The sequence below is a fragment of the Thalassophryne amazonica genome, chromosome 8, assembly GCF_902500255.1.
Source record: "Thalassophryne amazonica chromosome 8, fThaAma1.1, whole genome shotgun sequence".
In the NCBI taxonomy this organism is placed as follows: domain Eukaryota; kingdom Metazoa; phylum Chordata; class Actinopteri; order Batrachoidiformes; family Batrachoididae; genus Thalassophryne; species Thalassophryne amazonica.
In genome coordinates, this window is record NC_047110.1 from 32,343,148 (window position 1) to 32,919,863 (window position 576,716).

General features: G+C 41.4%; 3 protein-coding genes and 3 long non-coding RNA genes across 7 annotated transcripts in view; 3 read left to right on the forward strand and 3 right to left on the reverse strand.

Annotated features, from left to right (window-relative positions):
• Positions 1 to 20,295: 20,295 nt before the first annotated feature.
• On the reverse strand, positions 20,296 to 61,537 carry snupn (snurportin 1). Of its 2 annotated transcripts, none has more exons than XM_034175980.1 (9): positions 61,416 to 61,502; positions 42,918 to 43,080; positions 39,591 to 39,774; positions 39,249 to 39,353; positions 35,517 to 35,613; positions 32,414 to 32,511; positions 32,191 to 32,268; positions 21,289 to 21,369; positions 20,296 to 21,217 (listed from the first exon to the last, which is right to left on the reverse strand). In XM_034175980.1, the coding sequence occupies exons 2-9, from the start codon at positions 43,073 to 43,075 to the stop codon at positions 20,897 to 20,899; spliced, it is 1,122 nt and encodes a 373-aa protein (XP_034031871.1). In that variant the 5' UTR covers positions 43,076 to 43,080; positions 61,416 to 61,502; the 3' UTR covers positions 20,296 to 20,896. The 2 variants fall into 2 exon arrangements, with proteins under 2 accessions (XP_034031871.1, XP_034031870.1); XM_034175979.1 differs by having other exon boundaries at positions 20,298 to 21,217; positions 42,918 to 43,087; positions 61,416 to 61,537.
• Positions 61,538 to 62,423: 886 nt separating this feature from the next.
• snx33 (sorting nexin 33) lies at positions 62,424 to 133,874 on the forward strand. Its single transcript, XM_034175981.1, has 2 exons — positions 62,424 to 64,491; positions 132,605 to 133,874. Exons 1-2 carry the CDS (start codon positions 63,057 to 63,059, stop codon positions 132,856 to 132,858), a joined length of 1,689 nt encoding a protein of 562 aa, XP_034031872.1. The 5' UTR covers positions 62,424 to 63,056; the 3' UTR covers positions 132,859 to 133,874.
• An 8,046-nt stretch (positions 133,875 to 141,920) lies between these two features.
• On the forward strand, positions 141,921 to 158,842 carry LOC117515061. Its single transcript, XR_004562022.1, has 3 exons — positions 141,921 to 142,096; positions 152,118 to 152,124; positions 158,833 to 158,842. It is a non-coding gene; the product is annotated as an uncharacterized LOC117515061 (long non-coding RNA).
• Positions 158,843 to 218,318: 59,476 nt separating this feature from the next.
• cspg4 (chondroitin sulfate proteoglycan 4) lies at positions 218,319 to 472,871 on the reverse strand. Its single transcript, XM_034175982.1, has 11 exons — positions 472,763 to 472,871; positions 316,018 to 316,181; positions 310,521 to 314,087; positions 303,193 to 303,381; positions 302,775 to 303,053; positions 271,974 to 272,150; positions 246,595 to 246,793; positions 238,326 to 238,457; positions 237,566 to 237,726; positions 228,567 to 228,747; positions 218,319 to 223,156 (listed from the first exon to the last, which is right to left on the reverse strand). Exons 1-11 carry the CDS (start codon positions 472,833 to 472,835, stop codon positions 221,328 to 221,330), a joined length of 6,951 nt encoding a protein of 2,316 aa, XP_034031873.1. The 5' UTR covers positions 472,836 to 472,871; the 3' UTR covers positions 218,319 to 221,327.
• LOC117515417 lies at positions 235,591 to 258,295 on the forward strand. The gene is made up of 3 exons (XR_004562146.1): positions 235,591 to 235,601; positions 238,400 to 238,405; positions 258,221 to 258,295. It is a non-coding gene; the product is annotated as an uncharacterized LOC117515417 (long non-coding RNA).
• Positions 472,872 to 566,976: 94,105 nt separating the features above from the next.
• Positions 566,977 to 576,716, reverse strand: part of LOC117515062 — a 30,030-nt gene continuing 20,290 nt past the window's right edge. The window contains exons 3-4 of the long non-coding RNA XR_004562023.1: positions 576,334 to 576,336; positions 566,977 to 567,123 (exon numbers count right to left, since the gene is read on the reverse strand). This is a non-coding gene — a long non-coding RNA (uncharacterized LOC117515062). The remainder of the gene's footprint in view (positions 567,124 to 576,333; positions 576,337 to 576,716) is intronic.

The window sequence follows — 576,716 nt, forward strand, 5'->3', positions numbered from 1 at the left end:
GACAGGTGCTCGGTTCCTGGAAAGCATCAGCGGTGCTGACTAATATCTAAATTCTTGCATCAACCACATTTGACTTTCGTCTCTGACATCCCTGTCAGTTGAGAGGTGAATGACTGTGAGATCAAATTTGTCTGTTTCCTTTACCTTGTTTTGTTGTTTTTTTTTTTTTTCATTTATTTGAACTTCTGGCTGCATTACCAGGCAAAGCAGATTCAGTGAAACAAATAGAAAAGGACGTCTGAAGCAGGGCTGGAAACACGGACTATTAACCACAGCAAAATTCAAAATAATTGAAACCCAATTTTCTATGAGCCACAGCAGAAACCACATAATCTGTTTTTGCAGTTGTTTCTTTCCTATTTTCCTTGTGAAAAGTAGATTTCACTAAAATCACAATAAAATAATAATAAAATAAAAATATACAAATTATATATATATATATATATGTATACAAATAAAAATAAATGAATAAAATAAAAAAAATCTGAGTTTCTCCATTACAGTACTGGCCACCTCACAACATCTGCATTTTACCTCCGCCAAGGAGGTCATGTTTTCGGTTGCATTTGTTTGTTTGTCTGTCTTTCAGCAGGATAACTCAAAAGGTTTTGAATGGATTTTGTTGAAATTTTGTGGAGTGGTTGGAAATGACAAGAGGAACAAGTGATTAAATTTTAATGGTGATCTGGATCCGGATCCGGATCTCGATGCTAACGCGTTAGCATGTCTATGTCATTTTCAATGCTAAAATTTAGCATTAAGCGATTGCAGCTGTCATCACGTTCGGTTGCATTTGTTTTCAAATTGTAATATTTCTTAAATTTATTTTTGTTTATATATTAATAATCTAATGATTATTATATACAATTTTAGAGAAACAGACAAAAAGAAATAGATCACTGTGCCAAGGAGGGAATCTCTTTAGGGTCAGTGACCCTATGGCCTTGTTTAGAGAAGTGTTTCATAAATGTTAAAAAATTCATATATTTGCCGTTTAGTTGAACAGTAAATTGAATTTTGTCTCTTATTTGTTTTTGTCTATAAGCACATGCAATATCAATATCAGTGCTCAGATGACAGTAGCTTCTGGGAAAGGTGCAAGTTGCAATAAACTGTGATGCCAAGCGCTAAGGATACATGCTATCCAGTCACAGCAGATGAAACTTTTTTTTTACTAGTGAGCAAACATCATTGTTAGACTTTTTTAGGTTCAATAATTCCATGGCGTGTAGATGTTATGGCGTCAGTGACCCCATGGCCTTGGCGGAGGTTTGCACTCTCTGAGTGCTTCTAGTTGTTGTTAAAATTCCTGGAAAAAACATAAACATAATACATTATACATTGAAATTGCAGAAATATTCATAGAATAACTTTTTCTAACATCTTTTTAGGAACACGAAACAGCATATTTTTCTTATGATTCTCATAAGAAACACTGTCATCATTTGGTGATTAAGCTGCTTGCAGGAAAAGCTTTTCAGGCTCTTCTGTTAACTTTTAAAAATGACACAGTGGTTTTTTTTTTTTTTTTTAAGCTATAAGTCTAAACTCCCCCAGCATTTCTTTTTAAACATTCATAAAACTGTTGTGTATGTATTACTGCAAAGGTTTCTGTTCACCTGTTCAAAGGTTCCTGTCACATTAATCTAAATCTAAATGACACATTTCAGATGTTCACTCAATATGTACCCACTGGGTGCCACTGCAGAAAATGAGTGTACCTACTACATCACTGAATGTAGTAGGTACAGAATGTGACTGAATATCATTGAAGTTGGGCTGCTGTGTGTAACAGGGTTCTAGCTATGGTGCGCGGCGTTAGACGGCATCACCCAGCACTGCAAATTTCTGCCTGGCTCTCGGGTTCATATTGGCTGTCCTGCCCAGCATAGATTTTTCAAAAAATGAACTGAAATGTTGCTGAAAAATGTACCAATTGGATCATATTTCAAGCTTACAGAGTCGTATGTTTGCTTTATTTTGCAATTTCCATCAAATAATTAAATAAATAAATATATTTCTCAATTTCTTTGTAGAGATCAGCAGTCAACTGCGTTTAACATTCTGTGATCCACAGCACTGAGTAAAGGCAGCCCAGAGAGACCCCTCTGGCTTAAAGAAAAAAAAAAACACTCCAAAATCTTTCAAGTGATTATCCAGAGTTCCTTCTGTGTCCACAGATGCTGATACATTCAGAAATTTATGGTTTGTTTTACAGTTTAAAGGCTTGCTATTTCCAAAAAGCTTGGAGAAAAACAGCAAGGGGAAGGGAGAGAGAGAGCAGGAGAAGGGAGTGGAGAGAGAGAGAGAGAGAGAGAGAGAGAGAGAGAGAGAGAGGAGGGGGGAGAGAAGGGGGAGGTGTTTCGTTCATTTTCACATAGTTTTCATTGGCACTGTTGATAAACTGTTTACCGTTTATAAGCCTCAGTGAAACAGAAAAGTGAAAAACTGATTCAAAAAGTTTTTCATCCAGGGTTTAAATCAAATCAGTCCAGGTTGACCTCTTGTTCAAACAAGATAGTTAGTTAGTTATATTGTTAAAAAGTAATGCAATCCCACTCAAAAATGTTGAAGGAAAAAAAAACTGTCATGACAGAAAAATTGCCTGTTTCACTGGATGAAATGTACAGTGTGTCATTTTTGAAGAAGAGAGCAAATGCTGTATGCCCATCAAATAATGTTTTTAATCTTTTCAGCGTTATTTATGACCTTTTCAATGTTATTTATTTTATTAATTTAAACTTTGACAGAAACATTTAAAAAAGAACTTTGGTATTACAGATATTACATCATAAATGTCATTTTTTTGTCTGTTATCTAGGGAATAACCCTGTTGTGTCTGATGATTTGCAGACATTCATGCTGGTTATACGGTCGCAAATTGAGCTTTAAAAAGGAGTTTTTACTGACGAGGCATAGCGGAGCTGGTAAAACAGATATTTGCAACCATAATCCAGCATGAATGTCCGCAAATCATCACACACAAGGAGGTTATTCCCATTGTAATCCAATTTTATCATTTGGACGGTTTATTTTTCTATAGGTAATCCGGTCTATTTTTTTTGTAGGTAATTCGGTCATTGAGGCTTGCCATTGCAACAACGTCTTCAACATCACTCCAGCAGCGGTCAGGGTGCAGAATAATCCATTAAATTTGAAACGGTAATTCTGTGTCAGAATCCACTTCAATACTTTCATATGGTAGCTTAAATTCACTCATTTCGGCATTGTTGTCGCTGCTCCACATCTCTCGCTCTCAGCTGACCGCGCCATTATTGACATCTGCATAGCAGCACGCTTGCTCAGGACGCGGAGTAATACATCAAATGTGAAGCGGTCGAATTTTTTGCTGATATAATGTAATACGGTCTGATATAATACGGTCTGAAATCTCACACGATTAACCAATCAGATTTGTGGAAAAAATGTAATTGGATTAAAATCTTGCTTTCAATGCATCTAAAACCACTCAAAATTAGTTAAAATAGGACTTGCCAATAACATTTTAAAGGTATAAAACCCTATAGCTTCAGGGGGTTCCGCCCCCCTCAAGTGCCGCCAGGGGCTCCTGGACCTTCAGCCGTGAGTCGCAATCACGTAATTTACCATGCATTAAATGGTTCTAGCAAGAACCCTAGTGGGTAATAATATTTCACCATCTTTGTGATCATACACATATGGTGGTAATATGGCCCCACCTCCTATACCAGGGGTAGGCAACCTGTTCCAGAAAGAGCCATGAGGGTGCAGGTTTTCTTTGCAGCCACTGACTCCACCAGGTGATTTCACATTAACTGATTCCATCTGCTCAAAGTGATATTAATCAGTAAAATCACCTGGTGGAGTCAGTGGCTGCAAAGAAAACCTGCACCCTCATGGCTCTTTCTGGAACAGGTTGCCTACCCCTGTCCTATACTAACATCCATCCATGCATTTTCAATAGCCGCTTACTCCAATTAAGGATCACGGGGGTGCTGGACCTTATCCCAGCAGTCACAGGGTGTGGGGCGGGGTACACCCTGGACAGGACACCAGTCTGTTGCAGGGCCTCCTATGCAAAAGTAGATTTTGAACATAGACTGTATATATACTGTACAAAACCTGCATGATGTCACCCACGGGTTTTCTATAGAGACCCAGAAGAGCTGTTTTGAAGACTAAAAATGGTTGCTCTGGGTGTTGCCACGTTGGCAGCATTTAGTCTGCTGATATCGTGACTAACATACATTTGGATAAAGAGGCGGAGCATGGGTGTGACCTCGTGTGATGCCCACCATCCCCCCCACCATCTTTGAATCTAAGGTAACAGACTAGCCTTGGTTTGGGTGTTTTTCTAAATCATATTTTCGGGGACTGCGTGGTGGATCTCATAATGTTTTGCTTTGGTGTGGCCGTTAAGAATTATGACCCACTTATTTCCCCAGTAATTGTGAATTAACTGGACATAACGGATCAAGCTACTGAGAGTTGCTAAAAGTGTTCACACCATTTAGCATACAACATTAAGTAAGTCAAAAAAGTCACTCGATGCAAATACTGCAGCACAGACATCTTTGATGATCTGTCAGGAGAATTAACTACATAACAAGCAGTATTATTGTAGATATAGGTAAACCCCGTTATCTTGTGTTTGCGTAACTTGGGTTTTGGCTTTACTCATGGTCAATTTGTGGACACCAAAAATTTAGGCTACTGTATAAAAGTCAAGTTTGATTTGACTGTTTTTGGGAGGGGAGTATAAATTTATACTCACACCCCCCACAAGTGCGAGGGGTGTGCACATGCTTCGGAAGCAGAGAACGGGTGTCGGATGCAAGGGACGGGTGCATGCCTCAGCATATTTTTCTTATGATTCTCATAAGAAACACTGTCATCATTTGGTGATTAAGCTGCTTGCAGGAAAAGCTTTTCAGGCTCTTCTGTTAACTTTTAAAAATGACACAGTGGTTTTTTTTTTTTTTTTTAAGCTATAAGTCTAAACTCCCCCAGCATTTCTTTTTAAACATTCATAAAACTGTTGTGTATGTATTACTGCAAAGGTTTCTGTTCACCTGTTCAAAGGTTCCTGTCACATTAATCTAAATCTAAATGACACATTTCAGATGTTCACTCAATATGTACCCACTGGGTGCCACTGCAGAAAATGAGTGTACCTACTACATCACTGAATGTAGTAGGTACAGAATGTGACTGAATATCATTGAAGTTGGGCTGCTGTGTGTAACAGGGTTCTAGCTATGGTGCGCGGCGTTAGACGGCATCACCCAGCACTGCAAATTTCTGCCTGGCTCTCGGGTTCATATTGGCTGTCCTGCCCAGCATAGATTTTTCAAAAAATGAACTGAAATGTTGCTGAAAAATGTACCAATTGGATCATATTTCAAGCTTACAGAGTCGTATGTTTGCTTTATTTTGCAATTTCCATCAAATAATTAAATAAATAAATATATTTCTCAATTTCTTTGTAGAGATCAGCAGTCAACTGCGTTTAACATTCTGTGATCCACAGCACTGAGTAAAGGCAGCCCAGAGAGACCCCTCTGGCTTAAAGAAAAAAAAAAAACACTCCAAAATCTTTCAAGTGATTATCCAGAGTTCCTTCTGTGTCCACAGATGCTGATACATTCAGAAATTTATGGTTTGTTTTACAGTTTAAAGGCTTGCTATTTCCAAAAAGCTTGGAGAAAAACAGCAAGGGGAAGGGAGAGAGAGAGCAGGAGAAGGGAGTGGAGAGAGAGAGAGAGAGAGAGAGAGAGAGAGAGAGAGAGAGAGGAGGGGGGAGAGAAGGGGGAGGTGTTTCGTTCATTTTCACATAGTTTTCATTGGCACTGTTGATAAACTGTTTACCGTTTATAAGCCTCAGTGAAACAGAAAAGTGAAAAACTGATTCAAAAAGTTTTTCATCCAGGGTTTAAATCAAATCAGTCCAGGTTGACCTCTTGTTCAAACAAGATAGTTAGTTAGTTATATTGTTAAAAGTAATGCAATCCCACTCAAAAATGTTGAAGGAAAAAAAAACTGTCATGACAGAAAAATTGCCTGTTTCACTGGATGAAATGTACAGTGTGTCATTTTTGAAGAAGAGAGCAAATGCTGTATGCCCATCAAATAATGTTTTTAATCTTTTCAGCGTTATTTATGACCTTTTCAATGTTATTTATTTTATTAATTTAAACTTTGACAGAAACATTTAAAAAAGAACTTTGGTATTACAGATATTACATCATAAATGTCATTTTTTTGTCTGTTATCTAGGGAATAACCCTGTTGTGTCTGATGATTTGCAGACATTCATGCTGGTTATACGGTCGCAAATTGAGCTTTAAAAAGGAGTTTTTACTGACGAGGCATAGCGGAGCTGGTAAAACAGATATTTGCAACCATAATCCAGCATGAATGTCCGCAAATCATCACACACAAGGAGGTTATTCCCATTGTAATCCAATTTTATCATTTGGACGGTTTATTTTTCTATAGGTAATCCGGTCTATTTTTTTTGTAGGTAATTCGGTCATTGAGGCTTGCCATTGCAACAACGTCTTCAACATCACTCCAGCAGCGGTCAGGGTGCAGAATAATCCATTAAATTTGAAACGGTAATTCTGTGTCAGAATCCACTTCAATACTTTCATATGGTAGCTTAAATTCACTCATTTCGGCATTGTTGTCGCTGCTCCACATCTCTCGCTCTCAGCTGACCGCGCCATTATTGACATCTGCATAGCAGCACGCTTGCTCAGGACGCGGAGTAATACATCAAATGTGAAGCGGTCGAATTTTTTGCTGATATAATGTAATACGGTCTGATATAATACGGTCTGAAATCTCACACGATTAACCAATCAGATTTGTGGAAAAAATGTAATTGGATTAAAATCTTGCTTTCAATGCATCTAAAACCACTCAAAATTAGTTAAAATAGGACTTGCCAATAACATTTTAAAGGTATAAAACCCTATAGCTTCAGGGGGTTCCGCCCCCCTCAAGTGCCGCCAGGGGCTCCTGGACCTTCAGCCGTGAGTCGCAATCACGTAATTTACCATGCATTAAATGGTTCTAGCAAGAACCCTAGTGGGTAATAATATTTCACCATCTTTGTGATCATACACATATGGTGGTAATATGGCCCCACCTCCTATACCAGGGGTAGGCAACCTGTTCCAGAAAGAGCCATGAGGGTGCAGGTTTTCTTTGCAGCCACTGACTCCACCAGGTGATTTCACATTAACTGATTCCATCTGCTCAAAGTGATATTAATCAGTAAAATCACCTGGTGGAGTCAGTGGCTGCAAAGAAAACCTGCACCCTCATGGCTCTTTCTGGAACAGGTTGCCTACCCCTGTCCTATACTAACATCCATCCATGCATTTTCAATAGCCGCTTACTCCAATTAAGGATCACGGGGGTGCTGGACCTTATCCCAGCAGTCACAGGGTGTGGGGCGGGGTACACCCTGGACAGGACACCAGTCTGTTGCAGGGCCTCCTATGCAAAAGTAGATTTTGAACATAGACTGTATATATACTGTACAAAACCTGCATGATGTCACCCACGGGTTTTCTATAGAGACCCAGAAGAGCTGTTTTGAAGACTAAAATGGTTGCTCTGGGTGTTGCCACGTTGGCAGCATTTAGTCTGCTGATATCGTGACTAACATACATTTGGATAAAGAGGCGGAGCATGGGTGTGACCTCGTGTGATGCCCACCATCCCCCCCACCATCTTTGAATCTAAGGTAACAGACTAGCCTTGGTTTGGGTGTTTTTCTAAATCATATTTTCGGGGACTGCGTGGTGGATCTCATAATGTTTTGCTTTGGTGTGGCCGTTAAGAATTATGACCCACTTATTTCCCCAGTAATTGTGAATTAACTGGACATAACGGATCAAGCTACTGAGAGTTGCTAAAAGTGTTCACACCATTTAGCATACAACATTAAGTAAGTCAAAAAAGTCACTCGATGCAAATACTGCAGCACAGACATCTTTGATGATCTGTCAGGAGAATTAACTACATAACAAGCAGTATTATTGTAGATATAGGTAAACCCCGTTATCTTGTGTTTGCGTAACTTGGGTTTTGGCTTTACTCATGGTCAATTTGTGGACACCAAAAATTTAGGCTACTGTATAAAAGTCAAGTTTGATTTGACTGTTTTTGGGAGGGGAGTATAAATTTATACTCACACCCCCCACAAGTGCGAGGGGTGTGCACATGCTTCGGAAGCAGAGAACGGGTGTCGGATGCAAGGGACGGGTGCATGCCTCAGGCACGGGGGTGGATGCGTATATAAATTCCAGCCCAATCTAAACTGGCAGGAAGGATCTAAAAAGGAAGGTCCCACTGTTTTTGTAATAAAATGTTCAAAAAACAGACACGGCCCACCACAGCAGCCAGAGTTGCTACTTGACGTCTGAGAGCCGCTCAGCAACAACGCATGACTTATCACTCAAAGCGGCCACGCCTCTAATTATGCATAACGTTATGGCTTAAAACATCTTAAACTAAGAAGTTAGAAAAAAATTCACCCCGTAGTTATTATGAGAGTTAGAAACTAGCAATAGAGACTAAATCTGTTATTTTATTTATTTATTTATTTTTCTGCTTTGAGTTTGAACATTTTAACATGAGCTTCTATGACAAGCTGCTCTTGTTTGGAGCCAGCGTCAAGTGGGCAGTTAAGGAACTGCAACTTTCTTTTCTTCCCAGTGTGCTTCATTTGGGACAACTGAAGGTTACTGTTTGCTTTCAAACCAGACGGCACATATGCTGGTCAAAGAGGAGTTTTGAAGCTCAAATAGGTTGCTGTCTTAGCGCTGCGTAAATACTGTAAACATGTTTATTCTTGTTGTGAAGTTGAACATTTTAACACAGGAGTTGTATGGTGGATTACTCACTTGTTTTTACCTTTACTTGACCCTTCCAGCGGGGATGGACGACATGGCCGTGGGTCCTCTTGGCTCGTCTAAAACAATGACCCTCAAAAGCTCCTCATAACCTCAGAATGTTGGTGAATAACATCAAATTAACATCTACAAACAACATTTTCTACAATTTTAAGTGCTTGTAAAAATTGTTGCTTTCACAAATATAAAAAAAAAAACCTGTGGTGTCTTGAGGTGTGTCAGTTCCCATAATGCAATGGGGCAGTGTTCTAGTAACAGTCGTGTTATTAGTAGGCTTTTGTGCTGTGTGTTATTTTTGTTGCTGTGTGAAGGGTACGTACGAAACTAGGTTGTACTCAAAACGAAGTGTGAACATTTGCTCTCAGGACTTCCTGACGCGTGGGCATGCTAACTTTCAGCATGGACCCAAATAGCTGCTTTTATGCTTTTTTTTTCCCCTTAACTGGACATGATAATCATAAGTTTGTGGCTCACTGTTTTCTCCACTTCCTTTAATGCATCACTATATTTTTGTGGAGAAAATTTTGTCTTTCTGCCCGGGCACAGTAACGGATCAATCTGTACGTGCCTTTTATCCGAATCAAAGAATCAATGTACTGAGAGATGTCAACATTGGACAGTGGTCTTTAATGTATCATTGTTACAGAAGAAGTCAATATAACTAAACCAAAAGCTTTTGAGAGAACACCACAGCCGTATTTCAAGGCATTACACAGGCTTTTAACAGCCAAATAAAAAAAGACCCCTGACCCCTGACCTTGATCACAGACAGAGTCTCACCAAAATCAAATCACTTCTTTACATCCGTTTCCCCACTGCAACTGCCAAGATTGATTAAAATAGGATTCAGCCTTTTTAAGATATCTTGCCCTTGTAGTTTTTGTGTAATTTTGCTGACCAGTAAACCAATCAACAAACAGGAATGAAAACATATCTTCCTTGGCAGAGGGAATAAAAATGTTTGGAACATTGCTCTTTTCCAAGGCTTTGGGAATGCACAAGTTATGTACCCTGCAAAATACAGTGAGTAGATAGATAGATAGATCAGCAGACAATGAGGACAAACTCATTAAAATTTAGTTCACTACTAGATCAATCGAAAAAGCAGCTTTGTAATAGTAGGGGTGGTGGCCAAGTGTTTAATACGCTTGGTTTCAATGCGGAAGATTCGCGGTGTCACCGACCGAACGGTCCCCTCTAAAAATTGGTCCGCCCTGCCTTCACTGCCCATGCCTTACTGAATTTTCATGCATCTGAAAATGCATCTCTGAGTCTGACTCTCTACACTCAAAGCGATCAAAGGGAATAATGTGATTATTAACCATCAGATGACAAATTAAAACCTCTTAAATCATTCTAAAATCAGTTTTAAGCAGAATCGAGGCCATTTTAAGCAGAAACGAGGCAATAATCGGTGAATCACTGCTGACGCTATTTCATAGGCATCAGACTCAGACGTGCTGCTGTGGCGCTCTGATCGGTCCCCTGTCTTTTATTATGAAACAAGAGCAATCACAGATTTCTGACATCCGCCAATTTGGATCCGGATCACCTCCAAAAATTCAGTGGAGTCTTCCATGCCCTAACATCTATCTGTGGTGCAAATTTGGTGAGAAGCTGTGAAGTATTTTTCACGTAATCCTTCAAAGCCTATGTAAAATGAAATCTTGATCCAGAACCCAGATTAAGATCTGGATCACCTCCAAAATTTAATGGAGACTTCCATGGTCTATTATGGATCAGTGGTGAAAATTTGGTGAGAACCCGTGAAGTAGTTTTGTCGTAATCCTTCAAAGTCTCTATCAAGTGAATCTTGACCCAGAATCTGGATCCAGATCCAGATCACCTCCCAAACTGAATGGGTTCTTCCATGACCTAATATGTACCTGTGTTGAAAATTTCATCAAAATCAATGTCGTTTTGACGTAATCCTTCAAAACCTACATAAAGTGAAACTTGATCCAGAATCCGGATTCGGATCTGGATCACCTCCTAAATTTAATGGGTTCTTCCATGGCCTAATGTGTACCTGTGGTGAAATTTTGTCAAAATCTGCGCAGTAGTTTTGACGTAATCCTGCCAACAGACACACAGACACTGATGATTTTATTATGTTCTTGGCGGACATAATAATGCTGAATTTACCGTAATTCCAGACTATAGAGCACACCTGAATATAAGCCGCACCCACCAATTTTAAAAAGAAAGAAAAAATTAGCACATATACAGGCCGCACTTGTCTATAAGCTGGAGGTCTCTACGGTGTAACATAAGATATTTACACATAAGATGTTAGACAGAAAGATTTTTTAACTTTTAAATAAATACGTACTGTAAATGCTTTTTTTTCCCCCCTGAGCACGTCATCCAGCGTGACTGCTCTGATGGAGCAACTCTGGCCCAAAGTGCTGGAAAGGGACTTTCAGCCACAACAAGGAATTAAAGTATGATGAATCCACTAAAACGAACAGACCTTATACAACCCCTGGCAAATATTATGGAATCACCTCGGAGGATGTTCATTCAGTTGTTTAATTTTGTAGAAAAAAAGCAGATCACAGACATGACACAAAACTAAAGTCATTTCAAATGGCAACTTTCTGGCTTTAAGAAACACTATAAGAAATCAAGAAAAAAAGATTGTGGCAGTCAGTAACGGTTACTTTTTTAGACCAAGCAGAGGAAAAAAATATGGAATCACTCAATTCTGAGGAAAAAATTATGGAATCACCCTGTAAATTTTCATCCCCAAAACTAACACCTGCATCATATCACATCTGCTCGTTAGTCTGCATATAAAAAGGAGTGATCACACCTTGGAGAGTTGTTGCACCAAGTGGACTGACATGAATCATGGCTCCAACATGAGAGATGTCAATTGAAACAAAGGAGAGGATTATCAAACTCTTAAAAGAGGGTAAATCATCACGCAATGTTGCAAAAGATGTTGGTTGTTCACAGTCAGCTGTGTCTAAACTCTGGACCAAATACAAACAACATGGGAAGGTTGTTAAAGGCAAACATACTGGTAGACCAAGGAAGACATCAAAGCATCAAGACAGAAAACTTAAAGCAATATGTCTCAAAAATCGAAAAATGCACAACAAAACAAATGAGGAACGAATGGGAGGAAACTGGAGTCAACGTCTGTGACCGAACTGTAAGAAACCGCCTAAAGGAAATGGGATTTACATACAGAAAAGCTAAACAAAAGCCATCATTAACACCTAAACAGAAAAAAAACAAGGTTACAATGGGCTAAGGAAAAGCAATCGTGGACTGTGGATGACTTGGATGAAAGTCATATTCAGTGATGAATCTCGAATCTGCATTGGGCAAGGTGATGATGCTGGAACTTTTGTTTGGTGCCTTTCCAATGAGATTTATAAAGATGACTGCCTGAAGAGAACATGTAAATTTCCACAGTCATTGATTATATGGGGCTGCATGTCAGGTAAAGGCACTGGGGAGATGGCTGTCATTACATCATCAATAAATGCACAAGTTTACGTTGATATTTTGGACAATTGAAAGGATGTTTGGGGATGATTAAATCATTTTTCAAGATGATAATGCATCTTGCCATAGAGCAAAAACTGTGAAAACATTCCTTGCAAAAAGACACATAGGGTCAATATCAATGAGCAGATCTGATTTGATGCAGGTGTTAGTTTGGGGGATGAAAATTTACAGGGTGATTCCATAATTTATTCCTCAGAATTGAGTGAGTCCATATTTTTTCCTCTGCTTGGTCAAATAAGTAACCGTTACTGACTGTCACAATCTTTTTTTCTTGATTTCTTATAGTGTTTCTTAAAGCCAGAAAGTTGCCATTTGAAATGACTTTAGTTTTGTGTCATGTCTGTGATCTGCTTTTTTTTCTACAAAATTAAACAACTGAATGAACATCATCCGAGGCCGGTGATTCCATAATTTTTGCCAGGGGTTGTATTTACTCTGTGTGTGAATTTATGCTGCATGACAACCGCAGCTTTCAGCCAATCAATGGACAGCATCAATTGATGTATTTTGACTTATGAGAAAGCCTGTAAAAACCCACAAATTAGCAGCATCATTGTTTAAGTCACAGTGTTCAAAGCGTGTGAAAAAAAGTCGTGACTTACTGTCCGGAAATTACGGTATGTGGAAATGATTGTTGTACAAAAGCTTCAGATATCTGTCGCTGAGATAGATGATGACTGGAGTGCCGTTTTAAGCAGAAACAAAGTGATAATCGGTGAATCGCTGCTGACGCTCTGAAATGACGCTGCTGATGCTCCGAAATGATGCATATGTAGTGAAGGCAGGGTGGACTGATTTTTAGGGGGGACTGGTCAGCGGCGACACCGGTTCAATCCCCACCCCTGCCACATTTCTCCATGTAATGTGAAGTTGCGTAAGGAAGGGCATCCGGTGTAAAACGTTTGCCAATTCAACATGCAGATCCACCTCGGATTTTCTGTGGCGACCCCGAGTGCAAACAAGGGAGCATCCAAAGGGGCTTACTAATATCCCATAGATGTGTCTGCCATCTTCTGGATGGCTAGTGGATGCTGGATTGATGATGGATGAGGAGCAGGTGCAGGTGATACAGACTTTCTGACTGTTTAACAATGGTTACATTGCTAACCCTCTGGGGTCCGTGGGGTATTTTCTAAATTTTACCATACTTTCAGTAAGTCCCATTTTAAGGTACTTTTTTCAAGGTACTGATAACTGTTTGAATGGATCGCTACCTTATCATGATGGAGCGGTTTGTGTACTCCAGTGATCCTGGGAGGTGTGTTGTGTGGAGCATGAGCCCCTGGTAGGGCCACCCTTTGCAAATTGGTCCTAGGTGAGGAGACAGACAAAAGGCGATCCAATAGAATCTTTATGTCGAATACAAAAAAGGACAGAGTGACCTCACCCAGATTAGGCAAACTGGGGGTAACTGGGCCTAACTCCAGGTGGAGGACCTGGAGTTAGGCCCAATTAAACCTTACATACCAGCCGATTGGTAGGCTACAGCTATCATCTTGTAACTCAAGGTGTCCTGTGGGATGTGCTGTGGATGTAAGGGGTACCAGAACCACTGCAACCAGCAATCCGGTCTCTAGATGACCAAAGTAGGACCTGTGCCCATATTCTGGGCAGTGTCTTGGACCTGTTCCCAGTGGGTGTTGGACTGCATCGGGGCTGTCTCTTATCACCAATCCTGTTTGAGATGTTCATGGACAGGATTTCAAGGCACAGTCAGGGACCACAGGGTGTCCAATTTGGTGACCACAGATTTGTAGCTCTGCTTTTTGCAGATGATGTCGTTCTGTTGGTGTCATCAGGCAGTGATCTCTGATGAGCACTGAGCAGTTTTCAGGCTGAGTGTGAAGCGACTGGATTGAGAATCAGCACCTCCAAATCTGAGACCATGGTCCTCTGTCAGAAAAGGGTGGACTGTCCCCTCTGTGTCAGGGGAGAGTTATTGCACCAAGGGTAGGAGTTTAAGTATCTCAGGGTCTTGTTTACGAGTAGGGGTAAGTTGGAGCGTGAGATCGATGGACAATGTCTGATGTTTTATGGACACTGTACTGAACCTTTGTGGTGAAGAAGGAGTTGAACCAGAAGGCTTTCTATTTACCAGTCAATTTACACTCCTATTCTCACCTATGGTCATGAACTTTGGGTAACACCCAAAAGAATAAGGTTGTGGATACAACAAATGACATTCCTCCAACGGGTAGCTGATCTTACACTCTAGGACAGGGTGAGAAGCTCGACTATCTGGGAGGGACTTGGAGTAGAGCCGCTGCTTCTTCACATTGAAAGGAGCCAGCTGTGGTGGCTTGGGAATCTGGTGAGGATGCCCTCTTCCAGGCATGGCCAACTGGGAGAAGACCCCGGGGATGACCGGACACTTTGGAAGTGTTTTCCATGATATTTCCCGACTGGTTCTGGAGCACCTCGGGATCCCCCAGAAGAGTTACATCTAGGATAGAGAAGTGTGAGCTGCTTGGTCTGCTACCACTGCAACTTGAACCTGGATAAACCATAGAAAATGACTGAATAATGTTCATGTGTTACATATCAAAATGTTCACAACAGTCTCACCTTTGAAAATATGTCATGCATTTGTCCAGAACACTGGATGTAGAAATATTTCAACTCTAAATTTGAAAAAAAATGAAATGAATTATTAGAAAATTATTCAAATCTTTGTTGAAAATACACCTTTATTCATGTGGACAAACTGTTTCGGTGCTAGAAATGGGTTCACCAAAGTCTTTGGCTCACAAAAGTAGTGATCAGTTTAAATAGATCAGTTTAAAAGAAATATCCAATAAAATGCATCCCCATATCCAGCTCAGTGTTTTCTGTTTTAACTCAATCCAGAAATGTCCATAAATATCCATCATTGGAAAAGCATTTGCTCCTTTGCCGCTGGATTGAGCAAACTTATGTGACGTCACACTATGTAACTTATTGTCAGTTTGTGTTGTTTGATGGTTTCCGGGTAGTTATCCGATTAAGTTTTGTAACTGTGGTGTGTTTTTCCTGACTATGTTGTGTAACTACCACTTGTTAGAATGTGAACAATCCCCAGAGACGGGGTGTGAGACTGTTTTTTTTTCACCTGTGGTTTTTCTGTGTAGGTGGCAAAGCAATAGTGATAGCATCACAAGAACAAGAGAAGCTACTTTTTTTGTTCCAATCTAGAAAAAATGACTCATACTTCTAAAACAAAACACGACACGTTTTCTGGCTGCAAAGCAGCCTTGTCTATTTCTGCTGAAGAAATCTGCCTATCATGAACACAGTGTTGTTTCAATAGAAAGTAAACCTGGTAACTTCTGAGGAACTGCCACCAAAATCTGACAGTCACCAAAATGATCATCCTTTGATATCTTAGTTAGCAAGAACTATCATCACACATGGTCAGAACATTTTGGTTCCAGTGAATTTACTGTGTTCATGTCCACATCTATACCTCAACAAACACACCAACCCACTTCAACTTTTTACAGAACGTGGTTTGATATTTCTCCAACATAAGGGCTGTTTTGAACAATCTGGCCTCTATCTGGGACGACTTTTTCAAAGAGAGAACATCTCGTGCATCTCCATGAAGTGATGTGGATTGCATGATTCATCTGGATGTGGCAGGCTGTAGCCTGCATGTTTCCACAGGTGTCATTCCAAACACAAGTTTATGAGAGATGCATCAGGGAAGTGATCAGCAGGGGCAAGAGTTTTTAATCTGTGATTGTTCCATTTATATAAAACATAATAACAGGAGCAGCTTTGTAATTCTGTAAAATGCAGTGAGTCAATAGAGTCCATCTCCTCCAGTATAACATAGTAACTGAAAAACAATAAATGCTATCATCTTGTAACTCAACAGTTTAAAAGGACATCTAATGAGGACATAAAGTTTCAAATTTAGTGAGCGTTGATGCACGAGATCAATTGGAAGATCAGCTTTGTTCTGCCTATGTCATATCTCAGATGCTACCTGTTGGATCTTAGTAGAGGCACAAACCTTCTTTAAGCCCCTTCTTCCCCAATCGCTCAGTTTAGACGGGCGGCCAGCTCTATAAGTCCTGGTAGATGCATCCTTCTTCCATTTACAGATGATGGAGGTCACTGTGCTCACTGGGACCTTCAAAGCAGCAATGTTTTTGTACCCTTCCCCAGAGTTGTACCTCGAGACAATTCCTTTGACTTCATGCTTAGTTTCAAAACTTTTTTCCCACATTGTCATTATGGGGTATTGTGTAGAAGTTTGAGGTAAAAAAAAATGAATTTCATCCATTTTGGAATAAAGCTGGAACATAAAATGTGTAAAAAGTGAAGGGCTGTGAATACTTTCAGGATGCACCTTAAAAATGTGCTTCGGAGGTCTATAAACACACCAATTCAATTCAGTTTCAATTGATTCATCTTATATAGCACCACATCACAAGAGTCACCGCAAGGTGCTTCACACAAAATTAAAAAACAAAATAAAACAAATTAAAAGATTAAAAAAGCACAAATAACAGAATAAAAAAGTAAAAAGCATAGTAACACAATGTCCAATATGCTAGCCAAAGGAAAGGGAAAACAAGTGCTTTATTGATGCAGGGAGATCATTTCACAGAACAGGAACACAGTAAGAGAAAGCTCTGTGACCCGCATACTTTTTATTCACCCTAGGGATACAAAGTAATCTTGTATCCTGCAAATGCAAAGCCCAGGCCGGTACATAGGGTTTAACTAGATCAGGTAAATAGGGAGGTGCCAGTCTGTGAACAGTTTTATAGGCTAGTAATGGAACCTTAAAATCTGATCTCAGAGACAGGAAGCCACTGAAGAGATGCCAAAATGGGTGTAATGTGATCAAACTTTCTGCTTCATGTCAAAAGTCTGGCAGCAGCATTTTGAATTAATTGGAGACTGCAGTAAACCAGAAAATAGAACATTACTTTAGTCCAATCTAGAAGAGACAAATGCATGAATCAGGGCCTCAACATCAGCCATAGACAGGAAGGAATGAATCTTTGCTATATTTCGCAGATGGAAGAAAGCAGTCCTCGTAATATCACTAATATGGAGATCAAAGAGCAACGTAGGATCAAAAATTACCCCAAGGTTCTCCACTTTGTCAGTGTGATGTATGACACATGAGCCTAGGCTAAGCGTTAGCTGGTCAAATTGATGCCGATGTCTCACTGGACCAAGAACTATCATTTCAGTCTTACCGAGTTTAAAAATAGGAAGTTACTCGACATCCAGCTTCTCACCAATGCAAGGTGATCTTCTCAGGATTTTATGTGGATGAGATTACCAGCAGTTATCGGCATGCACAATTGAGTATCATCAGCATAGCAGTGAAAGGTAATCCCAAAACGCCGCAGTATGTCCAAGGGGTGCTACATAAAGGGTACAAAAGCAAAATTTCATGTCACTAAGGTTAGAGGCAGTGTTATTATACAACCCCTGGCAAAAATTATGGAATAACCGGCCTCAGAGGATGTTCATTCAGTTGTTTAATTTTGTAGAAAAAAAGCAGATCACAGACATGACACAAAACTAAAGTCATTTCAAATGGCAACTTTCTGGCTTTAAGAAACACTATAAGAAATCAGGAAAAAAAAATTGTGGCAGTCAGTAACGGTTATTTTTTAGACCAAGCAGAGGGAAAAAAATATGGAATCACTCAATTCTGAGGAATAAATTATGGAATCATCCTGTAAATTTTCATCCCCAAAACTAACACCTGCATCAAATTAGATCTGCTCGTTAGTCTGCATCTAAAAAGGAGTGATCACACCTTGGAGAGCTGTTGCACCAAGTGGACTGACATGAATCATGGCTCCAACACAAGAGATGTCAATTGAAACAAAGGAGAGGATTATCAAACTCTTAAAAGAGGGTAAATCACGCAATGGTGCAAAAGATGTTGGTTGTTCACAGTCAGCAGTGTCTAAACTCTGGACCAAATACAAACAACATGGGAAGGTTGTTAAAGGCAAACATACTGGTAGACCAAGAAAGACATCAAAGCGTCAAGACAGAAAACTTAAAGCAATATGTCTCAAAAATTGAAAATGCACAACAAAACAAATGAGGAACGAATGGGAGGAAACTGGAGTCAACGTCTGTGACCGAACTGTAAGAAACCGCCTAAAGGAAATGGGATTTACATACAGAAAAGCTAAACGAAAGCCATCATTAACACCTAAACAGAAAAAAAACAAGGTTACAATGGGCTAAGGAAAAACAATCGTGGGCTGTGGATGACTGGATGAAAGTCATATTCAGTGATGAATCTCGAATCTGCATTGGGCAAGGTGATGATGCTTGAACTTTTGTTTGGTGCCGTTCCAATGAGATTTATAAAGATGACTGCCTGAAGAGAACATGTAAATTTCCACAGTCATTGATGATATTGGGCTGCATGTCAGGTAAAGGCACTGGGGAGATGCTGTCATTACATCATCAATAAATGCACAAGTTTACGTTGATATTTTGGACACTTTTCTTATCCCATCAATTGGAAGGATGTTTGGGGATGATGAAATCATTTTTCAAGATGATAATGCATCTTGCCATAGAGCAAAAACTGTGAAAACATTCCTTGCAAAAAGACACATAGGGTCAATGTCATGGCCTACAAATAGTCCGGATCTGAATCCAATTGAAAATCTTTGGTGGAAGTTGAAGAAAATGGTCCATGACAAGGCTCCAACCTGCAAAGCTGATCTGGCAACAGCAATCAGAGAAAGTTGGAGCCAGATTGATGAAGAGTACTGTTTGTCACTCATTAAGTCCATGCCTCAGAGACTGCAAGCTGTTATAAAAGCCAGAGGTGGTGCAACAAAATACTAGTGATGTGTTGGAGCGTTCTTTTGTTTTTCATGATTCCATAATTTTTTCCTCAGAATTGAGTGATTCCATATTTTTTTCCCTCTGCTTGGTCTAAAAAAGTAACCGTTACTGACTGCCACAATTTTTTTTTCCTTATTTCTTATAGTGTTTCTTAAAGCCAGAAAGTTGCCAGTTGAAATGACTTTAGTTTTGTGTCATGTCTGTGATCTGCTTTTTTCTACAAAATTAAACAACTGAATGAACATTCTCCGAGGCCAGTGATTCCATAATTTTTGCCAGGGGTTGTACAAAACACAGTGAGAATGACTAGACAGGTATGACATCAACCATGCAAGGGCACCAGTAATCCCAAATAGTAACACCACTCAGGATGAGACAGGATTTAGGTCAGAAAATGTCAATCCAGACTACTTCAATGTCACAGTCACTTATTACATAGATCTGCAGCTTTTCGTGAACCAAGTTCAAAACTTTGATTGTCCTGGAAACAGGACCATAAAAATCAAGTTGCCTTCCTGCTAACAGCCCCAGCCAAGATATAATGACCTGAGGTGATTATCTAAGGAGTTGTTCTGCACAGGAAGTGTTGCAACACACCACTGGAGCCAAGTTCACAACCCCGCCAGGCATGTTCACGTCTTTCCTGTCAACTTTCCTCTCCGCTCTTCAGTTACGCAAATAGCACACAAGTTTCTGCAGAGGTGTATGTGTACACACCGTGCTGCTGACAAAAACGTGAGTCACATTTTACCGTACGCCGGAACGCCCTGCACTTATCTAGTCAGTGTACACAGTCAGTACTGACGCGCTTCCAGAACTTACAAAACCTTAAACCTTTAAATAACGTGTGTGAATCTTATTTACCAGATTTTTTTTCCCAATTTATTTCATTACAGGACCAAAATAAATATTTACTCATATCCTGACATTCATTACCAAGGACCCATTTATGTCGAGGTTAATCCTTTAGATGAATTCAAAACATTTATACGGCTGAATTAAAAAGAAACCAAATTCAATATGCAGGAAATAAACATTGTTTTTATTCATTTGATGGTACCTTTAAAAATTCCTTACACAGTTCCGATTCTGAAAGCTTTTGAGGATGTAACTGAATGTTCTGAACATGAGTGCACAAACATGAGTCATTAAAAGCATCTGCAGGAACAGTCCAAGTGCATCCTGCACACCATCAGGTAGTCATGTCTACAGTATTGATCTCCTCAGTTTTGCCTACTGAGCAACTGTTGAAGTTACATATAGCAAACCTGTAAAAGATGAGATATTTCTTATGTAACAGACTTTAACCTGATGCGAATCTAGTAAAAAAGACCAGCAGCAGAATAAGGTTCTAGTGAGACGTGGCAGAACTTTCTGCAGGGTGGCAAACACAACGCGCTGTGATACAATAATTACTACAGCTTCTTAGCAACGTTAATACATTTTTTTCCAGCAAGGAAACTAATGTAAGTCAGAACAGGTGCAGATAAAAAGGTATCGAGAATTCAGCTCAGCTGATCTGCACTCTGAGGGCGTGCTGAGCGGCGGCGGGTTACACGCTTTGCACTCAGGGAACATTCCAAACAGCCATATGTCAGCCATGCTTAAATCAGCAGCACTTTGTGTCTCCTCAAACTTCACATTCAGCTCTCCATCTGTGCTTCTCTGATGGGCTTCTGGGGTAAGGAGCTCAGCGTCTCCCCGCCATCCGGGGCAGGCGTGGACAGGTACTCCAGCTCGTATCGTCCACTGCTGTCGGCCGGACGGACTTCACCTGAAGTCTTTTTCTGTTCCAGGATCTGCTGCAGCTGATGGCTGGCGTAAAGCGGCTTGGTGGTGAGAGGCCCCACGGGAACTTCTATACCTAGGATATCAGTGACCATGTAGGGGCGGAGCCAGCCCACCAGAGGGGTACTGCCAGGGGTGTAGTGGGTTTGGCGATGGTAAAAGAGAAGGCCATCCACCTGCAAACAGCATGTATTTTTCAGATATTTGTCATCAGCAGGAAAGGAATGAACATTGGAGGCGTCCTCACGTTGAAGCTGTATTCAGCTGCCAGCGCTTTCTGGATGGAATCTGGACTGCAGTCTGTGCTTTGGAGCCTCACAAACTGGAACTGTTGGACCAAACAACATCAGAGCATCACATTTGGATCCAAACAATTTGCGATAGTGGGTCACTTAGTAACACAGAAGAACGATGACAACTTAACGTCTTCCTTCCTGAGACATGCGAATAGAATCAGATCGATGGTCACCTGCTTTCATGTGCATTTGGCCCAATGATGTAATGTAACTGCCATCCAGAATGTCTCCAGCACTGCTGAGTGAACTTTTTCCCCACCATGCATCTTTTGGGTGCGGTGTAGCATTCTTTGGACAGAGGATGTTGAAGATGCATTTTAAAGAGGCACTATGCAACATTTTTTTGCTTTATTTTACTGTTTGGGAGTAACTGTAATCTCTAAATTACTTGTTTTGTAGAGAATGGGGGCTCTCCCCCCCCCAGGTGTAGCAGAAAACCAGCCTTTCAAATTTCGGCACGCAAACCCAATGTCCTTTGAGAACAAGACTTATGGGTCTTGCAAAAAAACAAACTGCTTTACGGCACTACAACAACACATACACGCCCTCCCCTTATCAATGCGCAGGTGAGCTAGCAGTTTTAAGAACAAGCCAATGAAGGCCTTATTTCTTACATGTTCATCTTCATGGCTGGGGAAAAAACAAACAAAAACAAACCTTGCTGTCAGAGGAACTGACGAGGGGTCACACATGGCTCAAACTTGTTCGTGCTTTCTTGGAATAGGGAGAGCTGAAAGATGAAGTGTGCAAAATGGATGCAGACCCGGTGTTCTTGCTGTTGAGCTTGTAATTATAAGATAAACTCTCTGTTCTCCGTGTATTTCATTCTATGTATTATCACTTTCTTGATATCAAGTTCAAGTTTTTTTGCCATTTGCAGTATTAAAACCACATTGTAAAAAGGGTGCAAGGAGCTCAAAAGTGCACTAGCAAGACATACACACACAATAAAAAGACATAAAAGAACATAAAAAATGCCATAAAAATGACAAAGCCATAAAATAATTTAAGATACATTTAAAACTAATCAAAGAGTGTTGATCATTGCCATGGCTTGTGGGAAGAAACTTTTTCTATAACGCGATGCCCCACATTTAATAGACAGACATGGCTCCACGGATTGCGTTCACAGGCGCCGTTGGGGAAAAAATGCACAAGTACGGGGAAGAGAGGAGGGGGAGGGCCGGCAGTTAGTTTTTAATGACAGCTTTGTAACATATGCACTCCCAAGCTGTAGGGGGAGCTCTGTAGAGAAGAATACAAAAAAAAAAAAAAAAATCTGACACAATAGCCAAAAACTGACCAGAGTTGCATAGTTACTCATTAAAATGAACTTTGCCCAACTGTCTTGAAAGATTTTGTTCTGTCTTGTTTTAGCAAATCAAGTTCACACGGTTGTCATATAACTTGCAGCATTTCAGCTAGCGTTGGTTTTGATTACCTTCTCAGTTACCTTGCCCTATCCCACAGCCAGATGTGGTCACAGGTAACCAAAAAATTAAGTTCGATCACAGATAATCAGATAACTTTTCAGTTATCTTTGATAAAGATAAAACGATAAACCACCCAAAAATGTATTGGAAGTTACAGATAACCGATAAATTCCAGTATTGTCTCTGGTACATTTGCAACTAACAACAAACTGAATTTGAGTTTTAACACCACGATCGCTTCTGGTAGCATCAAAAGCGACAACAGACCCAAACAATGAGCCAGCACATCTGTCTTTGAACATCTTGCCCCCTTCTGGAAGATTTTGTTTACTACATGGCTTCAACCACAGAAGCCAGCTGAGAGCAGCCACAAAGCTCAGCTCTCTACCCAATCACAACGCTGCTGTCAGGCCGAGGTCTTGGAAAATAAAGCCCTGCTGAGTTATGGTTTGGTGTATAAATAAAATGAATATTGATAGAATAACTCCATTAATGTCAATTCTGTCATTTGTACAAAGTTAAAATATAACATATATCTTTTAATGTTGAATAATGCACTAATTCTGAAGTTTTGTAAAAAAACAGACAGATTGCAAAGGATTCTGGGTAAAATGCACCTCTTCTGCTAAACACTGATTGGTTAAGTCATTCATTATGTAAACCAACACGTTAATGTGACATGTGTCGTGTGTTGGTGTTTAGAGATAAATGCGCTTTTGTAAAATATTCCATTTTTTATTTGTAAAAACAGGCATTTTTACGGAGCACTGGAAGTGTCATCGCAAAATATTTTGCATGTGGAGAGAATGTGCGCTCGTTTTATTATATTGTGCGCACGTTTTATGAGGTTGTATGCACGTTTTATTATATTATAAAACGTGCACTCAATATTGCCTTGACTCGCCCTATTGACGTTTCAAATCCCGCAAAACCTCGGGGAGGTCGCCGCGCTGAGAAATCTCAGTAACACTGAGAACTGCAATGAGACGCTCTGATCATGCTGCACACAGATAGACCATGGGGCTTAGCTTGAAAGAGGCTTAGAAATGAAGTTTCGTTTGATATATGAGCGAACAACCTGAAAACACTTATTCCTAGGTAATTTAGGGGTGCTAAATTCAAAAATGATGTTTTCTTGGTCATAAATGTGCACATTAACCCTTCATGCCCCAAAAACGTACAATATAAGAGCAAAACAGTAAAAACTGTTTAATTGTGGGGGAAAATGAGCAAACAACCTGAAAATAGGTGCTCAATTCAAAAATGATGTTTTTTGGGTCATAAAACTGGATATTAACCCTCCACGAACCAAAACTTGCACTATAAGAGCAAAATTCTTAAAAATGGGATGTGTGCAACATGAAATTGTACATGATTTTTCATGAAAATTTTGGAATATCCAATGAAAGTGATATACTCTTTCCTGAAAAAAAAAAAAAAAATTCACATTAACCCTTTACATGCCTGGAAAGTACATGTGTATGGTGCACGAGAACTTTAAATTCCAACTGAAATGGCGAGAAAAAAAAAAATACATTTAAAGTACCAAATCACTCAAACAAATTTGAATATTTCCTTAAAATAAATTTGGTACGTGTATTAACTCTTAAGTATCATGTCTATTAAGTGAATCACACAATACTGATATGCATCATGCCATGCCACTCAATTAATTGATCTATTAATTAGTGCATGCCATGCCAAGCCATTAGTCATGCAGGGTAACCAAAGTGTTTTTAAATAGCTCACCCCTTTCATTTCCTCCTGATCTGTGAACTTCCTCTATTAGACATTAAACACCTTCCCTTTGACTCAGTAAATCCACAATGTAGCACAAATTACTTCAAATATCCTGTGGCTAAAATTCTAACTATATTTATCAACTGTCTCTGTAAGTTACTGTCTATAAATCAGAAATATTTAAATTTTTCATGTCTATTCGGCATCACTTTCCCCTGAATCCAGGTCCGAGTCTGAGTCCAACTCATCTTCGTCCTCTTGTGGCTTTTCCCCAGAATTTGAACAGTCTAAGCACCTACATAGTTCTGTGCAAGGTAGGCTATGTTCAAGACATGAGCATTTCCCCTTGATGCAACCTGTCTTTTCTGGTGGTTTGTCTGTGCACTACAAGTATCTCATTGTATATGATGAGTTTTTTGGGGAGAAAATATCACACTGATGAAGCAGACATCTCAGAAAATCCTGTATCAAATATAATACACTTGGCGTTATAGGATTAAGAACTACAGTCATATTAAAACAAAGACTGTAGATTTGAAACAGCTGTTACTAATTAATGTGCAGGTAATATTTCCAGAAAAATGGCATTCTGGCACATTTGTACCATTAATCAGAGGATACAAGAGTCAGATCTTTGTTCAGTAATGGGTCACACGAAATTTCATATTTCTGTGGAATGCCCCTGTTCAAATTCTTGGGAAAAGCCACAAGAGGACGAAGATGAGTTGGACTCAGACTCGGACCTGGATTCAGGGGAAAGTGATGCCGAATAGACATGAAAAATTTAAATATTTCTGATTTATAGACAGTAACTCCTACAGAGACAGTTGATAAATATAGTTAGAATTTTAGCCACAGGATATTTGAAGTAATTTGTGCTACATTATGGATTTACTGAGTCAAAGGGAAGGTGTTTAATGTCTAATAGAGGAAGTTCACAGATCAAGAGGAAATGAAAGGGGTGAGCTATTTAAAAACACTTTGGTTACCCTGCATGACTAATGGCTTGGCATGGCATGCACTAATTAATAGATGAATTAATTGAGTGGCATGGCATGATGCATATCAGTATTCTGTGATTCACTTAATAGACATGATACTTAAAAGAGTTAATACACGTACCAAATTTATTTTAAGGAAATATTCAAATTTGTTTAATTGAGCGATTTGGTACTTTAAATATCATTAATGTATTTTTTTCTCGCCATTTCAGTTTGAATTTAAAGTTCTCGTGCACCATACACATGTACTTTCCAGGCATGTAAAGGGTTAATGTGAAATATGTTTTTTTCAGGAAAGAGTATATCACTTTCCCTGGATATTCCAAAATTTTCATGAAAAATGATGCACAATTTCATGTTGCACACATTTATCCCATTTTTAAGAATTTTGCTCTTATAGTGCAAGTTTTGGTTCGTGGAGGGTTAATATCCAGTTTTATGACCCAGAAAACATCATTTTTGAATTGAGCACCCCCAAAATACCCAAGGATACCTATTTTCAGGTCATTTGCTCATTTTTCCCCACAATTAAACAATTTTTAGTGTTTTGCTCTTATATTGTACATTTTGGGGCGTGAAGCGTTAATGTGCACATTTATGACCAAGAAAACACCATTTTTGAATTTAGCACCCCTAAATTACCTAGGAGTAAGTGTTTTCAGGTTGTTCGCTCATATGTCAAACAAAACTTCATTTCTAAGCCTCTTTCAAGCTAAGCCCCATGGTCTATTGATGCAACCTGTCTTTTCTGGTGGATTGTCTGTGCACTACAAGTATCTCATTGTATACGATGGGTTTTTTTGGGGAGAAAATATCACACTGATGAAGCAGACATCTCAGAAAATCCTGTATCAAATATGATACACTTGGCGTTATAGGGTTAAGAACTACAGTCATATTAAAACAAAGACTGTTGATTTGAAACAGCTGTTACTAATTAATGTGCAGGTAATATTTCCAGAAAAATGGCATTCTGGCACATTTGTACCATTAATCAGAGGATACAAGAGTCAGATCTTTGTTCAGTAATGGGTCAAACGAAATTTCATATTTCTGTGGAATACCCCATTGGTCTAAGACAACACCATTAACATCGCAACATAAAACTATTTTTATATTGTGCCTAAAACTCTCATGAATATATTCTCTGGGTTTATAGACATTGTTATTGCGTTTGTTTTATGTAAACATGGGAGAATCAGAAACAGGATGTCTCTCCGTTATTTTCAATGGGAGCTACTGTGAGCTACGCTCGCTTCCTGTTCATGTCGTTCTGGGGGAAAGTGAAGTTTGCTCTAACGTCTTGATTATTGTTCTTTACAACACCGTTTGTCCTCTTTGTTCGAGACTAATATATACGAGGTCTGTTAGAAAAGTATCCGACCTTTTTATTTTTTTTAAAAATCGTATGGATTTGAATCACGTGTGATTGCATCAGACAAGCTTGAACCTTCGTGCGCATGCGTGAGTTTTTTCACGTCTGTCGGTTGCGTCATTCGCCTGTGAGCAGGCTTTGTGTGAGCACTGGTCCACCCCTCTCATCGTTTTTTATTGCGAATAAATGTCTGAACGATTTGGAGCTTTGCTGCATCAATTTTTTTCCAGAAACTGTGAGAGACCCCCAGGTGGACACCGTTCAGAAAATTAATATGGCTTTCAGGGACGATTTTATGGGGATTATACAGATTAAGGAGTGTTACTACCGCGACGCGCAGAACTCCTCCGCACGTCTGTCTTAATGTGCTGATGTCCACGTTTTTTCACAATTCCTGTGCTAGTCAGACGACATACCGGATCAAGACAGCGTCCAGTTTAGAAATGAACGGCATATTCCAGCTCCCAGCGCCGATCGACATGCTCAGACCCCGCTGAAACAACCAGATCATTTCCAACGTGAAGGCTTTGTTGATCCGGGACCTCGTCTGACTTTCACAAAAAGGCAGAAGTCGTGGACATCAGCACTTTTTCGGCACATTCCACTGTTACAGGAGTTTTTTTTCATGGAAAGAAAAGCGGAGGGACGCGCCACGGAGCCGTTCATTACGCGGGACAAAACTACCTCGGTGTTGGTCTCACAGGACGGCTTTCAGGTGGATTCCGGTTGCTTTTCAGTCATGTGATTATCCGATTGTGATTGTGCATGAGCTGGACATGCCCCAACATGTCCTGGAAGGCTCTTTCCATGACAAAAACTCCTGTAACAGTGGAATATGCCGTTCATTTCTAAACTGGATGCTGTCTTGATCCGGTATGTCGTCTGACTAGCACAGGAATTGTGAAAAAACGTGGACATCAGCACATTAAGACAGACGTGCGGAGGAGTTCTGCGCGTCGCGGTAGTAACACTCCTTAATCTGTATAATCCCCATAAAATCGTCCCTGAAAGCCATATTAATTTTCAGAACGGTGTCCACCTGGAGGTCTCTCACAGTTTCTGGAAAAAAATTGATGCAGCAAAGCTCCAAATCGTTCAGACATTTATTCGCAATAAAAAAAACGACGAGAGGGTGGACCAGTGCTCACACAAAGCCTGCTCACAGGCGAATGACTCAACCGACAGGCGTGAAAAACTCACGCATGCGCACGAAGGTTCAAGCTTCTCTGATGCAATCACACGTGATTCAAATCCATATGGTTTTTGGAAAAAATAAAAAGGTCGGATACTTTTCTAACAGACCTCGATTAATATGTCTGAAATTCGGTTTGTGTTTATTAAATTCCACGTAGATTAAACTAACAGACACAGATTATTTGTTAGAGTTGCTTTAGCAAGTTTTCGGGGTATCATGAAGAAGTCTCTTATTAACGTGACAAAAAGCATAAAAAATACATTTTTGTAGTATAATATTAATTATACTGTCATCGTGCTGATTCTCTATATGTTGTTTGACTGCAGCGACTCTCTGGCACCCAAGGGATTATGGGATATGTCAACAGGGCGAATGAACACTACTGGCCAGTAGATGGCAGTAGAGACCTTGAAAACTTGCCAAAACAAAATTCCAGATAATCTGTGTCTGCTACATTTAAGATGCGTGGAATTTAATAAACGCAGACACAATAACGTCTATAAACCCAGAGAATATATTCACGAGAGTTTTAGGTACTAGAGTTTAATGATGTTGCCCGTAGAGCCTGATCAGAGTGTTTCAAATGCATTTCTCATGTCGTGAACGTACTGAGATTACCCTATCCTACCCATAATGCACTGCTGGGCACAGCATATATCCACACTAAAACCTTAAAAATTAGCTCATTACTTTAAAACTAAAACATATATCTGATATTTTCACTTTATAAAACTTCAGACATGACATTAATTTAAATAACTTTTCCAAAATTAGTTTGGTTAAAAGTTGAACCATAAGTTAAAAATGTATGCCTCTGGATGACATTGCCCATGTATCAGTATGGGGTTAATAGAAATGATTTTTTTTTGGGACCAGTTCTCCTTTGCCTGCAGAGGACAGAGCGGTTTCTTCTTAAAGCAGCTCTTCTTGTTTGCAGAGGGTAGAACTACACATCTGCTACGAAACATTTAACAGGTAGGTGCTCAACTGATTTTAAGTTTTATAAATACAACCCCTGGTAATAATTATGGAATCACCGGCCTCGGAGGATGTTTCAGTTGTTTAATTTTGTAGAAAAAAAGCAGATCACAGACATGACACAAAACTAAAGTTATTTCGAATGGCAACTTTCTGGCTTTAAGAAACACTATAAAAATCAGGAAAAATAATTGTGGCAGTCAGTAACAGTTACTTTTTTAGACCAAGCAGAGGGAAAAAAATATGGACTCACTCAATTCTGAGGAATAAATTATGGAATCACCCTGTAAATTTCCATCCCCAAAACTAACACCTGCATCAAATCAGATCTGCTCGTTAGTCTGCATCTAAAAAGGAGTGATCACACCCTGGAGAGCTGTTGCACCAAGTGGACTGACATGAATCACGGCTCCAACACGAGAGATGCCAAATGAAACAAAGGAGAGGATTATCAAACTCTTAAAAGAGGGTAAATCATCACGCAATGTTGCAAAAGTTGTTGGTTGTTCACAGTCAGCTGTGTCTAAACTCTGGACCAAATACAAACAACATGGGATGGTTGTTAAAGGCAAACATACTGGCAGACCAAGGAAGACATCAAAGCGTCAAGACAGAAAACATAAAGCAATATGTCTCAAAAATCGAAAATGCATAACCAAACAAATGAGGAACGAATAGGAGGAAACTGGAGTCAACATCTGTGACCGAATTGTAAGAAACCGCCTAAAGGAAATGGGATTTACATACAGAAAAGCTAAACGAAAGCCATCATTAACACCTAAACAGAAAAAACAAGGTTACAATGGGCTAAGGAAAAGCAATCATGGACTGTGGATGACTGGATGAAAGTCATATTCAGTGATGAATCTCGAATCTGCATTGGGCAAGGTGATGATGCTTGAACTTTTGTTTGGTGCCATTCCAATGAGATTTATAAAGATGACTGCCTGAAGAGAACATGTAAATTTCAACAGTCATTGATGACATGGGGCTGCATGTCAGGTAAAGGCACTGGGGAGATGGCTGTCATTACATCATCAATAAATGCACAAGTTTACATTGATATTTTGGACACTTTTCTTATCCCATCAATTGAAAGGATGTTTGGGGATGATGAAATCATTTTTCAAGATGATAATGCATCTTGCCATAGAGCAAAAACTGAAAACATTCCTTGCAAAAAGACACATAGGGTCAATGTCATGGCCTGCAAATAGTCCGGATCTTAATCCAATTGAAAATCTTTGGTGGAAGTTGAAGAAAATGGTCCATGACAAGGCTCCAACCTGCAAAGCTGATCTGGCAACAGCAATCCTGATTTCTTATAGTGTTTCTTAAAGCCAGAAAGTTGCCATTTGAAATGACTTTAGTTTTGTGTCATGTCTGTGATCTGCTTTTTTTCTACAAAATTAAACAACTGAATGAACATCCTCCGAGGCCGGTGATTCCATACTTTTTGCCAGGGGTTGTATTTGTAGCTGCTCAACTTTATTTAACACGTTATCAGTCTAAAAATTATCAGACAAAAATTTATCGCAAGATAATTAGTCCGATAATGGTTTTTAAAGTTATCTAAAAAGATAATCCGACAATGAAAACATTATCTTTGATAATTATCGGTTATCGGAACTGTGCCCACCACTGTCCACAGCACAGATTTCTTATTCTGTGGGTATCTGAATTCCTTGATAGTTTATTTCTACTACTTGTAAACATCTCAGGCTGCCACCAGAGCGGCGCACTGGGGCTGGTGACATGGTAATCAGCACCTCAACATTAAAGTTATTACCTTTCTGCAGGGACAGAATAGAGCAGAGCCTTTATTGTCATTGTACATACATATACAGCAAAGTTTGTCCTCTGTATTTAACCCATCCTAATTACAGTTAGACACAATCCAACCAATGGGAGCAGTGGGCAGCCACAGTCCAGCGCCCGGGGACCACCTTCAGATGTAGAGATGCTGCCTTGACCAGGGGCAGAGAGAGGAGCATGTTGTTGATTGTGCGAGGAAACCGGAGCGCCTGGAGGAAGCCCACACAGACACGGGGAGAACATGCAAACTCCACACAGAAAGGACGGAAAGTGATCCCACGACCTTCTTGCTGTAAGGCACCACTGCTAACCACTACGCCACCATGTTGCCGTACCGATGTAACAATACACTCAACTTATGATTCGATACGATTCATGCTTTTGAGTTCAAGATACGATTTTCTCACAACTGTTTTCACAAAAAGACCTTTGGGGGAGGGGGGGAGGGCAAAAAAAAAAAAATCCTAACCCTGAAATATTTTTACCATCGCACTTAATTTATTTCTACAAAATATTTAATATAAATGCTATTTTTACTTTTCTCTTTGCCCAATGGTTCAAAAGTGGTACATTTTAAAAGAGCCACATTTTATACATTTGGATTAAATCTTGGAATTTCACGTTAGTAGTAATGCTCTAAAGTACTGCCTGCATCACTGAGCTACACAGCCTGAAAACAATGAATTAAAGAATTTAAAGTTGGATATACAACCTTAAACCAACTTCTCCTCGGTCTCCGATATGTGTGTGAGCGAGTGAAAGAGCATCACGGTTCATCTCTCATCTCAACTCATTCGAAGCTTCACACATTCGTTGTCGATTTTTAACTGATTTGAGGTACATCATTTACATCTTTACCATTCACACTCAAATGCAACATGGACCAAAGCCCACGATTGCGTGCAATGTCCTGTGTCCTTGGTTTACTCCACAAAGCCTGAGCCTGATTTAGCTCTTGCTGGACTGCACCACACAGATGTGGACGATTAAGACGTGGAACCAAAATACAAAGTTCACACAGGCTCCCCTCAAGCACCACTTGTGTGTTATTTTCGTGCACACTTAATCCCTAAGCTCGAGGAGTTCGCCTGCAATTTTCTGTAGTTTCATTTTCCCCTGAAGAGTTTTACGATCAAGACTTTATTTCTCCCACATGGGGAACTAAGGTTCACTAAGGCATGAAGCACAAAATCCACACAACTGACACAAAATACCTAAAAAGGAAAAAACATGACAGCATATCAAACGATAATCCTGAAAAGGAGAGAGGGAATGCACACGTGAACAGAAGGGGAACCCGGTGTGGCATTACTTACAGGGTTACGTTTGGCGATCTCAGACAGGCCGTCTGCCTCCTGTACTTTAGACTGGAGCCAGTAGAAGCGGAACTCAGTCTGTTGATGAGAAAACAAGTACTGTACACAAAAACACCCTTTTTTCAAATTCTAAGCCAGTGAAATGGGAAACGTGGAAAGAAAGCACATCTGTGCTACAGACTTTGCTACTTTAGCAATTAGACAGGCAGCATGCCCCTCTTACCGGGCAGTCGTAGACCGGGTGGCCTCTCCAGCACATAATATCCAGGATGTAGTACGTTCTGTCCACCTCACTGTAAATGCAGTCGAGGATAGTGTAGTCTGTGTGTGAAAAATAAACATTTTATACGTAATGATTACATACCTGCAGGAAGTTTGATTAATACAGTGATTAAGCAAAGAAAATGCTTACAGGCTGAGATGACTGGTAAACCAGCTGCATTTCCCAAAGCTCTTCTCAAATCAAAGAAGACACTACACACGCCGTTTAGCTGTGCAGAAAGATCAAGTGTGGGTGCTCAAACACACCTTGGTGGTTACAGCTGGTTAAGGTGAAACGAGTACCCACCTACATCGAGCAGCCTGCGCGGTTGAACCTCACTGAATTACTGACTGCACTATATAAATGAAAGCTACACTGCACTCAGTGAACAGGCGAGGTAGGACTCGTCCTAGTTAGGACTGCTTTGTCCTAACTAGTGCTGTGCCCAAAGGAAGTTTGTATCCCTATAGAAAACTGGGAGCTAAAAAATTTTTTATAAAAAAACAAAACAAAACAAAAAAAGAAGCCATAAGCAGATCAATACTGCATAATAATGCCAAACACAACTGCCAGATTGAATTCTAAATAAAGTGTGAAATTCCATCACCAGAATGCAGCATTTTCAAATGCCACCAGTTGTAATATAAAATAAAAATTATAACCAATGAATATACTTGTACAGTATTTTTCCCACAAAATATTTTATTTAACAAACTGTATCTCATCATTTTTGAATGGTTTATTTATTAAAGAGTAAAAACTGAAGGAAACCCGTTGTAAAGCCTGAAAGATGTTTCTGTAGGAAATATTTTAGCCATAACGTCAAGTGAGAGGGGGAAGTGTTGGCTTTTTAAATACTTGAAAGACACTGGAGTCATGGAGAGGATTTAGAACTGCTATAATGGACTGATGCAGCAGGTGGCAGCAATGCAACAATAAGGATGCTGGCTGCCATTAAACACCATAGAAGAAGAAAGGGTGTGTTTGTTTTTAATCACAGGGTCACATTTTGAAAGGAGTGCGTTTCGTGTCAAAATAAGTTGGTTCCACTCCTCCAGCCAATGCAAAGGAGTCGGTATCGGGTTATTTGGTCACGTGACTTTTAGTCAGGATACTGACATTTTGCTGATTGGCTGAGACACGCCGCTATCTGATTGGCTGCAGTCTTTGTTTACAACGTAGCACTGGTACCACAGTCTCTGGAGGAGTGGAACCAACTTACATTTTCGGCGGTTATGCCACAGCCAAACACAGAGTGTGGCGTGATAGCCAATAGCGGCCGACGTATCAGATGGACCAATCACAGCCGTGTTTTCAAAAGTACGCTACCAGTCTCTTTGTATAAGAGACTGTGGTACCAGTGCTAGTGTCAAAATAAAGCTATAAAATATATATTTATTAGATTTTTTTCATGGAGGTTTTGCACAAAGATGCCACGGATGGCGCCATCTTGGAAGTACTAATGTTACAATGTCACAATAAAGGTTTACTATCAAAATAAAGGTTTTGAAAATTAATCCTCAAAATTTTCATAAGAAAGGATGCACATCATTGCGCCATGCACAAGCCATATGTGAAAGCTGAGGTCAATCTGACAGAGTCAGAGAGATATGCGAGACACACACACACACACACACACACACACACACACACACACACACACACACACACACACACACACACACACACACACACACACGTTTCTTGCTTTATAGATAGATGACTGGATCCATTAGTTTAGATGCACTAGTTGCAGCAGCACACATCCTGGGCAGTGACATAAGGTAGCTGTTTACCTCATTTACTTGCTGCCTTAAACCTCTCACATTCAACTCAGTCAGGAAGGTGTTTTTCTGCTGGGTGAACAAGAGGGGGCATCAGGTGCCAGTTCTACCCAGGACTTGAACAAGCAACCTTGTGCACTTTGTACCCTGTCGTCTGTGCAGAAAGACTCTTTTGAGAAGTGCGTACTGCTGACACATTTACCATGCAGAACCATGTCGTCTGTAGTTTTTAAATGATAGATGTGAATAAAGACTCATTCAGTAACTTGGAAATGTTCCCGCTTTCACCCTGACTCCTCTGAAGAAAACAGACTATACAAGTGATGATCTGTATAAACAATAATCCTTATATTTTGTTTGCCCAATGACTTGTGGGCTCCAGAAAATTAAAGCACTGTGTATTCAAATGGCTGTAATTTGTAAATTTTTTCATACACCCCTTGAATTAAAAGATGAAATTCTACACTACATGCTAATTTTGATAGTTTCATTTCAGCTTCATTGTGGCAGAGTATAAACAGAAAATTGCAAAAACCGTGTTGCCATCCTAGTACTTTTGGACCTGACTGTATACTGCAATAAACTGACAGCAGAACGGCCACTCGTGTGAGAGTCTGGTGTTAGTCAAATGCCTGGAACATCACAATGACTACGAGGACCTATTTATTAAAGCACAAGTTGACCATTCCCCCCCACACTAGTCGCATTAAAACAATCAAGCCTTTCAGATCTAATCATCTTTGACAATTGCTTTGTTTGAGAGATGCTTATATATATATATATATATATATATATATAAATAAAATTTAGAAATGAATCAATTAGCAACAGTGGGGCAGCCATACCAAGAAGTAAACAAACAAACAAACAAAAAAACCCACATGGTTCTTTTGTGTGTGAACCCCTTCATTCATGTGGGTGGTATGAGCCAGTCACAACACACATTGACAGTGATTCAGAAGAGCCAAATCCCCATCTGAGGAAATACAGCCTGTTTTCCTAATAAATCAGTTTATGTATATTAATCTGTTTTTGCACCCCTGAAAAAGCAAATATTAAATTAACATCACAACCAACCAGCTGCCACATTGATACCCACATATTTACTTTTCACCTATTTTTTTGGCTTTTGTTTTGTTAAAACATTGTGCTCACATGACAGTTGTCAAAAGCGAGTGCAGCACTCTGAAGGCTGTCTGCTAACAATGTTTAAATATGACTGTAAAAAAGTGAACTTGTCCGATGAAACATCAAGCACCAGACAGAACAGGCTCATCTACCTTTTCCCAAAGCAGAGTTGTGTCGGTTTCCACCGGGTAGCAAGGAGGGAAAACGGTTTACACAGTAACCACTTTTAGTGTACGCCGATGTGGAACCCTTGAGAGAGAGAGAGAGAGAGACAGAGAGAGAGAAAGAGAAAGAGAGAGAGAAAGAGAGAGAGAGATAAAATGAAGAATTAAAATTTATTTTGAGACAATTATCACTCAAAGTTCACGTAATCTGTACAAGATACGAAAATGTAAGGCAGTCATTTCATAATACAGAAACTGAAAACCTGTGTTTCACATTCATGTTTGAACCGTATCTGACACGGACATTAATATCTGTCCTAAAACACCGCTCAGGTGCACATCTAAAAACAAATAAGCATACAGTTAAATAATGAAAATTATTCAGAATTGTATTCAAAATTAAATGTGGGTGAAACTAGGTTCATTTTCCAAAGTATTCAATTTGATTGTAAAAGAGCGTTGTTGGCCGCTGTTGGAGTTGCCAGTATGGCCATACCGACCGACCTGCACTGCCGAAACCAACCTCGCACTTGTGCAAAGTCTTAACAAGGGTACATCATGATCTACAAAGTTATTGTGGCGCTATCACGTGCACTAGGTTTCTGGGACATGGCAGCCTGGTAGCCACAATAGGGCAGCGCAGTCTCATTTGAACCCCTGCGTGATATTGCGGGATTTGACTCATCACTTCTAACGGAAAAATGGTGTACAGTTTTGTTTTCAGCTGCAATCACCAAAGCAGTTGAAAAAAAGGGCAGTTTTCTTCAGTTCCCAGTAGCAAAGAGAAGACAAGGCAAATGGGAGCGGTTGTGTCAAAATTTTTAGCTACACACCTTCACAGAGTAGCTGCATTCTCTTGCTTGCACAACCGCCTAGACATGTTTGAGCTCCGGGTGATAAACAAACTGCAACACATGTCTACTTTCCACAACAGTCACCTTTTCTTTGCATTTTCACTGTGTTTGCCATGTAATTTGCCCAAAAACAGAGAAAGTGCCTTGTTTCTGTCCCCGGTTGTAGAAAAATTGCATCATATGCTTCCTGCCCTCAAACAAGACTGCGCTGCCCAATTAGACTTTAAACACGCTCAACATCAAACTTTTGTGCACCAAATTTCACCTTGATACACAAAATGTTTGTCAAGATATGGCATACACAGATCATATGGATAGAGATAGACACATATACGGAGTCAGGCAGTTCCTCGACTTGCTCCGCCTTCAGCGACAGACAAATATAAACATACAGCCCAATGTGAGCGCTTTAACTCTGGTCCACAGATCCCCCATGCATCAAACTTGGAGTCGAATATGAAAGTGGCTCACAATCTGACGGAGAGGATTTCGTTACACATATTTTTGATAGAAGTGATCCTATTGGGTATCAAATCAATACCGCAGAAAAGCATCATTACTGAGCTTGGAAATTAATTTCACAATGAAATATTTTGTCTGTCATAATGGGCAAAGATAATAACCTGAATGCTCATTAATATTTACTCAATTTTCTACAACTGAAAGTGTTTTGTCATTTCATCGACTCTTAGATGAAGCGTGCTGGGCTGCGACCCTTTGCGACAAGTTTTGACAATGAGGTCTGATGAATGAACAAAGTTAAACAGAGGTACAGTTAAAACCATTTTCTGAAATGAGGGATCACAAACTGTCAAGTGCATCACACGATGAACAGAGGTTTGTCTGTGCTGACCAGTAGTATAGGACAGGCACGTTGTACTAGATCTGCTCATAAAAGCTCCCAAAACTGATAAGAACATTCACACCCTTTAAAAGAAATGTCTCAACCACCACACAACTGATAAGGGTTGAAGCACTCGAAATTAAGGCTTTCGATTTACATGCAATATTACGAAAGAAAAAGTAAATATGGCACTATATGAGCATTACCACAAACTGGAAATAACATTCTTGGAAATACCATACACATACACGCACGCACGCACGCACGCACACATCTGTAGGCCATGTTACACTGAGCTGCAGTGCTTCTCGTCACTTATTCGCTCCTTCATTGCTTCATGTCTTCAACTTGTCTTCCAAATTTTGCAGCTTCAAGACGGTAAAAATTTACATACAAATTACAGCTCTGTGGACAAGCTCACAATATGATAACCTCCCCATCGTAGTTGCTTGCACGTTTCAAGGATACAAACTGTTTCTGATGAAATACCTGAATTACAAAGTGGTCAACTTCTGGATTGAAGAGCCAAACAGATCTGTTTATCCATGTATTTGAGAATCAGCTTCAGCTAACACGTTAAGTTTGCAAATATCAAAAGAAACATGATGCCCACTACGTGGGAAAACATGGGAGGAAATATACAATAGAATGGGAAGGAGAAAACTAAATTAAATGTATGGATAGAACGTATGGCTGGAAGTGTCTCAAAATTTTGTCGGTACTGTAAATTAGTGACGGCAACCGTGAACCACTGCTGTGAAACATTTCAAAACACCCGTGTTTCAAACATTGATCTGAAGTCTGCATTAAAAAGGAACACACCACAATATCAACTTCTTTTGCCTGCTCTCATTTTGCTTGGGGTCAACACACCAGATCTGTTATGGATCCTGATGCTGATTTGGCACACAGTTTATATTGAATGCCCTTCCTGACACAAGTCTTGGTATACACTGAGAATGGGGCAAGGGCGTCCTTGAAACATGCTATGTTTCAAACGCGCTAACCACATGCCCCACTGTGCTGCCTATGAAAGGAAGACATCACAATATGGGACAAACTATATGAAGGAATGCTAAAGTACTATAGGAATTAAAGACTAGACAGAACATGTGACTGGGGATAGTGCCAAAAACATTTATTCACTACAGGTAATTATTGATGGCCAGCTCCACCGATGCTCCAAAATGTTTCAAAACCTTTGAAACACCTTTGTTTTGAATATTGTTTCGGTATCTACTTGAGTCTACTCCGGTGATGGTGGCAGAGAAGAGAACTCTGGACAAATTGCTAGACAATATGGACAATGCCAGTCACCCTCTGCACACAGTCATCAGCAACCAGAGGAGCCTCTTCAGCCAGACTGCTCCTTACCAAGTGCAGGAACAACAGACTGAAAAACTCCTTTGTCCCTCAGGACGTCAGACTGTACAACTCCTCACTCAGGGGGAAGAGGAGTAACAGGAAGACAGAGGACAGGAAGGAGAGGAACAGTAGTAGCCAGTAGCGGGCAGTATTTCTGGTATTTATATTTGTATTTACATTTTGCAAATTGTTTTTTAGCTTTCACTTTTGATGCTCTTTGTGCTTCTTACCCTGTGTGCTGCTATAGTATCAATTTCCCTGAGGGAGTCTTCCCAAGGGATTAATAAAGTTCTATATAATCTAATCTAAACGGATGATGTCAAATGCTGTGCTGCCACCTGCTGGACGGTTTAGAAATGTGCACCCACATCAAATTATGCACTTATTTCAACGACTTAGTTACTGCAGCTGCTGTATGTGCACAATAAGGTATACACTCAAAAAGAAAACAACCAGACTGCAGCCAATCATGTACATTTATTTAAATCAGGGACGCAAGACAATATATCAACAACTGCAGGGATGGAAACTAATTCATCAGCCACCAAGAAGAAGCTGACAAAGTCTCAGTGGTGACTAAGTGATAGTATCATGTTTAGTGAAATCTTCAGGAGGTGTGTCTGCTTCTGATAAACCATGTGTGTAGAAACATCTTACCTTAGAGGCAACAATGAGTGATCGTTTCCCCACAGGACACACCACCATCAGCCAATCGGTGTCCAGTTCTGACGGCACATCCACGAGCCACTCTGACAGCATGAGCTGAGAAAGAGTGCAACACAACCTGGTTAAATCCACATCTCATCTTTACCACTGCTACATACAGCAGAAGAAAATCTGTCAGCCTTTCAGTCTGTTTGCATAAACACAAAGGTGTAAATTCAGCAGTTTTGTAATTCAAAAGACTACTGCGCCCCCTGCTGGCTATGAAAGAGAATCCACCAGAAATAAAGATGACGTAATGTCCCCCCTCCCTCACAAAAGAAACAGACATCTGACCTGGTTTGCGTAATGTTTTGGCAGCTTCCTCCTCTCAATCTCCATCCCCTCCTCTTCTCCTTTCACCTTGAGGTCAGGTGCTCCCTCCTCCGCTTTCTCCATGTCCTCCTCCCCATCGCTATCTGCACCAGTCCAGTCCCCAGTAGCCAGACGCCTGGCATGGTTCACATAGTTTAACCTTTTTCTGAGATTAGCAGTGAGGAGAGAGAGAAAGATAGACAGGGAAAAAAGTCAAGTCAGACGCTTTTAGCCGTGCAATTTATAGCAATGCCCAAAATCAGGTTTTCCTCCACACTGCATCCTGATGTGAATCCTTTATTCTTGAGTATCTTCCACTCCAGAGTCAGAGCTGATGCTTTTAAACTTGATTTTCCTGTGCAGTACAGTTGCTAAACACATTTATCCTGAATCAGGGAGACTATGGTTTAATCCCTGTCTGCTCTGAGACTGGAAGTGTCCTTGAGCAAGTTTGCACACTGCAGCAGGGATTTTAGTCCACTCTTCCACACAGATCTACTCCAGATCTTTCAGGTTTAGAGCTTCAGCTCCCTCCAAAGATTTTCTACTGAGTTCATGTCTGGAGACCCTCCAGGCCACTCCAGGACCTTGAAATGCTTCTTATGGCACCCCTCCTTAGTTGCCCTGTCTATGTGTTTGGGGTCATTGTCATGCTGGAAGACCCAGCCATGACCCATCTTCAATGCTCTTACTGAGGGAAGGACGTTGTTTGCCAAAATCACGCAATACATGACCCCTTTCATCCTCCCTTCAATACGGTGCAGTCGTCCTGTCCCCTTTGCAGAAGAGCACCCCCAAAATGATTCCACTCTCATGCTTCATGGTTGGGATGGTTTTCTTGGGGTTGTTCTCAGCCTCCAAACACGGCGAGTGGAGTTGATACCAAAAAGCTCTATTCTGGTCTCATCTGACCACACAAACTTCTCCCATGCCTCCTTTGGATCATCCAGATGGTCACTGGTGAACTTCAAACGGGCCTGGACATGTGCTGGCTTGAGCAGGGGGACCTTGTTGCCCTTCAGGATTCTAAACCATGATGGCATCATGTGTTACTAATGTAATCTTTGTGACTGTCGTCTCAGCTCTCTTCACGTCATTGACCAGGTCCTCCCATGTAGTTCTGGAGTTTCTCCAAATCATCCTTACCCCACGAGGCGAAATCTTGCATGGAGCTCCAGACCGAGGAAGATTGACAGTCATCTTGTGTTTCTTCCATCTTCTAATAATTACGCCAGCAGTTGTTGCCTTCTCACCAAGCTGCTTGCTAATTGTCCTGTAGCCCATCCCAGCCTTGTGCAGGTGTACGGTTTTGTTCCTGGTGTCCTTAGACAGCTCTTTGGTCTTGGCTATGGTGGACAGGTTGGAATGTGATTGATTGAGTGTGTGGACAGGTGTCTTTTTTTACAGGTAACAAGTTCAAACAGGTGCAATTAATACAGGTAAAGAGTGCAGAATAAGAGGGCTTCTTAAAGAAAAACTAACTGGTCTGTGAGAGGCAGAATTCTTGCTGGTTGGTAGGTGATCAAATACTTATTTCATGCAATAAAATGCTAATTAATTATTTAAAAATCATACAATGTGATTTTCTGATTTTTTTTAGATTCTGTCTCTCACAGTTGAAGTGTACCTACGATAAAACTTACAGACCTCTCCATTCTTTGTAGTTGGGAAAACTTGCAAAATCGACAGTGGATCAAATACTTATTTGCCTCACTGTATTTAAAATAAATCTGACTAGTTCTTTAACTTTTGCTTCTTTTGCTGACTAGTTCTTTAAATTTGCTTCATTTTTACAAATTCTGTAGCTTATGGACTCAATATGAAAAATCTAAAATATTAAGTTTATACTCTAATAGGTTTCCTTCCAGGAGGGTCCAAAGTTATAATTTCAATTTATGGATGTTTAAAGGGCAACTCAAAAAAAGAGAACAGAGCGACAGAACAGAGAGTGAGAGAAAGAGAGAGAGAGAGAGAAACATTTTCCCAGTCCTCTGCCTGAAAAACCAACTGCTGATGAAATAAAGGGAATGTTATTTTCAAAGTATCCTGTAATGACATCATTTTAATACATAATTAAGTATCCTTAGATCCAGAAAAAAGTTTCCTGAAGCTGAATATGTAGAAAGTTGGTCTCAAAGTGGGTCCGAACTCCAAAATGTCTCTTTTTGGGGCCCTAAACATTCAGGAAGGATAGGGTTAATGTGGATGAAAATGTGGATTTTATTCGGTCCTGATGTCATCTAATCATTCATCCTCTATACCTGCTGACTGGAGCCTATCCCAGCAGTCACATGGTGTGAGGCGGGGCACACCCTGGGCAGGACGCTGGTCTATTCATCTAATCATAGGCCAAAGTTGTTTTTTTTTTTAGTATAAGCTGGACTATTTTCATTTTCAAATCTGCTCCTTCAAAGTTAAACTCTGGATGAAAACCTTCATGAGGTAAAGATTTTTGCAATTTTACACTGAATAAATCAGTGGATGTTTTTAAACACTTCCTAAGGCAAAAAGTCTGCTGGCTCAAAAAACCCAATCACAGTTTAACCATTTCCATGACTCTGAATACTATTTTACAGCCAGTTACATCAATAAGAAAAGTATTTAAAACAGGTATTATAACTCATGTGTCGAGTACAAAACAGGAAAAATTAACAAAAATTAATGGCTACACAGACCAGATCAGTCTCCAGCTCTGATCAATACAGCTTCAGCACTATTCAGAGTAGAACTGAAATGATTACTGATCACATCTTTCAACAGGACAATGACCCTAAGCACACAGCCAAGATATCAAAGGAGTGGCTCCAGGACAACTCTGTGAATGTCCTTGAGTGGCCCAGACCTGAATCTGATTGAACATGTCTGGAGAGATCTGAAAATGGCTGTGCATCGACACTCCCCATCCAACCTGATGGAGCTTGACAGGTGCTGCAAAGAGGAATGGACAAAACTGCCCAAAAACAGGTGTGCCAAGCTTGTGGCAAGAAGACCTGAGCCTGTGATTGCTGCCAAAGGTGCATCAACAAAGTATTGAGTAAAGGGTGTGAATACTTATGCACACGTGTTTTCTTAGTTTTTTTTTTTTTTTTAAATACATTTGCAAAAAATTTTTCATGTTGTCATTATGGGGTGTTGTGAATTTTGAGGAAAAATTATTTTACTCCATTTTGGAATAAGGCTGTCACATAACAAAATGTGAAGTGCTGTGAATACTTTCTGGATGCACCGTATGGGGAAATATTTCAAATTGATTTTGAATGTGCACCAGTGTATTGCTTTTTAAATCAAATGTATGGCAAGTCAGCTTACAATTTTTGCAGGTCAAGGAAGCGCCGGCGCCGCTCACTCTGTTCCAGCATGCTGCACTTGCTCTTGTACTGGGCCAGCCGAGGGTGGGGGCCGGCTGTACTATTGGGCTCCTTGGACACAGAAAAGCTGGCCGAAAGCGCTTCAGTCAGGTCATCCATGGCAACTGCAAACCAACACAGCAATTATAGCAACATAAGTTTAAAAACTTCTTTCTTTGTCAGACGTTTACAAAGACTAATCACACTCTAACAGCAGAGCAGGTCAAGGAACTACTTGACTTCTTCTGTGTGTGGCTGTCTTTGTGACATTGTGAATCAAGGTGATACATGGTTCACCTCATGTTTCAGTTATAATAATGGCCACGGGGGTGGGGGGGGCAGTCTCCAGTGTGTACACATGGATTTCTTCCAGTGGTTGCTAGGTAAAAGTGAAAATAAAGGTTGGTGCCTTGAGCGGAGCGTGCAGATGAGCACACAACATGCTGTGTTCAGAATGTGGGAGACAAGTTTGGGTAGGATTACTTTGAAATGTAATCCAAAAGTAATCAGATTACAAACAATCCAAATGTATGCACATACATACATGTAATCCACATATATTCTTTCAAAGTAATCCTACCCAACCTTGGAGACAAATTATATGTAAATTCAACTACAGATGTTCCTAATTTACCAAAATCCATTAGAGAGGCAACAATTAACAGATTCATAATTGACTATTAAATTAATAGACAACTACTTTGATAATTGATGAATCATTCTGAGTCTTTTTTTCTCCCCTAAATTCTTTGATTTATAGCTTTTGAAATGTGAATATTCCTGGTTTGTTTTAGAAATTGCTTTGGGCTGTAACCCCTCCCTGACTTTTGACATTTTATGGACCTAAAAATTAATCGAGAAATAACTGATCCATTGTTCTGAGCTTCTTGACTTTTTTTGCACCATTTTTCTGGTTTATTTTACAATCTGATCTAATCCTATCAGTACGGAGACTCAATACCCTAAAGCTGTGGACAAAATAACAGAAATGGTGTGGTTGGAAAGAGCCTACAGAGACCTTCAAAATGGTGTTTATATATTTGTTCTATGGCAAATATGAAGAAAGGTATGAGCATTTGAAGGTTGGAAGATCTTGGTAATTTACGTCTGTTTGTTTAAGGGAAAAACACCAGAAAGCTGTGACCGGTGTCACATTGTTTACATTTCAGAATGATGGTACTCTGTCAAGCCTAATTATTATCTCATTTAAATGTGTGATTTGCATGATCCACCATATAAACACTGTTTTCTGACAGTAGTTTCCAAGCTAAAAAAACCCGTCTATTTCACGATGTCTGCTGTCTTGATATCAATTCAATTCTATTTCAATTTATTTTCATTTATATAGCGCCAAATCACAACACAGTTGCCTCAAGGCATTTCACACAAGTAAGGTCTAACCTTACTAACCCACAGAGCAGCAGTGGTACACCAGACTCAAAGGGGGGACCCTCTGCTTGGGCCATGCTACAGACATAAATTACAGAACAATTCACAAAACGAATATACAGGAAATGCTGTTGGTGCACAGGACAGGAGGGTCTCCAGCACAAATACCACACCCATCTCTGGATGGAGCTGCACCTTAAACAGAGAGAAAAAAAGAATCAGGCATCAGAAAGACAAGAAATACAGTATAATTTGACAGCATTAAACAAGAAAACAGGAAATACTAAGGTGATCGCCGGCCACTAGCCCTACGCGTCACTAAAAGACCCAGAATTTAGGCAAAGTTGAGACCGTGGCATGCTCCGTTTCCTAATAAAATTAATTAAAAGAGTGAAAATCGTAAAACAAAAACTATACCAGTATGCTAGCCATATGAAAAGGAAAATAAGTGCGTCTTAAATCTGGACTTGAAAGTCTCTACAAAATCTGACTGTTTTATTGATGCGGGGAGATCATTCCACAGAACAGGGGCACGATAGGAGAAAGCTCTGTGACCCACAGACTTCTTATTCACCCTAGGAACACAAAGTAGTCCTGCACCCTGAGAACGCACAGCCTGGGCTGGTATGTAAGGTTTAATTAGGTCAGCTAGGTAGGGAGGTGCCAGCCCGTGAACAATTTTATAGACTAGTAGCAGAACCTTAAAATCTGATCACACTGGGACAGGAAGCCAGTGAAGGGATGCCAAAATGAGTGTAATGTGGTTGAACTTTCTGCTTCATGTCAAAAATCTGACTGCAGCATTTTGAACCAATTGGAGAATCCTAATGCTGGACTGCGGTAAACCAGAAAATAGAACATTGCAGTAGTCCAATCTAGAAGAGATAAACGCATGGATCAGGGTCTCAGCATCAGCCATAGACAGGATGGGACGAATCTTCGCTATATTTCGCAGGTGGAAGAAAGCAGTCTTCATAATATTTCTAATGTGGAGGTCAAAGGACAATGTAGGATCAAAAATTACCCCAAGGTTCCTCACTTTGCCAGTGTGATGTATGACACACGAGCCTAAACTGAGTGTTAACTGGTCAAATTGATGCCAATGTCTCAATGGACCAAGAACCATCATTTCAGTCTTAAGAGTTTAAAAGTAGGAAGTTTCTAGACATCTAACTTCTCACTGATGCAAGGCAATCTTCTAAAAATTTTATGTGAATGAGATTACCAGGAGTTATCGGAATGTATAATTGAGTATCATCAACATAGCAGTGAAAGGTATTCCCAACATGCTGAAAAACATGGTGATGCTGATCATAAAAATATGCATGTGAAGGCTTTGATCGCCACCAAACTTCACAGAAAGGTACATAATCACATGAATTACATGTTCTATATTATTGTAAACCGATCTTACCTTTAAAAGCAAATGTTTGATGTAATTTTTCAATTAAATTTTTCATGGAATTTCCTAACTTGTACTTGTCACAGGATGCGAGGGTGGGTGGGTGGTTTCATCTACATCATCAAGTAGGGGGGGATTCCCGATTGTCAAAAAATAAATGCATGTTATATTTCAATAGAAGGGATCGCTGTTGTTATTTCCTCCGCCTTTCTTGCACATGCGCACACAGACGGTCGGCAGAAAACTCCAGACTCCAAGCAGATGCAGTGAGAAAACGCACAGGAAGATGACTTCAGACTACGTGTCAACTCTTAATCCCGAAGATCGAAAGCGATATTGTGAGGAATTAAATATTGGAGACAACGACCTTGAAGGATTTCAAATTTTTAGAGGCGTACAATTATTTTATCAGTCATCACGTGAGGGATCGCTGTTATCAGCCTGTTGCTGCAGACACTGATGTCTGTCTGAGCTCTTTCTGCTGTCTGGTTCCATCTCTGTGGGCCGAGTGCAGCAACGTGAGGTGCTTTGAGGTTGAGGAACTTTTTAAATGCGGTGCAAAAAAAGACAATCCCACAGAGTCCGACTCTGTCAGGCTACAGTTCACCTGTGTTACAGTGTCATTAAATGCAATTCTGCATGTGTGCAAGGTTGAAAAAAAATGGAGAAAAAAACAATGAGCCAAAGGTTTCTCTTTGCCCCCCCCCCCCCAAAAAAAACAAAACACACACCACAATGAGGCGGCCGCTTTAATTATGTACACCCGCACATTGATTACATACACCTGTGTGGATCACACGACTTCCCAAAAATAAAATAAAAAACAAAAAGATCCACAAACACAAAATCCTTCCCCACACGCGCGCGTGCGTGTATTCATACATTTATACATTTGAACAACCTGAAAACCACCAGACCAGCTAAACCTGAAAAATGGGTTCCTGGACAGTCGCCTCTCTTCATTTTTCCGTGGCTTACAGTCATTTTGATGCCGGTGAGTCCAACTTTACACTTTGTGTTTGTCTGTTTGTCTGCAAAATCTCTCTTTTGCGCGTGCTAAACTGTGTTTGATTTCAAAGTGGACTGAAAATCAAATCATTAGTTTGCAGCCCTCATAATAACTTCAGTCACAGCTTATCGCCTAAATGTGGAGCTGCACATTGAACCCCCCCCCCCCCCCCCCCCCCCCAAAAAAAGAAAAAAAAAATACAGACAGTGACATTTTCTTTTTAATGTGATGAGTTTGAACACTGGGTGAGCTCATGTGATCCCATCTACCACCTGTACTGGACACAATTCTGACCCAAACCGCTTCTGATCCTTGCAAAGTGAAAATCTTTCAAACGGACTGTCGTCCATCTGGATGTGATGTGTTTTTTTATGTACAGCGCTAATCTGTCAGTGTGTGATGGATCACCGTGTGCACGGTTTGAACAGTGACATCTTTAAATATTACGCAGAGTCAGTGGCTGCATAAGAGCTTTCTGCCCATCGTTGCTTTCATTAAAGAGAGTGGCGACATGGCGAGTCAAAAAAAAAAAAAAAAAAAAAAATCAGTCAAATTACTTATGGTGCCATCTTGGGTTCAAAATAGCATTCGCTGTTAATGTGTCTGCATGTAAATCCAGCTATTTTATTTATTTGCTGAAAATGGCGGGTTGTTGTGCATTTGGATGCACCAATAAACACAGCAAGGGCTTCAACATGTACAGATTCCCTTCAGATCCGAACAGAAGAAAAATTTGGGAAAATAAAGTCAGCCGTGTGGGATGGAAGTCGACGTCTGTCAAAGCGTTTAGAGGTAAATTTATTGTTCAGTCCCATGTACAGTAAAACTTACCTAAACCGTCGTCGTCGTCGTATAAACCAGACATTTGCAGTCACTGGACAACAAAAAAGTCCCAAAGTTTTTGTATTGTTTTCCATGTAATAAACATCGTATGTAACTGATTTTGTACAGCGGATTTTTCACTCACATTCGATAAAATGTCCCGTCCGATTGCAACGTATTTCCATTAAACCCCTCGCATGTGGGACCAGAGACATTTACATGATTAAAAGTCTGACCGTTTATTTTTTTCACACCGTGCTCAGACTCAGAGCTGCAGCCTGATGTGCACCTGTTAAATCCTCAGACACCACAAAATGCTCTGATTTCACACTTTGCTGCTTTCAATCCTTCACCTCTCATCATATTTTAATAGTTGTTACAATGCGCACGCAGGTAACATTTTGATAATGGATCAAATACATTTTGCAGAAAAATTCAGAGTAAATTTTGACCTGGTCATTAATGAGGCACAGATCCCGATTCAGGATTCCTGTAGATGTTCAGTGCCTCCTCATTTAACTAATCTGTTACATACATATGGCTCACATCGGATAAATGTCCCGTCCGATCGCAATGTATTTCCATTAAAAACCCCCATCAGTCTGGACGTGCAGAGGTACAAATTGAAGTTCAGCTCTGACACTTGCCGAATTGAGGAAAGTGGGAGAGAAAGAAATGCGGCCGCCATCTTGGAGCGGTCACCATGGTGATTCTATCACAAGGCACAGTGAAGGTTTGATTTTATAATCTTATTTCCTTTTTTAATCTTTCTAACATAATATGAGCAAAATACCAAGTGTTCTAATACTTTTGGAGGGCACTGTATCCTAAGCTTATGATGAGTGCAAAATGAGTGTGGTATTATTATTGTTTAAGAATGTTTAATTTTCACTGTTGCTGCACTTTGTGTGAAATCATAGTCATATCTTATATCATATCATAATTTGCCCATATTGTAGGCAAAAAAGGAAAATGCTTTAAAAGGTGGGGGGCCTGGGTGGGCATGGCTTCGCTCGTCATGTCCACGACATATACATATACTCAACAAAAATATAAACGCAACACTTTTGGTTTTGCTCCCATTTTGTATGAGATGAACTCAAAGATCTAAAACTTTTTCCACATACACAATATCACCATTTCCCTCAAATATTGTTCACAAACCAGTCTAAATCTGTGATAGTGAGCACTTCTCCTTTGCTGAGATAATCCATCCCACCTCACAGGTGTGCCATATCGAGATGCTGATTAGACACCATGATTAGTGCACAGGTGTGCCTTAGACTGCCCACAATAAAAGGCCACTCTGAAAGGTGCAGTTTTATCACACAGCACAATTCCACAGATGTCGCAAGATTTGAGGGAGCGTGCAATTGGCATGCTGACAGCAGGAATGTCAACCAGAGCTGTTGCTCGTGTATTGAATGTTCATTTCTCTACCATAAGCCGTCTCCAAAGGTGTTTCAGAGAATTTGGCAGTACATCCAACCAGCCTCACAACCGCAGACCACGTGTAACCACACCAGCCCAGGACCTCCACATCCAGCATGTTCACCTCCAAGATCGTCTGAGACCAGCCACTCGGATAGCTGCTGAAACAATCGGTTTGCATAACCAAAGAATTTCTGCACAAACTGTCAGAAACCGTCTCAGGGAAGCTCATCTGCATGCTCGTCGTCCTCATCGGGGTCTCGACCTGACTCCAGTTCGTCGTCATAACCGACTTGAGTGGGCAAATGCTCACATTCGCTGGCGTTTGGCACGTTGGAGAGGTGTTCTCTTCACGGATGAATCCCGGTTCACACTGTTCAGGGCAGATGGCAGACAGCGTGTGTGAGTCGTGTGGGTGAGCGATTTTCTGATGTCAATGTTGTGGATCGAGTGGCCCATGGTGGCGGTGGGGTTATGGTATGGGCAGGTGTCTGTTATGGACGAAGAACACAGGTGCATTTTATTGATGGCATTTTGAATGCACAGAGATACCGTGACGAGATCCTGAGGCCCATTGTTGTGCCATACATCCAAGAACATCACCTCATGTTGCAGCAGGATAATGCACGGCCCCATGTTGCAAGGATCTGTACACAATTCTGGGAAGCTGAAAATGTCCCAGTTCTTGCATGGCCGGCATACACACTAGACATGTTACCCATTGAGCATGTTTGGGATGCTCTGGACCGGCGTATACGACAGTGTGTACTAGTTCCTGCCAAGATCCAGCAACTTCGCACAGCCATTGAAGAGGAGTGGACCAACATTCCACAGGCCACGATTGACAACCTGATCAACTCTATGCGAAGGAGATGTGTTGCACTGCATGAGGCAAATGGTGGTCACACCAGATACTGACTGGTATCCCCCCCAATAAAACAAAACTGCACCTTTCAGAGTGGCCTTTTATTGTGGACAGTCTAAGGCACACCTGTGCACTAATCATGGTGTCTAATCAGCATCTTGGTATGGCACACCTGTGAGGTGCGATGGATCATCTCAGCAAAGGAGAAGTGCTCATTATCACAGATGTAGACTGGTTTGTGAACAATATTTGAGGGACATGGTGATATTGTGTATGTGGAAAAAGTTTTAGATCTTTGAGTTCATCTCATACAAAATGGGAGCAAAACCAAAAGTGTTGCGTTTATATTTTTGTTGAGTGTATTAAAGCATAATCCAGAGATGGAGAACTGTAAAACTGTCATGCACCTCATTGCATGACACAGAGTTACAGAGCAGCAGCTGCATAAATCAGGCTTTAAATTAATTAAATAAATCATCATCAATTGTAAATTTATGTAAATTTGATAGCTTAACTATTTTTATATTTATTTTGATAGTATATGTACCTGGATGTGTTGCTGTATGTGGTTAAAAAATAAAAAATAAAAAAGCTGAAAACATTAAAGATCCATTCAGTAGTTCAGCCCAGTTGAACTAAGTCGCAAGATGGCGGCTCCGTAAGACGTCTGCACTCGAGCTCCACAGGAAAATTCAAATTTTAAGCCAATTAAAAGGTCTTTTTTCCATCGAAAAAATACACTACGTACTCTTTTTGCCATCATGCCTAAACCTGATACCAAGAGGAAGGAGCGTGAATCGTCCTCTGTAACCCATATGGAGATTCACAACTATGCTAGCTCCTCAGCTAACATGGAAGCGCTCATGGAAGTGGGAGATTTCGTGCTCACTCCGCTGCCGGCCTCTCCGCTTCATTCTCCGGTCTCCAAGAAAGGCAAGCCCGTGGTCGACGGCGAGGACCCAAACGGTATTGTAGCCAAACTTTCTGCCCTCATCAACTCCTGAGCTGATTCACTGGAGAAAATGGTCACTATGAAAATTGAGGGGCTCAAGAAAACTATTGACTTTGTGTTGGAGGAGGTGAAAGATATGAAAACCAAGTTAAAGGAGGTTGACGCTCAACCCAAAATGGAGGAAAATCGTGTGAAGAGCTGTGAAACCCACATCGCTGAGCTTGAACGTTACTCTCGTAGATGAAACCTGAGGTTGGCTGGAGTCCCTGAAAATGACGTGGAGAATATTAAAGCCAAGGTTATTGACATCTGTCAGAAACTGGTTGCTAATGAGAACATAAAAGTGGCTGAGGGCATTGATATAGTGCATGGGCTGGGGAAACGGAACCACATGAAGAGATCACCGCGAAACGTCATTATCAGGTTTCTGTCTCGCTCCCTGAGAGATACGGTGTGGAGAGCTGCTAGAAACTCCACCTTCCTGAGAAACAACCTCCTGCGCTTCGCTGAAGATCTCACCACCGAAGACCGAGAGAAACGTCGCATTCTTTGGCCAAAGGTACAAGAGGCTCGCGCACAACAGAAAGTGGCTTATTTCGTCGCTGGACGTGCCTTTGTCAATGGAGCTGAAATCTTCCCACCCTCTGCACCATGATCACCTCGGCTGACTTCAGGTCAGAGAAGACCCCCTGACCACCCTGTCTCCTTTGGAAATGGTTTCTTCATCTTCAGGGAGTCAACATTGGCTCTTCTCTCTTTGTTATAAATAGTGTTCTGAAATGCCATTTGGTATGCAATTACTTTTTTGGTTTAGTTGGTTATTGCTTCAATTGGTGGAGCTAGAGTTCAATTCAGTCTTTATACAGTCAAGACCTTCTACTGTCTTTGTAATCGTTCTCTGTTGAGAATTTGTTCCTTTTTGTATGTCTCTTTCATTTCTTACATTCAATGCCAGGGGTCTAAGAAACAAACTGAAGCATAAAGCTGTTTTTTTGTTTATTAAGAAATTTAAATGTGATTTTTATTTTATACAGGAGTCCCACAGTACTAAAGAAGATTTGTCCTTGTGGAAAAGTCAGTGGGGTAAGGAATTATGGGCAGCACATGGTTCTGAGAAAACGGCTGGTGTCTTATTACTTATAGGCCAATTTGATGGAAAAGTCTTGAGCTGTTATTGTGACCCCATAGGGCACTTAATTATTATGGTTTTGTCGATCTCTCACTGTATAGCGATTTTAACTAATATTTATGGCTATAACTTTCATTCTGACAACCGAAAGCTTTTTGAACAATGGGATGAAAAAATATCATTTTGGTTAGCTAAATATTCTGACGCTTACTTAATATTTGGTGGTGACTTCAATGTTGTATATGACAATAACTTAGATCGTTATCCGGGTAGTGTGAACATTTCTAACAGTTATTTATCCAATTTTACATATAAATTTGATGTTGTGGATGTCTTTAGGAATAAATCCCCTGCACTAAAATCATTTACTTGGAGCACAAAAGACCTATCTAAAATGTCTTGTATTGACTATTGGTTGGTTTCTAATAAGATTAATCATAAGAATTGAAATGTGGTTATTCACACAGCACCTTTCTTGGATCACAAAATTGTGAGCCTTGAGTTGAGGCTTCTGCCTAAAATTAACATCCCCAGAGCTATATGTTGGAAGATCAATAACAGCCTTTTGTCACATGTCACTGTTCCTCAAACTATTAGAAGTCTTATTTCCTCACACTGGCATGACGCATGTAAAAACAATTATTTCGGTCCTTCCTGGGAATTACTGAAATACGACATTGGAAAGTTTATGAGATCTTACAGTAGTAACCTAGCAAAGCTCAGAAGACAAGAAGAAGATGATCTCTGCTCTCAGATTGCATCTTTATCTAATATGAATTGTGAGAATATGTCTGAGGATGAGGTACTCCACCTTGTGGATTGCCAAAATAAACTTGATGACATTTATAAAAGAAAAGCTCATGGTGTGTTTGTCAGATCACGAGCGAGATGGTTAGAGGAGGGTGAGCAATGCTCTTCTTACTTTTTTGGTTTAGAAAAATCAAAACTTATCAGTACCTTAGACTCAATCAAAAATAACAATGAAATTGTAACTGATTTCCAATCTGTAGCTTCTTTTTGTTCGGATTTTTACAACAATCTCTACTCGTCTAGCTATTCTGATAAAAAAAAAAAAAAGTCAGTTTTTGAATTCTATTACCAACTGTAAAATTATCTCTGAAGCTGATAAGAATTTTTGTGATTCATATTTATCCCTTAAGGAAGCGCAAGAAGCTATAAGGTGTCTAAAAAAATAATAAGTCCCTGGCAGTGACGGATTATCAAGTGAATTTTATAAGACTTTTGAAAATGAACTCTCCCACTTTATTCTAAAAACTCTTTCTGAAAGCACTGCGCAAGGCAAAATGCCAACTACCCTTACACAAGGCATTATTACCCTTATCAAAAAGTCTAATAAGGATCATCTGTTTATTGAGAACTGGCGACCAATTTGTTTACTTAATAATGATTACAAAATATAATTTTGGCAAACAGAACAAAAAACTATCTACAATTACTGATGAATCATAGTTGGGATTTATGTCCCACAGACACATAACGAACAATATACGGCTTGTTTTGGACATGCTTGACTATTCTGACCTTATAAATGAAGACAGTTTTATCATGTTCTTGGATTTCTATAAGACATTTGACACTTTGGAACACAGGTGCATTTTCCAAACCTTGGAGAAATTTGGTTTTGGTCATTTCTTTGTGAAATCAATTCAAACATTTTTTGCTAACGCAAACTGTTGTCTTAAACTTAAATATGGGACTACTCTGAGATTTCAACTGGCCAGGGGAGTGCGCCAGGGGTGTCCAGTTTTTCCGTATCTTTTCTTGATTGCAGCGCAAATTCTTGCAACTTACATCTCAGACAGTAACATTCGCGGCATCTCAATCGCTGATAGAGAAGTTAGTATTAGTCAGGTGGCTGATGACACCACTCTGTTCTTGCGTGACTGACCAAATTCCTATCACTGTAAGTCTCATAAAGAATTTCTCTGAAGCCTCAGGCCTTAACCTTAACGTAAATAAATGTGAGCTCCATCCCATTAAGTGCTGTTGTCAATCGTCTTTTTACTCTATTCCTGTCAAGTCTCAAGTAACCTACATTGGAGTTATTATCTCCAAAAACATAGATGAAAGATACAATCTGAACTGTGATCCTGTCATTGATAAAACCAAAAAGAAACTGAATCATTGGCTTCAAAGAGACTTATCTTTAAGAGGTAGAATTCTGTTATCTAAAGCAGAGGGTATTTCTAGATTGACCTATGCAGCTCCCTCTTTGAACGTCAATGCTTCAAAGTGTAAAATCATTGATAAATTGCTCTATAGATTTGTTTGGAAAAACAAGACCCATTTTATAAAAGACAGTGTGCTAAAGAATTCTTTAGACTCTGGAGGTTTAAACTTTTTAGATTTCACCTCCTTAAACTACACTTTTAAAATTAATTGGCTCAAAAAGTTCTTCTTAAATCCCAATTCCATGTGGAATTTCATTCCAAATTTTATTTTCTCAAAAATAGGTGGTCTCCCATTTCTTTTAAAATCACACTACAAAATTGACAAATTACCCATAAAATTGGCCAATTTTCATAAACAAATGCTTCTAGCCTGGTCACTGTTGTATAAACACTCATTCTCTCCCCACACTTTTCAAATTTGGAACAACAGTAATATACTGTCAAATCAAATCAATTTTATTTATACAGCGCCAAATCACAACAACAGTTGCCCCAAGGCGCTTTATATTGCAAGGCAAAAGCCATACAATAATTACAGAAAAACCCCAACGGTCAAAACGACCCCCTATGAGCAAGCACTTGGCGACAGTGGGAAAGAAAAACTCCCTTTTAACAGGAAGAAACCTCCAGCAGAACCAGGCTCAGGGAGGGGCAGTCTTCTGCTGGGACTGGTTGGGGCTAAGGGGAGAGAATCAAGAAAAAGACATGCTGTGGAAGACAGCAGAGATCAATCACTAATGATTAAATGCAGAGTGGTGCATACAGAGCAAAAAACGAAAGAAACACTGTCTCCCTGATCCGAATTGGGAGCTGGTTCCACAGGAGAGGAGCCTGAAAGCTGAAGGCTCTGCCTCCCATTCTACTCTTAAAAACCCTAGGAACTACAAGTAAGCCTGCAGTCTGAGAGCGAAGCGCTCGATTGGGGTGATATGGTACTAAGAGGTCCCTAAGATAAGATGGGACCTGATTATTCAAAACCTTATAAGTAAGAAGAAGAATTTTAAATTCTATTCAAGAATTAACAGGAAGCCAATGAAGAGAGGCCAATATGGGTGAAATATGCTCTCTCCTTCTAGTCCCCGTCAGTACTCTAGCTGCAGCATTTTGAATTAACTGAAGGCTTTTCAGGGAACTTTTAGGACAACCTGACAATAATGAATTACAATAGTCCAGCGTAGAGGAAATAAATGCATGAATTAGTTTTTCACCATCACTCTGTGACAAGACCTTTCTAATTTTAGAGATATTGCGCACATGTAAAAAAGCAGTCCTACATATTTGCTTAATATGCGCATTGAAGGACATATCCTGATCAAAAATGACTCAAGATTTCTCACAGTATTATTAGAGGTCAGGGTAATGCCATCCAGAGTAAGGATCTGGTTAGACACCATGTTTCTAAGATTTGTGGGGCCAAGTACAATAACTTCAGTTTTATCTGAATTTAAAAGCAGGAAATTAGAGGTCATCCATGTCTTTATGTCTGTAAGACATTCCTGCAGTTTAACTAATTGGTGTGTGTCCTCTGGCTTCGTGGATAGATAAAGCTGGGTATCATCTGCGTAACAATGAAAATTTAAGCAATGCTTTCTAGTAATACTGCCTAAGGGAAGCATGTATAAAGTGAATAAAATTGGTCCTAGCACAGAACCTTGTGGAACTCCATAATTAACCTTAGTCTGTGAAGAAGACTCCCCATTTACATGAACAAATTGTAATCTATTAGATAAATATGATTCAAACCATCACAGCGCAGTGCCTTTAATACCTATGGCATGCTCTAATCTCTGTAATAAAATTTTATGGTCAACAGTATCAAAAGCAGCACTGAGGTCTAACAGGACAAGCACAGAGATGAGTCCACTGTCTGAGGCCATAAGAACATCATTTGTAACCTTCACTAATGCTGTTTCTGTACTATGATGAATTCTGAAACCTGACTGAAACTCTTCAAATAGACCATTCCTCTGCAGATGATCAGTTAGCTGTTTTACAACTACCCTTTCAAGAATTTTTGAGAGAAAAGGAAGGTTGGAGATTGGCCTATAATTAGCTAAGATAGCTGCGTCAAGTGATGGCTTTTTAAGTAATGGTTTAATTACTGCCACCTTAAAAGCCTGTGGTACATAGCCAACTAATAAAGATAGATTGATCATATTTAAGATCGAAGCATTAATTAATGGTAGGGCTTCCTTGAGCAGCCTGGTAGGCATGGAGTCTAATAGACATGTTGATGGTTTGGAGGAAGTGACTAATGAAAATAACTCAGACAGAACAATCGGAGAGAAAGAGTCTAACCAAATACCAGCATTACTGAAAGCAGCCAAAGATAACGATATGTCTTTGGGATGGTTATGAATAATTTTTTCTCTAATAGTTAAAATTTTATTAGCAAAGAAGTCATGAAGTCATTACTAGTTAAAGTTAAAGGAAAACCCGGCTCAATAGAGCTCTGACTCTGTCAGTCTGGCTACAGTGCTGAAAAGAAAGCTGGGGTTGTTCTTATTTTCTTCAATTAGTGATGAGTAGTAAGATGTCCTAGCTTTACAGAGGGCTTTTTTATAGAGCCACAGACTCTTTTTCCAGGCTAAGTGAAGATCTTCTAAATTAGTGAGACGCCATTTCCTCTCCAATTTAGGGATTATCTGCTTTAAGCTGCGAGTTTGTGAGTTACACCACAGAGTCAGGCACTTCTGATTTAAGGCTCTCTTTTTCAGAGGAGCTACAGCATCCAAAGTTGTGCTCAGTGAGGATGTAAAACTATTGACGAGATAATCTATCTCACTCACAAAGTTTAGGTAGCTACTCTGCACTGTGTTGGTATATGGCATTGGAGAACATAAAGAAGGAATCATATCCTTAAACCTAGTTACTGTTGTGTGGGCCGCTGAAGAGGAGGTACTGCTGGCCCACTACCACCAGAGGGCGCCCTGCTTGGAGTGCGGGCTCCAAGCACGAGAGGGCGCCAGACCCAGAGGAGGTGACAGCTGTCACTCATTACTCCAGCTGTCACTCATCTACACCACCATATAAGCCGGACTGCAACTCCACCTCCCCGCCGAGAAATCGACTACCAGTACTAAGGTAATTTTCTCTGCTGACTTATACGTTGAATAGTAATCTGAACTTCTGTTGCAGCCGTTTTCCTGGTGCTTTCCTTGTCTGGAGGATTGGCGTTTGGTGTGACAGTGACGGCTTCACCTCGCACCCCGTCCCAGATAAGTGGTTGATCAGGAGCTGCACGAGTGTGTGTGATTTGGAGGTGGAGGTGCTCCCTCCTAACGGTGTCTGGACTGTTAATTACTGAGTGTGCGGACTCACACTCACACATCATCTTTCTGTTTTCTGCCAGCAGTACCAGGGTCGACAGCCGAAGACAGAGGCCACCTGGGGACTCGGGACTTGGCGGCTCCGGTGTTCTTCAGGCCGTTGGTGGTGGAGGCCGTGTGGGACGCGGCTTCTCTCTCGTCGGGCGTCTTCTATCTTCGAGCCTGCCCACACGTCACCTGGTGTTTATTGACTGTGAACATTAAGACACGTTTCGTTGTGTAATATCACAACATTAAATTGTTACCTTTTGGCTTACTTATTGTCCGTTCATTTGCGCCCCCTGTTGTGGGTCCGTGCTACGACACCTTCCCAACAGTTACAGCGCTTTCCGGAAGACTTCTACTGTAATGAAACTTATTCCCCACTGCTAGGTAGTCCATTAAAGTAAATGTAAATGTTATTAAGAAATGATCAGACAGAAGGGGGTTTTCAGGGAATACTGTTAAGTCTTCAATTTCCATACCATAAGTCAGAACAAGATCTAAAGTATGATTAAAGTGGTGGGTGGACTCATTTACATTTTGAGCAAAGCCAATTGAGTCTAATAATAGATTAAATGCAGTGTTGAGGCTGTCATTCTCAGCATCTATGTGGATGTTAAAATCACCCACTATAATTATCTTATCTGAGCTAAGCACTAAGTCAGACAAAAGGTCTGAAAATTCACAGAGAAACTCACAGTAACGACCAGGTGGACGATAGATAACAACAAATAAAACTGGTTTTTGGGACTTTCAATTTGGATGGACAAGACTAAGAGTCAAGCTTTCAAATGAATTAAAGCTCTGTCTGGGTTTTTGATTAATTAATAAGCGGGAGTGGAAGATTGCTGCTAATCCTCCCCCTCGGCCCGTGCTACGAGCATTCTGACAGTTAGTGTGACTCAGGGGTGTTGACTCATTTAAACTAACATAATCATCCTGCTGTAACCAGGTTTCTGTAAGGCAGAATAAATCAATATGTTGATCAATTATTATATCATCTACTAACAGGGACTTAGAAGAGAGAGATCTAATGTTTAATAGACACCATTTAACTGTTTTAGTCTGTGGTGGAGTTGAAGGTGCTATATTATTTTTTCTTTTTGAATTTTTATGCTTAAATAGATTTTTACTGGTTATTGTTGGTCTGGGAGCAGGCACCGTCTCTATGGGGATGGGGTATTGGGGGGATGGCAGGGGGAGAGAAGCTGCAGAGAGGTGTGTAAGACTACAACTCTGCTTCCTGGTCCCAACCCTGGATAGTCACGGTTTGGAGGGTTTAATAAAATTGGCCAGATTTCTAGAAATGAGAGTTGCTCCATCCAAAGTGGGTTGGATGCCGTCTCTCCTAACAAGACCAGGTTTTCCCCAGAAGCTTTGCCAATTATCTATGAAGCCCACCTCATTTTTTGGACACCACTCAGACTATACTGTATAAAAACAAATCTCTATTTTTCCTTAACTGGTACAATAACATTTTTGTTTGGCAACTTTTCAATAGTCAGGGGCTTCTGATGTCTTACTCTGAATTTTTATCATCCTACAAGATTCCAGTTACCTCAAAGGAATACGCTATTTTTATGAATGCAATCCCCCAAGGTGTATTGATGCTGTTTAAGGGAGGGGTGCTATCTTCTGTGAGGCCCCCTGATTTGCCAATTTTTGAATCATCTCTGGGCAAAATATGTTTTTTTCCAGCCCTTCCATGAGAAACAAAAAAAAATTAGATTGTTATTCCAGAAAAACATTGCTACTATTCCTTATGTTATTCATTATTGGAAGCAGTTTGTGCCTGATATTACGTAACTGGACTACTGTATGGACTTTATCTCATAAATACTTTATTACAAAGTTCGAGATGTGTGCTTCAAACTTCTCCACAGATGCTACCCTGCAAAAATGTCTCTTCACAAGGACATAGACTGCAGGTGCTCTTTTTGTTCTCAGGCCAATAAAACTGTCATCCATCTCTTTTGGACATGCCCTCTAACTGTGGCATTTTGGAAAGATGTCATTCACTTTATACAGTCTAATATTCTTGGTAACTTCTATCTATTGTACTCTGATGTGCTCTTTGGCTTCTATAATGTATGTAACTCTAAAAAAAGAATTTTATCTTATAAATTTCTTAATTATATTTGCTAAATTGCATATTCATAAATGTAAATTTTCAGGAAAAAAACCCCTGTTCAAACTCTACTTGCTTGAATTACAACATTACAAAGTCTCAATTCAGCCATCATCAAACCCCAAAGCTGTGAAGACTCTTGATACTCTAAATTATTTTAAGTGCTGACAGGTTATCTTTTTTATATTTATTTATTTTATGTTTTTCTTTATTCATTGACCCCTGGCATACCTTTGTACTTTGTGTAATTGTTTATCTTTAATCTTTAAAAAAAAGGCACTGTGTTGCGCAACTTCTCATTCAAAAAAAAAAAAAGTTTCAAATGTAAAGAAAGTGTGAAGTGAAAACGAACAATTTTGATCACAAAATGTTGACATTTTATCCATAAGGTTCTTTTTTTATTTTTCGTGTATATCTCCTTGACCTTGTGTTTTGGTCATTTGTTACCTCTGCCAAGGAGTGTTTGTTTGTTGTCTGTCTGTCAGCAGGATAACTCAAAAAGCTTTGAACGAATTTTGATGAAATTTTGTGGAGTGGTTGGAAATGACAAGAGGAACAAGTGATTAAATTTTAGTGGTGATCCGGATCCAGGAATTTTTTTAAAGGATTCTTTACCATTGCGGGATAGGGGGAATTTTGACATTCTAGTTTCTAACTCCACAAAAACAAGGCAGAAAGGCTTGAAAAAATTAGGGTGTAACATAGTCAAATGTTCTATCAAACAACAAAGTTTGGCGATGATCGGATCCAGATTCGGTGATCCAGAATATGCAAAAATATAGGGAAAATAGAAAATGTGTCAGTGTGAGGTGACAAATGAAGCTAGAGATGCACAACTAACACCAAATTGTAGCTGAATCTGTACTGATTCGGTAAGGTGTCATCAGATTTGATGTAGCTTCAAATGTTATGGAGCTAGATCCAGAAGAAAACCGCCATTACTGAAAAATCGTTTTTATACAATAACTTTTGAACTAATAAAGACATAAAAGTGATTCCAAGTTCTAGTGGTATGTTTTCATGGTCAAGGATGTCAAATATAAAGGAAAGAAAAGTGTATGTGTCATAGTTTTGGTTGTAACACTGAATTGTTGAATAGATCACTGTGCCAAGGAGGGAATCTCTTTAGCGTCAGTGACCCTATGGCCTTGTTTAGAGAAGTGTTTCATAAATGTTAAAAAATTCATATATTTGCAGTTTAGTTGAATAATAAACTGAATTTTGTCTCTTATTTGTTTTTGTCTATAAGCACATGCAATATCAATATCAGTGCTCAGATGACAGTAGCTTCTGGGAAAGGTGCAAGTTGCAATAAACTGTGATGCCAAGCGCTAATGATACATGCTATCCAGTCACAGCAGATGAAACTTTTTTTTTTTTACTACTGAGCAAACATCATTGTTAAACTTTTTTAGGTTCAATGATTCCACGGCGTGTAGATGTTATGGCGTCAGTGACCCCATGGCCTTGGCGGAGGTTTGCACTCTCTGAATGCTTCTAGTTTGTTATTATATTTGTTGAAATAACGTTTTGGTTGGGAAAAAAAAATCTAAAATGCACTCAAGTCTAAATATGAGATATTTTTAGTTTTTCTGGTTAGAGAGCTTTTTAAGCCCCTCATAATTCTCATATAGCTTGGTATGGATTTATTTGTGTCATTTTAATGTAAAACAAATGAAAAAGAAAAACTACTAGCACTGTGCTAACAGGCTATGGACCAAAAAACACTAGCTCCTGTTAAATTACAACCTCAACGCCCACTGGCGTTACACAGTTACCAGCCATTAATTAGACTAACAACCACGAGCTAATAATGGTTAATAAAGTTACCTTAGACTCCAGGAAAAGGCTGCACATGAAACTGTCACACTGGCTTTACTTCCAAAACTAACCCGGTATTTTTCTTCTTCTGCTTCTTCTTCTTCTTCTTCTTCTTTGTGGCATACCCGCTGCTGTATTACAGACTGCCATCTTCAGGATGTGCTTATTGAATTCTCCACTCCAACGGCCAGTGAAAGTTCTCGTTTCCTGCAGGAAATGTACTTTAAAACGATTTCTCTTTCGATAAGATTAACCTGAAATTGTACGATAATTGTTGTACACAGGGGCTATCTGTTCCCATGTTATAAACTTGACTTTTTTTTTTTTTTAAATATTTGTGAATGTAAACACAACCAAAAAACAAAACAAAACAACAAAAACCTTCCAATCTGTTGATTTCAGTTTGATCCCAAATTTTATTTCATATATTGCTCTCATCGCTTATAATTAAACAATTAATATGTTTGTTTTCACTATATATCCTCACTCATTATTAATTTTGTGCCGGTATGGCATGGATTTATTGGGTAAAATTGAATACATATAAAATACATAGTTATATTTACTTTAAATGTGGCCGCCATTTAAAGATCAAGATGACAACTAAAGCGATCAATAAATAGCAAAATACAAAAATAAAGTAATCATTAAATAAATATGTAAACTATAAAATCATTTTTTCTTTTTGAAATAAGCCTATCACTTTAAATAAACACGGTATAAAATCAACAACAACAACAAAAACAGAAAAATGTGTTGACTGCGAAGACTGGAGAAACGTAAGAGAAAGTTCGGTACTCTGTAGGAAAAGTTAAAAAATGGGTTATTAACTCCTGTTTGAATTGATTCTGTAATTTGCACCATTAAAACGATTTTACTCGAGTTTATATATTTTTTATTCATTTTGGTTTCCTCTTTCTGAGGCTGTATTGTATTTGTCCTGTAGGGGGCAGCATTCGGCCAGTTTCTCTCCCTGGATATAAAATAAAGGAGTTGATGAGGGAAAAGAAAGAAAGAAAAGAAAGAAAGGAAACACACAAGGCGAACTTGTCATTTGTCCGGAGCTAACGTCATGGAAAAAGGAGCTTTGCATTGCAGCGAGTGATAATGAAACTCAGGAGCACCGGAGCGTGTTGATAACGTCACAAAGAAAGAGTTTTTGGGCGGGTTTTCGGTTTGTTTTCGGCCGGACGTGAGGATGAACCTGTTTACTTGGGAAACGCAGCAGTTTTGAGTGTGCGGGAATGTGGAGGAGCCTCGGCTTTTCTCCACGCCGCGCCGCTTTGTGTTGGAAATACTTTCACCAAAGTTCGTCTCTCGGCTCCGTGATGTGAACCGAGTGTCCCGCGAGCGGTTCTACGGTTCGGTTCCGGACGAGCGCACAGACCGTCGGTGCCTTCGCACAGGTTGTTAGATACTCTTCCACGGGAATTAATGTTTTATAACTCCTCTGCAGCCCACTTTTAAGAACTTTACTTCCAAATTTGACATATCATGATCAAACAGGCTGCTGAGGGTAGTTTGACTAATGGAGGTGTTCTAGGACTCTTTTGGTGGACCTCTGTTGTGTTTGTCATTTGCTGCTGCACACCTGATCCAACAGCTGTTATGTAAAAAGTTTTGTAGTTGAAGATCCACTGGAGTATCAAGATGTCAGTGAAGGCCAAAGCGATCTACACTTTCCAGAGCGAAAACAAAGAGGAGATCAGCATCCAGGAGAACGAGGAGCTGGTTATCTTTGACGAGAACTCTGTGGATGGTTGGTTTCAGGGGGAGAACAGCCGAGGGGAGAGGGGTCTGTTCCCTGCGTCCTATGTGGAAATTATTCGCCCTCGAACCAACTCCAACTTGACTGATTGCTCCATAAGCCCAGCAGGTTCTCTGGGAAATGACTTCTCCTATTTTCCCTCCACCCCAAACACCACATTTCACATGCAGCAGAGTTATGATGACGATGATGATGATGACGACTGGGATGACTGGGATGACAGATCCACAGTGGTGGAGGATGTGGATCCCAGTAAGAGCCCTGGCGCCAATGGACATGCACATCAGAGTCCACTGTCCAACAACCCCAATGTGCACTATCGCACCAAACCTTACATGGAGAGACAAGACAGTATCTCCAGCTCAAGGAAAGGAAGTATGGTGGGCAGGAACTTGAACCGATTCTCCAGCTTTGTCCGCTCAGGGGTAGAAGCGTTTGTGCTGGGTGATGTAGCCATGATGGCTAAGATAGCTGAATCATACACTATTGAGATGAGTCCTTTGGGGCCAAGATGGAAGGAGAATCCACATCCTTTCTCTTGCTCCATTGAAGATCCAACAAAACAGACAAAGTTTAAAGGCATCAAAACGTACATTTCGTACCGGGTCACGCCAAGCCACACAGGCCGTCCTGTTTACAGGCGCTACAAACACTTTGACTGGCTATACAACCGGTTACTGCATAAGTTCACTGTGATCTCTGTGCCTCACCTTCCTGAGAAACAGGCCACTGGGCGATTTGAGGAAGACTTCATCGAGAAGCGTAAGAGACGATTGATACTGTGGATGAACCATATGACTACTCACCCAGTTCTCTCACAATATGAAGGCTTTGAGCACTTTCTCATGTGTGCTGATGACAAGCAATGGAAACTGGGCAAGAGACGGGCAGAGAAGGATGAGATGGTGGGTGCCCATTTCATGCTAACCCTCCAGATTCCCAATGAGCACCAAGACCTTCAGGATGTAGAAGAGCGAGTTGATTCCTTCAAGACATTTGCAAAGAAAATGGATGATAGTGTCATGCAGCTCACACATGTTACCTCGGAGCTGGTGCGCAAGCACCTTGGTGGATTCAGAAAGGAGTTCCAACGGCTAGGGAATGCCTTTCAGTCTATCAGTCAGGCATTCATGCTGGACCCTCCCCATTCCTCAGAGGCTCTCAATCATGCCATCTCTCATACTGGCCGAACGTATGAGAACATTGGAGAGATGTTTGCAGAGCAACCTAAATATGACCTCTTCCATATGCTGGACAAACTCTCGCTCTACCAGGGCCTGCTCGCCAACTTCCCAGACATTATTCATCTTCAAAAAGGTAATAAATTCATGTGTGTTTGAGAGAGTTATCTGACATCTTTAGAAATGGATGCAAACTACAATAATGAGGTGTGACTTCAATGAAGTACCATGAATACTAGGAATGCCCTGATCTGAACACAAACACTGGTAACATTTTTTTTTATTAATCTGTAACGATTTTCACACCAATCAGTCTATGTTCTTTGGCCAGTTTCATAAACACTGTGTCCATAGAGCTTTAGCTACACCCGTATTCATTCAGTACTCAGTGCTAACGAACCAATGGCCTCGTGGTACGCACTTCATGGGCAAAACAATGCTGTGTTTCACTTTAAATATAGATGCTGGTACACTTCTGACCGACCAATGAGGTAGTGCTTCCTACACGAACACAGAAGTTTTTCCTCATCATCCCGTGTCATCTGCGTTTTCATCCCGCTAACTGGCATTGTAGGGGTGGGTGGTATAAACATATAGACATAGTTGGTATAAATTTGCTTCGGGTATGGATTTTGTTCATACCGGGTAACTGGTAGAGCAGGTTTCAATATCAGCCTGTGCTGGCAAATTATCTAGGAAACATGAGAGTGCGAACTGCTTTCTGTTTCAGTAAAAAAAAGAGACCAAACATTCAATACAGTCAAAACTATTCAATTTATTAATTCTATTAGCTCAACCAATAAGTAGCATCACTTTTTACCAAAAGTGGTGCAACTTTGACTTTCTGACCCTTGTACAAGTGGAAATTGACCATTGTCTTTTTTCTTTTTTTTTGCTGTTTTTACCCTGCAACCCATTAGATAGTCCAAACTACACCTTTTTGGAATCTTTATGATTGGATAAATGTTGTGGTATACTTTTCAATATGACTGGAGCATTTTTAAATTTTTTTGACCCCTTCCTGGCTATAGCTGCCATCCTGGGTGGCTATCATGCATTTTTGTGTCAGCCATAGAATACTGAGGCTGGATTGTGTTGTTTAGTTCCTTTAAGTGCTACTGATTAGTTAAAAATTGTCTACTGGCTTATAAACTAAAGTGGATGAACTAGGAGCACACTGTTTTTGAATATCATATTTAAAGGTGGGCAGCATGGCGGCTTAGAACAGTAAGACACCATGCTGCCCATAGCAAGAAGGCCGTGGGGTCGCTTCTCACCCGGGGCCTTTCTGTGTGGAGTTTGCATGTTCTCCCCATGTTTGTGTGGGTTCCCTCCGAGTGCTCCAGCTTCCTCCCACAGCCAAAAGACATGCATGTTAGGTGAATTGAAAACTTCAAATTGAGAATGGTTTTGTCTGTTTATATGTGGCCCTGCGACAGACTGGCATCCCGTCCAGGGTGTAGCCCGACTCACACCTTATGACTGCTGGGATATGGTCCAGCGGTATAAGGTCAACTTGTATCATCTACAAACTCATAGCACACCAACCTGTAGCACCTTGGGCAAGTCATAGCACTGTTCATTGATCATTGCTATAATACGGTGCTCCAGGTGCATTATTTTAAAAGCTGAAAGTCCTTACTGCAATTATTTTATCAGCGTCACATTTATTCACAAACAGCATTCACCCCAGCCATCTGTTGTCTCTTCAGCATTCTGTTCGCGACAAAAATATATCTCATTATTGATCCACCAAGGCCAAAAATGTATGTTTAATTACACTAACAACAACATGTCATTAACAAAAGCAATCAGAGATTTCTGACAACAGCCAAGGGTTGTGAAGGACTCGAAATAACAGATATGTGATTCACTTTGTGACCTGGACTTTACCTGGATCTGGATTCCACAACATATGCATTAATTGCATACTGATCCAGAATGGTCCGACTGCTCAAGATGTTGCAATCTGATATTTAATTCACAAGCTGAAACAAAATGGTGTCTTCCTGCTCTTGGTTTTACAACGTGATGTTTTATCCGTGAAGTAGTTTTGACGTGATCCTTAAAAGTCTACAAAGTGAAATCCTGATCCAGAATCCAGATCTGGATCACCTCCAAAATGTAACGGAGTCTTCCCAGGCCTAACACCAATGTGTGGTGAAAATTGGGGAAAACCCATTTAGTAGCTTTGACGTAATCCTTCAAAGCCTATATAAAGTGAAATCTTGGTCCAGAATCCAGATCCGAATCACCTCCAAAATTTAATGGAGTCTTCCATCACCTAATATCTATCTGTGGTGAAAATTTCATCAGCATCCGTGCAGTAGTTTTGACGTAATCTTGCTAACAGACAGACAAATAAACGCTTCTGATTTTATTACGTTCTTGGCAGATGTAATTATGAGCAGCTGAGGTTACAGCAGCAGGACTATGACATCATCATTTTACAAAAGTTCTGTACTTTCAGTGTCTTTGTGGTGTCGTGACCAAACCCGACTCATTTTGAAATATTTGCCAAAACCCAACCCGACCCGTTGACCAAGGTGTTACAAGTTGACTAAGCGGGTGCTACAGGTTGGTGTGCTACGAGTTGGTAGGTGATACAAGTTGAATACAAACCGCTCCTATCCCTCCCCCCCGGGGACCCTTAATTGAAGTAAGAGGTATAGAAAATGGATGGGTGGATGTTTAAAGGTGTGTACAAGCACTAGTACACATGTTGCATGTTCAAAGTGTCAACAAAGCTTTTGTATTGCTGACATTACTTCACAAATGCAGTCCAGAAATCTAACAGGAATGAAATGTATCTGTAACTGTTACTTGATATAGTATGCCCTGAGAATGCATTTGAAATTTATCAGTATTATAGGAACATAGTACCAAAGTAAACTGGCCTTACTGGAATTGAAGTAGGCTGTTTATTAATTTTTTAATGTGACATAAAATAACTGAGTGGCATTACTTTATGCAAAATTTAGTTCTGCTGTTTATTAATTTTTTAATGTGACATAAAATAACTGAGTGGCATTACTTTATGCAAAATTTAGTTCTGCAAGTTCAAGTTACATGTTACAGTTTTGATGAGACAAATGGTCTGGAGCTTTGTTTTCCAGTGTAATGTTACAGCTGAGGGCTGTGTTGTGAAAAGGAAACTTGAGTATCATTGGGATTGGCTCATTGGTTGGACAGTCAGAATAATTCATAATGATCATATTACATCAGAACACTAGTAGACAAGTTCCAGACTCTCATTGTTGTGATCCGTGTTTCATTGTTGTTATTGTCTTGTGTACATTGGCAGAAGAAATGGCATGACTGAAGATTACAATAGACTGGAAAGTTTAAAATAATACATCTTGGCTACTGATGCCATCACACAACTGGTCAGTAGGTACATGATGGTCACTCAACACCCAATTCTGACATTGCTGTCAAAGTGTGCAAAGTCAAAGATAAGTGTTTTGTGGGGTATTCTCCTTTTCTGTGTCATCTTTGGTGCTTGGATTCAATGGCCTTGGTCTCTATAGTTAGTTTTCCATTTATGACGATATATTTTAAGCCATGACGATATGAATAATTACGGGCGTGATTGCTTTGAGTGACAGCTGTGCTGCAGCAAAAGAAATTTAGTCTCCAGGACCCTACTAGCAGAGGTTGGTAGCTACTGTGGACCGATGGTGTCTGTCCTTTCTGAGCATTTTATTAAAAGTATCTGAGATAATGTAGCTTGCTGGATCATCAAACATGTCTGTGTTCCAGTGTTTCCATTGCAAATAAAAAAGTGAATAAATAACACAAATTATTGCTCACACGTAATAATAATAATAAAAATAATATTAATAATAATACTCACACTCGCTCATCTTCAACCGCTTAGTCCAATTAAAGCCAAGTTTACACATAGACGGTAAGAGCTCCCGGAAGCGTCCCGGAAGAGTTTTTGGCCGTCTTAAGGATCACATGCCGTTGTTAACACTGGCACTAGGGGGCGTGGCTTAGTTCCGGCTTTACCGGGAATCGTCGAAAAAATTATTCAACATGTCGAATAATTCCGGGAGCGCTCCCGGAGAATTTGCGTGACGACGGAGACAATGCGATCAACGGCGTTTGACACTTTTTAATCGCCGTTTCATCCTGCCCCTCCCTGTAGTGCTGCAGTTTACACCACCATAATTGGCGGCCGGCGTTGTATCCCTAATCGTTTTAACCGACGACAGATGAAGACAAAACGGCGGCGCTAGCGGACAGTACGCTGTTCTAAACGCCACCTCCCAGTTAAGGGTGTTCCAAATGGCCGATAGGCGGCGGTCAGTATAAAAACGCTAGCGCGCTGCATGCAGGCCTCTCACTCGCGGCCAGCTCCAGATATTTTTGCAGAGAAGCTCCAGTATGCCTCCTAAAAGAAAATTGGCAGCGGCAAGGACTTACCAAGAGGTCTGGTTCAGAAGCAGAGGGTAGCCCTGTGGTGGAGGGGGAAAGAAAGGAGAAGAAAAGGCTGAGGATGATCTCCCTCCCCCTGAAGTGACAGCTGCTTCAGCCTATTATACTCTGGGGGCGGTGCCTATATGCAAAAGTTCCTGGAGTAACGCAGGATTTACCTGAATAAATCCAGCGGTACACAGGGCATTATCGGCGGCAGCAGAACACCGCCGTTCTCACGCGCATCTTAATCTGCGATTGTAAAGGATAGAACGGGGTATTAACCCCCGTTGCCTGACGTGTGCCGGATGCTATGGTGTCAAAACGCCACTTTATTCGGCGGATTTAGCGGCATTTTATCCGCATATTTGCGGCTAGTACGGCTCTCAAAACGCCGGCGAAATGCTCCGCCCCTTTCCACCGCAAAAACAGCCGGAACTACCGCGAACTTCGGTCTACGTATTACCCGCCGACAAAACCGTCTATGTGTAACCTGGGCTTTAGGGTCGTGGGGGGCTGGAGCCCATCCCAGCAGTCGTGGAGTGCGAGGCAGGGTACACCCTGGACCGGATGCCAGTCTGTCGCCTAATAATAATTATCATTGTTTAATAGCTTTTGGATAGACATAGTAAAGTTGTCCTTCTGACTTTTGAAATTGCTCCTACGCCACTTTACACAGACCATGTGTCAGTTAAAGTTTGGTGGTGGTGTGAAAAGTTTAACTTCAGATATTCTCAGGGTGGAGGTGGAGTGTGTCTCTGAGGCTGTTTTGTCAAGGTGGATATAGACTTTCCATCTTTCCATCTCTTCCTTTATTTATGCCACAAACAAACAGCTGTTGCTTCAGGAAATGTAAAGTGTGTGACTGTTTTGGTGCATCTTCACCTCTCCAGATGTGGTCATATACCCAGCTAACACATAACATTTTTGTAACGTTATATATTGGTTATATTTCCATTATGGTTATCAGAAACGTTTCTAGATCATTTGCACTTAATGTCGTTACTTCCTTGTGTATGTTGACAAGTCATATTTATAATTGAGGTAAATTTGACAAATATATATTAATTCTAGTGTCACCGTCTTTCTTACCCCAATTCTTTCAATGACTAGACTGTGACTTTAGGTAACATTTCCTGAATGTTCTGGGAACCAAAAAGAAACTTTCATAAATATGTGAGGTCTAGTGTTCTCAAAACATTTGTGCTAATGTTATTGTCAAATGTTCTGGGAACCAAAAAGAAACTTTCCTTAAAAACATTCCCAGAATGTTAGGCTTAATTTCTCAGAATGTTTGCGCTAACGTTATTGTCAAACATTCTGGGAACCAAAAAGAAGCCTTCCTCTGAAACATTGAGAGAATTTTACTGCTAAAGTTCTGATAACATTTGTTAAACTTTCTTATAACATTTTGGAACTTTATTTTGGTTAGCTGGGTAGAGACCTTATTTTTGTATAATGTTTTGAGGAAGTGTTTGAGACTTTTGCATAGTATGAATGCCTAAATTGTTATTAAAGTTGTAATAATTGCAATTTAAAAGTTATAGCCTATATAGGAAGATGTCACATGATGTCGCAGGGGTGGTGGCCAAGTGTTTAATGTGTAGGTTTCAATGTGGAAGGTTCTTGGTTCAAACCTCACCCCTGCCACATTCCTCCATGTAATGTAGAGTTGTGTCAGGAATGGCATCCAGTGTAAAACTTGTACAAAATCAACTTGCAGACCCAACTTGCTGTGCCCTAATGAAAACAAGGGAGCAACCAAAGGGACATACCTTACTTTTATATCGTCCAAGCGTGAACATTAGACCTAACGTTCTAGGAACATTTGTGCTGCTAACTAACATTATTGTCAAACGTTCTGCGAACTAAAAAGAAACTTTCTTTAAAGACATTCCAAGAACTTTACAGCTAACATTCGGATAACATTGGCCAAAAGCTCTTGTAACGTTTTGGGAACGTTATTTTGTTAGCTGGGTAATTACTGTGACACAGGCTAGCAAGAAAATGTATGTTTATGAAGAGTCAGCTGCAAGAGAAGGTGGCCATGGGTGCTACAGCCGCTGAAACCTACTACAAGGATCAAACCACTTTTAACAGGCAAAATAGTCAGGTGATGCTTATTATTATAAAGAAGTAGTTCAGCCTGTTTGCCGTTATTGCTATTCACTGCAACGACAGACACGTGATGCTCTGAACAGCGATCATTGTTGGGAAGGTGTCGTAACACGGACCCACAACAGGGGGCGCAAGTGAACGGACAATGGATAAGAAAAGGAGTAACAATTTAATGTTGCGAAAGTACACAACGGAATACAAACAGAAATAACAGGTGCCAATTGTATACAAGAGGACAGTGGGCAGGCTCGAAGATAGGAGACCTCTGATGAACGAGGAGCCGGGGCCCACACCGCTTCCACCACCAACGGCCTGAAGAACACCGGAGCCGCCAAGTCCTGAATCCCCAGGTGGTCTCTGTCCTCCGTTGTCGGCCCTGGTACTGCTGGCAAAGAAGAAACAGAAGGAGGTGAGTGTGAGTCCTCACACCCAGCAACCTTTACACTCAAAGTCTCTGGGAGGGAAAACCTCCACCTCCAGATATGTTTCTTTCGTGCAGCTCCTGTTGGTCCCTCTTCTGGATCACCACAGGAATGCGGCTGCACACAGAACAAAGTTTAGACAATCGATAAGTCAGCAGAGAAATTACCTTTGTGGTAGATGATTTCTCGGCGAGGAGGTGGAGTTGTGATCCGCTTCTTGTAAGGAGGTTAATGAGAGACAGCTGGTGAGGTTGACAGGTGACAGCTGTCACTTCCAATAGCTCTGGCGCCCTCTCATGCTTGAAGCCCGCACTCCAAGCAGGGCGCCGACTGGTGGTGGTGGGCCAGCAGTACCTCCTCTTCAGCGGCCCACATAACAGGACCCCCCCCTCAACGGGCGCCTCCTGGCGCCCGACCAGGCTTGTCCGGGTGTCGGCGGTAGAAATCGACCAGAAGGGCCGGGTCCAGGATGAAGCTCCGTTTCACCCAGGAGCGTTCTTCGGGTCCATAACCCTCCCAGTCCACCAAGTACTGAAAACCCCGGCCCATCCGACGGACGTCCAGGAGCCGACGAACAGTCCATGCCGGCTCCCCGTCGATGATTCGGGCAGGAGGTGGCTCGGGTCCAGGGGTGCAGAGTGGTGAGGTGTGGCATGGTTTAAGCCTAGAGACATGAAAAATGGGATGGATCCGCAGTGAAGCCGGGAGTGTCAGCTTCACTGCGGCCGGACTGAGGATCTTGGCGATAGGGAACGGCCCAATGAAACGGTCCTTCAGTTTCTGAGATGTCACCTGAAGCGGGATGTCTTTGGTGGATAACCACACCTCCTGCCCAGGTTGGTATGCAGGGGCCGGGGAACGCCGGCGGTCTGCATGGGTCTTGGCCCTCGTCCGGGCCCGCAACAGGGCAGAACGGGCGGTTCGCCACACCCGGCGGCACCTCCGTAGGTGGGCCTGGACCGAGGGTACCCCGACCTCTCCCTCCACAAGTGGGAATAATGGGGGCTGGTAGCCCAGACATGCCTCGAAAGGGGAGAGGCCGGTGGCGGAAGACACTTGGCTGTTGTGCGCGTACTCGATCCAGGCCAGATGGTTGCTCCAGGCCGCCGGATGCGCGGAGGTGACACAGCGAAGGGCCTGTTCTAGGTCCTGGTTCGCCCGCTCTGCCTGGCCGTTCGTCTGTGGGTGATACCCGGACGAGAGATGTACGGTGGCCCCCAGCTCCTTACAAAAACTCCTCCAGACCTGCGAGGAGAACTGGGGACCACGATCCGAGACGATGTCCGATGGTATCCCATGCAGACGCACGACGTGGTGGACCAGGAGGTCTGCTGTGTGCCGCCTTGGAGAACCGGTCCACTATCGTCAGTATGGCGGTATTCCCCTGGGACGGCGGGAGGCCCGTGACGAAGTCCAGGCCAATGTGGGACCAGGGGCGATGAGGCACAGGCAGGGGTTGGAGGAGACCCCTGGTCTTGTGATGGTCCGCCTTGCCCCTGGCACAGGTGGTGCAGGCCTGGACGTAGTCCCGGACGTCGGCTTCCAGTGACGCCCACCAGAAGCGCTGCTGGACTACTGCCACGGTCCTACGCACTCCAGGATGACAGGAGAGTTTGGAGCCGTGACAGAAGTCCAAGACGGCAGCCCTGGCCTCTGGTGGGACGTAAAGCTTGTTCTTTGGACCGTCTCCCGGATCCGGGTTCCTTGCCTGGGCCTCCCGGACGGTCTCCTCTACGTCCCAGGTGAGGGTAGCCACGACAGTGGACTCGGGAAGGATGGTATCGATGGGGTCCGACAACTCAGCCTTGGCCTCCTCTTCGTGCACCCGGGACAGTGCATCGGATCGTTGATTCCTAGTCCCGGGGCGGTAGGTGATCCGGAAGTCGAAGCGAGCGAAGAACAGGGACCAGCGGGCTTGCCTGGGGTTCAGCCGCTTGGCGGTCCGGATGTACTCCAGGTTCCGGTGGTCTGTGAAAACCATGAAAGGCTCCGTAGCTCCCTCCAACAGGTGTCTCCACTCCTCCAGAGCCTCCTTCACCGCGAGGAGTTCTCGATTGCCCACGTCATAATTCCGCTCTGCGGGGGTCAACCTGCGGGAAAAGTAGGCACAAGGATGGAGAACCTTACCGGACTCCCCGCTCTGGGACAGGACGGCTCCTATTCCTGAGTCTGAGGCGTCCACCTCCACTACAAACTGGCGAGTAGGATCAGGCTGCACCAGAACTGGCGCAGACGAAAACCGGCGTTTCAACTCCTGAAATGCGGCCTCGCACCGGTCCGACCAGGTGAAGGGGACTTTAGTGGAGGTCAGGGCGGTCAGGGGGCTAACAACCTGACTGTAGCCCTTAATGAACCTCCTGTAGAAGTTTGCAAAGCCGAGGAACTGTTGCAGCTTCCTACGGCTCTTTGGTTGGGGCCAATCCCTCACCGCCGCAACCTTGGCCGGATCCGGGGCGACGGAGTTGGAGGAGATGATAAACCCCAGGAAGGACAAAGAAGTGCGGTGAAACTCACACTTCTCGCCCTTCACAAACAACCGGTTTTCCAACAACCGCTGAAGGACCTGACGTACATGCCGTACATGGGTCTCAGGGTCCGGGGAAAAGATGAGTATATCATCCAGATATACGAAGACAAACCGATGCAGGAAGTCCCGCAAGACGTCGTTAACCAATGCTTGGAACGTCGCGGGCGCGTTGGTGAGACCAAACGGCATGACCAGGTACTCAAAATGACCTAAAGGGGTGTTAAATGCCGTCTTCCATTCGTCTCCCTTCCGGATCCGAACTAGGTGATACGCATTCCTAAGATCAAGTTTGGTGAATATCCGGGCTCCATGCAGGGGTGTGAACACCGAATCCAAGAGGGGCAATGGGTATCGATTGCGAACCGTGATCTCGTTCAACCCCCTGTAATCAATGCATGGACGGAGTCCGCCGTCCTTCTTGCCCACAAAAAAGAAACCAGCACCCATCGGGGAGGTGGAGTTCCGGATCAACCCGGCAGCCAAGGAGTCCCGGATGTAGGTCTCCATTGATTCGCGTTCCGGGCGTGAGAGGTTGTACAGTCTACTGGACGGGTACTCAACGTCCGGGATCAAATCAATGGCACAATCGTACGGTCGGTGCGGTGGAAGAGTGAGTGCCAGATCTTTGCTGAAGACGTCAGCTAGATCATGGTACACCCCTGGCACCGCCGTCAGATTGGGGGGGCTCTTAACCTCCTCCTTAGCCGTGAACCCGGGAGGAACCGAGGATCCTAAACACTCCCGGTGGCAGGTTTCGCTCCACTGCACCACTGCCCCAGACGGCCAATCGATCCGGGGATTGTGCTTAACCATCCAAGGAAAACCCAAAATCACTCGGGAGGTAGAAGGTGTCACGTAAAACACGATCTCCTCCCTGTGATTCCCAGACACAACCAGAGTCACGGGCTGGGTCCGGTGTGTAATCAACGGGAGTAGGGTGCCATCTAGTGCCCGTACCTTCAAAGGCGAAGGCAGAGCCACTAGAGGGAGCCCCACTTCCTTTGCCCATCTGCTATCCAACAGATTCCCTTCGGACCCCGTGTCCACCAGTGCTGGGGCGTGAAGGGTTAAATCCCCACTTAGGATTATCACTGGGATTCGTGCTGATTTGCGGGGTTTCCCCGTGTACATGTTATGGCCCACCCTTAGCCCAGTTTCTAAGGGCGGGCGTTGGTGTTTGACCGTTTGGGGCAGTCTTTTAACAAATGCTCACATGAGCCACAGTAAAAACACTCCCCGCGGGCCAGCCTCCTTTGTCTGACATCAGACCTTACTTTGGCCCTGCTCGTGTCCATAGCTTCGTCAGCAGGGGGAGCTGTTGCCACACGGAGCCCACTGGCAACGGAGCGTGGGGACAACGTCACCCTTTCTGACCCGGAAGAGAGAGGGACGGCTTGTGCCCGGCCACGCCCTCCGGCCTGCTCCCGACGGTGTTCATTTAAGCGGTTGTCTAATCGTATAACCAGATTGACAAGCCCGTCGAAATCCTGCGGTTCATCTTTAGCCAGTAAATGCTCCTTCAGTACTGGAGACAGTCCGCTTATGAAGGCAGCGCGGAGCGCAACGTCGTTCCAGCCAGACCTCGCAGCCGCGATGCGGAAGTCGACAGCGTACTCAGCTGCGCTCCGACGCCCCTGTCTCAGTGACAGCAGCACGGTCGAGGCAGTCTCGCCTCTGTTGGGATGATCAAACACTTGTTTGAATTCCCGTATAAACCCAGCGTATGATGACAGAAGCCATGAATCCTGTTCCCAGAGTGCTGTAGCCCAAGCGCGTGCCTCACCTCGAAGCAGATTAATTACATAAGCCACCCGGGTGGCGTCTGATGCGTACATAACTGGACGCTGTGCAAAAACGAGCGAACACTGCATTAGGAAGTCTGCGCACGTTTCTACACAGCCTCCGTACGGTTCGGGAGGACTTATGTAAGCTTCAGGGGACGGTGGGGGGGGTAGTTGAACGGCCAGTGGAACATCTCTATCAGGCACCGGGCCAGCAGGAGGAGACACTGCAGCGACGCTTGACTCGCGTGCTTCCACTCTGGCGGTGAGAGCCTCCATCCTCCGATTGAGGACTGCATTTTGCTCGGTTACCAGCTGTAACTGAGCAGTGAAAGCAGTAAGGATGTGCTGCAGATCACTTACCACGCCTCCTGCTGCCGCCTGCGCTCCTTGTTCTCCCATTGGCTGTTCAAGCTGTGGTTGACGCCCCTCGGGATCCATGACGAATGGCCGAGAAATCCTGTTGGGAAGGTGTCGTAACACGGACCCACAACAGGGGGCGCAAGTGAACGGACAATGGATAAGAAAAGGAGTAACAATTTAATGTTGCGAAAGTACACAACGGAATACAAACAGAAATAACAGGTGCCAATTGTATACAAGAGGACAGTGGGCAGGCTCGAAGATAGGAGACCTCTGATGAACGAGGAGCCGGGGCCCACACCGCTTCCACCACCAACGGCCTGAAGAACACCGGAGCCGCCAAGTCCTGAATCCCCAGGTGGTCTCTGTCCTCCGTTGTCGGCCCTGGTACTGCTGGCAAAGAAGAAACAGAAGGAGGTGAGTGTGAGTCCTCACACCCAGCAACCTTTACACTCAAAGTCTCTGGGAGGGAAAACCTCCACCTCCAGATATGTTTCTTTCGTGCAGCTCCTGTTGGTCCCTCTTCTGGATCACCACAGGAATGCGGCTGCACACAGAACAAAGTTTAGACAATCGATAAGTCAGCAGAGAAATTACCTTTGTGGTAGATGATTTCTCGGCGAGGAGGTGGAGTTGTGATCCGCTTCTTGTAAGGAGGTTAATGAGAGACAGCTGGTGAGGTTGACAGGTGACAGCTGTCACTTCCAATAGCTCTGGCGCCCTCTCATGCTTGAAGCCCGCACTCCAAGCAGGGCGCCGACTGGTGGTGGTGGGCCAGCAGTACCTCCTCTTCAGCGGCCCACATAACAATCATTGGGTATTTAGTGTGTGTCCAGGACCAGCACAGTCACCTTATTTACCGTGTTACCACTGTAATAATGAATAATGATTAACACTACTGACATGATCCTAAAATGCTCAACTGTAACCTTCCCCAATTTTGAATAAGGTGACTGAATTATATTGTTCAGCACTGCAGTTATCACCCGTTAACCTTGTAAAAGTTTTGCAGAAGTCTGCCAAGCAAACATCCATATCAGCTGATTTGAGTTTGCTCAGGAGGAAGGAAAGCCCTGCTACCACTTGTGGAAAAATACTTTTGGTGAATTTGATTATCGCCTTCAAACAGCTGTCACTCATTATCAAAGCCATTTGTAGTACAATTCAACAGGTTGCATTTATTTAGTCCACCCTGGAATAAATGAGGAAAACAAAACTGTTGAAATAATTCAGGCCACATCCTCCTCTTCAGGCAAGAAGGTTGATAACAGTCACTGCATTGGTGTCAGTGTGAACATCCCCTGTGGTCAGCTCGGGCTTTGAGGAATTACATTCCTGACTGTTAAATTCCTTGCCTTGGAAGTGCCAGTGGTTGACAAAAGGGAAATAGCGTTATCCAGTTAAATAGAATTTAGTTGAGTTAATTAAATTTTTAATGGGTGCAGTATGGCTACAATGTGGATTCACCAGATTAATAATTTGTTTATATTATGCTTTCTGTTATGTTGGTTTAAAAGTGCTTGACATCATTATAGTAAAAAAAAAAAAAAATGGTGACCCTCCAAAAAAACAACAAAAAATAAAACCCCAACAACAATAAAAACAACAAAATGAAACAAAAAAAAACAGAACTCAGAAAAATTGTAATAAATCCTACAAAGGTTCAGCAATTTTCTTGAAATTTGCTGGACGTAAACATCAGTCTGTGTACGATCATTCCCCAAAGTTTCCGTTATCTTGGTCACTTTGCATAAAAGTCATTTCCTTGGTTGATCTTTTGGAGGATAATTTTGAAAAAACTAGCAAATTTCAAGAAAGTTGCTGGATCTTTGTAGGATTTATTACAATTTTTATGAGTTCTGTTTTTTTTGGGTCACCCCGTACAATATAAACAATTATAGAATTATATATAAATATTGCCTTTTTTCATTCATTAAAGACAAAGAAGATCAGATAAGATGTTTAATGACTTAAATCTATGAAGGCTCAAATAATTGATGAAATAATCAGTTTATTAAAAAAAAAATGTTTTCAAGTAAAGGGATGTTGCAATAATTCTAACTTCAAAAATGATCTCATTTGACTGAAGTCACTGAAGTCTTTTGACTGAAGTCACTGTCCTCAGAAGATTTACTTTCTTTAAAATAAAATCTCACTGTTAAAAACAATGACTGGAGTCAGTATTGAGCTTCCCAGATTGCCTGAGAAATGCAGGAAAAAGCTTTTTTTTTTGGTTTCAGTTGTTTCTGGTTCAAACCCCCACTCCTGCAACCTTTCTGCATGTAATGTCGAGGTGCGTCAGGAAGGGCATCCGTTGTAAAACATGTGGCAATTCAACATGCAGCTTCAGCTTGGAATTACTATCAATATTGGACCTGACACAATATTGGATTAGATACTATTGAATGATACTCTATGATATATTTGTGATAAATTGTCAGCGGAAAAATACACTGGTCTCATCACTTGCCATTAGTTACCAAATGCACTGTAAGTTGGCTTAGTTTTACACACACAGGGAATTCTTGTGATTGTGCCTTCCTCACTGGTCCAGATACCACCTGTTTATTTGACTTGAGTTCTGCTGAAGCAGATACAGCTGTAACAATACTCAGAAATGAGGTGCACTTACCCTCATCCTCTCATTACTCCTTTCGTTCCTAACTTTGCCCTGGTCAAATGTATGTATTCTTCGTACGATCTCAGTTAGCATGTGAACTGCAGGAATGTTGCCGTCTTTCAGATGTTGGGCAGTGGCTGCATCTGACCTTAATAAAGTGGTTTAAAGAGGAACGTTTTGAGTCACTTTTGAAAAAGAACATTTTCATGGTAATTCTGCTTCCCTTTCTCCTCTTTCCCTCTTTTACTTCTCTCCTGGCCTCTACTGTTGCTGTTTCCAAGTGCATATCATCAAAATGCTTCATGTGTTCCGTTATCCTGCTTTGTCTCGTCTTTCTTTGTTTCATTTTTCATCAGTCTTACTAAAGACACCCAGATCAGAATGATCTGCCTTGAAATCAGCCCTGGTTTTAATAAGAGTAAAGGCCTGAACTCATAACAGAAATCAGCTGTGCTTTGAGCCTCTTCCAAAAACAATCCCTCAATGAGACCTAGATCTCTCTGGATACAAACATTTTCATCTGCAGAGCTAATTATGCTTGTGTTATGGAATGAAGAGCTTCTGAGACTATTTGTGTGACAGACATGCACTGTGCCTGTTATAATTACACATTGGTTGGTTATCCTGGTCTCTGATTTCTTGTGCTGTCTCCTGTTAGAATATGAATATATATATATATATGAAGCAAAGCTTGTATAATGAGTTGGAATGGTATGTAAGTCCAGAATGTTTTTAGAACGTTAGACATCAACAATTTTTAGAAGAGGAACTCAAACCTTTTATTTCCTGTTAATTATGTAATTTTTAAAGTTAATTTACTGTCTTAATGTATTTATGAGTTGTTGAGGTTTTTGTTATCATATAGATGCTATTATTATTATTATTATTATTATTATTATTATTATTATTATCATCATCATCATCATTTCTTCTGTTTACTTCTATTTTGTCATTTTATTTTTAAGTGGACCACAATGGAAATAAGTGTTTTCACTTTCTTGTGTCATCCATGTATTTTTATATTTTTAACGTATTTAGAATTATATTATGTACTTACATTGAATTTACTAAATAAAATCATGCACACTCATGCTTTTAAAATAAACATGATTTACCACCCCTCGCTGGAATGGTGTGTGAGTCCACAATGTAATTAACAACATCCATTGTTCAGTGCGGTTAGCTGATATCCATTGCTTATCCAAAAATGTTAGTCCTAACAACGTTCTGCTTGGCGGCGTTCATCCTTGACTCAAAATACATAAGCATACTGAACAGCAAATGCCACAGTTTCTCTGTGATTGAAATTACACGCACGCATGGAGAGTTTTTTTTTTCTGCATTCTGCCACAAGCAGGTGCTTCTGTTTTTAGCAGGCAGAAACAGAGATGTGGTGAAAGATCTGGTGAAACGCTCATCACTTTTCACTCATGGTAATGGCAACATGAGACTTAACTAAACTGACTAAACCAATTTAGCTTAAAAAAAACAATGAATGATAACACTAAACAACACTGTTAAAACAAACATGAACCACAATAACAACATTTGAAAACCCCAAACTTGTCAACCCACTGCTTCAAAGACCTACAACATGATCTTGCAGCAGATAGTGTCTCTGTGCATCGTTCAACTATACAGCGCATTTTGCACAAGAACATGCTGTATGATGCTGTAATGCAAAGGAAGCATTTTCTGCATACACACCACAACAGAGTCACTTGAGGTGTACTAAAGCACATTTGGACAAGCTAGCTTCATTTTGGAATAAGGTGCTGTGGACTGATGAAACTAAAATTGAGTTATTTGGACATAACAAGGAGCGGTATGCATGGCTAGAAAAGAACACAGCATTCCAAGAAAAACACTTGCTACCTACAGTAAAATTTGGAGGTGGTTCCATCATGCTGTGAGGCCAGTGCGGGTCCTGGGAATCTTGTTAAAGTTGAGGGTCACATGGATTCCAGTCAATATCAGCAGATTCTTGAGAACAATGTTCATGAATCAGTGACAAAGTTGAAGTTGCACCGGGGCTGGATCTTTCAACAAGAGAACGACCCTAAACACTGCTCAAAATCTACTAAGGCATTCATGCAGAGGAACAAGCTTGAAGTCGAAGATTCAAGCCTCTCTACTACTGCCAGAGATGGCACAAAAACCACAAAATAGTCCTCTGATCCGCAGGCTTTGCTTTCTGCTTACACCTCCTCACAGTTCACGTGAACAAAGAGTCAGCTGAAGGTATTTATGAAATTTCCCCCAAAAAACAGTGCTCTTAAACCTTTGCGTGATGTTGGATGTTCCACCAAAAGCAACACTTTATTTTTTGTGTGACAGTTAACCGAACCGGTGATGTGTGAGTCTGGCAGGTTTTGAATCATTGGGAAATGCCTACTTTACGAGCTTACGCAAGAAATCAGCGGAGACAAAAGAAATCACTCCGTGTGGCTGCAAACAGATGAATTTAATACATTTAAGCAAATTATCAAAGAAAACGGAGTGAACACCCTAAACTTGAAAATCGGCATGATGGTGCTGATAATATAACAACCTGGTGCGGCGCCACACTTCCATTGCTTTGGGAGAGCCTTGGGATTGATATGTTATTGCACGTATAAAGTATTGGGGATGGGGGGCATCAATCCTTGGTAGTTACTGCATTTTGTGGGGAAGGGTGCGTCAATCCCTGGGGGTGGTGGAGTGATGCACTTGACGGCCTGTGGATAGAAGCTTTGTTTGAGTCTATTTGACTTTGTTTTGATTGTCCGATACCTTTTCCCGGAGAGGAGGGGGGAGAACAGGAAGTGTCCAGTGTTTAAAGTGGGCAGTCCTGATAGGGTCTGGATTAAACAGAATCATGCCCCATTTCAGGCTTGTCCGAGATACCCGCATTTAGGATGTCCAGTTGAAATCTGGTGAAAATTTGACAGATCATGTCCTAGTTATCGTTCGCGCAAGATAGTGTGACTGACTGGTGGACACACGACCGTACTGATGCAGTGAGATTCTACATCCCCCTTCTGGTCTTGACACAATGGAAAGAATCACTTTAATACCTATTTTTAGTGTTATATTGATGGACTGCAGAGTGGAAACATTTGACGGGAATAATTCAACACCAAAAATCAAAACTACGCATCCAATCTAAGTGTGTCATATACAATAGCAAACATTTCCACATTAAAAGAACCATGGCCATCATTATATGTACATTACATATCTACTAAGCCTTTGCAAAATACTACAAAACTGCTTTCATTACCTTCTTAATTTTGTACTTTGAAAAGTGGTTGACAGTAAAACTAGGGGTATTGCTTTTCAGTTTAAACATCGTAATGAGCAGTAAAGTGAAATTATTGTCTATCGTCCCTATGAATGAGGTTATAAATGACACAAAACCAATGGAAAAGCTGTGACGAATAAGCTGTGGTAACATGCGGAGCATTTATGACAGTAAACTTCAACTGATTTTAGATGTTTGACTTGTTAATGTTCTAAAGTACAGAGAGCTGGCAAATGTTTGACTTTCCCCATTAGCTTTTACATATAACGGGACAACACCTGGGGCCTCATGTACAAAGGCTGTGTATGCACAAAATATTGGTGTACAGCCTTCTCCATGCTAATGTTCAGATGTATCAAAAGTGAAATGATGGTGGAAATGAGCGCATGTGCCACGCCAAAATCATGGCTGGCGTACCCACGTTTCTAAAGCTATTGGTCCACTGCTGACACGTAGAGCTGATGCTGGGAAACCATTAATAATGTGAAAACAAGAAGTGATCAGTGTGTGTGCACTCCTCTGAGCACACACACATGCTCCCACTAATTGTATTTCCGTTTCATGTTTATCTTGTTTGACAAGGAACCAAATAATAGTTCTGTGTCTTTATCAGGCGGGCTGGTCGCAGCACCGGTTGGCATCACCGCAATTGCACTCACTGCCTCCAATGCGCTTACTGAATCTGCGGGCTCTGTAAATGCCATAGTGGGCCACTCACACCGCCCCCCTCTCTGCTGTGTGGAGCTGCAGCCAACTCTGGCAACAGGTCCAGAGACTATGCTCGCTGTTTTGATGCGGAGCGCTCCGGCAGCCCGCAAGGATAGACTTCGTGCGGAAAAATCCGCAGTGCCGCTGCATGGTCTCAGTAACCGCAGCCGCAGAGCTCCGTGGCCATGACTTGGATTCTTTGCGGGTCCCCCATCCGTACCCCCGGAGGCATTGAGCGATGGGAGAGCACGCGCATTGTGTTCTGCGTGTGTTTATAATCTTCTCGCCCAGAAGAAAAAAGAGTGTTTACACAGGAGAGAAAAGTGAAAAAATGTTAATGCCTGTTTGATAAAAGTGTATAAAGTGTGTAGTGAGGGGTTTTACAGCCTTAAAACATCTATAATAATTGTAAAAACTAACGCTGACTACTTTGCGGATTTTGCCTATTGCGGGTTATTTTTAGAACGTAACTCCCGCGATAAACGAGGGACCGCTGTAATTAATCTTTTGTGTTCATGTGGAATGATTGAACAGAGGGGAATCCCACGTCCCATGGCCTATTTACATGAATTTGCATATTATAGGGGCATGGGCAAGAAGGAGTTTGGTACGTCTGCTGGTGTGCTTAATTCCATGTTCAGTGGGATGTACAAACGTAACGTGCTTGGATCCATGCATATGCACACTTTGATACATCTGTTTTTTTTTTTGTGGGTATGCCGCTTTCTGGGTTTTGGCGTACGCCATGTTTCAGTAGGAAATCCATGCAAGTTTTTGTACATGAGGCCCCTCGTGATCCACACCAGAGAACTATTCTGAGTGTGAGAATAAGTGATCTCCCTTGGGATGGCTCCGCCAAACCAAGTAGACTTTTAATTTGGACAAGAGGACCCACTGTCCTCCACATGGCAGCACATTGTGGAACTAAAGATTCCAGCCTATAGTTCTTTAATAACTGGAATCGCAGGTACCAGCCAGTCATACGCTACAAGATGACACAATTCTTTTCTTCCATATCCTCATTGCATCAACATAACACAGCAGCATATTGTAGAAGAGAGTGAAATCACCTGCTGACAAAGAAAACTTGCACCCTCTTGGTCCTTTCTGGAATCAGTTGAAGACCCCTGTAGTAGAAGAACCACAGAATAACAGCCTGACACATTATGGTGTAGTCTGCTGCATGCAGCGGAGATGGAGCCTGCATCAGCTTTTGGTCCCAACTGTGGTTTGTGCAGCGCTCCGGAGTGACACACAGAGAGAGAAATAATGCGGCCATGTTTTTCTGTATAGAGCGCTCAAAATGCTAATGTGAGTGCACAAGATACGAGGTCTGTTAGAAAAGTATCTGACCTTTTTATTTTTTTCAAAAACCATATGGATTTGAATCACGTGTGATTGCATCAGACAAGCTTGAACCTTCATGCGCATGCGTGAGTTTTTTCACGCCTGTCGGTTGCGTCATTCGCCTGTGAGCAGGCTTTGTGTGAGCAGTGGTCCACCCCTCTCGTCGTTTTTTTATTGTGAATAAATGTCTGAACGATTTGGAGCTTTGCTGCATCAATTTTTTTCCAGAAACTGTGAGAGACCTCCAGGTGGACACCGTTCGGAAAATTAATATGGCTTTCAGGGACGATTTTATGGGGATTATACAGATTAAGGAGTGTTACTGCCACTTTAAGGACAGCCCACAGCACTTTTTCGGCACATTCCACTGTTACAGGAGTTTTTGTCATGGAAAGAAAAGCGGAGGGACACGCCACGGAGCCGTTCATTATGCGGCACAAAACCACCTCTGTGTTGGTCTCACAGGACTGGCTTTCAGGTGGATTTCAGATGGATTCCGGTTGCTTTTCAGTCGTGTGATTATCCGTTTGTGATTGTGCATAAGCTGGACATGCCCCAACATGTCCTGGAAGGCTTCATCACGGCGTTACTTTGCGCCATGCGCGGTGGAGCCGCTCCTCTTTCCATGACAAAAACTCCTGTAACAGTGGAATGTGCCGTTCATTTCTAAACTGGACGCGGTCTTGATCCGGTATGTCGTCTGACTAGCACAGGAATTGTGAAAAGACGTGGACATCAGCACATTAAGACAGACATGCGGAGGAGTTCCGCGCTTCGCGGTGGAGCTGCATGGCGCAAAGCAACGCCGTGATGAAGCCTTCCAGGACATGTTCGGGCATCTCCAGCTTATGCACAATCACAATCGGATAATCGCACGACTGAAAATCAACCGGAATCCATTTGAAATCCACCTGAAAGCCGTCCTGTGAGACCAACACCGAGGTGGTTTTGTCCCGCGTAATGAACGGCTCCGTGGCGCGTCCCTCCGCTTTTCTTTCCATGAAAAAAACTCCTGTAACAGTAGAATGTGCCGAAAAAGTGCTGATGTCCACGACTTCTGCCTTTTTGTGAAAGTCAGACGAGGTCCCGGATCAACAAAGCCTTCACGTTGGAAATTATCTGGTTGTTTCAGTGGGGTCTGAGCATGTCGATCGGCGCTGGGAGCGCGCCGTGCTCTCAGCAGTTGTGGGCCGTCCTTAAAGCGGCAGTAACACTCCTTAATCTGTATAATCCCCATAAAATCGTCCCTGAAAGTCATATTAATTTTCCAAACGGTGTCCACCTGGAGGTCTCTCACAGTTTCTGGAAAAAAATTGATGCAGCAAAGCTCCAAATCGTTCAGACATTTATTCGCAATAAAAAAACGACGGGAGGGGTGGACCACTGCTCACACAAAGCCTGTTCACAGGCGAATGACGCAACCGACAGGCGTGAAAAAACTCACGCATGCACACGAAGGTTCAAGCTTGTCTGATGTAAGCGCACATGATTCAAATCCATATAGTTTTTGAAAAAAATAAAAAGGTCGGATACTTTTCTAACAGACCTCGTACACTTCACACAACTTGATTCAGTGTTTTCCCACATTTGATTCGTTTGTCCACTCTGCCAAGTTTAGCATGCATAGAGCACGCCAAACTGAGAGTGACACTGAGAGTGATTTGTAGATGATAGCAAACTTGAAAAAGCATTTATTGACCACAGAATAGATTTTGGTTGCTCAGGCAGATGTAGAAATGAATGCCTTAGCCATATGCACTGCCAAAATTATTTATTTATCTTATGCGCACAAATTAATCAACTACTGGAACAAATGTCATGCGTGTGTGTCATGCGTGTGCAATAGTATTTTGAGCACTATGCCATTTTTTTCCTCTATCTGGGCCTCTGAGTGTGGACATTTCCTTTCAAGGTGTACAGCTTTTCTTTTTCTTTTTCCTTTTAACTGCTGCTCTTAAAGGTTGCAACATCAGAAACACTGATATCTACCTCATGAAAAAGTCTTTGTTCGTCTCGACTTTGGTAAGGGTGAGTGTGCCGTTGCATCTGTATTTCATGCCAATATTGTGAGCATGTGTGCTTGTGAGCCTCTGCGTGCGCCTCTGCGTGGCTATAATATATATGTAATTGTGGGGTTTTTGTGGGTGGGATGTTTATAAGAAACATCATTGAAGTGATGGTCTAGAGGTCAGAGAGGCCTGATTGTGACCACAAGGTTCTCAGTTTGTTTTCTCGTCAGACAGGAGTACTTGAACAAAGTCTCTCATCCCAATGTGCTGTGTGAATGGGTGAATGTCAGGCATCATTGTAAAGCACTTTGAGCATCTGCATCAGTTATAGAAATGCATTTATTTATTTATTATCCTGTTGGATACACATTGTTGGACTACACACACAGCAGTACTGCATGTGTTTTTCTCAGATCTTGGCTTAACATAGATTTCTATTGCTTTAATCTTTCTGTGTAGGGCCAGTTCCTGCTTATTTGTTGCCAGATCAGAGGAAAGTAGGTGCTGAGGACCTGATAACTTTGGACTTGAGTTTTTGTGTGCTAATGGGGAGCATGTGGTTTGTTGTTGCAGTCTGAAAAACATGTTGTGGATTAACATTCCGTCAAACGTTCAAGTACAAGGCAAGAAAATACACCGTCAGCAGGTAGACAAAAATCAGTGTGGGGAAGTGGGCTTAAGTTTCAGAACTGTGAAGTGACCCGTTTGAAAACAGACTGTTTGTTACTTTGTTGGCAAGTTCTTTTTGCTGATGGCAGGGACTGTGGAGAGCAAATGTTTTCTCTCCATTTGCTTACTCATAAATTCTTGACAAAGGCCAGAACTGTGTCTACACACACACACGCGCGCGCGCACACACACACACACACACACACACATATCCACATGATTCTGCATTTCTGTCTGTGTTGGCCCTGTCTCTGCTGTTTTTATGTCAAAGGAGATCGCAGATGTCTTCAACATCCTGGTCAAAACCACCTATTGCTGCTTTACTCCACTCAGACGGAAACGAATATGCACACTCGTGCTGCGAGCGTCCCCTACCGTTCATTAATTTGCATTATAGCATTCAGTTGGCTTTGTGTCGCGTTAGGGTTAGGGTTAGGTAAGATATTCACTGAAGCACATGTTTGTTGTCTTCTGATTTAGAAATACAAACAACCTGCTGCGTTGCTGATCTAACCACGCTTCCACATTGGGATTTGAGTAAACAGAATAATGGCAGTTCTGCTTTTAATATTTCAAGATGGAAGGCTTATAATTTATGTAGACCAAATATTGATGTTTTTGTAGTTGATTAGTTAGGGTAAGGATATGAAAAAGTCAGTTGATGCTTAAAAAAAGGAACTGCTGCCAAGAAATTACAATAATTACAATTATAATAATCAATACAATAATCAATACTCTGTTCAGTAAAGTAGGTGGTTCTTAGAGGGTTTTAGTGAAGCCTGATTTGAACTGGTCTGAGATGCACTCATATGGGATGTCCAGTTCAAATTTGTTGTCAACCCAGTAAATTTCTTTCAAGTTATCATGACCACAAGAAAGTGTGATTGATACACAGATGGACAGAGAACATTTCTGTAACTCCTTTTAGGCCTTACAGCCAGATGGGCAGAATAAGATGAAGTGTAAGGGAGGAGGTAGACAGTATTACAGCAAACATGTTCTGGTTATCTACGAGCCGGATGCATCTGTGTGTGTGTATGTGACTGGTACATCTCTCTGTTTGTCAGATCAGCCTCAACTTTCGGATATGACTTGTGCATAGCACGATGACGTGCATCCTTTATTATGAAGATTTTGGGGTTTAATTTTCAAAACCTTTATTTTGAAGTCATTATCATTATTGGCGCAAGGCGGAACGTTCTCACGAGTCAGCTTTGACAAAGCTGACTCGTGGCACATGGTGTTAGCTGAATGAAGGAAAAAAGTCACAAAGCCAGAAGTTGTCGAGAAAAAGTGGACGAATGAGCCCATCACCGAAAACCCTGCGAGTGCAAAGCGCATAAAAGACCGAAACGAAACTGAAACTAACAAAGGAAAAACAAAGCAAATCACAACCTTGACACTGTGATCATTTCTGCAGCGAGTCTGTGCTCTCCACAGCCACCTGCAGCTGCGTTGTCTTGACAACAGGTTTGTCTTCCCTACAACAACGTGTGTGAGCACATGCACATTGGAGCCAGAGACAGCTGCAGCGTGCAGAAATAGTTAAAGTAGTTGATCAAACATTCTCGCCGCAATTGTTTCTGTATGACAGCGTTGCTTTTTGTCCCGCACATGGACGAGTCACGTTCACCTTGTCAGATCTTTAGTTATTGATCCGTTCAGATATCGTCAGTGTTCGTGCAAGATGTCGGACTTCGGAGTTTGGACGAAGTTGAAATGCTGACGGTACAGGAGCTACGTAAACGATGAGGAACCGTCAAGAGAGAAAGCAAAACGGAATACGGACGAATTGAGGTTGTCGTTGGGATTCGTTCACATTTTTCAACAGCCAGCTACAGAAACTAAGCTGGACGAAGGTTAAACGATGTCTCCAAAAGTCAACGTCAGTCCAGATTTCTTGTTTCATTTTGGCTTCAGTGTCCTTCGTTAGTGCCATGTGACCGGGGCTTTAAACAGATGCCAATCTCTAACGCGTTCACCGGGGAGAGACGGAAGAAATAAATTAAAGAAATAAAAATAACGCACAAACAGTCTGAGAAATATGCGAGCCACAGACAGACACACAGATGCTTTTTGCTTTATTTTCACAAGGCAGAATGTTCTCATGTGCAAGGTTCACCAAAGATCAACAAAGCTTCCACTTTTCTATAGGAATGCATACTTCCTACAGGCACTGCATTAATGAATTTAAAAAATGAAATAGAAACTGTTAAGTCCATATACGTGTACGTTTGGGCATTAGCAAGTGTTGTGCTGTTTTAGCTTTCTATCACAGCACATTAGTGGCAAAAACAAATATTGAAAATGAACTTGTAGTGCAAAATATCAACTCTGTATTTTGAGAAGAAAATGATCTCCAAAGTGCAAGCAGTGAGTACAGTGAGCATAAAATGATTTATTTACCAGTCTGTCCATAAATAGTAGTTCAGACAAAATGATGGCAGCAGGGAAGTGCTGATCAGGAAATGGAGTGAACCTGGGAGCTACTTTTGGCAGACAACTTGCGCTGCCTTACTCTACATCAACCTCATCTACCCAAACACTTCCTGCAAATTGGGAGGGCTATTTAAGAGTCAGTTTGCCAGCAATGCCGTCTGACTGTGAATGCCACCATTGTTGCATCAGTGTCACTCCCTGCTGTCAGCCCCGCCTCCACACCACCTGTCACCTGAGAGCACCGGCGAGGGAATGATTAGTAAAGCTAATTATCAATCCCAAATATCACAAATAATAATCTGCAGGGAGTGATGGAAGTTGGAGCCTAGACTCCAAACTCTTAACTATGTGCTGCTGTCACATTAAAGACTGATCAAACACGTGTTGTTTGACCGAAATAACATTGATAGAATGCCAGACATGATGAACAGGTAAACTGACTAGGAGTGGAGGAGAAACCAGGAACCGGAATACTGCAAGGGACTAATCAAACAGAATGCAGGCAAGTGATTGAAATGACGAACAGTTGTGCTGATAGAAGAACCAACACAGAGTGAGAGTGACGCACCCGACACACACACACAGACACACGGGCAAAGAAATAAAAACTTCTAAAGGAGAGGTAAGATGGGCAGGTGAGATGTGAAACTAGAACTGAACCCTGTCATAACAGGAAAAAAAACCCCAAATAATCCAAAACACCAAACAAAATGCAAGAAAGACAGACACTAATTATGACACTATCTATTAAGTATGCTATGGCACTAATTCTATCCAAATTAGGCAAATAAAGTCAGAATTACTTTTTTGTGCTTCATGGGTGCAAACATACATAAATAAGTAGCCTCCTTTGAGACCTTAATTTATTTTCAAATGAAGCCGGTAGAAAATGGCTGATTTCTTACTGGGAGTTGGGGCAAACACTCCGTCTAGTGAGAAATCACTTCTTCCTCACTGCATGCAAGAAAGTACTGAAACTCACCCCCACACTCACTGCCTGATATGTTCCAACTGAGGTTCTTGGATCTGACATACAGTAATAATACACTGGTATATACTGTGAGAAGCAGAAAAAAATACACAATTTTTAAGTTTCTATGGTGGTGTGTGGCTGCTGCTCTCACAGCTAGTAAACCACGTTTACCTTCTACTGCATACTGACAATGTGAAGGCTCTATCGGACATACTTTTTGGGAGTGTCTGTGACGTATTTGCAGAGAATTAGAGCTATGTGAATCAGCTGTCAAGCCATAACACTGACTTTAAGGATGGTGTTAGGGGAGCCAGAACAAAACTTTCCCCAAACTGGACGTCATGCTCAACTTATCTGTCAGCAGAGTCGATAGAGGAAAAGTTACAATTTCATTGGTCATTATGACATGGAAACATTAATCCATCTATTTTCTATACCTGCTTGCGCCAATTAAGAGTCACGGGGGAGCTGGAGCCTATCCCAGCAGTCATAGGGCGTGAGCGGAGTACACCCTAGACAGGACGCCAGTCTGAATATTATTAAAAATCTGTGTTGTGATTTTAAGCAGGCTGTCCATGCTCTGAAACCAACAAACCTGAGATGTTTTGTAAAGAAGAATGGTCCAAAATCCCTTCAACCAGAATCCAGACTCTCATTGGAAGCTATAGGAAGCATTTAGAGGCTGTTATTTCTGCAAAAGGAGGATCTACTAAATCCTCTATTGATGTATTTTTTTTCTGTTGGGGTACCCAAATTTATGCACCTGCCTAATTTTGTTTGAAGAATTATTGCACACTTTCTGTAAATCCTATAAACTTCGTTTCACTTGTCAAATATCACTGTGTTTGTCTGCTATGTGATATATTTAACTGAAATTGCTGATCCAAACAACCAATGATTTATAAAGGAAAATCATGGAAATCATCAGGGGTGCCCAAACCTTTACACACAACTGTATGTACCTCTGGGTTGAAAGGGTTGTTGCACCTTGGTAGAGGTATGCATTTTACTAGGTCTCTTCACTTAAAAAAAAAGAAGAAAAAAACAACTAATTTCTTTTGACCCCACACTAGTTTGCTGGCAGTATCACCCAAGTCATCCAGAGGCATACAGTTTTAACTTATGGTTAAAATTTTAACCTTACTAATTTCGGACAAGTTACTTAAGAGCCGAAATCTCTAACTTTCAAATGGGTGGTGATATATCATGTTTCAAGAAGGCGTTTTGCCTCATTAACCCATTAATGGGGCAAAAAGCCTTCCTGATATCTTTATCCTGAATAGCAGAGATATAGAGGAACATAATAAAACAGATTTAATTGAAATCCATAGGGGGCGCACCGAGATATGGCCAAATGAAAATCACTAAATATCACATTCTTAACATAAAGAGCGCCACCTATGCAAAAGTGCCCTAACTAAGCCACCACCATTTATGCAAATTTGGAAAGAACTTGTCCCAGTGTATCTAAATAAGCATAAATGAGCAAGGCTTATTCAGGGCACAGGCCCTGGGAGGGTCACAAATGTAGCCCAAAATGTCAAAAGTTGTGACTTGAAGCGCCACCTATAGGCGGAGCCCTCAGTTAGCCTTTAAAAATATAACGCTAAATGGGAGAACTCCATCCATACATTCATATACCATAAGATCAATGAGGCTTACTGAGGGCGCACAAAGATATTCAAAGGCCAAAATCCACATTTTGACTATGTCACTGTTTTGGCCCCTTTAACCCCTACCCTAAAAAGGGCCGTAATTTTCTGCCTGACGGGATCTTTGGATAAAAAACATAATTTTTGTCAATATATGTTTGGACAATATATTTTCCCATAAAAAAAACTTCAGTGGCCTACTGAAACATGATGTATTACCCTCTTCTATAAACCATTCCACAGTTACAGACTATGGCTTTTAAATTTACAGACTATGGCTTTTAAATTAATGTCACGTCTGAAGTTTTATAAAGTGAAAATGTCAGATATATGTTTTAGTTTTAAAGTAATGCACTAATATGAAAGTTTTAGTGTGTTTAGCTCTGATCAGGCTCCACACAGACAACAGCATTAAACCCTTTGCATATTGTGCCTAAAACTCTCATGAATATATTCTCTGGGTTTATAGACGTTATTGTGTTTGTTTTATGTTTTAAGCTCAGGTTGGTTCTCCATTATTTTCAGTTGGAATCATTGTGAGCTGTTGTTCTTTAACATCTTGCTTTTGTCAAACACTGACTGTCCTCTTTGTTCCAGAGTAATGTAATATATATATATATATATATATATATATATATATATATATATATATATATATATATATATATATATATATATATATATATATATATAAAAGATGTCTGAAATTCGGTTTGGGTTTATTAAATTCCACGCATCTTGAACGTAGCAGACACGGACATATTATTTATTTGGAATACTTGTTTTAGCAGGTTTTCATGGTCTCTACTGCCATCTACTGGCCAGTAGTGTTCATGGCAGTATTTGCCCTAAGTACTAAGCATCTGGGCACCGGTAGATGGAGGTGTTGTATTTATTTTGACACCGGTATATATATATATATATATATATATATATATATATATATATAATCAGAACTTGGCTTTGTTTTGCAAATGCCTTTTTTTTAACAAATAAAAAAATGGCATATTTTACAAAAGCACATATATGTACACACCAACACACACCTCACATTAACTTGTTGGTTTTTACATAGAATGAATGAGTCAACCAATCAGTGTTAGCAGAGGCACATTTTACCCGTAATCCCTTTGGCATCTGTCTGTGTATGTTGCAAAACTTCAGAATTAGTGCATTATTTAAAATTAAAAGATATATGTTATATTTTAACTTTGTACAAATGACAGAATTGACATTAATGGAGTTATTCTATCCATATTAATTTTATTTATAAATCAAAACCATAAGTCAGCACTGCTTTATTTTCCAAGACCTCCGCCCCTTGCGACACTGCTATTGAGTAGAGAGTTGAGCTTCGCTGCTCCTCTCAACTGTTTCACTGTTGCAAGTTATGTAGTAAACAGGAGCTTCCAGTAGTGGACAGGGCGCACAAAGACAGACGTGCTGACTCATTATTTGGGTCTGTGGTCGTCTTTGACGCTGCCAGAAGCAATTCAGCTTCTTAGTTGCAAGTGTACCGGAGACAATATTGAAAGTGTTTGGTTAGCTGTAGCTTCTGATAATTTTTTGGGTGATTTATTGGTTTAGCTTCATAAAAGATATCTTTTCAGTTAGCTGATTATCTGTTATCGAAGCTAACGTTTTGGTTAGCTGTGCCCACCACTGGCTGGCTAATGTAGTCAGGAGGATGTCCTCATCATGCTTGCATATGTCTGTGTGTATGGAGACACATTCCTTGTGAAGATGGTCCATGTTAGGCACTTCATATTTGCAACACTCCCCCTCCCTGCACAGTGTTTTACACCTGATTAGATTTTGAAAACATTTGGTGAATTATTGTGCATATAAAGCTCATTTGCAACACATATCTTAACATACCGAAGAGTTTTGCACAGTAGTACATTAATCATTACAACCTGTAAAGAGTTTTTATGAGCTGAGGCAGTTTTGTGCTTAAACAAAGAAAACATTAACTGGTGGAAGTAATCACTGCTTCTAATCCTATTGGTGCATCATGATGCTCTCAGTGCTTGTGTTCTCGCTCCCTTGGGAACTGTTCATGTCTTCCCCAATTTTGATGGAGCATAATTGTCCTCAAGACGGTGCGGCGCCTGCCATCCCAGCATGCACTGCACAGATCACTAGGATTTGGTGGCCTAAAGGTTAGACAAGCAAAATTCTCACATGCAAAGCTTTGGCTTTGCATGTGTTTGAATAACTGGAAAATCCACATCATTTCCATGTGTATTTGTTTAGGTTTTCGAACATTTCTGTCTTTGGAATCGGTTACCTCACAGTGACACCACGTTGAACCATGAAGATTTCTTACTTCCGGTGCAGTTTTTTCTTTGTTTCCCCATTTGGCACTTTTGTAAACAATAGTTACGTCATGTTTTAAATAACAGAAACAAGAGTAAGATGCACACACATTCACATAAATGAAAAACAAGCTCCAAGTTGTCCCATCGGTCTCTGGATGTTCTGTTTCCAGTCAGGTTTGAGCTTTAACTTTCCTAAAAATGCTGCTCTAGTTTTATTATCTCCTCCACAGAGATTATGCGATCACTGCTTTTGATTGTTTGGTTATTTGCACAATGTCTCAAACACACATTTGAATAATTCCTCAGAGACATTTGGTGCAGGTGGGCCTTGTGTCAAGGAAGAAATAATTAGATTGTGATCCTGATGTGGCTCATGATCATTTTTACACCCACACACAGCTGTAGCACATGAGCTTTATTGTTTTCAGTCTTGTGTGCTTGTCCGTGTGTAAACAATTTATCTGTGCATCTTGGTGTATATTTTATTGTACAGGATTTTTCTCCTCTCACTGTGTAACTGAGTTACTTTTCAAATAGTATTTGTAATGATCTATTATGAATTTATTTCCAATACATTCTTTAACCCTCTGGGGCCGACACCGTCATATACGACGGCTAAGACCAAGCTTTACTAAATTATAAATAACTTTTTAATGATATGAGATAGAAACTTACTTTTTTTGCTGAAAAGTTAACTCCGTGGACATTCGAGCCAGCCATCGGCCATCTTTGTACTCCTCATAGAAGCTGTGTGATGACGTGCGCAATGTGAGTGTCCAATCGGAATTGGTTCACCGTCACATGGTTTTCCAAAATCCAATCGTAGGGCAGATTTACCTCACGTGAAAAGCCAAAGATCATTTTCAGGAGTGATATGTTACTAGTTGGCCTGTTTGAATAGCCCCCTGGGTGCTCCAATGAGTACATACTATTAGTACATACTCACTGTGCCCTGCGCCATTACGCACAGCGATCAGTGAAAGCAGGAGCACATGGAGAGCCTCTGATGACAATCTCACATGCTCAGACAAAGAGTGTGTAACTATCAGGATTGCTCCACTAGTTTGCATGTGAATGTTCCTGGATAACTCTGTTGCTTTCTCTGCGTAAAGCACTGTTTACCATATCAATGGACAACAAAACGCATATACCATTTTGTATATATTATTCAAAATGTGCATTTGTGTTTATTATTTGAACCTTTTTTGTTGTACAGTCTTTCACACAAGACCTCAAATTACCTTTATAAAGTGTCAAAACAGTTGTTTGTTATAGTTTGCTGTGCATTTTGAATAAATGTCTGTGGAAAATTATTTTTCCTTGCCTATTTTTGATTGTAAACTAGAGCCCGACCGATATGGATTTTTTTGGGCCAATGCCGATAACAATATTTGGATGAAAAAATGACGATAATCGATAAATCGGCTGATTTGCCAATAGCCAATAAATCAGCCGATATTATTATTATTTTATATTATGAATAAAATGTTCTTTTTTGGACCCTTAACAAAAAAGGTATGAGCTAAAAGCTGAAGCTTTGTCCTCATACTGATTAACTTTATAACAGAGAAGAATTTTCAAGTTCAAAAAATGCAATCAAGAATTAAACCTTTGTGAAATTAGCAAATACATTGTTATGTGTCGACGCGGGTTGAGGAGCGCACCTGCGTCTGACGGAACCCAGCGCTAAAATAACCAGAAAGCGGTTCCAATAACAAAACAATTTATTTTTCAACCCTTTGGTGCATAACAAAGTGTACAAACAAAAGCTGCGTCAGTCTGGCGGAGTGAAGGATGGCACGCTCTCCAGCGCCCAAAAGGATCGAAGCCCGGCGCTTCTGGACCCATGTTCACCGCCAAACACCCCCCAGGTGGACACGACAAACCGCCTCTCTGCGAAGGATAGAAAAGGTGAGGTAAGTCAGCAGCAACAACTATTATCCTTCAAAAGGCACACACTATCAGCAACACATTCAGGTCTGTATTTAAGCTTTATGTAAATGAGCAGCTTCTCACAACAGGTGGAGGATCATCAGTCCGCATGCCACGGCAGTGAGAAGCGAGCTGCACAATTCTCATCAAAGTTCCAATATACTGCGTAACAAAATACCAAGTTACTGTTAACAATTAGTCAAACAATTAATCACCTCTGATGTGTGCTGACAGCATGTGTCCCTCACCCTTCCTCCTTCACAGGCACAATGTGTCAAACCCAGGTGCGGTCCTCAGCGTCTCACAAACGAACATCACAAGGTCGAGTTCCCGGCAATTCTGCTTGAATCACACATGACTTAAATGCAGAACGCCATCTTATTATCTGCTTCAGCTGAAAGTCTTTAAGGTTGCACGTGAGCACCATCCACAGGTGCTGCACATCATGTTGATGAGGGTGAAGGACTCTTCTGCCAGCACCTTCTCCGCAGACAATAAATCAGTTTGCATACCACCTGTAGAGCAAAGAAAAGAAAAGAACACCAAAACGTCCAGCCACACCCCCCAACACACAACATACATATCCTTAAAAAGAGTTGTGAATTACATCTGATCTTGTGCCTCTTGTTGCTGCAACTTAGATATAGGTTCAGGATAAGGATATAGATCCTTATAAACTTACTTGTATGCTTTTGTCAGCCGATCAGTGCAGTGTGACGGTGAACACCGGGGGCCGGTGATGAACACATTTAAGCAGGGGTGTAAGCAGCTCTCAGTTGAATGGAGTCAGAGCTCCATCTACTGGACAAACGGTGCAAGGACATTTTACATTGCTGACACAAACATTATTTCAGTAACTGTTCTGTTTATGAGAAAATATTGGCATCTATCAGCAAACGTTCGGCCGATAGTGAGTACTTTGAAACGGGCTTATATCGGCCGGCCGATATATCCGTCGGGCTCTATTGTAAACCTTTATTACACTTATAAAACACAACAAAAGCATATATATTCTGAAAGCACAGGTTGTCCTGAAAAAAAGAGACATAAAACTTGATTATGGGATGCAGGGAGAGCTGTTAACAGCAATAATAAAACATTTATGCCAGGTGAGTGAACTGTCCAAAAAATGCCCTCGGACCCCAGAGGGTTAGCTCAGCCATGCTTGCACCTGTCTGGCTCTCATTCAGTGATTCTAAAACCGAAAAAATGCATCATGATTGGCAAAGGAACTGCAAATGTATCATGGGAAATGCAGTTTTAGAGCCGCTAGTTGATACAAACATTTTTCTTAAGTTACATTTCACAGTTTCTGGCAACCTGAGTGATGGAAGTGACTGGAAACAATTCTCAGTAGATTAAAATGTTCATGTCTTAAATGGCATCTTGGTTTTAGAACCTCCTTGCATTACGTAACGATGCTAATACGTTTGTTGTGTGGGCCGCTGAAGAGGAGGTACTGCTGGCCCACCACCACCAGAGGGCGCCCTGCCTGGAGTGCGGGCTCCAGGCACCAGAGGGCGCTGCCGCCTCACAGGAGCAGCCAGGGTGACAGCTGTCACCCATCACCTGAGACAGCTGACAGCAATCATCAGAGGGGTATATCAGCAGGACGGCATCTCCACCTCATTGCCGAGATATCGTTTCTACCGAGGAGGTAACGTATCCAGCCGACTATATCAACCTTGAATACTTTTTGCCTTTATACAGAGAGAGAGAAGAGCAGCAGGAGACAGTGTTGGATAAGTACTCACACTCCTGCACTTCAGTGTTTACTTGACGAGAGGGGGAGGTGGTGTTACCACCGTCCGTGTTGCTGGGTGCAGCGCACCCACCTCTGACTGTTTTTGTTCCTCGCCAGCAGTACCAGATCCGACAAGCGGAGGCAGTGGTCACCTGGGAGTTCGGGACTTGGCGGCTCCAGTATTCCCGGGGTTCGGTGGCGGTGGAAATCGAGTGGTTCCGGTTCGACTTGGACAGACGTCTCCTACCTTCGAGCCTGCCCACACGACACCATTGGAATTCGGCTTGTTCCCGAAATTGTTATCTGTTGTGTTTGTTGTGCGAGTTTCACAACAGTAAAGCTTTGTTATTTGACTTACTCCATTGTCCGTTCATTTGCGCCCCCTGTTGTGGGTCCGTGTTCCTACACTTTCACAACAGGATATCTCGGCCAGCGTCATGGATCCCGAGGGGCGTCAACCGGCTGTTGAACGGCCAATGGAAGAACAGGGCGCACAGGCGTCCGCAGGAGGGGTGATCGGTGAGTTGCAGCGGATCCTCACCGCTTTCATGACTCGGTTGGATTTGATGACCGAGCAGAACGTCCTCCTGAACCGCAGGGTGGAGGCTCTCGCCGCGCAGGTGGAAGCGCGCCCTCTGGGCGCCGCTGCGGCTCTCCCTCCCGTCGACCCTGTGCGTAACAGTGACGTTCCACTGGTCGTTCAACGACCCCTCCCACCTTCCCCTGAAGCATACATAAGCCCCCCAGAGCCGTACGGAGGCTGTGTGGAGACGTGCGCGGATTTCCTTATGCAGTGTTCGCTCGTCTTCGCACAGCGTCCCGTCATGTACGCGACCGACGCTAGCAAAGTAGCTTATGTGATAAATCTGCTTCGTGGTGAGGCACGCGCTTGGGCTACAGCGCTCTGGGAGCAAAATTCACGGCTCCTTCAGACATATGATGGGTTTGTGAGGGAGTTCAGAACAGTGTTCGATCACCCTAATAGAGGAGAGACCGCTTCAGCCGTGCTGCTGTCAATGAGACAGGGGCGCCGGAGCGCAGCTGCCTATGCAGTCGACTTCCGCATCGCGGCTGCGAGGTCCGGCTGGAATAGCACTGCCCTCCGCGCCGCCTTTGTAAACGGACTGTCGTTTGTCCTCAAGGAGCACCTGGTGGCTAAGGACGAACCGCGGGATTTAGATGGGCTCATCGATCTTGTCATACGATTAGACAATCGGTTAGAAGAGCCGTCGGGAACGAGACGAAGGGCGTGGCCGGGCACGCGTCGTCCCTCTCCCTTCCGGTTCCGACCACGTTCCGCCCTCCCCACGCTCCACGGCCCCTGCGCTCCGTGCGGTTACAGCCCCCCCTGCTGACGAAGCTATGGACACGAGTAGGGCAACATTTAGGGCACCGGTTACACAAAGGAGGCTGGCCCACGGGGCGTGTTTTGTTTGTGGCTCGATTGAGCATCAATTAAGAGACTGCCCCGAGCGGTTAAACACCAACGCCCGCCCCTAGAAACTGGGCTAGGGGTGGGCCGAGACATTCACGTGGGACACACCCACATCGCCACACGACTCCCAGTTACCATCCTGTATGAGGATTTAACCCTGAAGGCCCCAGCACTGGTGGACACGGGCTCAGAAGGGAATTTGCTAGACAGCAAATGGGCCAGGGAGATAGGGTTCCCTCTGGTGGCGCGTGCCTCGCCTGTGCAGGTACGGGCGCTAGATGGCTCCCTACTCCCTCCAATCACTCACAAGACACCACCAGTAACTCTGGTGGTGTCGGGGAATCACCGGGAGGAGATCGAGTTTTTTGTGACTCCGGCCACCTCCCGTGTGATTTTAGGGTTCCCTTGGATGTTGAAACACAATCCCCGGATCGATTGGCCGTCCGGGGTAGTGGTTCAGTGGAGCGAGACCTGCCATCGGATATGTTTAGGTTCCTTGGTTCCTCCCGGTTCCCAGGCCAGGGAGGAGGTCAGAGCCCCGCCCAATCTAGGGACGGTTCCGGTGCAGTACCATGACCTTGCGGAGGTGTTTAGCAAGGATCTGGCGCTCACCCTTCCCCCGCACCGCCCGTATGATTGTGCCATTGATTTGGTTCCAGGTGTTGAGTTCCCGTCCAGTAGGCTGTACAACCTCTCACGACCTGAACGCAAATCAATGGAGACCTACATCCGGGACTCTTTGGCTGCCGGGTTGATCCGGAATTCCACCTCCCTGATGGGTGCGGGTTTCTTTTTTGTGGGGAAAAAGGATGGCGGATTACGTCCATGCATCGATTACAGGGGGCTGAACGAAATCACGGTTCGTAACCGATACCCCTTACCCTTGTTGGATTCGGTGTTCACGCCCCTGCATGGAGCTAAGATATTCACCAAGCTTGATCTTAGGAATGCGTATCACCTGGTTCGGATCCGGAAGGGAGACGAGTGGAAGACGGCATTTAACACCCCGTTAGGTCATTTTGAGTACCTGGTCATGCCGTTCGGTCTTACAAACGCTCCTGCAACGTTCCAAGCATTGGTTAATGATGTCTTGCGGGACTTCCTGCACCGATTCATCTTCGTATATCTTGACGACATACTCATCTTTTCTCCGGATCCTGAGACCCATGTTCGACATGTACGTCAGGTCCTGCAGCGGTTATTGGAGAACCGGCTGTTTGTTAAGGGCGAGAAGTGTGAGTTTCACCGCACCTCTTTGTCCTTCCTGGGGTTCATCATCTCCCCCAACTCCGTCGCTCCTGATCCGGCCAAGGTTGCGGCGGTGAGAGACTGGCCCCAACCCACAAGCCGTAGGAAGCTGCAACAGTTCCTCGGCTTTGCTAATTTCTACAGGAGGTTCATTAAGGGCTACAGTCAGGTAGTTAGCCCCCTGACAGCCCTGACCTCACCAAAAGTCCCCTTCACCTGGTCGGATCGTTGCGATGCCGCGTTCAAGGAGTTGAAACGGCGCTTCTCGTCTGCACCCGTTCTGGTGCAGCCCGATCCTAGTCGCCAGTTAGTGGTTGAAGTGGACGCCTCGGACTCAGGGATAGGAGCTGTGCTGTCCCAGAGCGGGAAGACCGATAAGGTCCTTCATCCGTGTGCCTATTTTTCCCGCAGGTTGACCCCGGCCGAACGGAACTATGACGTCGGCAATCGAGAGCTCCTTGCGGTGAAAGAGGCTCTTGAAGAGTGGAGACATCTGTTGGAGGGAACGTCTGTGCCATTCACGGTTTTCACTGACCACCGGAACCTGGAGTATATCAGGACCGCCAAGCGTCTGAATCCCAGGCAAGCCCGCTGGTCACTGTTCTTCAGCCGTTTTGACTTCCGCATCACCTACCGGCCCGGGACCAAGAATCAGAGATCGGATGCCTTGTCCCGGGTACACGAAGACGAAGTCAAAACGGAGTTGTCGGATCCACCGGAACCCATCATCCCGGAGTCCACTATCGTGGCCACCCTCACCTGGGACGTAGAGAGAACCGTCCGGGAGGCCCTGGCACGAAGCCCGGACCCCGGGACTGGACCGAAGAACAGACTTTACGTCCCACCAGAAGCCAGGGCTGCAGTCCTGGACTTCTGTCACGGCTCTAAGCTCTCCTGTCATCCAGGGGTGCGAAGAACCGTGGCAGTTGTCTGGCAGCGCTTCTGGTGGGCGTCCCTGGAGGCCGACGTCCGGGATTATATCCAGGCCTGTACCACCTGCGCCAGGTGCAAGGCCGACCATCGCAAGGCTCCGGGACTGCTACAGCCGCTGCCCGTGCCTCATCGCCCCTGGTCCCACATCGGCCTGGATTTTGTCACGGGCCTCCCGCCGTCCCAGGGAAACACCGTCATCCTCACGATAGTGGACCGATTCTCCAAGGCGGCCCACTTCGTGGCCCTCCCGAAGCTCCCAACAGCCCAGGAGATGGCAGACCTCCTGGTCCACCACGTCGTCCGGCTGCATGGGATTCCATCAGACATCGTCTCCGATCGCGGTCCCCAGTTCTCCTCGCATGTCTGGAGGAGCTTCTGCCGGGAACTGGGGGCCACGGTCAGTCTCTCGTCCGGATACCACCCCCAAACCAACGGGCAAGCAGAGCGGGCCAATCAAGAGATGGAGCAGACCCTGCGCTGCGTGACAGCCGCGCACCCGGCGGCCTGGAGTACCCATCTGGCCTGGATCGAGTACGTCCACAACAGCCAAGTGTCGTCAGCCACCGGCCTCTCCCCCTTTGAGGTGTGTTTGGGGTATCAGCCCCCGTTGTTTCCGGTGGTTGAGGGAGAGGTCGGTGTGCCCTCGGTCCAGGCCCACCTACGGAAGTGCCGTCTGGTGTGGCGTGCCGCCCGCTCTGCTTTGCTGAAGGCCCGGATGAGGACAAAGGCCCATGCAGACCGTCGGCGAACCCCGGCCCCTACGTATCGTCCCGGGCAGGAAGTGTGGTTGTCCACCAAGGACATCCCACTACAAGTGGCCTCCCCGAAATTGCAAGATAGATACATAGGTCCTTTCAAGATCCTCAAGGTCATCAATCCCGCCGCAGTGAGGCTTCAGCTTCCGGCCTCACTGCGGATCCATCCAGTGTTCCACGTGTCGAAGATCAAGCCCCATCACACCTCGCCCCTATGTACACCCTGTCCGGCACCACCTCCTGCCCGGATCATCGACGGCGAGCCGGCTTGGACTGTGCGCCGGCTTTTGGATGTCCGACGGATGGGCCGGGGCTTTCAATATCTGGTGGACTGGGAGGGGTACGGTCCCGAAGAACGCTCCTGGGTGAAGAGGAGCTTCATCCTGGACCCGGCCCTCCTGGCCGACTTCTACCGCCGCCACCCGGACAAGCCCGGTCGAGCGCCAGGAGGCGCCCGTTGAGGGGGGGGTCCTGTTGTGTGGGCCGCTGAAGAGGAGGTACTGCTGGCCCACCACCACCAGAGGGCGCCCTGCCTGGAGTGCGGGCTCCAGGCACCAGAGGGCGCTGCCGCCTCACAGGAGCAGCCAGGGTGACAGCTGTCACCCATCACCTGAGACAGCTGACAGCAATCATCAGAGGGGTATATCAGCAGGACGGCATTTCCACCTCATTGCCGAGATATCGTTTCTACCGAGGAGGTAACGTATCCAGCCGACTATATCAACCTTGAATACTTTTTGCCTTTATACAGAGAGAGAGAAGAGCAGCAGGAGACAGTGTTGGATAAGTACTCACACTCCTGCACTTCAGTGTTTACTTGACGAGAGGGGGAGGTGGTGTTACCACCGTCCGTGTTGCTGGGTGCAGCGCACCCACCTCTGACTGTTTTTGTTCCTCGCCAGCAGTACCAGATCCGACAAGCGGAGGCAGTGGTCACCTGGGAGTTCGGGACTTGGCGGCTCCAGTATTCCCGGGGTTCGGTGGCGGTGGAAATCGAGTGGTTCCGGTTCGACTTGGACAGACGTCTCCTACCTTCGAACCTGCCCACACAACACCATTGGAATTCGGCTTGTTCCCGAAATTGTTATCTGTTGTGTTTGTTGTGCGAGTTTCACAACAGTAAAGCTTTGTTATTTGACTTACTCCATTGTCCGTTCATTTGCACCCCCTGTTGTGGGTCCGTGTTCCTACACTTTCCCAACAACGTTAATGTTAGATGTGTTTCTTCAGATGCAGAAATCACTTTGTGAAAATCAGGTCGCCAGTTTTCTCCTGGAAAAAACCTATGTGTGCTGTTAAGAAGGAAAAAAACAAACAGCTGAAGTTGTTTTTCAGGATTAAATGTAATAATTTCTGCAGCAGATTCGTCATCATGCCCCACACCATTCTGCAGATACAACACAATTTTTGCCATGAGCTCTAGTCTCTCTCTCTCTCTCTCTCTCTCTCTCTCTCTCTCTCTCTCTCTCTCTCTCTCTCTTCATGGCCCAAGCAGAGGGTCACCCCTTTGAGTCTGGTCTGCTCGAGGTTTCTTCCTCAGAGGGAGTTTTTCCTTACCACTGTTGCTCTGGGGTTAGTAAGGTTAGACCTTACTTGTGAGGCAATTCGGTTGTGATTTGGCGCTATATAAATGAAAAAAAAAAATTAGGTCCTACAGTTATCGTCACCAGTGCAGAAATTGTTCCTGGCAGTTCGACTTTGTTTGCTGTGCTTTAAGGGTGAATTGTTGTGAAAGTGTAGGAACACGGACCCACAACAGGGGGCGCAAATGAACGGACAATGGAGTAAGTCAAATAACAAAGCTTTACTGTTGTGAAACTCGCACAACAAACACAACAGATAACAATTTCGTGAATAAGCCGAAGTCCAATGGTGTCGTGTGGGCAGGCTCGAAGGTAGGAGACGTCTGTCCAAGTTGAACCGGAACCACTCGATTTCCACCGCCACCGAACCCCGGGAATACTGGAGCTGCCAAGTCCCGAACTCCCAGGTGACCACTGCCTCCGCTTGTCGGATCTGGTACTGCTGGCGAGGAACAAAAACAGTCAGAGGTGGGTGCGCTGCACCCAGCAACACGGACGGTGGTAACACCACCTCCCCCTCTCGTCAAGTAAACACTGAAGTGCAGGAGTGTGAGTACTTATCCAATACTGTCTCCTGCTGCTCTTCTCTCTCTCTGTATAAAGGCAAAAAGTATTCAAAGGTGATATAGTCGGCTGGATACGTTACCTCCTCGGTAGAAACGATATCTCGCAATGAGGTGGAGATGCCGTCCTGCTGATATACCCCTCTGATGATTGCTGTCAGCTGTCTCAGGTGATGGGTGACAGCTGTCACCCTGGCTGCTCCTGTGAGGCGGCAGCGCCCTCTGGTGCCTGGAGCCCGCACTCCAGGCAGGGCGCCCTCTGGTGGTGGTGGGCCAGCAGTACCTCCTCTTCAGCGGCCCACACAACATGAATATGCACTTCACAGTGTGTGACTGTCTTCCATCTTTGAGGACTGAGGTCATGGGTTACATAGGAATTAAATGAAAATACACAGAGCATTTATGGACTCACAGCTCCTCTGTGATTAATTTGAATTGACGTCATTTTATGTCAGACCTAGGCAAGTCTAGCGCAAAGACCTGTGTCAAAACTATAAAACCAGTAATTACCTTTGTTCCAAAAAGCAACTTGAAATATTTATATGCAACTTTTGATTTCACAGTGACAAAAACATTTTTTCATGGAGATGCAGGAAACCGGAGCTAAAAGTACCTCACATAAATCCATTTAGCAGGGGTGCGTTGTGAGATAAACACTAGGCTGTTACTGAATTGTCTTTATTTTCAACAACAGTGTGCCGCATGTCTTCTAGAATAAGCAAATGCATATAACGCATAACGCTTGCATCATGTCTGACACACGCATGGATTTACATCAACATCTGCAGCGGAGAGGTGAAGGATGGTTGGACTTCACATTCATTTGATACAGAACATCTGCTGAACATGTTTTGGAGTGGTGTTAAGAGTTTTGGAGGAAGCTGGTTTTTGATCCTTCGCATCGTATTAAAGTCAGAGGAACGTTGAATATTTTGGCGCAGATGAAGTGCACAGAGTGGGACGGAGTATGTTGTAGAACTGGTCCACTTGCTGATGAATCGGTTCTGGTAACTATTTTCCTGTGCAGGCTTGAAAGGGTGGTTCTGCTTTAAACATTCCCCATCACTGAAATAATGAAGAGTTGGAAATATTCGGTGTAGTATTTCACGGTCAGTGTTCGCAGGAAAAGTGGGCCTTGAAGACAAATAAAACCGTTTGAGATGAATGAGATGATCTGAACACATTCCAGCTGAGGACAAACTCCAACTCTGGTTTTATCTGTGTATTGGACTGACTGCTGTAAACATAATTACACTTCGCTTACTCAGCACCATATCGAGTGTGTGTCTGTGTTCTAACATGTTTGTGTAACCTCAATCCTTTTAAGGCCGAAATTAAACTCTGAGACCCTCTGACCCTGTCAGGCATTCTTCTTCTCTTCTCTTCTCTTCTCTTCTCTTCTCTTCTCTTCTCTTCTCTTCTCTTCTCTTCTCTTCTCTTCTCTTCTCTTCTCTTCTTACCTTGTCATTAAAGACTAAAACCTGACATATGAGAGCACGTCTTTCCTCTGAGTTCATATTTTCCAATAAGAAGCCGTGGTTGTTGCTGCTCAGCCAACCTGAGGCCAGGGGCTTGTTGTCGTATCCGGCGTCTGCTTGTCTGTCTGTCTGTCTTTTTGTCTGGTCATGGACATGACCACTCTGTCTTGATAAAAGTAAACAAAAGCTTTTCCTGTAAGTTGTGGATTATCAGTGGATAAGGAGCTGGCTTGTCTATAAGTAGACCTGGGTTCAAATCCCTCGCAAGCTATCTGTCTCTGTCCCTGGAAAAGACACTTAACTTGCATTGTCTCAGTCCATCCAGCTGTAACTGGGCCCTGGCCTTGGCTGGGGGAGTAATGCTTTGGACTGGCGTCCCATTCATTCTACGGAATCTGGAGATGAGCATATATAGGACTTACCTGTAAAACAGATTGGCTAATTTTGAAGACGATCTGCTTGTTGTAGTATTAACAGTGACCGTCAAAAGCATTTTTTTTTTTAGATGTTATCAATTGGTTAATTGCACTTTATAGCAGAGCAAATGGGTCCCGGTTCAAGGTCACCCCTGCCTATTCTCCATGTAATGTGGAGTTGCATCAAGAAGGGCATCTGGTATAGAACCTGTGCCAAATCAACCTGCAGATCCACCTTAGATCTGCTGTGGCAGCCCCAAGTAAAAACAAGGGAGAAGCTGAAGGGACTTATTTTTTCCAGATATGCTAATACAGTCGAGGAATATGAGGACCATGTCAAAAATATGGTGAACTCCATAGTTAGCATGTGCATCTCTCCTTCATGACATGATCCAGTTTGTATCTGGATACATGGACTTCGATACGATTCAGGATTTGGCTGCTGATATCATTCAAAATATAATTAAAGCTGCTATTGTGTACTGTGATGGGATTAAAAAAACACAAAAAAACTAATTAGTTAAAGTCCAGATGGATCTGCACGCTTTATTCACAGTAAACAACTCCCATAAGGTTTAGGGTTTGGCAATTTTGAGAGATGGGCAGAGAAAGAACTAATGTTCAATCAGTTCCCCGCGGTGCTTGTCACAGACGTCAGCCTCTGCACACTCACACACTGCCTCATGTTGAGTGATGACAAGCTGCTTTTGTCCTGAACTGAAAACTGCAGTCAACCTAAAATTGGCATAGAGTAGTAGGGTGTACATCTCTTTAAAAATACCTAAATAAATAAATAAGCTTCCCCAAATACTGGCAGTGCTTTTTATTTTCTAACACGCACTTGGTGAAAATATGTTCATCAGTGTTATGTTTATGTGTGTGTTTGTGAAATGTTAGCTTTTACTGCCTCGTTTTACTTATTATGATGACAGTTTGAAAATTATTATGAAATTATTATTTGATGGTAAATAGATGTTACAGCCGGTATACATTATCCATGGATTTGAAGGAGTAAAGGAAGACGAGTTATTCCCCACTATCATTTTATTAGTAAATAGAACAGGACTCTGGCTCAACTTTATCTAAAGTCTGGGTCTGTTAGTGAAGCTTAGGGCTAGTGGCTGATGATCACCTTAGTATTTCTTCTGTTTTCCTGTTGCTTAATGCTTATGAATTATACCCTAAGTGTAGTTTTTCTGGCCGAGTGATTCTGTTTCCTTTTTCTCTCTGTCCAAGATGTGGCTGGATCCACGTGCTGGATTAGATGATTTCTGTAATGGATGCGGAACAAACTCTGCTGCAGGAACAGAGCCAATTGTTGTTGTGTTGTGTTCTGTATTGTAAACCTTTTTGGTAGAATAGCCTAAGCAGAGGGCCACCCCTTTGAGTCTGGTCTGCTTGAGGTTTCTTCCTCAATATCATCAGATGGAGTTTTTCCTTACCACTGTCGCCTGTGTGCTTGCTCTGGCGGTCAGTAAGTTTAGATCTTACTTGTGTGAAGCGCCTTGAGGCAGCTTTGTTGTGATTTGGCGCTATATAAACTAAATAAATTGAAAATTGTCTGTAAGCCCAGAAGGGGGGATAACTAGTCTTCCTGTTAGTCCATTAGTCCATTTGCCTGTCTGTGTGTTTGTTCATCACACTTTCTTGTGCACATGATAACTTGAACAAAATGTGTCTGATTTTCATCAAATTTGAAACTTACATCCTAAAGATGTATACGTTTCTGAGATGGATTTGAATTTGGGCATAGTCAGGTTTCACTAAGAATTTCTAAGGATTATTGTAATTGATTGTTATTTATTATTATCCTCTGGCAGCCATAGTTTTTTCTTTTCATTTCTCAATATCAGCTGGATGTTTTTCATGTCTCTCCTCTAGCTAGTCAGCCACAAAAAACGACAGCAGTACTTTTTTCCGCATAAATTGTGAACCTTCTAGCTTTAAATTTTGACAGGGAAACTGATAATACTCTACTTACTCTAATGTCATTGTGGTCATGTGGTTAGGTCAGAGACAAGGGTGATTGATTTTATTTCCTAATACAGTGTCAGTCGAACACAGAAGCCACACTTTAATGGATATCTCCCAATTTATCTACCAAAGTGATCAGGACAACAAAGATCCAAGATACAGGATTCCATGATACAAATTACTGACATGTTTTTGGTAATATTAATCCTTGAACCTTTATGTAGAATTTCTATTCATGATTGCCAATTCTGGCTAACTAGTCTTTTACAATGTATCCCATTAATTATAGCATGGATGAAAAATCTCTGCTTTTTGGCAGATTTCCACATTTTTGCCAGTTACCAGCATCATTTTTGAGATCAGTGCAAATCCATTGAGAAAAAAGAGGGTGTATATCTATCTATCTATCTGTCTGTCTGTCTGTCTAGTCAATCTATCTGTCTGTCTAGCTAGTCTATCTGTCTGTCTATCTAGTCTATCTGTCTATTGATGCTTAGTCTGTCACCTTAAAAGGTTGGCCTTGTGGGTAATGTATGCATAAAGCCCACTCTGTTATGGGAAATGAAGTGTTCTTAAGCTCCTCCTCTGTTAGGAGTGTATTTGTGTTTTTTTTTGTTGTTTTTTTTTAATATGAACGGGACCGGTGCGAGTGATTTAGAGTCTGTGACTGAAGCCCATGTCCAGCCTGTAGTGGCCAATTTCCGAGTGTGTATTTGGCTCAGAAGTCATAGCCTGATGCTGTGAAATGTTTGTGGTGCTGAAAGTGAGAAATAAAGGCCAAGTTCAAGTAAGAAGTTGCAACGTACACCCTGTCTGTCTGCACTCCACACATCAGAGTTAACTGGACCGATAAGGCCTGTTATCAGCTACAATGAGCCACGGCTGGGTAAGAGTATTCAGCATATAAACCAGAGGTCTCTCGACCACAGTTTAGAGCCAGAGTCTGGAAGGACAGTGGTGCAGCTTAGCTAAAATTTTCATAAAAATTGTTCATTTTGTGATAAGAGCATGGAATTTGGCACACATATTCTAAATTAACTGTTTATTTTCAGATATGGAGCAGTCCTGGAGCTGAGCTCTAATGAGCTACAGAGATCAATAAAGAATTACACAGGGGTCAAAATTTGAAAATGCTTCAATCATGTTGAAAACTATACCACATTATTTGTCTGATCACAATGATTCCAAAAAGGTATAGTTTGGACTATTTATGACTGAATGTTCTGGAGTTATGGGGTTAAAACAGCAAAATGGTGTCAAAGGTCAGTTTCAGTTTGTACAGGGGTCAAAAGTTAAAGTTGCTCCCATTTTGGTAAAAAAATTATGCAAATTATTGATTGAGTTAATAGTTTGCACCATCTGTCATGCTTCGTTATCATGTTACGGGGTAACATATGTCATACATCATAGAATCTAATGGACGTCGACCTTGTTTGACCTTTACTTTGGAGACCAAGCATTCAACACAGTCAAAACATTTATTAATCCTTTTATTTCAACCAATAATTTGCATCACTTTAACTTTCAACCCCTGTACAAACTGAAACTGATCTTTGTCACAATTTTTTGTCGTTTTTACCCCGTAACTCCACAACATTCAGTCATAAATAAACCAAACTATACCTTTTTTGGAATCGTTATGATCAGACAAATAATGTGGTATAGTTCTCCATGCTTTTATCACAAAATTGTTTTGCTATGCCGCCTCACTAGGAGGTAACAATATGTATAATGTGTTGCCAGTCCGACATGCAATGTATTCACAGTTCTGTACTATAGACGGATGTCTACGTTACTTTCGGGTTATTACCAGATTCTAATGTCGTGAAATCAGGGTTATCATACACTTGGTTTTTGTACTACGTATTAATGGTGCTGTTGCAAACGCCTTTGCACAATGGGCTGTTAATGACCAGCCATAAATAGGTCATCTCTGTTGTTTTTTTGTGCAAATAGCAATATAGCAAAATGGCTAACAGGATTTTAGACTGTAAAGATGACTCACGACTCATGACTCATGACGAGTAATCAACTCTACAGTGAAGAATCGTTTCAGGTGGAATTGGCTTGATTGTGCTGCGAGAAGACTGTTCTTTGCATCCTCTGCAAATGTTTTCGCTAGATCAATGTGCCTGGAAAAGTGTTGTGCATTTTTTGCCACTGAGTCCGTTAGTGGCTTCACATAGCATGAAAGTATTGGAAAGTCATGTCACTAGCAGTAAACATTGTAAAGTTACAAAGACCAGATGGACAAACTACACGCTATCCAGTTGTAGCAAATCCTCAACAGCATCATATGGTGTCCGTCAGCTTTTCAAAGATATAAAGACAAGACCCGAGGTGGCCAAACCGATTGTATCTCTAGGCGACAGGTCGAAAAATTCAGAAGTAGATTGAAGCATACTTATGTAGTACAGGTGACGTAAACTTTTCAGGTATGATTAGTTTTTGTTACTTTATGTTGAAAAGATATATTTGTAAATTCTTGTGAGAATGCTACTAGAGGAGTGATTTTGAATAAGGAAAATTGGTTTGCAGTCACTGTAATTTATTGTTTGGAATAGCCCCAGATTGCATCTCAGAGCTTCTCAAATTAAAACATTTTCTGGGGGGGAATGCCCCAGACTCCTCTAGTAATTTTGGCTTCCAGCTTTTTTCATGTCACTGTTACAGAGACATGCAGAGAATCACGTGCAGGTATCCTGAATCTATATAGACCTATTTGTTCAACAGGGTTACAGTTAGTGTAAGTATGGCCATGTTACTAGACATTCCCCTTAACATGCAAGCCCTGAAATTTTTTTAAGACTACGGTTTCACCCGCAACCCGATCCTGGATAAGTGGTTGAAGATGTATGTAATAGGAAACACAAATGCAGATATCATCAACTAATACGTGTATCTGTTACAAATATGAATGATTAATTTTGTGTGTTGAACAGCAGTGACTGCTACAGATTAATGGTTACTAACCTCCTGCCTCCTCCTCCTCCTTTATTTGCATGTTACTGCTGCAAATAAGTATTTCAACACCTGCCAATTAGCAAAAATTCTGGCCCTCAGAGACCTGTTAGTCCACCTCTAAAAAGTCCACCTCCACTGCACTTATTATTCCAAATTAGAAGCACCTGTTTGAGGTGGTTAGCTGCATAAAGACACCTGTCCACCCCACACAATCAGTAAGACCCCAGCTACTAACATGGCTAAGACCAAAGAGCTGTCCAAAGACACCAGAGACAAAATTGTACGAGGTCTGTCAATAAAGTAACGGTCCTTTTTATTTTTTTCAAAAACTATATCGATTTCATTCACATGTTTTTACGTCAGACATGCTTGAACCCTCGTGCACATGTGTGAGTTTTTCCACGCCTGTCGGTTACGTCATTCGCCTGTGAGCACGCCTTGGGAAGGAGTAGTCCCGCCCCCTCGTCGGATTTTCATTGTCTGGAAATGGTGGAATGAAAAGGACTTTTTTTCCATCAGAATTTTTTCAGAAGCTGTTAGAGACTGGCAGCTGGAAACCATTCGAAAAATTTATCTGGCTTTCGGTGAAAATTTTACGGGCTTCACAGAGAATAAGGACTGTTACTACAGCTTTAAGGACCCCTTTAAGGACGCTCGGCACGTCGCGCTCCGAGCTGCGACGATGCGGCACAAGCCAACGGACCAATTCTAAACGGATGGCTCTGTGGATACGAGACCGTCGTGTGCTCTTTCTCTGGTTATCACAAGAGCTGCACATCAGCCATTTTCCGGCAGATTTCACTTTTAGCAAGAGATTTTGTCATGGGAAGCCGCGCGGAGGCTTCGCGCGTAAAGACCAATTCGCTTTGGAAGCGAGACAACGGAACACCTCCGTTTCGGCGTGTCAGAGGACAAGTTTGGACATGTCCAGCTCTCCACAATTTCTCTGATACTCACTGGACTGGTAAGCATTGAAAGCCGAGATAGGCATGTCCAAACTTGTGGCCATCGACAGGCCGAAACGACCAGAACATTTCCACAGTGAACGCTGTGTTGATCCGGGACGTTGTCTGACTATCAGAAAAATTGTGGAAGAGTTGGACATCAGCACTTTTGTGGCACATTCCACTGTTACAGGAGATTTTGGAATGAAAGTCGTGCGAAGGAATTCGCACGTCAGGACAGAGCCGCAATGGCGCACAACAAAAAACACGTCCGTGTTGGAAACTATTCTGAAGATTCAGACGGCTTTCGGTGGCTTTTCAGTCGAGTGAGTATCCGAGAAATTGTGTAACAGCTGGGCATGTCACAACTTGTCCTGTGAGACTTCCAACACGGACATGCTTTTTGTTGTGCACCATTGCGGCTCCGTCCCGCCACGCAAATTCCTCCGCACGTCTTTCATTACAAAATCTCCTGTAACAGTGGAATGTGCTGCAAAAGTGCTGATGTCCACCTCTTGGTGGTAGTCAGATGACGTCCCGGATCAAAACAGCGTTCACTTTGGAAATGATCTGGTCATTTCAGCCTGTCGATGGCCGCTCGGAGCGCGGTGCGCCCTCCGCCGCTGTGGGCTGTCTTTAATCCGGTTGTAATGCTACTTAATTTGTGTGACGCCCAGAGTATCCTCACCAAAAGCCGTCTGAATCTTCCGAATGGTTTCCACCTGGCTGTCTCTCACAGTTTCTGGAAAAATTTGATTCAGCGCTGCTCCAATCGCTCAGCCATTTCCCTGACAATGAAAATCCGATGAGGGGGGTGGACCAGTGCTCATTCAAAGCCTGCCCACAGGCGAATGACGCAACCGACAGGTGTGAAAAAACTCACGCATGCGCATGAAGGTTCAAGCTTGGCTGATGCAAGCGCACATGATTCAAATCCATATCATTTTAAAAAAAAATAAAAAGGTTGGATAGTTTTCTAACAGACCTCGTATATCGTTTAAAAAAATGTCACTTTCATGCAATTCCAAAAAGCCTTATTTCAAAAAAGTGGAATGGAAACACTTTTTTTCACTATTACAGAGTCACATGGCCCTCTACTGTACGTGTGGACAAAGTAAAATACAGAGAGCTTGTTAAACATGATAAGAGATGATGCTACAGCAATATTGTATTATGAACAACGAAATGATAGTATTTTGTGGGACTTAGCATTCTGTTGCCATTAATGTTGTAATTAGAGTTCTTGTGAGAACACAGGACCCGGTGTTGCAGACCGAGCGGTCTGCCCCTAAAAATTGGTCTGTGTTTTGCCTCTGCGCATGCGTCATTTCTGACCACAGCAGCACGTCTGAGATGGAGTCTCTTCACCCAAAGCAGTTAAATGGATTAATGGGATTATTAACCATCAGATGATAAAGGTAAAACCTCTTAAACCATTCTAAAGTCAGTTTTAAGCAGAAACGAGGCGAAATTCCGTGACGCTTTGAAATGTCCGATGTGCAGTGAACGCGTTAGCTAGCAGTTCTTTTAGCCGCGGCACTCTGATCGCTTCTGCTGTCTTTAATGATGAAATAATGCTGAATTTATGTGGAAATGATTGTTGTATAAAAGCTTCAGCTATCTGTTGCTGAGATAGATGATGACTGGAGTGCAGTTTGAAGCAGAAACGAGGTGTTAATTTATGAACCGCGTCATCAGGGGGGACCGATTTAGGGGGAACTGGAAACACCGTCGCTTCACTATTCTGCTTGGTCAACATTCTGAAAATATTAATCCTTAGCTGCAGCTGGTGATTTCTCTTGTGTTATCTCAAGCAGGTAGTGGGCTACAGCAATTCATTTGAAGATGAGGGGAGCCATCAATTTCCATCCATTTTTTTTTTTTTTTTTTGGGTGGTGGGGAGGGATTTCTGGATTTTGCTCCAAGCAGTAATGAAATTCCATGGCCTAGTTTTGAGGAAGGAACGCTTCAGCATGTGTTCCAAGTCAGAACATGTCATACCTTGCTGTTGTTACATCCTTCTCTTTCTCTCTGCCATACACGTGGCCAATAGATTTTTACAAGCATGAGTTGTCAGGTATGAAGAAGGAAGCACTGGGCTCTGCTTTGAACAGGCTTTAGGCTATACTCTGTAATTCATGCGCAAACAAACTATTGTATATGTACATTGCATGAATCAAATCCATGTTTGCAAGGTTTTACTGAGTCCATCATAATGACAAACAGTCTTTGATTCAAGCTCAAATTGATTTGCAGTTCTGCTCAAAATTCACATACCCTAGCAGAATGTTTTGAGTTTCTGGCCATTTTTCAGAGAATATGAATGATAACACAAGAACATTTTTTCACTCATGGTTGTGGTTCTTATGTACATTGACAATAAATGGCTTCACACAACCACTAACCATGAGTGAAACAAAAGTTGTGTTATCATTCATATTCTCTGAGAAATGGTAAAGAAAAAAAAGAAGAAAAATTCTGCCAGTGTATTTAAACTGTAATTATTCTCAAGGTCGGCCATCCGGGCATTTAACCTCAAGTGGCATTTTTTTCTTGGTGAAAACATCGCCGAGCTCATTACAAATGCATGTAATTTGGTCACTTTTCAAAGGGGTCAGACTCGTCAATAAAGTCAATTTGTTATGTTTCGGACGCGGTCGGAGCACCGACCCAGCGTTTGAAAGGACCCAGCATAAAATAAGCAGAGCACGGTTCAAAGGATAACAGAATTTAATAAACATAACAGTGAGATGCAGTGCTAAACAACTAAAAAGTCTGCGGTCTGGTGAGGTGGAAACACGGCGCGCTCTTAACAGCGCAAACGGTCCGGAGCCACAGCAGTTCGGACCCAGGGACCCCGCCGACACCCCCCAGGTGGCCGCGACAAACCAAGTCTGTGAAGAAAGAAAACATGAGGTGAGTCCAACTCCACACAGAGAGACACAACTCAAAGGTGCATGCAGTCAGCAAACACTTCCTGGCTTAAATCTATACATCAGCTTCTCACCCTGCAGGCACGGAACAACTCAGTTCAAATCTCCACTGCAGCAGAAGCTGATTAGACAATTAGCATAACGTGACAGCTCAATAACACAAGGTGTGAGGGACACCAAATCCACTGTCATTACTTCATAAAAGTCACCAAAACCAAATTACCTCAGGAAGTGTGCTGAAGAGCGTGAGACCTCACCCAATCCTCCTTCACAGACTGTGGCGTCAAACCTGGAGCGGTCTCTGCGTCCGTGATGGTGAGATTGTTCCCCTGACGTCGATCTCACACGTCTGCTCACAAGGTCGAGTCTCTGGCAATCACACACTGTGCATTCAAGGTTTAAATGCAGCAATCTCTGATTAAGACAAAATACAACACAGCTGTGAGACCTGATGACCTGCATGTGAAAACAAGCCTCAGGTGTTCAGGTTGAGGTCCTAATGCTCAGCCACTCAGTCCTGAATGCATTACACCTGGTGGGAGAAACAGAAAACAAAAACCAAGCCAGCCAAACACCCCAGCCCACAACAGTACCCCACCCTCACGGGAAGCCTCCCGGCGACCACACGGACCTGGGCCAGAAAAAACAAAGCCCCCCTCCAGGGACCATGGCTGGAATGTTGGCTGGGAACAAAAAACACCTCCTGCAGCTTCAGTTTCGGCTCCTTGTGCTGACGATCCAGCTGGGAAAGGCCCGTCTCCAGGAGCTGTGCGTTACTGTGCTCTGACGACAGCTCCATCATCAGCTGCTCCACCTGCAATGTTAATTTCTTCATGCAGTCATTGATCATCTCAGTGTTGAGCCTCTCCAGCTCTTCCCTCAGCTAGATAACGCACGCTTCCAGCCGCCTCTTCTCTGTCAACAGGGAACTCCGTGCCGAGACCATCACTCTCATCCTGGAGCTCATCCTTTCCCACCCTGAGCCTGTCTGCAGCAGACTGCTCCGCAGCCGACACTCCAGTGCAGAGACATCCTTTGTTGACTTTAATGGTCTTGCCCTCTGTTTCATTTAGCAAACCTGTTAGAGTCTCCACCTTTGCGTTCATTCCTGTCGACTCTTGCTTTAGTGTTCACTTTGCATAATTTTGGCCAGGAGTTCTTGAACCTGTGCACATCAGCCTTCTTCCAACTGTGTGTTAAAGTCTGCTTAGTCATAAAAAAAAAAAAGACAACACAAACAACCATACCAACCCCCCCTCCCAGAGGACCGTCCCATCAAACCCCGGGAAGAGGAGAAAAGAAAAAACACAACCCAAACTTAAGCTTGCAAACAAAAAAATGCTAACACCCCCCCCCCCCCCCCCCGGGACGACATGTAGGGACCAACACCCCCCAGAGGACATCCCGCCAGCTCCAGGAGTAATAACCACAGCCGAGGTCCCGCTGGGATCCAAAGTCACCCACGGGGACTCCCAGCGCCTCCCAGAGGACCGTTCCATCAAACCCCAGGAGACGCCCCCCCCTCATGACTAACAGACCCAGCCCCGGCCGTCTATGGCTAGATGGACCCACCGCCCTTTCCCCCCCAGAGGACACCACAGTCACACCCTGAGGGCGGAAACTGGGGGGGGGAAAAAAAACATACAAACAAAACAACCCCAACCCCACCCCCTCAGCGCAGTGGAAACTGGAAGTACGTCCAGTGTCACCAACCACGACTATACCCCAAACGTCAACTGGGAGGAGTGGAACAGCGGTAATGGCGTACGGCACAAGACGGCGCCACCCCTCCGACTTTTAAACCAGCCACCAGCTGCGGTATATCCACTGCCCCAAACCTCAGCTACGCAGAGAGGTGGAACAGGGAATCAACAAAAAAAAACACCCCTTCATTTCAGGTTATCTTGGTGTATAAATGTCTCAGTTTGAGGCAATGATACGGTCAGCTGGCCGTTAGAAGCAAGTTAGAGAAAATAAAACGGCTGATTTCAATAAAACAGCATACAGCCGTTAGTCATCGATTAGTTGCTAAATAACTTGTTTTACCGCAAATGTTTCATGTCTTCCATATAATCAACCGAGCTTTGCTTTGAATCTTACACCAATGAAGGGGTGCTTCAAGCTGCTGCTTGTTGGTTTCGTTTATTTTGCTTTATCTTAATTTTTCTCCACTAAAACCCTAAAGAGCATATGTCCTGTGAGGAATAGTTACCTTTTTTTTTATGTTAAACTGACCTGTTATAGTCTTCTGAAACAGTGATAAATGTATTTATGCTAATGCCGATACTAACACGTTAGCATGTCTATGGCGTTTTCTGTGGTAAAGTTAGCATTAAGCCTGCTGGCATTCAGCATGTTGTGCATTTGTTTTCTGTATAATAATTAATGGCCTCAGTGTTTGTTGTCGTAAAAGAGTCACGTGTATTACAAATGATAATATTTTTTTAATTTATTTTATTTATATATTAATAATAACAGCAACAATAATAATAGTAATAATAACTAATAATGCTAAAATACAATTGTAGAGACAGGATATGAGTCACATGTGTCATTGTGAATGACCACATAGTTTACAAGTTATACAGAGAATGTTGCACATATGAGTCAGACTACAGTTTTTGATTTAGGTTTTATGGTTAACTGGTTATGCTAATTGCTCATTTGCAGCAACAAAAATACCTCTTTTTTCACCATATATTTTATAACATTTATATATTTCAGTGTTGTTTTATGGCAACTCAGCACTTTGATAAAGCAATGTCATTTGAAATAATTATTTTTGTTCTTTATTAGAAACTGTTTTATTCTTTATTATTTTATATTTCAACAACCAAGGGACATTTGATGATTTGTTGATTTTCAAGTATTTTAAGTTTTCAAATAATGTTCTGTTGTTAAATAAAGTGATGGAAGGAGAGAAAAATTGTTTCCCTGGCACATTTTTAAAAAATTCCACGCTAATCCGATTAATCGTGTCGAAACCCCATCAGATTCATCGATGATCCAAATAATCATTTGTTGCAGCCCTACTTGAGAATACCTATGTATTGTATGTATGTATTTGTATTTAATACCTATCATGTCTATAACATTAATTAATTATTTCAGGAATGCAATAAGACAGGTCTTTGGAAGAGTTTTTATGATGTGAAATATGTTGACGCTAGCTGGAGAAATATTTGGGATTATTCAACAAAGTTAGAAGAAGTAATGACATTTGGCACCAGTCTTTCCCTTTTTTGGCACAAACTGAATGTAGTCAGTGTCCTGTCATCTAAAGGCTTTGCTGAGGGGATCTTAGTGAATCTGTTGTCAAACAGGGTTTTTCTTTTTTTTTTTATGATTTGTACACTGTGTCCTTGTATGTAATCTGCATGAATGGCAATGTCAAATAGTTGCTAAACATAACCACTGTGCTTATCTTAGATTTGCCAAATATTTTTTCACTTTCTTTGCCACAAAAATCTTCAGCTGTGTTCCATGTCTGCAGGGAAACATGGGCGTGTTTGTGTTGTTTGTGGTTAGCAGTGCAGCAGTGAAGTCACTGAATAATACTGGATGTACTTTGACATGTCAACCCACTGCTGTTTCACTTCCAAATGCACTCAGAGCTGAGTGGAAGGTCAAAAAAGACATCGCAAAGGGAGTGATCACATCAGCCGCAAAGAAAAGTGAAGTGTGTCAAACTTCATCATACAATCGCGCTTTTTGTGGCACAATGACTTTCCTTTTGTTGTGCTTTTGTACATTAAGCTGTCACATAAATCCAAAAATATTGTAAGTTTTGTCGCATTTTTGTTTTGTTTGGGAGATATTCACACGCATCACAATGCAACTGTATGCAAGCCCGGTGTGTGTGTGCAATACGTTGTCTGAGTTACACTGACACAGTACTATATTACACTAAGGTACAACCGCATGTCATCGTGGAGTAAGTGAGTCAAATGACAAGTGTCCAAAAGAAAGATCTAAGCCAACCAGCTTGTTTATTTTGAATATTCCATGAGTGATCGTAGGTTCCCTGTAGTGTTTTACAAATAGGCCAGAATTAACTTCGAGGGCCAGATTGAAAAAAAGGGAAACATGACTTAATTATATGTACATCATTGCACATGATCACATGTTTCTCAATTGGAAACATAAGAAAATTATGTTATTTGGACACATTCTAATTAAATGTAACCAATCTATACATATTTAAATCACGTAAATCCAACAGACATTTTTTTTTTTTTTAAGAACAGACTGTGAAGAGTCTTTAGTGAAGGGTGATCTTTTTTCCAAAGTGGCATTAATCTGGAGGAATGGATTACTGAGCTGTTTGGGAGCAACAGTTCTATTTCAAAACAAGATAAAATTAGATGTGCTTGTCCTAATAATGGAGCGGAAATGTTTGGATTCTCAGAGAAGCAACTCCTTTTGGAGATAAGATTGTTCCTGTTTGCTGTTGGACAACTACAGGGAATTGAGAAAGGTCATTAAAATAATTTACGATGACATGAACATCATCAACTCGCACGATATACAAACATGAATGTCTTGAAGGTGGATATGTGTTTTCAGATTTTAGATTTGAACCAGCTGATGTTAGATAAATCAGAGGTGGGACAAAGTCACCATCAAGTCCCAAGTCAAGTCTCATAATGACCACCAATTGTTTGCAAGCTGACTTGAGACTTGACTTGGGACTTGTAGATTGATGACTTGAGATTGACTTGACAGTGACTTTGTCCCACCTCTGGATAAAAGTTCCAACAAAACACTCTGATGGGATACTTATGGAAATGCTTATGCTAACATTTAGTACACAGTAGCATGAAAAAAAGATATGGGTAACTGTAGGCTTTCAGATATAACATAAAGTCGTTATAGGCTTCAGTGGCATTGCAGCATGTAACTTTTGTCAATAACTTACATGTAACATAAACAGGGATTAAAGTTCTCTATCGCGACGCTATTTCCGTCAGTTGGTCTGCAAGGCTCGATGCAAGATATAAAATTTACCGCATTCAAAATGTTCAAAAATGGACTTTTAGAATAATGTCTATGTTTTTTTGTTTGTTCTTTTTTTTTCTCTTGGCAGTCCCTGTCCCTTTGTGTACTGTCTGCACTCTGTGGGATGGGCGGCGTGGGGGGGGGGGCAGTGTGTTTGAGTGTCTCACAGTGCCGCAGTGATAACACAGTGAGCAAAGATTAAAGTTATACAAACACATTTTTTAACCTTTCTTTTTCAGAGTCTGCTCTGAGTGTCTCTCTGAGTGTCCTTGTGGTTAAACTTAAAACACAGCTGCAGACCCACAACACATTAACAACAAACACTAACACTCCCCCCACCCCCCAATACAAAAATATAAAATCTAAAATTCTCTTTCTGAGGACGGCATGATGTAAAATGCGCTCATAAAACCTTCTTACCTCTCAGTCAGGTTGCACTTTCCACATAAATACACAATTTCTTGATTGTTCCTACTCAGAGACAGCAAACTAGGGGCAAATCCAGACAGAAAGAGGGTGTTGTTACGACGTAAAAAAAAAAAAAAAATCATAGATGAAACAGGTTTGGTCGTACAATGTGTGGTGTGCAGCCACATGGCACAGTCAACACACCACACACAAACAGATTTCACACACGAATATTCCCAGGTCAGACGGGAAATCTTGGAAAACCTCTTGAGATTAAACACAAGTTCGGAGTAAATGAACACGGTGGATGAGGAAGAAGGAATGGTGATAGTTTGTGGACTATTTCTAACTGAGGAAAACACAATAAAAAAGAAAAAGAAAAGGCACTGGTTAAATGAGTGGAGACAGCGCGAGTACCAAATTTTCTGATGCGCCATGCCAGCTATTTTGATTTTGGATTCCCCTCCATGCTTCCGTCACCTCTCTTTCTGATTGGATACATGTCACATTCAACAGGATGCGTGTTCGTTAAGATTATCTTTAGAGTCATCATGATCATTGGGGCGTCCTAAGATTGTCAGAAGGGGAAGATTGGTTTGAAATTGGCATAATTATCTTGCTGTGTGAACCAGGCATAAGGTTCGTGGGAAAGCTAGAGTCTATCCCAACGGTCATTGGACAAGAGGCGGGGTACAGGGCGCCACTCCATTGCAGGCTCACATATAGATAGACAAATACATTCACACCTATGGTTAATTTAAAGTTTCCACTTCACCTAACCTGCATGTCTTTGGGAGTGGGAGGAAGTCGGAGGGAACGATGCACGTGGAGAACATACAAACTCCACAGATAAAGGACTTGGGCACAGTTTCATGAAGCAGTCAAAACTTTTAGTCAATTACGGTTAATCGCCCAACATTATCCATCTAATCACCATTTCACACTGATGGCTAAACATGTAGATTACCTGTCATACGTTAGTTGACAATTTTCATGGGTATAACGGCCTCACGGGTGCCTTCGTCAAGAAATGCCTCCAGTGCGCGAGAGTTTTGTTTATGTCCAGGTTGGTTGTTATCATGGATTATCCAGCCGTTGTTTCATACGAGGTCTGTTAGAAAAGTATCCGACCTTTTAATTTTTTTCAAAAACCTGATGGATTTGAATCACGTGTGCTTGCATGAGGAAACCTTGAACCTTCGTGCGCATGTGTGAATTTTTTCACGCCTGTCGATTGCGTCATTTGCTTGTAAGCAGCCTTTGTGTGAGGATGGGTGGAGTCTCTCGTTGTTTTTTCTTTGCAAGGAAATGGCGGAACGACTGGAGCAGCGCGACTGCATCAAATTCTGCCAGAAACCGGGCGACAGCCAGGTGGAAACCATTCGGATTATTCAGACGGCTTTCGGTGACGATCCTATGGGCATCACACAGATTAAGGAGCAGTACAACCGGTTTAAAGACGGCCACACAACAGTGGAGAGCGCACCACGCTCCAGTCGGCCATCAACATGCTGAAATGATCAGATCATTCCAAAGTGAACGCTGTGGTGATGTTGGACCATCGTGTGACTATCCGAGAAATTGCGGAAGAGGTGGACATCAGCACTTTTTCGGCACATTCCACTGTGACAGAAGATTTTGCCATGAAAAGAGTTGCAGCAATTTCTCGGATAGTCACACGACTGAAAAGCCACCGAAAGCCGTCTGAATCTTCCGAATGGTGGACGAGGTGGGCATGTCATAACATGCCCCGTGAGACTTCAACACGAAGGTGCTCTTGCTGCGCCATCAGCTTCGTGCCGATGAATTTCGCTGCAGCTCTTTTCATGGCAAAATCTTCTGAAAGGTTTCGGAAACAATCCAAGTCCTCTCTCAGTGGCCACGGAGCTCTGCGGTTGCGGTCAACATCCACATCAAAACAGCGAGCGTAGTCTCTGGACCTGTTACCAGATTTGGCGCAGCTCCGCACAGCAGAGAGGGGGCGGTGTGAGTGGCCCTCTGCTGCGTTTACCGAGCCCACAGACTCAGTAAGCGCATCGGAGGCAGTGAAAGCAATCGTGGTGATGCCGACCGGTGCTGCGACCGGCCCGCCTGATAAGGACACAGAACACAATGCGCTGTTAAAAAAAAGCATGCAAAATTGCACAAAAAAAAATCTGCTTAACTGTGAGGCCGCGAAAGGTGAACCGCGTTTTTGCAAGGGACCACTGTAATCGATAGCTGCAGCCCTATTCTTGAGTGTTGGTGGTACATGATAGCCGCCATTGTTGAGGTAAGACACTGAAGTTTTACAGAGTAAAATAAGATTAGTCTCCTCTGTACCAGGCTAAAAACCTTAGTCGGGTAACAAGAAACTTTAGCTGACTAAGCACTTTGTGCAACGACTAACGTCAAAAAAATAGTCAACTAAGTGAGTTTATTTGACTAAACAACATTAGACTCCTTTATGAAATCGGTCCCTGGTGGAAAGCGATTCCACAACCTTCTTGCTGTGATGTAACAGTATTAACCACTAAGCCACCTTGCTTTAAAAATAAATAAGTGAATCATGAAAAAATCATGAATTAAAACGTATTAAAGTCCAAGCATGTCCAAACATTTCCATGTCACTGTATCTGGGTGCAGTTCACTGACAATTCAAATCTTCAGTGTCGTTGAAAAACGATATTTGCACATTCACTTTCATTTGGGTGTAAATTGACCATCACTATAATCAGGGGTGCACATAACTGGTACTCATTGTGCTCATGTGTGCTAAACATCACTGATGCACAGCAGAGGGAAACACTTTTCCTACAATCTGTCATTGCTATCCTCTTATGAAGTGCTTCCCTCGTGTTTTCTGCTACACATAATTTTTAGCACACACAAGCACCATGAGCACCAATTATGTGCAGCCCTGACTATAATTTGCATCAAGGTGATGCAAACCACCATTTAATGTGGGCGCTACATTGAATTTTTAAAAAAAAATCACATTTAGATAGGATTTGCCCACAAGTAATACACAAATGTGAGTGACATATTAAGTTGTACTGATTGCAAAATCTATTGGAAGGAGAACTTTCTTGGCACAAAAAGAAACATTCTTAGTTTTTTTTTATACAGCTCAACTATTATCCAAAACCAACACATTGTGTGCATTACCTAATATATTGGCGTAATTTTAATGTTATGTTAGAGGTTTTGCTAAATACATGTTGGGAAACGGCAAACTGTTCAGAAAGTTAGGCAATCTTCAGTTTCAGATAAACAGACCTGGTCAGCTCTTCAATACACAGGTTAAACCAAGCAATTTCTTTCAGCTTCTACCTTTATGCTCGGGGTCACCACAACAATCTCGATATGGATCTGAATGTTGATTTGGCACATACTTTACATCGCTTCCCCTTTCTGGCACAACTCTATATTACATGTAGAATGGGCATGGGTGGTCTTGAACTGTCAACCTTCTATTTTGGAAGAGTAGGTACCAAGGTAAGGCCTCTGTACCTAGTCTCATAAATGGCAAGGCAAAACTTTTTGCTATAAAGTTTGTCTCTAATTCTTCACTGAAATATATGTCCTTTCTGTCTTTCCTGCATGAACTGGTAACGTTCTCAGTATCATCAAAATCTCTGCTTGTGACATAGCGATGCTCATCCAGAACCTTCACCCTAACAAGGCAACTGGTCGAGATGAAATTCCAGTTGTGGTTCTGAAAAACCTTTCTCCAGTTATGGCTAAATTCTTTAACCTGTGCCTGAAAGAGAGATGCTTCCCAAAGACCTGGAAAATATCATGTTTGTCCTGTCTTCAAGAATGCTAGTGAACATTTTGACCCATCCCAGTACCTTCTCTGCGTCATAAGCAAACTCGATCTCCTCAGTGGTTTACACCTCCAAGGTGGTTTTCCTTCTGTAAAGTCTGCTGTCGACGTTTTAGCTGCTATCATGCACAGGATTAGCAAATCTCTCGATTGTGGGCAAATGACCAGGGCTATAGCACTTGACATCTTTAAAGCTTTCGATGGAGTTTGGCACAGAGGACTCCGGCACAAAGCAGCTAGTTGTGGCATCTCGGGGAATGCCCTTGCTACTATCAAGTCTTTCCACACTGGTAGATCCTTGAAGGTTGGTGAGTGGTCAGACCTCTGAGTCTCATAATAATGCAGGTGTTCCACAGGGATCTCTTCTTGTACCTACCTTCTTCCTGATACTACACAGTTGTGTTCAAAATAATAGTAATGTGTTTAAAAAGTCAGTAAAGCTCAAAATCTTTAAAATAACTTTTATTGTCATACACACAAATGCATTGGGAACACGGCACATTGTATTCCAAATTAAAACATGAACACATTAAAACAAAAAACAATAAGTTTATCAAATTTATTACTTTACAGAAAGTGAAGAAAAAGGAAGGCTGTTCAATAAATAAATAAAAGCAGCTGTCTGCATTTTTCTTTATAAAGTCAAACATTTACTGTATAAACTGAAAAATGCTTGAAGATTTATCTTTCCTGTGAATCAATGAACTCGTATTTAGCTGTACAACCACTGTTTCTGAGAACTGCTTCACATCTGTATTGCATGCAGTCAACCAACGTCTGGCACCAGTGAACAAGTATTCCAGTCCAGGAAGATTGAACTACGAGGTCTATTAGAAAAGTATCCGACCTTATTATTTTTTTTAAAAAACATATGGATTTGAATCACGTGATTGCGTCAGACAAGCTTGAACCCACGTGCGCATGCGTGAGTTTTTTCATGCCTGTCGGTTGCGTCATTCGCCTGTGAGCAGGCTTTGTGTGAGCACTGGTCCACCCTCTCGGCGGATTTTTATTGCGAATAAATGTCTGAACGATTTGGAGCTTTGCTGCATCAATTTTTTTCCAGAAACTGTGAGAGACCTCCAGGTGGACACCGTTCGAAAAATTAATATGGCTTTCAGGGACGATTTTATGGGGATTAAACAGATTAAGGAGTGTTACTGCCGCTTTAAGGACTGCCCACAACTCCTGAGAGCGCGGCGCGCTCCCAGCCCCCATCGACAGGCTGACACCCCGCTGAAACAACCAGATCATTTCCAACGTGAAGGCTTTGTTGATCCGGGACCTCGTCTGACTTTCACAAAAAGGCAGAAGATGTGGACATCAGCACTTTTTCCGGCACATTCCACCGTTACAGGACTTTTTTTCATGGAAAGAAAAGCAGAGGGACGCGCCACGGTGCCGTTCATTACGCGGGACAAAACCACCTCGGTGTTGGTCTCTCAGGACAGCTTTCAGGTGGATTTCAGATGGATTCCGGTTGCTTTCCAGTCGTGTGAATATCCGATTGTGATTGTGCATGAGCTGGATATGCCAGAACATGTCCTGTGAGGCTTCATCACAGCGTTTTAATCTGTTTAATCCCCATAAATCGTCCCTGAAAGCCATATTAATTTTTCGAACGGTGTCCACCTGGAGGTCTCTCACAGTTTCTGGAAAACAATTGATGCAGCAAAGCTCCAAATCGTTCAGATATTTATTCGCAATAAAAATCCGCTGAGAGGGGTGGACCACACCTCACTCAAAGCCAGCTCACAGGCTAATGATGCAACCGACAGGCATGAAAAAACTCACGCATGCGCACGAGGGTTCAAGCTTGTCTGACGCAATCACACGTGATTCAAATCCATATGGTTTTTTTTTTTAAATAAGGTCGGATACTTTTCTAATAGACCTCGTACATTTGACAGTTCCTCTGAATTTCTTGGTTTTGCCCCGGAAACAGCATTTTTGAAACAAACTATTGTACTATGGTTCATAATTCTGCTGCATGACTTATACCAAATCAGAATTAATTTATTCAAATATTTTGAACGTTTTGGATTTTGGACAAATGTAAAACTTTTTTTTTTAAATCATACTACTGGATTATGCTTAAACAGCTTTTCAGTCTTTTAAGCGTTCAGTGTATGTCAGTGAATCTTGGTAACCTTTAAAATTCACGGTGGAATACAATAGGTGTATAATGTGTAGGCACATTATAACAAAGGCAAAATTAATATTTAACTATTAACAGCAAGTAATGCATCAAACCCTTTCATGCCTCACATCATGTTGTGAAAGTGTAGGAACACGGACCCACAATAGGGGGCGTAAAAGAACGGGCAATGGATAAGCCAAACAGTAACAATTTAATGTTGTAAATTGTGCACAACGGAATACAGACAACAACCAGTTTGGAACTACAGTCAGTTACGTTGGGTGACGTGTGGGCAGGCTTGAGGATAGGAGACGCCCGTCCAGAACCGAACCGGATCCCACACGGCCCTCACCGCCAACGGATCTGAAGAACACCGGAGCCGCCAAGTCCTGGGTCCCCAGGTAGTCACCGTCTCCAGCTGTCAGACCTGGTACTGCTGGCAGAGAACAGAAACAGTACAGGTGAGTGTGAGTACGCACACTCAGTAATCCCACAGTCTGTGTTCTTTTGGGAGGGAGCACCTCCACCTCCAGTCACACACTCGTGCAGCTCCTGTCTAACCACTTATCTGGTTGGGGTGTGAAGCGAAGCCGTCGCTGATCACACCAAACGCCAATCCCACAGATAAGGCAACACCCACAGGAAAACGGCTGCAAAGAAGTTCAGACTATTAGTCAGTGTTTTCGGTTTAGCAGAGAAAATTACCTCCAAGGTAGCTGATTTCTCGGCGAGGAGGTGGAGTTGCAGTCCGGCCTTTATGATGATGGTGACGAGTTGAATGAGTGACAGCTGGTGCTGATGATGAGTGACAGCTGTCACTCCCAGTGGCTCCGGCGCCCTCTTGTGCTTGAAGCCCACACTCCAAGCAGGGCACCATCTGGTGGTGGTGGGCCAGCAGTACCTCCTCTTCAGCGGCCCACACAACACATCATAATGTTTTGCAGTGGCAACTCTGAGAAACCATCTGAAACACACACACACCATACATGTTTTAATTAGTACTGTCAGGAGATTAAAAAATAATTAATTGATTACAAGGTCTGTGATGAGTTAATCTCAATTAATCACATTTAATTGCATGTATAACACCCACAGATCTCTGTGTGTTTGGGGCATTTTGTAATCTGCAGTAAAATTAGAGGATCTGGGTTATTTCTGTTTCATATGCCACAGAGAGGGGATGCTCCACTGGTCCTAACTTCTTTGTTATTTGATGGTGTATATTACAACCCCAAATTGATTTTAAAGTTTCATTCAAGATTCAAACAACTTTACTGATCCCTAAAAGGGCATATCACACCCAATTACCTCAGACAAAAAAACAAATACATCAATTAATCCACAATTATTACTAGGTGAACGTAATAATGGCACACATCAGAATTAAAACACTGCACATATACATTTGATTGTTGTTTATGTACGCTAAACTTTAAGACAGTCTGTCATCTGAATTGAGGCATTGTCAGTGTGGGGTGGCCACAGCATTCTCCCGTGCAGCCACGAGCTTGGGGGAGAGGTGAAGTTCACTGTAACCCTAACCAGGACTAGTGGACCCTAGAACTAAGACTAGTGTACCCTAGGACTAGTGGATCCTAGTACTAGTGGGAAGTTCCCCACAGGGGTGTTACGCAAGCTGTGATGTAAATTGATCTTAATTCAAGAGAATGTCTGTAAAAACACTCATAGAATTGTGGGAGTTTGGAGATGTTAAAGATGATTTTGCACAACTGGACTCCTTTTAAGAGCTGTAGCTTTTAATAGCAATAGCTCAGTGGTAGAGTGAGCGTCTTATGACTGAAGGGTCAGCAGTTCGAATCTGGCTCCCAACCAGTCAAAAATCTGCATATTGCTGTTGTGTCTTTGGACAAGACACTTAACCCACCTTGCCTGTGTATGAATGAGGTTGTGGTTGGAGGGGCCGTAGGTGCAGAATGGCAGCCACGCTTCCGTCAGTTTGCCCCAAGGCAGCTGTGGCTACACTAGTAGTTTACCACCACCAATGTGTGAATGTTCGAGTGAATGAATTGTAAAGTAAGTTGGGTTTCTTGAAAAGCACTCTGTAAATTCAAGTCATTATTATTATTATCTTATTTGATCCAAGACCATTTCATATTTTAATCTGTCCATTGAACATTATAATCTGGATGAAAAACATGAATCAAACATTTTTAATCGGTTTTATGCCTGTTCGAGTTCCGTGACGATAATTAATGATTGTTAAGGGCCCCGTCACACATAGTGTGAATTTGGTTGAATTGTGAATGAAGCAGGAATCATATGCAATACGTGTAAATTTGTAGCCTTGAACAGTTGTAGCAACAGGTGTACGTCTCGTAAACCTGTTGCTACAACTATTTGCTCAAACCAGTGGCCTAAAGACAGAGTGTGCGTTGTGAGAGCCCATCAAACCCTCTCGCACCAGGTGTTGGCCAAATTCCAGCTGACATGCATGATCATCTAAAGCCGTGTTCACACCAGGCATGATACGAGCGACAGCAGCGACATGTTGCCATGTAATCACTATGGAAGGACGTGTTGTGGCGCCAAGCCACAAAGCGCGGCGCGATGGATGTGAATGAAGTGACGCGAGTGAAGCGATTTTGAGCGATTGGCGCATTTGTAGCACAATATTGCGTCGCATCATGTCGCATTGCCCTCCTCCCCAAGTTGAAAAATCTGAACTTTTTCGTCTTGTCGCGCCGCGATGACCAATCGGGGACTGAATATGTAGTGACGTGGAGATGTCTGGAGATTGACTGAGTTGGATGTGAACATGTCCTGTCTCTGGTAGCCAACCTGTGAGCAGTACTTATGTCCCTTTTGTCCTTTATTTCACAATTATGACAGAGTTTTGGGGAAGAGCGAGCTGCAGCCCCACAGGATGCTGAACGGACAGGGGTGTGTCCACTCACAGCCGCAGCTGTAAAGATCTCTGCTCCTGGACGTCCCAGCTGGAGGACATGTTCCATGTTTGGAAGGACATGAACTTACAACATTCCTCCATGAGGCGTGTGTCTCTGCCTGCTGTCCTCACTTGGAAATATATAAAACATCTTTCACCTCTGTGCCGGGCTGCAGCAACCGCACAGTACACCTCGTCCATCTCTTGTTGATTTCAGGCATTTTTCAGCACCATTTACAGGCCAGCGATGGCAGCACAGTGGTAAACTTTCTGGCTAGCAATCAGCGCTTTTGGAAAGTGCAGGTTTGGCATGTATGGTTTTTTTTTTTTTCCCCCCCACAGCAGCTGCACAATGTTGGCATACAACTAAAGACCAAAAAGGCCAAAGACAACTTCTGGTTATGCCACTTTGATTAATATCAAGTTGTCATAATCAAGACAACCCAAAACATATCAACTTGTCATTACAAAAACCGAATGACACTTAATGACAGCAGTCATAAACATTTATGACATTGACACAATGTTTATGACACATTCATGACTGTGTCATGTAATAGTTATGACAGTTATATCACTAATATGACGATACCTTCAAGTAAAGTGTTACCAAAACTTCACACAATGAAGATGTGCATGACGGGAAACAATTTTGTCCATAACATGTTTCAACAGACATTTTGGGCACTTCAGTACAGAGATTGATAAATTTGGTAATTTAGGCATTGATGGGGGTCTTATTTGTTAGTACAAAGAAACTCCTAGAGTAGAAATGTTGTATTTAATGACTGTGCCCTGCAGTGACCCTCCAGTGTCCTCTCCGGGCAACACTATGGGAACAGGGTATTTCACAGATGCATGAGTTCATTTGCCCACAGGGCTATGGTCACAGGTAATCTTGACCATCCATTTCCTTTTACACACCCAAAACCAATCTCAAAGCCAAATCTTTTCTGTTATATTTAACCCATCTACAAACCTTTCCTCCTCTCCTTTCCCGTCTCTGAGTTTCACCTCCTACCTCCTCCGAATCCCCTGTGGAGTATGAAGAGCTTCTTGGCACAGAGCTGTCACATGATGAGATAGTTCAAGTCTCTCGGCGTCCAAAGCTATAAAACAAGACAAGCAGTGCAGTCTGATTGGATAAACAAGTCTGATGATTTTCCAGACCTGTGGTTACACATCACAGTGCACATGGGAAAACAAGGCATAACATCTTGTGGGAAAAGGGGATTGTTTTTTGAATATTAGGAAACCAACAAAGCTTTGGTTATCGTTCTGTCACAGTGGTCCTTTTTATACATCACACAATGCTACTTTCATCAATAGCTTGAGCTGAAAGGAAGAGCACAGTGAGGTTCTTTAGTGATGTCATTTGATCCAAAAACCATTAATCGAACGCTCCTTTAGTCCTCTCCCCTCTCGCCGAAACCAGCACGAGCCCATTTGCTTCATGTCCTGCAGACATACTCTGTGGCTGATGCACATTCCCTCCTCATGTGGAAAACAGAATACATGAATGTAGGTCAGCACCACAGACTGTAGTCCACACGCCTCCTCACTGGAACACACTGGAGGTGCCATTCGTGCTTTCCCAGACTCCTGCCAAGAATTCTGCACAAAAACCCAAAGCGATGTGAACGCACAGATACCAGCGACGGATAAGACCCGTACATGGCATCGAAAGTAGCGACCAGTCCAAACTAGTCTTGCGAGCAGGTTTATCTACAGTTTGAGTCTGCTGATGTCTGCGTCCTGGATTTGAGTGAGGGCAGTGTGCGATTGAGACATACTTTGCTTATCTGATTGGAAATCCAGCCTGGCAACATGCCGGACAGGAGCTGTGTTCTGCTACTTCTCAGGTGACATCATGGCTAGTCTTGGTGAACGTAGTTCCAACTTGTTCTCATCCCTGTGAAGTCAGATGTTCAGTATGCAAAGAAACAAAAAGTAATTGTGTTGGCATGCTCCCCGCGTCTACCTATAAAGTACACAGCTGTACACTAGTTAAATTCTGGGGAAAAATTTACAATGTTGGTCTTTTAGCATTAAGCTCCAAGATACCAGCATAACCGCTTTTAATAAAAACTGAAAACTGTGGCAGTTTGTTAATATAGCAGCTCATAATGCTGACTTAGTGAGATTTTAATGCTTCATTTCAATTTGAGCTTTGCATTAACAATGAGATTCATTGGAGTTTTTATTTTGATAATTTTATCAGAAGTAAATTTTTACAACTTCTCAGATTTTCTCTACATGATCTTAACAGAAGATTGAAAATACAGTTTACAGTTTGTGACATTAAGCACATACAGTAGTGTTCAGAATAGTAGTAGTGCTGTGTGACTAAAAAGATTAATCCAGGTTTTGAGTATATTTCTTATTGTTACATGGGAAACAAGGTACCAGTAGATTCAGTAGATTCTCACAAATCCAACAAGACCAAGCATTCATGATATGCACACTCTTAAGGCTATGAAATTGGGCTATTAGCAAAAAAAAAAAGTAGAAAAGGGGATGTTCACAATAAAAGTAGCATCTGCTGTTGACGCTACAAACTTTCAAATTTCATAGCCTTAAGAGTGTGCATATCATGAATGCTTGGTCTTGTTGGATTTGTGAGAATCTACTGAATCTACTGGTACCTTGTTTCCCATGTAACAATAAGAAATATACTCAAAACCTGGATTAATCTTTTTAGTCACATAGCACTACGATTATTCTGAACACTACTGTAAATGGGGATGTGGTGGTCTGAAGGCTAGAGAAGTTTGTGATCAGAAAGTCATGGATTCAGTTCCCTGATCAGACAGGAAAATCACTTAGGTCCCTTTGACAAAGGTCCTTAATCCTGAAGTTGCTTCCAATGTGCAGTTGAGTGGCACCCTGACATCTGTGTGGTGTGGTGTGTGTGTGTGTGTGTGTGTGTGTGTGTGTGGTGTGTGTGTGTGTGTGTGTGGGTGTGGTGTGTGTGGTGTGTGTGTGTGGTGTGTGTGTGTGTGTGTGTTGTCTTTGGAAAGGGCTTTGAGCATCTGCATCACATTGAAAAGCACCATACTAGAAATGCAGTTTATTATATCAGTTATTGTTATTTATGCATTTTCTTAGCCAAAACAGATTACTGTCAGACTGTAAACCTATTCCAGTTTATATTTCACTGTTAGTATGTTGCCCGTGGGGATCCACGGGCTCTACACAGTAAAATCACCAGTGTAAAATTAACACTGTCAGTGTTACATCAAGTAATCACATTTTAGCCTGTTTTATGGCATTTAGTCAACCTGTAATATATCTGTAAATTATTAATTACTTCGCAGGAAGTCTGCTTTCTCACTTCTTGACCTGCACAGGTTTACCCACAACCTTCTGACCTGTGGGTCAGCCACTAGAACAGAGACATCAACTAACCTTCTTCTGTTTTTTTCTTAAATCAGGTGCCTTTGCTAAGGTGAAGGAGAGCCAGCGGATGACTGATGAAGGAAAGATGGACCAGAGCGAGGCCGACGGCATTCGGAAACGCTGCCGGACGGTGGGCTTTGCCCTTCAGGCAGAGATGAGCCACTTCCATCAGCAGCGAGAGGTGGACTTCAAAGACATGATGCAGGCCTACCTCAGGGAGCAGATAGCCTTTTACCAGCGCGTTGTCCAGCAACTGGAGCGCACGCTGCGCATGTATGAAACTCTGTAGATGCATCAGATCACTGCTTGGACCAAGATGCCAAAAAAAAAAAAGAACAAGGACAAAGAACGTATAGTGACATTCTGACTCTTACTGTGGCATTTTAAATGGTCACCTTGAGTATGAACATGAAAGGACAAACAAAGGAAGCATATCATGACTTGGATGACACGTGAAGCGGGTGACATTATCGTTCACATCGTCTTTTAGACCTACTGTACCTTTTATTTCAGAAAAGCACGTCACTTGCGTAGGTACAAATTACATAGTTAGGGCAATTAATTTAAGTTGCTTGAAACATTCAAGTAAAAATATAGTTTTCTGTAGTTGGAAGTCATTGGACAAAAAAGGTTTTATTATGAAATTGTCCCCTTCATTCAAACATCATGCACTTTGGCATGTTCATTTGTAGAAAGTAAAGTGATAATTTCATTCCCGATGTCCTGTTAACATTCCAGATATTTTATCATTTAGTGGCCATTAATGTTCAGTTTTGTGTTTTGTCTGAATGTTAAATGATTGTCCAAACAAATGCACCATGTAGAAACAGGGGAGATTCACCCTGCGTCGGCTCTCGATGCCTCTGCTCGCTCAGGTGTTTTTTGCTTCATTCTGCTTCCCTTTACATCACATTCCTTTGGTTAGCGAGCAATGCTAGCTCGTGTAAACGTTGCACCATTTGAAGGTTTGACTGATACCATGTAATTCAGTTAGGTTGCCTCATTTTATTTCTTATTTCTGTGCAGGAAATGCCTCTTAGGGGCAGAGATTTTGGGATGATGGGATGTTGTTTTTTTTAAAGTGGACAATTTGTCTGTAATGTGAGTTTCAGAAGACAGATCTTTGATGGAATAACTTGTTGAGACAGGTTTGCACGTTATATATACGTGTGTGTGTGTGTGGGTGAGTCAAATGAGTCAACTACTGTATGATTCCCTTCTCTAAGACATTTATATGTAGCAATACTGTGTGTTTGTTGTCGTAGATTATTCAGGAGATATAAAAAATAAAAATCCATTCTGTAACCAGACTCATCATGTAGCTTGAGTAAAAAAAAAAAGGCCAGTTTTATTTAATGTGTATCATTTTACAGTCACAACTAATGTGCATATGAAATTCTTGAATGTACTGAGCAAAACATCCAAATCAATTTAAATTTATTAGTTTATATAGCACCAAATCACAACAAAGCTGCCTCGAGGTGCTTCACACAAGTAAGGTCTAGCCTTTCCAACCCCCAGAGTAAGCACACAGGCGACAGTGGTAAGGAAAAACTCCCTCCGATGATTTGTGGAAGAAACCTCAAGCAGACCAGACTCAAAGGGGTGACCCACTGTTTAGGCCATTCTAACAAAAAGGTTTACAATACAGAACACAACACAAGAACAATTGACGAGAGTCCATGCAGGCGTTCAGTCCACCGTATGTTCCTGTAGCACAGTCCATTCCGCGTCCATTGCAGAAATCATCTAATTCAACACGTGGATCCAGCCGCATCTCTGACAGAGAGAAAAAGAAAACAGAATAAGTCCGCTAGAAAAACTACACTTAAGGTATAATTTGTCAGCATTAAGCAACAGGAAAGCAAAAGAAATACTAAGGTGTTCGCCAGCCACTAGCCCTAAGCTTCACTAACAGACCCAGACTTTAGATAAAGTTGAGGCTGAGACCTGCTCCATTTACTAATAAAATGAATTTAAAATCATAGGAAGCGTAGTTCCATACTATGCCAGTATGCTAGCCATACGAAAGGGAGAATAAATGCATCTTAACTCTAGCCTTGAAAGTCTCTACAGAATCAGCCTTTTATTCATGCAGGGAGATCATTCCACGAAACAGGTGCACGATAAGTGAAGGCTTAGTGGCCCGCAGACTTTTTATTCACCCTCAGAACACAAAGTAGCCTTGCGCCCCGAGAACACAGAGCTCGTGCTGCTACGTAGGGCTTGACTGGGTTAACTAAGTAGGGAGGTGCTAGTCCATGAATAATTTGATAGATTAATAGCAGAACCTTAAAATCTGATCTCACACAATAATTATTCAACACAACAACAATAAAAATATGCCAGTATATTTTGTAAGGTAAATTACATGACTTCTGCATGTAGTGGGACTGGGGCTATGAAGAACTTTTCTTCTTTGGGCCAAGAAAGTACTCGGCAGATTTGCAATGTGTACAAATTACTGGTTCACTTACATTTGTTTTTCTTTTGTCCACCAATGCTTTTGAAATTTGATGAATATATTTACAGTTCACATTAACAGTTAGCAGTTTGCATCATATTGAAACAAATTCTCATGATGGTACCGTTCCGTCCAACTGAAAAAGACAGGAAAGTTATCATTGTCTTTGATGGCAGATGACAGTGGATTTCTGTCTGTGTTTCCACTGTTTAGAGTCCATAGAGTCGATACAATTACACTGAAACATTACAACCAAATCCGCCCCAAACACCTCTGACATCACTTGCTACTGCTATGTGAACTAGAAGAGATCACGATGGCTGACTTAGTTGATCAACAAAAATGCTTTGGACTCTGTCTTCCACTGGGCACAAACCAAAACAGTGTAAATAAGTGTTATTTGGTGTTTGCTTCAGATGCAGTTGTGGTTTTCACACCCATGTCATCTAAATAAAGAGTAGAATTGTGCTAATCTGTGCTTCCATGAGCGTTCTAGTCTAAAAAACAATGTGTAGTCAGTTGCAGCTGGCTGCAGAGTGCGACGTCTAAAGCGCAGTGCAGTGTGTTTCTAATATTTAATGGGCACAACAACCGGATGTACTTTACATAAGTGGGTTCATGACCTACATACACTGCACTTGTTATAAATAACAAAATGAATTGAAACAACCACTACATAAAAGTAAACACTAGGGTGTCATAGATCACAAAACGATCCGTTCGAATCAGATTACGGCTTTTAATTCATAGATGGGATCAATATGTTACAAAAAGGCAAGTTTGCCTTCCATTTTAAAAAATATCCTAAAATGCAGTCAATGATTTTTTTATTTTTTTTTTGTGGCTGACTCACATTATTTTGTGATGGTATGTGTTTTGTTGTTACCCCCCCCCCCCCCCCCCCCCACACACAAATTATTCAGGTGTGATCCTAACACATCCGTTGTAGCAGACGAACGGTCTACCCCCTAAAAATCGGTCCGCCTTTTGCATCTGTGCATGCGTCGTTTCGGACCACAGCAGCACGTCTGAAACGGAGTCTCTTCACCCAAAGCAATCAAATGGATTAATGGGATTATTAAACCATCAGGTGTTAAAGGTAAAACCTCTTAAATCAATTCTAAAGGCAATTTTAGCAGAAAACGAGGTGAAATTCCGTGACGCTTGAAATGTCCTGACGTGCAGTGAACGCATCAGCTAGCAGCTCCTTTAGCCTTGGTGCTCTGATCCGTTCTGCCACCTTTTATGATGAAATAATGCTGAATTTATGTGGAAATGATTGTTGTACAATAAGCCTCACATATCTTGTCACTGAGACAGATGATGACTGGAGTGCAGTTTGAAGCAGAACGAGGTGTTAATCCGTGAACCGCGTCATCAGGGGCGACCGATTTTTAGGTGGACCGTTCGGGTCTGTGACACCAGGAAGGGGGTCTGCTGGAGCACATCATGAGCAGCTGCCCAGCAGCTCTCGGTGAAGGCCGCTACCGTTGGCACCATGACCAAGGTTTGAAGACAGTGGCTGAGACCATCTCCATTGCAGTTGCCAACAACAAACACACCCACCAGAGGGCAGTACCCTTTGTGAAAGCTGGAGAGAAGCTAGTCACTGCCAACATCAGCAGCCAGTCTACTCTCGTTGGCATCAGATTGGGAAACTGTGAGTTGACTTGGGTAGGCAGCTCAAGTTCCCGGAGTATGTAACATCGACCGCTTTGAGACCAGACATGGTGCTTACATCTACTTCTAACAGCGCCCTGGGAGGACCGCATGGAAGAGGCTAATGAGCGGAAGAGGCTCAAAATACTGTAAGCTCACAGAGGAAAGCTGAAGGAGAGGCTGGAAAGCCCACTGCAAGCCAATAGAGGTGGGATGTTTAGGCTTTGCTGCCCGCTCCCTATGTAAGACTGATATTCTCCTTGGCATCATAGGAGGTGCAAAGAGGCGAGCCATCAGGTCCAGTACAGAGGCTGCAGAGAGATTCTAGGTGGATTTGGATCAAAAGGTCCGAGAAGTGGGTCAACACTGCTGGGACACAAGTCGGGGTCTGATTAGCCTGGCTGGGTCGCCTGAGGGAGGGTGTCTGATGTTGCAAGACCCGAAACACCTAAAGATCTTAAGAAACATCACTGATGGTGATGTCCATCCCCAGAAGCAACTCAAAGGAAAACGTTATTTTGTTGGTGTCTGAAAGGTCATATGGGACAGACACTTCAAACACTCACAGAGAGGATAATGTGGCGGTTATATTTGGTGATCAGCCTGACAGGTCTGAGCCAAATTAATCTGAAGCAGAGGACAAAGGGAGTGAATATAACAGATGATGACGGGGATACAGGCAGCATGAATGGAATTCTCTATGATCTACAATGGCCTAATAATGTGAAATGGTAATTTATATTTATGAATGATTTAATTATGTATTAGTCCTGTAGTAGACTGACATCCTGTTTAGGGTGTGTTTTCTCTCTCTCTCTCAACAGAACACATGCTTAAAGAAAATGTGAAATAGGATTTATCTGTGACTTTTTACCTCTGGGACAGTTGATATCTTAGGTCATTTGGAGAGCTAAGAATACTGACATTCTGCCTGTTGTCCCTCATCTGATCACTCAGCCACAACTCACCTATGAGGTATATTTCTACGCTGAACGACACCTTATCAATCTGAGGTGCCGTGTGTGTGTTTTCAAGCTGGAGCACAGTCAACCCTTCCTGGAGTGACGTCACATGTGCCTCGCTGCTTCAACAGGAAGTCTTGAAGATGAAATTCACACAAGTAATTTACAATCTTACAAAATCATCACAGACCATTTACGGTGTGTTAAGTGTGATTTTGTACAATCTTGTTATGTAAAGCATAAAAAAACATGTTAGCTGCACTTTAATGAGCAACGAAAACAAGGAACGTTTGTGAATGACCAGTATTTTAATTAATATTTTAAAGTAAAACACTTAATTGTGATAAAAATTGATATAAATTTGAAATGTGACATGTATCGGTGAATAAAAAATGACCTTTGTCAAAATCATAATAAGTAACAAAAAAAAGTTTATAACTTCAAATTCTTTTTCAAAAAGATGAGGACACATACACTGTCTGGTGAGAGGGTGACAACAATGACCTTATTTTCACTCTTCTGGATGAGTTTTATTCCTTATTCTGTTATTTTATGTTAGTTATCAATTATTTGCTTTTGTTTAGAAGTGCCTGGAACCTGGTTCAAAGTCTCAAGAGAAGAGTTAAGTTTCACATCCATTACACATGCGCATGTTTAAGATAAAGGGAGGGCTCCCCTCCATCTAAACTAAAACCTACCCACTGTACCGCCTACATTGTCTTGTATAAAAACCAATTGTCGTCCATGCTTAGGGTCTCTCATAAGATGGAGCCTCGTATGGGCTGTGTCTCTGGGGACCTGGGCCTGGTTTTCAGCGTGACTTTCAATAAATTCAAACTGAGGAATATATCGATTTTGTTCTTTGTAAGGGGCAGCATATTACTACAATAAGAACCGAGAGGATTAACAAGTCTACCTATTCAGCAGATGCCTGGATAAAGTCAGGAATACTTATTTTCAGGAACTCTCAGGCACTGTCACTCACCTCGGCTGCACACACACACAGACAGTGGGCTCACAATTAATTATGGATAAAGTGTCTGTCACCTTTTCCCTTATTCCTCATGTTTTTGAGACATTCTTTCTGTGTTTGGACTAGAAATGCACTAAGCCAGCAGCAAACTGACAAAGCGCAAGGGTGTTTTTAGCAAGCTCCACGCACAACTTCATGTTAGCATGCAGTTGCATTCCCTCCACTCACACTGATTTCACTGCAGCTGCATCAAATTGAATGCAGTTACGAGGGGATAGCAAAACATTTTGAGTCTCAAACAGAAAGGGCAAGATATTTGGATTTATGTTTTATTTTTCAACATAGTCCCCTTCCAACTCCATACACTTGTTCCATCTAGTTTGCCAGTCATTGATACCTGATTGTTAGAAGTCAACATCTTGGTCCCCTAACCAGCTGTCTGTTGCAGCAGTCAGTTCGTCGTCATCCTCAAATCCCTAGCCCCAAAGGTATTTTTCAGCCTGGGAAAGAGGTGAAAGTTGCTAGGGGCTAGGTCTGGAGAATAGGATGGGCGAGGAAGAAGTTCATAGCCACACTCGTGCACAGTGTCCATGGCAACCCGACCGGTGTGGACTGGTGCGTTGTCCTGGTGAAGCAGAATGCCACGACTGACACTGGAGGGTATGTCTTTTCCACAAAGTGTTATGACTCAATAATTGAAGTGAGCAATATGATGCCGTAGATCAGGCATGATGCGTTGTAATATCTGACTGGGAAAAAATGTGCGAGGCTCAAAACATTTTGACATCCCCTCGTATCAATTTATAAACAAGTCTCCATGACATGAAATCACGCTATTATGTAAACTTTGCTGTTAATCCACACTTCATGTTTGCTGAACTGTGGGGCACAGTCAGCACATATCAGCTATGATCCGTTACACGCTAGTAAACACTCAAAATAAATAAATAAATACAAAAGCTACCTTACTGCTTCACCTCAGGGACCTTTGGTGGCCGTTGTTTGCCGGCATGCTCCGACAGGTTGGCACAGATGTTAATTCAGCAGAAAACCTCTCAGTTGGTTTATCAATTGCAGACCGCTGTGCATCTGGTGCACTCTGTCTTGAAGGGGATGATGGATAACAATCTGTTTTTGTTTTTTATTTCATGTTATGCCTAAAATATGCGCATGACAAATGAGGATGAATCTAATCCTACTACGCAGAGCACCTGATTCTGCATTCAGAAATGTGCAAACTGCAAATAGCATGAATCGGACATGCCTCAAACACTTGGGCGACTGTGCGCTATAGATTATCAAGATTGGGCCCTTTAAAGATTTGGATTTGCATTGAACCGTACCACGTTATACTCTAACATCTAAGAATATCATGTCCTCAAAAGTCAGAATGACATGTTTGATGTTTTGCTCAGTATGTCCTTAAAACTGTCTTTATACTGCAGCCATAACATGAATAATAATCATAATAATCCATCCTTTTCATTTATGGTTTCGATCCAAGCTGCAATTCCCAAGCTGTGGCAGAACAAAAAGTTTGATTCATCAAATTAATGCGGGAACATTAAAAAACACACAAGACTCCTCTGACAATGCCAGACTCCTATTAACAAGATTTATTTAGATGGAAAATAGCACGAAAACTACAAGATGGATGGAATGTTGCAGGATGAAAAGAAAATCTGATATTATTCAAACAAACCTGTCACATCGTGCCGCTGTGGTGTTCCTCATCTGTGGAAAGCTTTATGCTTGCATGTCGTACAGTGAGAATTCGGGCAAAGAATGACTCAGCGTTTTCATTTGTTCAACAGCAAGAGAAATGTGTCGGACGTGCTTCAGAATATTTGTGGCTTGAGCCTCTGTGCCACCATTATAGTGACTTAAAATTCTAATTTGTCTGCCAGAGAGGGGTGTATGATGAGCTGGGAGGGTCGGGGTGTAAGATTTTTGTGGAACCTGACCAAAAATCAGTGGAGGTTATTACTGTTATGCAAACCTTTTGTTCACAGTGTCGTAAGAAGCCTTGCGTGGGACCAACAGTAAACTCTTTTCTGTTACTAAAAGAGTTGTTCCAGTTAAATTACTCATTCCGGTTAATGAGAAAAAAATTCATGGCGACTTGCGGTTGGATGAGACTATCTTTAGCTTTGTGTGGCGTCTGCACTTCACTTATAAACATGACCTCAGCGACTGTGCATCGTAACGCGCTTATGTTCATTTGTTAGTGTTCATATGTTGGTCTTCACGTGTGGATTTGTTGCTTTTTTAGAAGAGGTTTTGGGATGTCAGCGGTGTATTTGATGAAAAGTGCGATGAAGATGAATTCAGCAGGGTATGTCACTGGTTTCCACATTTATAAAACAAAAGCGCTGAGTGCACATCTGTCTGTAAACAAATGCTCCGTGTGCGTGCATGAGTCAGATATGAGTGTAGTCTGAGATACTTGTCGTGTCTAGTTCACATCTGCGGCCTTTAACCCCTTGTGGTCTAAGGGGGGGTTTGTTTAACAAGCTTTTACTTTGCACACTGTGCAGTTTATCTGAAGACCAAAGACGTATTTTATTTGGATTCTGCTGAAAAGGCATTCACTTCTGGTTTTGCAATTGAATCTCTTCTCTGAGGAAAATGTGAAAACATCACTCCTCCAACAGACTCACAGACAGCAGGTGCAAAGACAGATTTGGGGTGAAAGAAAGAGGAAGAGACTGGACGAGCCCCAAACCGCTTTCATAGTGATGCTTGACTGCTGCACAACGAGCTAAAGGTCAGGCGATAATAAAGTCTGTGTGTTACTTTCATGTAGTGGTTTTAATAACAAATTTGATACTTGACTGAAAGAAAGGGGACCTAAAATTTAATAAACATGATGGTGACCTGTCTTTGTATTTGATTTATTTGAAATGAAATGTCTTTCTCTGCATGCTAACATTATCTTAATATAGGGCCATTCAACCTGCCATACATCCTTTAAGTGGGACTTATAACAGTGGTGGGCACAGTTCCGCTAATCTGCTAACTGCTAATTAGCAAAGCTAACTTTTTTCATTAGCGGATTAGCTTTTTCAGCTAACTTTGAAAACCAAAAGCAGGCCAATTAGCTTCCACTAAATTTAATTCCGCTAACTTTCAGTCTGCTAACATTTTTTTTCTTTCTTTTTTTTTTTTTTTTTGTTGGTAAAGTGAGTAAAGCTTAATGGTCAAAATGTTGTAAACCTAAAATAATACGTTAGTTCCTGTCTGTTGTGTGTCTGCAAAGGTCAGGCCGGTGTTCTGTCGAGATGAGCTCCAGTAGCGTAAATAGACAGTTAGTGTGTCTGCTTTAAAGACAGCGTGTACATGCATATCTTTACTTTTTAAAGTGAAAAGGCACTTATTGCTGTATTTTTATGTAAAGACTAAACTTAGGTGGGTTTTCTTCAGTGGGGAAGCTCAGTGCGACGGATAATTTGTAGATTTTACCAGTTGCGTTGAACGCAACATGAGTGAGCCATTCCTGTGTTTATAAATATAATACAAAGATAAAATGTGACTATTAATCCTGCGATTTACTGCTTTTTATAAAGACATTGGCCGTGTTTGGGATTTTATTTTTATTTATTTATTTTTCGTGCATTTGTTTTGTGTTTGTGAATGCAGCTCCGTTAACGGTTTATACATGTATAGAGGTAAACTGTGACTTCTAATACAGTGATTAATGATAAAGATGATGACAGTGTTTGGGGTTTTATGTTTTATTTATTTTTCATGTGTTCATTTTGTGTTTGTGATCCTGCAGCCCCAGCAGCCCCTGTGGCGTTTAAACTTGAAATCCGACAGATGAAGCCGCGATGGAGTCAATACTAAAAGTTAGCGGTTAGCGGTAACGTCTGCTTTTTTTTTTTTTTTTTTAATCGGTTTAGCGTTATAAAAGTTAACTTTTCAGTTAACGGATTAAAAGTCTGTCTAAGCTAACTTTTCTGTTAGCTGTTAGCTGTGCCCACCACTGGCTGATACCATATTTTCGGCTTTATAAATCACATTTTTTTCCCCTGTGTTATCAGCTCTATAATTTTGGATATTTGTGCGTTGTTGTGGTGTACCTTTTATTACCTTTTATTATAATAATTATTATTATTGTTAATAACGAATGTGATTTTTTTTTTTTTTTTTTGGTCATACCGGTAATAGGACTTCCCAAACTAGTTAAACAATAAAACAAAAATTGGGGCTTATACTCCGAAAAATGTGTTTGTGAAATGATTGTGCATTTTATGTCAAAAGCACAAAATTTGTGTAACTGCATTTGTAATGAATTCAGTGTGTAAGAAAATGTAAAAACAACAACAACAACAAAAAAAAAAACAAACAAGATTGGTATGACATTGATTTTTTTTTTTTTTAATTATTCATCAAACAATGTCTACAAAATTTGGAAACATACAACTGCTACACTTTTGTTGAACTATAATCATACCATGTTTATTGCTAATTTTTGATACCAATTATCCCATGATTCCTTGCTTTGATTCCTTGCTAAAATTTCCGTGATTACTTGCTAAAGGTTTGACCTTTATGTTGAAGATCAAATCTTTAGCCAGGAGATGGGACTGGGCCAGGTAACTAATGTTTATCAATGTCAAAACTGGGCAACAGTTGTTCGAATCAGTTCTTTACATGCTGTTTACATGTTTATATGCTTACATACAAACTAAGACCACAAAGCCGAGGAGCTGTTAGACAGTGTGTTTTCATCATTAATATTCCAAAGGAGGCTCAAGGTGCAAAAATGAAATCGTTAACTACATGTAAACCGTGACAGATCTATTTCTTGAAGCATACAGTTTTGCATTAAGTGTTAAGCCACCATTGATTGTAGCTACAGACAGGGGACAAAGATAAAACCTGAATAAATGAGTGGAGTAAGACAATCTGTAAGGCACGAGGGATTAATGTGAATTATATACTAGAACAGCTTATTCATGGTCAAGAATTCCAATGTACCCAAACCTTGCGTCTGAGTACAAATGACAAAGTCTCTATATAGTATCTATTCATTTAAAAAAAATGTGTTATAAAACATAAGAAAAAGTAAAGGACAAACATTTGCACACATATTTTTCAGCCAAATATTTTTGACTGGAAGGTGATGATTACGTCACCACCGTTTAATTCCCAGCCACATGTTCTGTTCTACAGTTGTACTTTACTGTTCTGTTGTACATTTTGCTTCTTTGCTCATACAGTGGGAATCATGTTTTTTCCTTGTGGTTGTTACTTATCAGTAATATATGAATGGAAAGTTACTTAAGGTTTGTTAATGAGGAGAAAGACGTGGGTGTATTAATAACTGATAACTTGTCTTTTTCCCAACATATTGCCAAACAGCTGCCAAGGCCAGAAGTATATTAGTTATGATCAAATGGATCTTTCTCATACTGATAGGAATTGTTCTTAGTTTCATACAAAAGCTATGTTCGACCATGTCTCAAGTACTGTGTGCAGGCTTTGTTTCCCTTTCTAGAGACAATAATGTAGAGAAAAAGGTTCAAAGGAGGACAACTAAAACTGTAGCTATGGGGGAGGTGATGGTCTAGTGATTAAGCGTTGGGCTTGAGACCAGAGGATCCTCAGTTCAAATCCCAGCCTGACCGGCAAATCACTAAGGGCCCTTGGGCAAGGTCCTTAATGCCCTAGTTGCTCCCGGTGTGTAGTGAGTGCCTTGTATGGCAGCACCCTCACACTGGGTGAATGTGAGGCATTACTGTAAAGTGCGTTGGGTGTCTCATGCAGATGGAAAAGCGCTTTATAAATGCTGTCCATTTACCACCGTTATGTTGCACATGTATGTGGACATTCACTGGAATATGCAAGAAATATATTTTTTTTTATATTAGAAACATGTCATGAGAATATGTTGCATTTACAGTCACCAGATTTAATGTAACTGAACACCTATGAGAATTTTTTCACTGATGTGTTAGCGCCCTCCATTACATCATCAAAACACTACATTATGGGAGTGTCTTAGAAGAATGGTGTTCCATCCCTCCTGTAGTCTAACACCCTATGAAGACACTTTGTTGGTTTTCCTTCAGTTTGTCGCTCACCTGCACATGCCACACTGTAATGAGTGAATTTGAAAAGAACATTTAACCCCTTAACGCCTATTGTCGCATATATGCTACAATATTTGACTCAAATATGCAACATACCAAATGACCAGTATGCCCGTTGTCGCAAATTTCCAACATACCATTATTATTATTATTATAACATTATAACATAAATTATTACCAAAATGCCAAAATTACTATTTATTTTTTGGGCAAAAGTGAAATTAATAATCTCAACATTATTTACCATCTACTTAAAGGCAAAAACACACACAAACATTTTTTTTATATACAGCTATATAAATTCAGGCGTTAAGGGGTTAAGTGTATGCAATAATTATGGATAGGGTGTTTTATATTTGCATAGTGTATGTTCAAGCACAGTGTGACAGTTTAAAATTGACGGTGCTGAAAAGGACTCCCATTCCAAGGAGTTCTCCACACATCTGGCACACTGCATGGTCTTGATGAACTGGCGATTTAGTTTATAATGCGGTCTTTCCCCAAATTTGCACGCCAGATTAAAAAAACAAACAATCTTCTTACTTTGTTTAAAAGATCAGAGATAATCTGGGCAATCCAGGATCTGTAAATTTAATGGGGGCTTTGACTGGAGTCAGTCATCTGAGATGACTCTGGTCATTGACTTGGATAGTGTTTCCCAAGGGGGACCTGGCGGTATTGCGTGGGGTAAGAAAGAGTGAAAACTGACATTAAATCCTGCAGTCACATTAGCTATAAACAGCAGAGGTAATGCAATAACCTGCCATTCATTTTCAATCAGTGGGCATTTTGCAGTGACAAGAGACAACGGCCGCCATGCTAAGTGGGGCCATTTTATCCTTACGGTAGGGTAAGAATAGCTTAAAGACCAGCTGTGAAATGAGATATGCTGCTTTTTATTGGACTGTGTCTCTTCTTGCCATGTTGTTTAAGGACAGTCTGTCTTATCTAGTGGATATTTTTACGAAATTGAACGAGTTGAGTCTTACTCTACTAGGCAGAGACACTACTATTTTTAAACTTCATGGCCAAATCAGTGTTTTTTTTTTTCAAGAAATCAAGGCTGTGGAAGAGATTTAGCTGTTTTCCTCAGTTTGGTGCATATCAGTGATGAAATGGAGAGAAACAGTAAAAACTACTCTGTGTGGACTTATGGTTAACGTGATTTCCTGTTGTATATCATGGATGTCAAAATCCAACCTCTTGACCACATTGTGACATCTGGGTAATGGATGAAGTAGGGCATTGCCTGTTGCCCGTGGTCAATATGGTAACCATGAAGACCCAACAGTAGCCTGAACACGAGACGGCTAACAGGGCTCTGGTGGAATATGAAGTCCTCAATGGTGGATCAGATGGAGGAGGTGATGGCTTGTAACCCAACGGCTGTGAAGGCAGATGAAGGCAGCAGCAGGTCCTCAGACCCCGATCATCTGGGATTGCTCAACCATCTGACCAGACTACGAATCTATCAAGGATTGTGTGTTTGTTGGCGCGCAACAACATTCCCACATTAAACAAAGCCACACACAGGTGTCTCTAGATCAGGGGTGGCCAAGTTCGGTCCTCGAGAGCCACATTCCTGACACTCTTAGTTGTCTCTTATTAAAGGTCTGCTAATGAGCCTTTCATTGGATTCAGGTGTGTTGGAGCAGGGAGACAACTAAGAGTGTCAGGAATGTGACTCTCGAGGACCGAACTTGGCCACCCCTGTTCTAGATCATCCTGTCCAGGAACTGATCAAGAGAGAATCTTCCTCACCACTGAAGGATTACCACGATAGTGATTTTATATCATACTTTCCTGATGTAAGAGAGAATCCTGAGCAGCTGGACTGTCAGAAACCCATTCAGAGGAGGGAGGATGTATAGGATGTATCGACTAGTTTTGAAAACTAAGCTGACAGAGTTTTGGGAGTGAGAAGAGAGAAGAGAGGGTCTGAAACATCTGGTCCCAGTTAGTTCTACCTGCCTCTGAGAAAGTTCATTTTCAGCAATGACCCAAATCAAAACAAAACAAAGAAGCAGACTTTGCCTTGACAGTAGTCTGATAACAACTGTAGCTTCCCTGCCACCAAGAATGTCAGAGATACCGAGAGAAGAACAGGTCCACAGGGTTGAACAATAAACCAACAAAATGATATTTAAAGGAAATCTGCAATAATAATATCATAAATAAATAAAGCTCGCTCATGGTACACTGAGTCCCAAAAAGGAAGTGCCAAATTTTGAGTCCACGGTGAAGCAGGAAATGTCAAATGTTGAACACTTCCTGGATCAACACTTCCTGGATTGACAGACGAGATCTCGTGGAATCTCGCAGGATTACAGTGACAAATTCATACTGAAACAGGAAGTGCCAAATTTTGAGCCCACAGTGAAACAGGAAATGCCAAATGTTGAACAGTTCCTGGATTGACAAGACAGGAGATCTCATGGGATCTTGCAGGAATTCAATGGCAAGTTGAGACTGAAACAGGAAGTGCCAAATTTGAGCCCACAAAACAGGAAATTTCCAATGTTGAACACTTCCTGCATTGACAGTATATGAGATCTCATGGGATCTCACAGGAATTCAATGGCAAGTTGAAACTGAAACAGGAAGTGCCAAATTTTGAGTCCACAGTGAAACAGGAAATGGTGAATGTGTTTAACTTTGGAAAGTTTTTTTTTTTTTTATAATTACCCCCTAGTTTTGATTTGCTTTTTTAAATTAACCTGTTCTTTGCTATGTTGTTTTTGCTGTTGTATTTAGGTTTCTGTGTAACTTTTTGTTTGTCTCATTAAATAATTAAAAAAGTCAAATGTTGAACACTTCCTGGTTTGACAATAAACGAGATCTTGTGGGAATTCCATGGCAAGTCGAGACTAAAACAGGAAGTGCCAAATTTTGAGCCCACAGTGAGACAGGAAGTGGCCAATGTTGAACACTTCCTGGCCTGGGTGTAGACTCCCCTGAAATCTGATTGGACACCCCAGGTGCCACCCAGATGATTGACATGTCACGGCACAGCACGTCTGTTTGAAAAGAGCCATTTTAAAATTGGTGACACATATTAACTGCTAGGTCCCTCCTGTACAGTAGTTAGTGCTGTGTTCTAATCCACCTTAGTAGAAGAAGAAAAATGTTTATTTGAAGCTGAACACATCGTCTGAACCACAGACTCCTACTTGTGATTAAATGGCTGTTTTGTAATTCCTAAAATGATCTTCCCTAAGCTCAAACTGATAGCATATCTTTTCAACATGGTATAAATGTAATTAAAAATATAAAATACAGCTTCCTGATGAAGCAGTGTAGAGGTTTTTCTTAAAAAGAAGACCTGAAAGTTCAGCTAATTTGGCCAATTGTACAGACCTACTGTGAACTAGCTGAAAGGTTTGAATATGAATTTACATCTGCATTAGAAAAAGGGGCACGTATTGGGGGGGGATCTGAAGTTTTTAGCTATGCTAATGCTCTCCAGAAGCATTTACTGAAAAAAGTCTGAAGGACCTAAATTGCATGGTGGAGCCTTTTTTCCAGGCATGTGAGATGTGAATAAAGAAAATGCTTAAAATGGCACAGTGGGGGGGGGGGGGGTTGTCTGAAGATTTGTAGCTATGCTAATGCTCTCCAGAAGCATTTACTGAAAAAACGTCTGAAGGACCTAAATGACATGGTGGCATGCTGAAGAGCTTTGCTCTTTCATGTCGGTGACATATATACATATTAAAAATAAATACTTAACAATGATCAGAGGCTGACATACTGCTGCCACTTTCAGACATGATTAGATTTGTGTCGCTGTGTACACTAAAACATAAATGCAAAATTGCACAATTTGAAGCAGCAAACTGAAAATTTGCTTTATGGAATCATAAAGAAGAATTCAAATATGGGTATATTGAGCAGGATCTGCCCATTCATCAAAATGATGGCTATTGGAATGACAGGTTAGTACAGTTACAGATCATTTAGGTACGTGATTAAAAAAATAAAAGTTAAAGGAATTGTAACAGAAATGGTGTGGTTGGAAAGAGCCTATACAGACCTTCAAAATGGTGCTTAAATATTTGTTCTGTGTCACATATGAAGAAAGGTATGAGCATTTGAAGGTCGAAGATCTTATTAATTTTGTCTGTGTGCATAAGGGAAAAGCTGTGACCGGTGTCTCATTGTTTACATTTCAAAAAGACAGTACTCCATCAAACCTAATTATTATCACCAATGTGAAAATCCGGCTTTTTCGCCATGACCGCCGTCTTGCCGGCTTGACATTGGGCTGCGTATCGTAAAAATATGCATTTGAACGCTTTGATCACCACCAAACTTCACAGCAAAGTATATAATCACATGAATGAAATGTTCTATATTATTTGAAAACCGCTCTTACTCACCTTTACAAGCGAATGTTTCGTGAGGCAATTCTCCAATTAAAGTTTTCACGGAATTTCTGAACTTCTACTCGTCACAGGAATACTGTGACAGAGGTTCCCAATTGTCAAACGGTAAACACATTCCTCAAAGCGCGAACTCAGCACTACTGCATGAAAAGTCTTGAAAGCCAGAAGAAGCTGATACGTCACAAGAGCGGACGCCATATTTAGGTCATACACGCGCACTTAGATCATTTGATGTACAATGATCTGATGTTAATGATATCAAAAGTAATATCACTGATGATTGTGTAAAGCAGGGTGGGGGTCTGTGGTCTCTGGCAGTGCACTTGTGCTGGTTTTAAATCTCGCGCGGACAAGTGATGTTCTTCCTACCAGGCTAAAACCAGCCGGTTTGACACAGACCGGGAGCAGTGCTGTTGATTGTGGACTGCTGTGGAGGATCTGTCACACTTTAAAACCTGGACAGTGACTGGACTTTATAGCCTTCAAGCGCCAGTCTGCAGTCTTGCAATCCCCATTTCACTCAGGTGCATTACCCTTGTGTCGTCAGACTGCTGCTCGCTCGCCCCCTCTCCCGCTAACACATCAGCACGGCTGACAGAAGTGACTGAAAAACACTTGCCATTTTTGCAGAATGATACCAGATAATAAATCCAGTCGATGATTCAGGAGCAATCATGCTTGAATTTGAATTCCTTTATTGCTCATGTGCAGTGGAGCACAATGAAATTTGGCTGCAACTTTCCTGATAAGTTAAGAAAGAAACAAAGATAAAAGTATATACAAAAGTAATACAGAAAAATATCAACGTAATATGCAAATAAAGGTAATATACAAACACTGGCCTGTGCATCCAAAAAGTATTCACAGCGCTTCACTTTTTCTACATTTTGCTATGTTACAGCCTTATTCTAAAATGGATGAAATTTTTTCCCTCAAAATTCTACACACAATACCCCATAATGACAATATGAAATAAGTTTTTTAACCCAATTTCAATTTAATTAGCTTATAATGCGCCAAATCACAGCAAAGCCGTCTCAAGGTGCCTTACATGAAACAATTCAACATAAAATTTAAATAAATAATTAAAATTTATAAAAATCAAAAAAATCAAATACATGATTAAAAACAAAAGTAAAAGAAAAAACATAAAAAAAACAATTCATAAGAAAGAGAATAAAAATAGGTTTTCAGTCTTGACTTAAAAATGTCCATGGACTCTTATTTTTAGACATGTCCGTTATTTTTTTCACATTTATTAAACATAAAAACAAACTAAGAAATCACATGTACATAATTATACACTGTCTTTGCCATGAAGCTCAAAATTGAGCTCAAGGCGATCCTGTTTCCACTGATTATCCTTGAGATGTTTCTGCAGCTTAGTTGGAGTCCACCTGGGGTAAATTCAGTTGATTGGACATGATGTTGTGTGGGCTGCCAGAAGAGGAGGTACTGCTGGCCCACCACCAGAGGGTGCCCTGCCTGAAGTGCGGGCTTCAGGCACGAGAGGGCGCTGCCGCCACGGACACAGCCGGGGGTGACAGCTGTCACTCATTATCTCATGACAGCTGTCACCCATCTATACTTCATCATACTACTCCATAAAACCCGGACGTCATCTCCACCTCGTTGCCGAGATATCAACGACCTGTGAAGGTAATATTCTCAGCCTTTAAACTAACTGTGTCTTAGACTGAACTCGTTTTACAGCTGTTTTCCTGCGGAGTGCCTTATCTGGGAGATTGGCGTAATCAGCGACGGCTTCGCTTCACACCCCAGCCAGATAAGTGTTTGAGACAGGAGCTGCACGAGTGTGTGTGAGAGGTGGAGGTGGAATCTCCACCATTGTTGTTACTGGGTGTACACACACCCACATCTTATTGTTTCTGCTCCTCGCCAGCAGTACCAGATCCGACATTCGGAGACGGTGGCCACCTGGGGACTCTGGACTTTGCGGCTCCAGTATTCTCTGGGTTCGGTGGCGGAGGAAATCGTGTGGTTCCGGTTCTTCTCAGGACAGACGTCTTCTATCCTCAAGCCTGCCCACACGTCACCTTTGTGGATTGACTGTTTGCAAAATTCTGTATTCCTCTGTATTGTGGTTGTGCTCATTCACAACAGTAAAGTGTTCATATTCTACTCTTTCACTGTCCGTTCATTTACGCCCCCTGTTGTGGGTCCGTGTCACTACACCTTCCCAACAGGATATCTCGGCCAGCGTCATGGATCCCGAGGGGCGTCACCCATCTGTTGAACAGCCAATGGAAGAGCAGGGTGCACAGGCGTCTGCAGGAGGCGTGATTGGTGAGTTGCAGCAAATTCTCACCGCCTTTACCGCTCGGTTGGATCTGATGACCGAGCAAAACGTCATCCTTAATCGCAGGATGGAGGCTGTCACCGCACAGGTGGAAATGCGTGCTCAGGGCGCTGCTGCAGCTCCTCCTCCTGCCGACCCAGTGCAGAATATAGACGTTCCACTGGTCGTTCAACGACCCCCCCCCCCCCCCCCCACCATCCCCTGAAGCATACATAAGTCCCCCAGAGCCGTACGGAGGTTGTGTGGAGACGTGCGCGGACTTTCTTATGCAGTGTTCGCTCGTCTTTGCACAACGTCCCGTAATGTACGCGTCTGACGCCAGTAAGGTGGCTTATGTAATTAACTTGCTTCGTGGTGAGGCACGCGCTTGGGCTACGGCACTTTGGGAGCAAAATTCACAGCTCCTTACCACTTATACTGGGTTTGTGAGGGAGTTCAAAACGGTTTTTGACCACCCTAACAGAGGAGAGACTGCTTCAACAGTGCTGCTGTCAATGAGACAGGGGCGCCGGAGCGCAGCCGAATATGCAGTCAACTTCCGCATCGCGGCTGCGAGGTCCGGCTGGAATAACGTTGCGCTCCGCGCCGCCTTCATAAACGGACTGTCGTCGGTCCTGAAGGAGCACCTGGTAGCTAAAGAAGAACTGCGGGATTTAGATGGGCTTTTTGATCTCGTTATACGGTTAGACAATCGGTTGGAGGAACGCCGTCGGGAGCGAGACGAAGCACGTGGCCGGGCACGCGCCGTCCCTCTCCCTTCTGGGTCAGAAAAGGTTCCGCCCTCCCCACACTCCACAGCCTCAACGCTCCGTGTGGCTACAGCTCCCCCTGCTGACGAAGCTATGGACACGAGCAGGGCCACATTTAGACCACCTAACAGACAGAGGAGGCTGGCCCGCGGGGAGTGCTTTGTCTGCGGCTCGAGTGAGCATCAGTTAAGAGACTGCCCCAATCGGTTAAACACCAACGCCCGCCCCTAGAAACTGGGCTTAGGGTGGGCCAAGACATTCACGTGGGACACACACATATTTCCACACGACTCCCAGTTACAATCCTGAGCGGGGATTTAACCCTTCAAGCCCCAGCACTGGTGGACACGGGGTCAGAAGGGAATCTGCTAGACAGCAGATGGGCTAGGGAGGTAGGGCTCCCTCTGGTGGCGCTCCCTTTGCCATTGCAGGTGTGGGCACTAGATGGCACCCTTCTCCCTTTAATCACACACAAGACACAACCTGTAACTCTGGTGGTGTCTGGAAATCATCGGGAGGAGATCGAGTTTTTTGTGACTCCTTCTACCTCCCGAGTGATTTTGGGCTTCCCGTGGATGTTGAAACATAATCCCCGGATTGATTGGCCGTCTGGGGTGGTGGTTCAATGGAACGAAACCTGCCATCGGATGTGTTTAGGTTCCTCGGTTCCTCCCGGTTTTCAGGCTAAAGAGGAGGTCAAAGTCCCTCCCAATCTGATGGCGGTGCTGGTTGAGTACCACGATCTTGCTGATGTCTTCAGCAAGGATCTGGCACTCACCCTTCCCCCGCACCGTCCGTACGATTGTGCCATTGATTTGATTCCAGGCGTGGAGTTCCTGTCCAGCAGGCTGTACAACCTCTCACGACCTGAGCGCGAATCAATGGAGACCTACATCCGGGACTCATTAGCTGCCGGGCTGATCCAGAATTCCACCTCCCCGATGGGTGCAGGTTTCTTTTTTGTGGGCAAGAAAGATGGCGGACTCCGTCCATGCATTGATTACAGGGGGCTGAATGAGATTACGGTTCGCAATCGATACCCGTTGCCCTTGTTAGATTCCGTGTTCACCCCCCTGCATGGAGCCAAAATCTTTACAAAGTTGGATCTTAGGAATGTGTATCACCTGGTTCGGGTCCGGAAGGGAGACGAGTGGAAGACGGCATTTAACACCCCATTAGTTTGAGTACCTGGTCATGCCGTTCGGCCTCACTAACGCCCCCGCGACATTCCAAGCTTTGGTTAATGACGTCTTGCGGGACTTCCTGCACCGATTCATCTTCGTATATCTGGACGATATACTCATCTTTTCTCCGGACCCCGAGACTCATGTCCAGCATGTACGTCAGGTCCTGCAGCGGCTGTTGGAGAACCGGCTGTTTGTGAAGGGCGAGAAGTACGAGTTCCACCGCACTTCTTTGTCCTTCCTGGGGTTTATCATCTCCTCTAACTCCGTCGCCCATGATCTAGCCAAGGTTGCGGCGGTGAGAGATTGGCCCCAACCAACAAGCCGTAGGAAGCTGCAACAGTTCCTCGGCTTTGCAAATTTCTACAGGAGGTTCATTAAGGGCTACAGTCAGATAGTTAGCCCCCTGACAGCCCTGACCTCTCCAAAAGTCCCCTTCACCTGGTCAGATCGGTGCGAAGCCGCGTTCAAGGAGTTGAAACGACGGTTCTCGACTGCACCAGTTCTGGTGCAGCCCGACCCTAGCCGCCAGTTTGTGGTTGAAGTGGACACCTCTGACTCAGGGATAGGCGCCGTGCTATCCCAGAGCGGAGAGACCGATAAAGTTCTTCATCCGTGTGCCTACTTTTCTCGCAGGTTGACCCCGGCTGAACGGAACTATGACGTCGGCAACCGAGAACTCCTTGTGGTGAAAGAGGCTCTTGAGGAGTGGAGACACCTGTTGGAGGGAGCGTCTGTGCCGTTCACGGTTTTCACTGACCATCGGAACCTGGAGTATATCAGGCCGCCAAGCGGCTGAACCCCAGGCAAGCCCGCTGGTCACTGTTCTTCGGACATTTTGACTTCCAGATCACCTAGAACCAGAGATCGGATGCCTTGTCCCGGGTACACGAAGACGAAGTCAAAACTGAGCTGTGGGATCCACCGGAGCCCATAATTCCGAAGTCCACTATCATGGCCACCCTCACCTGGGATGTGGAGAAGACCGTCCGGGAGGCCCTGGCACGGAGCCCGGTCCCGGAACTGGGCCGAAGAACCGACTTTACGTCCCACCAGAGGCCAGAGCTGCAGTATTGGATTTCTGTCACGGTTCCAAGCTCTCCTGTCATCCAGGGGTGCGAAGGACCGTGGCAGTTGTCCGGCAGCGCTTCTGGTGGGCGTCTATGGAGGCCGACGTCCGGGAGTATATTCAGGCCTGCACCACCTGTGCCAGGGGCAAGGCAGACCACAAAAGGTCCCAAGGACTTCTCCAGCTGCTTCCTGTGCCTCATCGCCCCTGGTCCCATATCGGCCTGGATTTCGTCACGGGCCTCCCGCCGTCCCAGGGCAACACCACCATCCTCACGATAGTGGACCGATTCTCCAAGGCGGCCCACTTCGTGGCCCTCCCGAAGCTCCCAACGGCCCAGGAGACAGCAGACCTCCTGGTCCACCACTTCGTCCGTCTGCATGGGATACCAACTGACGTAGTCTCGGATCGTGGTCCCCAGTTTTCCTCTCAAGTCTGGAGGAGTTTCTGCAGAGAACTGGGGGCCACCGTGAGCCTCTTGTCCGGGTACCACCCACAGACGAACGGACAGGCAGAACGGGCCAACCAAGAGTTGGAACAGACCCTCCGCTGTGTGACATCCGTGCACCCGACGGCCTGGAGTAACCATCTGGCCTGGATCAAGTATGCACATAACATCCAGGTGTCTTCTGCCACCGGCCTCTCCCCATTTGAGGTGTGTCTAGGGTACCAGCCCCCATTGTTTCCCGTAGTGGAGGGAGAGGTCGGTGTGCCCTCGGTCCAGGCCCACCTGTGGAGGTGCCATCGGGTGTGGCGCACTGCCCGTTCTGCCTTTTTGAAGGCCCGGACGAGGGCTAAGACCCATGCAGACCGCCGGCGGTCCCTGGCCCCTGCATACCAGCCCGGGCAGGAGGTGTGGTTATCAACGAAGGACATCCCCTCCAAGTGGACTCCCCTAAGTTGAAGGACAGGTACATCGGACCATTTAAAATCCTCAAGATCCTCAGCCCTGCCGCAGTGAAGCTCCAACTCCCAGCTTCACTGTGGATCCATCCTGTTTTCCATGTGTCCAGACTGAAACCACACCACACCTCACCCCTCTGTGCTCCCGGTCCAGCGCCGCCTCCTGCCCGGATCATTGACGGGGAGCCGGCTTGGATAGTGCGCCAGCTCCTGGACGTCCGTTGATTGGGCCGGGGGTTCCAGTATTTGGTGGATTGGGAGGGGTATGGACCCGAAGAACGCTCCTGGGTAAAGAGGAGCTTCATCCTGGACCCGGCCCTCCTGGCCGATTTCTACCGCCGTCACCTGGATAAACCTGGTCGGGCGCCAGGAGGCGCCCCTTGAGTGGGGGGGTCCTGTTGTGTGGGCCGCCAGAAGAGGAGGTACTGCTGGCCCACCACCAGAGGGCGCCCTGCCTGAAGTGCGGGCTTCAGGCACGAGAGGGCGCTGCCGCCACGGACACAGCCGGGGGTGACAGCTGTCACTCATTATCTCATGACAGCTGTCACCCATCTACACTTCATCATACTACTCCATAAAACCCGGACGTCATCTCCACCTCGTTGCCGGGATATCATCGACCTGTGAAGGTAATATTCTCAGCCTTTAAACTAACTGTGTCTTAGACTGAACTCGTTTTACAGCTGTTTTCCTGCGGAGTGCCTTATCTGGGAGATTGGCGTAATCAGCGACGGCTTCGCTTCACACCCCAGCCAGATAAGTGTTTGAGACAGGAGCTGCACGAGTGTGTGTGAGAGGTGGAGGTGGAATCTCCACCATTGTTGTTACTGGGTGTACACACACCCACATCTTATTGTTTCTGCTCCTCGCCAGCAGTACCAGATCCGACATTCGGAGACGGTGGCCACCTGGGGACTCGGGACTTGGCGGCTCCAGTATTCTCCGGGTTCGGTGGCGGAGGAAATCGTGTGGTTCCGGTTCTTCTCAGGACAGACGTCTTCTATCCTCGAGCCTGCCCACACGTCACCTTTGTGGATTGACTGTTTGCAAAATTCTGTATTCCTCTGTATTGTGGTTGTGCTCATTCACAACAGTAAAGTGTTCATATTCGACTCTTTCATTGTCCGTTCATTTACGCCCCCTGTTGTGGGTCCGTGTCACTACACTTTCCCAACACATGATTTGGAAAGACACACACCTGTCTACATATAAGGTCCCACAGTTGACAGTGCAGGTCAGAGCATGTACCAAGCATGAAGTCAAAGGAATTGTCTGTAGACCTCTGAGACAGGACTGTCTCGAGGCACAAATCTGGGGAAGGGTACAGAAACATTTCTGCTGCTTTGAAGGTCTCAATGAGTACACTGGCCTCAATCATCTGTAAATGGAAGAACCTCAGTTCCACCAGGACTCTTCCTAGAGCTGGCTGCCTGTTTAAACTGAGTGATTGGAGGAGAAGGGCCTTAGTCAGGGAGGTGACCAAGAACCTGATGGTCACTCTGTCAGAGCTCCAGCATTCCTCTGGGAAGAGATGAGAACCTTTCAAAGGACAACCATCTCTGTAGGAATCCACCAATCAGGCCTGTATGTTAGAGTGGGCAGACGGAAGCCACTCCTTCGTAAAAAGCACATGGCAGCCTGCCTGGAGTTTGCCAAAAGGCACCTGAGGGGCTCTCAGACCATAAGAAACAAAGTTCTCTAGTTTGATGAGACAAAGCTTGAACTCTGTGGTGTGAATGCCAGGCATCATGTTTGGAGAAAACCAGGCACCATCCCTACAGTGAAGCATGGTGGTGGCAGCATCATGCTGTGGGGATGTTTTTCAGCAGCACGAACTGAGAGACTAGTCAGGATTGAGGGAAAGATGAATACAGCAATGTACAGAGACATGCTGGATGAGAACCTGCTCCAGTTCATCTTTCAGCAGGACAATGACCCTAAACACACAGCCAAGATATCAAAGGATTGGCTTCAGGACAACTCTGTGAATGTCCTTGAATGGTCCAGCCAGAGCCCAGACCTGAATCTGATTGAACATCTCTAGAGAGATCTGAAAATGGCTGTGCACCGGCGATCCTCATCCAACCTGATGGAGCTTGAGAGGTGCTGCAAAGAGGAATGGACAAAACTGTCCAAAGATAGGTGCACCAAGCTTTGAGAAGACTTGAGGCTGTAATTGCTGCCAAAGGTGCATCAAGTATTGAGTGAAGGATGTGAATACTTATATATGTGATTTCTTAATTTTTTTAAATAAATTTGCAAAAATCCCCCCCCCCCCCCAAAAAAAAAACAACAACAACAAAAACAAAACAAAAACAAAAAACTTTTTTCATGTGGTCATTATGGGGTGTTGTGAGTAGATTTTTTTTTTTGATTGGGGGGGACAAAACAAAACAAATTCACTCCTTTTCGAAATGAGGCTGTAACATAACAAAATGTGGAAAAAGTGTTGTGAATACTTTCTGGATGCACTGTAAATAGAGAGAATGGAGTAAGGTGGCCTTGAACCTACTATCGATTATTTGAGAGCCAATTGTGCCAACTACTCTCACCACTGTGTTCTTCTCTACAGAAACACAATTACACACACACACAAAAAAAATGGTGTCACTGGCTAAATCCTGTGTGTAACAGTCTGCAGCAGAATGTGATCCTTGACGCCAGCAAGATGTCTGATGGAAGAAATATTCATGAAGGAAATGCTTGCTTAGTTTATTTATGCTACCTATGTCACACTTGGCTGTGCTAAATGTCAGCAGGATGTGATGTCACAAGTGTAAACGATGTGTTCCCATGACCCTCTTACTGCCATTGACCTGCCGTTGTGATGATGTGTGTTTCTTCCGCCAGCGTGCAGTTCATTTTGATATTTGTGAGCAGGATGTCAAGACAGAGAGAAATGGTAAATGGACTGCATTTATATAGCGCTTTTCCATCTGAATCAGATGCTCAAAGCGCTTAACAGTTATGCCTCACATTCATCCTGATGTCAGGGTGCTGCCATACAAGGTGCTCACTACACACCGGGAGCAACAGGGGATTAAAGGCCTTGCCCAAGGGCCCTTAGTGATTTTCAAGTCAGGTGGGGATTTGAACCCATGATCTTCTGGACTCAAGCCCAACACCTTAGCCACTAGACCATCACCTCCCCGAGACAGAGAACTAACAGTTTGTCCTGAGTGCAACTGAAAGCAAGACAGCCAGGAGCGGTTATCCAAATGACTGGACATGTAAACACACGACACAGTCACATGACCGCAACAAAGGAAACACGATGAAATACGAGGTCTATTAGAAAAGTATCCAACCTTATTATTTTTTCAAAAACCATATGGATTTGAATCACGTGTGATTACATCAGACATGCTTGAACCCTCGTGGGCATGCGAGAGTTTTTTCACGCCTGTCGGTTACGTCATTCGCCTGTGGGCAGTCTTTGAGTGAGGAGTCGTCCACCCGCTCGTCGATTTTTTTCATTGTTTAGGAATGGCTCAGAGACTGTTGCTTTGTTTGATAAAATTTTTTTCAAAACTGTAAGGCACAACTGAGTGGACACCATTCAATAAATTCAGCTGGTTTTCGGTAAAAATTTTAACGGCTGATGAGAGATTTTGGTCTGGTAGTGTCGCTTTAAGGACGGTCCACGGCGCCTGACGGCGATCTGCGCTTCGAGGCGGCAGCGTCTCGCCGTTTCAAGTTGAAAACTTCCACATTTCAGGCTCTGTTGACGCAGTAAGTCGTCAGAGAACAGAGAACTTTCAGAAGAAGTCGGCATGAGGAGTTTATTCGGACATTCCATTGTTAACGGTCATTTTGTAATGAAAGAACGTGCGGGCAGAGTCGCATGTCGGGCTGGACCCGACCGCGGGGGGTCGCGGCAGGAAAAACACCTCCGTTGGAAATCTTAACGGGCAAGTTGGAATATGCCCAAGCTGTTAAACAATTTCTCAGTTACTCACTTGTTGAAAGCCATTAAAAGCCGCCTGAATTCTACAAATGGTTTTCAACACGGAGGTGTTTTTCCTGTCGCGGCGCACACAGATTTGCCGAGTCGTCACGGAAACGACTCGGCGAATTTGCGCGTACGTCTTTCATTAAAAAAATGTCCTTAAACAGTGGAATGTCCGCATAAATTCCTCATGCCGGCCTCTTGTGAATCTTCTCTGTTCTCTCACGATGTCCTGGGTGAATTAAGCCTTAAATTAGGATGTTATCAGCTCGAAACAGGCCGACGACAGCGCCTGGAAGTGCTGCAGGACGTCCCGCTCCGTGGGAAGTCCTTACACCGACAGAAACACCCCATAATCTCTCATCAGCCGTTAAACTTTTCACAGAAAACCAGCTTAATTTCTCTAATAGTGTCCACTCGGATATTCCTCACAGGTCCAGAAAAAATTTTGATAAAGCAACGCGCGCCGTCTCGAGCAGCGTGTGAAACAAAGGAATTCAGCCGAGAGGGCGGGACCACATCTCACTCAAGGCCTGCCCACAGGGAAATGACGTCACCGACACGTGTGAAAAAACTCACGCATGCGCACGAGGGTTCAAGCATGATTGGTGCAATCGCATGTCATTCAAATTCATATAGTTAAAAAAAAAAAATAAAAGGGTCGGTTTATTATCTAAGAGACCTCGTATGTGCACACGTGGTCAAAAGCTGGAGGACGATGGATATTTTTCATGTTATATTCCAGCTTAATATCAGACTGTATGTCCTGTGTGTTAACACAGTCCTGCCACAACTCTATTTACGTTCAAAACTTTAAATATATTCAGGAATAAGGGCTAATGTACCACTTTTATTTAATAAGAATATTTTAAAAAGTTCCAAGTATTGAATAACTTATTGAGACGTGATGAATTCGCAGTGATTGTTCACTTTTATAGCCAATTTTCTTTCATTTTAAACACTTGGGCCCAATCTCAATTCTCTTTTGTACCCCTTCCCCTTGGCCCTAGCCCTACGCCTACCCCTTTAAAACAAGGGGTAAGGTGAAGGGGTATGCCTCTAGCCCTATGAATTGAGACACCCCTCTGCCTTGGGAGAAAAAAAACCTGCCCGTCTCAAACTGCCGTCTTCACTGTTTGTCAACATGGCAACCGAAGCGCAACTTGTTGCAGTAGCCTGTTTGCTCTTTTAATTCTCTCGCCTTTCTGCATAAATGCAAAGAAACAGAAGAAGTCGCAGATTTCTTCAACACATCGCAATCATGTCGGAGAATTTTGTGGTATTAATAATTAAATTAATTAATTCGTAATGAATAATAACAATTAATAGGATTAATAAATAAATAATTAATGTTAATAACACTGATAATAATTAGTCATTAATAATTGTAATACTTAATATTGTTAATTGATCGATCATTAATTAATTGATTAGTAATGAATTAATTAGTAGTAAGTCCCTTCGGCTGCTCCCTTGTTTGCACTCGGGGTCGCCACAGCAAATCCAAGGTGGATCTGCATGTTGATTTGGCACAGGTTTTACGCCGGATGCCCTTCCTGACGCAACTCCACATTACACGGAGAAATGTGGCAGGGGTGGGATTTGAACCCAGAACCTTCCGAACTGAAACCAAGCGCATTAACCACTTGGCCACCGCCCCTGCTAATTAGTAATTAAAGTAAATAAACACTTGAAATATATCAATCTGTGTGGAATGAATGTATGGTTGGGTAGGATTACTTTGAAATGTAATCCAAAAGTAATCAGATTACAAGTAATCCAAATGTATGTACATACATGTAATCCACGTGTATTCTTTCAAAGTAATCCTACCCAACCTTGTGTATACATTAAATAAGTTTCACTTTTTGAATGGAATTACTGAACTAAATCAACTTTTTCTTGGTATTGTAATTATAATTTATTATAATTATATATTATTATATATTTATATTTAAATTATAATGGTGTTTTTTTTGGCCAGCTTGCACTCGGCCGAGACAGACGCATTTTCTCTTCTCTTCCTCCCTTCTTATCTTTCCTGCTTCTGTGGCGTGTTGTCTGTGAGGCTCCAGTTTTTGCTCTTCTGAAGATGTGTATCTATTTGGCTTGGGAGTGACCGGCTTTCTGCTGTGTGGTGCGGGCATAGCGCTGGTTTACTGGAAAATTAAAAAAGTGCAAGGCTGTTTTGATTGGGCTGTCCAGATTGCCCCACTTGATTGATTGGAAGGACAGTGACTGCTCAGTCGGTGGGTGTTAACCGCATGTTGGAAACCATCTCTGGGAGGATTGCAGCGCTGGAAAACCACCTTGACCGTCAGTAATGACCACATCCTTTCTACATTCAGATGTATTGAGAGCCACTTTGTTCTCAGAACTGTGGAATCTTTCAGGCGTCTGCTAATCAGACATTCATTTGGCTTCCCCAAGACAGCTGCACTTCAAGGCCGCTGCGATAAAAAACCTGCAAGAAGATTAAACACTCAAGCCTTGCTTCCCTGGTCTCCCCGTCCCTCAGCTTCTCCAGCTCTGACGTTGACTGTGAACAGTGACTGCTCAGAGCTGAACCCCCCTCCCTTCCAGGATTCAGTCATGGCCGTTGTTTAGCGCCAAAAAGGGCTGCTACCGGAGTGTTCTGATAAACTGGATTTTCAAATCTTGGCTGTCGTCCTGTGTTCTTGTTTGTCGATGTGTTTACTGTTCTCTGTGCTGATAAGAGTCTTTTCCTCATTGTTGTGGCTTCTCGAAGGCAGCAACCTTGAGGGTTTTTTCTCTTCCTTACCTTGTGTGTGCTTTTTTATATGTTTATGTACCGGGCCGGCCTATGTGTGCTGTGTGTTATGTGTGTGTCGTTTGTTATGGGTCGGTCTTGGTTTGCTCAGCCCTGCTGTTGACCAAGGCAGGGATGTACATCTGGAGCTGGTCCCCGGGTGCCTAATGGCGACTTCTGCTCCTACTGGCAATTAGGATGGGTTAAATGCAGTAGACGCATTTCATTGTGCAGGGAACATGTTCTTCTGTACATATGACAATAAAATTCTTTTGAATCCTTGAATCCTTGAATATGACCAGCACCTGTATGTATGTTATGGGCTGCATCTAGTTCTGTTAACCTTATATTTCTTTTTCAAATTCTCACATTTTTTGCATCCAGCCCTATTTCCTTTAGAAATTTCATTGACAAATAATAGCAGTGAATTAGGATGTCAGGTTATGTGTTACACATACAGGCTTGGGGAGTAATGGAATACATGTAACGGCGTTACGTAATTAGGATACAAAAAAAGGTAACTGTATTCCGCTACAGTTACAGAAAAAAGACGTTTTCAGATTACATGTATATTTAGTAAAAATGGGGATTAGATAAAATAAATAAAATTATGATAAAAGATAAAATAAAATGATGTTAAAATTAGTCCATTTTGTTTGTGTTGAGCAGATGGTAACAGTGCAACCTCCAAAGTGAACCTGAACTACACTACCCACAATGCTCACCGCGTCGACTGGCCAATCACATCTTCCGCTTAATGATGACGTCATCAGCAAGCAACAGGCAGCCAGTCTGCCACAAACACACGACAAACAGACTGAAATGTTTGAATTTAGGTTTTACAAACATTTTTGACCGTTAAACCAGCAAAAAAAAAAAAAAAAAATTATCGGACTGAAAGTTATTGGAACTAAAATTATCAGAAGATAATTGGCCCGATAATGGTTGTAAAACTTATCTGAAAAGCTAAGCTGGTAGCAAAACTTTAGCTTCAATAATTATCTGTTATCGGATTAGCTGAACTCTGCCCACCACTGCCAGAGGATCCTCGGTTCAAATCCCAGCCTGACGGGATAATCACTAAGGGCCCTTGGGCAAGGTCCTTAATCTCCTAGTTGCTCCCGGAGTGTAGTGAGCACCTTGTATGGCAGCACCCTGACATTGGGGTTAATGTGAGGCATTACTGTAAAGCGCTTTGAGCATCTGATGCAGATGGAAATGCGCTATATAAATGCAGTCCATTTATTTACCATTCAGACTTGGAGATACATGTACATGTTCGAGGGCCTTCTGCTGTAGTTTTTTCAATTTCAATTTATTTCAACTTATTTTCATTTATATAACGCCAAATCACAACAGAGTTGCCTCAAGGCGCTTCACACAAGTAAGGTCTAACCTTACTAACCCCCAGAGTAGCAGTAGTAAGGAAAAACTCCCACTGAGGAAGAAACCTCAAGCAGACCAGACTCAAAGGGGTGACCCTCTGCTTAGGTTTTTCCAAGGGTGCTCAAATGAGAAATGTTTTGGGTGATGGGGGCTGTGAGCTCATGGTTGACCGGCGCTCTGCTACTCGATCTCAGTCTTCTCAGCATCCCAGATCCTTTAACAATGTGAGACACCATTAAATTAAGCCTGGCGAGGGTGAAAAACTAAATTTGGTATAATTCACTGCAATAATTAGAGTGGTAAAAGCAAGTTTAGATAGACGATCACAGCGTCTCATTATGTGGCAACAAGGCTCCATTCGCAGTAAAATTAAATGTTGGAAAATAAGTTGCCAGCTTCATGCCAACTGTGCACTTTTCTTTTGCAATCCAATTTATGAGTGAAGACGTGAAGCAAGGATGAAAACCGTTCAACTTTGACTTTTTTCCTGAAAGCTTTTTCCGTCGGACACAGCTGAAGTCAAGATGAAGTTTCCAGCAGAAAGGAACACTTCTGAAACGAGTCCAGCGTGGTGCAAAAAAATGGGGGCTGTTAAAGCTCAACATCTGCAACAAATATATTTCAGATTTTATGCTATAACATACCTGCTGCCACTGGTTTCTTGATGCTTTGGTGTCACACTTGGAATCCAGCCACCTGGAGCACATCAGTAAGGTGGACTGTTTCTAATGCTTGCAACTTCCAAACCCATTCACTCTGCCTGTAGCAGGGACGAGGGGGCAAATGGTAAAACAGTTACAACCCAAAGTGCCAACAGATGATGGTTAAGAAAAAAAAAAATCCCAATACCTACATAGACTGGGCTGGAAAAATGCCTCTCTCCAGGATGCCTCGGAGGACACGGTGTACCCTTAAGTCCTCATTTGCTCCTTTGAATGAAAACTCAGCCAGAGCTCCAAAGCACAGCAGCAAATGTATTTTACACAGTGAAATCCAAACTCCAGCTGTTCACATGAACCGTCTGTCTACAGACGTGAATATCAGCTGACATTCTCACATATCGCACCCGTTTCTAATCCATCTCTGATGCACAGCAGTAACCGTGAACTGTAGAGCTGAAACAGCTGATCGATTAGGCATATTCACCCCCGCAAAGTCTGTATGCTTCTGTATCTGTGTGTGTGTATATCTGTGTGCACTCAAAAACTGATTCATTGGATTGGATTTCTATCTAATAAATATATGTAATCCCAATTAAATTGAATTATCTTGCATGAATGTGATTTTTTTGAGTAGGGGCTACATATATTTATTAGATGGAAATCCTGCACATAATTGAATTGAGTTAATCCAATGAGTCATTTTTTTGAGTGTGTGTGTGTGTCTGTGTGTGTTTTTACATTGAATGCCAGTAAAGCAGGTTTTTGTAATTGGGGGAAAAAAACAAAAACAACTTGACAGATTTTCACCAAACTCGGCGGAGAGGATCGGACAGAGGTAAGTACCCTCTTTACTGGTCACAGATGTTTAATTCCATTTCAGTTTGTGTTGGGACTACATTTGCACCAGCAGCAGGATTATTTGGAGTCCTGCCCCCACCTGTGGTCCTTCCAGAATACCAAGGAGATTTTGTGGCATTTGTTACCTTATTAGCTTGTCACTTGCTTTTATAAAGATGGAAGTTTTCAGATCATTTTCCCATTCCTCATGGATCAAGCACATTCTTCATTTTGTCAGGGCTGGAAAGATTCGGTGCACTATGAATGGCTCACACGTTAAAATGATCAAAACCTGGGGACCTTTTTCGCATACTGAGAGTTTGGTGTTTGCTGCTGTCCTAGACTAACTTCATGATGTCTTTTTCCTAATGTGGTACTTACTTAAACACTTTTGGTGGGCTCTGAATACCATCCATTTCTTTTTATAATCATGATTTGTCCTTCAATACTCTCATTCCCCAAAAATCACTTGTCATCCTAAACTCCACCACACACTGGATCTCCTCAAGAGACACTTTTGGTAGCCCGCTATCCAGGCAGATGCCAGGGACTTCATCAATGCCTATACCATCTGCGCTAGGTGCAAACTCTTGCACCGTCCTCCAGCAGGCCTCCTATAGCCGTTGCCCACACCGGGATGCCCCTGGTCACACATCTGCCTGGATTTTGTAACCGGACTTGTAGCCACCTGGGCACGCCATGCTCAGGTGGACGCAGCAGAGCTGATGACTGACTGTCACTGTGAAAGGATAAAGAACAAGGGGTCAGAATACACACGGTGGAAGAAACAGACATCCAGCTAAAGTTTCCAAAATGTTATCAGACCGTTAGCAGTGAAGTTCTCAGAATGTTTTTAAGGAAAATTTCTTTTTCATTCCCAGAATGTTTGATAGTTAAAACCTTTGTGCTCGGACTATATAAAAGTAAAGTAAGTCACTTCGGCAGTTCCCTTGTTTTTAGTTGGGGGTCGCCATAGCAGATCCAATGTGGATCTGCATGATGATTTGGCACCTTTTACACCAGATGTCCTTCCTGATGCAACTCCACATTACATGGAGAAATGTGGCAGGGGTGAAGTTTGAACCTGAAACCTTCTGCACTGAAACCAAGTGCACTAACTACTTGGACACCACTTGCTATGCCCTGTAGAGTAGTAACATCTACCCATAGGGTAGCTGGTCCTGCTTTGGCTCCCACCAGATGCCTAGGTCACACCTGTGGCTCCTAGAAGCTGTAGCATGTGCAGTGGTCACACCCCAGGCAACTGCTTTGGCAGGCAGGCTCAACCAGGTGAGGGTAGCCTGTTGGGTCGCAAATGCTCCAGCAAGTCTGCTGGAACATGTGTATTCCAGTGTGTGAAGACTGGACTTGGCAGACTGATCAGAAGAGACCAATGAAGGCCAACGGTCAGAAGATTAGGGACAGCACAGCACTGTGGAACGCTCAGGGCATGGCGAGACACTGAAGGAGTCGTGGCTATCAAGTGCAACTGACAACGTCGCTGATTGTGATGATTTTCTGTCATGATCTGGACTTTTATGTCATGTTTTCTGTTAGATTCTGTTGTAGTTAGATTGTATTGGTTTTGTCTGTCTGGTATTTCTCTTGTTGGGTTTTTCCTGCTTGGGCTTTGTCTTTCCCTATCTCTCTTGTCTGTCTCTCTTGGTGCTTGGTGGTGGACGGTGCACACTGTCTGGGCCACACCCTGTTCTGGAGCTTTCCACACACCTGATTCTAATTTGTAGCTCATCACCTGGGTGTATATAAGCTTCACAGGTTGCACTCGTTCTCTGCCAGATCGTTGCGCCTTGTGCCTTCATTTCCAGCTCTGTATTTTGTGTTTTCTAGTCCTGCTTCCACGTTGTGTTTTGACCACATGTCTGTTTTTCTGACCATGTTTAGTGCCCGTTGTTTTTCATTTGTTTGCAGATTTTGGACTGCCTTTCTGTGTACCGGACTCAGCTGAATATGTCAGTAAATTATCTTAAAAACCAGAGCTGTGTTGTTGAGTCCAGGATTTGTGTCTAGACGTCTCTGTCCACCAAACCTGATATTTTCCTGTTTCACCAGAACCTGACTTTGAAGGCCGAGAGATAGGGATTGTACCCATGCAATGGTTCTATCACTAAATCACAGGTCTGTGTAACCCTCAAACCCCACCTGGTCCTTTCTGTGTGGAGTTTGCATGTTGTCCCCCCATGTTTGCATGGGTTCCCTGCTGGTGGTCCACCTTCCTCCCACTTCCACAGACATGCATGTTATGTGATGTCATTCCTTCATTCATTTTCTACACTTTTCTACATCCTTTCATCAATGTTATCAATCTATTTACTCCAGTCAAGGGTCAGAGGAGGCTGGACTGTCACAGCAGTCATGGGTCGAGAGATTGGGTGCACACTGGACAGAACACCAGTCGATTGCAAGGTGTGAGGTAAATTGGAAGCTTTAAATTGACCGTAGGTAAGATATGTGGCCCTGTGGCTCTAGTTCAAAATGAGTCACTTTGTCACTTACTGATAATTATTTTACTGAGTTTGGTCTAAATCTGATCAAAACTTATTTTCTTCAGATGGAGACACACAGAATGAAAACAATATGTGAGAGCAGGGGCGGGTGTTCATAAGGGCAATTTGGGTGACGCACTGCCAAATGAGAAAAAGAGGGATATTTTTCTTTTTCTGTCTGAGTCTAGAGTGGTTATCAGTGATCCAGACCGTTTGATCTGCCTCTGAATGCCTTTGTCCAGTCAGGCCCCACCCATTCTAATGCGTTTTCAGTCAGGTTGAAAATTGTGCCACACAGACTGTCATGTAAAATCAACATTTTTCACTGAAACAGAGCTTTCAACACAATCTTTACAGGTTCCAGGTGTGCACAGCATGTTACATGTTTACATCATACGCTTTGGAGCTTAATAAGTGGATTTACCAATGAGATGGGCGAGGTTTTTTCACTTTGCTGGACGTTTCTGCTGGAGAGTGCATTACCGCCACGCAAACCATTTGTTGGTATTCTTATTTATATTATTTTATTATGTTTTAATGACTGACAAAATAACACGTTCATTTACATTAATTCATTACAGCACCTATGACACCTCCATTTTTTTAAATCATGATTAATCTGGCTCTGTCCTGGGGGTTGAGCTGGAGTTCCTGGTGGAGGTGTCAGAGAGGAGGATGCTGAGGAAACTGCTCAGCATCCTGGACAACATCTCCCACCCCCTGCATGCCACACTGATGTCCTGTCAGAGCACCTTCAGCCATAGATTGAGACCACCAAGGTGCAACACAGAATGCCACAGGAGGTCCTTCCTACCTTGTGACAATCAGACTGTATAATTCCCCACTTTCTGCAGGATAAATACATAATGAACAGTTATTCAGAGTTATGTGCAATATTGCCAAACATCTTGTGCAAATGTCTTCCAGTCATTTCACTTAAATTTGTTGTTCTTATTGTAAAAAAAGAAAAAAAAAAAACATTATTCACTGTTACTGTTCTGTGCTCTGGCAAAATAATTTCCTTTGGGATAATTAAAGTTGATCTTATCTTTATCTTAATCGCACTTTGCTCCATTTTGTTTAGACGTCACTGACTTTGTCTGTAGATAAAGTGATTTTGAGAGCAATAACTGGGTTAGATTTCTGTGCCTTTGGACATTTTTTTTGCACGGTTTAAATAACAACATCAGAAGTATTTCATTTTTTAAAATAGCAGCAAGAAAATCACACGATCAGCACAGCCAGAGAGCACAGGTTTATGTGGTTAAAACAGCCTAGTTAATGTTTCCTCCTGTTAAATGAGACATGCAGGAAAAGTACACATTAAATACTTTTCATACCAAAGTTAACTTACTTTAATAACTGTTAATTATTTTATCTCATATGTGGGAGTTTGTTAGTTTACAGACCGTTTGGCTTTAATGATCCTTAATTAACAGCTTCACTGAACTCTGACAGACTTAAAACAGTTTAAAATGTTTCATTCATGATGCTTTTCATCCAGATTTTGTGCCAACAAAACACCGATGCTCTGCCCATGCAATTTAATCCATAAGCAGTCTGAAGCAGTTCATAAGTCTGCGTAGCATTCTTTCCGAGCTTAACACAAAATTTTATAGCGTATCGCTCTTCCAAAGTGTCCTCCCATCCCGACTGCATTTTGCAAAAAAGTCAGCTGTGACGAGTGTGATTTAGTAGGGCCCGCTTAACGTCCACATACAGCCGTCTCTTTCAACCTGGAATAACAAAAATTGGTAGATTATCTCCTTAGACATTTGGTAATGACATATCAAAAGTGTGGGATGATTATAACTGCCCCTACGAAAAAAGTCTCAAAACTTATTGAAGGCACCTCATATACTGCCATCTAGTGGAGGTATTACTGTATGAGTTAATCAGGTAACAAATTGATTCAATTGTCTTGCATAAAGCCTCTGTCCCACCGAATAATACGCCATGAATAATGAACTACGCATGGGTGTGTGTCAGCAATTTTTTTTGAAGAATGTTTCACGTTTTAATCTATTACATATCCGTTATGAAGAAGGCTCTATGTGCCTCACATGATGTGCCAGGTATCAGCCTCTAGTGAGCCACGACCGACCTGTCATTGAGCACCGTCCAGCCTCGAATGGCTCGTGTTGCTGCATATGATCCACATCAAGCCACATATAATCCATGTAGTGCCATGTTAACGTGACGTTGGTGCACGTTTAGGCATGGGTTTGGTCCAAACCTCCATCCCTCCCACACTTGGTCCCTTTAAAGTGTGGGTTTTCAATTCACAGCATCCATTCAAGATGTCACATTTTTCTTAAACAAAGTCCAAAAATAGATGCTCCATTACAGTCCGGCAGGTGTCCATCTGTGTGCCAGGCTGCTGTTCACCTGTGTTCCACAGTCATTAAATGCACCAGACCAGCTAGAACCGAACCACGGGTTCTTGGACAGTCGCCTCTGCGCTTCTTCTCATTGGCTTTATTTCTTCTGTGGCTTACAGTCATGTTGACACTGTGATCCAGCTTTTAACTTTGTGTTCGTCCGTTAATGCCTGCAAAATCACGCTTTTGCGAGCTGGCATTTTGTGTAAATGCTCTTCTTGAGCGCGTCATTGCGTCAATGTGCACAGAGCGCGCTTTATCTGATCCATTAACAAGATGTTAAATCTATCATAAACATACTTTTACAGCAGCTTATAAAAAAGAATGAACATGCAACTGTTTTACCAAGATATTACGATAAAAAATTATCTTTTAAGGTGTTCCAAAATACGTTCTCCACTTCATGGAGCAGAAGAGAGAGAGAGACAAAAAGGGTCCAGATGAAATGGTGCTCTGTGATTACAGAAGCGATTAGAGGTGTTTTCAACATCCAAGCTCTGACAGAAAATGATTAATCTGCTACAAAATAATTATTTTCTATACAGTGTCCGGTGCACAAAGCAGGTGGAATTGTGCGCAAGAGGGCTGAGGCTGTCCAAACTAGCCTCTGCGGTCCTCCAAACATGCCTCTAAAATCCTTGTTTGTCCTCGTAGTACTTTGTACACAAACGGCCCCACACTGTTGTTGCTAAATTTTGAACTTCTTGAAATTAGCGCCACGCTCAGAGATGAGCCTCATTAGCCAAATATTCTGCTTCTAAGAGCCTCTAAGAGCCACTATTCTCCTACGATTGTTGAATACCTCCTCTCGAAGCAAAAAAAAAAAAAAAACATGCTGCGTAGCTCATTATTCACTGTTCATTATTTGGTGGGATCGGGGCTTAATGTATTTACTGAATGGGTCGCCTTAAGGATTATCAGAAAAACTGATGCTCCTGAGAAATTTTTTCAGGAGCCGCTACTGCGTAAGTGCAACGACTACTTGATTATTTGACTTTGAAAACAAATCAGTCGCACCCTAAGTGGAATGTTGTCTCACTTGTGAACTGACTGGGACTTGACCTCTGCTGTGACCTCCTCCTCCGCCTCTGAAGAAAACAAAGGCAACAGATGGTCAAATCAGCACACGTAGCCGCGGGGGTAATCGCTCCTCCTGCTTGATTCTGAGGCCAAAAAGCAGCTCTCAAACCATATTTGTGGCTGTGCTGGTTTCATTTAAGCATTCTGAGGCCCGGAAGCCGTCACTGAACTCTTTGGAGACGTTCTTTAACAAAATCTTTTCTTCTGAAATGGAATTGTCTCCGACCCTCTCATAGCCAGTGCAGATTGCGGCGAAGAAACTCTCCAAAGAAAAATTTATGGACATTGTTCCAACTTTTCACCTTTTATCCCAAAGCAAAGCTCCCACTCAACACACTGTCACAACAGTTTGCAGACTTTTACTGTGTAACACTGTTTGACATACCAGCAAATATTTTGATTTATAAACATTCAGTTCTTGACTTCAGACAGCTGCTGGGTTCTAATCCTGTGCTACATGTTATTATTCGGATCACTGTGAACACTTTCATATGACACCCATTAACACTTTGTATGTTAAGATCTGACAGAGGCCAAACGCACAATGACCGCCATGTCTCCAAGTGGAATAAATATCAGTAACAAAGCAAAATCCAGATCTGGACTGAGATCGGGCTGAATCCCCAGGAGGACCGAACCATTTTGAAATCAATTGGAACAATAGTTTTGCCTTTCTGCATGCCAACAAATACGTGGACACGATCTGAACCAAGATAATTTTTCAAATAAACAAATGTGTGTTTGATAAATTTTATTAAGCATTCATAAGTGCCACACCCCAAACCTCATATGGTTGTTTGCAAAAGTTTGCAAAAAGAAACATCTGATGATAATGAATGTTTTCAGGGAGAAAAAAACCCCCAAACACATATTTATGAATGAAGGCTTTACCATAAACAGAGTTAAAGCACGCACGCACACACACACACACACACACACACACACACACACACACACACACACACACACACACACACACACACACACACACACACACACACACACACACACACACACACACACACACACACACATACACACACACGCGTAGTATGTACAATGTAGGAGATCTTTGGAATGGTTATTTAACGGAACTGGTTCAAGTTACACCTACAGTCACAGTTGTAATCGGTCGCTTGCATACACTCCTTGGGCATGAATAATATGGTACTTTTCAGCTTTTAATGATGTCTTTGTACTGTTCTTTCACCAGGGTGGACTGATTGTACAGTGTAGACCATTACAAGTTTGTTTCAATTGCTAACAAGCAATAATATACAAATAATGAATGTTTATTAGTGCAATGGTAAGAATATTTCATGAGGTGAAAGATGGAACATTCTGTCTTTCATCAAATGTAATATTCTTTCCATTGCACGAATGAAAAAAACATTCATTATTTGTTTCTCTATAACACCTAACAATCCTGTTGATGTAGTAAGTACCTGCTGCTGTGCATTGACTTCTTTGTGTACTGACTGCCGTTTGCTTTTCTCAGTCCAGCAAAAAATCACAACAGAAATTTGTCAAACTCTTAATCCGACAGTGGCCGTACTTGATGGCCCCTTCACACATAGTGCGAAGTTTGGATGGTGTTTGGATGAAAACGGTGAAACAGTGTGAAACAGTTCAAAATTAGCACATGAAACATTGCGCCGACGGGCAGGCGTGCACAAGCCCGGTGTGAGAGTTCGTGCAGGCATCGGTGTCCATTGAGGGGGAACAGTGCCAGGTGCACCACATGGCACCACTTATGTTGAATAAATAAAAAATAAAAACCAGCCAGGACCTGTGGGACCACATGGCGCCGCTTATGTGGAATAAAAAAACAAAAAAACAAACAAACAAACAAACAAAAAGCAACCGGTACCTATGGGACCACATGGCGCCACTTATGTGGAATAATAAAAAAAAACTCACCACCCGGGATGCAAACTCACACCTTTCAAAAGCTCTAATCACTAGTCAGGGACTTTACCACTGAGCTATGAAGCTGTTCTTTGAAAACTGCAGGAATCTGCCTCATATCAGGAAGGACATGGAAGTATTACAAAAAAAATTCAAATCCCACACCATATAAAAACACCGCATTTATCAAGCGAGCAACACAAATATGATCTGTCTGTTCCTCTGGTGATGACCCATGGTCACAGACATACAGTCATGAAATGACATGAATGAGAAGCAGTGTGCTCTGATGTCTACATCTACTGGTCAGGTGCGTCCAATTGGCTGTGCACGTGTTCTGCCTGACACACGTGTCTTGTGGGCAGCACGCCACAGCACAGACACTGCGTCATGTGGAACACAGCTCACGTGGGTGACGTGACTGTCAGATCGCCCGCTGTGTGTTCTGATCTGACGGTCAGTTTCAACCTGGGGGGCTGTCAATGTCCGCTCCGTGCGTGCGTTCACTTGCTACAGCTTGTTGCCACCATGGCGATATATGTTTTTATTTATGTCTATGTAAATACAGCAATCAGACACAGGTGCCTCACAGTGGACAGTTGTTAGTCCATGTCTGTCCAAACACAGTAGATGTTGTGTAGCTGGAATGTCCGGAATGACAGATCACCACAGCTGCTTCTGTCGGAAGCCACGCCTCCCGTGAGTGGAACACACACGTGTCAGTGTGTGTGCTTGCAAAGTCACACTCGTGGGAAACTTTGACAAATTTCACAGCACTACAACAGTGACCCTGAGGAAGAGACGTCCCGGCAAATACTGAAAATGCCTCCAGATGTCTTAGAGCTTATTGGATTCATTTTTTGCATTCCAAGTATGAGTACCGTCAGTAAAACAAGCCCTGCCATGTTTGTTTTTAAGTTAAATGCTGTCGTTGCGAGTGTGAGTGCTTGGTGGTTGTAGAGTGCAATAGCTCAAAACGTATAGAACCAAATTTCACACTGAGTAGAACCAAAATTGCATGGTAAATGTAACATAATGGCAAATGGTACGAATGATCCATTTCACATGATGTAAAAAAACACCAATCAAATGACAAGGATCTATTTAGGAGTTATATAATCAGAACTGAAGTCACATTGTCCAAACATTTCACACAGTCAGCAAAACAGAAGTGGATGTGGAGCCAACTGTGAATTACCTTTCATTCACACAGAATCCATTCAGTAACCACAGTTACCAAAATTCATGAACTGTTTTCTCAGTCAGACTCCACCATCTGCAAAATATGAGACTTTTACAGCACATTTTTTAAAATGCTCACACACTTTGTTCAAAACAGTTAAAAACAGTTAAAAACACAATCAAAACAGAACAATGGGAAAATAATGCTGTATTTCTGCTGCAGCCACATTGAAATCTATAGAAAATAATAAAATATTGACAATAAAAAGACATGAATAATAATTCCAAACACAGCTGAATGCAGTTTGCTGTTGAAAACCCACCCAGGTGACCTGTGTTAGGCCACGTTACTACTCCAAGCAGATAAAAGGGGATGACTTATGAATTTTTTTTCTGGAAATATGGATCCAAGAGGACAGATTGGTGAAGAGAGCAGTGAGAGGGGGGAGAAGAAGGAGAAGACCAAGATCTGTGGTCTCTGATACAATAAGAGCCATAATTATTGGCCACATGGTGAATCATGGCATCTCTTTGAGAGAGGCTGGGTTTAGGGTGCAGCCAAATTTGCAGCGCTCAACAGTTGCATCAATATTGAGAATTTTCCAGCTAAACAACAGGTGAGATATGCATCCTTCAACTATTGAACTACATTTTACAGTACAGTGCACTATGTTCATATTTTACATCTACCATTTTTTTTTTATTGTTTTGTGTTTTATATTACTGTATGCAGGACTCAAAGGTTGTTGTGGCATGGTGGTTTAGTGGTTAGCACTGGTGCCTCATAGCAAGAAGGTCGTGGGTTTGCTTTCTGCCCTTTCTCTGTGGAGTTTGCATGTTCTCCCTGTGGTTGTGTGGGTCTTCTCAAGACACTCCGGTTTCCTCCCACAATCAAAAACATGCTCATTTGGGGTTTGCTCCTTTCCCTGAACAAGGCAGCATGTCTACATCTGAAATTGGTCCCTGGCACCGGACTGTGGCTGCCCACTGCTCCTAGTGGTTGGATTGTGTCTAAGTGTAATTAGGATGGGCTAAATACAGAGGACAAACTTGTATATATATGTATATACAAAGTCTATTAGAAAAGAAACCGACCTTTTTATTTTTTTTTTAAAAACTATATGGATTTGAATCACGTGCGATTACGTCAGACAAGCATGCGTGAGTTTTTTCACGCCTGTCGGTTGCGTCATTCGCCTGTGAGCAGGCTTTGAGTGAGCACTGGTCCACCCCCCTCGTCGGAATTCCTTTGTCTGACTTCTTCCTGAGAGACTGGCGCTTTGCTTGATCAAAATTTTTTCTGAAACTGTAAGGCACATCCAAGTGGACACCATTCGAGAAATTCAGACGGTTTTCTGTGAAAATTTTAATGGCTGATGAGAGATTATGGAGTGTTACTGTCGCTTTAAGGACTGCCTACAGAGCTGGACGGCACGCCGCGCCCCGAGCCGCTGTCGTCAGCCTGTTTCGAGCTGAAAACTTCCAAATTTAAGTCTCTGTTACCCAGGATGTCGTGAGAGAACAGATAAGTTTCAGAAGAGGTCGGGATCAGCAGTTTATCCGGACATTCCACTGTTAAAGGAGATTTTGTAATGAAAGACGTGCGGACGGATTTGCGCGTTGGCACCCAGCCACTCATGGCGCGGCGCCACAGAAAAACTGGGTGGATGTGATGTGGCCCATTTCAAATTCACCCTCGACCATGAGCAGATTGCTTTGAATGCTGTTGGGTTGCTGTCTTGAATATTTAGATTGCAGTCAGACTGCACTTCGACCGGTGTTCGACATTTTTCCACCTCAAATGCACCTCCACAGTAGAGAGCATGCGCTCTACATTCCATATGGCCTCGCGACTGTGCCGGACCGTTTAGACTGCTCTCAGAATGGTGTCTGACGTTTTCGACTGCACCGCGACACTTCCTGAATTCCCGTTCGGATGGCATTCGGGCTCTTTCAGCCTCTGGTATGACCTGGTGGGATGGACGTATTATTCTTACTGCATTCTGACAGCATTTTGGGATTCACACTGTGTTTCACCTACATTTGAACTGCATTCCGGAGCTATTACGTATGGCATACAGTATGCAGGGATCATTCGAGCCGGGTCGGGGCACAATCTGAGTATTTGGACAGCATTCTTGTGCATTTCTTATTCCCTCCCAAATTGAATTAAAAGCCTTTATTGTCATTGAACTGCTGCAGAACACCGAAATTAAGATTGCAACTTGACCTGAATCTGCTTCATTCGTGCTCATTCTTGCTAAAATGAGTGTGAAGTCACTGGGATGAGGATCAGCACCTCTAAATCTGAGGCCATGTTTCTCACCAGGAAACCGATGGATTGCCAACTCCGGGTAGGGAATAAGGTCTTGCCCAAGTGAAGGAGTTCAAGTACCTCGGGGTCTTGTTCACGAGTGAGTGGACAATGGAGCATGAGATTGGCCAGAGATTCGGCACAGCAGGGATGGTGTTGCATTTGCTCTACTGTACTGTTGTGATGAAAAAGGAGTTGAGCCAAAAGGCGAAGCTCTCAATCTACTGGTCAGTTTTCATTCCTACTCTCACCTATGGTCATGAGGGTTGGGTCATGACCAAAAGAACTAGATTGCGGGTACAAGCGGCCAAAATGAGTTTCCTCAGGAGGGTGGCTGGTGTCTCCCTTAAAAGATAAGGTCAGAAGTTCAGTCATCCGTGAGGAGTTTGGAGTAGAGCCACTGCGCTTTCATTTTGACAGGAGCCAGCTGAGGTGGTAAGGATGCCCAACTGATGCCCCCTGGGCGCCTCCTTAGGGAGGTGTTCCAGGCATGTCCAGTTGGGAGGAGACACTGGGGAAGACCCAGGACTAGGTGGAGAGATTATATCTCCACACTGGTCTGGGAATGCTTTGGGATCCCCCATTCAGAAGTGGTTAATATGGCCTGGGAAAAGGAAGTTTGGGGTCCCCTGCTGGAGCTGTTGCCCCTGCGACCTAGTTCCGGATAAGCGGTTGAAGATGAGTGAGTAAGAGTGACATACTGTGAAAGTGATGTCTCTGATTTCACTCCTGTTGTGTTCACACACACAGAGCCATGGAAAATAATTGTTCCTCTGTGTGGCACTGCTGTCTTGTGTCCACAGGAAAACAGTGTTGCTCCAACATAATGTGACCACCCATAGCTTAGTTTAGCTATCGGATTACCTCAGCTAGCCAGTAACACAAAAGCTAAAGCTGGTCCATGTCCAGCTCTCCTTTTAAGAGCGGTCACTCCTCATCACATTCTGTTCACTTCTGTGATCACGGAAGTGGCTTTTTCTGCAAGACGTTCCGGCATCCAGCACACAACAGCTTACCTTAGCATGGAGCGATGCCATGTGGTGGTGCAATCTACAAACATGGTCGGTTCCACGCTTTCAGTAGAGGAAAAACACATTAAGAATTTTTTTCCTGGTCACATGAAAGGAAAAATAAAACCCATGGTTAGATCCATGTTTTGAAGACCATTGTAGGCTTCACTTCTTCTGCTTGTCTGAGATGTACTAAAAAAAACACCTCTCACTTCCCTTCTCAAACCTTAATAAGTAACACTAGTTATTTTGGTGCATCCAACTAAAACACAGATTTTAACCATACCATTTGATGTCGTAGCCAAGTGGTTAGTGCGCTTGGTTTCAGTGCAGAAGGCTCCCGGTTCAAATCCCATCCCTGCAACATTTCTCCATGTAATGTGGAGTTGCATCAGTAAGGACATCCAGCATAAAACTTGTGCCAATTCAACATGCAGATTCATCTTGGGTATGCTGTGGCGACCCTGAGTGCAAAGAAGGGAGCAGCTGAATGGACTTTAACCATCAAAGTCCTCAATAAACACTGATTTCACACTGTAAAAAATTCAGTGTTTATTAGAAGCAGGTGGCATCAGACTAACTTCCCCATGTTTATGACTTAATTTCTGTGGGCATACTGTATGGCACCAAAAATAAAACACAATACATCAATGTTTTCATAATTATTTATTTAGAATAGTCATATGTAATAGTATTTAATTTAATTTAGTATAGTAATTTGACATTTGAGTTACTAGCACTACACACTTTAAGTTTCTTCTTCTTTTGGCTCCTTATGTATCTAGATCGTAAGAGCTAGCAGTGATGATCTACTGCTGATGACAGATGATCTACTGCTGTATTCTGACATACAGCAGTAGTCTGTCGTCATCACACCCTGTCCTCTGCAGCTATTTGTGTCACACCAACCACTTGCAGATCCTTCTTCAACACATCTATACACCTCCTCTTTGGCCTTTGTCTTCTCCTACCTAGTAGGTCCATCATCATCATCATTCTCCTGACATACCCTCGGCCCCTCCTCTGCACATGAACAGTGAGATGCAGTTTTGTCTCTGTGACCATCACGTCTGCACTGTTCCACTGTTCCACCTGTGCTGCTTCATGGCCTGTCTGGTGGATTTTTATTTTATTTTTTAGCACTGTTGCCGTGCGTTACCTGTGCTGCTCCATGGCCTGTCTGGTGGATTTTTATTTTATTTTTTAGCACTGTTGCCGTGCGTTACCTGTGCTGCTCCACAGCCTGTCTGATGGATTTTTATTTTATTTTATTTTTTAGCACTGTTGCCGTGCTGCTTCATGGCCTGTCTGGTGCCTTAACTAAAGCACTCCTTCTGCTGAATCACCTCTAAATTATTTACACATTATTCACTTTGCGTGTTTTTAGGAATCCGCTAGGTTAGCGTAGCTACTAGCTCTTAGCCGATTTAGCATGGCGGCTTCTCCTGTCTCTCCCGCACTTTTCTGCTCTGGGTGTGAAATGTTTAGTTATTCCTCGGCCTCCTTTAGCAGTAACGGTACTTGTAATAAGTGTAGCTTATTCGTAGCTTTGGAGGCCAGGCTGGGCGAATTGGAGACTCGGCTCCGCACCATGGAAAATTCTACAGCTAGCCAGGCCCCTGTAGTCGGTGCGGACCAAGGTAGCTTAGCCGCCGTTAGTTCCCCCCTGGCAGATCCCGAGCAGTCGGGAAAGCAGGCTGACTGGGTGACTGTGAGGAGGAAGCGTAGCCCTAAACAGAAGCCCTGTGTACACCGTCAACCCGTTCACATCTCTAACCGTTTTTCCCCACTCGACGATACACCCGCTGAGGATCAAACTCTGGTTATTGGCGACTGTTTTGAGAAATGTGAAGTTAGCGACACCAGCAACCATAGTCAATTGTCTTCCGGGGGCCAGAGCAGGCGACATTGAAGGAAATTTGAAATTGCTGGCTAAGGCTAAGCGTAAATGTGGTAAGATTGTAATTCACGTCGGCAGTAATGACACTCGGTTACGCCAATCGGAGGTCACTAAAATTAACATTAAATCGGTGTGTAACTTTGCAAAAACAATGTCGGACTCTGTAGTTTTCTCTGGGCCCCTCCCCAATCGGACCGGGAGTGACATGTTTAGCCGCATGTTCTCCTTGAATTGCTGGCTGTCTGAGTGGTGTCCAAAAAATGAGGTGGGCTTCATAGATAATTGGCAAAGCTTCTGGGGAAAACCTGGTCTTGTTAGGAGAGACGGCATCCATCCCACTTTGGATGGAGCAGCTCTCATTTCTAGAAATCTGGCCAATTTTCTTGGATCCTCCAAACTGTGACTGTCCAGGGTTGGGACCAGGAGGCAGAGTTGTGGTCTTACACACCTCTCTGCAGCTTCTCTCCCCCTGCCATCCCCTCATTACCCCATCCCCGTAGAGACGGTGCCTGCTCCCAGACCACCAATAACCAGCAAAAATCTATTTAAGCATAAAAATTCAAAAAGAAAAAATAATATAGCACCTTCAACTGCACCACAGACTAAAACAGTTAAATGTGGTCTATTAAACATTAGGTCTCTCTCTTCTAAGTCCCTGTTGGTAAATGATATAATAATTGATCAACATATTGATTTATTCTGCCTAACAGAAACCTGGTTACAGCAGGATGAATATGTTAGTTTAAATGAGTCAACACCCCCGAGTCACACTAACTGTCAGAATGCTCGTAGCACGGGCCGGGGCGGAGGATTAGCAGCAATCTTCCATTCCAGCTTATTAATTAATCAAAAACCCAGACAGAGCTTTAATTCATTTGAAAGCTTGTCTCTTAGTCTTGTCCATCCAAATTGGAAGTCCCAAAAACCAGTTTTATTTGTTATTATCTATCGTCCACCTGGTCGTTACTGTGAGTTTCTCTGTGAATTTTCAGACCTTTTGTCTGACTTGGTGCTTAGCTCAGATAAGATAATTATAGTGGGCGATTTTAACATCCACACAGATGCTGAGAATGACAGCCTCAACACTGCATTTAATCTATTATTTGACTCTATTGGCTTTGCTCAAAAAGTAAATGAGTCCACCCACCACTTTAATCATATCTTAGATCTTGTTCTGACTTATGGTATGGAAATAGAAGACTTAACAGTATTCCCTGAAAACTCCCTTCTGTCTGATCATTTCTTAATAACATTTACATTTACTCTGATGGACTACCCAGCAGTGGGGAATAAGTTTCATTACACTAGAAGTCTTTCAGAAAGCGCTGTAACTAGGTTTAAGGATATGATTCCTTCTTTATGTTCTCTAATGCCATATACCAACACAGTGCAGAGTAGCTACCTAAACTCTGTAAGGGAGATAGAGTATCTCGTCAATAGTTTTACATCCTCATTGAAGACAACTTTGGATGCTGTAGCTCCTCTGAAAAAGAGAGCTTTAAATCAGAAGTGTCTGACTCCGTGGTATAACTCACAAACTCGTAGCTTAAAGCAGATAACCCATAAGTTGGAGAGGAAATGGCGTCTCACTAATTTAGAAGATCTTCACTTAGCCTGGAAAAAGAGTCTGTTGCTCTATAAAAAAGCCCTCCGTAAAGCTAGGACATCTTTCTACTCATCACTAATTGAAGAAAATAAGAACCCCAGGTTTCTTTTCAGCACTGTAGCCAGGCTGACAAAGAGTCAGAGCTCTATTGAGCTGAGTATTCCATTAACTTTAACTAGTAATGACTTCATGACTTTCTTTGCTAACAAAATTTTAACTATTAGAGAAAAAATTACTCATAACCATCCCAAAGACGTATCGTTATCTTTGGCTGCTCTCAGTGATGCCGGTATTTGGTTAGACTCTTTCTCTCCGATTGTTCTGTCTGAGTTATTTTCATTAGTTACTTCATCCAAACCATCAACATGTTTATTAGACCCCATCCCTGCCAGGCTGCTCAAGGAAGCCCTACCATTATTTAATGCTTCGATCTTAAATATGATCAATCTATCTTTGTTAGTTGGCTATGTACCACAGGCTTTTAAGGTGGCAGTAATTAAACCATTACTTAAAAAGCCATCACTTGACCCAGCTATCTTAGCTAATTATAGGCCAATCTCCAACCTTCCTTTTCTCTCAAAAATTCTTGAAAGGGTAGTTGTAAAACAGCTAACTGATCATCTGCAGAGGAATGGTCTATTTGAAGAGTTTCAGTCAGGTTTTAGAATTCATCATAGTACAGAAACAGCATTAGTGAAGGTTACAAATGATCTTCTTATGGCCTCGGACAGTGGACTCATCTCTGTGCTTGTTCTGTTAGACCTCAGTGCTGCTTTTGATACTGTTGACCATAAAATTTTATTACAGAGATTAGAGCATGCCATAGGTATTAAGGCACTGCGCTGCGGTGGTTTGAATCATATTTGTCTAATAGATTACAGTTTGTTCATGTAAATGGGGAATCTTCTTCACAGACTAAAGTTAATTATGGAGTTCCACAAGGTTCTGTGCTAGGACCAATTTTATTCACTTTATACATGCTTCCCTTAGGCAGTATTATTAGACGGTATTGCTTAAATTTTCATTGTTACGCAGATGATACCCAGCTTTATCTATCCATGAAGCCAGAGGACACACACCAATTAGCTAAACTGCAGGATTGTCTTACAGACATAAAGACATGGATGACCTCTAATTTCCTGCTTTTAAACTCAGGTAAAACTGAAGTTATTGTACATGGCCCCACAAATCTTAGAAACATGGTGTCTAACCAGATACTTACTCTGGATGGCATTACCCTGACCTCTAGTAATACTGTGAGAAATCTTGGAGTCATTTTTGATCAGGATATGTCATTCAAAGCGCATATTAAACAAATATGTAGGACTGCTTTTTTGCATTTACGCAATATCTCTAAAATGAGAAAGGTCTTGTCTCAGAGTGATGCTGAAAAACTAATTCATGCATTTATTTCCTCTAGGCTGGACTATTGTAATTCATTATTAACAGGTTGTCCTAAAAGTTCCCTAAAAAGCCTTCAGTTAATTCAAAATGCTGCAGCTAGAGTACTGACGGGGACTAGCAGGAGAGAGAATATCTCACCCATATTGGCCTCTCTTCATTGGCTTCCTGTTAATTCTAGAATAGAATTTAAAATTCTTCTTCTTACTTATAAGGTTTTGAATAATCAGGTCCCATCTTATCTTAGGGACCTCGTAGTACCATATCACCCCATTAGAGCGCTTCGCTCTCAGACTGCAGGCTTACTTGTAGTTCCTAGGGTTTGTAAGAGTAGAATGGGAGGCAGAGCCTTCAGCTTTCAGGCTCCTCTCCTGTGGAACCAGCTCCCAATTCAGATCAGGGAGACAGACACCCTCTCTACTTTTAAGATTAGGCTTAAAACTTTCCTTTTTCCTAAAGCTTATAGTTAGGGCTGGATCAGGTGACCCTGAACCATCCCTTAGTTATGCTGCTATAGACGTAGACTGCTGGGGGGTTCCCATGATGCACTGTTTCTTTCTCTTTTTGCTCTGTATGCACCACTCTGCATTTAATCATTAGTGATCGATCTCTGCTCCCCTCCACAGCATGTCTTTTTCCCGGTTCTCTCCCTCAGCCCCAACCAGTCTCAGCAGAAGACTGCCCCTCCCTGAGCCTGGTTCTGCTGGAGGTTTCTTCCTGTTAAAAGGGAGTTTTTCCTTCCCACTGTAGCCAAGTGCTTGCTCACAGGGGGTCGTTTTAACCGTTGGGGTTTTACATAATTATTGTATGGCCTTGCCTTACAATATAAAGCGCCTTGGGGCAACTGTTTGTTGTGATTTGGCGCTATATATAAAAAAAATTGATTGATTGATTGATATCCTTATTCCTAATCCCATCTATCCTTGTAACTGCCAAGGAAACACCCATCTTTTTTAACCCCTGTCATCTCCTGATCCATCTCCTATCTTTTTGTAAATGTCAAAACCCCTAAGCCAGGGGTGGCCAAGTTCGGTCTTCGGGAGGCACCTTCCTGACACTCTTAGTTGTCTCCCTGCTCCAACACACCTGAATCCAATGAAAGACTCATTAGCAGGCTTTTAATGAGCCTTTCATTGGATTCAGGTCCTAAGCCATACAACATAGCTGGTCTCAGTACCGTCGTCTAAACCTTCCCTTTAACCCTTGCACATACCTTTTCTATCACAAATCACTCCTCTCACTCTTCTCCACCCTTCCAACACTCTTCTTCACTTCTCTATGATACTCTCTGTGAATATGAAACGTTGACCCCAAGTATTTTATGGCCCGGTCACACGGCACACAGCGTTTGCTGAATGAAGGAAAAAAAGTCACAAAGCCACAAATAGGCCACAAATGGTCGAGAAAAGTGGGTGAATGAGCCGGCACGTCTCCCATCACCGAAAATCCTGCGAGTGCAGAATGCAAAAAAGAATGAAATGAATCCGAAACAAACAAAAGAAAAACAAAGTGAACAGCGACCTTGATGCTGTGATCATTTCTGCAGCGAGTCTGTGCTCTCCACAGCCACCTGCAGCTGCGTTGTCTTGACAACAGGTTTGAACGTGTGCGCGCACATGCACGTTGGAGCCAGAGACAGAGATGTTCAGATATCATCAATGTTCATGCAAGATGTCGGACTTGGGAGGTTGGACGAAGTTGGACAAACGCTGACGGTACGGGAACTATGAAAATGATGAGGAACCATCAAGACAGAAAACAAAATGGAATACGGATGAATTGAGGTTGTCGTCAGGATTCATTCACATTTTTCAACAGTTTGAAAATTCTGACGAAGCGCCAGCTACAGAAACAAAGCTGGATGACGGTTAAACAATATCTCCGCAGGTCAACGTAAGTCCAGATTTCCTGTTTTGTTTTGGCTTCAGTGTCCTTCGTTAGTGCCGTGTGACCAGTGCTGAATTCCTCCATCTTCACCACCATACCACCACTGCACTCCTTCTCATTCACATGCATACTCCATCTTGATCTCACTGGCTTTCATTCCCCTTCTCTCTTGAGTGTACCTTCACCTCTGCAGGCTCATGCCAACCTTCTCCCTACTCTCACTACAGATCAGAATGTCATCTGCAAAAGTGATAATCCATTAAGATTTCTGATTGATTCCATACATCAACATGTCCATCACCAATGCAAAGAAAAGGCTCAGAGCTGATCATTAATGCAATCTCATTTCCACCATGAATGTATCAGCCATTCCCTGCCGAACATCTCATTGCAGTGTTGCTGTCCTTATACATATCCTGCACCATTCTCACATACTTTTCTGCCACTTCAGACTTTCTCAACTAATGCCATTGCACTTTCCTTGCAGGGGTGGTGGCCAAGTGGTTAGTGCACTTGATTTCATTGCAGAAGGTTCTTGGCTCAAACCTCACCACTGCCACATTTCTCCATGTAATGTGGAGTTGAGTCAGGAAGGGCATCCGGTGTAAGATCTGTGCCAGATTGACATGCAGATCTACCTTGGATCTGCTGTGGCGACACCGAGTGAAAACAAGGCAGCAGCCGAAAGGACTTACTTTACTTTTAACCACAGCTCTTCTCTTGGCACTCTATCACAAGCTTCCTCCAAATATACTTCTCTATTACTCAAAGACAACCAGTATGTGAAGATCAGAGTCCCAGAAACCCTGCAGTTCAATACTGTGGCTGATAAACTTTATGCCTTTGTAGTTACTACAGGTATGCACATCACCTTATTCTTAATAAAAATCTGTATCATACACTTTTCTCCAGTCCTCAGGCATCCGGTCACTTTCCAAGTATTTATAAAATAATCTGGTTATAAATGCCACTGCTATGTATCATAAACATTTCCGTCCCTCTACTGGTATGTTATCTCGACCAGCAGCCTTTCCACTCGTCATCCTGTTTACAGCTGTCCTCACTTCTGTTGCTCTTTCTGATTTGCCTTCTGTCCATCAGCCAGCCTTCTCGTCCTCTCATTTTCTTTATTCAACAGCTCCTTAAAGTGCCCCCTAAACATTCTCAATACACTCTCTTTATTTCACAGCACATTTTCATCTTCACGCTTTATCACTCTAACCTGCTGCACATCATTTAAAGCTCTGTCTGTCTGGCCAGTGGGTACAAATCCTTTTCTTCTTCTTTAGTGTTTAACTTAACGAATACAACCCCTGGCAAAAATTATGGAATCACTGGCCTCGGAGGATGTTCATTCAGTTGTTTAATTTTGTAGAAAAAAAGCAGATCACAGACATGACACAAAACTAAAGTCATTTCAAATGGCAACTTTCTGGCTTTAAGAAACACTATAAGAAATCAGGAAAAAAAATTATGGCAGTCAGTAACGGTTACTTTTGTAGACCAAGCAGAGGGAAAAAATATGGAATCACTCAATTCTGAGGAAAAAATTATGGAATCATGAAAAACAAAAGAACGCTCCAACACATCACTAGTATTTTGTTGCACCACCTCTGGCTTTTATAACAGCTTGCAGTCTCTGAGGCATGGACTTAATGAATGACAAACAGTACTCTTCATCAATCTGGCTCCACCTTTCTCTGATTGCTGTTGCCAGATCAGCTTTGCAGGTTGGAGCCTTGTCATGGACCATTTTCTTCAACTTCCACCAAAGATTTTCAATTGGATTAAGATCCGGACTACTTGCAGGCCATGACATTGACCCTATGTGTCTTTTTGCAAGGAATGTTTTCACAGTTTTTGCTCTATGGCAAGATGCATTATCATCTTGAAAAATGATTTCATCATCCCCAAACATCCTTTCAATTGATGGGATAAGAAAAGTGTCCAAAATATCAACTTAAACTTGTGCATTTATTGATGATGTAATGACAGCCATCTCCCCAGTGCCTTTACCTGACATGCAGCCCCATATCATCAATGACTGTGGAAATATACATGTTCTCTTCAGGTCAGGTCTCAGTCATCTTTATAAATCTCATTGGAACGGCACCAAACAAAAGTTCCAGCATCATCACCTTGCCCAGTGCAGATTTGAGATTCATCACTGAATATGACTTTCATCCAGTCATCCACAGTCCACGATTGCTTTTCCTTAGCCCATTGTAACCTTGTTTTTTTCTGTTTAGGTGTTAATGATGGCTTTCGTTTAGCTTTTCTGTATGTAAATCCCATTTCCGTTACGCGGTTTCTTACAGTTCGGTCACAGACGTTGACTCCAGTTTCCTCCCATTCGTTCCTCATTTGTTTTGTTGTGCATTTTCGATTTTTGAGACATATTGCTTTAAATTTTCTGTCTTGACGCTTTGATGTCTTCTTTGGTCTACCAGTATGTTTGCCTTTAACAACCTTCCCATGTTGTTTGTATTTGGTCCAGAGTTTAGACACAGCTGACTGTGAACAACCAACATCTTTTGCAACATTGCGTGATGATTTACCCTCTTTTAAGAGTTTGATAATCCTCTCCTTTGTTTCAATTGACATCTCTCGTGTTGGAGCCATGATTCATGTCAGTCCACTTGGTGCAAGAGCTCTCCAAGGTGTGATCACTCCTTTTTAGATGCAGACTAATGAGCAGATCTGATTTGATGCAGGTGTTAGTTTTGGGGATGAAAATTTACAGGGTGATTCCATAATTTATTCCTCAGAATTGAGTGAGTCCATATTTTTTCCCTCTGCTTGGTCTAAAAAAGGTAACCGTTACTGACTGCCACAGTTTTTTTCTTGATTTCTTATAGTGTTTCTTAAAGCCAGAAAGTTGCCATTTGAAATGACTTTAGTTTTGTGTCATGTCTGTGATCTGCTTTTTTTCTACAAAATTAAACAACTGAATGAACATCCTCCGAGGCCGGTGATTCCATAATTTTTGCCAGGGGTTGTAGCTGACTACTTATGCACTCAGAAAAAAAAAAAAAAAAAAAACTTGCTCAGTGAACATAATAAAATTATATAAAATATTTCCACCCAAGTAAAATGTATTAACTTAAGCCAGAAACAATTTTGTTGAGTGACCTAAGTGTAAATTTGTTGGGTCAACATGATGAATTTGCGTTACCGTTACCTAATTACCATGGTTCAGGCCAACTAGATTTGTAAAGGTAAATGTAACAAAAAATAAAAATTAGGTCCCATCGGCTGCTCCACTGTTTGTGCTCGGGGTCACCACAGCAAATCCGAGGTGGATCTGCATGTTGAATTGGCACAGGTTTTATGCCAGATCCCCTTCCTGACACAACTCCACATTACATGGAGAAATGTGGCAGGGGTGGGGTTTCAACCAGGAACCTTCTGTACTGAAACCAAGTGCACAAACCACTTGGCCACCACTCCTGCCCCGTAAGGGTAAATGTAACATAGTGATGAAATTTCCTTGGGCCATTCAAACTTGTTTGATATGATTATGAGTTACTTAATTTATTGGGGTAGTTACAACTACTTTTATAATAGTACAGTTGCATGTCAACTTAACTTTGCTGTGCTGGATCAGCACAATTTATCCAGATCCACCTTGGATTTGCTTTGGCGACCCCGAGCGCAAACAAGTGTGCATCCAAATGGACTTACTGTTTTTTTTGTTACATTTACCCTTACAAATGTAGTTGGCCTGAACCATGGAAATTAAGTAACGGTAATGCAAATTCATCATTTGCAATTTATATTTACGTCACTCGGCAAAATTGTTACTGGCTACGTTAACGCATTTTACTTGGGTGGAAATACTTTCCATAATTTTATTATGTTCACTGAGCAAGTTAGATTTAAAGTTGTTGCATGTTGTGTTTAAACTACATGATTTGAATGTGTTCATCCATAAAACTTGATTTTATATCATAGAAGCTACATGTTAGACTTAGGTCCATGTAACATAAAAACCAACAACACCCATGTTGTGTTAAGATGCGTATCAAGTAAAATGGCCACAAAAAAAGAGTTTAAAAAAGAGAGATGAAAAAGTTCGCTGGCTGCGTCTGAAGAATGTTGCGCACATATGGGAAGTTGGCGCACAGCCACCACAGTTCAGCAGCAATTATGGAGTCCAGCCGGATGAATAACTTCTAGCAATTCAAGTATATACTGATCAAACACCTAAAGGCATTTTTCACCAGACTGTACGAAAAACACGTGATCACTGACAGCTGTCAGCCTTTTTGTGCGCTCTCTGGATGGACAACTCCTGTGCTTGCGAGCGCCCCATGTGTGTACGTGGAGTGGCTGGAACAGTCATTATGAACACACATACACGCAGTTGAGCAAACATTTCAGCCACACACTCGCACTCTGCTTTGCTCACCTGTTCTACGTAAGCAAACACAGGCGCGCGCCGCGCACATGCGTGTAGTGGCTTGTTCAGCCATTATAAATACACACGCGCAACTGAGTGAACTTTTCATGTGGCCACACACTCGCATGCTGCTTGGACCACTTGTTCTACGCACATACATGCGCGCACTCCGTTGTGTGAGACACACACACTCCTGCCAGCGCACCCTCCTCCTGATAAGAGGTCAGTTTAGCGCTGAGAATGTGAGGACAAGCAAAGATTTGACTGCGTGGGTGAGTGAAGGCTCCAATGTCTGTGCCGTCTGACAGCAGTTTGTGTCATCTGACTGTTGTCTGAAATATGTTTGGGCTGCATGCTACAGGTGTGCATGACGCAGTCCGGATGTGTTCTGACATGCTGACCACGCTGTCGGCCTGGTTCCTGCGCATTCTTCCTATGTGTGACGGGAGCTTAATATACACTTCCTTTACATTTACTCCTACACCATTTCTCCACACTTTGACCCCATGGTGGAACAGTTTGAACCCACTTCCAATGCTGCCGGCCTTACTTCCCTTCGAGGGGGTGGTAACATGTTAAAATCCATGGATACATCTGACCACAGTTTGTCTTCCAAAATCTCAGTAACTCTGTATTGTAATATTGTATAGCAGTGACAAAGGTCTCCTAAACTAATCCCTTGGCCATGTGGCTATATCAGGTATTGATGAATGACAGTTCTTGATGCATTGCCTTCTGAAGTATTGGACATCCCGGGTGTTTCACTTAGGCACCCTTGCCCTTTATACACTGAAATTCCTCCAGATTCCTTGAATTGTTTCATGATATTATGCACTGTAGAGAGAAAAACATTCAAATAATTTCAAATCTTTCTTTGAGGAATATTGTTTTGAAAACATTTCAATAATTTTCTCACGCATCTGTTGACAAACCGGAGATCTTTTGTCCATCTTTGCACTTTAAAGATTGATCCTTTCATGGATATTGCTTTTGTACCAAATCATGATTAGAATCACCTGTTGACATCACCTGTTTTAAATAACACCATTAGTTCTTTTTTTTACACATCATTACTAGTCCTAAATTGCCTCTGTCCCAACTTTTTTGGAATGCTTTTCATGCTTGAAATACAATTAACAAATTAAATGAAGTAGACCACACATACTGTTTGCAATGAAATAGAAGTCAAAATAAAACACTGCAGTTTTTTTCTTCTTTTTTTTTTAATTTTCCATATCAATCCAACTTTTCCTGATTTTGGGTTGTAGAAGACACTGTGGTTTATGGTGGGAGAAGGGATCAGGTTGAGGTGAGACTGTACAGGCGGAGGCATGCAGTGGGAAAGAATGGGAATGAAAGTCAGTCAAAGGAAGGTGGAGTAACGTAATAGGAAGAAGACTGTACAGGCAGGGTGGAGTGTGTAGAAAAGAGTCTCCGTAGGAATCTGTGATTGAAGGCGATCTGAAAGAGTGAAAAAACAAATTTACAAGATAATAGTGGAAAAAAACAGACTGAAAAATAGATTTAAAGACGGATAGAACACATACATACAGCCAGACAGACAAATATATAGACACACAGACAGATAATCAAATAGATGGACAGACAAAGACAGACAAATAGATAAATAGACAAATCTATAGGTAACAAGAGCAATCAGAGAGTTCTGATGTCCGCCAATCCAGATCTGGATCATCTCCAAAATTCAGTGGAGTCTTCCATGCCCTAACATCTATCTGTGGTGCATATATGGTGAGAATCCATGAAGTAGTTTTCACGTAATCCTTCAAAGTGTATAAAGTGAAATCTTGATCCAGAATCTGGATTCGGATCTGGATCACCTCCAAAATTGAATGGAGTCTTCCATGGCCTAATATCTATTTGTGGTGAAAATTTCATCAAAATCCGTGCAGTAGTTTTGACATAATCCTGCTAACAGACAGACAAACAAATACATAAACACCGCTGATTTTATTATGTCCTTGGCAGACGTAAAGATAGGATTTATTGGTTATAGTAAAAAAGACAGACAAAAAATAAATAACTAAAACAAATAATGTCTGAAAAGGAGTAGAAGGAAGTACATATCTATCAAGTCCTAGGCCCTTCATTAAAATCCTTCAGTAATCATTGTATTGTGTCACTCTGTTAATAACTTCACATGTACAGAACATATTTCATATGTTGTAAATGGTTTTTTTTCCCCCCCAGCTCTTTAAACAGTTTGAGGTCTTAAGGAAAACTATAATGCCAGTAATCTAAGTACTTTACAGCTGCCTAATTGCCCTGAGACTGTATACATGTATTTTGCTTAAACTTGCTGAATTCTTTTCCTTGCCACAGGCCCAGACAGGTAAAGCATGTGTTGCGTGTAAATAGTTTCTGTTGTGTGTTTTCAGGCTGTCATGTGGCAGAGAAAGACAGTGAAATCTTAAATAAAAAGACAGACAAAAGGTAGAAGTGGATATTTACGGGGCTTCTGGGATCAAAGAGACAATAAATAGGAACACAGACAAAAACAAGAGCTGTGACAGCATAACCCCAAAATGCTGCCGTTACATCCGGACCTTAGTCTGTAATTAAGACAAAAATCTGAGTGTCATTATGAGCGTCTCAGCTTAAAAACACATTATTCCTTATACAACTTGAAAATGTGAATAGAAACAATTTCTCAAGGTTTTCCAGAATTTAAAACTAATTTAGAAACATTCAGGGGTTTATTATTAGATAACAAAGGGGAGGAATAAGATGATATAGTTCTATAATAATGTGACACGTGGCTGTAAAGATTTAAAGTATAAATAGATAAAACAGATAAAACACAGCTGCTTATCTCATGTAGTGCTGCATCCATATGACACATTAAGAAAAACCATTTGGGACACTACTCCAGCACAGGGTTATCAGAAAAAGAAACAGAAAGAAACCTCAAGCATACCAGACTGAGTGGGGTGGCCATCTGCTTTGGCAATATTAACAAATACCAAAGCATAGCAAAGAAATATTGAACATGCAAGGACAGAAATGTTGCTGCTAAAGGTCTTATCTCACTTGGTGCTACTGCTGGAGAGTGGTTGGAGATACGACTTACCAACCAAAAAGGTGACCGAGCAACAGTGGCCACTCGCAGCTGAACACGAGTGACGTTTGCACACAAATTGTTTAGCTCTTATTATCCTGCTCTTATCCATGTGAATAGACTGTGGAAATTCCTCCACTGTTCCCAATAATGGTAAAATAAAATAAATAATATAATAATAATAATAATAATAATAATAATAATAATATGAGCAAAGCGGCGTGCAGCGGCGCGAAGCTCACTCATGGTACAGGGCATCCTAAACAGGAAGTGCCAAAATTCAAATCCACAGTAAAACAAGAAAAGTTCAAATGTCAAACACTTACTGGATTGACAGACAAGCTCCCATGGAATCTCACGGGAACTCAGTGGCAAGCTCACACTCAAACAGGAAGTACCAACTTTTCAGTCACAGTGAAACAGGAAATGTTGAACACTTCCTGTCATGGGTGGAGCTAAAGCGGAGGCCGGGGTTTCACTGGACTCTCCTGAAATCTGATTGGACACAGATGATTGACATGTCACGGCACCACACGTCTGGTTGAAAGAGCTACATTTTCAAATCAGTGAGTCACATTGACTGCTAGGTTCCTCCTGTCCAGTAGTTTGTGCTGTGTAGCACAAAAAGTTCTAATCCACCTTAGTAGAAGAAGAAAAATGTTTGCTTCAGATTTGAATTGAACATGCCGTTTGAACTATGGACTTCTAATCACACCAAACTTATATTGGTGAGTAAACAACCATATTTTATGCCAGAAATGAGGTCCAGGTTGTTAAAAGCAGTGTTTCTCCTTTAATTTGGGTTGCCTTACATACACATGTTTAAGCTAACAGACAGCAGCTGGTTCATGTTCTGTTGGCTTATTAGTGCAGCAGACAACTGAAACAATCCTTCAAATGGTGATAGAAGCATCAGATTCAGCACAAATACAGCTGGAGCAAAATTAATGGAGCAACTTTAACGTTTGACTCCTGTACAAACTGAGACTGACCTTTGTCACCATTCTTGCTGCTTTTACCTCATAACTCCATAACATTCGGTCACAAATTGTCCAAACAATACCTTTTTTGGAATCTTTATGATCAGGCAAATAATGTGGTGTAGTTTTCTATATGATTGGAGTATCTTTTAATTTTGACCCCTGTGTAATTCTTCAGTTGACCCCTACCTGGCTGCCTATTGGAAATTCAAATGGCCAATCAGTTTTTTTAAAGAGTTCATGTCTATGGATTATTTGTGCCAAATTTGATGCTTGTATCACCATTTGCAGGATTCCACTCTAAATATTCTCTTATCTGTTGCACTATATATGAGATGTAAGATGCTGCTCCTTAGTGTTTCTCAATTGCCCTCAAAAGTATTGGAATACTTGGTATTTCACACAGTTTAATTTGTTTAATCCATTTAAAATACTTTTTTCTAAAATTATCTTCCTTAACTCAAACTGAAAGCAAATCTCTACAACTTGATATAAAATAATTTAAAAATATAAAATCCAGCTTCCTGATGAAGTGGTGTAGAGGAGGATTTTCTTTAAAAGAAGACCTGAAAGTTCAGCTACAATTTGACAAAAAGTACATTTCAGATGAAAGCCTAGATTTGATGTTTTGGTGAAAGAAACTTTTGTATTTCTTCATAAATGATGTAAATAAAGTCCAAGACATATTCAGTGACTTGGAAATGTTCATGTTTCCATCCCCTGACTTGTCTAAAGAAAACTGGCAATAAAACTGATTATTATTTTCAGGTATTATCAAGTTTTAGAGATTTGCTTTCAGTTTGAGATTGAGGAAGATAATTTTAGAAATTTTTATTCTTTATTTTTGGAATATTTCTTGTATTTAAAATGGCATAAACAAATTAAAATGTGTGACATTCCAAGTGTTCCAATACTTTTGGAGGGCACTGTATCCTAACCTTATGATGAGTGCAAAATGAGTGTGGTATTATTACTGTTTTGCTTAAGAATGTTTAATTTTTTTCATTGTTGCTGCACTTTGTGTCAAATCATAGTCATATCGTTTATCATATTGATATGAAAATTCAGTAAGGTATATCTTCTGTTATACATTCCAAATCTAAGGTATAACTCTACTAGTGTTTACTAAGGTACACCTAAATATCTTAAAAAAAAAAAAAAAGAGTAGAGCCACTTAGGTGCCTGGTCTTGAGAACCAGGGATGGTAGGTTGGAACTCTACCTACCCACCTAAGCGGCTCAAGAATATGGACAGCATGTATATAAGTGACATTTACATGACAATTTATATGACAATATTGAGATACGATAATTTGGCCATATTGTACAGCCCTACTGTCAACTCCCTGAAAACTTTGAATATTAATTAACATCTACATTAAAAAAAATGCTTAAAGTGGCAGGGGGTTAAGAGGGCTGTAATTGGGGGGTCAGCTGAAAAGCAAAAAAAGTAAACTGCTTAAAAAGGTGGAGAGTATGGGGGCAGAACCCCTCCAGAAGCTGAAAGGCAAAATAAGGAAAATGCTTAAAAAGGTGGGGGGTCTTTCAGAAGCTGAAGGTTTTTTGCCATGCTAATGCTCCCCTGAAGCATTTACTCAAAATAAAGTCTGAAGGACCTAAATGACATGGTGAGATGCTGACGAGCTTCGCTCATTCATGTCAGTGACATATGTATATTAGTAATAGTAATAAAGTCAACAGAGCACTCACCAATTTGTAGAATGATTTCCCTGCTGGATCTAGTGTTCTATCTTCCATGTCCAGTATATAATCCATGCATTTTCCATACCTACTTACTCCAATTAAGAGTCATGTTGGCTGAGATCCATGCACAGTGATTGTTCAAACGCTGGAACAGGCTTTTCTCCATGACGCAGCGATGTCCAGCAGTGCTCCAGGGGTGCGCATCCTCTGATTTGATTTATTCGGCAATAACATTGTAAGTCCCTTTGCCTGTTTCTTTGTTTTTTTTTTCACTCGGGGTGTCCATAAGAGATCTGAGGTGGATCTGCACATTGATTTGACACAGATATGTCCGTCTCCGTCCTCCTGCAACTTGGCTCTGATGATGTCACATTTCCATGGCACAGCATTTAGAAGAACGATTTTCCCATTTTAAAAACACATACTGTATGTGCTCTGCTGCAGCTGCATATGAGCAGTGTGTTGTTTAATGACACATGCATGTCGTCATATCTCCTCACTCACAATGAGCACATAAAAGAACTCCCATTGCATATCCTCAGAGATAGACAGAACCACCTAACCTGGGTTTGGGTGTTTATTAAATCATATTGTTGGGGACTGTTCGGCAGAGGTAGGACAAGAGGTAGGGCTTTATTTTGCACCCCTTGGCCACATATTACAGCATTTAGGGATTACCTTTCATTGATATGCTGATGATTCTTAGTTATACATGCCAATAACTGCTGGTAATCTGATCCACGTAAAATCCTTAGAGGATTGCCTTGCATCAGTGACAAGCTGAATGTCTGGCAATTTCATACTTTTATACTCTGACAAGACTGAAATGATGGTTCTTGGTCCAGTGAGATATCAGCATCAATTTGACCAGCTAATGCTTAGCCTAGACTCACATGACAAAGTAAGGAAACTTGGGGTAATATTTGATCATACATTGTCCTTTGACCTCCACATTAGAGATATTACGAGGACTACTTTCTTCCACCTGTGAAATATAGCGAACGTTGTCAAGTGTGTCGGTAGCATGGCCCAAACAGAGGGTCACCCCTTTCAGTCTGGTCTGCTTGGGGTTTCTTTCTCAAATCAGAGGGAGTTTTTCCTTACCACTGTTGCCTGTGTACTTACTCTAGGGGTTGGCAAGGTTAGACCTTACTTATGTGAAGTGCCTTGAGGCAGCTTTGTTGTGATTTGGCGCTATATAAATGAAATAAATTCAATTTGAAATTGAATTGGGCTAGAGACACATAGGGCTGATTATTACCAGTCCTGTTCATTCAAATCATCAGTTAAATTGAACTTTTTCACCATGATACCAAAGTGAAAATAATCTCCTGTAGAGAAGAGAACAAATTATTGAAATGCATCAGTCTGTGAAGAGATCCAAAGCTAAGTCAAGCTCTGGGAGTCCAGAGAGCCACGGTGAGAGCCATTATCCCCGAATTGAAAACACCTGCAAAATAGTGAACCTTCCCAAAAGTGGCTGGCATTCCAAAGTTTCTCCAAGAGAAAAGCAGCAATGCATGTAGGGAGTGACAAAACAGTCAAGGACAACATCCAAGGACTGCAGTCATCTTGACCTGAGTAAAGGTTATTGTTCACAATCTGTCTATCAAGGCACCGGTCAATAATGGCATCCATTGTTCATCCCATTGGTGCATGAATTCTGCTCTTAAATAGAAAAACCTGAAGAACAATGTCTGGTTATTAACTCTAACACAACTGGGTTATGCAGTAAAGCATCAGAGCAACTCTACAAATGAATGGCTCCAAAGAAACAAAAGTAAAGCTTTGGAGTTGCCTCGTCAAAGTCCTGACTTGGTGGTCGGATGTTGACCAGAGGGTTCATCTTCAAAAACCCTCCATTGAGGATGAAATACGTGAAACAGTACATGCTGCTAATACATTTTGGTGCAATTACTTTTTCACATTGACATTGTAGTAGGCATTGGATGATGTTTGCTCAAGTAAATATGTAAATTATTATCTTGAAGGTATTATTTAATTCATCATCATTTAAAACTGTGTTTTGAGTTTACCAAGGTTACTTTTGTTGTATATTACAATAGATTGTGCGACCCTGTGGAGCAGTTGAAAATGAGATCGACACAAGAACAAGAATTTAGAAGGGGCAAATACTTATTCATGGCACTGTACCCACCATAAATCATGTTCTAAGTCTAATTCAGTTCTAAATGAATCTGTGGCATGACACAGGCCAAGAAATTACAGAATCCTTCTGCTTTAATTAGAAGTTAGTAACAATGTAAAGCCTCTCCATGTTTTTCTGCCTGGTCTGGCATGTACAGTTTCCCACCCAGCTCTTCAACACAACCTGAGCTCAGCCTGACTGAGTGAAGCTGTAACATTTATCATCACATTAGCTCTTAATGTGAAAAGAACATTTCATCAGAGGTTCCCTCTGGAGACAGAAAGCATTTCCTCACAGCACAGTCTGCATTCCTCAAACCCTGTCTTTTCCCTGTAAACAGCATTCCACAATGGGAAACAAAAGCCACAGAAAATCATTATCTCACTGTTGGATCCAAAATGTTCCTTGCTACCGCTTCTCTCTCCACATGCCTGTTTGTGTCAGGCACAACTACACCAAAGCCCAGTCAGGGACAGCAGCTTGTATTTTCCATTTGCCACTTAAATCAAACTGACACAACAGACATGGAACCTAAACCAGCTGATTAGTGAAGATATTCAACTTTGACTATTTAATAGAATTTACATGTTGAAATTAATGTTGAATTTTCATGTTGAAACTGTATTTGAAGATCTGAAGAATCATTTTTGGATTATTTATTTATTAATTTATTTTTAAATCTGCATTTTCAGCCATGGACTATTTTGTGCGCAACAGCATAGTGAACCAAAGACAAAGCATGCTTTTCAAATGTGTCTTTTTACACATCTCCATGACATCTCCTAGAGATGAAGTCGGACAACTCCTTTTTACTCAGACCCTTGTTTTTACACAATATGAATATAAGCTGAGGTTGTTTCTATGGCTCATTTTACAGAAAGTAAAAGGCACAGACTGCATGGATGTGTGCACACTCTATGTAATGTATTCCAAAGTGACAAATAATTAACATTTTTTGAAATTACTTTAGTTATTTCCCCATATAAACTCTGACTCACCAAAATAATTTATGCCACAAGGGATTTATCAATCAATCATATCATATCAAGCATGATAAGATATTCATGGAGGCAGAAGAGGACATATTTTGTAGCTTTTGCGTGTTGACCATGATTCACGCTCGTCAATAAGATGAGAAACCAGACACATTTAAATCCAAATGTTGCTGAATGAAATGAATGTATTATTTAAGTAGTAATAATAATATTAAATCAGTCATGTCACTGATGTTTGGTCGGAGGCACTGTGTTGTTTGCGCTCACACTTTATGTGGCCATATAAATCAGCTCTGTGCTACGGAAACACATAGGTGTCAACCTGACTCCATAAAGGGCAAAGAGGGTGCAGGTTTCTTTGTAACTACCAAGTACCAGGTAATTTCACTGATTAACAGCAAATGGGATGAGTTCATCAATGAAATCACCAAGTGGAGTTGGTGGTTACAAAGATACCTGCACCCTCTTTGCACCTTTCTGGAGTCAGGTTGACACCCATGGAAACACCTCTTTTGGAAATCTGACAATTACGAAGCTTAATATAAAACATTCTTTTAAATCAGCACCAATTGTCTGCCTGAGAGGTTACCAATCAAGACCCAGAGCAGTTCCACTGTGCGCAGTGTGGGGTGGGAATGTGGCACTGCATGGCACTAGCACATGCTCCCATATCTGACCTGACCTTTTCACCATGTTACATGCATGCATAAAACCTCTTATTACATTTCCATCTGAAGAATATGACTCTTTGAAAAAAATGATTTTCAAATTGCCAGATTACTTTCGTGCTTACAAGTGCAGTCAGTCTGTTCTGTATATGCCTGATTCTGGCAGATCTCAGAAGCTAAGTGGAGTATGTACTGGTAGTGAAGTAGATAACTGTAACAATTGTTCATTTCTGGAAACAAGCACCAAAATTGGCACACATACTCCTTAGACATTACTCTTTTGTAAAAGCACATTAACCACCTAATTTTTCAATAGGCAGTCAAGTAGTGGTCAATTGAAGATTTACACAGGGGTCAAAATTTAAAAATGCTCCAATCATATTGAAAACTATACCACATTATTTGTCTGATCACAAAATTCCAAAAAGGTATAGTTTGGACTATCTGTGACTGAATGTTATGGAGTTATGGGGTAAAAACAGCAAGAATGGTGACAAAGGTCAGTTTCTGTTTGTGCAGGGGTCAAAAGTTGAAGTTGCTATAATTTTGGTAAAGATGATGCAAATTATTGGTTGCGTTAATAGGGTTTTAAAAAGGAATAGTTTGTACCATGTGTCATGCTTATTTATCATGTTACAGGGTAACATATGTCACATGTCATAGAATCCAATGGACATCGATCTTGTTTGACCTTTACCTTGGAGACCAGACATTCAGCACTGTCAAAACTATTCCATATATTAATCCTATTAGCACAACCAATAATTTGCACCACCTTTTTTTTTTAACCAAAATTGCATCAACTGTAACTTTTGACCCCTGTACAAAGTGAAATTGACCTTTGTCACCTGTAATGTGAACACAGCATATTTTTGTGTGATTTTGGCAGATCTAATCTACACCTTTGAACTACCAAACAGTAAGTTTTACTCTAAAGTTTGCAATAATCTAACAGCACATATATGTTTGGTTTTGAGAGGGTTGGGGCCCCCAGTGAATAATGAAGCAAACACACATGGAGCTCCCAGATAGCACTATCAAAAACTCCACAAATAATGCAGGAAGAAAGACCGATGCCATTTAACTGATCACGTCACGCCCTGTGCAAATATCACAAGACAAACACAGAGCAAGCAGAATGTGAACGATAAGAAAAAAGCACCGCTTTGGTTGTTCAGCTGTGGAGTCACGCCAACGTTTTTCTCTTTGGTTTGCAGTTTGATGATTTTTCTCCCTTCTCCCTCCGACTGTGGCTTCAAACAAACATTCCTGGATGAAAGAAAGACTAAACTGTGAAGTGATTTCACAGAAATCAGACAGATCCTTGTGTTGCTGCTGCACTGGCAGAATAAAATGTTTGCCTAGTTTTTCCTGAATGAGACACTTGGTGCGCGTCATGTTTGGAAAGCTGCCACGAGAACATTTTAAGTCTCACATTTAATGTGGAAAACTCTTAAAACATGTCTATATTGTTTTTTTATTTAAGAGTTAAACATGTCTGTACAGTTGCTTGCAAAAGTATTTAGCCCATTGGTATTTCACGCATTTTAATTTGTTTATGGCATTTCAAATACAAAAGGTAAATAAATCAGGCTTCTCAGTATAAAAAATTCTAAAATTATCTTCCTTAAACTCAAACTGAAAGTAAATCTCTACAACATGATATAAATTAATAAAAAAATAAAAGCCAAGATGATGGGTTGCATAAGTAATCAGCCCCTTTGCTATAATACCTGTAAATAATCAGTTTAATTGCCAGTTTTCTTCAGACAAATCAGGGGATGGATACATAAACAGAATTGGATGGATACATGAGGGTTTTCTTTCACCAAAACATAAAATCTAGACTTGCATCTCAGATAAACCTTCTGGCAAATTGTAGCTGAACTTTCAGGTCTGTTGTGTGTTGGGGGGTTTGGCTGGACATTTTGGTGTTGTTTTCTTTTCTTTGCTCTCCAGGTGGTATGCAAACTGTTTTTTTGTCTGTGGAGAAGGTGCTGGCAGAAGAGTCCTTCACCCTCATCAGCATTATTGGCTGCACCTGTGGATGATGCTCACGTGTAAACTTAAAGACTTTCAGCTGAAGCAGATGATGAGATGGCGTTCTGCATTTAAGTCATGAGTGGTTCAAGCAGAATTGCCGGGAACTCGACCTTGTGACGATCGTTTGTGAGATGCTGAGGACCGCGCCTGGGTTTGACACATCGTGCCTGTGAAGGAGGACGGGTGAGGGACACATGCTGTCAGCACACATCAGAGGTGATGATTGTCTGAATAAGTGTTAACAGTAATTTGATATTTTGTTACGCAGTATATTTGAACATTGATGAGAATTGTGCAGCTCGCTTCTCACTGCCGTGGCGTACGGACTGATGATCCTCCACCTGTTGTGAGAAGCTGCTCATTTACATAAAGCTTAAATTCAGACCTGAATGTGTTGCTGATAGTGTGTGCCTTTGAAGGATATTTGTTGTAGCTGTTGACTTACCTCATCTTTTCCATCCTTCACAGAGTCAGTTTGTCGTGTCCACCTAGGGGATGTTCGGCGGTGAGTCTGGGTTCAGAAGCGTCGGGCTTCGATCCATTTGGGCGCTGGAGAGCGCGCCGTCCTTCACCTCACCAGACAAATGCACATTTATGTTGTACACAATTATTGCACAAAAGGGAAATAAATTTGTTTTGTTTTTGGAACCGCTTTCTGGTTATTTTAGCGCTGGGTTCAGTCAGACGCTGGTCGCGCTCCTCAACTCACGTCTGCACATAACAAGGTCTTCTTTTTAATAAAACCCTCCTCTACACCACTTCATCATGAAGCTGTATAACTGGGGATACAAAATGCAAAACATGCACAATTTCTCCAATCACAGCCACAGAAGCTTGTAACTTCTTCTGGTTTGTCTGGGTGTCTTGGTGGCTTTCCTCACGCTTCTCCTTCTTGCACAGTCACTCAGTTTTTGAGAACTGTCCACTCCATGCAGATTTACCAAAGAGTGCCATACAGTTTGTATTTCTTCGTAACTGATGTAAATAAAGTTCAAGACATATTCAGTGACTTGGAAATGTTCATGTATCCATCCCCTGACTTGTCTGAAGAAAAGTGGCAATTAAACTGATTCGCACTATATTTTATTTTTGTCTTTGGTCAGTTTGCATCCATCATTTGCGCTATAGCATGTGTGCTGTTTGCACATTCCACCTAATATGTCATTCCCACAATGATGCACCATCCTGTCTTCATATCCTCATTAAAAGGTTGTTTTCAGTGTAAAACCTTGTGTTATTTTCAATGTGTTCCTGGGGCAGACTGTATTAAAAGCTTTTCTTTATAAATTACATTTAAATAGATTATTGTACTGATAAATAATTAATCTGAATGAAATAAAAGGGGAAAGATGATAGGGAATCTCAGGTCAAGTCAGGTCTGGGACCATATGCTGGGTTCTCAGTGGCAACCATCCATTGAGACAACTGGTCCACCTTCTGAAAAAGACAAAACGTGGGCATCCCCTTGGCCTTGTCCACCCAGTAGCATCCTCAACAATGAGACACTGACATGCCAGATCATGGCCGCATAAATCCGCCTCATGGCTAAAATGTTGTAGTTAATGTACTCTTACAATGCAAATAGTATGCCTCATCTTAGTCTCCCAAAGTAACTGTTCATTTGAAACAAAGTCATTCCAGTAATACTCAAGGGCCCTCTGAAGAAACCTACTAGAGACATCTATTTGTTGTCTTAGGTCACTGGTTAGCAAAGGTGGGAATAAGTCATAGTCAGTCTGCAAGTCTCAAGTCAGATTGCAAACAATTGGTGGTCATTATTACTTGGGACTTGCTGATTCATGACTTCAGAGTGACTTGATGGTGACTTACTCCCACCTCTGCTGGTTAGCATCCAAATCTCACAACCATATTGTAAGACAGGTAGCACCAGGACCTTAAAGACTTGGACCTTCATTCTACTGCAAAGATTTCAGTGTCAGCAAACATCTCTATCAAGCAATGTCATGACTTCATAACCTCTTCCCAGGCATTTATCTCATAGCCTGAGGACCTACGAGATAAGCGAATGGATTAGGAATGGGACCGATCTGATCCCCAATTGGTATCGGGCTCCGATACCGAAGTAATTCATGTATCGGAAAATACCAATCCAACCTGCAACATTTTCCAATACCAGAGAAAAGCCACTATGAATCCTCTCAACTGCTGTTGTTTACTCTCTGCTTGTTTACTGCCGAGCAGGATGAGGGGAGGTTTTCTGAAGCTGGTCTTTTTGCGAGAGCTCTCTTCTGCAGTGTTCTAGCTGCGGTTAGTGACAAATTTCTGCTTGGCTCTTGGGTTCAAATTGTCTGTTTGTTGACCATGGATTTTCCGAAACAATAATTGAATTGTTGCTGAAAATGTATGCTAAAAAGTTAGCCACTTCACTGTCTCAAGGCTGTAAAATGGCATCTTAGCATGCAGCTGAGGAGGAAAACCTGAGCAGAGATTCTGTCCGCTGAATGAGAAAAAGTCTCCATTAAAATCCTGCGTGTGAGCGTCAATAATGATACATTTGTTTTACAGCTGAAAGGCTTCCTGTTTCCAAAAAGTTTGAGGTTTGCGCAGCATGAAAACCACTGTTTTTGAGACGAAGAAAAAGAGAGAGACGGAGGGAGTGAGAATGCGAGCAAAAGAGAGTAAGCGAGCGAGCAAGAGAGAGAGAGAGAGAGAGAGAGAGAGAGAGAGAGAGAGCGCGAATGAGAGACAGTCAGACAGAGAGAGAGGGAGACAGGCAGAGAGAGAGAGTGCTGTCTTTTCTCTTTATGTCTATAAAAATGAGGCTATAAAAGTACTTAATTCTTTCACCAAAACATCAAATCTAGGCTTTCATCTTAGATACACCTTCTGGCAAATTGTCGCACAACTTTCAGGTCTCTTTTTTAAGAAAATCCTTATATAAAATCAACAATAATGATAATAATAATATTAAAGAAAACAGAGCTCTGGTATCGGATCAGGAAAGCATTGGTTTCGGCAGATATCCAAATTCAGGTTTTGGGAATGGATCAGAAGTGAAAAACTGTGGATCGGTGCATCCCTAGAATGGATCTAGAGGTTCAACACTTTTATCACGTACAGATGCAGTTTTGATGGTCTAAGCCAGCAAATCATTAAAGGCTTGAATCTTATTCCTGATCCAGGTGAATTTCAAACTCAAACACTCAGTTTCTCAAGTGCAGCAATCAGGGTATCCACTGATAGTCTGACAAGTCACCGGCAGTAAAAGTTTCCTCACCAACAAAGGCTGGTTGACTCAACGCTACCCAACACTCAGCCCTCTACCTGACTCTCCCATCAAGTTGTGTAACTGTTGATGTGACAGACAATGCCCAACTTCTCCAACTGCAGGCATAGAAACGTATACCGCCTTCAGATTTGTCATGAGTGTCTTGGTGGCTTTCCTCTTATACATATACCACTCTTAAACATATCACTGTATAACACAAACTACATACAGTGTCATTATATGTCTACAGATGACTGTTTTTTTTTTTTTTTTGTGAAGTTAAAGTATATTGTCAGATTTCTGGAATATCAACAAAGAAGTGAATTGTTGTCATTCCACCAGTGTTCAACGTTAGAGCTGGTTCCATTTTGTGTCTGTGGAATCAGCCTGCATTATTATCCACAGGATCTTGTACCCACTCCTGATGGATTTTCTGGTTCCAAATCAGGAGGAATATTTTTGCTTGAAACTGCCGAGATTTGGTTTTTCAAACCACAACAGAAACCATTCTACATTTGTGGAAATGCCTTTTGTGTGAGTTTGTTTTGTGGTAGTCTATGAAGCTTAATGTCTGTGATGGGAAACATTTGAAGCAGACTTTTCTAAGTGAATTTCCAGAAGGTGTCTGACTTAAAATAACTACCCAGTTTGGCTCTGTATACCACATCTGTGTCTGCTGTAATGCAGTCCGTACCGATGGGACCACCACCAAACCTTCAGGCCCACCTCTGAGACTTCCTCTCTTCGTATTACAGTTATTCCCCAAAGTCAGCACAGAAAACTTGTACAACATTTAGCCTTAGTCACATGCTATATAACCCTTGAGGCCTGTTGGTGCTGATCCTTATCTCCAGATTCCATAGCGTGAAACAGATGCTAGTCTACAACTCCCCCTGAATGGGACACTGGTCCATTGCAGATTACTTACCCAGCTGAGGCTGGTACCCTTTTACAGATGGGTGGACTGAGACAATGCAGAAGTTTCTTGCCCAAGAACACAAACAGTTAGCATAAGCGGGATTCAAACCTAGGTCTACATATTGTGCTGCCCGCTAGTACCCCATTATTATACATATCTACTACTACTACTACAACTACTTACCTGGTTACATCACTGCCTTCCAAAAACAAGCAAGACTGAAATTTTGGGAAATTATACCCCATATTTTTGCCAATTTAAATTTAAATTTTCAATTTATTTTCATTTATATAGCACCAAATCACAACAAAGTTGCCTCAAGGCGCTTCACACAAGTAAGATCTAACCTTACCATCCCCCCAGAGCAAGCACACAGGCGACAGCGGTAAGGAAAAACTTCATCTGATGATTTGAGGAAGAAACCTCAAGCAGACCAGACTCAAAGGGGCGACCCTCTGCTTGGGCCATCACTCCCACCTCTGGATGGAGCTGCACCTCAAACAGAGAGAAAAAAACGGAATCAGGCATTGGAAAGACAACAAATACAGTGTAATTTGTCAGCATTAAGCACAAGAAAAACAAAAGAAATACTAAGGTGATCGCCGGCCACGAGCCCTAAGCTTCACTAAAAGACCCAGAATTTAGATAAAGCTGAGGCCGCAACCCGCTCTGTTTCCTAATAAAATGAATTTAAAAGAGTAAAAAGCATAGTAACATACTATGCCAGTATGCTAGCCATACGAAAGGGTAAATAAGTGCCTCTTAAGGGAGATCATTCCACAGAACAGGCGCATGATAAGAGAAAGCTCTGTGATTTTTTATTCACCCTAGGGACACAAAGTAGTCTTACAGCCTGAGAACGCAAAGCCTGGGCCGGTACGTAGGGTTTAATTAGGTCAGCTAAGTAGGGAGGTGCCAGTCCGTGAACAATTTTATAGGTTAGGAGCAGAACCTTAAAATCTGAACTCACACTTGCCAATATGCTGAATATTAGCTGTGTACTTTTACTTTTACTGGGACCTGTTTCAGTATGTATACAGACTAGTGCAGTGTGCTGTTGTTCTTAATCCTGTGACAGAATTTACCACATAGGAAACATTCCACCCTGTCAGCTTGCTAGAGGAACAGCACAACCCAGATCTGAAGGCACGATCCTCCAGCTATCCGGCACACAGAGACATATCCACCCTCAGTATTTCCTGTCCATTTCAAACCCATGGCCGCTCATCCTGATTTTGGCTGCTGGAGAAGTGAGTGTAGGTAAGAGAGCATGGAGGGAGAGTGATGGAGGGTGAAAGAAGTGTGAGAAAAATGACGTGCACCGGGGAGCAATGAAAGGAGGCCAGTCGTTGCAAAGGCCATGCCAAAGCGACACTGTTTTTCTTGGCTCTCTCTCTGCAATCCGTCCTGCCCGATTTCAGGGCATTACACACATACATGCAAAACACAACAGAGATTTCCATGACAATAGTCTTCCAGCCAGTGGGAGTGCCAAAGCTAGGTAACCGCAGTGCATTTCTCACAGAGGAGGAGAGGGCAAACATCTCATACACCACCAGACATAAGGAATCATTCACTCCACTGGTCAGGCCACAAAACCAGGGGTTATATACAGAGCTGGGTACTGGATTCTTATGGATTATCTGTCCAGGTATCATATTTTCACCAGCCATTCAAGGCTAATGACCAGCTCTATGTATTAACAGAGCAAGTCAGGTGTAACCGCATCCTTACGATTCTCCTGACAGATCTTAAGGTGTTCCCAGTAAACATTGGTTATATAATTCCTCCAGCATGTTGTGGGTTTAACTCAAAGCCTCCTCCCAGTTGGACATGCCAGGAAATCCTCCAAGGGAAACATCCAGAGGACATCGTAATCAGTTGCCCAAGCAACCTCATTTTAGTAGTCCACTACTTCCCAGAGTAATCCATGGAGCAATGTACTTCATCAACCAGCTGGATCTTACTTTGGTACTGCAGCAGGTTAGCATCATCTGCACCTTCATATGGGGATGACTATGTGGCTGTTGGCCAACAAAGTTCGACATTACCGCTGGGGGGCAGCAGTGCAAGTTTCCTATACACCCTGAAGACCCCTCTATATGCAGAAATCTGAGATGTTATCCTGAGACAAAGTAAGGCGCAGGCCACACAGGGGTTGTATTTCACCACTCAATTAATCATGGTTGTGTTTTGGACATAAACCTAAATTAAACCAATAAGACTGTCATCTGTCCTTTTTAAGAGTGGTGTGTGCTTGAAACTGGTGCCTTGCTATTTAGATGGGGACTGAACTGAGACGTTTTCTGGTGAGGAGACACGTGCATGTAAAGTGTGCACAAAATGTGTGAGTGCATCGTTTATGGGAGCAGCAGCTCCCCGAGGTGAAGCAGTGTAGCATTTCATTTCTGCAGCACCTTCATGTCTGATCTCCAGCATCCCATCATCAGTCTTGTTGCTCCCATGTGTGAATCTAGGGAGGAAGAAAACCAGTGGTGGAAAAGGTACAAAGCACAGTTTTAGAGTTTTGTATTTTTTCAATAGTTCCTGACACCACCAGTCATGTATAGTTTTGTGATCCCTTCCCATGTAGTCAGGTCAATAAATATTTAGACATTTCTAATTTTACCTTTTTTTTCCTGTTTTCAGCTGACAGTAGCAACATCCAGTGTGTTTACTTTTAACCAGTGGTGGGCACAGTTCCACAAATCTGTGAATTGTTTGCAGATTTTGACCCAAAATGCATAGAACACCACCATCTACTGGATGGGACTGTAAATAGCATCCAACTGTCATACGGTCACCTTTCGGTGCACCGTATCACACTTAAACAGAATTTTCAGTTTTGTAAATGCCTTTTTGTTTTGTTTTTTACAAATCTTTTAATTTTTTTACATATTTACAAATACAGATTTATTTGTAAAAACCAACACACACATTACAGTAACTTGTGTATTCCTCCTCAATCTGACGTCCTGCAGTGCTTCCAGGTGCCGTCGTCGGCCTGTTTCGACCTGAAAACATCCTAATTTAAGGCATAATTCACCCAGGACGTCGTGAGAGAACAGAGAAGATTCAGAAGAGGCCGGCATGAGGACTTTATGTGGACATTCCACTGTTTAAGGACATTTTTTAATGAAAGACATGCGCGCAAATTCGCCGAGTCGTTTCCGTGACGACTCGGTGAATCTGTGTGCACCGCGACAGGAAAAACACCTCCGTGTTGAAAACCATTTGTAAAATTCAGGCGGCTTTTGATGGCTTTCAACAAGTGAGTAACTGAGAAATTGTTTAACAGCTTGGGCATGTTCCAACTTGTCCGTTAAGGTTTCCAACGGAGGTGTTTTTTCTATCGCGACCCCCCGCGGTCGGGTCCGGCCCGACATGCGACTCTGCCCGCACGTTCTTTCATTACAAAATGTCCGTTAACAATGGAATGTCCGAATAAACTCCTCATGCCGACTTCTTCTGAAAGTTCTCTGTTCTCTGACGACTTCCTGGGTCAACAGAGCCTGAAATGTGGAAGTTTTCAACTTGAAACGGCGAGACACTGCCGCCTCCAAGCGCAGATCGCCGTCAGGCGCCGTGGGCCGTCCTTAAAGCGACAGTTACAGACCAAAATCTCTCATCAGCCGTTAAAATTTTTACTGAAAACCAGCTGAATTTATCGAATGGTGTCCACTCAGTTGTGCCTTACAGTTTAGAAAAAATTTTGATCAAACAAAGCAGCAGTCTCTAAGCCATTCCTAAACAATGCAAAAAATCGACGAGAGGGTGGGTGACTTCTCACTCAAAGACTGCCCACAGGCGAATGACGTAACCGACAGGCGTGAAAAAACTCTTGCATGCCCACGAGGGTTCAAGCATGTCTGATGTAATCACACGTGATTCAAATCCATATGGTTTTTGAAAAAAATAATAAGGTCGGATACTTTTCTAATAGACCTTGTAGACTGGTTGTTCATGCTCCCAAGACCCTTCCAAAATCCCTGGGAAAGTAAAGAGCTAATTCAGTAGAACCTTTATGACAGACAAATGTAGGGATATACTCACCTTGCACACATTAAGGAAACCGGGGCCTTCTCAACAAGGAATTTATATTTTCACTGCAGTTTGTCTATTAACTAGTTTGTTGGTTAGTCTGAAGGATATCTCAAAAGAACATTAAGAAATTTCAATTAAATTTGTTGGAGAGACAGGCCTTGGATCAAAGAATGAATAGTTAATTTCTTGTGCTGATCTAAATCAAGGGATATGTTTGATCTGTGATGTTACAGCTTTGATCTTTGATCCTCATTCATTTGATCTTAAACCAGCTTTTAATCTTTAGTTCAGACTTCTTTGATCCTGATCAAAGTAGCTCCTGCCTTTGATCATGATTTCATTTATGGGACCTGGCCTTTGAGCTTTGATTTTGATATCAAGGGGTGAATCCTACTTTTATTTTGGAACTTTGATCTTGGTGGTGATTCCTTTGATTCTTTTTACCCAGGTTCTGTGGGTCCTAATAACAGATTCAACAGTAAAAAGATAAACAAATGGTGATCAACACACAACCACCTTGGCAACGTTCAAAGGTTAGCCATCAGGACCAAATCTCAGGATCAAAGTGCAGCAATCAAACCTGAATGAATAAAATCAAATGTCAGCCATAAGACTCAAAGCATAGTAATCAGACCATTTGAATCAAAGATTAGGATCAAAGATAAGCATTCAAAGATGATAGATTGGGAATAGTGGTCAGACTGAAAGGGTGGCTGCCAGGATCTAAGAGTGTTAGCGAAAGAATCAAAGGAATAAGCCTCACACAATGATAGCACGAAAATAAAAATGTAAATGGAGATATTAATAGAGGAATGTAGAATCTTGTCAAAGGTATGTACGTACTCTCTGAGTTACCTTTGACTTTTTTATTATGCTTTCCTAATAATGAACTTTGGAAAAAAGGAACTTGTTAACTTAGTTTTGGGCTTTATCCTTTCTGTGCCCATCATATGATAAAAACAAATAAGAAGGGCTTTGAAATGTCACTTTAAGCTCCATGCAGTTTCTGTGGTCAAACTTCATACTGTAATCGTTTCGTGAAAACATTTGATGAAAAACTGCATTCCCCATCACCGTCCCCTTCAGTCATTTTATGCTGCTGGAATTAAGATAATCATCTGACACTGCTGCACCTTTCACCCAGCAAAGTGAGCAGAGATGAAGATAAAGTGTTTGTCGTCAGTGCCCGTATGTGGCATTCACTTTATCCACCACAAACAGCTGCTTCAAACACACCATCCAATCAGGGTTCCTCTTACAGCAGATGTATACGCTTTGAATGTCCCTTACGCATTTTGTTCCTTTCAGACTCCTGGAAAATAACAGGTTTTTTAAAAATGTTTAACAAATGAATGTTATCAGCTGAAAAAAAATGTGTAAAACATCACAGTAACCTCTGAAGTGATTGATGAAGGGGTTCAGTGCAAAAACCTCCATAATGAGATCAACAAACCAGATTGTGTGCGTTTGAGAGAAGTTGGTCGACTGGGTTGTGCGTTGTACTGTTGCACGACACACAGTGTATTGTGAGGCCAAAGCAAACAGATGTGCCTCATTTACTGAGTCAGAGCCTGTTTTTTTTAATGCCAGTGTCAACACCGCGTAACCAAGCTTAATATTAAAGGTTCACAAACTGTTCCTGAACTCATCATCCTGAATACGATACTCACATCTAATCTGAAACATTTCAAAGATTTGCACTGTTGATTTTCGTTTTACAGGTTTTTTTGCTCACTGTCTTGACAAACAAATCAACTTTTTGAAATTTCACACATGCTGTTGGCGTCAGTAATTTTTTATATCTCAAACGAAATATCTACAGCGCCGTATATCAGTGCATCAGAGTCCGACCAGCCCAGACAGCAGGGCCCTGCATGGGGACACACATCTGAAGACAAATCAGGATGCAGACAGACGTGTGGTTACAAAGCAACATGTAAGATCAGTGTTACACCGTGTCAGACGGTTTCTTTGAAACCACAAACACTTCTTCAACATCCCAGAGGTGGAGTCCTTTTCATATTTGAGCCAGATTCTTCTTACTGTGTGCTCATGCTGCCACAACAAAGATTAGAAGAGGTCACAGAGTGCATACTGTGCCTCGGTCGTGTCTCCAAATGCCCCATCTTGCAGACATGACCCAACATTTTGAAGACGTTTTGTTGAAATAGTCTCCATTAATATACAATCTTTGTATTTGTTAAATAATCCCTCAATTTCCCTGAGGGAGTCTTCCCAAGAGATCAGTAAAGTTCTGTCTATTCTAATAAATTCAGTTCAAATTCATTCATTCATTCATTCATCTTCTACCGCTTAGTCCAATTAAGGGTCGCGGGGGGCTGCAGCCTATCCCAGCAGTCACAGAGCGCGAGGCGGGGTACACCCAGGACAGCACGCCAGTCTGTCGCAGGGCCACAAATAGACAAACAAACACAGACACACCCACACACACCTACGGACAATTTTAAAGATTCCAATCCAGGCATGTCTTTGGATGTGGGAGGAAACCGGAGCACCCGGAGGAAACCCACGCAAACACGGGGAGAACATTCAAACTCCACAAAGAAAGGCCACAGGAATTGAACCCACGACCTTCTGGCTGTGAGGCAACAGTGCTCAATTCAAATTTAATTTATTTAATTTACATAGCACCAACTAATCTAATCTAATCTAAAGCAAGCATTGTACGAGTGAGCACACATACAGACCCTGTGCTGACTGCAGCATTTAAATATTGATTTGATTCATATCATAAAAAGCACATAGCACATTCAGAAACCATCCAGCAGGTGCCAGTGTTCAACAGGTGGCAGCACAGTAAGTACGTGATTTGCTCCTTTTCATGCAGACTCTGGAAAAATGTCCACAACTTGGGTGCTTCAAAGATTTTGGAACATTGTTTTGAGTTTACCAGGAGTAACTTGCAGAACCATACCGACAAAGGGTTTTGTGAGAATCCAGATTCCCATGTTCAACAAATCATTTAATTCAAGCTTTTCTTTTCTGTTCTGTTGCGTATTTCATCCTGCATTTGGTGACACAGTGGGCATCATGCTTCTCCCCGTAGGTGGCGGTCAGACCGAGGGGATATAAGCAATTTGATTGATCTGGTGCATCAAAATTCCACCAGTGTGAAACATTTTGTCCTTATTATGTGCTATTTTTAATCTGGAGATGAACAGCATGGTAGTATTTATTATTATGTCCACCAAGGACGGAATAAAATCATCAGCGTTTATTTGTCTGTATTTGTCTGTCTGCCTGTTAGCAGGATTACGTCAAACCTACTGCACAGATTTTGACGACGTTTTCACCACTGATAGATATTAGGCCATATAAGACTCCATTAAATTTTGGAGGTGATCTGGATCTGGATTCAGATTCTGGATCAGGTTTCACTTTATATAAGCTTTGAACTGTTAGCAGGATTACATCAAAACTACTGCATGGATTTTGAAAATATTTTCAACACAGATAGATATTAGGCCATAGAAGACTCCATTAAATTTTGGAGGTGATCTGGATCCAGATCCAGATTTCGGATCAAGTTTCAATTGATATAGGCCTTTAAGGATTACATCAAAACTACTTCATGTATTTTCACCACGGATGCATATTAGGCCATGGAAGACTCCATTAAAATTTGGAGGTGATCTGAATCCGGATTCTGGATCACAATTTCCCTTGATATACACTTTGAAGGAATACCTCAAAACTACTTCACAGATTCTCACCGAATTTTCACCAGATAGATATTAGGCCATGGAAGACTCCATTAAATTTTGGAGGTGATCCGGGTCCGAATCCAGATTCTGGATCAAGATTTCACTTTATATATGCTCTGAAGGATTATGTCAAAACTACTTCACAGATTCTCAGCAAATTTGCACTACAGATAGATGTTAGGGCATGGAAGACTCCACTGAATTTTGGAGGTAATCTGGATCTGGATCGGATTCTGGATCAAGATTTCCCAATGTATAAGCTTTGAAGGATTTCTTCAATACTACTTCACGGATTATATATATATATATATATATATATATATATATATATATATATATATATATATATATATATATATATATATATATATAGTAGACATTTGAACTTAATATTGAAAAGCCCATTTGGTATTCTCTCTCGCTCTCTCTGTCTCTCATTTGATCAGAGGTGGCTCATACATGGATCAGAAATGGTTGCAAGAAGACATGATGTGTATTTTCTGTTGTTTTGTTCAACTTTTCAAGAGTACCAGCTCCACTTTCATTATGGAAAGAAGTTTAGTTAATGATCCTACAAAGATTTTTCTGTTATTTTAAAAATCTGTTAGTTCTAAAGTATGCCCTTGATTTCGTAATGCGGTGTGACCGTTTTTGATGACATAAGCAGACTTGGATTCAGATCAGAGCCAAACAGCACAAAGGCAGACCCACTCCTGTTTCTTCAAGGTGCACCATAGTGCCACCTGCTGGCCCAAAGCTATTGTAGCATCTATAAAGTGTAATTTCCTCCGGCAATTACGCTTGAAGTCTGAAATCTTAGGAAAACTGGAAAAATCACTTCCTATAACATTGAATGAATTCTCAAAAATTCATAATTCTGACACAAAAGATCAAATTTCTTTCATATTTGAGAGAGTTATGGTATCCTTTATTGACTGACAAAGTTTGATCTGGATCACAAATTTTGAGGCCATTTAAATTTAACATTGAAAACACCATTTAATGTATATTTTACATTATATCTTATAGTGTTATCCATGCCGATAACTGCTGGTAAGCTCATCCACATAAAATCCTTAGAAGATTGCCTTACATCAGTGAGAAGCTGGATGTCCACCAGTTTCTTACTTTTGAACTCAAACAAGACTGAAATGATGGTTCTTGGTCCAGTGAGACATCGGCATCAATTTGACCAGTTAACACTCAGCCTAGGCTCGTGTGTCATACATCACACTGACAAACTGAGGAACCTTGGGGTAATTTTTGATCCTACATTGTCCTTTGATCTCCACATTAGAGATATTACGAGGACTGCTTTCTTCCATCTGAGAAATATAGCGAAGATTCGTCCCATCCTGTCTATGGCTGATGCTGAGACCCTGATCTATGCATTTATCTCTTCTAGATTGGACTACTGCAATGTTCTATTTTCTGGTTTACCGCAGTCCAGCATTAGGGCTCTCCAATTGGTACAAAATGATGCTGCCAGACGTTTGATATGAAGCAGAAAGTTCTGCTCCTAACCTATAAAATTGTTCATGGACTGGCACCTCCCTACCTAGCTGACTTAATCAAACCCTACGTACCATCCCGGGCTTTGCGTTTTCAGGCTACAGGACTACTTTGTGTCCCTAGGGTGAATAAAAAGTCTGCGGGTCATAGAGCTTTCTCTTATGGTGCCCCTGTTCTGTGGAATGATCTCCCCACATCAATAAAACAATCAGATTCTGTGGAGACTTTGAAGTCCAGGCTTAAGAGGTGCTTATTTTCCCTTTTTCATGGCTAGCATACTGGTATAGTATGGTACTATGCTTCCAACTGTTTTAAATTCATTTTATTAGGAAACAGAGTGTGCCGCAGCCTCAACTTTATCTAAATTCTGGGTCTTTTAGTGTAGCTTAGGGCTCGTGGCCGGCGATCACCTTAGCATTTCTTCTGTTTTTCTTGTGCTTAATGCTGACAAATTACGCTGTATTTGTTGTCTTTCCAATGCCTGATTCCATTTTTTTCTCTCTGTTTGAGGTGCAGCTCCATCCAGAGGTGGGAGTGATGGCCCAAGCAGAGGGTCACCACTTTGAGTCTGGTCTGCTTGAGGTTTCTTCCTCAAATCATCAGATGAAGTTTTTCCTTACCACTGTCGCCTGTGCTTACTCTGGGGGTTGGTAAGGTTAGATCTTACTTGTGTGAAGCGCGTTGAGGCAACTTTGTTGTTATTTGGTGCTATATAAATGAAAATAAATTGAAAATTGAAAAATCGTAATCAAACATGCCCCAATCACTCTCATGTTTGAAAGTCAGGTGCAGACTGTCCCTCACTATCGCCTGACAAAGTTTGATTAGGATTGTGGATTTTGTGGACATTTGAATGTAATATTGAAAAGCCCATTTGGTGTACATTTTCATTATATCTCAATCAAAAGTGCCTCATTCACTCTTATTTGTGGCAATGAGGTGTAAACTGGGACTCTCAATGAACAGACGAGTTTGATCCGCATCTGATCCATAATGGGGATTTAGCGGATATTTGATTTTAGTATTGAAAAGCCCTTTTGATCTATATTTTGTATTATATTTTTGCTTATGAAAAGCCACTTCTAACAGCACTTTCACCTTGAAAATATTTTTCAAGGTAAAAATTTGTGGAATTGGAAACTAGTGTTGTGTTCTAGTTTTCTTTTGCCTAAACTCTGTTCAAATTGATGGTATTACACCCCCCCCCCCCCCTTCCATCTTCGTGTTTTGGCTGCTCCAGTCACCACAACTGATCATCTGTCTCCATCTCACCCTGTCCTCTGTATCTTCCTCTGTCACACCAACCACCTGCATGTCCTCCCTCAGCACTTCCATAAACGTTCACTTTGGCCTCCCTCTTCTCCTCCTGCCTGATGCTTCCATCCTCAGCATCCTTCCCCCTATATACCCTGGGTCCTTCTCTGCTCATGTCCAAACCATCTCAGTCTCACATTTTTGTCTCCAAATTGTCCTGCCTGGGCTGTCCCTCTGATATGTTCATTCCTAATCCTTCCCATGCAAGTTGTTCCTAAAGAAAATCACAGCATCTTCAGCTGTGCCTCCTGTGTTTTTGTTCGTGACACCATCTGTCTTCTTCACCTTGCTACCACACTTTCCATTGCTTTGTATACTTGACCCCAAGTATTTAAACACATCTACCTTTACCATTTCATCACACACATGTACTCCGTCTTGCTCCAATTGAATTTCATTCCCCTTCTCTCCAGAGCAGGGGAATGAAAGGGAGGGCTCAGAGTTAATCCTTGATGTAATCCCACCTCCACATTGAATTCATCTGTCATTTTCACTGAGTATCTCACCACTGTCTCACTGTACATATCATGCACCACCCTCACATACTTCCCTGCCATTTCAGACTTTCTCATACAATACCACAACTCTTCTCTGACCACTTAGCACCCCATCATAATCTTTGTCTAAATTTGCAAACACAATGCAACTCCTTTTGGCCTTCTCTGTAAATCCCCATCAGCACTCTCAGAGCAAACACTGAGTTTGTATTGCTCTTTTTTGACTTGAAGCCATATTGCTCCCATAACTTGTTCCTATAACTTCACACTGTGGCTCATCAGTGTTATACTTCTGTAGTTACTGCAGCTCTGCACATCATCCTTGTTCTTAATAATTGGAACCAGTACACTTTTTCTCCAGGTATCCCCTCAGTTTCTGAGATTTTATTCAACCATGTGGTGAAAAACTCCACTGCCATCTCTCTTAAACATTTCCATGCATCCACTGGAATGTCATCTGGATCTACTGCCTTTTCACCTTTCATCCTCTTCATAGCTGTCCTTCACCCTTGCTAATCCCTTGCACTTCTCTCTCTCTCTCTCTCACTCATTTTCTTCATTCATCAGCTCCTCAAAATACTCCCTCCACCTTCTCAACACACATTCCTTGCTTGTCAGCACATTTCTGTCTGCATCCTTTATCACCCGAAGCTGCTGCACATCCTTTCCAGCTTGGTCTCTCTGTCTGACCAATCTGTACAAATTCTTTACACCTTAGTGTTCAACTTCATGTACAGCTCACTATATGCCCTTCCCTTACCCTTGCCACATCTTGTTTCACATTATGCCTCATCTCCTTATACTCATGTCTACTTTCATCATCTCTCCAAATATCTTAATTGTTTATCACCAACCTCTTTCTCCTTACACTTTCCTGAAAATCTTCATTACACCACATCTCATGGTTTGTCTTACTTGTGCAGCTGTTTCCTTCAAATGTGTGCAGCAGTTCTCCAGTCTCCATCCAGTGCCTGTCTCACTTCCTCTCTGAATTTTACATGACAGTCTTTCTTCTTCTTCTGCTTCCAACATTTGATCCTTGGTTCAGCTCTTAGTCTGTTTCTCTTCTTCACCTCCAGTGTCATTCTACAGTCCACCATCTGATGCTGTTTAGCTACGCTTTCCCCTGCTACCACCTTAGAGTCTCCCATTTTTGTTTCAGTCTTCAGTTTCTGTACCACCTCATCTGTCACATCATCTCTCTCCTTCATCTCATAACCTACCTGTGTGACATATGCACTGATGACATTAATCACCATCCCTTCAATTTCCAACTTCACACTCATCACCCTGTCAGACACTTGCTTAAACACCAACACACTCTTAATACACTCTTCTGTTGGAGTAACTCCATCATTTATCTTCCCATCCACACTATGATAGAATAACTTGAAACCACCTCTGTTGCTCCTGGCCTTACTTCCCTTCCACGTAGTCTCTTGTACACCGAGTATGTCTATCTTACTCCTCTGTCATATCAGCCAGCTTGCTTCCTTTACCAGTCATACTGCCAGTATTCAACGTCATGAATCTTGCTTCCAAAATTCTAACTTTCATCCTCTCTTCTTCTTTCCTCACAGCCATCCAGTTTCCACAGGCATGCTGTTGGGCAACAGCACTGATGGTGGCCGTTGTTAACCTGGGCCTTGACCTCTCCATTATGGAACTTTTATTTGTGTTCTGCGTGTTGGTTTGGCAAAATTTATGCTTAATGCCTTTCCTGCTGCAACCCTACTCCTTAATCTGGGCTTGGGACAGTATTCCAAATGCACTGGCTTGTGTACCAAATGTGGCTCAGATTTGACAAAATTTCCAGTGTACGCCCTTCCTGCTTCTTCCCTCCTCCTTTACCTGGGTTTGTGCCTGGCACTCAGAATGCACTGGCTGTACACACCATGTGGCCACATTTTCCACTCACTTCCAAACATAAATGAAGTTTATTTAATCTTAGCAATAAATCTGCATTATTTTTGGCCAAGACCACATATGGCTTAATGGGCTGTACCACTTGGTTTTGTCAGGATCACCACCCTGTGTGTGATGTGACCCCACAGTGCCTTCACACACCACAGCACCATCAGATGTTTATTCACTGAGATCATCTCAGTTCATGCCAGACACATTGCACCAGCTGTATTTTTCTCATTATTCTGTTTACTTTGGTCTGCTGAAAAAAAAAAAAAAAAAAAAAATCAATTTTTTTGGCATCAAACAACTCAGGCCAGCCAGCAAACTATAGCCAAACCGAAAAATGGGAGAAAGATATTGCACCATTCAAACATAGTAATGGAGAATAGTCCCACCAAAACCAACCCCCCATCCTTTACTGGGTTTGTTTATTTTTACATTTTTTTGTATTCTTCTGCCTTAAACTTTTTGTCAATTTTCCAAACTTACTTGCTTACTTGATCATCTGAGAAGCAACATATTAGACACTGAGTCATGCAAACTGTTTGTGATTCCCTGATGCCACGCCATGTGGTTCTGTGTGGTCTTGACCTTTGATCACTTATGACCAGAATTTAACCATTTTATCCTTGAATGACACACAACCCTTCCACCATGTTTAAATCCACCTTATTAAATGGTTATGACCTTGAGCTTCACTTTTTAAGACTACCCAATATCAAAGGACATGCGACCAATAAAAAGGTGTTATATGACATCATAGTAGTGTTTGGTTGTATTAGTCTTTAACACATTCCTCAAAATATCCTTGACTTGCGACCTTAGCATTTGTCAAATTCACATCACTTTGTCCTCATCTAGCCCGCTAACATTCCATCATGTTGGCCCGAATTGGCTCACGTTTTGGTTTACACATGGAGGGGGTGGACAGACACATATAGGACTGAAAACAATACCCTCCCCACCCCCATGTGAGTCATATCTAAAACAGAAAAACTCATACTTTCATCACACACAGATAAATTCATGAACACAGTGGTTTTTGCATGGATGTTTTATTTTTTCATAATGTTGGGAACAAACTCAAAGGCACGACTTTATCTTTGAACTAAAAATCTCAGTTTGTTTTGCTGTTATTTTAAAAGCACATGATGGAACATGAACTGATGAAAGGGAAGTGAGAAAGAATAAATAATGACAAATGACCCCTGGCAATGAAACATCAGCAAAAAAAAAAAAAAAAGAACATAAGGAAGTGGAGCTGCACATGCACGCGTATACACTCTGCAGTTATAATGACACCATTTCTACAATAGCTACATATATATCAACGAAAATTTGTCTAACAACAACCAACAATATATATATTTAAAGATGTTCAATTAGCTCCTGTTTGTATTTGAAACAGAATATTTACACAGTGAACAAGTAAAATGAAGTTTTTTTTTTTAAGATTTTAGCTATTCCTAGAAATATAATGTCAATAGAAATTTTTAAAAAAGCCTCGGTAAACACTTTTCCTGAGCTCAGTGCTGTCTATGAAGATCACAAACAATATTTTTGTCCTCAAAAACTACAAATATAGAAGATCTATAAGAAAAAAAAGAATGCATATTCAGCATACGAGTAAAGAAATTATTACAATGACATGTACAGCAAAAGCTCCTCAAAATGTTTACTTTTTGACCTTTTTTCATTTAGTAGATATAAATATGTAACTTATTTAACATCTAAGAAGCTGATCGACACTGATCAAACTCCACCATCACACCAGTTAAAAAAATAAAAATAAATCAATATGTTAAAATGTGAGACAGCATGTTTTAACATTATACTGATTTATTTTATCATGTTTTATTGTGACAACTTGCATGTTTTTATGTGATACTGATCATTTTTTAATTGCTGTGGCAGCACTATGCTTCCGTATAAACTGACACTTACACATATATAACACATTATTCTGATTTCATCATACAAAGCACGTCTAATGGTTAAAGCTTCTACACTGTGACTGTCTTGGTGTTCAGCTTCCATACAGAACACATGTGAAACCTCATCAAATCTTTGTCTCCTCCCAACGGTGACCAAAACCACCGCAGCATTTTATTCAGAAGTCCCTCCTCGGCACCAACTTTATCTTCAGGAAATCTTAAATGTGCAATCGGAAACTGAAAAGAACCTAGTTTGAGATGACCTCATCCCTGCCTGTCAGCCCCACAAAAAAGCCAACACTGGCAAATAAGGGCGTGCGGTCGACACACTGTGCTGGTTTGTGGTCAGTGCTGAGCCAGTCCAGGCAAACTTTATAAGCACTTTGGAAGTAAGCAGGAATAAAAGCACAGAACAGATCGTGACGTTACTCCAAGCTAAATTCTTTCAACAACTTCTACTGTGTAAAGGACTTGTTTTCACCCTCTATCTATTACACAAACCTGAACCCGCTAAAATGTTAGCGTGCCATGACATTAAACTGAATTTAGTCCTGAGAGAAAAATAAGAGGCCTTCAAAAAAAAAAAAAACACAAAGAGAGACTTTGTCAACTTCTCCGTAGTACACCATGTATTTACCCCAGCACTGACTGGATATAGAAAGTCTGACACATCTTTGGGCTTTTACAAATTAAAATATCAAAGCCGACACAATGGGTTGCATAAGTAACAGCGCCCTAAAAATCATCACTTTTACTGTCAGTTTTCTTTGGACAGTCAGAGGATGGATACATGAACATTTTCAAGTCACTGAATATGTCTTGTAGTTCATTTAAATCAATCAAAATACAAACACTATGGTTCTGTATGATAAATCTGCCTAGAGTAGGCAGTTACCAAAAACTGGATGACTATGTAAGGAGACGAGTGATGGAAGCCACCAAGACACCCATGACAACTTTGAAGGAGTTATAGGCTTCAATGGTTGTGACTGGAGAGAGTTTATACTGTTTATTGCATCACCAGTCACAGCATCATGGTGGCATAGCACAGAGATGGACAAGTAAACACATTTTATCTAGGCTCAAGACTCCCATGTGCCTTCTGGCAAACTATAGCTGACCTTTCAAGTCTTCTTTTTCAGATAATCCTTCTCTGCTCAACTCCACTATGATGTTGTGCAACTGGTGATGCAAAATACCAACACTGTACTCTTCATACTTTCAGCAAACATAGGTCATAGGTGTCTTGGTGGCTTCTCTCCCAAATCTCCTTCTTGCATATTAGCCCAGTTTTTCAGAACTGCATTTCCCTGGCAGATTTACCACACAGTAACACACTGTTTGTATTTTTTAATTATTGATGTAAATTAAATCCAAGACATATTCAACGATTTGGACATGTTCATGTACCCACCCTCTGGCTTGTTTCAAGAAAAAAATGAGTATAAAAGTGATGATTTCCTTGTGTTATACTGAAGGGTGCGGGTATTTATCCAACACCCCATTTTGGTTTTGATATTTCTTTAAATTTATATCATAGGATAGAGTTTTGTTTTCGGTTTTGGGTTTAAAAGGAGACAATGAAAAAAATGAATACAGAGAAGCCTGAATTTTATGTTTTTTAAATTTCTTTGGTAAATTGCACAAAGAAATGGATATGTGTAAAAGGCCACAGGTGTGCAGACTTTCCATATCCACTGCATGTACAATCTATGAGAAACCTATCCATGTGAGTAATACTGGTATATGATATCATAGAGAATAGAATGACAGAGCACAGCTGGAATAATAATTTGCAAACATAAAGCATGTTTATGTCTTCGTTTGTGCCCTTTGACAAAGAGAAATGATAAAACTAAAATAAATAAACATGGCTGGAGCCTCCTAAGGTAAGAAACCACCTCTTTCTTTGCCAATGGGTATTCAGTGTTTCATTGCCTGAGAATTTGTCCACAGTTGTGTTGACAAAAGTAAATTGCCAAAGACATCAAAACTGAGTTTTTACTTAACCTGCTGTGGCAGGAAGTCTTCAGCAAAAGGAATGAATTGAGGAGGCTGAGCTCCAAAAAAACAGGAAGGGATCCACCTCTCTCTGCGTCCTTTCTCAAAGTGTCTCAGACCCAGTACTGGTTCTTTTTCACAGCCGGATTTGTTGTCCGACAGTGCTGCAACAACTCTGGGTCTGTGTCTTTGTTATCCATGGTGGACATGGGGATGTTATTACTTGGATCGGTTTTCCGAAAGGTTTCTGTGCTGGCCACTTCTCCGTTTTTGGGCTTGGATGCTGCTGTCTGGACATCATGCTTGCCTGTCTTGTTTTTACGGATCCAGTAGTAAGCCATGATGGCTGCTAAGATTAAGACTAAGAGGATCACCAGGATGGGGATGAGAATAGACCAGAAGTTGCTACGCTTGGAAGCCACAGGTTTTCTGTGAGAGTCAGTACCGGAGGAGGCAGTCGTGGCAGCGTCTCCATGGGGCCAGTCCATATTGCTTCTCCAGTGGGGGCTAACTGAAGGTATGGGAGGGGAGTCTGAGGGAACTCTGAGCAGTGTGGCAGGGTAGACCCCAGAGGCATTATAAAGGCCGGTCTGGAAGGAAAATACACATTCAGCAGGAGGAACCCCATGGGCTTTCAGCAGGAAGTGGGCCTCATCAGGAGTGACACCAACTTGTGACGTGGAAGAGTCATTCAGGATTTCTAGTGCTACATGACCTTCATCTAAGTCCCTCTGGCTGAATGTGTCCACCAACTGACCCGCACCCACACCGCCAGCTCTCACAAAACGAGCCCCTCGTGGCTGCTGGATTACCGTGAAAGTGGGGGATGTCCTGGTCTTGTTTGCCAAGGGAGTTGCGTCAAGAAGTTTCCTGTCCAATTTGACAAGAGCACCTCGTGGTAAGAGAGGATCCTCCGCGATGTTAGCCAGAGGCTGAACTGTGATGTTGAGGACAGAGGAGACATTAGCAGCACGACTACGGGCTGTAAACTCAACACTGTCTCGTGGTGAAGTGGATTTAAGAAAGCGGACACTGACTCGGCCTTCTTTGATCTGTTTCTGGGTGAATGCGGACGTGGGCTGTCTGTCTACCATGACAGCTGCATACTTAGGAACATTTGTTATCTTGTAAAGGACATCTTCCTCAACAGGCCCACCTGTTGTGGCCTTCAACATATCTTCTGTCACCAGGCTCTCATCATCCCCTTGTTTGACCTTAATCTCAAGGGCTTTTTCAAGAAAGAGGGTTCGCGCAAGAATGCCTATGTGGAGTGTGTGTGGCTCCGTTTGGTGTGACCCATCAGACACAATGAATTCCACAAAGCCATCAGCTAAAGTGCCATCACTGGAAAAGCCCACCCGCCCAACATTAACCATTTCTTGTGTGAATTCTGTGATGGGCTCCATTGTGATGACGTCAACAAGTCGTCCATTCTCAGGGGCTTTGATTACTTTGAAGCGCACCTCATCAGGTGGACTGTCCTCGTCATGTGTGTTAAGATGCTTCTGGGTCAAGACGGTCATAGAACCTTGGAGAACCTCCAATAGCATGTCTATATTGACTACCTCAGGTGGATTAGCGCCCCGCCTCTTGATGGAAATATTAAAGCTCTCCTCCAAGACCACAGACTGGGCATGTGAAGCCAAATCATGATCCTTAGCCTTTAGTCGGGCCTGAAAAGCAAAACTGTCAAAGGAAGCCCAAGAGTCATCATGGAGATATTCGACTTTTCCCTGAGACACGTCTTCCTGCATGAAATGTGGTGCATCACGGGGCAGGTTGTGACCTCCCAGGGTGATTCGCCCATGGTCAGGAAAACGCTTTATCTCGTACATCACATCGACGCCACCTTGCTCAGATTCTGGAAGACTAGCCAACAGATTGGAGGCATCAAGAATGGAACTGTCAATGGGCTTGCTTTGACCTTGCACAATTTCCAAACCTGTAAGGAAACACAAATAAATAAATCAACAACAAACAAATAAATGATGCAGTACAATATATTTACATAATGCACACTAGTAATATCAGATGGTTGCACAACTTTTGTTGCAGAAGCATGTCTTTTGCATTCTGACACTATGTGTGTAAATAAAAACAACCACTAATATTTCCTATAACTATATTATAATAATAATAGAATATAATATTGCCAACCTATAACTATATTTAAAGTAAGCATTATCTCTGATAGACGGCATTTACCATTTTTGACATTATCTTGCTTGGCATGCTGTCGCAAATTCTGGATAAGGCTAAAAATATGACTTGTGTCTTTGATCTATTACCAACTAAATTATTTCAGAAACTGTGGTCTTCACTTGGACCACATTAGTTTCTGTTTCATCATTAAGACTGCAAATTCTCCCAATTAAAAAATCAAAGAGAAAATCAAGGGAGTTAAAAAGGGTAAATATTTTTGTGCCAGGGACCAAAACTCTCATATGGTTTTGGTTCTTTGTTGCATTTGAAGTCTGTAAAACATATTTTACACTTGTAAGAAAATCTTTGTGTGTTGTATGACTTTAATAAACTGCACTGAGATTTACAGCATCCTGACTCCAGCTTCAGAGTTACAACTTCCCACAAACATGTGATATGTCTGTTCAATTAGACATCTGTTTCAGCTGTTGATTATTGATTTTCAGTTAGACAGATATAGATAGATAGATATATACTTTAATGTCCCTGTGGGAAAATTTGTCTTGGACTTCTCAGAAATTATGACCCATACAGAGATACAGAACAAGACACAGACAGATAATAACAGTAAATAAAAAGTAAAAAAAATATATAAATAAATAAGTAAAAAACATACCAAAAAAAAAAAAAAAAAAAAAAAAAGCTGGGACAGTGGCAACAAAGTTGATGAATGTTCAAAGAACACCTGTTTGGAACATTCCACAGGCGACCAGGTTAACTGGAAACAGGTGAGTGTCATGACTGGGTATAAAAGGAGCATCCCCAAAAGGCTCAGCCGTTCACAAGCAAAGATGATGCGGGGATCACCACTTTGTAAACAACTGCATGAAAAAATAGTCCAACAATTTAAGAACAATGTTTCTCAACATTCAATTGCAAGGAATTTAGGGATTCCATCATCTACAGTCCATAATATAATCAGAAGATTCAGAGAATCTGGAGAACTTTCTGCACGTAAGCGGCAAGGCCGAAAACCAACATTGAATGCCTGTGACCTTCGATCCCTCAGCCGGCACTGCATTAAAAACTGACATCATTGTGTAAAGGATCTTACTCAGGGCTCACGAACACTTCAGAAAACCATTGTCACTTAACACAGTTAGTCGCTACATCTACAAGTGGAAGATAAAACTCTACCATGCAAAGTGAAAGCCATACATCAACAACATCCAGAAATGCCGCTGCCTTCTGTGAGCCCGAGCTCATTTGAGATGGACAGACACAAAGTGGAAAAGTGTGCTGTGGTCTGATGAGTCCACATTTCAAATTGTTTTTGACCATGGAGACCCTGGACTGTTGAACAACTGAAGTTGTACATCAAGCAAGAATGGGAAAAAATTCCACCTACAAAGCTTCAAAAATTAGTGTCCTCACTTTCCAAATAGACATGGGCTGATAACTGGTTTCACAGTATACCGTGGTATGAAAAAGCCACGGTATCAAAACCACTAAAATTTTCTGTTATACCGTCCCTACGCTATGAACGGGTCATGAGAATTCTTGACAGGCAGAGCGGAGGCGGCCGCTGCCGCCCCTCCCCCGGCACGCACCTCTGTCTCTGTTTACAAACAGGTAGCTAACATTAGCTAGCTCTGCATCATGGCTGAAGGAGGCGAAGCCTGCATTGAACTTTTCCCTCCGTCTAAAAGGACCAAGTCAGCTTTTTCGTTTTATTTTCTGCAGAATAGCCCTTCATGCCAAAAACAGTGGCAACAAAGCACCGTAGCTATGGCCTGTGTTGGACACGGAGTGATTCAAGATACTCGCAAAGGATTACATGTGTGACCGTAGGACCTTTGTGGCTGGGACGGTGGTGGGATCGAACCTGGACGGCTCGCACTAAAGACCATTCCTCTACCAGGTCAGCCAAAGGGGAATTCCGCGTTAGCCAAGCTAGCGGGGACGTCCTTTCAATCAGGACCCGGGACCTTCATCCCGCTACATATCTCCCCACCATTTATGACTTCGTCCCGAAGTCACAGGTGCATTTAAGCATATTCTGTGACTACCCACATCCTGTTCGTGACGCCAAATTGTGACCGTAGGACCTTTGTGGCCGGGACGGTGGTGGGATCGAACCCGGACGGCTCGCACTAAAGACCATTCCTCTACCAGGTCAGCCAAAGGGGAATTAGCCAAGCTAGCGGGAACGTCCTTTAAATCAGGACCCGGGACCTTCATCCCGCTACACATGGAAGGAGTAAACTTTATCCCATCCTTGAAACCCCTGAGACTCGAGTTGTGCTTGTGGTCAACCAAATTACTCCCACAAACATGTCAAGATGGACAAATACATCTATTCCAAGCACTTTGTTGGTGAAGCCAGGCCAATATTGAGCATCCGGAGTTCCGGACTTTATCCCAGCCATGTTTCTCCCTAAGTAAGTCATGTTTCCCACGGGGCAGATGCTACATGTCTAAAAGAGAGACTATCATTTTGGTATTTTCTCTAATGTTATCAGTGGTATAGTGCTTATAGCGGTAGACATCGTGTCAATTAGTGTGCGTTAATCACATGCGCTTCATATGCAAATAGCCATAATGTTGTTAAAACACATTTTAAACTTATACATACAGTAGTGTTCAGAATAATAGTAGTGCTATGTGACTAAAAACATTAATCCAGCTTTGAGTATATTTCTTATTGTTACATGGGAAACAAGGTACCAGTACATTCAGTAGATTCTCACAAATCCAACAAGACCAAGCATTCATGATATGCACACTCTTAAGGCTATGAAATTGGCCTATTAGTAAAAAAAAGTAGAAAAGGGGGTGTTCACAATAATAGTAGTGTGGCATTCAGTCAGTGAGTTCATCAGTTTTGTGGAACAAACAGGTGTGAATCAGGTGTCCCCTATTGTAAGGATGAAGCCAGCACCTGTTGAACATGCTTTTCTCTTTGAAAGCCTGAGGAAAATGGGACGTTCAAGACATTGTTCAGAAGAACAGTGTAGTTTGATTAAAAAGTTGATTGAAAAGGGGAAAACTTATACGCAGGTGCAAAAAATTATAGGCTGTTCATCTACAATGATCTCCAACACTTTAAAATGGTCAAAAAACAGAGAGGCGTGGAAGAAAATGGAAAACAACCATCAAAATGGATAGAAGAATAACCAGAATGGCAAAGGCTCACCCATTTATCAGCTCCAGGATGATCAAAGACAGTCTAGAGTTACCTGTAAGTACTGTGACAGTTAGAAGACACCTGTGTGAAGCTAATTTATTTGCAAGAATCCCCTGCAAAGTCCCACTGTTAAATAAAAGACATGTGCAGAAGAGGTTACAATTTGCCAAAGAACACATCAACTGGCCTAAAGAGAAATGGAGGAATATTTTGTGGACTGATGAGAGTAAAATTGTTCTTTTTGGGTCCAAAGGCCGCAGACAGTTTGTGAGACGACCTCCAAACTCTGAATTCAAGCCACAGTTCACAGTGAAGACAGTGAAGCATGGTGGTGCAAGCATCATGATATGGGCATGTTTCTCCTACTATGGTGTTGGGCCTATATGTCGCAAACCAGGTATCATGGATCAGTTTGGATATGTCAAAATACTTGAAGAGGTCATGTTGCCTTATGCTGAAGAGGACATGCCCTTGAAATGGGTGTTTCAACAAGACAATGACCCCAAGCACACTAGTAAACAAGCAAAATGTTGGTTCTGCCCAATCCCTGGACCTAAATCCAATTGAAAACTTGTGGGGTGACATCAAAAAAGCTGTTTCTGAAGCAAAACCAAGAAATGTGAATGAATTGTGGAATGTTGTTAAAGAATCTTGGAGTGGAATAACAGCTGAAAGGTGCCACAAGTTGGTTGACTCCATGCCTCGCAGATGTGAAGAAATCATGAAAAACTGTGGTTATACAACTAAATACTAGTTTAGTGATTCACAGGATTGCTAAAAAAGCAGTTTGAACATAACAGTTTTGAGTTTGTAGCGTCAACAGCAGATGCTACTATTATTGTGAACACCCCCTTTTCTACTTTTTTTTTACTAATAGCCCAATTTCATAGCCTTAAGAGTGTGCATATCATGAATGCTTGGTCTTGTTGGATTTGTGAGAATCTACTGAATCTACTGGTACCTTGTTTCCCATGTAACAATAAGAAATATACTCAAAACCTGGATTAATTTTTTAGTCACATAGCACTACTATTATTCTGAACACTACTGTAATACTGTGAAACCGTGAAACTGCTGTATTTTTGTCCACGGTTATCATACCGTCCAAATCTCATACCGGCCCATGCCTATTCCTAAATGCTTATTGAGTGTTGTTAGAAGGAAAGGTGATGTAACACAGTGGTAAACATATCACTGTCCCAGCTTTTTTGAAACCTGTTGCAAGCATCCATTTCAAAATGAGCAAATATTTGCATATAAACAATAAAGTTTATTAGTTTGAACATTAAATATCTTGTCTTTGTGGTGTATTCAATTGAATATAGGTTGAAGAGGATTTGAAAATCATTGTATTCTGTTTTAATTTACATTTTACACAATGTCCCAACTTCATTGGAATTGGGGTTGAAATTTGGCAACGTTTCAAAGGGGTCAGATTTGTCAGTAAAGTCAATCTAATGTACAATGGTTCATTTCAGGTCAGCTTGGTGTATAAATCTCATCGCTCCAGGCAGTGAGAGCCGTTAGAAGCACGTTAGAGACAAAACAAAACCAGCTGATTTCAACAGACAATCAATGCAGCCCGAGCTTGTTTTGATCGGGCAGCCATTCGCAGAGGTACGAATTCTCGCCTTCGGATTGGCCACTTCGCCAGAAGTGACGTGCCTCTGTGGCAACCCATACATCTTTCTCATATATTATGTAAAAGATGGTGAGAAATAAACACTTCTACAACTAAAAATGCTATTTTTGGAACCTGATAACACCCCTGGAGTCATTTACAAGACATTTCATGGATGTTAGCTTGCACGCTAACTTTTGCTAACTCAACGCTAACTTCCTATGTAGTTAAATTTGTCTCATTAATAACTGCAAATGCACAGAGGGTGATCTACAAATGTTCCTTGATGATTTGATTTGAACATGTACAATAGGATCTTAATAATTAATGAAACAACTGCAAATTTTAATGAACACAATGCTCATATGGCCGAGAGTGTTTTAGCATTGTGTTATGTCTTACCTTTGTTCTTCCAAAGCTGAGAGATGTTGCTGTGAGCGGCGTAGTATGAGATGGTGATGGGGAGGATGTGACGGATGTCTGCTGCTGGCTGTGATGACACAATGAGCTCTGTGGAGTCTCTCACCACCCAGAAAGGCTCCTCAGGTATTTGGTGCTCATAGAAGATCACTCCTGACTCCAGCTGCGTGGACATAAAACAAACAAACTGTTTATGGTAAAAATCTGGTTGGTTTTACTTAGTTACTGTTGTGCATGTGCTCATGGTCCCTATCTTTGTCCTGATGTTGGGTCCGGTCTTCTGCCTGGTTCTGTGTGTACATGCATGTATTTATTGTCTTCTGTCTGCTCTCCTTTTGTATTCTTTGTGTGTTTCTCCCGTCAGTCTTTCGTGTGGTTCCTCCTGGCAGTTTGTCCATTGTTTGTGCCTGTGGTCAGTCTGTTCTTCATTTTTCTGAGTTCTCATTATGTTCCTCATGTCTCGTGTTCACCATGTCCTTGTGTTTTCTTGCTCATCAGTTTTCATTGTGTGTTTCCGTAGGTTTACCTTGTGTTCTGTTCAGTGTTGACTTCCACGTTAATTTTTGTACTTGTGTTCCTAGATTTAGTTTTTGGTTATGGGTTGGCAATGTGATCTTAGACTATAAGCATCAGTGTTGCCAGATTGGAAATATGCAACTATCGTACCAAAACCTCAAAATTATCGTATTTTGGGAGAAATTATAGTACACAAACAAAACGCATACAACGTACCTATTTTAGTGTTTTTTTTTATTTCCAATGGTGACGGGGGTGGGCTAAGCTACATATGTGCGCATGTGCAGCCAAAACAGTCTACATTACAGGTCAGTTGTCTCGGGCCCAGGGAGGGAGTGGCAGGGCCGAGAATTGGGAACTCATTACTTTGTATGGAGAGGGGGTGGGCTTTCAAATGACTTTGTCCCGGGCCTGCCAAAGCTAGCAGCAGCAGCCCTATGTGTGGTGTGTCTTTGATGCCGCCCGAGTACAACGCCTGCGAAATGATTCTTGGGTGTCAGAGAGAGATGCGTGTTTAGGCAACCAACTGAAATTATCGTACATTTTGGATTTTTTCCCATTATTGATCGTACATAGTATAGAGGGCAAAACTATCGTACAAATACGATAATTATCGTACATCTGGCAACACTGATAAGCATGCACTACTGGCTACAAAGCAGACCTATTACTCTGATTTAATCAACAAAAACAAGCATAATTCAAACTTCCTGTTCATGAACACTTATTCATGGACAACCACATGTGAGTCGCTCTCCTTTTACAACCCAAGATTTTTAGATTACTTTGAGAAGAACATAGAAGACATTAGGTTAAATATATCCCAGCATGCCTTAACCCAGCCACTGCACCCTGCTATTGTGGTGGGTGCCATCACTGATGTATTACCTAGATTTACAGAATTTTTGACTATCTCACTAGGCATGTTGATGAAATTTGTAACATCTACTAAAAGCACAACCTGCTTATTTGATCCTATTCTAACAAAACTGTTTAAGGACCTGTGGCGCACTCTTGGGCCGACTGTGCTGGAAATGATTAATCTCTCATTAACTTCTGGATCTGTTCCTAAATTTTTCAAATCTGCAGTGATTAAACCATTACATAAGAAACCTAATCTTGACCCTAGAGTATTGAAAAATTATAGGCCAATATCAAATCTATCATTTTGTTCAAAAATTTTGGAAAAAGTGGTTTCACGGCAGCTCAAGGACCACCTTACTGCAGTCTGCTTTTAGAAAATATCATTCCACGCAGAGACAACTCTCACTAAAGTGGTGAATTATCTGCTTGCAATGGATATAGACACCACTACGGTTCTGGTGCTGTTAGATCTTAGTGCTGCATTTGATACAGTGGATCATTGTATTCTATTTGATAGGTTGGAGAATCATTTTGGGATTACTGGGAGTGCCCTTGCATGGTTGATATCATACCTAACCAGTTGTTCTCACGGTGTTTTGTGACCTTTCATGTCAGCCTTGGTGACATGAAATTTGGGGTTCCATAGGGGTCCGTCTTAGGCCTGCTTTTCTCCCTTTATATAACACTCCTTGGGCACACATTGCAGCATTTTGGGATTACCTATCATTGTTATGCTGATGACACTCAGTTATACATGCCGATAACTGCTGGTAATCTCACATACATAAAATCCATAGAGGATTGCATTGCATCAGTGTAAAGCTGGATATGGTCATTTTGCATCACTTCAGACTTCAGACTTCAGACAGCTTTATTGATCCCAAAAAAGGGCAATTACGTTCACTACTCTTAGCTTCATAGTGGAGTAGAGCAGAGAATGATTTTCTTTCACCAAAACAGATCAAATCCAGGCTTGCATCTCAGATGTACCTACTGGCAATTTGTACCTAAACTTTCAGGTCTTCTTTTTAAGAAAATCCTCATCTATACCACTTCATCATGAAGATGGATAAGTGGTGATACAAAATGCAAAGCTTGCACTGTGCATAATTTCTCCAATCACAGCCACGTAAGCCTTCTGGGTTGTCTGGGTGTCTTGGTGGCTTTCCTCACTCTTCTATTTCTTGCACAGTCACTCAGTTTTTGAGAACTGTCTACTCCATGCAGATTTACCATAGAGTGCCATATTGTTTGTATTTCTTTGTAATTGATGTAAATAAAGTCCAAAACATATTCAGTGGCAGCTTTACCATCAGAGAGCCTCGTCCACAACTACCACAAAAGACTCCAAGCTGTCACTGATGTTAAAGGGGGCAATACACAGTATTAAGAACAGGGGTATGTAAACTTTTGATCAGGTTCATTTGGGTAGTTTCTGTTGTCATTATGATTTGAAAAGAGTAAACACTGTTGTTTGCCAATAAATGGCTTCACCCAACCACTAACCATGAGTAAAAAAAGTTTTTGTGTTATTGTTCATATTCTCTGAAATATGGTGGAAAAAATCTGCCAGGGTATGTAAACTTTTGAGCACAACTGTATTTAGGACATTTAAAGTGATAAATTCATAATTTATTATTAAACATTATTCATATTAAAATTTCTCTTGTGGAAAAAATACTATCAATCATAATAGATAAAAAAATAAGTATTAATAAATATAGTATAATCATTACAAGAAATCATAAGAAATATACTTTAATATGCAGTTTAATTTATGATAGAAATGCATTTAATAATCTGTTTTCAAACCTTAGACTGCTACCGCAAGAGACAGATTCAATTTGTTTTGCATGATTTCCAGTACTTTGTATTGTTAGTTTTCTATTTTTGTATATAAGTTTTTCAAAAGTTGTAAAGACTGCAATGAAAAGTTTTACTCTTTTTTTTTTTTGCACTATATATTCTACTCACAAATATTTTGAATTGTTCTTTATGAAAACTCACATCACAGTCATTTATCTTTAAATCTGCCAGTGTCAAAAACTAATTGACAAAAATTAAAAATACCTTTTTCCTTTATAACATTATAATCTGATTTTACACCCAAAGTGTAATTTTAAGCATATCCAATGCTGCCCCCTGCTGGTGAAAAGGGAGAAGCTGTTGATGGGTCAGACTTTGAAGACATCAATTATTCCGAGGGTTCCTATCGCATGAGTATGAAAGAGTTTTGAAGTTTATAGAAGTCAGGTGAGGTATTTCCGAAATGAAATGAGCCGATGCGTCTGTTGCACACCCTCCTGTTCAAAGCTGGATTAGATTTGATTTAAGCCGGCGTTGTGTTTTTATCTGTCTTCTTGGTGGTATTTTTAGCAGACCTTAATCATCAGTGACAGCTCAGAAACATAAACCTGCTGCTCATAGTAATCTCAACCTGAAAGTCAAGGGGATTTAAGCGATAACAAAAAAGAAAGAAGAAAGATAGAAAAAGCTTAATAGTTGAACTTACAGCACCAGTTACCTTAATGCAACTGCAGATTGTTAAAGAAGAAATCCCATCAAAAAGGATTTAATCCTTTTGTTCTACAATATGGGACAGCTTCGTGGTTAGCCCTGTTACCTCACAGCATGAAGGTCCCAGGTTCGTTTCCAACCTGGTCCTTTCTGTGTGGAGTTTGCATATTTTCCCATGTTTGCGTGGGGTTCCTGTGGGTGGTTTGACTTCCTGTCACTTCCAAAGTCTTGCTGGTTAGGTGAATTACAAAGTTGAAGTTGACCGTAGGTGTGAATGACGTCTTGTAAATCCCTTCAGAGGTAATATACTCACAGAAATATTTAACCCTAACTTTTAAGATTTATGTAATTTTATTACATGACAAATTCCCGTTTACTTTTTAAAGATAATTTTAATACAAACCTACCAAATAAACCTTACATGATGCATATTCATTACTGTAATAAATCCTATTTATTTGAAATGCATAATCCTTAGCTTTATGTATTTAGTATTAATAAAATATAATTACTCTAAATCAATAATAATGACATAATTATGATAATAATTGATAAATATAATAAATTGATAAATATCGATACATATGATAAATAATAGATTGATAAATATGATAATAATAATCAGAATTATGTTACCTATACAAGATAAATGGCATAGGTAACATAATTATGCAATTCAAACAATATACTTTATGTATTTTAAATAAATACTGTCATTATTATTGATTTAGAGTAATTATATTTTATTAATACTAAATACATAAAGCTGAGGATTATGCCTTTCAAATAAATAGGATTTATTACAGTAATGAATATGCATCATGTAAGGTTTATTTGGTAGGTTTGTATTAAAATTATCTAAAAAAGTAAATGGGAATTTGTCATGTAATAAAATTATATAAATCTTGAAAGTTAGGGTTAAATATTTCTGTGAGTGTATGTGTATGTTGCGGACATGAACGAGCAAAGCTCTTCAGCATCTCACCATGTCATTTCTGGTTTGTGGCTTCGTCTACCATTGGTTTGTAGCTTTTTACGGCTTTTTACAACAGTGTTGTCCGGTTTGTTCTTCTCCACTGGGTAGATTTTTGTGACAGTTACGGATTGTTTTGTGCCATTTCCGGTTTGTGCCTTTGTCTACTATAATAATATGTATATGTCGCGGACATGAATGAGTGAAGCTCTTCAGCATCTCACCATGTCATTTCCGGTTTGTGGCTTTTTACAGCTTTTTACGACAATATTGTCCGGTTTGTGGCTTTTTCCCCACTAGGCAGATTTTTTTTGTGCCATTTCCAGATTGTTTTGTGCCATTTCTGGTTTGTGCCTGTGTTTTGTGCCATTTCCAGGTATGCATTCGGCTACCATAAGAGCGAGCTTTGCGCCACTGCATGGCACTTTGCTCGTATTATCTGACTAGAGAAACCGCATTTTAAAAATTTGATGTCACGCTGCCTTCACTTGGATTGGCAGACGCTGTGTTGAGTTGTTCAGTGTTTGTGTAAAATAGACTTTGGACCCCCTTGCATATCGCATAGTGACAGGCTCACAGAGCCATTTATAGACACATGCACACCTACGGTCATTTTAAAGTTTCCAGTTCACCTAACATGCATGTCTTTTGGATGTGGAAGGAACCCGATGGGAACCCACACAAACACGGGGAGTACATGCAAACTCTATACAGAAAGGACCCAGTGGGAAGTGATCCCAGAACCTTCTCGCTATGATTCAACAGTGCCAACCACTAAGCCACAGTGCCGCTCACATTCAGCTTGATGCAGGAGAAAAATAAAAATAAAATCAGTAGAAGTGCAAAAGTATGCAAAAAATGTTCACTGCTCATTTTATATTCCATCCACAGCCATAAATGACCACTCTGTGGAAAACTTGCAGCTCTACTGACAGTTGCTGTTTTCATTCGCCCACTCTCAACTTGTGCTCTGAATTCCGTTAAAGTGACGTGATTCTCAGGAATCAACATTTCAGTCAGTCTTGTGACACTTGGGATGGTGTGATCAGAAACTGGAACACATACTCACCACACCGAGCACAAGAGCCTGATGGGAAATACCATTCACTAGGTTTTTGTTTTTGAAACAAAAATCAATACTATTAAAAAAAAGTGATCATCATTAACAAAATGGGTAAAAACTCGTTTGTCATTTTATGAATTTTGTGACACAACTGGAAATCAATAGGTTTCATGCAATAACATGTTCATAATAACAGTGAAAATGTCTTAATAAAATGAAATGCAAAACACTGATCACTCACTTCAACCAGAGGTGGTCAAAGAGAAAATCTCCATCCCAAAGAAAGTCAAATGAATATGTGCCATAAGAGTTTTTGTACTAGTATATGAGTTCTCCTTATTGTTTTTGCAGTAGTATTGTTGTGTGGGCCGCCAGAAGAGGAGGTACCGCTGGTCCACCACCAGAGGGCGCCCTGCCTGAAGTGCGGGCTTCAGGCAGGAGAGGGCGCTGCCGCCACGGACACAGCCGGGGGTGACAGCTGTCACTCATTATCTCATGACAGCTGTCATCCATCTACACTTCATCATTCCACTCCATAAAAACCGGACGTCATCTCCACCTCGTTGCCGAGATATCATCTACCTGTGAAGGTAATATTCTCAGCCTTAACTGTGTCTTAGTCTGAACTCTTTTTGCAGCCGCTTTCCTGTGGTGTTCCCTATCTGAGAGATTGGCATTTGGTGTGATCAGCGACGGCTTAGCTTCACACCCCAACCAGATAAGTGGTTAGACAGGAGCTGCACGAGTGTGTGTTAGAGGTGGAGGTGGAATTCCCACCATTGTTGTTACTGGGTGTGCACGCACCCACATATGACTGTTTTTGCTCCTCGCCAGCAGTACCAGATCCGACACTTGGAGACAGTGGCCACCTGGGGACTCGGAACTTGGCGGCTCCAGTATTCTCCAGGTTCGGTGGCGGAGGAAATCGTGTGGTTCCGGTTCTTCTCAGGACAGACGTCTTCTATCCTCAAGCCTGCCCACACGTCACCTTTGTGGATTGACTGTTTGCTCAAATTCTGTAATCCTCTGTGTTTTTGTTGTGCTCTTTCACAACAGTAAAGTGTTCATATTCGACTCTTTCATTGTCCGATCATTTGCGCCCCCTGTTGTGGGTCCGTGTCACTACACTTTCCCAACAGGATATCTCGGCCAGCGTCATGGATCCCGAGGGGCGTCAACCATCTGGACAACCAATGGAAGAGCAGGGTGCACAGGCGTCTGCAGGCGTGATTGGTGAGTTGCAGCAAATCCTCACCGCCTTTACCGCTCGGTTGGATTTGATGACCAAGCAAAACGTCATCCTTATCCGCAGGATGGAGGCTCTCACCGCGCAGGTGGAAGCACACGCTCAGGGCGCTGCTGCAGCTCCTCCTCCTGCCGACCCGGTGTAGAATAAAGACGTTCCACTCGTCGTTCAACGACCCCCCCCACCATCCCCTGAAGCATACATAAGTCCCCCAGAGCCATACGGAGGTTGTGTGGAGACGTGCGTGGACTTTCTTATGCAGTGTTCGCTCGTCTTTGCACAACGTCCCGTCATGTACGCGTCTGACGGCAGTAAAGTGGCTTATGTTATTAACTTGCTTCGTGGTGAGGCACGCGCTTGGGCTACAGCGCTTTGGGAGCAAAATTCACGGCTCCTTACCACTTATACTGGGTTTGTGAGGGAGTTCAAAACGGTTTTTGATCACCCTAATAGAGGAGAGACTGCTTCAACTGAGCTGTTGTCTATGAGACAGGGGCGCCGGAGCGCAGCCAAATATGCAGTCGACTTCCGCATCGCGGCTGCGAGGTCCGGCTGGAATAACGTTGCGCTCCGCGCCGCCTTCATAAACGAACTGTCGTCGGTCCTGAAGGAGCACCTGGTAGCCAAGGAAGAACCGTGGGATCTAGATGGGCTTATTGATCTCGTTATACGGTTAGACAATCAGTTAGAGGAGCGCCGTCGGGAGCGAGATGAAGGACGTGGCCGGGCATGCGCCGTCCCTCTCCCTTCCGGGTCCGAAAAGGTTCCTCCCTCCCCACGCTCCACAGCCTCAACGCTCCGTGTGGCTACAGCTCCCCCTGCTGACGAAGCTATGGACACGAGCAGGGCCACATTTAGACCACCTAACAGACAGAGGAGGCTGGCCCGCAGGGAGTGCTTTGTCTGCGGCTCGAGTGAGCATCTGCAGAGAGACTGCCCCAAGAGGTTAAACACCAACGCCCGCCCCCTAGAAACTGGGCTTAGGGTGGGCCAAGACATTCACGTGGGGCATACACATATTTCCACACGACTCCCAGTTACAATCCTGAGCGGGGATTTAACCCCTCAAGCCCCAGCACTGGTGGACACGGGGTCAGAAGGGAATCTGCTAGACAGCAGATGGGCTAGGGAGGTAGGGCTCCCTCTGGTGGCGCTCCCTTCACCATTGCAGTTGCGGGCACTAGATGGCACCCTTCTCCCTTTAATCACACACAAGACACAACCAGTAACTCTGGTGGTGTCTGGAAATTATCGGGAGGAGATCGAGTTTTTTGTGACTCCTTCTACCTCCCGCGTGATTTTGGGCTTCCCTTGGATGTTGAAACACAATGCCCGGATTGATTGGCCGTCTGGGGTGGTGGTTCAGTGGAGCGAAACCTGCCATCGGGTGTGTTTAGGATCCTTGGTTCCTCCCGGTTTACAGGCTAAGGAGGAGGTCAAAGTCCCTCCCAATCTGACGGCAGTGCCGGTTGTGTACCACGATCTTGCTGACGTCTTCAGCAAGGATCTGGCGCTCACCCTTCCCCCGCACCGTCCGTATGATTGTGCCATTGATTTGATTCTGGGCGTTGAGTTTCTGTCCAGCAGGCTGTACAGTCTCTCACGACCTGAACGCAAATCAATGGAGACCTACATCCTACATCTGGACTCAGTGCCTTTGATTAAGTGTCAAACCACTCTAACACCTGAGCTACACTCAGAGTGAGATCGGTAAAGGACACATCCTTTTACCATTTTCTACAAAACTCTGAAATTAAGAAATGAATTTGCTTTTGAAACAAGACTCACAAGCAGAACATTACCTGCGTCTGAGAGAAGCGAGTAATTTCTTCATACTGGTTCCTGTCTTTGGCCCGGATGAGTCTTCCTAGACGAGGTGGGCGGACAAGTGAGTAGCTAATCTCATTTCCATCATCGCTCGTTACGGCTCCCAGATTGGCTTTGGTGATGAGTTTTCTTGTTCCTGTTAAAACACACACACAAATATCGAATGGCCTCAATTCATACTAATATGTGAACAGGCTTCATGATGTGAAGAATTATGTTTGACAGAAACAGCATCATATAGAATTAAAACACAAACAAGTACAAAGGTTTTGGTGCTTTGTTCCAGTGTGTTTACTTTGTACCTTAAATTCATCCACCATCAATAACACAACTAGCACATACAAACAAAAGCATCATCTGTAAATGTTACACTTCATCTGTATGTTATTGCAGGTCTGGGAACATGTGCTCGTGCATGTGGTTACTGCAGATATTATAGAGGAACCACCTTGGGGTCCTGGATGGCAATCACCGAAACAGAGAACCAGTCCATCCCAACCTCTCAAAAGTCAGCACATATGTGAAAGTGGGCATCCCCTTTACTTTCTCAACACTGAGGGACCTCTGTAGTGGATCACGCCCAGAGAAACATCTCAGATGGCCAGATGTTGTAGCTGACCTTTCCTCTGTATGCATCTGTATGCATGCAGGTCTAAAGTGAAGTACTGTATACTGTATATATATTTATCCTTCCATCACTGTGGTTTAAACTTGAAAAATATTGGCATTTCTTACCTGGAAAAACCACAAGCTCATCCTGTGTTTCCATGGTGATAGTGAGAGGCCTGGCTGTGACGACAAACTGGTAGAGAGGAGTCGTGTGCTCACCATCTGTCACAGTGAAACTGAAACCACCAGACTCCTCACCTGTAAGAACAGAAGGGTTGGACTTACTGATCATTCATTTGTCCTTCCTTCCTTCCTTGGTTCCTTCCTTCCTTCCATTCACTTTGAGAGGCAAAACATGTATTTCTAACAGCCCCATGTGTCTTTCTTTGTCCATTCAGGTCATACAGTATCACTCCAACTGACTTGAAATGTTTATGCCATAAACTGACATAAAAATAGAGTCCTCCAAAATCAAATTTGGGTGCTATGACCCAGATGGTAGTGAAGTTAAGCAGTAGACAGCAAGTGCCGTGCAGTGAGTAAACCTCACTTACCAAAAACAAAATATATTACAGTCCTTGGGTTTTATGTTGTGCTCTAGTTATACTCAGAGATTAGGATTTCCCAGTTATGAATCAAAATCAAATCAAATTGATTAATTTAGATAGCGCCAATTCATAATAAAATCGCCCCAAGGTGCTTCACACAACATGAAAACACAACAAAGGAATTAAAAGATTAAAACTTAATTAAAAAAGCAACCCATAAAAAAGTACAAAAAATTAAAAATATAATATACATAATAACACACATAAAATATCAATGATAAAACAAGGAAAACAGGTGGGTCTTAAGTTTTGATTTAAAAGTCTGCCTATGTGCAGTGGGACATCGTTCCACAGGGCAGGGGCACGATAAGAGAAGACTGTGTGACTGGCAGACTTTTTTTTTAAATTCACCCTGGGAACACAGAGACGTCTCAGAGAACCCTAGGAATGCCCCCTGAAGTCAGAATTCCAATTAGTCTATTCCTTCCAACCCCACATATCCCAAGTTTACAATCCAAGGTGTACGTATATACACTCAACAAAAATATAAATGCAACACTTTTGGTTTTGCTCCCATTTTGTATGAGATGAACTCAAAGATGTAAAACATTTTCCACATACACAATATCACCATTTCCCTCAGATATTGTTCACAAACCAGTCTAAATCTGTGATAGTGAGCACTTCTCCTTTGCTGAGATAATCCATGCCACCTCACAGGTGTGCCATATCAAGATGCTGATTAGACACCATGATTAGTGCACAGGTGTGCCTTAGACTGTCCACAATAAAAGGCCACTCTGAAAGGTGCAGTTTTGTCTTACTGGGGGGGGATACCAGTCAGTATCTGGTGTGACCACCATTTGCCTCATGCAGTGCAACACATCTCCTTCGCATAGAGTTGATCAGGTTGTCAATTGTGGCCTGTGGAATGTTGGTCCACTCCTCTTCAATGGCTGTGCGAAGTTGCTGGATATTGGCAGGAACTGGTACAAGCTGTCGTATACGCTGGTCCAGAGCATCCAAACATGCTCAATGGGTGACATGTCCGGTGAGTATGCCGGCCATGCAAGAACTGGGACATTTTCAGCTTCCAAGAATTGTGTACAGATCCTTGCAACATGGGGCCGTGCATTATCCTGCTGCAACATGAGGTGATGTTCTTGGATGTATGGCACAACAATGGGCCTCAGGATCTCGTCACGGTATCTCTGTGCATTCAAAATGCCATCAATAAAATGCACCTGTGTTCTTCGTCCATAACAGACGCCTGCCCATACCATAACCCCACCGCCACCATGGGCCACTCGATCCACAACATTGACATCAGAAAACCGCTCACCCACACGACGCCACACACGCTGTCTGCCATCTGCCCTGAACAGTGTGAACCGGGATTCATCCGTGAAGAGAACACCTCTCCAATGTGCCAAATGCCAGCGAATGTGAGCATTTGCCCACTCAAGTCGGTTATGACGACGAACTGGAGTCAGGTTGAGACCCCGATGAGGACGACGAGCATGCAGATGAGCTTCCCTGAGACGGTTTCTGACAGTTTGTGCAGAAATTCTTTGGTTATGCAAACCGATTGTTTCAGCAGCTGTCCGAGTGGCTGGTCTCAGACGATCTTGGAGGTGAACATGCTGGATGTGGAGGTCCTGGGCTGGTGTGGTTACACTTGGTCTGCGGTTGTGAGGCTGGTTGGATGTACTGCGAAATTCTCTGAAACGCCTTTGGAGACGGCTTATGGTAGAGAAATGAACATTCAATACATGAGCAACAGTTCTGGTTGACATTCCTGCTGTCAGCATGCCAATTGCACGCTCCCTCAAATCTTGCGACATCTGTGGCATTGTGCTGTGTGATAAAACTGCACCTTTCAGAGTGGCCTTTTATTGTGGGCAGTCTAAGGCACAGCTGTGCACTAATCATGGTGTCTAATCAGCATCTTGATATGGCACACCTGTGAGGTGGGATGGATTATCTCAGCAAAGGAGAAGTGCTCACTATCACAGATTTAGACTGGTTTGTGAACAATATTTGAGGGAAATGGTGATATTGTGTATGTGGAAAAAGTTTTAGCTCTTTGAGTTCATCTCATACAAAATGGGAGCAAAACCAAAAGTGTTGCATTTATATTTTTGTTGAGTGTATATATATATATATATATATATATATATATATATATATATATATATATATATATATATATATATATACACACACACACACACACACACACATATAAAAGTAAAATAAGTATTGAAAACATCACCATTTTGTTGTGAAAGTGTAGGAACACGGACCCACAACAGGGGGCGCAATGAACGGACAATGGAGGAAGGTGAATAACAAGGTTTACTATTGTGAAACGAGCACAATGAATACAACAATCACAATTTGGGGTCGAATCCGCTGGTGTCGTGTGGGCAGGCTCGAAGGTAGGAGACGTCCGTCTCAGTCGAACCGAAACCACCCAGATCTCCTCTGCCACCGAACCCTGGAAATACTGGAACCGCCAAGTCCCGAAGTCCCAGGTGGCCACTGCCTCCGCTCGTCGGATCCGGTACTGCTGGCGGGAGAGAGCAACAACACAGGCGTGGATGCGACAGCACCCAGCAACGGAGAGGGGAGAAGCCGCCTCCACCTCCAGTTACAGTATGACAGGCAGGTGAGTACTTATCTAAGCAATTCAGCTGTCCTGAAAAGGTTTAACAAATCTGTTAGCTATTTAGTCAGAAAATGCAGAGAACGTTACCTTCGTCTAAAAGCGATATCTCGGCACTGAGGTGGAGACGCCGTCCTCCTGATATACCTCTGTGCTGAGTGGAACAGCTGTGTCCGGTGATGGGTGACAGCTGTCACCCAGGCTGCTCCCATAAGGCGGCAGCGCCCTCTGGTGCCTGGAGCCCGCACTCCAGGCAGGGCGCCCTCTGGTGGTGGTGGGCCAGCAGTACCTCCTCTTCAGTGGCCCACACAACACATTTTCTCAGTAAATATATTTCTAAAGGTAATATTGACATGACATTTTCACAAGATGTCAGAAAGAATCCAAGTAATCCACACATACAAAGAAACCAAAACAAGTAACTACAGAAATTAATTTATGTGTAATGTGAAATGACAGGGAAAAAGTATTGAACACTGAAGAAAGGGATGTGCAAAAAGGCATGGAAAGCCAAGACACCAGCTGAAATCTATCAGAAATTTGGAAGCAGTCCTGCCCCTTGTCAGTGTAAATTAATATCAGCTGGTTCAGTCCCAACTGATTGCCTATAAAAAGGTGTCTCATTACCAAGGTGTCACACAAGAAACATCTCATGATGAGTAAAATGAAAGAGCTCTCTCAAGATTTTTGCAACCTTATTGTTGCAAAACATACTGATGGCATTGTTAAGGGCCCCATCACGCATAGTACAAATGTGGCTGAATTGCACATGAAGCAGGAATCGTATACAATATGTGTAACATCAGAGTTGCCTCCAACGCTTCGTACACCTGTTGCTACAACTATTTGCGCACACCAGTGGCTGAAAGACAGAGTGTGCGCTGTGAGAGCCCATTTGATTCCTCTCGCAGCATATGTCGGTCAAATTCCAGGTGACACACATGAACATCTAACACCACTTGCTTGGCACTTAGAAAATGTGTGACGATTCACACTATTAACATGAAAATAGTGAGCAGATGATCACTTTCGAGCTGGCTGTGAAATTTGTCTAAGTGCCCCCACGAGTGTGGCGTTGCAAAACAGCAACGCACATGTGGCGTGTGAGAGTGTTGGCTCCCCCTGCAACACATGTGCCATGTGTGTGAGTTGCGCGTGTGTTGCGCTCCCCCCCATCCGCAACACATGTGGCGGATGTGTTATGGATGGTGGGGATGGTCTGTTCCTCTACAGAAGAACAGATGGTTCATACTTGTATTGTTCCCTCGATGAGAGGGATTCAATGAAATGTGGTGTTTTTTATGGTGTGTGTGTGTTTTTTTTAAAATACGTCTATCTCCTTGTTGATTTTCAGGCATTTTTCTGCAGCTTTTATAGGACAGCAGTAGTAGTGCAGTGGTAAAGTTTATGGCTGGCAATCAGAGCTTTTGTAAACTGCAGGTTCGAATCCCGTGGGTGGCATATATGATGTGGTTGCAGCTGTGCGCACTGTGTGAAGGATCCCGCTGCGATAGTTTCGTGCACGAGCGTGCACAAAACTGTCACAGCAGGATCAATCACCCCTGCCCGTCCATGTGTCCCTCCCGACGTCAGCTGAAGTTTTCTTGGTTTGCTCATATGAGCTGTTTCGCCGTGATTCGCCCTGATTTGTACTTATTTGTACTATGTGTGAAGGGTCCCTAAGGAAATTGCTTCATTTTGTGATACATCCACTGGGTTGTGCTCTTCCTTCGCTTCACTCGCAGGGCACCGCCAGTGTTGCTCCTGGATTTTGAATTTTTCAAAGTTGGTGAGCCGACAAGGCTGCTCCCAGAGCCATTGCTAGTGTCATGCAACCCTCTGCATGCACTTGCTGCGACTCCCAACTCCATGAGAAATTCATAGAAGAGATTTGTGGAGGGGGGACGGGAGCTGAGCCATACACACAAGCTTCTGCATTTATGCCTTTAATGTTGTTTCTGTTTGTTTGTTTTGTATTTAATTAAAGCAGCGCTGTGTCGCTTTTAATCTTTATTTTGTCTGGAGTGCTCGTTCTGTCTCTCCCTCCCTCTCTCTCCCCTCTTTGTCTCTCTGTCTCTGTTTCTCTATCTCTCCCATTCACTCTCTCTCGCTCTCTCTGAGGACATGCGGTGGGAGTTCTTTGATGTGCTCATTGTGAGGAATGCATGATCGGTGAGGCAATATGATGACATGCTTTCATTAAAGGCACACTGCTCAGTTCCAGCTCCAACAGTGTACATATGTGTCTTTAAACTGGAAAAAGCTTTCCGTTAAAGGCACAGTGGGTAAAATAAGTATTGAACACGTCTTCATTTTTCTCAGTAAATATTTTCTACAAAAATGAAATTTTCACCAGATATAGGTAAGAACCCAAATAATCCACACATGAAACGAAACCAAAACAAATAAGTACAGAAATAAAGTATAAACAGGGGTGCCCAAGTTCGGTCCTCGAGATCTGCCTTCCTGACACTCTTAGTTGTCTCCCTGTTCCAACACACCTGAATCCAATGAAAGACTCGTTAGCAGGCTTTTCATGGGCCTTTCATTGGATTCTTCAAACATGAGCACAATATTTGAGATCAAATGTACATACAATACACAAGCCCCTGTACATAGTGCCTCTATCAATAGAGGCACTATGGATGGCAAACATTCTGTAGCATTTACCAAATTTACAAAAAAAACAAATGTCAGTCATCGCAATGGAAACACCTAACATCACTGAAGCCTATGGGCCCTGTCCCACTGGGGAGAGGATTAATTGCTCATGAACTGAGTATACAAATTGCGGGCGTTCGTTGTCGTCCGCAACAAAAATGGCCAAAAATGACAAATGTCCCAGTATGAATTATGGATATATTAATAATATATAGCAAATAGTATATGATGAACAGTCACAGTTGTATAACGCATGTAGTGAGGAAACTGATCCGACACATCAAGATTATCACTGCAGTATTACGGGTGTATTATGAATGCATCGCACACATGTTGCGCTTGCACGGCATCTACATTGCGGTCATAAAATAAGCTCACTTTTTTGGCATCACTATTCACACCAACAATACAGCCTCTGGAGCATTTGCTGGACTTGGACAAGTTGATCACAGAGTTAATGTTCATTTTGTCATGCGAGGGTTAACTGTTCATGAGTTTGGGGAGCGGGAGGGGGGAAGCCGCTCGGGGTGTGAGACGGTGTTTTTAATTTTTTTTTTTGAGTGTCACAGAAAACAGACTTCAGCGTGAGTTGTGGCTAAACAGCAGCTCTTCCTTTTGTTGGTGTTAAATAAAAGTCCTAGATTGCAGCAGCTATTATGTCTTTGTGGATTTACACAGCCGGACCTGCACTGACTGGCAGGTATGTTGCAAATCAGCTGCAAAGCAGATGTAATAAAAACGCTTTATTCATGGCCAATCTGTATGCATTCGTTACAACATATTTTAATTTGTGATGTAGACATGATGGGCACGATATATATCTGTTTTACACACTGTCCCAGTCCGCTGCCAAGCTGCAAATCCCCGTCAGTTGCGGATATCAGTGGTTAACGGCAGATATACAGCGCATATATGAATTGAGTATGTATGGAGTATGTAAGGCGGATGTTATCCGCATCCAGATTTTTGAGATACTCAAAAATCCTGTCTGCGGACATGCGTGCCTCTGTGGATGATCATGGGCGTGTTCGGATGACGGCCGACTCATACAGGCATGTTACACGGATATTGCAGATGTTTGGCGAATATGGGCCAATTTTGTGCGCAATCCATATGCAAATTCTCCTAAATGCCAGTGGGACAGGGCCCTAAGAAAGCACGTCAGGTGTGCAGCAATGTCAAAGTCTTGTTGACTGTTTTCTTTAACTCTCACAGGGTGCGCCGCAAATGACCAGATCTGTGGGTGGTGAAAATTTGGCAGTTCCATCATAACAATGCATCCCCCAATTCTGCTCAAACACAACACTCCTGTGATTCTTCATTCTTCCAACTGTACTGACATGGCTCCCTCTGATTTTTGGCTGCTCCCTAAGATCAAAATGACGCTAAAAGGGATTCGATTTGCATTGTGTAAACACATCATGTGGACAGCCCAGCTGGACACCATTCCAAAAGAGGCCTTGTAAAAATGCTTCCAACAATGGCAAAACTGGTGGGAAAAGTGTGTGCAGTCCCAAGGAGGCTACTTCAAAGGGGATTAGGATTTCAGACCCTCAGGTGAGTAATTGTATTTTTCGCGGCCAAAGGTTGAATACTTTTGAATGCGCCTTGTATCACTGGTGAAACTCCAATCAATGGGAAATGTTGTTCAGGTTAAGCTACAATTGCCAAGGCAATTGAATAATGAGAATTGTGAGATGGAATATGGAGAACTGGTGATTCCTCTAGATTGGAGTTCTTAGGTTAACATTTCTGGCCTACTGAAGGGAAGAGTGAGTAAGTCAGTGAGTAAGGAGTTAGGCTGTCAGTATCTCAGGATCTCAAGACACTTCATCTCCATTGTCTCAGTTCAATCAATTGTGGCATCCTGTCCAGGAGGAGTCATATGTTCATGCTATGTAATCTTGAGATATGCACCAACGGATCTCAGGGTCTATATAGGACTTACTTCTTTTGAAAGCAAAATGCAACATTCTTGCAAACACATGTGATAGTTGAAGACATTCACAGAAATGGTGGCTAATGTTCAGTTCAGTTTAGGTTGAATGGTAACCACTCTGGCAGACTATCTCTATCTCTACCTCTCAAAAGTAGCCATCTAACTGCCACAGCAAGGCAAAACGTGGGCGTCCTCTTAGGCCTTCCTAGCTGCTGCGGCCCTCAACACTGAGGCACCTGCATGCTGGATCATGCCCAGGGAAACATCCCCCAAGGTCAAAATGTTGTAGCTGGTCTTCCCTCACTATGCAAATGATGCCCCTCATCTGAGTCCCAAAGTAACCATTCGATTGACACAAAGTCATTCCAACGGTACTCAATGATCCTCCGAAGACAACTCATACCATCTCTTTGCAAGGATGACCATCTTCCACTGCTGTTGTTGGAACAAAATATTCAGAGGAAATGTCCTTTGAAGTTCTTTTAAACCTGTAGTTCAGAAGTGTTGCACAACGTCAGCTCCCATATTCCTCTAGTGGAATGACAGAAAGTCAAGGGTGCAGTGGTCTGCTGGCCTTACCTTGGTGGATGAAGATGACCTCGCCGTTGTTTATTTGAGCTTGCGTGAAATTTAAAATGCTTTCTTTGGGCGAATCTTTGAATCCCACCATCCCGTTGGTTGGCTCTTCAACATGGTAAACCAGTTCCTCTGGAGGAGTGTCCGCGTCCTCTGTGCTCAGCATGCTGGACGTGATGTCGACTTTCTCACCAGCGAGAACCTGTGAAACATCAAAGACAGACGGGAAGGAGAGACACGAGCAGAGATGAAAAGACTGCAGATTACTGAGTCTCAGTCATGTTTGGACTTTTATTCAGCACAGATGTTTATTTCAAAAGACAGAAACCTTTAAAAAAAATTAAGAACAAAAGCAAGACAAAGCTCCCACTGCTAACAGCCACCTCCAAAGCAACAATTTAAAAAGGTAATTATTTCTCTGTGACTGTCTAGTTGCTCCTGTTATGTGAAGATGGAGCGTAACGGCAGCGCGGGCCGAATGACTCTCCCTGGGTGCAGCGGCTTTAATGGACTTCTAATGGTTGGCTGCCTGAAAGGAGCATTAATTGAAAGAAATGGGCCAGATCCCCTGAAAGACATTCTTAAATAGTTCAAATCAGTTGGGAGAGTGAACGCAGGTTGCCCTCCAGTAAGAGGTATGTATCGATCTGGAAAGCCACTTGCCCGCTTGTTTTCTCTCGCTTCCCCGTGCTGTGGTTTTAGGACAAAATGCGAGAAGCCTCAGGCAGAGGGAAGAGAGAGGCCTCAGCTTTGGATATTTAAACACCAGACTTCACCCATGCAGAGTCTGTCTGTCACTCTGATCAGTGCATGCTGGGCAAGCTGAAAGAATTGTGACACAAAATGGTCATTTTTGATGAGGCAGTGTTCTGTGGAATTCTTGCAAAAATGTGCATGCTGCAAACAATGCATATTCAGATATACTGTTGTAATTTTTGGGAACACTATAGGTGGAAAAATTCAGATGCTAAAGAAAGACGGGAAAAAAAGCACAGCAGTGGCTGATCTAGAGGTGTGGTTGAGGGGGTTGCAAACACCGTGGTGCTGACCACAGGTGTGATACAATATAGACATAAAGGCGAACTGATGAACACTGCTGTATACAGAATTAGAAGATTTCCAGTTTTTAAAAGAGAAATTGTTGATTAAAAACAATGTCAGTATTTAGCTTTCCAGATTACCTTACAATGCATCAAAATAGCTAGTAGTTCACAGATATTAATTTATTTTATTTATATAGCGCCAAATCACAGTAAAGCTGCCTCAAGGCACTTCACACAAGTAAGGTGTAACTTTCCCAACCCCTAGAGCAAGCACATAGGTGAGAGTGGTAAGGGCCCCTTCACAGATAGTGCAAATACCTTCATCAGGGCAACTCACGGTGGCAGAGCTCGTATGAGTGCACCACGAAACATTGCGCCGTCCAAACACAGTATGTGTTGTCAAGAATGACAGATCTCCACAGCCGCTTCTGTCGGCAGCCACACCCGTCAGTTCAGCACACACACCAAAGCCACACTCGTGGGGCACTTAGACAAATTTCACTGCCAGCACGACAGTGATTGCCTGCAGACTGTTTTTGTGACGATAGTATGAATGGCCACATATTTTCTAAGTGCCAAGTGAGCGGTGTTAGATGTTCATGCGTGTCACCTGGAATTTGGCCGATATCTGCCGCGAGAGGGTTCGATGGGCTTGCACAGTGCACACTCTGGCTTTCAGCCGCTGGTGTGCACAAACAGATGTAGCAACAGGTGTAAGAGGCGTTGGAGGCAGCTATGATTCTACATGTTTTGCATACGATTCCTGCTTCATGTGCACTTTATGTGCAAATCGACCAAATTTGCACTAGGCAAAGGCTATACGCCCAACCATTGGGAAGATAAGTCATACATTGACCATTACACACCCAACCGTTCGGCAGATAAACTAAAAAAATAAACTACGTTTTTTACACCACGTTTTAAGGCTCTATTGTGGCGTATGTTTGACAGATTTAATGGCGCCATGTTTAATTACTGCAAAAACACCGCAATGGATCAAAACAGACAAACTTCATAAGCATTTTGAACGGAAGCCTGTTAATGACGACGTTTTTGAACAAAATGCTGCTTGTTGGCTGTAAGATGGTGTTAGTTTGACACAGTTCCCTGGGTGTGATAAGCCAAACAGAACTGCTTTAGATCACAGCCCCTCCACGGGGTATGAACCCTCCTGCAGCCGGCGAAAAAATATCCGCCTTTTTTCCCTCCGCGTTGAAACTGGAAGTGAGCTTACAAGCGCACTCATTGGTCGGTTGTGGTTGGGCATACAGTAGTGTTCAGAATAATCGTAGTGCTATGTGACTAAAAAGATTAATCCAGGTTTTGAGTATATTTCTTATTGTTACATGGGAAACAAGGAACCAGTAGATTCAGTAGATTCTCACAAATCCAACAAGGCCAAGCATTCATGATATGCACACTCTTAAGGCTATGAAATTGGGCTATTAGCAAAAAAGTAGAAAAGGGGGTTTTCACAATAATAATAACAGGGTGTCCCCTATTTAAGGATGAAGCCAGCACCTGTTGAACATGCTTTTCTCTTTGAAAGCCTGAGGAAAATGGGACGTTCAAGACAGTGTTCAGAAGAACAGCGTAGTTTGATTAAAAAGTTGATTGGAGAGGGGAAAACCTATACGCAGGTGCAAAAATTATAGGCTGTTCATCTACAATGATCTCCAATGCTTTAAAATGGACACAAAAAAAACCCAAACAAACAAACAAACAAACAAAAAAACAAAAACAAAAACAGAGACATGTGGAAACAGAGACATGTGGAAGAAAACGGAAAACAACCATCAAAATGGATAGAAGAATAACCAGAATGGCAAAGGCTCACCCATTGATCAGCTCCAGGATGATCAAAGACAGTCTGGAGTTACCTGTAAGTACTGTGACAGTTAGAAGACGCCTGTGTGAAGCTAATTTATTTTCAAGAATCCCCCGCAAAGTCCCTCTGTTAAATAAAAGACATGTGCAGAAGAGGTTACAATTTGCCAAAGAACACATCAACTGGCCTAAAGAGAAATGGAGGAATATTTTGTGGACTGATGAGAGTAAAATTGTTCTTTTTGGGTCCAAGGGCCGCAGACAGTTTGTGAGACGACCCCCAAACTCTGAATTAAAGCCACAGTTCACAGTGAAGGCAGTGAAGCATGGTGGTGCAAGCATCATGATATGGGCATGTTTCTCCTACTATGGTGTTGGGCCTATATATCGCATACCAGGTATCATGGATCAGTTTGGATATGTCAAAATACTTGAAGAGGTCATGTTGCCTTATGCTGAAGAGGACATGCCCTTGAAATGGGTGTTTCAACAAGACAATGACCCCAAGCACACTAGTAAACAAGCAAAATCTTGGTTCCAAACCAACAGAATTAATGCCTCGCAGATGTGACGAAATCATGAAAAACTGTGGTTGTACAACTAAATACTAGTTTAGTGATTCACAGGATTTCTAAAAAAGCAGTTTGAGCATAATAGTTTGGAGTTTGTAGCGTCAACAGCAGATGCTACTATTATTGTGAACACCCTCTTTTCTTCAGATCCAGTCTTTGAGCATAGTCCATTTTGCAACTGCCATAGTCAACCTTTATTTGCACTCATGGGTGTAGCTGCACAGATAGTCAAAATAAGTGTGCGTTTTTGTGGTAAAGGCATAAAAGTTGAATGACAAAGGTCAGTTTCCGTTTGTACAGGTGTCAAAAGTTAAAGTTGATTCAATTTTGATAAAAGTGATGCAAATTATTGGTTCACTTAATAGGGTTTTTAAAAGGAATAGTGTGTACAATCTGTCATGCTTAGTTATCACATTATATCATATGCCATAGTATCCAATGTACGTCGACCTTGTTTGACCTTTACTTTGGAGACCAAACATTCAAGAAAGTCAAAACTATTCCATTTATTAATCCTATTAGCTCAACCAATAATCAGTTTTTTTTTTTTTTTTTTTTTTTTTAGCAAAATTGGAGCAACATTATGAATACTTTTTAATATATTGGAGCATTTTTCAGTTTTGTAAAATTCTTCAATGACCCCTGTAGGCCATTTGAGGTCATGCCTCCATGTCTGAAAATAAACTTCATACCACATATTAACACTCCTGAAAATTTGGTGCACTCACTCACTCAACTTCAACTGCTTACTCCAATAGGGCAGTGCAGTCTCATTTGAACCCTGCATGATATCGCGAGATTTGACAACTTACAGGGACGTGTTTTCGGCTGCAAACACCATAACAGTCGTGAAAAGTATTTCTTTCGGTTCCCAGTGGAGAAGGGAAGACGAGGCAAATGGGAGACGTTGTGTCGGTAAGTGTTAGCCTACACAGCGAACCAGAGGAGCTCCGTTCTCTTGCCTGCAAAACCGTCTTGACATGTTTGTGCTCTGGGTCATAAACAAACTGCAACACATGTCCACTTTCCCAACACATCGTCACTTTTTCTTTGCATTCACACTTTGTTTGTAGTTTGCCCAAAAACTCAGAGAAAATGCCATGTTTTTTTTCCCCTAAAAGTAGAGAAATTACATCATATGCGTCATATTTCACTCCTTTAGCGCCCGCCCTCAAATGAGACTGCGGTGCGTTAAGGGTGACGGGGAGTCTGCAGCCTATCCCAGCAGTCACAGGGCGTGAGGCAGGGTACACCCTGGACAGGACACCATTTTGTTGCAGGCCCACATACAGACAAACAAATTTTCAGACAATTTAAAGTTTCCAATCCACCTAACCTGCATGTTTTTGGACATGGGAGGAAGCTGGCGCACATGGAGGGAACCCACACAAACAAGGGGAGAACATGCAAACTCCATGCAGAAAGGCCACAGGTGGGAATGGATCCCATGACCTTGCTGTGAGCCAACAGTGCTAACCACTAAGCTGCCCAGTTTGGTGCTTTTATTACAATCTGATAAAATAAGCAGCAAAACTGAGGTTAGCCTGTTTGCTTAGGTGGTTTGGATTTGAAGAGAGGGACGTGTTCAGGCTTCTTTCATCACACACTGAGCCACCCACGCTCCACCTCTTCATCAATCTATTGGTTCATCATGACGTAGCCAGAATCAGCACTGCTGCTGCTGCTGCCAACATGGTGCCACCCAGATATGTACTTCATATCGGCTGTTCTGGGTCTCGATAGAAAACCTATGGGTGACATCACACAGGCTTTGTCCAGGACATGCACAATCTATGGTATTTACACCGACACATATTCTGGTCTGCCGCTGAATGCCAAATGAAGAACAATAGAAAAACTAGCCGGTACATGTGGAGGATGGCAAAAAGTGCTGCTGCTGGAACTATGGTCCAATTTTTAGACAAGAAAATTATTAGTCAGAGTTGGGTGTGGAAGCACTTTACATTTGAGGTGGTTGGCCAAGGATAGCTACTTGATCTGCAAAAACCAATATATGTGATGCAATGGTACAATTGAGATGAAAGTAGGCAACACCATGAATAAAAGGGTTTTTTTTTGGGGGGGGGGGGGGGCTTTTATTTTTATTTTATTTATTTTATTTATTCTGCTCCCCCAGATCCCCCTATCTTTTTGCCTGCAATATGGCCAAATTATCATATTGCAATATTGTCATACCAATATGATATAAGATGTGACTATGACCTCACACAAAGTGCAGCAACAGTGAAAATGAAATATTCTTAAACAAAATAGTAATAATATCACACTCATTTTGCACTCATCATAAGCTTAGGATACAGTGCCCTCCAAAAGTATTGGAACACTTGGTATTTCACACATATTATGTTAGAAAGATTTAAAAGAAAATAAGATTATGAAATCACTACGATGACTGGTCCAAGATTGCGGCCGCATTTCTTGCACCACAGCAACCAATGTGGCGTCTACTCTTCTTTATATGTCTATGTTTGTCTACCGTCGGTTTGTGGCTTTTTACGGCTTTTTACAACAATGGTTTGTGGCTTTTTCCCCACTGCACTTTCCCCCACTCTATGGTAGACTGTGCCTTTGTCTACCATAGAGTGAGCCTCACAGCGCTGTGCGGCGCTCCGCTCGTATTATACCAAAGGGGCTGATTACTTATGCAACCCATCATCTTGGCTTTTATATTTTTAATTAATTTATATCAAGTTGTAGAGATTTACTTTCAGTTTGAGTCTAAGGAAGATAATTGTAGAAATTTTTATATAGAGAAGCCTGATTTACTTTTTGTTTTTGAAATACCATAAACAAATTAAAATGCGTGATGTAAATACCAAGGGGCTAAAAACTTTTGCAAGCCACTGTATATGGTCCCTTGAGAAATCAGACTGTACAACTCCACACTCAGGGGGAGGAGGCGTAACAGGAAGACAGAGGTCGGGAATGAGAGGAACAGCTGTAGCCAGTAAACCAGTATTAATTAATTAATTTAATTCATTTGATCAGTATGTCTGGTATTTATATTGTGTATTTATATTGCAAACTGCTTTAATTATTAACTTTCACTTTTGATACTCTGTGTGCTTCTTACCCTGTGTGCTGCTATACAATGCTGCAGGAACCTCAATTTCCATGAGGGAGTCTTCGCAAGGGATCAGTAAAGTTCTATCTAATCTAATCAATACTCACGAACCACTAGGGATCACTCTAGGACCACCAGTGGTTCATGGACCACTCTGAGAAAGGCTGCTCTAATGTGACAACAACACACCTTCAGGCTCAGGTGATAGTGTGAAGACAAGAGACACTCATGCTTGCAAACGAATGAAATCAAAAAACACTTTGCGTTTATAGCCAGTAAGGTTCGCAGGAAAACAAACAAACAAAATAATTTCTTCCTGCACCTGTGGATTGCTGGCACAGCTGGCTTTTCATCCTGTGATTCCGCTGGGACGTGTGCACAAAAAATATCTGCAAAGACTGTTTGCCAAATTGCAGTTGGACGAGCAGCGTCACAGATGGCACCATTCAGTCATGGACCATGATGGAAGGAAAGATAAAGGAAGTCCTCTGTGGAGGATCATCTTTCATGTATCAGATGTGTCCATGCAGGATAGAGGTAACTCCCTGTATGAGTTCGGCAGTGTGTCCAACCCTTTGACGAAAATTGTCACATAACTGGCAATAATGATAATAATAATAATAATAAATAATAATAATAAAATCAAAACGATGTGAAAGTGGTTGAGCACTAGGAAATGCAGGAAACAGCAGTTGACAGTGAAACAATACAGTTTCTTTATCAATGATATGTGTATCAGTGAAATTAAAATCCTACCTGTTTTACTGTGCTAACAAAAAGTTAGTGCACCCTGGAGTTTTTGCACTTTTAGTTTTTTTTTTTTTACAACATAAAAACAGGCTTCTTTATGTTAAAATATCGAAAATGATGCCTTTTAAACAAAGAGTGAAACTTAATCTCTACAACATGACACAAATGAAATAAAAATCTAAATGCCAAAACAATGGTGCACATATAGGTATGCATAACGTTTAGTGTAACGCCTCTAAATTATAAATTTTTTTCAGCCAATTTTCTTTAGGACCCCTTCACACAGTGCGAATTTGGTCGATTTGTGCATTAAGTGCGGATGAAGCAGGAATGGTGTGCAAAACTCGTAAAATCGTAGCTGCATCCAACGCCTCGTACACCTGTTGGTACAACTATTTGTGCACGCCAGTGGCTGAAAGACAGAGTGTGCGCTGTGCGAGACCATCGAACCTCTCGCAGCAGGTGTCGGCCAAATTCCAGGTGACACGCATGAACATCTAACACCGCTCACTTGGCACTTAGAAAATGTGTGGCCATTCGTACTATCATCACGAAAACAGTCTGCAGGCAATCACTGTCAAGCTGGATGTGAAATTTGTCTAAGTGCCCCCAGGAGTGTGGCTTTGAAAACAAACACAGTGACATGGTGTGTGCGCTGAACTGACAGGAGGTGTGGCCACCGATAGGACCCGCTGTGGAGAGCTGTTGATCTGGACGTCACGGCTGGGGACGTCCAGAATGTCACAGCTGGGGACGGCTGTCTTGCGCCACGCCATTCACAAGATGCGCGTGGGGCAGGGTGCACACGCTGACAGCAGATGTGGACATAACAGCGCACTCACTGCTTCTCTTTCATGTCATTTCATGACTGTACGTCTGTGACCATGGGTCATCTACAGAGGGACAGACAGATCATATTTGTATTGCCCGCTTGATAAGAAGGATTCAATACAATGTGGTGATTTTATATGGTGTGTGGATTTATTTTTTTTAAATACATCCACTTTCTTCCTGATATCAGGCAGTTTCCCGCACCTTTCACAGGACAGCAATTGTAGCTCAGTGGTGAAGTTTCTGACTGGCAATCAGAGTTTTTGGAAAGTGCGGGTTCGATTTCCGTGGGAGGCATGTAATTTTTATTTTTTTATTTTGTGGTTGTGGTTACACATCGCGCAGCTGCGGTGAAAAGCTGCTGTGTTCCCGCATGCACGGAACCGTCGCAGCATGTATTTTTTAATTTTTTATTTATTGTTTCATCACAGCAGCTGTGCAATGGAGTCACCACATCACACAGCTGCTGCCACTGTGCTCCCGCATGCACGAAACCGTCGCACCGGGATAATGCACGCCTGCCCGTCAGTGCAATGTTTGCGTGGTTCGCTCATACGGGCTGTTACAATGTGAGTCGCCCTAAGTTGTACATATTGAAGTCAGGAGATGGATACATGAACATTTTGAAGTTACTGTATACACACACACACACACACACACATATATATATATATATATATATATATATATATATATATATATATATATATATATATATATATATATATATGTTAATTTTTGCCCAGAGCTGGGCAACAATTAAAAATTTTAATTGCGATTAATCACATGATTTTCACGATTAATCGTGATTAATCTCATTGTTATACGCAAAATCCAAAAATGATTTCAAAAGTAAATGTTCTGCCATATGAGCGAAAGCATGGGTGGTGCTAGAAAGCCACCAAGACTCTGAAGGAACTGTCATAGGTATACTTAGGACACTTTGGACAAGCCTATTCAAGTAAAATGCAGTGAATGAGTCGATATCAGACTGATAAATACATCCATCCCATCCAGTTTATTGGCACAGTAACTCCAAAGTGTTGGGGAGTCCAAGGACAAATTATGGGGCCAGTGAACCATGGATATAACCCTCATCTGAACTCTAGCACATTTCCAGAATGCGGAAGTTCATGTAAAGTGGTAAAGTTTGTCTACAGGCTCGCCTCAGGTGAAGAAGAGGAGTTGAACCAAATGTCAGTCAAACCTGGGTTCTGTGAAGAGGATGGAAGGAGAACCTTTTGCTTGTAGGCAGAATGCCACCTGTTCACTGCAGTGCATGCGGGAGCTGCTTGCCTTCACTCCTCTCTGTGTGATACCTCCTTTCTTAGATGATGTCACAGGATGCAGACACGACTCATTCACACACCCACTCTTAAGGTATTGGAGAAAAATAATGACATTCTCATGGGAGGAAAAAACGCATTAATTTGGAGTCGTATATGCATAAACCTGGGGGGAGGGTTGTCCTTCCATGCACAACCCAGGTCACTCTGTAGAGATTATATTTCCCAGCTGGCTTGGGAATGCCTCTGGATCCCCCAGGAAGAGGTAGATGACTTTGCCGGGTATAGGGAAGTGTGGGATGAGCTGTTTAGTTTCCTACCACTGAGACTCCGACCCGGAAAATGAATGAATGGATGAAGACTTAATGTCAAAACTGTCCCAGCAGTCTTGACTCATGTTTTATTTGCTTACCATCACTTTAACAAAGGGTCAGGCTGTTAAAATCCAGCCCCTTGTCCACATTGTGACACCTGGGTAATGGATCAAGTAGTTTATTGCCTGTTGGTTGGGGTGAAACACAGTGGGGATGTTGTGTGCCCCAGGGGAGCTACGGTAGCCAATGATGGCCCAACAGGATGTCTGAACATGAGACAGCTTAAGGGCGTCTGGTGAAACAAGAAGTCCTCATTGGCAGATCAGGCAGAGGAGGCGATGGCTTGTAACCTAATGGCTATAAAGGTATTTCCCAGCCATTGGATGCTGTTGCATGTGTCAGTGTGCAACAACGTTCCCACATTAAACAAACCCACGCACAGGCGTCTCTACGTCGACCCTGGATGTAGATATTCTGTCTGGAAATCAATCAAGAGACAATCTTCCTTGCCACCTAGAGATTGCTAAAGGGTCAAGGTTAAATGCCACCTGTGGCACTTTGAATATTCATAAAGTTGATCAAACTATCACATGTCTGTAAGGCTTTGTTTATCAGGGAAAAGTGCACTGAAGGTGATGGAGCAGGAAACAAAAAAGCAAGGTCAGACTTAATCTAAGGCATTTATCGCCCTATTGAGATACCCCATTATTTTTTGTGTGCCAGAGTCACAACATCATCCTACCAAATGTAATTATTTATGCTTTTCATCATGGTAATAATAGACTGCTACATGAGACCCTGAAAACTTGCTAAAACAAATATTCCAAATAATCCGTGTCTGCTACGTTTAACCTGCGTGGAATTTAATAAACGCAAACCAAATTTCAGACATTTTATATATATGGGTGATTCTTAGACTACGGGCACTTATTATGTCCTTTGATCATATTGTATGAAAAACAGAAAAAAGGGGAAATTTCACACTTTTATAGTTATCTTTACAATGAAAGTGTGTTGAGAAATTTGTTCTAGTAGTCTATAATGACTTTTTCACCTTTTTTCAGCATCATTATATGCAAATATTGTCGATTTGTGCTTGTCCCACACCCAGACTTTTGATCTTCAATGATAAAAATGAATGGTAAAGAAACATTTTTTCTAATGTTTTAAAATATCTCTGAATAAAATATCAGTAAAATAATCAAAATATAATTGGGGTATTCAATGTCATTCAACTGTTGTGATTTTTTTAAAACAAAATGTAGTTGTCCCACACTATTGCTGTAATTTCCACCACAACACTGTAATGTCCCTAAACAGTTTGTATGAAAGATTGTTTGGATAGTTTCTATGTAAATAAACAGTGACATCAGAGCACATGTATATAGCGCCAAATCACAACAAACAGTTGCCCCAGGGCGCTTTATATTGTAAGGCAATGGTGTGGTGGAAATTACATTTACAAGGCCAATAGTGCCCGTAGTTAAAGAATCACCCATATATTACTCTGGAACAAACTGGACAAACTGTGCTGTAAAGGATAATAATCAGGATGTTCAGAGTGAACTTCACTTTCTCCCAGAACGACATGATCAGGAAGCGATCACAGCTCACAGCAAATCCCATTGAAAATAACGGAGAAACAACCTGAGCTTGTTTACATAAAACAAACACAATAACAATGTCTAAAAACCCAGATAATATATTCACGAGTTTTAGGCACAATATACAAAGGGTTTTATGTTGTAATGTTAATGCTGTTGTCTGTGTTAAAGTGCAGCCTGATCAGAGTGTCTCAATGTTAATGACATCTCGCAGCGTGGCGACCTCTTTGAAATTTTGCGAGAAGAAAAAATATGCCCTGAAGGACCAGTAGCTCCAATTAGTACTGCAGAGAGGTAGTGAAACAAGGGACTTGCAGTTAGCTTTTTAGCTACTTTGAAAAACATTAGTGGACCAACTAGCTTCCACTAATTTTAATTCTGCTAATATTAAGCCATCTAACATATTTTCAATATAAAGTTTAACTGTAAAAATGTTTGCAAACCCTAAAATCACAGGTTTGTTCCTTTTGACACTCATACACTAATCCAATAAACTACATCGATAACATCACATGAAGCCAACAAGCATCACAGGATAATTCTATTATTAATTATATGATTAAAATGATTTTCCAGGTGTATTTTTATATCTTAATAGCTGTTATTCCTTTTTGTGCTGTGAATAATCTATGCTGAGTGGAAACTACTGTTCAATTTAATTTGTTCAGTTCATTTTTGTGTACATCTTCTTGATCAAATTGGCATGCTAAACCTTTTGTGATCCTCCATATTTACACTACACCATATTAGAATTTTCACGCCTCGACTTTTTTCAGGATTTTAGATCCAACAACACAAACCATAGCTACATAAACTTAAAATTAGCAGTAGCTTCAGCTAGGCCCTCAATGCTAACTTTAAGGTTACCTGGGCTCACCACTGTGTGTTATTTAAGGTGCTGACTCATCGTTTATAGCAGCTGTGCCCAATACATCAAGTCATGATCGATCAGTCAGATCGCATGGCATTAAAACTGGCCTGTAGCAAGGGGAGTTCGGGGGTTCGGCTAAACCATCCACTTTGTCCACATTTAGCGATTAATACTGTGTGCTGTTTTGTGCAGCAGCTCCAATTAGAAATAACCAGTGGTGGGCACAGATAACCAAAAAATTAACTTCAATAACAGATAATCAGATAACTGAAAAGTTATCTTTGATAAGTATAAAACAATAAACCACCCAAAAATGTATCAGAAGTTATAGATAACCGATAAATTCCAGTATTGTCTGTGGTACACTTGCAACTACTAACAAGCTGAATTTGAGTTTTAACCCCACAATCGTTTCTGGTAGCATCAAAAACAACAACAGACCCAAAACAATGAACCAGCACTTCTGTCTTTGAACATCTTGCCCCCCTGCTGGAAGCGCCATTTACTACATGCCTTGCACCACAGGCGCAAGCTGAGAGGAACCATGAAGCCCAACTCTCTACCCAATCACGACACTTCCGTCAGGTCGAGGTGTTGGAAAATAAAGCAATGCTGAGTTATGGTTTGTTATATAAATAAAATGAATACTGATAGAATAACTCCGTTAATGTCAATTCTGTCATTTGTACAAAGTTAAAATGTAACATATATCTTTTAATGTTGAATAATGCACTAATTCTGAAGTTTTGTAACAAACAGACAGGGATTGCAAAGGATTCTGGGTAAAATGTGCCTCTGCTAAACACTGATTGGTTGAGTCATTCATTATGTAAATCAACACATTAATGTGGTGTGTGTTGATGTTTACAGATAAATGTGCTTTTGTAAAATATTCAATTTTTTTATTTGCAAAAACAGACATTTAAAAAAAAAAAAAGCCAAGTCCTGCATCGTTTAGTATACATGGAGTAACGAGCTGAGTAGACCTGTTTTGTAATGTTTTTTTTTTTAAACTTTGATGTCTCCCATCAAGGGTTTTTGTAAATTAAGTTTGAAAAAAGCTTCTGTTTACGTTTTGCTTCTGGAAACACGAGTCCGACGTGTGGATTTTGAACGTACAATGTGTCTGCAGTGATTGAAAATATCAGCCCAGCTTCAGTTTGAATACTGCCATGAACACTACTAGCCAGTAGATGGCAGTAGAGACTTGCCAAAACAAAATTCCAGATAATCTGTGTCTGCTGCTACTCTGCTACGTTTAAGATGCGTGGAATTTAATAGGCAAACACAATAATGTCTATAAACCCAGAGAATATATTCACAAGAGTTTTAGGCACTAGAGTTTAATGCTGTTATCCATGGAGCTTGATAGTGTCTCAAATGCATTTTTCATGTCGTGAATGTACTGAGATTATCCTATACCCATAATGCATCTGGACACACCATGTCTACACTAAAACCTTAAAAATTGGTGCATTGCTTTAAAACTAAAATATATATCTGATATTTTCACTTTCTAAAATTTCAGACGTGACATTAATTTAAATAACTTGTCCGAAATTCTCATGAGAATTCAGTGGCCAGTTTACACTGAAACAGGAAGTGCCAGTTTTGAGTCCACAGTGAAACAGGAAATGTAAAATGTTGAACACTTCCTGGATTGACAATGGAGGAGGTCTCATGGGATCTCGTGAGAATTCAGTGGCCATTTTACACTGAAACAGGAAGTGCCAGTTTTGAGTCCACAGTGAAACAGGAAATGTAAAATGTTGAACACTTCCTGGATTGACAATCGAGGAGGTCTCATGGGATCTCGTGAGAATTCAGTGGCCAGTTTACACTGAAACAGGAAGTGCCAGTTTTGAGTCCACAGTGAAACAGGAAATGTAAAATGTTGAACACTTCCTGGAGCTACAGCAAAGGATATTAACCTGCTTTTTATTATGTTGTTTTTGTGCTGGTATGATTATCCTCTCTAAGGTTTCTGTGCAACTTTTTGTTTGTCTCAATTTAAAAAGAAAAAAAATTAAAAAAAGAGAAAGAGGAGATCTCATGCGAGTATAGGAATTGACAGGAATTGCAGGAATTCAGTGCACAGTTGACACTGGAACAGGAAATGCCAAATGTTGAGTCGACATTGAATCCAGGAATGCTGAAGTGACTGGCATGTTAATGCTATCCAGAAGCATTTACTGAAAATAAAGTCTGAAGGATTGTAAATGAGAAGGTGAAGAGTTTCCAGGCATGTGAGATTAAAATAAAGAAAAATGCTTAAAATGGCGGAGGGAGGGTAGGGGAGTAAGAGGGCTGTAGTTGTGGGGACTGGGGGTGAAGGTTTTTAGCCATGCTAATGCTCCCCAGAAGCATTTACTGAAAAAAGTTTGAAGGACCTAAATGACATGGTGAGATGCTGAAGACATTCCCTTGCTCATGTCTGTGACATATCCATATTAATAATGAATTTAACAACTAAAATGTTTAACTCAGTTAGTCAGTTACTCTAGGACTATGTTTTACTACAGTTCTGCACTAACTTTAATTGATGAGCTAATGTGTGTTTAGCGTTTGTAATGCAGATCATTTTGACTTGGTCATTTTAAAAGTACGTAGCTCGCAAACCTTAAATGTGGGCAAAAAAATAATTAATTAATTAAAATTATTATTGAAAATATGTGTTTACTTCAACTTTCAGATCCTAAAGCATTTTATCCCACACGGACAAATTCTACTGAACGCGATGCACAGGATAGTGTTATGTCACAGCTTCCTCCTTTTTCTACATAACTCATTAAAATGGTTTTATGTGTCAAGGTCATGAGCTTTTACTGTGCTGAAAAACAAAGTGCACACCAGCTGTTCTCTGCAGGAATATAAAACAGATTTCAGACTTCCGTTATCTTTAAAAAAAAATGAGGACAAACTTCCACATTAAAAAAACACAGCTGCAGTCCACTTTCATGAACACTAGATGGCAATATCAGCATACTCTGGGCCAGGAGGACTTCAGAAAATGGCCTTGTAAATTGGCCATTTATATAACAATCAATACTTTTAGCACCTAAAAGGATGGGCTGAAAATTCAATTTGATCGGACACAATGGCCAATATTTCATTTAGAGGTAGTAACGAAGGAGCTGCCGTGGGAAAATGACTGCTGACAGTTATTCAACCGATACCGCCATGCTGCTCTGTTCCAAATCACCAGTGCTTCCAACATCCCACCTGCTCCAAGTATAACGCTGCTGTGTGCTTGTTCCTGCAGCTGGTAAAACCCAATAAAATGGCAACAAGAACAAAAGGGTGAGAGGGTACGGCCACACATCAATGCAGCAACAAGCCATGCAAGCAGAGGTGTTCCAATTATGGATGCAGATCACTAAGGCATACTGGGCAGGACACCTGAAGGTGAGCCCACACAGAGCAAGAGTCAGATCCATAAGTATTTGGACAGGGACACAATTTTCTTGTTGTTATTTTGATAATCAGGCCTCTGAGCACCACCCTGATGGAGATGAAGTGAAACCATGAAGATATGATTGACGTGCAGATGTATAGCTTTAATCAAATAAAAATCCAATTTACCTTTTTTTGGAATGAATGTGACATTTATACACAATCCCTCAATTATTTTAAATACAACTGATGATTTTTACAGCCAGTCAGGGGATGGACACATGAATGATTTCAATTCACCAAATATGTCCTGGACGTCTTTTAAATCAATAATTAAGAAAGACAAACAGCGTGGTACGGTATGGTTAATCTGTCTGGGGAAAAAAAAAAACACTGGTGGAGTCAGCAAATGTTTGATTTTATGTTGTTTCTACCTGTGAACCTAAAACAGGTGATTTCGTTGATGAGCTCCTCCACCTGCCTGAAGAGTTGATCTATAATACGAGTATAATTAAGTGGTTTAGTGGGTGGATGGAACAAATATATGATAGGACTTTACTTAGTGGTTTTCCCACATCTGTCAAAAACTGAGTGAATGTACAGCTCCACTGTGGTGGTGCACAGAGTCAAAATGACAAAAAAATTGTGTCGTCCAAATAGTTATGGATCTGGAATCCAAAAGGACTTGTAGTGCAGCAGATAACTGAAACAATCCTTCAAATGGTGATACAACCACCAGATTTGTTACAAATACTCCTTAGACATTCTTTTGAAAAAACAAAAACAACAGCAATAACAAAAAAATGACTGGCCACTTGAATTTTCAGTCGGCGGTCAGGTAGGGGTTAAATGAAGAATTACACAGGGATCAAAATTAAAAGATGCTCCAGTCACATTGAAAACTATACCACATTATTTGCCTGATCATAAAGATTCCAAAAAGGTATAGTTTGGACTATCTATGACTGAATGTTATGGAGTTATGGGGTAAAAACAGCAAGAATGGGGACAAAGGTCAACTTCATTTTGTACAGGGATCAAAAGTTAAAGTTGCTCCAATTTTGGTAAAAAGTGATGCAAATTATTGGTTGAGCTAATGGGATTAATAAATGGAGTAGTTTTGACTGTGTTTAATGCTTGGTCTCCAAAGTAAAGGTCAAACAAGGTCAACGTCCATTAGATTCTATGACACATGTTACCCTGTAACATGATAACTAAGCATGACACATGATGGAAACTATTCCTTTTTAAAACCCTGTTAACTCAACTAATAATTTGCATCACTGTTTAACCAAATTGGAGCAACTTTAACTTTTGACCCCTGTACAAACTGAAACTGACCTTTGTCACCATTCTTGCTGTTTTTATCCCATAACTCCATAACATTCAGTCACAGATAGTCCAAACTATATGTTTGTGGAATCTTTATGATCAGGCAAATAATGTGGTATAGTTTTCAATATGATTGGGCATTTTTAATTTTGACCTCTGTGTAATTCTTCAATTGACCGCCGATTGAAAATTCAAGTGGCCAATTGTTTTTTTTTTTCGAAACAGGAATGTCTAAGGAGTATTTGTGCCAAATTTGATGCTTGTATCCCCATTTGAAAGATTCCTCTGTAAATATTCTCTTACCCACTGCACTACTGCAGGCAGACTGATCCATATAGGAAACTCCACAGAAAACACATGAAGTAGAAGCAGACACAGACAGGCAGTACACTAATGGAGACCAGCTGTATCCCACAGACCAGGGAGCGCCCGATCACGGCCGTGTTCCTCATCATGTCTGATCATCTGCAGCAGAGGTCACTACACGCACACTTCCTGCCTTAAATCAGTCTGAGCGCTGCTCAGCCAGCCCTGGATCTGTGCGAGGAGACATCCACACATTATTACATTACATTCTGCAGCCGCAGCACAAGAAGCACTGCGATTGGATGCCGTCCTCACTCTGCCAGAAAGCAGCGGTCTTGTCGACCATCTCGGTTTTCCAAAAATACGGGTTGCCAGGGAGACGCAGAGCCGCAGGCAGAGCAGGGAGGACTGAATGACACAGTTGCTTTCCAGTTCTGTGAGCTGATTACTGCTGACTTTTTCCGACTGCCTGCCTACTCTTACAGTAGAATCTACCTCGTTGATCTTTCAAAACTTTTTTATATGCCTGACACAAATTATTCAGCTTTGCAGCATGTGGCACTTACGCACCTGCTCCTACAATATAATGAGACACCAATGAAAAAAATGTGGAATTACTCCATGAAATAATCCAGTTAGCTGTGATTTATCCTCAAAGAAAGAAAAAAACAACATTACAGTGATGCACAGACTGACATTACGACCTGCATAAAGTCACACCAAACGTTTGTGTGATTTTAAAGAAAGCAGCACCCCGCCTCACACCCTGTGACTGCTGGGATACGCTCCACAACCCCCCCCCCCCGTGACTCTTAAATGGAGTAAGCGGGTATAGAAAATGGATAGGTGGATGGATTATTAACTCATCAGTTTAAGCTATAATGTTTTGAATAATTAGGGGCTTCAACCTCAAGATGTTTCACATGAGTAATGGGCCTTTCACATTGAATACTTCAGGCCAATCCGTCAACGCTTCCCAATCCGTCGGATGCGTTTTCAATGCGTCTGACGCATCCGGTGCATGACGTCAGACGCGGCGCTTCGGAAGCGGCAAGGGGGCGGAGATTGCAGCTATGTCACACTCTGGCTGTTTCCACAACCTGAAAAAAGTTCAGCGATCGCCATCTTGAATTTGGGTCGCCTGAACCACAAAAAAAGCTTTAAAAAACAGCAGTAGAATGATTCTACCATCACCATGCTGGGAGAAGCTTTTTCTCAGCTACTTTTCGGAGTGACGCCGACCGAGGGAGGACTGACGACTTGGTGGGATATCGATCGAACCGCGACAGCGGGCCGACCTGCACGGAGAAGCCGGCCTTCAGGCATCATCACTGGGCAGAGCGAGGCAGGCAGCCGGGGTGATGGAGCAAACCCACTCAGTCCGAAATCTCCCACTTTTTGGATATATGCAAAGTCCCAGTTTGCCCAACAGAGTTGAGTTCTGCAGCTTTATCGAGGTGAGAATAATGTAAAAATAAAACGTGACGTTTATTGAATTGCTGTGAAGGTTTATTGATCAGCTAACATTAGTGTAGCCTTTTAGCACAGTTGATCTGAGTGAACGCTTTAATTTGTAATTGGTTCAGTCTTTTTTATTTTTACCAAATAAAGCTACAGCTTTTTTTCAGACACCACAAAAACTTATTTTTTCAGATTTTTTTTTCCCATCATTTTTTCCCCATTTTTTTCCCCCTTTTTTATATATAAACTCTTTAGTGTTTCTTTATATTTAAAGAAATATTTTTATTTGTCCCAATCAGGAACATTTGCTGTGCAGACAACCAAACTTCCATTGATGAGCTGAACACCACGAAGTCCAATCGAAAGAAAACATCTCTGCTCTTCAAAATAGGACAAAAGTGTCTTTCAGCAACACAACCAGAGTTCAAAGCTGCAGAAGAGATCTTCATCTGGTCCAGACAATCCAACATAAAATCACCTGCTTCTAAATAAAAGGCTCTTTCAACAGCAACTATTTTATTATTTTTTAAAAAGCTGTTTCATTTTATATTTTAACAATAAATGAACGGATCATTAAAAATGTCCACGAATCAAAGTCCAAAGACATTTGCACAGGTAGAAGCTCTCCACTTATTGTGCTCAAATTCATACGTATTTTAGAAATGACTCTGTCCTGATAACAACATTAAAGGCAATTACATATTTTGGCAAAATTACAAGTTTAAATGACAATAAAAAAATTCATCATGAGGTTTATGTCACAGAAATCCTACTTTACAATCACACTGCAGTCATTGTTAAATTATTTGTATTTTAAACATTTGTATTTATTTACAGTATCTGTTTTTCTGGTTGAAATGAGATAATCTACCAGACTTAAACAAATGTACAAATTTCCATGTTATTTTGTCTAAAAATAAATGGCAGAGGTTCCTTATGTTAAACAAGAAATTATCTAATCTGAAATAACAGGTGGTTTTAATTTACAGATGAAAGGTTTCTAAAAAAAACAATTATTGATTTATTTAGCTATTTTAATTACAAGTGTTTTAAACTTTTTTAACAGTAATCAGAAATTCTGAGGTAACAACAACAACAAAAACATTTTGAAGGATTTTTCTTCAGAAAACTGTTCCATAAATGAGCAGTCCTGTGACACGTATGTTTTGCACAGATCAGTGGTTTCTACACCGATCCATTTTGTAGAGCTCATTGGTTTCTACACCGATCTGTTTTGTATAGATCAGTGGTTTCTGTACCAATCTGTTTTGTAGAGATCAGTGGTTTCTACACCAATCCATTTTGTAGAGATCAATGGTTTCTGCCACTAGTCTTCCTTGTTTTGGCCCGACGCATCGTTCCTATTGGACAACGCAAAGGTACATCACAGCTCAGAGCATCGAAAGTTGGATTGGACTGAACTTTGACCGCGGCAATGCGCGCTCCCGTCAGAAGCGTTGCGTCAAAAGCCGAGCTAAACTGACGCTTCTTTTAACGAATCTAAAAAGCAACGCGTCTCATTGAAAATAATGCTTTTTAGACCGATTTTTGACGCATTTGATGCGTCTGATGTATTCAGTGTGAAAGGTCGAACCTTACCAACCACGCTGAGCAAGCACATGGACCACAGTGGTAAGGAAGAATGTCCTCTGGCATAAACAGACCAGATTCAGTGTGGTGGCCCACTGCTTAGGCCATTCTAACAATAAGAGACAAAAAAAGTACAGTTGTAGTATAGTCCGCTAGGATAGTTGTGGCCAGACATTTACATACACTAATCATGGACACTGGCACTGTTCTTTTGCCAGGGTGGAATGATTTTACAGCATAAATCATTAATGATTAACAACAACAACAAAAACAAACAAGAATTGGGTGCACAACTTTGAATTTATTTCGGATTATAACCCAAACAGGGTCAACATATATATATATACACTCAACAAAAATATAAATGCAACACTTTTGGTTTTGCTCCCATTTTGTATGAGATGAACTCAAAGATCTAAAACTTTTTCCACATACACAATATCACCATTTCCCTCAAATATTGTTCACAAACCAGTCTAAATCTGTGATAGTGAGCACTTCTCCTTTGCTGAGATAATCCATCCCACCTCATAGGTGTGCCATATCAGGATGCTGATTAGACACCATGATTAGTGCACAGGTGTGCCTTAGACTGCCCACAATAAAAGGCCACTCTGAAAGGTGCAGTTTTGTTTTATTGGGGGGGGATACCAGTCAGTATCTGGTGTGACCACCATTTGCCTCATGCAGTGCAACACATCTCCTTCGCATCATCCGTGAAGAGAACACCTCTCCAACGTGCCAAACGCCAGCGAATGTGAGCATTTGCCCACTCAAGTCGGTTACGACGACGAACTGGAGTCAGGTCGAGACCCCGATGAGGACGACGAGCATGCAGATGAACTTCCCTGAGACGGTTTCTGACAGTTTGTGCAAAAATTCTTTGGTTATGCAAACTGATTGTTCCAGCAGCTGTCCGAGTGGCTGGTCTCAGACGATCTTGGAGGTGAACATGCTGGATGTGGAGGTCCTGGACTGGTGTGGTTACACGTGGTCTGCGGTTGTGAGGCTGGTTGGATGTACTGCCAAATTCTCTGAAACGACTTTGGAGACGGTGTATGGTAGAGACATGAACATTCAATACACGAGCAACAGCTCTGGTTGACATTCCTGCTGTCAGCATGCCAATTGCACGCTCCCTCAAATCTTGCGACATCTGTGGCATTGTGCTGTGTGATAAAACTGCACCTTTCAGAGTGGTCTTTTATTGTGGACAGTCTAAGGCACACCTGTGCACTAATCATGGTGTCTAATCAGCATCTTGATATGGCACACCTGTGAGGTGGGATGGATTATCTCAGCAAAGGAGAAGTGCTCACTATCACAGATTTAGACTGGTTTGTGAACAATATTTGAGGGAAATGGTGATATTGTGTATGTGGAAAAAGTTTTAGATCTTTGAGTTCATCTCATACAAAATGGGAGCAAAACCAAAAGTGTTGCGTTTATATTTTTGTTGAGTGTATATATATATATATATATATATATATGGACTAATATTTGGTTAAATACCCTTTAGCAAGCTGCACCTTGACCAGATGCTTTTGGTAGTTGTTAAAAAGCTTCTGGCATAACTTAGTCTGGATTTTTGACCACTCTTCTTGGCAGAACTGGTGGAGTTCTTTTAAACTGGTTGGTTTCCTGGCACAGACCTGACTTTTAAGCGTAGTTCACAAATTTTCAGTCGGGTTGAGGTCGAGGTTTTGGGAAGGCCATTCTTGAAGCTTAATTTTAGCCAACCCACAACCACCTTTGATGTGTTTTTGGGATCATTGTCCTGTTGGAACACCCAATTATGGCAAAATTTAAACCATCTAGCTGTTGATTTGAGGTGACTTTGAAGAATATGGAGGTAGTCCGCCTCCTTTATTCTTCCATCCACTTTGTGCAAAGCACCAGTACCACTGGCAACCAAATTGCCCTAAAGCATGATGCTACCACCACCATACTTGAAACTGGTACAATGTTCTTAGGTTTGAAAGCCTCACTTTACTCCTCCAAACATATTTCTTGTATCATTGTGGCCAAATAGCTCAATTTTTGTTTCGTCTAACCATAAAATGTTTCTCCAGAAGGCATTTTTGCTTGTTCATGTGGGCAACTGCAAATTTTGAATCAGGGGCTTTTTTCCTGGTCGACATCCTCTCAGTCCATGACGATGTAAAACTCTCTTCACTTCTTGGGTTCTTCCTAAACATCCCAACCAATTTCCTCTCATCTGATGGTAATAGATGGGTCTTCTTCCAGACCTTGGCAAAGTGGTGACACATCTGACTAGTATACTTGTGTACAATTGGTTGAACCTATGTATGATCTTGGAATCTGCAGTCATTTAGAAATGGCTCCAAGAGACCTTCCCAACTTGTGTCAAACTACAATTCTTCCTCTTAGATCTTCACTGAGTAGCTTGGAGTTTCTCAATGTTCTGAGTATTTGTCAATCCAATGAGTGCTGTCAAACACATCCCTTTTTATGCTGGCAACCAGAAACAGTTGCAGTCAATCATCATCAGTAACAAGGAGTTAAAAAGCCTCCCAAATCCTGTTTTTTAGAGTCTGTGCAATCATTCCATATTGGCAAAAGAACAGTTCAAGGACATCATTACGAACCCAAAATTACCATGACATTCATGTCCATGAGTCTATGTAAACTTTCACAATCATATATTTGGAAAAGTTCAGATGTAACTGAACACAACATAGCAGTGACTCAGTTATTGTGTGGTATGAGTTGAATTATTCACTTTTCACACGTTACAGCTGTGAATATGTCTTATGATTTTTATGTAATTAATTTTCTAAGCACAAATATGCCATAGATGCTGCCGAGGGCAGTATTTTTCAGCAACCAAGTCAATCTTTGATGTATTTCTTGTTCTTTCTGCATACAATGAATTTAGCTCTCGGTTAATGCAGAGTGCACAGGCAGTGTCGCTGAATCTGTCTGCAAGCACTGTGTGCAAGATATTGCTGCATGGATCCAGATTTTCTCTTTCATGACTCAAACTCAGAATGTCACTCTGTTCCGATATCACAGCTTTAAAAATTCTGTTTACCATTTGCATCATTCTGAGTAGAGCTGATTAAGATCATCTGTCTTTGTGGATTGAAGCATGATGTCCTGCACCAATGTTATTTTAAATGTGTGCAGATTTTAATCTTATAAAGCTTTTGAAATATGTTTCACCAGCTCACGATTGCAGGCACATTATCACATTCAGTTTGGACAGTGACACAATTTTTGTAATTTTGTCTTGGTTCACCACTGCGGTGGAGTTGTAAATTAAACAGTCAATGTGTGGCTGTAGTGTATATTTTTAGCTTGTATGTGTGTAATACAAATATCACATTGACCATTAAAGAATTACTGCTATTTTTTACCTGAGGCCATCAAATATGGCCATCAGGTATTGTGAAGGCTTTTCGTCCGTGACATGACGTCAGTCGCTGGTCTCTTCAAAACCACTTCATTTTGTGTGTTTATATACGTTTCTCATATATTATGTAAAAGCTATCAAGAAATAAACACTTTTAATACTGAAAACTCTTTTTTTGGAACCTAATAACACCTCTGAACTTATTTACAAGACATTTTGCGGATGTTAGCATGGTGACATCACGTCCTGGTGTAGCTACTTGCTAACAGCTTCGTTTCTGGTATATTATGTAAAAGCTAGAGAGCAATAAACACCTTGAAAACTAAAAATGCTGTTTTTGTAACCTGATAACACCTCCAGAGTCATTTACAAGACATTTTGCCAACGTTAGCTTGCACACTAATTTTCGCTAACTCAAAGCTAATTTCCTATGGAGTTAAATTTGTCGTAATACCTGCAAATGCACAGAGGGTGATCTACAAATATTCCTTGATTTGCACATGAATAAATGATCTGATTTGAACATGTACAAATTGTACATGAGACAATAGGATCTTAATAAATAAACAACTGCAAATTATAAAGAACACAATGCTCATATGGCTGAGGGTATTTTAGCATTGTGTTATTTTTATACACTGTCTCTCCATTTTCAGAGGCCCTACGTAATTGTACAAACTAAACATAAGGACTATTTTGAATACAGAACATCACTATTACAGCCACGTTTATTTAGACCAGCCAGGGGATGGATACATAAACATTTCCAAGTCACTGAATATGTCCTGCACTTCAATTACGTTAGACATGAAGAAAAACAAACAGCATGCTGTATGGTAAATCTGTTTGGAGTCAAAACCTGAGTGACTGCTCAAGAAATAGACAAGTGAGGGAAGCCACCAAGACACCCGGACAACTCAGAAGGACATATAGGTTTTTGTAGCTGTGATTGTATAAACTGTGCAAAGTGCATAGCTTCATGGTGGAGTGGATCAAAATAATTTTAACACAATAAAACAGATCAAATATAGGGTGAGTCTCCCATGTACGTTTGGTAAACTGTGGTTAAAATATCATGTTTTGTAAAAAAAAAAAAAAAAATCCAAATACCTGGCTGGTTTTCAAGCAGAGTCCATTTTTTTTTTTTTTTTTTTTTTTTTGCATTTATGCTCGTCAGCATGATCTTGATATTGTGTGATTGTTGGTCTGTTTACAGAAATAAAAAACAAAATCCAAAAACCTGGGAATTAATTTTCACTAAACGGGGTATATAGGGAGAAGGATGTTGAGGATGGAGCCACCAGGCAGGAGGAGGAAAAACAAAGAGGTTTATGAATGCAGTTTGACAGGACATGCATGTAGTTAGTGTGACAGAAGAGGATGCAGAGGTCTAAAATGAGATGGGGACGGATAATTTGCTCTGATGATCTTCTCCTAACACGACCAAAAAAAAAAAAAAGCTACAGAAGAAGTTCAGCATATATATTTTAATATTTTAGTGAAAGTATTATATACGGAGCGTAACGACAGGCAAAAGTGTTTCATGAGTGGTTAGAAAAATTACTAGGGATGCTTTGATACTTTTATTCTTCCGTGAAAGCTTGTCACTATGCCAGAATAACTGTTTACGTTCCATTTTATAGGTACAAAAGGTTTTTTCTGCAGCAACATTTCTAGCCCATTTACCGTTGAGTATGTGGCATTTCAAAATAACTCCATTTTCAAAACAGCAATATATTACCTCCACTCCGGTGTTCTGTGTCAGGGTTGGTGGTTCGTCGTTGACAGGTATGACAGTCACTGATATGGTGACAGGGAGGCTGTGGCGCTCGATTTCATAAGCCGACGCAGTGAGTGTGAAATTGTCCTCTGTGCTTTCAGTGTTGTCATGCATGTAGTAGATGTGTCCAAGTTTCACCTTGAGAGGAAAAAACAACAAAAAACATTCAGTTGCCACTGTGGTGACTGAGACTTAACTAGTAATAAACATTAAAGAGAGCATTGAACTGTTTCAGGTGCATGAAGGCTTCAAACTGCTGCCAGATGTATCGCAGGGCCCTATCTTGACAGTCTATAGTACAGTCTAAAGTGCAAAGCGCAACTGCATTTGGATTGTATCCAACTCCATTATCCATACACTCTAAAAAAATGAGTTGGTTTGTGTAACTTAAGTTGAATATTTTCAGCATGAACTCACAAACTGTTCACAGTCTAAAAATACAGTTGGTCATAGGTCAATGGCTTTCAAATAAACAGTGTGATCATGAAACTGGAATTGCAACATGTAATTTATCCTGACTTAAGTGAAATAAGTTTTAGAAACTAAGAAAAAGACAAATTAAGGTAACCATATGTACGGTATTTCTGAATAGAATGAAGGCAAAATAAAGAAGTTGGAATAAAGTAGATAAAATAATTTGGCTACCTAATAACACCAAAACAGTTCAGTTTGTTGAACTTAATTAACCTTATAGAGGACAAAGCAAACCCAGTACACTAAACTTAACTAAATGTTTAGACTACAAAAGTCTCACAGTGTGTACTCAGTAGTGGCTGATTTGGAATTACTTTAATATACAGTACAGTACTAAAAGTGTTAGGCACATTTAACATCATATAAGCATTAAAAAGTATGAAAACCTGATAAATATTCATAAATAAATTAAATATGAATGAATTTCAATGTTGATTACAATCAATATGACAACTGGGTTCTATTTACCTGTAATTTTTTGGGGGTATATAAGTCACACCAGAGTATAAGTTGCAGAACCTCAAAATTATTTGAAGGATAATGCGACTTAAAGTATGAGTAATTGTGTTTTACACTCATTTTAATATTGCATGATCATTTGCAACCATAATTGTCTGGTATTCTACTGGCCAGTAGACTTAGAAATAAATAAACAAACAAACAAACAAATAATAATAATAATAAGTATTATTATTATGGAATAAAAATATAGCTCACATATTCAATTTTGTTGGAACTGATTATGTGTTGACATGCCAAAAAGGAGAGGGGCACCAAGGAATACTTTTATTATAACTCTGGGATGTCTAAAACATTTCCAGAGTTCTGTAGGTCGAAGCAAATTGCCGCCTGAATTTATTTAGTTATTTTTACATTGAGCAGTACATTGTTTTGAGTTGCTGAGTGCAAAGTTAGGAGCAGCGCTCAAAGTGGTTGTATTTACTTGTAATTTGTCATGGGCATATGTTCAACACAACAGGAAATAAACTAATCAGGCTGTTATTGCTATTTATATGACACACTTAGAAGTGAGAGGTTTTCTGGCGAGGAAACAGTTTGTCACTCAAAGTGTCAATGTGCATGAACAAAGAACAGCAGTCATTCTCCACAGCTCCCTGAGGTCGAAGGTTGTTCTTCAGTGTCTCGTTCCCACAGCATGTGCCCCTCCAATCATGTGAAAATAGAAAGCTGTGTACAGATATCCAACACATTATATAAACCCACTGTCTTCCCTGTCAGATCCACATACACATTAAAAAAGATAACAAAATAGTACTTGTCCACACACACATCTTTCTTTGTGAGCTTTGTTGGCACACAAACTGTTCCAATATTTCTACTTATATTGTCATGATCCCGTTTTACCCCTTGTTTTCTGTTTTATTTTCATATTGGCTTTTCTTATCTCTTTTTGCTTGCTTGTTTGTTCATGTAGCAAGTGTCATCTGAGTGGATTTAAACACATCCCTCATGTTCCCCTGTGCCAGTACATCAAATAATTTACCATGGCATGTACACTTTAAAAAAGAATGCACTGCTCAACTTAAAAACTTAAAAAATGAAGGTAACAACTTGCACGGATATTTTTAAGTACCTCCAACTCAGCCATTGGTGATTAAAGCTATTAGACTTTTATAGTCCGACTAAATCAAGTTCAGCAAAGCATTTAGTTAAGTGGTCGAGTACATTTGATTTAAGGTTAATTAAGTGGAACCAACTTAAAATATTTTGGGGTCTTCTTCTTCTGTTTTGTAGAAGCATTACAGCGCCACATTCAGGCCGACATATGTACTACACCATTTCAGCAGCTTTGTGTGTATGGATATATTTCTTGAGGTGGTGCCGTGTTTATGGAACACAGTATAGGGAAAGTTCTGTTTCCGTGTGGACAAGGCCTTAAAAAAGTCATGCAGGTTAGGTGCCTTGGTAACAGGTGTGCATGCAAGTGTGTCTATCTGTGGCCCTGTGATAGACTGGTACCCTGCCCAGCGTGTTCCTGCCTCTTGCCCTGTGACTGCTGAGTAAGTGGGTATAGAAAATTAATGAAATAAATTACATTGCAATTTCAGTTTTACAATCAAACTGTTTATTAAAAAAAACAAAAAAACAAAACAAACTATGGTCAACCTATGTCCAGCTGTTTTTTTAAATTCTGAACAATTTTGTACCAACATCTTGTAAATTATTGACTTACTAAAATGTGAACATGCAAAACATTATTTTTATACTGAAAATACTCAGCAATTTAGGTTCTACAAGCAAACCCCATGAAGCTTTTTCCCCCCTTTTGGTTGTGTATAGTATAGCATTCCTAAAGGCTTGTTTCCAGTGCAGAAGGTTCCTGGTTGAAGGCCATCTCTGCCCATTCTCCATGCAGTGTGGAGTTGAGACAGGAAGGGCATTCAGAGTAAAACTTATGCCAAATCAACATGCAGATCCACTTCCGATCTGCTGTGGTGACCCCAAATGGAACAAGGGACGTACTTGCTATCATGGTATTCCTTGTTGCCAACCCCCATTTGATTTGCTGGATTTAATTTGCTTGGATTCATTGCCTGTTATATACGTCTATTGACGCCTTTATGGTGTCAAATCTCACGTGTAATCACGTTCTCACTGGGGAGGCTAAGATTTCGTTGTCAGTGTAAACAAGCGTTTGCGGGTGGTGGAGTGGACAAGCAACAAGCAACTTGTTTGCAACATTGCATCGTTATGGAGGTGAGTTCAACCAAAATATGTATTTAGGTGTTTAACTAAATGTGAGTTTGATAAAAAAAAACAAACAAGTGTGTTGCTTTTAGGGTTGCGTGTCATGAACCGGTTCTTTTCAGGTATCGTTAAGAAATGATTCGATCCATCAACATCAATAGTCTTTTTGCTTAACGATTCCCTTATCGGTCCTTCAGAGTGGCCGTTGTTTTTGGGGGTGTTTGTCAGGAAAATGATAATTTCTCTACATTGATTACAGACCCTGCAGCGGTTCTGTATAATCAACCATTTCTGGAGCGCGGCTTTGCTTTGAACCTTGAACCAATGAAGCAGTGCTTCGATCTTCGATGTGCTGCTTTGTTGGTTCTTTGTTTTATTTTGCTTTATCTTAACTTTTCCCCACTAAAACCCCAAAGAGCATATGTCTGTGAGTAATATTTACCGTTTTTATGTTAAACCGACCTGTTATGGTCTTTTGAGTTGATATTAAGAGTTGTTATTTTATAACTTAAAAACAGGACCGATGCTAATATGTTAGCATGTCTATGGCGTTTTCAATGTTAAAGTTAGCGTTAAGCTGAGCCATTATCAAGCCTCCCTTCCCAGTGCGCAAAGGATTCTGTGATACTCTAAAACCGTGAATATTGTGCAGACGTAAGGTAAATGCAGTGACACTTTGAACAACGGCTTTCTGTTCGGTCACTTTTGTCATCTTCTCTTGTTTGCATCCTCTCTCACCCCAGCTACAGTTTTTGCAGTGCCTGTGCATGGGCGTGTGTGTCTGTGTCTTTGTGTGTCTGAGAGAGAGAGATACTGAATTAAATCACTGGTAATTCCATCATTCAAACTGAGTTGCAAATAATCAGTCTTGTATGTGTCTGCAGCAGTTTTCACAGCATGCACGCTCCTGCAGTGCAAAGAGGTCAATTACAGCTCAGCACAATAGGGATTGTGTCAAAGAACTTTGTAAATAAGCAGTAAGACATCTGAAATCGAAAAGTACAAAGTACATTGTGTGCATTTGGTGTAGGCCAGATTAAATATTTAAGATGCCGTGTGCATGTGTAGAGAAGCAGAGTGGCTTCTCTAGTCACTGATATCAGCACCAAGACGTGTGCTGAGGCTGTGATAGTGACAGATGTACTCGCTAATTAATCAGATGCAGATTCAAAGGCCTGAGCAAAACAGCCGTAGGCTGCTTTTTTTTTCTTTGCCTGGACAAAATAGATTTCAGCAAGAAAAATTTAATTAGTGGTATTAATTAAAAAATAATAAAACAGACAGACATAATGATTTGGCAATACTTTGGAGTGTAACAACCGATGTGAATCAAAAATTGATACAACTACATCGATATATGGACCCGTGAATTGATCTGAATGTGCTCTGAAGCATTGGTGGACTCATTTTAATGTAATAAATTTGTTGAATGAATATTGTTTCACTGCTTCTTGGAGTAAGCGGTTGAAGATGAGTGTGTGAGTGTGTGTGCTACTTCTGTGGATTCATGTCTTAAACACTAAAAAAAACAACAAAAAACAAAACAGTTGTTTTAAATTGATTTCCTGAATAATTATAAAAACAATACAGTTAAAATATGTAAAACACCCTTACCGAACCACCTATACATTTTTATGGTATAAAGGTGAAGGAATTACCAGAAATGTACATTTTAAATCAGTAAATTTGAAAGCATTTTTAATAAGCTAAATTAAATTAAACCAATTAGAGATTTTTTTTTTTCGGTGGCAAGGCTCCTGGGGTGGATGAAATCCGTCCTGAGTACCTTAAGTCTCTGGATGTCGTGGGACTGTCTTGGTTGGTCTCTGCAACATCGCGTGGCGGTCGGGGACAGTGCCTCGGGATTGGCAAACCAGGGTGGTAGTCCCTCTGTTTAAGAAGGGGGACCGGAGGGTGTGTTCCAACTACAGGGGTATTACACTCCTCAGCCTCCCCAGTAAGGTCTATTCCAGAGTACTGGAGAGGAGAATTTGACCGATAGTTGAACCTTGGATTCAGGAGGAGCAGTGTGGTTTTCGTCCTGGTCGCAGCACACTGGACCAGCTCTACACCCACCGGGTGCTCGAGGGTTCATGAGAGTTCACCCAACCAGTCCACATGTGCTTTGTGGATCTGGAGAAGGCGTTCGACCGTGTCCCTCGAGGTGCCCTGTGGGGTGGGGGGGGGTGCTCCAGGAGTACGGTGTCTGGGGTCCTCTGTTAAGGGCTGTCTGGTCCCTGTATGACCGCAGCAGGAGCTTGGTTCGCATTGTCGGTAGTAAGTCAAGCCTGTTTCCAGTGCACGTTGGCCTCTGCCAGGGCTGCCCTTTGTCGCCGGTTCTGTTCATTATCTTTATGGACAGAATTTCTAGGCACAGTCAGGGTGTAGAGGGGGTCCGGTTTGGGAACCACAGAATTTCATCTCTGCTGTTTGCGGACAATGTGGTTCTGTTGGCTTCGTCAAATCAGGACCTTCAGCGTGCACTGGGGTGGTTTGCAGCCAAGTGTGAAGTGTCGGTGATGAAAATCAGCACCTCCAAATCCAAGGCCATGGTTCTCAACCAGAAAAAGGTGCTTTGCCCTCTTCAGGTCGGTGGAGTGTCCTTGCCTCAAGTGGAGGAGTTTAAGTATCTCGGGGTCTTGTTCACGAGTGAGGGACGGATTGAGCGTGAGATCGACAGACAGATCGGTGCAGCATCTGCAGTGATGCGGTCGCTGTATCGGACCGTCGTGGTGAAGAGAGAGCTGAGCAGGGGGGCAAAGCTCTCCATTTACCGACCGATCTACGTTTCCGACCCTCACCTATGGTCATGAGATTTGGCTCATACAAGCGGCCGAGATGAGTTTCCTCCGCAGGGTGGCTGTGCGCTCCCTTTAGAAATAGGGTGAGGAGCTCGGTCACTCAGGAGGAGCTCGGAGTAGAGCCGCTGCTCCTCCACGTCAAAAGGAGCCAGTTGAGGTGGCTCGGGTATCTTTTTCGGATGCCCCAGGACGCCTTGCTGGAGAGGTGTTCCGGGCACGTCCCATCGGGAGAAGGCCCCAGGGAAGACCCAGGACACGCTGGAGGGACTACGTCTCTCGGCTAGCTTGGGAACGCCTCGGGGTTCCCCCGGAGGAGCTGGAGGAGGTGTGTGTGGATCGGGAGGTCTGGGCGGCTTTGCTTGAGCTGCTGCCCCCGCGACCCGACCTCGGATGAAGCGGAAGAAAATGGATGAATGGATAATTAGAGATTTTGATGTGCTGCTCAGGTTTGGCATGTGATGTTGATCTTGAGAATGAGAGAGATATTTTGTTTGGAAGGCAAACAGTAAGAACAGTAAGAACTGTGAACCACGTCATCGGGAGGAAGGGGGGATTTTTAGGGAGATCGTTTGGTCTGCGACACCGGTTCCTGCCTGAGATCCACCATCTTCCCCGAACTGAAGTGGACCTCCCACATAGACTCCATCAGGAAAAAGGCACAGCAGAGGATGTACAACCCCTGGCAAAAATTATGGAATCACCGGCCTCAGAGGATGTTCATTCAGTTGTTTAATTTTGTAGAAAAAAAAGCAGATCACAGACATGACACAAAACTAAAGTCATTTCAAATGGCAACTTTCTGGCTTTAAGAAACACTATAAGAAATCAAGAAAAAAAGATTGTGGCAGTCAGTAACGGTTACCTTTTTAGACCAAGCAGAGGAAAAAAATATGGAATCACTCAATTCTGAGGAATAAATTATGGAATCACCCTGTAAATTTTCATCCCCAAAACTAACACCTGCATCAAATCAGATCTGCTCGTTAGTCTGCATCTAAAAAGGAGTGATCACACCTTGGAGAGCTGTTGCACCAAAAAGAGGGTAAATCATCAAAAAGAGGGTAAATCATCACGCAATGTTGCAAAAGATGTTGGTTGTTCAGTCAGCTGTGTCTAAACTCTGGACCAAATACAAACAACATGGGAAGGTTGTTAAAGGCAAACATACTGGTAGACCAAGGAAGACATCAAAGCGTCAAGACAGAAAACTTAAAGCAATATGTCTCAAAAATCAAAAAATGCACAACAAAACAAATGAGGAACAAATGGGAGGAAACTGGAGTCAACGTCTGTCACCGAACTGTAAGAAACCACCTAAAGGAAATGGGATTTACATACAGAAAAGCTAAACGAAAGCCATCATTAACACCTAAACAGAAAAAAACAAGGTTACAATGGGCTAAGGAAAAGCAATCGTGGACTGTGGATGACTGGATGAAAGTGATATTCAGTGATGAATCTCGAATCTGCATTGGGCAAGGTGATGATGCTGGAACTTTTGTTTGGTGCTGTTCCAATGAGATTTATAAAGATGACTGCCTGAAGAGAACATGTAAATTTCCACAGTCATTGATGATATGGGGCTGCATGTCAGGTAAAGGCACTGGGGAGATGGCTGTCATTACATCATCAATAAATGCACAAGTTTACGTTGATATTTTGGACAATTGAAAGGATGTTTGGGGATGATGAAATCATTTTTCAAGATGATAATGCATCTTGCCATAGAGCAAAAACTGTGAAAACATTCCTTGCAAAAAGACACATAGGGTCAATGTCAATGAGCAGATGTGATTTGATGCAGGTGTTAGTTTTGGGGATGAAAATTTACAGGGTGATTCCATAATTTTTTCCTCAGAATTGAGTGATTCCATATTTTTTCCTCTGCTTGGTCTAAAAAAGTAACAGTTACTGACTGCCACAATCTTTTTTTCTTGATTTCTTATAGTGTTTCTTAAAGCCAGAAAGTTGCCATTTGAAATGACTTTAGTTTTGTGTCATGTCTGTGATCTGCTTTTTTTCTACAAAATTAAACAACTGAATGAACATCCTCCGAGGCCGGTGATTCCATAATTTTTGCCAGGGGTTGTACTTCCTCAGACAGCTCAGGAAGTTCAACCCGCCCCAGGAACTGCTCATCATCTTCTACACATCATCATCCAGTCTGTCCTGTGTGTATCCATCTCTGTTTGGTTTCCATCTGCCTCCAAACATGACAGGCACAGACTTCAACAAACTGTCAGCTCTGCAGAAAAAATCATCGGGGCCAGCCTGCCCTCCATCCAGGACTTATACCGGTCCAGGACCAGGAAGCGAACTGGTAACACCTCTGCAGGCCCCTCACACCCTGGACACACACTGTTTAAACTCCTCCCCTCTGGTCGATGTTACAGAGTTCTGTACATCAAAACAACCAGACACCCACTGAATATACTGGTATCTAAGAAAGTAAAAAAAGACTTGTTGAAAGAAAATTTTACTTAATTTTTGTCTAAATAGAAAAATAATCTAATCAAGCATTTTTTTTACATAAGAAAAAAATGTCTTATTTTGGGAAAATGTATCTCACTTTTTCTTAAGTTTTTCCAGCTAATATCAAGATGTATTTAACCAGTAACACGGAAAGGCGATGGATTTCAAATGATCTAAGCAAAAAAAAAAAAAAAAAAAAAAAAGATTGCTTTCCTTATTTTAAGACAGAAGTGAATCTTTAAAAAAGAATTCTGTCTCATTTTAAGGTACATTTTGATTATTCAGTGCCTAGACATTTTACAGGGTTTGAGAATTCTAACCAAGTAAATTTTTCTTATCCATTTGGCAGATTTTTTTTTTTTTAAATGCAAGACAATTTGGCTAGAGGGCAGCACAGTGGCTTAGTGGTTAGCACTGTTGCCTCACAGCAAGAAGGCCGTGGGTTCAGTTCCCGTGGCCTTTCTGTGTGGAGTTTGCATGTTCTCCCCGTGTTTCCGTGGGTTTCCTCCGGGTGCTCCGGTTTCCTCCCACATCCAAAGACATGCGGGTTAGGTGGATTGGAATCTTTAAAATTGTCCGTAGGTGTGTGTGTGGGTGTGTCTGTGTTTGTTTGTCTGTTTGTGGCCCTGTGACAGACTGGCGTCCTGTCCTGGGTGTACCCTGCCTCGCGCTCTATGGCTGCTGGGATAGGCTCCAGCCCCCCACGACCCTTAATTGGACTAAGTGGTAGAAGATGAATGAATGAATGAATGAATGAATGAATTTGGCTAGATTTAGCATTATTTGGCTTTTTTTTTTAGGACAGTTTTTGCAGTGCAGGAACAGTTTCTTTCCACAGGCCATCACACTGATGAACAATTTAACCTGCCAAAATGCTCACGAATTCATATAACTTCAATCTGTTTCTCTGTTTCATACATTTTTCCCCTTACTGCACATTTTATTTTACTTGCACATTTTACTTGCACATCTTATTCCTGTGAATTTAGTGTATATTTATACATGCCCATACAGAGAGAGTGCAGCTCAGACTGAAGTCAAATTCCTTGTATTCTGTGGATTTTTGGTGAATAAAAGCTATTCTGATTCTGATTGCGTGATCAGTTCTAATGAGATTCGGCACCCAGCGTCCGACCCTGTTGTTGCTGCTGTTGTTGTTGTCTTTGTCCTGTCAGAATCTGATTTGCAAATAATCTCACCTGTTATACACGCTGACTAGTTTCCATAAACATAAGACTCAGGGTCCATCTCTTTAAACAGCAGGACAGATCTGTGGTGCACTGAGCTGCTGTGATGAGAAGACCTGCATCACAGAGCAGGAAGGACCAAATGAATCCCATATGACCGGCATCCTTCTGGAATAACAACCCTGTCATTAGCGATCGGGGAAAGTTAGTGAGACAATCAGTCTCCAAGCCGGGACAATAAACAGTTGGTGGTTGCTGGACATGTGGCCCTCACATTTATCCACTGGCTTTCATCTATGCAACTATTTCTTCCCCACTGCAAAATCATTTGATTTAGACATCTGATTGATGTGTGCCGTCAGCATCTGTGTACCTGCTAAATGTTTTGTACTCGGTGAACATAAAGTTGCTGGCATCAACTTTAATAGGCTCCCACAGATGGATGATCTAATGACAACCTGATGGAAGGTTGCATGTAATTACGACAAAACAGTGGCGGCTCCAGGAGGGTTTTTTTTTTTATTTTCTTGATGTCAACCAAATTTGTAGTAAATATGCTCATTTTTATTTTAAATCAATTTCAAGCATCTGCAGACACGTTAAGTCACACATATGATATACAAGAGCTGGAACAAATAACATCACAGTCACTCTTCTCAATGCACGCTAATTTAGAACACTCAAATTTAGCACTCAAATTTAGAACACTGGGGAAAGTGTACAGGCAGAACAATACACAAGACAAAAACCTGCACCAGTATATTAGAACTTTCTTACAACAATGGATTATTATTATTAGTATTTTTTCAATCTGTAAAGCGCCTCCTCCAGAAGAGTCTGTGGTGTAATGGTGATGTCATATAAGATACTTTAGATTTCATATTTTGTTGCTCTGTATTCTTTGAATGTGCACATTTTTGCTCAAAAAGATATTAAATGAGTAAAACATTCCTATATACTGTGAGTATCCAAGTCAAAACCTCTGGTGCTGAAAAATGAAGTCACTGGGGAAGTGCCAAAACATGCAATTCCTTCAATGTTCACCTGAGGACATTTAAGGAGTGTGTCAATCCCTATAGAAGCCAAGTTTAAAATGCCCAGTTTTATGCATGTGTTGCCTTCTTTAGTGGAGAAGGGAAGATAAAGTGAGTTGGAGACGTTGTGTCGGTAAGGACCCCTTCACACTTAACACGAGTGAAGCTGACTGGCGCACGAAGGAGGAATCTCATTGTACTTGTGAAAAATCGGAGCCATCTCAAACGCTTCGTACAGCTTTCGCCACAACCATTCGCGCACACCAGCAGCCGAAAGACTGCAAGTGCCCATTCGACCCCCTCTTGGCAGGTGTCGGCTAAATTCCAGGTGCCACACACGAACATCCAACACCACTAGCTGGACATTAAGAAAAGGCGTGGCTATTCGGGCTCCCAGGACGAGAGTAGCGTGGAGATGACCACATTTGAGCTGTCTATTAAAACTATCTAATTGCCCCACGAGTGTGCCGTTTCCAAGCAACATATTTGCCAATCAAGTGTTCCCCCCAACACTTGCTTGCATGTGTGCCTTGTTCCTTGACATGCTGATTATTATATACAGACAAGGTCATATGGGGACTGGCCAGCCACGTCTGAGCGCTCTCAGCTGATCACTAGCCAGCCACTCACTGACAACTGGAAATGACAGCTCAGTGCACATGACGTGTTAAAATTAAAACACAGAGAACAGTGCCAGGAAAGTATTTAAAAAATACTATTATAACTTCATACATAATTACATAACAAATAGATAGACTAAATAATCACAGAATAAAGAAACAGAGAGTGACACTTTGTTCTGTGCACTGATCAAAAAGGTGGTCGTGTCCGCAAACAGCTGCAGCTGTTGAGATCTCTGGACCTGCAAGTCACAGCTGTAGAACACGTACCGTCATACGACAAACATGACCGTACAACTCTCCACCATGAGGCGTGTGCGTATGCCTGCTGTCCTCACATGGAAAATACATAACAGCATCACCTTTGCAACAGGCTGGAGCAGCCGCACAGTGCGCACATCGGCAGAGTGTGCCAGGAGAAACAAACCATCTGATCATGTGTACACTCAGCTGGTGATCTGAATGTCACATCATCCACGTCAACTGTGGTCCACATGATGTGCTGTCCTTCGGGGCGCCACTCCATGGACACGCAGGGCCGGCTGGACATGTGCACAGGGCCAACAGATGTGGACATAAGAGCACCCTGCTTCCTTCATGTCATTTCATGACTGGATATGACCATGAGTCATATATAGAGGAACAGAAGGATCACACTTGTGTTGTCCGCTCAATAAGAGAGAATAAATATTAGAAATTGCGGTGTTTTTGTTTTTGGTGTGCCCCCCCCCCCCCCACAGTAGCGGCGCAATGTGGTGCAACACGTTCCAGGTGGTCCCACTGTGTTTGTGCATGTGCACGAGCACGCACCAAACCTTCACCATGGTATCGTGCACGCCTGTCTGTCCATTTGTCCCTCCCGACAGCAGGTGGAATGTTTCACAATTCATTTTGTTTTTTGTTCGCAGATTTTCTTCCAGTTTCTGCTTTTTTCTTTTGCCCAACTTTGTGTTATGTGTGAAGGGGCCATAACAGCAGAAATGAACATGTTAACAGCTTGGTATGAAAAAAAAAATGCTTTTGTTCTTTGTAGCTACTTTCCCTGCTCATGGCAAATGTACAGGGGTGATTTTATTTTTTTTATTTTTATTTTTTTTTATAAAATTCACCTGCTTAAGCTATTTTAAGACAAAGTTAGGCCACTTTGAGTGACAGCACAAATAAGTCTGTGCTCCAGTATTTCTGTTGAGTGAAATTTTTGGTATTATTTCATTAACGGCATGGTGACCACTTGGTGTTCCCATGGTTACTGATACAATATAGTCATACTTTTTGAAATCCACACCCAAGCCACCCATTAAGAAAACCAGCCCCCAGTCCAAATAAATAAATAAATAAATAAAATAAAAAATGCAATAATCAAACACCCGAACCAAGTTACAATGTTATGTGTCGGACGCAGCTCGGAGAACCGACCAGCGTTTGAAGGACCCAGTATGAAATAAGCAGAGCACGGTACAAAGGCTAACTGAATTTAATACATAACAGTGATCATAATAATAATAAAAGGTGCGGTCTGGCGTGGTGCGCTCCCAGCAGCGCTAACGGTCCGGAGCCAGAAGCTGTTTCGGACCCAAGGACCCCGCCGACACCCCCCAGGTGGCCGCAACAACCGAGTCTGTGAAAGAAGGAACCATTATGTGAGTCCACACTCTACACACAGAACACTTAAAGGTGTACAAACAGCAAACACTTCCTGGCTTGATTACTGATCAGCTTCCAACCTGCAGGCATGGAACATCCCGTTCACAAATCACCACCGCAGTGGAAGCTGATACATGACTAACATACAGCTCAATACAATAAGGTGTGAGGGACACCACATTTACTGACTGTATAACTGTTAGTCACAAAATCCAACGTACCTCAGGAAGTGTGCTGACGAGCGTGAGACCTCACCCTCTCCTCTTTCACAGACCGTGCATCAAACCTGGACATTCTCAGCGTCCGCTGCTGATGAGATGGCTCCCAAGACGACGATCTCACCCGTCTGGTCACAAGGTCGAGTCTCTGGCAAATGCACACTGTGCACTCCAGTCTTAAATGCCAACATACTCCAATCCCTCCAGATGCACCTCAGCTGTGAGTCCTGACGAGTCGCAGGTGATCAGGGTGAAGTCCTAACAGCCTCAGCAACACAGCCACTCAGTCCCAAATGCATGCCACCTGGGAGGAAACACAAAAGGCAAACAAACCGGCAGCCAGGCCCCCCCAGCCATACAACATACAAAGTCTCTTAGCCTTAGCTATCTTGGTAACTACAAGATAGAAGGGTATGTTTGGCCTTCATTTGTCCCACATAGGTCACAGTGGTCTTGTCCACGCCCCACCCTTTCACCTGTTTGTGGGTTGTCCAAGAGGAAGGTGGAGTCAGACACTGCCAAGATGGCAACAACTGAGCTTAAGACCTACTCTTCAGAAACCCTGTGGGTGATATCACCAAGGGTTTGTTCTGTCTGCTTGAAAGGTGATGAGAGTGTCAGACATTTTCTCACACACTTGTGTTTATTTCGGTCTCCTGCACCACTCACCCCCACTTCTCTGTGCATCTCACTGAAGCAACAGATTTGCAAAGAGATCTTCCCCTTGTTCAGCTAACACACACACACACACACACACACACACACACACACACACACACACACACACACACACACACACACACACACACACACACACACACACACACGACGAGAGAGAGAGAGAGAGAGAGAGAGGAGAGAGAGAGAGAGAGAGAGAGAGAGAGAGAGAGAGAGAGAGAGAGAGAGAGAGAGAGAGAGAGATGAGGTCCAAAAATGTAACACAGAAAAGAAAACTCACATTGGATAATGATTTTAATTTGGTAAAAATAAGCTCTGTGCTGCTGACTGATTCTTACAGATTTATTTTTCAATGTGGTTTCCATTTGGAAGAACTGCCTGAGTTTTGTTCCACTGCAGTAAAGGGAGAAAGAAAAAGTACACACGGTGTACATATCCTCAGAAAATATAATGCCCAAGAATCCATAGTAAGAAATCAAAGCATTATTGAAACACATTTCACTGTGACATTGCTACAGTGCCGGTGTCGCAGACCAAACGGTCCCCCCTAAAAATTGGTCCACCCTGACTTTCACTGCGCATGCATCATTTCAGAGCTCAGCAGCTCATCTAAGACAGAGTCTCTTCTCCCCAAGTGATCAAATGGATTAATGGGATTATTAACCATCAGATGACAAAGTAAAACCTCTTAAATCATTCTAAAGTCAGTTTCAAGCAGAAACAAGGCCATTTTAAGCAGAAACGAGGCGATAATTGGTGAACCACGGTTAATGATGCATGAGCAGTGAGGCAGGGCGGACTGATTTTTAGGGGGCACCGTTCAATCCAGTATGGCAAATCTGTTTGGAGGTGGCAGTTCCCGAAAACTGAGTGACTGTACAAGGAGGTCAGATGGCAAGAACCCTGAAGATGTTAAGTTTTGCATTTTACCAGAAAAGTCCACGAATATGACCAAATTCACAACACAGAGTCAAAAAACTACAAAGACACTCAAGTGACCTGCAATTCATGGAAGGAAATTGCACATAATGTTGGTTTTGGAGGTTGATGATTGTATAAAAAAGTAAAAGTCATTGAGGGACAAATTAATCTAGAAAAAGGAGAAAAAAAAAAAGACCAGGAACAATGGCAGTGCAGGTGGAAAAATCTCTGCCTTGTTTTTCACGTTACGCCCCCTACTATTCTGGTGGTAAACTTCAAAAGGGTTACGTCTACTTCAATGTCATTGCATGGCCACGGAGTTACAGAGTTGGTACAATGGATTCAGACACCACTACGGTTCTGGTGCTGTTAGATCTCAGCAGTGGTGGGCACAGATAACCAAAAAATTAACTTCAATAACAGATAATCAGATAACTGAAAAGTTATCTTCGATAAAGATAAAACAATAAACCACCCAAAAATGTATCAGAAGTTACAGATAACCGATAATAGATAAATTCCAATATTATCTCTGGGACATTTACAACTACTAGTAAAACAAATTTAATAGCTTCTAATAATATTAAAAATAACAACAGACCCAAACAATAAAACCACACTTTTTTCTTTCAACAGTCTGCCCCTGCTGGAAGCTCTTGTTTACTACAGCGCTCCAAGCACAGACGCACCCCAAGACCCAAACAATGAGACCACACTTTTTTCTTTCAACATTCAGCCCCTGCTGGAAGCTCTTGTTTATTACAGCCCTCCCAACACAGAGACACCCTGAGAGAAGCCATAAAGCCAGCTCTCTATCAACGATAAAGCTCCGGTCATGCAGAGGTCTTGAAAAATAAAGTCATATTGAGTTATGGTGTTGATTTATAAATAACATTAATACCGATAGAATAATTAATGTCATTAATGTCAATTCTGTCATTTGTACAAAGTTAAAATATAACATATATCGTTTAATGTTGAATAATGCACTAATTCTGACATTTTGTAACAAAGAGACAGATCGCAAAGGATTCTGGGTAAACGTGCCTCTGCTAAACACTGATTGGTTCAGTCATTCATTATGTAAACCAACACATTAATGTGACGTCTCTCATGTGTTGGTGTTTAAATGTGCTTTTGTAAAATATTCCATTTTTTTATTTGTAAAAACAGCCATTTTTACGGAGCCCTGGAAGTGTCATCGCAAAATGTTTTGCATGTGGAGAGAATGTGCGCATGTTTGCGCATATTCTCTCCACATTCTCTCTTTACAACATTCATTTGATGTTGTAAAACGTGCTTTACAGTGTGCGAGATGATTTTTCATGCAGGAATTTTTTGGACCAAGTTTCAAGTTAATCGTGCGTCCTGCATCGTGTAGTGTTCAGGGAGTATCAAGCTGCGGTCAACATCTGATGACCACCTCCTGATCACCGATCGTATGGTTGAATGAGAATCAGACCTGTTTGATATATTATTGTGGTCGGCCGTCGTGAGGTTATCCTGCTGCTGAAAGCTACAAGCAGCATCCAACCGTTCGCACTGTGCCTGTGCAAACACTGCAGAGCTGTCTTGTAATAATGTTATTATTATTATTATTTTGCAGTTGTTTTGTTTTTAAACTTCATTTGTAAAAAAAAAAGCCATTTGCAAAGAAAAAAAGTTGATTTGACAATCATCTAACATAACCGGCGTCAAAATAAATAGAACACTGCCATCTACTGGTTCCCAGACACTGCCCTGAACACTACTGGCCAGTAGATGCTAGATAGCAGTAGAGGCTTTCAAAACAAATTCTAGATAATCCCTGTCTGCTCACATTTAAAATGCGTGGAATTTAACAAACGCAATTAAAAAAAAATCAACGTCTATAAACGCAGAGAATATATTCAAGAGAGTTTTAGGCACTAGAGTTTAATGCTGTTGTCCGTGGAGCCTGAACAGTGTCTGAAATGCATTTGTCCTGTCGTGACGTACTGAGATTACATCATCCTACCCAAAATGCACTGCTGGGCAGAGCATGTGCTCACAAAACCTTAAAAATTAGCACATTACTTTAAAACTAAAACATATATCTGATATTTTTACTTTATGAAACTTCAGACATGACAGTAATTTTAAATAACTTGTCCAAAATTAGTTTGGTTAAAATTTGAACCATAAGTTAAAAATGTATGCCTCTGGATGACTTAGGTCATATTGCCAGCATATCAGTATGGTGTTAAAGGAAATGTTTTTTTCTTTTTCCTTTGGGGGCTGTTTTTCCTTTGTTTGCAGAGGATTGAGATGCTTTTTATACAAGCAGTTCTCTTCTGTTTGCAAAGGTTATAACTATGTGTCTGTTACAAAACTTTTAACAGGTGGGTGCTGAACTAATTTAAAAAATGCTTGTCGCTGTTCAGCTTTGTTTATCGGTTTAAAAGTTATCGGACAAAAATTAATCGGAAGATAATTGGTCAGATAATGTTTTTTAAAGTTATCTAAAAAGATATTCCGATACTGAAAACATTATCTTCGATAATTATCTGTTATCGGATTATCGGAAGTGTGCCCACCATTGGATCTCAGTGCTGAATTTGATACCGTGGATCATCATATTCCACTTAATAAGATGGAAAATCATTTTGGGATTAGTGGGAGTGCCGTTGTGTGGCTGATGTCATATTTGACCAGTCGTTCTCACTGTGTTTTGTACAGTAACACTACCTCTAACCTTAGTGACATGAAATTTGGGGTTCCACAGGGGTTTGCTTTAGGCCCCATGCTTTTTTCCCTTTATATAGCACCCCTTGGGCACATATTACAGCGTTTTGGGATTACCTTTCACTGCTATGCTGATGATACTCAGTTATACATGCTGATAACTACTGGTAATCTCGTTCACATAAAATCCTTTAAAGATTGCCTTGCATCAGTGAGAAGTTGGATCTCTAGAAACTTCCTCCTTTTAAACTCTGATAAGACTGAAATGATGGTTCTTGGTCCAGTGAGACATCAGCATCAATTTGACCAGTTAACGCTCAGCCTAGGCTCATGTGTCATACATCACAATGACAAAGTGAGAAAGCTTGGTGTAATTTTTGATCCTACATTGTCCTTTGACCTCCACATTAGAAATATGACGAGGACTGCTTTCTTCCACCTGTGAAATATAGCGAAGATTCGTCCCATCCTGTCTTTGGCTGATGCTGAGACCCTGATCCATGGGTTTATCTCTTCCAGATTGGACTACCGCAATGTTCTGTTTTCTGGTTTATGGACTACTGCAATGTTCTATTTTCTGGTTTACCACAGTCAAGCATTAGGGCTCTCCAAATGGTTCAAAATGTTGCACCCAGACTTCTGACATGAAGCAGAAGGTTCGACCACATTACACCCATTTTGGCATCCCTTCACTGGCTTCCTGTCCCAGTGAGATCATATTTTAAGGTTCTGCTATTAGTCTATAAAATTGTTCACGGACTGGCACCTCCCTACTTAGCTGACCTAATAAAACCTTACGTACCGGCCCGGGCTTTGCGTACTCAGGGTGCAGGACTACTTTGTGTCCCTAGGGTGAATAAGAAATCTGCAGGTCATAGAGCTTTCTCTTATCATGCCCCTGTTCTGTGGAATGATCTCCCTGCGTCAATAAAACAGTCAGATTCTGTGGAGACTTTCAAGTCCAGACTTAAGACACACTTATTTTCCCTTTCATATGGCTAGCATACTGGTATAGTTATTTCCATTTTTTACTCTTTTAATTCATTTTATTAGTAAACAGAGCATAGCGTGCCGCAGCCTCAACTTTACCTAAATTCTGGATCTTTTAGTGAAGCTTAGGGCTAGTGGCCGGCGATCACCTTAGTATTTATTCTGTTTTTCTTGTTGATTAATGCTGGCAAATTATACTGTATTTTTTGTCTTTCTGATGCCTGATTGTGTTTTTTCTCTCTGTTTAAGGTGCAAGTCCATCCAGAGATGGAAGTTGTATTTGTGCTGGCAACCCTCCTGTCCTGTGCAGGAACAGCATTTCCTGTATTTTCATTTTGTGAATTGTTCAGTGAATTGTTTTGTAATTTGTGTCTGTAGCATGGCCCAAGCAGAGGGTCCCCCCTTTGAGTCTGGTCTGCTTGAGGTTTCTTCCTCAGAGGGAGTTTTTCCTTACCACTGTTGCTCTGGTGGTTAGTAAGTTTAGACCTTACTTGTGTGAAGCGCCTTGAGGCAACTCTGTTGTGATTTGGCGCTATATAAATGAAAATAAATTGAAATTGAGTTGTAGAAGCATAAATCAGGTTTTTACAATACAATTACAATAGTCCAGCCTAGAGGAAATAAATGCATGAATTAGTTTTTCAGCATCACTCTGAGACAAGACCTTTCTAATTTTAGAGATATTGCGTAAATGCAAAAAGGCAGTCCTACATATTTGTTTAATATGCGCTTTGAATGACATATCCTGATCAAAAATGACTCCAAGATTTCTCACAGTATTACTAGAGGTCAGGGTAATGCCATCCAGAGTAAGGATCTGGTTAGACACCATGTTTCTAAGATTTGTGGGGCCAAGTACAATAACTTCAGTTTTATCTGAGTTTAAAAGCAGGAAATTAGAGGTCATCCATGTCTTTATGTCTGTAAGACAATCCTGCAGTTTAGCTAATTGGTGTGTGTCCTCTGGCTTCATGGATAGATAAAGCTGGGTATCATCTGCGTAACAATGAAAATTTAAGCAATGCCGTCTAATAATACTGCCTAAGGGAAGCATGTATAAAGTGAATAAAATTGGTCCTAGCACAGAACCTTGTGGAACTCCATAATTAACCTTAGTCTGTGAAGAAGATTCCCCATTTACATGAACAAATTGTAATCTATTAGACAAATATGATTCAAACCACCGCAGCGCAGTGCCTTTAATACCTATGGCACATGCTCATTCAATCCCCCTCTCGGCATGTGTCGGTCAAATTCCATGTGTCGCACATGAACATCTAACATCGCTCGCTGCACACTTAGAAAACGTGTGGCTATTCACGTACCTGGTATGATGATAGACAGCAGGCGATCACATTCGAGCTGTCTGTGAAAACTGTCAAAGTGCAACATGTGTGTGGCGTCACAAAGTAACACACATGGGTGTAACTGTGCCGACCCCCCCCTCCCCACACACACACCATGAATCCAACATTGTAAGCTGTCGCTGTCCAGCGCAGTGTGCTGCTGGACCAGCTGACCACTGTGTCCTGCAACTCCGATGGAGAACACGCAGTGCACATATGTGTGCAAACGCGCATGCCCTCATGAGGACCAGCCAGTTTCTGAGTGTGCAGCACGGTGTGAAGCCAGCAGGCCGGCTGATGTCACTTCCACCATGTAAAGTGTAGTTTACATGACAGACAGAAAGAGTGGAAATTAAATAAAACACATAAGTGTGAAGGTGTAAACTCATTCTTGTGTGATTGCTCTGCTCATATGGTTTGCTGTGGACATATGGCACATGTCAGCTGACCGCCGACTGACAGCTGGACGTGACAATGCACGCAAGGTGTCAAATTAGAAACACAGACATCAGACAGATGCAGGACATACATAATAATACATACATTAAATTCAAATCACAGAACAAAGCAACAAAGCAACAGACAGTGAACCTTTTTTCTTTGACCTGATGAGGTCCACTGACAGAGGTGGGTGTGTCCCCCTGCGACCCGCAGCTTTTCAGATATCTGTGCTCGCAAGTCACAGCTGGGGAACACCTGTACTGGCTTTTTGGATATGAAGTTGCACAACTACAGCGTGAAGCGCGGACGTTGGCATGCTGTCCTCACGTGGAAATAAATTAAAACACATATTGCTTCAGCTGACCATTGCATCAGCGCACCGCAATGCTGGTGAATATTGTGCCATGCAGGAAATCATCCCACGGGATGCCCCTGTGAGGCACGTGTCAATGTGGGATTTCCCCACATTGCAATAATTAAAACATATATGACATATCACGTCTTATCATGACACACGAGCCGGCTGGCCAGTTTGAGTGCATCAGGTAAAACATGAACGAGACGTCATTTCATGACGTCTATGCGGAGGCTAAATGCGCTCTTTGTAACAGGAATTAAGTATTATGAATTGTGGTGTTTTATTAATTTTTCCCTCCGCTGCTGTGTGCGCAACTTTCCATGTGCTCGCACTGTGTTCATGCACGTCAACACGAGCGTGCACTAAACCGTTGCTGCGGTATCGTGCACGCCTGTTCAATTGTGCACCCCTCCCAACTGCAGGTGGATTGTTTCATGGTTCCCAATTTTGTTTTTGGTTTGCGGATTTTCTTCCGGTTTCTGCGTCTTTTGTGTTACGTATGAAGGCGCCCTGAGTGTTAGCCTACACAGCTAACCAGAGTAGCTGCGTTCTCTCACCTGCAAAACCGCCTTGACATGTTTGTGCTCCAGGTCATAAACAAACTGCAATACCACATCGTCACTTTTTCCTTGTATTTTCACTTTGTTTGTATGTAATTTGCCCAAAAACCCATTGAAAATGTCATGGTTTTTCCCCGCGAAGTAGAGAAAATATGTAATATGCGCCATATTTTACACCTTGAGCGCCCACTCTCAAACGAGACTGCGGTGCCCAATTCAGATGTGGATCTGACTATATCTGCTGTGGTGATCCTGAATGGAAAAATAAAACAAAACAGAAGCACCTGAAAGGACAACATCATCATGAAATGGCATAGAGAAGGATCTTCTTAAAAAGAACTGAAATTTCAGCTACAGTTTGCCAGAAGGCACATGAACTCCACTAATTTTTTGAGAAGTGCCCCCTCTGGACAGATTTGCCATAGAGTACCATACTGTTGTATTTCTTTACGATTGAGGAAAATGAAGTCCAATGCATAATCAACATCTTATAAATGTTCATGTATCCATCCCTTGAATTGTCTGACAAACACTGGATCTGAAAGTGATATGTGAAATAGTGCCTTTACTTACAGTACGCACACCATCATTTTGGCTTTTATGTTTTTATTTCTTTGAATTCATGATGTACAGATTACTTTTTCGCTGTGAGTATCATTTTATAAATTTTAATATACAAACCCAGATTTTTTTTTTGTATGATATAAAAAAATCAAATATGTAAAAGCTCAAGGGTACATAAACCTTTTCACATCACTGTATATGTATGCACACACACACACACACACACACACACACACACACACACACACACACACACACACACACACACACACACACACACACACACACACACACACACACACACACACACACACAGAGAGTATATATTCATTCTTGCCTCGTAACTGCTGGACCCCTTTGAGTTTGAACCCGCAGTGGGATCTGTGTGAGGACGGTATGAGTGAGTGAGCGCGGGAGGTTTGTGTGCACTCTCACATTATTATAGGAATATATGGGGAGAGTTTATTTTGGCTGCAGGCACTCCAAAGGCCTCGTCAGTTTTTCCACAATGGTTCAGTGTGGAGTGGAGGCAGACCAGGGCTAGATGTAGGAGCCTATAAGATATGTGTATAACTAGCTGCACTAAACTATGTGGTCCATTCACAATGTATGAGCTTTTTCCACCACAACCACTCATGCATTTTCAATTTTTTCCTAAAGCGGGGCCTCGTAACTGCATGGCGGGAGACCAGATAAGTGCGCAGCAGCTCCCAGGTTTTCCCGTTCTATCTGATCCAACGCGGAAAATACAAAACAGCAATGAATATGAAGTGAGCAAAGTTGCATGGTGCCGCCTGGCTGAGGTAATCCCCTTCAACAAATGCCCAAATCCACTCTGTCAGAGGACGAAGCTCTACTCTGTCATCTTAAAGACGGGGGGTAAATTGAGGATGATTAGTTTTTGGGGTCTTGTGGCAGGTTCGTGGACTTTTTTGACTTCACTTGTCACTTGCACTCATTTATAATCATGCACCAAAACTGCGCGAGGCGATACTGAAATACTCCAGATGTTTTAGGGTAAATCCCTAATTTAGGCTAGCGACTGTAAAGACCGCCTGGATGTTTTATCCTATTTGCCCATGCATATTTTGGTACTTCTCATCCTTAAAGCAATGATTAATCAAAATTTAATATGTTAATCCTCACAGTGTTTGCCTGAAGAGCAAATACGTTGGAGGATTTGGCAATAAAAGAGGTTCACACATGCTGAAGATACCATAGCGCCTCACAATTTGGTGAAAATATTTACTAGGCTTGTTTCCACCAGTAAAGCAAAACTCAAGTGTCACTTAAAAAAAGTTTTCATAATTTTGAAAGCAATAAGACAGACTTGGGTGTTGCTTCACAACCTACAGGCTACGATTAGCATGGAATAGCTTTTAAGCTAACGAGGTGTTTCCCAAAATCATCAAAATGTATGATGATTGTTGAAATGACTGTCAATTAACGAGAGCCTCCAGACTCATTGTGGCAATTAAAAAAGTGTTTCAAGCACATTCAGAGCCAGCAGGAGGAGCTCATTTATCGTTTGCATATTGAATTTCTCCACTGCTAATGAGTTAAGGTGTAATTTGATGTAAAAAGAAAGATGACAGTTTGGCAAACCTTGAGAATATTTATTGAAATTGCAACCCCTGACTGCCACCTGTTGTTAACAGTAATAATCGCTTCCATATCACAGATATGTTCCTTAAATATTTCTTTGAGGAACTGTGTGAGTTTGCGTTGAGTTAGCTACTGTGCTACTGTGTGACAGCAATAGCATAGCATTGTACCATGTTGTTTTGAAGACTTTACAAACTTATTAGAGTGAAAAAATGCAGAGAAACAGTCCACAGTACCAGAACTAAGAATCAGAAATGTGTGAAATGCCTGAAGCCCAGTTATACTTTGCGCCAGTAATGACTTTATTTGGTCAACAAGAGCAATCTGAGATTTCTGATGTCCGCCAAACCAGATCTGGATCACCTCGAAAATTCAGTGGCGTCTTCTATGGCCTAACATCTATATGTGGTGCAGATTTGGTGAGAACCTGTGAAGTAGTTTTGAAGTAATCCTTCAAAGCCTATATAAAGTGAAAAATCCTGAGCCACAATCCGGATATGGTGTCACCGACCGAACAGTTCCCCTAAAAATCAGTCCCCCCTGGATGACGCGGTTCACGGATTAACACCTTGATTCTGCTACAAACTGCACTCCAGTCATCATCTATCTCAGCGACAGAGTTCTGAAGCTTTTGTGCAACAAACATTTCCACATAAATTCAGCATTATTTAATCATAAAAGGCGACGGAAGTCATCAGCGCGTCGCGGCTAAACAAACTGCTAGCTAATGCGTTCACTGCGTGTCGGTCATTTCAAAGCGTCACGGAATTTCGCCAGGTTTTTGCTTAAAACAGCCTCGTTTCTGCTTAAAACTGACTTTAGAATGATTTAAGAGGTTTTACCTTTATCGTCTGATGGTTAATAATCCCATTAATCCATTTAATTGCTTTGGGTGAAGAGACTCCATCTCAGACATGCGCAGATGCAAAAGGCAGACCGATTTTTAGGGGTGGACCATTCGGTCTGTGACACTGGATCCCCTCCAAAATTAAGTGGAGTCTTCCATGTCCTAATATCTATCTGTGGTGCAAAATTGGTGAGAATCCGTGAAGTAGTTTCGGCGTAATGACGATGATTTTACTACATCCTTGGTAGATGTAATAATGCTATGGGATGCGAAGGGGGGTAGATGTTGGTAAGAAGTTTGAATTAATTTTGTTCTTTTTGTTCAGTGAAATTAAAACTAATCTGGATCAAAACAGAATCAAATGGAACACAACAGGATCAGGAACACAAATCCTGGAATATTTCCAGCCAGGAAGTGCAGTTTGATGGGAATAAGCCACTCCTCCCAATCGTAGAAGACAGCTAATAGACAGAGATGCCAGTGGTAACCTTGATGTTAATGGAATCTGTATCTATTAGCTGTGTTTTACGATTGGCCACAAGCACTTTCTGACATTCATCTTCATGAAGTTAAACTTTATCTTGGTGTGGCCATGGCTCAGGTGCTGGTACAGGCTACTTCCTGTTCAGTTGATGGAAAGCAGTATTATGGACATCATGGGACATTGCCAGTAGTGAGCAGGTTGGTTAGCCTGGTCACTCCTTATAACAGCTTTGAATGGGACAGTAACCTGCGGTGGACTGGTTTCCAGTCCAGGGGGAGTTTCAGTCTCTCTGCTTAATTTAACTGTGTTAGGCAATAAGCAGTGTTGGGTGTAATATGTTCATGGGCGCAATTTGGTGGGGGATAGGGGGGACATGTCCCCCCCCACCTTTTCAAGGGGGGGGACAGAATATGGTATGCTCCCCCACCTCCTGACATATATGTGTGTACTTGAAACATGCTATGCCAGTCTTATGTGCAAACCATGTCAGTTTTATGTGCAAAAGCATGTCAGAATAGTATCTTTGTTTCTGCAAGTTTGTATTTTTAGCAGCATTGACTTGTTTACAACACCTGTTTCTTGTTTGTCACATTCGGAATTTTCTGGGACTGCATTTGCCCAGATTTGAAACCAAAAATAGTTGCCTCTAGGGACTAGTGTCTACACATAAGTATCAATGGACCATATGCTAAGTTACTAAATTCTGAAAGTTAGAAAAGGAAATCAGAAAAGCTATCTGGGACCTCGGAAAGCCCATCTGCAATTATTGCTTGATCTCCAAAATCAGTCTATGCAAGCAAAATTATGTTCAGTATGAGTGTTGTCATTAGTGCCACTTCGAAAATTAAATTCATGATAAGTAATTTATCCTAAACTTATGATCTGTTGTTTTTTCAAACTTATGCAAAAACAAATCTTGAGAAAAAAAATACAGTATGCGATAGTTAATAATTATTAAGAGCCTGTTCTTTCATATTTAGGAAGACATTTTACCACACTGCAGTTGTTTTTTTTTTTTAATGAAAACTCAACCTATCATTCTTTTGAGTTCTACACATGTGGTGATACCTTATTTACACCAGGATGTTAATAAAATCAATGCTGGCTATTCTCAGAATAAAGTACTTATATCCACAGTTTCAAATTGCATACGTCAAATGGTGTCCACTTTATGGTCTTCTCAAAACATTAAAATTACTGTTCTGGATGCTCAGAATGCATCTGAGCTTATCTAGAAACCCCCGGCTTATGGGCTTTGGCCCTGTGGGCCTCGCACTTTGCCCCCCCCCCCCCCCCCCCCCCAATTTCTAGTTCTAAATTGCGCCCTTGAATATGTTATAATACAATCACATTACATTTGTCCATAATGTGGCAATTTAACGCATTTCTATTGTTATTTAATGTGTCTGCACAAGTAAATTGTTAAGATTAGATTAGATTAGATAGAATTTAATAACATACAGTAAATACACAACATAAATACCAAACACCGATCAACACTGGTTTACTGGCTACTACTGTTCCTCTCATTCCTGACGCTTGTCTTCCTGTTACTCCTCCCCCTGAGTGAGGAGTTTTACAGTTGTTAATGACTTTTAATGAGTTGTTAATGACTTTTTGGAAGTACCTTACTTGAACAATTGTCAGAAATAAATGTGTCTCTGTGCATGTGCTATCTAAAATGCTCCGTAGGCTTTAACGGTGGTTTAACAACCACAGATCCCTTAAATATTGTGAAACTGCAAAAATAGAGAGACAAAGAGAGAGATTGACAGATTCAGAGACACACACAGAGAGAGAGAGACAGACAGACAGAAAAATGGAAAAAGAGACACTTCCCTAAAACAAAAGGAATTTGTTGTATGTGTACAGTGCACACGGGTTTAATGTTTGTTTCTGAGTAATTCAAATGTAACAAGCAATGCAAAGAGTAATGTAATGAGTTACTTTCCACAGATAGTAATTAAGTAAAGTTAGGCTTTACATTTTTTAAAAGTAGCGAGTATTGTGTAATGTACACATGTTTTTGAGTAACGACCCGAGCACTGGGGATAAGCACTGGCACCAATGGGCCGTAGGGCCAGTGTAGGATCAGTGCCGCCGTTCGGCATAAGCAGACTACGCAGCCTGCGTGGGGCACCAACCATGTTGCACTAGTTTGCAGGGCCTCCATTTGACTGAAAAATGTGTTGAAATTATTACATTATTACATTTCAAAATCAATATGAATTATTTATGAATAGGCCCATCGTTTCTGTCTTTAAACATTGTGTAGGCCCCTACCCCATTACTTAATTGGGGCAAATTAACAGTTTTTTTTGCCTAATATAAAGCCCCCATCCACTCCCGCTCCGATTCCCTGAAATGGTACAGCCCTGTTTGCGTCTTTCTCTGTTCGCTGTGTCGCCTAACCAGGGTTGCCAGATGTGACAATTTCCAGTCCAATAAATGCTCAAAAATGCAAGGAGGCACTAAATCCTGCACAATTTGAACTGATTTTTAAAATGTGTGTGGCAATTCTATACAAAAAACTCATCCAGGACCAGTGCCATATTTTTAACCTAAACAAACCAATTGGATAGGAAAACACCCAATCTGGCAACCCTGCGCCTAACTGAAGTAATGCTAGCCCACATTCAATTCTGACACGAGACGACAAGTTGCCACTATGCCACAATTAAACAATGAAGCGACAGCAGGAGTCTGGAGCTGAAAAACGGAGGAAAAAGAAACAAAAAGATGATGCCCGTGCATCCCTTGCTGGTAAGTACATGTTAAAGGTTTAAATTGTTTTGATTACTTAATGTTCAGTGGTGCTAGGTGGCGTTGGCTTTGCTGATTTGAAGTAGCTTTAAATGCTAAACTAATCTGGATATTACAAGGCACGTGGCACGTTTGCAAATAGTTGGGCAATGTAGTTTGAAGATTTTGAGTGCCTTATAAGTCAACAAAGTCTGTTAGCCGTCAGTGCACTACTTAGGTCCAAATCTATTCTGCCTGACAACATGATCAGATAGCAACTATAAATTTGACAGGCTGATAAATATACCAAGAATAGTGAGAATAATTTCAGAACTTTTATTTAAGGCATATGTATGTAAATTACGTATCCATTGCTTAAAATAGACATGCATGCTTGCGTGCAGTGCTGGAAAAGAAACGCAGTTTAGTTGGTGGGGGTACTGTAGAGTGCTCCATTTCCCCTTAGGGTAAGGAAAGGGTGACACCTACTGGTAAACTTTAGCATTTGTTGTGGTTGTGTATGGTTTCACAATGCCACCACTGTTTTGCTTGATATGTAGTATTGAGCATTTTAATATTTCGGTATTTTTCTATGTGTCCATAATTTAATATAATATAATGGTTTCATGTAGTTTTCCTATCGTTATGGAATACACCGGATACTAGATAACATAATATAATGAAGTGTTTTACAGGGGCGGGGGTTCTATTGTATGGGGGTGGGGGGGCCTCCCTGACCAGTTATGCTTAGGGCCTCCAAAACCTTAGCAGTGGCCCCGTGTAGGATTTACTGAGGCCAAACAGCACTCATGCGCCATTACATCCATTACATGCTTAATTGATTGGTAATGTGAATGGCTCCTGAAAAAAACTTAAAAAAAAACAACCCAAAACACAAAATTTTGTTCCTGACCTCGCTGCAGTGCCTAAAGCAGGATCTGAGGGGCCTCCTCCAGAAAACTTTCAGTATTATCAGTTATCAAGTTGTTCACCAATGAATATGGCTTTATACACCCTTCAGAAAACCATACACCCTTCGGCTTCGGCCTCAGGGTGTATGGTTTTCTGAAGGGTGTAAAAAGCCATATTCATTGGTGAACAACTTGATAATGATTTTATCATATACCTATAAATGATAAATGTTGTATTTTTTTCTGAAGGGTGTAAAAAGCCATATTCATTGGTGAACAACTTGATAATGATTTTATCATATACCTATAAATGATAAATGTTGTATTTTTTTCTGAAGGGTGTATAAAGCCATATTCATTGGTGAACAACTTGATAATGATTTTATCATATACCTATAAATGATAAATGTTGTATTTTTTTCTGAAGGGTGTATAAAGCCATATTCATTGGTGAACAACTTGATAATGATTTTATCATATACCTATAAATGATAAATGTTGTATTTTTTCTGAAGGGTGTAAAAAGCCATATTCATTGGTGAACAACTTGATAATGATTTTATCATATACCTATAAATGATAAATGTTGTATTTTTTTCTGAAGGGTGTATAAAGCCATATTCATTGGTGAACAACTTGATAATGATTTTATCATATACCTATAAATGATAAATGTTGTATTTTTTTTCTGAAGGGTGTATAAAGCCATATTCATTGGTGAACAACTTGATAATGATTTTATCATATACCTATAAATGATAAATGTTGTATTTTTTTCTGAAGGGTGTAAAAAGCCATATTCATTGGTGAACAACTTGATAATGATTTTATCATATACCTATAAATGATAAATGTTGTATTTTTTTCTGAAGGGTGTATAAAGCCATATTCATTGGTGAACAACTTGATAATGATTTTATCATATACCTATAAATGATAAATGTTGTATTTTTTTCTGAAGGGTGTATAAAGCCATATTCATTGGTAAAACAACTTGATAACGATTTTATCATATACCTATACATGATAAATGTATTTTTTTCTGAAGGGTGTAAGAAGCCATATTCATTGGTAAAACAACTTGATAATGATTTTATCATATACCTATAAATGATAAATGTTGCATGGTTTTCTGAAGGGTGTAAGAAGCCATATTCATTGGTGAACAACTTGATAATGATTTTATCATATACAGTGGTCCCTCATTTATCGCAGGAGTTATGTTCTAAAAATAACCCGCGATAGGCGAAATCCGCTAAGTAGTCAGTGTTATTTTTTTTTACAATTATTATAGATGTTTTAAGGCTGTAAAACCCCTCACTACACACTTTATACACTTTTCTCATTAACATTAACATTTTCTCTCCTGTGTAAACACTCAAAGTTCAAATGATGGCTTTTAGAACGAACAAATTTAATTTTAACAATCAACCTACGAGGTTGGACACGTAAGAAATTATTAATAGTGACACACCAGTATTTCATAGTTCCTCTGACCGCGCCTCTTCATCGTGGCGCCGCTCTGCTGTCCGGATTGGCTGATTACTCGGGTGGTATGAAAAATATTACCTGTCTGCAAAAAGGGTGTATTGCTATTTATTCTTTAGTGTTTTATCCAATCATATTGGTGTATCATTTATAGGTATATGATAATATATATTTGGTGTAATCTGGTGCAATTCATAAGTTAAATGACAGATATTTCTCAGTCCCATTTTCTTGCCATATTTATTTCCATATTTTTTTTTGCCATATTTTCCCATTGGCAAGCTGATGGGCCTATGATAAATATTGTCCATCACATGGATTAGTGTTGGCTAAAAAAGTCACCATTATGGTCCTTCTCCTTTAACCAGGCCCACTGGAATTTATTCTTGATGGAGCTGTCACACTTTAAATAGTCTCGCTGCTGCATAACAATGTTTCCAACCATGATTTTCTTTGTAGTTTCAACATGACGTGGTTGTTTTCAGAATGCCACCGTCTTCACTGTAAAATCTGTAATGACATCGCTCATTGGCTGCTGCCTGTTTGATCAGCGGCCCTTAATAAATGGGATTGTGTGTTGCATTTATTTTTCATAGGAAGACGTGAAAATGTAAGACTTTATATCCACTATGGCGTCTCATCGGACACCTTTCTGATTGAGTATGCAGAAAATGTTGCTAAGGGAAGAAACAAACAAACAAACAAACAAACAAAACAGATGGAATACAGGAATATTATAGTTGTACCAAGTGGCTGGTGCATTTAATGACATTCAGGGAAGTCCTAATCTTGGCTTTCTGCAGGGGAATTATGCTTGTGGGACAAACACATCAACTTGTTGACTCCTTTGTCCAACCTCTATTCTACAAGTGGTACTTGATTCCTATATGGAATCTCTTCAATGATATTGCATCTAATCATTGAGTAAATAATTTCTACATTTGTTATTTCACTGCAGTACCTACCTCTTCCCATGTAAAGTAGCCAAGGTCCTCTTCTCCAGCAAAGTGGCGGAGGTCTCCATGCTGTGGTGGATTTTCCACAACAAAGTCGATGTTTGCTGAACTGTAAAAGGGATGCGAGATGTTGACAATGTCTGACGTAATCGCCCTGTTGAAGCCTTCCTTCACAGTAAAGTTAAGGGTCTGGATGGGAATGAGCCGAGGCACAATGTTGACAGAGATGTGGAGGTCCTCCACTGTATAAAAACCATTGGTGACATCCACTGTGAAGGCATCACTGCCCTAAATGAAATGAAAATTGAAATGACTTATCAATGGACTAAAAGTACAGGTTGCACCAGACAGTCATCAGTGGCTTTGACACACAGAAATGTGGCAACAAGTTTATTTTTACAACAGAATTAAATGAAAGGGTACAAACCTGGGTGGATGTGGACACATAGAGAATCCGATTCTCATTAACATCATCCTGAGTGAAAGAGTGGATGTAGTCAAGGATAGGCGTGGCTGTACTGTCTGAAATGTTGGTCAGTTTCACCACATGCCCGAGACGAGGAGGCTCTTTAATGGTGAACACCATTTCTGAAGGCAGAATATCAGCTTGGTCCACCTAAAAGGCAAGAGTGTATGATGTATTATATTTCAGGTCTGTTTGAAAAATAACAAGGCAGAAAATTAGCTGGACTAAGAAGAACCTTGGATTACATACGGTGCATCCAGAAAGTATTCACAGCGCTGCACATTTCCCGCATTTTTTAATGTTACAGCCTTATTCGAAAATGGATGAAATTCATGTTTGTCCTCACAATTGTACACACAACACCCCATAATGACAGTATGAAAACATTTTTTTTGAGATTTTTAGCAAATTTATTAAAAAAAAAAACAAAAAACCAACAACTAAGAAATCATATATACATAAGTATTGACAGTGATGGAAGTTTTCAAGGAATTCCCAGAAATCTGGGTTTTTACTTCCGTGGTAAACATTTACATGTTATTTTTGTTTTGCTGGCTGGCGTCAGATTTAGTCTGTGGGCTGACTTAAAGATGTTTGTATTCGTAAAATTGTTTGGAAATGTTTCTGATAAGACGCCACAGTGGGTATCGAGTCTTGCATTTTCCCGTCCTGATTGGAGACTGAAGGATAAATGTAATGTGCCGCCACTCGACCTCACAGCAGCAAATGAAAGGCACTGTTACAGATTTTAAAATGAGCTCTGTGTCATGTTGAAACTACAAAGAAAATGGGTGGAAAAATTGTTCTGCTGCAGGGAGACAATTTAAAGTTCATCAGGAAAAAAAATCCAAAGGACGAAAACGGCGATCTGACTTTTTTTTTAGCCATCATGTATATGGAAAACCTAACACTCCCGGTAAGTCTTTGATCGTATTATATCATGTTTGATGGAATTTGTTGGCAGTTGACGTTATTCAAGATATTTCACACAAATCAAAGAGAACAGTAACAGTCCAATGCAAATATGTGCTCTTATCAAATAGTAATAACACCGTATTGTAATACATATGACAGACTGTGAATTATAGTTTTGTCATCTTGCCAATATGGGAAAATATGCTTTTTATGACTGAAATGAGCAAGACAATGGAACTGAGAAATAGCTCTAATTTAGGTGATTATTTGCACCAGATTGCACCAAATTGCATGTAATATTTAAAAATCTTCTGGGGGAGGCCCCCCAGACCTCCCCCCATATATATATATATATATATATATATATATATATATATATATATATATATATATATATATATATATATATATATATATATACAGTGATGCCGGTAACGCGTTACTTACTCTAATCTGACCACTTTTTTTAGTAACGAGTAATCTAACGTGTTAATCTTTCCAAATCAGTAATCAGATTAAAGTTACTTCTCCATGTCACTGTGCGTTACTATTATTTTTCATTGTGGGTCGATAGCAGCATTAAACTTGGTCTGTGGGCAGGAGGTCGGGGTTCGACTGAACTGCCCACTTTAAGCGAGCTGTGAGCTTTTCATCCACGGTTTTTTGCAGCTGCTCGACTCGTCCTCACCTCTTAAAGCACGGTGATCAGCCCACCTGCACTGAGCTTTACAAAGACATTTTTATACTTTTTTTCCTCCTTTATTTAGAGCTGAGCTGAGCCGCTCTGTATCTGCACGTTAAAACAGCTGATCCTCCGCGACGCGTCAACAACTAACACTATTTTCCACTCAAATGCACCTAAACTCTCTTTCTGAGGACCACATGATGTGAAAACACAATAAAACTTTCTTACCTGTAAATCTGGTCCTGTTTTCTGCATAAATAAATGTTATCCATTCTTTGTGCTCAAACGCCAAAGCAGGGGTGAATCCAGATGGAATGGGGGCGTGGGGGAGGGATGTGCCCCCCTCACAACACCCCTAGATTAAAGGTCCAGTTTTGAAGCCTTTTTTTACTACAACTACTAATACTACTTAAAATAATATTAATTTCGACAAGTAAAATATTTAGAGAGAATTTAAATGTTAGAAAAATGCTAGAATGAATTTAATAGTTACATTTATAAACAATGTAGGTTCGAAATTGCAAGTTTTACTGTTACAGTGCTGTCAACAGTTAAATATGAGGTCAAGAAAGAGGTCTTTATTTTACTTTTTATAAAACAAGTATTTATTTTCATTGAAGTCAAGAAAGGGTGACTATAAAGTAAGTTTGGCAAAACAGGTATCATTGTCATGTTGAGGTGGCAGAGGGTTGTTGTCGGCAGCTGGGAAAAGTAACTAAAAAAGTAACTAGTAATCTAACTTAGTTACTTTTACAATTGAGTAATCAGTAAAGTAACTAAGTTACTTTTTCAAGGAGTAATCAGTAATCAGTAATTGGATTACTTTTTCAAAGTAACTGTGGCAACACTGTATATATATATAAGTCAGGGCTGTAGCACCCAGTTGGAGGTCTGGGGGAGGCCAATCTCCAACCTTCCTTTTCTCTCAAAAATTCTTGAAAGGGTAGTTGTAAAACAGCTAACTGATCATCTGCAGAGGAATGGTCTACGAGTATTTGAAGAGTTTCAGTCAGGGTTTAGAATTCATCATAGTACAGAAACAGCATTAGTGAAGGTTACAAATGATCTTCTTATGGCCTCAGACAGTGGAGTCATCTCTGTGCTTGTTCTGTTAGACTTCAGTTCTGCTTTTGATACTGTTGACCATAAAATTTTATTACAGAGATTAGAGCATGCCATAGGTATTAAAGGCACTGCACTGTGGTGGTTTGAATCATATTTATCTAATAGATTACAATTTGTTCATGTAAATGGGGAATCTTCTTCACAGACTAAGGTTAATTATGGAGTTCCACAAGGTTCTGTGCTAGGACCAATTTTATTCACTTTATACATGCTTCCCTTAGGCAGTATTATTAGACAGCATTGCTTAAATTTTCATTGTTACGCAGATGATACCCAGCTTTATCTATCGATGAAGCCAGAGGAAACACCAATTAGCTAAACTACAGGATTGTCTTACTGACATAAAGACATGGATGACCTCTAATTTCCTGCTTTTAAACTCAGATAAAACTGAAGTTATTGTACTTGGCCCCACAAATCTTAGAAACATGGTGTCTAACCAGATCCTTACTCTGGATGCCATCACCCTGACCTCTAGTAATACTGTGAGAAATTTTGGAGTCATTTATGATCAGGATATGTCATTCAATGCGCATATTAAACAAATATGTAGGACTGCTTTTTTGCATTTGCGCAATATCTCTAAAATTAGAAAGGTCTTGTCTCAGAGTGATGCTGAAAAACTAATTCATGCATTTATTTCGTCTAGGCTGGACTATTGTAATTCATTATTATCAGGTTGTCCTAAAAGTTTCCTGAAAAGCCTTCAGTTAATTCAAAATGCTGCAGCTAGAGTACTGACAGGGACTAGAAGGAGAGAGCATATTTCACCCACATTGGCCTCTCTTCATTGGCTTCCTGTTAATTCTAGAATAGAATTTAAAATTCTTCTTCTTACTTATAAGGTTTTGAATAATCAGGTCCCATCTTATCTTAGGGACCTCATAGTACCATATCACCCCAATAGAGCGCTTCGCTCTCAGACTGCAGGCTTACTTGTAGTTCCTAGGGTTTGTAAGAGTAGAATGGGAGGCAGAGCCTTCAGCTTTCAGGCTCCTCTCCTGTGGAACCAGCTCCCAAGATCGGAACAGGGAGACAGACACCCTCTCTACTTTTAAGATTAGGCTTAAAACTTTCCTTTTTGCTAAAGCTTATAGTTAGGGCTGGATCAGGTGACCCTGAACCATCCCTTAGTTATGCTGCTATAGACGTAGACTGCTGGGGGGGGGGGGGGGGGGGGTTCCCATGATGCACTGAGTGTTTCTTTCTCTTTTTGCTCTGTATGCACCACTCTGCATTTAATCATTAGTGATTGATCTCTGCTCTCTTCCACAGCATGTCTTTTTCCTGGTTCTCTGCCTCAGCCCCAACCAGTCCCAGCAGAAGACTGCCCCTCCCTGAGCCTGGTTCTGCTGGAGGTTTCTTCCTGTTAAAAGGGAGTTTTTCCTTCCCACTGTTGCCAAGTGCTTGCTCACAGGGGGTTGTTTTGACCGTTGGGGTTTTTCCGTAATTATTGTATGGCTTTGCCTTACAATATAAAGCGCCTTGGGGCAACTGTTTGTTGTGATTTGGCGCTATATAAATAAAATTGATTTGATTTGAAGTTGACTTCATCTCTTGGCAGTTTTATCTCAATGTGACAGTGTAAGTGATTGTAGGTGACTGTAGGTGACCTAGTCGCCGTCTTCAACTTGCCCATGTCCGGGATTCATGGTTGCAACGTGATAGCAAGGTGATTGCACACAAATCTGGGTTACGCTGCTGTCTCTTAACCACTGCTGTTTTTCCTGGTATGATTGGAAGATAACTGAAATAATATTGATCACTACACTGAAGTTAATATATGAGGTCTGTTAGAAAAGTATCCGACCTTTTTATTTTTTGCAAAAACCTGATGGATTTGAATCACGTGTGCTTGCATGAGCCAACCTTGAACCTTCGTGTGCATGCGTGAATTTTTTCACGCCTGTCGATTGCGTCATTTGCTTGTAAGCAGCCTTTGCGTGAGGATGGGTGGAGTCTCTCATCGTTTTTTCTTTGCAAGGAAATGGCGGAACGACTGGAGCAGCGCGACTGCATCAAATTTTGCTAGAAACTGGGCGACAGCCAGGTGGAAACCATTCGGATTATTCAGACGGCTTTCGGTGGCGATCCTATGGGCATCACACAGATTAAGGAGCGGTACAACCGGTTTAAAGACGTCCGCACAACGGTGGAGAGAGAGCCACGCTCTGGTCGGCCATTAACATGCTGAAATGGCCAGATCATTTCCAAAGTGAACGCTGTGGTGATGCGGGACCGTCGTGTGGCTATCTGAGAAATTGCGGAAGAGGTGGACATCAGCACTTTTTTGGCACATTCCACTGTGACAGAAGATTTGGCCATGAAAAGGAGTGGCGGCGAAATTCATAACCACCGCATCAAAATCCATAATGGCCGCGGGGCGCCAATTCTCGTGACCGATACATCACATGAAAACCCTCTATAGCCAAGCTAACTGGGCTAGTCTAGTTGGAAACGTAAGTCAATAGCAAACACACTGAGCTAATTATCTGAAGCCAATGTTTTGTACTTTCCAGTCTTCTCTTACAGTTACACTAAAGGATTATTAACTGAGCGCGAGGTTAATAATTTGTTTATTATATGGCTATTATATATAAACATGTGAACATACAGTTTCTGGGCTCGTAGTCAGACCTGTTCACTTCACCTCCATGAAGAACTTGCTAACAGAACTTGCTGACAGATGGTCTGGTCATTAGCTGGTAAGCTTTCAATCTGTGTGTTTTTTCCGCTGCTGTTTTGATATTTATGGAGTATGTTTATGTCAGACCTGGTTTTTCTAATTTTGTTTTTAGCTTTCTGATTTGAAACAAATCTGATATGCATTCTGGACCGACTGTCATGGTAACCGGTCTGATATGGGAAAATATCAGACCCGAAATCAGCCAATCAAAGAGCACATAGCATGGCAGCCATATAATAACATACAAATAATGAATGTTTATGAGTTCAATGGTACGGAACATACCGTTGAACATTCATTATTTGTTTTATATAACGCTAAAACAGATCCTTGTCATTTTATATTGATTTACAAACAACATTTACAAACAACGACTTACATTTTGGTACCTCCTCAGGGCAGCGAAAAAAAATCAGGTCAGAAAATAATCCAGCTTTGGTGCGTCACTGCTGCTTTGACATCAACAATCCAACATGAATTTTAAATAAGAGTCCAAAAATAATTCTGACGATGAAGTCCGCCATGCTGTGCATCAAATCGTCGTCCGTCAGCAAAACTAACTCTGCCATGTTTGTTTTAAAGCTAAGCGCTGCCCGGCTTGTGTGACCGTGCGCACACTCACAGCAAGTGTGTACTACCAAAAAATAAAAATAAATAAGACTGTGTATTTCCTCAGTGCAGTGATAAAAGTCATGTCAGACGGCTTACAGCGCAGTGGATTTGTTTTGTGTGTGTGTGTGTATGAATTGTGTGCATGTGCAGAGTGCAATGGTACCAAACGTATGAACCAAATTTGCACTCTAAATGGAACCAAACTGCGCTCTAAATGCAGTGCAACACAAATGGGATGAATAATCCATGTCATGTGACAAACAAAGCACCAATCAAAAGACAAGGATTCACTCAGCCGATATATAAAATAGAATAGTTAAAAACTATATAATTGTGTTTCTGTAACAACAAGGCAATGTAAAAATAGCAGTGTGATGTTTGTACACCATGAAACCATGGTGTACAAACCATGGTTAACTATTTTCTAAACCTAGTATAATTGCTGACTCCACAACACAACACTTCCATTACTTCTAAGGTCAGCAGTATTAACAAAGCTTGCTATTGGCCAGTAACACAAATTCATGTGCCACGGTTGACAGAAATTGAACTCAATGCAAAATGACTGTGGATTAAGTAAGAGAATCGTTTGGATAATTCATTGTGTGGTATAATAATAATATTTTACAAGCTCCCCTTCTATTTAATGCCAGTATTTGTAGGATAAGATTACAGTCACTAAATCAATAGTCTGTGTTTAAAAGTTAAAGCTACATGTTGAATTGTAAGAAATACCTTCTGCACTCTGAGGTCAATATTGTTTTACAAATCAAAATATGTAACGTGTTATGACTGCACCCACAATTTAAACTCCATTAATTGCTTGCTAACTGAAGTACAGTCACACTCATGTTAGAAATTACACTGGGCTTTGGGAAACTCCATAGGGGATACTTAGTGCACTGTTTTAACGCACTCAATCAAGTGTAATTTAGTATGTAAAGTAAATTAAAAGCAGAAACTTAACAGTCATATTTAGCCATGCTTTCATGTGGTTATAATTAGGAATAGAGAAAAGTTTCCAAAACAAATACTGCCTGTATGCTGGAATGCATCATGTGAAAGATGTTGTTCCCTAAAGCAAAAACAAACTTTGAAAGGCATTAAGTTCTGTCACATTGTATTGAGTACCAATTTCTATAAATTTTTAATGCATTCTTCCTAATGCAAACAAATATGTGCTGCACTAATTAGATGACACCAAAGAAAAATAATTAAAATTATAGCTTTGCAGCTGTAGCTATAAAATACTTTTAAAAATGTTACCTTCAAATAATAGTGGTTGATGATGGTATGCTCTCCTTCATAGGCAATGGTGACCCTGTTGGTTAACACTTCAGGCTTAGAGAGGTAACCTTGCTTGAATAATTTAATCTTGAATGTGCCCTCTTCAGAATATTCTTTTGCTTGGACGATGAAGTTGAAGGAGTCCTTGGGCTTCAGACTCTTAACATTGTGCTCATATGACACAACACCTTTTTTAAGGTCTTCCTCCGTGAACGCTGTGGCCTCAATCCCACTTACAATAATCCTGCCTTCAGTTGGTGGAGAAGTCACATGGAACTTGATTTCACCGTCATCTCTGATATCCAAGTTGGAGTCAGTGCTCAGTAGCGTTGTGTCAATGGTCTTTGTGCTTCCATGGTCCATGACGACAATGGTGTTGTTCACCACTCGCAAGAATGGGTCACCTGCCTGGATCTGAAGCAGTGTGGTGGTTTTATGGAAGCCATCAGACACCTGGAGTGAGAATTGTTCCCGATCTGCTCCATGGTGAACGAAGAGAATTTTTTTATCTCGCAAGTCTGCTTGGGTGAAACGGAAAAGGGGCTGAGATGGGTTTGATGTTGAGACAATGTTGCCTGAGAGGATTCCTTCACGAGAAAAAACAATTTGGGTGTCGTTGAAACCTGAGTCATCATCCTTATATTGAACGACATCAGTTGTCAGCAAACGCTGACCATGGCGGACCACATTGAAGATTTTATCCGTAACTCGCACAGGAGGATGTTCATTCTTGGTTTCTATAGATATTCTGAAAACTCCACTCACTGATTCTTGATTGTTATCTGGTGCATGTGAACTTGCTCCTTGATCATATGCTGAGAAATGGAACTCATCGCTGCTTGTCTTGGATCCATCATGCTTGTATATAAGCCTGTCGAGTTGAAGGTCTTCATTGCTGAATACTCTGATTGCCCCCTCAAATCTCAGCTGTCCGGGTGGGGAGTCCCTTATTAGGCGTCCATACTTTGGCTCTTGTGTGACGCGGTATACAAAATCTGTAGAACTTGGTGACTCTATCCAAAGATAGTTTTTGTTGAGGGTGTGCTCACTGCCTTGCAAGACAATTAACATCTCATTGGTCAAAACAGGGTCAGCATGGACAGTAGCCAGGATGTTAATTGGGAAGGTGTACAGAGGAGAGTACTCATCTTCAGCATAGACTCTGAACTGGAAGTGGTCGAGACTATCTACAGCTTTTTGTATCCGAAGCCTGTAGCTAAGACGACTGTCCAAAATGTCCTTCTCTGTGAAAGCATCACCCTCAGTTAACTCTCTGTCTACCAACTGGAGAGTGCCCAGTGATGGAGGCTTAATGATGATGTATTTTATACTTTGTGGGTCTGGGTTTCTCCCTTGAACTTCAGCCTGCAGCTCTGTACGTCCGATTGTTTTCTCTTCATCCCCTTGCATCTCCAGTGGGAACAGTGTAGCCATTTTCACTTGTGCAGGGATGATCTTCACGACAAAGGTGTTATTCCAAAGGGAGAACTGTCCCAAGTGGGCGTCAAACTGGACCTGCTCAACAGCAATATCTTCCATTTCACTCGAGTCTGTGCTGAAGTATTTAAGATGGTCTTGTTCCAGATGAGATTGGTGAAAACTAGTAACTTGCTTAGACATACCATCACTGGTCACAATATGTAGCTCTCCAAATATCAGTGGTTGTGTGACATTATATACAATATCTCCATTAGGAGGTTGAGCAACGACAGCCAGATTATGGATGTTAATGGAAGCATTACTTCCCTGAGCTAGGACAAGGCCTGTGTTAGTCATGATAGTCATGTGAGGCTGTGTCATAGACAATTTAAAAGTTTTCAACTGAGTCACCGAGTGTCTGTCTGATACTTTCAAGGTAATCTCATCGGCGATACTCCCTCTGTGTACAAAATAGATGGTTCCTTCTTTCAGCTGCCTGCAAGTGAACTCAGTGATGCTCCTTCCTGGTTGCTCAGCCGTTTCAAAGTAACCGACTTCCTCAGGAAATTCTGACACTAGCGTTACGACTAATTCATCACATCCTGGATCAGAATCCACAATTTTGACAAGACCGGGACTTAATCGAGATCTACCATTCTGTGTTATGGGAATTTCTCCTCCACCTAGTTCTGGTATGTTATTGACAGGAATGATTTCAACTGGGAGGATGTACTCTTGTGATGTTTTTAGGCATTCTGGGAGGTAGACATTGCTGTGAACAGCTACCTCTAACTGGGTTTGGTCTGCATACCTCTCATTTCCATCGTGCAAATACTTAATTTTCTTATTGACAACATCAAGGAGGGTGAACTTCTGTGTGTGTCTTGTGTTAGTGTCCACATCGATCGTGCCATACCAGGGCTCATTCTCAAGACTAAAAACAATCTGAGATTGATGGATTCCTGCTGCTCTGAGATCAAAGGTAGGGCTGAGATTACTTATGTCAATTATGCTTTCCCCACCTTCAGGAACAAGCAACGGGGTAACATTAAGAAGTTTTGTTACATTTTTGAACATATCAGGAGTGTCTTCTGATGGGTAGCAATGCTGCTTACTGAAGTCCACATCACCATATCGAATGCGAACAGGTGCACTAGTTGTAGTTGCCTCCACGTCATAGTAAGTTGAGTAGTCGTAGTCCTCCCCTTCACATTTAACATGGACATCTTTTGTCACCAATGCATCCTGGAGGCTTCGATCCTTCTGGTTTACTTTGATTTCCCCTAAGCATCCAATGAAGGATTCAGCTGTCATTTCCTCCTCCATGCGATCTAAGAACCCACTGTCACGAAACACATCCTTCATTTTCCCTTGGATGCCTCCTAAATAAAGGTTTCCCACCAAGTCTAATTTCTGTGATGTGTCAAGAGAAAGTGAGGCAGACTGACTATCAACATTAATATTGAAAGAATTCTGATTGACTGCCACCTTAACTCTGTGCCACTGATCATCATCCAGCTGCACCTGTGTATTCTCCATTACTTCCATACCAGCACCAAGGTCCAGCACTCCTTTGATATGGCCTTTTACAACACCGATAGCAACAAAGTGTGAGTCCCGGCCAGGATGGAAAACAAGTAATGCATCCTCTATGGTGGTTTTCATTAGAAATTCCAGGGTTCTTGGGGCACCACTGGCCCCACTCCAGGTGGGAAAAGACACAAAAGAATCAGGAGTGCTGAAGCTAGTTGCCTCCCCATCTCCTGCTTCAAACTCACTGCTGCAGGACTCCTTCGTGTCATGGCAGTCTTTAAATGCAGATTTGAGAATGTCAAATTGATGGGACTCAAATTTGACCTCAGATATGCAGCCACGAAATGGGGGAATGGCTGTGTTGAGGTAGGAGACCTCTAGGTCCCCTGTTCCTCCGAGCCAAATGCCTAGGTCAATGTTTAGGTCTTCATCAACGTTGACCACAGGGATGTAGGTTGAGAAAAGCTCATCAATTGTCATGGTGAGTTTAGCATCTTGCAGTGTGAGTGACATTTTGTGTTCCAGAAGGTTGTTTAGTTGGACTCCGAAAGATGAGGTGAGTGTAATTTCTCCTGCACCCATGTTCATCCGTGCCTGTGGGAGAACAAAGACATTATTTTTGAGAAAATTCATACTGTATTTTGCAATGCATTTTGGATTTTTCAAACTGAACTTTAAGGGATATCTTTGTTATATATTTCTTGTATAAATACTGTATACAGCAAATTCTATCATTCATTCATTTTCTATACCCACTTACTCCAATTGAGGGTCACGGGGGGGCTGGACCCTCTCCTAGCAGTCATAGGGTGTGAGGCGGGGTACAGTCTATCTCAGGGACACATGTAGACAGACATACTCATTCACACCTACAGTCAATTCAGAGTAACCAGTTCACCTAACCTACGTGTCTTTGAAAGTGGGAGGAAGCCGGAGTCTCTCATTTCAGGACCATCTCCCTCACCAATTACACAGAGTTAATTTGCTGAAGTTTATTTTAATTTTATGACCCAGGTGATATACCCCAACCCTCAAAAGATTCCTCAGATACAATGCTGGCAAAACATTTGTTTATCCTTTACCTTTTACATATTTGAATTTTGTAAGAACATCAAAATAAAAAAAAATTCTTCACATAAAATTTTTTTTAAAAAAAGGTTGCCCTTTAAACTCACAGAAAAATGCAATCTCTACAGCATGATATAATTAATTAATTAATTAATTTTCTACTGCTTATGTGGGTCTTGGTGGAAATAGACCAAGTTGCTCATCCTGCACTTCCCTATCCACAGTCAAGTCCTCCAACTCTTCCTGGGGGATCCCAAGGCATTCCCAAGACAGCTAGGAAATATAGTCACTCCAGCATATCCTGGGGCTTCTCTGGGGCATCCTTCCAGTGCCTGCAAGGCCTTCCCAATTGAGACAACCAGGGGCCATCCTCACCAGATGCCTGAATCACCTCAACTGGCTCCTCAGCAGCTCTACTCCAAGTCCCTCCTGGATATTTGAACTTGGCAAACTGTCCTGGAGTGTCCAGATACCCAATGGAGGAAACTCATTTCTGCTTCTTGTATCCATTGTTCTTTCTGTCACTGCACAAAGTTCATGATCATAGGTGAGGATGGGAGCATAAATCAACTGGTAAATCACAGGTCTCACCTACTTGCTGAGCTCTTTCTTTACAATGTTGGCGCTGTACAGTGTCTGCAAACCATCAGACGCAGCCCCAATCAGTCCACTGATCTCATGCTTCAACTTACTCCCACTCACAAGACCCCAAGATGCTTGAACCCCTCCACTTGAGGTAATAACTGTCCCAGATGGGACAATCCACCCTTTCTGATAGAGGGAGATGGTATCAGATTTGGAGGTGCTGATCCTCATTCTGATTTCAAATGGACAGTTAATCCAAGACAGAGAAGTCTTGGATTTACATTTTTGGTTGTGTTTGTCCCATGGCTTCTTTTTTCGTCATCAAAGTATCTGACAAACCAAGAGAGGGAAAAGCCTGCCTAAGACTTTTGCAAAATGTGTCAAGATGGCAAGCTGTACTATTTATAAATAAACTATAAGTATGTACAATCTTCACCTAATTTTCTTTGGTTACAAAAGCTTCTAGTCTGCGATTTAAAAAAGAAAACATTTTATGAATTCTTGTGTAAGTTGCAACAAAATAAAGTTAGTTTTCATCATGTTTTTTGCCATTATTTAATTATTGACTAATTGTAGCCAGAAGTACATCTTGTAACCAGTATGACTTTTTGAAAATTTAATTTGTAATTTTATAATTTAATGGTTCCTCCCATGAAATAATAACAAGAAAATCAAATCAGATTTTGTCTTTTTTTTTAAATTAGATTTTTTTATTGACCCTTTATTGAAGAAAACAAAAATTAAAAATCAAATATTATTTTATCATCAACATTGTGGACTATGTGAAACCTTTTGACAGTCCCCCCCCACACACACACAACATTATGTCATGCATACTGTGGTGGAACATAAAAATTCTGCAGTTTCTCACTTGTAGTTTCCCATTTTGGAGCTCAAGGAAGAGGTAATCTTCCATTCCTGCAGCCAAGAGAAGCAGCCCGCTACGCCGGCTTGTCTTGAATTGTAGCGACAGGTGAAAGGTGGAGACATCTTGGATAGCTTGTATTTTGCAGAAGCTGTCCCCAAAGTAAGATGCTGTGAAGAATTAGAAAAGGGGTCAGGATATGTAGCAAACAGTCTGTAAAGATGAATAGTTTTATAATATAAATCAAAGAAATACAGAAGGTAAAATAAGGTCCCATATCACCATTTTTCTCAGTAAATATATTTCTAGAGGTGCTACTGACATTAAATTTTCACCAGATGTCAATAACAACCCAAGTAATCAACACATACAAAAATCAAACCATAAATGTCAATAAATTGAGTTATGCGTAATAATGCCAAATGACACAGGGAAAAAGTATTGAACATCAGAAGAAAAGGAGGTGAAAAAAGGCATGGAAAGCCAAGACACCAGCTGAAATCTGTCAGTAATTAGAAAGCATTCCTGTCCCTTGCCAGTCCAAATTAATATCAGGTGTTTGAGTCTCAACTAATGGCTACAACAAGGTGTCTCATTACCAAGGTGTCACAAAAGAAACAGATCATGATGAATAAAAGCAAAGAGGTCTCTCAAGAGCTTTGCAACCTCACTCACTCATCTTCAACCACTTACTTCAATTAAGGGTCATGGGAGTGGGGTGGGGGGGGGGGGGCATGCGCGCTGAAGCCCATCCCAGCAGCATCTTTGCAACTTTATTGTTGTAAAACATATTGATAACAGTGGTTACAGAAGGATTTCTGAACTTCTGAATGTTCCGGTGAGCACTGTTTGGGTCATAAAACATAAGTGGAAAGAACATTATTTCACCATAAACTGTCAGAGGAGTGAAAAGAATTATCAGAAGAGTTGTGTAAGGACACTTGTGGTCAACATTCTACACACAATATCCCAAAGTTGCAAATTTATTAAAAATAATAATAATAATAAAAACTAAGAAATCACATGTACATAGGTATTCACTGCCTTTGCCATGAAGCTCAAAATTTTCAGGTGCATCCTGTTTCCACTGATCATCCTTGAGATGTTTCTGCAGAGTCCACCTGGGGTAAATTCAGTTGACTGGACATGATTTGTAAAGGCACACATCTGTCTACATATCAGGTCCCACAGTTGACAGTGCATGTCAGAGCACAAACCAAACATGAAGTCAAAAGAATTGTCTGTAGACCTCTAAGATAGGATTGTCTCAAGGCACAGATCAGCCGAACAGTACAGAAACATTTCTGCTGCTCTCGAGGGTCCAATGAGCACAGTGGCCTCCATCATCTGTAAATGGAAGAAGTTCAGATCCACCAGGACTCTTGCTAGAGCTGGCCACTTGTCTTAACTGAGTGAATGGGAGAGAAGGGGCTTATTTAGGTAGTTGGACAAGAACTCGATGGTCATTCTGTCAGAGCTCCAGCATTCTTCTGTGGAGAGAGGAGAACCTTCTAGAAAGACAACCATCTCTGCAGCAATCCACTAAACAGCCCTGTAACCTAAAAGCTGTTCCAGAGCGCTCTTGACCTCAGACTGGGGTGACAGTTCAACTTTCAGCAAGTCAATAACCTAAAGTACACAGCCAAGATATCAAAGGAGTGGCTTCAGGACAACCCTGTGAATGTCCCTGAGTGGCCCAGCCAGAGTCCAGATCTGAATCTAATTGAAAATCTCTGGAGGGATCTGAAAATGGCTGTGCACCGACGCTCCCCATTCAACCTGATGGAGCTTGTGAGGTGCTGTAAAGAGGAATGGGCAAAACTGCACAAAGATAGGTGCACCAAGCTTGTGGCATCATATTCAAGAAAACCTGAGGCTGTAATTGTTGCCAAAGGTGCATCAACAAAGAATTGAGCAAAGTGTGTGAACACTTATGTACATGAGTTTTCTTTGTTTTTTTTTTTTAAATAAACTCACAAAAATTTGAAAAAAATTTTTTTTTTCATGTTTTCATTATGGGGTGTTGTGAGGAGAATTTTGAGCAGAAAAAAAAATGGAATTTACTCTATTTTGGAATAATGCTGCAACTTCACAAAATGTGCAAAAAAGTGAAGTGCTGTGAATACTTTCCAGATGCACTGTAACATGAAGCATGCACCTGGACTCAATATATAACCACAACAACCAGCAACTGTTTAGCGTACATACGCCATCCTGTGCACACATTAATTGACAGTGTCTAGCCAGCGTGCACGGATCCTTATGACAGCTGACCGGCAGTTGAATGAAGTTTAAAGTGGCAGAAACCAATTAGATCAGCATTTGTCTGACTGTCACATTACTGTGCAATGGGCTCAGGACTGATTTCTGTATTATCAGGTGTCCTGCAGCTGCTCCCATCTGAAGTGAAGCTCTTCTAGCCTAAAAGGGATTCTCTCTCTGAGACATCACTCATTACTCCTGTGGAGGTTTTCCGGGCTTAGAGAGTCTTGGGGTGTGGGATTTCTCAGGCTTGAGCTGTCTCGTTTCCAGTGATATGCAAATTCAGCCACCTGCCTCAGACTCTGCTTCCAGCAGGCGTTGCAAAATGCAAACCGCTGAGGAAGTCAATTATTACTGCATGCACAGACTCTGAAATTAAACTGGACCACCTCCAAGACCCCGTTTTCCAAGGGTTTGTGGTTCTTCCTCCATCTTAGCCAAAGGGCTTTCCATTAGTGGCCCACTGGTTTTCTTTGGGGTGATGATCATGACACTGAAAATCAGAGGTGCATAGTAAGAGACAAACATGGACATTGCTGTGTCAAAGCTGAAAGATTCCTGTGAGTTCAGGTTGGCCTCAATAGTCTCTCAGCATCAACAGTAAGCTCCAGAATGTCACATGAAGAAAAAAAAAATCTGAAAAGCATTCACATTTTATGTCTATAAATGGCTGAAGTATCTGTGTTTGAAGTTGTCTGCGTGAGCGCAAGTGTTTGTGCAAACGCGTGCCTTTAAAGGACGCCTTGTGTTTGTGTTGTCTACATAGCGGCGCGCTGCCAACTTCTCACGCTGAAAGCGACGCTCATCCTTTGCTTTCTCATCCTGCAAATTAATCTTCCCATCCCAGATCCACAGAAAATCCTGCAAACAGGAACAACAGAAAACTTTCTGATGTCGGCGAGGACAGGAGCAGAGCTGTCGCTGTATTGTTGCACCTGCGAGAGTGTGATTTGACTAAGAAGTGTTTTCTTTTGTTTCGCCATGTGCTCTGTCATGAACAAAGTCACTGATGAATGATCTCGGCGGGCAGCCAAACACAGAGTGACTTTTGATTATATGCTGCCGCGCGGCGCTGCTCTCCTGCAGCTACAGGAAAACGACACGTTAGCGGCTCTCGGAAATAAAGAGAAATAAAGAAAATTGCTTGTGACATGTTGTGGTTGTGTGAACGCTAGCGTGCAAAATGACTTGCAAACGATCAAACAGAACAAAAGCAATGAGATCATAAAGGGATAATGGGTTTGAGTAAATTAAAGGAAATGATCAAAGTCGCACATCGTTCATTTTAGAAACATTCCTTTTTAACAGTAGATGTTAGCATCTGCGCAAGAGGCCATTGGGTAGCAGTTCCCAGAATCTCTGGTGAGGCTCAGGTTTTCCTAATGAAAGACTGGCGCTAATTGCCTAACCCTTCTGGCTGAAATTGAAAAAAAAAAAAAAAAATGGGCAAACTGAATCTTTTCTTACAGGCAATTGCATTAACAAAGAAAATCGCAATGAGCTCCATGGCTCTTAAACCTGGGCTTTTGTCGGGTTGTTCGCTGAGCATGGGGATAAACAGCTGAAGAAGAGAGCAATGCCAAGACAATTCCGCCTGGAGATTTTCTGGTTCTAATTCAGCTTTCTGCTGTTGCCTTCAGGAAAAAGGAGCACATTTTCTAATGATACAGACAAAAGCTCTTCTCTCTGCAGTGGACCTGAATTCATTAGTTCCACAGCTAAGCTGTGTAAAGCTGTGCGTAGAATAAGAGTCGCGCAGAAATAAAGGCACGTTTTCAATATGGTGACTGACAAATGCTCCTATCATGTACTTTATTCAAACCATTAGATCTGCAAAGACAAGATCATACAATAGCACACAGGTTTAAAACAAAACAAACAGCCCGCAGTGGGAGTTTTTGTCCAGCTGATTTCTAATTGTGCGGAAAAACAACAGCAATAAAAAAAGTGTTTTGATGACCAGCCATTCATTTTCAGTCATAGTGTTTGTTTCGCAGCGACACAAGACATTGGTCCCTATGTTGCCAGCTAGGCGGGGCCAAAATAGACGAGAATCCAATTTTATACAAATACCGACAGATGTCATGTGACGCAACAACCACCAATCTGAGCAAAAAGCAAATGTGACATCAACTGGTTGCTCACTCAAACAAAATGTCCAAGATGGCAGAAAACACTTTGAAGCAACTGTATTTCTGTATAAATTTCAGTAACATGGTGGCTTAGTGGTTAGCACAGTTGCCTCACAGCAAAAAGGTCATGGATTTGATTCCCATCTGTGGCCTTTCTGTGTGGAGTTTGCATGTTCTCCCCCCATGTTTGCATGGGTTTCCTCCCACATTTAAAAGACATGCGGGTTGTTCAGGTCTCCCTTGCAAAAGAGGTCTTGACCTCAATGTCACTAACCTGGTTAAATTAAATAAATCAGTGCCATGTTTTATTAAAAGTTAGCAAGATATAAGAACTTCTCAATCTAAAAACCTTGTTTTTGTAACCAGATAACATCTCTGAAGTGTTTTACAAGAATCTTATGGAGATGTTAGCGTGCTAACTAGTGATACAGGAACATCACTGTGAAAGACTGAAACAATCAAGCAAACTTAAGCAGCCAAGCATAGAGGAAAAACTCATAGCACCAGTGTTGGGTTCTTCCATATTTTATAATCTGTCGTTAAACATTGGGCACATTAAAGCTAAGTAACCAAGAGCTGGACACGCCTATCAAGTGACACTGCTTGTCGTAGGGTCATACAGTTATGAGCACCGTTAGTCTGAAAAGTTAGCTTTGTAAGTGCTCATCCACTAAATGAAAAAGTATCTTTGATAACGTTAAACCAATAAAGTGCTTTGAAAAAAAAATTGCACACAAACCGCCATCTTTTATTATTAATCAAACACAATTTCACTATTAAACTCTAGTTTAATAGTGAAATTTTGTTTGACAATGAAAAAAATTGGCTCCAAAAAGCAAAGAGACTTGCATTTGTTTTGGGAGAATCTGGTGAAGAAGAAAGTTAAGTGTATTCTCAGCCAACTTGATCATGTGCTGTCCGGTCAGTTCACGGTGATGCCTTCAGGCCGTCTTTATTATTTACTGTTGGGAAGAACGAACAGATACGCCAAATCTTTTGTTCCTTCTGCTGTCAAGCTGCTGAACACAGACAGCAATCATTTTAAATGACATTTCTTTAATCATCATCAATCATGTTACAATTGTTCTTACTGTTCTTATTATTGTCTATTTATTTTTTAATTACTCATGCGCTTACTGACCTTTGTTGTTTTAATCTGGAGTGCTGTTTCTGACACACGCTGCGTGTAGTTGTGTGATTGTGCTGATGAATTGCCCATTAGGGATCAATAAAGTTGTTTGAATTTGAATACTCTAGAACTAGTCAAACTACTGGGGTGTTCAAAGATGACTGTTAACCCAGAAACTGATTTAGGAGGCACAGAGTGAGGAAGCAAAGATAACTAATGTTAATACAATAGAAAAAAAAATCTGCACAAAACATTTCATCATGATGTCAGATTACTGGCCAACAAACTGGAAATGCTGGAACTTCCCATATTTATACAAAAACAAACAATATTACTAAGTTATAATTATTAAATGTGGCTCATCAGGAATATCTTGTGAGTCAGTATGACATCATATCACTTTCATTTCCCTGAATTTCACAACATTGGTCAAATTTATTTCAGATACAGGAAAGCATGTGCGTGAATGATCAGAGTTCCTTATTTAGCAATCGTTTAGGAAAAATTGCGTTTTGAGACAGCATCTTGAAAAGAGACCTCTTCTGGCTGTTTTCTGGTAAATTTATGACTTCATCCTTTTTCTCAGATTATGAACACTCTCCCCCAGTTAGCTCCACTTTTTTTTTTTAATTCAGCGTACTGTCATAAATTCAAAAACATTCACAATTCTTATACATTATTATCCCTACTGTCATAATAGATTTTCCAGAAAACATCCACTGAGACAAAATGTTGGTGCTATATATCCATCCATCCATCCATTTTCTTCCGATTCATCCGGGGTCGGGTCGAGGGGGCAGCAGCTCAAGCAAAGCCGCCCAGACCTCCCGATCCATAAATGAAAATAAACTGAAATTTTAAAAAAATTCCTCCTAAAAGTGTGAGAGGAGTTAATTTCAGAATGCAGGCACCTACTCATGAAACTGATGTTCTAGATTTGTTAATCGGGGCAATAACTGTGGTAAAATGGGCCCAAGTCAAACTGTATGATAATATAACAATGACTTGTACTACGTTTTATGAAATTCCTCCTAAAAATGTGAGAGCATTTCATTTCAGAATGCAGGCATTCTCTCATGACACCGATGGCGAGTAGATTTTTTTAATCAAGGGCCATAACTGTGGTAAAATGGGTCCAACACACAAATCACAGAGGGTCTTCGAGCATCTAGAACATCCCTCATCTAGTTTTCCCGGATAATATATAGCAGCAGTGGCGTGCAGCCAGGAGCTCTTCAAGCTGGACAATACATATTTCATCCTGCGGCTGGCAGTCATGCAGTATCCATGCGTGATGGTGACATACAGCCAGGGGCTCTTCCCGCTGGACATAAGGTATTTCATCCTGCGGCTGGCGATCATGCGCAGTCCATGTGTGATGGTGGCAGCTAGGAGCTCTTTGATGACCTGGACTGCTGGTCATTACATACTTCATCCTGCAGAAAACTATTCTTCAAGCGAGTGAGTGCCATGCTCACAATTTTTCTTACTGTTCATTTTTTCCCACGGAAGGCTTTGTTATTTTTATTCATTATTTATTCATTATGATTTCATTAAAAATGGTATTTTGTTTCATTATTATTTACAGGGCTGTTCCCTACTGGATACAGTCGGAGAAATAAACACAACCTCTGTTCGCATAATAGCGGGATAATATCAAAATAATCCTATCTGAGCACTTGCACTAGCCACAAGTGACGTTAGACATTCGTGAGAGTGTCACGTGGCATTCAAGCAGCACTCACACAGTATGTATGGGGACATATTTGCTACAAGTCAGGACGATATTTGATTGAAATTCAGCTGAAGTTTTGGACACCAGACCTTGTTGTGGTTTTTAAGTACGGTACTGTCATGGTCCTGCCCTTGATGTGCTTTTTGTTATGACTTTTTCATTGATCTTTGCTTTCTTGTTCTGTACATCTGTATTTGCATTCCTGCCATGTTCATGTTTTCATTGGTTTTGTTTTCAGTTTATCACTTAGTCTTCTGTTTTCTTTCATCTTTGTCTCATTGCACTTGTCTCTGTATTTTGTTATTTCTGTTTTTTCTTCATCAGAATTACCTTTTGGTTTTTGCTGTTCAGTATTTTTGCACTAAGTCACGCCCACCTGAACTTTTCTGTTTCTTCTGTTTGCCACGCCCTCTTCCTGGTTCTTCCAACACACCTGTTCTCACTTTCCTCATTTCCACTTTGGTTATTTAAACTCTCTGCCTTCACTCAAGCCCCGCCAGTTCGTTGATTTTCACAGTCCTCGTACCAGCCTTTTCATAGCTCTGCCTTGTTTTGCCGTGTACTGACCCAGCTCTGTTTTGTGACCTCGTCTTGCTGCTGCCCACGTACTTTGTCTGCTTGTGTTAAAGACCTGAGCCTGCCTTTTTGACGACGCCTGGCCTGCTGACTATCTGTACCTCAGCATCCATGACTGCCTAACTGTGTACCGAATCCAAGCTCATTTTTTGACCGATAGAGCCTTTCAATTTCAATTCCACTGTCTGTGAGTTTTTGCATTTGGGTCCCACAACCTTTGGTGCCACATCACCCCGAGTTTCTGACAGGTACCTCATTCCCCGATTTCCGCTACCTGGGACCAAACAAAACGTAAGGTCCAGGGTGTTTTCTTGGTTTGCAGTAGAATCAAGAACACACCAATATTTGGTGGATGTTTAAATCTTCTCAGTAGGTGCAAAATGTCACGTTCATGATAAGGAACCCAGCATAAGCCTCTCCATTGCAGCTCTAAACAAATATAGCAGCTGCGTTGCTATGCTCAGTGCAATGCAGGGAGAGGCTAACAGGTTAGCACTGCAGGATGTGGAGCTAAGCTCTAGGGCAGGAAAGAACTCCTGTAAGAGTAGAGGATAACTTTCTATACATACAAAAAAAGATGGCACATTAGCAGGACTGTGTTCATCACTAATTCTAACCCAATTACATTTTTCCCCCCCACAAATCTGATTGGTTAATCGTGTGAGATTTCACATTGTATAATATCGGTGTAAAGGTGGCAAAATATTTGACCGTTTCACATTTGGATGTATTACTCCACACCCTGACCGGTGTTATGACGAGGTGTCATTCCTGTCAAATATCCTTCCTGTCCTCTGCGCAACTGCGCATGCATGCGCACTATTGTCGGGATGCAGAACTGTCGAGTTATGCAACAAGACGCACAATTCGATAGAACATCGGCTGCGTGCGCTGCTAGTTGTTAGCACTGTTAGCTGTTACTGCTATTAGCTGAGAGTGAGAGAAAGCCGTGTACCGACGCTGCCACCGAAATGGGTGAATTTAAGCTACCATACGACAGTATTGATGTGGATTCTGATACAGAATTACCATTTCACATTTGATGAATTTGATGGATTTTCACATTTGATGGATTACTCCACGCCTTGACCGCTGTTGGAGCGACGCAACCATACAGTAAGCCTCACCGACCGAATTACTTACAGAAAAATAAACCGTGCAAAGATGGAATTGGATGATTTGCGGACGTTCATGCTGTTATACGGTCACAAATATCTGTTTTACCAGCTCCGCTAACGCATCATAAAACCCCTTTTTAAAGCTCAATTTGCGACCGTATAACCAGCATGAACATCCTCAAATCATCAGACACAACAGGGTTATTCCCTAATTATAAGTCATATTAAATTTTCACTTATTTCATTGAATTCATTGTGTTGTTTTTCTTTCTTTCTTTCTTTTTAATAACTTTCAGCTATATTAGTAGTAGTTTCAACCCTTATTTCAGTTAAGAGCTATCATTAATTAACACAAAAGGTAAAGGAAAACTACTTCCTGACAGACTGCTCTGGTGGCACCATAACACTGGTTTACCAACTGCCGTTAAGATCAAAGAAGTAGAAGCTTTGTGTATATCTGATCCCATCAGATCTCAGAAGTGAAGCAAAGTAGGTCCTGATTAGTATGTGGCTATGGGAGACCGCTGAGGAAGGATATGAGCTTCTCCAGTTCTGGTAATATAGGCATCTGGTATAGAACTTGTGGCAAATCCCAATTTGGAATTGTACCGGATCCACTGTGGTGACCCAGAATAACCAGGGGCAGCCTAAAAACCAGCAAAAACATTAAAAAGAGAGGAATTGGATATTTCTAACGTCTGCCAAGGATTGACGAGGACTCAAAATAAAAGATACGTAATTTATATCATGACCTGGATGTTACCTGGACCCGAATTCCACAACACAATGCAATAATTGCCTACTGATCCAGAATGGTCCGACTGATCAAGATGTTTGCAATCTGATATGTAATTCACAAGCGGAAACAAAATACTGTCTTCCTGATCTTAGTTTTACATGGTGATGTTGTATGTTTCTGCTGCAGAACCTGCATATTGATCCAGATCACTCTCAACAAATCCTGAACCAGAATCTGGATCTGGATACAGATCATCTCCAAAATTCAGTGGAGTCTTCCATGGCCTAATATCTATCTGTGGTGAAAATTTTGTCAAAATCCGTGCAGTAGTTTTGACATAATTCTTAAAAGTCTACAAAGTTAAATCCTGATCCAGATCCAGATCACCTCCAAAACTTAATGGGGCCTTCCATGGCCTAATATCTATGTGTGGTGTAAATTTGGTGAGAATTTGTGAAGTAGGTTTTTCTTTTTTACGAAACCCTTCAAACCTTATATAATGTGAAATCTTTATCCAGAATCTGGATCCAGATCACCTACAAAATTTCATGGAATCTTACATGGCCTAATATCTATCTGTGGTGAAAATTTGGTACGAATTTGTGAAGTCGGTTTTTCTTTTATACGTAACCCTTCAAACCCTATATAATGTGAAATCTTGATCCAGAATCTGGATCCGGATCACCTACAAAAGTTCTTGGAATCTTCCATGGCGTAATATCTATCTGTGGTGAAAATTTTGTCAAAATCCGTGCAGTAGTTTTGACATAATCCTGCTAACGGACAGACAAATAAATAAACTGATGATTTTATTCCGTCCTTGGCGGACGTACCGGTGCATGCTTCCAGACCTGACCTGTCATTATCATGCAGTTGATTTCAAATCTACACACAATGGGCCTCATGTATCAACTTTGCGTACGGCAATATTTGAGCGTATATGGGGTGTACGCCAGAACGGCTGCGCTACTTGGCATTTATCAATGTGGTCGTTGGCGTACGCTGCGCTGAAAATATACACCAGGTCGAGAGGTGGCGTAAATTATACACCAAAATGAACCAGCGCTGGAATCCACATAAAAATGAAGATGATCATCATGATAAACAGTGCCATTATACAAATCAATGCATATGTTACATAAATAACACTTTCCTGATTATACTACATAATAATCAATACAAATCCCGCCTTTGTGGGATTGTTATGGAGCACGATCCGTGGTCACAGCTCTGACTGCAAAGAAAGCGCTGCTCACCTTTTTCTCCAGACTTCGAGCCTGGAGCCAGAGCAGTGCTGAGCTTAACTTCATGTGGTGTGATCGTTTTAGACTATGAAATTGATAATAACAACTGTAGTTTCGTCATTCCCTTAATTCGCCCGTGTTGCAACCAGGTTTTGTCGTCTCCATTCGGTTGTCACAATAAAATAAATACAGAAATACATTTAAAAAATAAAGAAATCTGACAGAGTAGGCGTGTCTTATTAATTGAGCGAGCAAATATCCATGTCAAGAATTATTGACGTGTGAAAAGAGAATACAGTGGTCCCTCGCTATAACGCCGTTCACCTGTCGTGGCCTCGGAGCCTCGCGGAGTATTTAGTCCAATTTTGCATGCCTTTTTTTTTGTTTAACAGTGTTCTGTGTTCTGCGTATGTTTATAAGAATCTAAGAGCGCTAACAACTACTCTTAACTGTGTTTGTCACACGGACACAAACCTGCTGCAGCGAGATGTGAGTGGAAAAAGGCGCAGCGTCAGGACGCAGAGGCCCGATCTGTGAAATACTGGTGAGTCACTATTAATGATTTCTTATGTGTCCGACCTCGTTCATTGATTGTTAAAATTAATTTGTTAGTTCTAAATGCCATCATAATTATTTATAGGAAAACATTCTATTTTTATTTCTCAAACAAATGTTTGGGCCTGAAAACATACTAAGGTTTGAACTTTGAGAGTGTTTACACATGAGAGAAAAGTGAGAAAATGTTCATGCCTGATTGAGAAAGTGTATAAACTGTGTAGTGAGGGGTTTTACAGCTTTGAAACGTCTATAATAATTGTAAAAAATAACGCTGAGTACGTCGCGGTTTTGCGTATTACGGGCTATTTTTTAGAACGTAACTCCAGCGATTAATGAGGGACCACTGTAACAATTTATTGATTATATACTACAAAACAATTGATACGACAGCCGCTTTTGACGCTCTATTGGCACGCGTCGTGATTGGTTAAGTTCTTTTTCATTGCCGTCTTTCCGGCTTCCATGTCGTAAAATGAGGGTGTGTCTGAAGTGGAGTCTGAATATTTATGGGCGTGTTTATTATAATTATGATCGTTTCCACCCGCCGCATTTATCAAGATCACGTCAGGCATACGCCAGAAATGGGCAGGTGCGCACTGCTTGATACATGTCACGGCGACTTTGGTGTATTTCAAGTTTAGGCCATAAATTTACACCACAAGTGCGCAACATTGATACATGAGGCCCAATAGGTACAGATGTGAGTTCCACTGATCCAGAGATCAAAATTCAGTCTTGTCTGTTTTTTGTCTCATGATGTAACTGACTGTACTGTACAGAAATCATCACAAAATGTCACATGGGAATAGATTCTAGCAGGATGTTTTCCATAAATCCAGTCAGACAAACAGGATTTGGATCACGTGCCTTCAGTTTTCCACTGAAAAATACCAGCAGTTTCTAAATCTCGCAGGGAGGTGTGGTGCTCTGGGTAGATCTGAATTAAGTGGTCTTGCTGACTCTGCATCATTGTCCGAAAAGGATCATCCCTGCTCCCTCGGAGAGTCAGCAGGAGCTGCCTGCCTCTGTCAGTGTCTGGAGGTTTCCACCTGACATCGTGCACAGGATGATTTAGGGACCGTCATCGATCCCTTTTAGCCACCACACCCATCATCACATTGCTTCATTGTGGGCTGAGCAAAACCCTGGTCCTGCGCCAGCCAGTGCTGAAGGCTATAATTTGATGACTGTATTTATAATGCTCCAAGAAAACTGAGTCTTTCTCTCTTTCGTGAAAGGCTGAATAAATTACTCCGTTGTCTCATTTCCTCCTCTCAATCTGCTTTTAGTCTCTTAATCTAGCGACACATGTCTGCAGAAGCTATGGGAATGAGAGAGGGAATAACCACAAAGTGCAGGGAGATTGGAGACACTCTGTCGACGGTGTCCTGTGATTTGCCTGTGCCAGTGAGTCACAATCACTCGCTCCTCAGATGTTTGTGTGCACGACATGCAGTTGTTCAGGAAGATGTTCTACTGTCTTTGTAGTATTCGTCACACATTGGTTTGGACAGTAATTAAATCTCATGTATATTATCATGAGACCAACATTGTATAAGGCCTGTCTACACGAGATGGGTTTGCATGGCAGTGTATTTTCCACAGCATATCTTTCATAGAACCATAGCAACTGTACTTCCACTCCAAACAAATAACCTATATTTTTAGCCCATAGTTAAACTATGGTTCCCTTGATCATAAATAGTGGTTTTGTTGGTGATTTATTTCTATTGCTGGGCTGTGCCTACTACACCATGACTTAGTGAATTTTGGATATAATATAGGACTCTGTGCTTTTCCCCATACACACAAGTGGAGGGTATTTACAAATAAATAGAATTTACCATAAGGCAAAAGGTTTGCTGTTACATTGATTAATTACATCTATTTGCAATTTTTCATTTATTTTCATTTATATAGCGCCAAATCACAACAAAGTTGCCTCAAAGAGCATCACACAAGTAAGGTGTCTACATCTACAAACAAGATCGCTGCTAAGTAAGATTAGCTTTCCATGATTCTCTTTTTCTTCCGTCCACGATTTGTCCAAAGCAGCAAAAAAAGATGAGAAAATTAACAGAACACTGAAGCACATACTGTAGCATGTTTGTTGTGTTTTTCACACAATTTAGTAATGCAGTACCCCCCCCCAGCTGCTCTACGGCGGATGACATTTAGGTATGATATGTGGACAGACTGCAATGAATGGATATCTTGGGTTGGAACAGTCATGAATAATAATAAATTCAGAACTTACAGACCTGCCATTTGAAAGTGGTTGGCAACATCAACACAAGTATAAATGTATTCATTCATTCATTCATTTGCTAAACTTGCTTACTCTCTTCAAGGGTAATGGTTTTGGGGAGGTCTGGAGCGTCATGCAATCTGGAGGTGATGACATGAGGTGAGGTAGACCCTAGATAGGATGCCAGTCTGTCGCAAGGCCACATATAGACTGACAAACCCATTCACCCTGTGGTTCAGTTAGCGTCACCAATTCACCTAATCTGCAAGTCTTTGGAAGGAGAAGGAAGACAGAACACCCACAGGGAAACAATCCCACAATCTTGAGTCAACAGTGCTAACCACTAATCCACAGTGCCATCCTCAAGGCATTCAAACACAATTAAAATATCAAACATAACACAATGCTAAAATAACCTCAGCCATATGAGAATGGCATCAATGAAAGAGCGTGTAGAAAAAAAGTGACCTTTTGAACCCTTATAATAGGTCAAGGTTAGCCATGTTTGAACTTATCCAAGGTCTGTGTCCCAAGAATACTCCCTGTGAATGTGAAAACCTTGGTAGTAATAGGACTGGACATATGCTGATCACAGACAGACTGATAGATTTGACACAATTCAGTTAGGTCGTTTTTTTTTTCAATGCATATTCAAGAAGACTTGAGGCTGTAATTGCTGCCAAAGGTGCATCAAAGGGTGTGAATACTTATGTATGTACATATAATTTCTTAGCGTTTTATTTTTAATAAATTTCCAAAAATAAAATTAAATCTTTTTCATGTTTTCATTATGGGGTGTTGTGAGTAGAATTTTGAGGGAGAAAAAAAATGAATTTACTCCATTTTGGAATAAAGCTGTAACATAACTAAATGTGGAAAAAGTGAAGCGCTGTGAATACTTTCCAGATGGACCGTATCTTCCTGTGTGTTTTCATGAGGATAACCACATCCATTCATTAATTACCGTTGTAGAAATTTTAGTCACAAACTAAGTGTTAAGATTGTGAGATAGTGGATGTCCATCATAAGCATCATTTTATTTTGCAACGTGTCAACACAGAAAAAAAGTAAGGCCGATATCTAACCTGAGGCTCATTAGTGCCGGCTCTTATCCCTGTTTTTTATAGTGTCAAGAGGCTCGGTGAACGTTACTTCCCCAGCAAAGGCTGGTACCCATTGACAGCTGGGAGGAATGCAACGATGTTGCTGAAGTAACTTGTCCAAGGATGGAGACAGGTAGTGTGACTATGAATTGAATCCAGGACTACCTATATGTAGCCTAACTCTTTATCCCAATGAGCTATCTGCTCTACATGCTACCTGTGTATGACAGGGCACATCAGGCCTTAGAGCTTGCCCTGATGCCATACATCACCACATCCACCATGCAACTGCCCCAAGTCCTGGAAAGCAACCATTCAAAAGACAACTAGTCCATCATCACTTCTCAGAAGCAGTGACTGTGTGTTGAAGCCAGGTGAAATGTAGACATCCCCTGATGTCTTCCTCAACACTGAGGCACCAGCATGCTGGATCTTGCCCAGAGAAACACACCACATAGTCATAATGTTGTAGCTAATGTTCCCTCTCGGCCAAGTGATACTCGTCATCACAGTCTCCCTACAGTGAAAAAGGATAGTTGAACCAACTTAAAAAGCATTACAGTTGGTAAAAACCTGAATGAATTAAGCTGTTTGAACTTAAGTTTGTAAGTTAGATCAACTCTAGATCAAACAACTTCATTCATTCAGTTTTTTAACCAATTGTAACACTTTTTTAAGTTGGTTCTTTTTTCAGTGTACATTACCAGGCATTTGACACATCACTCCAGTGGCACCTAAGGATTAGCTGAAGAGACCCAATACCACGGACTTCCAGTATTTGTTGTTGGTTAGTCATTGGCATCCAAGTCTCACAACTATACAATGAAACAGGTACCACCAGAACTGTAAAAACTTCAAACTTTGTTTTCCTGCATAGTTTCGGTTTCGCCAGCCAGATCTGTTGAAATACCTCATGAATGCATAAGCTCTTAATGACCGTCCCCCAAAAAACTGGAATGTTCTTTGGGGACGGTTTTGTTTTTTTAATTGTTTGACTTGTATGCAAAAAAAACAAAAATGCAAATAGGAGCTGCCTTTGATTTATTTTATTTATGTGTTTTGCTATCTTTGCTCTCTATTTTACATATTTTGTAAGTGTGTACTCTGGCCATGAAGTTATTCTGCATTCAGAGACTGTAGGTGGTCCTCTATCCCACAGATAACCCTTTTATTTCTATGTTTATGTATGCATGTGTGTGTTGGGGAGGAAGCAGGTCTTGGGTGAGATTGGCAAAACTTGGAACCAGATAAGAGATGGAATTACTTTGTGGGAGTAAGTTGCTGCTGCCTTCCATCTGAGGGTGTGACACGTTATGAAGGGAACTAGCGTGTTGCCAGTGGGGATCCACGGGTTGTAGATTGATAATGTTTATAAAATAGGCAGCTGGCATTTTGCAAAGGTGGTAATAAATTATGCAAAGTTTATTTAATGATTTTAACTGAAAGTGCGGGAAATTAAAATAAGTTTTGAGAATAATTTTTTTTAGTTGATGTCATGTTTTGCAACTGGCAAAGATGAAATATTTCCTTTGTTCAGAGCTTATCCGTTACCACGGACTGATTAAAATGGTGATATCAACATCCATTGTTCACTGTTGTTACCTAACATCCCTAATTTCTCCAAAAATATTAGTCCTATCAACTTTCTGTTTTTGCAGTGTTCATCCTTGATCCATAATACATAAGCATACCAAATGGCAAATGTCAGCTCTCCCCGGTTTCTCCGTGATCAAAATTACACACACATGTACACAGAGGTCACTTCACTTTTAATATAGAGATGTGGGAAAGCCATTTGGAGCCATGGGTTGCATGGTGATATCCAGGTCCAAACCTGCACGACTAATGTGGATGGCCACATGAAAGAACCTTTCTCTTAGCAAGCATGACCCTCTTCTCTGTGTGCCTGACCACATTTTATTTTTAGATCAGCATCCCACCAGGAGTGCAGTACGTACTGTGATGTAGATGATGTGGGCACTGGTCGTGAAAGGACACTGGCATAATATGGACACTAACAATGATGTTTGCATTGTGCTGTGAGCTTGCTTTGACTAGGGAGCCTCAGCTTTTTGACAAGGTTTTCCATATTCATTTTATAATGAAATCAATGAATAATAAATTTTCTAAATTGTTTCGTAAATGAAATGGTGCAAAAGTAAGTGCAAGTATCAAGACCTTGTAGCTGAGCGCAAGAACAGAGGCTGATGCACCCACTACTTCCCAATTGAAGTAGGGAGAGACTTCCATAATACCTCACTCACCAAATGTCTTGCGGCTTTAGGAGTTCCAAGTGGGAAGAGGAAAAACATCATGGACTCAAAGACTGCACTCAGAGCCAATTAAATCATTGAGCTATGCTGTCAAAACAAAGCATTCAGATGGATTTAGTTTCACCAAAAGAGTTCTTGGAGGTAAAGGTGACGGTTATACATTTATTGGTTAATAGATCTTGATACAACTTATTGTCAGTTCGAAGCTCAGTCATGAGAATTTAGTAAGTTAAGTCTTCTATAATATATTCCAATTCTAAAGTAGAACTCTACTAGTGTATACTAAGGTATATCTAAAAAAGAAGAGTAGACTAGAAGAGTAGAGTAGAGCCACTTAGGTGCCAGGTCTTGAGAACCAGAGATGGTAGGTTATCTGCCTCTCTCTCTCTCTGCCTTTATTATTTTCATCTCTCCTCATGTCCCTGTCTCTGTACACAGATAATCCTCTGTACAGAGGATTGTGCTTGCCTCTCTTTAAATATGGTATCCATTTCAACTTCACTTCAAATGTGTTTCTGTTCCTTCTGTTTGCCACCCATTATGTAATAATCACCTCTTTCCTCCCTCCTTCTTAGACACTGCATTTCATCTATGGGATAAGACAGGCATTAAATGTTTCCATGATCTTTTTAGGGATAATATCTTTCTTAATCTTACTGATATGTCTTCCTTATATGGCCTGCCCTAATCTCATTTATTTCATCTTTTTTTTCATATTAGACATTGTGCATCTACTATTTTTCTGGGGTTCCCCTCTCAGCTCCCCACACATCCTTGGGAGGACCTCTTTGAACATATGCCCCACAAGAAAGGTCATATAATGCGGCCATATAATCTTGTTCTTTCAATGGACAATCATCCAGGAAATAAAACTATCTATAATTGGGAACAAGAGTTAGGTCTGGAGTTCGGAGAAGGTTTCCAGGATAAGGCTTTTGACAGAATTCATATGTCATAATCTTGTGCAAGTCTTTCCTTTATTCAATTTAAAGTAGTACACAGGCTGCACTTTCTGATCTGCAAGTTTCTGATCTGTGTGATAGATGTAACTGCTCTTCCTGTGATTGAAGTCATATGTTTTTTCTTTGCCCCAAACTTCAGTTTTATTGGATTGAATATTTTGATGTTATCGCTCACTTTCTTAGCATCAGGCTGGAGCTTGTCCACTGATCACTGTTTTTGGAGTTCATGGAGTCCCCACTGTGTTGCTTACTAACTTGGATGTGACTGCCTTTACATCATTGCTAGCAAATCACAGAATATTATTATCCAGGAAAACCCCACATCCACCATCTATTTTTTTATAGCTGAAAGATGTCATGTTTTTCTCAAAATTAAAAAAGAAAAAAAAAAAATCAAGTTTAGTCTTAGAGGGAGGGCTGATGGGTTTCTGAAAGTATGGCAACCATGTATCCATCCATCCATTTTCTTCCGCTTTATCCAGAGTCGGGTCGCGGGGGCAGCAGCTCACGCAAAGCCGCCGAGACCTCCCAATCCACACACACCTCCCCCAGCTCCTCCGGGGGAACCCCAAGGCATTCCCAAGCCAGCCGAGAGATGTAGTCCCTCCAGCGTGTCCTGGGTCTTCCCCGGGACCTCCTCCCGATGGGACATGCCCGGAACATCTCTCCAGCGAGGCATTCAGGGGGCATCCGTAAAAGATGCCTGAGCCACCCTAACTGGCTCCTTTCGACGTGGAGGAGCAGCAGCTCGACTCCGAGCTCCTCCCGAGTGACCGAGCTCCTCACCCTATCTCTAAGGGAGCGCCCAGCCACCCTGCCGAGGAAACTCATCTCGGCTGCTTGTACTCGCGATCTCGTTCTTTCAGTCATGAGACAAATCTCATGACCATAGGTGAATATTGGAACGCAGATCGATCGGTAAATCGAGAGCCTCGCCCCCCTACTCAGCTCTCTCTTCACCACGACGGTCCGATACAGCGACCGCATCACTGCAGATGCTGCACCGATCCGTCTGTCGATCTCATGCTCCATCTGTCCCTCACTCGTGAACAAGACCCCGAGATACTTAAACTCCTCCACTTGAGGCAAGGACACTCCACTGACCTGAAGAGGGCAAAGCACCTTTTTCTGGTCGAGAACCATGGCCTCGGATTTGGAGGTGCTGATTTTCATCCCGGACGCTTCACACTTGGCTGCAAACCGCCCCAGTGCACGCTGAAGGTCCTGATTTGACGAAGCCAACAGAACCACATCATCCGCAAACAGCAGAGATGAGATTCTGTGGTTCCCAAACCAGACCCCCTCTACACCCTGGCTGTGCCTAGAAATTCTGTCCATAAAGATAATGAACAGAACCGGTGACAAAGAGCAGCCCTGGCGGAGGCCAACGTGCACTGGAAACAGGTTTGACTTACTACTGGCAATGCCAACCAAGCTCCTGCTGTGGTCGTACAGGGACCGGATAGCCCCCCACAGGGTGCCCCGAGGGACACGGTCAAACGCCTTCTCCAGATCCAAAGCACATGTGGACTGGTTGGGCGAACTCCCATGAACCCTCAAGCACCCGATGGAGCGTGTAGAGCTGGTCCAGTGTGCCGCGACCAGGACGAAAACCACACTGCTCCTCCTGAATCCGAGGTTCGACTATCAGTTGAATTCTCCTCTCCAGTACTCTGGAATAGACCTTACCGGGGAGGCTGAGGAGTGTGATCCCCCTGTAGTTGGAACACACCCTCCGGTCCTCCTTCTTAAACAGAGGGACCACCACCCTGGTCTGCCAATCCAGAGGCACTGTCCCCAACTGCCATGCGATGTTGCAGAGACGTGTCAGCCAAGACAGTCCCACAACATCCAGAGATTTAAGGTACTCAGGATGGATTTCATCCACCCCAGGAGCCTTGCCACCGAGGAGCTTTCTAACCACCTCGGTGACTTCGGCCTGGGTAATGGATGAGTCTGCCTCTGAGTCCCCAGTCTCTGCTTCCTCTTCGGAAGACGTGATGATGGGATTGAGCTGATCCTCAAAGTATTCCTTCCACCGCCCGACAACATCCCCAGTCAGGGTCAACAGCTCCCCACCCACCCTGTAGACAGTGAGGGGGGAGAGCTGCTTCCGCCTCCTGAGGCGTCGGACGGTTTGCCAGAATTTCTTTCTTCTTCTGGCAACCATGTGTTTTTTTTTTTTATCTTAGATCTTTGAAAAATATTGGACCTGAATGAAATGGTTGTTATTGGAGCTTGTTTTTTTATTATTATTATTTATTTATTTTAATTATTATTTTGAAGGACCTATGTTTGGTATTATATTTTGTATTATAGTTTGGTGTTATATTTTGGTATAACACCATATTTGGTATATTGGTGTTATATTTTGATTGCTCATTTATGTTTTCACTTTGTAAGTAATGTGCAAATGTTTTGTTTTTTGATGAAAAAAATTATAAATAAATATAAAAAAAGTGGTTTAACCCATTACACTCTGGCCCACAGTCCAGCGACCCCATGAGCTACTTCTGGGAAGAATGTCCATGCCCAAGAGAAGAAATACATTTCAAGAAACTATTCTCAAGTCACCTTCACAAGAGAGCGTTACAATGGAGTCCTCAGGTGACAGCGCTTGTGTTCTACCAGTGAATACCTCCTCCACTGAAATGATTTTCTAGTCTTCAAGGAATAGCTCATGCAAACATTCTTAACACTTTAATGCTTTGATGGTATTTGTAAACTGAAAGTTCTTTCTTTGGAGTTTTTACAATTCATAAGACTTATTGTGGAACCAGATTATTTTACAATGTCAAAATGTTTCAACACTGTCTGTTCAACAAGTTAAAATCAATGATTCCTTGTCCCCACCACTGGCTGTAGAATTGGGTGAGCCACAGGGCACTGTTTTAGGTCCCGTTTTATTTCTTATATATTCAGCTGACCTCCCCAGAAATGTAAAAAATTGTAATTTATGTATGTATGCAGATGATACTAAAGTTTATAAGTTAGTAAAAAAATAGACTTGTATATTTTTGGTACAGCTTTACACAAAAGGCTATACCAGCACCGCAGAGAGGGCGCCAGTGGACCTCAGTCTGCAGTTCATCTCCACCTTAAAGACACTAACCACACGTTTGAGGACAAGGAAGTTAAAACATTAGCCAGAGAGAAGAAATGGTTTGAGAGAGAGGTCAAGGAGGCATTCACACGCTTTATCCCCTGTTTACAATGGGGTACTCAGGTCAAAGCAGTTTCAGTCTTTTGTTCATGGTAATGAGTCATTCACGTCATCAGCAGAGTCGTCAAGGGAGCCATTAGGAGAGGGTCCGTCCCATCATTAGGAGGGACAGCTGCCCTGTCATTAGGAGGTTGCTAACTAGGGCACAATAGGTGCTAATTACAGCTATTGTTTAGTCACTAGCCTATAGCAGTCTGCCTCTCGGTAGGAGGGGTCTGGTTAGGTTTAAAACTCCAGCTTTTGTGACTTCTTGATTATTCTTCTCTACAAGAGTCAAGACAGAAGTCAGACCACCAGAACAAGAATTTTAGCTGAGGAAGCTTCTGCGATTTGAAGCGAAACGTCCTCGCGTCAAGCAACCCAGTCCAGTCGAAGATTCAAGCTTCTCTACTATTTTTGGTACAGTTTGGGTCATGACATTGTCAATTCAAGAAATGTAATGACTTTTAAAGGAAAACTCAACACAATTAATAATATTGTTGGTAGGGGAAGAATTTATGTTTTATCTTAGTGTGTGCTTTTATACTTAGTTTTTATGCAATAAACTATCAAACTAAAAAAGACTTGCTTGATATAGGACATACAGTGTACAATTATCCACTTTACACGTGTTATGCAATACACTCATAAACAGCTTTAATATGCCACAGACATTTAGGAACCCAAAATGCTTTATCAAATTTAATGCCATACACTAGTACCAATAAGTCACAATGGAGCCCTTCAATGACTTCAGGTTTCATTTGGCAAAACACTGTGTCTCATTTAAAAGAATTAAAGTGACAATGCAGCTACAACACAAACGTCACCATCCATAAAGACGGCCTTCTTTGTAAAATGGGATTACAGCAGTGAAAGCGTGTTTTCCACACTAGCCAATCTTAAGTAATCAAGAAGTACAACTTGGTAACAGACCTGAGTTTGAATACAAGATTCTGTGTAGGAAAAGCTGCCGAACTCCAGCGGAGTGGAGCCAAACCCTGCATACTTTCAAGGAGCTGCTTTATACACCCCCTTCCTTCCCTGCTGCCTTTACAGAAGTCACCAGGGACACACTTCTTCAAGTTTTATGGAGCCATTTCTCAAGCCAGACTGTGTACCAAACACAAACACGGCATCGTTTTAGCCCCTTTTCAGATCCCCGTGTACCTCTGCCTCTCTGAGATGCAGCGAGGTCAGCCAGAGTGAAGAAGCACAACATGCAAATACTGGCTCGTGGAACCACAGCAGGTCAACTACACCCTCAAAATCACACAAACCTTTCAGCTCCAATTCTGTAAAACTCACACTTACACAACAGACAAGGGATGGCAGCAGCAACGAAAAATTATGACCTTTCTGTGTGAAAGGAAAATAGTAGTGTAACGTCATTTTACCAAAGCAAAATGGACTTAGAATTTAGGTGGGAAACCATAAAAAAGGAGAATGTAAAAGACTGTGTTTTCTGAGGTTGTGCTGTTAATGTGCTAAAGGATTTGAAAAGGTTTGGTTCCTGTATAAAATGAAAAGGGATTCTGTATCCGTCTTTGAGACACACAAATATTTTGGCAGCAGAGGCTTTTTTCCCCAACTCAAATAAAACACATCCATGCAAGATAATGTAATTTAATTGAGATGGGGGTACATATATTTAATAGATGGAATCCAATCCAGTAAGTCAGTTTTTTGAGTGTATCACACAAACAAATGACTCACTGGATGAACTCAATTCAATTATGGGAAGGATTTCCATCGAATAAATATACGCAGTCCAAATTAAATTAAATTATCTTACATGGATGTGCTTTATTTGAGTTGGGGCTACATATATGTATTAAATGGAAATCCTGCACATAACTGTATTGAGTTCATCCAATGCCTCAATTTTTTGAGTGTACCTTTCTTGGTCTGGACCTTTGGACTTTCCAGTTTGGTGCAAACCAAAATATCAGATGTAAAAGTTGCACTGGACCACAGATTTTAGATGGTTCTGGTTTTCAATTTCTATGTACATTACCTAAAATTGAGGCAGATTATCATTAACTATTAAACAGCAAAATAAAAACAGAAACAGAAGTAGCAACAATCCATTAGACAGCAGCAGAAGAAAACAATTTAAAGTAGTAAAAATGAGCAATGGGAAGACATGGGAAGAGGAACAAATGAAGTTTTTAATTGTGATTTGGTCACAAGAAGTAAGGTCAGCTTTAAAAGATGTACAGACATTTTGTCCATTTAAATGGAGTTACCCGCCAAATATGAAACAAGCCAACAAAACAAGGCACATGCATTCCCCCAAACCAATCAGTGTCAAGATCATAAGTACGTCTTTGAAAGCTCTTTTGTGCAAATACAAAAGTGCAATGTGAAACCAAACTACTGGAACTAGAGCAAACATATGAAAACATGAACCTTGGTCTTCTTCTGAACTTTTCAGGTGTGAATAATATGCAAGGTGCCAGAGATAAATACTACTGTATTAATTTCAGCCTGAATTTTTTTCAAAGTGGGATTCACTAAGGATATTTTTGCTGCTGCTGTTGTTAATGGGAAATGACACTATGCCACTCCTCACTAATACAGAGGACTGACTGCTCTACAAAGGTCAATAAAGCACATAATGAACGTGTTTCATGCTGTACAGTGTCACCTCTGTCTTATTTTGGCTGGTCCTGTTAGGGATCGCCACAGCCGATCATCCATCTCACCCTGTTCTTTGTATCTTCCTCTGTCACACCAATTACCTGCATGTTCTCCCTCACCACATCCATAAACCTCCTCTTTGGCCTCCCTGTTCTCCTCCTGTCTGATGGCTCCATCCTCAGCATCCTTCTCCCTATATATCCTGGGTTGCTTTTCTGTACATGACCAAACCATCTCCGTCTCAGCTCACTGATGTTGTCTCCAAACTATCCTGCCAGTGCAGTTCCTTTGATATGCTCATTCCTCATCCTGTCCATCCTCGTCACTCATGAAGAAAATTGTACATCTGCAAGGACTGCCACCTCCATCTCTGTAGCTGCCTAGTCTTAAACTTTCTCTTTCACTCTTGCAGATACAGTTTTGACACAAATCACTCCTGCCACCTTTCTCCACCCACTCCACCCTGCCTGCACTGTCTTCTTTACCTCTCAACCACACTCTCTATGACTTTGGATAGCTGACCCAAATTACTTAACCCCATCTACCTTCACTACCTCTACTCCTTGCAACTCCACTCTTCCAACGGGCTTGTCTTTCATTCACACATGTACTCTGTCTTGCTCCTACTAATGTTCATTCCCCTTCTCTCCAGAGCATATCTCCACATCTCCAGGCTAATCTCAACCTGCTCTCTACTCTCACTACAGATCATGATGTCATCTGAAAACCATGTAGTCCATGGACACTCCTTTCTGATCCATCAACCTGTCCTTAACCATTGTGAACAAGAAAAGGCTCAGAGCTGATGGTTGGTGTAATCTCACCTCAACCTTAAGTGCCTGTCATTCTGTCACACTGTGCATATCTTTCACCACCCTCACATACTTCTCAATCTGCCACTCCAGACTTACTCATACAATACCACAACCCTTCACTTAGCACGCTGCCATAAGATTTTTGTAAATCCACAACCACACAGTACAACTACTACTTCTATACTTCTCCATCAGCTCTCTCAGTGCAAACACTGCATCTGCAATGCTCTTTTATGGCATTAAACCACACTTTGCCACATCACTTTTCACCTTGTGCCACATTTGTTTGTCCATATACTTTCTTGAACATCTTCATTCTGCTCTTCCATTCAAAAATGTCACACTCAGTTGCTTCCTAGCCATCTGCCTCACCATATTGCAGTCCTTTTCCAATTGTCCAAAATCACTGCTTCTCCATCCAGTGCCTGTCTCACCTCCCTAAATTTCATACAGCAGTCTTCCTCCTTTAGCTTCCAACACCTGATCCTTGGCTCAGTTCTCACTCTCTTCCTCTTCTTCACTTCCACTTTAATCCTACAAACCACCTATTCTCTCACCTCCTCTCACCGTACAATCTCCAATTTCTTTGAGGTTATGTCACATACAATGTTTTCCACCTGTCTGCACCTTCCTCCACTCTTATATTTCCAACAAGGATGTTAAACAGACACCAAATTATCTGTTCTCTTTACCTCTTCAGCCATATGCCAGAGTATGATCAAGCTCCTGTCATCTACATCATGGCTTCCCTCTTTCCCATATTCCTCCATTGTCCCAATCCTCTAATCTGTCTTTGTTGACTCCGATGTGCATCGTGGCTAAACCTATTCCTGCCACGCATCTTCTCTCCAATTGCTACAAACATACAAGCTACATACGTTTTAACAGAAGACATCACCTGGATGATTGGCAAAATGCCTTGAAGACCAACAGTTTGTGTAGATGTAACTTCTAGATATCTCATACTTTTGTAAGCATACTTGCAGGCTTGACACACGGTTTCTCTGGGACTCAGATCTACTGCAGCTTACTTCTAAGTATTCATTTGGTATCCCATCTTTATGAACAATGACTTATATTTGGTTGTCTCAATGATAACTTTTCTGTTGCAACATTCAGCAGTTTTTGGTCAATCTTGTGCTTTTGTGGTCTTGTCAGATAGAAACCCCGCTGAGTCTAGTCTGCTTGATGCCTCCTCCTTTTAAAAGGGAGTTTTTATTGAATTTGTCTTGTTTTTTTCTGGGTCCTGTCTTTGTGATAGATCCCTGGGAAGACCTTATGGGGTCATGACGTCATTGGACAGAGGTTTTTGTTGATGCCAATTCTGTAATACCTTGCCAGGAGAATGAAATTTCAAGTCTTTAGCATTCTGGAGCTTAATGTCTTATGGTTTGGTTGTGAGACTTGAACATTAACCAGTGACCTAACTCAAAGATGAGGTGTCTTTGGTACTTTGTCTCTTCAGAGGATCTTTGGAGACCAATAGAATGACTTTCTGTTAAACAGTTACTTTGGGGAACTCAGCTGAGGCACATCACTTGCATGATGAGCAAATGTTAGTGCCAGTGTTTTGGTCATTTCGCATGTTTCTCTATGCATCATCACATATGTGCTTCAGTGTTGAGGATTTCAGCAGATGGAGAAGGCCACAGGGACTATTGTGTTTTACCTGGCTAGAGTAGATAAATGGTTACTTTCAAGAGGCGAAGAAGCAGTTGATGTCTACCTGGGTGCTGTCATCTAGGACCTAAACGCCACTCTATGGTATACTGAATACCCTGACACAGCACCACCACATACTGCTAGAACTGACCTCACCTGACCATTCTGTTCCACAGTCACGAATGTGATTGATCGTGGGGTGGGTAAGGTCTGGACCAAGGTATACCAAGGGTATTCAACTCATTCAAGAAAGGGCTGAGAACTTGGAGGTTTTCTTTTCAACCACCCACTCCACCAGGTGATTTCACCGATGAACTGATTGCATCTGCTCAAAGTGATGGAATTAGTGAAATTACCTGGTGGAGTGGGTGGTTGCAAAGAAAACCTGCAACTTCTTGGCCCTTTCTGGAATGAGTTGAATACCCCTGCTCTAGACCTTTGCTCTTTGTGTTGGTTGCATGGCCCAAGCAGAGGGTCACCCCTTTGAGTCTGGTCTGCTTGAGGTTTCTTCCTCAAATCATCAGAGGGTGTTTTTCCCTTACCACTGTGGCCTGTGTGCTTGCTCTGGGGGTTGGTAAGGTTAGACCTTACTTGTGTGAAGTGCCTTGATTTGGTGCTATATAAATAAAATAAATTGAAGTTGAATTTGTGTCCAGCACCCGGAAATGACTTACACAGTGAACGTGTATGATGTAAACAAACTGAATTGAAATTATCTGTGATATTTGCAGTATTGCATTTCAGAGCAACATTGAACATAGCCATGCTGTGGTAAACACAACTTTTGTCAGGAATGCTTCAACTACAGTGTGAACACAAGTCCTCAGACTCCATCATCTTCTAGTGTAGTGAAGTGTGCAACAAAGTCCCACTGTTTTTGCTCATCATGTTCACCTGAAAGGCATGTTGCCTGTAATGACTGATGAGCTGACCTGCCAAAATAAGATAAACAGAGCTGCGTACAGAAGCATTGTAGTGCCTCAGGGCTCTGCTGTATTTTATGACTGGCTAATACAAAGCATGCCTGTGTCAGCAACGGCCAAGCAACGGAAGCCATGAACCGCCAAGCTCCCAGTGGGTGGGTTCTGTTAAAATAATCCCCCGTGACATCAGAGGACAGACCCCCACCCTTCAACATATAATGGTCCTCTCACACCGTGGGCCCTGCATGGCTGTGCACGTTCTCTCCTTTGACAAATACAGTATGTGCATGTGTACTGCGAGAAATGTCCCAACAAGAAGCTGTTTATACATACGGCTGTGACGTTCTCTGTTTTGGCTGAGCTCGAGCTTGGCTGTTTGCAGTCTGAGCTGAAGAACGTTTACACTCGCCAGCAAAGAATCTCAGGCCAAAATGTCACCCAGTGAAAAGCCAATCAAAGTGAGACCAGCGACTTCTGGCCAGTGGCAATGGAAATCACATCTGGATTATTAAATTTAACATTTCCACACGCTTTACTTTTTCTTGTTCCCCCCTTTTTAATATTATTATATTTAAGTAAATATTGGAGGAGTGCGGTACAATTAGCTATTCCTAACAGCTAACGTTAGCTTATCTAACCAGCTGTAGCAACGTTCATCGTAGCTTACAAAATAGTTGGTTCTTTTGTGTTAACCCACATTAATTCATACTTTTGTCCACATTAATTTTATATGTATTTGTTAATATTGTTACTGTAGGTTTAACTACGCTATTATACTTTATACACTAATTACCGTTTTTGTTTATCGTGTTAGCTTGCTGGGTACGGTTGGCTTATTTACGGCTAATTTAGCTCTTCTACTATAACTAGCTTATTTTTGTTATTTACAATTTTATTTTACATGGTGTAGATTTTTAATAATTCATCAGTTTGTGTTCTTTTAAAGATATCAACATATAGTACCTAAGTTCTTATGTTTCCATTTGATAGCATAATGATTATACTTTTATTTTCCTATAGTATGCTAGCAGAGTTACTTTAGATAGATACCAATACACTCATACACTCATAGCTTCTGTTTCTATAATAAAATACCAGATTTATAGCCTAGCCTACTAACTATATTTAATTTTACTACTAGTCTATGTACTAAATTACCTATACTACAATCTTCTCCTGTGATATCTTATCTTTCTTATGTCTTATTATTTATTATATATACTTTTTTCTTGAGCCGCTTAGGTGGGTAGGGAGAGTTCTCATGGGATAAAAAAGCTCTTCAACCTACCATCCCTGGTTCTCAAGACCAGGCACCTAAGTGGATCTACTCTACTCTTTTCTACTCTCCTATTTTACTCTCCCTTTGAGATATAACGTTATATACTAGCATAGTTCCACCTTAGAATTGGAATATAATATATAAGGTATACCTTATTGAATTTTCATGTACACCTTTAGAATACAGAACATCTTGTACTTTTTACTAATACTTTCTCATAAATGCAAGCAACATCATGAAAGTATCTTTGCCATTTTACAGAGTGAAAGAATAATTTGTCCAATTCCCGCTAAACTCCTGTGGTCCAAGATAAAGTGTCCAGTTGGTTAGTGCAGTTCTTGAAATTTAGTTTACATTGTTAACACGAAAGGGAACACTGTAGATCAGTGGACGTCAAACATTTAGAAGCTGAGATTACTCTTTCTAACAGAGGAAAAGCAAATATTTACCATGCACAGTTTGGGCGTCTGCTGAACATATCAGCCTGTTTGGCTGATTGGGGTAGTTCAGAATGAGGTGTAAAACAAATGGAATTTCAGATTACAAACTAATAAATTAGAAAATCAAACCCTTTTGCGGATTAAAACACAAAAGGTATTGTTGAGTACAACAACACAATTTCAGTTAGTATTGATTTCTCAGACACTGCCATCACTAGACCATCACCTTGGGTGAGGTGACGTCGAATTTTAGCTGAGGAAGCTTTTGCGATTTGAAGCGAAACGTCCTCGCGTCAAGCAACCCAGTCCAGTCGAAGATTCAAACTTCTCTACTATGGACACCACCTGGACAACTGAGAGCCTTCACAGAAACATCAGTCAATTTGGATAACCACAACTCTGTGTAGCTTTCAAAACCCTCAAATATATTTAGATATATTAAGTATTCAATGGGGGCGACATGGTGTCTTAGTGGTTAGCAATGTTGCCCCACGGCAAGAAGGTCATGTGATCACTTCCTGTCTGGTCCTTTTTGCCTGTTCTTCCCATATTCATATGGATTCCTTTTGAGTATCCTGGCTTCATCCTGCTCTGAATGTCATGCAGGTTGGGTGAACTGGAAACTTTAAATTGACCATAGGTGTGTCTGTGTGAGAGAGTGTGAATGTGTTTGTTTGTCTCTATGTGACCTGTGATAGGCTGGCATCCGGTCCAGGGTGTATCTTGACGACTGCTCCAACCCCCCCCCCGACCCTTGATCGGAGTAAGCTGGTATAGAAAATGAATGAATCAATGGACTATTTAAATAAGACCCATTCTCATGTTCACATGGAAGGTCACAGTTTGAAACCACGTCTCATTCATGTATTAATTTCCTGCCCTATACTCAGGTCCGGGTCGTGTTGGCAGTAGACCAAGCAGCTCATCCTACACTTCCCTATCCTTGGCCAAGTCCTCTAACTCTCCCTGAATTTTGACATACGAGGTCTGTAAGTATAGGTCCTTTTTATTTTTTTCAAAAACTATATGGATTTCATTCATATGTTTTTACGTCAGACATGCTTGAACCCTCGTGCGCATGCGTGCGTTTTTCCACGCCTGTCTGTGACGTCATTTGCCTGTGAGCACTCCTTGTGAGAGGAGTCGTCCAGCCCCTCGTCGGAATTCCTTTGTCTGAGAAGTTGCTGAGAGACTGGCGCTTTGTTTGATCAAACTTTTTTCTAAACCTGTGAGACACATCGAAGTGGACACGGTTCGAAAAATTAAGCTGGTTTTCGGTAAAAATTTTAACGGCTGATGAGAGATTTTGAGGTGATACTGTCGCTTTAAGGACTTCCCACGGTGCGAGACGTCGCTCAGCGCTCTCAGGCGCCGTCATCAGCCTGTTTCAAGATGAAAACCTCCACATTTCAGGCTCTATTGATCCAGGACGTCGTGAGAGAACAGAGAAGTTTCAGACGAAGTCGGTTTCAGCATTTTATCCGGATATTCCACTGTTAAAGGAGATTTTTTTAATGAAAGACGTGCGGGCGGATTGCAGCGTCGGCTCGCAGCCGCCGTGACGCTCCGCCACAGGAAAAACACCTCCGTTGGAAGCCTTAAGGACAAGTTGGAACATGTCCAGCTGTTAAACAATTTCTCATATACTCACTCCACTGAAAGCCATCAAAAGCCGCCTGGATTTTACAAATGGTTATCAACACGGAGGTGTTTTTCCTGTGACGCCGCACCGCGCCGGCTGCGTCCCGACGCGCGGACCTGTCCGCACGTCTTTCATTAAAGGAATATCCGGATAAAATGCTGAAACCGACTTCTTCTGAAACTTCTCTGTTCTCTCACGACGTCCTGGATCAACAGAGCCTGAAATGTGGAGGTTTTCAGCTTGAAACAGGCTGACAACGGCGCCTGAGAGCGCTGAGCGACGTCTCGCACCGTGGGAAGTCCTTAAAGCGACAGTATCACCTCAAAATCTCTCATCAGCCGTTAAAATGTTCACTGAAAACCAGCTTAATTTTTTTCAACTTCTCAGACAAAGGAATTCCGACGAGGGGCTGGACGACTCCTCCCACAAGGAGTGCTCACAGGCGAATGACGTCACCGAAAGGCGTGGAAAAACTCACGCATGCGCACGAGGGTTCAAGCATGTCTGACGTAAAAACATATGAATGAAATCCATATAGTTTTTGAAAAAAATAAAAAGGACCTATACTTTATTGACAGACCTCATATTTTTGACCATTAAACTTTGCGCACTTTACCAGCAAAAAAAAAAAAAGTTATCAGAATGAAAGTTATCAGAACTAAATTTATCGGAAGATAATTGGTCCGATGATGGTTTTAAAACTTATCTGAAAAGCTAATCTGCTAGCAAAAACATTAGCTTTGGTAATTATCTGTTACTGGATTAGCTGAACTGTGCTCACCACTGAAGATGAGGAGTATTATTTGCATTGCAAGGGAACATCCACTTCAGTATTTTGGCCATGTGACCCCAGTAACTGGAGAAGGCCAAAGAGACGTCAATACTTCACCCAGCTGTGGCAGACAGATGGTTATTTTAGAGACATGGGGATGGACCGGTTGTCTACATGGGTGGTGGCCATACAGGACCAAAGGCGGCTCCCTAGTGTCATGGATGAGTCAAAGCGTGGCATGAGCACATGCTCCCAGTCTTGACTTGAGCTTGGGTCTTGGTTCTGACCTGCAGAGAAACCGTGTTGACAGTTAAGTGGAATGATTTGTGTCAATGAGAAGTTCTCAAAGTGTTTTCCAGCCCTCTAAAAAGCCAGTTAGCGGTGCAGTGACTGATGCATGTGCAGCCACTCTGAGCAAAAGCCAAATGAAGCCAGTAATTAAACAACGGTGGATACAAGTTAGGAACGCCCAAAGATGGTGCAACGGTGGAAATGACAAGAGCGAACCACAGCACTGTCACTCAGTCATACATCTATCTGTGTGACAGCTGCAATAACACCTCAGACGCTCTTAAAACGCAACAGTGTGCAAGAGCGGAACAATGGAAACATTAAAGCCGACAGAATAACTGAGGAGAGGAACCTCGGGAGTGCAGCGTGCCTACGTTAAGTGAAAAATGAGACAGTGTGTGTGTCAAATTTAGAGTCACACATTGAACCATGAGAGAGGATACTGCTGCATTTGTGCTTTAGAAAGGTTTCACTGTCTGTTTATGAAATGGATTTTGGAGAAATGCTGTGAGCTAATGCAAAGCTTGTGTGTGATTGACGAGAGGCGCGGATAACTAGCTGGAAAAAGAGATGTTCAGTGTTGTGAAAATGATCTTGACACATGCAGGCTGGACAAACTGATCAGGCGGGCTGACTCTGTGGTTGACATGAAGCTGGACTTTTTGTGACGGTGGCAGAGAAGAGAACACTGGACAAACTGCTGGACATTATGGACGATGCCAGTCACCCTCTGCACACCGTCATCCGCAACCAGAGGAGCCTCTTCACCCACAAACTGCTCCTTCCCAAGTGCAGGACCAACAGACTGAAAAACTCCTTTGTCCCTCAGGCCATCGGACTGGGAAGGAGAGGAACAGTGGTAGCCAGTAAACCAGTAGCAATTATTATGTCTGGTATTTATATTTATATTTGCAAATTGTTTGTTTTTTTTACTTTCACTTTTGCTGCTGTGTGCTTCTTACCCTGTGTGCTGCTATACAGTGCTGCTGGAATCTCAATTTCTCTGAAGGAGTCTTCCCAAAGGATGAATAAAGTTATATCTAATCTAATCTAATCTAATCTTGTGTCTATTTCCCGATTTGTGTAGCAACTGACTGTAAAAGTGATGATTTAGTTGGGTTAATTAATGCATTGCGTGAATTTGTTTTTTTGTTTGTTTGTTTTACATTTAAACACATACAGATGCTGTCATCACAGCTTTCTCAGTTTCTTCATATGTTCAAGCAGAACGCTGTGAAGTGTTAATAAATCTATGCTTTGATAATGTCAGAAAACACAGAAGAGGCTCAGCTGTGACTGAGAGCTTCATGTCAGAGTGCAGCCTTCATTTTCAAACAGAGCACATTTGGGGAACTTTCATATCTGTAGTTCATTTATTTAGTTTTGCATCAGGGATTCAAATGTTACAATATTGATCTTTTGCCTTTATTACACCTGTGCACGGTTGAAGCGCATGCAGGGGTATTATTTGAGTCGTGTGTGTTCATGAACTAAATGTCTCAGAGTTGAGATTTTGACCAAACTTTTGTAATAACCATCTAAACGTCACAGTCACAAGCCAAGGTCAAACTTTTAGCCCGCTCCTTATACTATATACCATATATTTTATATACACACTCGGTATATTTAAAAGGGCTGCTCTGAGGAATTGGTGGGGATAACAGGATTACCAAAGTATGAGGGCTGTCAATAAAGTATAGGTCCTTTTTATTTTTTCAAAAACTGTGTGGATTTCATTCATATGTTTTTACGTCAGACATGCTTGAACCCTCGTGTGCATGCGTGAGTTTTTCCACGCCTGTCGGTGACGTCATTCGCCTGTGAGCACTCCTTGTGGGAGGAGTCGTGCAGCCCCTCGTCGGAATTCCTTTGTCTGAGAAGTTGCTGAGAGACTGGCGCTTTGTTTGATCAAAATTTTTTCTAAACCTGTGAGGCACATCGAAGTGGACACGGTTCGAAACAATTAAGCTGGTTTTCAGTGAAAATTTTAACGGCTGATGAGAGATTTTGAGGTGATACTGTCGCTTTTACGACTTCCCACAGAGCGGGACGTCGCTCAGCGCTCTCAGCCGCCGTCGTCAGCCTGTTTCAAGCTGAAAACCTCCACATTTCAGGCTCTATTGATCCAGGACGTCGTGAGAGAACAGAGAAGTTTCAGAAGAAGTCGGTTTCAGCATTTTATCCGGATATTCCACTGTTAAAGGAGATTTTTTTTAATGAAAGACGTGCGGATGGGTCCGCGCGTCGGGACGCAGCCGGCGCGGTGCGGCGGCACAGGAAAAACACCTCTGTGTTGATAACCATTTTTAAAACCCAGGCGGCTTTTGATGGCTTTCAGTGGAGTGAGTATATGAGAAATTGTTTAACAGCTGGACATGTTCCAACTTGTCCTTAAGGCTTCCAACAGAGGTGTTTTTCCTGTGGCGGAGCGTCGCGTCGGCTGCATTGAAAAAAATAAAAAGGACCTATACTTTATTGACAGCCCTCGTATTTGTAAACCCTAAAATCAAACATTTTAGTCCATCTGTAAGTTGGTTCCACTCCTCAAACCTCCAAATGTTTTCGGTTGCTGTGCGAATTCCAGACACAAAAAGCAAATACCTGGTTTCCATTTTGGTTTGACAGGGGTGAGATAAAGTCCCACCCCCTACATTTACGACATTTTGCAACTAGTTTGTCTCACTTTTCAAGTCTTTCGGTTTGTTTTTCACATTTTCGGCGGTTACCCCACAGCCAATCACAGAGCGTGGCGTGATAACCAGTAGCGGCCGATGTATCAGATGGACCAATCACAACCATGTTTTCAAAAATACGCTACCAGTCTCTACCAGACTGGAATGGACGTCACGTGACTAGCGGTGTGCCGCACGGCGGCCATGACTAAGGGTGGAGTTTAACCTGTTTAACCACTTTAATTTAATTTTTTATTAATTTAAATTAATTTGTTTAATCACTTCTGTTTAACCTTGAGCCAGTTAAACAGAAGTGAAATGAGGGGAAAAAAAGCAGCCAGTGCTTCACCATCAACTGCACCAACTACAAAAACAAATTCTCCAATACTAAAATGAACTGTACAAGAGTCTTAATGTAATTATGTAAAACAAATGTCTATTTTAAAGTCGTTATGTCGCAATTTAATATCGATATACTGAGACTATAACTCAATGCCCAAGTTCTTTTCATTAAGCTGCGTTCACATGCATACAAATACGTAAACAAAAATGTTTAAATATATTTATGTACGAGCTTATATATACTTCGTGTATATACGTGCAGTGTTGTTTAATATATGTACATGGTGGTCACAGGCGGCATTTAAATTTTAACAGTGTGGTTGGAGGGGATGGAGGAGGTACTTTTTACCCTGACTGAGGGTCAAAAGTCATAAATTCTGAATGGCTTTATATCTACTTGTAATAAAATCTTAGTAAAAATCATATATATGTTGTTGTCATTAAAAGACTAGTAGTAATGTTACAGTGGAAAAAGCAGCAAGGTAAATGAGCACAATGGCAAGGCATACTTCAGATTTAGATTTTAATACATAAGGATTGTTTATCCAGACATGGATGGGTTCGTTAGAGCTTTTAATCAGCATGAATACAACTTACAAAGCCTCATTTATAAAAAATCCATCGAGAATTATGATGACAGGAAAAAAAAACAATCACAGTAAATGAACAGAATGCCATATTTTTCCCCAAATTTCCACACTTTGCATAAAACAGTTTTTTTTCTACCCAGACATGTATGGGTTCATTAGAAAGAGCAATTAAAGGGCTTTAAAAGAAGCCTACTTTTATTAAAATCTGTTAACAAATAGCGACAATAGAGCAAGAAAAGCAGTGCAGTTTCTCTTAATTTCCCCAAATTTCTGCATTTTACATAAACGTTTTTTTTTTCACCCACACATTCATTGGAAAGAGCTTTCAAAGGGCTTTAAAACAAGCCCACATTTATTAAAATCCGTTAAGAAATAGTGACGTGAGTGCAAAAAAAGCAGTCCGTTTATTATTGATGATCTGCACATTTCCACCCTTAGTAATGGCGCCTTCCTGTCCTGAGTGACGCTAATAGATTGAGGCGCGCACGTCCATTCCAGTCTATAATTCCATGGACTGTGGTACCAGTGCTAGCCCGTCTGTTGTGTATTTGTGGCAGACTGGCTGACCGTCACTTGCTGATGATGTCATCATTAAACGCAAGGTGTGATTGGCTGGTCGATGCAGGGAGCATTGTGGGTAGTGTAGTTCAGGTTCACTTTGGACGTCACACTGTTACCGTCCGCTCGACACAAACAAAACGGACTAATTTTAAAATTATTTTATTTTATTTCTTTGTGGCTGACGGGATAATTTAATCACCAAGACTCTCGAGAGAAGCTATGACGGCGCAGTTGTGTAGGGACTTTTCTTCACCGTTTAGACACTGTTTTGGATAAAAAAAGAGGACGCTTTATTTCTTCAGATGACTCCCACTGAAACTTACACTTAAGAATTTATATTTACTAACGTGTCTTTACTCTGCCAATCAATGCATTAATGGACGTATTTCGGTTGTTTAAGCTGCAGGGTTCAAAGCGTGTGAAAAAGCAGCAGCTTTTTAGTATGTGTATATAATACCAAGATAAACTGTGTGTCTAACACTGTGTTTTACTGCTTTTGAAAGATGATGACAGTGTTTGGGGTTTTATTTTTTTATTCATTCATTTTTCATGCGTTCTTATGTTTGTGATCCTTGAATTTACCCAGCGGCGAAAAGTGAAAGTGAAACTGGTTTATCAGAAGCCAACTGTAATCTGATGTGGCCGCGTCCAAATCAATACTAAAAGTTATCGGTTATCTGGAATAAAGATAAATATTTTAGCAGTTTATCGGTTTAGCGTCATAAAAGATAACTCATCAGTTATTGGATTAATGGTTATGGAAGCTAACTCTTTGGTTAGCTGTGCCCACCACTGGTTATCTTAGACCCCGTTCAGACTGGAGTTGGCTCGAGCTGAATTCAGACAGAATCCCACTTAAACCGGATGGGTATTTGGGTATTTTGCGGCGCAAATCAGATTTGAGCTGGATTTAAGTGGGATTCACTGAGGTTCAAATGGAAATGTGGCTAGAATGTGACTAGCTCGGGGATCATGACGTGCTGGGGGGTCCTGTTCGAGCTTCATTTGTCAGCTCCAGGTCACGTAGGTGTTGCCAACGTCTCACCTCTTTACCCATTCAAAGCTTGGGCGGGAGTTAGGCGGAGCCAGGCACGTTCACAACGGCAATCTTTAGAACCTCCACAACTGATCCTCAAACACACTCTTCAGAAAACCTATGAGTGATGTCAAGGAACGTTTATCCTGTATATCTCAAGTCTATGGTCAGTACATGCACATCTCTCTGTGCTTTACTTTTATAAAAAATAACACAGACTTCATAATGAATCTACTTTCAAAACGGGGCGAAAACAAGCCAAAGGAAACACTGTAAGGCCCATGTCACCTTGATCTCATGTTCAGGCTGGAAATAATCTGCTTCACAGTTCATGAATGACTACTTTGAGAGAGCATTAGACCTCATTTTCCTGAGGCCAAAACTGAAACCCCGCCCCCAGCCCAGCCGCGCTGCGAGAGCGACACGGTGACATGGAGGCCTCCTGAAACCTATATCCGGCTTTAACCTGGGCCTGCAAAGTCAGTGTGTGTCTGAGATCACAGCTTCACATCATCCTCAGTAATGAGAACCAGCTGAATACACGCACCACCAGACTGACCCTCACCATCCCCGCAACCCCCCAAACCCCGAGACGCCCCGCTCCCCGCTAAGTGGCTGAATGTCAACCCAGATAAATGCTTTATCCAGATGCTTGCACTCAAACCTGTTTTCAAAGTCTGTTTTAAACTACTCTCAGACGCATGCCCAAAACTGTTACACACATAAACACCTACACAAGTCCATGCACACACACACACACACACACACATGCTCACTTTATGTTTCCAGCCTCACAGTTGTTACTCTTTGGCATTCTGGCTGAGTCAGCCTTCACACGCCCGCCATTCACACCACTCTTTTCCACCACGCTACCGTTGAGGAGGCCCGCCCTGCTCCACCCAACTACTTTTTTCCCAACAACGGCTCTACTCTCTTTTAGGTGGAATTAGTAGCACTTGGACCCTCCTCTTACTCTGCCCTGTCATCCTTTACTCACCACTTTGAGCTCCAAATAAAATTGTGACGCACCGAAAAGCCCGGGAAAGCTGAAATCCTAACAGTATTCTAATGTTCCAGCTCTTTATGTGTCCGTCAGATTTTTCCATCTGTTCTGTTGTTTTTTTTTTTCTGATATTGGTGCTTTTGGGAGGTGGTGGCATAATGCTTTGCACATTGGACGGTGATGCCAGCGATCCAGGTTTGTTTCCAAACTAGCAATTTCAGATCTGAATACTGCAATGTGTCCAGTAGTAGGTACTTTGAGCTGAGTACTGTAGCCCAGATACCCAATGGAGGAATCTCATTTCTGCAGTTTGTATCCATGATCTTATTCTTTCAGCCATTACCCAAAGCTCATGACCATAGGTGAGACTAGGACGACTGGTAAATTGAGAGCCTCACCTTCTGGCTCAGCTCCTTCACCACAACAGTCTGGTACAACTTCTGTACTATTTCAGATGCTGCCCCAATCTGTCTATCGATCTCTTGCTCCCGTTTACCCCAATCATGAACAAGACCCTAAGATACTTAAACTCCTCCACTTGGGGCAGTAACTCTCCCCTGACACAGGGGGAGACCATGGTCTCAGATTTGAAGGTGCTGATTCTCGTCCCAGTTGCTTCACACTCAGCCTCAAATCTGCTCAGTGTGCATCAGAGGTCCTTGCCTGACGAAGCCAACAGAAGCACATCATCTGCAAAAAGCAGAGATGCAACTCTGAGGTCACCAAACTGGACACCCCCAATCATTGAGTGCACCTTGAAATCCTGTCCATGAACATTGCAAACAGGATTGGTGACAAGGGGCAGCCGTGGCAGAGTCCAACTCCCACCAGAAACAGGTGAGAATGCTGAGAATGTGGACACAGCTCCTACTTTGGTCATATAGAGACCAGATCACACATTTCAGCGAATCTGGTACCCCATAGGGTACCCTGTACCACATTAGGGTACCACATTTCTTACGGCCACCAACAATGTGATAAAATTATTGGTGTTTCTTTATTTGTCTGACTGTTATCAGGATTACATCAAAACTACTGCACGGATTTTCACCACATTTGCACCACAGATAGATATTAGGGCATGGAAGACTCCGCTGAATTTTGGAGGTGATCCGGATCTGGATTCTGGCTCACGATTTGTTTTGAGTGATCTGGATCACTTTGCAGGTTCTGAAGCAGAAAGATACAACATCACAATGTAAAACCAAGATCAGGAAGACACTATTTTAGCGTGTGAATTAAATTTCAGATTGCAACATCTTGATCAGTCGGACCATTCTGGATCAGTATGCAATTATTACATTGTGCTGTGGAATCCGGATCCACAACACAAAGGTAAAGTCCGGGTCACGATGTGAATCACATATGTTTTATTCTGAGTCCTCATCAACTCTTGGCAGACATCAGAAATGTCACATTGCTCTTGATTTACACATGCATCTTTGTAAGTAGCACTATTTCAGCATAATTGAATCAATTTTAAAGATTTGAATCATGAAATCTTGACCCTCATATCACAACTTGGAATGCTGTTATTAAGAAATAGCCATATATGGAAGCACTTCATCTTAGTCTCATGTGTATCTCGTGGTTGATGAAGATTGTAGACATGGTCAGAACTAATTCATGTCTATGATTATTATTTATTGGTTATTTTTAAAATCTAATTCCTGATGAATGCAGATTTGTTCTGGAATAAATAAAAATGCGGAACATAAATGTTAGTGTCAGTGAGTTTGGATAAAGGAAAAACAGTCAAAACAATAATGATTTTCCACATCAAAAAGCACTACAAATTTTTTAAAGCGTTTGTTTAACCTTTCTTTAAACAGACAAGATTCACATTTTCCAGGAACGCCCTGGTGCAAGCACTCAGTTACACATTTGTACCTGAAAACAGCCCAGCCACCCCGCTGAGGTATTGAGGTGAAGCTTCTTGCACAAGGACCTCTGAGCAGAGGTAGTAAAGGCAGCGTGACTACTCTTTGACTAAAGTTAATGCCTTTTACAGGAGTGTTCTGGCTGGGCTGCAACAGCTCTATTCTATGCTTTTATCCAAAACACTGATGTCAGGACCTTCCATTGAAATGACTGACATGCACAACAACTGTGTCTCGTTCAAGGACACTTTTACACAATGATGGAACTGCTAGTTATTTGACTGTGTTGTGGACTATTTCATTTGATCCAAGTCCCGAGGTTCCAAGTTTCACAATCTGACTCAAAGTCTTGCTCAATTCATTCAGAATGAATGGATATGTGTGTTAGGAGTTGGACGACAAGAACAACAAGATAGCCCGGTGTGGCCAAACGGTCCCCCCTAAAAATCAGTTCCCCCTACCTTCGCTGCGCATGCGTCATTTTGGGACATCAGCAGCAATTCACCAATTATGACCTTGTTTCTGCTTAAAACTGCACTCTAGTCATCATCTATCTCAGCGACTGATATCTGAAGCTTTTGTACAACAATCATTTCCACATAAATTCAACATAAAATATATACATAAAGGGCTACGTCTGTCTGTCTGTCCGGGATAAACTCCCAAACTATAATATGTAGCCCTAAAAACTATATATATTCTGAATCATGACAAGGGGAACAAACTGGTACCATTTTTTAAAAAGCTGAACTGAAAATTACCCCAAAATAGCCGGCTGAGGGTATGATCAGGCAGATTCAAATTTCCAGCCCTGTATATGTGTCGGCCATCTCTGCTTATTTAATCCCTTCCTTCAGCTACTTTATGTTCTCAACTGTTAAGCACCTAACTGTCCTGTACAAGCCAGTTTGCCTTCCTGTCTGAATACATTCATTTTATGTTTGTAAAATTGCAATGTAAAAACAGTGAAATACACCACTACTTCAATTTTGATTAATTGATATTTACATTTATTGTTACCTACCTTTTGTGTGTAATTTTGTTATAAATTTGATTGCAAAACAAAGTCTGCATGAAGGACTTCAAATGTGTTTGTCATTTAACCAAGTATTTCCACTTAGTTTGGGGAGTCCACCTCTTATAGTTCTGCTGGACAAACTTTAGCCCATTAACTATTATATTTATAAGACATCAGCATTACAAAAATAAATGTTGGGCAGTTGTTTTGATTAAAATGATTGGCATTTGGCTTATGTCTAAAAAAGGTTTAGCACTGGGTACCCCAGCTAGTTTCATCATAAAAGACAGGGGACCAAACAGAGCGCAACAGCAGCACATCTGAGTCTGACTTTCTACACCCAAAGCAATCAAAGGGAATAATGTGATTATTAACCATCAGATGACAAAGTAAAACCTCTTAAATCATTCTAAAGTCAGTTTTAAGCAGAAATGAGGCAATAATCAGTGAATCGCTGCTGATGCTCAGAAATGACATATACGTAGCAGTGCATCAAAATCAGATGTGCTGCTGTTGTGCTCTGATCGCTCCCTTGTCTTTTATTATGAAATAATGCTGAATTTATGTGGAAATGATTGTTGTACAAAAGCTTCAGATATCTGTTGCTGAGATAGATGATGACTGGAGTGCAATTTTAAGCAGAAACGAGGTGATAATCTGTAAATTGCCGCTGATGCTCCGAAATGACACATGTGCAGTGAAGGCATGGGGGGACCGACTTTTTTGGGGGTGGGCCATTTGGTTGGCGACACTGGGTTTGATTCCAGGTGTGTCCTTCAAGTGACTGGTCTGCGTCCTTAGACAAAACATTTCAACTGCATTGTCTCAGTCCACCAAGCCGAGACCAGCTTTTGCTGGGAGAGTAACCTTTGATCAGCAGGTGTCCCTTCCAGTGGTAGCCCCCTCAGGGCCTGCACCCGCCCTTACTTTTAGTTATGTCTTCTTTGCCAGCACAATACATACTCATAATATGAAGGAAAATTAGGATTTCCAACTCAGAGGCTGAAACAAATTATGTGATAGCCACTGTTTCTGTGGCCAGGCAAAATTCTGTGCTTGTTTATATATATATATATATATATATATATATATATATATATATATATATATATATATATATATATATATATATATATATAGTAAAAATAATAATAATAAAATGAAAAAGTAGCTGGTTTGTATGCATTTCTAATTTGGGTATTAGTTTTGATGTGCATTTTCATATTGGTTCTAATAAGTTGATCTTTCCAAGTCAAGCTTGAGAGTAAGTGTGTCATGGTTCACAGGGAAACTGGGCACAGCAGGAGGTAGGAGGCACAACGCAGACTCACAGGCAGGAGGTAGGATATAGAAGGATTTATCATACAACCCCTGGCAAAAATTATGGAATCACCGGCCTCGGAGGATGTTCATTCAGTTGTTTAATTTTGTAGAAAAAAAGCAGATCACAGACATGACACAAAACTAAAGTCATTTCAAATGGCAACTTTCTGGCTTTAAGAAACACTATAAGAAATCAGGAAAAAAAAATTGTGGCAGTCAGTAACGGTTACTTTTTTAGACCAAGCAGAGGGAAAAAAAAATATGGAATCACTCTATTCTGAGGAAAAAATTATGGAATCATGAAAAACAAAAGAACACTCCAACACATCACTAATATTTTGTTGCACCACCTCTGGCTTTTATAACAGCTTGCAGTCTCTGAGGCATGGACTTAATGAGTGACAAACAGTACTCTTCATCAATCTGGCTCCACCTTTATCTGATTGCTGTTGCCAGATCAGCTTTGCAGGTTGGAGCCTTGTCATGGACCATTTTCTTCAACTTCCACCAAAGATTTTCAATTGGATTAAGATCCGGACTATTTGCAGGCCATGACATTGACCCTATGTGTCGTTTTGCAAGGAATGTTTTCACAGTTTTTGCTCTATGGCAAGATGCATTATCATCTTGAAAAATTATTTCATCATCCCCAAACATCCTTTCAATTGATGGGATAAGAAAAGTGTCCAAAATATCAACATAAACTTGTGCATTTATTGATGATGTAATGACAGCCATCTCCCCAGTGCCTTTACCTGACATGCAGCCCCATATCATCAATGACTGTGGAAATTTACATGTTCTCTTCAGGCAGTCATCTTTATAAATCTCATTGGAACGGCACCAAACAAAAGTTCCAGCATCATCACCTTGCCCAATTCAGATTCGAGATTCATCACTGAATATGACTTTCATCCAGTCATCCACAGTCCACGATTGCTTTTCCTTAGCCCATTGTAACCTTGTTTTTTCTGTTTAGGTGTTAATGATGGCTTTCGTTTAGCTTTTCTGTATGTAAATCCCATTTCCTTTAGGCGGTTTCTTACAGTTCGGTCACAGACGTTGACTCCAGTTTCCTCCCATTCATTCCTCATTTGTTTTGTTGTGCATTTTCGATTTTTGAGTCATATTGCTTTAAGTTTTCTTCTTGATGCTTTGATGTCTTCCTTGGTCTACCAGTATGTTTGCCTTTAACAACCTTCCCATGTTGTTTGTATCTGGTCCAGAGTTTAGACACAGCTGACTGTGAACAACCAACATCTTTTGCAACATTGCATGATGATTTACCCTCTTTTAAGAGTTTGATAATCCTCTCCTTTGTTTCAATTGACATCTCTCGTGTTGGAGCCATGATTCATGTCAGTCCACTTGGTGCAACAGCTCTCCAAGGTGTGTTCACTCCTTTTTAGATGCAGACTAACAAGCAGATCTGATGTGATGCAGGTGTTAGTTTTGGGGATGAAAATTTACAGGGTGATTCCATAATTTATTCCTCAGAATTGAGTGATTCCATATTTCTTTTCCCTCTGCTTGGTCTAAAAAAGTAACCATTACTGACTGCCACAATTATTTTTCCTGATTTCTTATAGTGTTTCTTAAAGCCAGAAAGTTGCCATTTGAAATGACTTTAGTTTTGTGTCATGTCTGTGATCTGCTTTTTTTCTACAAAATTAAACAACTGAATGAACATCCTCCGAGGCCGGTGATTCCATAATTATTGCCAGGGGTTGTAATTCGAGCAGTGGGTCTGGTACACCAAAAAGCAGTTGGCAAGGCGAAGGTATAGGCAGGTGAAACACAGTGGCATCGTTGAAAACAGGCTGAGATCAGATAGTTTTCCAGAAAGTAAAAGGCACAGGAATCTTTGCCAACACAAAAACATGTAGTGACTGATGCTGATGAGACAAAAAATCACTGCGGAACTCTGGGTATAATTACTTTACCCCACCCCCTGCATGATCGTGAGTTTTTTCACCAGTCATATATACAGTTTATGGAAAGGAAACTCAATTAGAAAGGTAATTACCCTTTGTAATGGAATTCAGCTGTACCCGCCTTTGTCTGGCTAATTCTGGGATTCAAACTGGTGACCTTCCAATACAATAAAACAAAAAATAGCTGGTCTTCACAGCCAGATCAACCTGCACGAGTCATATACAGCTCCAACACAGGACACATATTTAATACAAACACAGGTTTGGTTGTGCATAAAACAACCACGCCACATCTGTAGTAATGGTTTAAACATGTGGTGAAAAAGAATGTCTCCTGGGGGCAACAAACTGTGCTTCTGTGCCATATAACGAGAGCAGCCACTCTGCACGTCGCTGAGGCCCTGGAGGTTGATCGTGGCAAAGTGTGCACTCAAACAAAAGTGTCCGGTTACTGTTCATTGCTCACACCCTTTGGCACCAGATCAGAGCAGATGTAATGACATGTGAGACAGTGCCACTGCCACTGCACTTCTGTTTCCCCTTACTGGCATAAAAAACCCCAAAACAAAATGTACTTTTCTTCACTATCACTAGTCAGACTCATTCAAAACAAAGGCTTCAGCCACTGCTAACAAATACCTTAACATAATTGAGTGGAAGTCAAGAATATATCCACCGTAGGACCAGGGAATGTTCTCTGTTTCCCATGTTAAGCCTAAACCCTAACCATAACCAAAATGGTGGTAAAGTAAGAACTACAGCAGCTCTTTAGAAATTATCAGTCCTACTGGATATTAGAGGGGAAGTTTGATCTTTTTCAACCTGGGCTCAAATTTTTTGAAGTTGTGGGGTTCATCTTTTCACTCAGGACAAAACTGAATTTTATTGGTGCAGTATAAATTAAGACCTAGGCTGTACAATATAACATGGGGCAAGCTCAAAACACTTTGTGTCTCAGCTGAAAAGGAGACAATGTCATTTGAAGTGTAAAATATAAAGAAATTTCATAAAACAACCTTAGCCTCATGATTATCACAGCTGATGTCCACTAAAGAAACTTTGTAAAATGACAGATTATTCAGTTAGCTGCTTACCTTAGCCTCATAATTATCACACCTGATGTCAACTAAAGAAACTTTGTAAAACGACAGATTATTCAGTTAGCTGCTTACCTTAGCCTCATAATTATCACACCTGATGTCCACTAAAGAAACTTTGTAAAACGACAGATTATTCAGTTAGCTGCTTACCTTAGCCTCATAATTATCACACCCGATGTCCACTAAAGGAACTTTGTAAAACAACAGATTATTCAGTTAGCTGCTTACCTTAGCCTCATAATTATCACACCCGATGTCAACTAAAGAAACTTTGTAAAACGACAGATTATTCAGTTAGCTGCTTACCTTAGCCTCATAATTATCACACCTGATGTCCACTAAAGGAACTTTGTAAAATGACAGATTATTCAGTTATCTGCTTACCTTAGCCTCATAATTATCACACATAATTATCACACCTGATGTCAACTAAAGAAACTTTGTAAAACGACAGATTATTCAGTTAGCTGCTTACCTTAGCCTCATAATTATCACAGCTGATGTCCACTAAAGAAACTTTGTAAAATGACAGACTATTCAGTTATCTGCTTACCTTACCCTCATAATTATCACACCTGATGTCAACTAAAGAAACTTTGTAAAACGACAGATTATTCAGTTAGCTGCTTACCTTAGCCTCATAATTATCACAGCTGATGTCCACTAAATCAATACAAGTCGAAGACTGATGAGGGGCTCATTCTGTAACGGTGCTTACCACAAATGACAGTCTGAAACAAGGTCCAAACCAAGGTTCACATCTGGATGCATTTCTCCCAGTTGGTTTGTTTCACAGTGCAATCCTTCATTCAAACTAGAGAACTTTTTGTGGCAGACTTACAACCTAACATCATTTATGTAGATTACTTCTCCCTATACTTGATATTGATTAGTTTGTAGATGTGCTTGTATCTGATGTTGGCTTGTTGCCAGTTTGGCAGACAGTAACACACGAGATAGATATTGCTAAGAGTTTAATGTCATATCATTAAACATAATATTAACAATGCTTTATTTTTTTATATGCTATTTAACCATCAGTTAAGCACGGCCACTCTTTTTGAGAGTTTAATGCTCGGCACCATTATTGTTTGTGTGTGTGTGAGAGAGACAGAGTGAAAGGCTGATTGTCATTTCTTTTCTTATGTTTCAAAGGATAAGAAAATAAATGAAAGATTAGCCCTCCTCTCTCTCTCTCTCTCTCTCTCGCTCTCTCTCTCTCTCTCTCTCTCTCTCTCTCTCTCTTTCGGCTGCTCCCATTTGGGGTCACCACAGCAGATCATCCCTCTCCATCTCACTCTGTCCTCTGTATCTTCCTCTGTCAGACCAACCACCTGTATGTCCTCCTTCAGTACATCCATACACCTCCTCTTTGGTCTCCATCCTCAGCATCCTTCTCCCTATATACCCTTGATGTAAGCCCACTGTCACCCTAAAAGCATCTGTCATTCCTACTGCACACCTCCCCACTGTCACAATGTCCTTGTACATATCCTGCACCACGCTCTACTTTTCTGCCACTCCATATTTCCATCTCCTGGCCTTCTCTATATTTCTCCATTAATACTCTCAAACATTGCTTCTGTTGTGCTCTTTCTCAGCATGAAACCTTATCACTGCTCAAAGATCTTCACATCTTTTCGAAGCCTAGCTTCTATGACTCTTTCCTGTAATTTCATGCTGTGGCTGATCAGTTTTATGCCTCAGTAGTTACTGCAGCTTTGCACATCACCCATGTTCTTGAAAATTGGAACCAGCACTTCTACTCCACTCATCAGACATCCTCTCACTTTCCAAGATTTTATTAAACAGTCCAGTTAGCAGCTCCACTTCCATCTCTCTTAAACATTCCCATGCTTCCACTGGTATGTCATCTGGAGCAGGGGCGGATCCAAGATTTTTTTAAGGGGGTGGGGGGGTCTTTGGGCATTCTTCCCCCCGAGGATGTTGAATTTTTAGGTGCCATTTCCTGCATTTTTGTGCATATTTCACCACAAAGAATAATCACAGAGAAAAGATACTTTATAACCTTTTTTTTTAAATTTTAATTTATATTGTACAATTTTGAATGAGATGCTATGATGTTATGATGACAAGTAACAGAAAACATTTGAACTGTCTGTCTAAAAAGGTAAACAACCTGGCTATAACTTGCTGAATCAAGATCTGGTACAAACTTAGCTGAGTCACTTGGTGAATAGAGCATTCAGCAGGGTTTTTTTGTCTATGAAAAGTAGGGGAGCAATGTGCCCCCCTAGATCTGACCCTGATCTGGACCAACTGCCTTCTTAACGTCATCCTTACTAATCCTTAGCACTTCCTGATTTAAACGCACGAACACTGAAGTAGGTGCATAATGTTATCAAAATACCGTTGACCCATCTTTGTGAAGATCTAACTCTATGCCAACGGGTAATTTTCGATTTCCAATGGGGTCAACCAACACAAGCGTGGCATATTACTGCTGAGTCAGATTTTCAGAAATGGCGATACTGTAATAGCATGTAAAGTCGACCTCTATGAGCTGACCATGAGGAGCCTATGTTAGCGCTGTGATGCTGCCGGCTGTCCTGTGTGAACCAAGATAACATTTCAAAGTGAGCCAAAAAGAGAGATGTTGCAGTGGTGAAGCTGCACAGAAAACGGTGTGTGACTATCTTCAACTTCCACAAAGCTGTAAGTTAGAAAAAAACAAAACATCATTGTGTGGACACATGGCAGCAAGAGCTTCTTCTGTCTTTCTGTGGCTACCCGATTGCATGTGCAGGGCTGCCCAATGTACGGCCCGCAGATCACATGTGGCCCGTCTTGGCAACTGACAAGTTCTTTGGAATTAATAAATTACTGTTGAAATTAAATAGAAGTGATTTCATTCTGTTGAAACTTTATTGTAGATTCTGAATGTTCACTTTTGATGAAATATATGCATTTAATTGAAACTGCATGGGGCAGCATGATGGTTTAGTGGTTAGCACTGTTGCCTCATGGCAAGAAGGGCATGGGATCGATTCTCACCTGTGACCTTTCTGTGTGGAGTTTGGATGTTTTCTCCATGTTTGCATGGGTTCTTTCTGGGTGCTCTGGCTTCCTCCCATATCCAAAGACACGCAGATTTGGTGAATCTGAAACTTTTAATTGTCCGCAGGTGTTAATGTGTTTGTCTGTATGTGGCTCTGCGACAGATTGGCGTCCTGTCCAGGATGTACCCCGCCTCATGCCCTATGACTGCTGGGATAGGCTCCAGCTCCCTCGTGACCCTTAATTGGAATAAATGGTTGAAGATGTGTGTGTGTGAGAGACATTGGATGTAATTTCCAAAAGATTAGTACTTTTGGCCTGTGGCCCTCCAACCAGATTAACCCTCAAGCGACCGAGTGGGGTCATATATTTTTGTGCACCATTTTTCTAATTTTAATTGAAAAAGTTTTCCTACCATGAATTAGTCAATCTATTTGTCCTGCATTTGTTCATAGAATTTTACAACGATCGGCTAATCCTTGTGGCAAGTATAACCCAAACTTGTGCGGGGTCACTTATAACCCCCTGGGTATGAGATTTTCGACATTATAGCTTCAGATGGTATTGTAATTTGCCAACTCTAATCATTATATTTTACTGTTGCAGGGAAGCACGGCCAACAGACATAGAGCAAGATTTACAGCTGCACAAGCACTGAGACTGATTCTTGATGCCCAGAGTGAGGATGAAAATAGCTCATAATTGTCACAAAGGATGACTGATGAGTTCATTGACATTTGTGTTAAAGTAATGGAATATTTGCTAATCATCGGTTCTTCTATATTTGATGATGATATTTCAATTATCCTACCATATTAGTTGCTAAAATAGCTTGGTGACTTGAGAGTTAATTTATAACCAAAGGGCAGAATTTGGTCCCTTCTGTTTTTTAAGGGGGGAAAATAAATAAAGAGAACAGATCCATAAAGTCCCTCATGACATATCGCTTGCTTGCCTCTACTGCTGGTTGGCTCTCACTGCGGTATTGTATCACTTCCTGTTCTGGAGCACAGCGGTGTTTTGCTGTATCTGTTAGCTGTTTAATCTGCGCAGTTAGATTGATCTAGTTAACTAGATAACAGTTTGTTTCACAGTGTAATCTTCACGTGCCTTAACTAAAGCACTCCCTCTGCTGAATCACCTCTAAATTATTTACATATTATTCACTTTGTGTGTTTTTAGGAATCCGCTAGCTTAGCGCAGCTACTAGCTCTTAGCCGGTTTAGCATGGCGGCTTCTCCTGTCTCTCCCGCACTTTTCTGCTCTGGGTGTGAAATGTTTAGTTATTCCTCGGCCTCCTTTAGCAGTAACGGTACTTGTAATAAGTGTAGCTTATTCGTAGCTTTGGAGGCCAGGCTGGGCGAATTGGAGACTCGGCTCTGCACCGTGGAAAATTCTACAGCTAGCCAGGCCCCTGTAGTCGGTGTGGACCAAGGTAGCTTAGCCGCCGTTAGTTTCCCTCTGGCAGATCCAGAGCAGCCGGGAAAGCAGGCCGACTGGGTGACTGTGAGGAGGAAGTGTAGTCCTAAACAGAAGCCCCGTGTACACCGCCAACCCGTTCACATTTCTAACCGTTTTTCCCCACTCGACGACACACCCGCCGAGGATCAAACTCTGGTTATTGGCGACTCTGTTTTGAGAAATGTGAAGTTAGCGACACCAGCAACCATAGTCAGTTGTCTTCCGGGGGCCAGAGCAGGCGACATTGAAGGAAATTTGAAACTGCTGGCTAAGGCTAAGCGTAAATTTGGTAAGATTGTAATTCACGTCGGCAGTAATGACACCCGGTTACGCCAATCGGAGGTCACTAAAATTAACATTGAATCGGTGTGTAACTTTGCAAAAACAATGTCGGACTCTGTAGTTTTCGCTGGGCCCCTCCCCAATCGGACTGGGAGTGACATGTTTAGCCGCATGTACTCCTTGAATTGCTGGCTGTCTGAGTGGTGTCCAAAAAATGAGGTGGGCTTCATAGATAATTGGCAAAGCTTCTGGGAAAACCTGGTCTTGTTAGGAGATTCAGCATCCATCCCACTTTGGATGGAGCAGCTCTCATTTCTACAAATCTGGCCAATTTTCTTAAATCCTCCAAACCGTGACTATCCAGGGTTGGGACCAGGAAGCAGAGTTGTAGTCTTACACACCTCTCTGCAGCTTCTCTCCCCCTGCCATCCCCTCATTACCCCATCCCCGTAGAGACGGTGCCTGCTCCCAGACCACCAATAACCAGCAAAAATATATTTAAGCATAAAAATTCAAAAAGAAAAAATAATATAGCACCTTCAACTGCACCACAGATTAAAACAGTTAAATGTGGTCTATTAAACATTAGGTCTCTCTCTTCTAAGTCCCTGTTAGTAAATGATATAATAATTGATCAACATATTGATTTATTCTGCCTTACAGAAACCTGGTTACAGCAGGATGAATATGTTAGTTTAAATGAGTCAACACCCCCGAGTCACACTAACTGCCAGAATGCTCGTAGCACGGGCCGAGGTGGAGGATTAGCAGCAATCTTCCATTCCAGCTTATTAATTAATCAAAAACCCAGACAGAGCTTTAATTCATTTGAAAGCTTGACTCTTAGTCTTGTCCATCCAAATTGGAAGTCCCAAAACCAGTTTTATTTGTTATTATCTATCGTCCACCTGGTCGTTACTGTGAGTTTCTCTGTGAATTTTCAGACCTTTTGTCTGACTTAATGCTTAGCTCAGATAAGATAATTATAGTGGGTGATTTTAACATCCACACAGATGCTGAGAATGACAGCCTCAACACTGCATTTAATCTATTATTAGACTCAATTGGCTTTGCTCAAAATGTAAATGAGTCCACCCACCACTTTAATCATATCTTAGATCTTGTTCTGACTTATGGTATGGAAATTGAAGACAGTATTCCCTGAAAACTCCCTTCTGTCCGATCATTTCTTAATAACATTTACATTTACTCTGATGGACTACCCAGCAGTGGGGAATAAGTTTCATTACACTAGAAGTCTTTCAGAAAGCGCTGTAACTAGGTTTAAGGATATGATTCCTTCTTTATGTTCTCTAATGCCATATACCAACACAGTGCAGAGTAGCTACCTAAAGTCTGTAAGTGAGATAGAGTATCTCGTCAGTAGTTTTACATCCTCATTGAAGACAACTTTGAATGCTGTAGCTCCTCTGAAAAAGAGAGCTTTAAATCAGAAGTGCCTGACTCTGTGGTATAACTCACAAACTCGCAGCTTAAAGCAGATAACCCGTAAGTTGGAGAGGAAATGGCATCTCACTAATTTAGAAGATCTTCACTTAGCCTGGAAAAAGAGTCTGTTGCTCTATAAAAAAGCTCTCCGTAAAGCTAGGACATCTTACTACTCATCACTAATTGAAGAAAATAAGAACAACCCCAGGTTTCTTTTCAGCACTGTAGCCAGGCTGACAAAGAGTCAGAGCTCTATTGAGCCGAGTATTCCTTTAACTTTAACTAGTAATGACTTCATGACTTTCTTTGCTAATAAAATTTTAACTATTAGAGAAAAAATTACTCATAACCATCCCAAAGACGTATCCTTATCTTTGGCTGCTTTCAGTGATGCCGGTATTTGGTTAGACTCTTTCTCTCCGATTGTTCTGAGTTATTTTCATTAGTTACTTCATTCAAACCATCAACGTGTCTATTAGACCCTATTCCTACCAGGCTGCTCAAGGAAGCCCTACCATTATTTAATGCTTCGATCTTAAATATGATCAATCTATCTTTATTAGTTGGCTATGTACCACAGGCTTTTAAGGTGGCAGTAATTAAACCATTGCTTAAAAAGCCATCACTTGACCCAGCTATCTTAGCTAATTATAGGCCAATCTCCAACCTTCCTTTTCTCTCAAAAATTCTTGAAAGGGTAGTTGTAAAACAGCTAACTGATCATCTGCAGAGGAATGGTCTATTTGAAGAGTTTCAGTCAGGTTTTAGAATTCATCATAGTACAGAAACAGCATTAGTGAAGGTTACAAATGATCTTCTTATGGCCTCAGACAGTGGACTCATCTCTGTGCTTGTTCTGTTAGACCTCAGTGCTGCTTTTGATACTGTTGACCATAAAATTTTATTACAGAGATTAGAGCATGCCATAGGTATTAAAGGCACTGCGCTGCGGTGGTTTGAATCATATTTATCTAATAGATTACAATTTGTTCATGTAAATGGGGAATCTTCTTCACAGACTAAGGTTAATTATGGAGTTCCACAAGGTTCTGTGCTAGGACCAATTTTATTCACTTTATACATGCTTCCCTTAGGCAGTATTATTAGACGGCATTGCTTAAATTTTCATTGTTACGCAGATGATACCCAGCTTTATCTATCCATGAAGCCAGAGGACACACACCAATTAGCTAAACTGCAGGATTGTCTTACAGACATAAAGACATGGATGACCTCTAATTTCCTGCTTTTAAACTCAGATAAAACTGAAGTTATTGTACTTGGCCCCACAAATCTTAGAAACATGGTGTCTAACCAGATCCTTACTCTGGATGGCATTACCCTGACCTCTAGTAATACTGTGAGAAATCTTGGAGTCATTTTTGATCAGGATATGTAGTTCAATGCGCATATTAAACAAATATGTAGGACTGCTTTTTTGCATTTACGCAATATCTCTAAAATTAGAAAGGTCTTGTCTGAGTGATGCTGAAAAACTAATTCATGCATTTATTTCCTCTAGGCTGGACTATTGTAATTCATTATTATCAGGTTGTCCTAAAAGTTCCCTGAAAAGCCTTCAGTTAATTCAAAATGCTGCAGCTAGAGTACTGACAGGGACTAGAAGGAGAGAGCATATCTCACCCATATTGGCCTCTCTTCATTGGCTTCCTGTTAATTCTAGAATAGAATGTAAAATTCTTCTTCTTACTTATAAGGTTTTGAATAATCAGGTCCCATCTTATCTTAGGGACCTCATTGTACCATATCACCCCAATGGAGCGCTTCGCTCTCAGACTGCAGGCTTACTTGTAGTTCCTAGGGTTTTTAAGAGTAGAATGGGAGGCAGAGCCTTCAACTTTCAGGCTCCTCTCCTGTGGAACCAGCTCCCAATTCAGATCAGGGAGACAGACACCCTCTCTACTTTTAAGATTAGGCTTAAAACTTTCCTTTTTGCTAAAGCTTATAGTTAGGGCTGGATCAGGTGACCCTGAACCATCCCTTAGTTATGCTGCTATAGACTTAGACTGCTGGGGGGTTCCCATGATGCACTGAGTGTTTCTTTCTCCTTTTGCTCTGTATGCACCACTCTGTCTTTTTCCTGGTTCTCTCCCTCAGCCCCAACCAGTCCCAGCATAAGACTGCCCCTCCCTGAGCCTGGTTCTGCTGGAGGTTTCTTCCTGTTAAAAGGGAGTTTTTCCTTCCCACTTTCGCCAAGTGCTTGCTCACAGGGGGTCGTTTTGACCGTTGGGGTTTTTACGTAATTATTGTATGGCTTTGCCTTACAATATAAAGCGCCTTGGGGCAACTGTTTGTTGTGATTTGGCGCTATATAAATAAAATTGATTGATTGATTGATATCGCACAATACCAGTTCAGACCCCACTCCACTCAATCATAAGACACTCACACCCCGGGTAGGCCTGAAAGCATCCTTAGATTATATGTCCAACGAGCACCTTTAATTCTTATAAAGTCCAAAACAAACACAAAAACTTCAGATGAGATATTTTATCATTTAAATCATTTTAATGCAACAAGGACCCCGTTCTCTGTCATGTATTATACCGTGTTTGTGTTTGAGCGTATTGAGGGTCACAATTCTCTGCACATTTATGCGTACACAGCTCACACAGCCACTGGAAGACATCAAGGACAAGCAAAGAAAACAGGTTTTCCTTTGAGGACAAGAAATGCAATGAGAAAGGGACTTAGGGAAAGTATACTGTTTTTAGAAAAAAAATGTACTAGAAATACAAACTGAGTGCATAAACAATAAGATCAGTAAGTACCAGCTCCAGTCTTGTTTATGGTGTTCTTTACAGCTGGTATAGCATTTCCAGATGCAGGCAAACAAGCTCCTTATTAAAACCTAGTTGCATTGCGACAATAACTGGAGCTGGCGTTTTATAGGCTGTTGTTCCAATAAAATGTTGACACATCCAACAGATGTAATTACAAGTAGTGCGCCTCATTATGTTGTGAGGATTATGTTTACATCTTCATCTCATTTGAACTATATTCATTATTTTTGTAATGTAACCCCCACCTCCAAAAATGTGCACGGTACATTCTGCTCGAGCAAATGTTTAAAATGGACATTTGCATTGAAGATGAGCAGGATAGTGTGTGTGTGTGTGTGTGTGGTGGGTGGGTGGGTGGGGGGTACCAGGCTGTCAGTGGTGACAGACCAGACTAAAGGCCTTGTCGGCACAGTGAGTTGGTAGTTAGCACTGATGCCTCACAGCAAGAAGGTCGCAGGATCGCTTCCCACTGTATCTGTGTGGAATTTGCGTTTTCTCCCTATATGTCCACATGGGTCTCCTCTGGGCATTCTGTTTTTTATTTATTTATTTATTTATTTTTATCAAAATTATGCTTATTTCGGGTGTACCCCTTTCTCTGCCCCTGACCAAGGCAGCATCTCTACATCTGGGGTCAGTCCCCAGACACTGGGCTGTGACTGCCCGCTGCTCCCAGTGGTTGGATTGTGTCTAACTGTTATTAGGATGCATTAAATGAATGTACAATGACAATAAAGGCCCTTCAATCTACAATCTTTATCTTTTCAAAATGTGTTCGATAAACATTGCATGGTTTCAAAAAAAATCTGGACATACAAATGCACTGAAAACAACTGAAAACACTGTAGTATATATGCCAGGCCTGTATGGCATGTGCATAAAGGTTGCTCGCTGCTTTAATCCCTTCTTGTGGAAATTGCTTGTGAATAAACAGTGTGGTGGTGTTTTTAAAGACGTCACATTGTGTTTATTTTATTGTTTTTTGGAGCGTGTCAGATGACCAGTATGCTCCGGTTTACTGCCGCTTGTCCCATCACCAACAAGAAGAAAAATAACATTTTAAAAGCTGAAAGTCTTTTCTGCAATAATTTTATAAGTGTCGCAACAGTCCCTTTATGTCAGTGTTCACCACAGCCATTCTTCATCTCTTCAGCATTCTGCTATAGATGAAAATAAGACCCATTAAGGATCCACCAAGACAAAACAAAAAGGATGTTAAATTACACGGATAACAACGACATAATATCATCCACTATGAGCGGGAGACCGCGGTGTGTTCAGTGAGAAAATTCCTTGTCAAAACATTTTTTCTTGTGTTTTGCGGTCGGGGTTAAGGCTGACATTAAAGAGGTGGGGCTATGACATCATTGTTTCACCGGAGTTCCGTATTGGTTGTACACACAAAAAAGCAAAGGCTGCATTTTGAGATTTATCCACTCTGGGACCCCTTTTCAAAAAGTAGGATTTTTGGGCTCCAAAAATGCCATTTCCATGTGGAAATGTGTCCTAACGCTGCTTTGAAATCATAAATATAACGCAATGATAAAATACCCATGGTCGTATGAGCATTGTGTTCTTTATAATTTGCAGTTGTTTAATTATTAAGATCCTATTGTCTTACATACAATTTGTGCATGTTCAATAAAGCCCCTCTATCAAACAATCAATCAAAAACAATATTTAGGTTTTAATTGTGAAAGCTGTGCAAATCAAGGAATATCTGTAGATCACCCTCTGTTCATTTGCAGTTATTAATGAGGCAAATGTAACTCCATAGAGGGTTAGCTTTGAGTTAGTGGAAGTTAGCATGCATGCTAACATCTGTAAAATATCTTGCAAATGACTCCAGAGGTGTTATCAGGTTACATAAACAGCATTTTCAGTTTTAGTAGTGTTTATTTCTTTGTAGCTTTTACATAATATATGACAAAGAGGATATATTTACACACAAACAAAACAGTGTTTTGCAGCTCGCTACCAGCCTATGATGTCACCATGCTAATGTCTGCGAAATGGTTTGTAAATAAGTTCAGAGGTGTTATTAGGTTCCAAAAACAGTGCTTTCAGTTTTAGAAGTGTTTATATCTGACTAGCTTTTACATAATATATGAGAAACATGTATATAAACACACAAAACAAAGCAATTTTGGAGAGACCAGCCACTGATGTTACGGTGCAGCTCTACTCTGATTGGCTGTCACACCTGCCACTCAAAAACAAAACTGAACAGATTGAAAGAGAATGTGACATTTTAACCGATGGTCTAGTGGTTAAGGTGTTGGGCTTGAGTCTAGAAGATCATGGGTTCAAAACCCCACCTGACTGGAAAATCACTAAGGGCCCTTGGGCAAGGCCTTTAATCCCCTATTGCTCCCGGTGTGTAGTGAGCGCCTTGTATGGCAGCACCCTGACATCGGGGTGAATGTGAGGCATAATTGTAAAGCGCTTTGAGCGTCTGATGCAGATGGAAAAGCTCTATATAAATGCAGTCCATTTACCATTTAACCTCTTAAAATAGGTCCAGGTTAGCCATCTTTAAACCTGTCCAAGGTCTGTGTCCCAAGAATGTTCCCTGTAAATTTGAAGACTCTGGCGGTAATAGGACTGGACTTATGCTGAACACAGACGGACAGACAGACGGACAGACAGATAGCTGGATGGATGGATGGACAGACGGATGGAAGCCTTCGCAAACCCAATGGCTATATATGATGGCCTCGAATAACAATGTCAACAGCACTCCTGCTGGTTACTGTTCAGAGAAAATCTTGTATTACGTTCCTGTGTAAAGTCACTGTGAAGAATTATGAAGAGCTAGAGTCCTTTCCAAACACATTGGAACAGCCAAACCAGTGCATTTGTGTTTGCTGTTCACTAAAGACATTTGGGTTTCAGTATTTATGTCAACACATATAAAGAACATAGAACGGGGCAATTTTTTTTTTTTTTGTCAGCACAGCTAATGTTTGGCTAAGAAAAATATTGGAAAGAGGCTGAAGACTCCTTGAATGGTACGTTGCCTCGTTCAATGCATGGTTTCCATTGCACATGTAAAAAAGTTACTTATTTGTTGTATATGACACTTAAGTACATCAGCGTCACTTTATTTATTTATTGATATTTTAATGAACGTTAGACAGGTGTTATCTTTCTTCCGCTTTACCAGCAGCCTGTGTTAGCTGTTGTTGAGGGTTTTCTCTCTTCAGGCTTCTCTTCAAGAGGTGAAATGCTGCTAAACTGGCATAATGTCAAATGACTGGCTTGGCCAGCCAATCTTTCTTTTTTTTTAATATATATATCTTTTTATGCAATGGAGTTCTTTGTGATTACTGAGGACACATTTTTCTGGAAATGGACAGGCAAAAATGTTCTTTCATATGTTTGAATTAATTTTGCTGCTCACATCATCTGTTACATTATCAATAATGAAGAGTGAGCCTGGTTAAGAAGCACACACGCATGCCCAAACCACTAGTCCACTAGTTCTCACAGATGAGCACTCACGTTTTGGATCATTAGCAGATCCTTGCTTCCTTCACACTTTAGACTTTCCGTCAATGTGGCAGAGGCTAATCTTGTTCTCACTGACCCACGAATCTTTGTGCCAGAATGTTTCTGTCTCTCTTTTAAAGAAAATCCTTCTCTGTGCCATTTCAAAGTGAAGTTGAAAACAGGCGATGCAACAGACAAAACCACAAGCACTGAAACCTATAATTCCTTTTAGCGTTGTCTCAGTGTCTTGGTGGCTCCCCTCACTGGTCTCACTCGGTTTTTGCCAACTTAGACAGATTTATCATCCGGCACCATAATGTTTATAGTTCTGAATGATTAATGGACATGTTGTCTGACATATTCAGTGATTTGAAAACGTCCATATATCTATCCCCTGATTTGTCGAAAGAAAACAAATTAGGTATGAGCTCTGAAAATTGAGAGATTGTGTATAAAAGTGGAGGTAATGTATAAAAGGTTGATCACTTTGAATTAAAGTTGAATGTGATTGTATCAGTTCATTATTTTCGCCAAGGATGTAATAAAATCATTGGCATTTATTTATTTGTCTGTCTTTCTGTTAGCAGGATTACATCAAAACTACTGCACGGATTTTGACGAAATTTTCACCACAGATAGATATTAGGTCATGGAAGACTCCATTAAATTTTGGAGGTGATCTGGATCCGGATCAAGTTTCACTTTATATAGGCTTTGAAGGAGTACTGTTGGCAGGATTACATCAAAACTACTGTACAGGTTTTCACAAAGTTTTCATCACAGATACATATTAGGCCATGGAAGACCATATTAAGTTTTATATAGGCTTTGAAGGCTTATGTCAAAATTACTTCAAGGAGTCTCACCACATTTGCACCACAGATGCATATTAGGCCATGGAAGACCCTATTAAATTTTGGAGGTGATCCAGATTCTGGATTAAGATTTCACTTTTCCGTGAAAGCTACTGCACAGATTTTTACAAAGTTTTACAAATTTTACAGATTTTTACAAAGTTTCTGGATCAAGATTTCCCTTAATATAGGCTTTGAAGGATTACCTTAAAACTACTTCATGGATTCTCACCAAATTTGCACCACAGATACATATTAGGGGATGGAAGACTCTGTTGAATTTGGTAGGTGATCCAGATCCAGATCTGGATTTGGATTCTGGAACAAGATTTCACTTTATATAGGCTTTGAAGGATTACTGTTGGCAGGATTCCGTGAAAGCTACTGCACAGATTTTTACAAAGTTTTACAAATTTTACAGATTTTTACAAAGTTTCTGGATCAAGATTTCCCTTAATATAGGCTTTGAAGGATTACCTCAAAACTACTTCATGGATTCTCACCAAATTTGCACCACAGATACATATTAGGGGATGGAAGACTGTTGAATTTGGTAGGTGATCCAGATCTGGATTTGGATTCTGGAACAAGATTTCACTTTATATAGGCTTTGAAGGATTACTGTTGGCAGGATTCCGTGAAAGCTACTGCACAGATTTTTACAAAGTTTCACAAATTTTACAGATTTTTACAAAGTTTCTGGATCAAGATTTCCCTTAATATAGGCTTTGAAGGATTACCTCAAAACTACTTCATGGATTCTCACCAAATTTCCACCACAGATACATATTAGGGGATGGAAGACTCTGTTGAATTTGGTAGGTGATCCAGATCTGGATTTGGATTCTGGAACAAGATTTCACTTTATATAGGCTTTGAAGGATTACTGTTGGCAGGATTCTGTGAAAGCTACTGCACAGATTTTTACAAAGTTTTACAAATTTTACAGATTTTTACAAAGTTTCTGGATCAAGATTTCCCTTAATATAGGCTTTGAAGGATTACCTCAAAACTACTTCATGGATTCTCACCAAATTTGCACCACAGATACATATTAGGGGATGGAAGACTCTGTTGAATTTGGTAGGTGATCCAGATCTGGATTTGGATTCTGGAACAAGATTTCACTTTATATAGGCTTTGAAGGATTACTGTTGGCAGGATTCCGTGAAAGCTACTGCACAGATTTTTACAAAGTTTTACAAATTTTACAGATTTTTACAAAGTTTCTGGATCAAGATTTCCCTTAATATAGGCTTTGAAGGATTACCTCAAAACTACTTCATGGATTCTCACCAAATTTCCACCACAGATACATATTAGGGGATGGAAGACTCTGTTGAATTTGGTAGGTGATCCAGATCCAGATCTGGATTTGGATTCTCTAACAAGATTTCACTTTATATAGGCTTTGAAGGATTACTGTTGGCAGGATTCTGTGAAAGCTACTGCACAGATTTTTACAAAGTTTTACAAATTTTACAGATTTTTACAAAGTTTCTGGATTAAGATTTCCCTTAATATAGGCTTTGAAGGATTACCTCAAAACTACTTCATGGATTCTCACCAAATTTGCACCACAGATACATATTAGGGGATGGAAGACTCTGTTGAATTTGGTAGGTGATCCAGATCCAGATCTGGATTTGGATTCTGGAACAAGATTTCACTTTATATAGGCTTTGAAGGATTACTGTTGGCAGGATTCCGTGAAAGCTACTGCACAGATTTTTTACAAGGTTTTACAAATTTTACAGATTTTTACAAAGTTTCTGGATCAAGATTTCCCTTAATATAGGCTTTGAAGGATTACCTCAAAACTACTTCATGGATTCTCACCAAATTTGCACCACAGATACATATTAGGGGATGGGAGACTCTGTTGAATTTGGTAGGTGATCCAGATCCAGATCTGGATTTGGATTCTGGAACAAGATTTCACTTTATATAGGCTTTGAAGGATTACTATTGGCAGGATTCCGTGAAAGCTACTGCACAGATTTTTACAAAGTTTCACAAATTTTACAGATTTTTACAAAGTTTCTGGATCAAGATTTCCCTTAATATAGGCTTTGAAGGATTACCTCAAAACTACTTCATGGATTCTCACCAAATTTCCACCACAGATACATATTAGGGGATGGAAGACTCTGTTGAATTTGGTAGGTGATCCAGATCTGGATCTGGATTCTGGAACAAGATTTCACTTTATATAGGCTTTGAAGGATTACTGTTGGCAGGATTCTGTGAAAGCTACTGCACAGATTTTTACAAAGTTTTACAAATTTTACAGATTTTTACAAAGTTTCTGGATCAAGATTTCCCTTAATATAGGCTTTGAAGGATTACCTCAAAACTACTTCATGGATTCTCACCAAATTTGCACCACAGATACATATTAGGGGATGGAAGACTGTTGAATTTGGTAGGTGATCCAGATCCAGATCTGGATTTGGATTCTGGAACAAGTTTTCACTTTATATAGGCTTTGAAGGATTACTGTTGGCAGGATTCTGTGAAAGCTACTACACAGATTTTTACAAATTTTACAGATTTTTACAAAGTTTCTGGATCAAGATTTCCCTTAATATAGACTTTGAAGGATTACCTCAAAACTACTTCATGGATTCTCACCAAATTTGCACCACAGATACATATTAGGGGATGGAAGACTCTGTTGAATTTGGTAGGTGATCCAGATCCAGATCTGGATTTGGATTCTGGAACAAGATTTCACTTTATATAGGCTTTGAAGGATTACTGTTGGCAGGATTCCGTGAAAGCTACTGCACAGATTTTTACAAAGTTTTACAAATTTTACAGATTTTTACAAAGTTTCTGGATCACGATTTCCCTTAATATAGGCTTTGAAGAATTACCTCAAAACTACTTCATGGATTCTCACCAAATTTGCACCACATATACGTATTAGGGGATGGAAGACTCTGTTGAATTTGGTAGGTGATCCAGATCCAGATCTGGATTTGGATTCTGGAACAAGATTTCACTTTATATAGGCTTTGAAGGATTACTGTTGGCAGGATTCCGTGAAAGCTACTGCACAGATTTTTTACAAAGTTTTACAAATTTTACAGATTTTTACAAAGTTTCTGGATCAAGATTTCCCTTAATATAGGCTTTGAAGGATTACCTCAAAACTACTTCATGGATTCTCACCAAATTTGCACCACAGATACATATTAGGGGATGGAAGACTCTGTTGAATTTGGTAGGTGATCCAGATCCAGATCTGGATTTGGATTCTGGAACAAGATTTCACTTTATATAGGCTTTGAAGGATTACTGTTGGCAGGATTCCGTGAAAGCTACTGCACAGATTTTTACAAAGTTTTACAAATTTTACAGATTTTTACAAAGTTTCTGGATCAAGATTTCCCTTAATATAGGCTTTGAAGGATTACCTCAAAACTACTTCATGGATTCTCACCAAATTTGCACCACAGATACATATTAGGGGATGGAAGACTGTTGAATTTGGTAGGTGATCCAGATCCAGATCTGGATTTGGATTCTGGAACAAGATTTCACTTTATATAGGCTTTGAAGGATTACTGTTGGCAGGATTCCGTGAAAGCTACTGCACAGATTTTTACAAAGTTTCACAAATTTTACAGATTTTTACAAAGTTTCTGGATCAAGATTTCCCTTAATATAGGCTTTGAAGGATTACCTCAAAACTACTTCATGGATTCTCACCAAATTTCCACCACAGATACATATTAGGGGACGGAAGACTCTGTTGAATTTGGTAGGTGATCCAGATCTGGATTTGGATTCTGGAACAAGATTTCACTTTATATAGGCTTTGAAGGATTACTGTTGGCAGGATTCTGTGAAAGCTACTGCACAGATTTTTACAAAGTTTTACAAATTTTACAGATTTTTACAAAGTTTCTGGATCAAGATTTCCCTTAATATAGGCTTTGAAGGATTACCTCAAAACTACTTCATGGATTCTCACCAAATTTGCACCACAGATACATATTAGGGGATGGAAGACTCTGTTGAATTTGGTAGGTGATCCAGATCCAGATCTGGATTTGGATTCTGGAACAAGATTTCACTTTATATAGGCTTTGAAGGATTACTGTTGGCAGGATTCCGTGAAAGCTACTGCACAGATTTTTACAAAGTTTTACAAATTTTACAGATTTTTACAAAGTTTCTGGATCAAGATTTCCCTTAATATAGGCTTTGAAGGATTACCTCAAAACTACTTCATGGATTCTCACCAAATTTCCACCACAGATACATATTAGGGGATGGAAGACTCTGTTGAATTTGGTAGGTGATCCAGATCTGGATTTGGATTCTCTAACAAGATTTCACTTTATATAGGCTTTGAAGGATTACTGTTGGCAGGATTCTGTGAAAGCTACTGCACAGATTTTTACAAAGTTTTACAGATTTTTACAAAGTTTCTGGATTAAGATTTCCCTTAATATAGGCTTTGAAGGATTACCTCAAAACTACTTCATGGATTCTCACCAAATTTGCACCACAGATACATATTAGGGGATGGAAGACTCTGTTGAATTTGGTAGGTGATCCAGATCCAGATCTGGATTTGGATTCTGGAACAAGATTTCACTTTATATAGGCTTTGAAGGATTACTGTTGGCAGGATTCCGTGAAAGCTACTGCACAGATTTTTTACAAGGTTTTACAAATTTTACAGATTTTTACAAAGTTTCTGGATCAAGATTTCCCTTAATATAGGCTTTGAAGGATTACCTCAAAACTACTTCATGGATTCTCACCAAATTTGCACCACAGATACATATTAGGGGATGGGAGACTCTGTTGAATTTGGTAGGTGATCCAGATCCAGATCTGGATTTGGATTCTGGAACAAGATTTCACTTTATATAGGCTTTGAAGGATTACTATTGGCAGGATTCCGTGAAAGCTACTGCACAGATTTTTACAAAGTTTCACAAATTTTACAGATTTTTACAAAGTTTCTGGATCAAGATTTCCCTTAATATAGGCTTTGAAGGATTACCTCAAAACTACTTCATGGATTCTCACCAAATTTCCACCACAGATACATATTAGGGGATGGAAGACTCTGTTGAATTTGGTAGGTGATCCAGATCTGGATCTGGATTCTGGAACAAGTTTTCACTTTATATAGGCTTTGAAGGATTACTGTTGGCAGGATTCTGTGAAAGCTACTACACAGATTTTTACAAAGTTTTACAAATTTTACAGATTTTTACAAAGTTTCTGGATCAAGATTTCCCTTAATATAGGCTTTGAAGGATTACCTCAAAACTACTTCATGGATTCTCACCAAATTTGCACCACAGATACATATTAGGGGATGGAAGACTGTTGAATTTGGTAGGTGATCCAGATCCAGATCTGGATTTGGATTCTGGAACAAGTTTTCACTTTATATAGGCTTTGAAGGATTACTGTTGGCAGGATTCTGTGAAAGCTACTACACAGATTTTTACAAAGTTTTACAAATTTTACAGATTTTTACAAAGTTTCTGGATCAAGATTTCCCTTAATATAGGCTTTGAAGGATTACCTCAAAACTACTTCATGGATTCTCACCAAATTTGCACCACAGATACATATTAGGGGATGGAAGACTCTGTTGAATTTGGTAGGTGATCCAGATCCAGATCTGGATTTGGATTCTGGAACAAGATTTCACTTTATATAGGCTTTGAAGGATTACTATTGGCAGGATTCCGTGAAAGCTACTGCACAGATTTTTACAAAGTTTCACAAATTTTACAGATTTTTACAAAGTTTCTGGATCAAGATTTCCCTTAATATAGGCTTTGAAGGATTACCTCAAAACTACTTCATGGATTCTCACCAAATTTCCACCACAGATACATATTAGGGGATGGAAGACTCTGTTGAATTTGGTAGGTGATCCAGATCTGGATCTGGATTCTGGAACAAGATTTCACTTTATATAGGCTTTGAAGGATTACTGTTGGCAGGATTCTGTGAAAGCTACTGCACAGATTTTTACAAAGTTTTACAAATTTTACAGATTTTTACAAAGTTTCTGGATCAAGATTTCCCTTAATATAGGCTTTGAAGGATTACCTCAAAACTACTTCATGGATTCTCACCAAATTTGCACCACAGATACATATTAGGGGATGGAAGACTGTTGAATTTGGTAGGTGATCCAGATCCAGATCTGGATTTGGATTCTGGAACAAGTTTTCACTTTATATAGGCTTTGAAGGATTACTGTTGGCAGGATTCTGTGAAAGCTACTACACAGATTTTTACAAAGTTTTACAAATTTTACAGATTTTTACAAAGTTTCTGGATCAAGATTTCCCTTAATATAGGCTTTGAAGGATTACCTCAAAACTACTTCATGGATTCTCACCAAATTTGCACCACAGATACATATTAGGGGATGGAAGACTCTGTTGAATTTGGTAGGTGATCCAGATCCAGATCTGGATTTGGATTCTGGAACAAGATTTCACTTTATATAGGCTTTGAAGGATTACTGTTGGCAGGATTCCGTGAAAGCTACTGCACAGATTTTTACAAAGTTTTACAAATTTTACAGATTTTTACAAAGTTTCTGGATCAAGATTTCCCTTAATATAGGCTTTGAAGGATTACCTCAAAACTACTTCATGGATTCTCACCAAATTTGCACCACAGATACATATTAGGGGATGGAAGACTGTTGAATTTGGTAGGTGATCCAGATCTGGATTTGGATTCTGGAACAAGATTTCACTTTATATAGGCTTTGAAGGATTACTGTTGGCAGGATTCCGTGAAAGCTACTGCACAGATTTTTACAAAGTTTCACAAATTTTACAGATTTTTACAAAGTTTCTGGATCAAGATTTCCCTTAATATAGGCTTTGAAGGATTACCTCAAAACTACTTCATGGATTCTCACCAAATTTCCACCACAGATACATATTAGGGGATGGAAGACTCTGTTGAATTTGGTAGGTGATCCAGATCTGGATTTGGATTCTGGAACAAGATTTCACTTTATATAGGCTTTGAAGGATTACTGTTGGCAGGATTCTGTGAAAGCTACTGCACAGATTTTTACAAAGTTTTACAAATTTTACAGATTTTTACAAAGTTTCTGGATCAAGATTTCCCTTAATATAGGCTTTGAAGGATTACCTCAAAACTACTTCATGGATTCTCACCAAATTTGCACCACAGATACATATTAGGGGATGGAAGACTCTGTTGAATTTGGTAGGTGATCCAGATCTGGATTTGGATTCTGGAACAAGATTTCACTTTATATAGGCTTTGAAGGATTACTGTTGGCAGGATTCCGTGAAAGCTACTGCACAGATTTTTACAAAGTTTTACAAATTTTACAGATTTTTACAAAGTTTCTGGATCAAGATTTCCCTTAATATAGGCTTTGAAGGATTACCTCAAAACTACTTCATGGATTCTCACCAAATTTCCACCACAGATACATATTAGGGGATGGAAGACTCTGTTGAATTTGGTAGGTGATCCAGATCCAGATCTGGATTTGGATTCTCTAACAAGATTTCACTTTATATAGGCTTTGAAGGATTACTGTTGGCAGGATTCTGTGAAAGCTACTGCACAGATTTTTACAAAGTTTTACAAATTTTACAGATTTTTACAAAGTTTCTGGATTAAGATTTCCCTTAATATAGGCTTTGAAGGATTACCTCAAAACTACTTCATGGATTCTCACCAAATTTGCACCACAGATACATATTAGGGGATGGAAGACTCTGTTGAATTTGGTAGGTGATCCAGATCCAGATCTGGATTTGGATTCTGGAACAAGATTTCACTTTATATAGGCTTTGAAGGATTACTGTTGGCAGGATTCCGTGAAAGCTACTGCACAGATTTTTTACAAGGTTTTACAAATTTTACAGATTTTTACAAAGTTTCTGGATCAAGATTTCCCTTAATATAGGCTTTGAAGGATTACCTCAAAACTACTTCATGGATTCTCACCAAATTTGCACCACAGATACATATTAGGGGATGGGAGACTCTGTTGAATTTGGTAGGTGATCCAGATCCAGATCTGGATTTGGATTCTGGAACAAGATTTCACTTTATATAGGCTTTGAAGGATTACTATTGGCAGGATTCCGTGAAAGCTACTGCACAGATTTTTACAAAGTTTCACAAATTTTACAGATTTTTACAAAGTTTCTGGATCAAGATTTCCCTTAATATAGGCTTTGAAGGATTACCTCAAAACTACTTCATGGATTCTCACCAAATTTCCACCACAGATACATATTAGGGGATGGAAGACTCTGTTGAATTTGGTAGGTGATCCAGATCTGGATCTGGATTCTGGAACAAGATTTCACTTTATATAGGCTTTGAAGGATTACTGTTGGCAGGATTCTGTGAAAGCTACTGCACAGATTTTACAAAGTTTTACAAATTTTACAGATTTTTACAAAGTTTCTGGATCAAGATTTCCCTTAATATAGGCTTTGAAGGATTACCTCAAAACTACTTCATGGATTCTCACCAAATTTGCACCACAGATACATATTAGGGGATGGAAGACTGTTGAATTTGGTAGGTGATCCAGATCCAGATCTGGATTTGGATTCTGGAACAAGTTTTCACTTTATATAGGCTTTGAAGGATTACTGTTGGCAGGATTCTGTGAAAGCTACTACACAGATTTTTACAAATTTTACAGATTTTTACAAAGTTTCTGGATCAAGATTTCCCTTAATATAGACTTTGAAGGATTACCTCAAAACTACTTCATGGATTCTCACCAAATTTGCACCACAGATACATATTAGGGGATGGAAGACTCTGTTGAATTTGGTAGGTGATCCAGATCCAGATCTGGATTTGGATTCTGGAACAAGATTTCACTTTATATAGGCTTTGAAGGATTACTGTTGGCAGGATTCCGTGAAAGCTACTGCACAGATTTTTACAAAGTTTTACAAATTTTACAGATTTTTACAAAGTTTCTGGATCACGATTTCCCTTAATATAGGCTTTGAAGAATTACCTCAAAACTACTTCATGGATTCTCACCAAATTTGCACCACATATACGTATTAGGGGATGGAAGACTCTGTTGAATTTGGTAGGTGATCCAGATCCAGATCTGGATTTGGATTCTGGAACAAGATTTCACTTTATATAGGCTTTGAAGGATTACTGTTGGCAGGATTCCGTGAAAGCTACTGCACAGATTTTTTACAAAGTTTTACAAATTTTACAGATTTTTACAAAGTTTCTGGATCAAGATTTCCCTTAATATAGGCTTTGAAGGATTACCTCAAAACTACTTCATGGATTCTCACCAAATTTGCACCACAGATACATATTAGGGGATGGAAGACTCTGTTGAATTTGGTAGGTGATCCAGATCCAGATCTGGATTTGGATTCTGGAACAAGATTTCACTTTATATAGGCTTTGAAGGATTACTGTTGGCAGGATTCCGTGAAAGCTACTGCACAGATTTTTACAAAGTTTTACAAATTTTACAGATTTTTACAAAGTTTCTGGATCAAGATTTCCCTTAATATAGGCTTTGAAGGATTACCTCAAAACTACTTCATGGATTCTCACCAAATTTGCACCACAGATACATATTAGGGGATGGAAGACTGTTGAATTTGGTAGGTGATCCAGATCCAGATCTGGATTTGGATTCTGGAACAAGATTTCACTTTATATAGGCTTTGAAGGATTACTGTTGGCAGGATTCCGTGAAAGCTACTGCACAGATTTTTACAAAGTTTCACAAATTTTACAGATTTTTACAAAGTTTCTGGATCAAGATTTCCCTTAATATAGGCTTTGAAGGATTACCTCAAAACTACTTCATGGATTCTCACCAAATTTCCACCACAGATACATATTAGGGGACGGAAGACTCTGTTGAATTTGGTAGGTGATCCAGATCTGGATTTGGATTCTGGAACAAGATTTCACTTTATATAGGCTTTGAAGGATTACTGTTGGCAGGATTCTGTGAAAGCTACTGCACAGATTTTTACAAAGTTTTACAAATTTTACAGATTTTTACAAAGTTTCTGGATCAAGATTTCCCTTAATATAGGCTTTGAAGGATTACCTCAAAACTACTTCATGGATTCTCACCAAATTTGCACCACAGATACATATTAGGGGATGGAAGACTCTGTTGAATTTGGTAGGTGATCCAGATCCAGATCTGGATTTGGATTCTGGAACAAGATTTCACTTTATATAGGCTTTGAAGGATTACTGTTGGCAGGATTCCGTGAAAGCTACTGCACAGATTTTTACAAAGTTTTACAAATTTTACAGATTTTTACAAAGTTTCTGGATCAAGATTTCCCTTAATATAGGCTTTGAAGGATTACCTCAAAACTACTTCATGGATTCTCACCAAATTTCCACCACAGATACATATTAGGGGATGGAAGACTCTGTTGAATTTGGTAGGTGATCCAGATCTGGATTTGGATTCTCTAACAAGATTTCACTTTATATAGGCTTTGAAGGATTACTGTTGGCAGGATTCTGTGAAAGCTACTGCACAGATTTTTACAAAGTTTTACAGATTTTTACAAAGTTTCTGGATTAAGATTTCCCTTAATATAGGCTTTGAAGGATTACCTCAAAACTACTTCATGGATTCTCACCAAATTTGCACCACAGATACATATTAGGGGATGGAAGACTCTGTTGAATTTGGTAGGTGATCCAGATCCAGATCTGGATTTGGATTCTGGAACAAGATTTCACTTTATATAGGCTTTGAAGGATTACTGTTGGCAGGATTCCGTGAAAGCTACTGCACAGATTTTTTACAAGGTTTTACAAATTTTACAGATTTTTACAAAGTTTCTGGATCAAGATTTCCCTTAATATAGGCTTTGAAGGATTACCTCAAAACTACTTCATGGATTCTCACCAAATTTGCACCACAGATACATATTAGGGGATGGGAGACTCTGTTGAATTTGGTAGGTGATCCAGATCCAGATCTGGATTTGGATTCTGGAACAAGATTTCACTTTATATAGGCTTTGAAGGATTACTATTGGCAGGATTCCGTGAAAGCTACTGCACAGATTTTTACAAAGTTTCACAAATTTTACAGATTTTTACAAAGTTTCTGGATCAAGATTTCCCTTAATATAGGCTTTGAAGGATTACCTCAAAACTACTTCATGGATTCTCACCAAATTTCCACCACAGATACATATTAGGGGATGGAAGACTCTGTTGAATTTGGTAGGTGATCCAGATCTGGATCTGGATTCTGGAACAAGATTTCACTTTATATAGGCTTTGAAGGATTACTGTTGGCAGGATTCTGTGAAAGCTACTGCACAGATTTTTACAAAGTTTTACAAATTTTACAGATTTTTACAAAGTTTCTGGATCAAGATTTCCCTTAATATAGGCTTTGAAGGATTACCTCAAAACTACTTCATGGATTCTCACCAAATTTGCACCACAGATACATATTAGGGGATGGAAGACTGTTGAATTTGGTAGGTGATCCAGATCCAGATCTGGATTTGGATTCTGGAACAAGTTTTCACTTTATATAGGCTTTGAAGGATTACTGTTGGCAGGATTCTGTGAAAGCTACTACACAGATTTTTACAAAGTTTTACAAATTTTACAGATTTTTACAAAGTTTCTGGATCAAGATTTCCCTTAATATAGGCTTTGAAGGATTACCTCAAAACTACTTCATGGATTCTCACCAAATTTGCACCACAGATACATATTAGGGGATGGAAGACTCTGTTGAATTTGGTAGGTGATCCAAATCCAGATCTGGATCTGGATTTGGATTCTGGAACAAGATTTCACTTTATATAGGCTTTGAAGGATTACTATTGGCAGGATTCCGTGAAAGCTACTGCACAGATTTTTACAAAGTTTCACAAATTTTACAGATTTTTACAAAGTTTCTGGATCAAGATTTCCCTTAATATAGGCTTTGAAGGATTACCTCAAAACTACTTCATGGATTCTCACCAAATTTCCACCACAGATACATATTAGGGGATGGAAGACTCTGTTGAATTTGGTAGGTGATCCAGATCTGGATCTGGATTCTGGAACAAGATTTCACTTTATATAGGCTTTGAAGGATTACTGTTGGCAGGATTCTGTGAAAGCTACTGCACAGATTTTTACAAAGTTTTACAAATTTTACAGATTTTTACAAAGTTTCTGGATCAAGATTTCCCTTAATATAGGCTTTGAAGGATTACCTCAAAACTACTTCATGGATTCTCACCAAATTTGCACCACAGATACATATTAGGGGATGGAAGACTGTTGAATTTGGTAGGTGATCCAGATCCAGATCTGGATTTGGATTCTGGAACAAGTTTTCACTTTATATAGGCTTTGAAGGATTACTGTTGGCAGGATTCTGTGAAAGCTACTACACAGATTTTTACAAAGTTTTACAAATTTTACAGATTTTTACAAAGTTTCTGGATCAAGATTTCCCTTAATATAGGCTTTGAAGGATTACCTCAAAACTACTTCATGGATTCTCACCAAATTTGCACCACAGATACATATTAGGGGATGGAAGACTCTGTTGAATTTGGTAGGTGATCCAGATCCAGATCTGGATTTGGATTCTGGAACAAGATTTCACTTTATATAGGCTTTGAAGGATTACTGTTGGCAGGATTCCGTGAAAGCTACTGCACAGATTTTTACAAAGTTTTACAAATTTTACAGATTTTTACAAAGTTTCTGGATCACGATTTCCCTTAATATAGGCTTTGAAGAATTACCTCAAAACTACTTCATGGATTCTCACCAAATTTGCACCACAGATACATATTAGGGGATGGAAGACTCTGTTGAATTTGGCAGGTGATCCAGATCCAGATCTGGATTTGGATTCTGGAACAAGATTTCACTTTATATAGGCTTTGAAGGATTACTGTTGGCAGGATTCTGTGAAAGCTACTGCACAGATTTTTACAAAGTTTTACAAATTTTACAGATTTTTACAAAGTTTCTGGATCAAGATTTCCCTTAATATAGGCTTTGAAGGATTACCTCAAAACTACTTCATGGATTCTCACCAAATTTGCACCACAGATACATATTAGGGGATGGAAGACTCTGTTGAATTTGGTAGGTGATCCAGATCCAGATCTGGATTTGGATTCTGGAACAAGATTTCATTTTATATAGGCTTTGAAGGATTACTGTTGGCAGGATTCTGTGAAAGCTACTGCACAGATTTTTACAAAGATTTACAAATTTTACAGATTTTTACAAAGTTTCTGGATCAAGATTTCCCTTAATATAGGCTTTGAAGGATTACCTCAAAACTACTTCATGGATTCTCACCAAATTTGTACCACAGATAGATATTAAGGCATGGAAGACTGAATTTTGGAGGTGATCTGGATCTGAACTGGCAGACGACAGAAACCTCTGATTGCTCTTGTGTCTCTTGTGTACAGAGGCAAAATTACATCACTGTCCAAAAGGTTATGGACTGAACTGTATTTGCAGTGAATAATGCTTTCTCACGGAGCATAAGTGTTTTTTGCCCCCCTCATGTAGAATGTGAGCACAGTTGTGCAGCTGCCCTGCATATATCTGATTCCAGCAGAGAATTCGGTGCCAAATCTGTGCCTCGGCTGTCTTACCGCTTTTGTCTTTTACAGCTGCTTCCCTTTTCCTTTCCTTCTCAGGGATTAGTGAGCGAAATTAGTTTAGTTTCATAACATCCATTAAGATTTATGTGGTTGAAATTTCCAAGCCCGTTCATTCTTCAGCCCCGCACACACTGTACAGTAAATATATCTGCTGATCCAAATGCAACGTTTTTCGTGAGCCGTTCATCCATCACCAGATAGACAAATCTTGCCGGAGCACAATTACGTGTACTGATGAGAGTGCCACACGTGGGTGAGTAAGTTGATGGGATATGACATGCGATGCTCACAGATGGTTCGCTCACATTTTCTGCATAATAACAACACTGAGAGAGTTTTTCCTTGCAACAGCAACAGCTCCAAGGCTTTATTTAGATTCATGAGCACATTTGTTCGTCTTACTGAGGTACGTGACGATTTTTTGTCCACTTTTGGCAGTGAGCATTGACAAGGCTGTCAGACACTGACAAACCCAGGAATGGAGGAGTGGCATGAGAAACAATGCCAATAAAAACAATTTCTTGATAAGGGCAAGACGCTGAGTACTGGCAAATGGAAAAGTACAGAATCTGTTTTTTTAATTCCCTGCTGGAGCTGACTGCTCTGCTGAGACAGCTGCTGCCTTGAGTGAAGACAAAAACAAATCCCATGACTAAAATCACTGCCTTGCACCTTACGAGCCTGCAGCTGAGCACAGAACAGAACCCCAGAGAGGCAACACTGTAAACTTTGACAGTGTGGAGAAAACAGAAACTCTGATGTTTTAAAATATTCAGAGAGATGATGATTCCAAATATGGATTTGATAAAAAGCTTCCCTTGCGCTTGATAACTTTCGTTGTCTCTATTTCAAATATATATTTGGTTAAATACCCTGTAACGTGATTTTATATACACTTGTATTTACAATTTCATGGTTGGACTAATTGACTATGCACTTTGACGTAGGCTAGTCTTGTGACAATTGTGTTGACAACAACTTTCACGTGCAAAATGTTCAGACAGTTTGTATCTGAGGCAGCAATACACATTATCTGAGTGCAAAGTAGCCCAGCAAGATTGTTATTAAGCACACGTGTTGATAGAAAAGCAAACTACGTTGGTGAGCCAGTGTGGAGACTAGACTATCCAAGTTGATTGCTACAGTAACTAGTTTCCGTGGTTGCTACATAAATAATAAAAGAAGTACAATTAAACTGTATAAAGATGCTGAGGTCCATTGGTGATGGTGAATATCCCTGGATTGTGTACCGATACAGATGAGTATCTAAGACTGGCCCTGGATTGGACGCCAGTCAATCACAGCTTACTTTCCCAGCTAAGGTTGGTATCCATTTACAGTCAGGTGGATGGGGACAACGCAAATGTTGCTTCTTGTGCAAGGATACAAACCGTTAGAGTAACTGGGAAACTATCTCAGGTCTACATATTGGTAGGTCAACTCCTTATTCCACTGGGCTACCGGCTCCAATATGGCCATTGGTACACAGGTAAGCACCAGTGAAGAGTTTATTTTGAAAGGGAGAAAAATGCCATTTTTGAAAAAATTGAATTACTACCATCGACATTGACAGTGTTACTAACAATTTTGCAACAAAACAAGATGCATCCTGTTGATTTTTATGCTGTTTGGTTGTAAAATGAGATATGTGCTATGTCTGCCTCCCTACAAAAGAAGTTATATTAATTTCAGCGAAGAATATGTAACATTTTTGAAAAAGATGTGGCTTTACATGTATACATTTTGACCACAAAAATAATTGCTGTCCATTAAAATCACCAAAAATTAAACAGGATTTAATTTTTTAATCTAATATGCATTAAAAAATGATGAAGTAAATTTCTATACCACAATTTATTTCAAATATATACATTTATTTACATTTATTTTCCTGAAAAAAAGATTTTCTCAAAAAAAAAAAAAAAAAAAGATATATCATGTTTTGGAAATAGACTCTTCAAGTGTCCTTGCTAGAAAACCAAAAGTATGTTGGATTTTCGGTGTTTATTAGCAGAAATTGAATATACACTCAACAAAAATATAAACGCAACACTTTTGATTTTGCTCCCATTTTGTATGAGATGAACTCAAAGATCTAAAACTTTTTCCACATACACAATATCACCATTTCCCTCAAATATTGTTCACAAACCAGTGATAGTGAGCACTTCTCCTTTGCTGAGATAATCCATCCCACCTCACAGGTGTGCCATATCAAGATGCTGATTAGACACCATGATTAGTGCACAGGTGTGCCTTAGACTGCCCACAATAAAAGGCCACTCTGAAAGGTGCCGTTTTATCACACAGCACAATGCCACAGATGTCCCAAGATTTGAGGGAGCGTGCAATTGGCATGCTGACAGCAGGAATGTCAACCAGAGCTGTTGCTCGTGTATTGAATGTTCATTTTTCTACCATAAGCCATCTCCAAAGGCGTTTCAGAGAATTTGGCAGTACATCCAACCAGCCTCACAACCACAGACCACGTGTAACCACACCAGCCCAGGACCTCCACATCCAGCATGTTCACCTCCAAGATCGTCTGAGACCAGCCACTCGGACAGCTGCTGGAACAATCGGTTTGCATAACCAAAGAATTTCTGCACAAACTGTCAGAAACCGTCTCAGGGAAGCTCATCTGCATGCTCATCGTCCTCATCGGGGTCTCGACCTGACTCCAGTTCGTCGTCGTAACCGACTTGAGTGGGCAAACGCTCACATTCGCTGGTGTTTGGCACGTTGGAGAGGTGTTCTCTTCACGGATGAATCCCGGGTCACACTGTCCAGGGCAGATGGCAGACAGCGTGTGTGGTGTCGTGTGGGTGAGCGGTTTTCTGATGTCAATGTTGTGGATCGAGTGGCCCATGGTGGCGGTGGGGTTATGGTATGGGCAGGCGTCTGTTATGGACGAAGAACACAGGTGCATTTTATTGATGGCATTTTGAATGCACAGAGATACCGTGACAAGATCCTGAGGCCCATTGTTGTGCCATACATCCAAGAACATCACCTCATGTTGCAGCAGGATAATGCACGGCCCCATGTTGCAAGGATCTGTACACAATTCTTGGAAGCTGAAAATGTCCCAGTTCTTGCATGGCCGGCATACTCACCGGACATGTCACCCATTGAGCATGTTTGGGATGCTCTGGACCGGTGTATACGACAGCGTGTAACAGTTCCTGCCAATATCCAGCAACTTTGCACAGCCATTGAAGAGGAGTGGACCAACATTCCACAGGCCACAATTGACAACCTGATCAACTCTATGCGAAGGAGATGTGTTGCACTGCATGAGGCAAATGGTGGTCACACCAGATACTGACTGGTATCCCCCCCAATAAAACAAAACTGCACCTTTCAGAGTGGCCTTTTATTGTGGGCAGTCTAAGGCACACCTGTGCACTAATCATGGTGTCTAATCAGCATCTTGATATGGCACACCTGTGAGGTGGGATGGATTATCTCAGCAAAGGAGAAGTGCTCACTATCACAGATTTAGACTGGTTTGTGAACAGTATTTGAGGGAAATGGTGATATTGTGTATGTGGAAAAAGTTTTAGATGTTTGAGTTCATCTCATACAAAATGGGAGCAAAACCAAAAGTGTTGCGTTTATATTTTTGTTGAGTGTAGCATTCATAACCATCTGCTCATACGTGTATAACGGCCTATATCACTCAATCGATGTGTTTTCATAAGCTTAGAATGAGCCTGTCATATCTACTTGGGAGTAGGCCCCCTCATGGAGGCTGCCATTTTGCAACGCCACGTTGATTCAGTTACCCAACTGAGACATACTTACACTGCCTATCACATTTGGCAGGATAGTCAAAAGACTGATTAAAAAAAGAAGAATCATTGATTGCTCCTGTAGCTAACACAGGCTAACAGATATAGAGTATAATCAATATTGATTATGACAAGAGAAGACAAGTGAGCATGGATCCCCCATCACCAAAGAACCAGCAACATAAATGGAAATAAAATTGTGAGCGATGATGGCAAAATGCAACCGCACCATAACACTAAATCCTGCATGCTGTATCTTTAAAAGTATATGACCACTGAGCTTTTTAAGATTTAACTCATAAAGTGAATTTTATGATAAAAATTTGCATTTTCTAGAAAAAAATATTAATAGTTCCCCTGAAGGGAAGAGTTTCAAAAGAACAGACTTACTGCTTACAGCAGCGATCTGTAAAATCTATGATTGCGATGTCATAGATCATGTGGGGGCTTCTTTGATTTGCACGAGGGATCCTGGGAAGCACACAGTGACAGCCAATCAGAGCAGTGAAGCATGATGATGTCAGCCATCTGGTCGCTGGAACATAATAACCCAAAATGGCGGAAAACACTCCAAAACAGCTATGTTTCTGTATAAATCTAATATATTTCTCAAATATCTTGTGAAGGTTAGCGAAAAATAAACAATTAAATCCAAAAATGCTGTTTTTGTAACCAGATAACACCTCTGAAGTGATTTACAAGATCTTATGGATGCCACTGTGCACACTACGTGTGCATGCATCACCCAAGGTTAAAGGTAACGTCCAGTAATTTTATAAGCTCATGGATCCGCATATGCACGCTCTCCTGCAGACAGCATAAGAAAGAAAATAAAATATTTTGTTATGAATTCCCCCCAGGTAAATATATTCACTTGAGCTGTAATTTTGAAACACGTTTCAAAAATAAACTGGCATTTTAGTTTCAGTACAAACTAAATTTTGTCAGTTGAGTGAAATTTGATTGGGCGTACAGAACGTGGGCAGCTGTGTGTGTATATGACAACTGCTTCAAATAGAAATGACAATTTTTTTTAAAGAAATTCTTTGATCTTTTCATGGAGGCAAAGATTAAAGAATGAACTAAATGGCTGTCTTTTTTAAAGTTTGGAGTGCATAAGGCTTCACATTGGGTATGCTGTAGTCGCTGTCCTTTCGACCCTCTGCAGCAATCTCTGCTGCACACCTCTATTCAAACATGCATTGTGACTTGTTAGTTGCTACTTGTATGTTGACCAAAGATAAAACAATTTGAACTCCTTCCAAAAATCGGTTTATCGTGCATAATGTTCCATCTGCTTCAACTGGGAAGAGGAAGCACTTGTGACGATTAAACCTTTGTTAGAATTGTTGTTGTTTTTACCTGTGAAAGATATAAGAAAACGGGAGGAGAGGAGGAAGCCTCATGTACCAAACCAAACCTAAAGACTTAGACTCATTTTTATTGTCATTCAGAAAAAACATCACAGATGCTGTCACAGAATGAAATATCGATGCACTGCACGAATAGATAAAAACACACAATTAAAGCCCAGAATACCAGTACAAGGTGTGTCATAGTGATAAATAGGGTAAAAAAACCCTATCAATAACTGTCTCTGTATCTGTGTATACACAACATACAATAAATAAATAACGGACACTGGATATTGCACATATTGCACATATGAAGATGTTACAAGGATAATGTTGCTACCAGATGCTACAGTGTATTCTATGTCCTACATTCTATATTACACAGTTCTTTCTGTTGGGAAAGTGTAGGTACACGGACCCACAACAGGGGGCGCAAATGAACGGACAATGGAATAGGTCAAATAACAACACTTTACTGTTGTGAATGTGCACAACAAATACAACAGATTGCAACAATAGACAATAGTCAATTCACAAGGTGTCGTGTGGGCAGGCTCGAAGATAGGAGACGCCTGTCCAAAGCAGAACCGGAACCACACGATTTCCTCCGCCACCAGACCCCGGGAATACTGGAGCCGCCAAGTCCCGAACTCCCAGGTGGCCACTGCCTCCGCGTGTCGGATCTGGTACTGCTGGCGAGGAACAAAAAGCAAGTGAATGAGGATGCGTTTGCACCCAGGAATCAGCACGGCAGGAAAGCTACCTCCACCTCTCGTTGGAAAAACAGTCCAAAAGATAATGCACAAAAGTCACAAAGGATATTGTCAAGCAGACAGCTGAGGTACATTACCTTCCAGGTAGAACGATATCTCGGCAAAGAGGTGGAGATGACGTCTTGCTGATATACCGATGCTGATCCGATGAGTGGTGACAGCTGTCATAGGTGATGAGTGTCAGCTGTCACCCCGGCTGCTCCTGTGAGGCGGCAGCGCCCTCTGGTGCCTGGAGCCCGCACTCCAGGCAGGGTGCCCTCTGGTGGTGGTGAGCCAGCAGTACCTCCTCTTCAGCGGCCCACACAACACTTTCTACCATTTTGTATGTAACTGTCTTATGGCGGTTGGGTAATAGCTGTCCCTGAATCTGCGTATTTTTCAACTCAGGCTACAGTATCATCTACCTGAGAGCAGGAGGGAAAATTGTTAAAGGGATGTGAAGTGTCTGTGATTATTATTCTTATCCTTGACAAGCAGCGCTGTTCTGCCAGCTCACCAATTGTTGGCAGCCTGGCCCTAATAATCGTCTCGGCTGCCTTCATGACCATCCCCAGTGCCCTCTTGTCTGCAAGGCTGCTACATTCACGCCACAGAGAGATACTACTGGTTAGTACATGCTCTAATGTTCCTCTATAGAATGAGGTGAGGACATCTGGACTCAGATGGGCACTCTTTAACCTGTGGAGAAAGTGCAGATTGCTGGTTGGCCTTTTAAACCATCTGCACGTGTGCACTGGTGCATTCAGCAAGTAAAGCTCACAGAATGCCAAAATGTTAAAGTTTGGGGAGGTGATGCACCACATGAATATAAGACATTGTATGTTGCACAGGGAGATCAAATTCTGTACCAGGTGGATCTGATAAGAAATCTGAGGATTAGCTCTTCCAGTGTTTCACATATCAGGATTATCTGTCAAACTGGTGCCGTGTAAGATGTCTCGGCTCTCTCAAAGTTTCTGTCTCAAACATCAGACAAACAAATAATAAAACTCTGTCAGTCAACATCCTCTTTGAACACATTTTTTTTCACCTTTTATGAACACAGAAACAGGACGTCTCTTCTTAGATTTGTTTGATTTCATATTCCAAGAGCTGAAATGAAACATTCCACTCCTTATAAAGCCTCAGGCTGTGCGGAATGGTACAGTTATTTGTTAAATTCTGTGAATGATTGAATCAAACCTATTCAGAAATGCCACTTGAGACTGCTCAAATCTGAACTTGCAATAAATCTTGTTGAACGATGGATTCTAACCTCACCACTGATAGAATGCCGAATGGATTTGTGTCAAAATAACTCACTGGCACCTCCTTGATGTTGTCTATTCCGCTGCGAGCCTGCAGATGAAATGAAAAGGGCTTACAAAACCAGCCAAACAACACACGTTAACTCGGGTTTAATTAACATTCGTCTGGATTTAAATACATTGTTGAATGTGCACGCTAACGGGCCTTTTGGGAGCTTCTTGGACTAATTGCAGCGACTCAGAAGTGTGTTACTTTTGCTAATGGGTGAACATGAGATTTCACAGCTCCCAATGTGATTATACTGTTATTAGGGTCAGACATTCATAAAGGCTCATTAGCAATATTTCCCATCATGAGTGTGGCTGATATTTTTTATCTCTGCTGGAGTGCGCTGTCTGTCCGCTTTGATTCCAGCGACTCGAGCCCTTTGAACCAATTTGTAAGTCACTGAGCGCTCGCTCCCCAAACCCAAACTTCATAACAAGCTCGTCAGCAACATGAGAAGAAATGTCAGCGCCTCGCTAGGCCGCTTGGAAACATTCGATCGGCTCAACTTTAATAGAGTTTTAGCCATCGCGTCTGGTTATTTTGACAGCCGACGTGCACACACTACCGTTTTGGACAAACTGCTTCCCAGGCAGCAACATGTGCAGGACAGCCATTAGAAAGTTACTGCCTGAGAAAGCCTGGTTTTGTTTTACAAACAGTTATCTGTGACAGCAGCATCTCCTCCCGTCTCCACAGACACGCTCCTACAAATTCGCTGTCGCTCCGTGCACTGATCTGAAATAATCGGCTAAAAATGCACAGCCGCACTTGTGAATATTGGCAGCCCACCTGCCGAGCTGCTTTATATTTGAGCTAATTGAATAATGTGCAAGTACTCAGTGATGGCAGCATAATTAATGGTTAACAAGCTTTTGCTATGCACAGTTAGCTGTGTATGTGGTCTCTTTTCACACAAATGAGTGTATTTTAGGGATTTATAATCCAGTTAGCTCAGCAGTTTTGGAAAAGCGGCATTTTGTGCACTTGGTTCAGTGAGTTCACAAAGGCTAGAATGCCCAACTGTGCACAGATAAAGACCTATATTATATTGCTTAAATGCCAGAATTGCACAAGTGGCTACACTTGGGAGTGCAAATGCAAATTTTTCCACATTTAAGGATTGATGGAACAAGACGCTTGGTGATGCAGGCAGTGTGACATTACAGTATCATGATATCTGTCTATCTATCTATCTAGTCAGACAGACAGACAGAACTTCACTTTTCCTAAATTTTGTTATATTACAGCCTTATTCCAAAAGGAAGTAAAGTTTAGGGGAGGTGATGGTCTAGTGGTTAAGGCGTTGGGCTTGAGTCCAGAAGATCATGGGTTCAAATCCCCGCCTGACTGGAAAATCACTAAGGGCCCTTGGGCAAGGCCTTTAATCCCCTATGGCTCCCGGTGTGTAGTGAGCGCCATGTATGGCAGCACCCTGACATTGGGGTGAATGTGAGGCATAATTGTAAAGCGCTTTGAGCGTCTGATGCAGATGGAAAAGCGCTATATAAATGCAGTCCATTTACCATTTTAGATTCAGATCTCTCTCTATCTCATATATATATATATATATATATATATATAAAGGGTGGGCAAATAAAATGTTACCACTTTTTGATCGTACACAAGTTTTTGAAATGAGAACTTATTTGAAAATTTTATTTACAGACTAGTAACAGAAGCATCAAATTAACATTTGATACCAAAGGTTTCCCACTTTGTCTCTTGTTTTCCACACAGTTCAATAATTGATGACATGTTGAATCCACGCTCCTCTTCTTTGGATTACAAAAGTGGTAACATTTTATTGGCCCACCCTGTATATATATATATATATATATATATATATATATATATATATACACACACACAAGGTTGGGTAGGATTACTCTGAAATGTAATCCAAAAGTAATCAGGTTACAAGTAATCCAAATGTATGTACATACATACATACATGTAATCCACATGTATTCTTTCAAAGTAATCCTACCCAACCCTGTATATATATATATATATATATACCTGCTAAATGATTCAGATCGCAAAGGCTGTGATTTGTCACATTTACATTTTCACTCCCTCCTCTCCGTCATATTTTAACATTTTTTACAGTGCACCCGCCGATTACATTTCAGTCATGGATCAAATACGTTTTGCACGGACAAATTAATCCAGAAAACGTGACGGAGAACTTTAAAAAGGGTCACACGCATGTCGACGTCATTGCATGGCCACAGAGTTACGGAGCTGGAGAAGCATAAATCAGGCTTTTTAAGGTACCATTTTAAGGTGCCACTCTGCAGCAGACTTGGAAGCGTGACTCGACCAAATGTAATCTTTTTAACGCACATAATGTCCAGAGTTTATTTAAGGCAGGTGTTTATTTTTTCAAATGAAGTTTTGACCTGGTCATTAAATGAGGCAGGCCCCTGTTCAAGGTCAGACGTTTAATCAAGGTAATACTTAAGACTAATTGGTGCTGTGGATTCCCGTAGATCATTCTGGACCTCCTGGCTGTAAGTATGTAATCCGTTACATACATATAATGGATTTTGTCTGTTTTATACATATAGCACATTTAGATTATAACGGACAATTTTTAACCTTTATTTAACCAGGTTAGTCCCATTGAGAACGAAATTAAATTATCGGCATTTAGTAGTAGTCAAAGTGTACACGGAAGATCTACTACCTCCATTGTGTGCAAATGGACTGCAGTATGGTATCCCATGTTGCAGCTGGAGACTGGTAACCAATGAAGAAGACTGAACTCCAGGAAAAGTCAAAGAACATACCTCCATAAAAATATTACAGGCATCCAAGGAGCTGTGCAAACATACATAAACTGTTTTTTAAAAAGGTTTGAGCTGCAAAGTAGACATTTTCATGGCAAATGGGTATATGTATGTGTATCTTCTCAAAACATTTGGGTCAAAGAACAGGTAAAGATGGTGACTCTGTAGTATGGTCAATGTATGTCTGTACTACTCACTCGCTTACTTCTGTTATGTACTACAGTAACCGTTGGGTAGTAGGGTCTGAACTGGTGTTAGTACACCCTTAGTATTTGGATGCCGTCATAAGTTACTACAACATTGCAGGACTCCACTTCATGTAACATGCACATGAGTAGAATAGATTTTTTTCCCCATTTCTATTAAAAGTGGAAAATGTTTCTTTCAGAACACACAACAAGGTGAAGCTCAAGGTTAATTTATTGTCATTCCAAGCATGTAATACACGAAAGGAATGAAATTCTGTACTCAAGGCTTGGTGAAGGCATGAAAGTAAAAAATATAATACAATGCTAAAATACCCTCAGCCCTATGGGCATGGTCTTCTTTATAATTTGCAGTTGTTTAATTAATTATTAAGATCTCATTGTCTTCTGTACAATTTCTACATGTACATATCAAATCATCATTTGTTCAAAGGATATTTGTAGATCACTGTCTGTGCATTTGCATGTATTAATAATGGGACAAATTTAACTCCATAGGAAGTTAGCTTTGATTTAGAGAAAAATAGCGTGCAAGCCAATGTCCGCAAAATGTCTTGTAAATGTCTTGTTTTTTGAATATTTAAAGACACTAATGACTCCATGTCAAATCTGTTGAACGCAAACAGGTTTGGCACTATTTTTTTGTTCATATAACAACAAAGGATGCATAAACACATAAAAATAAAACAGCACCAAATGTACTGGCAGAATCAAAAGCGAGAGGATTGAAACGCACAACTCATCCATCTGTCTTCATGCTTGAGAAGGCCACACACATAAACACACAGTGATCCACGCTTCCTGCTCACCCAAAACCAGCCCAATGAGCCACAGATACGCTCCATTCAAACCGCTCGGGTGCAAACAGACAAACACGCCGCCTGTGATGTGCAGGAAGGTCTTCCTGATTAAGTTACAGGCGTGTGCAGGTGGCGTGAAGGTTACAGAACGGGGGATTATGACTGCAGGGACGTCAGTTTGAATCCACTGTGAGGAAAGCTGTTTCCTCCCACAAAATACTCCAATGGGACGCTCACAGGCAAGGCTCTTATTGGTGGTTTGCCACATGAAAATCAAAGTGTTGGGAGCACGTATGGAGCAATCAAGGCACTTAAATCACCATCAAATGTCCAAACCATTGCTGTATGCAGACCTGAACCTTGCAGTGTGACCTGATAGAGGTTGCTCAAACTTAAACTGCTTTATCACACACACACACACACACGTGCAGACATCGTGAACCAGCGCTGTTTTGTGAGGGTGGTGATAAGGGAATGTATTTGCTAAATATGTCGTCTGGCTGTGCCGAGCTATAATGTGGGTTTGGATCTCCAAGAGGAAGGAGCTTTTTAAAAACCATTTATAAGCTGCAGGGTAACTCCATGGCAGGAGGGAGGGGCTTTCAATCCCAGACACAGGGAGGAAACCGCCTCCTTTGCCCCCTGACAAAAAAAAGAAAGAAAACCAAACAAATGGCACAAAAACTTATTTTTGAGATGGCTACTGTAAAAGGAGTCTTTGTGTCCTCAAAAATCTGTTCCAACCGACACTAAGTGTGGCAAAGGAAAGTACAAATGGAAAGAAAGTACGTAATGTACTCGATGGGAGGAGGGGACTGCAGCAACCAAAGATGTATTTTTGGGGGGAGGAAAGAGTGCCTTCTTGAAGCTTCTGATCTGCTATTTCACCAGAAGGTCTTGGCATGGCATCAGGGCATTGGTCTCCATCCTGCAGGCGTCACTTCCACCGCGACAGCAGCTCCTTATAAAGCCATAATAATGTGTTTTTTTTTTTTTTTATCGGATGGGGCAGCGCTAACTGCACCAGAGAAGCTGCATTTAAAACAACTGCAAGAGGAAATGTAGTTTGACAGACTACAAGGCAGAGAAATGCTCCAGAGGAGGTTTGCCATGTTTTACCTGCAGTGCCCAACACTCGCTAATAGGCGTCAAAGCTTTGCTGCAGAAAACCCACTTGAAGCATTTCACCCAAATGTTCCTTCAAGCATTGAAAATCAAACAGAATGTGACACTATGCCAGCTTTCAGGGGCATTCCTCAACCTGAAAACATGCCAAAATAAAGTCATCACTCCGTACAGAATTCACTTGTACCCGCCATTCAAGTCCATCTTTTCTCCTCAAGTTTGCATCGTTAGCAGCTTTTTGTCACTGCGAGATATTACTTGAACCCTGTGTGAAACACTGCAGTGAATCCTTTCTGCATTCATACACCGGTTCTGTCAGTGCGATGGAAATGAGTTCTGGCCTTTAGTTATGAATATACTTACAGTTGCTTATTAGAATTCAAATGAGGTTGCAGAATTGAATTCCATGGGCCAAATGAAGCAGTACATATACTCCAGACTACCAATGAATGTTGCTATGAAGCACTCTGATTCTCAGTGATCCAAAAACATCCAGTATCACATGTTCTATACATGCAATAAAAAAGTGATAGAAGCAAAAGGACCCTTAAAATGCACTGCAAACTAGGGAATTATGCATTTTAAATTACACTTCGGGAGGCAATTCAATCAGATTTGTAATTATTTGGACAGTGATACACTTTTTGTAATTTTGCCTCTGAAAGACGTGCTTGTCGTAGACTGTTAGTGTAAGTTAACGGCCTTCAATCAAAATATATTAACCATTTAGGAATCATGACCATTTGTTCAGGGGTTGTGATGACTTGTTGTAATAGACGACTATGCCAAGCTAGTACCCAGCGATTCAACTCATTTTTTTTAAGAGATGAGTCATGTAATTCAGATTTCCCTGCTCAGGTGTAAAAGCAGAGACACAGTCACCTCTGAGATTGTTTCACTGAGGACAGAGATCAAGCAGAATCCAACACAGACCAACACCCACCAACAGCCAGCCGTCCCTTCACTTAAGAATTTTGAATAAATATCTTGCATCCACAGTAGTAATACCACAAATATTGTTTTCATGTAGCTCACTGTGTTAATGCTAAGTTTTCAACTTGCAATTCCATTGTAGTTTTTGTTTTTAATCAAGTTCAGAGCTTCACAGCTTAGATTTCCATGTATCCATTTTGTAAAGGTGTGTATTCCAGTTAAGGATCATGGGAGGTTGGTGGGGGGTGATGATAGAGCTGATCCCAGCAGTCACTGGGTCAGAGGTGGGGGACGCTCTTTACAGGCCGCCAGTTTATCACATGACCACATATAGACAGACCAACACATTCCCACCTGCAGTTGATTGAAAGTTCCCAATTCATTACTAACCTGCATGTCTTTGCTCTCAGAATTTGGCTGATGAATCCACCATCCATTCATCTCTCTGGAATCAGAGGGATTTTTTTTATTTTACAGCTGTAGCTGTTCTTTTGCGCTTCATGACGTGGAGAACGCATTTGGAATCATCTCAAAGGTAATTTTTTATTTTTTTTGTAATTCAAGTTTTTATTTTTTCATTTTTTCATTTTTAACATTTAAACATAACAGACAGCAACCCAAATTATACATTTCCTACTGGGCCCAAGGGAATTAAAGAAAAATAAAATAAAAAGCAATAATAATAGTAAATAAAATTAAAAAAACTATATAAAATAAAATTTATGCCATAAGTGTACAATACTCATACAAAGTCCCCCCAGTAGTACTGAGAAAGAGGTACTGCAGGCAAAATTGACACAACCTTGAACAATACGTGTCCCCTTCATAAAATAAACAAACTGCAAAATATAAATATATATATTTATAATAGTTACTGCCTAATAGTTCAATTTGGTACAACAGAATTTAGTATTGCCTATATTGATTTTCTACAAAATTACCACTACTCAAAAAGGAAAACGTTTTGCCTCAAGTATCTCCTCCCAAACCAACCCCACAATTTAATCAAAAATACGTCCGGAAAGGTAATTATTTTTAATATTTCTATTGTAATGGTTTGGTAAAACAGTTGCATGTTCATTCTTTCTTATGAGTATTTAAAAAAATTATGTTTATGATAGATTTAACATTTCGTCATAATCGTTCAAATGAGCTGCGCTATGATGCGCTGTGCTGACACAATGACTCGCAGTGAGTTTTTGAATTGTTTGTGCAATGCTCACATGTTTTTCATATTATTAATTTGTGCCAGAAAGTTTGAACACTTCAAAATTTTCTTTGCACACTTGCATGCAGCCACGCACAGTTTACAATGGTTTACAATGAGGTAACAATGCGTTTACTCTCTGGCACGCCAGATTGTGTACCAGTTTGGGGATCAAATTCGTGCAAGTGTCAAGGTACTGTAACGTGTAGGTGAGACAATATGTAATGTTTTTTTTTTTTTTTTGAGTATTTCAGACTAAAATTAAACAACAGTTTGAAATTCATCCTTTCCTGGTGCACAGTTACTGAAGACATAAATTTTTAGATTTTGAACTGTGCACCACTAAAAACCAGGAATTTCCAGGTGAGTCCCGACATTGGAGAAGAAGGAGCAAGTGGCATCACAGCCAGAACCATTATCTTAATAGTCCCATTAATTTATGGATTTTTACAGCCCCAGTTCCACTGAGTGGTTCGGGTCAGTGCTGCAGAATCCTTTTCATTGGCAGGTGAAACACATATTGACAAGCACGCATGCACAGTGCCTGCAGCTTCTCCACTTGACATGGAGGCAAAACTGAGTATTTTCACATTATTTTATTTAATTTTATTGTTTTGTGGATCATGGGATAATTTCATCGCGTGCAATCTGAGATGTTATGAGCAGATGAGGTGCCGCAAGTCTTTCAACTTGCAGCGCAAAGCAGTTCGCAGTAGAACAAGCGCAGGATCCGTTAACAGCAAAGACTCGATCCATCAGCGGCAATTAACCGATTACAGCCGGCGCTGTAACCTGACACCAAACTGCCGTGTGACAAAGAGACTTTTCTTCAGCCAGGACATACGGAATTAAATTATTTTCAGGCGTCATTTTGTAAAGGTGGATCAGTTTTCATCAGAATGATGATCTCACTAAAATGGACAGGTAAGACTATATTATTTACTCCTTGTGTGAATGGTTTTAGTATTCAATAATAACATGTTACGCTACTAACGTACACTACATTAACTATTCAAGAAGGAAACAATATTTATTTTAAAATTAGTTGAAATTTTCAGTCCCCTGTGTCATTCTTCAGATTTGAAATATATTTGCCTGTTTCTAAGAAAAACAAAATCCACACTTCATCACTTTTTTTCTGATGTCACAGATAGTAAAACAAACTTTTTTTTATAGTAGTTGATTATGACCAAAGAGCTGGCAAAAAAAGTTTTTCACCTCCACCTGCATGCTGAAATCGCCTGCATTATTTATTTATTTAAATAATTACCATTCTGTGTTCTGAACTCTGGCAATAAATATCGTCAGACTGTCTGACTGTTGTCAGACTGAAGGTTTTCCTCCAAGGTTTCGTCTCCTTCATTGGCATGGCTCAAAACCATAAGGCTGTGTCCCCCACAGCTTCTTCAGAATCACCTTCAGAATGAATAATAAAAAAAAAGCTCTACACCTGAAAAAAAATCATCCAAAAACAGCTCAACCTCTGCTGTGTTTACAATTGATTTGGACTTGAATCAGCAGGTCCCGTTCTCATGATGATGTAACTACAATATGGCCGTGGCTGAGGACTGAAATAGAACACATGCTTTAGACGGCTGCTGTTTATCCTTCACCTGCACACTTATCGACTTTTATTGTTCAGGATTTAAAAAAAAATATCAACATTTAATTATTTTTAGTGATTATTTGTGCACATTTTTTGGTGTCACCTACACTTTAAGGTATCATTACAAGATGCTTTTTGTTCCATTTACAGTAGTGTTCAGAATAATAGTAGTGCTATGTGACTAAAAAGATTAATCCAGGTTTTGAGTATATTTCTTATTGTTACATGGAAACAAGGTACCAGTAGATTCAATAGATTCTCACAAATCCAACAAGACCAGGCATTCATGATATGCACACTCGTAAGGCTATGAAATTGGGCTATTAGTAAAAAAGTAGAAAAGGGGGTGTTCACAATAATAGTAGTGTGGCATTCAGTCAGTGAGTTTGTCAATTTTGTGGAACAAACAGGTATGAATCAGGTGTCCCCTATTTAAGGATGAAGCCAGCACCTGTTGAACATGCTTTTCTCTTTGAAAGTCTGAGGAAAATGGGACGTTCAAGACACTGTTCAGAAGAACAGCGTAGTTTGATTAAAAAGTTGATTGGAGAGGGGAAAACTTATACGCAGGTGCAAAAAAATTATAGGCTGTTCATCTACAATGATCTCCAATGCTTTAAAATGGACAAAAAAACAGAGACGCGTGGAAGAAAACAGAAAACAACCATCAAAATGCATAGAAGAATAAACAGAATGGCAAAGGCTCACCCATTGATCAGCTCCAGGATGATCAAAGACAGTCTGGAGTTACCTGTAAGTACTGTGACAGTTAGAAGACACCTGTGTGAAGCTAATTTATTTGCAAGAATCCCCCGCAAAGTCCCTCTGTTAAATAAAAGACATGTGCAGAAGAGGTTACAATTTGCCAAAAAACACATCAACTGGCCTAAAGAGAAATGGAGGAATATTTTGTGGACTGATGAGAGTAAAATTGATCTTTTTGGGTCCAAGGGCCGCAGACAGTTTGTGAGACGACCCCCAAACTCTGAATTCAAGCCACAGTTCACAGTGAAGACAGAGAAGCATGGTGGTGCAAGCATCATGATATGGGCATGTTTCTCCTACTATGGTGTTGGGCCTATATATCGCATACCAGGTATCATGGATCAGTTTGGATATGTCAAAATACTTGAAGAGGTCATGTTGCCTTATGCTGAAGCGGACATGCCCTTGAAATGGGTGTTTCAACAAGACAATGACCCCAAGCACACTAGTAAATGAGCAAAATCTTGGTTCCAAACCAACAAAATTAATGCCTCGCAGATGTGAAGAAATCATGAAAAACTGTGGTTATACAACTAAATACTAGTTTAGTGATTCACAGGATTACTAAAAAAGCAGTTTGAACATAATAGTTTTGAGTTTGTAGCGTCAACAGTAGATGCTACTATTACACCCCCTTAGTCACATAGCACTACTATTATTCTGAACACTACTGTATGAGTAAAGTCGAGACTTTTCCAACCCCTTGAGCAAGCACCCTGGTGGCCATTGTAAGATACAATAAATACAATAAATATCTGAAATAATCATAGTTATTATAATTTGTTCTTATACAGTAAATCAGAAATTCAAGCAATGACATTATGTGAAAATCTCCAAAACTTGAAGCCAAACTTTTTTGTGAACAGCTATGAATCACACAGGCTCCAGAGTGTGTCTGTTGACAGCTGATAGATCCCGACTGAATCTTCGGGGAGAGAAGTTGTAACAAAAGAAGACATGTGACATTCTCTATAAGAAATTCTTGTGAGTGAGTGAAGTGAGGAATCTTGCACACAGTGCCTAATGCTTTGCCTAACGTAACCTGGTATCATGTATTACATCATGAATCGCTGATCTGTGGATTTGTGCTGGGTGACACATTTCAGAACTCCCCCACCTATTATGCTGATACAGCATGGTGGCAAATTAAACACATAGACATCGATGGGCACATGGAGTCTATTTCATTGGTCTCCCTATTTCATGGTGGGGACAGTGAAAAAAATGATTGTAAAAAGGCCAACTAATACAGGAAAGAGTAGTTTTCCATTAATTCTCATGTGTGGCCATGTTGCAGGCATCCATTTCAAAATGGGCAAATATTTGCACAAAAACAATAAAGCTTATCAGTTTGAACATTAAATATCTTGTCTTTGTGGTGCATTCAATTGAATATAGGTTGAAGAGGATTTGCAAATCATTGTATTCTGTTTTTATTAACATTTTACACAACGTCCCACCTTCATTGGAATTGGGGTTGTAATTTAAATGCAACAAGCCAGTACTTAGCTGAGCTCCCCCTGTCTATTATGCCGATACAGCATGGTGGCAAATTAAACACATAGGCATGGATGGGTACATGGAGTCTATATCATTGGTCCCACTATTCAATGCTTTGGGAACGTGAAAAATGAGTGGAAAAAGGCCAACTAATACAGGAAAGAGTAATTTTCCATTAATTGTCATGTGTGGCCTTGACCCTAAAGTCCAAGGTCAAATGCAGTTGGCTCAAAGGAGCTGGGATGAATGATTTGCTGTAGGTGTTCAATGCAAATTTAGCTTTACAAGAGAAATTTGGTGCTGAGAAGACAAAATATACCCAAAAGGTTCAATTTTTTTTATTCCCATTTGCATATTTGATCTTGACTCTGAGGTTCAAGGTTAAATGTAGTGTGCTAAAGGGAGTCAGAATACGTGATTTGCTTTCGATGTTCAAAACAAACGTATGTGCTGGAATTGGTGTTGGAGAGAAAAAGTTGTATTTTGGGATGAGACGGTGGGTGTCTTTGTTGGCTATTTAGATGACCTTGGGAATCTTTGTAAAGAAGCACATCTGTGTCCATTTAGAATATGATGCAAGTAAGTAATGTCTCAAAAAGGGGCAAAAGGGAAATCTAGGGCTCTCAAAATGTGACACAGTGAGGGACAATAAACAAGGCAGTGAAATGTCAAATCCTCACATTTGTGCCTTTTGACATAATTTTGCAATGTGGCCACTGTGTCTGGCCAAATGTTGAGCCTTGAAACTAAAACATTAAAATTCAATGACCTGGTTAATCTACAAACAATAATTACATATAAAGCAGCAAAAAAATGTACTTCCTGGTAATATTAAAAAAAATGTTTTTAATAGAGATGGGGATTATAATTATTATAATTCATAGAACATTAAAAAAAGTTTTGTATGTTAATATGTGGAGTGAAGCTGTGGAATGTGTTTGGGGGCGGAGTTCAAGCAATGCCCAAGCATGACTCAGGTCAAATGGCGGTATAAATACATGGTTTTCACAGGCTACATGGAGGATGAAGAGCTTTGATGGTATTGTTTCACAAATTCAGTTATTACTTACATTTATTTATTTATTTATTCTTGTTTTCTTTTTTGTTAGTAAATATTCACTTATGTAAATATGTATAATCATGAGATGTTACTAGGTATTACATACATTTAGTTGCAGATTTGTTTGCAAGAGTATTTTGCGTTACTCCCTTTCGGATGTTGTTATGTTGACATTGTTCTTTTGTGTTGTTTTTTTATGATTTGTTGCTTTTCTATGTTTTTGTTGTTCTTTTTGTCTTGTTTTTCATGTCTGAAATAAAACTTTCATTCATTCGTTCATTCATTCCGCTCTCAGCTAAAAGCGCTAACAGCTAAAAGCACTAACAGCTAGCAGCGTGTGTGGCCAGTGTTCTGTTGAATTGTGCATGTTGTTCCATAAATCGGAAGTTCCACGACCCTCTGTGCACGCATACACAGTTGCGCGGAGAGCTGGCTTGTCAACAGGAATGACATCCCATCAGAGTAATATGCAGAGTAATACATCCAAATGTGAAACAGTTGAATATTTTGCCACTGTTACCCCAATATTATAAGGTCTGAATTCTCACACGATTAACCAATCAGATTTGCGGATAAAATGTAACTGGATTAGAATACTAAATATATCTGCAGTAGAAGAACATTATGTCTTCAGACTTTTGGCAGAAAGCCATTTCCACATGTATTACTAATACAACAGTGAAACATCATGTGAGTATGAGGAAGTGAGGGGAATCTGAAAAACCCTCAAAGAGGAAAAAGTGTTCAGATGCAAAACCCAGTAAGTACTTTTTTTTCAAATGGAGAAAAATGCAGTTGAAAATGGAGATTTAAAGGAAACTGTATGCAGAAATGCAGACTTTCATCAATAACATGAAAACATTTTGTTCAAATTCTTTCATATTTTGCACACTGATGGTCCCCTTGACAGCCAAGTACATGTTGGCATCAAGTAAAAATCTATGGTTTTGGAGATACCGGGTTTTGCATCTGAACTCTTCGTTTGTTCACTGGGTGTAGGTAGATTGTGTCTTCTACTTCAAATTAGTTAGGTCATCACAAGAACCTCTCTTAAGTTCAATGCTTAAAACTTATTTGAACAACAATGTTGAATCCGTTGTCTATTTATCAGTGCTGAAAGGCCCGTTTTCCCTCACAGCAACAAAACATATGGATCTCCAACTCAACACACATGCTCTTACAACCCCTGGCAAAAATTATGGAATCACCAGCCTCTGAGGATGTTCATTCAGTTGTTTAATTTTGTAGAAAAAAGCAGATCACAGACATGACACAAAACTAAAGTCATTTCAAATGGCAACTTTCTGGCTTTAAGAAACACTATAAGAAATCAAGAAAAAAAGATTGTGGCAGTCAGTAACGGTTACTTTTTTTAGACCAAGCAGAGGAAAAAAATATGGAATCACTCAATTCTGAGGAAAAAATTATGGAATCACCCTGTAAATTTTCATCCCCAAAACTAACACCTGCATCATATCAGATCCGGTCGTTAGTCTGCATCTAAAAAGGAGTGAACACACCTTGGAGAGCTGTTGCACCAAGTGGACTGACATGAATCATGGCTCCAACACGAGAGATGTCAATTGAAACAAAGGAGAGGATTATCAAACTCTTAAAAGAGAGTAAATCATCACGCAATGTTCCAAAAGATGTTGGTTATTCACAGTCAACTGTGTCTAAACTCTGGACCAAACACAAACAACATGGGAAGGTTGTTAAAGGCAAACATACTGGTAGACCAAAGAAGACATCTAAGCGTCAAGACAGAAAACTTAAAACAATATGTCTCAAAAATCGAAAAATGCACAACAAAACAAATGAGGAACGAATGGGAGGAAACTGGAGTCAACGTCTGTGACCGAACTGTAAGAAACCGCCTAAAGGAAATGGGATTTACATACAGAAAAGCTAAACGAAAGCCATCATTAACACCTAAACAGAAAAAAAACAAGGTTACAATGGGCTAAGGAAAAGCATTCGTGGTCTGTGGATGACTGGATGAAAGTCATATTCAGTGATGAATCTCGAATCTGCATTGGGCAAGGTGATGATGCTGTAACTTTTGTTTGGTGCCGTTCCAATGAGATTTATAATGATGACTGCCTGAAGAGAACATGTAAATTTCCACAGTCATTGATGATATGGGGCTGCATGTCAGGTAAAGGCACTGGGGAGATGGCTGTCATTACATCATCAATAAATGCACAAGTTTACGTTGATATTTTGGACAATTGAAAGGATGTTTGGGGATGTTTCAAGATGATAATGCATCTTGCCATAGAGCAAAAACTGCAAAAACATTCCTTGTAAAAAGATACATAGGGTCAATGTCATGGCATAGGGTCAATGTCAACGAGTAGATCTGATTTGATGCAGGTGTTAGTTTGGGGGATGAAAATTTACAGGGTGATTCCATAATTTTTTCCTCAGAATTGAGTGATTCCACATTTTTTTCCTCTGCTTGGTCTAAAAAGTAACTGTTACTGACTGCCACAATCTTTTTTCTTGATTTCTTATAGTGTTTCTTAAAGCCAGAAAGTTGTAATTTGAAATGACTTTAGTTTTGTGTCATGTCTGTGATCTGCTTTTTTTCTACAAAATTAAACAACTGAATGAACATCCTCCGAGGCCAGTGATTCAATTTTTGCCAGGGGTTGTACTTGAACCTCATTCATAAATCCTTTGGAGATTTGGAGATTTCATTCACCTCCCCTATTTTATACATGACCAGACTTCTTTAAGGCTACTGAGTTTGTTTCAAAATGACTTCACTATTCAGCGATGGTATTCACAAGCCAGGAAAGGGTTTTATTGGAGTTGACTATCAGTATTTCATAGATTGCATTTAAATGAGGTTCGGGCAGGTCTTTTACTGGTCAAGGTAAAACTGCTATCCTCTGTGAATGAGTCATACTTCTGATCGTAAGTTATTGTGATAGCATAGCAGAGGACTGAAATCCACGTTTTTTATTCAGGAAGCCATAGTGTTTTGGAAAGCTGGGACAGTAAATTTACAGTGGTGCTTAAACAAGTTTAAATCCTTGCTAGTTGCCAGTACAACCTGCAACATATATTCACTCTACTCCACGACATAACACCAACAAGCAATTGAGGTAATAAATTTATCTTTGTTAAAAACCTCCAAATTCAGTTTTCTCTGATTCCCAGCACTTCATGTTTGCAAGCAATGCACCTGAAGTCAGTAACACTGTTGATGTAATTTTCATATACAATTGTTTAAAACCAAAATAGAGTTCAGTTTTTCTTCATCCTGTCAAATATTCAGTGGGGCAAAGGTTTCCATACACCAAACTGACTGCATCTATAAATAGTATGGAAGATTACAGAAAATTCCATAATTTTTGGGAATATAAAAGTCCAAGGGGCCTCATCTGACAAATTAACTGATTTAAAAAAAGCTAGTAAGAAACATTTCCAACAGTTTTGCATCTGGAGAAAAACACTGCATTTTGTGGATAACATGGAAAACAAAGGCATAATTAGGACATTTGAATTATTATTATAATTTAACAGAGTGTCAGTCCATGTGGACAGTTACCCCCTGTCCACTGCCTATAACACAACACACCACAACATTTACACTCCCCTGGCAGGTGGTGAGCCCACATGGAGGTTACACCATGTTGTTTATTTGAGTTGAGCCCAACCGAGTCCCATGGTTGTAGACCCAGCCACCAGGTGCTTGCCTTCGAGATCCCCCTGGCTTGGATCCAGCAGGACACCCCTGGTTTCCCTAATTCAGGTGAGGTGATTCTGCCCTTTTTTGTGTCCAGGCTGTGTTTAGCAAGGGAGGAGAACTGCTAAACTGGACTGAGGATACTTTCAGGCTGTGCAAAGAACCCACTGAGGATCTCCTCAACCCTACTGACATGCCCTCTGTTGAGGAGGCAGGGATGGAAAACTCAGGCAGATCTGGTGCCATCACCCTAGTAGAAGTCACAGAGGTAGTCAAAAAATCCTTTTATGGGAAGTTGCCATGGTCAGATGACATTTGCACTGAGATGCTGAAGTCTCTGGGTGTTGCTGGGATGTCATGGCTGACACGCATATGCAGTGGTACATGGAAATCAGGCATGGCACCTCTGGAATGGCAAACTGGGTTGGTAGTCCCCATCTGTAAAAAAGGGGAGCAGAGAGTGTGTGGAAAATATAGTGGAATCACACTTCTCAGCATCCTTGGGAAAGCCTACGCCAGGGTACTAGAAAGAAGACTTCAACCGTTAGTCCAACCTCATATTCAGGAGGAACAATGCAGGTTCTGTACTGGTCATGGAATGGTAGACCAGTTCTTTACCCTTGCAAGAAAAGCAGAAGGATCTTTGGAGTATGACCAAGCAGACTATGTGTGTTTTGTGGACTTGGAAAAAGCATATGACCAGGTCGCTTGAGGTGTCCTGTGGGTGATCCGGTCTCTATATGACCTGAGTAGGAGCTGTGTTCACATTCTTGGCATTACATCAGACCTGTTTCCGGTGAGTGTTGGAGTCCACCAGGGCCACCCCTTGTCACTAACCATGCTCGTGATCTTCATGGATGGGATTTCAAGGTGCAGTTAGGTGACCTCAGAGTTGCATCTCTGCTTTTTGCACATGATGTTGTTTTGTTGGCTTCATCAGGCAGTGACCACCAATGAGCACTAAGCAGGTGTTAAGCAACTGGGATGGGAATCAGCACCTCCAAATCTGAGACCATGGTCCTCCATCAGGAAAGGGTGGGCTGTCCCCTTGGGGTCAGGGAAGAGTTATTGCCCCAAGTTTAGGAGTTTAAGTATTTTCAGGGTCTTGTTCATGAGTGGAGGTAAGTTGAAGCATGAGATTGATAGACAAATTAAGACGGTCATGAACTTTGGGTAACGACTGAAAGAATAAAATCATGGATACAAGAGGCAGAAATGAGACTCCAGTACAGAATGAGAGGTTTGACTATTCAGGAGTGACACAGAGTAGAGCCACTGCTTCTTTGCATCTAAAGGAGCTAGCTGAGATGGTTTGTGCAACTGGTGAGAATGCACCCTGGTCATCTCCCTAGGGAGGTCTTCCAGGTGCAACCAACTGGGAAGAGGCCCTGGGTAAGACCCAAGGCATGCTGGCAGGATTATATTACCCAGCTGGTTTGGGAATGCCTTGGGATCCCCCAGGAAGTGTTACAGGGCTTACACACCCCCAGATAAGTGGTAGAAAATGAATAAAATGAATGAATTACAAACTAACATTGTAAGATGGAATGGTTTAGACTTCTGCGCTCTAATGGTTGTCCTCTGAGTTTTGTTTATATTCATCAATGGCAGCAACTTACTATATGGTTTGCTACACCTCAGAAAAAACAAAACAACTCAAGGCCGTATTCCTACATTTACTGATTTTCTCTGCAGCTATCCAGCTTTGAATTTAATTTCCTTGATGCAAATTCCCAGTATCACCCTGGTCTAATGTCACTGAATCATGTTTTTTGAATGTGCACGGGATTTCACCTTTTGCCACTGTACAGTACATATCACATTGGAAAGACATCATCTGCTGTGCCTGTTGTCTAGAAACACTGTGAAGACTTTGTCAGGGACAATGTTGGCTGCTCACTTCAGTTCACACAGTAAATGATTTATTTAGGTCGATGTTTCACACAAGGATATAACGTGTTGAACAAGCATCAAGCTGATGGATTAATATTGTGGTGCTGTTATGAGAAGGGTTCTGAAGTTGTTGTGTATGTGTTTACAATGTCAAACCACGGATAAGGCTGCTTGTGATTAGGCCTAATCTTGAGTTTGGGCTTATCTCTTGCAGTGCTTTAATCAATGCTACCCAACTCATTAAACTCAGTGCCTTGACTTTGTTTTGTTTAAGTCACTAACATTCATGGATTCTCATCCTTGCTTCGTTTTGTTATGCTCTGGGAAACCAGAAATCTTAGTATTTTTAAAAGACATGCTGACTTACTTTTGTACACTTGAAGATGCTCTCAGAAAGTGTGACTGTCTGTCTGGATAATAATCACAAACCATTTGGCAACCAACAGGAAAGAGGTTTTATTCTTAAAATTAACTCAAATACAAAGCTTTTTGTTGAACAAACTTTGAGACCTTTGTGATCTCACAAAATGGTTTTTGAAATATGATCACATACAAGGAAAAGAAAATAAGATTTGGAGTTAGATAACGATTTGCCTCAAAGCTGAACGCCATCACATCATGCTCGATGACAGTAGGAGTTGTGATATTCACAAAAACTGAAAAAAGTGTGCTTTTTTATATCCATAAGTAGTTAGACAGTAACAATTTTTGGAATTTTGTCTCTGTACACCACCACAATGGAGTTGAAATGACACAATCAAGATGTACATGAAGTGTAGACTTTCAACTTTAATTCAAGGGGTTTAACCTGTTATTAATCACCTTTGGGGAATCAAACACTCTTTGAGTACCAATTGTGATTGTCATTATCTCAGTCACTTCATGGAAAGTTGGTCAATATTCAGGCTTTAACATCCTTCCTGGACTCCGCCATCAGAAGTATGTCTCTATGCAGTGAAATTGGCCAACTGAAGAGACATTTAATTATACCGACAGTGGCATTCATGTCTCTGCGTCTTTAGCCTTTGAGTTCAAGTGATGCAGTGGCACAAGCTTATGAAGTCACTGTACAGAGTTGTTTGGTGATTCTAATATCTTTCCGGGAGAATGAAGGTTCAAGTCTTTGGGGTCCTAGTGCTTTTTTGGCCTAGTGTATGAAAATTCAGTAAGGTATGTCTTCTATAATACATTCCAATTCTAAATTAGAACTCTACTAGTGTATACTAAGGTACAGTATATCTAAATATCTAAAAAAAAAAGAGTAGAATAGAAGAGTAGAATAGAGTAGAGTAGAGTCATTTACGTAGGTGCCTGGTCTTGAGAACCAGGGATGGTAGGTTCAAAAGCTTTTTTATCCCATGGGAACTCTCCCTACCCACCCAAGTGGTTCAAGAAATTGGACATCATGTATACAAGTGATATTTACACAATAAGGGTAATAAACAACATATACAGCAACATATACAAGAAATATAGTTACTACATAATATTACTAAAACCTAAATATTCATACAGGGGAAGATTGTATTATATGTATACCTAGTCTGTAGACTAGTAGTAAAATTAAATTATAGCTAGTAGGCTAAGCTATAAATATGGTAAATTTATTGTAGAAACAGAAGCTATGATGTAATACATTTTAGATATCTATCTAAAGTTCACCCTACTAGCTTACTATAGGAAGACAAAATACATATTCTATATGCTATCTAATGGAAACCCCAAAATAGGATACTATATGTTGATCTATTAAAGAACCCATAAACTAAAGAATCTAAAAATCTACACCATGTAAAACAAATTTGTAAATCACGAAAATAAGCTAACTATAGCTAGATGAGCTACCTTTAAATTAGCCGTTAATAAGCCAACCGTACCTTGCTAGCCAACAAGGTTAATCAAAGCCGGTAACTAGCGTATAAAGTACAATAGCATAGTTTAACCCTACAATAATGGTATTAACAAATACATATAAAAACAAATGTAAACAAAACTGTGTATTAACGTTAGCATCCCAAACAGAACAGAACCGACTATATGGTTAGCTATGATAAACAGTGCTGCAGCTGGCTAGATAAGCTAATGTTAGCTGTTAGGAATAACTAATTGTACCACACTCTTCCATTTTTATCAATATAATAATATTCAAAAAAGAGAAAGTTAAAGTGTGCTGAAATGTAGTATATGGAGACATGATATAAGAGACTTACATGAGACTTAGATGGTAAACAGTGATCTAAGGCAATGACTGGATATCTTTGGCAATAGGTCTCTTCAGGATGCTTTCGTATCACTGAAATGACTTTGTGTAAAACAAATGGTTAGTGAGGGACACTCAGATGAGGATTATCATTTGCACTCTAAGGGAACAGCAGCTACAATATTTCATCAGTGTGGCACATTTCTGTGATCATTATCTAGCATGCACCTGCCTCAGTATTGAGGACCCAAGAGAGTGGAAAAGGCCAAATGGATGCCCATGTTTCACTTGTCTTTAGCAGACAGATCATTACTTTTGATAGGTGGGGATGAAGCAGTTGTCTGCATGGGTTGTTGCCATCCAGTATAGTGATGGATGTGCTGATGTGTGAGACCAGCGCATCCTCTGAGATCTGACCTGGTCAAAATCCACCATTAAGTTGTTTGAAGACCCCATTGCCCCCTGAGTGGTAACTCCCTTGAGACTGTAAATCCTGATTGTGATCATGAAAGGATAATTTCATGAATTTTTGTAAAAATCCACAACTAAAGCCCAGTTTACACATAGACGGTAAGAGCTCCCGGAAGCGTCCCGGAAGAGTTTTTGGCCGTCTTAAGGATCACACGTCGTTGTTAACGGCGGCACTAGGGGTGTGTGGCTTAGTTCCGGCTTTACCGGGAATCGTCGAAAAAATTATTCAACATGTCGAAGAATTCCGGGAGCGCTCCCGGAGACTTTGCGTGACGACGGAGACAACGTGAACAACGGCGTTTGATACTTTTTAATCACCGTTTCATGCTGCCCTTTCCTGTAGTGCCGCAGTTTACACCGCCGTAATTGGCGGCCGGCATTGTATCCCTAATCAACAGCGTGTAAAACGGCAATAGAGCCCACATCGGCGTCCTCAAGGGCGATTTAACCGGTGACAGAGGCAGACAAAACGGCGGCGCTAGCAGACAGTACGCCGTTCTAAATGCCACCTCCCGGTTAACGGCGTTCCAAACGGCCGATAGGCGGCGGTCAATATAAAAACGCTAGCGCGCTGCATGCAGGCCTCTCACTCACGGCCAGCTCCAGATATTTTTGCAGAGAAGCTCCAGTATGCCTCCTAAAAGAAAATTGGCAGCGGCAAGGACTTACCAAGAGGTCTGGTTCAGAAGCAGAGGGTAGCCCTGTGGTGGAGACGGAGCAACACGTTGAGGAGGCTTCAGGTGACAGAGGCTTCAGCCTATTATACTCTGGGGGTGGTGCCTATATTGCAAATGTTCCTGGAGTAACGCAGGATTTGCCTGGATAAATCCAGCGGTACACAGGGCATTATTGGCGGCAGCAGAACACCGCCGTTCTCACGCACGTCTTAACCTGCGATTGTAAAGAATAGAACTGGGTATTAACCCCCTTTGCCTGATGTGTGCCGGATGCTACGGCGTCAAAACGCCACTTTATTTGGTGGATTTAGCGGCATTTTATCCGCGTATTTGCGGATAGTACGGCGGCCAAAACGCAGGCGAAATGCTCCGCCCCTTTACACCGCGAAAACAGCCGGAACTACCGCGAACTTCGGTCTACGTACTGCCCAGCGACAAAACCGTCTATGTATAAACTAGGCTTAAGTTTCAGAGGAGAGGTGTTTTTAAAGTATTGCTCTCAACACCCACCAACACTCTTGGGTCCACTTGTCACCCCTTTTGGGGACGTCAGTCTGTTCTTCACTATTGAATTTGATCCTTAACTCAACCAGGCCATTATCACCAAGTGTCACAAAATCTGCCCAGTGGTATCTGAGAAGAAATCAAAAATATGGCAGTTTACAGATGACATGCAACAATCTCCAGTCAACCCTTTGGATTAACAGAAACAATCATACCCACAACCCACATTTGTCTTCCTGCAAAGTGTATAAAAGTGATAAAAGCCATTTTCTTGTTAGCACATGTCTCAGTGCTCATCAGCAGCACTTTGGAGAGGATTTTACCTTAGCTGTGTGCTCTGATTGCCAAAGATGTTGTAGGCAAGACTAAAGTGTAAGAAACAGAAAATAAACACTCAGAGCCGAACAGAAGGACCAAGACAGGGAAATGGACGGAGACTGGGGGACAAAAGCAGATTCTGGGCCGGTCCAGGGCCAAAGCATGACAACAATTTGCTTGAGCTACTGCTCCCGCGACCCGACTCCGGATTAAGCGGAAGAAAATGGATGGATGGATGGATGTTTTACGGTGCACATTCAGTTTGGGTTTTACTTTTCTGTGTATGTTTTTCTTTCTTTCTTTTTGTTTCACTGCCTCTGTAGATATACTGTAGCTGTCCACCCAACAGAACCTCTCTGTCAAACGTTTTATAATATATAAACTTAAAAATGTTTGCTCTAGGGGTGGTAAGGTTAGACTTTACTCATGTGAAGCACCTTGAGGCAGCTTTGTTGTGATTTGGCGCTATATAAAATGAAATAAATTCAAATTGAAATTAATTGGACATTATAAATATGTATTGTTTAGTCGATTGATAATAATAAAATTAGTGTGTACCAGGTCTTTGCCATGCACTTTTTTAAAGGGTCATGTTGGTTTCATATATATCGGGTGTGGGGGGCTCACAGCAAAAATTTCACTCCGGGCCTCAATTTGGTCATGGGCAACTCCGCATTCACATATCCTATTCCTCTTTGGGATGGGGGAGGTAATAAAATCTGGAAATTTCCATGGCAGTGAACAGACCTGATGCTCTTTTCAGTTGCCACAAATATTTGTGCTCAGTGGTAGCTGCATGTTGGATGACACTATTCATGCAACAACAGCTGTTGAACATTTTATCCAAAATCCACAATATGTGAAAGTGCTGAAGGCGAATCTTCACTTATGCCGACGCTGAAAGATGTCCTGTTGTTATTTCACAAACTCAGTTTTCACATTTCTCCTGATTGCATCAAACTCTATTTGTGAACCATCCGTTGTCTAAACCCACCGTCTTTGAACAAACTGAGACAACATTTGATATTATGTAAAGGCTAAAAGGGTAAAACTATTTGTTGAGGCTGTGAAGCTGTTTAGCAGATGACGATGAAGTCGACTTACAAGAAGATGCTCCTGCTGGGACGTTTGGAGTTCACGTTGCGGTGATCAGACATCCACATTTTCAGCTGCTGACCAAGTTTTCTGTGTCTGCTAAAGTCCAGTGTGTTGACTCTTCCAGCCACCTTCCTCAAACTGATGGGCTCCCCCGCCCGTCACGTCTCAGTGGGCTGTTCGATTAAACCTTGATTAAAAGTGTCTCCTCCTCTTCACCTCCATCTCTCCTCTGAGATTGAACTACTGAGCTCAGTAAAGGCTCAAAGCCTTTGCCTGGATTCACCTGCTGATGTGAAAACACCAGATGGCCCTATTTTTTTTTTTTTTTACCAGAATATGTAATTCCACCAGCTGGGTAATAAATGGTGAGAATCAGTTTACTAAGAAATGTCAAAAATAAACCAATTTCTGTGTGTTAGTTTTGAATGCTGTGTCTCCATCTATGTGAACAAAATAACTTGAATAATTTGGATCTGATTTGGACCAAACTTAGAGGAATGATTGAGGACCAGCTGAGGACAAAGTGATTTTGTTTTGAGAAAAAACAGTTGAAAATCATTTGAAAAGTTTGAAATTTGAGCACACTGTTCATGTAAAAAGCAGGGGTCACCAACCCTGCTTCTAGAGATCACCTGTCCTGTATGTTTTCCACGTCTCCTGACTCCATCTACTATTAATTAACTGTGTGTGTGTTTTCCTTAGGGCCCCTTCATACATAGTGAGAAGTAGTACAAATCGGCGAATCAGGGAGGAACAGCTCATATGAGTGAACCACGAAAACATTGAGCTGACTGGCAGGCATGAACAATCCTGTTGCGACAGTTTTGTGCATGCAACAACACAGCAGGAACACAGTGTGAGTAGCTGGAGCATGTGTCACCACATTGCGCAGCTGCTGTGAAAAAAAAAAAGAAAAATACATGCCCCCCATGGGATTAGAACCTGCAATTTACAAAAGCTCTGATTGCCAGCCAGAAATGTTACCACTGCACTACCATCGCTGGCCTGTAAATGGTGTGGGAAAAATGCCTGAAATCAACAAGGACATGGATGAGGTGCACTATATGCGCTGCTGCAGCCCGGCGCAAAGGTGAAAGATGTTTTATGTATTTCCACGTGAGGACAGCAGGCAGAGACAGGCGCCTCACGGACGAATGTTGTAAGTTCATGTCTTTCAAAACACAGTAGGTGTCCTCCAGCTGGGATGTCGAGAAGCAGAGGTCACAACAGCAGAGTCTGTGGTCGGACACCCCCCCTGTCCGTTCAGTACCCAGACCAATGTGTCATATGTGGTCATTCATTTTCGTTATTTGTTATGTAATTGCGTGTGTAGGTATTGTCGGAATTATTTATATAACTGTCCTGGTGGTGGTTTCTGTGTTTTTAATGTGTGCACTGAGTCGTCATCCAGCTGTCAGTGTGCTGTGATGAGCTGACATGCCCCTCCCCGTGCTGTGTGCGCTGAGACCTGGCTGTCCGGCCCTCATGTGATCAGATCTGTATATACATAGAAGCATTTTAAGCAAGTATGCCCACCCCACCTGGCACGCCACATGTGTTGGAGGGAGCGGAGGGGGCGCACCACATGCACCACGTGTGTGTTGCTTTTAGCAATGCCACACATCCAGCTCGAAAGTGATCGTCTGCTGACTGTTTTTATGCTAATAGTGCAAATGGCCACACATTTTCTAAGTGCCAAGTGAGTGGTGTTAGATGTTCGCATGCATCACCTGGAATTTGGCCGACACCTGCCGCGAGAGGGTTCAAATGGGCTCTCATAGGGCACACTCTGTCTTTCAGCATACGATTCCTGCTTCATGCGCAATTCCACTTTTGGAGTGTCAGCCTCTACCGCTGGTGGCAAAGGTAGACAATATGGACTCAAATTTGTCTCATTAATACCTGCAAATGCACAGAGGGTGATCTACAAATATTCAGTGATTTGCACAGGTGTTTTTCTATCTACAAACACAAATTTCCGATTTGTAACTTGTGTGTTGGTTTTTACAAATAAATATGTATTTGTAAATATATAATTTTTTCATTTGTAAAAAAAGGCATTTGCAAAACTGAAAATTCTGATTGTGATTCAGCATTTGTAGATCACCAATCACATGCATTCATTGCTTTTCTCAGTTACACAATATTGAGATTCTGGGCACAAACCTGCAGTTGAGATTTACAAATATATAGTTTGCTATTCACACTGCCAACCAGTAGATGGCGGTGCTGTTCTATGCATTTTGACGAGGGGGGGTTGTAAGGGGAGTGATCAGACGGAGACTCAGAAAATATAATTTCCCATAATGCGTTTTGGCACGTGTGTCGGTTAACGTGCAAACATTCAGAATTAGCACTTTACTTTAAAAGATATGTGCAATATTTTCACTTTGCAAAAATTACAGCGTTGCCATTAATGTCAATAAACTTTCCGGAATTAGTTTTGGTTCTAAATGAAACCATGAGTGAAACTCTAGAGAAAGAGAAAAAACAAAAAAACAAAAAACAGTTTCACTCATGGTTTCATTGGCTGAATTGTATGCAATGACACTTCCACAAGAAATGATGCAATAAACATTGAATTTTTACACATTGTCATTCATTCATTCATTCATTCATTCATTCATATGACCAATTTGGTTCAAGTTCAAATAATAATATAAATAAATAATATCTTCTGCCTTGTGTTTAAATGAAATTCAGGGGTGGCTTCACGGTGTGGATGGGGGTGGGTGGCATTTGCTATTTTAAATAGTTTTTTAATGTTCTTTGTTATTATGTCACTCAATATATACCATGAATCCTGTAAAAAGTTTCATATAATTTATAACAAAACACATTCTTATAAACAGCATGCAATGCTACATTGAAATAATGATATATTCTAACATGTCAATCAAAATCTCAAAGGCATAAAGGATTTTCAACTCTACATGTTGATCAAATATCTGATTTGTACAAAGTAGCTTTTAATTGTTTTTGTAGGCCATACTAGATCAAAAATGTTATTCATACCTTACATTTTCAAATGTAAAGTGGTCTGATCAGTGCTTATATGTGTTTTTTACTTTTCAACACAATATTTAAGACATTATTTTTAAAATGTGTTTGGTGACATTTATTTTAGACTGATTGATATAAAGGTCATCAGTGCATTCTATGTTTGCGATTGACATTACATCACCATGCACTCTGGTTAGGGAGGCCCACGTTGACCGTCCTGCATTAGGGCCCGGTGTTGGCTTCTTACACCGATGAAACTGTGCAATACTTCTATTAAATCTGCTTCACTGTACACACAATGGACTTATTCTACCGACTACATATATTATATTTATGCACTGCTTACAATGTGTATAGCATTTCACTGTTGTCATTTTATTTTGCCTCACTGTTGCATAATTAGTCTTACCACTGCTGCTGTGACACTACAACTTTCCCCATGCAGGACTAATAAAGTAATATGTTCCCTTATCGTAGAGCCAATATGTATTAAACTTGGTGGAAGACTTGTGCCTGAATTACGGTTAACTAGTGCAGTCTGAAGTTTATATTCCTATAGAAAATTGGGAGCTCAAATAGATTTCTCATGGATGGTCATATGAGCCTGTGTTTGAAGGTGGGACACACAAAGAGGTGTACTTATGCTATATTATATTATTATTTAAATATAGTATTTCACATTGTTTTAAAAAATCAGCTTTATTATCAATTATATGAAAATAAAAGGATTCCTATTAAACAGGTGTTTGGAAGCATGTCAGACAAAATTAAACAGAACATTTAGAATATTTGAAACGGTAAATCAGTATCCCACCTCCTGAACACAGTTTATTTAAACTTGAACTCACAACAAATATAAGATTTTATTCAGCTTACTGAAATGTTGTACAACTCGTGGGAAATTTGTTGGTGTTATCCAAAAAATGGATTTAGCCAACGTCTCTTCAGTGTTGTCAAGTTAAACTCAGTTGCAAGGAACACTGGCATCATGCCTTTCACAGTAGAAGTATTTGCTGGGAAGCTGGCATTAAATGTTTTATTGTGAAACGGTTCGAGCAACACAAACTATCTGATGTTGTTTAACTTTTCTACCAGTAACATCAGCGAGTCACACCATCTTGGAAGTACGAATGTTATTCAAAATAAAGGTTTCAAAATAAAGGTTTTGAAAATGAATCCCCAAAATTTTCATAATAAAGGATGCACATCATTAGTGCCACGTGCAAGCCATATCTGAAAGCTGAGGTTGATCTGATAAACAGAGAGAGATATGCTAGCCACATACACACACACAGATGGTTGTTGCTCATGTGATTAAATTTTGGACAGAATAAATGAAATGTCAAGGCCACAAAGAATCATATATTATGGTATCAGTGAATCACCAAGAATTCATTTGGATGACTCGGTGTCAAACGTTTCAGGAGACGGTGTTGCGATCTCTGACTGCACCTTCTTGTACAATTTAAAATGTGACAGAAAAGACCAGAGTAGTCACATCAAGATGAGAAAATTCTGATGGTGCCACACATTTCCTCAAACTTTTACAGTCTTAATACAACAATACGAAATGAAAGAAAAGAGGGTAAAGAAACAGATCTGCGTGAAGGTGGATTCTGTCCATTGAGTGACTGCAGCCTGGTCTCAGGTCACTGTGACAACACAGTGATGCTTTAGACATTTCAGTGCTACGTGGACATGGAAGCTATTCTTCTGGGAATTGTGTCCATTCACATCTGCACAAATGTAAGAGAAATGGTTGTGAATGTCACCGAAGGTAATCAGAACTCACACAAAAGCACAAGAGAATGAAAAGCATTACTTCAGAGTCTTCAAAGGAACATGGAGCTGTGCTTTCAGACAAAGAGCGTCTGTACATTGTTGATGAAATGCCAAAGTGTCACAAGTTTGGGGTGCTGACACTGTACCTCAAGATATGGTCTATGATGTCTTCTGGTTTATTTCCAGGGCTGGGTGACCTATGCCACATGGCTTACCTTGTTTCCTCTCAGTCTTTCATTGTCAAAAACTATGATATGGAGCTTTGAGAGACAGTGTGTTGATTCTTGGTTAACCATGGGCACAAGAAAGTGATGTCTGGCACAATAATATACAGTAGGTGTGTATATTGATGTACGTTCAACAACAGGTTGACTTCTTTTAACAGTGTTTTTAACCATGTGCGGAGGCGAAGCACTGTTAGTAGGGTATTCATTTCATTGCTTTGTGTGTGTGTGTGTTTGGCTGTAAATACGATAACTCAAAAATGACTGGACATATTACCTTCCAACTTGGTGTGAATGAGAGGTCTCAACTGTATGCTGGCTCATGCCCAGAGAAATACACCAGATGGCCAAATTCTCATACCTGATGTTCCTTCACAATGCAAGTGATACTCCTCATTTGAATCTTCTTAAGTAACTGCTTGTTTTACACAAAGTCTCTCCAGTGGTACCCGAGGATCCTCTGAAGAGATGTTTTATCACAGACATCTCATCCTAAGACACTGGTTGGCACTGAATTCTCACAACCACACACTAAGACAGCTAACACCAGGACCTTAAAGACTTGTACATTTATTCTCCTGTAAAGATATTGGCATCACTAAACACCTCTGTCCAGTGACCTCATGAGTCCATAAGCTCTTCTCAGAGATCTCTGAATCTGAAAGGCTCAGGACCCAGTCATAATAACTCTTTCTCATGTTGACTCTTTCATTGTTCAAGAAGATGCATTGTAAAGGGCCAGAACAAAACACACACTCAGCTGAGGTATTCAAACGTCAACATAGACGTGGCTGTCCTATTGATCACTGGCCAGTTTGATGATGCAACAAGATTATTGTCCAAACTTTGAGAAAGTATTGATTTGAACTTTGGTGAATTGTACATTTTTGTGGACTAGATGGTGGTTGTGTTTATAAATGTCACAACACCTTGTCCAAGTCATTGAACATTCTTCAAGGACAAAAAATGTTGGCTACAACAAAACCTATGCCTGAATCAACTAAAAGATGGTTAGATTTATTGTCTAGAACTCCTGGAGTCTAATTCATGCCCATGTGATTGAGAAACATAATTTCTCAGACTAACACGAAAGTCTAAATCACAATGAGAACCTGCACTCAAAAAAATATCTTGCTCAGTGAACATAATAAAATTATGTAAGGTATTTCCAGTCAAGTAAAGTGTGTTAACGTAGCCAGAAACAATTTTGTTGAGTGACCTAAGTGTAAATTTATTGGGTCAACATGATGACTTTGTGTTACTGTTACCTAATTACCATGGTTCAGGCCAACAAGATTTATGAAGGTAAATGTAGACCTAAATGTAAATATGTTGGGTCATCATGATGAATTTGCGTTGCTGTTACTCAATTACTATGGTTCAGACCAACTAGATTGGTAAGGGTAAATGTAACAAAAGTAAAAAGTAGGTCCCTTCGGCTGCTCCGCTGTTTGTGATTGGAGTCGCCACAGCAAATCTGAGGTGGAGCTGAATGTTGAATTGGCACAGATTTTACACAAGATGCCCTTCCTGCTGCAACTCTACATTACATGGAGAAATGTGGCAGGAGGTTTGAACTATGAACCTTTCGTACCGGAACCAAGTGCACTAACCATTTGGCAAACTTGTTTGATATGATTATGACTTACTTAATTTATTGGGTTTGTTACAACTACTTTTATAATAGTACAGTTGCATGTCAAAACTACTTTTATAATAGTACAGTTGCATGTCAACTTAACTTTGCTGTGCTGGATCAGCACAATTTATCCAGATCCACCTTGGATTTGCTGTGGAGATCCCAAGCAAAAAAAAAGCGAGCACCCAAAGGGACTTATTGCTTTTTTGTTACATTTTCCCTTACAAATGTAGTTGGCCTGAACCATGGTAATTGGGTAAAAGTAGCATAAATTCATCATGTTGACCCAACAAATTTATATTTAGGTCACTCAGCAAAATTGTTTTTGGCTACATTAACACATTTTACTTGGGTGGAAAGACTTTCCATAATTTTATTATGTTCACTGAGCAAGTTAGATTCTAAGTTGTTGCATGTTCTGTTAAAACTACATGATTTGAATGTGTTCACCCATAAAACTTGAGTTTATATTCTAGAAGCTACATGTTAGACAGGTTAATGTAACATAAACACCAACAACACTCATGTTGGTTTTTTTGAATGTGGTATTCAAGCTTATTAATTCTAACTGTACTGAAATACGGTGTCAGAAGTGGTTAGCGTGCTTACTTTCCAAAGAAAAGGTCCCCAGTTCAAGGCCACTTGTGCTCCATTCACCACACACATCTGGATTTGTGTCAAAAAGGGCATCTGGCATAAATCTTACGCCAAATCAGCATGCGACTCCATACTGGGTCCCAGTGTGGTGACACCTTGCAAAACCGAGAGCAGCCAATATAAAGACAGATGCGAACACTCTTTAATCCTCAGGGGTCCAGAAACATAAAAACAAAAACCTGTTGATGTGGACTCGCTGATGAGTCCATGAACCCCTGAGGGTTATAACATATGGAATGTCTCCTTTGTGAGTTTTGTCATGAATAGAATATTAAATTGCTAGTTAACACTTTTTGACTGTAGAATGAACAGATGCACTGGGGTCACACATGGTCACATTTATTATTCTATCACTTCACAGTTTCCAGAGCCTGGTTGTGTGTCCTCATGGTCCATTCTGGCATAACACAGCAACTCAGATTGCAATCGTTGGCTACAAAAATGATGGGTGTTCTTGCTGTGCAGAGATCTCTCCTGTCATCTGTATTTCTTTGGGTTTGGCCGCTGACTTATTGACTATAATGTGCTCAGCTGCTGTTGTCAGTTGTTTAGAAGATTTCCCTACTTCTCTTATGATCTTTTGTTGCGACGAGACAGAGTGGAAGCGTTTTAAGAAAAGTGTTAATTAAGCTTGCACTCGTTTTTCAATTTGGTCTCAAATTTGGCAAAATGTACATCATTTCTGAAAGTGCATGTAAGTGCTCAGAGGCAAAGCAGGAAAACTTTGAGAAAAAAGATCTTTCAGAAGAGATAATTGTAAGATGGAGGCACGACTCATAACAAATCATAATCTTTCAAGCAAAAGCTAAGGCTAATTTTTTCTTCTGAATAGATCAATAGATCATTTGAGAAATTGTGCATAGTGCAAGTTTTACATTTCACATCACCACACACAGTTCATAGTGGAGTTGAGTAGGCCCCAAAGATGGATATTCATACCACAAAACATCAAATCTAAGATTGCATCTCGAGCATCATTTTAGAAATTTCAATATAAAAAGAAAGGCTGATTTTTTTTTTTGTTCTGTTCTTTGCTTGTGATGCTGACACAAACACATTCATCACAAAGATTTGATATAACACATACCGCTTGAATATAACAACACGATCACATCACCCGCTTACCAGACTAAACGCACCACTCTTTGCAACCAATCACACAGCTCCACTGATCCACACAGTAGGGCAAGACCCGCCCACCTGGGGGCAGGACGAGTACAGGTTTAAGAAGCAGCCTAACCTTAATGTCGGGGCTCTTGTTCGCAGCGGTGCATGTGACATTCTGCTTCAAGATCCCAGCGCTGTTGTAGTTGACTCTATTCATCAGTATAGGCTTCTTTTTAATACAGCATCTGGTGTTTGAAGTCAGTCTCCTGTCAGTCTTTGAGTCTTTGCATTAACTCACCACATAAAACTACCGGGAGGGGATCAACAGGCAGAAAAACCCTTTCACTGGGATAAAAAAAATTCAACGTTGTAACAGCTTTTTTACATCACTATAGCAGTACGTTAGCTCCACCACAATCCAAGTTTACCTGGGTCCTGATTGGCATTTACCTGGAAGACTACTGGTCATTCCCTACTATGCCAAAGTAGTCATCTATCTGTTACAACAAGATGATAAAATGTCCCTTGAGCCATTTCTAGCTGCTATTGTCCACTTGGACACAAGATTGTACTCAGGGGAATTTGCTGCATGTCCATCGTGTCCTAACTGATATTTATTCACAGCAGAGGTGGGACGAAGTCACCATCAAGTCACTCTCAAGTCATGAATCAGCAAGTCTTAAGTCAAGTCTCAAGTCATTATGATCACCAGTTGTTTACAAGCTGACTTGAGACTTGACTTGGGACTTGCAGATTGATGACTTGTGAATGATTTGATAGTGACTTCGTCCCACCTCTGATTCACAGTTCAGGGAGTATGCTCCATCTACGTCTCTCTACGTAACCACTCAGTTGACACAAAGTGATTTTAATGGTACCTAAACATTCTCTGGAGAGACCTGGCACATCTATTGATAATGCCCACAATGTCTCACAGCCATATAGATTGATTGGAAACAACAGAATATTGAAAAGATGGACCTTCGTTCTCCTGCATCAGTATCACCATACACCTCAGCAATCGTACGACTCCATGAGCTCCTCTAAGACATTTTCTGACCTCATAGGCAAAGATCCCTGAGACATGAATGCCATTACTAAGATAAGTGAACTGTCTGACAAGTTTGACACTTTAACCACATACAGACAAACTACTGATGGCTGAGTCCAGGAAATCATAAAAGCCTGGATCTTAGTCTTGATCCAGGACAGTCACAAACTCCTCAGACACTCCGACTCCTCCCCCAACTTCTTGAATGTAATACCACAGACATGTTGTAATTCATACAACCACTCTTTTCTTTCCAGAGAGAGAGAGACCTTTACTTCTCTACTTGATGAAAAGTGAGTCCCAAATGGAAGGAAATATTTCTTGCAACACCAAGAGGACAGCATCTATACCTGCCTAAAGCAGGTTGGCCTCAATACCCCAGACACCTGCAGCTTTACCCACTTTCAGCTCTTTCAGTGTCTTTGTAATGTCATTGAAATTGAGTGGTTTTCAGATGATGGAATGATCAGCCATAAAAACCCGATCACTGGAGATGACCAACATCCTGGCAGGAGGATCATTCCAACAGGATAGTGCAGCAGGGCCTTCTGTCAGGACTGTGCACTTTCCATGAGTGTGGTAGGACGAGGTGTATTATCGGAGGAAAGTCTCCATTCAGTATTTTAATGTTTCCCATAATCCCCCTGGTGGCCCTCTGCGCTTCCCAGAATGCACCACGGTGCCAGCAGAGTTCTGACGTCACACAGCGTATGTAAACAATGGCTAGTGAGGATGTGGATGGCATTGATCCAGTGAGTTCACGGGCAATTATGATGATGACATGTCCCAAGTTGAGAAGGTTATCTAGAGGAGGTGTAGCACTTGTGATGACTTCTGCCGTGCCCCGATGTTGTCCATACTTCATGACGTTTGTTTACATTGTGCCCTGAACTGGAACTCTGCTGAAATTGATCTCTCGCGCGAGTCACGGACCATGAGATGACGCGAGATTCACGATTGCAAAACAGTGAATAAGCAGGTCGAAAACCACTGCTGACAGATTCCTCCTACAAATGCCTTAGCTCCTTCTGTGAACACAGGTGACTCCTATGCAGTCCTTGTCAGCTTTCATGACCTTATCAAGAAAGAACTCCTACATTCCATTTGTCATTTGTCATGTTCATTTTTGCAAGTCCTCCACCAATATTGAGTGCAAACCCATGCAAAAGTCTGATCTTTACAAGAGATACTTGCAATGTAATGTATGGTGTATCTGTGTATTTATATTGTCAGCTTTTGGGTTTATTCTTTGATTTGCTCTACTGTGTGATGAATTGATACATGCAAGAACATTTTCTTGAGCCTCTCTTAATTATATCTTACTTTTTTAAGTATGACTAGCTCGAATGAATATGCCATGCCAGATTCAGAATTTGTAAATTCAGAAAATTGCACAAATTACATTTAAGTATGTAGAGACGCCCGACCTGACATAGCTCAGTGGATAAGGAGTTGATCGACCTATAATAGACCTGGTTTCTGTGTCTCTGGACAAGATACTTCATTTATACATTGTCTCAGTCCACCCAACTGTAAATGGGTACCAGCCTTGACTGGGGAAATAACCTGCATTGGACTGGAGTCATGGATGTTTATTTGGTTCATGGTATGGAATCTGGAAACAAGCATGGACACCTATGATGTCCATAGATCGTTTGGCGCTTCCTGGCTGTAACTAATGTATTAATGTTAATGTATTTTGTCCGTTTTATACATATAGCGGATTTTCATTATAACGGAAAAAATTTGCTGGTCCACCTGAATCCATTATATGCAAGTTGTACTGTACAGTATATCCAGTGTTCCTAATGTTTGGATGTGTTTAATATTTTTTCCACAGGCTAAGTGTTAAGGCCAGATGAAGTCTGGTGTTCTGCAAGTCAGTTTATCCAAAACAATATACAACCCCTGGCAAAAATTATGGAATCACCGGCCTCGGAGGATGTTCATTCAGTTGTTTAATTTTGTAGAAAAAAAGCAGATCACAGACATGACACAAACTAAAGTCATTTCAAATGGCAACTTTCTGGCTTAAGAAACACTATAAGAAATCAGGGAAAAAAAATTGTGGCAGTCAGTAACGGTTACTTTTTTAGACCAAGCAAAGGGAAAAAATATGGAATCACTCAATTCTGAGGAAAAAATGATGGAATCATGAAAAACAAAAGAACGCTCCAACACATCACTAGTATTTTGTTGCACCACCTCTGGCTTTTATAACAGCTTGCAGTCTCTGAGGCATGGACTTAATGAGTGACAAACAGTACTCTTCATCAATCTGGCTCCAACTTTCTCTGATTGCTGTTGCCAAATCAGCTTTGCAGGTTGGAGCCTTGTCATGGACCATTTTCTTCAACTTCCACCAAGTATTTTCAATTGGATTAAGATCCGGACTATTTGCAGGCCATGACATTGACCCTATGTGTCTTTTTGCAAGGAATGTTTTCACAGTTTTTGCTCTATGGCAAAATGCATTATCATCTTGAAAAATGATTTCATCATCCTCAAACATCCTTTCAATTGATGGGATAACAAAAGTGTCCAAAATATCAACGTACATTTGTGCATTTATTGATGATGTAATGACAGCCATCTCCCCAGTGCCTTTACCTGACATGCAGCCCCATATCATCAATGACTGTGGAAATGTACATGTTCTCTTCAGGCAGTCATCTTTATAAATCTCATTGGAACGGCACCAAACAAAAGTTCCAGCATCATCACCTTGCCCAATGCAGATTCGAGATTCATCACTGAATATGACTTTCATCCAGTCATCCACAGTCCACGATTGCTTTTCCTTAGTCCATTGTAACCTTGTTTTTTTCTGTTTAGGTGTTAATGATGGCTTTCGTTTAGCTTTTCTGTATGTAAATCCCATTTCCTTTAGGCGGTTTCTTACAGTTCGGTCACAGACGTTGACTCCAGTTTCCTCCCATTCGTTCCTCATTTGTTTTGTTGTGCATTTTCGATTTTTGAGACATATTGCTTTAAGTTTTCTGTCTCGACGCTTTGATGTCTTCCTTGGTCTACCAGTATGTTTGCCTTTAACAACCTTCCCATGTTGTTTGTATTTGGTCCAGAGTTTAGACACAGCTGACTGTGAACTACCAACATCTTTTGCAACATTGCATGATGATTTACCCTATTTTAAGAGTTTGATAATCCTCTCCTTTGTTTCAATTGACATCTCTCGTGTTGGAGCCATGATTCATGTCAGTCCACTTGGTGCAACAGCTCTCCAAGGTGTGATCACTCCTTTTTAGATGCAGACTAACGAGCAGATCTGATTTGATGCAGGTGTTAGTTTTTGGGATGAAAATTTACAGGGTGATTCCATAATTTTTTCCTCAGAATTGAGTGATTCCATATTTCTTTTCCCTCTGCTTGGTCTAAAAAAGTAACCGTTACTGACTGCCACAATTTTTTTTCCTGATTTCTTATAGTGTTTCTTAAAGCCAGAAAGTTGCCATTTGAAATGACTTTAGTTTTGTGTCATGTCTGTGATCTGCTTTTTTTCTACAAAATTAAACAACTGAATGAACATCCTCCGAGGCCGGTGATTCCATAATTATTGCCAGGGGTTGTAGAACCACCCAGATGCCAACCACTAGGCAGGCATGAGTGGGTCAACAGAAACATCCAATCTGAAATATCCAAACTTTCCAAATTCCAGAATCATCAAAGTTTATTAATCAAACCAGCAAATGAATCAATTATCAAATAATAAACCTCATTTCCAATGAATTTATCACCTTAGATTAGTTGAATTTTATCATCTGAAAAAAGGTTAATGTATAATTCATGGTGTAAAGGTGTTCAGTGATTATATACCTGTATAAACTATATTTATGACTGTACACACCCTCACACAGTGTATACCGTAGCTTCTGACAAAGAGTTTGGTTGTGTGGACTAACAGATGAGTGACGTGTGCCTCGGCTCCACCGTGCAGCTGCGCTACTTCGTGCTACTGGAAGAGACTGTGCAGCCAGTCAGACCAAACTTTATGGGACACTTCATTTCCTCTGGTTATTTTTGGACTTCATAACCATGACGACATGGCTTTGGCATCCAAATACTGGGGTCTGTGTGAACCGCAGCTCCACCCTGGCTCCTCCCCCCACACCATCACCACCACCAGTGCCTCTGCAACCGCTTTCGTCAACCTCATGTGAAGCAACGTGCTCCTTTGTTGTTTCCCCTGCCTATTTATGTTTATCTTGTGCAGTCTATTCCACACTTGTCATCTGCCAGATCCCAGCCTGTGCGCGCTCCCCAGTCCCCTTGATTCGGTGTGCACCCCCGCCGTAATGAGGCCGTCTGGCGTAAAATTACTCAGAATGCTTCATAGTCTCTCAGCGGTGCTGATGAAGACTTTCGGCGGGATGGGAGCTGCTGCTGATCTGCCTTCATGTCAGCGTGGTGTGAAAAGTGACCCTCCTATTACGACGGCGTCCCGCAGCTACGGAAATGATAAGGGAGCTACGTGGGTGAAGAAAGGGATGTTCATATTAATGCAGCTCCACTATAGAAAAATAAAAAATATTACAAATCTCGCTTAAGATAAATGGGAATCTCTAAACTGTTTAAACAGCAAAAATTTGCACATCCTCGGTGTGTTGTGCTCCTTCAGTCGTCTCCAGCAGATGCATATCGCTGCATCTTGCAGAGATCTAATCTATTAGTTCAGAGTCTGATGTTTCACGATTAAGCCGGCGTGGCCTCGTGCTCATGAGTCATGCACACTGTGGGACGAAGGGAGTCCCCACACGGTGGATTTCTCTATATTTAAAAGAGTGAGTCATGTGTGAGCCGCCACACTTTCCCCTCCGGTCCTGTAAAAGGCAAAGCACAAGACTCAAATCTCCAAGGCACAGTCTAATGTAGACTAAACATCATCTAATGCATTCGGAAACTCATTTTGCACATTGCTATTTTTTTTGTTCACCAAACTGATCTGTTAGATTTCTGAGGGTGTTTTTTTTTTATTAACTTTACTCAAGTCTAAGAAGCCAAATATAAAAGATCTCAAGTAAGAGTTGAGCAAAATGTGGTAATTGCGGTGCGTCCGGCAGCCCGTTGCATTTCTGCGCTGGTGTTTTGTCTATATTTGGTAAAAGAAGATGAGAAACAGCTTGATTAAAGCCTCCAGCTCCAGCTTGTTACTGACTGACTGACTGAGGCGGCTCCAGATGTTGGAGTGGAAACCTCAGGGTTTTCCGAACATGTCTCAGCCATGGAAACATTTCCCATGATTCACAAAGCTTTTCCAGGGTTTTTTTTACTTACAGGCCACATTTCTTGGTTCCACTGTTCACTGCATGTGAGAAACATGTGATGCACAATATTCAACAGAGCACGTATTGTTCTTCAGTCTCATTTACCCTGAATGTCGGTAATGTGGTGTGCAGGGTATTGTTTTCACTGCTGTGTGTCTGGTCTTTGTAACTGGCTACACAGAGGTCCTTCAAACATGGTGGAAGTATTACTTGGATAGATAGTATCTAGAAGTGATTCAATTTTGAATACACATACACACACACACACACACATACATACATACATACATACACACACACATATATATATATATATATATATATATATATACACGAGGTCTGTTAGAAAAGTATCCGACCTTTTTATTTTTTCAAAACCTGATAGATTTGAATCACGTGTGCTTGCATGAGCAAACCTTGACCTTCGTGTGCATGCGTGATTTTTTTCACGCCTGTCGGTTGTGTCAATTGCTGGTAAGCAGCCTTTGTGTGAGGGTGGGTGGAGTCTCTCGTCGTTTTTCTTTGCAAGGAAAATGGCGGAACGACTGGAGCAGCGCGACTGCATCAAATTTTGCCAGAAACTGGGCGACAGCCAGGTGGAAACCATTCTGATTATTCAGATGGCTTTCGGTGACGATCCTGTGGCATCACACAGATTAAGGAGCGGTACAACCGGTTTAAAGACGGCTGCACGACGGTGGAGAGCGAGCCACACTCCGGGCGGCATCAAAACACTGAAACGACCGAATCATTTCCAAAGTCAACACTGTGGTGATGTGGGACCGTCGTGTAATTATTCGAGAAATTGTGGAAGAGGTGGACATCAGCACTTTTTCGGCACATTCCACTGGGACAGAAGATTTTGCCATGAAAAGAGTGGCGGCGAAATTCATTGGCACGAAGCTGATGGCGCAGCAAAAGCGCCTCTGTGATGAAGCCTCACAGGACATATTGTGGCATGCTCACGTCTTCCACCATTTGGAAGATTCAGGCGGCTTTTGGTGGCTTTTCAGTCGTGTGACTATCCGAGAAATTGTGGACGAGCTGGACTGTTACAACATGTCCTGTGAGGCTTCAACACAGAGCTGCTTTTGCTGCGCCATCAGCTTTGTGCAAAAGCCATCGGCATGAATTTCGCCGCCACTCTTTTCATGGCAAAATCTTCTGTCACAGTGGAATGTGCCGAAAAAGTACTGATGTCCACCTCTTCCGCAATTTCTCGGATAATCACATGACGGTCCCGCAAAACCACAACGTTCACTTTGGAAATGATCCGGTCGTTTCAGCGTGTTGATGTTGATCGGAGCGCGGCGCGCTCTCCACTGTTGTGCGGACGTCTTTAAACCGGTTGTACCGCTCCTTAATCTGTGTGATGCCCAGAGGATCATCACCGAACGCCGCCTGAATAATCCGAATGGTTTCCACCTGGCTGTCGCCCAGTTTCTAGCAAAATTTGATGCAGTCACGCTGCTCCAGTCGTTCCGCCATTTCCTTGCAAAGAAAAAACGACGAGAGACTCCACCCATCCTCACACAAAGGCTGCTTACAAGCAAATGACGCAACTGACAGGCGTGAAAAAAAAAACACGCATGCGCACGAAGGTTCAAGGTTTGCTCATGCAAGCACACGTGATTGAAATCCATCAGGTTTTTGAAAAAAATAAAAAGGTCAGATACTTTTCTAACAGCCCTCGTATATATATATATACACTCAACAAAAATATAAACGCAACACTTTTGGTTTTGCTTCCATTTTGTATGAGATGAACTCAAAGATCTAAAACTTTTTCCACATACACAATATCACCATTTCCCTCAAATATTGTTCACAAACCAGTCTAAATCTGTGATAGTGAGCACTTCTCCTTTGCTGAGATAATCCATCCCACTTCACAGGTGTGCCATATCAAGATGTTGATTAGACACCATGATTAGTGCACAGGTGTGCCTAAGACTGCCCACAATAAAAGGCCACTCTGAAAGGTGCAGTTTTATCACACAGCACAATGCCACAGATGTTGCAAGATTTGAGGGGAGCATGCAATTGGCATGCTGACAGCAGAATGTCAACCAGAGCTGTTGCTCGTGTATTGAATGTTCATTTCTCTACCATAAGCCATCTCCAAAGGTGTTTTCAGAGGAATTTGGCAGTACATCTAGCATGTTTGGGATGCTCTGGACCGGCGTATACGACAGCGTTGTAACAGTTCCTGCCAATATCCAGCAACTTCGCACAGCCATTGAAGAGGAGTGGACAGGCCACAATTGACAACCTGATCAACTCTATGCGAAGGAGATGTGTTGCACTGCATGAGGCAAATGGTGGTCACACCAGATACTGACTGGTCTCCCCCCCCCCCCCCCCCCCAATAAAACAAAACTGCACCTTTCAGAGTGGCCTTTTATTGTGGGCAGTCTAAGGCACACCTGTGCAATAATCATGGTGTCTAATCAGCATCTTGGTATGGCACACCTGTGAGGTGGGATGGATTATCTCAGCAAAGGAGAAGTGCTCAGTATCACAGATTTAGACTGGTTTGTGAACAATATTTGAGGGAAATGGTGATATTGTGCATATGGAAAAAGTTTTAGATCTTTGAGTTCATCTCATACAAAATGGGAGCAAAACCAAAAGTGTTGCGTTTATATTTTTGTTGAGTGTATATGTTCTCCACTCAGATTGCAATACCCAATCACGGATTAGCCTTTCTGTCCATCATTTACCTGTATTTTGCATGCTTGGCACCAGAAAGTTATGGTTGGATCCAAAAGGATCCAAAAAGGCTAGGACCAAAAGTTATATTGGATCAGTTCCCACTGACCAATAGCGTTAGAGCTTACTGCCAACAGCTAGCCAATCAGAGCGTGGCATACGAAGGTCAGGAACTAGCTGACAGATGCTGATTGAAAAAATGGCAACAAACATGTCAACAACAGCAGAAAATCGTCTGCCAGTGAGGTTTGTTGAGTTCACAGAGGAGGAACTGGTGGAAATATTGAACTCCAAGGATTCCAAAAACACTAAGATGGTAGACAAGCACGAATCAATCATATGCTGTTCACAACAAAATAAATTGATGTAATTTACTTGACTCTTTGTTGTTTGCTTAATTTGGCAGGGGGGTGGAGAACATAACAATTGATGGATGGCAAGTCGTCCAACATAGAGAAATATTGTATGAAGAAAAGTTATATTGGACGAGGTGTAGCCGAGTCCAATATAACTTTTCTTCATATATATACAACCCCTTGCAATAATTATGGAATCACCGGCCTCGGAGGATGTTCATTCAGTTGTTTAATTTTGTAGAAAAAAAGCAGATCACAGACATGACACAAAACTAAAGTCATTTCAAATGGCAACTTTCTGGCTTTAAGAAACACTATAAGAAATCAGGAAAAATAATTGTGGCAGTCAGTAACGGTTACTTTTTTAGACCAAGCAGAGGGAAAAAAATATGGACTGACTCAGTTCTGAGGAATAAATTATGGAATCACCCTGTAAATTTTCATCCCCAAAACTAACACCTGCACAAATCAGATCTGCTCATTAGTCTGCATCTAAAAAGGAGTGATCACACCTTGAAGAGCTGTTGCACCAAGTGGACTGACATGAATCATGGCTCCAACACGAGAGATGTCAATTGAAACAAAGGAGAGGATTATCAAACATACTGGTAGACCAAGGAAGACATCAAAGCGTCAAGACAGAAAACTTGAAGCAATATGTCTCAAAAATCGAAAATGCACAACAAAACAAATGAGGAACGAATGGGAGGAAACTGGAGTCTGTGACTGAACTGTAAGAAACCGCTTAAAGGAAATGGGATTTACATACAGAAAAGCTAAATGAAAGCCATCATTAACACCTAAACAGAAAAAAACAAGGTTACAATGGGCTAAGGAAAAGCAATCGTGGACTGTGGATGACTGGATGAAAGTCATATTCAGTGATGAATCTCGAATCTGCATTGGGCAAGGTGATGATGCTGTAACTTTTGTTTGGTGCCGTTCCAATGAGATTTATAAAGATGACTGCCTGAAGAGAACATGTAAATTTCCAGTCATTGATGATATGGGGCTGCATGTCAGGTGAAGGCACTGGGGAGATGGCTGTCATTACATCATCAATAAATGCACAAATTTACGTTGATATTTTGGACACTTTTCTTATCCCATCAACTGAAAGGATGTTTGAGGATGATGAAATCATTTTTCTGTTGTGTGGGCCGCTGAAGAGGAGGTACTGCTGGCCCACCACCACCAGAGGGCGCCCTGCCTGGAGTGCGGGCTCCAGGCACCAGAGGGCGCCGCCGCCCCACAGGAGCAGCCTCGGTAACAGCTGTCACCCATCACCTGAGACAGCTGACGGCAATTATCACTGGGGTATATCAGCAGGACGGCATCTCCACCTCATCGCCGAGATATCGTTTCTACCGGAGAGGTAACTTATCGAAGCATACAGAGTACATATTCTTGACTGAGCTAGTTTATTGGATTACTGTTCCAACGAGAGGTGGAGGTACCTTTCCTGCCGTTCGGAGTTCTGGGTGCAAACGCGCCCCCATCTAACTGTTCTTTTTCCCTCGCCAGCAGTACCAGGTCCGACACGCGGAGGCAGTGGCCACCTGGGAGTTCGGGACTTGGCGGCTCCAGTATTCCCGGGGTCCTGTGGCGGAGGAAGCTGTGTGGTTCCGGTCTTACCTTGGAGAGGCGTCTCCTATCTTCGAGCCTGCCCACACGACACTTTTGTGTATTGACTGTTGTCCATTTCTGTAATTGGTTGTATTCGTTGTGCACATTCACAACAGTAAAGCGTTGTTATTTTGACTTACTCCATTGTCCGTTCATTTGCGCCCCCTGTTGTGGGTCCGTGTTCCTACACTTTCCCAACATTTTCAAGATGATATTGCATCTTGCCATAGAGCAAAAACTGTGAAAACATTCCTTGCAAAAAGACACATAGGGTCAATGTAATGGCCTGCAAATAGTCCGGATCTTAATCCAATTGAAAATTTTTGGTGGAAGTAGAAGAAAATGGTCCATGACAAGGCTCCAACCTGCAAAGCTGATCTGACAACAGCAATCAGAGAAAGTTGGAGCCAGATTGATGAAGAGTACTGTTTGTCACTCATTAAGTCCATGCCTCCGAGACTGCAAGCTGTTATAAAACCAGAGGTGGTGCAACAAAATACTAGTGATGTGTTGGAGCGTTCTTTTGTTTTTCATGATTCCATAATTTTTTCCTCAGAATTGAGTGATTCCATATTTTTTTCCCTCTGCTTGGTCTAAAAAAGTAAGCGGTTACTGACTGCCACAATTTTTTTTCTAATATCTTATAGTGTTTCTTAAAGCCAGAAGTTGCCCATTTGAAATGACTTTAGTTTTGTGTCATGTCTGTGATCTGCTTTTTTTCTACAAAATTAAACAACTGAATGAACATCCTCGAGGCCGGTGATTCCATAATTTTTGCCAGGGGTTGTGTATATATATATATATATATATATATATATAATATATATATTATATATATATATATATATATATATATATATATATATATATATATACGAGGTCTATTAGAAAAGTATCCAACCTTATTATTTTTTCAAAACTATATGGATTTCATTCATATGTTTTACATCAGACTGCTTGAACCCTTGTGCGCATGCGTGAGTTTTTCCACGCCTGTCGGTTATGTCATTCGCCTGTGAGCACGCCTTGGGAGGAGTGGTCCCGCCCCCTTGTCGGATTTTCATTGCCTGGAAATGGCAGAATGATTTGGGCTTTTTTTTCCATCAGAATTTTTTCAGAAACTGTTAGAGACTGGCACCTGGAAACCATTAGAAAAATTTATCTGGCTTTCGGTGAAAATTTTACGGGCTTCACAGAGAATAAGGACTGTTATTACAGCTTTAAGGATGGCTTTAAGGACGGCTTTAAGGATGCTCGGCGCACCGCGTTCCGTGCCGCCATCGAGAGCCACAAACCACCGGATCATTTCTAAACGGATGGCTCTGTGGATCCGAGACCATCATGTGCACTTTCTCTGGTTCTTCCAAGAGCTGGACATCGCCATTTTCTGGCAGATTTCACTTTAACAAGAGATTTTGTCATGGAAAGTTGAGCGGAGGCTTCGCGCGTCACGATGGATTCGCTACTGGAGCGAGACAAAACCACCTCCGTTTTGGTCTCACAGGATGGCTTTGAGATGGTGTTCAGACAGCTGTCTGTAGTTTTTCCATCAAGTGATTATCCAAGAAATTGTGGATGTGCCTGGACATGCCAGAACATGTCCCGTGAGGCTTCATCACGGCGTTGCTTTGCGCCATGCGGCACCGCTGCGTCACGCGGAATCCCTCCTCACGTCTGTCTCAATGTGCCGAAAAAGTGCTGATGTCCACGTCTTTTCACAATTCCTGTGCTAGTCAGACGACGTCCCAGATAAAACACAGCTTCCAGTTTGGAAATGAACGGCACATTCCACTGTTACAGGAGTTTTTGTCATGGAAAGAGGAGCGGAGGCTTCACGCGTATCAGTCAGTATCTGGTGTGACCACCATTTGCCTCATGCAGTGCAACACATCTCCTTCACATCATCCGTGAAGAGAACACCTCTCCAACGTGCCAAACGCCAGCGAATGTGAGCATTTGCCCACTCAAGTCAGTTACGACGACGAACTGGAGTCAGGTTGAGACCTCGATGAGGACGACGAGCTTGCAGATGAGCTTCCCTGAGACGGTTTCTGACAGTTTGTGCAGAAATTCTTTGGTTATGCAAACCGATTGTTTCAGCAGCTGTCCGAGTGGCTGTTCTCAGATGATCTTGGAGGTGAACATGCTGGATGTGGAGGTCCTGGGCTGGTGTGGTTACACGTGGTCTGTGGTTGTGAGGCTGGTTGGATGTACTGCCAAATTCTCTGAAACGACTTTGGAGACGGCTTATGGTAGAGACATGAACATTCAATACATGAGCAACAGCTCTGGTTGACATTCCTGCTGTCAGCATGCCAACTGCACGCTCCCTCAAATCTTGCGACATCTGTGGCATTGTGCTGTGTGATAAAACTGCACCTTTCAGAGTGGCCTTTTATTGTGGGCAGTCTAAGGCACACCTGTGCACTAACCCTGGTGTCTAATCAGCATCTTGGTATGGCACACCTGTGAGGTGGGATGGATTATCTCAGCAAAGGAGAAGTGCTCACTATCACAGATTTAGACTGGTTTGTGAACAATATTTGAGAGAAATGGTGATATGTGTATGTGGAAAAAGTTTTAGATCTTTGAGTTCATCTCATACAAAATGGGAGCAAAACCAAAAGTGTTGCATTTATATTTTTGTTGAGTGGACTTGGTTGGTTAAAGGTCAAGGAAAACACGGTAAAAAACAATACCCCCCCTTTTTGTTTATATCAACAACTGAGAAGCCTTCTAGACAGACCTTCCAGAAAGACAACCATCTCTGCAACAATCCACCAATCAGGTCTGTATACAATCCCAATCAGGTGTTAATTTGGGGGATGAAAATTTACAGGGTGATTCCATAATTTTTTCCTCAGAATTGAGTGATTCCATATTTTTTTCCTCTGCTTGGTCTAAAAAAGTAACCGTTACTGACTGCCACAATCTTTTTTTCTTGATTTCTTATAGTGTTTCTTAAAGCCAGAAAGTTGCCATTTGAAATGACTTTAGTTTTGTGTCATGTCTGTGATCTGCTTTTTTTCTACAAAATAAACAACTGAATGAACATCCTCTGAGGCCAGTGATTCCATAATTTTTGCCAGGGATTGTAGTAGTGTGTCCAGATGGAAGCCACTCCTTAGTAGAGGTGGGCGATACCAGGAATTTTGGTATTGATCCAATACCAAGTAAATACAGGCCCAGTATCGCCGATATCGATACTTTTTCATATTTAAGCTTCATAGATCCAAAGGATCTAAAGACCAAGGATTAGAATTTCACCAAACATGTATGTTACAACAAAATACTTTATTATCACAATCAACATTTTGTTTAAAAAAATATCACTCAAAACAGCTTAAAACAAAATCTCCTGAGGTAGAGGCCTGACAAATCACAATACAAGGGTGTGATGCTCCGTATTGTGTGACACAGCACAGCCCTGCTCTTACAGAGAGTCGACAAATCTGTGTGAGAGAAAAAAAGCTTGAGTATCGATCTTTTTACACGAGGATCGTTCAGTATCAATACCAACGTTGATATTAGGATCGATCTGCCCACCTCTACTCCTTAGTAAAAGGCACATGGCAGCTCACCTGGAGTTTGTCTCACTAGACCAGATAATTTCCGGGTGCGTTTTGGCAAAGACTGAACTCTTTGGTGTGAATGCCAGGCATCATGTTTGGAGGAAAACCAGACACCATCCCTACATTGAAGCATGGTGTGGCAGCATCATGCTGTGGGGATGTTTTTCAGTGGCAGGAATTTGGAGACTAGTCAGGATTGAGGGAAAGATGAATGCAGCAATGTGCAGAGACATCCTGCTCCAGAGCGCTCTTGACCTCAGACTGGGGCAATGATTCATCTTTCAGCAGGACAATGATCCTAAGCACACAGCCAAGATATCAAAGGAGGGCTTCAGGACAACTCTGTGAATGTCCTTGTGCGGCCCAGCCAGAGCCCAGACCTGAATCAGATTGAATATCTCTGGAGAGATCTGAAAATGGATGTGCACCGACACTCCCCATCCAACCTGATGGAGCTTGAGAGGTTCTGTAAAGAGAAATGGACAAAACTGCCCAAGGATCAGTGCGCCAAGCTTGTGGCATCATATTCAAGAGGACTTGAGGCTGTGATTGCTGCCAAAGGTGCATCAGCAAAGTATTGAGGAAAGGGTGTGAATACTTATATACGTGTGATTTCTTAGCGGTTTTTAAATAAATTAGCAAAAATAAAAAAAAGTTTTTTCATGTTGTCATTATGGGGTGTTGTGAGTAGAATTTGAGGGAAAAAAAGTATTTCACCCATTTTGGCATAAAGCAGTCACATAAAATGTGGAAAAAGAGAAGCACTGTGAATATGTAATGGATGCACCGTATATCACAGTGTGTCGCGCGCACAGGGTATGCATCAGCCCTCTGACGCCTTTCATTTAGAACATAGTGTCACATGATGATACATAATATCACTAAGTGATACTCTTAGTTGGTGAGATTTATGATAAACAAGAAAGCACGTCAGAGATGACGTTTGGGACTAAACTGTATTTCCATTGAAGACCTTTGGGATAAGAAGACAATTTGTTACCCATTTTGTTTCTCTCCATTTTTCTGAAGGATAAGGGAAACAATTGCTGCAAGAATGGAACTGAATCCTCTTTATTTCAGCAAAAAGTGATAATACAAATTATTCTGTAAAAATGAAAAAGAAAGAAAACACCATCGAGGCCACTCATATCGAGACATCTGGTCATGCATAATTCCTGCTTATTGAAAACTTGGCAGTTCCATGATGATGAGGATTTTCTGTGGAGTTCAGTTTGGAGACTAAATTCCCCTACAGCTCTTATCAATACTAAGCAGACTGCAGCTTCTGCAGTCGAAGAGAATATATGCTGCTCTTTGTCAGGGTCATAACACACGTGCTGAAAACCTCCACTTCAGGTTTTAGCATATTGTGGACCTGCAATGCTGTTGACTGGTTCAGTCATATTTCACTTTTATTTTAGTTTATTTTCACCAACTCATCTAATTTACATAAACTTTGTTGGTTCTTTGTTGTTTGTTTCTGTGAACCAGTAGAACCACACATCCATCATGAATCGATACGATTGGAAAGACAGGTGGGACCCAAATGCACAACCACCACCAAATCCAGTACAAAACTGGACGAGCATGAGCACGAATGGGTCAATACAAAGCTAAACATGAAAACACAGCTCCAGTAACACCGCAAATACACCAACAAATAAACAAAAGTTACTTTCCCCTCAGCATCATATACCATTGAACAGGTCTGTCAGTTGTTGCATGGCAAACAGGAAAATATTTATCTAGTTATAAATTTTCCCAAATTGGTCAACGGCTGATGAAATCAAATGTTCTTTCCACACACTGCAGTTACTGAATGAATAAACTGTTCCACAAACTGCTGCGTCAATCACAGTTATAATTAGGACATCAACTTTTTCATATTGCTGGGAAACACTGGCCGCCAACAAAACAGTAAAAAGACTGAATCATTTCATACCTGCTACCAACAGCCTCTGTTCATTGATACGGACACATTTTACTCATCTGCAACCAACCAACCAACCAAACAAATCCTGTATGCTTTGTGCTCTTGAACAATGACAGATCTTGAATGAATCCAGTTTCCGGAGTGATGCGTCGCTGTTGACTGAACTTATCTTTAAGAATCACTCTTAAGGAGATACAAGGAGTTTAGTTTTTCCTGGCAAAGATTTGCTACAGTTTTGTATTTTCAGCTGGACGAAAGACAATAAAATTAATAATAAGCCAATCCAAGAGTTAAATAAAACCTTGTCATGTAAACCTTCCTCATCTAGACTTTTCCTTGAATTACAGTCATGTGCAGTTTAGATTTTGTTACTTATTCAGAATCCGTTTGTTTATATGAACTCAAGTTATGTGTGAAATGCATGTGCTTGATGAATGTAGCCTTTAAATATGCATTTCCAAATCAGTGCAAACTTAGTTCATTTGAGCTATTCAAAACTATAACAATTGTAATGTTTTGAAGCATTTGTTTCAAGTCAGTAGGTGATGCATTGAAGCCCCCGGAACAATGTTTGAAACAGCGTTTGAAATACTTTGTGGAAATGTTTAGAGCTAGCCATAAGGAATTTGTACAACCAATGAAAAGTTTTTGCACCATCACCAGCCACACATTCTATCTGTTGTTACGTCTGCCTACACAGTTGGAAGAGGTTCTGTTTTTGCCTCTGTTTGTCTGTCTGAACATCTTGCTTGGAACTTAGAAAATATGTCGCCATTTACGCTATTAGCACGACAACAGTCAGCAGATGATCACTTTCGAGCTGGATGTGAAATTTGTCTAAGTGCTCCACGAGTGTGGCTTTGCAAACAGACACAGTGACACGTTGGTGTGTGCGCTGAACTGACACGGGGTGTGTCCACCGAGAGGAGCGGCTGTGGAGATCTGTTGTTCTGGACGTCCCAGCTGGAGAACACCTACTGTGTTTGGATGGACATGAACTAACAACTGTCCACTGCGACGCATGTGTGTCTGCTCGCTGTCCTCATGTGGACATACATAAAAACATATATATCGCTGTTGGAATGGTGAAACAGACCATCAGATGATGACACACAGCTGGCGATCTGAATGAAGTAACCCACATGAGCTCTGTTCCACATGATGCGGTGTCTGTCCTGCAGCACGCCGTCCACAAGACACGCGTGTCCCAATTACTTTGTTAAGGAAAATAAAGAGATATATGACATAAAAGAAGTTGCAAATGGGTTTAATGATTATTTTTCAAATGTAGGATCAAGTCTGGTGGGAAATAAACAAATAATAGAAGATAAATTACATACATTGGTAAATACGGTCAATAGTATTTTCCTGGACAATGTGGAAAAAGATGAAATAAGAAATATTGTAAAAAACTGTGTAAGCAAAAGATCAACTGACAATGAAGATTTAGATATGATGACTGTAAAAAGTATAATAGAAATTGTTATTGAACCATTTACTTATATTTGTAATCTGTCTCTGTCAACTGGGATTTTTCCAGATGAAATGAAATTGCTAAGGTAGTCCCATTATATAAAAATGGAGACAAACATAATTTTTCTAATTACAGGCCAGTATCATTGCTTCCACAGTTTTCTAAAATTATGGAAAAAGTTTTTGTGACAAGATTGGATAAATTTATTGAGAAACATCATATTTTAAATAATGCTCAGTATGGATTTAGAACAAAACATTCGACAGCTATGGCAATTATGGAACTAATAGAGAAAATATCAACAACAATAGATAATAAGGATTATTTTGTAAGTATTTTATCGACCTGAAAAAGGCTTTTGATGTTATAGACCACTCAAGATTGCTTTACAAGTTACAACAATATGGAATAAGAGGTGTTGCACATCAGTGGGTAAAAAGCTACTTAAAAAATACAAACAGTTTGTTCAGATAAATAATACCAAATCAGAATTGTGTAACATTATTTACGGAGTACCACAAGGATCGGTACTTGGACCCAAACTGTTTATTTTGTATATCAATGATTTTGTGAATGTATCCAATGTGCTTGGCAGCATTTTTATTTGTTGATGATACAACGCTGTTTTACTCTGGATCAGATATACAGGAAGTAGCATGTGATAAATACAGAGTTGGAAAAAGTTAAACATTGGTTTGATATAAACAGATTGTCACTAAATATTAATAAGACAAATTTTATATTGTTTAATGATAGAGCGAAAAAAATAATGTGTCATTACAAATAGATGGAATGGATATACAAAGGGTAAAAGAAACAAAATTTTTAGAAGTCATGATTGATGAAGATCTTACATGGAAGTCACACATAAATTACATAAAAGGAAAAATAGCGAAAGCCATTGCTGTTTTGCATAAAGTAAAATGTTAATTAAATAGTTATGGTTTATTAACATTGTACAATTCATTGATTGTCCCATATTTAACTTATTGTGTAGAAATCTGGGGATCAACATATACAACCTATATACAACCTTTATTTATTTTGCAGAAAAGAGCTTTAAAAGTGATTAGTAACAGTGGTTTTAGAGATCCATCTAATCCATTGTTTATTAAGTATAGGGTACTTAAATTTCATGATTTAGTCGATTTGAAAATATTACAAACAATGTACCAAGTTAATAAAAATACTTTACCAACAAACATTCAAAATATGTTTGAAAAAAGAGTAAGTAGTTATAAATTGAAAGGAATAGAAGTCTTTAAAAAAAAAAAGATTTAGAACCAAAGTAAAGGAAAGGAGTATTGCAGTAAATGGTGTCAAATTATGGAACAATCTTAATAAAGAAATTAAAGAATTAAGGTTGCTTAAATTATTTAAAAAACATATTAAATTAGATGTATTAAGTAAGTATGAAACTATGAAATAAGTCAGTGGGCTGCAAGAAAGTAAAAAAAAAAAGGTAAACTGTTAATAATGTTTGGAGTGTCTTAAGTTTAAAATGTAACCTGTCAGAGATGTAATGTTGTGTGGGCCGCTGAAGAGGAGGTACTGCTGGCCCACCACCACCAGAGGGCGCCCTGCCTGGAGTGCGGGCTCCAGGCACCAGAGGGCGCTGCCGCATCATGGGAGTAGCCTGGGTGACAGCTGTCACCCATCACCAGACACAGCTGTTCTACTCAGCACCGAGGTATATCAGGAGGACGGCGTCTCCACCTCAGTGCCGAGATATCGCCTAAGACCAAGGTAGTATTCTCTGCAGGTACACATTGCATTATCAACTAAAACCTTGTTTTCAGGACTGGTGACTACTAAACACCTCATTTTGGGATAAGTACTCACCTTCCTGCTATTCTTGCCAAGAGGTGGAGGCGGCTTCTCCCCTCTCTGTTACGGGGTGCGTTCATCCACTCCTGTGTGTTGTTGCTCTCTCCTGCCAGCAGTACCGGATCCGACGAGCGGAGGCAGTGGCCACCTGGGAATTCGGGACTTGGCGGTTCCAGTATTTCCAGGGTTCGGTGGCAGAGGAGATCTGGGTGGTTCCGGTTCGACTGAGACAGACGTCTCCTACCTTCGAGCCTGCCCACACGACACCAACGGATTCGACCCCAAATTGTGTTTGTTGTATTACTCGTGCTGGTTTCTGTAGTAAATCTTGTTATTTACTCTCTCCATTGTCCGTTCATTGCGCCCCCTGTTGTGGGTCCGTGTTCCTACACTTTCACAACATGTAATCTATTAATTAATGGTCATAATTATGAAATGGGTCAGTGGTATGTGACAAGTTAAAGAAATGCAGTCTGTTAAATAATGTTGACTATGATGCTGGATATTGAAAGATTGTATTGTTAAAAGGGGCAGAAATCACAAGGCTTGTTCTTCTTTCTGCTCCTTTTCATTCTGGTATTGTGATGCTTTGTTTTTGCTTTTCTGTTTTTCTTTTAAATGAATGAAATAAATATTAAAGAAAGAAAGATGTGGACATAATAAGGGCGCACTGCTTCTCATTCATGTCATTTCATGACTGTACGTCTGGGACCATGGGTCATCTACAGAGGAACAGAGGGATCATATTTGTATTGCCCGCTTGATAAGAGGGATTCAATAAAATGCAGTGTTTTTTATATGGTGTGTGGTTGTATTTATTTATTTATTTTAATACAGCCATGTCCTTCTTGATATCAGGCATTTTGCTGCACCTTTTGCAGGACAGCGATGGGAGCTCAGTGGTAAAGTTTCTGACTGGCAATCAGAGCTTTTGAAAATTGCAGGTAAGAATCCCGTGGGTGGCCTGTATTTTTTTTTTTAATTAATTTTCACAGCAGCTGTGAAAATGCACGCTCACACTGTGTTCCCACGTGTATTAAACTGTTGCAGTGGCATTGTTCACGCCTGCCTGTCGGCTCAATGTTTTCGTGGTTCGCTTATGCGAGCTGTTTCGCCGTGAGTCGCCCTGAGTTGTACTTATTCGTACGATGTGTAAATTGGCCATTACACAAACACCCACATTTACTGAATGTAGGACAGGTTTGCAACTAACCTATAAAACGTAGTGATAATGACTCTCGTCATTAAACCACATTCACAGGTGGTTTAATGACTGAAGCATGTTTTGACCGCCAAGTGGCACTCATGATATAAAGTGGGTTTTCTTTTGGGAACTGCATAAGACAGAAACAATGGACTTACTCAGACATTTAGACAAATTTAAATGCATCAAGCTTCGGCCAAGTGTAAGTGGATCACTGAGTCTTTAGAATTTAGCTCTATAATTTCTGGAGTTTATTACAACAGCGCTGTGAAGAGTGAAGCTGAAAATAGTACATTTCTCACAGTCTAACTGCCCAAATAACCGAAGCCCTGAAAGTAGCACAGTGAATCTAACGTAAGCGTAGCTGAGAGCGTACTGGGAAAATATTTTCAGCTGTGGTTTGTCAGGATGAATTTTAGAAATAGTTATTATTGTTTTTGATTAATCTGTTTAGCTTCGGTCGCACACTATTTTGCCTCTAAAATGCCAGAAAACATTTTTAAAAAATCCATTTCATTTTCCCAGAGCATGAAGAGATATGTTTGAATCTCTTTTTTTGGATGAGCCACTGTTTAAAACTCATACATATTCAATACGCAGTTAATAAAACAGATAAAAGCAGAAAATTAACACATTTTTCAAATTGGAGCCAGTCCAAAGTTGTTACCTTTTCATGGAATATATCAGTATGCATGACCATTTTTTAATATATTCAGCAAAGGAGGTAGGGCTCAATAAATGACAAATAAAAGAAATTGTAATGTGATGCTGTTATAAGAACTACAATACAAGAACTCAATCTTATTATGTGAGAAAAATGGAGGAACTCATTTTTTGGTGTAGGCCTTTCTGAAGGTGAGACATCAGCTTCCAGTGGCCAACATTATTCATCTTTTTTCTTTTTTTTTAACCATGAATTTAGAATATTGCTTCATATATCAGAGCTGTTTTTCATTCATTAGATTAGATTAGATTACTGATCCCCTGGGAAGACTCCATGAGGGAAATTGAGGTTCCAGCAGCATTGTATAGCAGCACATAGGATAAGAAGCACACAAAGTATCAAAAGTGAAAGTAAAAAAAAAGTTTGCAAATATAAATATAAATACACAAATATAAATACTGATATATACTGGTTTACTGGCTACTACTGTTCCTCTCATTCCTATCGTCTGTCTTCCTGTTACTCCTCCTCCCCCTTCTTGTTCGATACACACTTATTCCAATTATGGGTTGTGGGGGAACTGGAGTCCCAGCAGTCATAGGGCAAGAGGGCAAAGGAATACTCTAAATTCATGATATCTGTACACTACTTAATGAGCAGTGTTAATGCAACAAGGGAACATCCATTCATTCATTAATTTTCTATACTTGCTTACTCGAATCATGGGTCACGGGGGAGACGCCAGTCTATCACAGGACCACACAGATAGATAAACACATTCACACATACGTGCACCCCTACAGTCAATTTAGAGTCACCAGTTCATCTAAAATGCATGTCCTTGGAAGTAGGAGGAAGCATGTTCTTCCCATGTGAACTCTACACAGAAAGATCCAAGTGGGAAACAATCCCACAGCCTTCTTGCTGTGAGGCAACAGTGCTAAGGTAACTACTAAGCCACCATAACAAGGGAACAGTTCCAGGTAAAATATAGTCTAATTTAGTTGAGAAGGCTTGATAGATATGAAAGAAAGCTTTCAAAACTTTTTTTATGCCAAGTTGGAGTGCTGTTAAAGAGTGCATATAGCTTCTCTTATAGGGTAGTCAAGTCAAGCGTGGTAGTACAGTAGTGTTCAGAATAATAGTAGTGCTATGTGACTAAAAAGATTAATCCAGGTTTTGAGTATATTTCTTACTGTTACATGGGAAACAAGGTACCAGTAGATTCAGTAGATTCTCACAAATCCAACAAGACCAAGCACTGATGATATGCACACTCTTAAGGCTATGAAATTGGGCTATTAGTAAAAAAAAAAAAAAAAAGTAGAAAAGGGGGTGTTCACAATAATAGTAGCATCTGCTGTTGATGCTACAAACTCAAAAATATTATGTTCAAACTGCTATTTTAGCAATCCTGTGAATCACTAAACTAGTATTTAGTTGTATAATCACAGTTTTTCATGATTTCTTCACATCTGTGAGGCATTAATTTTGTTGGTTTGGAACCAAGATTTTGCTCGTTTACTAGTGTGCTTGGGGTCATTGTCTTGTTAAAACATCCATTTCAAGGGCATGTCCTCTTCAGCATAAGGCAACATGACCTTCAAGTATTTTGACATATCCAAACTGATCCATGACACCTGGTATGCGATATATAGGCCCAACACCGTAGTAGGAGAAACATGCCCATATCATGACGCTTGCACCACCATGCTTCACTGTCTTCACTGTGAACTGTGGCTTGAATTCAGAGTTTGGGGGTCGTCTCACAAACTGTCTGAGGCCCTTGGACCCAAAAAGAACAATTTTACTCTCACCAGTCCACAAAATATTCCTCCATTTCTCTTTAGGCCAGTTAATGTGTTCATTGGCAAATTGTAACCTCTTCTGCACATGTCTTTTATTTAACAGAGGGACTTTGTGGGGGATTCTTGCAAATAAATTAGCTTCACACAGGCGTCTTCTAACTGTCACAGCACTTACAGGTAACTCCAGACTGTCTTTGATCATCCTGGAGCTGATCAATGGGTGAGCCTTTGCCATTCTGGTTATTCTTCTATCCATTTTGATGGTTGTTTTCTGTTTTCTTCCACACGTCTCTGGTTGTTTTTGTCCATTTTAAAGCATTGGAGAACATTGTAGATGAACAGCCTATAATTTTTTGCACCTGCGTATAAGTTTTCCCCTTTTCAATCAACTTTTTAATCAAACTACGCTGTTCTTCTGAACAATGTCTTGAACGTCCCATTTTCCTCAGGCTTCCAAAGAGAAAAGCATGTTCAACAGGTGCTGGCTTCATCCTTAAATAGGGGACACCTGATTCACACCTGTTTGTTCCACAAAATTGACAAACTCACTAACTGAATGCCACACTACTATTATTGTGAACACCCCCTTTTCTACTTTTTTTTTTTTACTAATAGCCCAATTTCATAGCCTTAAGAGTGTGCATATCATGAATGCTTGGTTTTGTTGGATTTGTGAAAATCTACTGAATCTACTGGTACCTTGTTTCCCATGTAACAATAAGAAATATACTCAAAACCTGGATTAATCTTTTTAGTCACATAGCACTACTATTATTCTGAACACTACTGTAAATGATACGCCTAATTTAGTCTCTCCTAAGTGTGTCACACAAAGACATTCCAGTGGTACCCAAGGATCCTTCAAATAGACCAAGTACAAAAGACATCTAGCTGTTGCATGAGGTCACCAGTTAGCATCCAAGTCTCACAGCCATACAGTGAAGCATGGCACACCAGGGCCCTAAAGACTTGGGAACTTCATGCTCCTGCACAGATACTGGCATTGCCAAATCTCTCTGTCTAACATCCTCATGACTCCATGAGCTCAGCTTTCCCCATCTCAAAGGCAGTGGATCCAGAGACATGAATGTCACTGCTGAGATAAATTAATGCCTCTACAAGTTCAACACTTTTGTTGCATACAGATACACTACTGGCAGCTTGTAGGGTAAAAAACAGGAAACTGAATGCACAACTGTTTGTTTTGCTAAATCCTCTGTGCTTCTACAACCCCATGTTGCTGCTTTATGTCAGACGTACCATTACCTAAAATTGCAAACGGTAGACTAGTCACATCCAATTAGGAATCTTTGAGCACTTCCAGACCAGAAGACTAGCTGATCTGAGTGTCTTATCTTCTATCATTAAACCTTTACAAAACCCATCTCTATCAATCTGACTGATGTTGAAGGTTTTAAACCAACACAGCATAACATCATGAAATGGCCTTTAACCTCCCCCCTCAGGAGAGAATCTTGGTCTCTGTTTATGTCTACTCTTCTGCGCGCACACCCAGTGCTAAGTGTAGTCTGTGTGTGGGCTGGGTCTCTGCTCTGAGCATATCACGCACTAAACTATAATCCAAGCAGCCTGCCGCCTGACAGCCAGCAATCTCAAAGCAAGCAACGTGGGAAAGATCATCTGCCAAGGGAGTGTTGAGTCCTCAAGGCGAGGGACATCGTATTTTCTTTCTTTTTGTATTCCTGCATCACAATGTGAAATATAAGGCCCCTCAGAAAATGCATGCTTGCACCAAGGCTGAACAATCCTGGAATCTGACATTGGTATTTATCAAATTTTCTGATGTTTGAAGCTTTATGTCATAAAATAGAACAACTTTATTACACATCATGTCTTTCTTTCCCCCCTTTTTTTACATTTGCACTTCCATTTCATGTAGATCTTGCGAAATTTTATTGTTGTCTATCATTAAATTTGCAGGACTGAGATGTTTCATCAATGTTAATTTATTAGTTTTTGAGAATTTAATTAAAATATAACCCATTTTCATCAGTTTTCTGAGATGCACTTCTGATCATATCTGTCCTATAAATGATAGCACCATCAATCTAAAAAAAAAAAAAAAATCTTTGAGAAATGGATCCAATTGTAAAACACAATAAATAAAAAATTATTGAGAAACCACATCTCAATTCTAAAAGTGAAACACAGAGTGTTTGTCCTATTGATAAGGCTGCACATAAAACAACTTTTTTTTGTGTGGAAACCATCTAGAAACGTCATTGAGAAATTGATCAAAATGTAAAAAAATGCCCCAGTATCCATATTTACATACTACCACCAAACCCTCAAGTATTCTTTGACATAACAATAATTCTACAACCACATTTTATAGAGATCAGCTGAAATCTTTGATAAATTGATGAAAATATCACAATAAGCACCAAATATTGATGTAGAACACAATAAAATTAAAAACAACCAAATAAAGACACAAGAACATCCAGGACACCACATCTGAACATTGATTAATCAAAGCCAAAGGGCTTCTTCCTTGAGATACGATTGGTCATGACACCAAGTTTTAAGGCTTTCATTTGAAAACCAAGAAACAGATCAAAATGTCTGACAACAAACTTCTCATCTCCCTGTAAAAGCTAAATAAATCATGGATAATATACACTACCACTCAGGTTGGACACACTTTCCCACTGAATCGAATGGAAAAATGTGTCTAAAGTTTTGGCCGGTAGTGTATAGTGAGGACCCAGTTAACAACAATGGCCCTGTTTTCCACACGGTGCAAAGCAGAGCAAGTGTCTTCTTAGTTTCTTACCTCTGCAGCTGACATTTTCACACTGAGTTGTTAAAACAGGAGGTGTTCTTGTGCTCATCTATGAATCCACGAGCACGAGGAGTGTGCAGATGTCGTGTTGGTGCATTGCAAACATGAGGTTGCCAAAACCAACATTTCTCAACATTGCAACGAAAGCGTCAAAATTTCACACATTCTTGATAAATGTTGGTTTCTCAGAATGCAAAAGATGGAGAACCATGTCCTACTTTTTCTGAGTCAGGCTCAAAACGTGTCAATCCCCCTCTCGTATATGCAGGTTTACAAGTGTACACTCAGCTTGTACACACAGAGCATGAGAACTCATCATCACTAAGCACAATGAAATTGATTTGAAAGCAAAAATTTAAAATTAAATAAAGTCAAGCGTAATGGAAATTAAATAAAACTTAAATAAATCTGAATTGCACCACATTTTCCAGACTATAAGTCAAACAGGATTATAAAGTCATATCTGTCAAAATATCCATCAGGAAGTTAAAAAAATTCAAGAAAACAACAACAAACAAACATTTTGTTAGAATCTGGTTCTCACAGAATGCAAAGAATGTAAATTGTGCATATAATTCTCTGCTATGCACAATTTGTCATTGCTTTTTGGCACTTGGTTTTTGACTAATACCTGGAAGATAGACAAACAGGTATAAAATTGGAACCTCCTGTTGTATGGCTGGGGGGCCTGGCTGCCTTTTTGTTTCTGTCTTTTGTTTTTCCTTCCAGGTGGCTTGCATTTGGGACTGAGTGGCTGTGTTGCTGAGGTTATCAGGACCTCACCCTGATCACCTGCGGCTCGTCAGGACTCACAGCTGAGGTGCATCTATATGGATTGGAACATGGTGGCATTTAAGACTGGAGTATACAGTGTGTATTTGCCAGAGACTCGACCTTGTGACCAGACGGGTGAGATCGTCGTCTCGGGAGCCATCTCATCATCAGTGGATGCAGAGAACGTCCAGGGTTTGATGCACGGTCACGTAGTGTCGGCGTTGCTGGAGTGGTGCAGTTAGGTTGTGCTGGGCGTTTCCCAGGTAACCTCTGCACCCGGGAGGGGAGGGGGGGGTTTGGGGTATTTTCTTTTTGTTCCCTCTCTTCTCCTCTGGCTCCAGCCGTGTGAGCCGTAGTGTCGGCGTTGCTGGAGTGGTGCAGTGTGGTTATGCTGGGCGTTTCCCAGGTAACCTCTGCACCTTGGGGGGGGGGGGGAGGAGGGTGTTTTCCCCCCAGTTTCCGCCCTCAGGTTTTGACTGTGGTGTCCTCTGGGGGGGAAAGGGCTGTGGGTCCATCTAGCCATAGACGGCCGGGGCTGGGTTCGTTGGTCGTGAGGGGAGGCGTCTCCTGGGGTTGACGAGTGGTCCTCTGGGAGGCGCTGGGAGTCCCCGTGGGTGACGTTGGATCCCAGAGGGACCTCGGCTGTGGTTATTACTCCTGGAGCTGGCGGGAAGTCCTCTGGGGGGTGTTGGTCCCTACATGTCGTTTTGGGGGGGGGGGGGGTGTTTTAGCGCTTTATTTGTAAGCTTAGGTTTGGGGTTTTTCTTTTCTCCTCGTCCCGGGGTTTGATGTGACGGTCCCCTGGGGAGGGGGGGGGGGGGGGGGGTGGTTTGGTTGTTTGTGTTTGTCTTTTTTGTTTTATGACTAATGACCGCACATGGTTGGATAAAGGCTGACCGCACAGGTTTAAGAACTCCTGGCCACACCTGTGCTAAGTGACGGACAGAAACAAAGGCAAGGATGCAGCCAGAGGAGAGGACATCAACCATTCTGTGGGAAGACGAATGCAGATGCGGTTTCCAGCCATGGTCCCTGGAGGGGGGTGTTTCTCCTGGGCCAGGTTTGTGTGGTCGCCGGGAGGCTTCCCGTGAGGGTGGGGTACTGTTGTATGGCTGGGGGGCCTGGCTGCCTTTTTGTTTCTGTCTTTTGTTTTTCCTTCCAGGTGGCTTGCATTTGGGACTGAGTGGCTGTGTTGCTGAGGTTATCAGGACCTCACCCTGATCACCTGCGGCTCGTCAGGACTCACAGCTGAGGTGCATCTATATGGATTGGAACATGGTGGCATTTAAGACTGGAGTATACAGTGTGTATTTGCCAGAGACTCGACCTTGTGACCAGACGGGTGAGATCGTCGTCTCGGGAGCCATCTCATCATCAGTGGATGCAGAGAACGTCCAGGGTTTGATGCACGGTCTGTGAAAGAGGAGGGGGTGAGGTCTCACGCTCGTCAGCACACTTCCTGAGGTACGTTAGATTTTGTGACTAACATTTATACAGTCAGTAAATGTGGTGTCCCTCACACCTTTATTATATTGAGCTGTATGTTAGTCATGTATCGGCTTCCACTGCAGTGGAGTTTTGTGAACTGGATGTTCCATGCCTGCAGGTTGGGAAGCTGATTAGTAATCAAGCCAGGAAGTGTTTGCTGTTTGTACACCTTTAAGTGTTCTCTCTGTGTGTAGAGTGTGGACTCACATAATGGTTCCTTCTTTCACAGACTCGGTTTGTTGCGGCCACCTGGGGGGTGTCGGCGGGGTCCTTGGGTCCGAACAGCTTCTGGCTCCGGACCGTTAGCGCTGCTGGGAGCGCACCACGCCAGACCACACTTTCTTTTGTTGTATTTTGTATCACTGTTATGTATTAAATTCAGTTAGCCTTTGTACCGTGCTCTGCTTATTTCATACTGGGTCCTTCAAACGCTGGTCGGTTCTCCGAGCTGCGTCCGACACATAACACCTCCATTCAATTTTGGTGGTGTAGGTAAATCCATAACAGTAAAATGGCAGTGATTGAGGCACTTTTGACTGAGATATAACGCAAAATGTACACCAAATTGGTTTTTCAATATTAAATTCAGATGTCCACAAAATCCACAATCCGGATCACACTTTGTCAGGTGATAGTGAGGGACAGTCTGCACCTCACTTTCAAATATGACAGTGATTGGGGCATGTTTCTTGTCGGGAATGTGAGGACGAGCAGAGATTTGATTGCGTGGGTGAGTGACAGCTCCGATGTCTGTGCCGTCTGACAGCAGTCTGTGTCATTTGACTGTTGCCTGAAATATGTTTGGGCTGCATCCTGCAGATGTGCACAAGGCAGTCCGGATGCGTTCACACCACGGCTGACCACGCCTGACCACGCCTCTTTTCCTCCCAACTGCGTCGGATTATGGCAATATTTACCGTATCGGAATGGTTCCTCGACATTCTTGCTATGTGTGATGGGGGCTTCACTCACTCAGTTTTTGAGAACTGTCTATTCCACACAGATCTACCATAGAGTGCCATACTGTTTGTATTTCTTCACATGTAATGTAAATAAAGTTCAATTCATATTCAGTGACTTGGAAATGTTCATGTATCCATCCCCTGAGTTGTCTGAAGAAAACTACTAATAATACTGACTATTTACAGGTATTATACCAAAGTGTTCCATTACTTATGCAACCCATCGTGACTTTTATAATTTTAATTATTTTATATCTAATTGCACAGATCTACTTTCAGTTTGAGTTTAAGGAAGGATAATTTTAGAAATTTTTTAGTTTTTGTATTTTTTTTTATTTGAAATGGCATAAACAAATTAAAATGTGTGAAATACCAAGTATTCCAGTACTTATGTAGGGCACCGTACGTCTGAACATTATGTGGAAATGTGGTCTTGAAAAAGACTCAACGTGATGCCGTCATTCCACGGTTTAACTGCAGGCCTGGAACTGTGAGTCAGTGAGATAGAATATATCACGGTCATTCAGAGAGAATTTCCAAAAGGACGGATATGCATTTTACATTCGTGGCATTTAGCGGCCATGCTTATCTAACTACAGCAGCTTACCATGAGGGAGCAGACGAAACTGTTGCTCAAGGAGACCTTGACAGGAGAATCAAACCTCTAACATTCACTTTACGGGGCTGACACTGCTGTGCAGATACGCTGCTCACCACGTCGGCTGCGGCAGCTACAGCTGCAGGTCACACTTAATATCCTGTCTAACAAGTCAAAAAGGGGTTGGGGTGCAGCAGGTTACAGGGTGAATTTGGATTCTTGCCTCAGGCCAGAATCCCCCCCGAAACAAAAAAAATGAATTAATCATGCGTCAGTGAAACTTCCCCTTTAAAGTGTGAGGACAAAACAGCAGGAAAGCAGGAGTGAGGAAGGTTATATCACATCAGAGCACACGTTAGCGGTATTGATTGTCGGTGTTATGAGCATCTCATTTTCATTCAGCCAGAGCATGCCAGTAAACAGAATGTCTTCAAAAGGTACAAGTGACTCATCCACAGCTTTCATTCCCCACAAACGGGATTTAAAAAATATAAATATTGAATTATATTTGTGAACATACATGATAATTCCATTTCAGTTTTTAAGGAAAGGCATCAGAGGGCTAATGATATAAATGTATATAAAATACAAGTAAATGCACATAAATATAATATGTCTGAGATGGTGTTTTTAACTATCTATGACTTCTGTGTTATTTCATTATGAAGTCGGCGATCACCTTAGTATTTCTTCCGCTGTCCTTTTGCTTAATGCTGATGAATTATACCTTAAGTGTAGTTTTTCTGGCCGACTGATTGTTTTCCTTTTCTCTCTGTCCGAAATGCGGCTGGATGTACGTGCTGGATTAGATAATTTCTGTAATGGACGCGAACGGACTCTGCTGCAGGAACAGATCCAACGAGTGGCTTGATGACCCCCTCCCCAACCGACTGTGGACTGGACACCTGCATAGACTCTCATCAATTGTTGATGTTGTGTTGTGTTCTGTATTGTAAACCTTTTTGGTAGAATGGCCTAAGCAGAGGGTCACCCCTTTGAGTCCGGTCTGCTTGAGGTTTCTTCCTCAATATCATCAGAAGGAGTTTTTCCTTACCGCTGTTGCCTGTGTGCTTGTTCTAGGGGTTGGTAAGGTTAGACTTTACTTGTGTAAAGCGCCTTGAGGCAACTTTGTTGTGATTTGGCGCTATATAAACTAAACACATTGAAATTAAATTCTTAACAATCAATCACAAATGATATGCTGATCAATATATACTTTAGATCTTCCATTTAGGCTTCTTGGTTGTTGAAATAAACAAAAGATGTGTTTTTCAGAACAAGGTTTTGTTAGATATATTTCTGTGATTAATTATGGTTTTCTTTATTTGTTTTCTGTATTTCTTTTGGTATTAAGGTAGTTATTATATTTAGGGTTATATTTTTAGTTTCATTCTTATTCTCACTTTCCTTTGTTCTTTCTTGGTATGTGCATGTAGAACTGGATTTAACTGGTTTGTACCACTTAGGATAAAGACAGATTACAATTATAGATCATATGTCTCCCCTTATTGCGCAGGCCTGGGGCAGGGGGATGGACCTCCCTTGAATGCCCACGGGGGCCAATAAGAGAAAAATTTTGCGAAATAAGGTTCGCCTCTGTTACGCATATGTAATCCTGTATAAAACTGCTTGTATCCATTGTCCGTGGTTCTGTAAGAGCGGATCTTGTCTGTAAAAGAAGTTCTTGCAGGGCCCAGGCCTGATTATTTTTCTGTCACTTTGATTAAATTTAAAAGTGCGGAATAGTTTGATTTTGTGCTTTGTAAGGGGCAGCATTACAGAAAGAACTGGGGGAAGAATGAACAGTTTCCTTGACCACTAATCACCTATTTATCCAAGTAACATCCCACTAAATTTGAAGGAAATTAGTTTAGTCGTTTTTGAGTTATTTTGTGTGCAGACACATACATACACACCAGTGAAAATGTTGCCTTGTAGGGTGACTATCATTTATAACTGCAGTTAAAAAAACAATAATAAAAAGAAACGCGTTTAACATACTACTATCCAGTATCAAGCAATTATATAAGGAGGTGTCACGCATATGACCAAATATGAAATTCAGCCAGTTTGATTGGAGGTCTAGTTGAACTGTTCAATATGTTGGTACTACTTGTCTCTCCAGCTCAATATTGGGGTGTTTGGGTTCTGTCATAGAATTCTGATCATGTTTATTTTGTATACTGTGCAGGAGTGGTGTCCATGCGGTTAAGTGTGCTTGTTTCCAGTATGGAAGGTAGCAGTTTCAAACCCATTCCTGTCCATTCTCAAATATGGAGTTGCATCAGGAAGGGCATTGGGCATAAAACTTGTGCCAAATCAATATGCAGATCTGCTGTGGCAACCCTGAGTGGAAAGCACAGATGATGCTGAGGGGACATACTTTTTATTTTGTGTCATTTAGACTACAAGTTCACTGTCCAGGTGTACGTTACCATGGAACCACAGGGCTGCATTTAATATCATGACAGTTTTACGGCATTGTTTGAAATAGTGGAAACATTACAGTATCGACAGTAGTAATCGAGAAATCCAAACATTTTTATTATTATTATTAATTTACAACACCAACCAGATAACATTATTGCAGATGGTGCATGATGTAAGTACCTTCTTCTTCTTGTAACTTTAATGGTGGTTGGCAAGCCTGTTGATGTATTACTGTTACAAACAGGAAACACTAATGCACATCGCTGTGTGTGCAAGCAGTGTGCATGCATCAGGAACCCTGTATCTCTATATTGTGCAACATAAATAGCAGACAACCTCGTTTGCTGCTGCCCCTTAATAGCAATCCACCTGCATTGTGCCTGACCACAAACCAACTGAACATCAGCGCACCCATGGATGCACTGAGGAGTGCAAGTCTTCCTTCTAGTCAAAAAATGTAGCCTCTGTACATAACAATGACAAATACCTCTCTTGGAACCTACCAATGATGTTCATCTATAATCTGTGCATCTATTATTCTTGTTTGGATTTACTCCAGATGTCTTTTTTTCACTGTGCTAATGGTGCATTGTTTAAAGTAAGAGGTTAGATGAAGGTCACCCACTATGTCTGAGAGACCAGCACAGCCACAAGAACACTAATCTCATCAATTCCCTCATGCAAATATTGCATTTTATCAGTCTCCCGTGCAGACAATTGTAGTCACATTATTCGCTCTGCTATTCCTCAAGGCAGCCTTGTATAAAGGCAATCTGTATTCTATATTTATTTTTTCTTGTTACCATAGTGACAAACTATCAGCAGACTTGCTTGCAGTCTCGGGAAGCAAATCCCCTCATTTAGCCTTACATTTGAAAATGCAAACACCTTCCAAAACAAAACATTCGAACACTCAGTAATGGGCACCAATCATTCGACAGTGTATGTTTGATTGTATTTTGATGCATATGCTTAATATATGAACAATTCAAGTAGCATGCACATCTAAATAGCAGGTATTACAAGCTTTGCTGTGCACTTACAGTGCTATCTAGAAGCATTTTCTTACCTTTCTGATGCTTTACACTGCATGTCTTGACCTCTGTCTGCACATGGGACCAGCTTTGGCTTCCTTTCTTTTTTCGATCACCTCACCAATGACCTATCTGTCAGCCAACAGGATATTTAGACATGGCACAGTAAACTGAGTCCCTTCAGATGCCCCCTTGTTTGCACTCGGGGTCACCACTGCAAAGCCGAGGTGGATCTTCATGTTGAATTAGCACAAATTTTATGCCGGATGCTCAACTCCACATTACATATATAAATGTGGCAGGGGTGGGGTTTGAACCGGGAACCTTCTGGAAACCAAGCACACAAACCACTTGGCCACCACCCCTGTCACATATTTGGTCATAAATGACTGGACATTTGACAAAGACGATAATCAACAGCTTGAGATTATCAAGGCTATTTTCACCTTGGAAAAAAGTGTCCAAACAATATGACTGAGAGGCCTGATGAACCTCTTTGGTCTTCATTTGACTATCTCCCTCACTCTGTTTTTCTGTGGCTGCATTGATTTAATTATTTGAATACAGTTCTGAGGGTAAACACTCTTGTTGTCACAGGTCTCATTCAACGATAACCTAAAGGCTCACTGACATGAGCATGACTTTGATTCACACACTTGCATGCACGCACTGGTTGCTGTACTTTGTTCCACCACCTGCCATATGCTCTATGCTGGACGCTGCATATATAAAATAATTATTTTGTAGCAGATTAATTATTTTCTCTGCAAACTGTCTGTTGAAAACGGCTCTAATCACTTTCTGAATCACAGAGGACTGCTCCAGAGGTGCCGTTCGCGCACGTGCACGTGATGAATGAGCTGGACAAAGCATTTGGAGCCATCTAAAAAGGTAATTATTTGTCACGTTTACATTGTTATGGCTCGGCAAAACAGTTGCATTTTCTTTCCTTCTTGTCCGCAGCTGTTAAAGTATGTTTATGATAGATTTAACATCTCGTTATAATCCTTCAGACAAGCAGCGCTCTGATGCAATCCGCTGACACAACCACTCGCTCTGTTCACTTCTTCTTTACTCCACTTGATGAGCTGCATGTCATGTTGGCAAGCAGATTGCGCCATGTAGCATGACATTTGTGCATGAAGGATTTTTTTTTAACATTTCAAAATTCTCTTTGCGCAATTGCACACGCCGGCACCCCTCTTACATTCAGTCTGCACCTGTTAAAGACGAGTTTACTTTCCTGCATGAAACAGGTCGTGCAAGTGGGTGAATCAATGTCATGCTTGTGCCAGTGGGCCTTAAAGGGTCCCTGCCACGCTATGACGTTTTTACATATTCTTGAAGAATAAAAAAAGCTTTTTCCACATGTTGTTTTTTTTTTTACCATAAAATTACACTGAACAAGAATTTAGACATTTCGTTACCCATCTGAGAATTTGAATTTACCGCCTCCGAGTTGACCTACTTTTTCGCTGCGATGAATGTGACGTCATTCGAGTAAATGTATCGCAGCGCTGCTCTGTTTACCAACACGGCAGACACGGACAGCGAAGGCATAGCGCGCGATTATAGCGAAGATTTAAGTGACATATCGATTGTTTTTGAAGAAGATGAAGATGTTTCTGATGAAGATATTAACGGTGTAAATAATGAGCGGCTCCAAACCGTGTATGTTCCAGCCAAACACGACAGAAAGAGGATGAAGTGCTGCTGTCAGCTGACAGCAGCAGTGCTGAGGAGGACGACACAGAATGGTTTGTTCACTCACCACCTTTTCTTATAAATGATCATTTATTCCTGGCACGGTGTGTTTGTGTATGAAAAAAAATAATTTGAGCAGCACAGCATGCTTAAATTCGGGAGTTTGTCCTAAAATCACTGAAAATAAAGTTTCTGTACATTCTGTATATTTTAATCATTTATAAGTCCGCTTCTTGTGACTGCTAATTCTTCACTTTTTATTCAAAGCAAATGATTGCAAATCTTTATCTGAAAAGCTGTAGACCCAAATGGGATGGGGGGAAAAGATTTCTAAATAAAAGAAAATTTTACTTCTATATCTGTTGTCAAATTATCAGGCATAATATTGTAGAAAAATGTTTATGCTAAATGGAGACTTTCCTGTCTAAAATACACATACAGAACATCTGTAATCATAAATTGTATCACATCTAATCTACTTTGAATGAACAGACATCTGAACAAAAAACAGTCTCTCCAGTTTACATGCATATGTATATTTGGAAAAGACAAAAATGTCAGTTCTGTTTTTTTTTCAGGTGCTCATCTGAACACAGTCAGCCGATGCCACTCGTGATTGAGTCTCCTTCTCATATCAGGGTCAGCTTTGCAGGTAAGCTTTGCTATGTTATCTCAATAACACCCTAACTTTCAAACAGCATTTTAAATGTATATAAGCAATGTTTTTATTAATGTTGTTTTAACTTCTGTTTTAGGACTTTGGTGGCAACCCTTCATTTATGAAGGGTTGTTATGAAGGGTCATTTCATGAAAATGCAGGGAGACAACAAAAGCGGACAAAGCAAGAGAGACCAAGGTCTGTTCTCTAATTTAGTACTTTTTAAAAAAATCCAGAAACTGTTTCACTGACCGACAAGAACAACAACAACCAATCCATCACCAATGCACCATCCACTAACCACCCATCATGTAGCAGGCACATGTATGTGATATATAACCAAAACATATTAGCTTTTTGGATGGATGTGGTTCATTAAGGTTCATCAATTAAGATTTGTCCTCATTATTTGTTCTGTTAATATGATGAGCTACAAAATTTTAGTATTTATTGTTCTGAGTTATCAAGTTAACAAACCAAAGGACATGGGCTCATTCTTTGATTTACTATATTTTAGACAGCACATGCCTTAGCTTTTCCAAAGCCTAGTAATAATTTAATAGGTCTTAAGGAAACTCTTCTAATCAAAATAGTTGCAAGTAGCCAATAAATGAGGTACAATACAGTTTTGAAAACACCAATCAGCTGACCAATTACACACTGGCGTATTAGTCACTGTCTTTGATATAGGCTGTGCTGTCCTTTTCAGTACATCCTGCTTTATTGGTCAACAAGTGTGTGGTACTGGGTGTGACCTCATTATAAATCTTAAGATATATTCCAATCAAATTCATGTAATGCCAACAAACGTTGTCAGACAGAAGCACAGGAAATGTATTGTCAAATGTTAACACTTTGTTAGAGTATTTTGCAACTTTGAGGCACCACTTCATGTACGTAGATTCAAGTCAAGCCTGGGAGTATTCAATTATGCCACACATCACAGCACACACCATACCATGGAACTGTTCCTGGAACTGGATGGCAACTACCCAGGCAGCCAACCCATCCTCTTCCACCTCTCACAAATAAACATTCCCTTGACCTTCTACTACTGCTTGGAGAAGGTGAAGAGGAAGGCAAAATGGAATATGTGAAAATGTGTCGCCAATGACAAAACCAAAAACAACACAATGGTGCAGCTTTTAACAGAGGTTTATATTGTGACGTAGGTAACAGTTATGGCTGAGGGTAGGATAGCTTGAGTTCTCCAAATGCTCATTGCAAGATGCCCACATTCATCAAGCAAAAGTAATCACACCCTTGATATGCTCCTCTGTATTTAATAAACTGCCGGAGTTCTTATAGGAGTGAAGGAAGACTAAATTATAACACAGTGGACAGCAGTAGGTATTATGCCAGAGATAAAGTATGCAAGTGTTTAATATCAAATGGTCTGAGCTTGTGGACAGGTGTTAAAGTACAATTCCAGTATTATGTTGGGATTTTTAGGGTAAAGGTGGTGATGACACTGGACAATATTTATGAAATATATTGCTTCTTACATTCATTCATACACCTACATGTACTGAAAACATTGTATGCCAAAGTAAACATGTGCCAATATATTGGGTATATGATATATGTTGATTTTGGATCTTAATTAAATCAGCATCTGCTGAGAACACTTGAACGCTCTCTTTGTATATTGAACGATAGAATGTGTCACTTGTGGTAGATTTCACAATGTCAATAAATAAATAAATAAATAAAACAAGAGCAAACAGAGATTTCTGACATCTGCCAATCCGGATCCAGATCACCTCCAAAATTCAGTGGAGTCTTCCATGCCCTAATATGTATCTGTGGTGCAAATTTGGTGAGAATCCGTGAAGTAGTTTTGACATAATCTTTCAAAGCCTCTATAAAGTGAAATCTTGATCCAGAATCCAGATCCAGCTTGGGATCACCTCCAAAATTTAATGGAATCTTCCATGGCCTAATATCTATCTGTGGTGAAAATTTAGTCAAAATCCATGTAGTAGTTTTGATGTCAGACAGCCAGAAAAATAAATAAATGCTGATGATTTTATTACGTCCTTGATGGACGTAACAAGAATTTGTGTATTGGTTCTTGGACAATGTTTTCAAAATTTTATGAATAAACATCCCTGGTAGCGCCCATATTCAATACCGGTTTATATCACATGAACATACATTCTACTAATTTTGTGATCATGTTCAAAAGACAGAAAAGGGACAACTGTCATACCTGTTGGTGAAATGCGACAACCATAGTTTGTACAAGTGGTCAGCGTGTTCACTGTTTGGAGGGGCAGTTCCAGGGTGTCGTGGATTCATCAATATAGTGGGGTAAAAAAGTATTTAGTCAGACCCTGATTGTGCAAGTTCGCCTACTTAGAAAGATGAGATAGGTCTGTAATTTTCATCATTGGTACACTTCAACTATGAGAAACAAACTGAAAACAAAAAGAAAAAAAAATCCAGAAAATCACATTGTAGGATTTTTAAAGAATTTAATTGTAAACCATGGTGGAAAATAAGTATTTGGTCACCCACAAACAAGCAAGATTTCTGTCTCTCACAGACCTGTAACATCTTCTTTAAGAAGCTCTTCTGTCCTCCACCTATTACCTGTATTAATGACATCTGTTGGAACTCATTATCTGTATAAAAGACACCTGTCCACAGCCTCGAACAGTCAGACTCCAAACTCAACCATGGCCAAGACCAAAGAGCTGTCAAAGGACATCAGGATGAAAATTGTAGATGTGCACCAGACTGGGAAGAGTGAATCTACAGTAGTCAAGCAGGTTGGTGTGAATAAATCAACTGTGGGTGCAACTGTAAGAAAATGGAAGACATACAAGACCATTGATAATCTCCCTCGATCTGGGGCTCCACGCAAGATGTCATCCTGTGGGGTCAAAATGGTCATGAGAACAGTGAACAAAAATCCCAGAACTACATGCAGGGACCTGATGAATGACCTGCAGAGAGCTGGGACCAAAGTAACAAAGGCTACACACTACGCAGAGAGGGACTCAAATCCTGCAGTGCCAGGCGTGTCCCCCTGCTTAAGCCAGTATGTGTCCAGGCCTGTCTGAAGTTTGCCAGAGAACATATAGATGATCCAGAAGAGGATTGGGAGAATATCATGTGGTCCGATGAAACCAAAATAGAACTTTTTAGTAAAAACTCAACTCGTCGTGTTTGGAGGAAGAAGAATGCTGAGTTGCATTCCAAGAACACCACACCTACTGTGAAGCATGGGGGTGGAAACATCTTGCTTTGGGGCTGTTTTTCTGCAAAGGGGACAGGACGACTGATCTGTGTTAAGGGAACGTGGCCATGTATCCTGAGATTTTAAGCCAAAACCTCCTTCCATCAGTGAGAGCATTGAAGATGCAACGTGGCTGGGTCTTCCAGCATGACAATGATCCCAAACACACCGCTCGGGCAACGAAGGAGTGGCTTCTTAAAAAGCATTTCAAGGTCCTGGAGTGGCCAAGCCAGTCACCAGATGTCAACCCCATAGAAAATTTGTTGAGGGAGTTGAACGTCCGTGTTGCCCAGCGACAGCCCCAAAACATCACTGCTCTAGAGGAGATCTGCATGGAGGAATGGGCCAAAATACCAGCTACAGTGTGTACAAACCTGCTGAAGACTTACAGAAAACGTTTGACCTCTGTCATTGCCAACAAAGATTATGTTACAAAGCATTGAGTTGAACTATTGTTATTGACCAAATATTTATTTTCCACCATAATTTACAAATAAATTATTTTAAAATGCTACAATATGATTTCATAGATTTTTTTTTCTCATTTTGTCTCTCATAGTTGAAATGTACCTATGATGAAAATTACAGACCTCTCTCATCTTTCTAAGTAGGAGAACTTGCACAATCAGGGACTGGCTAAATACTTTTTGCCCCACTGTACATGGCACTAGTGCATACTGATAGACTTGACTTGGCTATGAGAAGGTGCTTTAATACAAGAGTGACTAAATCTCATGCAAAAGCTCATGGAAATAATGTCCAGTGTGTTGCTTTCACCATCTGTTGCATTTGAAACAAGTGTGAATAGAAAAAAAGATAACACTCATAAGAGTGTTTGGTGTTTGACCACTGCCAAGTTCTTAAAGACATGCTCGAAGAATAGTGCAAACGATTTCCAAGACTGTGCACAATCTTGATGCTACATCATGCATAGCCTGGAAAATTAGAAGATTTAAACACAGGCAAGAAAAAACCTTCTGTGCACCTCCTAGGTAGTCTGTGGAAGTGTCTCCCAACAGCTTATGTCAGCATATCATGAGGCAAAGGGGGGCCCAAAATCAGTAACTTGGTACATCTGGTCAACATTAGCATTTAACTCTCTGGGGTCAGTGGGTAAGTTATGTTCACAGTGAGGCAGTTGAGATTTTGCTAGCATATAATTAGATGAGGAAAATTTTCTTCCATCTCTCAGTTTTGCCTGTTTTATTTCAGTATTATTTCCATTAGGGGGCATTCTGTCCTCTATGTGTGCCAATATGACACTCCTCTGCAGTATTTGACACCTCAAAACTACAGTACATGTCCGTATATGCACATACTATGACTGCTACGTAGCGCATGCCAGTAACCCAGCAAAAAAGTTTGAGTTATGTGTCACAAATGTGCTGAGAGCACACTCACGGTCAGCTCAGACCGCCGCGCATTCATCAGCTGAGGTGTTGCTGTCAGCCCAGCGAGCAGGGCTTAACTTTAAACGAGCAGTCAGAAAGGCAGATGACTTGTTTTTGTGTCTCTGCTGATTACACCCAAGACGAAGTGAACCTAACTTTCCAAAAAGCTTTGATTTCATGTCTAAGAAACAAAGTGATTCTCCACTGTTCGCATTAAAAGCCACTTTTTCACGTTAGCGGCCGATGAGATTCTGTCTGAGAGGTTCAGGCTGACTTAATTACAGTGGAATTTACGGTGACACGTTGAAGATCTGACAGCCGCTGGAAGACAGTGGGTTCGGTTCAGCGGTTGCCATATTACCATACGTCCAATTTAGTATAAAGGGGACACATCAACTTTTTTTGCATGTCAGCCCATTTTACAGAATTTGTATGTACTCGACATTACAAGCAAACTTTGGAAAAAAGTCTTGATCAAAATGGTGAATTTAGAATTATTTCCTACATACCTGGCTGCCACTGGCTTTAGTTAATTCTGGTGTACCAATAAAATATATTTGATGGTACCTAAAGCGTTTCTGGTATAAATAATCTGTTTTGGACAACACTGTCAATTTTTTTCCTAAATTACCTAATTTTGTTTTGTGCAGAGCAATCAGAATGTGTTTCTTGGTGGCACGATACACTCACATGCTGATTAACACCAGTCAAAACACACTATTGGTTTTGGTACTGAGGTGATGTGTAATTAAAACGAGAGCCAGACCAATATGGATTTTTTGGGGGAATACCAATAATAGGGAGTAAAGAAAAAAAATTATGGTACTGAAATATATTCAAAATGGCAATGATTCCTAACATTTTGTATTGACGATTGTTTTGCAGTTTAAACAAGAACTTTATTGTAAATAACTCTATATATAACCAACAATCAATGAATGTTTGTCATGCTGCCTTCACTCAGATTGACAGTCACCGTGTTGCATCACTCAGCATTTGTATAAAATAGACGTCTCATCTATTTTGGCTCTGGCATCATAGGGACCATTTTGCCTCTTGTTGCTGTAACATGCCGACTCTGATTGAAAATAAATGGCAGCTGGGCTCTTTGCCTCTGGTTCTGGTAGCTAATGTGACCAAGGGGTATGGGGTCCCAGCCATGTTTTACAGCACTGTAAACAATGATGTGAGTGCACCCCATACCGCACAAACTCCTCAATGACACAATTTCCAACACCTAAAGCATTTTTATACATTACTTGGTAAAATAAGTTTTCATATCAGCAACAATAACACTGATACCGATATCAATCAGTCAGTCAATCAATTTTGTTTATATTAATTTTATTTATAGAGCACGTTTCATTCATGAAAATATAGCACAAAGTGATTTACATAATAAAATAAAATGCAATGCTAAAATGCCCTCTGCCGTACGAGCATTGTGTTCTTTATAATTTGCAGTTCTTTAATTAATTACTAAGCTCCTATTGTCTTATGTACAGTTTTTACATGTTCAATAAAGCCCCCCTATCAATCAATCAAAAACAATATTTATGTTTTAACGGTGTCTGCAGGAGGCCTTGCGTGTGTGTACACGAGTTTTTGACAAGAAATGAAATTGTGCAAATCAAGGAATACGAGGCACGTCTTTCATTAAAAAAATCTCCTTTAACAGTGGAATATCCGGATAAAATGCTGAAACTGACTTCTTCTGAAACTTCTCTGTTCTCTCACGACATCCTGGATCAATAGAGTCTGAAATGTGGAGGTTTTCAACTTGAACAGGCTGATGACGGCGGCTGAGAGCGCTGAGCGACGTCTCACACCGTGGGAAGTCCTTAAAGCGACAGAATCACCTCAAAATCTCTCATCAGCCGTTAAAATTTTCACTGAAAACCAGCTTAATTTTTTGAACCGTGTCCACTTCGATGTGTCTCACAGGTTTAGAAAAAATTTTGATCAAACAACGCGCCAGTCTCTCAGCAACTTCTCAGACAAAGGAATTCCGACGAGGGGCTGGACGACTCCTCCCACAAGGAGTGCTCACAGGCGAATGACGTCACCGACAGGCGTGGAAAAACTCACGCATGCGCACGAGGGTTCAAGCATGTCTGACGTAAAAACATATGAATGAAATCCATATAGTTTTTGAAAAAAATAAAAAGGACCCTTACTTTATTGACAGACCTCGTATTTGTACATCACCCTCTGCATTTGCTATTACTGAGACAAATTTAAATCCACAGGAATTTAGCTTTGAGTTAACGGAAGTTAGCATGCACACTAACGCCGCAAAATATCGTGTAAATTACTGCAGAGGTGTTATCAGGTTACATAAACAGCATTTTCAGTTAGAAGTGTTAGCTAGCTTTTATATATGAGAGACGTATACGAGGTCTATTAGAAAACTAAGCGGCAGTTTTATAAAAAAAAAAAAAAACTATATGGATTTGAATCACGTGCGATTACACCAGACATGCTTGAACCCTCGTGCGCATGCGTGAGTTTTTTCACGCGTGTCGGTGACGTCAATCGCCTGTGGGCAGGCTTTGAGTGAGCACTGGTCCAGCTCTCTCGGCTGAAATCCTTTGAGACGCTGCTGGAGACGGCGCGCGTTGCTTTATCAAAATTTTTTCAGGACCTGTGAGGGATATCCGAGTGGACACTATTCGAGAAATTCAGCTGGTTCTCGGTGAAAAGTTTAACACCTGATGAGAGATTGTGGAGTTTCTTTCGCTGTGCCGCGACAGGAAAAACACCTCCATGTTGAAAACCATTTGTAAAATTCAGGCGGCTTTTGATGGCTTTCAACAAGTGAGTATCTGAGAAATTGTTTAACAGCTGGGCATGTTCCAACTTGTCCGTTAAGGTTTCCAATGGAGGTGTTTTTCCTGTCGCGACCCCCCGTGGTCGGGTCCGGCCCGACATGCGAATCTGCCTGCACGTTCTTTCATTACAAAATCTCCTTTAACAATGGAATGTCCGCATAAACTCCTCATGCCGACCTCTTCTGAAACTCCTCTGTTCTCTGACGATGACCTGGGTGAACAGAGCCTGAAATGTGGAAGTTTTCAGCTTGAAACAGCGAGACGACGCCGCCTCGGAGCGCAGATCGCCATCAGGCGCCGTGGGCCATCCTTAAAGCGACACTTACAGACCAAAATCTCTCATTAGCCGTTAAAATTTTTACCGAAAACCAGCTGAATTTATTGAATGGTGTCCACTCAGTTGTGCCTTACAGTTTTTGAAAAAATTTTGATCAAAGCAGCAGTCTCTGAGCCATTCCTAAACAATGAAAAAATCGACGAGAGGGTGGGCCACTCCTCACTCAAAGACTGCCAACAGGCAAATGACGTAACCGACAGGCGTGAAAAAACTCTCGCATGCCCACGAGGGTTCAAGCATGTCTGATGTAATCACACGTGATTCAAATCCATATGGTTTTTGAAAAAAATAATAAGGTTGGATACTTTTCTAACAGACCTCGTATAAACACACAAAACAAAGTGGTTTTGGAGAGACCAGCCACTGATGTCACAGTGCAACTCTACTCTGACTGGCTGTCAGCCCTGCGACTTAAAAACAAAACTGAACAGATTGAAACAGAATTTGATTTTTTAACTTCTTAAAGTAGGTCAAGGTTAGCCATCTTTGAACTTGTCCAAGGTCTGTGTCCCAAGAATGTTCCCTGTGAATTTCAAGAGTATGGCAGTTATAGGTCTGGACTTATGCTTAGCACAGACAGACAGACAGACAGGCAGATGCAAAGTCTTCACAATACCATCCATCCATCCATCCATCCATCCATCCATCCATCCATCCATCCATCCATCCATCCATCCATTTTCTTCCGCTTTATTTAGTTGGGTCGCGGGGGCAGCAGCTCAAGCAAAGCTGCCCAGACCTCCCGATCCACACACACCTCCCCCAGCTCCTCCGGTGGAACCCCAAGGCGTTCCCAAGCCAGCTGAGAGATGTAGTCCCACCAGCGTGTCCTGGGTCTTCCCCGGGGCCTCCTCCCAATGGGACGTGCCCGGAACACCTCTCCAGCGAGGCGTCCAGGGGGCATCCGGAAAAGATGCCCGAGCCACCTCAACTGACTCCTTTCGACGTGGAGGAGCAGCGGCTCGACTCCGAGCTCCTCCCGAGTGGCCGAGCTCCTCACCCTATCTCTAAGGGAGCGCCCAGCCACCCTGCGGAGGAAACTCATCTCGGCTGCTTGTACTCGCGATATTTGATGGCCTTGGGTAAAAATCAAACCACTGCCTTGATGTTATCAGCCAACCGACATATTGGTCAGACTCTAATTAAAACAGCCCATTTTAAGTTCTTTCCACTTGTTGTGCCTGTTGCTTTCATTGGAAAGGAGCGACAGTTGGCCACGCCCTTTTTACCTTCAGACATCTCACTCAGACAGACCGTCTTGGCGTACCTCTCAAAGGGTACATTGGCAAAGTGGGTGTGTCTCCAGAAAAATGAAATCCATATATAGACTTTGACACATGTCAAGAACTTCCAGAATGAGTCATTTCAGGTTTAAACTTTAGTCATAACAGTAGACTTTCTACCAGCATAGTCACAGAATTGTGAGAGTTTGAGAACATTTAACATAAAGTCCCAACTGTGTAAAAATGAGATAAAAAGTGATTTTTCATAACATGGCACCTTTAAGATGAACTCATTAAGCCCTTCAAAGCTACTAGTTTTGGTGTCTCACACACACAAACAAAACAAACAAAAATCAGAAGGAAAATCAGGTAGGAAATTAGGCACAACTTTGCTGCATCATCAGTGAGAAAGGTGCTTCTGTGGCTTACTGCAGCTGTGCACTGTGGAACCATTGTGAGGGATCAGCACTCACACCCTCCCCAGCAAACACACACACACACTCACACAGAGCCATTCACTGTAGCCGGCAGAGGGACCTGAGCTCACCTCAGATCTGCAGAGAGCTGCAGCTTCATTACCTCCTGCCTTGTGGTAACACAGTTTCCGAGCAAACATTTTCAAAGCGAAATGCACACACAAAGGAAGACAGACTGAAATCGGGGGAAAATTGCAGGAGAAATTGCTGGATTTTTTCTCAGACCTTGGATTGGGTCAGACCTCTGATATGTTTGAATTTTCTCCAAGAAAACCAAGAAAAAGAAGGTTGTATCATGGTGCAATGAAGGCAGAAAGGTATATGAGAGGAGGCAGTGTACACAAGAAAGTTCTGAGTGCCAAAAAGAAAAAAAAAGTGTGGAGATGACTTTTTATAACTGAGGCACAAACTATTCAGCTGTTTGATTTATGCATTGGGAGCGCTGTGGACAGGGGGCAGGGATCTGACCCATCCCTGCTCAAGCGGTACCTCTCTCAGAGGAGGTGCAGGCACGAGGCAGAGGACACTGTTACAGTGATTTGCAGTGACACTTACCCCCGTGGCTGAGGCTCAGGAGACAGAGCAGGGTCAGGAACACACCGGACGGCACCAGATGCAGGGATCTCATATTGTACTTCTGGAAGTTAAGTCCTCCACGCTGATGTTAAACACACTCCATTCAGAGGGAAGTGAATGAGTTTCCAGTTTTGGGACTTGAATTGTGCTACAGGATACTCCTCTGTGGGAAGGGGCAGGGCTGGGGAGGGACCACGAGAGAGACGCCCTCTTTCAACCCAGCTCGTCCACACATCCTCACAAACTGGAAAACTATTTCCAGAAATCTTCCTAGCAGTATATACAGTGCCTATTAATAAAATAAAATAAAATTCATCCCATTAGGAAATTACATTTTGTTTAATTACACTGAAAAAAAAATTCTCTCCTTTCATCTTTATCCTCTTCTCCTGGGGGTTGTGTGTATGCATTTTTCTTTCACTCTTGTCATATTGCATATGACATATGTAATTTTCAAAAAATTACACATGCAGTTAATTTAGATTAATTAATTGCAAACCTTGTCATTAATTAGATTAATTTTGTAATAGCTCGACAGCACTTCTGTGTGTGTATGTACAGTAGTGTTCAGAATAATAGTAGTGCTATGTGACTAAAAAGATTAATCCAGGTTTTGAGTATATTTCTTATTGTTACATGGGAAACAAGGTACCAGTAGATTCAGTAGATTCTCACAAATCCAACAAGACCAAGCATTCATGATATGCACACTCCTAAGGCTATGAAATTGGGCTATTAGTTTAAAAAAAAGTAGAAAAGGGGGTGTTCACAATAATAGTAGCATCTGCTGTTGATGCTACAAACTCAAAACTATTATGCTCAACCTGCTTTTTTAGCAATCCTGTGAATCACTAAACTAGTATTTAGTTGTATAACCACAGTTTTTTATGATTTCTTCACATCTGTGAGGCATTAATTTTGTTGGTTTGGAACCAGGATTTTGCTCATTTACTAGTGTGCTTGGGGTCATTGTCTTGTTGAAACACCCATTTCAAGGGCATGTCCTCTTCAGCATAAGGCAACATGACCTCTTCAACTATTTTGACATATCCAAACTGATCCATGATACCTGGTATGTGATATATAGGCCCAACACCATAGTAGGAGAAACATGCCCATATCATGATGCTTGCACCACCATGCTTCACTGTCTTCACTGTGAACAAACTGTCTGTGGCCCTTGGACCCAAAAAAACCTAGAAGCACTCAGAGAGTGCAAACCTCCGCCAAGGCCATGGGGTCACTGACGCCATAACATCTACACGCCGTGTAATCATTGAACCTAAAAAAGTCTAACAATGATGTTTGCTCAGTAGTAAAAAAAAGTTTCATCTGCTGTGACTGGATAGCATGTATCCTTAGCGCTTGGCATCACAGTTTATTGTAACTTGCACCTTTCCCAGAAGCTACTGTCATCTGAGCACTGATATTGATATTGCATGTGCTTATAGACAAAAACAATTAAGAGACAAAATTAAATTTATTATTCAACTAAACTGCAAATATATTAATTTTTTAACATTTATGAAACACTTCTCTAAGCAAGGCCATGGGGTCACTGACCCTAAAGAGATTCCTTCCTTGGCACAGTGATCTAAACTTCAAATTTCAAATGTATTAATTTATATAGCTTCCTTTTCTCTCAAAAATTCTTGAAAGGGTAGTTGTAAAACAGCTAACTGATCATCTGCAGAGGAATGGTCTATTTGAAGAGTTTCAGTCAGGGTTTAGAATTCATCATAGTACAGAAACAGCATTAGTGAAGGTTACAAATGATCTTCTTATGGCCTCAGACAGTGGACTCATCTCTGTGCTTGTTCTGTTAGACCTCAGTGCTGCTTTTGATACTGTTGACCATAAAATTTTATTACAGAGATTAGAGCATACCATAGGTATTAAAGGCACTGCGCTGCAGTGGTTTGAATCATATTTATCTAATAGATTACAATTTGTTCATGTAAATGGGGAGTCTTCTTCACAGACTAAGGTTAATTATGGAGATCCACAAGGTTCTGTGCTAGGACCAATTTTATTCACTTTATACATGCTTCCCTTAGGCAGTGTTATTAGACAGCATTGCTTAAATTTTCATTGTTACGCAGATGATACCCAGCTTTATCTATCCATGAAGCTGAGGACACACACCAATTAGCTAAACTGCAGGATTGTCTTACAGACATAAAGACATGGATGACCTCTAATTTCCTGCTTTTAAACTCAGATAAAACTGAAGTTATTGTACTTGGCCCCACAAATCTTAGAAACATGGTGTCTAACCAGATCCTTACTCTGGATGGCATTACCCTGACCTCTAGTAATACTGTGAGAAATCTTGGAGTCATTTTTGATCAGGATATGTCATTCAATGCGTATATTAAACAAATATGTAGGACTGCTTTTTTGCATTTGGGCAATATCTCTAAAATTAGAAAGGTCTTGTCTCAGAGCGATGCTGAAAAACTAATTCATGCATTTATTTCCTCTAGGCTGGACTATTGTAATTCATTATTATCAGGTTGTCCTAAAAGTTCCCTGAAAAGCCTTCAGTTAATTCAAAATGCTGCAGCTAGAGTACTGACAGGGACTAGAAGGAGAGAGCATATCACACCCATATTGGCCTCTCTTCACTGGCTTCCTGTTATTTCTAGAATAGAATTTAAAATTCTTCTTCTTACTTATAAGGTTTTGAATAATCAGGTCCCATCTTATCTTAGGGACCTCATTGTACCATATCACCCAATAGAGCGCTTCGCTCTCAGACTGCAGGCTTACTTGTAGTTCCTAGGGTTTGTAAGAGTAAAATGGGAGGCAGAGCCTTCAGCTTTCAGGCTCCTCTCCTGTGGAACCAGCTCCCAATTCAGATCAGGGAGACAGACACCCTCTCTACTTTTAAGATTAGGCTTAAAACTTTCCTTTTTGCTAAAGCTTATAGTTAGGGCTGGATCAGGTGACCCTGAACCATCCCTTAGTTATGCTGCTATAGACTTAGACTGCTGGGGGGTTCCCATGATGCAATGCACTGAGTGTTTCTTTCTCTTTTTGCTCTGTATGCACCACTCTGCATTTAATCATTAGTGATTGATCTCTGCTCCCCTCCACAGCATGTCTTTTTCCTGGTTCTCTCCCTCAGCCCCAACCAGTCCCAGCAGAAGACTGCCCCTCCCTGAGCCTGGTTCTGCTGGAGGTTTCTTCCTGTTAAAAGGGAGTTTTTCCTTCCCACTGTCGCCAAGTGCTTGCTCACAGGAGGTCGTTTTGACTGTTGGGGTTTTTCCGTAATTATTGTATGGCTTTGCCTTACAATATAAAGCGCCTTGGGCAACTGTTTGTTATGATTTGGCGCTATATAAATATAATTGATTTGATTTGATTTGATATAGCGCCAATTCACGATGAAATCGTCTCAAGGTGCTTCACACAACATAAAAAAAATTTTTAAAAATTTAAAAGACAATAAAAAGACGACCATAAAAGAAAGACAACCATAAAAGAATATAAGAATAAAAAGACATCATAACACTTATTATAAAACAGGGAAAACAAATGAGTCTTTAAACGTGACTTAAAAGTCTCCACAGTATTGGACTGCCGAATGTGTGCCGGGAGATCGTTCCACAGAGCTGGGGCACGGTAGGAGAAAGCTCTGTGACCGGCAGACTTTTATTCACCCTGGGAACATACAGAAGTCCTGCACCCTGAGAACGCAGGGCCCGAGCTGGTACATAGGGGCTAACCAGGTCAGCCAGACAGGGAGGTGCAAGTCCATGAACAATTTTATAAACTAATAACAGTACTTTAAAATCCGATCTTGCAGGAACAGGAAGCCAGTGCAGAGATGCCAAAATGGGCGTAATGTGGTCAAACCTTCTGCTTTGTGTCAAAAGTCTGGCAGCAGCGTTTTGAACCAGTTGAAGACCCCTAATCCTGGACTGCGGTAAGCCAGAAAATAGAGCATTACAGTAGTCCAATCTAGAAGAGACAAATGCATGAATCAAAGTCTCAGCATCAGCCATAGACAGGATGGGTTGAATCTTCGCTATATTTCGCAAATGGAAGAAAGCAGTCCTCGTAATGTCTCTAATGTAGAGATCAAAGGACAACGTAGGATCAAAAATTACTCCAAGGTTCCTCACTTTATCTGTATGATGTATAACACACGAACCTAAGCTAAGTGCTAGCTGATCAAATTGATGCAGATACATCGCTGGACCAAGAACCATAACTTCAGTCTTATCAGAATGTAAAAGTAGGAAGTTACTAGACATCCATCTTCTCATTGATGCAAGGCAATCTTCCAAAGATTTTATGTGAGTGAGATTACCAGCAGTTATTGGCATGTACAATTGAGTGTCATCAGCATAGTAATGAAAGGGAATCCCAAAGCGCCACAGTATATTCCCTTGGGGTGCTACAAAAAGGGAAAAAAGCAGGGGACCTAAAACGGATCCCTGAGGAACCCCAAACTTCATGTCCCTACAATCAGAGGAGGTGCCATTACACAATACACAGTAAGAACGACTGGACTGGTATGACGTCAACCATGCAAGAGCAGTTCCAGTAATCCCAAAGTGATTCTCCAGCCTATTGAGTAAAATATGATGATCCACAGTATCAAATGCAGCACTAAGATCCAGCGGCACCAAGACTGTAGTGGTATCTGAGTCCATTGCAAAGGTCATTCACTTATTTAGTAAGTGCTGTCTCTGTGGAGTGATATTTTCTAAAAGCAGACTGCAGTGGCTCAAAACCATTATTCTCAGTGAGGTAGTCCACGAGCTGTCGCGAAACCACTTTTTCCAGGATTTTAGAACAAAATGATAGATTTGATATCGGTCTATAATTCTTCAATACACTAGGGTTGAGATTGGATTTCTTAAGTAATGGTTTAATCACTGCAGACTTGAAACATTTAGGAACAGATCCAGAAGTTAATGAGAGATTTATAATTTCCAGCACATTTGGTCCAAGAATGGGCCACAGGTCCTTAAACAGTTTTGTTGGTATGGGATCAAGTAAACAGGTTGTGCTTTTAGTAGATGTCATGAGCTTCGTCAGCGCGCCTAGCGAGATGCCATCAAAATCTGTAAATCTAGGTAACACCTCAGTGGGCGCATCCACCTCCATAGCAGTATGCAGTGGTTGGACCAAAGCCTGCTGAGATATGCTCAACCTAATATCCTCAATTTTCTTCTCAAAATAGTCCAAGAAGTCCTGTGCTGAAAAGGGAGAGTGAATAACAGGTGGCTGTCCATGAATGAGAAATGCTACAGTTTCAAACAAAAACTTTGTTATGCTTGTTTTTATTGATCAAATCAGAATAATAGGCACGCTTTGTAGCCAGTAGTGCCTGCTTATAATCTAAGACAGTATTACGCCATGCAAGGTGGAGCACCTCTAATTTAGCACTACGCCATTTCTGTTCCAAACCTCGAGCCTTCTGCCTAAGGTCACGCAAATAACCATTGAACCAAGGCGACTGTGCCTTGGGAAGGCGTGGCCTTAAAAGAGGAGGCACAACCTTATCCAGTGTAGCCTTTAGGCCAGTTGATGTGTTCTTTGGCAAATTGTAACCTCTTCTGCACATGTCTTTTATTTAACAGAGGGACTTTGCGGGCGATTCTTGCAAATAAATTAGCTTCACACAGGCATCTTCCAACTGTCACAGCACTTACAGGTAACTCCAGACTGTATTTGATCATCCTGGAGCTGATCAATGGGTGAGCCTTTGCCATTCTGGTTATTCTTCTATCCATTTTGATGGTTGTTTTCCGTTTTCTTCCACGCGTCTGTTTTTTTTTTTTTGTCCATTTTAAAGCATTGGAGATCATTGTAGATGAACAGTCTATAATTTTTTGCACCTGTGTATAAGTTTTCCCCTCTCCAATCAATTTTTTAATCAAACTATGCTGTTCTTCTGCACAATGTCTTGAACGTCCCATTTTCCTCAGGCTTCCAAAGAGAAAAGCATGTTCAACAGGTGTTGGCTTCATCCTTAAATAGGGGACACCTGATTCACACCTGTTTGTTCCACAAAATTGACGAACTCACTGACCGAATGCCACACTACTATTACTGTGAACACCCCCTTTTCTACTTTTTTTACTAATAGCCCAATTTCATAGCCTTAAGAGTGTGCATATCATGAATGCTTGGTCTTGTTGGATTTGTGAGAATGTACTGAATCTACTGGTACCTTGTTTTCCATGTAACAATAAGAAATATACTCAAAACCTGGATTAATCTTTTTAGTCACATAGCACTACTATTATTCTGAACACTATTGTACAAGTAGAATATGATGTACAGCATATCCAACTGTTATAGTTAGAGCTCCAGATGGGACCGGACCGGTACAGATGAACTCAAATGCTGGGAGCAAGGAGCAGAACTAGTTGTGAATGAAAGATATTTATTTACAATAAATGGACAAATAACCTGCAGAGTGGAGAGTCAGCCCGCTCTTAGCGGTGGAAATTAGGGAGCTGCAGGTTCCCGAGCCAGGCTTGTAAGAGAACTGAAATCCTGGAGTATATGGTACTGGAGCCAGGGCCAGGTGGGACACACAGAGCCCAGAAGAGGAACTAGGAGAACGGAGGAGAGAGAGGAGGTGATGGCTTAAAAACAGGAATGTTCACAGTTCTGAAAATAATGTTCACAGTCTAGGAAATAAGGTTTGCTGTTCAGGAATCATTCACAGTTCATGAGTTATCTTCAGAGGTCAGGTGCGTCTTGCCACAATTGGGTGTTCCAACAGGACAATGATCACACACAAACATCAGAACTGGTTGTGGGTTAGATAAAGCAAGCTAACATTAAGCTTCTGGAATGGCCTTCCCAAAGCCCAGACCTCAACTCCATTGAAAATTTGTGAAATACACTTAAACTCTATCAATTATGCCAAGAAGAGTGTTAAAATATCCAGCCAGAATTATGCCAAAGGCTCTTTGATGGCTAACAAAAGTGTCTTGTCGACATGCAGCTTGCTATTTAACCAAATATTAGTGTGGGTGTATGCATACATTTGAGCCTTATGTATAATTTTGACCCTGTGTGGATTAGCAAAGACCTAAAATTAATTAAAACTTGTGAAGCCAATTCTTGTTGTTTTTTTATTTATGTGTAGTCATTAATGATGTATGATGTACAATAATTCCACTATAGCAAAAGAACAGTTCAAAGACCATGATTAAAAGTAGGGATGAGAAGACTAGTCATAACAGTCATCTACAAGTAGCTAACACCTGACCAGTTAACTATTTTTTATTAGCGGACAAGTCAAAAGCCATTTATTAAGTTTGTTTAACCCTTAAAAGAATTGACCTGCTGGCGCTGCCACCACTCCCTTCACTCAGTGAAGAAAGTGTGTGAACCTTGGCAGGTGAACTGGTCAGCTCAAACGGGTAGTCTATGCCTAGCAGTGTTGTCACAGTTACTTTGAAAAGTAATCCATTTACTGATTACTCCTTGAAAAAGTAACTTATTTATTTTACTGATTACTCAATTTCAAAAGTTACTAAGTTAGATTACTAGTTGCATTATTAGTTACTTTCAGCAGCTGCCAACAACACCCCCTGCCACCTCAACATGAAAATGATAACCAGTTTTGCCAGTACTCACTTCGTAGTCACCCTTTCTTGACTTCAATGAACATAAATACTTGTTTTATAAAAAATAAAATAAAGACATCTTTCTTGACCTCATAATTAACAGCTGATGGCACTAATGGGAAAACTTGCAGTTTCTAACCTACATTGTTTATAAATGTAACTATTAAATTCATTCTAACATTTTTCTAACATTTAAATTCTCGTCCCTGAATTCGTCCCTGCTTTGGCGTTTGAGCAGGAGGAAGAATGGATAAGACGGATGTTTATTTATGCAGAAAACATGAACAGATTGGCAGGTAAGAAATTTTTATCAGTTTTTTATGTAGTTTCATCCTCAGAAAGAGAGTTTAGGTACATTTGGGTGGAAAAAAAATGTTACTTGTTCACGTGTTGCGGATCAGCTGTTTTTAGTGAGGACACACAGAGCATCAAAGTGGAAAAAGAGCATAAAAATGTCTTTGTAAAGCTCAGTGCAGGTGTGCTGTCATCACTGTGCTTTGAGAGACGACTGTTTCTTCAACTCAGAGAGGCTGCATAAAACTGCGAGGAAAAGCTCGCAGCTCTCTGAAAGTGGGCAGTTCAGTCAAACCCCGAACCCCTGCCCAGGGACTAAGCTTAATGCTGCGATCAACCCGCAATGCAAAAATAATAGTAACGCACAGTGACTTGGAGAAGTAACTTTAATCTGATTACTAATTTGAAAAGATTAACGTGTTAGATTACTCTTACTGAAAAAAGCGGTCAGATTAGAGTAATGCGTTACTAAGTAATGCGTTACGGGCATCACTAATGCCTAGTAAATGAATGCAGCTATTGTCTTTGTGCTAATGTTGTTTTTTGTATTTGTGATTTTGTGCTTATATTTGTTAAAATAAATGTCACATTTGAGTTTCACCATGACGATTTTAAACTTGCTTAGTTGCCAACTAGTCAATTCAATTTCAATTCAATTTATTCATTTTATATAGCACCAAATCACAACAGAGTCACCTCAAGGCGCTTCACACAAAACAATTCAGAAACACAAAATAAAATGAATTAAAAGAATTAAAAAAAGCACAATAAAGAGTAAAAAAAGTACAAAGCATAGTAACATAATATGCAAATATGCTAGCTAAAGGAAATGGAAAATAAGTGCATTTTGAGTCTGGACTTGAAAGTCTCCACAGAATCTGAACAAGGGCATAATAAAAGAAAGCTCCGTGACCTGCAGACTTTTTATTCACCCTAGGGACACAAAGTAATCTAGCATCCTGTGAACCCAAAGCCCGGGTCAGTACGTAGGGTTTAATTAGGTCAGCTAGGTAGAAGGTGCCAGTCCGTGATCCAATCTCACAGAGAGAGAAAGCCAGTGAAGAGACGCCAAAATGGGTGTAATGTGGTCAAGCTTTCTGCTTCATGTCAAAAGTCTGGCAGCAGCACTTTGAACAAATTGGAGACCCTTAATGCTGGACTGTGGTAAACTAGAAAATAGAACATTGCAATAATCCAATCTAGAAGAGACAAATGCATGAATCAAAATCTCACCATCAGCCAGGATGGGACGTCTCCTCGCCACATTTCACAGATGGAAGAAAGCAGTCTTCTTTAATATCTTTAATGTGAAAGTCAAAGGACAATGTAGGATCAAAAACTACCCCAAGGTTCCTCACTTTGTCAATATGATGTATGACACACGAACCTAGGCTAAGCGCTAGCTGGTCAAATTGATGTCGATGTCTCACTGGACCAAGAACCATCATTTCAGTCTTATCAGAGTTTAAAAGTAGGAAGTTACTAGTCAACTACAAATGTTACCTGACTAGTCAACTAATGATTTTCAATCCTAATTAAAAGCCCAAAATTACCAAGACATTCATGACCATGATGAGTGTATGTAAACGTCCGACCACAACTGTATAAATAACTATGTAACATTTATATCCTGCATGAAGACATAAATGACAATGTGAATGCAAAGTAATTACACATACAGTACTGACAATAAATCTCAACAGCACTGAAATTTTTATTAAAGGAGTAAAAGGAATGATAACACATTTCAAGCACTGTACATCAAATATGTTTGACCAAGAAATAAAGTTTTACTGTACATCTTATGAAAATACACTCCTATATCATTTGATTATGGAGGACACAAGTCATACAAGAGCCATTAAATCTTCAAGCAATTTGGGTTGAATTCTCACTTGCATATAACTCCTCTCTCAGATTATTTGTTATTTCAGACAGATTTCACACACACACACACACACACACACACACACACACACACACACACACACACACACACACACACACACACACACACACACACACACACACACACACACACACACACACACAAAAGCCCAAAGTTGATAAATCACTGGCCAGAAAGCACTAGATGACGCCCAGGTTACACGCTACATTAAATACCACTGCCCCCCCCCCCCCCCCCCCCCCCCCCCACACACACACACACACACACACATACCCTAATACTTCAGTTGCAGAGAATAGCTGAGGTTTTTGCTTTGGCCTGTGATAATGATTCTGCATACAAGTATGAGAATCCACAGCACTGTTCATGGCATTTCAATTTAAAACATTAAAACTAAATTTTATCTCTGAGTTCACATCTAAAAGCTGTAGAATCTAAATAATCACAGTAAAGGGTTTTTCATGCCCTAAATCATGTAAATTAGGTTCCCAGTCTTTCCAAAAGCAAAGATTGGTAAACGTCTTACAACAGTGTCTGTTCTACACATTTTTCTGGACCAATCCTAAAACATTTCAGCTTGTTCTGCAAAATTGTTATTTGGCAATTTTTGACATAATAGTCTTGGACTATGTATTTGACAACAATTTTGACATTTGCGAATATTTTACTGTTTGCAGACCTTATAATTTTATTTTAAAAATAATTTGTACAATTTGCAGACAGTTTGAAATTTTTGCAAGATTTGATTTGGCATCCAAAAACAGCATAAAATGCAAAAATTCACAGGGATGAGACCCTGTATCAGCTGACAAACCTTTTTTCATTACATCCCCACACTCTATCTTTTGTTTCCCACTGTTTTTTTTTTTTCATCTTTCTGTCTCTTTGTCTCACTCAGTAATTGGAGTGGCCTTTGGAGACTCGAGACAGCCTTCTGCAAGGATAAACCTTTTACTTTTAATTAAAGACAAATCAGGTTGGCCAACTCTCTTGGTGCTTTATCTTTCGAGCCTTTCCCTTGATCAATGTCTCGTTCTTTATGTTTTTGTTCAACAAACCTGCTCCTCAAGCTAATTAAGCTGACACTCGTGCGTGGCATAGAAGTGTGTTCGGTTGGATTTGCATTTACTGTCTCTTTTCTATTGAGATGACGAAGACAATACAAAGTTTTCCTGCTTCGGTTATCTAAACCACTCAACGAGGTACTTTAATGGTGGGGACTGTTGTCACTAATTGTTCTTTTTTTTTTGGAATGAACATGCACACACGCCTCATAAGGATTAGTATTTTCTGGCTGAATGCGACCATTAGACCTTGAGTTCACTCTCAAAGCAGAATGTTCACTTTAATTTGTCAGCTGGTTGGCAAATTATCCCTTGTTCCTTCTGACAGCTGTAATGGGAATATAAGAATTTTCTGTACTATTCCTGTCAGGTGTGGAATCACATTAAGATAATAATTCAGTCGTCTGCATCATGCAAGTTTTCTCTTCAGGAAGAACAAAGAGAAGATTCCAGTATTGCCAGAAACAAACACTTCTAAAACTGAAAATGCTGTTTTTGGAGCCTAAAGCCCAGGTTACACATAGACGGTTTTGTCGGCGGGCAGTACGTAGACCGAAGTTCGCTGTAGTTCCGGCTGTTTTCGCGGTGGAAAGGGGCGGAGCATTTCGCTGGCGTTTTGAGCGCCGTACTAGCCGCAAATGCGCGGATAAAACGCCGCTAAATCCGCCGAATAAAGCGGCGTTTTGACGCCGTAGCATCTGGCACACGTCAGGCAACGGGGGTTAATACCCAGTTCTATCCTTTACAATCGCAGGTTAAGACGCGGTGTTCTGCTGCCGCCGATAATGCCCTGTGTACTGCTAGATTTATCCAGGCAAATCCTGCGTTACTCCAGGAACTTTTGCATATAGGCACCGCCCCCAGAGTATAATAGGCTGAAGCAGCTGTCACTGCAGGGGGAGGGAGCTCATCTCTCGCCTTTTATTCTCCTTTCCTTTTCCCCTCCTCAACATGTTGCTCCGTCTCCACCACAGGGCTACCCTCTGCTTCTGAACCAGACCTCTTGGTAAGTCCTTGCCGCTGCCAATTTTCTTTTAGGAGGCATACTGGAGCTTCTCTGCAAAAATATCTGGAGCTGGCTGCGAGTGAGAGGCCTGCATGCAGTGCGCTAGCATTTTTATATTGACCGCCGCCTATCGGCCGTTTGGAACGCCCTTAACCGGGAGGTGGAGTTTAGAATGACGTACTGTCCGCTAGTGCCGCCGTTTTGTCTGCCTCTGTCGCCGGTTAAAACGCCTTTGAGGACGCCGATGTGCGCTCTATCACCATTTTACATGCCGTTGGTTAGGGATACAACGCCGGCCGCCAATTACGGCGGTGTAAACTGTGGCACTACAGGAAGGGTCAGGATGACATGGCGATTAAAAAGTATCAAACGCCGTTGTTCGCGTTGTCTCCGTTGTCACGCAAATTCTCCGGGAGCGCTCCCGGAATTATTCGACATGTTGAATAATTTTTTCGACGATTCCCGGTAAAGCCGGAACTAAGCCACGCCCCCTCGTGCTGGCGTTAACAACGGCGTGTGATCCTTAAGATGGCCAAAAACTCTTCCGGGACACTTCCGGGAGCTCTTACCGTCTATGTCTAAACGGGGCTTAATAACACCTCTGAACCTATTATTTCACAGACGTTAGCATAGTGACATCACAAGCTAGTAGCTAACTGCAAAACTCCATTTCATTTGTGTATAAATATAACCTCTTTGTCATATATTATGTAAAGGCCAGCAAGAAATAAACACTTCAAAAACTGAAAATGATATTTTTGTAACCTGATAACACCTCTGGAGTCATTTACAAGACATTTTGTGGAAGTTAGCATTCGTGCTAAGGTCTACTAACTCAAGGCTAACTTTCTATAGAGTTAAATTGGTCTCATTAATACATGCCAATGCACAGAGGGTGATCTACAAATATTCCTTGATTTGCAAAACTTCCGCTCTTGTCAAAAGCTCATGCACACATAAACATGCAAGGCCTCCTGCAGATGCCGTTAAAACGTTAATTTTTTTGATTGATTGATTGATACAGGGATTTATTGAACATGTACAAATTGTGATCCTGATAACCTGATAAACCTGATAACACCTCTGGAGTAATTTACAAGACATTTTGTGGAAGTTAGCATGCGTGCTAAGGTCTGCTAACTCAAGGCTAACTTCCTATAGAGTTAAATTGGTCTCATTAATACATGCTAATGCACAGAGGGTGATCTACAAATATTCCTTGATTTGCAAAACTTCCGCTCTTGTCAAAAGCTCATGCACACACAAACACGTAAGGCCTCCTGCAGATGCCGTTAAAATGTTAATTTTTTTTGATTGATTGATTAATACGGGGATTTATTGAACATGTACAAATTGTACGTACAACAATAGGATCTTAATAATTAATTAAACAACTGCAAATTATGAACACGAGAGTATTTTAGCATTGCGTTGGACTTTCAACTGGTCGAAGTTTCTTTGCACTTAGTTCCCAAATTACGCATTTGGGTTTCTTCCCTACACCCAAATACTAATGGCCAGTGTCATATTCACAGTATAATGGAGGTTTTCTTTGCATAAAAGTAAAATTTTTAAATATCATACCCTTACTTTTTTATTGAATAAGTTGCTGGATCCTGAATGTTTCCAGGGAACTTTAAAGTCACCAGTATCTGTCGTGATTTGATTTTCGTGTCATTTGTCCTCGTCTTGTCATTGTTTTGTCTTTTCTCATTTTCCATCTGGTAATTGTTGTGGTTTGTTGGGGTGCTATGCTGACTGTTGCTTTGTTTTATACTTAGCTATTTTTGAGTTCTGGTTTAATCTCGGTTCAAGAGTCTTGCCTTAGATATTTATTTATGGTCCAGTCTAGGTTATACTCACTTCAGGATCCTTGGAGTTTGTTGTTTCACTCTCAGTCCATGTCTGTGTGTTTGTGGATGTGGTCCTTTTACTCAGTGTTCCTCACCACCGTTTCACGTCACAAACACCACACTTATTGTTTGACATTTTGTGTCATTATCTATGCTTGTCACAGTTCTTTCTTAGTTGCAGGATTATTCTTTTATGCACCGTTCCTAATGTGTGTGTTTGTGTTTTTACATGTTCTTTGCTACTGTGTTTCCTCATTTCCCCAACAACAGTGCAACACATTCTCAATCCCAACTTATCACAGTTTGACATTTGGTCAGTGCCCCTTTGTGTCACTATGTGATGGGTTATGTAGCCCCTTCATGTCACATAGTGATTTTTTTTTTTTATTTCACAGCAGTGCCATTTCTCTCTGATAACAGACAGAAGTATCTGCTTCACTTCTGCTGCATCACGGAACATTGGGTTAGGGTTGGCATTTTCAGATCTGTCACACAGTGACACAAAGGGGTTACCCAACTTGTCACATATTGACATTCAGTAAAACTGACCCCTTTGCATTGAAATGTGACAAGTTAGGAGTGAGACTGGTTTGCCTTTGCACCTCATGTTTGGACTGTTCAATGGTATTTTTGGACTCAACTGTTTCTGGTAAATAAAAATCACTTATTTTGTTACCTCCTGTCGTGTTCGTGTTTCAAGGATGAAGAATGAATCTTTTATATTTGCCAAATAAAAGAGAAGGCGGCTGTTCTTTTAATAATCAAACCTGCAGGTGCAACCATTACACACTCCGAACACACTTCTTCTACTACTCGCGCTGCTACCACAGTATGCCGTAGCAGCGCCATCATGTGGGACCACATATAATTACAACTGATCATTACATCCCCCTTTCTTTGAAGATAAATGCTGTGCATTAAACAGAGGAACATTGTTTTTTTTTTCCATATATATGTGTAGAAAACATTAAACAACTAATACTGGCACAAAACAAGTCAACTCAGAAACATGCTGACAACAAATATTGTCCAATGAATGCATTGAACAACTTTATCTCTTTCTGTGTTTATTCTTATAAGTTGAGTCTGTCCGGTCTCTTTATTTCTCGAGTTGACCTTCTTAGATCAGGTTGCTGTGGTAAAGTTTCTGTGTTACAACCTGTTGGTGGAGTCGTAACAGGCAATCCTTCATGGCCTCCACTGTCCACATTAGTGATTGGTGATGTCTTTAACAGACTGCATCTGTTACGTCTGAGAGTTTGACCATCCTCGGTCTGCACTGTGAAGGATCGTGGTGCCACTTCCTGTAACACAGTACCTTTTGTATTCCATCCGTCGGCGTCCTCAATTCGCACTGGGTCACTGCTTGCCAGTGGAGAGAGTAGTTTGGCTGAAGTATCATAGAACGCCTTTTGTCTCATTTTCTGCTGTCGTAGCCTATTTTGGATCTTGCTACGTTTCTTTTGTCTGACCTTGTTGCTTACGTAGCTTGGCAGTGTAGTACGGAGCTTTCTATTCATCAGTAGTTCTGCAGGTGATAGTCCGCACTGAAGAGGAGATGCTCGGTAGCTCAGAAGAGCTAGATATGGATCTGAGTTACTATCTAATGCTTTCTTTAGAAGCTGTTCCAGAATGTGAACTCCTTTTTCTGCTTGTCCATTTGATTGTGCATAGTGTGGACTTGATGTGACATGATGAAAGTCGTATTGCTCCGTAAACCTTTGCCATTCACTGCTCGTGAAACATGGACCATTGTCACTGACCACAGTGTGGGGAATGCCATGTCTGGCGCATGCTGATGACATGTTTGTTAGCAAAGCCATTTCTGGATAGTTTGAGTAATAATCCATTGCTACAAGATAGTCTTTACCTTTGAGATGGAATAAGTCCATTCCCACTTTTTGCCAGGGTGCAGTGGGCAACTCCATTTCCACCATTGGCTCTTTTGTTTGCTTGCTCCTGTGTCTTTGACATGTTTCACACTTGCTTACTAGTGTCTCAATGTCTTTGTTTAGACCGGGCCAATAGACTGACTCCCTCGCTCTCCTTTTACACTTCTCAATCCCGAGATGGCCCTCGTGGATCCTGTTAAGCACATCTGATCTCAAACTCTCCGGGATAACAATCCTCCCCTTTTTGAGTAACAGTCCATCCACCGAGCTTAGGTCACCACGAACATGGTAAAACTGTGGACATGAACCAGCAGGCCACCCCTCCTCAACATTGTGAAGGACATGCTGTAACTCTGTGTCCTGTCTGGTAGCCTCTACTATTTGTCTTGACTTTGTGTATGACACAGGAAACATTGTAGACACCATGTTCACATGACATTCAATATCCTTATCAGTTGTGCTAGCACAGTTGCTCTCAGGTGCTCTGGAGAGAGCATCGGCAAAAATCAAGTGTTTTCCAGGCATATAAACAAGTTCAAAGTCATATCTTTGCATTTTCATCATTAAGCGTTGGATCCTTGGGGACATTTCATTTAGATTTTTCTTGATTATAGAGACCAGTGGTCGGTGGTCAGTCTCCACAGTGAAAGACAGCAGTCCATATATGTAGCTGTGAAAACGCTCTAAACCATAGGCCACACCCAAACACTCCTTCTCTATCTGGGCATACTTGCATTCTGAGTTGGTCATGGACCTCGATGCATAGGCCACAGGTTTCCAGTGCTCGCCCTCGGCCTGGAGGAGAACGGCACCGATACCATCTTTCGAAGCATCAGTTGACACTTTGATCTTTTTAGTGTGGTCATAGAAAGCTAAGACAGGTGCTGTGGTTAATGTCTTTTTAAGCTTTTGCCACTCGTTCTCATGTTTTGTGGTCCATTTAAAATCACAGTCATTGTGCAACAGTTCACGAATGCAGGATGTCTTTGCAGTGAGATTGGGAATTAATTTACCAATAAAGTTGACCATCCCCATAATGCGCAACACACCTGTCTTGTCTGTTGGCGTAGGCATGTTCAGTATAGCCTTTATTTTCTCTTGGTCCGGTTCAACACCTTGAGCTGTGAATTTATCTCCAAGGAAGAGTATTTCCTGTACTCCAAACTCACACTTGTTTCTGTTGAGTTTTAGTCCATACTTTTGGATGTGCTCTAACACTTTGCAAAGTCTCTGATTGTGCTCCTGGAGAGTGGAGCCCCAAATGATAATGTCGTCAATGTAGACTCGAACTCCTTCCAAGCCCTCAATGATTTGTTCCATAGCTCTGTGAAATATTTCTGGAGCTGACTTTATCCCAAATGGCAGTCGGAGATAGCAATACCTCCCAAATGGTGTATTAAAGGTACACAACTTTGTACTGCTTTCATCTAGTTTTAACTGCCAGAAGCCTTGTGATGCATCAAGCTTTGTGAAGTAGGTCACTCCTGCCATTTCACTGATGATTTCGTCACGTGTGGGTATTTGGTAGTACTCTCTCTTTATATTCTCATTGAGATCTTTTGGGTCTATACATGTTCTCAACTCTCCATTCTGCTTCTTGGTAACTACCATTGAGTTGACCCAGTCTGTAGGCTCTTCAACTTTTCTGATCACACCTAGTTTGGTCATTCTGTCTAGCTCTTTCTTAAGGGCTTCACGTAGTGGTTCTGGCACTCTGCGTGGTGCATGTATAACTGGCTGTGCACCTTCTTTGAGCTGGATTTTGTATGTGAAAGGGATTGTACCAAAACCTGTAAACACATTTGAGAAGTGCTGTACTATTGCGTCTACAGAGTCTGGTGAGGCGCTTGGCTTTGCACCGATACAGTACACTCTTTTCACTAGCCCTAGTTCTTCACATGACTTGTCACCCAAAAGGGATTCACATCCTTGGTTTACAACTGAAAACAGCACATGGTGCACTTTGCCTTTGACCGTAATATTTAACTTACAAGTGCCTAAACATTGAATCGGCTGCCCATTGTAGTCTTTTAGTTCAGAGCCTTTGCAACGTATTTGTGGCTTTGTCTGCATCTCCCTTATGTCTGACATACTTATAAGATTTGCTTTGGCACCTGTGTCCAGTCTCATTGTAACTATTGTGCCATTCACCAGTAAAGGAGCTATCCATTTATCTTCTTTGGCAATGCTGTTCACTTTTTGTGGCTCGTCTCCACAGTTAACAATGCCAACAAAGAAAGTGTCACTTAAGTCTGTATCCTCAATCACATTTACAGACTTTCCTCTTTTTCCCTCCTTTGTTACCGAAAAGCATTGTTTGGCAAAATGGTTTTTCCCTGACATTTGGAGCATACTTTGCCAAAGGCTGGGCACTGTCTTGGTTTATGTTGAGACCCACAGCGCTTGCAGATGTACTCTGTGTCATCGGTCCGCTGTGCAGTCCCGGTCCGGTTGCGGCGCTTCCTTTGGAATTTCACTGCACCGACTACTGTAGCTGCTCCATCATGTGTGTGCCGACGCAGTCACTACATCTCCAAATGTCCTCATATGCTTTTGGGACATTTCATTAGCTTGGCATATCTTTACAGCCCCATCAAGCGTCAAGTCGGTCTCACGCAACAGTCTTTCACACAGCTTCTTATCATAAATGCCAAATACTATTTGGTCTCTCACCAATGAGTCTTTAAGTGTCCCAAAATTGCAAGTCTGAGCCTTTAGACGTAGGGCTGTCAGGACGTTATCAAATGGTTCACCCTGTAGCTGCACACGAGATCTAAACATATATCTTTCATATGTCTCATTCTTCTTCGGTGTGCAGTGGGTATCAAATTTATGAAGCACAACATATTATCTTTGTCGTCTGGCGAGTCAAACACGAACGTATTAAACACTTCAATGGCCTGTGGCCCTGCTAACGTTAGCAGTAGTGCTACTTTCCTTGTGTCCGGCTTCGTGTCCAGACCCATAGCCGTGACATACAGATTGTAGTGCTGCTTGAAGGCATGCCAATTTTCGTGGACATTTCCCGTCAGTTTCAAGCTGTCAGGTGGCTTCAAATCCATGTTGGCTCACGTCTGATTTCTTCAGTTTTCTCCTGGTACCATGTCGTGTTCGTGTTTCAAGGATGAAGAATGAGGCTTTTATATTTGCCAAATAAAAGAGAAGGCGGCTGTTCTTTTAATAATCAAACCTGCAGGTGCAACCATTACACACTCCGGACACACTTCTTCTACTACTCGCGCTGCTACCACAGTATGCCGTAGCAGCGCCCTCATGTGGGACCACATATAATTACAACTGATCATTAGACCTGCTATGTGGCTTCTGTCTGCATTTTGGGTTGTATTTAATATAGATCCTACCTATCTATAGGAGATGGTGCTTCATTTCTAAGGGCTTTGAAAATCATCAAGATAATGTTTGCCTCCCAAACAGAAGGTCTCCAGTTTAAGGCCACCAATGCCCCATTCTCCGTGAAGTTGTGGCAAATCAATATGCAGGCCAATATTAGATATGCTGTGGGAACTCCATGCAAAATGGGAGCAGCCAATAAATTAATAAATAAATGAATAAATAAATATTGAACCAAGAAAGCAGGCTGTGATGGCTCTGAGGATAAGGAGAAAAATGTTTGAGGAGTCAATGAACAGATTTATGACTGACCGACTTTCTGTGGTCTGGTGATCCTTAGCATCCTTAAAGAGGAATCAAAGAACTATGTTCCTCCATACCTACACCATATCCTCCCACTGTGATGGCAGTTGATGGCATGGTCCTTACAGATGCCTCTGCTGTACTGTCCCATTGGGCTGACTACTTTGAGCAGGCGTAAGGGCTGAGCCTCCTGTGAGAATGTTAGACATCTATAATCCCATTGTTCTGATGGCTGATCCATCAGTCAGCTGTGGGCCACAAATATTCAAAAAGTCACAAAGGTTGGGAAAATAACAAAGATTGGGGTAAATGGCAGGGCTTTGTGGTTTTGGAGCTGAACCCCTACAACTGGGTGGAGTTGCTGGTTGCAAACAATCTTTCTGGAAATCTCAAAGACAGGTATAATTTTTGCAGACTTGAAGAAAGAACTTGTCCCACTCTGGAAAGTAAATGGTGATTGCCTGGATTGCAGGAACTGCTAGGGTATTCCACTATTCTCTGTGTTGGGAAAGGTGCTTGAAATCATCATTCTTAACAGGATTCAGTTCCAGCTATGATTCAGCAACTTGAACAGCATCAAGTTTGGCTTCATACTGAAAATGTCAACCATCAACTGCATTCTACCACTGCAAGTACTCATTGAATGCAAGTGTGAATATCAAAACTGTTTCTTAAACCCTTGATGAGTTTCACAAAGCATTTGATTCACTTGACTGTGCTGGGATAACCCAATAATTTGTGGGATCCCCATTCATTTACTGAACATTGTATCCACCCTCTCCACAGGTCAGGTGTTATGGCACCTACGCTGTTTAGTGTTTACTGACTGGGTGTTGAACAGGGATATCACTGTGGAATCACTGGATGCTCTGATCACAGTTTTTGAAAAGCAGAGTGAGGAGTCAGAGTATCCAGGTTTACAATCATTTTCATTCATTCTTTTTAAGCTGCTTATGCAGGTCCAGGTTACAGTGGCAGTAGACCAAAAACCTCAGCTCACACTTCTCTATCCTCAGCCAAGACCTCAAAGGCTTCCTGAGGGATCCAAAGGAGTTGTGAAGTTAGCTGGGAAATATAATCCTTGCATCATCTCCTGGATCTCGGATCCTTCTCCCAGTTGGACATGTCTGGTAGTCCTCCCTAGTGAGATAATCAGAGGGCATCTTCACCAGATTTCCAAACCACCTCCACTGCATCTTTCCAATGATAAGAAGCAGTGGCTCTACTCTGAGTCCTTCCTGGATTTTCGACCTTCTCACCTTGTCCCTGAGTGTAACCTCAGATACCCGACAAAGGAACTTCATTTTCTCCCACATCTAAAGACATGCAGGTTAGGTGAATTGGAAAATTTTAAAATTGTCCAGGTCTTCCTTGTAAAAGAAATCTCGATCTCAATCGGGCTAACCTGGTTAAATAAAGGTTAAATTAAAATGTCCACTCCCTGTATCCACGACGTTGTTCTTTTGGTTATTACCCAGCGTTCATGATCATAGGTGAGAAGTGTAAATTGACTGGTAAATCGAGAGCCTCACCGTCAGGCTCTTCAACATGATGGTCCAGTACAGCGACCTCAGGCACATCCACAATGTGTTTGTTGATCTCAAGGTTTACAATTGTCTGAGGAGACACACTTTCAAGGACTTCCTGGACTCAGCCATTATAATATATGTATGCAGTAAAATTGTCAAATGTGTGGAGAAATTCACTTATTTTGGAAATGACAATATCAAAGGTTTTTCTGACGTCAGCTTGAAAATAAATGCATAATTGTTACAAATTTGGAGAGACAAATTTACAAATTTACACATATAATGCACTGAATGCTTGAATAAAACAAATTTCTGCATTCAATAATTTGGTGGAAAGAATGTCCAGGGGAATTCCTAGATTATAGCGATACTTATTGGACAACATGGTGGCACAAGTGGTGTGTTTGCTTGCATTTCAAAGAGAAGGTCCCTGTTTCAACGCAACATGTGGCCCATTCTCCATGTCTATCTGGTGCTGTGTCAGGAAAGTAAAGGTGGGTGGATCGATCCTAATATGGATAATATCGATACCAATGCTGGTATTGATATTGAACGATCCTCGTGTAAAAAGATCGATACTCAAGCTTTTTTTCTCTCCCACACGCACTGACTGCTGCGCATGCAGAGTAATCAAAGTCTACTCTCTGTCTGTAAGAGCAGAGCTGCGCTGTGTCACACAACACGGAGCAGCGCACCCTTGTATTGTGGTTTGTCAGCCTTCTATCTCAGGAGATTTTGTTATAAGTTGTGTTGAGTGATATTTTTTAAACAAAAATGTTGATTGTGATAATAAAGTATTTTGTTGTCATGTACAATGTTTGGCGAAATGTTTGTCCTAGGTCTTTTGGATCCTTTGAATCTATGAAGCTAAAATATGAAAAGGTATCGATATCAGTATCGATATCGGTGATACTGGGCCTGTATTTACTTGGTATTGGATCAATACCAAAATTCCCACTATCGCCCACCTCTACAGGAAAGGCATCTGGTATAAAACCTTTGAGTAATTAACACGTGGCAAAACATGAGCAGCCAAAATGAAAAATATATTATTGTTATATTTTTTACTTAAACAAAAACAAAAAAAATTATAACACTAGAAGCACTCGGAGAGTGCAAACCTCCGCCAAAGCCATGGGGTCACTGATGCCATAACATCTACACGCAGTCGAATCATTGAACCTAAAAAAAGTCTAACAATGATGTTTGCTCTAGTAAAAAAAGTTTCATCTGCTGTGACTGGATAGCATATATCCTTAGCACCTGACATCACAGTTTATTGCAACTTGCACCTTTCCCAGAAGCTACTGTCATCTGAGCACTGATATTGATATTGCATGTGCTTATAGACAAAAACAAAATTCAATTTATTATTCAACTAAACTGCAAATATATGAATTTTTTAACATTTATGAAACACTTCTCTAAACAAGGCCATAGGGTCACTGACGCTAAAGAGATTCCCTCCTTGGCACAGTGATCTATTCAACAATTCAGTGTTACAACCAAAACTATGATACATACACTTTTCTTTCCTTTATATTTGACATCCTTGACCATGAAAACATACCACTAGAACTTGGAATCACTTTTATGTCTTTATTAGTTCAACCGTTATTGTATAACAACGATTTTTCGGTAATGGCGGTTTTCTTCTGGATCTAGCTCCATAACATTTGAAGCTACATCAAATCTGATGACACCTTACTGAATCAGTACAGATTCAGCTACAATTTGGTGTTAGTTGTGCATCTCTAGCTTCATTTGTCACCTCACACTGACACATTTTCTATTTTCCATATATTTTTGCATATTCTGGATCACCAGATCCGGAATCCGGATCCGATCATCACCAAACTTTGTTGTTTGATAGAACATTTGACTATGTTACACCCTAATTTTTTTCAAGCCTTTCTGCCTTGTTTTTGTGGAGTTAGAAACTAGAATGTCAAAATTCCCCCTATCCCGCAATGGTGAAGAATCTTTTAAAAAAATTCCTGGATCCGGATCATGATCCGGATCACCACTAAAATTTAATCACTTGTTCCTCTTGTCATTTCCAACCACTCCACAAAATTTCATCAAAATCCGTTCAAAACTTTTTGAGTTATCCTGCTGACAGACAGACAAACAAACAAACGCGACCGAAAACATAACCTCCTTGGCGGAGGTAAAAATAATATTGAGCAAGTTGTTAAATACAGTTTGTCTTGGGGCTGCTTCATTTAGGTTTAGTTTTCACTCACATGGTTCCTTGTTTCTTTTGTGAGATCTGGCAGCACATCCTTTAATTTAGAGTGCATATTAGAATGTAAAATCCATTCCAAAGTCTTGCAGAAAATGATATGGTTTGCAGTCAAAATTCCACAACTCTGCAGTATTGTTTTCTTGGTTCAAGAGCGCCTCCAGTGGCACATATCACAGGCCCACAAAATAAATTTAATAATAAAAAATGTATATAAAACTCTTGAGAAAACAACACAGAGGACATGCAAAACACTTACACTTATCTCTTTATTCTACAAAAGGGAATGAGCGCCGCTGGCTGTAACAAAACCTTTAAAATAACACATGGCACTGGTAATATGACACTATGTATTGCAGACAACCTTCTGACACCCACAGCCTCCCTGATTATTTCAGCGTGACACAAGCTGCGATTAAAATGCTCCCTCTGAGGCTCAGCCAGCCGTTTGCACCGATGACATGCCTGTACCTCCCCAGGGATGCATAATTTACCCTGAAGGGATGTCATCCACTGATATGAGTGGGCTCGTGCAGTATGTGATAGCAGCTTTATATAATCCACAACACCAGTGATCCCCTTGGAAAAGAACACTTCACATCATGCAGATGTGCGTGGAACCCACCTTTCCATACATAAACCGATACAAAGAAAGAAATTGAAAAACGGTTTTCACGGACCGCTGTTGAAGTTAAAGGTGAACAAGAATTTTTGATCACATGAAATTAAATTGCATATTACTCCTTTGGTATCACTGGAATGACTTCCTGGAATGTTTTGTCTATCTGTGTTTCCCGATAGATAGATAGATAGATTAGGAATGAACATATCAGAGGGACAGCTCAGGTGGGACAGTTTGGAGACAAAGTCAGAGAGGCGAGATTGAGATGGTTTGGACATGTGCAGAGGAGGGACCCAGGGTATATAGGGAGAAGGATGCTGAGGATGGAGCCACCAGGCAGGAGGAGAAGAGGGAGACCAAAGAGGAGGTTCATGGATGTGCTGAGAGAGGACATGCAGGTGGTTGGTGTGACAGAGGAAGATACAGAGGACAGGGTGAGATGGAAACGATTGATCTGCTGTGGCGACCCTTAACGGGAACAGCCGAAAGACAAAGAAGAAGAATACTGCATTTGTTGTGTTTCTGATGGTGCTTTATAAATGAAAATAAATTGAAACTGAAATTGCATAGGTGGGATCACACCACACATACCCTCTACGTGTACTTAAGCACTCATTGTCATCACTCAACAAACTACAAGAAAACTGAATTGTAAAGAAAAATGAACTAAAACACCCTCAGAGAGTACATATCTCCACCAAGGCCAAATATTACTTAAAAACTATACTTTGTGCAGCAGATAACAGAATATTTAGAGGAATGTGTCAAATGATGATGCAAGTGCCAAATTTGGTACAAATACTCAGGTATTACTCTTTTGAAAAAAACGATTGGCCACTTGAATTTTCAATAGGCAACGAGATAGATAGATAGATAGATAGATAGATAGATAGATAGATAGATAGATAGATAGATAGATAGATAGATAGATAGATAGATAGATAGATAGATAGATAGATAGATAGATAGATAGATAGATAGATAGATAGATAGATAGATAGATAGATAGATAGATAGATAGATAGATAGATAGATAGATAGATAGATAGATAGATAGATAGATAGATAGATAGATAGATAGATAGATAGATAGATAGACCACCAGAATGTTCTATAGTTAGTACGATACACGTTGCATAATTCTATAAAAAAGTATACTGCATTTGTTGTAACTCAGCCACATGGGGTGTGCAGCCAGTACATTCTGAGTGCCGGTCCCAAGCCCGGATAAATGAGGAGGGTTGCATCAGGAAGGGCATCCGGCGTAAAACAAGCCAACCCGGATCGGTCGCAGCCCAGGTTAACAACGTCCGCCACCGGTGCTATTGCCCAACAGGGTGCCAGTGGAAATTGGGCTACTGCTGGGCGAAGACGATGAAGAAGAGGAGGAAAACATTGCCACGAACAGCGGGAGAAGAAGAAAACTAGAAGGGTGGAAATGAGAGTGGGGACTTTGAATGTTGCTAGTATGACTGGTAAAGGGAGAGAGCTGGCTGATATGATGGAGAGGAGAAAGGTAGACATATTGTGTGTGCAAGAGACCAAGTGGAAGGGAAGTAAGAGCAGGAGCATTGGCGGTGGGTACAAGTTGTTGTACCATTGTGAGGACAGGAAGAGAAATGGTGTTGGGGTCATTTTAAAGGAAGAGTATGTTAAAAGTGTGTTGGAGGTTAAGCGAGTGTCTGACAGGGTGATGAGTGTGAAGTTGGAAATTGAAGGGGTGATGATGAATATCATCAGTGCATATGCCCCACAGGTAGGTTGTGAGATGAAGGAGAAAGAAGATTTCTGGAGTGTGTTAGATGAGGTGGTGGAGAGTGTGCCCAAGCATGAAAGAGTGGTGATAGGAGCAGACTTCAATGGGCATGTTGGTGAAGGGAACAGAGGTGATGAGGAAGTAATGGGTAGATATGGTATCAAGGATAGGAATGGGGAAGGACAGATGGTAGTTGATTTTGCAAAAAGGATGGAAATGGCTGTGGTGAATACCTACTTTAAGAAATGGGAGGAGCACAGGGTAACATATAAGAGTGGAGGAAGGTGCACACAGGTGGACTACATTCTTTATAGGAGATGCAAGCTAAAAGAAATCACAGACTGTAAGGTGGTAGCAGGAGAGAGTGTCACTAGACAGCATAGGATGGTTGTTTGTAGGATGACTTTAGAGGTAAAGAAGAAGAAGAGAGTGAGAGCTCAACAAAGGATCAGATGGTGGAAGCTGAAGGAGGAAGACTGTTGTGTGAAATTTAGCGAGCAGGTGAGAGAAGCACTAGTTGGAGGGGAAGCAATTTTGGACAACTGGAAAAGTACTGCAGATGTGGTGAGGGAGACAGCTAGGGCAGTACTGGGTATGACATCTGGACAGTGGAAGGAAGACAAGGAGACTTGGTGGTGGAATGAAGAGGTCCAGGAAAGCATAAGGAGAAAGAGGTTGGTGAAAAAGTTTTGGGATAGTCAGAGAGATGAAGAAAGTAGACAGGAGTACAAGGAGATGCGGTGTAAGGCGAGAAGAGAAGTGTCAAAAGCAAAGGAAAAGGCATATTGCGAGCTGTACAAGAAGTTGAATAGTAAGGAAGGAGAAAAGGACTTGTACCGATTGGCCAGACAAAGGGACAGAGCTGGAAAGGATGTGCAGCAGGTTAGGGTGGTAAAAGATGCACATGGTAATGTGCTGACAAGTGAGGAGTGTGTGCTGAGAAGGTGGAGGGAATATTTTGAAGAGTTGATGAATAAAGAAAATGAGCGAGAGAAAAGGCTGGATTATGTGGTGAGAGTAAATCAGGAAGTGAAAGAGATTAGCAAGGACAAAGTGAGGGCTGCTATGAAGAGGATGAAGAGTGGAAAGGCAGTTGGTCCAGATGACATTCCAATGGAGGCATGGAAATGTCTAGGAGAGATGGCAGTAGAGTTTCTAACCAGATTGTTTAATAAAATCTTGGAAAGTGAGAGGATGCCTGAGGAGTGGAGATGAAGTGTGCTGGTTCCTATTTTCAAGAAGAAGGGTGATGTGCAGAGCTGCAGTAACTACAGAGGCATAAAGCTGATCAGCCACAGCATGAAGTTATGGGAAAGAGTAGTAGAAGCTAGGCTTAGAAAACAGGTGAAGATCTGTGAGCAGCAATATGGTTTCATGCCGAGAAAGAGCACTACAGATGCAATGTTTGCTCTGAGAATACTGTTGGAAAAGTACAGAGAAGGACAGAAAGAGTTACATTGTGTGTTTGTGGACTTAGAAAAAGCTTATGATAGGGTGCCAAGAGAAGAGTTGTGGCATTGTATGAGGAAGTCTGGAGTGGCAGAGAAGTACGTTAGGGTAGTGCAGGACATGTACAAGACTAGTGTGACAGCGGTGAGATGCGCAGTCGGAATGACAGACTCATTCAAGGTGGAGGTGGGATTACACCAAGGATCAGCTCTGAGTCATTTCTTGTTTGCAGTGGTGATGGACAGGTTGACAGATGAGATCAGACAGGAGTCCCCATGGACTATGATGTTTGCAGATGACATTGTGATCTGTAGTGAGAGTAGAGAGCAAGTTGAGTCTAGTCTGGAGAAGTGGAGATATGCTTTGGAGAGAAGGGGAATGAAAGTCAGTAGAAGCAAGACTGAGTACATGTGTGTGAATGAGAGGGAGCCCAGTGGAATAGTGCAGCTACAAGGAGTAGAAGTGGTGAAAGTAGATGAGTTTAAATATTTGGGGTCAACTGTTCAAAGTAATGGAGAGTGTGGTAGAGAGGTGAAGAAGAGAGTGCAGGCAGGGTGGAGTGGGTGGAGAAAGGTGGCAGGAGTGATTTGTGACCGAAGAATATCAGCAAGAGTGAAGGGGAAAGTTTACAAAACAGTAGTGAGACCAGCTATGTTGTATGGTTTAGAGACAGTGGTACTAACAAAAAGACAGGAGGCAGAGCTGGAGGTGGCAGAGCTGAAGATGTTGAGATTCTCTTTGGGAGTGACGAGAATGGACAAGATTAGGAATGAACATATCAGAGGGACAGCTCAGGTGGGACAGTTTGGAGACAAAGTCAGAGAGGCGAGATTGAGATGGTTTGGACATGTGCAGAGGAGGGACCCAGGGTATATAGGGAGAAGGATGCTGAGGATGGAGCCACCAGGCAGGAGGAGAAGAGGGAGACCAAAGAGGAGGTTCATGGATGTGCTGAGAGAGGACATGCAGGTGGTTGGTGTGACAGAGGAAGATACAGAGGACAGGGTGAGATGGAAACGATTGATCTGCTGTGGCGACCCTTAACGGGAACAGCCGAAAGACAAAGAAGAAGAATACTGCATTTGTTGTGTTTCTGATGGTGCTTTATAAATGAAAATAAATTGAAACTGAAATTGCATAGGTGGGATCACACCACACATACCCTCTACGTGTACTTAAGCACTCATTGTCATCACTCAACAAACTACAAGAAAACTGAATTGTAAAGAAAAATGAACTAAAACACCCTCAGAGAGCACATATCTCCACCAAGGCCAAATATTACTTAAAAACTATACTTTGTGCAGCAGATAACAGAATATTTAGAGGAATGTGTCAAATGATGATGCAAGTGCCAAATTTGGTACAAATACTCAGGTATTACTCTTTTGAAAAAAATGATTGGCCACTTGAATTTTCAATAGGCAACGAGGTAGGATTCAATTGAACAATTACACATGGGTCAAAAAAATGCATCAATCATATTGAAAACTATACCACATCATTTGTCTGAACATAAAGATTCCAAAAAGTTATAGTTTGGACTATCTATGACTAAATGTTATGGAGTTATGGGGTAGAAACAGCAACAATGGTGACAAAGGGCAATTTCAGTTTGTACAGGGGTCAGACGTTAAAGTTACTTCAACTATGGTAAAAAGTGATGCAAGTTATTGGTTGAGTTAATAGGGTTTTTAAAAAGGAATAGTTTGTAGCTTGTGTCATGCTTAGTTATCATGTTACAGGGTAAAATATGTCACATGTCATAAAATCCAATGGACATTGGCATTGTTTGACCTTTAGACCCCCGGCACACACAGCAAGAATGTGCAGGAATCAAGCAGAATCAACCGGTGTCACAGACAGAACGGTCCCCCCTAAGAATTGGTCCCCCGCGGCTTCAATGCGTATGAGTCATTTGGGACCACAGCAGCACATCTGATTCTGAGTCTCTACACCCAAAGGGATTATTAACCATCAGATGACAAAGTAAAACCTCTTAGACTCTCCCAGAGATTAGTACTATCTACCCCACTCGCTGTCTTAATAGAGTGCATAATATCCTGCGAGATCAGCAGCATTCTGCTTATCACTTTTTCCATCTGCTGCCCTCAGAGAGAAGGTATAGGGCCGTAAAGGCCAGGACATCTAGACTGGCCAATAGCCTGTATCCTCAAGATGTCAGATTACTGAACACTGCCCTCCTCCCCTCTCTACCTCCTTCCCACGGACTATAACTATATCAACTGCATTGAATTCACAATTAATTGTAGTACCACTGAACTGGTTTTGCACTGTTGCACATTGTTACTATTATTTATTTATTTATTTGGAAATTGCCCCTTTCCCCTTATGTCCCCCCTTCCGTGGATTATATCCACCAATCAATAGTATTGAACTGGTTTTTGCATTACCATACAGTGTCACCGTTTTTATATTTTATTTATGTGACTGTCCTTACTCTTCAATGCATTTTATCAACAACTTGTTTTGATACTGCTGTCAATAATGTCACTGTACTGATGTTATAAATGTTCACATGGGGTATTTAGGGGTTATTTATTGCACTGGATTTGCACCTTTTTTTTTTTCTTGTTACTACACATGTGGATGCTCCAGACATAATTTCATTGTTCTTTTGTGGCAATGACAATAAATGATTGAATTGAATTGAATTGAAATAATTCTAAAGTCAGTTTTAAGCAGAAACGAGGCATTATCCGTGATGCTTTGAAATGACGGATGGTCAGTGAACGCAACAGCTAGCAGCCCGTGTAGCTTTGGCGTTGTGATCGCTTCCTCCACCTTTTCTGATGAAATAATGCTGAATTTATGTGGAAATGATTGTTGTACAAACGCTCCAGATATCTGTTGCTGAGACAGATGATAACTGGAGTGTAGTTTTAAGCAGAAATGAGGTGTTAATTGGTGAACCATGGCTGATGAAGCATGCACAGTGAAGGCAGGGTGGACCGAGTTTTAGGGCGGCCCGTTTGGTCTGCGACACCGTCTAGTTAGTGCAAGTGGTTTTACTCCAATAAGAGTTGATTTTACACTACATTGAGTTGATTTAGCCCTGTGGAAGAGTATATTTAACTGTATTTAGACTGGGACCAAATGTTAGGGCCCCTTCACACATAGTGCGAAGTTTGAACGAAGTGCACACTTAGTGCGCATGACGCAGGAACCGTGTGCAAACTGTGTAACATCGTTCCTGTCGCCAACACCTCGTACACCTGTTGCTACAACTATTTGCACACACAAGCGCCTGAAAGACTGAGTGTACGCTGTACAAACCGATTGCACCATTGCACCCTCTCGCGGCAGGGGTCGGCCAAATTCCAGGTGACACGCATGAACACCTAACACCGCTCGCATAGCACTTAGAAAATATGTGTCCAGTCTCACTCTTGGCACGACAAGAGACTGCAGAAAATCACTGTCAAACTGCTGTGAAATTTGTCTAAGTTCCCCACTAGTGTGACTTTGCAAAACATGCACTGACACGTGGGTGAGTGCGCTCCACTCATGGGAGGCATGGCTTCCGACAGAAGCAGCTATGGTGATCTGTCAATCTGGTCATTCCAGCTACACAACACCTACTGTGTTTGGACAGTCATGGACTAAGAACTGTCCACTGTGAGGCACATGTGTCTGATTGCTGTATTTACATGGACATAAATAAAAACATATATCACCGTGGGTTGTACAAGCTGCAGCAAGAAGAGCGCGCACACGGAGCGGCGACACTGGCAGCCCCCCCAGGTTGAAACGGACCGTCGGTCAGAACACACAGCGGGCGATCTGACCGTCACGTCACCCACATGAGCTCTGTTCCACATGATGCAGTGTCTGTGCTGTGGCGCGCTATCCACAAGACACGCTTGTCAGGGAGAACATGTGTGCGGCCGACTGGATGCACCTGACCAGTAGATGTGGACATCAGAGCACACTGCTTCTCATTCATGTCATTTCATGACTATATGTCTGTGACCATGGGTCATCACCAGAGGAACAGTCGGGTCATATTTGTATTGCTCGCTTGATAAATGTGTTGTTTTTATATGGTGTGGGATTTAAATTTTTTGTAATACTTCCACGTCCTTGTTGATATGAGGCAGCTTGTCGCAGTTTTCAAAGAACAGCTCCATAGCTCAGAGACTTTCTCTGACTGGGAATCAGAGGTTTTGAAAGGTGTGAGTTCGCACCCCGGGTAGTGCGTTTTTTTCTTTTTTTATTATTCCACATAAGCAGCACGATGTGGTCCCACAGATACCGGCTGGTTTTTATTTTTATATTTATTCCACATAAGTGGCACAATGTGGTTCCACACATACCAGCTGGTTTTTATTTGTTCCACATAAGCCATGTGGTGCACATGACACTGTTCCTGCTCAATGGACACTGGCGCGTGCACAAAGTCTCGCACCGGGTTCATGCACGCCTGCCGGCGAGATGTTTTGTGCGCTAATTTCGAACTGTTTCATGCTGTTTCACCGTTTTTGGCCAAACTTCACACTATGTGTGAAGGGGCCCTTATCCCAGCAGAATAAATTTTGCTCAGCAAAATTTCCTGTGTACATGTGATTTCGTAGTTTTTAAATTTGCAAAAATCTCCAAAAAACTTTTCACATTCTCATTATGGGGTATTGTGTGTGGACGTTTGAGAAAAAAAAAAAGAGAATTTCATCCATTTTGGAATAAGACTGCAACATTAGAAAATGTGGAAAAAGTAAAGCACTGTGAATGCCTTTCAGATACTACATACATAGCCTCAGGCCACCCAGTTGTAAATAGGCACAGGCCTTGCCTGTGGAAGTAACCAGCAATGGACTAGCATACCATCCAGGAAGAGTCGTAGACTCTCATCTGCATCATGCTACAGAGTCTGAAGATAAGCACTGGCCCCAAGGGGCCTGCTGGACCATGATTCCCATCATGAGTCCAGTGAAAAGGCTTTATTTAGGAAATATGCAGCACAGAAGTCAAAGATCCTCTTCACATTGGATTTACTTGTGTTGCAATTTGACACTACGTGAACCAATTAAAATGTTCACAATTGTGACTTTAGACGCACCTATAGGAATCATGATAAAAGCATTTTCTACCTTAGCCACATTGTTGCACAGACCTCTGGTCTTTCACTCATATATTGCTAACTACAGTATTTCATTTCATGGAGTTATGTAGCTTTAGTACATGTTGTGGGCAGCACAGTGGCCAAGAGCACTTGCTTCCAAAATGGAAGGTTACAGGTTCAAGAATGCCTGTGCGCTTTCTCCATGTAATGTGGAGTTGCATCAGGAGAGGCATCCAGTGTAAAACTTGTCACAAATTAACATGCAGATCTACAGTATTGTTCAGAATAATAGTAGTGCTATGTGACTAAAAAGATTAATCCAAGTTTTGAGTATATTTCTTATTGTTACATGGGAAACAAGGTACCAGTAGATTCAGTAGATTCTCACAAATCCAACAAGACCAAGCATTGATGATATGCACACTCTTAAGGTATGAAATTGGGCTATTAGTAAAAAAAAAAAAGTAGAAAAGGGGGTGTTACAATAATAGTGCATCTGCTGTTGATGCTACAAACTCAAAAATATTATGTTCAAACTGCTATTTTAGCAATCCTGTGAATCACTAAACTAGTATTTAGTTGTATAATCACAGTTTTTCATGATTTCTTCACATCTATGAGGCATTAATTTTGTTGGTTTGGAAACAAGATTTTGCTCATTTACTCGTGTGCTTGGGGTCATTGTCTTGTTGAAACACTCATTTCAAGGGCATGTCCTCTTCAGCATAAGGCAACATGACCTCTTCAAGTATTTTGACATATCCAAACTGATCCATAACACCTGGTATGCGATATATAGGCCCAACACCGTAGTAGGAGAAACATGTCCACATCATGATACTTGCACCACCATGCTTCACTGTCTTCACTGTGAACTGTGGCTTGAATTCAGAGTTTGGGGGTCGTCTCACAAACTGTCTGCGGCTCTTGGACCCAAGAAGAACAATTTTACTCTCATCAGTCCACAAAATATTCCTCCATTTCTCTTTAGGCCAGTTGATGTGTTCTTTGGCAAATTGTAACCTCTTCTGCACATGTCTTTTATTTAACAGAGGGACTTTGCGGGGGATTCTTGCAAATAAATTAGCTTCACACAGGTGTCTTCTAACTGTCACAGCACTTACAGGTAACTCCAGACTGTCTTTGATCATCCTGGAGCTGATCAATGGGTGAGCCTTTGCCATTCTGGTTATTCTTCTATCCATTTTGATGGTTGTTTTCCATTTCCTTCCATGCATCTCTGGTTTTTTTGTCCATTTTAAAGCATTGGAGAACATTGTAGATGAACAGCCTATAATTTTTTGCACCTGTGTATAGGTTTTCCACTCTCCAATCAACTTTTTAATCAAACTACTCTGTTTTTCTGAACAATGTCTTGAACGTCCCATTTTCCTCAGGCTTTCAAAGAGAAAAGCATGTTCAACAGGTGCTGGCTTCATCCTTAAATAGGGGACACCTGATTCACACCTGTTTGTTCCACAAAACTGACGAACTCACTGACTGAATGCCACACTACTATTACTGTGAACACCCCCTTTTCTACTTTTTTTTTACTAATAGCCCAACTTCATAGCCTTGAGAGTGTGCATATCATGAATGCTTGGTCTTGTTGGATTTGTGAGAATCCACTGAATCTACTGGTACCTTGTTTCCCATGTAACAATAAGAAATATACTCAAAACCTGGATTAATCTTTTTAGTCACATAGCACTACTATTATTCTGAACACTACTGTATGTGAGATCTGCTATGGTGACCCAGAGTGAAAAAGGAAGAAGCTGAAAGAACAAGCAGTGTTTGTGCATGATGTGTCATGTGCCTGGTGGTAAAACACAAGACCAAGACAAAGACCCATTCATCCAAACATTGTTCACAGCACACCCATCTCCAGGGAAACATCTGTGCTCTTATTATCACACATCAGCTTCCTCTTAAAACCAGGTACATACGTATTGGGCCAGAGAGACCATCTTTGTAATTTTTCCTCTGGATACATGAAATAAAGCAATGAAGACGTGTGTGAAGATCTGTTGTGTAGACGTTTGCCTTTAATTTTATAGGTTTAACAAAAATATTACATTCATCATTTAGGATTTACAGCTATTTTTATACACAGTCCCTCCATTTTTCAGAGGCCATAGGAAGTTGAAGAAACTAAATATGAGGAATATTGTGAATGCAAATAATCACTTTTATAGCAATTCCTCTTTGGACAAGTCCAGAGATGGATGCCTAAATGCTTCCAGGTGACAAAATATGTCTTGTACTTCATTATGTCAATTATTAAGAAATCCAAATGGTTCTACCTGAAGACTCAGCTGCTTAACAAAACGGAATTTATTACACAAGGTGTTATATTGTACAATGTTCGTTTTGGCCTTGGTCCCCATTGCGGCAGTGGGATGAGCAGTGTCCCTCAAATCCTGCTGATGAAAGAGGTGGAGCCCATCCACCACGACAGACGGACCAACTGGTGGAGGTGGGGTGGCGGAGGGAGTTTTGGGCAGCAACTGCAAACACAAGGAAGTGAGCAAGACAATGAGCTTTTAACGGTGAAGCCTGCACCATATTGGTTCCAGTAATGTCAATTCTAAGTAGCTGCTTCAGATTAAAGTGCACAGCTGGATCCAATTAGCTGATTGAGTAAGGAGCTGATCCAAGAATCTTCTACCAGAACAAACCCTATGCTTCATTTCTCAAAAACTGAGTGGCCGAGCAGCAAAAAGATTACAAAAGAAACTGTGCAGCATGCAACGCTTGTGTGTTGCAAAACCATACAGCTCAGCTTCATGGCTCAGTGGAAGCAGTTTCTTAAAAAGATGATCTGAAAATTAAGCTACAGTTTGCAAGAAGGCACATGGAGACGCTTGCCTTGATTTTCTCTGTTTTCTTGTATGGAAATCTGTCTGTGTTCTATTCTACCATGATTTTGGTGGTGCAACAGAGAAAAGATGCACTGTGCAGTTTCTCCAATAACATCCACAGAATCCTGTAAGACATTCAGAATTGTCGCGGGTGGCTTGGTGGCTTCCCTCACTAGTCTGTGTCAGGCAGCCTGGCACCAGGAGTGGCTGGACCCGCAATACAGACTCCCAGACTAGGCTTAGGTGTGGAGGAAATCATGGTCTTTATTCAAGACTCGGGTTTGGTGCACATGTAATCAATCAGCGAGGCAGAGGTACAAGCAGGGTCAGGCTGAGACTCAGTCATAAACGAGCAGGGTTCAGAGGCACGAGCAAACACCGACATCTGGGATGAGGCAATGGTCGAAGAATAGGGATGGGTATGGTTAAGATTTTATCGATATCGATACCATTATCGATTTCGCTTATCAATCCAATTCCTTATCGATTCCCTTATCGATACCTCTTGTGAATTTTTTTTGTGTACTAAAAGTAGGCTTTACAGGTTTTCTATGTCAGTGGTTCAAAGAACTTTTTCTTATTGTGCACCCACTCTGTGGAACGGTCTTCCTGCGACCGTGAGGCAGTCAGAGTCCATGGACATTTTTAAGTCAAGACTTAAAACCTATTTGTATTCTCTTTCTTATGAATAGTTTTTATTTTGTTTTAAATAAATAATGTTTTATTCTTTTACTTCTGTTTTTACTTATGTAGTTGAATGTTTTAATTTTTATTTATTTATTTTAGTTTTTTATGTTGAACTGTTCTACGTGAGGTGCCTTGAGACAGCTTTTGTTGTGATTTGGCACTTTATAAGCTGATTAAATTGAACTGAAATTGAACAACATTTTATTGAGTGTTAAAGTAAATAAATGTGAAATTGGTGACTGGATCCTTAAACTCTGGACATAATAAACTCTACATGGTGGATCCTTGATCTCTGGACATAAACAGAAATAAAATCTGTAGTTTTTGTCAAAAGCATTTCCTTTCAGACATTATTGGCATGAATGTCTTTCCATATCTGAGCTGAGCTCTTACAGCTGGCTGTGCTGCACGAATGCAGGACGTCTCATTTTGGGAGGAAAAAACATTTTTAGTCGATTGTAGTTTATTGTCTGTATTGCAACGTTTGTAAAGAGGTGTCATTTTATTTAAGGCAGCAATTCGTTTTGAAGTTATTAATTCCGAGCGGACTCTGTCTCGGCAGAGAGACTTGCAGCGTTTGGAGCTGTGCCAACGGAACGGAGGATGATTCTGGTTTCTTGACTACAACAAAACAAGAGTCCCAGTTAGTGACTTTAAGACATACAAAAGTGACTCATGATATTTTAATGGCTTTGAGAGGGATTAAGAAGCGGACTTGCTGTTTCTGAAGAGCAGCGAATCAAAGAACCAACACGCCAGTAGATCGAAGCATTGCTTCATTGATTCACGCTTCAAACTGGAGTTGCGCTACAGAAATGGTTGATTACAGAGCCGCTGCAGGGTCTGTAATCAACGTAGAGCAGGGGTGGGCAATCATGTGCCATGAAGGGCCGAGACACTGCAGATTTTCCTTACAACCAATCACCTCAGCAGGTGATTTCATTGACGATCAGGTGTTTACGTTCAGGGGAGAAGCTCATCAGCAATCCACCTGCTGAGGTGATTGGTTGCAAGGAAAATCTGCAGTGTCTCGGCCCTCGCTGCCCACCCCTGACGTAGAGGAATGATCATTTTCCTGACAAACACACTCAAAAAACAACGGCTGCTCTGAAGGACCGAAAAGGGAATCGTTAAGCAAAAAGGCTATTGATATCAGTGGATCGAATCATTTCTTAACGATACTGGAAAAGAACCGTTTCTCGATACCCAACCCTAAAGAATACAGAGCAGGATTCGGAACACGGCAAGACAAAAATCAGGACTGTGAATGGGCGCTGGAAAGTGTACGAAGACAACAATCTGGCAGGGAAGTGAAGGACTGTGAGGTTTAAATACAGGTGGACAAATCAGGATGTGAGATGAGGAACAGGTGGCATTAATGAGCACAGGCAAGACTGTGAGGAGGGGAGTGCACAAACTGAAGTGAAAACACAGAATATAACATAATTATGACAAGAACTAGAATTAGGCATGGGCATGAGAACAAAAGAACTTACACGAGAACAAATCAGGAAACAAACTGGTGACGATAGCAAAATAACCAAGTGATAACCTAATGAACAATAACTGAAAACACAACTGACTGAAGACAACTAGAACAGAATGAAAGGCCAAAACAAAGAAAACAAAGTGACACGTAAAACATAACAGAATAAACTATGATGAAAATAAACAACTAATAAATCAAAGCTGAATATTGTACAATATTGTACTGTTTGTATTTCTTCATGATTGAGTGCCTCCTGTGTTACTGTATGGTTGCGAGACTTGGATACTAACCTGTGACCTACGGTGATGACTGGATGTCTTTGGTAGTTGGGCTCTTCACAGCACTATGCACAGCATTATGAAGGAAGTGACAGTTACATCATTTTGGACATGTGAGCATTTCTTTGTGCACAATGCCATAAAACAGGTGTCTCAATTCTGAGGACCTCAATGACTTGAGAAGGATAAGGGGATGATTCACTTGGCAGCGGAAGATAGATGGTCACTTTTGAGAGATGGGGATGGATTAGTTGACTGTTTAGGGATTACCATCCAGGACCAGATGCATGATCCTGGACCTGATCTGAGTTGATTTGTTTGATTTGATTTTAGGTGAGGTGATGGTCTAGTGGTTAGGCTGTTGGGCTTGAGACCAGAGGATTCTTGGTTCAAAACCCTGACTGGAAAATCACTACGGGCCCTTGGGCAAGGTCCTTAATCCACTAGTTGCTCCCGGTGTGTAGTGAGTGCCTTGTGTGGCAGCACCCTGACATCGGGGTGAATGTGAGGCATTATTGTAAAGCGCTTGAGCGTCTGATGCAGATGGAAAAGCGCTATATAAATGTAGTCCGTTTAGACTTGATACAAATGAAGTCCAAGACATAATCATGAGTTTGAGAATCTTCATGTATCCATCCTCTGATTTGTCTGAAGAAAACTGGCTGTAAACGTGATGATTTCCATTAACAAGATTCCTTACATGTGCTTCTGGCTTCTGAAAATGGAGGCACCACATATGAAAAATTGCCATAATTCCTAAATGGTGAATGTGATATTTTTGTTGAAGGCGATGAATTAAAACTAACATTCTGCACTTCAATTACATCTTCATCATTTGATTTCATCGGCATTGTCGTGGTGTACAGAGACAAAACTACAAAATTTGCAGCACTGCCCAAATATTTATGGACCCGAGTGTGCGTCTCCGTATCTTGGCGTCAGTTAAATAAATTTCATCACATCTCATTTCTCTCACAGCAGATGTAATCCTCACACAGCTTGTCAAAATAGGGCTCACTGCTCGCCCTGGTTAGATTGAAGCGGCTGTTTTCACCACGTGGACTCAGATGTCTCCTTCATGCGTTGATGCAGCCGTCTGGCCTCTCTGCTGCCACGCTTTTCCAGACATGATTACACCACAAACCTTTTTTCCACGGCTAGGATAATAACTCGAAACAAGTGCCAGACAATCAGAGCATGGTTTTGATCACCACGTTAATAAAGAACCTTAGTTGCATTAAGAGTGAATGCACCTTTTAATTACAGAACAGAGTAACATCGTGGGAAAAGGATGACTCTAACAGTTAGACACCCTCACGTTTGTATCAGAGACATCAGTGTTGTATCCATTTTCTGCTAATTGAGACCCATTATCATTTTTTTCTTAGCATAAAGGCTCATTACGTGACTGGGTGATTAGCATTTACTTTCCCGTTATTATCTTTGTGCTATTCTTGTAACTTTGAGGATCATTAGAGTCATTGAGCGCATAGACAAATAGTCCAAAAAATAGGTTTGTTATGTTAATCCATGACCCAAATGCATTCTTTGTTTTGCCAGCAGCGTAGACAGAGAAAATCGAAAACCATGTGTGACTCAAATATGTTTTCTGGGTTGGATATCAGAAGGGAAAATGAACATGCAGAGGAGGGAACAGGTTGCAAATTCTCCACTTCTGAAAACTTACTGCTGTAATTTGCTTTCAAGTTAAAGACAAAATTCTGGAAGCTGGAACACCTGGCGAGAACACAGGGAGAACATGCAAACTCCACACACAAAGGCCACAGGTGGGAATCAATCCCATGACCTTTTTGCTGTGAGGCAACAGTGCTAACCACTAATCCACCATGCTGCCTTGATGATAAGACTGAAAAATAAAAAATATACGACTTTCAGTTGTTCATTTGTTATCTGGGCAGCAGCCACACTAGATTAGATTAGATAGAACTTTATTAGTCCCTTGGGAAGACATCAGGGAAATTGTGGTTCCAGCACCATTGTATAGCAGCACACAGGGTAAGAAGCACACATAGTATCAAAAGTAGAAGTAAAAAACAATTTATAATATAAATACACAAATATAAATACCAGAAATACTGTTCTCTACTGGTTTACTAGCTACTACCGTTCCTCTCCTTCCTGTCCTCTCTTCCTGTTACTCCTCCTCCCCCTGAGTGAGGGGTTATACAGTCTGATGGCCTGAGGGACAAAGGAGTTTTTCAGTCTGTTGTTCCTGCACTTGGGAAGGAGCAGTTTGTGGCTGAAGAGGCTCCTCTGGTTGCTGATGAAGGTGTGCAGAGGGTGACTAGCATCGTCCATAATGTCCAGCAGTTTGTCCAGTGTTCTCTGCCACCGTCACCAGAGTGTCCAGTGTCATCCTAACCACAGAGCCTGCTCGCCTGATCAGTATGTCCAGCCTGGACATACTGATCAGCAGCACATCTTTGATGTGTTCTCCCCCTTCCCTATTAGCAAGCAACCTTGGGTCACTGTAAAAGGGCCAGTCATAATGACTCTCTAAGCTAGTTTACTTGGTTTAGCATGTAGCTAGGTGTGAGCCACTTGATAATTGGTCCGAATTTGCACATTTGTAGGGTTGTTTTAGACTGTAAAACATTCTGCATTGATGGTTTACTACCATTATTTAATATATTTCTGTGCAGAAATGCTCCATGTCCATCACTGACATCCACACCTGCTGCTAATCCATCATTAACACAGAATCCAACCATTATCCTGCAGGTGGCCAACAGCTCCACGTGCATAGGCAAAACAAAATTGCTCTTTCATTTGGTCTGGTGCATCAAGTTTGAATTTGCATGAATTTGGCATCATTACATGTCCTTTTGAGTCATGTGCTTATAAACTGGAAGGGACTTAGGTGTCTGTCTATCCATGTCTGTCTGTGTATTTTCACCTACTGCATTTAAAAGGGTGCATGCTTCGGCATTTCTAATGCACTGGAATTAACCCTCTGGGGTCCGTGGGCATTTTTTGGACAGTTCACTCGCCTGGCATAAATGTTTTATTAGTGCTGTTAAAAGCTCACCCTGCATCCCACAATCAAGTGGTATGTCTCTTTTTCAGGACAACCTGTACTTTCATAATATATATGCTATAGTGGTGTTTTATAAGTGTAATAAAGGTTTACAGTCAGAAATAAGAAAAGAAAAAATAAAGCGGAAAATATTTTTCACACACATTTATTCAAAACACACAACAAACTATAATAAACAACTATTTTGACACTTTACAAAGTTAATCTGGGATCTTGTACAAAAGAATTTACAAAATCAAGGTTCTAACAATAAACACAAATGCACATTTTGAACAATATTTACAAAATGGTCTATGCATTTTGTTTTCCTTTATGCCACATCTCAAAGCAATTTCTGTCTGCTATTACACAAACACAAACTTTTTATTTCCATGGCGTTTGACTCCCTCTTGCAGTGTGTTCCTGCACTGTAAACAACCTATCTTCACAGTTTGAGGCCCTGTTAACACGCCTCCCCCCCTTCATTCAAATGCGTAACAACACTTTACGAGTGAGACAGAGAGAGAGGCTTATTCAACAATATTCCCTGGCCAAGTAATGAATCATTTCTCTTCGGAAACTCTTTGACTGACCACGTGAGGTTGTATGAGGCCCTCTTGAGACCCTCTTGTATGAGACCCTATGCTGATCTCCTTCATTCATATGCGCAACGCTGCACTTTTACGCATGGAGCCTACACAGAGGGCTATTCAGACAGCATTCACATGCCAAAGAGTAACACATTGCTTCTACAAACGATCTTTGGTCTACCATGTGAGACTGCTCTGCCCTACGATTGGATATTGGAAAACCATGTGACGGTGAACCAATTCCGATTGGACACTCGCATTGCGCACATCATCACACAGCTTCTATGAAGAGTACAAAGATGGCCGATGGCTGGCTCGAAAGTCTGTGGAGTTAACTTTTCAGCAAAAAAAAAGAGTAAGTTTCTATCTCATATCATTAAAAAGTTATTTATAATTTAGTAAAATTTGTACTCAACCATCGTATACGACAGCATCGGCCCCAGAGGGTTAACCTCACAGTATTTGCAGCGTCAAGCTTCCAGCCCCTTACATGTCAAAAGACTGAATCATTCCCAAACATAAGAACACCAGAGCCCACTTTGAAATTTAAAATAAATAAATAAATAAATCTGGCCCACCCAAAACCTTTAATGACAATTTTGATTGACACATGAGACTAAGATGAAGTATTTACATACATTCAATATGTTAAACTGTGTCAGATAAATGAAGAATAACACATACTTTAAATCTCATGGCTATGTTTTATGACTTCTAATTATATACTTTTAAAATCATTTAAAAATGTCCTACTTTCAAATTTGAAGTAAAGTTTCATTTTAATCACGTCTGATGACCCACATGTTGAACCTTCATGACCCACCACGGGACCGCAGCCCATACTTTGGGGACCACAGTCTTATTGTGACTACAATATGAATCAAACACTGAAAGTACTCAAAAAAAAAAATGTTTAAAATGACAACACCATGCTTTCAGGTTTGTATTATTTATTCACTAAATGATTTAAATATGTTACTATCATTTCATAAATTTCTCAGTGGAACTGCTGCTCATCAGCACACATGCAAACAATCTTTGAAGCACTTTTATCAGTTGCATTACTGAAAAAAAAATCAGTTCTGCAACATTATTATATTGTACATTTCTGTTCTTGCGTTCATTGTGCTTATTTGAAGTTAAATGTGGATTTTAATCAATAATTGACTCAGACTACTTTCAGAACCTCCTGGGAAATTGGAGCAATTCATTGAAAAAATATTCACAGAACAAATGTTGGATTTTCAAAGGACTCCGGTGACCAATAGGCAACATCTCAATACAAGAATAGAAAGCAGAGAAAATAGAATTTTCCAGGCTATTATGTGCTACAATATAAGTCGACGCGAGTTGTCAGAGTTACTTTCTTCTCACAGTAAGCCTATTACACTCCGTTTTTGACAATCCTTCAGGACCGTCACCTTAATTAGCTTTTCTCACCACAGAAAATGCGCTACTGAGAAAACAGCTGATTTCTTTACAGTGCGTGCACATGCATTCCATTTATTAATGTTAATTTGACCAAAAGTCTTGAATTCACCTTCATTATTTATAACTTCACTAATCACTCATGTTTGGTGATAAGAGGAAAGGATGACTGTTAACAATCACGTCATTCTGCAGCCTTTAAAGTGATACGACTTGATCGGAACAGGCTACACCCGAAACTGCGCTGTGACATTTCATTTCATTTCATTTCAAGCTCTTAATCTCCGTTAGCATGAACTTTACAAAGGCACAGAGCTCCGTGGCCTAAATCCTCGCCACATCCACTTTATCATTTTGATGAGAGCTTTGTGACTTTGAATCTCTGTCCTTAATGCTCCGGGGATGAAATATCTGCAGATAGATCCAGATCCTCAGGTTTTAAACAATGCTTCTTGGATGGAAACAAAAAACAAAACAAAAAAACAGATTAAACACAGCCATGCATGAAAAATGAAGGGCACTTAGTGAAGCGCACGTCTTTGGGAAAACTGCTATAGATGGATAGCATGTGAAAGGAACCTTCATTTTCTTTTTTTGTGTGATAGAACAGCCTAAATAGTCCTGGCAAATCAAAGCATGGACTCCACTAGACCTCTGAAGGTGTGCTATTGTATCGACACCAACACATTAGCAACAGATCCTTCAATGTACATTGAGAAGTGTTTGGCCAGTACGACCCACACTACCTTGTCCTTTCCTTCCTTGGGCCACTTTTTGTACAGTGCATCTGGAAAGTATTCACAGCACTTCACTTTTTGAACATTTTCTTATTACAGCCTTATACAAAAATGGAGCAGATTCATTTTTTCCCCTTAAAATTCTACTCACAACACCCCATAATGACAACATGAAAAGGTTTTTTCATGTCTTCTTGAATATGATGCCACAAGCTTGGTGCACCTATCTTTGGGCAGTTTTGTCTGTTCTTCTTTGCAGCACTTCTCAAGCTCCATCTTGTTGGATGGGGAGCGTCGGTGCACAGCCATTTCAGATCTCTCCAGAGATGTTCAGCGATGATTCAGGTCTGGGCTCTGGCTGGACCACTCAAGGACATTCACAGAGTTGTCCTGAAGCCACTCCTTTGATATCTTGGCTGTGTGCCTTGGGTCACTGTCCTTCTGAAAGATGAACCGTTGACCCATTCTGAGGTCAAGAGCGCTCTGGAGCAGGTTTTCATCCAGGATGTCTCTGTACATTACAGAGTTTATCTGTTGATCGAACCTCAGACAGCTGTTAAATATCAATCCCAAATTCTTGACAGCTGGTTTTAAATAATTAGCCAGAACACCAAAGTTTGATGGTAGAACTTTCAGCATGCCACAATGTCCAAGAGAATACTGTAAATGTAAACTTTCCAGATGTACTGTATATGCCTCTTTAACTCTATTGTATTTATAGAAATAAATGGTGATTGATTGATTACGCCTGGTATTCACACCAAAGAGTTCAAAGTTTGTCTCATCAGACCAGATAATTTTGTTTCTCATGTTCTGAGAGTCCTTCAGATGCCTTTTGGCAAACTGCAGGTGGGCTGCCATGGGGCTTTTACTAAACGCCCCTTTGGACAAAACAGCGTGAAACAGCTCGAATTTGCACAACACAAAACATCGCACCGACGGCAGGCGTGCACGATCCCGGTGCGAGAGCTTGTGCACGCGACGGTGTCTTTTGAGCAGGAACAGTGGTGCACTACATCGCGCCGCTTATGTGGAATAAATAAAAAATAAAACCAGCCGGTACCTGTGGGACCACATTGCGCCACTTATGTGGAATAAATTAAAAAAGAAAAAACACACCCGCACTGGATGCGAACCTGTGCCTTGGAAAAGCTCTGGTTACCAGTCAGCATCTTTACCATTGAGCTATGGAGCTGTTCTTTGAAAGCTGCGGGGATCCGCTTCATATCAGGAAGGACATGGAAGTATTACAAAAAAATCAATCAATCAATCACACACCATACAGAAACACCGCAACACTGTCAAGCGAACAATACAAATATGATCCGTCTGTTCCTCTGGTGATGACCCATGGTCACAGACATACAGTCATGAAATGACATGAATGAGAAGCAGTGTGCTCTGATGTCTACATCTACTGGTCAGGTGCATCCAGTTGGACGCACGTGTTCTGCCCGACATGCGTGTCTTCTGGACGGCGTGCCACAGTACAGACACCACATCATGTGGAACAGAGCTCATGTGGGTGACGTGACGGTCGGATCACCCACTGCATGTTCTGATCTGATGGTCCATTTCAACCTGGCAAGCTGTCAATGTCCGCTCCGTGCGCACGCTCGCCCTCTGCAGCTTGTCGCCACGGCAATATATGTTTTCATTCACGTCCACGTAAGTACAGCAATCAGACACATACACCTCAGTGGAAAGGTGTTAGTCCATGTCTGTCCAAACACAGTAGGTGTTGTCCAGCTGGAATGTCCAGAATGACAGATCACCACAGCTGCTTTTGTTGGAAGCCACACCTCCTGTCAGTTCTCAGCGCACACACCAAAGCCACAGTCATAGGAAATTTAGACAAATTTCTCTTTGAGTACGACAGTGATTGTCTGCAGTCTGTTATCGTGCCAAGAGTGCAAATGGCCATACATTTTCTAAGTGCCATGTGAGTGGTGTTAGATGTTTGTGCGTGTCACCTGGAATTTGGTTGACACCTGCCGCGAGAGGGTTCGCACAGGTCAGCCGCTGGTGTGGGCAAATTGTTGTAGCAACAGGTGTATGAGGCGTTAGAGGCAGGGACGATTTCACACAGTTTGCACACGATTCATGCATCATGTGCACTAAATGCGCACTTTGTCCAAACTTCGCACTATGTGTGAAGGGGCCCTAAGGAGTTGCTTCCATTTGTCCACTCTACCATACAGGCCTGATTGGTGGATTGCTGTAAACATGGTTGTCCTTCTGGAAGGTTCTCCTCTCTCCACAAAGGAACGCTGGAGCTCTGACAGAGTGAGCATCGGGTTCTTGGTCATCTCCCTGACTAAGAATCTTCTCCCCCGATTTCTCACCTTAGACGGGCGGCTAGCTCTAGAAGGAGTCCTGACAGATCCGAACTTCTTCCATTTACAGATGATGGAGGCCACTGTGCTTACTGGGACCTTCAAAGTGGCAGAAATGTTTCTGTACCCTTCCCCAGATTTGAGTCTGAAGACAGTCCTGTCTCGGAGGTCTACAGACAGTTCCTTTGAGTTCATGCTTGGTTTGTCCTCTGACATGCACTGTCAACTGTGGAACCTTATATGTAGACAGGTGTGTACCTTTCCAAATTCAACTGATTTTTACCCCAGGTGGACTCCAATGAAGCTGTAGAAACATCTCAAGGATGATCAGTGGAAACAGGATGCACCTGTGCTCAATTCTGAGCTTTTAGCAAAGGCTGTGAATACTTATGTACATGCGATTTCTTAGTTGGTTTTTTTCAATTTCAATAAATTTTGCAAAAATTTGAGTGGAGTTTTGAGAGCCATGCTCATGTGATACAGAGCTTAGTTTTTTTTATGTTGAATGAGTTTGCAAAAATCTCAAATTTTTTTTCACATTGTCATTATGGGGTATTGTGTGTAGAATTTTGAAAAAAATGAATTTCATACATTTTGGAATAGGCTATAACATAACAAAATGTGGAAAAAGTGAAATGCTGTGAATACTTTCCAGATGCACTGTAAGTACTGAAGTAATCATGACAGATCGGGAACGTCCCACATGAGGTGCTGTTTTAATGATGCTCTAGCCCAGTCGTCTAACCATCACAATCTGGCAGTTGTCAAAGTCACTCACATCTTGATAGTTCCATATTTGTCATGTTTTTCCTGCCATTGTAATGAGATAATCAAACTTATTTGTGCCACCTCTCAGTGGTCACAGTGTTATGGCTGATCACTATATATAAGTGCACCTCGATACTGTTGTTTACCTGCTTTGTTCAGCACTGAAATAGAAGTTGCTTTCACTATGCAATGTTTTATCCCGCGATATAATGGTAGGACATTTCAGTTGTCAGTCAGTCTGAGAATAACCACGGTTAAGAATACACCATGCATGGCAGTTCATAAAGGAAAATTACATTGGAATTTAATTTATTCATTCATTTTCTATACCTGTTTCCTCCAATTAACCCTCAGTGCAACCATGTTGACATTTTGTAAATATTATTAAAAATTGTGAGGCCACTAAAGGATTAATGGTCACGGTGTGAGCCCATCCCAGAAGTCATAGGGCAAGAGGCGGGGCACACCCCGGACAGGACACCAGTCTATAGCACAGGAGTAGGCAACCTGTTCCAGAAAGAGCCATGAGGGTGCAGGTTTTCTTTGCAGCCACTGACTCCACCAGGTGATTTCACTGATTAACTGATTCCATCTGCTCAAAGTGATATTAATCAGTAAAATCACCTGGTGGAGTCAGTGGCTGCAAAGAAAACCTGCACCCTCATGGCTCTTTCTGGAACAGGTTGCCTACCCCTGCTATAGCAAGTTCATACATGAGGGGTGATTGAGATGTTTTGAGCCTGACCCTGAAACAGTAGAGTGTGGCTCTCCATCTTTTGCACTGTGAGAAACCAAAATTTCTCAAGAATGTGTGAAATTTTGACTCACTGGGTGCAGTGGTGAGAAATGCTGGTTTCTCAGAATGCAAAAGACGGAGAACCAAGCCCTCCGTTTTGTGGGTCAGGCTCAAATCGCCCCTCAGACAAACAAACACAAGCACACCCTGTCTCACACGTATGGTCAATTTAAAGTCACCTAACATGCATGTCGTTGGAAGTGGGAGGATGCCGGAGCACCTGGAGGGAACCCACGCTACCACATGGAGAACATTTCCACACAGAGAGACACAGACGGGAAGCAACCCCATGACCTTCTTGCTGTGGGGCAACAGTGCTAACCACTAAACCACCACGCCGCCCATTGGAATTTCATTTGTGGAAAATCTAGCAAAAGTGAGAGAGAAAAAGACTTCTACATCTACATCAGATGAATGTGCTTGTGTTTAACAAAGGAAGGTAACTAAGAGAAATTATGTTTCGTGTCATCGGCATTTGTAGGTTTGGCACGACCCGTGTGGAGCAATACTGCAATAACATGAACACACCTTTAGAAGCTGCTGACATTTATGGCTTTATTAAAAGTCAAATCCTGATGTAGGTGTTTCCATTTTTAACACACACACACACACACACACACACACACACACACACACACACACACACACACACACACACACACACACACACACACACACACACACACACACACAAAGCAGCTGCTTGAAGCGTTTTGTTCCTTCAAAGTGATGAGCTGATTAACGCGCCATGGTACAGCAAAAACATTTGCGGCAACTGACTGTGTACTGAAGTCAACATTCACACAAAAAAAACCTAAATGCAGGATTTCACACACTGTTTCACGTGATAATGTGAGGAAAGTCTCTCCTTCAGCTCTCTGCATGTGAACGTGCTAAATGGGAGGAAGTTAAATGTTATTTGGAACGAGTGCTCCTGCTGTGCTGCGTGCATCAGTGCTTCATAGCAGCAAACGTGCAGACGCAGCATATGGACCTGATGGTTTTCCTCAGCAGACAAGAGCTGGGGCGGCATTGAAACACTCGGAAAAGAGAAATTGCATGAGGCAGCGCAGGTCTGTTGTGATGTTCCACAAAGCATCCTTTGATTTCTCACCTGGAATCAGTATGTAATACAGTGCGGCGTTTTCCCTCACAGAGTGCCAACACAAGCCGACTGTAAACCGGACGGAAAATGTTTGACAGGCTGACAGCATCAGACACTGACACTACCTTGAATTTACAGCTTTAAAACAAACAAACAACAAACAAACAAACAAAACACTCCTTTCTTGTTGGAATGAATGCTTTTTAAAAAAAAAAAATTGTACACACAGAATAATCTGGTAAATAATTAATAAATGCTTCATTAATAGTCAACAAGTATGGCGATCCAAGACAAACAAAACTACAAAATTAAAGTTTGCAGTAGAAGAATAAACAGAAGAAAACAAGGTTTCCTTTGTCGGCAGGAGGTTTGAGAAGTAAACAAGCCATGATCAGCAAGAAAATTGAAGTTTGTATCAGGTACCAACTGTGGTTGACTTTAGCTATAATAATGAAACAATTGCTGTTAAAAAGCCAGTCAGCACCACGTTCATGAAATATTCATTTTAACGTTACTGTGTGTACAACAACAATAAAATAATATGCGAGTACACATTATATCATGGCAACTCCTTCACAATCTAATCAAGGTGCTTCTCTGTCTTCATTCCACAAAGATAAATGAGCTGTGCAAGAATATATGGAGGAACTGCAGCTGCATTAATGTCAACTGTGTTGGAAAGAGCAAATGGGAATAATGGCTGTGAAAATGCAATTACATGGAGTTGAAATACACCAGCCTCATCAGTGTCATCAGGAAGGGCATCCAGCTTAAAATTTGTGGCAAATCAATGTGCAGATTCATTCAGAATTTGCTTTGGCAAATAGAAATTAGTTTACTGTGTTTTAGGGCCCTGTCCCACTGGGGAGAGGATTAATTGCGCATGAATTGAGTACACAAAGTATGGGCGTTCATTATCGTCTGCAACAAAAATGGCCAAAAATGACAACTGTCCCAGTATGAATTACGGATCTACGAGGTCTATTAGAAAAGTATCCGACCTTATTATTTTTTTCAAAAACCATATGGATTTGAATCACGTGTGATTGCGTCAGACAAGTTTGAACCCTCGTGCACATGTGTAAGTTTTTCCACGCCTGTCGGTTTTGTCATTCGCCTGTGAGCAGGCTTTGAGTGAGGAGTGGTCCAGCCCCCACGGCGGATTTTCATTGTCAGGAAATGGCGGAATGATTTGGGCTTTTTTTCCCATCAGAATTTTTTCAGAAACTGTTAGAGACTGGCAGCTGGAAAGCATTCGAAAAATTTATCTGGCTTTCGGTGAAAATTTTACGGGCTTCGCAGAGAATAAGGACTGTTACTACAGCTTTAAGGATGGCTTTAAGGACGGCTTTAAGGACGCTCGGCGCGCCGCGCTCCGTGCCGCCATCGAGAGGCACAAACCACCGGATCATTTATAAACGGATGGCTCTGTGGAGCCGGGACCATCGTGTGCCATTTCTCTGGTTATCACAAGAGCTGGACATAAACCATTTTCCGGCAGATTTCACTTTTAACAAGAGATTTTGTCATGGAAAGCCGAGCGGAGGCTTCGCGCGTCACGACCGATTTGCTGATGGAGCGAGACAAAGGAACACCTCCGTTTTGGTCTCACAGGACGGCTTTGAGATGGCGTTCAGACAGCTGTCGGTGGTTTTTCCATCGAGTGATTATCCGAGAAATTGTGGATGTGCCTGGACATGCCAGAACATGTCCCATGAGGCTTCATTACGGTGTTGCTTTGCGCCATGCCGCACCGCATGCGCATGAGGGTTCAAGCTTGTCTGACGCAATCACACGTGATTCAAATCCATATGGTTTTTGAAAAAAAAAATAAGGTCAGATACTTTTCTAATAGACCTCATATTAATAATGTATAGTGAATATATGATGAACAATCACGGTTGTATAACGCATGTAGTGAGGAAACGGATCAGACGCATTGCGATTATCACGGCAGTATTACGGGTGTATTATGCATCGCGCACAAAGTTAAATCTGTTATAAACATAGGAATAAATAGTATAACAGCTGCAGACAAGAAGGAAAAACACGCAACTGTTTTATCAAGCCTTGACAATGTAAACAAGTCAATATATATATATTATATATGCAGCATCCAGCACAGAGTGCGTGGCAGCCAGTAGAACAAAGAACGGTGTCCAGCTGTGAACACAGCGCATCTGATTTGCATCTGATTTGCATCTGCCGCAAATCAGATGCAAAGCAGACGTAATAAAAATGCTTTACTCGTGGCCAGTCTGTATGCAGTCGCTACAACTTATTTTAGTTTGTGATGTGGACGTGATGGGCACGCAAAATATCCATTTTACACACTGTCCCAGTCCGCTGCCAAGCCGCAAATCCCTGTCCGTTGCGGATATCAGCAGATGACGGTGAATATACAGTGCATAGATTATGTATTGTGTATGTATGGAGTATGTAAGGCGGATGTCATCCGCAGCCAAAATGTTGTGCAGCTCAAAAATCCTGGTAACGGAAAAACGTGCCTCTGTGGATAATTGCAGACATGTGCGGGTGACGGCCGACTCATACAAGCATGTTTCACGCATATTGCAGATGTTAAGCGAATATGAGCCAATTTTGTGCGCAATCCATACACAAATCCTCCTAAACGCCAGTGGGACAGGGCCCTTAGAGACTGTAAGTCAAAGTGTTTGCGTTTTACATCTGCCAAAGTAAAGTAAGTCCCTTCGGCTGCTCCCTTGTTTGCACTCGGGGTTGCCACAGCAAATCCAAGGTGGATCTGCATGTTGAAATGGCACAGGTTTTACGCTGGATGCCCTTCCTGATGCAACTCCACATTACATGGAGAAGTGTGGCAGGGGTGGGATTTGACCCTGGAACCTTCTGCACTGAAACCAAGCGCATTAACCACTTAGCCACCACCCCTGCTTTTTACATCTGCCAAAGATGTAATAAAATCATTGGCCTTTATTTATCTATTTGTCCATCTGAATGTTCACAAGATCATGATAAAACTACTGCACAGATTTTGATGAAATTTTCACCACAAATAGATATGACAAAAAGGAAGGCTCCGTTAAAATTTGAAGGTGATTTGTATCTGGATTCTGGATCAAGTTTCACTTTATATAGGCTTTGAAGGATTACATCAAAACTACTGCACGGATTCTCACCAGATCTGCATCACAGCTACATATTAGGTCCCGGAAGACTCCATTAAATTTTGCAGGTGATCTGGTGTTGCAGACCGAACGGCCCCCCCTTAAAAATCGGTCCGCCCTGCCTTCACTGCGCATGCGTCATTTCGGAGCTCAGCAACATCATTTCTGAGCGTCACCATCAATTCACTGATTATCACCTTGTTTCTGCTAAAAAACCTTTAAAAGCATTTCCACATAAATTCAGCATAATTTTGTAATAAAAGACGGCGGACCGATCAGTGCGCCACAGCTGCTGCACCGCCTACGTCATTTCAGAGTGTCAGTAAGGACTCACAGATTATCACCTCGTTCCTGCTTAAAACTGACATTAGAATGATTTAAGAGGTTTTACCTTGTCATCTGATGGTTAATAATCACATTATTCCCTTTGAGCATTTTGGGTGTAGAGAGTCAGACTCAGACGTGCTGCTGTGGTCTCAAATGATGCATGCGCAGTGACGGCAGGGTGGACTGATTTTTAGATGGGGGGGGATCGTTCGGTTTGTGACACCAGATCCAGATTCCGGATCAAGTTTGAGGTTATACAGGCTTTGAAGGGTTACGTCAAAACTACTTCAAGGATTCTCACCAAATTTGCATCACAGATACATATTCGATCATGTAAGACTCCACTGAATTTTGGAGGTGATCTGGATCTGGATTTGTGGACATCAGAAATGTCAGATTGCTCTTGTTTTTAACTATTTTGGGAGGTCCTGCAACTTATGTATGAAAAAATAAATAATGGGTGTAATAGTACACAGAAATCCTGGTTTGGCATGTTTTCAGCACAGTAGAAAACAGCAAACACAACATTAACAATGTTTAGTCCATGTTATTTGAGCTAGTATGTAACTGAATTCTAATATGTGACTGCATTCTTGTGAAATATACCTTTCAAAACTAAATGTGACACACTCGGCAACAGATGTGTATTTTTTCTTCTCAAAAACAGATATTAAAGTGTGTAGCGCAAACTACCTCATACAGGTGCTTCACTGAAATAATTATATGAATACAGTGGAAGCTTGGTTTAAGAACATATTTTTTTGAATGAGAAATGCATCACTTTTCGACCAAATTCATGGTTCACAGACCCCTCCGCTGCAGTAGGTGGCGGTAATGCGTGTTGGGTTGCAATCTGCCAATAAATTTGAAACAAGAAGAAGAAGCAAGAAAGTCTGTCTGTGGATGTTTATTAAATCAGATTTTTGAGGATTGAGTGGTGATCCTCCCAATGGTTTAATTTGTTGTGAACATTGAAAGTTATGAGAGGTGTATTTTTCAGTAATCATGCATTAAATGGAGTTAACGGGTGAAGCTACCAACAGCTAAAAGTGCTAATGCTGTTAACATACAACATTCAATCCGACCAGAGTTTCACTGCAAAAGAGGCGTCTGATCCATTTAGAAGTTCAGTTACCTGGTGTTCTTGTGGTCTCTATTAAATTGTCTATATTATTATAATTACTGTACAGTATTTTGTATAAGATACTATGCATATTCTTTGCATTGTGTCTGCCTTTTATGTATGAAATGCTGTTAAAAAGCTAAAAACACAGTGTTGTTTTTGGGGCCAGGAACTGATGAACCTATTTTACATGGTTTCTTATAGGAAAATTGGTTTCGGTTTAAGAACAATATTTAGGAACAATTAAGTTCTAAAACTGAGGTTTCATTGGATTTAATATGATACAATTAATAAATTAATTAAAGGGTGGCACGGTAGATTAGTGGCTAGCACTGTTGCCTCACAGCATGAAGGTTTTGGGATCGCTTCCCACCTGGTCCTTTCTGTGTGGAGTTTGCATGTTCTCCCCATGTTCATGTGGGTTCTGGCTTCCTTCCACATCCAAAGACATGCAGGCTAGGTGGACTGGAACTTTTAAATTATCTGTACGTGTGCGTGCAGGTGTGATTGTGTTCATTTGTTTATATGTGGCCCTGCGACAGACTGGCGTCCTGTTTTCAATTTATTATTTTTTTAAAATTTTCATTTATATAGCGCCAAATCACAACAGAGTTGCCTCAAGGCGCTTCACACAAGTAAGGTCCAACCTTACTAACCCCCAGAGCAGCAGTGGTAAGGAAAAACTCCCTCTGAGGAAGAAACCTCAAGCAGACAAGACTCAAAGGGGTGACGTTCTGCTTGGGCCACGGGTCCTGTCCAGGGTGTACCCTGCCTCAAGCCCTGTGACTGCTGGGATAGGGTCCAGCACCAGGCAACCTGATCTTGGATAAGCAGTTAAATATTTGTGCGTTTTCATGTTGAATATTACTTTTTTGTTAACAAGCAAGCAAAAAAAAAAAAAAAAAAAAAAATCTGGTTTGAGTAACAGTTTAAGTTTTCCCACAATACATCTATATCAAGCTGGCAATATAAAAACGTCATTTTTCTCTGGCATTTATGATACATGAAAATGGAGCTTTATTGAACATACTCTCCAGAGTGTATAAACCTGAAAACTGGCTGAACGGCTTAGTGTTGAAAAGGAAAACTATGCTTTACCAAAATGAGCCGGTAAACTGACTCAGACGTGACTGCTGCTGTGAGACAGACAACTTGAGAAGACATTCTGTCTCCTGTTTTTCTCTCATTATAAATTTCAACGCATAAGATAACAATGTCATTTTTGTCATTAGTATTTGCTTTTATTTTCTCAGAGTAATGAAAATGTTTGATCTGAGTACAGCTGCACAGAAATTCTATTCACCTAATGAGCAGAATTCAACTATTTTCCAAGTTTGCCATCACTAATTTGCAGTATGAGATGAAAAATTTTGGTATCATCCCCAGTCTTACTTGTCCATTCATTCTGGATTACGTTTCAAATTGTGTTGCTTATTTCATCCCTTGTTTTAGAGGACATCATGTGTCTCCCCATGGTTGATAGTTTACCGTGAAGGTGGTGCACTGGTGGGTGAATGCACCAATGAGCACTTAACGTGCACAGTATTCATCAAGGGAAAAACAAATTACCTGCAAGTTTAACCTCATCCGTTGCTAATTTACCACAATACATGCAGCAGGTAGCTCACTGGGACATTATATCAACATATATTATAATACAGCAGGTAAAATAAGTACTGAACACATCACCAGTTTTCTCAGAAAATATATTTCTAAGGCCCTACTGACATGAAATTTTCACCAGATGTCGGGAACTACCCAAGTCATCCATAAATACAAAGAAACCAAAACAAATAAGTACAGAAATTAAATTATGTGTCATAAAATGGAATGACACAAGCAAAATGTATTGAACACGCTTAAGGAAATTTATTTAATTCTTCGTACAGAAGTCTTTGTTGGTAACTACAGCTTAATTGGAGTCAAAGTGGGGTAAATTCAGTTGATTGGACATGATTTAGAAATGCGCACACCTGGCTACATATAAACAGTTGATAGTGAATATCAGAGCACAAACCAAACATGAAGTCAAAGGAACTGTCTCTAGACGGGGCTTAATCTGTTATTGCTCCCAAACTGTGGAACATCTTGCCAATGGGTGTTAGGGAGGCATCTTCATTGGTTATTTTTAAAGTTCATTGAAAAACCTTATCTTTTTTCCTTGGGTTTCAACACCAACGAGGCTTAGTTTGATAACTTAAATTGCATTTTTGTTTTACGTTGTGGTTCTTTTTTTTTATGACATTGTGTTTGTTTAGTGGAGTGTATATACATATTTGTTCATTTGTTCACATTTGTCCTTTCTTCATGTGGTCAACACTTTTTTCCTGTGTCATTTCACATTATTACACATAACTTAATTTCTGTAATTATTTGTTTTGGCTTCTTTCCATGCATGGATTATCTGGGTTGTTACTGAAATCTGGTAAAAATTTCATGTCAATAGCACCTTTAGAAATACAAGGTCTGTGAGAAAAGTAACGGACCTTATTATTTTTTTCAAAAACTATATGGATTTGAAAACCCTCGTGGGCATGCGAGAGTTTTTTCACGCCTGTCGGTTACGTCATTCACCTGTGGGCAGTCTTTGAGTGAGGAGTGGCCCACCCTCTCATCGATTTTTTCATTGTTTAGGAATGGCTCAGAGACTGCTGCTTTGTTTACACAACTGAGTGGACACCATTCGATAAATTCAGCTGGTTTTCGGTGAAAATTTTAACGGCTGATGAGAGATTTTGGAGTTTTACTGTCGCCGTAAGGACGGTCCACGGTGCCTGACGGCGATCTGCGCTCCGAGGTGGCGTCGTCTTGCTGTTTCAAGCTGAAAACTTCCTAATTTCAGGCTCTGTGGACCCAAGACGTCGTGAGATAACAGAGAACTTTCAGAAGAATTCGGGATCAGGCGTTTATGCGGACATTCCACTGTTAAAGGAGATTTTATAATGAAAGAACGTGCGGGCAGATTCGCATGTCGGGCCGGACCCGACCGCGGGGGGTCGCCACAGGAAAAACACCTCCGTTGGAAACCTTAACGGACAAGTTTTAACATGCCCAAGCTGTTAAACAATTTCTCAGTTACTCACTTGTTGAAAGCCATCAAAAGCCGCCTGAATTTTATAAATGGTTTTCAACACGGAGGTGTTTTTCATGTCGCGGCGCAGACAGATTTCCCACGTTGTCACGGATCCGACTCTGCAAATTCGTCCGCATTGTTCTTTCATTACAAAATCTCCTTTAACAGTGGAATGTCCGGGTAAACTCCTGATGCCGGCTTTTTCTGAAACTTCTCTGTTCTCTGACGATGTCCTGGGTGAACAGAGCTTTAAATTAGGATGTTTTCAGCTCGAAACAGCCAGACGGACGCCACCTCCGACCGCGCCGCGCCGATCCGCTTTGTGGGCTGTGCTTAAAGCGAAAGAAACTCCACAATCTCTCATCAGCCGTTAAACTTTACACCAAAAACCAGCTGAATTTCTCGAATAGTGTCCACACGGATATCCCTCACCGGTCCTGAAAAAATTTGATAAAGCAACGCGCGCCGTCTCCAGCAGCGTCTCAGACAAAGAGATTCCGATGGGAGGAGGAGTCCACACCTCACTCAAAGCCTGCCCACAGGCGAATGACGTCACCGACAGGCATGACAAAACTCACGCATGTGCACGAGGGTTCAAGCTTGTCTGACGTAAAACCATATGAATCAAATCCATTTATTTTTTGAAAAAAATAAAAAGGACCGCTTTTTATATCACAGACCTCGTATATTCACTGAGAAGTGTTCAGTACTCATTTTACCCACTGTATATCAATTCCTGGTATCTGAATTGTCCCAGTAAACCCATCTGTGAATGGACAACAGCATTTTTCTGGGGAAGTAACCTGCTATGGCCTGAAGACCCATCCAGTGGTAGACAGACTCATTCTTTAAGCCCCGTTTACACATAGACAGTAAGAGCTCCCGGAAGCGTCCGGGAAGAGTTTTTAGCTGTCTCAAGGATCAAACGGCATTGTTAATGCCATTGCTAGAGGGCATGGCTTAGTTCCGGCTTTACCGGGAATCATCGAAAAAATTATTCAACATGTCGAATAATTCCGGGAGCGCTCCCGGAGAATTCGCGTGATGACGGAGACAATGCGAACAACAGCGTTTGATACTTTTTAATTGCCGTTTCATCCTGCCCCTTCCTGTAGCGCCGCAGGTTACACCGCCGTAATTGGCGGCCGGCGTTGTATCCCTAACCAACGGCATGTAAAATGGCGACAGAGGCAGACAAAACGGCGGCGCTAGCGGACAGTATGCCATTCTAAATACCACCGCGTTCCAAACGGCCGATGGGCGGCGGTCAGTATAAAAACGCTAGTGCGCTGCATGCAGGCCTCTCACTCGCGGCCAGCTCCAGATATTTTTGCAGAGAAGCTCCAGTATGCCTCCTAAAAGAAAGATGGCAGCAGCAAGGACAAGAAGAAGGAAACCAAGAGGTCTGGTTCAGAAGCAGAGGAGAGGCCTGTGGTGGAGACGGAGCAACACGTTGAGGAGGGGGGAAAGGAAGGAGAAGAAAAGGCTGAGGATGATCTCCTTCCCCCTGCAGTGACAGAGGCATGTATTCCTGCTGCTTCAGCCTATTATGCTCTGGGGCGGTGCCTATATGCAAATGATCCTGGAGTAACGCAGGATTTGCCTGGATAAAAACCTGGGTATTAACCAGTGGTACACAGGGCATTATCGGCAGCAGCAGAACACCGCCATTCTCTTGCGCGTCTTAACCTGCGATTGTAAAGGATAGAACTGGGTATTAACCCCCGTTGCCTGATGTGTGCCGGATGCTACGGCGTCAAAACACCGCTTTATTCGGCGGATTTAGCGGCATTTTATCCGTGTATTTGCGGATAGTACGGCGGTCAACAGCCGGAACTACCGCGAAATTCGGTCTAAGTACTACCCGCCGACAAAACCGTCTATGTGTAAATGAGGCTTTATTCAACGGAAACCAGAGGTAAACACAGGCATCGATGGGCCTCAGGGTCTATAGTGGTTTTAATCATCTTCATCCAGCATCCAGTCACCACTATCCAGCAGGTGGTGGCTGCGTTGCTTTTTGGTCATTTTCTTGAGAATATATGGCAACAGTCTAGCAATGCTCACACGAACATGCCATTTACACTTGTAAATCCTGTTTTTGAGTTTTGCCCTATGAGTGTAATCTCAGGTTTATGTAATGGACCAAGTTATATATGAATATATTAAATCCACATGCTAATGAGTGATGGAGAGATTTCATTATAATAGCTGTGTTGGAAGACATGCATCTTATTAAAGCTCAGCCTTACCAATGACCAGGGATGGTAAAAGCAGTGGTGCTGAGGGGGCTACATCACCTCCTACTGGCAAGAGGCTGTAGCTGCAAGATTAAAGTATACTACTACTACTACTACTACTACTACTACTTTTCCATAAATAAATAAAAAATACACAATTATTTCTAATGAAATAATTATTCAGTTGGCAGGGTGACAACTGAAGTTATTTTGAAAATGAAATAATAGTTTGTCTTTTTTTTTGACGGGGGAACCTCCAAAGTGTTTCTGTGGTGCCTATGGCATGTTCACATGTTCTGTTCACGTACCTTGTTCTTTTGCTACCTGTATAGCATGGCTGTGGCTCCGTCAACAATAAATTGGCTTCTGATGGGGAATAAACCTGCATTCAGTGCACAAACTGTCCATGTAGCTGTGTATGGTACCATGCTGTTTTGACATAGTTGTCTGTTCTTGTGTAAAACTTTCTGAAATTGGGGTAAAATATTGTCGGCCATTTAAATTAATACAAATTTCATGAATTTTGGGCTGCTGCGCAACATTTAATATGACAATTTCATGGCCTTGCCTTTCTGTCAGTGGTATGACTCTAGCTGACTTCCAGTATGCCTGTTCTGAAGTTACATCTATGAGATAAAATGTCTAAATGTCAACATTCCTTGTTATATTTATGGACAACCAAGTTAACATTTTGACTTTCAAAGTAATGATTACCTGCTAAAAGGTTAAAATTTCAGCTTTTAAAATTATATATGTGACCTCAACAATTTGGTTTTGGTAACTCACAAAAGTGAAAGAACATATGAGGACAGACCCTTTTGCAATCTTTTCAACTTTGAAGCACCACATTGTTTGATGGAGCAAATGTACTGCCCTCTGGGAGATGTTTGGTAGATGCTGGATAAATTAGCAAAATTGTTCAGCTGTGGTTGATCTCACATGCGCTTTATGCACCTTCTGAACCACCGTGTGCTCGTGCAATACATCCAGCAAACAAGGTAACACTCAGGATGAAATATATGAGTGAATGAACTAAGGGCCCTGTCCCACTGGGGAGAGGATTTATTGTGCATGAATTGAGTATACAAAGTACGGCCGTTCGTTGTTGTCCGCAATAAAAGTGGCCAAAAATGACAAATGTCCCAGTATGAATTACGGATATATTAATGCATAGCGAATATATGATGAACAATCATGGTTATATAACACATGTAGTGAGGAAATGGATCCGACACATTGCGATTATCACGGCAGTATTATGGGTTTATTATGAATGCATCGGCATCTACATTGCGATCATAAAAGAAGCTCACTCGGGCCTTTCGGCGTCACTATTCACACCAACAATACAGCCTTTGGAGCAATTGCTGGACTTGGACAAGTTGATCACAGAGTTGATGTTCATTTTGTCATGGAAGTTTTAACTGTTCTTGAGTTTTGGGAGTGGGGGGGGCTGCTTGGGGGGGGAACTGCTTGGGGTGTGAGACGATGTTTTTTTTTGACAGCGTCAGAGAAAACAGAGACTTCAGTGTGAGTTTTGGGTAAACAGAAACTCTTCCTTTTGTTGGTGTTAAATAAAAGTCCTGAAGAAAGGGAACCGAGGCCCACGGCTGACGTCTCTGCAGCTGGGGATTTACAGTATGTTGTTGGATTGCAGCAGCTATTACGTCTTTGTGGATCTCCTCAGCTGGACTGGCACTGACTGGCAGGTATAGGTTTATGGGACGTGTTTGTTATGCATTCACAGATTGTCCGCAAATCAGATGCAAAGCAGATGTAATACAAACGCTTTATTCATGGCCAGTCTGTATGCATTCGCTAGAACTTATTTTGGTTTGTGATGTGGACGTGATAGGCATGCAATATATCCATTTTACACACTGTCCCAGTCCGCTGCCAAGCCGCAAATCCCCGTCAGTTGCGGATATCAGCGGTTAACGGCAAATATACAGTGCATAGATTGAGTATGTATTGTGTATGTATTGAGTATGTAAGGCGGATGCCATCCGCAGCCAAAATTTTGTGCAGCTCAAAAATCTTGGCAACGGAAGAACGTGCCTCTGTGGATAAATGCGGACGTGTGCGGGTGTCGGCCGACTCATACAAGCAAGTTTCACTGATATTGCGGACGTTTCGCGAATATGAACCAATTTTGTGTGCAATTCATATGCAAATCTTCCTAAACGCCACTGGGACCGGGCCCTAAGATCGCACTGTTTCATACTTAAAGACTACAAACAGCACAGGGTCTGTATGCACAATAATGCATATGTTGCTTATATGAAATAAGTCATTTTTCTTTCCACGTCATAATTATGTGCTAAAATACAGAATTTCAACTTTTAAAATTATACATGAGATGCTAAATCATTTTTGCTTTCGAAATCATAATTACATTTCAAGGCTCAACTTTGTAAACAATATACAACCCCTGGCAAAAATTATGGAATCACCGGCCTCGGAGGATGTTCATTCAGTTGTTTAATTTTGTAGAAAAAAAGCAGATCACAGACATGACACAAAACTAAAGTCATTTCAAATGGCAACTTTCTGGCTTTAAGAAACACTATAAGAAATCAAGAAAAAAAGATTGTGGCAGTCAGTAACGGTTACTTTTTTTAGACCAAGCAGAGGAAAAAAATATGGACTCAATCAATTCTGAGGATGGAATCACCCTGTAAATTTCCATCCCCAAAACTAACACCTGCATCAAATCACATCTGCTCGTTGACATTAACCCTATGTCATGAAATTGACCCTATGTGTCTTTTTGCAAGGAATGTTTTCACAGTTTTTGCTCTATTTCATCATCCTTAAACATCAGAAAAGTGTCCAAAATATCAACGTAAACTTGTGCATTTATTGATGATGTAATGACAGCCATCTCCCCAGTGCCTTTACCTGACATGCAGCCCCATATCATCAATGACTGTGGAAATTTACATGTTGCCTTCAGGCAGTCATCTTTATAAATCTCATTGGAACGGCACCAAACAAAAGTTCCAGCATCATCACCTTGCCCAATGCAGATTCGAGATTCATCACTGAATATGACTTTCATCCAGTCATCCACAGTCCACGATTGCTTTTCTTTAGCCCATTGTAACCTTGTTTTTTTCTGTTTAGGTGTTAATGATGGCTTTTGTTTAGCTTTTCTGTATGTAAATCCCATTTCCTTTAGGCGGTTTCTTACAGTTCGGTCACAGACGTTGACTCCAGTTTCCTCCCATTTGTTCCTCATTTGTTTTGTTGTGCATTTTCTGTTTTTGAGACATATTGCTTTAAGTTTTCTGTCTTGACGCTTTGATGTCTTCCTTGGTCTACCAGTATGTTTGCCTTTAACAACCTTCCCATGTTGTTTGTATTTGGTCCAGAGTTTAGACACAGCTGACTGTGAACAACCAACATCTTTTGCAACATTGCGTGATGATTTACCCTCTTTTAAGAGTTTGATAATCCTCTCCTTTGTTTCAATTGACATCTCTCGTGTTGGAGCCATGATTCATGTCAGTCCACTTGGTGCAACAGCTCTCCAAGGTGTGATCACTCCTTTTTAGATGCAGACTAACAAGCAGATGTGATTTGATGCAGGTGTTAGTTTAGGGGATGAAAATTTACAGGGTGATTCCATAATTTTTTCCTCAGAATTGAGTGATTCCATATTTTTTTCCTCTGCTTGGTCTAAAAAAGTAACCGTTACTGACTGCCACAATCTTTTTTTCTTGATTTCTTATAGTGTTTCTTAAAGCCAGAAAGTTGCCATTTGAAATGACTTTAGTTTTGTGTCATGTCTGTGATCTGCTTTTTTTTCTACAAAATTAAACAACTGAATGAACATCCTCCGAGGCCGGTGATTCCATAATTTTTGCCAGGGGTTGTAGTTGCCTACATCTTGCAGTAAATTAAGTCTTAATGATTGACTTTGATCCATTTAACTTCTGGAGGGTGTTCTTCTTCTGGCCAGCTGTTGTGAAGAGGCTTCTTTTCTGTTGTCATCCAGGTATTTTTGTTTTTCTGTCCCCAGATCAGATTAATGTTGTGCTTTGAAGCCAGTGACGGCTCTTTGGACTACAGTTATGGTCAGACATTTGCATACAGTCACAGTGGACATGAATGTCATAGCAACAGCGGCCTGAGATATAATATTTCAACATTTGAAATTATATATGCTATTAAATCACAATCTTTACTTCTAAATCATAATTATATGCTAAAAGCTCAAAAACGTGAACTTTTTAAATTATGTATATGAATGATGAATTACAGGCAGCATGATGGGTTAGTGGGTACCACTGTTTGCCCACGTTAAGAAGGTCATGAGATCACATTCTGTCTGGTCCTTTCTGTGTGGAGTTTGCATGTTCTCTCAGGTTCACATGGGTTCCATCCAGGTGCTCTGGCCTCTGCTCTAAATTGACCGTCAGTGTTCGGGTTTAGGCTTTGACTTTCCCTTTCCTGGTGTGTCTTGTCGTTTTCCCTCCCTGGTGTGTCAGTCTGTCTCTGTGCTGCTGGGCGTGGACTCTGGGTTCACGCCTCCAGCCGGCCCATCTGATCCTCTGCAGCTGCTGAGTCTGCTCACCTGCAACCTATCTCCAGTCAAGCCACTGCAGTACTTAACTGCGGCTCAGACATCCAGACGCTGCCAGATCTTTCAGTCTCCATTGTGGTACAGACTGTTGGCCTTATCTCTGAGTCGACATTTCATGGTTTGCATTTTTAATGTTATTTTCCTCAGGCGTCTGTTTACCTGCCTTTCTCTGTGCATCCGATCCTCCACATCTGATCCACTGGAATCCTAGTTGCCATCTGCTTTGCTTCAGTTTTCAGCAGACTGGTTGTTTCACTCATAGTTGACTCCTCTACCTGCCCTCCTCAGCTGTTCCTGTCCTCTGCTGTCGGACCATTCCAGCGTGGTCTGCCTACATATCACCTAAATAAACTGTAAAAAGTGTTCTGTGTCTCCAGGTTGTGCCTGCATTCTGGGCCCTATCTGTCTGTTAAAGGGGTTAACCATAACAGTTGGTGTGTGTGCATATGTGATTGAGCTTGACTATCTAAATGTGGCCCTGCAATAGACTGGTGTCTTATCCAGAGTGTACCCATCCTCGTGCCCTATGACTACTACTGGGATATGCTCCAGCACCCCCCCCCCCCCCACCCCCCATGGCACTTATCTAGAGTAAGTGGGTATAGAAAATGAATGAATTATGAAGTAAAAATTTGGAATTTCTAAGCCATAACTCCTCACTAAAATTTTAAACTTTAAAAATTCTATCATATATGTCAAATTCCTTTTTTTTCCAAAATATAAAAAAATACGGATCTGAAGAGAGAATTTTAAATTTCTAACTTGTGATCAGTAGCTAAATTATAGAATTTCATCTTTATATAACCTATATATTAAATATTAAGTCAAAATCTTGATAGTTGTGACATAAATTGAAACTTAAAATTCCATTTCTGAGATAATTAGTCACCATCTGGAATTTCTAACTCATGGTTATGAAGTAAAATGTAAAAATCTGAACTATAACAGCCATTTATTAATTACAGTTTTATGTGTTATAATTCTCAAATGCAAAGTAAAAATTGTGACTATTAATATTAGAATGTTCTGTTGAAATTTAGACTTTCTGCATCATATTAACAAGTCACAATTTTGACTCCTTAAGCCATAATTTAGCCTTACATCTTTGACATCAGTTTATGCAAATTAATTATTTTGTGATTTGATGAAACCATAATATTTAGCTCTCTGTGACCTTGACATTTGATCTATTCTCTCCAAAATGGAATCATTTTAATGTTTCTTACTAACCTACAGTCTTTTCCACCATGTTTAGTCCATATTGGCTCCAATCTGTTTGAGTTAAACAGTTACGACTTAACACTGAACGGTCACATGATCAAGAGAAGGTTGATGTGTGAAACAAATGGCATTATAAGGAATGTCAGTTATCACAAAGTGAAGGTATATTTCAGTAGTACATTGATAATGTGAGCACAGAGACAAAAACAGAAAGTTTACAGTCAGAAACGCTTTCCAACAACCATGAACAGAGAAACCAAGACAAAACATCCTGATGTGGGAGGGAAGGGTGTCTCCAGCCCAACAGACTCAGGAGGTCATGAGGTAAGTATCTCACAAAGGAACACACACTTGTAGTCTAGGACCTCACTTCGACATGTACATACACATCATTTAGGAGAGGATAACACAACTTTTCTTGACTAATATGACCCAAAATGAACAACTAGGGATAGATGCCAAAATATTTGAAAATGACCACACCCTTTTTTGTCCCGAGTATTACTTCTTACACAGCTGTATTTTCAAAACTGCTCAACTTACAGATTTTCCAAGGTGCTTAATATGTTCAGAATGACCAGTACATGTTTAGAAGGGTCATAGAAGAGTGTAAAATTTCTAATTTTGAAATTTTAAGAGAAAACCGCACGAAAATATTAAGTCAGACTACCTACACACAGTCAGGAATCCCCACATATTTAGTAACTTAAGCTTTCTGTTGTGGATGTTCCCTGATAATCTTTAAAACATTTAAGATCTCTAGATACTGCTGCTTGATAAAGAAACAAGTGGTTGGGATTCATGGTGTGGAATGAACAGTATGCTGGACACAATATGCAGACTCAGGAGGTTGAGTATTTAAAGGCTTTATATAGAAAAACAGGCACAGGCTTGGTAAACAGGTGATCAGTCAGCGTGGAAAAAGTAATCAGCAGATGTGAGACAGAGGCAATGTCAAAAAACAAGCTGGTTTCAGAGACAAGGAGAAACAAGGTTATCAGAACTGAGACGAAATCTGATTCCAAAAAAAAAAAAAATGAGGTTCAAAAACACTGAGTCCAAAATAAAGAGGTAAAAAACAAGGTCACACACAGAGCAAGGTCATACACAGAAGCGCAGATGCTCAAAGACTAATGGGCCTTTCACACTGAATACGTCAGGCCAATCCGTCAACGTGTCGGAATCCGTCGGAAAACGCATCCGTCGGATCCGACGCATGACGTCAGACGTGTCGCTTTGGAAGCGGCAAAAAAAAAAAAAAAAGGGGGGGGGGGCGGGGTTGCTACGTCACACTCTGGCTGTTTCCATAATCTGAAAAAAGTTCAGTGATCGCCATCTTGAATTTGCATCGCCTGAACTACAAAAAAAGCTTTAAAAACAGCAGTAGAACGATTCTCCCATCACCCTGCTGGGACAAGCTTTTTTTTCAGCTACTTTTCGGAGTGACGCCGACCGAGGGAGGACCGACGACTTGGTGGGATATCGATCGAACCACGACAGCGGGCCGACCTGCACGGAGAAGCCGGCCTTCAGGCATCATCACTGGGCAGAGCGAGGCAGGCAGCCGGGGTGATGGAGCAAACCCACTCAGTCCGAAATCTCCCACTTTTTGTATATATTCGAAGTTCCAGTTTGCCCAACAGAGTTTAGTTCTGCAGCTTTATCGAGGTGAGAATAATGTAAAAATAAATGTGACGTTTACTGAATTGCTGTGAAGGTTTATTGATCGGCTAACATTAGCGTAGCCTTTTAGCACAGTTGATCTGAGTGAACATTTTAATTTGTAAATGGGTCAGTCTTTTTTATTTTTACCAAATAAAGCTACAGCTTTTTTCAGACACCACAAAAGCTCAACTTTAAATAATTTATTTGTTTCAGGCTTTTTTTCCATCATTTTTTTTCCCAGTTTTTCCCCCTTTTATATATATATATATACGAGGTCTCTTAGATAATAAACCGACCCTTTTATTTTTTTTTAACTATATGGATTTGAATGACATGCGATTACACCAATCATGCTTGAACCCTCGTGCGCATGCGTGAGTTTTTTCACGCGTGTCGGTGACGTCATTTCCCTGTGGGCAGGCCTTGAGTGAGATGTGGTCCCGCCCTCTCGGCTGAATTCCTTTGTTTCACACGCTGCTCGAGACGGCGCGCGTTGCTTTATCAAAATTTTTTCTGGACCTGTGAGGAATATCCGAGTGGACATTATTCGAGAAATTAAGCTGGTTTTCTGTGAAAAGTTTAACGGCTGATGAGAGATTATGGGGTGTTTCTGTCGGTGTAAGGACTTCCCACGGAGCGGGACGTCCTGCAGCGCTTCCAGGCGCTGTCGTCGGCCTGTTTCGAGCTGAAACCATCCTAATTTAAGGCTTAATTCACCCAGGACATCGTGAGAGAACAGAGAAGATTCAGAAGAGGCCGGCATGAGGAATTTATGCGGACATTCCACTGTTTAAGGACATTTTTTTAATGAAAGACGTACGCGCAAATTCGCCGAGTCGTTTCCGTGACGACTGAAATGTGGAAGTTTTCAACTTGAAACGGCGAGACGCTGCCGCCTCGAAGCGCAGATCGCCGTCAGGCGCCGTGGACCGTCCTTAAAGCGACACTACCAGACCAAAATCTCTCATCAGCCGTTAAAATTTTTACCGAAAACCAGCTGAATTTATTGAATGGTGTCCACTCAGTTGTGCCTTACAGTTTTGAAAAAAGTTTTATCAAACAAAGCAACAGTCTCTGAGCCATTCCTAAACAATGAAAAAAATCGACGAGCGGGTGGACGACTCCTCACTCAAAGACTGCCCACAGGCGAATGACGTAACCGACAGGCGTGAAAAAACTCTTGCATGCCCACGAGGGTTCAAGCATGTCTGATGTAATCACACGTGATTCAAATCCATATGGTTTTTGAAAAAATAATAAGGTCGGATACTTTTCTAATAGACCTCGTATATATATATATATATATATATATATACTGTTTAGTGTTTCTTTATATTTAAAGAAATATTTTTATTTGTCCCAATCAGGAACATTTGCTGTGCAGACAACCAAACTTCCAGTCCAGTCCAGTCGAAAGAAAACATCTCTGCTTTTCAGCAACACCACCACAGTTCAAAGCTGCAGAAGAGACCTTCATCTGGTCCAGAGTATCCAGCAGAACATCACCTGCTTCTAAATAAAAGGCTCTTTGAACAGCAACGATTTCATTATTTTTTAAAAAGCTGTTTCATTTTATATTTTAACAATAAATGAATGGATCATTAAAAATGTCCACGAATCAAAGTCCGAAGACATTTGCACAAGTAGAAGCTCTCCACTTATTGCGCTCAAATTCATATTTTAGAAATGACTCTGTCCTGATAACAATATTAAAGGTAATTACATATTTTGGCAAAATTACAAGTTGAAATGGCCATTAAAAAATTCATCATGAGGTTTATGTCACAGAAATCCTACTTTACAATCACACTGCAGTCACTGTTAAATTATTTCCTGTTGCATTTATAATAAACATTTGTATTTATTTACAGTGTCTGTTTTTCTGGTTGAAATGAGATATAAATAATCTACCAAACTTTAAAAAATGTACAAGTTTCCATGTTATTTTATTTGTCTAAACATAAATGTCCAAGGTTCCTTATGTTAAACAAGACATTATCTAATCTGAAATAACAGGTGCTTTTAATTTACAGGTGAACAGTTTCTAAAGATCCATTTATTGATTTATTTAGCTATTTTAATTACAAGTGTTCTAAATTTTTAAACAGTAATAAGAAATTCTGAGGTAACAAACAACAACAAAAAACATTTCCAAGGATTTATCTTCAGAAAACTGCTCCATAAATGAGCAGTCCTGTGACACGTATGTTTTGTAGAGATCAGTGGTTTCAACGCCGATCCATTTTTTTTAAAACACCGATCCATTTGTAGAGATCAGTGTTTTCTGCCATTAGTCTTCCGTGTTTTGGCCCGACGCGTCGTTCCTATTGGACAACGCCAAGGTACGTCACAGCTCAGAGCATCAAAAGTTGGATTGGCTTAAACCAGCAAGCGGCAGTGTGCGCTCCCGTCAGATGCGTCGGATTAGCTCGGCTTTTAATGATTTTTAGACCGATTTTTGACGCATTTGACGCATCTGACGTATTCAGTGTGAAAGGCCCATAACAAAGCAAAACTAGGCGGGAACACAGACAAAGTCAAAATGAACTGGCAAAGAACAAAGAAACATGCAAGGCTTAAATAACAGGGTGTGATTAAGGAAAGTGAAAACAGGTGTGTGAGAAAGTTCAGGAAGAAGACAACATGAGACAAGCAGGAGCAAGAGAGTGCAGTAAAACAAACACTAAGCAGACAGAAATAGAGGCATGGAAGAAAGAGACAAAGATGAAGCAAACAGGTGCAAGAGAGTGCAGTAAAGTAAACACTAACCAGACGAAGAAAGTGGAAGGTGAGTCCCAAACATAATGTAAGAAAAATCTACACATGGAAGGAGTAAAGAAACAAAACCAGTCAAACAAAGGTGAGAACTGAAAAGTGATCAACAAGAGAATTAAAGGCTCGGGCTAAAACTAAAACAGAACTAACGTGGCAAAAGCATAACAAACGGAAATTACAAGCAATGCCTATAGTGGTAAAACACAAAATAAAACCAGTGACTAAAGTAATCCTAAACTGAAAATCAAAGGCAGGGGACATAAACACAAACAGACAGACTTTAAATCAATACTCCACTGATAACAGTTTGACTGAAAATAAAGTTTCATTATATTTGGCAAACGTTCGTTTTCTTTTGCTATACGGTGAACTGTTAAATACAGCTGAATTTGAAGTAACGCTCGGGAGAAACAAGGACATGGTTATTTTTGGGCTGTTCGTTCCACATAAAGATTTTGACACATATCCTAAGTTGTTCATTGGAGTCATATTAGTCTTGACCAGTTGAGTCATACTCTCCTAAATGATGTGTATACATGTCTAAGATAGGTCCTCTACTAATTTCAGTGATGGATTGTGGGGCTCCTGGCACATCTGCCTAAGGGCCCGGTCCCACTGGCGTTTAGGAGGATTTTGTAAGGATTGCGCACAAAATTGGCTCATATTCGCTTAACCCTCTGGGGTCCGAGGGCATTTTTTGGACAGTTCACTCGCCTGGCATAAATGTTTTATTATTGCTGTTAACAGTTCTCCCTGCATCCCACAATCAAGTTTTATGTTTCTTTTTTTCAGGACAACCTGTGCTTTCAGAATATATATGTTTTTGTTGTTTTATTATAAGTGTAATAAAGGTTTACAATCAAAAATAGGCAAGGAAAAAAATAAAGCAAAAAATAATTTTCCACACACAGCAAACTATAATAAACAACTGTTTTGACACTTTATAAAGGTAATTTGAGGTCTTGTGTGAAAGACTATACAACAATAAGGTTCAGACAATAAACACAAATGCACATTTTGAACAATATATGCAAAATGGTCTATGCGTTTTGTTGTCCATTGATATGGTAAATAGTACTTTACGCAGAGAAAGCAATAGAATTATCCCGTAACATTCACATGCAAACTAGTGGAGCAATCCTGATAGTTACACACTGTTTGTTTGAGCACATGAGAGGCTCTCCGGTGTGCTCCTGCTTTCCGTGATCACTGTGCGTAATGGCGCAGGGCACAGTGAGTATGTACTAATAGTATGTACTCATTGGCGCACCCAGGGGGCTATTCAAACGGGCCAACTAGTAACACATCACTCCTGAAAACGATCTTTGGCTTTTCACGTGAGGTAAATCTGCCCCGCGATTGGATTTTGGAAAACCATGTGACGGTGAACCAATTCCGATTGGACACTCACATTGCGCACGTCATCACACAGCTTCTATGAGGAGTACAAAGATGGACAATGGCTGGCTTGAAAGTCCACTGAGTTAACTTTTCAGCAAAAAAAGTAAGTTTCTATCTCATGTCATTCAAAAGTTAATTATAAATTAGTAAAGCTTGGTCTTAGCCGTCGTATATGACGGCATCGGCACCAGAGGGTTAACATCCGCAATATGCGTGAAACATGCTTGTATGAGTCGGCTGACACCTGCACACATCCGCAATTATCCACAGAGGCACGCTTTTCCATTACCAGGATTTTTGAGCTGCACAAAATTTTGGCTGCGGATGACATCCGCCATACATACTCAATACATACATATACATACTCAATCTATGTGCTATATATTCGCCGTCATCTGCTGATATCTGCAACTGACAGGGATTTGCGGCTTGGCAGCGGACTGGGACAGTATGTAAAACGGATATTTTGCATGCCCATCATGTCCACATCACAAACTAAAATAAGCTGTAGTGACTGCATACAGATTGGCCATGAATAAAGCATTTTTATTACGTCTGCTTTGCATCTGATTTGTGGTGGATGCAAATCAGATGTGCTGTGTTCACAGCTGGACACCATTCTTTGTTCTACCGGCTGCCACGCGCTCTGCACTGGATGCTGCGTATATAAAATAATTATTTTGTGGCGGATTAATCGTTTTATTCTGCAAATTGGCTGTTGAAAACGGCTCTAACCACTTCCTGAATCACAGAGGAAGCAGCTGCAGCTTGTTAGCCATTCACGCACGCGCGCAGACGGCTAACAAGCTGCAGAAAGCATTTTGAGCTATCTAAAAGGGTAATTATTTGATTTATTTACATTGTCAAGACTTGATAAAACAGTTGTGTGTTTTTTCATTCTTGTCTGCAGCTGTTACAGTATTTATTCCTATGTTTATAACAGATTTAACTTCTTGTTATAATCGTTCAGACGAGCTGCGCTCTGATGCGATCGCTGACGTCACCAGTCAACTTGTTCAAGTCCAGCAATTTCTCCAGAGTCGGTATTGTTGGTGTGAATAGTGATGCCGACGGCCTGAGTGTGCTTCTTTTATGACCGCAATACAGATGCCGTGCAACACGTGCGTGATGCATTCATAATACACCCGTAATACTGCCATGATAATCGCAATGCGTCGGATCCGTTTCCTCACTACATGTGTTATACAACCGTGATTGTTCACCATATATTTGTTCTATATTATTACTATATCCGTAATTCATACTGGGACATTTGTCATTTTCGGCCATTTTTGTTGTAGACAACAACGAATGCTCTACTTTGTGTACTCAGTTCATGCACAACTAATCCTCTCCCCAGTGGGACAGGGCCCTAAGATAAAGGTCCAGATCACACTCCTGCAAAGCTCCCCCACTGCAAACAAATATGCAGTGATCAAGGAAAACCTTTGAACTGTCAGATGCTGAAAGGACGAGCAGGCTCTTGTCTCTGCACGGACTGGAGGACAGCAAGCCCTTCAGAGTTCATGGACAGAATGCTGCAGCTCCTGACAGGACACCAGTCGGAGTTTTTGAGCAGTGACTCTCTCCTCAGGTGCGTGCAGCGCTGGAACAACACGACCGTCATCGTTAGTGCCGTGTGACTGGACCTTAAGACTGTTGGAGCCATTGAAGACCTGAAGTGATACGTTCAGCTTAACTATGACATGACCACAAATTAATAATGCATGGCCACAAAATATCACTGCAGTCACACAATCTGCTTCTGAGACTGTTGCTTCACAAAGCATTCAATTACACCTTGTCTGTGACATATACTGGACTGAAAACTGTAGTTTTTTTCCCTCTTTCATTGCAGCATGTTAAAAATGAATATTGTGCTAAAATCAGATTATTATCATTATGTTCTGTGTAAACAGATTTTAAAAATTAAGAATCACAGAATCGCAATTGTTATCCACAAACTCTACAATAGATGTATTCTTGTGCAACATCCTGTATCCCATCTGTGATAATTACGTTGTGTTAGTGTAGCATTTTAATAATTACACTGTATGCTAAGATTATACCTTGATTAGATATTTTCAAAGGAATTTTTTTTTAAAGGTCATATGACTGACTTCTTTTAAAATGGGCAGAGAATCAAATGCTTATTGTGCATATTTTTACCTCCTCCAAGGAGGTTATGTTTTCAGTTGCGTTTGTTTGTTTGTCTGTCTGTTTGTCAGCAGGATAACTCAAAAGGCTTTGAACGGATTTTGATGAAATTTTGTGGAGTGGTTGGAAATGACAAGAGGAACAATTGATTAAATTTTAATGGTGATCCGGATCATGATCCGGATCCAGGAATTTTTTAAAGGATTCTTCACCATTGCGGGATAGGGGGAATTTTGACATTCTAGTTTCTAACTCCACAAAAACAAGGCAGAAAGGCTTGAAAAAAATTAGGGTGTAACATAGTCAAATGTTCTATCAAACAACAAAGTTTGGTGATGATCGGATCCGGATTCCGGATCTGGTGATCCAGAATATGCAAAAATATAGGGAAAATAGAAAATGTGTCAGTGTGAGGTGACAAATGAAGCTAGAGATGCACAACTAACACCAAATTGTAGCTGAATCTGTACTGATTCAGTAAGGTGTCATCAGATTTGATGTAGCTTCAAATGTTATGGAGCTAGATCCAGAAGAAAACCGCCATTACTGAAAAATCGTTGTTATACAATGATGTTTGAACTAATAAAGACATAAAAGTGATTCAAAGTTCTAGTGGTATGTTTTCATGGTCAAGGATGTCAAATATAAAGGAAAGAAAAGTGTATGTATCATAGTTTTGGTTGTAACACTGAACTGTTGAATAGATCACTGTGCCAAGGAGGGAATCTCTTTAGCGTCAGTGACCCTATGGCCTTGTTTAGAGAAGTGTTTCATAAATGTTAAAAAATTCATATATTTGCAGTTTAGTTGAATAATAAATTGAATTTTGTCTCTTATTTGTTTTTGTTTATAAGCACATGCAATATCAATATCAGTGCTCAGATGACAGTAGCTTCTGGGAAAGGTGCAAGTTGCAATAAACTGTGATGCCAAGCGCTAAGGATACATGCTATCCAGTCACAGCAGATGAAACTTTTTTTACTACTGAGCAAACATCATTATTAGACTTTTTTAGGTTCAATGATTCCACGGCGTGTAGATGTTATGGCGTCAGTGACCCCATGGCCTTGGCGGAGGTTTGCACTCTCTGAATGCTTCTAGTTTAGCATGTAATTATTAAAAATGACACTTTAATACTTTTTTAAAAACTCCAGGATATATAACAACACATGAATATTGTGCATGATTTCAATTCTGAATTATTAAAAACAACAAGCAGTGCATGAAAATAACTTGGGGACATGCTGTACAAAAATTTGGCAAAGTTCACTGATATTTGTTTAAGGAATATTTTAAAATCTGCCTAGGAAAAATTGAACAGGATATTGTGTTTTACCACTGTAATTATGACAGAAGAATGCCTCTTACCCTATTTCTGTTGGGATAGCCCCCCCTACACACATACACATACTCCTCCATGTCTCTTGATTGAAGTAAGCTGGTACAGAAAATGAATGAATGACCGAGATTCAGAGTGTATTTCACTTTTACACAACTGTTGTAAATACAAATTATGCCTTGCTCGTATGTATCAACACTGCAGCTTCATAATTCTGTTCATCCACTGTTTATGTGTTGTGTTTAAGAGGTGATGGAACACATCCAAAGGACCTCCTGTCTGTTTTCTGTGTAAAATCTTTTGAGGGTTCGTGTGCAGAGTGAAGCAAGGAACCAGATCACACCATGTGAAATTAGAGCTGCAAAGTACAGTATGTTGCAGGATTATAGGGACCCCCCCCCCAACACACACACACTCCCCCAGTAAAAACACAATGAAGCAATTGGACAACATCAACATGTCTGGCTATTACCTCATATAAAATGTCTCTTGTCATAAAATGTCAGTGCATGACATTAGGGTCAAGAGAACACTTTGCACTGCCCTCTGGTGGACTATTAAATAAGCTGTAGTGACTCCCCTGAGTGCATGTTAACAGGATAAAAGAGATATATATATAAATGCATGAATCACCAGAATATGTTACATGAGAAACAGATCAAATTAAGTGTTTATACACTGTTGAAATGAATCACCCCAGAAAACCCAAACAATTTCTGTTGTAGTGCTGCATTCACAGGCAGGGTCACGTTGGGTCCCTGGGAACGAGATAATATGAATGCAGTTTTAAGTTCCCTTGGGTGAAAGGTGGGTTGCTATTGAATTCCATCTGAATACATCAGATCTGTTTCACATAAGCAGTGCAACAGTCTCTGTGAAAATGTTGCATGTAGTAAACTGAATATCTGGAGCTGATGAAGATTTGTGGGAATTAGACTCCTTGCTGTTGTATTTATTCCCATGCTGTGGGTTCTGTAAATAACAAGCTGACGGTATATGGTATTGGACTGGTGGAAATAAAACACAATATCCAAAATGTGCAGCTAATTAGTCAACCATGATGCACAAGCAACACTTCTCTTAGCGTATCTTATTGTCTACCAGGACCCTAAGAGCATGTTGTTGATAAGCATGTCTGTCTTTTTTATGTTGTAGTCATTGTGTATCACGAAGAAGATGGATCTGGGGAATAGTTGGATTAGGAGTGGTCTACAGGTTACACGCCTGTTTCCTTGGACAACACACTTTATTTGCATTGTCCCGGTCCACCCAGATGGAAATGGGTATCAGTCTTGGCTGGGAGAGTAAGCTATGATAGACTGGTGTCCCATCCAAAGAGTCTCTGTCATCTGTACACTGTCATCTGCTGATATCTTGGGATAAGCAGCAACCCACCAGATTTCCATAAGTAATTCTGTAATAATATACAAATAGTGAATGTTTATGAGTTCAATGGTACAAATATTTCATGAGGTGAAAGCTGGAATGTTCCATTCAATGAGGCGAAGCAAATTAAATATTCGTACCATTGAAAGAATGAAGAAACATGATTTGTTTTATATAACGGCTAAAACAGATCCTTGTCATTTGATATTTTATAAATTTATAAACAACAGAAAAGGGCAGGGCTTAATTTGAGGGGGAGCAAGCTGGAGCCTCAGACGCGCGCTCCGGAACCTCTGACGTTGGCTCTGCCAGCTATTTATACTGGATCCGTGATCCGCCACCTCTCTTGACTAATAAAATATAAAAAAAAAAATCACTGCGATTGCTCGCACTGCCAATCACACCGCCGCCCTCCTGTCTGCTGTGCGAAATTGCGCCAAATCTGGCAACAGGTCCAGAGGCTACACTCGCTGTTTTGATCCGAATGTTGACCGTAGCCGCAGAGCTTCGTGGCCACCGAGAGAGGACTTGGATTCTTTGTGGGTCCCCGGAGGCAGTGAGTGAAGGGAGAGCCGCGCATTGTGTTCTGCGTGTGTCTGTTTATAATCTTCTCGCACAGAAGAAAAAAGAGAGTGTTTACACAAGAGAGAAAAGTGAGAAAATGTTAATACCTGTTTGAGAAAAGTGTGTAGTGAGGGGTTTTACAGCCTTAAAACATCTATAATAAGTGTAAAAAATAGCGCTACTTCGCGGATTTCGTTTATCGCGGGTTATGCCGCGTTCACACCGGGCGCGATCAGACGCTACAAATTCATGGGGGTCGCGTGGTGACGGACGCGCCTCCTTTGCCCGGTGTGTCACTCTGCTTGGGTGGACTTTCGCTGTGAAAATTTGCCCCGGTGCGTCATCAAATAGGAGGAGCTTCCATTCGCTCGGCGTCAAGTCATCATGACGGACCTTGATCACACGGAGGGAGTTGTTGTGAAAAGCTCCCAATACAGAGAGTATCATTATTTGCTGCAGGAGCTGAGTCTGGATGACGGCCGCTTTCAGCGGTCCTTCCACCTCTGCGGGACCCGGTCTGAGGACCAACTGTCCCGTTCACGTGCACACATGTAAACAATAAAAAAAAAAAAACTCAGCTGCTTGCTGCAGCTTGCTCCTCCCCCAAAAAACTCTGTCATAATTGTGTTTAGAAACCAGTCACCATTTGTTTTATTATACATCTGTGTAGTTAATTAATAAAATATTCTCCACACAGACGATTCGCTCGCGCGCGCACATAATAAAAAAAAGAAAGAACGAAACTCCGCTGCTTACTGTGGGGCTGCTCCTCGCTCTTTCCCAAAAAAACTCTGTCATAATTGTGTTTATGAACCAGTCACCATTTGCTTTATTATACATCTGTGTAGTTAATAAGTAAAATAATCTCCATGGATGATTCCCTCGCGCGCGCACGTAAAAAAAAGAAAAAGAAACTCCACTCCCCTGCTGTGGTGCTGCAGCTCACTCCAAAAACTCTCTCATAATTGTGAAATAAAGGACAAAAGAGACATAAGTGTTGTGTGTTGGGGGGGTTGGCTGGACATTTGGGTGCTGTTTTCTTTTCTTTGCTCTCCAGGTGGTATGCAAACTGTTTTTTCCTTCACCTTGCCAAGACAGCTGAATATTTATGTTATACACGAATTATTGCACATGAGGGGGAATAAATTTGTTTCTTGGAACCGCTTTCTGGTTATTTAGCGCTGGGCCATTGTCAGATGCTGGTTCGGTTCTCTGACCCGCGTCAGCACATAACAGTAGTTCCCGGCCATTACAAAATGGACCCAGCGGCAGAAGCGGTTCCATTTGCGGAAAGAGTTCAAGAACACTTGGAGAAGATATGGGAGCAATTACAGCATCTCGCAAATCAAATTAAACAAACAGATGCCGGAGTTATGGAGCTTGCAGCGCAAGCCGTTCCGCTTCCTGCTGCTCCAGCTGCAGCACCATCGATACCGGTGCAGATAACTCCGTCACCCAGAGAGTCGGCTTCCGAACCAATTATTGGTCATCCGGAGCTTTATGCGGGAGACGTTGAAGCCCATGCAGCTCGGACGAGCTGAAACAGCCATATTGCCCCGGTCACATAAGCGTCAAGAAAGATAACGATGACGTATCTCCAGTTGTTTTTGGACAGGCATAATATATAAAAAAAAAAAAAGAAAAAAAAAGGCAGACCTTTGGTTATTTAGTTATTTGGTTCTGTTTTTGTTTTCATGTAGGGGTTATACAGTGTTTAGGGAATTAGAAGCTGTTCTGGTTGGGTGAATGACTGGCAGTTCAGAGCTCGGCTGGACTCAGGTAATCGTATGTCTTCATTATTTGACCTTAGGTAATTTTTGTTTGTGGATTGGGTCGTTTTGTTTTGTTGTTTTTTATTTCCCTGTTTCCCTAACCCCAACCTCACGTACTCTAAGACCGTTTGTCTTTTGGGTTGTAGGATGGTGCAGGTTGGTTATGCTGAGCGTTTCTCAGAAAACCTCTGCACCTGGGGGGGGGGTTGTCAGGGGCGTTTTTTTGGGTTTGGTTGGTACCCGGTTCCACTCCAGCCCCGGTGGGCCTTTGACCGTTCGTCATTGGCGTTACCGGGGTGTAGTGCAGCGGGAACGTACCTCAGTTGGAGTGGTGGGCCGATCTGTGCCGTTCGCCATTTCGGTAATTCCACCCCTCCCGATAGGCTGGCGGTATGGTCGGTTTAGGGGCACCGGACGTATTTCCGGTTTTCCGCTGCGCTTAGGGGATGGGACTGGGTTAGTTTTTCCTGTTTCCTTCCCCGGCTTGGTAGTTTTGTGCCGTTCGCCGGAATTGTACTGATGATAGGCTCTGGGAATAATCTGGGGTCTTTCGGGGTGCTGGGGAGGGTAACAGGGTTTCCGGTTGTTTTATTTGCCCCTGGGGTGGTTTAATGGAGTCCGCCGGGGGTTGGATTTTTGTATTTTTTATGTTTCCTTCCAGGTTCCACCTCCAGGGTTGATGGGACGGTCCTCTGGGGGGGAATTGATTTGTGGGGCCGACTAGCCAAGTGTGGCCGGGTCTGGGGTTCCTGGGTTGTGGGGAGGGTGCCTCCTGGGGTTGATGGTATGGTCCTCTGGGGGGCGCTGTTGCTCCATGTATACCTGGGGACCTCTGTGGGATTCCGGCTTTGGTTATTACTCCTGGAACTGGTGGTAAAGGTCTTCTGGGGGGTGTTGAGCTCTGCACGTCGTCTGGAGGGGTTGTTTGTGATTTTTCTTTGTGAAATTGTGTTTGTATTGTGTAGCCAGGCCCCTGTAGTCGGTGCGGACCAAGGTAGCTTAGCCGCCGTTAGTTACCCCCTGGCAGATCCCGAGCAGCCGGGAAAGCAGGCTGACTGGGTGACTGTGAGGAGGAAGCTTAGCCCTAAACAGAAGCCCCGTGTACACCGCCAACCCGTTCACATCTCTAACCGTTTTTCCCCACTCGACGACACACCCGCCGAGGATCAAACACTGGTTATTGGCAACTCTGTTTTGCGAAATGTGAAGTTAGCGACACCAGCAACCATAGTCAATTGTCTTCCGGGGGCCAGAGCAGGCGACATTGAAGGAAATTTGAAACTGCTGGCTAAGGCTAAGCGTAAATTTGGTAAGATTGTAATTCACGTCGGCAGTAATGACACCCGGTTACGCCAATCGGAGGTCACTAAAATTAACATTAAATCGGTGTGTAACTTTGCAAAAACAATGTCGGACTCTGTAGTTTTCTCTGGGCCCCTCCCCAATCAGACCGGGAGTGACATGTTTAGCCGCATGTTCTCCTTGAATTGCTGGCTGTCTGAGTGGTGTCCAAAAAATGAGGTGTGCTTCATAGATAATTGGCAAAGCTTCTGGGGAAAACCTGGTCTTGTTAGGAGAGATGGCATCCATCCCACTTTGGATGGAGCAGCTCTCATTTCTAGAAATCTGGCCAATTTTCTTAAATCCTCCAAACCGTGACTATCCAGGGTTGGGACCAGGAAGCAGAGTTGTAGTCTTACACACCTCTCTGCAGCTTCTCTCCCCCTGCCATCCCCTCATTACCCCATCCCCGTAGAGACGGTGCCTGCTCCCAGACTACCAATAACCAGCAAAAATCTATTTAAGCATAAAAATTCAAAAAGAAAAAATAATATAGCACCTTCAACTGCACCACAGACTAAAACAGTTAAATGTGGTCTATTAAACATTAGGTATCTCTCTTCTAAGTCCCTGTTGGTAAATGATATAATAATTGATCAACATATTGATTTATTCTGCCTTACAGAAACCTGGTTACAGCAGGATGAATATGTTAGTTTAAATGAGTCAACACCCCCGAGTCACACTAACTGTCAGAATGCTCGTAGCATGGGCCGGGGCGGAGGATTAGCAGCAATCTTCCATTCCAGCTTATTAATTAATCAAAAACCCAGACAGAGCTTTAATTCATTTGAAAGCTTGACTCTTAGTCTTGTCCATCCAAATTGGAAGTCCCAAAAACCAGTTTTATTTGTTATTATCTATCGTCCACCTGGTCGTTACTGTGAGTTTCTCTGTGAATTTTCAGACCTTTTGTCTGACTTAGTGCTTAGCTCAGATAAGATAATTATAGTGGGCGATTTTAACATCCACACAGATGCTGAGAATGACAGCCTCAACACTGCATTTAATCTATTATTAGACTCTATTGGCTTTGCTCAAAAGTAAATGAGTCCACCCACCACTTTAATCATATCTTAGATCTTGTTCTGACTTATGGTATGGAAATAGAAGACTTAACAGTATTCCCTGAAAACTCCCTTCTGTCTGATCATTTCTTAATAACATTTACATTTACTCTGATGGACTACCCAGCAGTGGGGAATAAGTTTCATTACACTAGAAGTCTTTCAGAAAGCGCTGTAACTAGGTTTAAGGATATGATTCCTTCTTTATGTTCTCTAATACCATATACCAACACAGTGCAGAGTAGCTACCTAAACTCTGTAAGTGAGATAGAGTATCTCGTCAATAGTTTTACATCCTCATTGAAGACAACTTTGGATGCTGTAGCTCCTCTAAAAAAGAGAGCTTTAAATCAGAAGTGCCTGACTCCGTGGTATAACTCACAAACTCGTAGCTTAAAGCAGATAACCCGTAAGTTGGAGAGGAAATGGCGTCTCACTAATTTAGAAGATCTTCACTTAGCCTGGAAAAAGAGTCTGTTGCTCGATAAAAAAGCCCTCCGTAAAGCTAGGACATCTTTCTACTCATCACTAATTGAAGAAAATAAGAACAACCCCAGGTTTCTTTTCAGCACTGTAGCCAGGCTGACAAAGAGTCAGAGCTCTATTGAGCTGAGTATTCCATTAACTTTAACTAGTAATGACTTCATGACTTTCTTTGCTAACAAAATTTTAACTATTAGAGAAAAAATTACTCATAACCATCCCAAAGACGTATCGTTATCTTTGGCTGCTTTCAGTGATGCCGGTATTTGGTTAGACTCTTTCTCTCCGATTGTTCTGTCTGAGTTATTTTCATTAGTTACTTCATCCAAACCATCAACATGTTTATTAGACCCCATTCCTACCAGGCTGCTCAAGGAAGCCCTACCATTATTTAATGCTTCGATCTTAAATATGATCAATCTATCTTTGTTAGTTGGCTATGTACCACAGGCTTTTAAGGTGGCAGTAATTAAACCATTACTTAAAAAGCCATCACTTGACCCAGCTATCTTAGCTAATTATAGGCCAATCTCCAACCTTCCTTTTCTCTCAAAAATTCTTGAAAGGGTAGTTGTAAAACAGCTAACTGATCATCTGCAGAGGAATGGTCTATTTGAAGAGTTTCAGTCAGGTTTTAGAATTCATCATAGTACAGAAACAGCATTAGTGAAGGTTACAAATGATCTTCTTATGGCCTCGGACAGTGGACTCATCTCTGTGCTTGTTCTGTTAGACCTCAGTGCTGCTTTTGATACTGTTGACCATAAAATTTTATTACAGAGATTAGAGCATGCCATAGGTATTAAAGGCACTGCGCTGCGGTGGTTTGAATCATATTTGCCTAATAGATTACAATTTGTTCATGTAAATGGGGAATCTTCTTCACAGACTAAAGTTAATTATGGAGTTCCACAAGGTTCTGTGCTAGGACCAATTTTATTCACTTTATACATGCTTCCCTTAGGCAGTATTATTAGACGGTATTGCTTAAATTTTCATTGTTACGCAGATGATACCCAGCTTTATCTATCCATGAAGCCAGAGGACACACACCAATTAGCTAAACTGCAGGATTGTCTTACAGACATAAAGACATGGATGACCTCTAATTTCCTGCTTTTAAACTCAGATAAAACTGAAGTTATTGTACTTGGCCCCACAAATCTTAGAAACATGGTGTCTAACCAGATCCTTACTCTGGATGGCATTACCCTGACCTCTAGTAATACTGTGAGAAATCTTGGAGTCATTTTTGATCAGGATATGTCATTCAAAGCCATATTAAACAAATATGTAGGACTTGCTTTTTGCATTTACGCAATATCTCTAAAATCAGAAAGGTCTTGTCTCAGAGTGATGCTGAAAAACTAATTCATGCATTTATTTCCTCTAGGCTGGACTATTGTAATTCATTATTATCAGGTTGTCCTAAAAGTTCCCTAAACAGCCTTCAGTTAATTCAAAATGCTGCAGCTAGAGTACTGACGGGACTAGAAGGAGAGAGCATATCTCACCCATATTGGCCTCTCTTCATTGGCTTCCTGTTAATTCTAGAACAGAAATTTAAAATTCTTCTTCTTACTTATAAGGTTTTGAATAATCAGGTCCCATCTTATCTTAGGGACCTCGTAGTACCATATCACCCCATAGAGCGCTTCGCTCTCAGACGGCAGGCTTACTTGTAGTTCCTAGGGTTTGTAAGAGTAGAATGGGAGGCAGAGCCTTCAGCTTTCAGGCTCCTCTCCTGTGGAACCAGCTCCCAATGCAGATCAGGGAGACAGACACCCTCTCTACTTTTAAGATTAGGCTTAAAACTTTCCTTTTTGCTAAAGCTTATAGTTAGGGCTGGATCAGGTGACCCTGAACCATCCCTTAGTTATGCTGCTATAGACGTACTGCTGGGGGGTTCCCATGATGCACTGTTTCTTTTCTCTTTTTGCTCTGTATTGCACCACTCTGCATTTAATCATTAGTGATCGATCTCTGCTCCCCTCCACAGCATGTCTTTTTCCTGGTTCTCTCCCTCAGCCACAACCAGTCCCAGCAGAAGACTGCCCCTCCCTGAGCCTGGTTATGCTGAGGTGTCTTCCTGTTAAAAGGGAGTTTTTCCTTCCCACTGTAGCCAAGGTCTTGCTCACAGGGGGTCGTTTTGACCGTTGGGGTTTTACAGAATTATTGTATGGCCTTGCCTGACAATATAAAGCGCCTTGGGGCAACTGTTTGTTGTGATTTGGGCGCGATATAGAAAAAAATTGATTGATTGATTGATATGATACTAACCAGTGACTTAAGGCCAGTGGTGGGCACACTTCCGATAATCCGATAACAGATAATTATGAAGATAATGTTTTCCTTATCGGATTATCTTTTTAGATAACTTTAAAAACCATTATCGGACCAATTATCTTCTGATTAATCTTTGTCCGATAACTTTTAAACCGATAAACAAAATAAACAAAGCTGAACAGCGACAAGCATTTTTAAAATTAGTTTAGCACTCACCTGTAAAAGTTTTGTAACAGACACACAGCCATAACCTTTACAAATAGAAGAGAGCCGCTTGTATAAAAAGCATCTCAATCATGTGCAGACAAAAGAGAAACAGCCCCAAAAGAAAAAAAACATTTCCTTTAACACCATACCAAAAGGCTGCCGATATCACCTAAGTCATCCAGAGGCATACGTTTTTAACTTATGGTTCAAATTTTAACCAAACAAATTTTGGACAAGTTATTTAAAATTACTGTCATGTCTGAGTTTTATTAAGTGAAAATATCAGATATATGTTTTAGTTTTAAAGTAATGTGCTAATTTTAAGGTTTTTAAGGATCGCGCAGCCGGTTGACCATAATGCTGTGGTCGACAGTGTCGAAGGCTGCGGACAGGTCTAGCAGGACTAGGACCGTGCATCTTCCTGCGTCAGCGGCCATCATGATATCACTAGACACTCTCAGTAGTGCAGCCTCGGTGGAGTGGTGTTTCCAAAAGCCTGACTGAAAAGTGTCATAGATGTTGTGCATCTCAAGGAAAGACGTTAGTTGTTTTGCAACCACTTTTTCCAGTATTTTTGCTAGAAAGGGGAGCTTCGATATTGGCTGGAAATTTGTCAGTTACTTTGGGAAACTGATGCAGCCAGTCTGCTCTGTGTAAGCCTGATCCTGTCAGAGCTCAGAAGCTAAGCAGTGTGGGGCCTAGTTAGTACTTAGATGGGAGATCTTTTTGGAGCACCAGGGGCTGTGTGTTTCTCCAGGTAAAACTGGAGTTGTGTCAGTGTAAAACTTGTGCCAAATACCAATACGGTTCTGGTTGAATCCGCTGTGGCAACCCAGAACAAATGGAAGCAGCCAAAATGACAACAGCAACAGGTGTACTGCTTACATTGTGAGGGAATGTCAGCTATAACACTGCAGACTGTGGTGTGTTTCTCTGTGCATGATCCAGTACACACGTGCTTTAGCGTTGCTGACCACAGAAAGTGGAAAAGACCAATGGGACAGATGAATGGCTTTCATTTGTCTGCCTGGGTGGCTGCGTGCAGCATCAGTGAATGCTTCCACACCTGACCTCACCTCATGAAATTATGGCTCATACAGGACACACGCAAGCATTAGGGATTGGTTCTTGTTTTAGGCCAAGTTGTCAGACACATTGCAGATTCTAGTGTTGATTAGCCAGACTGAATGTTCACCACAACCACCACCGTGGACCAACACCTGATGAAAATGAATATTCACAGCTTGACATGATAATCTTCTTTTTAAATGCACCACTGCACTGTTTTTCCCCACCAAGGAGCACTGCAGACATCTCATACATTATCCCAGACTGTCTTCTCCTTTACTATCTCCTTCTGTGCCTGTGACACCCCAGAACGCATCACCATGTCATCTTTTCCCCCCCCTTCATGCTAACTGGAGCACCTGTGTGAAAACCTCATTATGTTCCGCAAACTCAATAGGACAGAAAACTGTGGACCACGTCTGATCTGGCAAGTTTGTACTGCATTTTTGTGCGAGTGTGGACACGTGTATTGGTCTTTTTGTGTGCTCAGCAGCCTGCCTATATTCGTGATCGGTTGTAAATGAATAAGGGAGAGCTCCATCAACGTGGCAGAACCCAGGTGGGGATATTTCCAAGCATTAGGTAACCGTGGCAGCAGTGTGAGTTGGACGGCAGGATGATAAGAGGCCTGCAGCCAGCTACACATTTCACAAGGCTTTAACTGGCACCTCATTCACTCTGCTCTGCTGCTGCCCCTGAGCTAATCTTAACACTCTCTCATTCAGTAAACACTATTTTTACAGCAACGTCTTTTCTCAGCATTTGGTGTGACTTCTTTTTGGGAGCTTTTCTTTTATGTCCGATAGTTTATTACCTTCTCCATGTTTCCACTCGCCTGTTTGTTTCTGCTGCATGTCAAGCAGGATTACTCAAACTCAACCTGGTTTACACTGAGGTTGGTGAAATGCTTTTCTGGCTTGGAATCAATACATTCATTTAGTAATTTAAATAATTAAAAAGGTAGAAACGTGATATCTAGCATAAGCAGCATATTTTTATCTAGAGTTCAGCAGTCTGATGACCTGGAGGAAAACGCTCTTACAGAGAGCCTGGTGGTTCTGATGCAGAAGCTCTTTCCAGAGGTTAGCAGACTGAACAGTCCGTGATGGGAGTGCAAGGAGTCACTGGTGATGTTCCTGGCTCAAGACATGCAGCACTTAGGTGTGATGTCCTGAATGGAGGGAAGAGAAGTCCTGGTGATCTTCTCTGCTGTCCTCACCACTCTCCTCACATTCTTCTAGTCCACGCAAAAATAGCTGGTCAGAAGGTGCTTCTGTACAATGTAGTAAGGATGGGCGGGCCAAGTGGGCCCTCCTCATCCCCCCCAGGAAGTACAGACGCTGCTGTGCCCTCTTGATCAGTGACATGGTGTTCACAGACCAGGTGCGATCATTTGTAATGTGCACACCAAGGAGCCTGATGGTGCTGACCACCTTCACAGCTGCGTTTTTAATGAGAAGTGCAGTGTCTGGGTTGATTCTTCCTGAAGTCGACAATGATCTTGTTGGTTTTGTCTATGTTGAGGATCAAGTTGTTGTCTCTGCACCAGCTCACTAGCTGCTCCACCTCCTTTCTATTCACCTTTTTCAGCCCCGCCCACTTTTACAACAGAGGCATTTCCGTTTTGTCTTAGGACTTCTGGTGAGCGGTGTTTTCAGTATAGAACAATGGAAGATATTACATGAGTAGAAACAAAAACCTTTTTGAAAAGCTCAAAGGGATTGACCCTGGCTCACCCACAGGTTATACAGAGTGGGAAGACAACATGAAAAAGTGGCATTCGATTATTTTTAACTATTTTGTGTTCTCACTTGGCGTGGACGGTTTGGTTATGAGGAACTACAAGCTCCGTGCCGCGCAATGGTGCGGAGCTCGTATAAAAGCACAATCAAGTTAAAATACTACCCGACAAGTAGAACCACCAAAATGCCAAGATTACGTAACATTAATATACATATGGTGTTATTTTATTATCAAATGCCAGAAAATGAGTAAATAAGTTAGCAGCTAATGCTACAAACACAGCTTACCCCTTTATTTCACTAGCATCCGCCGTGGCTTCTTCAATGGAGCGTTATAGTCCAATAATTTCTCTGGGTAAAGATACAGTGGTGTGGGTTTTTTCTCCATAAAATAAAAAGAACAGACATAGCGACGTTTGGGTGGATTTTTCAAATTCAGCGCCTTTAGCGAGCACCGGAGCTCCTCGTTTTTCAATGGAGGAGGGAAAAGTTAAATGCTCATCCACAGCACTCAGATCTCTACTTTCCATGTTCAAAACATTGTTCTGAAAGTGATAGTTTCCTCTTCTTCCAGTTGTTGTGGCACCCACGAGCGTACTGTGTTCCCACGTAGCTAATCATCAGATGCAGTAGTAAACTGGAAGTTGCTTGACAAAATGGAGTGCCCACCCTGACTCCTGAATAAGGTGAATAGGCCAGGACAGTGTTGTCCCTGATGAGGCCCACTACTGTTGTGTCATCCACAAACTTCACAGTGTGGTTGGTGGTAGCCCTGGGGATGCAATCATGTGTTATCAGGGCGAACAGAAGAACACTCAGAACGCAGCCCTGAGGGGAGCCTGTGCTAAGGGTGATGACACTGGGGGAGGTCTGCCCAACCCAGGTTCTCATATTAGTTGTAAGATTTTGATATAGTTACTTTGTGCGATATATAGTTGTGCTGGTCAGACTTCACGTAGAAGGGGATGACGTCTTTACCATGTACATATTCCATGTTTTATGCTGTATTTTATGTGTAGGAATGTTTGTATTGCTAGTTTGTGCTATATCTAGTTGTGCCATATTGTTACCTGGTCAGACCTCAGGTGTATATCTATCTATGAGGTCTGTCCATAAAGTATCGTACCTTTTTATTTTTTTTTAAAACTATATGGATTTGATTCATATGTTTTCATGTCAGACAAGCTTGAACCCTTGTGCGCATGCGTGAGTTTTTCCATGCCTATCGGTGATGTCATTCGCCTGTGAGCACGCCTTGTGGAAGGAGTGGTCCCGCCCCGTCATCAGATTTTCATTGTCTGGAAATGGTGGAATGATTTGGGTTTTTTTTCCATCAGAATTTTTTCAGAAGCTGTTAGAGACTGGCACCTGGAAACTATTCGAAAAATTTATCTGGCTTTCGGTGAAAATTTTACGGGCTTCACAGAGAATAAGGTCTGGTAGTACAGCTTTAAGGACCCCTTTAAGGACACTCAGCGCACCGTGCACCAAGCTTGTCTGATGTGAAAACGTTTAAAAAAAAATAAAAAGGTACGATACTTTATGGACAGACCTCGTATCTATCTACTATCTATCTATCTATCTATCTACTATCTATCTATCTATCTATCTATCTATCTATCTATCTATCTATCTATCTATCTATCTATCTATCTATCTCTCTATCTATCTATCTATCTATCTATCTATCTATCTATCTATCTATCTATCTATCTATCTATCTACTATCTATCTATCTATCTATCTATCTATCTATCTATCTATCTATCTATCTACTATCTATCTATCTATCTATCTATCTATCTATCTATCTATCATCTATCTATCTATCTATCTATCTATCTATTACAAATAATGGATGGTAAGGAGTCTAACATAGAGAAATATTGGATGAAGAAAAGTTATATTGGACGAGGCATATTATTTTGTTGTGAACAGCATATGAATGCTTCTAAAACATCAGTAGTGTGCTTGTCTACCATCTTAGTGTTTTTGGCATCCTTGGAGTTCAATATTCCACGTCCTCCTCTGTGAACTCAGCAAACCTCGCTGGCAGACGATTTTCTGCTGTTGTTGACATGTTTGTTGCCATTTTTTCAACCAGCATCTGTCAGCTAGTTCCTGACCTCCGCTATGTCATTAGTGATGTCATCTCATGAATAATTGTATGCCGCGCTCTGATTGGCTAGCTGTTGGCAGTAAGCTCTAATGCTAATGGTCAGTGGGAACCGATCCAATATAACTTTTGGTCCTAGCCTTTTTGGATCCCTTTGGATCCAACATAACTTTCTGGCGCCAAGCATGCCAAAATACAGGTAAATGATGGACAGAAAGGCTCATCTGTGATTGGCTATTGCAATCTGAGTGGAGAAAAAAAAAAAAAAAAAAAAAAAAAAAAAAATTATATCATATATATATATATATATATATATATATATATATATATATATAGTGGGGAAAATAAACTCACTTACAACTCAACTTGAGGTCAACATAAAAAAACTTGTAAGAGCTCTTATTTTAGAGCGCGGTAGCAAGTGGACATAACAATGAAACAGCATGTTTTAGAGTGGAATTTTTGAAATTTTTATTCATATGGAGAAGGTTAAATAGTTTTTTTTTTATTTATGGTGACATTGAACAATTTATTCCAAAGAATAGAAAACTGTTTAATAATAATAATAATTGAGAGAGGCACTTGTAATTAATTTTGTATATCTTTGTCGTTCATTTTATTTTTTTTTTTAACAATTTTTAAGCTGTATTGCCCCTAAATTTAATGCTGGAAGCTAGATTTTGCCTTCTAAAACTGTGACTATTATGAATTTTGGTGATATCATCTCGGGTCACGCCCCTAAAATGAATGTGAGACAAGGTAATTTTTTTATAGTGTGAAATCACTGCTTTTTGTGGACTTTTAGGTGAATACATCAAAATGGTGTAAAATGTGTATTTTGCAAGGATGTAATCACATGACTAGTGTTGTTGTGGTTGACCCACGATCTGACGGATAGGGTATAGAATGTAAATACAACCTGAAGAATGGTTTTACAGTTTATTTAGGTGAGAGAGAGGTGTTAAGTTATGGAATAGCTGTGACAATGAATTAAAAAGGTGTACCTCATTTTCATTATTTAAAAACATGTTTAAAACTAAAATATTACAGAAATATATAAATCAAGTATGAAGAATGATAATGTAATTAATGTAATTTTTGGTTGTGTTATTATTATGAAATTGTATTTATTTATATATTAATTTTTCTAAAGTGCTTCAGGTTTTTTTCTTTTTTACTCTTATATTTCTTATTATTATCACTTTACCGGGGCGTTGCTAGGCCAGTATCGTAGATTACGTCAACGCTACCTGGCTATACCTGCCCGTTGTGCATAAACAAATGACGTCATAGCGTGCGCAGCCCAAGAACTGTCTGCAGAGGGAAAGATGAAAAGGCAAGAAGTGTGTTTTGGTCCCAATATGGATATTCCGGATGATTTTCTCATGGATAGTACGACAGTGAACAGCAGCTAAAGCAGCCAGCTTGATAAAGGACGCACTGGCGAATTTGGAGAGCAGTGCTCGCTAGCCGACACGACAAAAGTTAATGTGAGCCAACTTTTTATGTACGCGTTACGTGTTATGTATCTCAGGGGTGGAAAATGATAAGACACACAAGGAAAGAGAAAGGCAAAGCCTAAACCCTAAAAAGTGTTGCTTATTAGGTTGAAAGATTTTCCAAAGATAATATTTTGAGAAGGAAAGTATGAGTTTTTTTATAGTGCGTCTCGTACAAACAGCCCAATGAAACCCAGCATAGCATGAGAATGTTCTTCAAGATATTATGCATCTAACTACAGATTTGATCCTTTCTTTCCGTGTGGCCAGGAGAAAATTCTTATTAACAAAGCTCGTTTTCCTCTCTCGAGAGCTTGGAATTGGCCATGTTTGTGGTTTCCACCATGGTGTTGCGTCATGGTAAGCTAAGGTGTTACATGCAGGACACCGGCCAGCCTCACTGAGGAAGCTGCGTCTGTAATCACGGAGTCAGACGAGTGGCTGCTTTTACCAGGACAGCCGTGAGCAATGTCCCCGTCCTAAAGATAATGAACACTCCATTACTAAGGAAAGTCAATAGAATAAAGCCAGTTTGCAGTCTTTTTAAGGACTTCTGTCTTTTTGTTTCCACTTTAATAAATCGTGCACACAGTACTATCCTACTGCTGCCTGTGAACATGTGTTTTTATGTGAATTGCTGCACATTTTTATGTGTTTAATACAGTTGTTTATAAACTGCTGCAAGTAATAACAGTGAACCCGGTAGATGTTGCTAACAACAACAATGGCTGCCTACACTGCACTACAACCGAGCAGTAAATTAAAACATTAATGTAACGTCTGCATCATTTGTCCTCTTCCATGAGGTCACTTTGCCCGACTGCATATTTTTGGAGCACTATACTCCAAAACTTTAAGGCAACTTGTGGTGGTGTCTGGAAAGCGGAACACATTTAACTCAGGTGTGATGTCATTCCTAGTCACGATTTATGACTTCAGAGGTGAAAAGGAAGGCAGCATTAGTTTTGAATGAGTCAGGCTGTTGATCTCAGCATATATAACGGTAATAGAAGAGAACATACACAGTGACTGTAAGTAGGAACACAAAGGTTTTACTCAAAGTGCAGTGCGCGGAGAAACCATATCAGTCAGGTTTTGAAGTGTAATTAACAGAGGTGTTTAATTACACTGTGAGATAGTAGTGTGCAGACCTCAGCTAATTTGCAATCTCACATCTTTCTTCTCTGTGTCAATGCGCTGACTGCATGCATTGAAACAGACACAATGAAGAGTGCAGTTGAACTGACTTGCATTCTCAAACAGCCACATTCATCATCATCCGCACCCGGTCCTTCTGCCTGCTCAGTCGAGACTGCCCAGCTGTGATAAAAGGTAGAGGAAAAAACTTATAACTATATGTTTCTGCACATCTGACAGCCTGCCAGAGATCAGAGTGGACACAAACACACAAAAGCTCAACAGATCAAAACGTCAGAGGAAACATGAAAAGGAGTTTGATTGAAAAGATGTAGTGATCAGATACAGATATCCAACTACAGCTCCTCCAGCTCCTCTCACTTGGCCAGATAGACCTAATCTATAGAAATTGTCTTTCTCCCCACAGTTCTTCTGTATTAACAGAGTTTTTTTACACCCCCCCCCCCAAAAAAAATCCCCCCCCCACACATACCCATTTACAACCATTATTTAAAAAAAAAAAAAAAAATACACCTGGAAGCTGCTCGTCTAAGACAGTCTCTTCACCCAAAGTCATCAAATGGACTAATGGGATTATTAACCATCAGATGATAAAGGTAAAACCTCTTAAATCATTCAAAAGTTAGTATTAAGCACAAATTAATCCGTTTTTAAGCAGAACGAGGCGATACTCTGTGACGCTTTGAAAAGACCAATGCACAGTTAACGCATCAGCTAGCAGCTCGTGCAGCCGCAGTGCTCTGATCGCTTCCTCCAGCTATTATGATGAAATGAATGATGAATTATGTGGAAATGATTGTTGTACAAAATCTTCAGATATCTATCGCTGAGCTAGATGATGACTGGAGTGCAGTTTTAAGCAGAAACGGGGTGATAATCAGTGAACCGCGGCTAATGACGCATGTGCAGTGAAGGCAGGGCGGACCGATTTTTAGGGGGACTGTTCGGTCGGCGACACCGGAGTGTGCACAGTAACATCTCCATAACATGTCTTGTAAATTTCATCAAAGGTGTTCTCTGGTATTTCTCACTGCTGTTTACAAAATATATGAGAAACATAATAGATTTATATAGAAACAGAGATGTTTCAGAGCATATTGCGCCATGTTGGATTACTTTGTTTGAGCGAACAATGAGTTGATGTCATGCCACATATTCACTCTGATTGGCAGCCGCCATGTCACATTGTAGAGCATTTGCATAAAATAGACTTGTGGCCTGTGTTGGTCTTGCCTAGCGGTGGCACAGCAACCATTGTCTCTTACTGCTGCAAAATGCCCATTTTGACTGAAAATGAATGGCAAGTCATCGCTTTTGACAGGCGGGTTGGTTAGGACACAAATGCAAGGCTCACAAACACAGCTCTGGTTGAAAAGCTTTAGTGGCGTGGTAAGCAAAGGTCGGTACATGGAAAGGAAGTCCAAAAAACACAGCAGCAGTAATATAATCATCAGGCTAAAGCGAGGTCAGAACAAACAGGTAGGAGGTCGTGAACATGATGAAGCAGGCAGGACTATGGAATACAAAACCGAGAGCTGGAAAAAAGGCACAGGGCGCATCAATCTGGCAAAGAAACAAAGTGGAATGAGCAGTATATATACACCCAAGCGATGAGCTGCAAATTGCGAGCAGGTCATGTGGAAAGCACCAGAAGGAGGGCGTGACCAGGGAGACAGAGAGGGACACGCCCACCACCAAGAGAGATAGAAAGACCCAAGCAGGAAAAGTCCAACAAGAAAATAAACAAATGGGAAGGCAACCAACAGACAAAAACAGATCAATGCAAAGAAATAAAAGTGGATCAAACACACCCACTGACAGCTTTGCCTCTGTCACTTGCTGTTGCTTGTAGCTAATGTGGCTACAGGGTCATTTTCCTTCTATTTGAGAGGATTAATCCTACCATTCATAGATTTGGATTGATGGCCTTTGACCCTGATTAACCATCTTTGATCATGATCACTTATCTATGATTCCTGATCTGTGATCATTATCAGTCATTGATTTTATTGATTACCTTGATCCTGCCCTGTGACAGACTGGCATCCTGTCCAGGGTGTACGCCGCCTCACGCTCTATGACTGCAGGGATAGGCTCCTGTCCCCCACGACCCTAAATTGGAATAAGCGGTTGAAGATGAGTGAATGAGTGTGACCTTGATCTTGTTACCAATCTTTGATTTGGATTTGCGATCCTTGTCTCTCATCTTTGTCCAGCAAGGGTGTGTTTATGTTGCCCTCTGTCTGTCTGTTTGTTTAACTTTTATCCTGTAATCACCTCAAAGAAATCAGGCTCAAAGGCTATTCCAGGAAAACAAATATGCAAACAGACAGATTATGACAAAAACATACAGATCCTGATCTTTAAACCTTTATTATGACCTTAAATCCTGATTGCTTTGACCCCATGTTATGATACAATACGGTACGATACGATATGATACGATACGATACCACATCACATGATACGATGTACTTTATTGTCCCCAAAGGGAAATTTGCCTTGGACTCAAATGCAGTGAGCCTAAATGCTTCAGTAAAACAACATATGAACAAAACACCACCTGTGCAAATCACAACAGTAAATTAATTGCACAATGCACACACCCAGTGGTAAAACACATTATACATATTGCACCCCCCCCCCCCCCCCCCAAGTAAAACACCATGAAACTATTGCACAATACCTACAGCCCTCAAGCAGCACTGTTTCAAAGTTGATAGATGTAGGAATAAATGAGTTTTTCCAAATGGTTACGTTTTCAGTGGAGACTATCGTTTGCCAGAGGGCAAGAGCTGATATTCTGTGTGGAGGATATGTGATTGACTCGTCATTATCCTTAGGGCTTGCTTGAGAACAGAACTGCTCAGATATCCAGTGAATGAGCTTATATTTTTCCCTCTCCATCACGTTCATGGCGGTGTGTACCAGATGACCAAGCTTAGTCTTTAGATATACAGTGAGGATGCCATATCATACTGACATCTCATATCTAGCTAAGCTCTCAGGAGCACAGAGGATTCAAGATCAAAGCTCAAAGAGTGAAGACTTGATCTCAACTTTGTTCAGGATCAATGGAGTCTTTTAAGTTCCACAGGTACCGAGTTACTGACAGTTGCTTGAGCATTAAGCAGTTACTGTTACTTTAACTCAGTTAGTTACTTTAAGGCACTAGGTACAGATAGTCTGAATCCAGTGATGCAGGTAACGCGTTACTCTAATCTAACCACTTTTTTTAGTAACGAGTAATCTAATACGTTAATATTTCCAAATCAGTAATCAGATTAAAGTTACTTCTCCAAGTCATTGTGCGTTACTACTATTTTTGCATTGTGGGTCGAAAGCAGCATTAACTTTGTTCCAGGGCAGGATGGTCGGGGTTCGACTGAACTGCCCACTTTAAGTGGGCTGTGAGCTTTTAATCCGCGGTTTTCTGCAACAGCTTGTCCTCACCCTCTTAAAGTGTGGTGGACAACAGCACACCTGCACTGAGCTTTACAAAGACATTTTTATGCTTTTTTCTTCCTTATTTAGAATTCTGAGCTGAGCCACTCCGTATCTGCTCGTTAAAAACAGCTGATCCTCCGCGACACCTTGGGGCAAACTGTTTGTTGTGATTGGCGCTATATAAATAAAATTGATTTGATTTGATTTGACTATTTTTCCACTCAAATGCACCTAAACTCTCTCTCTGAGGACCACATGATGTGAAAACGCAGTAAAAACTTTCTTACCTGTAAATCTGGTTATGTTTTCTGCAGAAATAAATGTTATCCATTCTTTGTGCTCAAACACCAAAGCAGGGGCGAATCCAGAGGGAATGGGGGTGTGGGGCAAGGATGTGCCCCCCCAACACCCCTAGATTAAAGGTCTAGTTTTGAAGTCCAGTTTTTACTACAACTACTAATACTACTTATAATAATTAGAATTTTGACAAGTAAAATGCTTAGAGAGAATTTAAATGTTAGAAAAATGTCAGAAAGAATTTAGTAGTTACATTTATAAACAATGTAGGTTAGAAATTGCAAGTTTTACTGGGGCAGTGCTGCCAACAGTTAAATATGAAGTAAAGAAAGAGGTCTTTATTTTACTTTTCATAAAACAAGTATTTATTTTCATTGAAGTCAAGAAGGGGTGACTATAAAGTGAGTTTTGGCAAACAAGTAGCATTGTCTTGTTGAGGTGGCAGAGGGTTGTTGTCGACAGCTGGAGAAAGTAACTAAAAAGGTAACTAGTAATCTAACTTAGTTACTTTTACAACTGAGTAATCAGTAAAGTAATTAAGTTACTTTTTCAAGGAGTAATCAGTAATTGGATTACTTTTTCATAGTGACTGTGGCAACACTGAATCTGAAGTTACTCAGCTCACTCACCTTCAACCGTTTTTCCAATTATGGGTCACGGGGCGCTGGAGCCGATCCCAGCAGTCATAAGGCCTAAGGCGGGGTACACTGTGGACAGGACACTGGTGTGTCACAGTGCCATATATAGAACAAACAAACACATTTACACCCCCACACACACCTACAGACAATTTGAAGTTTCCAGTTCACCTAACCTGCATGTCTTTGGATGTGGGACGAAGCCAGGGCACCCAGAGGGAACCCGCAAACACGGGGAGAACATGCAAACTCCACACAGAAAGGCCACATGTGCCATCTGATCCCATAACCTTCTTGCTGTGGGGCAACAGTGCTAACCACTAAAGCCTGGTTCATACGGCAAGATAATTAGGCCGATATTGTACCTGATCTTCCCCTTCCGACAATCTTAAGGATGCCCCAACAATTGTGATGACACTAAAGATAATCTTATCAGATATTCCTGCCGTGTGTGGTGTGTAAGAGCACTCTGATCTGCTCGGAAGGACGTCAGGAGCGCTCAGATCACAAATCGGGGATATTCAACATGTTGGATTGTCTTGGCCCGATATCGCAGTGTGTGTGATGTCTTCTGACCACAAACAAGCACGCAGCCTGCTGAATGTGATGTGTAGCCATTCAGAAAGCGAGGTGACGGACGCACGGAGTGAAATCTAAAATCAAACAGCTGTTATGGCACACAAGAAGTCCGGTGGTCGCGCTGTCTCCACTCCTTTTAAAGAACACCTTTTCTTTTTCTTTTTATATCATTTTTTCCTCTGTAGTAAATAGTCCACAAAGTATCTCCATTTGTTTACTCTGAGGTCATGTTTAATCTCGAGAGATTTTGCAAGATTTCCTGTCTGACCGTTCGTGTGTGAAATCTGTTCGTGTGTGGTGTTGTTGTCCTTACTGTGTGGCTGCACACCACACACTGTGCCATCCGCCCCAAGTTACCCAGCTGTTGTACTTTATTAAAGGTTGTTTCTCACTGGACTGCAACTGTTGGAGAGTAGCTAGAGACACACATTTGTGACAAAACATGAGATTTAGCAACAATTTTTACTTGGAATCACACAGAAATGATGGTATGTTTGAAGACAAAGTACTCAGGACGGTTGTAGGCTGCTATTATGTGAAAAGAGGCTGTGGAAATACCCTAGACTGTAACCATGGAAGGCAAAGAAAACAAAATAAATAATAAAATAATAATGAATAATGATTATTAATTTAAAAAAGCCTAGTATGGCTCCATGGAGGAGAAGAAAAAAGGCTAGAAAAATATAGATGTTATTTGTGGCAGCACACTCACCAACTTGTAGAATGATGTCCAGCAGAGTGACAGATCCTCTGCTGGCCTGGCTCTGGGATCCTCTCAAAGCGCTCTTCAAAACGCACAGGACTGGCCACTTCTGTATGATGCGCAGTCTTGCGATATCTAGCAGATTGACACTGCAGGAAAGGCAGCTGTCTCTCCTCATTAATGTCCCCACTAGATCCACTCTCCTCTCCTCCAGTATATGATCTGCCGCTGGCCTGGCTCCGGGATCCTCTCAAACACTCCTTGACAAGCTGGAAGATCCACTTCTCCCTGTGAGTGGTGATGTCCAGCAGTGCTTTGAGGGTGTGCATCTTTTGATTTGATTTATTAATCAATAACATACATGTACATAAAATAAACAATACAATAAAGAAAACTGCAAAGGATAACACAAAACAAAGAATTACACTTATTTCCATTGTGGTCCTCAAAAAAAAAAAAAAAGCTCCTAAGCCTCCTCATCCTCTTGCTGCTCCTACCTGCACGCCAGGTTGTAGCTGGGCCAGTCGCTTAGCTGGAGGCTGCTGAACTGGCACCGCTTTTATAAGCACGATTCCTCTCTAATCATGTAAAAGGTAGAGTGTGTCTTTAACCCCTCACAAGTTGTTTCACATGTGCAATTTCTGACTCATGGAAACAACTTTCAGAAAGGCCTTTGATGCCTGCCATGACTCTGTGACTGTACAGAGACAATGTGTTGAGCGAATTGTATGTTATGTTCAAAATCAACTAACATGAGAGCAGTGGTGGGCACAGATAACCAAAAAAATTAACTTTGATAACAGATAATCAGATAACTTAAAAGTTACCTTTGATAAAGATAAACCACCCAAAAATGTATCGGACGTTACAGATAACCGATAAATTCCAGTATTGTCTCTTGTACACTTGCAACTACTAACAAGCTGATTTTGAGTTTTAACACCATGATGACTTTTGGAAGCATTAAAAGGGACAATAGACCCAAACAATGAGTCAGCACTTCTGTCTTTGAGCATCCTGCCCCCTGCTGGAAGCTCCCGTTTACTACATGGCTTCCAGCACAGACGCAAGCTGAGGAGAGCTATGAAGCTCACCTCTCTGCTCAATCACAACGATGCCGTGAGGCGGAGGAGGTCTTGGAAAATAAAGCAATGCTGAGTTATGGTTTGGTGTATAAATAAAATGAATACTGATAGAATAACTGTTAATTCTGTCATTTGTACAAAGTTAAAATATAACATATATCTTTTAATGTTGAATAATGCACTAATTCTGAAGTTTTGTAACAAACACAGACAGATCACAAAGGATTCTGGGTAAAATGCGCCTCGGCTAACACTGATTGGTTTGACTCATACATTATGTAAACCAACACGTTAATGTGAGGTGTGTCGTGTGTTGGTGTGTGTTGGTTTGCCAATCCAAATCCGGATCACCTCCAAAATTCAGGGGAGTTTCCCATGCCCTAATACCTATCTGCGGTGCAAATTTGGTGAGAATCCGTGAAGTAGTTTTCATGTAATCCTTCAAAGCCTATAACGAGAAAGCTTGATCCAGAACATGCCCTAACATGCCCTAATATATTTCTTTGGTGAAAAGTTCGTCAAAATCCATGCAGTAGTTTTAACGTAATCCTGCTAATAGACAGACAAATAAATAAATAAATAAACACCAATGATTTTATTACATCCTTGATGGATGTAATAAATAAATGTAATATTGTCCTCTGTCCAGTCACAGTAGCTGAAGCTCGTAACTCGTACAGACTTGACTAGAATTTGTTGGAGTTTCCTTCATTTGTCTCCATTGTGCACAGTCACAGTTTTTGAGGATGGTCTTGTCTGTGCTAAACCATTGGGATGTGGCTAACTGGAGTCACACTACCGTGTTATGTGGGCCGGGTCGGGCGCCAGGAGGTGCCCGTTGAGGGGGGGTCCTGTTGTGTGGGCCACTGAAGAGGAGGTACTGCTGGCCCACCACCAGAGGGCGCCCTGCCTGAAGTGCGGGCTTCAGGCACGAGGGGGCGCAACCGCCTCGTAGGAGCAACCGGGAGTGACAGCTGTCACTCATCATCTACACCGGCTGTCACTCATCACCACCATCTCCATAAAAGCCGGGTAGCAACTCCACCTCACTGCCGAGATATCTTCTTACCTCAGGTAAAACTCTCAGCCGTTTTTGGTGCTGAACGCACATTTTGTTCTCCTGAATATTTTTGCAGGCATACCTGTTTGACTACTCGCAGCTGGGAGCTGGGTTTGTGGATTGTGGAGGAGTCGACGCTCTTCACTCCTCACACCAAACCTGATAAGTAGTTCATTCAGGCTCTGCACGTATATTGTTCCTGTTTCGGAGGTGGAGGTATTTTTCCCACCCATTAACAGAGAGACTGCTGCTGATTGTTCTACTGGGTGTGTGCACACACACCCACCATTAACTGTTTCTGCCTCCTGCCAGCAGTACCAGGTCTGACAGCTGGAGACGGTGGCCACCTGGGGACTCAGGACTTGGCGGCTCCGGTGTGCTTCAGATCTGTTGGCAGTGGAAATCATGTGGGGCCCGGCTCTTCTCTGGACAGACGTCTTCTATCCTCGAGCCTGCCCACACGTCACCTTTGTATTGACTGAAGTCAAAACCTGTGATTTTCTGTATTTCGTTGTGCACATTCACAACATTAAATTGTGATCTTTTTGGCTCATCCATTGTCCGTTCATTTACGCCCCCTGTTGTGGGTCCGTGTCACTACACTTTCCCAACAGAATATCTTGGCCAAAGTGTTGGGAAAGTGTCGGTACACGGACCCACAACAGGGGGCGCAAAGGAACGGACAATGGAGTAGGTCAAATAACAACACTTTACTGTTGTGAATGTGCACAACAAATACAACAGATTACAACAATAGATCAGAATCAATCCACAAAGGAGCGTGTGGGCAGGCTCGAAGATAGGAGACACCTGTCCAAAGCAGAACCGGAACCACACGATTTCCTCCGCCACCAGACCCCGGGAATACTGGAGCCGCCAAGTCCCGAACTCCCAGGTGGCCACTGCTCCGCGTGTCGGACCTGGTCTGGTGGCGAGGAACAAAAACACAATTAAAGGTGGGCGCGTTTGCACCCAGTAATCCACACGGCAGGAAAGCTACCTCCACCTCTCGTTGGAAAAAAGGTCTGTTATCACTCACAAAAGTCACAAAAGGTTACTGTCAAGCAGTCAGCTGAGAATATTACCTTCCAGGTAGAACGATATCTCGGCAAAGAGGAGGACGTCGTCCTGCTGATGTACCCCTGCTGATTGGTAACAGCTGTTGCAGGTGATGCATGACAGCTGTCACCCTAGCTGCTCCTGTGAGGAGGCTGGCCCTCTGGTGCCTGGAGCCCGCACTCCAGGCAGGGCGCCTCTGGTGGTGGGCCAGCAGTACCTCCTCTTCTGGCGGCCCACACACAGGACCCCCCCCTCAACGGGCGCCCTGGTGCCCGACCAGGCTTGTCCGGGTGGCGGCGTAGAAATCGGCCAGGAGGGCCGGGTCCAGGATGAAGCCCCTCTTCACCCAGGAGCGTTCTTCGGGGCCGTACCCCTCCCAGTCCACCAAATATGGAAGCCCCGGCCCATCCTACGGACATCCAAAAGCCGGCGTACAGTCCAAGCCGGCTCGCCATCGATGATCCGGGCAGGAGGCAGCGCCGGACCCGGAGTACAGAGGGGTGAGGAGTGATGAGGTTTAATCCGGGACACATGAAACACAGGATGGAGCCGCAGTGAGGCTTCGGCTGCCGGCCTCACTGCGGCTGGACTGATGACCTTCAGGATCTTGAATGGGCCGATGTAACGGTCCGGTAACTTGGGGGAGTGCACTTGGAGGGGGATGTCCTTTGTGGATAACCACACCTCCTGCCCAGGCCGATACGCAGGGGCCGGGGTCCGCCGACGGTCTGCATGGGCTTTTGCCCTCGTCCGGGCCTTTAGCAAAGCAAGAACGGGCGGCACGCCACACCGACGGCACTTCCGCAGGTGGGCCTGGACCGAGGGCACACCGACCTCTCCCTCAACCACCGGAAACAACGGGGGCTGATACCCCAGACATACCTCAAAAGGGGAGAGGCCGGTGGCTGAAGACACCTGGCTGTTATGGGCATACGATCCAGGCCAAATGGGTACTCCAGGCCGCCGGGTGTGCGGCAGTCATGCACGCAAGGCCTGCTCCACTCCTGGTTACCCGTTCTGCTTGCCCGTTGGTCTGAGGGTGGTACCCGGAGAGAGACTCACCGTGGCCCCCAGTTCCCGGCAGAAGCTCCTCCAGACTTGCGAGGAGAACTGGGGACCGCGATCGGAGACGATGTCTGTTGGAATCCCATGCACGGACGACGTGGTGGACCAGGAGGTCCTCTGTCTCCGGGTTGGGAGCTTCGGGAGGGCCACGAAGTGGGCCGCCTTGGAGAATCGGTCCACTATCGTGAGGATGGTGGTGTTACCTGGGACGGCGGGAGGCCCGTGACAAAATCCAGGCCGATGTGGGACCAGGGGCGATGAGGCACGGGCAGCGGCTGGAGTAAACCTGATGCCGGCGATGGTCAGCCTTGCCCTGGCGCAGGTGGTGCAGGCCTGGGTATAATCCCGGACGTTGGCCTCTAGGGACGCCCACCAGAAGCGCTGCCGGACAACTGCCACGGTTCTTCGCCCCTGGATGACAGGAGAGCTTGGGGCCGTGACAGAAGTCCAGGACTGCAGCCCTAGCTTCTGGTGGGACGTATAGTTTGTTCTTCGGCCCAGTTCCGGGGTCCGGGCTTCGTGCCAGGGCCTCCCGGACGGTTCTCTCTACGTCCCAGGTGAGGGTGGCCACGATAGTGGACTCCGGGATGATGGGTTCCGGGATCCACACTCCGCTTTGACTTCATCTTCATGTACCCGGGACAAGGCATCCGATCTCTGGTTCTTGGTCCCGGGACGGTAGGTGATCCGGAAGTCAAAACGGCCGAAGAACAGGACCAGCAGGCTTGCCTGGGGTTCAGCCGCTTGGCGGTCCTGATATACTCCAGGTTCCGGTGGTCAGTGAAAACCGTGAATGGCACGGACGTTCCCTCCAACAGATGTCTCCACTCTCAAGAGCTCTTTAACCGCAAGGAGTTCTCGATTGCCGACGTCATAGTTCCGTTCGGCCGGGGTCAACCTGCGGGAAAAATAGGCACACGGGTGAAGGACCTTATCGGTCTCCCGCTCTGGGAAAGCACGGCTCCTATCCCTGAGTCCGAGGCATCCACTTCAACCACTAACTGGCGACTAGGATCGGGCTGCACCAGAACGGGTGCAGACGAGAAGCGCCGTTTCAACTCCTTGAACGCGGCATCGCAACGATCCGACAGGTGAAGGGGACTTTTGTGAGGTCAGGGCTGTCAGGGGGCTAACTACCTGACTGTAGCCCTTAATGAACCTCCTGTAAATTTGCAAGCCGAGGAAACTGTTGCAGCTTCCTACGGCTAGGGGTTGGGGCCAGTCTCTCACCGCCGCACCTGGCCGGATAAGGAGCGACGGAGTTGGGGAGATGATAAACCCAGGAAGGACAAAGATGTGCGTGAAACTCACTTTGCCTTCACAAAACAGCCGGTTCTCCAACAACCGCTGCAGGACCTGACGTACATGCCGGACATGAGTCTCAGGATCCGGAGAAAAGATGAGTATTGTCCAGATATACGAAGACGAATCGGTGCAGGAAATCCCGAAGACATCATTAACCAATGCTTGGAACGTCGCGGGGGCGTTTGTGAGGCCGAACGGCAGACCAGGTACTCAAAGGACCTAATGGGGTTTGAATGCCGTCTTCCATTCGTCTCCCTTCCGGATCCGAACCAGGTGATACGCATTTCTAAGATCCAGCTTAGTAAAGATTTTGGCTCCATGCAGGGGGTGAACACGGAATCTAATAATGGCAACGGGTATCGGTTGCGAACCGTAATCTCATTCAGCCCCTGTAATCAATACATGGACAAGTCCGCCATCTTCTTGCCCACAAAAAAGAAACTGCCTCCATCGGGGAGGTGGAGTTCCGGATCAGCCCGGCAGCTAATGAGTCCCGGATGTAGGTCTCCATTGATTCGCGCTCAGGTCGTGAGAGGTTGTACAGCCTGCTGGACGGGAACTCAGCGCCTGGAACCAAATCAATGGCACAATCGTACGGACGGTGCGGGGGAAGGGTGAGTGCCAGATCCTTGCTGAAGACATCAGCAAGATCGTGGTACTCAACCGGCACTGCCGTCAGATTGGGAGGGACTTTGACCTCCTCCTTAGCCTGGGAACCGGGAGGAACCGAGGATCCTAAACACACCCGATGGCAGGTTTCGCTCCACTGAACCACCACCCCAGATGGCCAATCGATCCGGGATTGTGCTTTAACATCCATGGGATGCCCAAAATCACGCGGGAGGTAAGAAGTTACAAAAAACTCAATCTCCTCCCGGTGGTTTCCAGACACCACCAGAGTTACTGGTTGTGTCTTGTGTGTGAGTAAAGGGAGGGGGGTGCCATCTAGTGCCCGCACCTGCAATGGCGAAGGAAGCGCCACCAGAGGGAGCCCTACCTCCTTTGCCCATCTGCTGTCTAGCAGATTCCCTTCTGACCCGTGTCCACCAGTGCTCGGGCTTGAAGGGTTAAATCCCCGCTCAGGATTGTGACTGGGAGTCGTGTGGCAATTTGTGTGTGTCTCACTTGAATGTCTTGCCCCCCCCTTAGCCCAGTCTCTAAGGGTGAGTGTTGACGTTTTGGCCGTTTGGGGCAGTCTCTCTGGGGGTGCTCTGTTGAGCTGCAGAGAAAACACTCTCCACGGATCAGCCTCCCCATTTTGGCCCTGTGCGTTTCCCTAACAACGTCACCAGGGGGAGCTGTTGCCCCACAAAGCGCTGCGGCTGTGGAGCGTGGGGAGGGCGGCCCCTTTTCGAACCCGGAAGGGAGAGGGGCGGCGCGTATCCGCTCACGTCCTTCGCCTCGCTCCCGACGGCGTTCCTCTAACCGATTGTCTAATCGTATAACGAGATCAATAAGCCCGTCTAAATCCCGCGGTTCGTCCTTGGCCACCAGGAGCTCCTTCAGGACCAACGACAGTCCGTTTACGAAGGCGGCGCGGAGGGCAGTGTTATTCCAGCCGGACCTCTCAGCCGCGATGCGGAAGTCGACTGCATAAACAGCTGCGCTCCGGCGCCCCTGTCTCATTGATAGCAGCACGGCTGAAGCGGTCTCTCCTCTATTTGGGTGATCGAACACTGTTCTGAACTCCCTCACAAACCCATCATATCAGAAGGAGCCGTGAATTTTGCTCCCAGAGCGCTGTAGCCCAAGCGCGTGCCTTGCCGCGAAGCAGATTAATGACATAAGCTATCTTACTAGCATCAGTCGCGTACATGATGGGACATTGTGCGAAGACGAGCGAACACTGCATAAGAAAGTCCGCGCACGTCTCCACACAACCCCCGTACGGCTCTGGAGGGCTTATGTATGCTTCCGGGGAAGGTGGGAGGGGTCGTTGAACGACCTGTGGAACGTCACTGTTATGCACAGGATCGACAGGAGGGAGAGCCGCAGCAGCGCCCTGAGGGCGCGCTTCCACCTGCGCGGCGAGAGCCTCCACCCTGCGGTTAAGGAGGACGTTCTGCTCGGTCATTAAATCCAACCAAGCCGTGAAAGCGGTGAGGATCCGCTGCAACTCACCGATCATTCCTCCTGCGGACGCCGGTGCGCCCTGTTCTTCCATTGGCCGTTCAACAGCCGGTTGACGCCCCTCGGGATCCATGACGCTGGCCGAGATATCCTGTTGGGAAAGTGTCGGTACACGGACCCACAAAAGGGGGCGCAAAGGAACGGACAATGGAGTACGTCAAATAACAACACTTTACTGTTGTGAATGTGCACAACAAATACAACAGATTACAACAATAGATCAGAATCAATCCACAATGGTGTCGTGTGGGCAGGCTCGAATATAGGAGACACCTGTCCAAAGCAGAACCGGAACCACACGATTTCCTCTGCCACCAGACCCCGGGAATACTGGAGCCGCCAAGTCCCGAACTCCCAGGTGGCCACTGCCTCCGCGTGTCGGACCTGGTACTGCTGGCGAGGAACAAAAACACAATTAAAGGTGGGCGCGTTTGCACCCAGTAATCCACACGGCAGGAAAGCTACCTCCACCTCTCGTTGGAAAAAAGGTCTGTTATCACTCACAAAAGTCACAAAAGGTTACTGTCAAGCAGTCAGCTGAGAATATTACCTTCCAGGTAGAACGATATCTCGGCAAAGAGTGGAGACGTCGTCCTGCTGATGTACCCCTGCTGATTGGTAACAGCTGTTGCAGGTGATGCGTGACAGCTGTCACCCTAGCTGCTCCTGTGAGGCGGCTGCGCCCTCTGGTGCCTGGAGCCCGCACTCCAGGCAGGGCGCCCTCTGGTGGTGGCCAGCAGTACCTCTCT

Bases quoted from the DNA above. Each gene is read 5' to 3' on its own strand.
- snupn (XM_034175979.1), bottom strand. From the start codon at position 61,442: ATGTGCAGCCTTTTCCTGGAGTCTAAG. The intron at 39,354-39,590 runs GTCAGATGTCTG...ACTCTTTCTCAG, and splicing joins CAAAACATTACGCAAACCAG to CTCATGCTGTCAGAGTGGCT. The intron at 32,512-35,516 runs GTAGATGAGCCT...TTTCACACACAG, and splicing joins CAACTCTGCTTTGGGAAAAG to ACTACACTATCCTCGACTGC.
- snx33 (XM_034175981.1), top strand. From the start codon at position 63,057: ATGTCAGTGAAGGCCAAAGCGATCTACACTTTCCAGAGCGAAAACAAA. The intron at 64,492-132,604 runs GTAATAAATTCA...TTCTTAAATCAG, and splicing joins CATTATTCATCTTCAAAAAG to GTGCCTTTGCTAAGGTGAAG.
- cspg4 (XM_034175982.1), bottom strand. From the start codon at position 472,835: ATGAGATCCCTGCATCTGGTGCCGTCCGGTGTGTTCCTGACCCTGCTC. The intron at 303,382-310,520 runs GTAACATTTTTA...CTTGCCTTTTAG, and splicing joins TCAACCACTATTATTTGAAG to GTGGACCAAGCTGATATTCT. The intron at 303,054-303,192 runs GTTTGTACCCTT...CATTTCATTTAG, and splicing joins ATGTGTCCACATCCACCCAG to GGCAGTGATGCCTTCACAGT.